This window comes from Onychostoma macrolepis, chromosome 12 (assembly GCF_012432095.1).
Source record: "Onychostoma macrolepis isolate SWU-2019 chromosome 12, ASM1243209v1, whole genome shotgun sequence".
Taxonomy (NCBI): domain Eukaryota; kingdom Metazoa; phylum Chordata; class Actinopteri; order Cypriniformes; family Cyprinidae; genus Onychostoma; species Onychostoma macrolepis.
In genome coordinates, this window is record NC_081166.1 from 17193226 (window position 1) to 17726976 (window position 533751).

Here is a 533751-nt window from a genome sequence, read left to right on the forward strand (position 1 = left end):
CTCTGTAATGGACAAAGCAAAGCATCATGGAAAATCCGGTTCGAGTTCGAAAAAGTGTGTTCAACTAGTGAGATTCCCTGATTGGTTGAGTAGAGTCAGGTGACCAGTGAGGTACGAAAAAAGTCCCATTATCCAACGGAGAGAGAAAATGTAAGTCCGATACACAATGTTTGAGTGTGTAAGTCTCACACACTGTACACATGAACGCTTGCATTGAATACTAGTTAGTTAAAAACCGCAAAAACAGATCGCTAATCCACATGCAACGTCAACTCTCGTCTTGCATAAAGAACACCAGATAAAAGAATAAAAAGTAAAATGTGAGAAAAGTTGCTGCCTTAGATGCTAGACGTCCATCTTTGAGAAAATACCAGAAATAATCCACGGGCGCAATGATCATAGTCCCATATACGTTAAACTACTCTTTTATTATAGAAAAAACTTGGTAAATTTCACTTGCTTTCTTTCTTAGTAATACAATGTGCGCTTGTTTCTTTATTTCTCTTATTACCTTCGTGTTGGCTTTCGCTCCTCTTCTGTAAATGTCCATGTTGCTTGGTTATTCTTGGTGTAGCTCTCTCCCCCTCCATGTCTGGTGAGTGAGAGAGAAAAGAAACGACCCTCCCCTGACCCTCGCTCCGTGTAGTCCAGGCCCTCATCTCTCGGCCTCCATGGCGACGCTGGCCTTCTGTTCGGTTGCCGCTTGCTGGTTGACGGCTGAGGGCCAGCCTGGGGGCGGGTGGGCTTGTTGGGGGGAAGGCCCCTGAGTCCATAAGCCCTGCTGGTTGGGCACGGGTGGGGTCATGCCCCAGCTGACCGGAGGTGGAGGGGGTGAGGTGGCCATGCTGGGACTGCTGCTGCTGTTGAAGCTTTCCGAGGCTTTGAGTCGCGAGAACATGGTGAGGGCGTCTGGGAAGTTTGGTGGCGTTGCGGGTGTGTTGGCGGGGGTACACATCTAAAAAACAAACAGATGGATAATCACAACTGTGTTCTTGGGTAATGCACATCATTTAGCAAATTATTTATTATTTTCTATCACTTTTTGGGGTCAGTAAGAACAAAGAAAGAAGTCTCTTATGTCCACCATGGCTGTATTTATTTGATCAAAAACATTACAATTTAAAGTAAATGTTTGCTATTTTGATGTATTTTAAAATGTAATTTCTTTTTGTGATGGCAAACTCCAGTGTTACATGATCCTTCAGAAATCATTCTAATGTGTTGATTTGGTGTTCAAGACACATTTCTTAGGCACATTAAGCAGCACAACTGTTTTTTACATTGATAATATTATGAATATACAAATTCTTTCATGCATAGAAAGTTAAAAGGAACAGAATTTCAAAATTCTGAATATAAAGGGGGAAAAAAAACTGAATTTTTATATAGAAATCTTTGTAACATTACAAAGGTATTTACTGTCAGTTTTGATCAATTTAACAGGTCCTTGCTGAATAAAAGTATTTGTTTCTTTCAAAATCTCCCTAGTAAAAATGAATATATTTCAAATTCATTCATTTAATTCTAAGTACAGTTAAAATCTATTAATGTATTTACTGATATATTGCTTGAGACTTACTGATTTAAAAATTATAATTGAACTTTTTTGGAGTACTACTTGTGCACAATGCACATTTCTTAATATTAAGCCTAAAATGTGTTTTAATGTCACTATTGATGAGGATTGTATGATCTTTGAATAATATTGGTCTTTCAGTGCAAGATATTTAAAGTGTACCTGAAGTATACTTGCAATAGTTCCACTGTAGCACAATCAACTATACTTCAGTATATCTTTAGTTGGACTTCAGCACTACTTCCATCACAATTAAAGTGCATTAAGTACAAAATCAGTTGTTCCAATTTAGCAGACTTTAAGTATACCGGGTTAGTATACTAAAAGTACGCGCAGGAAGCAGGGTATTTTTATTAAGTACATAAATATGTAAATGTATTTGTATTATACCTAGTATGAAATAAATTAATTTTTTTCACTAGGGCCTATTGATCATAAACTTTTGAACAGTAGTGTAGCAGTTTGTACACTTTAAGTTAAATAAATAAAAGTTAATCAAATCTTGCTCTATTTCTAAAATTATTTTCACTGATTTCATGATTTTCAGCTGATGTCACGAACCCCTCATTCATACATTCCTATCATAATCCAAGTAATTTCTGATAAATAAAATCAGGCCCTGTCTTTTACAGATTGCAGAAGTAAAATGAGAGACTTTCAACACATCTTTAACATTCCTAACTAATAAAACACATTTTAAGCCATATAACAAGCAGCTAAAACATTTTAGTGGCAAAATTTAATTCTCCCAGCAGATCATTCCGACATTCCCTCCCTTCCTTCGCATTCTTTCTGCCTGTGTTGATCGGTGCTCTTCTAACAGTTCAACTTCCTGTTTCTCATCTCTGCCCTGGCATCACCCGCTCTGCCTTCCTCGGTGTGCCGTTCAGCTTCTCCATTACTTCTGTGACCTCCCCATTGTCCTCTCTGAACTCGCTGTCCTCTGTCCGCAGCAAATCGCGCATTTACAGAGGTACACAATAGGCCTCATGAGAGCACCCCCGCCATCCTGCGATGTTTTCGGCGGCAGGACAACATCACCAAAAATAAACAACATTTCAAAGGTCGCCACAAATCTGCACAAGGCAGCAATCTGTGGGTTGAATTAGGACTACTATGTGGGGAGAATTTGAGAGATTTTGTCAGTGAAAGCTAAATGAACGGACAACGTTACATTAGGATACTTCCTGGTGTGCCCTTGCACAGGTATGAGAAACATGTCCATATTGTCTTACTGCAGCAATCACATCGGCATCCGTGTCCCATCCTGTCAGCAACCTTAAATACTGCCGCCTTCAGTTTTTATTGACCCATCCGTAAGGATATCTCTCCAAAAACCACCACAATCACCCCATTGTGGCCGGTCAAAAGTCTCAAATGCACCTCCGTGTCCCTAGATGCCTTTAATTCACAAGAGTGTTTACAACAGGAAGTCTGAGGGATTAAAAAAACAGCTATGAAGCTGTTACACAGGCTTCAAATGGCAATGAGGAGGGGGAAAAAAATCCCTCGGTTTGGGAGAGTCGCACAAAATGGCATCCAGCAATACATCAGCTGGCTGGACAGCTGCTGCAGATGTGGAGAGGACGGTCAGTGGCTTAACAAGGCCGTCAAACCGAGAGCAGATGCATCTGCAGATCCTCCATAATTCAGAAACATTGACAAAGCGTGCTTCAAGAGGTGCGGTGTACATAACAAACAAGCTCCGGCCGACAGCTGGGTTGCTATGGAAATATTTTGGTTGTGAGGACAGATCTGTTGATGAGAAATGAGGTCAGAGTTGGCGTAGAAAAACAGAACCTGCGGTGCACAGCCTAGTCCACTTTGTTATACTTCGTTTTTGTTTGTTATATTTGATTTACTTGGAAACCCAGTGAATGTTTAAAACTGTATTTTTATCTATCTATCTATCCATCTATCTATCTTTTCTAAACACACCCCTTGTCTTCCATTGGTTGGTCAAAAGATAACCTAGCCCCAAACTCACTGCTGGTCTGGATTCTCAAACAAAGAATGTTTGGATAGCACTACACAATGTAAAGGCTGTGAAATAGGGCACATTGTTCTTTGTTAATATGAAGGAATTTTCCATATTAATTTTACACAGATGTTTCACCCATATTTTGAATAAAGTATTGCGTCATGTTGATTCTTTTTCTTACAGTGTACAAAACCAGTTTATTACCAAATGGCTTACTTGTCTCTTCATATTAAATTAAAATCAGAGAAAGCATGAAAAAAAAAAAAAAGAAATCAACTTGTATCACCGCATGCTTTTGTTTTAGAACAAGACCAATAGTGTGACACCTTTTCAGCTGCCTTAATTCCGGAAGCATTTTTCCCAAAGGAATTAAAAAAAAAAAAAAAGTCTATAACCAAAAGCCATGAGCCAAACCAACCTGCTACAAAGTAAACCACAAATTACAAACTTTGACTTAAGCAAAAAAGATTTGAAAATCAGCCAAAAAAAAAAACAAAAGGTAAAAGACTGCAAGAAAGAACTGCAACTCCATTAAGCATCGCAAATAGCATATTGAAGAAATAAAAAAATAAAAAACCATTTAAAAGCTGTTGTGCTCTATAAGACATTGACAAAAAGGTCCAGGTCTAATGTGGGACTTGGAAACAACCATCTTTTTGTGACTTCAAATCGGACATCCTTGATTGTCCATTTCCAACTAGAACCATAGCAAAAACATGTGAGTGAAACCAGCATCTTTGGTTCACCGAGCACAACATAAGCCCTGCAGAGGCATCAGTGAAACAAATTAGAGAGCATCAACCTTGTTCCCCTTTACTATTGTTCAATGAGCCAGACTGTTCCAACCCACAAACAAGCAGTTTCTCCTCCATTGGAAATAGCTAGAAATATATAGCATAAAACAAAGGAAAGCTTTCAAATTGCAATTCACTGCTTCACGCTTAGTATGGAAGTTCTAGTACAACTGCTGTTTTGCATCCTTCACATGCATGTCTACATGACTTAGGGCTGGAATTATGGAAAGTGTACACACTGTGGCAGATGGCTCATGAAATATAATGATAAGGTTTGTAATGAGATAATTGACGGTTCACGGCAGCGTTCCATTGTAACACAAAACTGTATAACACTGCCTGATCTGCCGTACGCATATCTGTGAGTCTCTGAGAGAAAGAGAGACGCTAGGAGTTGCCGTCGAGCAGGCAGCCAATGCCTTTAGGAGGTGCTTTGATTTTTATAACAGTAATTTGTAATCACATACTGCAGAGGTTTTTCTGATCTCTGCACTCTATTATACTGTGTGTGTGTGTGTGTGTGTGTGTGTGTGTGTGTGTGTGTGTGTAAGTGTAAGTGTTTACACATATGTGAGCAAATGATCTCTCAGTTCAAGGCTTGATTATTAACCTGAGTGTAACAGTACAGAGGGATTTCAGAGCAAAACAATAAGCAAGTATTGTCAACAAAAAGGCTGATTTTCACAATGAAACAAGACTTGATTTATACTTACTGTATGTTAAAATGAAGGACACGACTCTACGGCTAATATTGGCTGCAGTGTCCTCTGCCAAGTGATTGTGCAGTGATAGTAAACCAGCAAAACTTGTTCAATCAGAACAGTTTAAATGTCGTCCAACTGAAAGACATCTTGGGGAGTTATGACTGCTGTCCAAGAGCATTTTTTCGTGATTAAACAGAAGTAGGAACAAATATTTTCTTCTGTATTGTGACGTACATCAGAGTGTAACAGCTTGTTAAAAAAGAAAAAAAATGTAGAGCTGGGAATTGGATTATGCATCATTTGTTTGGATTTTGAGGTGTTAGTATTGTACTCAATAAGAGTTTGCATAACTGGAAGGTAGAGGTCAGAAATGTAAAATAAAATGAAATATGCATATATGATTTATAGCATGCATTTAGAGAACAGACAGGGTGAAAACTATTTAAAAAAAATACTGTAAAAACAGTGATTACTAAATTAGCATTCACACTATATAAGTGTGTGCACTGCTTGTGGACATCGTCTACTGCTTTAAATGCTCCAGCAGGTCTTTAAAGCTGGGAGGATTCTGAATGGCTGTCAGTGATTTTATTGTACATCAGCTGGAAAAACTGTTTTGAAAATTGGTTCCAACAGTATAATTTTTCTGTGCCATTAACACAGCTATGTGGAGTGAACATGCAGCTCATAGAATTATAATGATTATTAAAACTTTAGTTATAGTTATTGTCCTTGGTGTGAATGGGCCTAAAATACTCTAACATACCATATGTATTGTCAGAAGTTTTAATTGGTTGAATAAAACATTTCTCATTCTTTTTTCCCCCGGTTACATTAGAAACAGTTCGTCTGCTAGCTGCTACCGCGGCATTTAGCATACAATTTTATCCAAAGTGACTTGATGAACACCTCAAGCAATTTACCATTCAAGAGACAATTCACAGATCTGCAGTGACAAGCTTCAAGAGTATGTCAGCACAAATCTAGCTTAGAGGAAAAAAAGAGAAAAAAATAATTTTTAGGAAATGCCTTTATCTCTGGTTGTGACTTCAGTTAAATGCTCACAAATTAGCTTGCTATCCTAGCATTGCTTCCAAAGAGTAATCGGAAAGGCTATTTTGATTATCTAGAAGAATATGATGTGATATGTTTTTGAACGGATGTTACAAATGGTTAACTTTGGGGTTTGAATTCTGTAGGGGGCTGAAATCATCAACCAGCCAGGGCAATCTGGGCCATGCTAACCAGTTAAACCCACGTGCATTGCACGTTACTTCTGCGATTCATACTCACTGCATACCGGGAAGCATTGCTTGTAAATGCGGTTTACTCTTTCTGGCTCAAACCACGACACCAACTCAAGGCCAAATACTCAAACATAATCACTGTTTCAGAGTGAAATACTTTGTATACACTGCCTTTGATTAGACATTCTGGTGTTTCTTAACTTATCAGCCTGTATTTTGTCTTTAGAATGTTTCACACTGATTGTCCCACTTCCCCAATTCACAGCCTTGACAAGAGAGAACATCTACTCGTTTTTTTATAGGCTACAGAGACTGTAAGGTCATCAAGATAAGGAGCTTCACTCCATGATCATTTTAATCAAACTGACTGTTAACTGCAATAAAGTCCTGTCATTACTCTACCCTTTCCCCACCCCTGTCTGTAAGGTGCAGGGAATTCAGCTGTATCTGAGAATTAAAATACTGCCAACTCTTTCTTAGGTCACACCCAGGAACAAACCACAGTTAAAGTTACCAGAATTTGTACCCCTCCTTCTCAGCCCCAATGCCAGGAAAAGAGCCTTTTCTACCCTTTGTGTATTAAATCCTGTTTTAATTACCTCACTTTAACCAGAGGATAACTGGCCATCTTACTAAGGGCTATTCTTTTTTCTTTGGCGGTGACTGCATAGTCAGTGCTTCACTGGACAGAATACAATAATTCCTCGGGCCAAACCTTAATTTCTCAAAATGTGGAACTTTTGCTCCGTATAAATCATTATTCTTTGGTAATGAAACTTAACTTTGATTTCTAATAATTTTTACTCATTTATAGACATCTCTAGAACAGATATAAATCCTTATTTAAAAATTGATGAACTAAATTAAATTATAAAAAGTGTAATTTTTTCTTGATTTGCACATTTGTCCACAGTGTATTCTGTCACTATTAGTCATAAGCAATACATGGATTAATTTTTTTTCAATACATCATCTTTTTTCTCCTACTTTCTAATTCTAACACTGAAAGGGAGCAATTTTAGTGTGAATTACTTTTTTCAGGTTCAGAACCCAGATTTCATTATAAAATTTGTAATTAAGTTACTTAAAGAGCCTTTTCTGTGTGATACCCAACTTTCTGTTTGAGTATTCGGCTCAGCGTGTGAGTTATGAGCTAACGCGGTCAGCAATTATTGTAGGACTACAGCATCAGGATCACTCTAGGAGACAAACATCTAACATTACACCTGTCCAGAGCATGATCTCAACCCTTGACGATATACCCATTCACAACAATTATTTCCTAATAATATACCTTTAATAGTAAAATGAACAGCAGCTCATAAAGATGTTAAGCTCCAGGGAGGCCTGAACATGTGGCAAACTTTAATTACGACTGTGATGTTGTGCTTTAAAAATAAATTATAAAGGAATAGTTCACCCAAAAATAAAAATTCTCATGTTGAGTAAATTACTTTATGATCAAAGACTACAGTCACGATCAGTGATTCTGAACAGATCTACAGATCTGTTTGCTTAGGAATCCTCCAAACAAAACTATACACTAAACCAATATAAAACAACACTCTGTGAGGTAAGCATACAAGTCTGCTGATTTTTTCATGCACTTATGACTTCACTGTCAATCAGAATAAGTGTGCTGGTGCAGGGGAAATTGTGGTGCAAACTCAATTAGGACTGCATAACTAATAACATAAGTGTTGGCAGCCATGCATGCAACAAAAATCACACCTCTGCTTCTTGTGCTTTCACCTGGATCTATTTAGACTGTGATGCAGTGGGCAAACTATCCTGTGTTCAGCGATAAACAATGATCTGTAGATATTTTTTGCTTCGGCAAAACCATTTATTCAATAAACCGCAAACAGACACAAACATGCATGAACTGCAATGTTTAACTGAACATTTATGAATGCCAAATTTTCAATTACATAATTTCTGTTTTATCAAAAAAAATAATAATAATAAAAATCCCACTGTTTTGACATTTTTCTAGACATATATGATTAGCTTCGAATTTTTACACAATAACACTATTGAATAACACAATTTCAATAGTTAACAATAACTTCACAAAAAGGTTTCATTTGTTAACATTAGTTAACATAAACTAATGAAAAATAATTAAAGAAAAATAAAGCATAATATAACAACAAGCATTTATTAATTTTACAAATTAATATTAATTTCAACATTTACAAATACATTATTCAAATCAAAAGATGTGTCTATTAACATTATTTACTGGACCTGAGCTAACATGAAATGAACTAATGTTAAAAGAGATTATTAAATATTGTAACAAATGAATTGCTAATTGTTATTCCATTAATGCGAATTAACTAATGTGATCTTATTGTAAAGTACCGATATGCCCAGGTTTTTCATAAAAGTGGAAAACAAAGGTGACAGTGGGATATTCCAGAACTCTGTCATCATGATGCACATACCATATACCTCTTCTTCATAAAGGAATTATGAAACACTAGTCATGTTCAAGAAGACACTTGCTTATTGCTTGACCAGTGATAGCCCACATTCGTGGTACTTCAACCTTGCGGCCATTATTTCTTTTTATTTATACTGCAACAATGAAATACTGCCTACCTCGGCACACTACAGTAATAACAGTGAACACAGCGCCTGTGTGTGTGTGTGTGTGTGTGTGTGTGTGTTTATTTCTGGAAGCCCCGTCTCTCCGCAACATGGCCGACACTATGGCTACAGCTTTACATTGTTATTGTTTCAGACACGATGTAAACGGAGCACGTGTAGATACATTACAGACACATGTAATAGAAAAAAAAAAGTTACATTTAATAAGCATTTATAAACAGAGATGACGGCTTTCATACTCACCATTTGATGATGGTGACCGTAAGGGATATTTGTCTCTTGAAAGAAGGCACTAAGGGCTGTCTGTGAGTGAGAGATCATAATACAGCATTACCTCACATGCCGTATAATAATATTCAAACATATTTATATCTCGCTAGACTGGAAAACTGTCGGAGTTTCACTTATTTTAGAGAGCTGAGAATGGCTGCAGGATTTAGGCTGATCTAAATGAAAAACGAAAGCACAACATTGTATCAGTGTTGAGCTCTGCTGGAGTGTAATCTGTCAGCGGTCATCTTCATTGCATAATAACATGGGAAGCTAGTACAGTGTGTCACGGGGAAGGATTATAGTATTTAATCTGGAGTAAACTCTAATTGGATTGAAGCCTGTCTCTGCTGAGCTTTTCGCAATTGTTATACTATAGAGATGCAATTTAGTGCCGTTTTATTCCAAATAAAGCACATGCAGACGGCATTAATAGATTTTATATGCCCAAGGAGGAAACTAAAACATGTTTAGGTCATTGTTATTAGTCATTATTAAGCAATGGCAACCAGACACGCGACAGAGTATGCAATGCATCACATAAACAATGCACTAGCGTAGGCATGCATAGTGTGCTCTCCATTGCGCTTACCTCAAACTGCCAATGTGCCGCTTGCAAAAGCTGTTTCGCCTGGTCTGCGGCACATCCAGCTGTCAGGACGAACTGGTTTATCATAACTTGATGTTTGAGTTCATCCATATTCGCTGGTGTTTATTTCCGAGCCACGAACAATAGTATTTTACCCGGGACTGGATTTTTGAGATTTAGTCTCTCCGCTTTTCTCTTTCAGTCGTCCACCATTACAGCCGGTTGAGCAAACACAAATATTTACTGTAGGAGCGCTAGTGTAACGAGCGCCGGATGAGTGACAGCATGAAGCAGCCAATCAGAGCGGGGCGGAGGTCATGGGAATTGTATGCGTCGGGATTCCACGTTTGTTGTGTTTCTGATGACACTGCATTAGTTTGATGTATATGTTGAAGCGCTCCAGATCGATGTTGACGATTTTGCTTATACAATTTTGACAATATCCAATCCTAAACAAAGAAAAGGCATATATAAACTACGCGACAAGGATAAGAGTGCGTGTTTAAGTTGCTCTTTAAACGCTGAAACTACATATCCCGTCATGCAACGCTTTGTTTGTTAGGTTCTAGAAGGCAGAATTTATGAATGACGGTCGTTCCAGTCCAATTCCCATTCGAGTTATGCCACTACCTTCCCAAATATGGTAAACAAATCTTCCAACACCAATTAAATCACTAGCATCTTAACAGAAGACCCCCTGATGTACTTTAGCGCAGTCCTTTGTAGTGGTAATGGTAAGCATATGACGACAACTTTTACATGACGTTGCTTTTACTTTTAATAACAGCGCGTGACTGCGCTTTTGGTAAAATTATATGCTTTGACTACAAAAAAAAAAAAGAAAAAAAAAAGCATCACGTCTTAAACACAGATACGGAATAAACAATATATAATTATTTAATAGTGCTCGATCCATATATGATATTAGTTTGTGTGTTATAAAATAAGATTTTGGAATCGTTTTCATCATCGATATTGGAATTTATTCATTTTGTGAATCATAAACATAACTCATTGTATGTCCATGATAATTAATTAAAAAGCCCTTAGTGTCGAATTAAGGGTTCTTTTAAGATTTGGTGGTGTGCCTATCTTCTGTTTAGGTCAGCTGAGACCCCGACGGACGGTAGATAGGAACAACATATCCCAATATCCTTTGCTCTCAGAAAATCCCATCTCGCGAGAGTATGGGTTCCTCAGAAGAGAGTCTTTTCCAATAGTCTTGTTTGTTTTTATTTTGTTTACCGATTAAACGTCGTTTATTTGGCGTCTACTCGCGAGCTATCTGATTTTACATAAGTCACTTTGTTTTTTAGTAGAGCTAAAACGTAGATACAAAAGTTGATTTCTTTTGTTCGCGCAGTTCTTTTTGTCGCCAGAGATGGGAATGTATCCATAGCGGAGGAAGCAAACCGTATCCAGCTAACTGTCCAAACAAATCTTCCTTTATCCACATATATCGGTCTTCAGCAGCCATTTACACACAAACATGGGTTCAATACTGAGCAGGAGGATTGCTGGGGTTGAAGACATCGATATTCAAGCCAATTCGGCGTACAGATATCCCCCCAAATCAGGTAAAATGTCATTTAAGTAAAGTGTTGACAAACGTTAGCCTCATTACGAAGTCTAATGTAGTGTGTATTTTCACCATTTTTGGTGTCATGGACTGTCAACATATTATTTATGTTTGTTACTTTCTGTTAAAAAAAAAAGCATTTATTCACAGAATGTCACACGCTTCTGTTTTTTAAATTTACTTTGGCAGTGGCTTAGAAAAGAAAATATATAGATAGATATGCAGAAAAGATTTACTAATTTGATGTCCTCATGGATGCATTAAAACATCACCCTGTGTCAACATTGTCTAATGACCACATCCATCCCAGATAATAATCTACCAAATGTCTTTATTGCAGGAAATTATTTCACCAGCCATTTTTTCATGGGAGGAGAAAAGTTTGACACACCCCATCCAGAGGGATATCTTTTTGGAGAAAATATGGATTTGAATTTCTTAGGCAACAGACCTGTGCAGGTGACCAAATGAAACAACCTCAAAATTTTACGAGTCTGACACTCTCACACATACATTTTGGTCCTGTTTTACACAGTTTCCCTATGTGACCCCCGCACCGCATGAGCCTGTGAAGACGCTGAGGAGTTTGGTGAACATCAGAAAGGATTCTTTACGACTTGTCAGGTAAATTGTGATTATTGTCATGGCTTGAAGGGGCTGCTGATGGTGCCACAATGTGGAATATATGCTGAAATAAGAAAGAGATGTGTGGAGGTTTGACAACCAGCTTTTGTTTTTCGATTTTTTTTTATTTTTTTTTTTCAATTTTTTTTTTTTGCAGGTATAAGGATGATTCTGACAGCACACCGGAGGATACAGGAGATCCCAGGGTTCTCTACAGTGTTGAATTCTGCTTTGATACTGACGCCAGAGTGGCTATTACATTATACTGTCAGGCCTTTGAGGAGTTTGCCAATGGGATGGCAATGTAAGTTTCCACTGAGTAGTACATTGGGTAAAGTTTCTGCAGTTGAATGATGCTAAATCACTGTGCTTGTGGTGTATGCGTTTTGTGACTAAGTGAATTACTTTTAGAGGAAAAGGATTAGATGATAATTAGAAGTTTCTTGTGATTGATAGCCTCACTTGCGCTATTTGAGTCCAAAGAAACATAAACCACTGGCATCTAGACAACATCTCTCCTGGCAACTTAATTCTTTCCTTGGAAACAGTGGTACAATTAGCCCTTGGTCTAAATACAGATATAAAGATTAAGCCCTTTTACATAGGTCACTGTGTTTTAATGCACATTATTAGTAATTGACACACTCAGGTATTCTGAGATGTGATGTGTTGGTGATAATCACTACAATTTTCTTTAAAGATACAGCCCCAAGAGCCCTTCAATGGTGTCTGAGACGGTCCATTATAAGAGAGGGATAAATCAGCAATTTTCTCTGCCATCCTTCAAGATTGATTTCACAAAATGGAAACCTGAAGAGGTATGATTTTCTAAGATTACATTTCTTTAGATATCAATGCCTTTGTGCTGTGATGACTTTCTAAAAGAATAATGTTTTTAGAAACAATTGTGAATAGGCAGGTGTGGTGTATTTTTAGAAATAAACATTGAAATATTTCTGTAATTTTTTTTTTTTTTTTAGCTGAACTTTGATCTGGACAAAGGCGTTTTCCCTTTGGTGGTCCAAGCAATAGTGGATGATGGAGATGGTTGGTGAAAAATTTTGATCATAAAAACTATTATCAGTTAGAATTATGTAATAGCATTGCATACTGTTGTCTCACAAAACTGCGTTTTATGTTACAGACGTCACCGGGCATGCACATGTTCTTTTGGCGGCTTTTGAAAGGGTGTGTATTTCTTGAGATTCGTTTTACGCTCAAGAATGTCAGCTGAAAGCTTGCAAGCATTCGGTCATGTTTTGTAACACTGAATAACACTGAGTAACTCATTAACCAGGCAGGGTTTTATAGAGTCAGGATAGTTTGAGATTAATGATTCACATGATCATGGCAAACCTGGAATGTGGGTTTGAAATGTTTAAATTGTGACTTTTCAGGCTCTTAGAAGTCATGGTCAAAAAAATCTAAAACCCTGAAAATTGTTTTGTAGCCAATGTAGAAAAAGAAAGTAGACAGAATTAACATAATTTAGCCTTATTACATAGAACAAAAGTTCCCACAGAAAGCATCATACATTTTTATTAACACAACATAATCAGACTAATATATCAAGAGATGTTTAAAAGTAACGCATTAATCTGTTTTCATTAATTTAGGAACTATAAAGTACTCCTTTTAACACATTTTAAAAAAGCTTTCATTCAATTCTAATCACTGTTCTGATATAACTATGATGTTAAATGTTGCCTTTAAAGAGTAGACGAGAAGGAGGTAAAAAAAATAAAAATATTTAAAAGTATTTTTCCAAGCAGTGCTAATGTCAAGAATGGAAATACGCAGAGATTTCTTCACTGACCTTTTTCCAAGAGCGCATTTGATCTCTCATATTCACAGACTTTTCTCAGACTTTTACCTTATTACCTTTTATTTATTAATAATATATGAAGAGTTTATTTGCAAAAACAGATAACTCTGTTTTTTAAAATTGTGAAAAAACATGTTTTTTATTATGTTATGGTTTTATTGTTTTATTGTGTTAGTTAGCTGTTTTTTTTAGTTATTTTTTAACCTAGTCAAAATAACCCAACTGCAGTTTGATTGAGATTAATTGGAATGCATAATGAAAAAACGTGATTTCTAAGAATCGTTAAAAATGGAGTTATCTGTTTTTGCAAATCTTCATATATATATATATATTTTTTTTTTTTCCCTTACAGCATGTTGATGGCAGTTTCTCAGTGAAGCCTTTGAAACAGAAGCAAATCGTAAGTATTTTTGTGGCTCATTATTAAATGTAAGGGTCTGATATTTGTGCTCATTTTCCAGTATATCTGTGATTGTGGCTGCATGATTGTGTTTCTTAATTGGATTCCTCATTAAACAGACGGATTGAAAGCTTTGATCTGTCCACACTAGTGCACGCTTATCCACTGCACATGTGTGAAAGCAGTAATCGGGCCATGTCACTTCATGAAAAAGATAATGAGCATTTTGATTTGTGCTGTGATGTTTCCCATGCCAGCAATCCACATTTACATATCACATGCTCATCCTTTAGGTGGACCGCGTGAGCTATCTGCTGCAGGAGATTTACGGCATTGAAAACCGGAACAATCAGGAGACAAAGGTAAATCATGTCGCTACACCAGAGAATTTAGGGCAGATGAGATATGACGTGCACAACTAGTAACTCAATATCCATCCAGCCTTTTTCTGTCTCTGATTTCATGTACTATTTTACAGTGTTTTGTTTTGTCTTCTCTCTTCAGTCCACAGAGGATGAGAACAGTGACAACAGCAGCGAGTGTGTGGTTTGTTTATCAGACCTGCGTGACACACTCATTCTCCCTTGCAGGCACCTGTGTCTGTGCAATGCCTGTGCTGACACACTGCGTTACCAGGCCAACAACTGCCCTATCTGCAGACTGCGTAAGTACTCATTAATCAACGCCTGAGCTTCCCGTATTGTTCCTCCATTATTATTCAGATTTGTTCCGCTAAATGAGCCGAACCTTTAAAGTGGGTATGGCCATAAAGATAAAAGGCTGAGTGATGATTTTTTTTTTTTTTAATCCAATATGTACTGATTTACCATTGTGCTTTTATTACCCCTTTTATTGTTCTTAGTGATGAATAGTCACTAGTGCATCACTGATCACTTATGCAGTGCAGATCATGTGACTGAATAGTGCCATCTGCTGGGGATGTCATGTAAAAATGATTATTCGGTTTATGTGAAGTAATAGACAGACATCAGATAATTTTTAGTGGATTTATATTTGTTACATGTTTAAGTTTTTTTTTTTTTCTGAAAAGAACACATTTCCTTGCTGTGTAATTTAAAATTAGCTGAAAATGAACTGATTTGGAGAAATTTTGCATTAAAATCACTTGCTTATCAATAGATCCTTTGCAGTGAATGAGTGCCATCAGAATGAGAGTTGGTAATAAATTCATCATTAAGATGAATGTTGCTGGGTTTTGATATGAGAGGACAACAAGGGAGTGTTTTTTTATGGATTATGGACTGGTATTTTGGCCAGAATTGACAGTTTTAATGTCTCAATGATATTAAACAAGACATTAATTGATGGACTTGGAGGTGTGTCAATTGCTTGTGACATTTTTATCAGATGTTTAAACTCTCATGCTGACGGCACCCATTCACTCCAGACAGAGGATCCATTAGTGAGCAAGTGATGTAATGCTAAATTTCTCCAAATCTATTCTTGGGTGGCCTGAGGGTAAATTATTTAGCAATTTTTCATTCCTTGAAGGAGAAACATGCTAATAAGAAACTATATACGACAGGCCTGTGGTTTAGTCGGCCAGGCTTTTGTGCACTTGTGTAAAATGTTTCTGCCCTATAGATCTTCTTCACTGAGAGAATGTGCGCTGATTTTGCTTCGACAGTAAGACCAGCTGTGCAAATATTTACCTCCTTTTTTGTAGCCAAATGAATCTGGGAACTTTTAATCTGCAGTGTGAGGATGCAGCACCTGTGTTTGTTTATGCACAGTGCACTTGTTTGTATCCTTTTTTTCTTCTGACCTTTCTTACACCTTTCGCTGCCCCAGCATTCAGAGCCCTGCTCCAGATTCGAGCCGTGAGGAAGAAAACAGCTGCCACTCTCTCACCAGTTTCCTTTAGCCCAGTGCTGTCCCAGAGCTCTGACCATACTGAGCATTCGGTAAAGTTCATGTTTCATCCTGTACTCTAATTTATTAATACAACATGGATCCTTTTCCACTGTGTTGCTACAGTAGTATTGATTTTGTCCAGTGGAATCGTGCTTCGCATTTGACTCCAGTACAGTTATGAATGGTATTTCAGGTTTTCAGTGGCGCATAAACTCCTCATTTCAAACATCCAATATTTTGGACAAATTTGTGTTCAATTGATTTTTTTTTACTGTTTTTTTTTTTTTAATAGTAAAAACAGTAATATGCTAAAAAAAATTATTACAATTTAAAATAAGTTTTCTGTTTGAATATGTTTAAAAAATGTGTGTGTTAAACTACATAACTTTCAAAATATAAGACCTCTAAATTCTTTTGATTCTACATGGAAATAAGTCAGAAGTTTACTAACAACACACTTTTTTTTTTCCCTGTTGAGTCTCAGAATGCCGACAATATCCCTCCTGGCTATGAGCCCATCTCACTGCTGGAAGCCTTGAATGGGGTGCAACCCGTGTCCCCTTCAATCCCATCAGCACCTCTCTATGAGGAGATCCAGTTTTCTGGGGAGATGGGGGATCCCCTTAACCTGACTGGACGGCAGCAGAACGCAGATACCACATCGATGAAGGGCAAAGGTAGCAAGTCACCAGATGGGTAAGTCTGTATTGTGAAAATACTCCCTCTGAAAATGCTCAAATAATGTTTTTCTTTTTCCAGTGAAATGTGTCATGTTTCCAGGTCTACACGTTCTCCCTCATCCCCAATACAGGAGGAGGAAGACGAGGAGAGGATGTCAGAGCTCTCTGATGCCCAGCCTCAGTCTGTTCTGCCCTGTAGTCTCAGTCCCACTGAGGTCAGCCACTATCAAGTTCTTCCCTGTACTTGTGAAATGATGCCCACTGACAAGCCAGTAAATGGTAACACTTTATTTTAAGTTGATTTCAACTAACCCTAAACCAAACCTTAACCTTATAGAAGAGGTTCTCAACTCTGGCTCTCAAGGTCCACTTTCTTGCAGATTTTCACTCCAACATAAGTTAAGTCGTGACATATTGTCAAGTATGGTGACCCATACTCAAAATTGGTGCTCTGCATTTAACCCATCCAAGTGCACACACACAGCAGTGAGTAGTGAACAAATGTACACACACACACACACAGTGAACACACACCCGGAGCAGTGGGCAGCCATTGTTCCAGCGCCCGGGGAGCAATTAGGGGTGCCTTGCTCAAGGGAACAAGAATCGAACCAGCAACCTTCAGGTTACAAGCCCGACTCCCTAACCATTAGGCCATTAGGCCACAACTACCCCTGTAGACATGCCCTATAGTATGTAATTTAGTAGTGATGGTTCATTAATATCACACAGTACTGTGTAATTACACTATAACAACATCACCTTGAAATAAAGTGTAACCCAGTGAGCAGATGGCTTTCTTTTAACAGTGTTCTTAAAGGCGAGCAGGAACTACTGTTTTATGAAGAGTTTTCTTACTCTTGGTCTTGAAATTACCTGTCTGAGTGCCTGTGGCATAAATAAACCATACAAATGTATTTCTTGGAAACATTCATTATGCTTGTGTGTGACTCATGGCATGGATGAGCTGACTGTGTAACTCCGTGAATTAGTTTGCATAGATCTGTGGGTTTTACCTTGTTGCACACGACTGATAAAGAAATGCAAACTAGTAAACAACCTACACTGTTGTGTCTGCTTATCATTTCCCACAACCTGTAAATAAATGGCTCATTCTAGTTTATTTCCCAACAGGCCACAGTAGAGGGTGTGTCCACCAAACCTGGCTTCCCAAATTCAGGTTGGCAAACTTGATTTGCAAATCAGCATTAAAATGAAGCTTTTAATGTCGGTGTTGCAAATAATATGGCCAGCAGCGATAAAGAAAATATATATTATGTAATATATAATACTGTATGATATAAAATTATATATAATATGAACATTCTGACTGACCTGCATCCTCTCAGGCTTTGGTTGTGTACCAGTACCAGTGATGGAGAGCAAACCATGTTAATCATGTCATGTTGGCAGGTTCAGAGAGCAGATCCCTGGGTGCGTCTGTGAGTGAAATCCTACAGGACTGCCACAGTGAGCGCAGCAGCCTGAGCCGGACAGAAAGTGACCCCTCAGCAGATCTGGCCCTGCCTGGTGAGTCAGTACCCCACAATCCTGACGCCCCCATGAATTCTGCCAAAACTCCTTATGTAGGAATAGTTCCTTTTGAGTCCTTTTTCAAGGGTGGGGTGTCTTCTACGTCCTGATAAGCTTTTGTACTGTTGACTTTGAGAAAATGCAAAAGAGCAAAGTTAGAGCAAGCAAATTTTTCAGCATGTTTGGCAGAACTGATGCTGTGCTGTGTGAACCTTCTCTGTTAATGCTGCTTCCTTGCTCAGAAATTTCTATCAAGTAAAGCTTCTGTTTAAATACATTTTTTCAGTCTTTAAAAGCATTTTTACTGTTCTCTTACAGTGTATTTTATATGCCGTCTATACACTAGAAAAAAAAATCTCAAGTACATCAAGACATTCTTAATAAGGGTGTAAATATTTTCTCTGATAATTTGATAGATTCTTGATGTAAAATCATGAAATCGTAAATTTTATAATTCTATTAGTTAATTTTATTTTTAAATAAATTATTTTAAAATGTTTCAGCTACGAATGTGATTGGATTAAATGCTATTTTTTATTTTATTATATAAGTAAGTTTTGTAATTAAATATAATTTAATAACATAGTACACAGCATTTATATTTTGAATAAGAAATAAATAGTTTATTATAGTATTTAAATGTCACTAGTAATTAAATCAGATGTTAAATTCCAAGTTTTTATTTTACATGTAACTAAGAAGAATATATCTTGTGCTATTGTAGTCCATTTTCACCACATAAGGATAAAAACAACAACAAAAAACAATTATTATGTTTTGTTAAATCATAATTATAACATAAGCAGTCCTAATTATGAGATACTAAGTCATTATTATAAGTCAAATGTATAAAATACTAATTCGTTATGACAAAAAATGTACTTTTGTTCATCTCAATTTCAACTTTTATAATTATGATTTAGTATGTCATAATTTTGATTCATGATTTACCAAAGCATGATATTTCCCCCCTTTATGTGGCAGAAATGGACTACCATGCTGGTTCTGTGTGTCTAATGCATGTCTAATGCTGTGCTGTCTCCTAACCCTCTCTCTTTCCTACTCTAACTTCGGCTTGCTCTTAACACACACAGCGTCTGAGTCATGGTCCACTGCTGTAGAGGAATGTTGACTCTGGTAGGTCACCAATGTCACGAATATTTCTTTCTTTTTACTGGTTTTCTATTTTTCTACCAGTAGCTGTGTAAGCGTCAGTTCATAAGTTATTTATAAGTCACATGCAAACACATTACATTACCAAAACCTTTTCATACTATGTGTCCATGATAGGACACTTCACAATCTGGTCCAGCATTTTAAAACAGTTGTAATTAAAGAAAATTCATATGTAATCCCAACTGGCCTGCAAAACTAATTTTAACCATAAGATCATAAGAAAAAGTAGTTCAGTTAAATTTGTTCAAACTTGAAGTGAATATTCTCCTTCATTCTCACTCCACCTGTCTTCACCCTTCCTCAGGTTCATCAGAGTCCATAGAAAGCCTGAAGAGTCAGAGCACCAGCAGCTCCAGTCAGCCCCTGCTCTGCCTCCCCAGCACCCTGCGCATGGAAGATGAGCGGCTTCCTTCATAAACACCCCCTGCTGTGCCAGTTTCATCAACCCGCTGTTTTAAATCAATCTATTCCCATTCCAGCACACTGTTGTTCATGAATGCTACCCTGTCTCAATTAAGACAATTATTTCTTGAGTACCACAATCAAAGCCGTGTAGTGAAGAGTCCAAGATATTTCACTGTCTAACAGAAACACAATACAAAAAAAAAAGAAAAGAAATTGTCATTTATAAGACGGTCATAGCTTTTGCTTTGAGAGTTCAGAAATTTTGAATGACTCAAATTCTTTTCATGGATGCTCAGTCTCTGAAGTATATGCAGCTTCATGGTGATTTATGACTTTGTACTTTTTTGTTTTTAAATAATCAGCAATTGAACACTAAGTGCATCAGATTGCAGTATGATACGGACGTATAGTATAATCAGTTATCCAGTTGAAGTAGTCATCTACGTCTGTATCTTATATATTTGTTTTGTGCCTTATAGTACTGTGTGGCTGTCCCTTCGTCCTCCCGTTGAAATATACAAAGTGGGAAGCTGTAGCACTTCTTGAAGCTTTAATGAGTAGTTTATAGAGGGATCTGCCATGATTTACAATGACATATCTGATGCTTTTTAGTGAATTCACTGCTGCTTATCTATGTCGGGCACCTTTAAAAGTTATGTATATTTGTATGTAGTCAAATCGTTTTATCATAAAGTGTTGTGCACAAATATGAGTCACTGTGGTTATTTATTTTAAGGCATAAATTACATTACATTATAGTTATCAATGATCCTGCTGTTCCAGCATAAACCCTAATCCCCATAGCTACCATAAAGAAATCTAGAAATTAAGCAATGGCTAATTACTAATAATACCATAAATAGATGATGTTTTATATATATATATATATATATATATATATATAACAGAAATGCATTAAAATGCTGTTCATTGAACTTTGTGTCCATCGACGAATCCTCAAAAAGATTTTCCACAAAAATATTTAGTAAAGCTGTTTTCATTGTTGATAACTAAGCATTAATTTAGCATATTAGAATGATTTCTGAAGGAACATGATACTGAAGACTGGAGTAATGGCTGTTGAACGTTATATAAAAATATATTTTGTTTTCCTTTTTTTTTTTTTTTTTACATTGTGATAATATTTCATATTATTTCTCTTTTATTGTGTTTTTAAATAAATGTCATCTTGGTTAGACTTCTTTCACAAAACATTTAAAAAGTCTTCATTATAATTATCATACACATAGCTGAGCTTAGTGTAAAGAACATATTTAGCCAGATGGTGGCAGTATGTTCACTCCTTAGAAATAGGCTCAAATTGAGTCGGACGAAACACCTGTAGTTTATGCTGTAGTTTCACTAATTACCTGAAATATTTGAATTCAAATACAGAGACTATTTTTTAGTGGGTTTACTCAGCCTAATGGCTATACGTTGGGCAATATGGCGGGTAAACCAATGCTTTGAGAGGGCAGAGGTCTCCTCTCAGGCGGGATGAGTGGCGCGCTCCTTTTATTAGACGTCACTATTTTCATTTCTGCGCCTTTTCTAAACTCTTGGCGCGCGCGCATAGTTTATTACCAACGACTTTCTAACGACTCACTCCAGGCATGTAGCAAAGTTAAAAGGAAAATTAACGTCGAGAAAGAATTTAAAAAATGATAACGATGCTGATGATAATAATAATAATAATAATAATGGATAAAACGCAAAAACGTGAATGTATCAGTTTATAGGCTGCATTTGAATCAAGTAATATGTGTCAATTTACGAGGTTTAAAATATAATAAATAATTTAATAATTTGATACATTTCTATAATTGCAAAAAAATGAGCACCTGTCACATTTCACGCGGATGTGTGCTTCAGTACACTCCTCGCGAGGGACAATGACATGTTCAACTCTGGAGCTCTCAGCCAATCAGAGAGCGTCAACGTTTAAAGGGCTATTAAGAAACAGGCAAAACGGCGGAGTGCAAAGCCTACATCTCATTTCTCTCGTATTCACTCGCCTGCGAAATAGTAAATGTGTTTCTATATGGCTTTCTTGAAGACTGGATTGGAATAATACTTTTACGCAGTAGATATCAGGACATGTCTGAGTTTGTGGATGCGCAGGTTCATCTGCTGCACTTGTTGCACTGAGGCGAACCGGCTGCTCAATCTAACGTTAACGGACTGAGAGAAATTCACCGTTACCGACGAGGTCTTTGGCGTGTTTTCATTTCGCAGGTAGGCATTTAATACGAGGGATTTCATTTGCCTAACCTTGTGGTGGATTACACGCTTATAAAATACACTTTTTGCTGTCAAATTTTTATCAACCGTTATTTTTGAAATTTCAAGCAACGCTGTCTGCTTTACAGATCTGTATCTTCAAAAACACTAAATCGTGCCCACGATGCCAGTGTTAATGAGTCCAGAGATAGCAAATAAATTCAAAGAGAAATGGATGATGCTTCATCCGGAGGATCAGGACAATGTCAGCGGCTCGGTTCACTTTGACGACAGTCTCACCAGTCTGCACTGGCTGCAGAACTTCTCCATCCTCAGTGCCAATCCTGAGCGGACTCCCAGCTCCGGCTGCCATCCGCAACACCTCTTCTACCACAAAAACCAGCTGGGGGGCACCGACTCGCCCTCCAGCCCACCTGCTGGAGATACCGCGGCCACAGGGATGCCACAAACACCTGGGAATCCCACAACGTCCTGCAGCAGTTTGGCGAATTCATACGCGCACCAGCAAGCGGGACACTACATAACGGCGCAAACAAATCCGTCTGAGGAAATAGACTATAAAACAAACCGCCATGTGAAGCCACCATATTCATATGCCACTCTAATTTGCATGGCAATGCAAGCTAGCAACAAAACCAAAATCACTCTGTCGGCCATATACAGCTGGATCACGGAGAATTTCTGCTACTACAGATACGCGGAGCCAAGTTGGCAGGTATCTTCACCGATCATTTATTTATCTTTGAGAATCACTTAATGTTTTTATTTTATTTTATAATTTTTTTTACTTAATGGTTCCGTATCTTTAGATTTTTTTAAGTAGAGAAAGAGAAACTGCATAATTTTTAAATTTTTTTGTGCAACAAGTGCACCGACCATAATAAGATTATTCCTAACGATTCAGGTTTTATAACGGTTCCATTAACGATTCTTTTAGTACTTTTGTGGGGAAAACAGAAATACGATTCTTTCGATTTTTTTCAGATTTTAATTTTCAATTTCAATTTTCAGACCAGATATAACAAAGTTATGCACCTCTTATAAGAAGTGTTTACTTTCTAAACTTTTTGAATCAAACAACAAGAATAATAACTTATGGTTCAATGCATTCATTTTCAAGGTTTATGATTAATTGAAAAACGGCTCAAAAGACTACATTTGTATCTATGTATGTTTCTGATTCACTATAATAGAACCAGCTCATCAGAGTCATTCGTTTGAGAATCGTACTATTTGTATATCTGTATGTTTCTAATTTACTGAAAAGAACCGGTTCATAAGAGTCAGTAGTTCTGCACTCACACTACACTTGTAGCTCTGTATATTTCTGATTCTCACTAAAATAATCATTTTAGTCATTTGTATGGTAATCGGACCACACATGTTTCTGATTCACCCAAAAGGACCAATTCATAAGAGCTATTCATTCATGAATCATACTGACACTATTAACTGGTATTAGTACCAAAACAGACCTGTGCACTCATCTATACTTAAGCTAGGGTGATTGATGATGGAAGCTGAGACCACTATACCCAAGAGCACTAGGTTTCCTGAGGCCTGCTTCCATAATGAGGGATCCTTAAGGGAGCCACTGATCATGTGAAACTAGGAGCACTGCATAACTAGAGAGCCTTGGCCTTATTCACCATATATCTACTCCTGTACACGCAACATTCCCCCTCCCCCTCCCCCATTTGTCTCTGTCACACACAGTGAGCCAATGAAATAGGACACCTCTACCTGTTGCATGGTGGGATTTTATAGGAAGCTTTATGCATGCCGTCTTCTTCTGTCACTGGAAGTCTTAAATTCTAAAAAAATAACCATAACGTTGGCATAACAATTAAGTTTGCATAATACTTTTTAAACTTGAAATATAAATATTAAAAACCTGCTCTCCTTGTTCTTAACTCTCAAATAAACTGATTTTTCTCCTTTTCTTTCAGAATTCAATCCGCCATAACTTATCCCTGAACAAGTGCTTCATGAAAGTGCCCAGGCAGAAAGACGAGCCAGGAAAAGGAGGCTTTTGGCAAATCGACCCGCAGTACGCTGACATGTTTGTCAATGGCGTTTTCAAACGGCGGCGAATGCCTGCCACAAACTTCAATACCCAAAGACAGAGCAAAATGTTATCCTCTCCCAGCTCCTCGTACGGCTCTCAGTGCAACCAGACCGGCCAACAAATGGGAATGGGCCACTTCCAAGGACCTGTCCCAGGAAACAAACGCAAGCAAATCTTCCCCAAACGAGGCAGCAAGCTGGCCAGAGTCTCCAAGAGCCCTCTGTTAACCACCGACATCAAAACCTCAGACGTACTGAGAGGAGATTTTGACCTGGCATCTGTGTTTGACGATGTGCTAAGTGGGAATGACAGCACTTTTGAGGATTTGGATATCAACACAGCGCTGAGCTCGCTGGGATGCGAGATGGAGCTATCTTCACAGAACCAGCACGGGCCTGGCTACAGCAATGAGGACGAACAGGCTTGTGCTTACCTAGAGGCGAACGGCATGATGGGATGCAACATGGAGGACTTTCACCAACAGCACCACCAGCAAGTACAGGTCCATCCGCAATATTATGAGGGAATGTTCACAGATCAGGTTCACCAGCATCAGCACCCTTGGGAGATTAAAGAGGAAGTCCAAGCCATCCCACTTACCTTGGATCATGCCTATGGGCTTTGTGAGGGATTCTTCTCTGAGATGCAACTCTGGGAAAGAGCAGAGTCCTATCTGTGAACACGTCTGAATGCATATGCACTGTCTTTGCTCATCTGAAGACCTATTGACTTTTGTTTTGCTACATTAGCATAATGAATTACCGAGGATGTGAGAGGTTATATGTAATTATTCTTTGTACTTCTTTTGCATTTTGTAAGAACCTATACTGATTCATTTATAATCAGCCTTGATCTTTGAATTCTTGATTTTTTTGTTGGAAATTTTCTCGAGATGGATAAATATTGTTGTGGGACAAGTGTAGTTATTTAGGAGTGACTTATTGATTCATCAATCTAATATATTCATTTTAGTTTACTTGATATTTTAGGTAATGTCATGCATTATATAAGTCTAACAAAAAAAATAAATAAATAAAAATCACATATTTGAGGGAAAAGGGATGCAACAAGCCAAAGTGCTTCACTAAATCATTTCCAGAGACAAAATAAGCCCGCACAAGCACTTTGAAACTCAGTTTGTTGCCCAGTGATTTAGCCTCATAATTTATTTTCTCTCTTTTATGATAATCTATGAGAGTGCAAAGTGTCCCACAAGTGCTCTCCTGTACGTTTCAAAATGTAATGCATTAGTCTCAAATTTACCATGAACTGTGGGTGGCAATCTTACGAGGCAATGACTGTTCTAGAAGTGTACTTGTATCGATTCTTTGAGAAATGGACTGAAACATGCAACACGAAACAAAATATATTCTGTACTTGAATAAAAAGATCAATCTGTACAACTTTTTTCAGTCTGTTGCTTTTGAATTTTGCATGTGATGAGTTCTTTGTATACATAATAAATAAATTTACATTGTTTCCTTAGCACTGTTTGCGTTTAAAAAAAAAAAATCTGTTCCTCAAAAAAAAAAAAGGTTTTTGTTCATTTAAAGTCATTATTAGAATAATTATCATTCCCTAAATGTTTAAAATGATGTATGACCATTGTGATAATTATATTTATAATTCTGCCTTTGAGAATTGATACACTTTTTGATCAACTGATCAGTTTTTAGAAACAGCAAAAAGTTTTTGTCCGCATTCAAAAGCACACACCTCAATAAGTACTTTACGGACTACACAGTTACAGTTCACGGACTCTACAATTGAACCAATCAATTTCAAGGCAAAGGTTTCCTTATAACTTCCCATTGACTATTGTGTTGTAGTCAGATGGTATTTTGATTGTTCTGGTTGTTACTCATTTCAGTTCCTCCAAAAAACAAAACAAAACAAAAAAAAAAAAGCTCCTTCACACCACATATACTCAAATGAGAATCCATCTTATCTCTTTTCATGTGGTTATTTGTGATTTATTGTCAGAACGGTTTGATTATTGACAAGGAAAATACTGTAAAAACATGCCCAGACTGGCCCACATTCCTGAAATTTCAGTAAGTTTTACTTATACAAATAACTACAGTATTGTTAAGCTTCATAACACACTATGAGAAAAAAAGCTACAAAAGCTGTCACTGGGGCAGTACCTCTTTAAAAGGTGCTTTTGTACCTTTTATGTACTAATATGTACACTTTATGTACTAATATGTGCCTTTAAGGTATTAATATGGACCCTTCGGTACTTGAAAAGTATCACCCCATACCTTTTCTTGTGAGTACAGATGTTTGCATAGACTGACCTTACTCTTTTTACATCAGCATGAGCTGTCAAAGAGCGTCAAGCATGTCTAAATTGACAATAAACCACTGTCAGTGGTTTAGTATAGCTTCTAGTACAGATTATAGCTTGCATTGTCTCGTTTTTGGCCGGCCAACTTTGTTATAAACAATGGAAGGCCTTCAGATGGAGACGAGTAGCCAAGAAATGTACGTTTTAGTTACTTGTGTTTTATTTTCTTTCAAGTTAATTTCCTTGCTGTGCCTCCCACCTTGAAAAATCCAGCTGACTTGAATATCTGTGAAAATCCACTGCATTTGAGGCAAAAAAATAATACTTTCTCACTTAAAATCTCTTTTTAATGAAAAAGAAAAAAGGAAAGGGAGGATTAGTCAATTTCATCGGCTCTGCCTCCTTCTGTTGGAGGTCATGTGTAGAGACCCTTCTGAATCTGTGGAGTAATTCACATTCCTTGAACATCAGGGAAAAGCAAGAATGGTAATCCAAACTAGCTGTGCCCCACAATGCCATTGTCATGGCAAGGGCACATATTCATACACATACATACATCCAGCAACCAGTAAGTGAAGCTCTGCAGTTCACGCATTTTGTTTCACCACAATAGCACGCCTCGAGTCCCTGCGGATGTGACAGAGGTGAGTTAGTGCTAGGACTGGGTGAGAGGGGAGGTGTGGGGGCGAGATGCAGTGTGCTTCTCAGGGGATGGGTTTTTGTGGAGGAGGATGGGAGAAATCCTTGACGCTGGAGATAACATTATCTCCCCAGAGGCAGAGACTCCTGCCTGTATTTACACGAGTGCTGTCGCCGCTCCGGCCCCGCATACGGACCTGTCAGCTGGAACAAGGACGGCTGTCACGGTGGGGCATCGCCACGCTGCTTTATGTCCCCCCGGGCACTGCTGGCAGCCCCTGATTACAGGTGTTATGTGGGCATGTCAGCCAGATCACACAGAGAGATGTGTCAGCCGTTCTGCTGGAAAAATCAGCAAAACACTGGCGTCAGCACTCGATGAGTGTAGTTTTCATCCTGAAACCTACTTGAAAATCGTGTGGATCATATCAAATTCATATTTCGGTAAATTTTGTGTTGGTTTGATCTATTCATTTATTCAGCAATTCATTAAATGACACAAATACTCTTCTGGTTTGAACTTTTCTATTAAATTTTAATTTGATATTGTTATGGAGGCCACAAGTTAAAAAAAAGAAGTCCTGTTCTGTCCTGATATCACCATGAAGAAAAAAAAAAGCCTTATTAAAAGATTGAAAAAGATTGCCTTATTAAAAGCGTTTGCAAGTTTAAGTAATTTGGCATAATCTTTCATTATTATTTCTTAGAAAAAAATAAACAAAAGTGCTTGTCTGTTGGCCACCAAATCAAAGTCATGTTCAATGAACATGCAAGAGAACATGCAAAAAAAAAACAACAACAAAAAAAATTATATTGTTACGGTGTGCTTAGCTAATGAAGCGCACGACGAAGGAGCAGCAGAGTCTTTTAATATAAATCCACACAAGAAACAGAAATAATCCAGGAGCAAGGGGTAGCAAACACACAGACCAAATAATTGCAGACAAAAAATCAGGGAGAACACAGGCTTTAAATACTCAAAGTAATCAAGGGGAAACAGAAACAGGTGAGCTAATTAACTAATTAGGGAACTAAGGAAACTAGGTCAACGTAACACACACACATATATATATATATATATATATATTATTGCATAAATCTCTTAAAATATGAAAAAGATAAAAGATAATTTGGCCATTCAGCAAGATAAAGTATAAACAAATATAAATTAAATCATAACATTATAATAGTTCTTGATTTGGCTAAATGTGATGGGAAAGAGCCATTTATTTAATTTATTCTACCTTTCAGAAAGGAGCAAATATTACCTAGCATCCTACTGACTTTCTCACACTGAAGGCTCTTTATATAAGTACATCCAACTTTCTTCAAACATTCAAACAGTATACTCACATAAGGGCCATATATAGCATAACTGCTTAACTGGCTGTATCTTCTCAAAAAGTCAGCTATATTTTCTCCCAGCTCTGTCTATTAAATGTGATTAAGGCATGATAATATTAACATCACGATTTTCTGTAAAGCTGCTTTGAAACAATGTATATTGGGAAAAGTGCTACACAAATAAATTTGACGACTTGAAGGTATCATTTCATCCTGGGCTTTTTTATGAATTCCTTTTATACATTCAAAGCATCCAAGGACATTTTTTTTTTGGTTAATTTCGCTGCCTTTTCATGAGTCACAGATGTAGCCAATGAACAGAGCCCCATAATGACTTACAATCGCTATGCCTAATCTTATTTAAAGCTTTACTGAACTAAACAAACCCTTTCATTCCTGGCTGGATTGGCCAGTGGTCACCAACAGAACAAGGTTAAAGGGCAAAGGTAATAAAATGACTCTTATCTCACTGAACTACAGAGCAGTTAGTGGGGTGATGTTTTCTGATGGATCTGTGTCAGTGATAATGTGGCAATTTAAAGTGTCTTTTGGTGCACTTGAGCACACCACATAAAAAAACAAACATAATGTTGCTATGAGTGTAAAAACGAGCATTCTAGAATCAGAATTAGAAAATATTGTTCAGAGTTAGAAAATTAGTATTATAAACTTAATATGGTTTGTAATAAATACCTTTCCAAAAGTTTTAATAAATACAAATAATAAACAGTCCGGAATAGAGGATTTTTTAAAAATGTTTTTGAAAGAAGAAAAACATAGTAAAAAAAAAAAAAAAGAAAAGAAAGAAGAACAAGGTTATATTGTGAAATATTATTACAATTTAAAATAAACACTTTAATTTAAGGTCTCTTAACTAGTTGCTTATGCATGCATGCATGGATGTACAATAAGGTCATGTAGAATAAGACATTAATATGTGCTTAATTACTACTAATAAATGGCTAATAGAATATTGGCCATTTATTAGTAGTAATTAAGCACATATTAATGCCTTATTCTACATGACCTTATTCTACATTCCTAATCCTACCCAATACCTCAATTTAACAACTAACTTACTAACTATTAATAAGCAGCAAATTAGGAATTTATTGAGGGAAAAGTCGTAGTTAATAGTGAATACGTGTTCCCTATTCTAAAGTGTTACCAAATATTTTTTACTGCATTCTTGATCAAATAAATGAGGTTTAGTGAACATAAAAACTTCTTTCAAAAACATTAATTATTCCAAACTTTTAACCAATTTATAATATGTTTATGCTTACTATTTTTCTTATTAATTAATACATTTTAATATAAAAAATATTTTAATGCTGTGTTGTCTTCATTTCCACCAGCAAAACCAGTTAAGAATCACGGATGTAGTGAATGTACACCATTTTACAGTCAGTTGTATTTTCTCTTGTGATTTTATTTGAAATAGGCCAGTTGTGTTGCTTGTACATCGCTGTTACAATTGCCAGCTTTATTTTGTGCTTCTTGATGTGCTAATTTTATTGATTGTGTGGAAACCCAAAAATAGGCACACATCGCAATAAACTGCTATGCTGTGCTGTTTACGTCTCTTTGGGACGAGGCCCTTTCACTGATGTCTGAACGAATGGAGATGCTATTAGTAGACACTTGAGAGGGGTGAAGAGCCCATTCAGAGGTCGCCTTGCATGCAGATATTGAATAGCCTTATTTTGTCTTCTAAATATGTCAGTATGTATATACATATATGTAGATTTATATGTAGATAAAATGTAGATTTACCTTACTCAGTGGCAGTTTGATTGGGGGGCAATAACCCATGATTAATTTCTGATGCAAAATAATGTGACTGCATTATGAAGACATAATGTCAAATTTCCTTATAATATGTGAGTTTTCACAGGTTATTGGCTGTGGAGGTCATATGAAATGATTTATCATATCGATTTATCTTAACTGTGCTTAAATTCATGCAGCAGACAGAAAGAGCATTTCACAAATGCAGCGTACCAAAAATATGGCTGGCTGGGTACGAGCCACAGCCGTGATTGGAATGCAGAATTAGTCAACACAGTCCTCCTAAATGTCACTCCTGCCTGCTCCTTTCATTTCTTCTCCATATCTTTTGTGGGTTGCTATAAAGCATGGTACAGGCCCAGGATGGGTTGGCAGGGTGGCTGGTGAAAAGCATTCCTCAGGGGTTTCTTAGATCTCTGTGGCTGAGCGAGAGAGAGCAGCCAGAGGGCAGAGTGTCGGGACGCCCAGAACCAGAGGCAGTGCCCTGGAGCCCGGCCACACACACTGCCCCATGCCAGCGAGCAAAAACAGAAAACAAATGCAGTGCCATTCTCTGAATCTTTTACCACCTAACCAGCTCGCTCAGACTGGGGAGATATTTTGTGCCTTTAGTTTGACGATATAGAACTGTGAATTATTGCAGTATCACTCAGAGTTTACCACAAGTGCCTGATATCTCTGGATCCTATTAAAGGGATAGATCAGTGAAAATTGAAAATTACTCATCCTCTATGTCATTCCAAATCCTTATGACCTTTTTTCTGTGGAACACAAAAGGAGATGTTTTGAAGAATGTTTGCACTGCTCTTTTCCATACAATGAAAATGGATGGGGAGAAAAAATGAAAACACCACAGAAGCATCAAAACAGAAGTCAACTAAGCACTATATGTCACGTCACGTGAGAAAAATACTCTCTGAATAAAAATGAAAATATCTCGTCATCCTCTGAAACGCCACTCTCTCGTATATGCGTGTATGACAGTTAGTGGAAGCTAGAGATTACGGTTTGTAAGCTTGTAAATATGGATATTTTTCTGGATATGGATAAAATTTGGACTACTACCCACTGTCATGGGTTGTATGGGTGAGAAACACGAAGGAGGCAGAGATCAAACAAACAGAGTCTTTTAATAAATCCACTAAGGCAAATCAGGTGAAAACAACCATTTAAAACAACGTGAGACAGGACAAAGAAACAGGGGAAAGGCAGGGTTATAAATACTGAACCAAACCAGGGACTAATGAGTAAATTAACAAGGAACAGGTGATCAGAATGATAATCAAACTAAACAAGGAGAGGAAAATGACCAAATAAGGAAAACCAGGAAGAACAACGGGGCAAAATAGAACCAAAAGTCTGACATAACGGAAGGCCGGTCCCACGCCGTAACAATTCCACCGGGGAGGGGGGGTGGGTGCCCTGGAGGCTGGTGCAGGACTGGGACACGGGGGAGACCTCCAGGGGCGGATCATGCAGTCCGGGGAGCCATGGCGGAGCAGGGAGTTCAAGGGGCCATGGAGATACATGCCATTCGGGAGGCCATGGCCGATGGGCCTTCGTGGCCTTGTCCAAGGACCCAGGCTCGGCCACTATGGCCACGGACATATGGCCCCCCCTCCAAAAATTTCTTGGGGGAAATTAGGGCCTTGCAGGCCAGGATGGGTTCCGGAGGGAGCTCTGGAGGAGCAGAGCTGGCTGGGACCAGCAGAGACAAAGGAGACTCTGGAGGCGGAGGAAGGCAGGACGGGACCATCGGAGACGTAGGAGACTCTGGAGGTGGAGGAAGGCTGGACGGGAGCATCGGAGACAAGGGAGACGATGGAGAGCTCTTTTGAGCGGACTCTGGGGTGAGGAGAGGTGCCGAGAGCTCTGGGGGTAACGCCATATCCAGGAGCCTTGAGATGCATGCTGGAGCCGACACTGGAGCGAGCTCTGGGGTGGGAGCCGACACTGGAGTGAGCTCTGGGGTGGGAGCCGACACTGGAGTGAGCTCTGGGGCGGGAGCCGACACTGGAGCGAGCTCTGGGACTGGTATAAGGGCTGAGAGCAGTTTTTTTCTCCTCATATTCCTCTTCTGGTTAGAAGTGAGGGAGGCAGCTGCTGTCAGCTGAGGGCTTGAGTGAGCAAGGGCTGGCGGGCTTGACTTCGGCACGGCCGGCAGCAGGCTTGCGTCAGCAACGGATGGCGGGCTTGTCTTTGAAGCGGCCGACGGGCTTGACTCGGGAACGGCTGGCGTTTCTGGGCTGAGAACAATGGTGGAGCTTAGGAGGATACGGGAGTAGTTGGGGTGGAGCAGGCGGTCCGAACCGCTGGTGCGGTATGTGGGGGTTCCTGGCGTGGAGTGAGCTGGCGAGACACGGCGTGCCTCAGAGGGGACTGGACGATAAGACTGAAACTTTTCCTTTATTTCTTCAACTTCATAATTGGAACCGTTTAAAGAAAAAACAAGATTAATCAGCTAGATCAGGGGATAATCACACACGGGAAGATCACAGCAGATCGTCTCGTCGTCCAGCCCCAGCTGAAAGCACGCACCCAGAGCAGCGTTGTGCCAGCTCAGCTGGTTAGCAAGCTCGAGAAAATCCTCCACATACCGTTCCAACCACCGACTGGCCTGCCACAAACCCCACAACTTGTCCTCAGCAGTCATCTTTTGGGTCTTGTCTTCTGTCACGGGTTGTTTGGGTGAGAAACACAAAGGAGGCAGAGATCAAATAGAGTCTTTTAATAAATCCACTAAGGCAAATCAGGCGAACTTAAACCACTTAAAACGACATTAGACAGGACAAAGGAACAGGGGAAAGGCAGGGCTATAAATACTGAACCAACCGAGGGGCTAATGAGTAAATTAACAAGGAACAGGTGATCAGAATGATAATCAAACGAAACAAGGAGAGGAAAATGACCAAATAAGGAAAACCAGGAAGAACAATGGGGCAAAACAGAACCAAAAGTCTGACACTCACTGCCATTATAAAGCTTGGAAGAGCCAGGACATTTTTTAATATAACTCCAATTATATTCATATGGAAGAAGAAAGTCATATAGGATTGCTTAAGGGTAAATAAATCATGGGGTAATTTTTATTTTTGGGTGAACTCTCCCTTTCAGGGAAGTTTTTTTTTCTTCTTCAAAATCTGTAATTCATTACATTTGATTATTTTCATGCGGTTTTTTATTCTTCACTAAATAATGACAAATATCAAATGGATTTAATACAGAAACAGGGACAGAATAGAATAGATAGGACAGAAAACCGTGTGCCATAACTGACCCAAGTCCTTGAAAGTTATGCGTGTTTAAAAAGACATAAGAGTGAATAAACAATGAGTTTTATTCTTAGGAGAACTATTTTCTACAGCTATATCAGGTGATTAACTAGCATTTCATTATGCCTTTGTCTGTTAGCATGGTCCAAGATTTTCTCAATATTTTGATTTTTTTGCACCCTCAGATTCCAGATTTTCAAATAGTTGTATCTCGGCCCTATCCTAACAAACCATACATCAATGGAAAGCTTATTTATTCAAACTATTGACTGGTTTTGTGGTCCAGAGTCACATATGTCCTCTTTTAAGCCTAACCCTTATCTTGCTCACTCTCTCTCTCATTGTTTATAGTTTATTTACCCCTTCACAACTTAAGTAAATAATTAGTCAACTTGATGCTTTTCTAAAGCCATATCAGGGTACCTTATTTTTTTTCAGATCACAAAAGAAGACATTATTAAAAAAATGCTTTATCCATTTAATGAATTGTAACCTTCTTCAATCTTTTTACAAAAAATAATTCACGAGCTTGCAGAACTCTGCGCTTGACAAAAACTTTTTTTTGAGCAGTGAGTGAACATTTGACGCTCGCCAGAACACTGAAGCGTTCGCCAAATATGTTTCGGCAATATCAGATGGGGCTCCCTGATTCCCCGGTGCCCTGAATGGCCGCTTACCTCACTTATTGGTTACGTCCGCCCCTGCTTATATGATTAGCTGTGCTATAGCCTTGTGCTTGCTCGTATGTAGCACTTTTTAAACTGCCCTTATCCCTTTCTCATTAAAGCCAGCTGCATATCATTGCTTCTCCTTAATCACTTACTGCAGTGATCTCGTCTCCATCACCTGCCTGCTGGTTTGGTCCTGTTCAAACTCTCTCCTCCTACACTGTCTGGCCGAGTGGGCCGCGAGCAAATCTCATTTGCTTTAGCACTCACACTAAATCAGTGAGAGAAATAGCACCTGATTGCATAAGCATGACTCCGCACAGGGAAATGTGAGCCTTGGTCTCCGACACCTCCATCGAACGTGTCGCTCCTCTCCTTCATAATTGATGACTGACCCGCGCATTGCGTGTATGGGCTCCGTGCCGAGATGAGGTGTCCAGAACCTTAAATGAGCTTGAACTTGACACTTGGCTCAGAACTAAAGCCCACAATGTATTGTGTCTCCTTCAAGTCCAGCTAATTGAGTGCAGTTATTGTGTAGCTTTTTGACCGGGAACAGTTGTAATGTTTTTTTTTTTGTGTGTGTGTGTTAATGTCTGTAATTCAGTGGTGTTTTAAAAAACTATTAATCTCAAAAATGTATGTAATGTTCCTACATTTCTACATACTGTGTAGATCCTTCACATTTGTACAGAGACATAGAGTTGTGATTTCACCCTTGTTGCTAATTTGGGTAACACTTTATTTTACAGTGTCCTTGTTACACACATTGCATGTACTTACTATTATAATAACAATAAATGATGCATAACTACATGCAAGTAACCCTGTAAACCCTAATCCTAACTCTACCATATAATTAATTAATATTACTCAGTAATTGGAGTCATACTGTTTTAAGAATCTTTTCAAAACATCTGGTGTTTTGTGGTATTAAGATTTGTAATAAATCTCAACAAATAATCAGATTGTTTCTTTCTAGGCACCTGCACAGTAAGACCCCCAGTGTTAATGAATTTATCTTATGGCCACGGGTGATATAGTTTGACATTTGTCATTGAGCTGCAGTTGTTTTCCTGTTAGCTGAAAAGAAAGATTTCTTCTTTCGAGGCACATAAAAGCTCTCTGGAGATACATCATTTGTATGTACATACACCCCTGTGGCCGTAAGAATGCTATGGGACTCAGTGCTTTTGGGAAAAGAGTCGTGTTATGTCATCTAGATTAAAAAAATGTAAAAACATCAGTTCAGAACATAAGGTCTCCTTCCGTGACAATCAAGAGCTTATAATGACAATACGTGTGTGTATGTGAATTATTAAACAAAGAATATTAATCACTCTGTTCATGATGTTCCCGTCCGTTTGCTGAACTGAGCCTCGGGTGCAAGCAGCACACAGCTGATGAGTAAATGCTGTAAATTAGATTATAAAACTGCTAGCGCTCACAGCTGAATCAGAGAGATGGTGCAGATATACTTGCTGATACCTGAGAGAGGGGTAGAGCAAACATCAGCCTATTCCTGTAGAGCAAACACTACCACCAGGGCTTCATTAAAACTGATTGGACCCACAGGGACCACACCTGTTCCGGGCAGGTTGGGATACACACACACACACACACACACACACACACACACACACACATATATACTCTGTGGCTTCAGCTTTCAGGGGAACTGGGTTAATACACTGCAAATACACAATCAGGAGAACACGAGTGCTCTGGATTCTCAGAAGCAGTGGGAATCTCTGGAAGCTTATATTCCCTGCACTTCCATGCGTGTGCTTCCATACTCCCCTGGTTTCCTGTAATCAAGCTGACAGCAGGTGGATATAGGGGGTACAGGTCACATGACTCCCTTCCATAGTGTGTTAGTGAATACTTGTGCAATAGTGTGCCATAGAGAAAACTATTCTGCACAAATTCTCTGCATATTTTTCAAATAACGTTTAGGATGGCACATAAATGTTCAAATGGCCTACTGGATATATTTATTATGACACTTTTTAAAAGCCATTTTTGTGATAGTTCACACCAAATGCCAATGAAAGCACTTTAGTTGGATCAGTGTGTTAACCCTGTTGGATGAAAATTGTGATCATTAACTTACCTTCATGTTGTTCCAAATCTGTAGACTTTCTGTCTTCTGCATTGTAAATATTGTTTGTGCTGCCTTAACATTTCAAGTTTAGTCAACTTGAAATGTTAAGTTGTAGCCTATTAAGTGACAACTTGGATATTAGAGTTATCTCAACAAGTTAAATCTGGGAAATTTATTCTAATGCAAAGTTGTGATACCTAATTGCAACGATAATTTTAAAAAATTATTATTATTTTTTTTTTTTACAGTGGAAAACAAAAGAATATACAGTATTTTGAAAAAGGCCTCAGTGAAAGTCAATATTGTTCAACGTTGGACCTTCAAAATATCTTCATGTTTTCCATACAGGTGCGCAACAACATAAATGATGAAAGAATTTTCCCTTTAACACATGGATTCACATACTACATACAGTCATAAACACAGTCAAACGTACAGTCAGTACAATAGCACAGTAGGGTAGAACTGAGCACCTCTGACGACTCAGAGCCTTCTAATTGGGCCCAGGAGGACTGAGGTGGATAATAGTTCTCCTGCGGGACGGAGATGAGAAGTAGAGGGGGAGAAAGACAGGGAAGTTGAAGCAGAGAAATATATTGGGAGTGTGATTTGTGTCTACCCGTGTGTTAAGTACTGCACTGTTTATAATTAAATACATGTTGTTTGACAACACACCAGAGTGACAAGAAAGAAAAATATTACTGTAGGCATTTGAGTGGAACACAAACACAGGGTCAAAGTGTTACTGTAACTGGCTTACCACAATGCCAGCTTGTATTTGTTTGCGGTGATATATGTGCTATCTTTTAGCTTGACTGGTAGAGCATGCAGGGTTTGATTCCCAGGGAACACGCACACTGATAAAATGTATGCCCTGTAGGTTGCTTTGCTTAACAGTGTCTGCCAAATAGGAATTACTTTGCATTTGGCACACATGATAGCACATATGTACAATGAATTGTTGGTTCAGGATCAAGACCAGTATGGGTCTTATTCTGGTCCCATTCCCCATAAACTTTCATATCTTTTCTGTAATACATTAAAGGCCAAATAAAGTATACTTTTACTTTATTATAATTACAAATTATGCTTTTATACATTTTTTTCCCAGTAATTCTCTCTCTCTCTCTCTCTCTCTCTATATATATATATATACAGGTGCATCTCAATAAATTAGAATGTCGTGGAAAAGTTGTGGAATGTCGTGGAAACTCAAATTGTGAAACTCGTGTATTAAATAAATTCAGTGCACACAGACTGAAGTAGTTTAAGTCTTTGGTTCTTTTAATTGTGATAATTTTGGCTCACATTTAACAAAAACAAACCAATTCACTATCTCAACAAATTAGAATACTTCATAAGACCAATAAAAAAAAAAAACATTTTTAGTGAATTGTTGGCCTTCTGGAAAGTATGTTCATTCACTGTATATGTACTCAATACTTGGTAGGGGCTCCTTTTGCTTTAATTACTGCCTCAATTCGGCGTGGCATGGAGGTGATCAGTTTGTGGCACTGCTGAGGTGGTATGGAAGCCCAGGTTTCTTTTACAGTGGCCTTCAGCTCATCTGCATTTTTTGGTCTCTTGTTTCTCATTTTCCTCTTGACAATACCCCATAGATTCTCTATGGGGTTCAAGTCTGGTGAGTTTGCTGGCCAGTCAAGCACACCAACACCATGGTCATTTAACTAACCTTTGGTGCTTTTGGCAGTGTGGGCAGGTGCCAAATCCTGCTGGAAAATGAAATCAGCATCTTTAAAAAGCTGGTCAGCAGAAGGAAGCATGAAGTGCTCCAAAATTTCTTGGTAAATGGGTGTAGTGACTTTGGTTTTCAAAAAACACCATGGACCAACACCAGCAGATGACATTGCACCCCAAATCATCACAGACTGTGGAAAATTAACACTGGACTTCAAGCAACTTGAGCTATGAGCTTCTCCACCCTTCCTCCAGACTCTAGGACCTTGGTTTCCAAATGAAATACAAAACTTGCTCTCATCTGAAAAGAGGACTTTGGACCACTGGGCAACAGTCCAGTTCTTCTCCTCCTTAGCCCAGGTAAGACGCCTCTGACGTTGTCTGTGGTTCAGGAGTGGCTTAACAAGAGGAATACGACAACTGTAGCCAAATTCCTTGACACGTCTGTGTGTGGTGGCTCTTGATGCCTTGACCCCAGCCTCAGTCCATTCCTTGTGAAGTTCACCCAAATTCAATCCTCATAAGGCTGTGGTTCTCTCGGTTGGTTGTGCATCTTTTTCTTCCACACTTTTTCCTTCCACTCAACTTTCTGTTAACATGCTTGGATACAGCACTCTGTGAACAGCCAGCTTCTTTGGCAATGAATGTTTGCGGCTTACCCTCCTTGTGAAGGGTGTCAATGATTGTCTTCTGGACAACTGTCAGATCAGCAGTCTTCCCCATGATTGTGTAGCCTAGTGAACAAAACTGAGAGACCATTTTGAAGGCTCAGGAAACCTTTGCAGGTGTTTTGAGTTGATTAGCTGACTGGCATGTCACCATATTCTAATTTGTTGAAATAGTGAATTGGTGGGTTTTTGTTAAATGTGAGCCAAAATCATCACAATTAAAAGAACCAAAGACTTAAACTACTTCAGTCTGTGTGCATTGAATTTATTTAATACACGAGTTTCACAATTTGAGTTGAATTACTGAAATAAATGAACTTTTCCACGACATTCTAATTTATTGAGATGCATCTGTATATATATATATATGAGTGCAAAAGATAATGATAAAAACATTTAATAAAAAAATAAAAGAATAAAAAAATCAACCAGCGTCACAGGACAACATTTAACCCTGTTTGAAAACATAACTTTATATATATATTTTTTATGGTTGTTTGTTTACTGGAGACAAAGAAACTAAAGATTTTTTTTTTTTTTTTTGTGTCTGTGTGTTCTCTGCTGTGATTTTTTTTTTACATCAAGAATATCTAAAGAGATTAAAAACAAGATAAATTCACTTGATTGTAAAAGATAATAAGACTTGTTTTGTAGAATATATTGACATTTATTTTTGTTTTTATTTTGTTATTTTGTTTTAAAGGGACAGCATACACAAAAATAAATTATTGTTTACTCTCATGACATTCCAAAACTTAATGACTTTCTTTCTTTTGTGAAACAGAAAAGAAGATATTTTGATAAATGTTTTTGTGCATACAATGGAAGCATCCTAAACAGTTTGGTTACCAACATTCTTCAAAACATCTTCTTTTATGTGCCACAGAAGAAATAAAGTCGTACAGGTTTGAAAAATGACATGAGGGTGAGTAAATTATAACAGAAGCATCATTTTTGGGTTATATCTTTAAGGATGAGCCCTGATAAATTTTGACCGATTTAATGTTAGATTTTATTTTGCTTAGATTTTAAAATAAGCAAAAAAGACAGAACTGCAAGAAAAATAAATGTTACACAATGTTGCTTTAAGGTAAATTGGTATGTTAGAAGCTTAGTTGTATACCAATATCAGTTTCATTTCTGACAGTCAATGAATGTGAAATTAATAATGTCAATACATTTTAAGTACTACATGGCAAAAAATGGCAAGGTTTATTGTTTACGTGAGAGCTCTTTTCACTATATATACTCTGTCATTGGCTGAAGGGGCCTGTGATGCTGAAATGCCTCTGGGCTCTGCAGGTTTGTTGCACAGATGCATAATTAGAGGACAGGGGATAGAAGGATGGATAAGGAGGGGAGAAAATGACATGCATTGGGCCAGTCTAATGATAGTAGAGGAGTGACAGTCCTGTGAGTCCTGTACTTTCCAATCACAGCTTTCACACAGGACAGCTACACGTCACTCACTCTGACCAGGTAAGATTGTTCATTGAAACAGAATGCCATGTGGTCCGAACCAATGCCAGTTATCTGCTGCATGAGCCAAACTGAAAGAACAGTGTGTATAGAAGAAGACAGAACCACCACAGCTTTAGCAAAAGAGTTTAAAGACCATCCAAGTTCTGTCATTAAACTGCTAACACCACAGCAGTTGTCCTTACTATGGGAATCAAAAGATTCAGCAAAACAACTGCGATATATTTGAGCCAACAAGCTGAAATCAACAAAGCAGCCATTGACTAAGATGCAGTTTTGTTGTTCTGACATGCGTGTTTTGTTCATCTAGTTCTGTAAAAGCAGCAGTTCCAGGACATTTGGAAGTGTAGATTCACACTCTCCAATTCAGAGAGGACTATGGGACAGCTCTGTTCTTCATAATGAGACGAATTGACTCTATTCCAGACAAACTTTGCCTGCTGCCCTGTGCCAGTTAAACACAGTCTCAAAAACACTTGGGAGCATGCAAAAGAAACTCAATGTCCAGTGTACAAACTGATGCCAAAGATTCATGTCCATTGCGAGCTTGGGTCCTCACATAGAAAATACGCAGATGTTCATTAAACGGTGGTCACAATGTACAGTACATGCATTCATGAAGTTCAGCCTGATCCTGAAGAGCTCCTGTGTGCCATTTATATCTAATCAGCTAATTGTTCTGGCCTTTGCAGACTTTGCAGACACACAGTATGTGCAGACTTTTAACTTGTTGTTTGGGAATGACTCCCTACTAAAGTCTCAAACTGATGTGCCAGACTGCTCTCTATGGACCAGCAGTGTTCAAATAGGAGACCTGAGCAAAACAAGCCACACAGTCAGTACAGTACAGTATGTGCTGCTTGTGTGGACGACAGCTATATCTCACAGTGTATTTAATGTGCTCAATTAATAACCATTTGCAAAATTACTTTCTTCCTAAAGGATTTTATTTAGTGTTAGTACAGAGACAAATTTCAATTGGAAGAAAAGCACAAATATATACGTTATTTCTTATTTACATGTAATGTATAAGATTCCCAAACTTTTTTGTCATCTGTACCTCTTTCACCTAATATATATATACTTGTAAGTACCCCTGAGATTTTTATCTAAAAAAATATTTAATGTTTTTAGTAAGTTTTTTTTTTTATTCATAATGGACATACATACAGAGCTGGGTTGATTACTTACAAACTGTAATCCATTACTGATCTGTATGTATACTTTTTTTGCGAAACACAAAAGAAAAGATTCTAGTGTCCATACAATGAATGTCAGTTGGGTCCAAAACAACATTCGTAATTTTTCGTATCCACAATTCATAATAGTATTCATAATAGTAAATGCTGTATGATCACATATTTGGCAATTCATGCTAAAGAATATAATTGCAAACCCTTTATTTTTGTATCACAGCAAAAGTAGGTAAAAGATTTTTCTTTCTCTTTCTTTTCTTTTTTTACGGACACACTTCGCTACACAGCTTATTAAATGTTTCAGTAAAAAGCTGCTGTCATAAAAGCTCCTTGAACGTGTTGTCCCTCTCAGGGTGGGGTTTGATGGAAGGGGAGTGTTGTGATTCTGGCCCTCTCAGTCTCTCCTCATGTCTTATCCTTTAAATGTGTATCCTGGCTCCCTGATTCTGTTTTAGCATTACAATGGAGGCCTGCTGAGCTACCTCCCAAGGCTGAGCCTCATCCACCGGTGTGTTCATTCACTAGAGCGACTCACACAGCATTGTAAAGCTCTTGTTAAGAGTCTGGACTGAACGGATGAGCCTCGTCTTTAAACGGGGACAATGCATGCCTGATTTACCATACGGTCGTGCAGCGGATGGCACGCCTGTTAGTTTTATGAGACGGCTCAAGTTTGTGTGGTGCTTTCAAAGGCGAGGGCCACTATTTTGGATGCGTTACACTTGAAAGAAATGGACAAGAATGAACTGTCTGGTGTTTGTGACAGGATATCCTTGAAAGAGAACGGGGCTAATTGTCACACAGGAGGGGCTAAATCGCAGAACTGTAAGGTTTTGAGTCTAAACTTTGAGAAATTTGGAGCTCACCTGAGCTTTTAATATGGCAAACAATGAGTACATATATGAATAGGGTTCTTGATCAGCAGCTGAGAGGATTGTGACTTTGCTGAAGTAATCTTCCTCTGAACTTTGAGTTTCGCTGTGAGTCGATTGGTCAGCTTTGAAGACAACACTTGATTATCCTGTTTAGAGAGCCACTCCAGCACAAATCAGCAAAGCTGTAATTTAGCTGGCAGGCCATTCACTGAGACTGCAGGCTGTGATTGGGTAAGAGCTGTTTCTAGTACAACGGTCCACGTGCCTGGTCCTTGGGAGGGCTTCTCGAACATGTCTCAACTCGCCCTGGCGATGTCATGCCCGCGTCAACCCTCTAACCTTAGACTGAATTGTAATGAATGGTCAGCGAAATCATAGTACAGAACAGGTAGCTCACGTAGCACGCAAAATCACATGGTTTAGGAAGGGTTCCCAGAAATGTCTTTTATTGAAGCAGGAAATGCTGTTCTGCTCTGTTATCTCCATCTGGAGATTAATTCAGCTTGAGTTACTGTTGAGAAGAATTGAGGTGGTCAGCTGTACAAATTGGGGTAAGAAGTCAGCAAGGCTTGGAAAATGATCTGAAAGTTTACCTTATTGATTCAAACTAAGCAGTGACAGAACAGCAATAGAAGGGATATAATAGAACAATATACTGTAAATATAAACATAGATAGAAAAGGTAGACAAACAGATAAACATTATATATATATATATATATATATATATATATATATATATATATAAATGTGATCTTGACAGATAGACAGATAAATAAATACATGAATAGATAGACACATGGATAGATAGATAGATAGATAGATGGATGGATGGATGGATGGATAGATAGATAGACACATGGATAGATAGACAGACAGATAGATAATAGATAGACAGAAACAACTAGTAGAAGAAACTGTGAGACCTCGAAACACCGGATTTAATAAAACAGTCATTTAAAATGAAAAGGAATGAAGCAGTTGGCTTAAAATCTGTGTGGTGAGTCATGTTCAAGAAGTTTGTTTGAAATCTTTGCAAATTTATAAAAAATAAAATGAAAAAAATACACGTACATAAGTGTTCACAGCCTTTGCCATGACACTCAAAATTGAGCTCCGGTGCATCCTGTTTCCACTGATCATTCTTGAGATGTTTCTACTACTTGATTGGAGTCCACCTTCGGTAAATTCAGTTGATTGGACATGAATTGGAAGGGCACACACCTCTCTATATAAGGTCCCACAGTTAACAATGCATGTCAGAGTACAAGCAAAGCGAAGTCCAAAGAATTGTTTGTAGACCTCCAAGACAGGATTGCATCGAGGCACAGATCTGGGGAAGGGTACAGAAAAATTTCTGCAGCATTGAAGGTTCACAGAAGCATGTACTGTAGTCTCTCTTACCCTTAATGGAAGAAGTCTGAAACAACCAGGACTCTTCCTAGAGCTGGCCTCCGTCTGAGCAGACGTACGCACTTTTTATTGTCGGAGTATTGCAGGTTTTTTTAAATGTAAGCTGTTCTTGCAGCTCGCTGTTCTAAATTATGATGATTGGTAATATTTTATATGTTAATGATATTAGTTAGGAGTCGTTTACAAGGCAGAGAGCTGAAACCATTCAATTGCTCTCAAGTTGAAGATCATTTGCGATTCATAGATTTCAGATCTGAAAGAGATGCGTACACGTTTTCTGTTCGTACGTTCATTCTATGAATCAAACTTATGCATATTTGAGAAATGATCGTAAGATCAAATTTAGGATGGTTTCTGCGCAACATTTTATAAATGAGACCCCTGGAATTTGCAAAAAAGCACCTAAAGGACCCTCAGACTCTGAGAAACAAGATTCTCTGGTATGATGAACCTCAGTTCTAAGCATTATGTTTGAAGGAAACCAGGCACTGCTCATTACCTGCAGAGTACCATCCCAAAAGTAAAGTGTGCTGGTAGCAGCCTCATGCTTTGGGGCTGTTTTTCAGTGGCAAGGACTGAGGGACTCAGTGCACCAAAATATTGAGATCGCAGATCGCCTTAAAGGGGTCATCGGACGCCCATTTTCCACAAGTTAATATGATTCTTTAGGGTCTTAATGAAAAGTCTATAACATACTTTGGTTAAAATTTCTCAATGGTAGTGTAAAAAACACACTTTTTATCCTGTCAAAATCAGCTCTGTTTTGCAGCAAGCTGTTTTTTTAGTCCGTGTCGCTTTAAATGCTAATGAGCTCTGCTGACTCCGCCCCTCTTTTCTGTGGTGTGATGAACAGACTGTAAACTTCAGCTGCTAAACTGGCTAACTAGCACATTATTAGGAAAGCCGATTTGCAAAGATTCATAAACACTTATACTCACTTCTTCTGTAGATGAAGCTGGATCACAAATGATTCTTGCGAACATAGACTCATTTAGTCAGATCGGGATCGGCGCATTCACTTCAAAATGAAAGTAACATTAATCCTCTGCGTCTTCAGCGGCTCAGATGTTGGGAGTAATTGACGACGTTTTTAAATCCAACAACTAAACACTTAAATCGGTTTATCGGAGACATCTTATCTTCCCCTGCACCAGAGTCGACACAATGGCGGTCAGACTGTTTACAGCTCTCTCAGCTCACTCAGGGCGGGTCTAAGGTAAGACGGTCTTGTCGATCAATATCGCACAGAACTACGTCATTCTGACAGGGCCCTCAGAACAGCCTGATTTGGGAAAGAGGATTTTAAAATAGCGATTTAAAAAAAAAAAAAAACACTGGGTGGATTTTTGATATTATAGGATGGATGTGTACACACACTTCCAATACACATTTATGTTCAAACAACTTGTAAAGTGAATTTTGCATCCGATGACCCATTTAATGAAAACCTAGTCCAGAGCATTCAGAACCTGGGCAGAAGGTTCACCTTTCAACAGGACAATGACCCGAAGCACACAGCATTGAGTGGCTTATAGACAACTCTGTGAATGTCCTTGAGTGGCCCAGCCAGAGCCCGAGCTTGAACCTAATCAAATATTTCTGGAGAAACTTGAAAATGTGCATCTGCCCCCATCCAACCTAACAGAGCTTGAGAGGTGAAGAGGTCGAGGAGAAGAATGGCAGATAATTGCTAAATGATGATGATCAATGCTTGTCACATCATACCCAAAAAGATTTGAGGCTGTAATTGATGCTAAAGGTGCTTCAACAAAGTATTGAGCAAAGGCTGTGAATACTTATGTTTATGTGATTTTATTTATTTTTTATTTTTAATAAATTTGCAAAGATTTCAAACAAACTACTTTCACATTGTCATTATGGGGTGTTGTTTGTAGAATTTTGAGGAAAATACAGTTTTTCTCAGTTGCTTTGGTGCATTTCTCAGATCAGAAATGAAATTTTCAAAAATACTTGTTCAGCCTCCACATCATCTTGTCACTTGTGTACATCGTAAAAGCAGTTTCTCATTCTTTTGAACAAATTGCGATTGCTTTGGTACATTCATGCAATTGATTATGTACATTTGTCACCGGTTTCCTACATTTTCAGTTGCTAATATCACGTTGCTCAAAATGTATTATACAGTTCTCTGTGCTATAGTCTTACCCCTCAAACATATTTTCTACACATTTCTATTAGACTTTTTGTAAATTTGCAATGAATTGTGGAGGTGAATCTTGACGTTCACTAATGAGGTGAATATAGATCAACCAATTATAAACCAGTTCTGTGAAATAACTCAAAGGTGCATCTCATGAATCTTCAATTGGAAAGCATATATAGACCGAGGACAACACAAGAGTTACAGATTCTGACAGTGGATGAACATCCAGGAAACGATCAGGGTCAACAGCCGAGAGGAAGAAGAGGAGTAACGATGCTTGGTGGAAGGGTACAGAGGCAAAACAGAGGAAGAGGCAGAAGAGGTGCATATCAGATGAAATAAGGGCCACTGTTGTGGACCATGTTGTCAATCATGGCCTTACAATGCAGCTAAATTTTGGGAGATCAACCATATCCTCAATTATTCAAACATTTTGAAACAGTAATGTGTAAATTAGTACTTTTGAAATGCATATGGCATACATAAGAAGCGCAGCCTTCTGCATTTTACAGTTTTTCTCTGTCGCTTAACATTAATCCTCTGCGTCTTCAGCGGCTCAGAAGTTGGGAGTAAATGACGACATTTTTAAATCCAACAACTAAACACTTAAATCGGTTAATCGGAGACATCTTATCTTCCCCTGCACCAGAGTCGACACAATGGTGGTCAGACTGTTTACAGTTCTCTCAGCCTTCTGCATTTTACAGTTTTTCTCTGTCGCTTTGGTGCATTTCTCGAATCATCCTTACTATTTGCAAAACAGTAAGTGCATTTCTCAAAACAACTCGTACAAATAGCAAAACACCATGGATTACCTGCAAAAGCCAGTCTCTTGCTCAAAATACTTAGTTCATCTCTTAAAAATAAATATCTGTGTCAATGAACATGTCAGTGCCATCAGAATGACAAGTCCTCGTGTCATTGTGTACGGACAAGACAGTCAAATTGCTTAGTCATGTTGTCAATATAACAGTGTTCTCTGGAGGGATGTTCTGATGTAAACTATTGCAACAGTTTGGATGACAGTTACTGTATTGAAATGCAGTATGCTGCACTTTTCATGTATGCCATATATCCATTTCAAACGTACAAATTTACACTACTGTATGTGGGATATTGATTGAAAGACTGGATTGGATACAGTTTACTAGTGATCTGACAAAAAAAAAAAAAAACATTACAACATCATTGTGATATAGAAAAGAGAAAGAAATATGGGCACAAAGGTGATTTTTTTTTTTTTTGAAAGTCCATTGTCAGAATTTGTAACTCTAGTGTTGTCCTCTGTCTATATATGCTTTCCAATTGAAGGTTAATGAGATGTATCTTTGAGCTATTTCAGAGAACTGGTTTATCATTGGTTGATCTGCATTCTCTTCATTAGTGAAAGTCAAGATTCACTTTCACAATTCATGGCAAATTTACAAAAAGTCTAATAGAAATGTGTAGAACATATGCTTGACCGTTTATGACAACTAGATCAACCATTTTGCATTTAATGACTTATACGATGAACTAATGACTTGAGGTTTTGAGGGGTAAGACTATAGCACAGAGAACTATATAATACATTTTGAGCAACATGACAATAGCAACTGATAATGTAGGAAATCGCAGACAAATGTACATAATAAATTGCATAAATGTACCAAAGCAATCGCAACTTGTTCAAAAGAATGAGAAACTGCTTTTATGATGTGCACAAGTGACTAGATGATGTGGAGGTTGAACAAGTAGTTTTGAGAATTTCATTTCTGATTCGAGAAATGCACCAAAGCAACTGAGAAAAACTGTAATACGGAAACTGTCATCCAAACTGTTGCCATAGTTTACATCAGGTAATGTTAAAAGAGTGCGCTGTCATATTGACAACATGACTAAGCATTTTGACTATATTGTTTGTGAACAATGACGCAAGGACTTTTCATTCTGATTGCACTGATATGTTCATTGACATAAATACTTTCTTTTGAGAGAAACTAAACTAAAGTGAACTAAACTGAACTAAAGATTTTGAGTAAGTTACAGGCTTTTGTAGGAAATCCATTGTGTGGTGCTGTTTGTACGAATTGTTTTGAGAAATGCATATACTTCTTTGCCAATATTAAGGATGATTCGAGAAATGCACCAAAGCGACAGAGAAAAACTAATAAATTTAATTCATTTTGGAATAAGGCTGTAACGATAAAATGTGGAAAAAGTCAAGCACTGTGAATACTTTCCGGATGCAATGTACAGTACATGGACAGACAGACAGACAGACAGACAGACAGACAGACAGACAGACAGACAGACAGATAGACAGATAGATAGATAGATAGATAGATAGATAGATAGATAGATAGATAGATAGATAGATAGATAGATAGATAGATAGAAAGAAACATCTAGCAGAAGAAACTGTGAGACCTCGAAACACCAGATTTAATAAAACAGTCATTAAAATGAAAAGGAATAAAGCAGCTGGCTTAAAATCTGCGTGGTGATTCATGTCAAAATGCTCTAGTCTCCGTTCTCTCATTATTTAGACTGGTGAGCTTTAATGAAGTGCTTGAAGGTGTTATGAGATGAATGTTCTTAATCTAAATGTTAATCAGGTGGCTCATGACAAACTGGCTTGGCATCCATGGACTTCATAGCACTCATGGATGACAAGTAGCATTAGAACCGTCTACTACAGTGCTGGGTCAGTTGCGACATTCTTCGTAATTAAAGAACTATCATCTGTATGCAGTTATTCAGAATGACCCCCTCAGAGTGAGACGCTCCAATATCTTTGACAACCTCATGCTCCATCCAGTCCTTTCATAACGCTGATCCAGCACAGAATAACCTGAGACACAAGCCGCACCTCGGGTCGGGGCAAGCCCACACATGCTCCGTTTACTGATTACACACGCTAGTCGTGAGGGAGAACAATGCACCATTCCTCAGCACAATGGGTCAAACTGCGTTAGGGAGGTCCAGCTCGTAATACTTTCTGTTTTTCCAGTTATGAAAACGGACACTTATTCATCATTAGATTTGACACTTTTGAGTGGGTGGGGGGTGGTAACCACTGACATGTGGCAGAACCAGTATTACAGTATATTTAGCATTCGTTTGAGTTCCTAAAACTATGAGGATGGTCTAATGCAGGGTTTAATGTACCCCAACATCCCCAGCAATTCCCTTCAATTGTTCATCAACACAAAACCACTTTTTATTTTGATATTAATCAAAATTCTTTTGATATTTTGATATCATTCAGAATTATCAGTAATATGACAAATATATATTTAGCGGGTCAAACAATTGTTAAAAAACAAGCACAGATATTCCAACACAAATGTATGAAATATTATAATTTAATAAATAGGTGTGTTATATAATAAATAAGTACAATTTTGATCACAAAACAACTGTGCATATATATGTGTGTGTGTGTGTGTGTATAAATATATGAATCATATATTATACATTATTATTAACAGTACAGTTAACAAAAATAATAATAATTGTGTTTAATTATTGTGTATATTATTAACTATGGTGTATATTTTAATATTATTATTTAAATTAAACAATAATTAATAATGAGTTCAGTTATCAGACCCTTACAAGCATTCTGTATCTGTTTTAGTCCAAAAATAAAAGGTTTTTTTAGTTATAAAATAAGGATGTAGCCCTGGTCGGTAAACATTGGTCTGATATTTGCTTACATATTCGCTTGTCAAATATTTAATGTGTGTTTTCTAAAGGTAATTGTCAGAATATGTGTATGATAATTGGATGTATATAAACAACCATCAGTTTGGTTGTATGAGTACTGATGACCAGCTGTGCATCTGCTACGTTGAGGTCACTCATTTTTCTTTGAGAGGGCATTGTGTGGGCTTAGAGGAGCTCGTTAAACTCGTCCCTAACTAGCAGAAATGTAATTTACAAACAGAGGGCTGTGGAGCCAAGAATGAAGGGTTGAGGAGCAGTGCTGCTGGGGGAGACAGAGCCATCACAGCCTGAGGCCTGGATCTGACAGCTGAGTAGGCAAATGAAAGAACCAAAGGAGATGGAAAGCAAGACGGTTAACTCTTGAAACACTAAACTGACAGGCTGTCACACAGAATGAACTGTAAAGGCTAAATAGAAACAGTTGTGAATAAAGGGTTGCAACTTGTCTAGGATTTTTTCTTTTTTCTCATTAAGGTCCCTATTGTCCAAATTGCACTTTCCTTTTTGTTCCACTTCCATTTGATGTTTATTCACTTTCCACTGCAAGGTACACTATCATTTAAAATGTTTATTTATTTATTTTTTTAAAGAAACTACTTTTATTATGCAAGGACACATTAAATTGATCAAAAGCTACACTAAAGACATTTCAAATGCTGAAAATCCCCATTACATGAATAAGGTACATTTTAAAATATATATTAAAACAGAAAATTATACATTTAAATTGTAATAATATTTCACAATATTACTGTTTTGCTATATTTTTAATCTAATAAATGCAGCCATGGTGAGAATAACAGACTTCTCTATAAAACATTAAAACAAGTCACAAAGATTCATGAAGTTCTGATATGTTCAGATAATTGCAACACTAACATGTTTCATGTTTGTGTGTGTGTGTGTGTGTGTGGGGGGGGGGGGGGGTATTTCTGACTACTGTCTTTTTTTTTGTGCCTGGTTTTCTTCTTCCTGAACTATTAGTTAACAATTCCTCTGTAAACAGCACAGGTGTAATGAAGGTCAAAGGGTCACTGAGCTGTTTGCATTGTCCTCCTTTCATAACTTTGTAAACCATAATATTTATATCTTTTATATCTTAACTGTGAATTATTTTCTAATTCAACATTTTTTGAGGAGGCAGTGCTTCCCTTGTCAGCTCAGACTAACACCCGTGAAGGACAGCCATAAACCTAAATGACATTTAGTGCTTGCTATAAAAAATAAAATTAATTGAGGTTTCAGTCACTTTCATTGGTTTTAATTACTGTCACTAGATAATAAAAAGTTTCACAGTGAGGTCAATGGACTGTATTTAGCGTGTTTGGACAGATACCCCTTTCAATTCATCTACCTGATGCCTCTCACCCGCTCTAAAATGACGGGGGCACGGCACAGGTGGCAGATAGGCCACATTTTGCGACCAGGGGCTCCTCTCTCTCCACTGAGCCATGACTGCAGCGTCTGAAGCAGGTGCGTGGTATCCATCCAGCTCCCCTCCCCCCGGCTCGTTCACCTGTAAGCCCCTGACCTGCAGCAGTGGCTCTGGGGGTCTGCTGCGGCCTACGTGCTCATCTGCGGGACAATGAGGATAGACAGCCTGCCACTGACCACCTGCTGCGCAGCTGCCAGGTTCCTGTTTCAGAATCGGCTTTCAGCACCCACCCCCATCCTTCTACCCCTCTGCCTGCAGTATGACTCCTCCGCCTGATCAGATGGAGGTACAGCACACACTGCTGTTTATCATCCCCATCACAGCACTGCTGGAATATGACTTACAGCTAGATACGTTGTTTATAGCCTGATAAATGTGTTTTTTTTTTTTTATATCGATTTTGGTAGATATTGAATATTTAATTGTGCATCCCCATTTCCTCTCTTTTTACATGTCGATTACCTTTGCCATCATTTAAGGCTCAAAGTTAATCTTTAAAACACTAATAAATTATTAACACCATTGTTGAATGTAATCTTTAGAAAAAGTCAACATGAATATTCATTTTTCGTATTGTACAATTTAATGTTGTGATGCTTAAATTAACTTGATGATTAAATTCAAACGTAAGTGTTTTATTTGTAATTATTAAGACAAAAATGCATATAATATCAATGTCTCGTCATACTGTGAGAATAATTACTGGCTTTATCAAATAAAAGCTGACTTGGAAAGCAAAATAGACTTTTAAAACATTTTTAAAAAATGAATGCAAAGTCTCATCAAGTTTATGCATTTTTTAAAAAATAATTTGTACATTTCCTTTAGAAATAATCATAACAGCAACATTTTCGTACTGTTTATTTGTGATGCTCAAATTTAGGGCATAAAAAATGATTGATTGTAGTTTTGAGTGTTGGGTAACACTTTACTTAAAGCCTTTATGTATGATGCATTATAAAAGTAGTTTTAATGCATTAATTTTGCCTTGTAATGCATCTTAATGCAAGTTAATACATTATAACACTTATCAATTCATTGTTACACTATGCATTTTAAATTAGGTTAAAATTATTTATGACAAGATACAATGTATTACATACATTGTGAATAATTATAATGCATTATACATAAAGGCTTTAAGTAAAGTTTTACCAAGTTTTTTCATTTGTAATTTAATAAGGCAAAATTGAATATAAAATTGCGTTAACTGCCATATCATGATTATTAGTTTATCAAGCAGAATTTTAATATTGTTGCAACTCAATAGATTTAGAGCTTGGCTTGAAAGGACCAATTTTTAGTTTTTAAATGTCTATTTTGGGTATTTTATTGGAAAAAAATGTTGACAGGAAAAAAAAAAAAACACAGTTTAACATGACTGAAGCATGTGATAACCACTATAACACAGATGCAAAAAGAGGTGAAGCCAAGAATTGGTCTTGAGTTCGGTGTTTGTATTTCAGTAAAAACACATCCTGCCTCGGTCTACAGCACTACAAGGATGTCTCGATTCACTGATCAGAAGTGCGGTTAATCTGTCAACAGCTGGAAGACAAAAATGTCCCCTTTCTGACCGAAGAGGTCAACTGTTAAATCTGGTAAATGTTTATATTCAGCCAGGCCAAACAGGACTGAGACATCTTTATGCAGTCTAATACAGTGGTTCTCAACCAGGGGACCCTGGACTTACTAGAAGGCCTCAGGATGAATTAAATTATTATTAAAATTAGATTTAGCAGAATTAGCAATTTATGAGGTGCCCTTGAAAATTGTGTTGGACAAATGGGGGGCCTTAAAGTCAAAAAGGTTGAGAATTATTGGTCAAAACATAGTGGGTTCCAAAAGAGACCACTTTGTGATCCAAAATCTAGTTTATTAGCTTTTTTATGAGTTATGAACAATTTAAAATGAAGAAGCAGTTGTGATACTGTCTATATGAACTCCATGCAAAAGTTCTGATGTTTGTGCTTGTTGAAGCACAAGATGCTTTAAAGATCAATTCAAGTCATGCTGGAGAACATGATCATCAGGTTTAACTTGTGGAGCTGTAATTGTGGACTTGTAATGAATCTAAAAGATACTGAATAAGAGAAAGAGACTTTTGAACCCCACTGTATTATTCCATTATGACAACAAATATATGCTTAAATATGACAGAAAGACCCCTATATTCATATTTTGTTCCTGGAGTCAATTGAATAAGTAATATTGAAAAAAACAGATGAGGATGTACTAAAACAGAAATCAAGGAGATTAGAGAGAGAGAGACTGATGGAGAGAGACGTCACGGCACTGTATCTCGAATATTCTCGAACGGCCCGCTAATCAGCAAATAGCTGTTATGCACAATTGAAGTAGCTGGATTAGAGGATCCCCCTGCATGCTGATTTGATTCTGATCAATGATTTGTAATATGGCCCTCTTACCCTAAAATTACCATCTCTATAGGCCAGTGGACGGAGAGGCTGGGGGCTGGGGGAGAGATGGCTAATTTCCTCTCAAGTGCCTGTGTGGGGTTTGATGTATAGAGCAGCTAAAAAGATCTGATTGCAGTGCTTCCCTCAGCTGCTCCTTTGTCCTTATCAGAATCAGGGAAGGAGTAGACGGGTCAGTGAAGAAGTTAAAAACACATATGATGGCATGGAATGCTGGGAACTGTTCCTTGTGACAGATCTGAGACTTTAAGCCACAGTGGCTCTGTTTGTGAACAGCAGCAGAAGAGCACTTGAGCGGCCACTGCAGTCCAGAGCCCAACGCACACATTAATTAGTTAGATTTTAATTACCATCTCGGCTAAACTAACACTGGGTTTGCTTGTTGTGTTTGCTACATTAGGGAAACGGGGGATGGGAGACTTGAAATTAGCATAGCTCACAATAGAGAAGCCTTTTTCTCGTTTTTTTTTTTCTGTTCTTTTTTTACAGGAGGTGGAGGAGAGACGTTGGACCGTGAAGATGGAGCTCCATTAATGCAGTGATGCGCTCTCCAGACTCCCGCAGATCCTTCAGGATGATGGCAGGCAGCGTGGCGCACGCAAACCGTGAACCTCCCCCACACACTTACGGCACAAAGAGCTGCTCTGAGATCCGGGCCAATCATCCTCTGTCACAGATGAGTATGCAAACACATGCAGCTGTCTGAAGAACAGACGTGTGAGTGCACGTGGCAGAGCTCTGGGTCCGTAAAACCACGCTTCCTGCCGAATAGAAATTCATTTATTAGTATATCTCTAATAGGCTATACTATTTTGATACTCGGCTGAGGACAGGTTGGATGTGTCATGTAGTTTCCATTCATATAAACACTATTTAATTCTTTATGACTCTTCTACAAAGCATAGCGAGTTGAATTGCTGTCTACTGTGTAAACAGACAACTTCCTTCTAAAGGAGCGTCCTTTTGATCCAGCAACACTTACAATTGACTTTTTTCCACAAAGTGAACAGAGGAATGACTCACAGTTGATTTCAATAGACCTTGTCATTAGCATTTTGCTAAGCTAACACTACAACACTGTAATTTTAGATTTTTGATGCCAATAACCCTCAAATATGATTATTCAGTAACACAAGCACAGGAACCAATTCTCAATATTAACTAGTTGCTTATTAGCATGCGTGTTACTTACTAGCATATTGGCTGTTTATTAGTACATATAAAGCACGTATTCTCCATGACCATATTCTATATCCTTAATTCCCAATACCTAAACTTAATATCTCCCTTACTAACTATTAACAGATAGTAATTAAGAGTTTACTGAAGCAAAAGTTGTAGTTAATAGTTAGTTAATACTTATAAAGGCATACTTATTTTCATAAAAACCTATTTACTAGTCTATAAGTTTATTTTATAAATAATACCATTCAAAAGTTTGAGGTTGGTAAGATTTTCTTATTGGTTTGAAAAACAAAACATGCTCAGTGCTGCATTTATTTGATTAACATTAAAATGTCATTGCTTTTGATGTAATTTTAGAAGCTGAATTTTCAGCAGCCATTACTCAGTCTTCAGCATCACATGATTTTTCAGAAATCATTCATATTTGTGCTATTTAATATTTTTATTTATATGTATTTATTAGTGTTAATCTCTCCTATGTTTTAACTATTAGATTTAATAAATGTATCTATGTTTGTTTTACTCTTTGTACTTGATTTTCAGCATTTTAGTATCAAATGAATTTTAGCATATAAAAATGAGCTTGTTGCAAGTCATTATGGGATTGCTTTTTCCACAAAGGACACAGTGATCCTCCCCTATAAGACAGCATAATTATGCTGCTTCCTATTTGAAACTAATTGAGCTGGGTGCAGTGCCTTCCTTAAAGCACTATTTGAGATGCAAATGAGCATCATGTTTTAGTCTTATAACTTAAATTATGTTTTTTGCATTCTCCCTATGCAAATAAACTCACAATATCCTATTATTTTAAGGAACAAAAAGACGAGAAAAAAAAATGAAGGCAGACTTAGAGATTTTGTCACATTGTATTTTGTGTTACATGTGATCAGGTAGCTAAAACACTACCGAACATTACTACTGTAGTAGCACTACACACAGGTCGGCCTCAAAAGTGCTCTGATCTTGTAAGATATGGCAGTAGCTGGTACTGAGTGAAAAGGCACGACTGGCATAATTATTATTGTTCCCTCCTGGGGTGGGCTCTTCTCTGAGTCAGAAAAATTTAAAACAATAAACCCTTCTTTAGAAAGTACATTATATAAAAAAGATTGTATGTTGTAAATCAAAGAGTCTGTAATCAAATCATTCCAGGCCTACAGTTCTAGCCATTTTTCTGCAAGGCCTCAGTGGAGGTGAGCATTGAGGTCGTATTTCTCACAGAACTTGTCTGTCAGCGGGATGCAGGTGAGAAGCTCACACCACTCGCACTTGACGGGGTAAACGTAGAAGAGCACGACGAAGCTGGAGAAGATCCCCAGGAATAGAGTAAGTGCCACTAGGATCTGCAAACGTTTGCGGCACATGTCCATTCGGCCGAAGCTGATGTAGGGCAGGAAGGCGAAGGAAAGGAAGAAGCCTGAGACAAAGCCACAGATGTGGGCGAAATTATCTATCCAGGGCAGCAGGCCGAAGGCAAAGAGGAACAGCACGATGCATGAGAGCTTGATGAAGGCCCTCCATGGCCGTGCCAAGATCTGCCAGCTTTGGAACAGTTCCACGAACAGACAGGCCAGGATGCCAAATTGAGAACCAGCCGGACCCACCTGGCATTAGAAGAATAGAGGAGCAGTTACTATCATGTGTTATCCACATAGACCAGTGGTCTGAAACTCAAATAACCTGGGGGATGCTAACTAGGTGGTAAGGCATCTGAGTATGTCTACTTCGCTACTATATAGTATGTGAAAAACAGTATATTAAATGAGCATTATGTCTGTAAATGCCGAAAAATGCCAGGGTGACCTTCTACTTCGGCCAAATGTGCATCCGATTGAGAATTTACTATGCCATGGGTTTCATTGACTCAACAGACATAATAGATCACATGCCAATTCCAACATGGCATATTATATACATACTACATACTTATAGAACATACATTATTAACAGTCAAGAAGCAAGTAAGCCATCAAATACAGTACATACTCATTACGCAATTTAAAACACAGCAATTGTATGAGCACATGCATTCGATTTTCAACAAACGCGAGTTGTTATCATCAAGGTTAACAATGCATGTTGGCATTTGTGTTTTAGGCCTGTAATAAGCAATTTGAAAAATACATATACATGTGTATTTATAAAAAATGTTTGATAACACCAATTCTCACTAGTTGCTTATTAGCATGCCTATTATTAACGTATTGGCTGTTTATTAGTACTTATAAAGCACATATTCAGCATGACCATATTCTATATCCCTAATCCTACCCAATATCTAAACTTAACAACTATCTTAATAACTACTAATAAGCAGCAAATTAGGAGTTTATTGGGGCAAAAGTCATAGTTAATAGTTTGTTAATAGCGAGAATTGGACCTTAAAATAAAATGTGACGCAATGCTTTTGAAAGAAGTAGTGCTCACCAAAGCTGCATTTATTTGATTAAAAATAAAGAAAAAAGCTGTAATATTGTGAAATATTGTTACTATTTAAAATAACTTTTCTAAAAATAAATTTTATTCCTGGGATGGTAAAACTGAATTTTCAGCAGCCATTACGCCAGTCTTCAGTGTCACATGATCCTCCATAAACCATTCTAATATGCTGATTTGGTGACCATGAAACATTTCTTATTAATATCAATGTAAAAAAAGCTTCTTAATGTTTTGTGGAAATTGTAATGCTTTTTTTTTTTCAGCTTAATGAATAGAAAGTTAGAAAGGACTACATTTATTTGAAATAGAAATCTTTTATAACTATAAACATATAATTGTATTATAATATAACAAATGTCCTTAATGTAACTTTTGATCAATTTAATGCTTCCTTCCTGAATAAAAATATTAATTTCTTCTTATTTAAGCAGACTTTTTAAAAAAAAATTATATGCTGTATTAAAATCTTTAGGAAAATTACTTAACAATTTAAGTAATTTAAGTCAATTTAAGTCAATGCAAAAAGTAAGAAATGATATGCAGGTTGGATTTAACTGCTAACACTCTGGATGAAATGATTTCATAACTGAATGTGAGGAGTTTAAGACCCCTGATCCAGACTCAAGGATCTGTAGTCATCCTGTACCTCTGCTCTGTACGGTAAGAAGATGGCACTGGCCAGGTTTCCTGTAATTCCACTGAGGATATAGATAATGGAGATTCTCAGCCAGCCCGCTAGCTTCTCCAAATCCCTCAAAATAGTCATCTGGAAGCACACAGACACCAGGCAATGCAGAATCCTGCAGAGACAGGGAGAGACTTACGCTATCAATCAAACACGGCTTTACATTTGTCAAGAAAGTGCAGTCAGGATAAGTAATCTGACACTGCATTCAATTTATTGCGAAATTCACAATAGGCCCCCTGCAACGGATCACGCTTCCTACTCACCCAGCATGCAGGAAGAGAGAGAGCCAGAGCCGATAGAACTGGTCTGGGATCTCTGGGTTCAAGAACGGCAGGAGGCCACACACATCATCCATGCAATGAACCTGAGAGCAGATAATCAGTTTTATCCATAATTACACAAATTACAATTTATAGCTAAAGGTCTGTACACTCTAATTACAGACACTGGTACAGCTGAAGGTCTTTACACCCCCTGCTGGCAATTCATAAAATTGCACTACTGCTCCACATAAATGAACAGAATGTATAGATTTTATATGTCAACAGGTAAAATGCTCACTGACCTGGGAACACAGTGTGGCCTCCTCATGGAAGTATCCCTTCATGAAGTTACAGTACTCTCTTGATGTAATCTCACACCTGTGCAAATCACGATTCACATTTAAAGGGGTAGTTCACCAATAATTGAAAATTCTGTTAGTGTTCACTCACCCTCACGTCATTCCAAACCCATAAGATGTAATCTTGGAAACACCATTGATAGTCCAGGTAACCAAAACTTAAAAGGTCCAAAATGATTATAATGAATCAAGGGGTTTGATCCACAGCTTTTGAAGAGATGCAGTGTGGTCATTTTATATGATGAACAGATTTAATTTAGGCTTTTATTCACATGTAAACACAATAACAGAGCAAATCACGTATGGTAAGCCTGTGTGTGTGTAACTTCTGACTTTCCATGTTTACCACTGTGTATGTACTGTGCTTAAATTTATTCTTTTCCTCATATGAAGTGATTATATCTCTTTGCAAGACTTGGATTAAATTTTTCAATTCATACGGATCCATTTTACAACACCTTTGTAACCTTTTTGGATCTAAGTTTTGGCTACTTTCAATGGACAGAAACCTATTAGGTTTAAAAATATATTAATTTGTGTTTCTAAGCCCACAATGTAAGGGTAAGTAAATTACGATAGAATTTTCATTTTTGGGTAAACTATCCCTTTAAGGAATTTGATTTCCAAAGGACACAATAAACACAAAATATGCAATACATACATATGAGATACACTACCAGTCAAAACTGTTTGCAACTGTTGTATGATTTTGATCACGTTTCTCATGATCTTAATACCTAAACCATCTGATAGAGCTTGACTGACACTTGACTTGTAACTAGATGAGACTTTCCATTTTCACATTTATCTAACATTAATGTAGTGTGTCACAAGCAAGGGTCAAGATTTGGCTGGTTAGCATGGCCCGAGAGGCAGTATTAACATTAAGTTGCATAGCATCATATGCACAGAAGCCATCAACACATGCTGCTATGTTTAAAGACAAATCTGGTTCCCTTTTCGAGGGAACATTGAACTGCGTCCTCTAGGGCAGTGGTTCTCAAACCTGTCCTGGGGACCCCCAACCACAGCATATTTTGTATGTCTCCCTCATTTAACACACCTGATTCAACTCATCAGCTCATTAGTTGAGTCTGCAAGACTTGAAATGGGTGTGGCCTATGAGAGAGACATACAAAAGGCTGTATCCGAAATCGCCCCCCTACACCCTCATTCACTATTCTCTACATTAGTCCACTCATACAGTTCACTTGAAGGAGTGAATGAAAATGAGTGAGTGAATTCGGACACTCTGTGCACCGGAAGGACTGTCACTTTTGCATAGTTTGCTTGCTGTTTAATAATCATTTGAAACAGGCAGCTCCAGTAGTAAGATTGGAGGATTTATCTTGAACTCTGTCATGGAAATTATGTATAAACCCTAATAGTAAATTTACAATTAATTTGTACCTTTGTTGTATTACACCGTGAACGAGAGCTTCTAAAATTAATGAATGGATGATTCAGCTGCGGGTGCCATCTTTTGGCGAGACGCGGGAATTCATTCGGCGCGCGACTCTCACAGTGCATTATGGGGATTCTCTAGCCGTTGAGTGTACATCGGTTGTACACTCGTTTTTGCGGTGCATTGTGGGATTGAATGAGTGCACTCGAGAACATCCACTATGGTTTCGAACACCACTTAAAATGGCTGTCCACTCAAATAGTGCACTATTTGAGGGTATAGGGGGCGATTTCGGATACAGCCAAAATGTGTAGTGGCTGGGGGTCCCCAGTACAGGTTTGAGAACCGCTCCTCTAGGGGTCGCTATGGGGAACGCCTTCTTTGTGACCCGTGTCTGAAGCCTGCATTCAAAACGACAATAACATTGGCCGGCGTCAGCCTATGACGTCACTGAGACAAAGCCACAGATGTGGGCGAAACATAAAAAAGACAGATAAAGGGGTCACTACCGGCGCCCTTTTATACTGTGGTTGTGCCGGTATATACAAACATAACTCTTCTTCGTCTTCAGTGATTGTTTTGTTTGAAGCTGTGCATCTTCTTTTTCTTTCTCTGGAAAGCTTTGTCTTTCTTACCTAATATTATGGTAAGCACTAGCAAGGCGTTTAAGAAGTGTGCAGATCTGTGTCCTCGTTATTTGACACATGATGACACACACGATCTTTGCGTCATGTGTTTGGGCGAGGAGCACACACGCGATGTCCTCAAGGGGACATGAAGAAGCTCCGCTCTCGTTTGTCCCTCTTTTCGAGGAAGGAGGGGCAGCCATCTGCTCCCCATGGTTTGGGACCTGCCGCTGCTTAGGTGCGGAGGAAACTGAGTTTGTGGGGTTCACAGGTGGACCTGGCTGATATGTTTGATAAGGGGCTTCCCAACGGGTTGTAGCCCCTGGTGGGATGCTGGTGGATTAAGCCAATATCGCTCCCCTTATGAGCATGCTATCTCCTGTTGAGCAATCAAGTTTCCTCTTATTCAAGAGGAGTTAAAGATTTCTCTGCTCCGGGGGGGGGCATCCCACTCAGCTCGCTCAGTATTGAGCGCTACAGTGCTCCCCTCACTATGGAGGGTCACTTTGAGCACGGTCCTGCTCCCTGAGACCTTAGAACTTCCCTCTAAGTCGGGTATTGAGTTCTCTGCTTCACAGAGCCTCACAAGCTCTGTTAGAAACGGCCTCATTGAGCATTTTTTAAACGGTGTTCTTCTTAAGGTCACCTTGGGCCCCACTCCACTTATGTATTCTTGAGCATCTACTACCTAGGACATGTCGATGCAGCTCCTGGGCTAAAGTTCTAAATCCATGTTTATGGTAAGTGTACACGCTAGCTTCTGTGCGCTTTCTAAAATCCACATTGTGGTAAGTGTGCACACTAGACACCTTGCACACTTTTCTGAAATCCTACATGGTATGGGTTATGCGTTCAACCTCGTTCCCATTCTCTGAGTTGGTTCTGGCCCCGGTTCACCTTGGGCCCCACTCCACTTATGTATCTCTGGGTGTACAGCTCAGACCTTTGGCCGAGGGGGATAAGTCACTGACAGCCGCCTGGACGTCACTGGGGCAGCTCCCTCACTTTGGGTGGAGCTGGTACTTAGTGCTCACCTTGGTACTTGGCTTGCACGCCCCTCAGCATGGCAGTGTGGGTATACCGTTCCCCATAGCGACCCTAGAGGACGCAGTTATATGTTCTCTCGAAAGGGAACGTCTCAGGTTACGTATGTAACCATGGTTCCCTGAGCAGGGAACGAGACACTGCGTCCTCTAGCATCATCGCCATGCTTCGGATGTAGCTTCAGACGAAGAAGAGGATGTTTGTATTCTACCGGCGCCCTTTTATACTGTGGTCACGCCGGTAGTGACGTCATAGGCTATCGCCTGCCAATGTTATTGTCGTTTTGAATTCAGGCTTCAGACACGGGTCACGAAGAAGGCGTTCCCCATAGCGACCCCTATAGGACGCAGTGTCTTGTTCCCTTCTCAGGGAACCATGGTTACATATGTAACCTGAGATGCTTTCAGTGGTTTGTGGTCCCAAAATTTTTGTCATGTGTCAGTGGATTGTGGCATTTGCCCATGAAAATGGCAGAACATGATGAAGAATGTTGTGGCACATCCAGTAGTGACTGACACATGATTTTATAGGAGTCAGCAGCTATATCGATGCAACTGGGACACAAAATTAAAAAATTAAGTAAAGTGTCAATTAAATAATGTTTAATAAAATATTGAGATATTGAGATACAATCCTACATAAACACCCTAATGTAGTCATACTTTTTAAGAAATGTAAATAAAATTTATAAATTAAATAATACATTTTCAAAAATATAGTTTTTGTAGTACATATTAAAATATGAGCTCACTCTGTAATAATATATACACAGGACAAAATGAACTCAGTTATTGTTGACTTAGTGTATGTTTAAAAGCAATACTATTGATTAAATAACAGTCTGTCATTAAGTGCGTGTTACACATCTATATGCCGGCAGGCAGCGACATACATTATAAGGTGCCACAACATACTGCATCTTGTTCCACAATTTTTCACATGCCATAATCCACTGACACAAGACAAGTTTTTGTGACATATGCCACAAGATGTCAAACCACTTAATGTTAATACCGCTCATGCATGACCCTCGTCAGCCCCTGCCAGTAGATGTTGTAACCATCTGGTGTCCAACATATTTCTCATTCAAAACCACTAAAATACATTTTTGCAAGGAAAACTAATTACTGTTCAAAAGTTAGGGCTCAGTAAGTTTAAAAAAAAAAAAGAATTTAATACTTTAAGATGTATTACTTTGATCAAAATGGAATACAGGAATACAGTATAAGCCTTTTAAGTTGTTCTGAACACAACAAAGACATTTACAATGTTGCAAAAGATTTCTATTAATAAAAATACTGTTAAAAATACTCTTAAAAGAATTTTATGGATTTATATTTGTCCCTGTTAATCAGCCTTTGTTGTGAATCACTTGTTAATACACTGATGGTTACACTTTATTTTAAGGTGTCCTTGTTACAGTGTAATTATACAATTAAGTACTGAGTAATATTTATGAACTACATGTACTTTCTACATGGTTAGGGTTAGGATTAGGGTTACTTGCATGTAATTATGCATAATTTATTGTTATTATAATAGTAAGTACATGTAACGTGTAACAAGGACACCTTAAAATTCTTAAATCAAGATGAATTTACTAGCAAAATGACATAAGATCTAAATTAAGTGAAAGAAAATCTAAATTAAGTGAATTGTGCTTAAAACAAGTAAAATTATCTGCCAGTGAGGTATGTAAAATACTCTTAAAACAAGATTATTTTACTTATCACACTGGCAGATAATTTGACTTTGTTTTAAAAAAAAAGACAACAACTAAATATCTTATGTCATTTTGCTTATTGTAAATGCATCTTGATTTAAGAATTTTTAGATATTTTAACTAGAAACAAGATAAGCCTTTTTTTTCCAGTGTATCTCATGGTGTAATAGGTGTCAGCAGGTTTTCCTCACCTTCCTTTGGTTCCGATGCAGCAGGGTCTGCCAGTGATGGCACAATCAATGTGTGGCAGGTTAGTGTGGTTCCCTGTGCTGTACCTGGTGCATATCTGTGAGAGGAAGAGCAGTATAACAGTATTACATTGAAGCAAAAAAATTTAATGTTGTGGTCATGTCGGTCGAGAAACCGTCACTGTAGCAAACTCACCGGCCACTTAGTGATATCATCAGGCCACTCGTGAGGAGTAACTGAGGCAGGCTCCAGACAAATCCTAAAGGTATAAATGTGTTAAATAAGATAATTAAATCCACAGAAGAGGTGAATGGCTAACAAATCAAAGAGGGTTATAATTGTACCTGGGGTCTTGATGGCACACAGAGCCATACTGACGCACTTTCCCCTCCAGATACGGAGCACTTGGGTGCTGAGGCCACTTTACCCATAATGCCAGAGTACTCTGAGAACATTAAAGGGACATTTGTGTAAAAATAGGTTGACATTAATGTCGATATGTGAGGTCACACAGGAACTGACCGAGCACTCCTCCTGAGAGGTCTGCACGCAGCCTGATTGGTCATTGCGGACGCAGCAGGCCGAGTGCCGCTCACTGTTCTTCTTCTCCTGAATGAGCTGGTGCACCTCCTGATCCTGGCGCATGCAGGGGGAGAACTTAGCCCCGAGGTGAATCAGCGCCTCCTGCAGGCCAGGAACAAGAACTGCATATTAGGCAAGAGCACAATGGGAACATACTAAACTCAATCTATTTTATTTTAGCATTATTTATTTACTATAACAGTATTTATTAATAGTCTTTTTTATTTACATATTTTCAATTTTGTGCTTTTGTAATTTTTTATTAGTGTTTATTTTTATTTATAAGTATTTCTATTTAGCTTTATTTTTATATCAGTTTTAATTTTAGTAATTTTAGAAGCGTTTATATATTTATAATATTTCACTATTTTGGTTTTTTGAATGTTTTTATTTGATATTATTTTAGCTTCATTCAATAATTCAAGTTTTAATATTGGTTAAGAACAACATTTATCAAACAGTAAATGTTCAAAACAGTATTTTATAGCCTCATAATTCCTGTTCAAAATATTACACATGCAGTTATGGCCTCATACACGTTTTCCTTTTAAAGTTTCTTAAGTTTATGATGATTGAAAAAAAGATTTGTTGTATTTCAATATGGATGTAGCAAAAAAATTTGTTTGAAAATAAACCATAAAGGCCCCTTATCTTGGTACATTTATCAACATATGCAAATACTTTGATAAAAGCATTATCATTTTAAGTCATATTTAGTTTAATACTTTAAAATAATCACTTTTGGCATTTCATAACTGTAGTTACCATGTACACAATTAAAGTAATGTATATATTTACCGAGCTTGGTCCAACCCAGAAATTTTCTTGCTGCATGAATTTTACGTTTTCATAAACTCCTTTGTTTCGTAAGACCTACAGCAGATGACATAACCTGTTACACACCATATTAAAGAGAAGTACAGTGTAACAAACCCAAATGCACATTGTTTTACTTACAGAATCAACTGTTTCATGTTGTGAAAAGCCCACAGGTGCAATGCCATAGATGGAAACCGCCAAGATGGTAATCAGCAAATGGACAAAGGTGATCCAGTAAGTGAAGAAAGGCCTGTGGGATAAAAAAACACCAATTCATCACCCTGTACAGACACCTATAATTCAGTATCTCAACCATATCCAGAGAACATCTACATCACGCATTTTAAAAAGGCTCCCAACCACAATATTGTTGTTAATACCTGTGGTCATTCATGTCTTCTATCTGTTTCTTGACATAACTGTCAATGCGTTTGCGGTAGGTGCGGTTGGTCAGTCGGCCCACCATGCCAAGCCCATAAGGACGCTTCTCCTTGGCAAAGAGTTTCTTAACAGGCACAGTAATGCGCTGTCCACGCTGCTGACCGCTCACACTCACCACTTCCTGCCGTAATCGCACTTTAGGATGAATCAGAGCACCATCCTTTCCCTTACGCCATCCCCTCTCAAGAGGCCTGAAGAGAGATGGGGAGACATAAAAATGAGCTTTTAAAAAAACTGACTGAGAAGTCCACTTAAAAGCATTCAGAATAATATATTAAAAGCTCAAAAATGTTTGTCATGTGTGCATGTGGCTCACAGCATAAGATGGCTCCGCTCTAGTTCTGTCCTCTCTAGGGCACTTCCTGTCAGGTCCCTCTCGTCTCCAGCTATACTGGCATCAATTTCTTTAATGGCAGCTTCAGAAGGCGACTCAAACACCTCGTCTGCGTATGTGGACAGCTCTTCATGTGCAAGCCCATCCTAAAATGACAGAATGGCTACATTGAATACATAAAATTCATTTAAGTGTACAACAAAAATAATAACTGTCTAATTTCTTAGCTTAAGTGTGTGATTTTTTCGAATGTTAAAAATAGTTTCCCAGCCATTTTCCCTAACCAAGCCAGTGTTATTGTAAAAAAAAAAAATAAATAAAAAACTGAAATTTAAATAATGCTAACATATAGTAAAATATAAATATTAACTGAAAAAATCAGAAATAACAAAAATTAGAAATGTTGCTTTGGCAACTAAGTTAAAATTACTTAAACTAAACCTAGAATGAAATAAAATTAAAGCTAAACAGATACTGTATATATATATAAATAACAACTAATAAATATGGTAAAAGCACATAGAATTAATGACAAAAGCACATAAAATAACTAAAACTTAAATGAAAATTAAAATAATAACAAAGTATAAAAAATAAATATTTAAATATTATGAAATATTAAATAAATATATAATATTAATAAACACTACTATTATATATAAACATGAATACTAATACTAATAACATTAAAATAACACTGATCCCACTTAAAGGTTAGCTATTATGATGCTCTTCAGTTTGATAATGCTAGTGGTGCATTTCAGCTTAACAACAATTAAAAAAATTATGACTAATTAGATCATTTGCAATAAACTTTACATATATCAACCCCTAGGTGGAAGCATTGAGATGGTCAGGTTTTGTATTTAGTTTCACCTTGGCAAAGAAGGAGGTGTCCAGTTCATCTGGGAAATCCACAGTGTCCTCATCCAGAAAACTAGCTGTGGCAAAACTCCGCCGATGCACTCGCCGAGCAGCACCTTCCCGCAGAGAGCGTCCCTAAAACCACCGTCATTATAATCTTTACTATCATCCTCATTAACAACATCATGCTTACTGCTGTGCTCAATGTTCATATAATGAATAGAAATGAACATAACAACTGTGAAATTATAGATCACATGTTATACATCACAAACAATGGTTAAAATCCTAATGTCCTTTCCAATGCAGCTGTGCTGCTTCTGTGGCCAAGCAGGGGATTACCTTAACCTGCTCCAGAATATTCTATCGGACTAACAGCTGAACATTCCAGTGGAATTATCATAGCCATCTGTTAGGGTTGTTCCCGGCCTATAGCCTGGTCAAATGGGCTCAGGCACTAAATGGAACTGGGCCAAATCCAGAGCTAACAAGTCAAGCCAGAGATAAACTTTTACATAACAGATTATACGGGGGAGGGTAATATTTATTGCAATCTTTACAAGGACGTCAAAGTGAGCCTCTGAAGTAATCTATGATAATCACCATGGCTGGGTTTATTGAACGTCCGATGCCTTGTTCCAAAGGCATTCACGTCACTTTGACATTAGGGGCTCGAGCTCAAAGGAGATTTCCGCATTCAAATCAAAAGGTGATTTTTTTTCTTTCAGCAAATGTCAGAAATCGAGTCTGTCGCTTTATCCTGTTGTTTGTTCCTGTCTGGGAACTTGTTGTGTTCATGTCTGGGGGATGATAATAAAACTAAAGCATGATTTCCCTGGAAATCCCGGAAATGAAATCAGTTTTTGGAGCTATTCAGTTCTATGCAACTAAAGTAGAGCTTCTACAATGGTAGAAGTCAGTAGTCCTCAACATTTTTGACTTGAAGGCCACCCAAATTGGGCAAGATATTTCCTCAGGGATTTTTGCTTGAATTATGACAATTTTCAAACATTTTTAGCAACATAAAACATGGGAATGTTAACATTTAAAAAATTATTCACCTCAACTCAAATGAATTGTGATTCTGATTCAAAGGATAGTTCCCCCAAAATAAAAATTCTGTCGTTAATTACTCATGTCGTTTCAAATCCATAAGACCTTCGTACATCTTCGGGAACACAAATTAAGATATTAATTGTATTAAACAGATATTATCATTATATTATCATTATCAACATTATCAGATTATGAATAAAATGAAAGTTTTATATGCGTCGTGGTACATTCGTGAACACGCATCGAAGAGAAGAAATTGTTGAATAAAGTCATTATTTTTATTTTCTTTGAGCACAAAAAGTATTCTCATAGCTTCATAAAATTAAGGTTGAATGTCACTGATGTCACATGGACTATTTTAACAATGTCCTCACTACCTTTCTGGGCCTTGAACGTGTCAGTTGCATTGTGGTCTATGGAGGGTCAGAAAGCTCTCAGATTTCATCAAAAGTGTCTTAATTTGTGTTCCGAAGATGAACAAAGGTCTTACGGGTTTGAAACGACATGAGGGTGAGTAATTAATGACAGAATTAAAATTTTGGGGTAAACTATCCCTTTCAGCATGTTATTCAAAAAAACATGTATACTGAGGAGAAAAAAGAAATGTATTTCAATTAAGTTTTAGTATATATAATAGTATATAAGTCCCCCTTGGAAGTTTGCCCTGGCCCCCTTGTCTAGAAGCCCTGTTATAAAACATACCCAGTGGAGATGAAAAAATGCTTTACACTGCTGTTTATCCATCGGCTCTTACCTTCACCAGAGCAGCAGCCGCTCTGAAGCCCATTTTGGCAACAGACTCACGCTTTCGCCGACGGGGAGGTCGATTGAAGCCAGAGCGGGAGCTGGTAAAGGAGCACAGGGAAGCGGCGCAGGGGGTGATGGGGGTCGGAGGTATACTAAGACCGTCCACTTCCTCTACATTACGGAACGCTCGACCCCGAGCCAGCGGGTCTACGATCTGCAGACACCAACCACAAAAAGCCTAAACAGTGAGTCATGATCACCCCATCTGTATCAAAACCACCATAGTGTGCAACAGCAATAGTAAATGCTAAAGGGAAATGTTAATGGAAGTCCAATGTTTTATAGAAACAATGTGGTTTCAAATAGAACAGTTTAAGCTATTTTGGATTGCACCATGATAAAGGGATGAGTATGTGTCCAGCTTACCCTCTGCATGCCATGCTGTGCGGGGGGAACGTATAGAGGAGGAGGGGTCTCAGTACTGATCATGGAGAGATTGTCTTGACTGGGCAGGTCCATTTCACGTATCACCTGAGGCTTCAGTTTGCCGTAGCGCTGGGTACAGTGACGAAGGCTCTTCCGCTGCCATTTCTGAGTGGCATCCACATCATTGCTTACCCCAAACCAGTCTGCTGTGCCCCTGCAGTCACATTTATTGTTAATTATAGTAACAGTAAATACAACAGCTTTACAACACTATGTGTACAAAGAGAATGGAAAAACATGATCAAATCCATTGTGTAATCTGAGTAAAGAGTCAAAACAAGTCTGAGGTTCTGAATAAAATAACCTCTTGAGACCTCCAAAACAACTGTGGTCGACTGTAATTACGTGAATTAACTCTTTTCGAGAGAATGATTCATGAGTGTCTAACATTAATGGATAAAACTCATTTTTAATTTAAATCATACTATGATTTTTTCTTTATTCTATATTTTTGTTTCATTTTAAAGTACAAATAAAAACATCCCTAAGACACAATAAATTCACTTGTGATGCTAAATTGTAAAAAAAATAAAAATAAATAAGATATAAGATAATTTGAATTAAGATAATTTGTTTTTTCACTAAATTTATTTATGCTTAAGGCAAACTCTTTACCAACAGGTTAAGGGTTTTCCAAATGGGGGAAAATAAAATTGATGCAATGCTTATAATTACATTGACTGTAAAATTAAAAGAAATAAATGTGGCTGCACAATTAATCAAAATAAAACTGAAATCATGACATAGCTTAGTGCTATTCATTTCTAGCGATTATCGCCGATTTGATTGCACAGATAATATTTAAACTAAACTGAGCTAGACAATGACATCTCTGAATTCAATAATGAAATGCCTTTAACTGAAAATTGAAAATTGAGTGTTTAATCTTATCATTATACATTACTGACACTCTATCCTCTAATTTGATACTGTTCAGTGCTTTGACACAATCTTTATTGTTAAAAGCACTATATAAATAAAGGTGACTTGACTTGACTTGCTATTATCAAATCAAAGGCAGCAATTTAATTAAATATGGGTCCATAATTATCGAGCATTTATTTATTTTTATTTTATTTTACAAGACAGGTGTAATTTACAACAATAATACATTTCTATCTTCATTATTATTATTAGAGTTACAAAAGTATAATCAAAATTTGTATATGTTTACTTGCAAGTTACGTGAACATCAAAAAACACAAACATATGAATATATCATTCAATTATTGAAATATTAATCTAAACTTAAAATTACCCCCTAAGATTTTAAGGGGTTCCGCTGACAAAAATATTTGGAAACCCCTGGGTTTAGACATACATTTAATTCAAGATATAATAATCTCTTAATAGCTTATGCAATATCGCTTCTCAAGTCAACCTGTCTTATTTTAAGGGATGTTAAGATGTTACTTTACTGGAAAACAAGACAAAAATACATTAGTGTGTGTCCCCTAACACACAATCCTGGACAGAGTCTTCAAGTGTTTGAAGTGTGTGTAAACGCTGGTAGTACAGTGAGGACATCAGCAGTGTTTAGAGTAAAGGACACATAGTAATAACAGAGTCGGCTGTGCATCATTACAAGGGAGGCCAGCTGAGGGAAGACCTTTTAAGGCAGCAGAGGGGGAGTCACCAGTTTAATGTCACCCTCTTTTTGGAGGAATGATTTGAGAAAGAACATTTTCAGTAAAATCAACCAAGAAAATAACTTGAACAGTTCTACTATCCAATAACTAAACAAACTCCTTAACTGAAAACACTCGATATGGTGATGAAAAAAAATCACTGCTAAGCATAGCACTACTATGCACCGAAAAAATACTTCATTGACTTGATGTAAACAGTCAAATAGTAAAATGAAATAAGTAATTGCATATGATAATGATTTGTTTTAGAAGTAAGCTAACAAAATTTAGTGAGATTAATGAATAAAGTTACAACTATCAAAACTAAACCTGACAACGATCAAATATACCACATACACTATAAAAAGTGATAAATTGACTTAACTTAAAAAAATTGAGAAAACCCGTTGCCTGAATTGTCAAGTTCACGTAACTTTTTTAAAATTATTATTATTTACTTCATTTTAAGACAACGGGTTTCCTCAATTTTTTTAAGTTAAGTCAACTTATCACTTTTTACAGTGTACAGCAACTGACCAATCAAAATCAAGTATTCCATAGCAGTGTGTACCCGAAAAAACCCAAATACTTTACCAATTAATAAACCAAACACATTGGGATGATCTATAAACCAAACAAGACCATAAACCACACCAATTTACAACCTTACTAAAAAGTACACTTTACAAAATCAAGTTTATGCATTCACAACACAAATTAAACTAATAAAATAAATAAAAATTCTCTGTTTAAAAAGCTGTCTGATTGTTTAAAAAAATATTTTATCAAATATTTGATTAAAAAAATCCACAAAAAAATCCACATCACTCATAAAGACACTGTGAATCATTTAAACTATCCATTGACCTACCTGTCTAACTCATCCCAGGAGGCAAGGAAGGTCATGTCTGAGGTAGAGGGGGAACAGAAGCCTTCACACTGAGTGAAATATTGGCTTGCCCTTCCTTATACCCCCACCCCCCACCCCCACCCCCATATCACATGATGTCAGACAGGCAAACAAGACATTTCCTTGATGTTAGAGTTCAGGCAGAAAACCTGCTATACTCCACGTAAGTCTGAAGGATCAAGACTTGCTTAAACACTTAATGTGTCTGAGAACATACAGCAGTGATTCATATCCCGACAGCAACTCCACTTTACTCTTGCCGCATACTCAAATAGTGTTTGAGGAGTGCGTGTAAACACCCAGTAAAATACCAGCTCATCTGACTAAAAAAAAATACCAGCTCATCTGACTAAAAGAGAGAGACAGAGAACAGAGAGAGAGAGAGAGAGAAAAAGAGTAGGGAACGTGCCGAAACATGAGATAAGTGATGAGAACTGGGACTAAAAGACTCAGTTTGCACAATTCAATTATGAGCACACACACCTGCTCACACATACAATCACACATATCTCAAACTATAATACAGTCTCCTCTGTAACAGTCCATTGCAAATTACTCTGTCTTTCAAAAACACCGGTGGAAGAAATTACACTTCTTTCAACCCCCTTCACAATCTGACGTGCAATTCCCAACAAGCACCATCATGCACATCAGTGATTTTTAACAGTTATTAGTCTGGACAGTGAATCAATTAACTTGTGGATAGTTTTGTCAATGACAGAGAGGTGGAGTCCTGTTTTTAAATGGGGAGATGGTACAATTACACCCTGTTATAGAGCAGGGGTTTGTTGATGGTGATGTCCAGGACCCCTAAAAATAAAGAACCCCTTAATAAAACACAGGCAGCTTTATATCTTCACAAGGACCCACTGTGATAGATACAACGAAGCATAATGTTTTTACACTGCTGTCTATCTATCGGCTCTTACCTTCACCAGAGAAGGTCCAGAATGTTTTTTTTTTTTTTAAAGAATTTACCAAATAATTATATATTCAGCCATTCTAGAGTTTGGGGTCAGTAAGAATGTTTTTTTTTGTTGTTGTTGTTTTTTGGTTTTTGAAAGAAATTAATACTTTTATTCAGCAAGGATGCATTAAATTGATACAAATCAATTGATACAAATTTTTTGCAGGATCATGTGACAATGAAGACTAGAATAATGGCTACTAAAATTTTGATATTTGTAATTAATTTAATTTAATTTATTTTAAATAGTATTTAACTGTTTTTTTATTTATTTTATTTTATTTTTATTTTTTGTTTTTTTTAAAAGTGGAAATATTTGAGATGACAGCATATCTTTTTCTCCCCACTATTACAATTAGATGTATAAAACTTTAAAATAAATTATTTATCGTATATCTTACTTGTAGAAGCTAGGCCTGTGTAGTGTCAATGCAATTATTACCAATAATAACCATTATTAATATAGTTTTTCTAAAGCTGAATGAATCATAATATAGACAAAACACATTTACAGCCCCAAGACTCCAGAAACCCTCACTACTACACTGTGAATCGATACTAGTGTCATCAAACCTGTGCAGAACAAAGTTTACATTAATAAAGCATGAGTCACAACCAGCGGTAGAGTTGAAAATAGCCGAAAGAGGCCCACATAGCAGTTTTTTTCAACATTGTGAATAACATTTTCTGTCATGACATGCTCTTCTCCCACAGCTCAGATATTCCTTTGATGGCAGACACATGGTGGACTCAAGAGTCAATACGCTATCAGTTGATTATCTTAAAACACTGCCAAACCCTTAGACGCAGATGTGAAGGCTTTGATGCACTTCTGTTTTTGTGCAGAGGAAGAAAGGAGCTCTTTTTACAGTTTGTGTAGGAGTCTGTGTGTGTTCTGACAGTATTATGGCTGATCAAGGACTATGTTATTTTAAATAATTCATTTTAAACTAAGCATGGGCGAACCAGATTAAAAAGTCTTTAAATCTTTTTTTTTTTTAAATAAAAGAGTTTAAGACAACAACAAATGCCTGATCCAAGCTGATCATTACTTTAAACCACAGTATGTGGAAAAATGGCAAAAAAAAATTTCTCTGCATGCTCTATGAATTTCGACTTCAGTGGGTCTATTTTGGTTCCACGGTACCTGAGGACGATTTGAGGCAGTGACTGACGTCTGGGGGGTTCCAGACGTGAGAAACACTGGCCTTTAACCAGGACGGTACTCATCTGCTCAAAGCGTACCCTCTTCCCTGTGGGACTGGAGGGGATGAGGTGAGGAGGATCAGGAAAGGCAGATGAGAAAACAGGGGAAAAGAGAAAAGACAGAAAAGCAACCAGTTTAGTTACAGAAGAAAAACAAAGCTGGAAAAAAATTGAGTTGCATTTAAGAAGCTGACAGGATCAAATTAATTGCAGAAGAAAAGCAGTAGGTTAACAAAGAGGACAGACTCTATATCATACTGGTCTTGTAAAATATGAGCACAAGAACAGATGCTGAAAAAGAGATGTGCACATGCAGTCAAAACGAACATAAATACATTAGCGTGATTTACTGCTGTGTCTCCTCACAGTGGAGGACTTCAAGCCATACCAGGAAGATAAAACATCCAAAGCCATTAAGATAAACAGTGCTTGTTACTGGCAGGGAGTCTAGAGAGCAGTCAGCGATTTAAAAAGAATAAGCACGGAAGACGGATACAAAACACATTCTTGACTTTATTTTTTATTTAGCACATACACCGTTGTTAATAATGAATTAGCCTTTTAGCTCAGTCACAACATAAAAGTGTCATTGTATCAGAAACCACAAAGCCATTGCTGGAAAATCCAGCTTCAGTGTTTGGTAGCTGTTTTTTTAACTATTTAACCATTAGTCTATTTATACCAGATTCAGGAGGTCAAACTTGTTTTTGCAACATAGTGACTGACTGACCACCTATAAACACAGTTACAACTTACTTAAGCGCAAGATGGATTTTCAAAGGAGGCCAAAAAGCTAATGAATTATTAAAGACAGCATATATACTAAATAAAGAATTAACTTCAGAAAAAGTTGTGTATCTGTTTCACAAACATCTTTCCCTCGTGGAACTGAAATGGGTCAATGGTGACCAGAAATCTTTTACTCCTGATCTCGATACTCTTCAAACAGCAAAGCAGCCTGGCATCAAAACAAGGCTTTTACCAAATTTTTTAACCAAATTAAACATGACACTGAAATAAACAAGGCTGTGAACACTATGCAATCAGTTTTGCAACTGCGTCACCTAGCATTATGCTAATGTAAATCTTTGCCATTATATGTGGGTTTGCATGGGTGTATCTGTTTGTTTGCCAATAAGACAAGATAAATGACTTTTCAGGTAACTATTTACATCCCTGCAGGCAAATTAGCTTGTGACCATGACAGAGCCTGAAATGGCCCAACACAAGACACAACTATGCAAAACAGTACAATATATACACAACAAAGGAATATAAGTATACACTTAATATACAATGTTAAAATACTTTAAGTAAGCCAATAAAATGCAAATGCTATGCCTTTGCAAAACATTGGCTCAACCGATGTGAGTTTGGGGTTTCAAAGTGCAAGTTTTTGAAAATGAATATTTTCCCATGTAAACTACAAAAAATGCAAATTTGAGAAAACTGTGACATCATGCGCATGCGTATTACTTGTTCAGTCTATACACTGTAAAAAGTGATAAGTTGACTTAACTTAACTTGCCAATTCACTTAAATTATTTTTTTAAATGATCATTTACTTAAAAAAATTGAGGAAACCCGTTGCCTTAAAATGATTAAGTTAAGTCAACTTATTACTTTTTACAGTGTAGGTTTCACTACTGGTCTGGCATACATAATACAGCTTTTTTTTTGACGTTTTTGCGGATATGTGTGAACGGAATTGTTTTCACAACTTTGCTGTCTGTACGCAAAACTTTTCAAAAACACAAAAGGAAAAACATTTCCATTTTTAGCACATCGTTGTCATGTAAACATCCTTAGTTCAGTGTATTGAGTGAAATCACAAACTTCACTTTATATACACTATACTGTTCAAATGTTTGGGGTTAGTAAGATTTTTGTTGGCAAGATGCTTTTGAACAAAGTCGGTAACACTTTAGTATAGGGACCAATTCTCAATATTAACTAGTTGCTTATTAGCCTGCCTATTATTAACATATTGGCTGTTTATTAGCACTGTTTATTAACACCTACCTTACTAATTATTAATAAGCAGCAAATTAGAAGTTTATTGAGCCAAATGGTTTTTTAATGGTGAGAATTGGAATTTAAAAATAAAGTGTGACCAAAAAGTCCCTCATGCTCACCATGGCTGAATTTATTTGATCAAAAATAGAGTAAAAACAGTAATATTTTTAAATATTATTACACTTTAACAGTTTTCTATTTTAATATATCATATACTGATTTGGTGCCCAAGAAACCGTTCTTATTATTATCAATGTTGAACAAATTTGTGCTACTTAATATTTTTGTGGAAACTGTGATAGATTTTTTTTCCACAATCCTTTCTAACATTATACATGTCTTTGCTGCCACTTTTGATTCATTAAATGCATCCTTGCTGAAAAAAAAATCAGTTTCTTAAAGGGGTGGTTTACTGTTTTTTTTCTAGGCTTGATTGTGTTTATGGGGTGCAGTCTAACATGTGTTCATGCTTCGTTTTTTTAAAAACGCATTATTTTTCATATAATTTACCTTTATTCCACACCGCTCTGTCCCTTCTCTGACAAACGCCTTGATTATTTCCTGTTTTTATGAAGCCCCTCCCTCAGAAATACGTGATGGGCTCTGATTGGCTAGCTGGTGTGTTGTGATTCACTAAACCGCCGAGCGTGCGTCTAAATGTCCCGCCCCTCAGCTCAGTGGCATGTGCTCCGGTTGTATTGTAAACAATGGCGTCGTCTATATTGCTTATCAATTTGAGCCCGATTGAGACGCAGAGGATATTAGTGAAGAGAATCGCGCAGAACCTGTGCAAGCACGGCTCTTAATGGTATGTTTGTTTGTTTGTTGTCTCATACTTTTAAATATGCTATTATTATGCTACAGCTTATGTTAGCTTTTAATATACGGTTTTATTCTGATTAAAGCTTTAATACAGTACGGCAACCGCACACGCGTCCATGTATAACGCTTCTCATTGCTATGTGAAAATGTATAATTGGAACAGTTTGTTGGAGCTGATCTGACGATCTGAATGAGAGAGAGAGAGAGAGATGCAGAGCAGGAGGATGCGAGGAACAGTATTAAGAACAGCTGTTTTAGAACAATAATTTTGAAACTTGTGAATCCATTAGAATCGTTAGAAGACAGAATCGCGATTCATATATGAATAGATTTTTACATGCACCCCTAGTTTTCTCTTCCTCTTCTCTAAAGCAGCACAGCATGGCCTCGCCCCCTTCCTTACATGTTCCAGAGGGCGGGGTTTATCTGGGTCCGTGACGTATCAGACCCAGGAAGTAGTTCGTTGTAGTCCCTTACCAGCCGTTTTTGTAGGCATTAAACTTCCAGAATTTTAAAAGACGATATCTCTGTTTGCATTGAACTTTCAGCGCTGCAACTTTGCAGATATTGTTTATGCTCAAACAGCAACATTACACACTAACTAACGTTAAAAAAGTGAAATTGCAATCAACCACCCCTTTTAAAAAAAAAAAAAATGAAAATTGTTCTGACCCCAAAGTTTTGACTGTGTGCAGTCTTACCTTTTGATGGTTTGTGAGATGGAGGGTTTGCGCAAGACCGAGGGTCTGCGGCAGGCGTTGGGATCGACCGGCGGGCATCGGAGCTGGATGTTTTCAGTAGGTACACTGGCACTCCGCAGGTACAAGCTGTTACGCATGACGGGCTGTGGTGAATAGTGAAATATTTGAATGATTTTTATAGTCATTTATTTTAAGTCAATCAATATATATTGAGGGAATGTCTAACATCAAATATCCACCTGGAGAAAGTTATTATGTTCCTCCACAGGGTTCAGAGCAATGGGGATGTCCAGTCTGAGCCAGGGCGGTTTCTTTCTCTGCAGGCTGCTGTTCCTGCTCTCGTCCTCAGCTTCGGCCATGACTGCCGCCCCTCCCCTTACCAGCCAGCTGTAAGATCAGACAGGGTCAAATAAACAGCTCAAACACACATAAATACACAGATATGGGTGAACAATGCACACACACAGCAGTGTTGCCTTACATAAGACACACGCCATGATAATCCGCATTTCCATCTGGTTGTTGTGACACGATGGTGCGCTACTGAGACTGCAGTGTGCTGTCCTCCATCCACACTGCACACATCAGTGTAAAACTACAGCTGCATGTGCTCTCTGCACTCACACGTTAATGCTCAGTTGAGGTATATTTTCAATGGACCTTCTGACATTAAAATCGCCTTTAGAAATAGCCAGGTTTGAAGATATCCATATATGGACAATACAGTAATTCAAGGAGGCCTGTCAAAGATTTCTTCAGTTTAGTTAAAAATATGAATTGTGACAAAAGTGCACTGCCCCTACTCCTCCAGCAGAGGATGCAAATTCTCCTATTATTTCATTGTTTAATCATTTTAACTGTTTGTAGTGTCCTATAGGGATTCCCCTTATTCATTCATTATGAAAAAAGTTTTTTTTTTACCCTTCAAAGCAGGGCAGAACTGCAGAGTAACATCACAGTCCTACACTGTCAAGGCACTTCCAGTATAGATAATATTTTCATAATTATATATGAAACAATATATTATAATTTTAATTAAACACATTAAATTCATATTAAACACAAATACATTTTGAAATCACATAAAATATAGAAAGAATTAATAAAGAATATTTTTGATTTTACATTACAATATTGTATTACACCAATGTAAATCTAGGCACACTCATAAAGCATGATTCTCTACAAATAACTGAAGTACACAGAGCTACAGACTTCAAGACTTCATAAACACATTTAAAACTGTTACCACTCGGTTGTAAGTGAAAATATAACCTTTCAACGTGACAGATGGTCACAGGACAAACAAAAGCCTTTTTCGATTCAGTTTAACAATGTTTTTTTTTTTTTAAATATCCGGCTGAATACTATAGAAAGAACCCATTGACTTTATTTAAAATAACTTTCTCCAAAAGATCCTGAGGCATCAGCCAAAAGCGCTATCTGACACCTCTTGACAAGCCACTCTCAGTAACTACAGACAGTTTGGATCATGAAGCATGGCAGAAACACAGCGAATGAACAGCACTTTTTGCTCACGAAAAAAAGGGCATCTACTTTTACAGAAAGTTAAACATAATCCTTCAAATAACACCCTGTGTGAAAAAAAAAAAAAAATCCCACCACATCCTACTGCAGACCACATTTTTATCCAAACAAACACATTAAAATGTGGTTGTAGAAATTTCAGGTTCGGGCAAAAGGTTAGCACTGACCCTTATAAACCAAAACATAAGCTTTCCTTTATATTTATCTATCAATATGCAGTATTTCCCAGAACTATTTCATCTGTTGACATTATTGTGTATTTGGAGCACATTTTAGAGCATAGCATGTAACAACTGACAAACGATTAGCTTTCTAACAGATACAACCCCTAAAATACCAGCTCTTAATTTACACAGTAGCCTATATATTGCATTTTCTCTATGACAAGAATTGGTAGCCTTTTGCTTTTACACAACTGATAAAACCACAGTGACTGACTGAAAACAAAACACAGAAACAAGACAGAGGAACCAAGATTTTCCCAGAAATCAATTTGAATACAGTAACCTAACTGCCAGTACCATATAAAGACTTTCTGCTCAAAGCTGTTTGCAACAAGTAAACTGCAATAAAAACACTAACTACTAGCATGAATCTGACCTGATATACGTCTCCCAGTGAACACTTCACATAATATTAATCAGGATGTTCAGAGGACTAAAAAATACAATCGAAACTCTCAAATGACATATGGTTTACTACGGTTATACTAACAGTAAAGGGGATATTTTCCCTCTCTTTATGACTCCTACGCACAGATGTGACTGTTGATACTCTGGCTGTGTTCATTTCTTATTCATTACATGAAAAACAGAGCTGTTTATCCTGGTTGTCCAAGAATACAAAACAACTGCTGTTTTTAAAGCAAAATATATTCTTCTGTCTGTAATTCACTCATTAGTCACAGCTTTGTCAAACCATTCAATGGTAGAGACTTAGAAACCTCCTTCGGTGAACCTAATCAGAAGCATTACTTTTTCGTCATAACAGAGGAAGTGACATAAGGAAGTTGTGTTTGTAAAGTTTGTTATCACAACAAAATACAGCATGTACCGATTCTTCCAGAGAACTGTGGTGTATAGAAACATTTATAACATCAAAAGCACAAACAATCTTCTTTAACAATCTGAGGCTCACACTCACTAAACAGTTCAGCATGCAGCGGTTCAGCATAAAACCCTGCGTCCTACTCACATGCCGCCCACCATCCACCTTAACCAGCCACAAATGAGAGGTTTTGTATTGGATTTACAATTTTCAGTGCTCTTAGATGCCATTAACAAACGTAAAGTACTCTAAGTAAAAAACTCATTTTAAGAAGAAACATTTTACAGTATTGTTGCCATAACATAATAGCAACATAAAAGCTTCACAATTCTGCTTTTAAGTCTCCCAAAAATGGTCCTGAATTACTTATATTGTAAGTGACTCACCGTAAACACTGATTTTTTTTTCTTTTTGCTTGTTATAAACACAGAATTTTCTTTTAATTTTCTGATGTAATTAAAAGCTGCAATTAAAACCTTGCAATCTGTGGCTCTCCTTCCTGAAGTCCTCCTATAGTGTTGAAAAGGACATGGGTGGTGTTTTGACTTGGGCCAGATGTTGTAGCGGGACACTGAGTTGGTTTCTGTGGACAGGACTGGAAGGCAGATGTCCATGTGTTGTCGGCCGGTGATGAATGACCTCATTTGGAGAGCACTTCCTTCCTGAGCAGGGATGCTTTTGCTCTGTTTTCTTTCTCACAAACACAATTCTATCAAAGATGTGCTTTAGAGTCAACAAACCTTTCCTTATGTCCAAATTTGTGGATTCAACCAATAATGATCAGAAATCTATGAATTTAGATGGTCAAAATGGCTACAGTAACGCAATAACCCATAGCTGACTGACTCATGGGACACGCATTTTTCTCTGCAAAAGATGCCTAAAAAACGTTGGTCTTGTTCGAAACACTGGCTCAACTGAGTCAAATTCATTCCATGAGCAACATTAGACACAATAGTTCCTCTCAGAAAAGAGGGACGACAAAGACATACAGAAGCCACAGGAATCTGATCTGGGGTTTTCATCCTTTTGACGTCAATAGAAAGCTTCACAAAACAGACACATTCATTCAACTCCAATAACTGAAATCCTGCTGTGATGTTTACTCTAGTTAGTGATCTAGATTAATATTTTAAACAGAGAAAGACTAAATAATCGAATGTCCAATGATAACCACTGTGCAGTTGCTTTTCAAAAATTAGCCACAAGTGGTAAAGAAACATCCATGTATTTGGTCTCACTGAATGATGGTTCCTCAGCTTTAATGGCACATTTGGAATCAGTAAACTGCTGATGCTGAAGAACTTGCCTGTACCTTTAGGAATGGGCATGAATCCGCTGATCCGTGCACGCTGCCTGGCAGAGCGCTCCCTGCACATTCTGGGAAATGCCGCACATACCACTGGACTGCTAGAGCCGTTCTGCACTATTTCACCGCATGTATTTTGGTTGGCCAATGAGGTTAAGACTGGATAGAATCCACTATAATGACTCAGCTGACCTCTGCGTGATGGGTCAGCCTGCTTTTCTTAACTTGTTAACAGTTAACTTGTTCAGCTAGTCATCAGCACATGCTGTCGTCATAATATGATGGAGGTCTCCAGCATGGACAATATGCTTCAATAGAAGACAATGGTTAAAAGGCTAAGTTTGGCGGTTAACATCAGTCAGTGACAAATAGCACTCCTGTTTGTCAATGAGTGATGTTAATCGCCAAACTTAGCCTTGATAAAGAAAAGGAATAAAATCTTTATATGTAAAACTCGGCAAGTTCTTAGAATTGCACTCATGTTATAATTGTATTCCTGTTGGTTTCATATAGGCCTAGAGAATATAAAACAAATTAATAAGCAATGAAGCACATAATAAAGCATTTTAACTACAATATTCTTAATTAACAATCAATCATCGCACAACTGCAGGTAATAGATTACCAAAAAAGTTAAAAGAAAATCTAAGATACAAAAGAAAATAATAATTAATAATACTAATTTATTCTCATGAGACCAAAAGAAAATCCTGCACACTACCAATACTTGCAAAAGTATCAAAAACAATAATTTATTGACAACATTTTGGTCTCGTGACATTCATCAGGCATATACCTGATGAAGATCATGAGACCAAAACGTTGTCAATAATAAATTAAATTTTAATGAATTTAATACATTCAATTTGAATATAACAATTTCTGAATGATTCAGTTCATTTTTAAATATATTAAAATAAAAAATGATTATTTGAAATACCATTTCTCTACATTACTGTTGTACTGTATCTTTGATCAAATAAAATATTTTAAAAACATCTAATTTTTGTATTGTTGAATTTATGCATGAATTTAATATTGATTTATTTATTAATAAACATACACAAACAGAAAAAAACTGTCATGTCATTGACACTTATGCTGGTGGACCAGCTAGATCAACTCTAAACCAGCAAAAACCAGTCAGAAATTCATTTAAACTAATCTATTCAGAGCCAACAGGGCTCCTCTGTTTTTCTATGCTAAAGACTGAACACACATACGGCTCTTTAAAGGCTCTGTAAATTAAGAAAACGGTCCATTAAAACTCAATGGCTTTGCTTCAGCTTGATGCGTTTTGAAAACATCAGAATAAGTGTCCCTGGATTTCAATGTGCTGACAGAGTGGCACTGGTGCTGATCCCAGAGTGCATGCTGGGAGAAGCAGAGGTGTTGAATGGTCCTGCTAGGAGACTTCAGATCCATCTTCCAACCTGCCAACAAACATCTTTCTGTCTCGGTTGCATCAGTCGCCAGCCAAGAGGACTTTCAGCAGCGCATGCCTAAACAACATGTGATCTCCATTTAAATACTTTCCAGGGTGATGGCCGCCTGGAGCATTTCCCACTAGAGAGGACTTGCTGTGTGGGCTGTCAGTATTGATTTGGCCTGTTAAAAATCCTTGCTGGCTTTTGATGGAAATGTCAAAGCCGTGCTAATAAAGTGGCTCTGTGTCATTAATTTAGAGGGAGAAAATGGCTCCACACTTCCATAACATCACTTAAGGGAAGAAAATTGCAATATTTCAGACACAAAAGCAATTTACTTCTGGAAAATCCCTTCAATTATGCATTAGCTCCCAAGTGAATCAGTCTTTGCAACTGCCAAAGAAGCTGTTTGAGGATAATATAGGTCTCAACTCTAAAAACAGACAAACTTTTACCAGAGCGGCTGGTCTGGCAGACTGTTTTACTTAATATGCTGTGACAGCACAATAAAGGTTGAAAATGGAGGGAACTTTCAAGCCTTATTCACAGAACCAGCAGAACGCTTTGTTAATTTGGTGGGTTAGGTTTTTCTCCAAGGGCACAGTAGACACACAACTGTAGACTATGAGCTAAAACAGGCCAAAACTCACAGTCATAAATGAGTAAATCTGGCTCTCAAATGAATGGCACACAACACAAACCTGAGGCTGACGTTGTTTTCGTGGGACTGCCAGGAAACAGCAGTCAAAAACCCGTAAGAGAGAAGGCATAAACCCATCCCTGATTTACATGTACTGTAAGCCACACGGATCTAAGTCTCTTCCAGTAAGATGGACACAAAAGTGCCAAACTTACTAGAATTGTAGGGCTGTGGTATACTTACGGGTCAAAGACAAGCGTGTCCATAATAAAGAAAGGAGAAAGCCTACTTAGAAATGTGTGGCAAGCCTTCTTTGTATTCATGCTGGTTTCATATGTTTTTAAGGCTGGGCAATAAACGATAACGATAATTATCGCAATATAATTCTCCTCGATAAAATGATAACAAGAGTTCGATAAATGTTTGATATGTGACCAAAATCACCCAGCAACATTACATCTTTTCCCCCACTTCTTTTCTTAATAATCATTACTAGATTAATAATCCCAATATAGCTCATTTTTATTTTGTCTGTGTTGTTATAAATAAGAACCGATGCTAAAAAGAACAAATATAAGAAAGAAAGAAGTGTAAAGTGTATTACTTTTTTCATTTTATATCTAAACATAAGCATTCAAGTAAGAAAAACAAATTGTAAAATGTAAAAATCACTCGTGTGTTCATTGCAAATAACTTTAAATCTACAAAAGCAGTTCAATCAAGAGCAGAGAATGATCCCCTCTTTTCTTTTATCGTTTGATTAACATTAATGCGACAGGCGTCCTATATTAAGACATAGTGTAATGCACGGATCTAATATAATGTTACACATGAGATGTTTTACCCCAACAATTCCATAAACGTTCACTTAAGATATAACAGATTATGTATGCGTGAATACTTAAATATTCAGCGCAAGAAGCTAGCGTAGAAAAGGTACTCCTCTCAGAAAACGTACAAATAAAGATACTTTTAGATGTTTAATTACTATTTGCAGCACTGGGATCGCTAGACGAGGGCTTAATTAACAAATCTTTGTGAAAAATTAGCCCGTGCGCATTCCGACAACACAAACCTGTTTGATGATTTGAAACAATTTCACTCATTAGAATATGCAGAAACTAGAAATTCATTTCTATAAGATATTTATTTTGTTAAGGAAAAATGACTGGAAAATTATCAATTTCGACTGATATGAAAAATTTTATTGTGATATTAGCCATCGCCCAGACTTACATGGTTTTGATTTTTTTTTTCTATTTTAAAAAAAGGTTTTCACGTAATGACTCTTAAAATGCCAAGTCAAAATATAATAACATATTTTCCTTACAAATAGCTTAAATATAAAATCTTGAAAAAAATAAATATCAAGATTTATTCATTTATAAATGTCATTAATGTTTGGGGATTTCTCAAGCTGAATTTAACAATGACTTAGATTTGGATACAAAAATGTTTTTGTTTTTTTTAATATTAAAAACAAGTGAATAAAAAAAACCTAAAATAATAATAATAATAATAAATACTGCTAATATACTTAAGGTTTGATTTTTAAGGATGTTGGTGACCAACAGTTTCCATTGGACTTCCATTATAGACAAAAAATACAATGGAAGTCAATGGGATCCAAAACAGATTTTTGGGAGGACCATCCTTTTATTGTATGTCTGAAATGCATTTTTAATATATATTTTTAGACATGTCTTTGACCCACATAACAAATTATAGAGAAATACCACGTGCAATAGACTTCTCTTTGTACATTTCTTAAAAATAACCTGTCTGGGCTCCATTAACTGACTCCAGTCTGCCAAGAGCTTGACTTTGGGATATAATTCAAAGAACGCCGTCTGTGTTCACATCGCAATTCCAGTGAGTCCAACACACCCAATTAATAGACATCTAAGCTTTCCTTTATACTGCACAATCCCAGCTTCCATTAACATGTAACAACATGTAACACAAACAGGCTAAGCCTTGCTCCAGGATTACACAGCAGAACATGAATTGTGCTCATATAAAAAAAATCTTTCAACCATACAGTGAAAACTGTTTCTGTTTGAAGGAAGGCACAAGAATGATAATGAGAATCTGTAGCACTGCAGATGGGCAAATGGTGTTGTATTAGGGGCTATTTGAGAACTGCGGGTGGTTCGTCGCCTTTGTCTAAGAAGGGGCTGCTTTCACAATAGTGCTCATTATGAGGCATCTTCATGCTGTGAATTTGATACGAACACTTCCTCTGTTGGATTACACTGTATGAAAATAAAATGTTAATTGTACGCAGATGGTGCGCGGGTTTGAAAAGAAAATAGACAATAAAATGAAAATTTCAAACATCTGACATCCAAGATCAAATAAATACACACAAGGTCTCAAATCACATGAAAGCCAAATCTCCTCCCACCCCCCAAAAGATTTTAGACTCTACAAGGGTTTTAACAGAAAGACGTGATTATTTCTGTAGGAATTAGTAGAAATTCTTCCCTATATGAACAGGAAAAGTTCAAGTCTTACAGTCAAGAAGCAGCAGGCTGTCAAAAGCTTTAAATAATATTGGGCTCCATTTATTAGACCACAACTTATTAAAGTTTGTCATTATTTTAGCTGCATGCTCTTGGATATTTACTGCTAGTATAGATTAATATGATTTGTCTACATGAATATAACCAAGAATTCTTATTACTGGCAGTAACGCCTAAAAGGTCCCTTTCAAAAAGGTCTTATATTAGTTCCACAATATTTATGGAGGGAAAACCTAGATCAGTTCCAAACTGCATATTTCCAGGTAAAATGCAAAAACTCATGGAAAAAGACACTGTGAATGTCTCTGAGGTAATTGCATCCATCCTTCAAGATTTTCCTTGCATCAACTTGATTAAAGGACCTGCAGGAGGAGTTACAATTTGACTGAGATTTACAATGAGTAACAACTTCAATTAAATTAATCGCATAAAGCTATAATAGACTTAATAGTCTGACGAAGGGCTATTATGATGCTTTTTTTTGCCAGTTTTGGAGTTTGACAGCCCCTGGTTCTCATCCACTTTCAATGTATGGAAAAAGCGGCTCAGAAACCTGCTAAAAATTTCATTATGTGTTTCACAGGAGAAAAAAATATACACGTTTGGAACAACATGAGGGTGAATAAATGATGACAGAATTTTCATTTTCAGGTGAGATTTAAAGCCTCAGTTACACATAAACAGCCATCCTGATGATCTTTACTATTAACACTTGCAACAAAGTCTTGAAGCCAAAAAGTGTACGTGGGGGCGTAAAGTGTAAACTTTGGCCTGCCTTCACTGAGTGGTTTTCTTTTTTTTTCTTTTTTTAAAAAAAAAAAAGAAAGCATTTTCATCCTGAGCTATGTGCATTAAGTCGAATGATCAGATATAATCAGGTCATTGACAAGAGCCTAAAAGCCGCAGCAATATATGATGACGCACAGATTGTGGGAGAGCAGATGAACTTGTCCTGCCACGTGATGTCCTAAGGCCTGGACACAACCCATGTCTCTGCTGCTCCACCCAACCACACAAAGGCTACTGGGATTATAAACCCCCCGCTTGTTCAGGATAAACTCAAATCTTCATAGTTTTTCCTTCTCCAAGGCAAAGTGGAAAATAAATCAGCTTGCAATAACAATAAAATTACAGTCAAATCCCGTTCCCTGTGTTAGCATGAGGCCTAGAGATGTACTAATTAATACAAATGTGACATCCTTTCAAAAGTGCCTGACAACAGACAGAGACTGGAAGGGGCCTGCGGTTTTCTGATAGGACCTGCAGGATTGAGAGAGACACGGAGGAGCAGAGAAAGAGCTGGTTATGCACACATGGGGTTTACCCGCCACAGTCTGCTCTTTCTTCCAAAATCAGCAGCCAGGAAACAGAGAAAGAAAGAGAGAATGAGAGAATAAAGGTAAAAAATATCACGAATCAAGGTAATTTGATTCTCCACAGGAGCTGGATCATCAGTTTTCATTTCATTTCCATTTCTTTTTGTCATAATATCATTCTCTCTACTTGTGGTGAACATCCAACTACTTTTTCATCTCTTAATTTCCAGACACAATTCGCTGGTGCTCAATTAGCTTCACAGAAAAGAACTGACTATATCTACACATGGCTGACTGACAGGCCTTTTGCAAAATCAAAGCAAACATTAATAAGGTCTCATACAAATCTGCTGACAAAGTAATAATCTAAATAATATTTGTTCAAGGGTGTTGGGAATCTTATTTACTGAATGGATTGCTCAAAAGGAATTTGGAAGTGAATGCACTCCCTGTGATCTGACAGTTCTTATGTCTCTCACTTTTTTGTATGATAGTTTGGGATAGGTCTGAACTAGTCTATACTTCCTGAAAGCAGTGCTGCAAGAAAACTTTTTTTCTCCACCTGACTGTTCGAATACTTGCTACAGTATGTTGCATACATGAAAAAGTATTTATGCACAAATTGTATGAACGTAAATGCATTGTACACTACTGTTCAAAAGTTTTGGGGTTATGAATTTGTTACGTTTTTGAAAGAATTCTCTTATGCTCACTGAGGATGCATCTACTTATTGAAAAATTTTAAAAAGTGAAATAATTACAATTTAGAATAGCACTTTTCTATTTTATTACATTTTAATTCATTCCTGTGATGGCAAAACTGAATGTTAAGCACCCATTACTCCAGTCTTCAGTGTCGGCACTCAATAAACATTTCTTAATATTAGTGTTGAAAACAGTTGTGCTACTTAATATTTTAATCTATCTTTAAAAATAAATTCATCTTTAATCTATAAAGATTTCATTTATCTTTAATCTTAATATTTTTAATAAAAATGAATACTTTTTTCAAATTCTCAATTATTTGATGAATAAAAAGTTCAAAAGAACAGCATTTATTTGAAAAAGAAATATTTTATAACGTTATAAATGTTACTACTGTCACTTTTAATCAATATTATGCATCCTTGCTGAATAAAAGTATTAGTTTAAAAACAATCTTACTGACCCCAGACCTCTGATCGATAGTGTATAATGCCATATTGTCAATGCTATCAAGAAGTAGGTAATTCAGTCCAATCAGATGCAAATCTGGTGTGTACACTGATTACCAAACACCTAGGAATGAAACTGGAATCTTAAAAGATTAAAAAGCATAAGAAATAATATGATCTTGTGTAAGGAAGAGGTGTAACAACAACTTAACATGAGCTCGAGGGAGATGAGTGACAGCCTACTGGAACAAATCCGTATACAGTCTGCTGTGATTTCATAATACAACACCTATTCCAAGAAAAAGTCAATTGCTGTGTTTATGTGACGGTGACAAGCTATTACCAAATTGAGAGACGCTAGGCTCTCGTAAAGTGTGTGGATCCAAATCACGCAAGCTTACGATAAATCCACAAATGGGATCATACTACTCGCACACAACAGCCTCATCTCGGGTCAGAACAGAGGAGTTTACCTCACACTGTAGCATCTCTAAAAAGCCGAAAAGGCCACTGACATGTATAAACTGTTAACATGCATGAGAAAGCAACCTATCGTTTTTTGCAGAACAAGAACTCTAAAATGGCCAAGCTCAATATAGAAGTAAATGACCATGTTTATGCAAATCTATGATGTATTAAATGAGATTCAGTGAGCATTGTAATCACCAGATGGCTGAATGTTGGCCCATCATCTTCACAAAAATCTGCACGCAGCATGCTGTCTCTGTGTGTCCACTATTGATTTTTTGAGCAGGCATTTTAATTGGCAGATACAACAAACCTAAATGCATGTAACTTCCCTGAGGTCAACTGGGACAGAAATTGCACCTGTTCTTTAAACCAGGAAACTTATACAGCATGAATGACTCAGGGACGTGTTCCTGTATTCCCTGGGCTACACTTTCACCTTCATCATTTTCACTTTAATAGCATCCATGGGCTAAATACTCAGTGCCACTGGTAAGACAGTCATTAAAATAGAAGTGAGAATGAATTCATGTGGAATTTCCAAGTCCACAGATTTTTTCCCCAATGCCATTTCTAGAAATATGCTTTTGATTTGTAGCCATTCAAATAAATGAAAGAATGATCAGTTTCAGGAAAGTCAGATGTTTCAATTGACTTTGCATGTGCACCTTGCACATTCCTGCAGCTGTAACCACTAAAATTTGAAGCAACTTTCATAAACATGAAGAGAGTTTCTGTTCTGTGTTAATTCATAGTTTACTGTGAGTAATTCAATAGCTAAAAATAACCGTATAGTCTGTGGTCTTTTTTTTTTTTTTTTTGCATAGCCACATAACATTTCTGCAATAATTGCCCAGTTTAAAAAAAATGGATTGTTTATTTATTATAAGAAAACTTGACCCTCTAGCACTAGCCTGCTTTATTCTTTTTCTATTCTATCTACTTGTTTTCTTTTAATCATAATTTAAAAAAAATAATAATAATAACTTGACCCTGTAACACTGGCTACATGTTATGCATTTGACTTACTTGCATTGGACTTGTCAGAGCACTTACATATTGTTGCTCTTTTATTGGTTTGATTGTTTCTATTGACCTTATTTGTAAATTTCTTCGGATAAAAGCATCTGCTAAATGATTGTAAATGTAAATGTATACTATATGGAGTTAGTTAACTAACAAAAAAAATAATAATAATTATTAAACACAAAATTCATAAAACAGAAAAAAGGTTTTAAAAAATATATATATTTTGGCAACAAACTTATTTAACATTATAACGTTTAAAATATGTGACAGCTTGACCCAGCCTGACATTTATGGGCAATATTCTTGTTTTGAGAACATGACAGATGGCAAAATACAGTGTAAAATATAAAACATATATTGTTGGTTGACATAGGTTCTTCTGTAGTCAATTCTTCTGGAACATGAAGAAAAGCCCCTGACTGAGGAGAATCCATGTCCATTAAAATGACTAAAGCAGTGACGCTCGTAGCACTTAATCCACCAACTGCAGATTATCATGCAGCCAGATTACAAATTCATGCAATCGCTTTGCAAAACCATTTTACACAAGCACATATTTATGGGCTGTCTCCAAAAACTTCGTGAGCTGCCTACCTAGACATCTTTTTGGCCATCCCAGCACATTTTTGGGTCAGCACACGTCTAGGTAGGCAGCTCAGCTCAGCTCAGCTAGTTTTTAAAACACAGTCATAATTTCAGAAATTAATATGGTATTTCCAATAGCTGCATAACGCAACATGCTCAATATGCTGTTCTCACTGAAAAAAAAAATTATTCATTGAATTTACTCAATTTTTTTAAGGTAGGTGGTTGCAATCAATTTATTTTAGCTACATTTAAATAAACAAATTTACTTGACTAACTTTCAACATATATATATATATATATATATTTTTTTTTTTTTTAATTAAATGTAGCTAAAATAAATTGTTTGCGACCACTTATCTTAATTTTTTTTCCAGTGCTCTATGAAATGCATTTAGGATGCATTCAGCTGCACGTGAGTTGACACACATCCTAGTCTCAAACAGCAAAGATGCTACATTTGTTACTATGGGTGCAACTTTAAAACAACTATAACGTAAAAAGACAAACAGAAATCAAGCCATACCTTCTGATGGACTTTCAGATCTTAGCAGCAGGGTTTGTTCATTAACCGGCGTTTAGTGTGATGCACCTTCTTCGCAGAGGATATGTAATGTCAAAGCATAACTAAATAGTACGGAAGCAATGTGGTTTTACATAGTCAAATCCTAAATCCAAAGTTTGCAACACCGCTGCAGATAAAAACCATTTTGCTCGCCCCGTAAATTCCCACACTGAAGTCTGTAGTTCAGTTTCATGCTGTAAATACGCCCACACGCGCTGAAAGAGAAAGAATGGGCGGAGACTACGAGACATGCAGATGTCACTAACCAATCAGCGCCACTCATGGGCGTAAAACAAAAGCCTACTGATGTCTTGTTCTAGCTTCACCGCAAAAAGATGCAGAAACCACTGTTGTGCGTCATTTATGGAAAGAAACAACAAGTGCTACGTTAGAACAAACATACATTGCCTTGAGATAAAATGAAGATACATCTCTATATTTTAGGACATATTTTCATCATTATGCACTCGTAATAAAATCTGGGTCTTTATTTGAACCTCTAATATAATTTAACCACAATATAATCTTATCTATAACAAAGTCTAGGGATTATGGATTTTTTTTAGGCCTTTTTAATAGAGCTATTCAGTCATGATGTTAACTTGAAGGTCATAATAATTTCCTTGATAATTTGTGGGTTTTTAGAGTAGGTCTAGCGGTTTGGTTTAAGAGTAAAATAAGGTAGGGTGAATTGCCCTAAAGTGGGACATTTTTTTGCATTTCAGATTTTGTGAAATATTGCGATGTGTAGCCAAAACATTAAATCCACACCCAATACCATTTTTAAAACCCCAGGATGTGTCCTAATCAAATCAAAAGAGAAAATGCAGATAACTCGTTCATAAAAAAAAGAAAAGATAGACATTTTAGTGCTCTTAGTGCAAGTCGTCTGAGAAAATCTGCAGCTTCCTAATGTGGGACAGTTGTGTTCCTAATGTGGGACACAGAAAAGTCTATGATAAAAGGCCAAAATCACCTTTATTCATGTGAAGTAATAAAATGCTCTTGGTTATGGATGGTTGAAACATGGATAATTAAACATCATCAGACAAATAATACAATATGATGCGTTGATGCATTTATTATAAAGAAATTAAGGAACTATTATCACAGGCCTATGTTGTTATGTAGATAGAAAAGAGTTTAACACACAGTCAGAATTTCTTGACTCTTCTCTAGTTCATTTTACTTAACAACAAACACATACAACAACAACGGCATAGCCTAGGCCTTTTTGAAGACAAAATATAAAATCTTGCAACTTCATCAAAAAAAAGAAAAAAAAGAAAAACAGTTTGAACAAGCTTTAGGCTAGATTCAACCTTGAGTCCGAATTCATGAACATGCTATGAACTGCAGTTAAAAACCTTTTAGACCATTTGTTTTCTGTTTTACTAATGTTTTCTATTTCACTAAACAACAAAAACTGAAATACATTTCACTGAATTTATCATTAGATGCATAAAATAAAGAGGAATGGCTTTATTGGATTTACAAACTGTATTTTCTATCCCCTCACCCTAACCCTACACTCAAATCTACCCCTCACACAAAACTTTCTGCTAATTTAGATTTTATATTGCTTAATAACACTAAATAACCTGTCAATAACCATGTTTGTCCCACAAACCAAGCCCCACCACACATTTTTGACTGACTAAAGTACTGTCCCACATTAGGCTAATCATACTGTCCCACTTTTCGAAACCACATTTCCTAAAGTGGGACACTAGGAAATTTGATAAAAATATAAAATATATAGTTTATACATACAAAATTATACTATATTTTGATGGACAAACATTCCATAAGCACATTAGACCAAATAGTAGCAGGATTGTTTTGTTTAAAATTAATTAATTCATGTATTTATGGGGGAGGTACAAACACTAGACCTTAGGTGTCCCACATTAGGCAGTGTCCCACTTTAGGGCAATTCACCCTATTTGGTTAACATTACTTGATGAGGCTTTGTTCTGAAGCTTTGTTCTTTGTTTGAATTCTGAAGCCACTGTGATTTAAAACAAAACAAAAAAAAAGAGGCACTTAAACTTACTGCTTATATATTTGTTGCAGTTCCAGACTTTTTATATGGTCAACTACTTAGCAACCTGTTTTAAAAATCCAAATTTACATTTTAATTGTGACATAAATGTGAAATACCATCAAGTAAAATAAGTTTACTTGATGATATTTCACATTTTTGTACATAAATTACTCATACATCCAAAACTGCTCAGGAGGAAACCCTCAGCTAATTGTCTTTTAGGTTTTAGGACCACAAACTCATCAGCTGATACACATTTTCCATGTATTCTTGCACATATTTTCTTAAAGTTTATTCTTCAACTTGCACTTAACAGACCTGTGTTACCACAGAAACCACAGAAATGATCTATTACAAATGACAATACAGAAGAAATAAGCTGTACAATATATCAGCCATATACACTGAACAAAATTATAAACGCAACACTTTTGTTTTTGCCCCCATTTTTCATGAGCTGAACTCAAAGATCTAAGACTTTTTCTATGTACACAAAAGGCCTATTTCTCTCAAATATTGTTCACAAATCTGTCTAAATCTGTGTTAGTGAGCACTTCTCCTTTGCCGAGATACTCCTTCCACCGCACAGGTGTGGCATATCAAGATGCTGATTAGACAGCATGATTATTGCACAGGTGTGCCTTAGGCTGGCTACAATAAAAGGCCACTCTAAAATGTGCAGTTTTATCACACAGCACAATGCCACAGATGTCGCAATTTTTGAGGGAACGTGCAATTAGCAGGCTGACTGCAGGAATGTCCCCCAGAGCTGTTGCCCGTGAATTGAATGTTCATTTCTCTACCATAAGCCGTCTCCAAAGGCGTTTCAGAGAATTTGGCAGTACATCCAGCCTCACAACCGCAGACCACGTGTAACCACACCAGCCCAGGACCTCCACATCCAGCATCTTCACCTCCAAGATCGTCTGAGACCAGCCACCCAGACAGCTGCTGCAACAATAGGTTTGCATAACCAAAGAATTTCTGCACAAACTGTCAGAAACCGTCTCAGGGAAGCTCATCTGCATGCTCGTCGTCCTCATCGGGGTCTCGACCTGACTGCAGTTCGTCATCGTAACCGACTTGAGTGGGCAAATGCTCACATTCGATGGCGTCTGGCAATTTGGAGAGGTGTTCTCTTCACGGATGAATCCCGGTTTTCACTGTACAGGGCAGATGGCAGACAGCATGTATGGCGTTGTGTGGGTGAGCGGTTTGCTGATGTCAGCGTTGTGGATCGAGTGGCCCATGGTGGCGGTGGGGTTATGGTATGGGCAGACGTATGTTATGGACAACAAACACAGGTGCATTTTATTGATGGCATTTTGAATGCACAGAGATACCGTGACGAGATTCTGAGGCCCATTGTTGTACCATTCATCCACGACCATCACCTCATGTTGCAGCATGATAATGCACGGCCCCATGTTGCAAGGATCTGTACACAATTCCTGGAGGCTGAAAACATCCCAGTTGCATGGCCAGCATACTCACCGGACATGTCACCCATTGAGCATGTTTGGGATGCTCTGGATCAGCGTATACGACAGCGTGTTCCAGTTCCTGCCAATATCCAGCAACTTCGCACAGCCATTGAAGAGGAGTGGACAACATTCCACAGGCCACAATCAACAACCTGATCAACTCTATGCGAAGGAGATGTGTTGCACTGCGTGAGGCAAATGGTGGTCACACCAGATACTGACTGGTTTTTGGACCCCCCCGGACCCCCCCAATACAGTAAAACTGCACATTTTAGAGTGGCCTTTTATTGTGGCCAGCCTAAGGCACACCTGTGCAATAATCATGCTGTCTAATCAGCATCTTGATATGCCACACCTGTGCGGTGGATGGAGTATCTCGGCAAAGGAGAGGTGCTCACTAACACAGATTTAGACAGATTTGTGAACAATATTTGAGAGAAATAGGCCTTTTGTGTACATAGAAAAAGTCTTAGATCTTTGAGTTCAGCTCATGAAAAATGGGGGCAAAAACAAAAGTGTTGCGTTTATAATTTTGTTCAGTGTAGAAAGAATTATGCTATTATATATGACTTTCACACTCTACTGATATCTGTTGGTCACATTTTCCATTTGCCTTATTATGTGGAAAGAATAAGGTAGAAATCATATCACTTACAGTTGCACATGAGGGAAACTTAAGTACTTTAAACGGACAGCTTCTTGCGTCAGTGTTATTGTGCCTCCATGGACTAAATGTTACTGTAATGAGATGTAAAATGTGATCTCTCATCCATGGATCCAGTTAGGCTGTTTAATTCAGAGCCACTATAATTGCTTTTCAGAACGGAAACCCAGCTCAGTGTATTCACTGTTGAGTTTGGACACAGTAACTATAACAACCATAACAGGATTGTCACATAGAATTTTAACCAAATGAGAGGATAATGATGGAAATCTAGAAAGAGAAGACCAACTATTCAGCAGGAATTGACACACATTCAGAAGATGCAGGATAATGCTGATATAGTAGATGAGCCACTGTTTGGCTAGAAAACTAACATATGTTTCTTGGACGTAACATCTGGATGGATATGATTTTTTTTTTTTTTAACCGGCAGTGGTGCATGTCTTTAATTCAGACAGGTATACACTCCTCCTGGCATAGAAAACCTCTGTGAGACAAATTTGATGAGAGGAAACAAAAGTAAACAGAGGACGATAGGATTGTCCCTAAAGAACCAAGCAGTGCTGATCCCTACGTTGATTGGATCTGCATGTGGATGCATCCTCTTCCCCTTCCTGAAAATGAACAGCATTCCTCCTGCAGGATGGACAAACTTCCGCCTGGGATTTTCCAGTGCTTAACTTGGGCTGAAATTGCACATTTTAGACTTATATTTTACATTTCTACATTTATTCACTAACTGACAAACTCTTCTGAACTCTTACTGAATTTTCAAAAATAAAACATATGTCTGCTTATAAAGGCCAGAGAGCTCTGTTCTGTTCTGTTCTTGAGTGCTGCAGTTGCTCCTTGCCACTCAACCTTACACTTTTGTCATGAGGTGTGGAGAGCTTTGATTCCACACAATTGTTATGACTTTAAGCAACAAAATCAGCCTACAACTGAAAGCAGAACAAATCAGATATGCTGCTCCACATAAGGGCACATTTGCTACACAGAGGAAGCAGAGAAAAGGCACAGATATCTTAGGATCGCCCTTGCAATGAATCAATCCCTGCATGGGGGAGCTATCAGAGATTTAGTGCTCTGTGTTGATGAAGGAATGCAGGTAGAAAGAGGATAGCGCATGCATGTCATTAGCTCTATCAGCATATGGAAGACATTATGTCCTGACCTGAGATTTAACCCTGCCTGAACCCTGTGTGTTTTCTTTCACACTCATACTCATACTCATATCGCAAAAACACTTTCAGTACCCTGCTGATGAATCTTCTGCACCACAGCAAAAGAAATTATATTTTACTTGAACATATTACAACAAAGAACACTGGCAAAATAAAAACTTTTTATCGCACATTTCTGACTTATTTACTGACAAATACCAGTTTATATCTCATGAAGAACTGCACATTTAAAGTCTAAATTTTGAGGTATAATCTCAGAATTGTGAGATAAAAAGTCATAATTACCTTTTTATTTTATTTTTTTCCAATGGCTGAAAAAAGTTTCTATAGAATCACTCGGAATCACTGTTCTGTGAAATTTAAATAACAGTATTAGCAACAATAAAGATAAAAGTTTTATCTTTATATCTCTAATGCAAGACAATGTAAGCAAAATGAACATTAATGAAACATCTGAGAGAAAATATAGCATCACCAAGGAACATTTCTAGCAGTTCTCACGTTGGTATATGATAAATGATTTGGATTTAAATTAAAATCAGAACTGAAATGAAATTTTGTGAATCTGACTTCACATGTATCTTACCAATTATCTTAACCTAGATGTCAGAGGCACATTCAAAAAGCTTTGATTTGGCTAAAGTCATATTACATAAATGCAAAGTCTGTGGTGCACAGACAGCAGATATTTTGTCCACTTTTAGAAAGTGTTTTTAAGTGCTAGGCTAAGCATTCTGGACTCAAATGAACACCAGAAACACTGCATATATGGATGTATGAAAAATATCTAGTGCCTTCCAAGTGTTTCTATCAAATGTTTAGCTTCTGCTCAAAGCTGATTCATCAGGCACATGTGTTTCAATTTTTATGTGACATTTTGAAAGCTTATACAAAGGCCATTGAGTCTGTTCCTCTGTATTGTCAGTCATCTGTCACAGTGTATTAAGGATTTGAGGTTAAATGTTGTTTTTGTGGCTTCTGTGTCTGCATCCCCACTAACCAATACTGGCAAGCTCTACTGTGCCATTTCTCCAGGCTAAACCAAAAAGAGAACGGAAACGATTACACGTCAGAGGGGTAAGTGCTTCCATAGCTCCCCACAAACTCTGTTTATTAGCAGCAAATAAAGACAGCCAGGGACCCAAACACTACCGTTAAACTCGTAGTAGCTCAGGGGCGCCAAGATGATGTTTCATAAACCCTCCACTCTCTAGTTCATTAACTTGGGACTATAAACTGGTCAGAGATGCTTTTGGAATGTGAGAGACTACAGAGTGGTAAAACAGATGATATTGATCCAAAAAAGCCGACAATTATTTTAGAAGCTGAAGTTATTTTAGACAGTTCACTGAAGTTTAACTGATTAATGATTAAACTAAATGTAAATAACCAATTCTAACTCATAATAGGGGGAAAGTCTTAGATCACTGGGACATTGCAGAATGGTTTGATGTTGTTTTACCTAGTGGACCATCATAGTCATGAAGAAAGAAAAAAAAAAACCCCAGCAAACTATGGAGTCACCAGCAAACTATAGAAGATTCAAGTTCCCTCTGGCAATTTAAAGGTACTCAAAGTTGGTGTAAGCTGAGTAGAGGAAGTGTTTATCAGGATTTAATGCTGGGACATTGACCCTGTGAACTGGAATGTTGAGGTGAGGGGAAATCCCAGGAGTTAATCACAGCTGATGACAGGCTCCTTTTAAACACTACAGTATATTATTAAGATGCATGGACAGGGCTTTTGCAGCCATTGCGATTTCACATAGACTGTCTATAGTGAATTGTGTGCGATGCATATGATCGAATAGTCAGAAGCCTTTGGTACACAAGGCATGACCTTTTGTGACCCATGACTCTGGATGCCTGGATCTCAAAGACCCATATTCAAAATACTCTCAATAATGTAATATTTTGTAATATTAGTTAAGCATAAAGTGGTATTGTTAAATCATCATCAGACATTTCAGTAAAGCAGGAAACAGAATAACATAAATTTATATTTTTCAGCACACAAAAAGTATGCCAATAGACACCTTGATTTTGTTTGGAACATACAACAATAAAATACATCATCATGGTTTCATGCTTTTGATAGTCAAAGCTTGCACCTGCCAGAGAATTCTTTTGAGCAATTTTTGCTTTATGCTCTTGCTCCTTTCATCTTTATCATCAGATCAATCATGACAGCATGAGCCTGTGAGTAAAATCCCAGCTTTTATTTTCCACAGACATTATGGTTCCTTTAGGTGGACTGTGTAATCCCCGACACACTGTGCGGCGTCTGGTTATGATTATCCCTTCGATGATTATAAAAATTAGATAACGGAAATACATAAGCCTTTGCATCCTGATGTAATGTAAAACACACACACACACACACACACACACACACATATATATATATATATTTGTGTGTGTGAAGATAAAGTCATAGCTGGGTACTAGCATAAAACCCCATGCACGCTACTAATGGATATACTGAAATGCTGCTGTGAACATGTAAGATACTAATGCATGAATAGGCATGCATAAATACGGAGTACCTAAAGAGACATGGTGGAAAAAATTTGAGGTGGAAGGAAAAATATTTTTCAATTTTTCTCGCAAAACTTTTGCGTTCTTTCGCAAAAACACTTCCTGTTTACTTTACAGCTTGCAGTGGTTAATACTGCACCGTATGTTCACAACGGAGCTTTTCATAGATTTTCATTTTGAACTTGGACTAAGTATAAAGAAATACAATCAGTGCTAAGATCAAGGCACGGTTTTGGGACATAGTGTATAGGTCATTATTAATAGAAATATAAAATGTGGGCTTTTTATCTCTGTTTTTTATATTAAGCCACATTTCTATGGGGGAGTAAATGCTTATCGTGTAATTCAGCTCATATTTTGGGCACATCTGCTTGCATGTACACAGTACATATTTTTAATACAAAATATATTTTTTACCATCTTCATTATGCCACGTTAAGTGTTTTATGAACCAATGCAAGCTGTATAATAAACAGGAGTGTTTGTCCGAACTCAACTGGTTTTACGAGAGAACGCAAATATCATCGCAAGAGAACGCAAAAGTTTTGCGAGGGAACGCAAAGTTTCTTGAGGAAACACAAAACATTTGAAAAATATTTTTTCCTCGCACCCCGATTTTTTTCCATCACCATGTCCCTTTAGGGGCTCCGTACATAAATCCCTTAGCAGATCTAGACAGGTGGAGCTGGGGGAGGTAGAAGGTTTCAGAGGAACTCTGCACTGAACATACTATTTAGATATTGAGCAAGCAATCTCATTGGCTGCAGGATCAGCAAAGGCCAATCAGCTTGTGCCATGTAGTGAATGATGTGATTGCTTGTGAAGGACCTATCAGCCTGTGCCATGTAAATTTCATGATATTCATATGGCAGAAATGATAAGATGTCAGTATGTGTCTCTGAATTGTTTGTTTGGGACTGTTTTCACTGGCAAAACAAAAACAAACAAATTAATAGGCAATATTGTATATAAAATATAAGTTGTTAAATATTACCTTCATGTTTACTGAACTGTTGTACAAAAGAAATATTATACTCACAATGCCTAAATATAAATTTTGTGGCTTCATGCTTACAGCTGAATCACTGATACTTTCAAACTCTTCTCTCTTCACAAATTATGTGGTATCTTAAACTGGATTATAATTAGTTTAGAGAGCAGACCACTCTAAAAACCTTGTTTTCACACACTCTAGTACTTCCTCTCTACAGCTTCTTAACACTGCATGTTGCTCACCTATTGTACACGCCATGACCACTTCAAAGGTTCTTGTTCTCCTGCAGAGGCCCAGAGCAGGAAGCACAGCTGGCAGCTGTTCACAGGAGCACTGGAAGTTTTGCTTCTGCTCTCGTGTGTTCCCCTTTGGCCTTCTAGTTTATGGGAGCCAGAAGGGGGTACTAGTTTACAGTAGTCCTCCACCTGATGACATGTCCATACTCCCTCAGAGAACCTGACTGTGAAACCTGCTTGTTTCCAACAACGTAGCTATATGGCTTTGTATGATAGTCCAATATAAAAAAGAAACAGCAAACTGGTTCCTGTTAGTAACATGTAGTCACTCAATAGTCACTCAATTATTCCATTACTCATTTGCAACTGAGAGCAAAAGTAGGAGGATCTCCTGTAAATCACTGACCTTTAACAGACAAGAGCAGCCAGAAACAAGAGATCTTTCTCTTTCCTCCGTGTTGAGAGAGACAGGGCTGATGTTTTTATCTAAACAGCAGTGCAAACAGTAAATCCACTGCTTGTCTCTAACTATACATTGACATAGGGGAGATGTTCCAGATCCCTGGTGACTTACAGTATTTATTGCCGAGGTCGTTCCTCATCATTTTAGACAGACTGGAGCATGAGGATAAGAGTACGAGTATGTGTACACAAAATACAATCGAACCTGAATTGAAGCGATGCATCATACTTTAACTAACAAATCATCATCAGCATATATCTCTATTATGCTACAACTATCTAAAACATGATACATACGTATAAATGTGCTGGAATTACAGTAACAGCAATTCAGTGCATGTATGAACACTCCTTTTTGTACACTTGCCAGCCCGGAGGGCTTAATTTGACCATTGTAAAGTCCACTTGTGCCTCAGAAGTTTGTAATTAAGCTTTCTCATTGAAAAGGTGCTGTTTTTTTCCTTCCTTTCAGCTTCTAACTTGCCATGTTGACAGTCCAATACGTGCAGGAAATCCAAAAGCCTCCTCCCTTTTGTGTAGCTAAGAGCAATTGGCTTTTCATTGAACATTGAACTTTTTGAATGCAAAGATCAAGTGCAACTGTGAGAAGGAAAACTCCACAGTCAATGTTTTAGATCTAAATAGGCTGTATTTGATACTAAATTTGATTCATTTTGCATATGTATGTCAGGCTTTTATGATAATTTAGTGATAGATAAATAAATAAATAATATAATATACAATTTAAACTAACTGTTTTGTGTTTTAATGTATAAAGGTGATGATCCTTCATGATCCTTCAGAAATTATTTTAATATGCTGATTTAGTGCTCAAGACCAATTCTTGTTTCACAGCTTAAGACAGTTGCTTAATATTTTTGTGGAAATGGTGATATGTTTTAGGGATCCTTTTATGAATAGAAAGTTAGAAAGAACAGCATTTATCTGAAGAAAAAAATTAAATAAAATTGAAAGGTAGTGTATATAGTATATGTTTATAAATTTATATATGATCATTTTCTGCACACTGCTTGGTATGATTGAGATGCATGCTCATGTTCTTCAGAAGCACATATTTCACATATCAGCAAGACTCACACATGCTTCTCATTATAGACAAGCTTCCAGATATCCTCCACCGATCCACAACGGCTGTCTGTGGCACTGTTTAAACACTTGAGACTTTTTTTTTTTTGTCCTGGGAAGGAGGATTAACTGTCATGGAATGATAAATGTTTAAAGGCCCTCATGGGGGCATTCACAGGATGAGGAGACATGACATGGCCTAAGAGGTGAGCAAATAGATAGTCATGTTGAAAGATGTGTACATGATTTATTGCCTCTGTTTGGCAAGATTTCAAAGTACCACTCAAATATTTTGTTTCATGTGCAGAACAATCAAGATTAAATGAGTTATTGATGTTTCACAGTCCTTTCCTCTCTCCTTTCACCATTATTACAGCCCTCATAAGAACTCATAGGCTTCCTAAATACGTTAATCTAATGTAAACTGCAGTTATAATATATTAGTGTGCCATCCAGTCACAATATAACGCGTCTAAATATTTGGCAGGCTGAGACTAGACAGTGTGGGTGGCATGTGTGATCTACCAGTGAGTGCTCAAGCAAACAACACATCAATAGGATTAAAGAAGAGGAAAATAATTAATCTGTAATCCTGTTTGCTGTATTTTGTGTCTTTTGAAGAGATGACAGGCAGTTCTGTCTTTGGCTAACCATATAGGCTTCTTTATTTAGCAAAACTGGCACTTCTTCAAAATTAATTTTCTTCACCTAGCTAGATATGCATATTGTGCTATTCATTGTAACAGTTTGGAAATCAGAGCTTTTAACAAATGGGTACATATATGTGCCATACAAATGCAATTCCTTTTTTCTTCGGTGCGCTGTTGCCATCTAGTGGACAGCAAGCTCAACAACTAATTGTTTTAAACAGTTTGTAGGCAGGCATTTTAATTTAAGAAGCTAAATCTGGTATCAAACAATTGCAATACCTTTCAAAAAAAAAATTGTTTTTTGTGTTTCTGAAAGGAATCTCTTATGCTTACCAAGGCTACATTTTATTTGGTCAAAAATAGAGTAAAAATTTATATTGACTAATATTCCTGTCACAATATTCAACATCATTACTCCAGTCTTCATGTTACATGATTCTTCAGAAATCATTCTAATATGCTGATTTGGTGCTCAGGAAACATTTTTAAAAACAGCTGTGCTTAAACTGTGACACTTTTTTCAGGATTCTTGATAATTCTTGATGGTATAGAAAGAAGCATTTATTTAAAGCATAACGTTTTAAATGTCTTTACTGACACTTTTGATCGATTTAATGCATCCTTGCTGAATAAAAGTATTAATTTCTTTTTAAATACTGACTGGTGGTGTACTGTATGTGACATGGCACAAAAAAAGTTGCTTCATTGTATATAAAATAATAATAATAATAATAATAATAAAAATAGTAAAAATGTTTTCAAAATGATTACACATTCATTTGAGAAAGTTTTTTAAGGACACAAGGTTATCCAGGGGACAGTGTTTTCAGATCATAACAAAACATCTGCAGAGCGTTTTTTTGTATTTGAGTTTTCTGTTTGTCTGTCAACCTCATCATTTCCTACTAATGATTTTTTCATAAACATCCCTTCTTGTTCTGCTACTGCACTTGGGGATGTATTACAGGTGAATATGCTATTTTCTGTCTATTTTAATAAAAAAAGAAACCTTGCCTTACAAAAAATATTAATAAAGCCATTTTTTCATGACTTATTTAAAGTTTTATAATCAAGTGCAAATTGGTACATAAAAAAGTGATACAAACTTTTATTTTTGTTTTAAAGTGACAAGGCCCTTTTGTCAACTTGTGTTTATTTGAAAAAATATTTAATAAAACACTTTACATTATCATATACCACATAACATTCCAAATCGAAACAGACACAAAATTGAACAAAACATAAAAATTTGAACACATAAATGGTTGGAAGCATGTTTTTTTTTTTTTTTTTTATCATTGCAATGATAATACATAATAAACATAATAAATTATTATACAAAACAACAAAACATATACAATTAATTAATCTAGAAGAAAATAGAATATGCAATGAAGCTTTAACTCTGCATTAGCTTAACAAAAACAAACACACACAGAACCAAGAACAGACCTGAGCACAATCATGTACCTGTCATAACTGCACATTCCACAAAATGCAAAAGGATGTTGATTCTATTAAAGACGTAGGCGTTCAGTTTAGCTGAGTCATGGGTAGTTCATGCTGCCACGGTCTGCCGGCAGGAGGGCAGGGCAGGAGTGAGACGGGTGATTACGCTGCTCTTCAGCTTCCACCCTTTCAGCCCCCAGCTTGAACCACTGATATGAACAGCCACGAGGGTTTATCAGACCCAATGCCTTGACCCCTCCCTATCACAGAAGTGCATGCTCATAGCCATTAAAAATGAGAGTCAATGCCATTTAACATCATAAATGCATAAGCACTTCACAATTGTACTGTTTTTGCTATTGTTTCTTGCTGCTGCATTTGAGCCACATTTGGCATTATGTGTGAACAAAGAAAGCACTACAAAGAAAGCAGATACTACGTTTATATTCTTTTGAAAGAGTATGAGGAGTATGACTGCTAATGATAGGTAAATTAAAAAACAAACAACAACAGTAAATAGCTTACAATACAGCTTTAACGCTTTAATTATCCACTATAGAAATTTGCATACTGTACATGTAAATAATTTGCATAAATCAACTGTGCTTACACACATTTTCAAAATTTTGCCTCTTTTTTTCAAAACTTTACACACAAATCCAAGAATTGCACACACAAAATGCAAAATGCCTCACATCTCTTGCGAAATGAAGCACTGCATTCAAAACAAACACATCTCAAAAGCAAACATTTGCAAGCACCTTTGCCATAATATTAATTCCTGTTAGATTTTTGTGTTCCATAGAGAAATGTGTTTTATGAAAATTAGTGTATGGTTTTGCTTATTTGGTGTGTGGTTCTGCTGTTTGAGTGTCAGCTTTCAGAAACTGTGTGACAAGTAAAGATTTTGTGTTCAAGCAATTGAAAAAAACAACTGTAAATGTTAGTATCAAATTAATGTTATCAACATACATCTAATATAGAGTAAGATGCACCCCTTTAAGAGCAATATGGATTTACTTTTAACCTGTAACATACTTTAATATAAGATAAGCATGTGCAGGATGATGATGCATCAGCCAATGTGTTATTATAGGGAAAAATAAAAAAAAATATATAAAAGAGGGAGGCTTTAAAATAAAAACTATTATTTTTACTTCACAAACCTAAGAACACTGATAATGTAAACTACTGCCTAATGTAATGCCATAGATCACTACTTTCCAGACACACAAAATTAGATCAGTTAATGTTGATATCAAAATAGCGAAGACATTCATCACGGATCTCACTCAAGACTCACTCAAGTCGGAATCCCGGCATGATCTATTCTAATATGACGCAGAGAACTCTTAACATTGCGCAGCGTCGACTGTCACGTGATTAGGCTACCTCTCGCTGGCCGGTGAGATGAAGACAGCGACCGCAGGGAACTAACTGCTCTCTTCTGTGCTATATTTATTAAGTCGAGATAGGCAGAGTTTGTGGTTAATTATGTGATCGAAAATATATGGCAAAGCTGCCGAACCACAGTAGCCTATAGGCTACCCGACGAAATATTCGCGTAGTTTAGAAACTCAATTTATATTTTATTCATCTGTGTTTAGATAGCCTAGTATAAATATATTTTACTTGTGCCACGCCGTCTTATAATGCTCTCGAACACCGAAAAAGAGTTGATTGTACAGATATGGGACAAAATGCTTCCAGTGGCAGAAGATATTGGATCTGAGGCTCTTTTAAGGTATGCTGTCTTAGATCAAGCAAATATAGGCTTAGCCTACAGACCGATATTCCTATTAACAAAACATTTTTACAGACAGGCTGGGATGTTGTTTTTCGATAAAGTATACATAACTTGGCCTGACTTACTCTTTGGTGGCTCCTTGATAGTTCGCCGTTCACTTTTCTGAATATTCAAAAGTCTTTACTATGATTTATGGTCTTGTCATATTTGGCACTTTCCCATGAGTGGTGACGCAAGCAGCGGAGTGGGAGGAAATACTGTGGGGGTCTCGTGCCGTCTGCGTCTTGCTGACATTGTTTTTCTCCCTTGTTAACTGGTTTACAGGATGTTCACAACGTTCCCCAAAACAAAGACATACTTCTCTCATCTAGATATCAGCCCCCGTTCAGAGCATTTATGCTGCCACGGAAAGAAAATCGTCCAGGCTTTAGCCGAGGGTGCGAGGAACATAAGCACTCTCACTACTACGTTGGCACCACTAAGCAGGTTCCATGCCTATCAACTGCGAATACATCCCACAAACTTCAAGGTGTTCATGTAATGTCTATCTGTCCGCCTGAACCAGTACAAATATGATGGGATATTTTTCCTTCAGCTCACTAACGTAAACTTCTCACATTTTCCAGATTTTCAATCATTGCATCCTTGTGACGTTAGCCTGCCATATGGGTGAAAACTTCACACCTGTTGCGCACGCGGCGATAGACAAGTTTCTTTCGGCGTTCTCAGCTGTTTTAGCCGAAAAGTTTCGATGAAGACACGGCCTCCGAAGAAAGATGGGATGGTTCTGAGAACTCTGTCTTTAATAAATAAACAATAGGCCTACATGTTTTGCAAAGTATGTGTGTCTTTGTTGTCTGTCTGAATGTAATGAGATGAAATAATCAATTAAAAATCAATAAAAAAAAATTAAAAGTGTTAAAAATGTCTTTTCTTTTTTTAGTTAGCTGTATGAATGTCTAATATGTATGTGTGTGCGCGTGTGCGTGTGTGATTTTTAATGTGATGCAGTCAATGCAATTTAATTTGTTAATATTTTTGGCTTCCAAAATCATCCTCATCATTAGGTAGGCTACTTGAAATTCCGACTTCATCGTCGTTGTTGAGTTGTGAAATTGGCTATTAAATGGCCTACTTAATGCAAAAGGAAAGAAATCAATTAGCAACCACAGTGCTGACGGTCATAGCCGTGATGTTTGATGTGGGTGTGGTGCTATCCAGACATAAGTGCTGAAATCTTGGCCGAAGTCCAAAGGAAATGTGACGCTCTCCTTTGTGCTGAAAACATTTATACTGTAGACCTGTCACTACCTGTGGATAACATTAGTACCTTAGGCTTTATTAAATAAAACAGGAAAGAAACAAGTAGGATTTCTGTAATAGGCTATTATTAATAAACATTTTTTTTTTTTAAATGTGCTGGTTTATATATTTATCATCAATAAATCTTATTTGTTTCAATGTTACACATTTTAACTAATTGACTTTCGCTTGTTCCATTGCTAATCAAACATTTATATGCTATTTGAAGCATATGGTGCAAAGCAATTTGAATAAAATCATGAAAATATGATTTAAATAGAATCAAATAAACGGAAATAGATAATAATAAAAATAAATGATAATAAAAAATGTATTTTTTGGAGTACAGAAATCTTATTTGTTTCTAACCGGTTTCATTTGACTTACAAATATGCGTCACATAAGTTTATGTTAAAGCTGTGCCTAATCCAAATGAATGAAAATATGCATTTCAAATACGTTTATAATAAGGCTAAATGAGTGTTAATAAATCATTTTGGATCTTCACTGAGGGGATTTTGGACATTAAGCTTGCATCAGTTAGCTTTAGCCTATCTTTCGGCCTTGTGAAGCGAGGGGAAGAAAAAGAAGGAGGGAGGGGCAGGAAGTGGAAATCATCAGAATGAATGAAGACATCAAATACCGGCCTTCGCAACCTAAAAATTTGCAACATTCTTGTAAGTTTTAAAAATGTGAATATTAGCACTTTAATCATAGCCTATTTAATGTGAGATTCATTGTGTTACCCCTTTTGATCTTAAATGACTCAACGGACAACGAAATCGTGTCAATAATTTTATTTATTTTTACTGTGCATTACACAATCCCAGTAGGCTACACAATTTCCTCATTCAGTCGATGAATCAATTATACTGCCTTCTTAGGGCTGCCACAACAACACACAGGAACTTCTGCCACGCAGCTTGGATGACTGGGGTGAACTCGGTCCTCATGCGTGTAGCGATCACCACGGTCAGGCAGTCACCTAAGAGCTGGAAGAGAAGTTGAGAAAAGTAAAACACAGCTCCAACATAATCAGCAAGTTCATAGCCACTGCTTTGAGACGCAAACCTGGAAATTGCCTGGGTCGACTTGAAGTTTCTCCGAGTGAAGCTCGCTAAGGGAAGCGTAGGTTTTCTTGATATTATCCATGTCTTCAAGAGCCATCTCCAGACCTTGGAGCACTACAGTCCCGTGCGCTGCGACCTTTGGGTTAGCCATGATTGCCTCGGTATTAAATAGGTTTCCAAACCCACCAAAGTACCGCCGAGTCCAGGGGTAGACCACCAAGAGTCTTGTGACCATACAATCAATACAAGAACAGGCCTTAATTGTTAGAAGCTAATGGCTGATTACAAGCACATGCTTTGAGGAAATAGCTACATAAAATAAAATATATCAAACAATTGAAGCATGGCAGAAATAAGATTAGCCTACCTCGTCAAGCTCTCGCGGCCCACCGACTCGTAGTCGAGTGAGGCGAATACAGCCTCTATCGCAGCGCGTTCCTCAGCTGTCCACTTAACCATCGTGTCTTGTGGCTTTAAAACTGGACAGATGTTTAAATAGGGCCTTCTAGGCCGCCGCCCATGTATTTCGGCCAGATGTGTTTGGCCGATAGTGCGGAGAAACAAAGGCGGCAGCTGACCGATAAACTCCATAGTCCATGTGAATTAAGTTTAGTAGCAAATTGATAGTGTTTCATCGCCAGAGTGTGGTTATTTATTTAGGTTTCTAGTTTGTTTGTTTATTTATTTAACCCGAAGAGAGTGAGTTCGTTGGTAGGTTGTAAATTATATAAAGGTGTATCAACAAACGTAGTCTATCATATTTGCGTGGAGATCTCCATATCCTGTCTCAAGCGTAAATAATTGCCTTTGCATGTAATAATTTTATTTCTCAGCTTTTGACTTTAACTGAGGTAATCACATCGAAATGTTCTCAATGAAGTAGCCTAATTTGAAACCCAAACTTTGAAATCATCAGTGAAATCATCTTTTAAATCATTAAAAAATAACAAATTTGGGTAATATCTCTCCATGAGAACGGATGTTCTTATAATGATTAGAGCCCGGTCTTATATAAATAGTACGCCAAATAAAAACACGTAGGCCTACATTTAATACGCAGTTTTCGCGTGCATATGATACGCATCTACCCCAGAACCCTAATCCTATCCATAGCATATACACGCCAAAGTCAATTTTATCAATAGGCTATCACGAGTTTTTGTTTTTATTTGGCGTACTATTTATACCCACTTTCATGAGATCGGGTTGAATAATTAAGACTGTATAATAGCCTAGTATCCTACCACATATCAGGGATGATATATAATATATAGACTAATATTGTTGTTATTTTCACATTGGCAGAACTCAAATTTAACATGGTCACAAAAGGCGTAAATTCAGCTTATAGATATCAAACTCGCATTCCCAATGAGATCAAACCACAATGCTATTAAAAACATTAAGGAATCAGTTATATTTGATGAACTGCTCATCTTTATTTCTCAAAATCAATGGAACAAACAATATTTCACAGACTGGGGAGAGATGAGGGCCAGAATCTTGCCAAAAACCAAGTGAAGTTTAGCAGTGAACACATTCGGAAATATCATGCCCAACACCGCAAGGATGCAGTGAGACAAGATCTGTTGAAAAACAGAGAAGACAGTCAATGTCTAGTCAATACATTTCAGGTTCTTTAAAATGTAACTGTATGCCTATTCATGGAGGTCTTCCATCACCCGGTCTAAAATTGAGGATTATGATTATGTATGTGTAGAGGTTTGAGATGGAATCACCTACTGTACCTGGAAGTTGATGGGATCAATTCTGAGCATGAAGGTATAAACGCTCATCATTTGTAAGGTTGTCAATTTTGTTAGCTGCCTCATATACACAACTAATAACAGTGAAGCCATGCTTCTGGACAGGTGCCGATCGAGGACTCCAGTGGGAAAATTAGGACTTTGTCTAAGGGTGTACCAGTCAACATCCTAATAAGGTAAAAAGAACAGTTTGTTTATTGAAGCAAATCGTTCCAACTACATTGTGTTATGTGATTTAAATAGAGTGTCTTATTTCCAGTGTCATCTGACATATCACGATACTTGGGTGCCGATACGATATGTTAAAGAATTTCGATTCTACAAGTATTGCCATTCGATATTGATATGTGTTGCGATTTTTGTTTTTAACTCTAGACCATGGGGAAAAGTTGAATATTAATATACAGACTGTCACAATTTTTAAAAAGCAAATATCTTAGCAGTTACTATTGCGATTCGATATTACAATTTATTGTGATTTTTGTTTGCTTATTAAAGACTAGACTATGGAAAATAGTTGATAATACCATTAAAAGAGACTGTATATGATGAGTCCTATTAACAAAAACAATGCATCACATCTTTCTAAACTTTTATTTCAGGAGCATACATACAAAGTGTATATTTAAACCTTGAACCATGAAACTTTAAAGTACCAAAACCCTGAACTTGCAAATGAATATAATAGTCAAATGTTCAACAAAATGAGCAGAACAAATACTTTCTGAAATAAAATAAAGTGCTACACTTTGAATACTGTGTCAGTCATGTTTTCCCGGCAGTTGGGATTCAAAACGTGAAGGTGCAGAAAGAATTCTGGAAGAGGTTTGATCCTCTGCCTCCGTCATGGTTTTGCTTTCTCGCGCCGGCTTTAAACGTATATGACGTCATCTAATGCAGCGGCACTGAGCACGCAGAACGATCGTTGTATGACATCAAAGCACCGCGAGAGCTACAGAGAACAGACGCGCCGCGTGCTTTCGAATCGCTCTCGCGGGACTCTGATCGCCTGCGCGGTGCTGCTCCAAGTCGAACACAACTGCAAATAAAAATTGATTCTCAGGTAAACCAATCGATTTTTAAATCGTTTTAAAAAGAATCGCGACAGTTAGGTGAATCTATTTTTTTTCTTCCACCCCTACTGTAAACTACTGAATATAATGTAGAAATGTTCATTTTCTGTGAAGCTGCTTTGCAACAGTGTATCATGAAAAGTGCTATACAAATAAATGTGAATCAAATTGCAAACAATTATTAATTACAAACAATTACAAATTTATTTATTGTGGCACTATATACATTCTGTCACGTGTTTGAGTTCCTGTTTGTCCTTATTTGGTTTAGTTCCTGTTCTAATTATAAGTAATCACCTTCAGTCTGTTCACCTGAGTTTAATAATCATCTTGTTTGCTCCTTTGGTTTGCCTGTTCTTTATAAGCCTTCAGTTTCTAAAGTTTCTTTTGTCTCGGATTTATGTTTTCGATGGTCCACGTGTGTTGATGTTTATTAAAAGTTTCGCTTCGTTTATTCCTGCCTCGTGCGTCTTCACTACAACCACGACCGTGTGATAGCCTACTTTCATTGCGAATTATGAAAATTCCTTTTTTTAAGTTTATTTAACTTATTAGTTTGTATTTATTTAGTTTTGAGGGTTGAGTACCACCACTTCTTTTTTTTTCTACTACAAGCATTGATTGCGTATCATATGCACGCCAAAGTCAATTTCTGCGTATAAATCGCATGCCAAATAGAAACAGAAAATCGTGCTATTGATACGGATTTTAATGAGACCGGGCTCATTTGTTTTGTTAAATGCCATTTCCTTTCACACGTTCTTAGCAGCTAACAATTATTTGTAGTGCCATAAATGTAACAAAAAAAAGTTTTTAAGTTAATGTAATGACTTGTGTTTGATGATACTTGTCGATATTATTTACTTTGATTTATAGAGTAATTTGGATTTCTTAACTTGATAAATTAAAAGGATTTATGTTAAAATAACACTGAGCAATTATTTTTTACATCTATGCAAATGCATATGCAATATTTGTAACTTAAATAATAATAAAATAAAGAGACCGTTATTTAACAATATGTTAAGGAGTAGTAACATTTGTACAGTCTTACAGTTACAACCGGCCCTTTGATGGCAGCCATATTGTTGAAGTGGCCCTCAGTGAAAATGAGTTTGACACCCCTGCTTTAGAGGTAAAGGTTCAAAGGTTTCACTTTGAGGGTGCTGACCCAGTGACAAGCTGTTGTACCCCTAAAGGTACAATTTTTTCACATTTTTATATTCTGTCAACATCTCCGCCCTCGTGTTAGTTTGATTTCTTGTCCATTGGTATCAATAGATGCATTATCCTTAGCTTCAACAAAAATAGAGTTTCCATTCTGTGAAAATTGGCATCAACATTTGTCACTACCCTAGAAATAGCCACAATGTTTATTTAGGTTTTTCATGATTAAGTTTTTGTGATCTTCGTTTGAACATTCCTTATTTGATGTGTCACTGTACTTGACGTAGGCTGATAAAGATCTTCTTTTTGTCACATAAATAATATTCCTTTGTATATATTTTTAATATCTTTTTCATTAATTGTCTTTATACCAAAAACGGAGAAGCAGGCCTTATTATACCATAAACATCCCAGTTTACAACTATACTATACACAACTATACAGTGGGGGGAAATTATTTGATCCCCTGCTGATTTTGTACGTTTGCCCACTGACAAAGAAATTATCAGTCTATAATTTTAATGGTAGGTTTATTTGAACAATGAGAGACAGAATAACAACAACAACAAAACAATCCAGAAAAACGCATTTCAAAAAATGTATTTGCTTTTTAATGAGTCAAATAAGTATTTGATCCCCTATCACTCAGCACGAATTCTGGCTCCCAGGTGTCTTTTATGCAGGTGAGGAGCTGAGATTAGGAGCACTCTCTTAAATAAAAGACACCTGTCCACAGAAGCAATCAATCAATCAGATTCCAAACTCTCCAGCTAAGACCAAAGAGCTGTCCAAGGATGTCAGGGACAAGATTGTAGACCTACACAAGGCTGGAATGGGCTACAAGACCAAAGCCAAGCAGCTTGGTGAGAAGGTGATAACAGTTGGCAAATTCGCAATGGAAGAAACACAAAATAACTGTCAATCTCCCTCGGACTGGGGCTCCAAGCAAGATCTCACCTCGTGGAGTTTCAATGATCACAAGAACGGTGAGGAATCAGCCCAGAACTACACAGGAGGATCTTGTTAATGATCTCAAGGCAGCTGGGGCCATAGTCACCAAGAAAACAATTGGTAACAAACTACGCCAAGAAGGATTGAAATCCCGCAGCGCCCGCAAGGTCCCCCTGCTCAAGAAAGCACATGTACAGCCCGTATGAAGTTTGTCAATGATTCAGAAGAGAACTGGGTGAAAGTGCTGTGGTCAGATGAGACCAAAATCGAGCTCTTTGGCATCAACTCAACGTGTTTGGAGGAGGAGGAATGCTGCCTATGACCCCAAGAACACCATCCCCACCATCAAACATGGAGGTGGAAACATTATGCTTTGGGGGTGTTTTTCTACTAAGGGGACAGGACAATCAAAGGGACGATGGACAGGGCCATGTACCGTCAGGGCCAGGGCATTGAAAATGGGTCGTGGATGGGTATTCCAGCATGACAATGACCCAAAACACACGGCCAAGGCAACAAAGGAGTGGCTCAAGAAGAAGCACATTAAGGTCCTGGAGTGGCCTAGCCAGTCTCCAGACCTTAATCCCATAGAAAATCTGTGGAGGGAGCTGAAGGTTCGAGTTGCCAAACATCAGCCTCAAAACCTTAATGACTTGGAGAGGATCTGCAAAGAGGAGTGGGACAAAAGCCCTCCTGAGATGTGTGCAAACCAAGTACTAAGTCACGTTTTGCAAAGGGGTCAAATACTTATTTGACTCATTAAAATGCAAATCAATTCATAACTTTTTTGAAATGCGTTTTTCTGGATTTTTTTTTTTTTTGTTGTTGTTGTTATTCTTATTCCGTCTCCCAATAAAATAAACCTACCATTAAAATTATAGACTGATCATTTCTTTGTCAGTGGGCAAACGTACAAAATCAGCAGGGAAACAAATATTTTTTTCCCCACTGTATATATGTATACTATATATGCATCATATAGATAAACAAATACTATGGATGTTGTAAAACAAATACTATGGATGTCAATGGTGGCAAGAAAAGGTGGTTGATAACAAGTGTCTAAATGGTATACAGTGGTGGTCAGAGGCATTAAATGTCATCACACCAAACAGGAAAACTCATTTACTAGTCTGCTTTCACATACCAGGGTGATGCTTTTTATTTATTTATGTTTTTTTTTTTTTTTCATCAAATGATACATTTTACATATCACAACGGCAAGACGTCTCACATAGGATGATGCTAACTTCCATGCTATCTTATTGTCAGTGTTGTCTTATTGTTTATCTCAAGCGGCTTGAAATAAAACAAGCCTTTATGATTTGAGACTTGAGTGGTTCATGAAATTAAAAAGTGCAGACAGAGAAGTAATACAAAAATACAGATAAATACATGTAATTTTGACATTTTGAAATGATTTTTGTCACACTTACAGATAGTTTGTCAACAAGTTAACAACAGGCTCAGGACAGCAACTTAAAATAATATTTATTTGGTTTCACATTTCCTGAATTAAAGGAACACTAAATAAACAATATTATTGCTTTGTCGATGAGTTACTTTTATAGGCACCCTTTGGGGTAAATAAGGTACAAAGATGTAGGCTTACTTTTGAAACAACTTTTAGCTTTTTTTCTGAAAGTGTCACTTTAGCCCAGCAGACACCCCCTTTTAATACACCCATGTTTTCTGTCAAATTTGGCTCCAGTTCGTTGCTCCTCCCTAGTCCGTACACTGTAAAAAAAAAAGAGTTGTTTCAACTTAAATAATTTGTTACCCCGCTGACTTAAAATTTTTAGTTTATTCAACTAAAATATTCCAGTTGTCCCTTAAATTAACATTGAGTAACTTAAAATTTCAAGTTGACTAAACTAAAAATTTTAAGTCAGCGGGGTGACAAATGATTTTAAGTTGAAACAACTTTTTGGAACAATTCTTTTTTTTTTTTACAGTGTACTTTACTACCACCGGACCTAGGCTATACAAAAACAACAAGTTAATTAATATGAGATTAAAAGCAGGATTTGCAATGGAAACACCTAACCTATATCAGCTGTGTCCTGAAACAATAAATCTTTTGATTAGCCTGTCTGATGAAGACCTCAAACAAGGCATTTAAAACTGCCAGATTTAGCTCGTTTTCTTTCATTTAAAATATGTTCATTTATAGACTATATTTATATTATAATACTCTAGGCTACTGTTTAAATGGAAAATCTCAGTGCTATTTATTTGTGTTGTTTAGTTTATCCCTCTAGGTATTTCAGAGACATTGTAGTGTACACTGTAAAAAAAAAAAAAAAAGTTGAGCGAACATTTTTTTACCAGCTTCAGCAGATTTTTGAGTTTGCTCAACTTGTTTTTGTGGGAGATTCTCACATTTTTGTTGTATTAACTTAAAACAACAAGTTGAGAAAACTCAAAAATCTGCTGAAGTTTGTTGCCTTAAAATTTTAAGTTGGCTCAACTTTTTTTTTTTACAGTGTAGTTTTAATGGCTTCCCACTGCCCAGCAGAGAAATCTTCATTTGTTCATTTAAGTCTAATTAATTCAATAGACAAGCCTTATTAAAGCATTCCAATTACCCACGATTTGGCAGACCTGCTATAAATAAACTTGTTTCTGTCTTATGGTTTGTTTATTTGTTTGTTTGAAATTACAACTTTGTGATGGAGTCTTTGACAGAATAATGACAGAGTTTTCAGTTTTGAGTTAATTATCTGTTTAATGACACCTGCTACTCACACAATGAACAGTTTAAACACATGGCTCAGGTGCGTATCAATTCCTCTTTATTTTGTTAGAGACCAAAACAATGCTTTCCCCCCATATGTTAGAGGTATCAATGATACTGTCTGCACAGAGCAGAAACGACAACAGCGAGGAACTTCTGCCAGGCAGCCTGCGCATCAGCTGTGAAAGAGGTACCCATAGTCGCTGCAATCACAATGGTCAGGCAGTCGGCCAGCAGCTGAGACGGGGGAAAAAAACAGAAGAGAGTCATGCAGCAGGTGACTCACTAGCTAATAATGTCTGACTGCATCTGTATGAGTTTCATATGTTGATGTGTTTGCATACCCTGAAGTTGTCAGGATCCACGTGCAGTTTCTCGGAGTGCAGCATGCTCAGTTGGGCATAGGTGCTCTTGATATCATCCATGTTCTTCATGGCTCTGTCAAGCCCATGGAGGATAATAGTTCCGTGGGCTGCGACCTTTTGATTGGACATGATGGCCTCTGCATTGTACAGGTTTCCAAAACTTGTGAAGTACCTCTGAGTCCAGGGATACACAATCAAGGTCCTGCAATACACAACATACAAAAAGTGAATAAAAAAAAAAATATGTCTAAAAATATGTTTTGTGTTTTTATAAACTTGCATAAATTATGATAATGATGAGCACAATAACATGGGTACCGTACCTTTGCAAAGCTTTGGGGCCAGTGTCCTCATAATTCAGCTTGCTGAAAATGTCCTGGATGCAGGCACGCTCCTGTTTGGTCCACACAACCATGTTGTCAGTTTATGATTTTTTTCTCCGTTAGGAATAAGAGTCATACCTTTCCACTCGTGCCGACACTATTTATGTCATCGGGTTGCATCGCCAATACAAGAGGGCTCGTCTGATTGGTTGGAACTTCTTGTGGGCAGGACGCTAAAGATGTAGTGATTTTGCATATTTGCATTGACGTTTAATGCAAGTGGCAAAAGACTTGTTCCATAACATACACCCCCTTTTTGTAAACAGGCAAAAAAAAAAAAACTTAGTATGACACTTAAGGACCAAAAGTATGGCAATAATATAATGTCTTTGCAGATAAAAACATAAAGCATATAGGATTGTAGAGATTGCATCTTTATTTAATTGTTTAAATCCTTGGGAAATGTGACTTTCAAAGACTATGAATTATTCTTGTGATCTCAGCTGCTGGTTATCTCACGCACATACGCACATTCAAAACGACTCTGCCTTATCTCTAGTCACAGGCTCTCCACTCACATAGATATCAAAATGAAATGCCTGTGTGTTAAAAAAAATCCAGTCTCATCAAATATTAAATTAAAAGGGTGTGGCCATTTTATCGATTCACCAGGCATGCACTATTTCACAGCCAATAAATGAAATAAATGATTTATAAATCAATTCAGAATAAATAAAAAAAAAAAATCTGAATAATCAAGTACTGTGCCCTTCTCTTTTTGGTCATTTTTATTCACAAGTGCCTTGTAAGTAAACAAATGTACATGTTTAATAATAATATTAATAACAATAGTTTATGAAATACTAATAATAGGCCTATATTAAAATATAACAATAGTAGTAAAATAGTAATAAAAATCTATTTAGTAATATATCACAGATATTGGGTGCAGGAAGCATATGTGACCCTGAACCACAAAACCAGTCTTAAGTGTCAATTTTTCTATTTTATCTCTGATAAAAGCGGAATAAATAAGCTTTCCATTGATGTTTGGTTTGTTAGGATAGGACAATATTGGGCAACTATTTGAAAATCTCACTGTAAAAAGTGATAAGTTGACTTAACAATTTTTAAGTAAATGATCATTTTAAAAAAATAAGTGAAGTGAATTGTCAAGTTCACTTAACTTTTTTTTTAATTATTATTATTTACTTAATAATTTTAAGGCAACAGATTTCCTCAATTTTTTTAAGTTAAGTCAACTTATCACTTTTTACAGTGCTTGAATCTGAGGGTGAAAAAAATCGAAATATTGAGAAAATCGCCTTTAAAGCTGTCTAAATGAAGTCCTTAGCTATGCATATTACTAATCAAAAATTATGTTTTGATATATTTATGGTAGGAAATTTACAAAATATCTTCATGGAACATGATCTTTACTTAATATCCCAATGATTTTTGGCATAAAAGAAAAATCTATAATTTTGACCCATACAATGTACTTTTGGCTATTGCTACAAATATCCCTGTGCAACATAAGACTGGTTTTGTGCTCCAGGGTCACATATATGATCATAACAGGTCATATCTTGCATATAGGCCTACTAAGATCTAAACTAACTAACGTACTAACTTAATAAATAAATTAATTAATTAATTCATACCATGTTGTGGGGTTACGTGAACTGAAGATGCTGACGTGGTTTGATTAGGACCTGCCCATATCTGTTTATGTCTTGTGATTCAAGTGTGCACGCACGTATCATCACATTCTCCCTAAGACGAAGAGGGGGGGAAATGGGCATCATGTCAACTTTCAGTGTTAACTGGCAGGAGTTCAATCTGACACGCAATTAGGCTATATCTTGGGTGTGCCCACTCAACTACAAACGTTTAAAAAGAGGACCAACGTTTAGGTGGGCAAGTTATTTGACCCTAGCACGACTGCTCATTTCAGACATCGATTCAAAATGAGTCTCTCTGCTAAAGACAAAACAATTGTGAAGGCCCTCTGGGCAAAGATCTCCCCAAAGACTGAGGATATCGGCAATGAGGCAATGTCCAGGTAAGTCAAATAAATTTTTTCTATAGACTAGCCTGTATGTCTAATGCACATTTTGCAGATCTAAGATTAATTCAGCGTTGACATCTCCTTGCCATTTTGCAGAATGCTCTATGTCTACCCTCAGACCAAAACCTATTTCTCTCACTGGAGCGACCTGACCCCTGGATCCGCTCCTGTGAGGAAGCATGGAAAGAAGGTCCTCGGTGGAATCGGTTTGGCTGTTGAGAAAATCGACGACCTTTTCGCCGGCCTGCTCAGTCTTAGCGAGCTGCATGCCTTTCAGCTGAGAGTCGATCCTGCTAACTTCAAGGTAAATATACTGCTGTGTGTCTGATGCTAATTTATTAATAATTTAGCCATACTTTCACAGTTTTCATGATGAAGTTGTCTTACTAAATTTGGTATCTGTTAATCTTCATTTAACAGATCCTGTCCCACAACATTCTTGTGGTGTGTGCCATGCTCTTCCCTGTTGACTTCACACCTGAAGCCCACCTGGCCATGGACAAGTTCCTTGCAAGACTGGCCCTGGCTTTGTCTGACAAATATCGTTAACCAGTTTGATATTTGTTAAGCAGTTCGAATGTTGTTTTGTCGATTTGGTCAGCAACATGTCAATAAAAACTCATTTGGAGACACTTATCCTGTGCATTGTTTTTCCCTGACAGAGAAGAAAATCTAAATTCATTTGCAATACGTGCAAATCTAAAACACAAATCTATGGGATCATATGAATTCCAAACTGCTTTAAATCACTAAACTCAGAGTACACCAAATTTACAGCAATTTCATGAATTAAATTAAATTTTAATTGTAAAGTTAATTTTTAATTGTGAATTAAAGTTAAGCCTGTTGCTTGAAAAAAATAAATAAATAAAAACATTAAATAGCCTAATTTTGGCACATCAGGATATACTTAAGCTAAGATACCCTTATACATTCTGTTTCTTTAAGCTTATAAAATATTTGTGCGCCTTTTTATACTAAGTAGACAGTGAAGGTTTATTTTGAGACTACAAGAAGGATATTGCAATTAGGTTCAATATATCAAAGATGCTTTTATTTTATACTTTTATATACTGATATAGGCTATTTATACTTTTACTTTTTCATATTTTATATATAATTTTTAATATAATATATATAAGATGCATTATCCGATTAAAATATAGTCCACTATACAAAAAAAATAAAAAATAAATAAAAAATACCCGTTAACTAACATGAGTGAGACACGCCAGCAGCTTTGAATCACGTGAGTCTTGCATAGGGCATTTACGGTCATTCAAAGCTGATATCTTGATTGTCTGAAGAGAGAGAAAAAAAACGCTTTATCAAGGAGCCTCATGCACAAACATCAAGAAAAGCAGATGGGCATTATAGGCTACAAACTATTATACATATTAACTAATAAGTAGCATGCTTTAAGTAGCATGCTTATTAGGCCTTCTTGCATATTGGCTGTTGTACTTTCTAAGCACATAATAATGCCTTATTCTGCATGACCATGTAAGATCGCTTAATCCTACCCTATACCTAAAATTAATGTCTATCTTACTAACTATTAATAAGTAGCTAATTATGAGTTTACTGAGGTGCAAGTCGTAGGCTAATAGTGAGAATTCGACCTTAAAATAAACTGTGACCATATTTCAGGGGTGCCCAATCCTGTTCCTGGAGATCTACCTTCCTGCAAAGTTTAAACACATCTGAACCAACTAATTAAGATCTTCAAGAGCACTTGAAATACTTAGGCTACATACAGGTGTGTTTGATCAGGGTTACAACTCTTTAGGTGGATCTCCAGGAACAGGATTGAGAACCCCTGATATAGTGGATAAATTATATACTGTAGAGGATTTCATTTGTTTGGTGTCTGGCCAAAAACCTTGCATTTCGACATTTGTTTGATATGGGTTAAAATGTCTTTCTTTGTTCTGTATTGTGGAAAGTTGCAATACTTTATAACACACTGGTAATATATATGAAATAGAGTAAACCGTAGACTACAGCCTGAGGCAAAACATACTCTTTTATGTAAAATATTATCAAAAGACAATTTACTGACATCTACTGGAAAAAAAGAAAAGAAAAGGGTTGGTCATGTTTTACAAGTGAAGTACACTAATTCACAGTTTTAAATGCAGTATGCTGTTAGGCTGGACATGTGAAATATTCAGACTGCTTAAAAGTAGACTAATGATGGCATCATGAATTGAGAGGTTTTGACACGTTGAGGTGCTCCAGTATCATTTCAGTATAACTCGTATCTTCTCATCTCCAAGCAGAAGCCTGTTAAAACAATACAGTCTGCTGTAAAAATAATTTCTTGAAACGGAAGACCTAAACAAGGAATGGCAGATTTGATATCAAGGCAAACTGACCTCACAAGAGCAGCAGCCACAAGACCTCCTCCTATCGGACCGACCCAGTAAACCCAATGATAAGTCCAGTAGTTAGCCATCAACGCAGGTCCAAAAGCTCTTGCAGGATTCAAACAGGTGCCAGAAACGTCTCCTCTTTTTAATAAAACAACATTTTTTCAGACTTTTTTTTTTTTCAGGCAGACAAAAATGATAACAAAGCACACATGTTACATAAACTTACATAACATTTCTCAAACTAAAAATGCCTGTTATTAAGTTTTATTACGTTCCAGACTCACCCTGCCAGAATATTGACAATAACAGTGCAGCCCACCATGAAGGGCACCAGGGGGCTTTTGCTCTTTCCATTGACGGCTCCCAACAGCACTACCATAGTTACTAGACATGTCATGGCCATTTCAGCAAACACAACCTTCCCCAGCTGCTCCTCAGATTTAAGGATAGTAAACGCCGCTCCGGTAGCGTTCACATAGTTCTTGTGTGATGTCATAACCTTCGAAATACATTTGTCTGTTTAGTGTTTGGGGTTGTGGGAATAAATAATAATATCAGTAATAAATGCATTCTTGTTCACACCTTTGACATTGCAGCTCCTAGCACACCTCCGATAAGCTGACTGATAAGGTAGGGGACAGCCATCGTCAGCTGAATTCCACCACATAACCAGATAGCGATGGTGAATGGAGGGTTAAAATGTGATCCACTGCAGAGAGAGAGAGAGAAACATTCAGGTGAGACATAAACTCATTTGCTTTCAGAAATGGATTCAGAAAATCACTTTGAGCACTCAGGAATCAATTTACAAACCCATAATTTGGTTTCCTGACAATTCTTGAATATGATGCAACTGAATATAAATGTACTGTAAAGCATCGGCTAAATAACAATCAATTAAAACGTACACATCCTTTGATTATTACAGTAAATAAATGTTAAAAAATATATAAATAAAAAATATTTTGGCACATAAATAATTAAAACTTATTAAAAGAAGCAAAGCAATCCATATATATACAGTATACACACACACACACATATATATACATATACACACACACATATATATACATATACATATATATATACATATACATATAAATATATATATATATATATATATATATATATATATACACACACACACACATATATATATATATATATATTTTTTTTTTTTTTACATCTTACCTGATTTCTGCCATACACGCCACCAATACAGCCACTGCCAATCCATGCACAAGCGCTGGCTGTAATCGTCCTGCTGCTTCCACATTTTCAATGACAGACACACAGCCGATAAAGACAAAAAAAGTCGTGCCCACCAGCTCGGCAACACATGGCTGGATTATTCTCTCGTACTTGCCCAGAGGTTTGGGTTCGTTCTTCTTCAGCAAGGTTTTGTCCAGCTCTTCAAGCTCTAGCTTCTCTGCCTCCGCTGACATTGTGCACCATCCAGTGCACTGAGTAACTCTGTGACTGTGGCAGAGGGAAGCACTATGATAACAGAGCCAACCTAACTTGGTCCACCATAAATCATTCTTTCATCCTTGAAAGGTCTGATATATTATCGTAGGATTATATATGAATGATGCAGCAACAACAATCAAGTTTTAGGAGACAATGGAAAGATTTAGTGAGAACAATAAGGTATCCAAGTATAATTACAGACATTTTCAGGTTGGAGTTAGATGAGTGCATAGCTGTTCCCTTATCAGATGTAAGGTGCTTCACATTTGGACAGTATTGTTTTTACTATTATCTCTGTGTTATTTATTTGCTTGTCAAGTATGTGATAACTCACTGACCTTGGGTTTAAATGTTATCAACCTATATCGCATTATAAAACAACATATTGGCACTCCAAGGTGAACTTTGAGCTGCAGTGTGACATATAAATATAGAGGTATTACAGATATTAATATTAATTATTAATATTAATATTAATATTAATATGCTCAGGGGGTCATATATTTAAAAAAAAGAAAGAAAGAAACCAAAATCTTCTCTCAGAAGAGATATCATGATTTTTTTTAAATGTTAATAAGAATATGAATAGTAGTAATTATATATGAGAGATCATGTTTTGATTTCTAAATAAAAATAATAGTAATTATATATGAGAGATCATGTTTTGATTTCTAAATAAAAATAATAGTAATTATATATGAGAGATCATGTTTTGATTTCTAAATAAAAATAATAGTAATTATATATGAGAGATCATGTTTTGATTTCTAAATAAAAATAATATTATATTAATAAGAATGTTAATAGTAGTAATCATATATAGTGCATGAAAATAAATAAATAAAGTAAGTAAGTAAGAGTTTTAGGTTCACTTTATGAATGATATGCAAAGTGAAGAAATATATGCAGGCAATTTCTAAATCTTCTCTCAGAACAGAGATAATGATTTGGTTAAAAAAATTAATAGTAGTAATTATATATGAGAGATCATGTTTTGATTTCTAAATAAAAAATATTATTATATTAATAAGAATGTTAATAGTAGTAATCATATATAGTCCAAGAATAAAAATAAATAAAGAAAGTAAGTAAGAGTTTTAGGTTTACTTTATGAATGATATGCAAAGTGAAGAAATACATGCAGGCAATTTCTAACAAAAGACAGTTTATTAACAGAAAACATCAGAATACATTATGGCAGGCTATAAAAACTAAACAACAAATACATTTGGCAAAGAGACAATAAAGCATCAGAATACAGAAAGGTTAAATATACTGCACTAATATAAATGTTTGACAATATCATACAATGCTCTACAAGTTTCTTGACTTTAAAAAGCTTGCAACATGAGAACTTCTGAGGGCCCCTCTCCATCACTTGAAAATAACACGAATCTTCTTGTCTCCCACTACCAACCTAGAACAAATAATGCAATTGTTCAGATACTTATAGATACTCAGATACTCATACTCGCATACAACATATCAGGATTGAAAGTTTCAAACACAAAAACTGTGAACACATATGAACTTTTAATTCTTATTTCGATCTGATCAGCCTCAAAGTCAATTATCTCTATACACTCAATGACTTCACATTTCACATAAATGAAGAAAATCATTCATTGTGCAAGGTAAAAGTGAGCAGTAGGAATACCTCACAAGACTGACAGTGACCAGAGTGCCAGTCAAAGGTCCCACCCAATATATCCAGTGGTACTCCCAGTGACCGGACACTATTGCTGGCCCGAAGGCCCGTGCTGGGTTCATGCATGCTCCTGATATTCCACCCCTGTTGAACACGGAAGCCAAAATCAGTCAAATCACTGAAAACTGAGAGGTTGGAAGACTAGCTTTAAGTGACTCAAATACAGCACATTAGCACATTTTATTGTTAGGAATCATTATTTCCTATTGCCATTATTGTTCTAAGGCTGTTTAATGTCTTTGTTTCCTGTAACATATCCTGCGACTTTCATTCGGTTGCCATGTTCATTAAAGACACCACATTAAAACAAGTGAGAAAATTAGGAAAGATCTCAGCCATATTTACAGATTTATGTTTTTATGTTTCTATTCTTTTAAACGTTTTAAAGTATGTATAATGATATATAATTATAACAATTACATATACAATAATTAAATTTAATATAAATCATATAGATGTGTTTATAAACACTATAAACAAAAAAATGTTTATAGTTGTATTTGTTCTATTTTTTTCAACTTTTATTAGCTGTTTTGGATTCAAATGTTTCCTGTTTTTTTTAATTAAATTATCATGTTTAATTAAAATGCACAATATTTAAAACATCCATGTTTACAGTTGTTACAGTAGTGAACTTTCTGAACTTCTTTTTTCCCCCCATTTCATTAGTAGATGTACTGTACAGTAATATTATATAAAATTTGGAAACTCTAAAGAAATACCGATGTCTAAGTCCAGTCATTCCTATATTTACACACAAATGCTTGTTACGGCTGCAAAACAGAACACTACATTTTTTCTTATTTAAAATATACTGTTGCACAGTATTCTGTACAATAGGCTATATAATTTATTTTTGTAGTTTGCATGAAATATTAGCTTCCTACCCAGCCAAAATATTTGCAGTCACAGTGAGTCCAACACAGAAAGGAGCCAGATGACTTCGGGTCCTTCCGTTCACGGCAGCCATGCTCACAACCATAGTCAAGAAGAGCGTCATAATCATCTCTGCCACAGTCGCAGAGCCAGTGCCATGAGGGGACTGAACGGCATCAAACGCTGCTCCTGTTGCATTAGCAAACGCCTCATTTGTAGTGACAGCCTAAATAAAAAAGATTATTGAAATAATAAAACTCTTGAATCATGGAAAGGGAAAGTTTTATCATCAGTGTTATCAGTGTTAAAGACTGAACTTTCAGTAATTTGCGCATCAAGGTCAAGTCATGCCAAGTCACAAATATTAATAGAGAAGCTTAGACACATACTTTGGCGAGGCTGGCAGCAATCACTCCACCTAACATTTGTGACAGCACATATGGCACCAGGAGTATCAATTCCATTCCTCCGATGAGGTAAACGCACACAGACACAGCTGGATTGAAGTGACCACCACTGGAAAACAAGATCAGTTAGGGAAATCAAATGTAAGCAGTCAAGCATAAATTGTACAGTTTTGGTTCGAAATGAATGGATACATTTTATTTTCTCCAATAAAACAGGTTTAGAACTTTAATACATTTAAAAAAAAATAAGTTTCATTTTTAAATTAAACACTAAAATTAAGAAATGATAATTTACTAATACTTTTGTTAGTATTGAAAATATATATAATTTTTGCAGGGTAATCAGATATTTTAAGTAAATGCAAAATAAACGTCTTTCAGTTTACAGTTTTGGTTACATTATTCATTGTTCAGTTTAGATGTTTAATATTTAAATATATTATTATTCATTTTTATTCTTTATTTCGAAGTCTAATCATTTGCTGAATCAAGCACACAGAACATATGGCAGTTACCTGATTTCTCCAAAAATGGCAATTGCTATAGACAGTGCTAGTCCGTGTGCCAGGGCAGGCTGGATGCTCCCACTGATGCCCACGTTACCCATGACCGACACACAGCCCACAAACATGAAGAGAGTGGAGCCGAGGACCTCTGCCATGCACGGCTGAATGTAGTGCTCATAGAAGGACAACTTCTTAGGCTGATTCTGATGGGCATCTCCTCCATCGCCAGTGGTTACTGTAAAGAGCTCTGACTTGGACTCCGCTGAAGTCATCTTGCCTGTGTGAATCTTCAGGTGATCTGTGCTCACACACTGCAGCTTCGTACTGATAAAGGTGGACAGAGGATGGGGTGGAGTGGTGGTAAGGCGGTCCAACAGTCTCCCCCGTCATCACTCTTGGTGGCTTGGGAAAAACACTTTACAATTACAGCAGTGGAGAGCATTGTTTGGGGGGTGACGGCTTCAGGATACGGCTTATCATCCACGAGTTTGCTATTACACAACTGAGGACAATAAAAATGTGCATAACCAACTCTCATGTCACTCAAGGTCTGCTCGCCTGTCTTATGCAACTCAATTGATTGAGTTAATGCAGCTTCTCAGACTTTACAAATTTAATGGCATATTATAGATCGCTCTGCAGTTCAGCATGGCCTGCAGCAGATCAACTGCATTTATCGCGGTACCGCATTTGCTCTCACTCTCATGCATTAAATCGGGGTTCCTGTGGCAGTAAATAACAGCACAAGGTCGGTTTGGGTTAATGTTTCTCTTCAGGGAGTCACTGACAAAAATGAACACAGAGAAAGACTGCAGGATGCCTGACGTTGACGGCTAAAGAGGAAACGTTTCCTTTTTTTGTGTCTTTTAATCGCCTTTTGTTTTCTAAAACTACTTCCTTTTGATTATTTGTGACGTTGAAAAAACACTTACTCTACGGTTCAAAAGTTTAGGATCGTAAGATTTTTGTATGTTTTTGAGAGAAGTCTCTTATGCTCACCAAAGCTGCATTTATCTGATCAAAAATACAGTAACAACAGTACAAGTGTGAAATATTATTACCATTTAAATACTTTGTTTTGTTTTGTATTTTAATATTTTAAAATGTAATTTATTCCTGTGATAGCAAAGCTGAATTTTAGCAGCCATTACTCCAGTCTTCAACGTCACATGATCATTCAGAAATCATTCTAATATGCTGATTTGTTTTGTTTAAGATTCTTTATCAATGTTGAAAACAATTGTCCTGCTTAATATTCTCAATGAGGATTCTTTGATGAAAGTTCAATAGAACAGCATGTATTTAAAACAGAATCTTTTATAACGTTATGAATGTCTTTACTGTCAATTTTGATCAATGGTTGAATAAAAGTATAAATTTCAAACTGTTGAATGGTATTATGAAAAAAAGACCCCAAAGTGTTGAATGCTACTATATAGTCAAAAAGAAAACCCACGGTATGACACAAACTTATGAGTTTTTTGTTGTTGTTTAATTCTATACCTATATAATTATCAACCAACTTAATAACTACATTATAATCAGAAAAAATTAGCTGAGGGCTGCTTATGGCAAATTTATGTGGTTTGACAAGGGCATCTCTCCGCCTAGGATTTGAATTTTAATGCAGATTGTGTAAAATGGTTTCAAATTAAAGTGCAACAATAAAATCATGCACTTAACAATAATTTTATACTCTTAATTGTCTTCATTCATCACCGTTCATGAATATTCAGTGCTTTTACAAAAACCCATTACTATTCATATAGCTAACAAAATAATTCATCTTATGAATGTTTCACGATTGTTTAATAACAGCTATGCTATACATTTGTAAAACGTGCCTGAATTAATATGGCACTTTAGTGAGACACATCAATCACATGGGAGACAGGAGACAAGTAAAACAGAAGAAAAGACGCTGATGCCAGTAGTCTCCATTTTTATTGCGCTCAAAAATGGAGATAAAGATATAAATGACTTCCCCTTCCTGTCCTCTGAAAAGCGTCAAGAAGATCGTCCTGTGCACTCTTGGTGTTGTCGTTTCAAATGAAACTTTTACAACCAAGTCCCTACTGACATTTAAAACCCAATTTGCGAGAGGCCTGAAAAGAGAAGTCCGCTATTAGTTACAGGTGACGTCAAACGATCCGTGAAACTCTAGAATGCAGTTAAGTGGTTAAAATGGAAGCCTCACCTAGATTGAGCTTATCTTTTACGGCCCAGCAGATGCAGTAGTGTTGTAGAAGCTGTTGGAGAAGTTCCTTTTCATCTAAAAACTCTAGACGCTCAATTCTGTGAATGTAAAACAAAGAATGTCATTGTAGAGATTCTGATCTCAGACTTTCCTGGCACAGGTTGGAAAGTTATAAATATACGCTTGATTACAACTGTACTGGAGTGTTGGCTTGTGTACCTAGCTACATCTTCCTGAGGAAGCATGCTGTAGACCGTCATCATGTCCAGTGCGTTTACACTTTCCCAGCCTGCTGACAGAAAGCGCTCCTTCTGTAGAAACACACATCAGGGTGATTATCATTAACTAAAACCATTAAAACCTTTTTTTTTGGCTAATTGCCAAGGCAACATTTATAATTATTGTTCAGAGTAACTCAAAGCATTAAAATAACTGAAACTTAAATAAAAATGAATAAAAACTATATAGAAATATTAAAAAATTAAAATAAAAACAATTAATTACAAGATATCTAATAACACACTATCATAAAAACCACATTTTCAATTTCAAATGAATTGAAAATATGAATAAATCTATACTAGTATATTAATGAAACAAAAAAAAAAAAAAAAAACACTATCATTTCAATCTGAATACAAATTTCAAGCAATGTTGACTAGATATTCTGAGGCGTCTACAGAAAGTAGAAAAAATTACTAAAACAGAAAATATTAAATTAGTTCTAAACTAATTCAAAATATTAATACATTTACATTAGCATATTAATTAAACTAAAATGACACGCTATCATAATAAACACTTCAACATTTTCAATCTGAATACAAATATCAAGCCATGTTGACCAGATATTCTGAGGCGTCTACAAATTACTAAAACTTTAAAATGAAAACAGAAAATAATAAAGAATGAACTAGTTCAAAATATCAATTAATCTATATAAGTATATTAATGAAACTAAAATAACATACTATCATGATAAACACTACCACATTTTCAATCTGAACGCAAATTGAACAGACCAAGCCATGTTGACCAGATATTCTAAGGTCATTGTGGTGGTACAAAATTATGAAATCTTTCAAATTAAAATGAAAACAGAAAATGTTAAGATTAGATATGACTCACAATCAGTGTTGGGCACGCTACTTTAAAAAAAGTAAATGAGTTATAGTTACTAGTTACTTCTCACAAAAAGTTTATAATGAGTTACATCATTATAAAAATAACTAATTACCAGGGAAAGTAACTATTGGGTTACTTTAAAAAAAGTTCAAATATGTCAAACAACTTGGATGCTCCCAATATTAAATATTATCAACCCTCTATGGGCACCTTGGCAATAGAATTGCCATTGGCTAGAAAATTTTTACCATTGGCTAGTTTACTCACCAGACTAATATTAATTATCTGATATACTATTTTATATCATATACAGTGTGTGTGTGTGTATATATATATATATATATATATATATATAGCTTATGTTTGTAAAATGGCACAGTTTTTTTTAAGTATCTGACACTTAGCATCAGTCAGTCAAGCATTATAATATGATATTATGATAATTTAGCATTATATGATAGAACTTTAGTAATCAGAACAACCATGTATGAATGCATATTTGTCATGTTGACTGAACTTAGGACTGGTGGTGGTGCTTAAGATATTGTTTGTCATTTAGTGTTTCTATAAAAAAGAGGGGGAAAACTAAAAATAATAGGCTAATGATAAGATAACAAAACTACTACGGATTCTACTACTAATAACAATATAAAACGCACTAAGGATTAATGAGCAGCTGGGTTCATGAATATTAATCACGTTGTCTGCGTTCGCTCAAATTGATTTGCTGAAATCAAAACAGGGACGATAATAGGTGAGCGCCAGCCAATGAGATTGTCGTTTGCGCATTAGTTCCGCCCACTACCAGAGAAACCGGCAGTTCTTAAAAGCTGAAGAATTCCAAATTAACTCCGTTATTTTGACAGGAAAATACAACAAAGAATATCGTTTACATGTAACGCGTCAATTCTGCATGTTATGTAAGACTATATCGCTCTGTATCTTTCTTTGCGGGTGTGTGAGACAAAGCGACGGCGAGTCCTGCGCCTTCACACTAGTTTACGGTACGTCAAATACAGGTACACTGCGAAGCCATTCAGATGAACTGAAAAATAAAATTATAGTATTATTATAATAAATTTTAGTAACGCCGCATTTTATTGTCAGTAACGGTAACGGCGTTGTAACGGGGGAAACAGTAATTCGTTTGATTACTCGTTACTGAAAAAAATAATACGGTACATTACAATGAAACTGAAACAATACATTAATGAAACTGAAATAACATACACTATCATCATAAACACTACCACATTTTCAATCTAAACACAAATTTCAAGCCATGTTGACCAGACATTCTAGGGTGTCTACAGAAGTTCACTATGCTGGTGTTAACCTTGAGAGACTTGCACTGATACTGCTTGTGAGACTTAAGTGTTGGCGTTGGTCGCAGTAAACAATGACTTGTGCTTAACTGCTCTGTTTTCCTGAGTCTTGATTACCCATTGTATTTTGAGCAGGAAAGCAACTTTGAATTCCAAGTACAACCCAGTCTAATGTTTTGATTGCACATAGAAAGACACAGTCTTACTGTATGGAGTAGAACAATCGACAATCTTACAGTATGACATTATAAATAAAGTCGCTAGTCCTAAATGTAAGATGTCTTACTTGAGAGTCCAGAGACTGACACACATTCACCCCAGCCAGATTGCACTGTCGTCTCTGCAGATTCTCAATCATGATCTGCCCAAAGCGATCGTTCATGTTCACCTGAAAAGATCTAGACAGTTAGAGATGCAGCCAGGAAGAGCTTGCGCCAAATTTTTATATGACTAGTAATGAAGCTGTTTAACGTAATGAACTCACCTGTTCGTAGTTAATGAACATGGCCGTGGAGAAGGTGTCTGCGATCCAGTGCACCAGGTTGGAGGACTGCTCAGGGGTCATGTACACCAGTACACACTCGGACAGAAACAGAGTGGGCAACCTGGGTGGAGAGAAGCGGGAATACATGGATAAAGGAATGTTAAGCAGTTCATATCAATGGTGGGGAAGTGTTTCTTTACAACACCCATCCTATGATTAAGCTTCCTCTAGAGGGCAAATTTAACTATAAATCATGGGTAACAATTTTTGAATTCTATTAAACCTAAAACTAAAGCACTAAAGCATTAGGTACCATGAACTAACAATGAACAGCAGTACTTTTTATAGCATTTATTAATCTAGGTTAACATCAAATTCTGCATATACTAATGCAATTTATGTATAAAGTAGTATTATTTAATGCATAATAAACAAACAGGAATAAATAAATAAATAATAGTATATTTTCAAATTAACACTACCTACACCACCAAAGGTTTGAGGTCAGTAAGCTTTTTAAAGACATTTATAATGTTACAAAAGATTGCTATTTGAAATACAGCTTGTTCTTTTGAACTTCCTATTCATCAAACTATTGTCAAAACAGCGTGTCACAGTTTCCTTGAAAATATTAAGCAGCACAGCTGTTTTCAATATTGATAATGATGAGAAATGTTTCTTGGGCACAGAATCAGCATATAAGAATGATTTCTGAAGGATCATGTGACCTTTAAGACAGGAGGAATGGCTGCTTAATAATTCAGCTTTGTCATCACAGAAATAAATTACATTTTAAAATGTATAAATTATTATTTTTAAATTGTTATAATAGTTCATAATATTATGGTTTTTACTGCGTTTTTACCAAATAAATACAACATTGGTAAGCATTTTATTGTATTTATTGTGAAAAAAAAAATGTTCATTGTTAGTGTATTATACCTAATGCATTAACTAAATCGAATCTTGTTACCAAATCATGTTTCCTGCATAAAAAAAAGTAAAAGTTTTTTTTCTTGTGAGAACATCACAATTTGTCATCACAAACATCACAATCATGCATTAAAGCAAAACAAGAAGTTTGTTCCTGAAAACAAATCATTACGGTAATACCTAAAAGTACATAGCAGGAAATCACGTTTTTGGAAGAGTGGTTTGCGTGCTATGACAATAGATTTTCCAGATTTTTTACTCAGCATCTGAGACACTAATGGGATTTGCAGACAAGCTGGCAAACATCAAGACGCCACGTTAGGGTGGACTGAACAGGAAGTTGCAAAAAAAAAGCAAAACAAAACCAAAAAAACTCAAGGTGAGAGACCTTGGAAATGATGCCATTGATGTCATACACCTTCTAGAACGGTAGCTTCCTTCGGGTCTCATCAGTTCACATCAAAGAAAACGTGCACTTATTGACGCATCTGAGGAAACTCTAAATGCTCCCGAGTGTACTATTGTCGTCAGGGGCATCAGCAGAGATGCACGAAAACAAAACAACAGATGCGTGCAACTCCTATTGGGATGCCAAACAGGATGGATCAACCCTATCTAGGATGCACAGAATCGTGAAGTTAACTTTCTAGTAAATCAAGTTTAATCTCAAAAACCTATTGTTCTGATACACAACAATGAATTTTAGTTGCTAACTAATGTAACTGAGGTGACAAATTAAACATGAACCTTTCAGAAGACAAATCTGTACATCACAATAAAGATAAGAGAGGCTCATCCTGATGTTGTAACTGCACTTACTACATAATCTACGTAGATAACCGTGTAGATAAAACATCACACAAAAAGCAGTGCAATAGAAAAACTGAAAAATGTTGAATTTATATTGCTACAGTACTTACTCTGGATTTATATGGAACTTTTTTAGTTTCTCCTCTAAAGCAGGAAGGTCTCTTAGATCAGCACTGATGATACAATATCTGTCCGAGTCCAGGCTGTGACCATCTGTCAAAGAGACAAAGTTGAACAGATGAGAGGTTACAGTGAAAAAGATCACTACACAACAGCAAAGTAAAATGCTCTGTTACATTATAATTTGATTTCAATACCCAGAAGGAGTGAATCAGTGGAGTGGGTTTCAATCAAAGGTTTTGATAGTGGAGGTTTCGTCCTGTAATAGATAGACAGATAGATGGATAGATAGATAGTAAGTTAATCATTACCTCAATTGTTTTATGGAAAACATTATTTTTATCTCATGATCATTATCAGTTATCAGATTTCAATCTTCAAAGCCATTCATGTGTTACGCAACTTGTAGGAAGGACACGTGTTTGATCCCTGAATTCTATAACAACCCTCTGAAAATATACTTGTAATAAATATATTACACAAAAAACGCAGACACTTTTTGTGTGAACTTGAGGGGAACTGACTTTATACAACGCAGAGCCAACTGCAAAAAAAGGTTGTGAGAAAGGTCTAGTATCATTTGTTTGCAGATGACACTTTGGTATTCTGTTATCTAATGCACTGAGGGTCGGATTGTATAGTATTGCGTAATTCCCTCTAGACACAGTGTTTGTATTTCTATTTTGTCACTTACATACACACTCTTAAACCCATACAAAAATCTTCCTTTTATTTGCATTTCACATCCGCTCTAGCTTGTTTCCTAGTCTAGCTTTCTAATAAACCTGGCATTGTAGACTATGAATATTGTTGGCTCTCTGACAAATTACTTATGTTCCTCTATTGTAAGTCACTTTGAATAAAAAGCGTTTGCTCAATGCAATGCAAATGCACTGCTAAATGTAAATGCAGTCTTGTGTATATTGCACAGCCACACCTACAGCAATTTCCACTGACTGTTGTTATATAGCAATTAAAAAATAAATGCCCAACCACCCTCCACACAAGTAGGCCTATAATTCATATGCATAACAGGTATTGAACAGTATTATTTCAGGTAGGGTACTTTAAAATGATAAAGTGCACCAAAAGACTGATCAAATTTAATACGCTACAAAATAGATGACAGATATACAATCCAACCATGGTTTGGAGGGTGGATATACTTAGACAGAGGGTCCTAGAAACTGCTCATTAGAGACACTGTCTCCCTCTACAGGAATAGGACTAAAAGAACATGCTAAGCATCCAAAATCATTCATGTTATCATCAAAAAGCAATTTACTGAAAATAATAACAATAATCATATTATAACAGTAAAAACGCCTTACTTGATGTGGTGTATTTTTCTGGCAACAATCATTGGGAAGTCAACTTCGAAGAACTTTTTTGGCATAATGTTTTCATCCTAAAAAAAATGTAGATAGTATTGATTGTTTATCAAAAATATTTTATGGGAGTCTGTATAAGAATATATCTTATTCCTTATTAAAAATACAGATAACTAATAAATGTATTATTATTGTTTTCCTTTTGAATCTTGAAATAGCTAAATGTGAAATCAATTTTAAAAACAACCTTTAATCTCCAAAAAGTAGTATCCAGTCCTGCCCCAAGATTCACCACCTGACAATCACATTGCGTCTTCTTGAGAAAAGCATCAATAAGAAGATTCATCCCGCTGACACGACCATAATAACCTACAGCACAATTAATAAAACAATAGCGCATTTGATTAAACGCAGCTGCAAACATTAACCAGCAGGGGGAGATATTTAAACAATCTGTCTTACCTCTGTTGATCTCAGGTGCTTTACGTTCACCTAGTTGTCTCACAAAATACTGGACGTAGAGGTCAGTCCAGTAACCTTTACTGGTAGCAAACCTATAAAACAAAATAAAAAGTTATGTGAAATATTAAATGATTATTGTAAGTTGATAACAAATAGTACAGCGTGTCTCTTGAACATAAAAATATTTTATAATCTGTAAATGAAATAATTTTTAAGTATTATATACAGCTATTCATTCATATCAGTGACATTGTGCATAACCACGGCTGAAATATATTTTCCCCATTTTGATGATACACAGGATGCTCAATAACACTGCAGTTGAATGTCAAGAGAGAAGCACTGTATCTAAAATCACAGAAAATCATGTTTAATAATTTTATTATTGATCACTGTACGCCGTGGCGTGCTACCTTTTGCATATCGATGCATCGTCGCAAGTTGCTCTGACTGCTTCATCAGCAGTGTCAGAATCTGTAAATGGCTGTTTGGATGCCATGGACACTTATTTGAAGCAATACTAATAAACACTGCGTTACATATACATGCTGTATTTGTATGAACACAAATGCTAAATGTTAGCCAAAATGATCGACTTCCGAAAAAACGCCGCAGTCTAAGATTCAGTTCTTCAAGGTTATCAACAGATTCTTTAAATATTTTTTCAAGCACATTTATTTGAGTCAAGCATACTGAATTTCACAGGCGCATAACAGAAGCAAAACTGGACCAAACGCTCCGATTGACAATCACATGTTTACATCTACTTCCGCTGACGAAACTTTCCCATAATACATCTCGTGGCAGCAAGGAGACCTTACTGCGCATGACAGTGCATTTAATTCACATTTATGTGTAACATTCATATTGGTTAATGTGTAGATGTTTACGCGTATGATTCTGCAAATTGTAATCGAGTCTGTTTTATAAATACTCCGTCGTTTTATATTATTTTTCACAACAATGTTAAACCCCTGCATGACTCACGTAAATGATAACGGGAAAATGTCCCGTGAGCTACAGATGGTTTATAGATATTAGAAGGATATAAAAACGTATCACTTAAATCTTCCATTTAGACGAAAGCCACACATGAAACTAACAAACTATAAAACAAACAAACAAACTAGATAAAGTATTAACCGCGTTATTGTAGATTTGGATTGGATCAGTGTGAGTAGCTGCAGCTGTCAATGATTGAAAGTTCAAAATTGAAATACAGAAACAAAATATTATTTTATTTTTTATTTTATTAGCACTATTTTCAGCTTTTACAACATTTCCAGAACATATACAGTACTTAAAGTATTAAAATAGACAATGAAATCAATAGTGTGACGCAAACAAGTAACATGAGGTGAATGGAATATAAAGGAAAGGGACATGGTAAAATATCTTATAAAAAGAGCACGTTATATAAACTAAAAATTAATATATAATTATTTACTCTGTAAACAGAAAAAAAAGGACAGTTTTGGCCAAACACGAAGAGAATCCTTAAGATGTAAAATTCCTGCAGTCCGTGCAGGGAGTGTGTGGTCATCACAGACGGTAATATGAGTGGACACTGAACTCTACGTAGTCTTCGTAGGCTGCGTCCCAAAACCTTTGGAGCTGCCTACACAGACAGCATTTTTGGAAATCACAGACGCTCAATAATGCTGTCTGTAAAGTCAGCGCACTAGGTTTCGAGACAGCGTCTGTGTCCACATTAATGCCATCACGATCAGCCTGGAGCTGCGCTGATCCGAGCTGTGAAACACACACTCAGTACCGACACGGACGCAGTGATCAGCCCGCTGCCATGCACTTCCACTCTCTCCCGTAGATGTCACGGGCTGGCATACGTGGAAACACCGCTCACTCCCGCTTACGAGAACAGTTGCAACACGGAATGACATGAAACGAGCGCCGCTATTCACCGGAGCTAACTTTTTCCACACTACTGTTTTTTTCTCTCCCGATCGGCTAGTTTTCTAGCTGCTCGAGCTAACCGTACACCGGGCTCTTTTAATGTAATTATCCACACGACTTCACCATCGTGCTCAAGGATCTTTCGGCTCATGAGGCATCGACGAACACACTCTCCTCTTCTTAAAAACTGGGTTTTGAGGCCGACGCCACTAAAATGAAGAAACAGTTCAATCGGATGAGACAGCTCGCCAATCAAACAGTTGGCAGGCGAGTACAGATTTAAAGTTTTTATTCGGTTTTGCCCTCTCACGGATGGGCACGGGCAGCTCTGTCATGGTTTGGTATGTTGTTGTTATGTTATGTTGTCAAGGCGGTTGCTGCCTAAAACAAATCTTTTCGATTTAAGTTACCTCTTAAGCAATTAGCTAAAGAGTAAACTTTCTTCGTTGCTTTACATTATATATTTAGATTACGTGATTGTTTGACTACAAACTCAACTTTTTGCTACTTTTGATTTGACTATTGACTGTTACACTACTGCGGACTCGTTACTATGTAATACTAAATCTCAACGGGAAATGGTTTAAGATAAGCTATCTGATAAAATACTGAAGATTAGAAATGTCTGATTTGTAAATGGATCTTTCTATTGAATCGGATCTTTGCAATGAATCGGTCGCATCTGTTCAAAAACTGGTGTGAACAGTTCGTTAATGAATCGACTGAACTATTCGTTCATGAGTCAGTGTGAGCAATTTACCAGTTAGTATAACAGCAAGTATTTAAATGGTAAATATTTTTTGTTGTATACAAGGATTATGCAGTTGTTTGACCGCAGTTTTTTTTAGATATATTACTTACTTACTATAATTACTTTAGAGTAGCACTAATGACTGTTAGTAGGATTCGTTGCGGCCTTATATATATGCTGTGCCTGTAAAATAAAGTTTCTGATAAACTACTTGTTGCCAGTTGCATAAACATAGCCACTTACGTTAAGAAAAATAACTAGTTTGACCAACTAGCACTTGGACCAGTCTTTAAGAAAAAGAAAAAAAAAGAAAGAAAGATGACTAACTTTTAAGACTAGTCTAAGCACTAGAACGAATCATTCTTTGGAGTTGAGTCTTTGAAATGAGTTGGTCAGATCTGTTCAAACAATAATTAATTTGAACTATTTGTTCACAAACCGACTGAACGAATCAGTCTGAGCGGTTCTTCTCAGTTCTCAAACTCATTCAATGAAAATTATATTTATGTTCTAACACTGAGTCATGACTGAAACAAACAGAACATAAAATTATTTAAAAAAAACATGTATTAGTAAAACAAAAAAATGAAATAAACAGCTATATGTGACAACATGTTGTTTTATTGGAACATTTCAGTATATGTAATACATTATGTTGGGGATCAGAACGTAATATAACCGCTGAATCATTTTTTGTTTTTCCAACCGGTTCTAGGAACCGAATCATGATGAATAAGTCTGCCTCCTATCACTATCTCACATATTCCTTCTTCATAGGTACATTAAGAACATCCTGGCTCTTTTTGAAAATTCAGTTCTTGGATGTTATGTGTGCTTATTTTATTTTCTAATGTTTGTTTGTCAGCCAAAGTGTCCTTTGAGCTCATACTTTGTATCCTACATTGAAATGGCATGTGCATGGTCATCACTTCTGACTCCTCTGACTGTTGATAAAGCTTCAAACTGCATTCTTCAATCTGCACAAGCTGCTTGAGGGTAAATGGGCCTGTAAATTCTCAACATACAGGGCACAGGTCTCTCAGGGAGGTGTTAAAGCTATAAATGCTGGGGTTTTTTTTTTCTTCCTGACGTCAAACAATATTTTGTTCACTTTAAGCCTTTTGAGTAGGCCTAATACAGACTTTAAATTAAGTTTGTATCAATCATACTAACTTTATTGAACAGGCCACATGACTAAATGATCTGTAACATTTCTAGCAGATAATTACTTGCTTGCTTGGAAAGATGGTATCAGAGATGACATGCCTTTCACTTTAGTTTTCTAACCAGTCATAACACATTTGCAAGGAGGGATGTACCTGCCTATCAGCTATGCTCATTTAACTGGCGGTTAACCTGACCTTTAGCATCCATGTCTGCAGCCTCATTCCTTTTAAACGTGTGCAATTCGATCAGCCACCAGAGACATTTGGCTAGCCTGATGACAATGAGAAATGCCAGTAGCTAACAGTTTACTAGTGTTCACGCTGAGCCCAACTGGGGCAAGGTCATCCCTGTTCAGTTTAAAAGAAGATAACCAAGGTGATTTATGATTTTGTTGCAAAGTTAGGAATACCAGGAACTTTACAGCCCCCTCATTCTAGGCCTCAGAAAATTACTGTCTGCTATAAAGAGGGCATTACATCCACCACAACAGCCCAGACAGTGTATTTTCACAATATGTGAGGTGTCAAATTATACCTCTAAATGAAGATCTACAGTACATAGTAATGAACTTACAAAGTGTCATTTGGTTTTAAAGTAATTTAATTTCAAATATCAAGCATCACAGTGTATAGGAATACACTGAATAGGAATACACTACACGCAGTGAATGAGTAATATTCATGACCCTGGATGCCGTGCCTCAAATATTCATTCACATGTGCCCATGGGCTAACTGAGTTGTTTGTGAAGTATGAGGCTCTGTAGTGTTCTATCTGTTATTAAATCACACTGCTGAACTGTTTATGATCTGACAAGGTCCATCTGACCTGACCTGTGACCTGTATTGGTCCCTTCTTTTAGTTAGTGTATAATATGTGACCCTGGACCACAAAACCAGTCTTAAGTGTCAATTTTTCGAAATTGAGATTTATACATCATCTGAAAGCTGAATAAATAATCTTTCCATTGATGTATGGTTAGGATAGGACAATATTTGGCTGAGATACAACTATTTGAAAATCTGGAATCTGAGGGTGCAAAAAAATCCAAATATTGAGAAAATCGCCTTTAAAGTTGTCCAAATGAAGTTCTTAGCAATGCATATTTAACTAATCGAAAATTAAGTTTTGATACATTTTACAAAATTTACAAAATATCTTCATGGAACATGATCTTTACTTAATATCTTAATGATTTTTGGCATAAAAGAAAAATTTCTAATTTTGACCCAAACATTGTATTTTTGGCTATTGCAACAAATATACCCCAGCGACTGTTTTGTGGTCCAGGGTCACATATATGGAAAAAAAATTTGCAAAGGTAGACATAGTTTTCTTTTATTCAGCAAGAATGCAGTAAATCAATTTTGCTACAAAATATGTTTATTTTTAATGCATTCTGTTCTTTTGAACTTTCTTGAAAAAAGGATCCAAAAAAGTGTATCACTGTTTCCACAAATATATTAAGCAGTTTTAGCATTGATAATAATAAAAAATGTTTCTTGAGCACTAAATGAGCATATTAGAATGATTTTCTAAATGATTATGCAACATTGAAGACTGAAGGCTGTCCAGTTTAGCCATCACAGGGATTAAGAACATTTTAAAATCTATTAAAATAGAAAACAGTCATTTTTAATAGTAATAATATTTTTCATAACAATGGTTTTTTATTTTACTGTATTTTTTAAAGGGGTCATATGATGCGATTTCAAGTTTTCCTTTGTCTTTGGAGTGTTTCAAGCTGTTTATGTATATATAAGATCCGTAACGTTGCAAAGACTAAAGTCTCGAACCCAAAAAGATATTCTTTATAAAAGTTAAGACTCGTCCATGCCTTTCTAAAACGCCTCATTTAAACACGCCCCCACATATGTACATCACTGTGTTGGAAGATTTGCATAACACCGCCCAAATGTTTTATGCAAAGAAAGAAGGTGTAACTTTTATTCTCGCTGTAGTATTGTTGTCTGTCTGTTTCCAAATATGGTAAGGGTTGTAACACTTCTGTAACAAGTTTGAGTTATTCCGCCAATCACAACGCACTTGATAGCTGGCCAATCAGAGCACACCTCGCTTTTCAGAACGATCAGCTTAGTAAAAATCGACACGTTTCAGAAAGGCGGGGCTGAGAGGAGCAACAATAATGTACGGTATATGGAAAATAATGTTTGTTTTTTCATTTTAAACCGCATAAAAGAAATGCAATGCATTACACCAAATACACAAAATAATGTTATTTTTAGCATCGTCATATGACCCCTTTAATTGAATAAATGAAGCCTGCTTTAAAAAAAAAAAAATGTTGAATCATAGTGTAACAGAAATTTTTGACTGCAGGTTGAAGTGTGTGTGTGTATATGTATGTGTGTATATATATAATTTTTTTTTTTTTTTACTTTTGTTTCTCATTAACAATTTTGTAAACACAGAGTCATTTGCTAAATAACACGAAAACATCAAAGCCGGTTTGTTAAATACTGCCTTGTAAACACAAATGTTTTACATGTGGATAAAAGAGATTCAGCTGGAATTCTCATCGCTTCCTGAATTTATTTTACGAACAATAAATCACTTTAGTGTGATGCAGAAAGCAGACTTGAAGCGGTTGAGGGTCGGACGGACGTAAGGGGGGTGTCGAGGTGGCTGGGCGCAAGGCTCAGCTGGTCCCATGGTTCCTGTGATTGTGATTGTGAGGAGGCAGTACACTGTGTTCGGCATGCAACCCCTCAAAGGAAATCTCTCCTTTATTCTTTTTTTAAACAGGAAGTCGTACTGAGGAAGTTTAATTTCTATGAATGAAATCAAAGAATCAACTCTGAGGCAGATCCAGCGATGATCTAGGGTTTAAACCATGTGATATAAGATTCTACCCGACGATCTAAATGGCACGCTTGTGCGTAACACCATCCCAAGGTACATTAGTGCCACGTTACCTCACAATTTATCAGAAGACTAGAACCACCTGTCAGTTTGCTGATGATGCATATCTATTGTCAGCTCAGGCTTTTCACTGGCCTCGGGTGCTGTGTTTGTTCAGCAGAGAGGAAAAGCAAGATTGTAGTAATTAAATTAAAAGCGTGGCTGTTTTAATAGACTGTTACAGAAATCAGCAGTCAGTGCAAAGGCTTTTATGGTTGCTATCTGCTCTTAATCAGCTTCTTTATCAAATACTGTTGATATCAGTGTGTAATAATGCTCAGCTCAAACCATGAATGGATAATATGCTTCAGGTCATACGCTTGCCACTTCACTGAATATAATGTACAGATAAGGATAATGTAAGATAATTGTAAAGTATAATTTAGTTGCTGCTGTCAGGCGATTCACAAAATTTGAAAACCGGGATCAGTGGTAAGAATGGGCCTAATTAGTGTGAGTGACTGTGGGGATAATACTGCGTTTTTTAGCATTATATATCTGGCTAACAAAGGGGAGTCTTTGGCATTTGTTTTCAAAGTTAGAAAATTGATAAATAAAAAATTATAAACAAATTACATGTACTTATGCACTTAGCTGTCATGGAGAACATTGCAAATGTTAATGAAAAAAGTAAATATATAAATATAAAAATTATAAAAATAAATTAACTTTTTACACAATGTTGTTTGAAATAGCAGTTTTTGTTACTTTGTACTTTATGCTTACTATACTTAATGTTTTTTTGTTGTTGTTGTTTTTTTTGACCCAGTGAAGATGTTGGGAGGGCAAGTACACTACTGGAGTCGCTAGAATTTTAGATTGTGATAATATGAAATGTTTCCTGAGCAACAAATTAGCATATTAGAAAGATTATTGAAAGACACTGAAGACTGAATGGCTGCTTTGATTTCACAGAAATAAATTACATTTTAATTTTAGATGTTATAAAAGAACAACAGTTATTTAAAATGTTTCATAGTGTTATTGTTTTTTTGGGGGGGATATTCTTTATTTTGGTGTACCTTTTTTTTTTTTTTTTACTGTATTTTTGATCAATTGCTAGCCTGACAGTGTCTGGAGAAAGCTCTGGAAACTGTTTATTTTCAGATCTTCTTTACATGTGACATCAAGAGCTTGATTCAGACACACTTTCAAGATGTTTGGAGTTCAATCTGGATTGGTTTCAGTCTTTTAGGCCCTTTTTCTTGTCCTTATGTTAATTGAAAGCAGCTGTTCTCTACTGTCACGAGGTTACAACCGTGGAGTTTTGGCAGAAGGAGGAACTGGGGCTGAGATTTGTGGGTAACATGGCAGACTAAAGGAAGACATGAAACGGTACAGAATCAGACTCTTGAGCTTTGACAGATCATTTTTCAGTTAATCAGACCCTGTATTCTGCTTTAACCACATTAGTCGAGCTCCATTAGAAGCTTATGACAATCATGTCTGCTTGATTGCTCCTCAATAATTGCAATGGCAATAATTTGTATTACTTTTTTGATAACAAAAAGAATACACAAGATCTTAAAATTACCATAATTAACTGTCAAGCCAGCTTTAGTGACAGATGTTTCAGTAAATATATAAAAGATAAAAGCATGCTTTTACATATGGAGCCTTATGGTTGAAATACATAAAATGAAATTAATAATCATAAAACAGAGATGCAACTCATTAGCTTTGGACATGAGCATTCATTACTATAACCATTGAGTTACAAACAATTTCCATTTGAAAAAATGCTGTTATTTTGAATTTTGTGCTTATTCGAGAATCTTAAAAAGTGTATGATGGTTTTCAAAAAAATATTAAGCATCACAACTGTTTTTAACGTCAAAAATAATATGAAATGTTTCAGAAATTTGACACTGAAGACTGGAGTAATGGCTGCAGAAAATTCAGATTTGCCATCACAGGAATAAATTATTATAACTATACTTACATTGAAATGAAAAACAGTTATTTCAAATTGTAATAATATTTCACAATATTACATTTCTCTGTATTTTTGAGGAAATGTATGCAGCTTTGATGAGCATAAGAGACTTCTTTCAAAAACATTAAAAACACCAAAATGCTTAAATGTGGTTACTTACAGTAATTAAAAGGGTTTTACTGCAGTATTTTTACATTCACGTTTAATGTAAATTACTGACTTCCAAGACACTGGCAAATAAGGTCTAGGCTGTAAAAGAATACCATAATTACTGTCTACCTCTTGGAGAACAAATAAGATTTTGTGAGTGTACAATGAAACTAATACTCCAGGTTATGATGGGCAAGATTACACTATTGTATAATGTATGACATCCTCCATGCTTTCGAATGTTACGGTTGCCACAACAAAAGGTGCAGACACGGAGACACACAGGAAACATTTCAACAATGTTTTATTGCCACATACTGCTGTATGCTGGTTATTATGTTGATGTGAACTCGCAGGATCATAAATCTATTCAGATCGTATCTACCTGTTCTCCTTGCACACTTCATTATATTTGATTGAACATAGTGAAATCCTTTCTGATCTTTACAGTAGCGAACACTTGGGTAACAAACACCGACGAATCAATAAAAAGTTCATAAACGAAGACAATTTTTAGGTGAGTTCACACAACCTGTCTCTGAGTCATTGTTCTGAAACCGTAGGGTGATAGATGTTTTTGTGTGCATCTGTGTGTAAGCTGTGTGAACTGAGCCGGTGTTGTCCTCTCACATTCTCTGTCTCAGATAGACAGGACATAATCTGTGCCATGGTCAAAGCCCTCTATTAGTTTACTATTAATAGGGCCTTAACTATTTGTTCACAAGGCTGACAGTCGACTGCTAAAATTCCCTGGGAAAGTAAATGCCTGTGACTCCCGTTTCGGACAGCTGGTTTCATTAGACAGACTGTCAGCTGTTGGCTGCTCCTACACTTGATCATTACTAAAGTCAACAGTTTCATTTATAAACATTATTTCATACTATAGGCTTCACAATTATTTGGAGTAAAACTGAAATGGCTACATGACTTACAATCCCAATTTAACAATATATATGTACAGTATGTGCACTGTATGTGTTTTAGAGTGAAGCATGGCACAGTGTACTTTTATTCGCGAGCAGCTCATGAACCAGTGCTTTCAGTAGCACCTTTCACACAAATTACCGGTAAATTACCATTAAGAGATCATGTGTGAACAGGACCTTTTCAAAAATACGGTAAATTCATTCTGGGCTGCGTTTCCTAAAAACATCGTAAGCTTAACTACGTCATAGACCCATTGAAAGCAATGGAGCTTCGATCAACTTAGGCTTACGATGCTGTTGGGAAACACAACCCTGGTAATTTGCCAGTACGAGAAGTTGTAACATTACCTGTAAATTACCGGTAATGTGCTCTGTGTGAACGCAGAACGAGATTACTGGTACGAGCACGTATGAGTTCAGAATGCGCTGACGTAAGTTGTCTACTCTGGGCCAATCATAGCATTCTGACACAGATACTCTGCGCTGTTTACGGAAGTCAAAGAAATGTCTGAAGTAGTCTAATATGATGTCTGTATGATGCATAAATGTGGACGTTTGACACAAAAATGAAAACATCAAGAAAAACACTGACCACGTGTACCCCTCCATGTTTAGAAACATAACACCGCGAGTTGCAGCTATTAAAAGGTCATTTCTGGTTAATGTGACAGAATTTACCGGTATTTTGAAACTGATGTGTGAATGGTGCTTTACGGGTAAAAAGACAGAACGTCATCACCTGTGTGAACAGCGCATTTTTGTATTTACCTGTAAAGTCATTCCAGTAATTTTACGGGAGTTTACTGGTATTACAGTGTGAAAGGCTACAGCAGTGTCTCAGGGCGGTTTGATTCACGTTAAATGCTGCACCACACAAACTCATCTCATCTCAGCATCTGCTCTGAGTTTGGTTTGCTTATAACGTGCATTTGAGAATGCGACATGTTTCAATCATCTTTCCAAAGTAAACCAGCTGTTGTCGACAAAAGGACAGACAAAATCTTTAAAGGCTTCCTGTGGTTTTCCACCCAAATAAAATCTTGATGGTTTAATGTTTAAAAATGAATAAATTAAGACAGCCATAAATATTAGTATTGTAATTTTACAGTTGTGCTGTAAAATTTAATTTTATCGTTTTATTTTTCTTAAATCTTCATTTATTTATTTATTTTTTTCAGTGAAATATTACAAAATTAATATTTCTAATTTTAGTAATACATTTTTTTTTAATATATATTTTTATATTATTATTATTATAGTTATTTTGGAATTATACTCGCAAATTCTGCAGCAAACCTCAGACTTTTTTATTGTTTTAAAAATTACAATCGCAATTTTTATCAGAAAAATCTAAATTGTTCCCCTAAATCATACCGCCCTATTACTTTAAATGTGTTGTTTTGAGCAGTTTAAATGGTTTATTTTCTAATGATCTGTTGTCTTCTTTTACAGAGCGGAGAAAACAGAGGTCCTTAGTGATGACCTGTTACAGGTGACTGCTTTTTATTTCCATCTCTGTCTGCAGTGAAGCCGTTCTGTTCTTTGGCTGTAATTTTACATTACATCAAATGGTGGGAAAGTAGTGAGTCATTGGGTAGAGAAAGGTGAAGTCATTGATGTCAAGCAAATGCATTCCATTCAATTTATTTTTGTCACATTAGAAAGAATGTTCTCTTCTGAAAAATGAGCGAATGGATTGCGTCACGGCACTTTTGCTCTCCTCATGTGAAACTGTCCCCAGTGAAATTGTCAAAAAGTTTGGTTGCCATGGAAATTGTGCCAAAACGACCTCCTAGAAACGCAGGGACTTGACTCCACGAAATAGTGTCATTATCTGAACTTCCACCAATATTGTGTTTGTGACAGCTTGTTTATTCCTCTTGGCCGGCTGCGTCTAAAATTATTTCTGAGATGTTTGGACACATCAAGCGAGAATTATGCTGACATCCCCCCCGTGGCACTCAGAGGGGCTTGGTTTTTATTCTGGGTTCTGTATGGTGCTTGGGGATGATCACAGCGGTATCCCATCACCCTATTCTCAGCTGTCTGGATGCCCATGTTACCTCAGGGCTGCTATGGTCGTGCCAGTCACAGATGCATTCAGGGGACACTTTTAACATTCTTGAGCGTCTAGATAGTGGCATCCTCCCATTTTGAATCGCATCCAATTTTCCCTAATCGCTTGTCCGGACAGGACGTTCCTGCAGCTTTCGTTTTGCCAGTGACTATTCAGTATTATAGTGGTGTTTCCCCAATTTCTGAACATAGCATAATATGTTCCGTTACAAAAAACTATAGCTCATTGTTTCTGCATGTTTAGTCTGTCGTTGGCTTGCTAGTTTTTAGTCTGTGATGGCAACAGGCAAACATTTAAAGACCTCTCACACCAGATAATCCAAACAACTTCCCTAGAACAGGATCTCCCTCAGCAGAAAAGCACCGACAATAACAGTCAGTGATTCCCCTTGTTCCCTTGCCAGGTGGTGGGCCTCTGTGCATTCTCATGCCGGAGACGCCTGAGCGGAATGTACACTTGACCCAGCTGCATTGGGACGGCTGTGAGGGAATGTTATGACGTAAAAGAGGCAGAGAAGTGTGAGGAGGTGGTTATCTCCTCTCCCAGCCTGTGGAATTCCTGATCTGGGCTGTTTTTGGAACATGAGTCAGTTTTGTTTCGGATTTCTTTTCTCCTCCTCTGTGTTTGTTCAGTCATACCGCTCTCACAGTTTTGAAGTGACATTCTTTTCATGGTTGTTTTTAGGGCTGACATGTGTTCGAGCAGGCCTGCCCTCATCAAAAAGCTGACTTGTCTGTCATGATGGTAGTTTTCAAAGTCTTAGACAGTGGATCTCTGTTCTGACAAAACAATACAAGATGACACCCTTTATTTTTTTCTAAGCATATTGCTGGTGAAATAAGAGGCCTAAATAAATGTAAAAAATTTATACAATAGAGCTTAATTTCACATTTTGCCAGGTCCTCTAAATTTAGATATTATTAATATGATTTATCAGATTACCGTATTGTCCCGAATATAAGACGACCCCCCCTTTTTCCAGATGTACCTTTTGGAAAAAGGCTTTTTGAAAACCAAATCTTGTTTTTTTGTTGTTTGTTTGTTTTTCTCTCTGTAAACCACATTTTTTTCTTAAATTATTTTCAAATTGCATATTTTTCCTATTTTAATTTTTGTTTTGAAAGTATGGTAAATACTGGTAAAATGTACCAACAATGACATTGAAAAATATACACTTTTTGATATGCCATTGAAATAACAGGTAGCCCATCTGAATTATATAACATTTAGGCTATCCATCTCATAGTAGCCTACCAAAATTTTATTATCAGTAGAAGTGAAATCTTATTGTAGTCTTCAAATCTGGGTATAGTCTTATGTTTTAAAATCACTTACAGAGGAAGTTTGGTCCCATTAGGCTAACATTACAGTCACGACTTTACAACACACATTACATTACATATTTCATGGCACACTCGTTTTATGTGTTTTTGGCGCCACCTATTGTTGTGGGTGTATTATTGACATGTCAAAGTCTAGACCCCGAATATAAGACGACCGCGTTTTTTCAGATGTATTTCCAAGAAAAAAACATCGTCTTATATTCGGGACAATACGGTATATTGGAAAAGTGCCAAATACACCCAGACGTATTTATTTAGTTTATAATTTTTGTCACAAAATCCACTTGTATCGACTGCATGTAGTTTTTATTCTGTGTAATGGAATATAATATAATAGCCTCAATTTTTATTTTCATTTTTAATAAATTGTATAATGATTATACAATTATAAATAATTGTATTTGTCAATGACAAATTCCAGATAAAGAACTACATTACCAGTCAATCCTGAAAAGATATCCACTAATCAGAAAATTGACAAGCAAATCAGTACAAAATAACTTTGCACTATACCCCATCTTACTCTACATCTCACATTACAATATTTATATATACACAGTGACTTGCGAAAGTATTCAAACCCCTTCATTTTTTTTTTTCACATTGTTGCAGCCTTTTGTTAAACTGCTTTAAATTACTTTTTTCCACATACAATACTTTCGCAGGGGCACTGTGGGTACGGAAAGTATTCAGACCCCCTTAAATTTTTCACTCTTTGTTATATTGCAGCCATTTGCTAAAATTATTTAAGTTCATTTTTTTCCTCATTAATGTACACACAGCACCCCATATTGACAGAAAAACACAGAATTGTTGACATTTTTGCAGATTTATTAAAAAAGAAAAACTGAAATATCACATGGTCCTAAGTATTCAGACCCTTTGCTCAGTATTTAGTAGAAGCACCCTTTTGATCTAATACAGCCATGAGTCTTTTTGGGAAAGATGCAACAAGTTTTTCATACCTGGATTTGGGGATCCTCTGCCATTCCTCCTAGCAGATCCTCTCCAGTTCTGTCAGGTTGGATGGTAAACGTTGGTGGACAGCCATTTTTAGGTCTCTCCAGAGATGCTCAATTGGGTTTAAGTCAGGGCTCTGGCTGGGCCATTCAAGAACAGTCACGGAGTTGTTGTGAAGCCACTCCTTCGTTATTTTAGCTGTGTGCTTAGGGTCATTGTCTTGTTGGAAGGTAAACCTTCGTCCCAGTCTGAGGTCCTGAGCACTCTGGAGAAGGTTTTCGTCCAGGATATCCCTGTACTTGGCCGCATTCATCTTTCCCTCGATTGCAACCAGTCGTCCTGTCCCTGCAGCTGAAAAACACCCCCACAGCATGATGCTGCCACCACCATGCTTCACTGCTGGGACTGTATTGGACAGGTGATGAGCAGTGCCTGGTTTTCTCCACACATACCGCTTAGAATTAAGGCCAAAAAGTTCTATCTTGGTCTCATCAGACCAGAGAATCTTATTTCTCACCATCTTGGAGTCCTTCAGGTGTTTTTTAACAAACGGCCAGCTCTAGGAAGGGTTCTGGTCGTCCCAAACGTCTTCCATTTAAGGATTATGGAGGCCACTGTGCTCTTAGGAACCTTAAGTGCAGCAGAAATTTTTTTGTAACCTTGGCCAGATCTGTGCCTTGCCACAATTCTGTCTCTGAGCTCTTCAGGCAGTTCCTTTGACCTCATGATTCTCATTTGCTCTGACATGCACTGTGAGCTGTAAGGTCTTATATAGACAGGTGTGTGGCTTTCCTAATCAAGTCCAATCAGTATAATCAAACACAGCTGGACTCAAATGAAGGTGTAGAACCATCTCAAGGATGATCAGAAGAAATGGACAGCACCTGAGTTAAATATATGAGTGTCACAGCAAAGGGTCTGAATACTTAGGACCATGTGATATTTCAGTTTTTCTTTTTTAATAAATCTGCAAAAATGTCAACAATTCTGTGTTTTTCTGTCAATATGGGGTGCTGTGTGTACATTAATGAGGAAAGAAAATGAACTTAAATGATTTTAGCAAATGGCTGCAATATAACAAAGAGTGAAAAATTTAAGGGGGTCTGAATACTTTCCGTACCCACTGTATATACACACACACACACACACACACACACAGGTGCATCTCAATAAATTAGAATGTCGTGGAAAAGTTCATTTATTTCAGTAATTCAACTCAAATTGTGAAACTCGTGTATTAAATAAATTCAGTGCACACAGACTGAAGTAGTTTAAGTCTTTGGTTCTTTTAATTGTGATGATTTTGTCTCACATTTAACAAAAACCCACCAATTCACTATTTCAACAAATTAGAATATGGTGACATGCCAATCAGCTAATCAACTCAAAACACCTGCAAAGGTTTCCTGAGCCTTCAAAATGGTCTCTCAGTTTGGTTCACTAGGCTACACAATCATGGGGAAGACTGCTGATCTGACAGTTGTCCAGAAGACAATCATTGACACCCTTCACAAGGAGGGTAAGCCACAAACATTCATTGCCAAAGAAGCTGGCTGTTCACAGAGTGCTGTATCCAAGCATGTTAACAGAAAGTTGAGTGGAAGGAAAAAGTGTGGAAGAAAAAGATACACAACCAACCGAGAGAACCGCAGCCTTATGAGGATTGTCAAGCAAAATCGATTCAAGAATTTGGGTGAACTTTACAAGGAATGGACTGAGGCTGGGGTCAAGGCATCAAGAGCCACCACACACAGACGTGTCAAGGAATTTGGCTACAGTTGTCGTATTCCTCTTGTTAAGCCACTCCTGAACCACAGACAACGTCAGAGGCGTCTTACCTGGGCTACGGAGAAGAACTGGACTGTTGCCCAGTGGTCCAAAGTCCTCTTTTCAAATGAGAGCAAGTTTTGTATTTCATTTGGAAACCAAGGTCCTAGAGTCTGGAGGAAGGGTGGAGAAGCTCATAGCCCAAGTTGCTTGAAGTCCAGTGTTAAGTTTCCACAGTCTGTGATGATTTGGGGTGCAATGTCATCTGCTGGTGTTGGTCCATTGTGTTTTTTGAAAACCAAAGTCACTACACCCGTTTACCAAGAAATTTTGGAGCACTTCATGCTTCCTTCTGCTGACCAGCTTTTTAAAGAAGCTGATTTCATTTTCCAGCAGGATTTGGCACCTGCCCACACTGCCAAAAGCACCAAAGGTTGGTTAAATGACCATGGTGTTGGTGTGCTTGATTGGCCAGCAAACTCACCAGACCTGAATCCCATAGAGAATCTATGGGGTATTGTCAAGAGGAAAATGAGAAACAACAGACCAAAAAATGCAGATGAGCTGAAGGCCACTGTCAAAGAAACCTGGGCTTCCATACCTCCTCAGCAGTGCCACAAACTGATCACCAAAAGCAAAAGGAGCCCCTACCAAGTATTGAGTATATTTACAGTAAATGAACATACTTTCCAGAAGGCCAACAATTCACTAAAATGTTTTTTTTTTGGTCTTGTGAAGTATTCTAATTTGTTGAGATAGTGAATTGGTTTGTTTTTGTAAAATTTGAGCCAAAATCATCACAATTAAAAGAACCAAAGACTTAAACTACTTCACTCTGTGTGCACTGAATTTATTTAATACACAAGTTTCACAATTTGAGTTTAATTACTGAAATAAATGAACTTTTCCACGACATTCTAATTTATTGAGATGTACCTGTATAAATATGTATATGTCACTTTTTTTAATTAAATGTTGTGATTCATCTCATCTGGCTGAATTGATTCACTTTATTTTTAGGTTTATTATCCTCTTTATTTGATTATTTACTTATTTTGTCTTTTAAATCATTTGTTTAATTGTTCTATAATTATTTAATAAAAACAAATGGAAAAAAAAATATTCCACAACAATTTTCACAAAATCGCCCCATTTATTTGATTTAATTTTCCCCATAGAAATGAATAGGTATCTATGGTGAACTCAACCATTCTCCGACACCTCCTTTTCAATATAACAGAATGAAGTAGAAAAAGAGAGTCTGGTCTGCATCTGTATTCTCTATTTATGGCATTCCAGTGCTCATGCATTTCAATCTTAGGCATCCCAACAGGGTAGATGAGTCATACTTGTCTTCTTTATGTAAAGTAACACATCTTTTTCATGCCTCCCAAGGGAGTGGTGTGATAAATCATGTTTGACCTTACCCCACCCTCAAGACTATGAAAAGTGTTTTATTCCTTTCTAACAGCAACACCTGTTAATTGAGACAAACGCTCAGGCTATAATGTCTATTCTAAAGCCAAGATGGAATGCTGAATTTATGAAATCTGTTTCATATCACAGAAGCTTCCCATGTGATATTACATAAAATGCTTAGGCATTTTTTTACAGGCTGTTTTCTTTCAACACGATGCATACAGGCTTTGCATTGAGTGGTAGCCGCAGCTCAATATGGGTTGTGGGTTGTTATTGATGTTTTGTTTTACTCTGCACAGATTGAGCGGCGTATGGAATTGGTGCGAGTCATTTCGCACAACACGCACAAAAGAATGGTCGCGTGTTTGCAGGGGCAGATAGGCACTGATGCTGAGAAGAGACATGTAAGGGCATAACAGTGCTTATGATTGCACAAAATGTCAGTCATCACCACATATTTTGTCTGCTTGAATTTGCATGTAATGTTTCACAAAAACTCCCTGGTTTTCTGGTACAGAAAAAGCTTCCACTGACAGCGCTGTCACAGGCCATGCAGGATGGCGGAAACCAGTTGGGGGAGGAGTCTCTGATTGGGTAAATGGATGACATTAACATTTAAATAGATTTGAATCAATTTCTGCTTAAATGTGGTTCTTTATTGTTTAGATTGGTAATGGATTAGTTCATTGTATCGTTTAAGTGAGACGATGGCGCAATAAAGCACAGCGTATAAAAGCACTCGTGTCATGCATTTAAAAAACAGAATAAAACACAAAAATATTAAAGGTTTTGTTCAGTAAGGAAATTAAGGTCACACTTTATTTTAAGCTTCAATTCTCGCTATTAACAAACCATTAACTATGACTTATGCCTCAATAAACTCCTAATTTGCTGCTTATTAATTATTAATAGTTAATAAGGTAATTGTTAAGTTTATGTATTGGGTAGGATTAAGGATGTAGAATATGGTCATGCACAATGTGTACTTTATAAGTACTAATAAACAGCCAATATGATAATAATAGGCATGCTAATAAGCAACTGGTTAATAATGAGAATTGATCTCTATACTAAAGTGTTACTGAAATTAATACTTTTATTGAGCTAAGATTAAATAAATTGGTCAAAATTAGAGCAAAGACATTTATACGGTTATAAAATTCTATTTAAAAAAAGTGATAGTTCCGGTCCTTGATTCTGATTGGTTGAGCCATGTTCAAAGCCATTGTAAATTACCACTACAAACCTACACCTTTGTTTACTTTGTGTGTTGCTTGGCAACCACTTTGTTCCGACCACAACTGTTTCTGAGGAACTACATTGTTTGGTGGAAGAATACTGTTTTTTATTAATATCATTACACTTATTTGCTCTGTTTTGTTTTGTGAAACATACTAAGTATGGAATAACTCTTTTATAAAAGCAGTAATCCCCGTGAAGCCGTGGTTTACAGTGAATTTATAACAGCTAAGGGGGTTTTAGGCACACCGCTTCACGTCGTGCCTAACAACGCCCTTAGCTGTTATAAATTCACTGTAAACCACGGCTTCTTGGGGCTTATTGCTTTATTGAAATAAATGCTGTTCTTTTGAACTTTGTATTCATCAGAGAATTCTAAAAAAAAAAATATTGTATCATGATTTCCACAAAAATATTGAACAGCACAACTGTTTTCAGCATTAATAAGAAATGTTTCTTGAGCACCAAATCAGCATATTGATTTCTGAAGGATCATGTGACACAGAGGAATGAAATAATGGCTGCTGAAAAATTAGCTTTGACATCTCAAGAATAAATTATATTTTCAAAACATTTAAAAAATGTAAAACGTTTTTTTAAATAGTAATAATGTTTACAATATTACTGATTTTATTGTATTTATTTATTTATTTTATCTTGATGAGCATAAGATACCCTACATTTTTGAACGGTAATTTATATTCACTATCTTCTGTACAGGAAAATGATGGAGATGTGTGGAGATGCTGAGAACAGACTGGCCTCTGAACTAATGCAGCATGAGATGAACATTGAAAAGGAGATCTTAGACCCCCTCAATCAGCTAGCAGAGGTACAGACGAACATAAAAGAATATGCATGCTCATTTCCCCAATTTAACATTTAGATTAGCTAAATTTTAATATCAGCCACTTATTAGCCATGATCACCTTACATAATATGACAAAAATGATTAGTATAGGCCAGAATGTTAATAACAATGCTTATGTAATCTCATTGTTTTTTCAGGTGGATATTCCTAACATCCTGAAACAGAGGCGGCAGTTAGCCAAGCTGGTGCTGGACTATGACTCTGCCCGAGCAAGGTGAGGTTTCTGTCTTGCATCAGGTTTCATTAGATCATGTTTTACCTAGTTTATAACTGAAACGGTCTCTTCACAGGTGGTTGCAGGCGACCAAGTCCATAATCTCAGGAACAAACACACAAGCACTGACAGCCAAAGCAGACTCACTTAAAGAAGAAGTCGATGAAGCTATGAACAAAATGGAGCTGTGTAAGGTACTGATGTGCAACATGCCTAAACATGCCTTACCCTTATGAGTTGCTTAGTTATGGATTTTACAGCAACATATTGAAGCAGCATGTAAGAATGATCGTATCATACACCTCATCGGCTTGGTTGATGAATATCAGTTAGATGACATAACATTTGCTTAGTTTTCTTAAATGATTTGCTGATGTAAGGTAAGTGGGTGCTAGTCAAAGGAGGATTACTGCTAGAACGTTCAGCCAAGCATATTGGAACTCAGTATATAATGTTTATAAAGGGTGTGCAGAGTTTCAGATTTCTAAAAGTAACTAAGTCTGCAGTCAGTAAGATGTTTATTTTTTTTTAAGAAATTACTTTATAGCAAGGCTGCACTAAATTGATCAAGAGTGACATTGTATTTCAAATAAATGCATTTTTTGTATTTTTATATTTTCTATTCATCAAAGAATCCTAAAAAGTAACAGGGTTTCCAGAAAAATAGTAAGCTTTGATGATAATAATAAGAAATGTTTTTGAGTAGTAAATCAGCATATTAGAATGATTTCTGAAGGATCATGTTACACTAAAGATTGGAGTAATGACCGCTAAAAATTCAGCGCTGCCATCACTGGGAATAAACTATTTTATAAGATATTACAACAGAAAAGAGTTGAAATAATATTTCACAGTATTACCTTTTTTACTATATTTTTCATCAAACCCCAAACTGTATTTTTACCAGCCCCAAACTTTTGAATGGTGTTGTAGGTGAGTTTATTGTATTAATGAATATCCTTTTCAGTCTTTATTTTATCTTTTCAGTAAAAATCGTGGCTCTTAGTCTACAATGTTTTTCTTGTTTAAATAACAAAATATAATATTTCTAATCACAAGTCAGTCTCAAATAAATCTAGACATCAGTCTGCTTGATTCAAAGTTCATCTACCCTGTGGCAGAAGCGTTAAGCTGCTAGTCAGCCATATGGTGACTGATTTATGATGCAGCGGTTGTTATAACTGCAAAAATCTGATGTGTAATCAGTGTCATAATTACAGACAATTTTTTTCTTTCTGACTGAATAGTCATTTTTGGTAAATGGAGACGTGAAATAAGGTCTCAAACCTGCGTCACCACTTGAGCAATTAAGGCTCAGCATGTGTGTTCCTGTTCGGCATGGGTTTGATTGCCAGGGAACACATTACTGATAAAATGTATAGCAAAGAGTATAAGTCAATTTGGATAAAAGCATCTGCCGATGCATAATGTAATGTATCAAGAGCATGTGGCTAACCGTTGTGCTTGTTTCCTGTAATATCCAATTTCTCTGTCTGTACAGCCAGAACAAAACCAATAGTTTCAATCATGTTTTTTTTTTCCTTCCAGGATCAACTTTCAGCAGACATGTACAATTTCTTCTCAAAGGAGACAGACTATGCCTGCTACTATGTAATGGTAAGATGGTTTTGTTTGTCATCCATTTGTTCAATAACTCAGTTGTTATGTTTATTCCTATTCAGTTCCATGTTTGTAATGGCCATTGTTCATACTGCTGTGTCTCTCCTTCCTCAATGTCTGCTCTGTTCTCAGTTATTAGAGGCACAAGCGGATTATCATCGAAAATCTCTCACCTTGCTCGAGAGCGTCCTGCCAACCATTCAAGCTCAACAAGGTGACGACACAGTTTCTTATTGCTGTGTATCTGAAATAACTACCAGTGAAACCTAATTTACCTGACTAATAGGACTAATAGGCATCTTTAAAACTACATATTTTGGGGATCAATGTCTAGTTGACTAATTGGTCTTAAAGGAACACGCCACTATTTTTGAAAATAGGCTCATTTTCCAACTCCCCAAGAGTTAAAGAGTTGAGTTTTACCGTTTGCGAATGCATTCAGCCGATCTCTGAGTCTGGCAGTAGCACTTTTAGCTGCAGCTTATCATATATCATTGAATCTGATTAGACCATTAGCATCTCGCTCAAAAATGACCAAAGAGTTTAGATATTTTTCCTATTTAAAACTTGACTCTTCTGTAGTTACATCGTGTACTAAGACTGACGGAAAATGAAAAGTTGCGATTTTCTAGGCCGATATGGCTAGGAACTATACTTTCATTCCGGCGTAATAATCAAGGAACTTTGCTACCGTAGTTTTTAGGTCAACTATGCCTTTAAGGAAACCTTATATAATTACACTGGTTTCAGATAACGACGTCCATCTATAGAGACTCCTTTTTTTTTTTTTACACAAAATTAATTGTTTTTTGATTTGAGACTAGTTAAATCACTTCTGGGAAAAATATACAAAATAAAAAACTAAATACATGAACTATCAACCAGATTAGTCAGCTACAGTAGCTGGTTGATTGAGTACTGCACCATTGTGACCATCCCTAGTGACTAATGTAGATATATCAAGTGAAAATGAAGTGAATTTAGCCTGATGGTGTGTTTCAGTGATTTTCTGAGCAATCCTTAGAGACTCTTAATTGTTTTCATTCTCATTTGTGCCTGGAAATCTGGCGCTTGAGTGCTATAAATTGTTGTTGTGATGTTTTCCTGCGAGCACACGTGAGGCAAACAGACTTGGTGTCCCAGCATGTGGGCCATGAGTAATATTTCTCAGATCTCACCCACCTGGTTCATCTGCCTTTTTCAGAAACAGTAAGATGGAAAAAGACCGCTTGAAGGGGGCTCGACAGCGGGATGTAGTGTTTACAGTAGCTTGTCTTGATGAATCACAGATGAATGCTCATTCTGTAATTCACATTTTTTATTTTAAGAGTGTGATGCTTTCAATTGATGCTGCTAGTAAACATTTTTTAAATAAAGGTATTTCTGTTTTCCTGGTAGATTCGTGGACTGAAAAGCCAGCGTTTGGAACGGCTCTGGATGAGCACCTGAAGCGCAGTAGCAGAGAGATCGCTCTGCCTATAGAGGCCTGCGTCATGATGCTGCTGGAGACTGGAATGAAAGAGGAGGTACGGCGAGACCACTACAGTGTTTAAACGATACATCAGTCATACACATCAAATACTGTATTGTTGATCTGCCACAGTAATCTTTTCCAATCCGTTCAAGACAGATCGGCATGTTTTCAGTTATCGAACCACAATACAAGTATTGTTCAACCTTTAACAGTGTCCACATTGTACCGACACATCTCTAAAACTGCTGCTGCAGGGTCTTGGCTTTCACCCTAAATCCGTCTTTAAATTCATCGTTCTCCAGGGTCTTTTCAGAATAGCTGCAGGAGCCTCTAAGCTGAAGAAACTGAAGGCAGCTCTGGATTGCTCCACCTCACAGCTGGAGGAGTTTTACTCCGACCCACATGCCGTTGCTGGTAGGTCCTGTTTTGTTTTGTGTATCAGTTATATGTCATTCACACTTAATGAATGTTAATTTAAAACCACATTCTCCTGATTTAAGGGGCCTTAAAGTCGTATCTCAGAGAGCTGCCTGAACCTTTGATGAGTTACCAGTTGTATGATGAGTGGATACAGGCATCCAAGTAAGCCATCTTGCAGTACTTTACATAAAGGTTTAAAGAAATCTTGTAGTGTTTGTGTTGTTAATTACTGGGCTTTTTTTTTGTTAAGCGTCCCTGATCCAGACAAACGGTTACAAGCTTTGTGGGTTACCTGCGATCAGTTACCAAAAAACAACAAGGCAAACTTCAGGTGGGTTTCAACTGCATTTTAATGTGAGGTGTAATCAGTTTGTGCAAAGTTCTGAGGCTCCATGTGTGAAATGGCACAAATTGTAAACTTGCAGTATGTGTATGCAGAGAGGTTTCAGATTTATTGAAATTGTATTGTAAATCATCTGCAGATTATTCATGTGCAGATACTTCCTAGTTTAACTGTATTAGAAACTAGAGAAGTAGAGAATTTAAATGTAATTTGTGCTGATAAAAATAAATAAAATAATGAATAAGTGAAGTGACTTGTGGCCAAGTATGGTGACCCATACTCGGAATTTGTGCTCTGCACACTGAATTTAACCCATTCAAGTGCACACACACAGCAGTGAACACACACACACGCACACCGTGAACACACACCCGGAGCAGTGGGCAGCCAATGATGTGGCGCCCGGGGAGCAGTTGGGGGTTCGGTTCCTTGCTCAAGGGTCTCACCTCAGTCGTGGTATTGAGGGTGGAGAGAGCTGGATATTTACTCCCCCCACCAACCCAATTTTTTTTAAATGCCCCAAAAAATACTGAAGATTTAATATTCAAGAATATATCTTGAATATAAGCATGTTATTTATCCAGTAAAAGTGGTTTATTTTTTTTCTTGTTTTAAGCATAAACCTCTTATTTTATTTTAATTTGTAGTGTAAAAAAAAAAAAAACGAATTTTCTGATATCAGTAGATCACTGAAAGAACTCGTTTATACATCAGGACTATGACTACAGAAAAAAATTAATTGCTAAATTGCTATCTTCTCATTTAGACTATTTTTTTCTGTTTTACAGATACCTTATTAAGTTCCTTGCTAAGCTTGCACAGGAAAGTGACGTTAACAAGATGACCCCCAGCAACATTGCCATTGTCCTTGGACCCAATCTACTGTGGGCCAAAACCGAGGGGTCAGAATATTTTGAAATATCCAGCAAACAAGTTTTAGTTGTTCCTTGTTTAAACTTTTTTGCTCTTTACCTACAGGAGCCTAGCAGAAATGGCTGCTGCAACCTCTGTGCACGTGGTTACTATAATTGAACCCATCATTCAGCATGCAGATTGGTTTTTCCCTGAGGGTAGGGGCTATAAAGCTTTAAGTATATAGTATTTACCAATGAAAAAAGTATTGCTGTCAGTTTTAAGATTAACCTGTTTCTTGTTATTCCTTCAGATGTGGATTTTAATGTATCCGGCATGTTTTCTATGCCTACGCCCCTGCCAAACAACGTCAACCACCTGACCCCGCCAGATTATGACTCGGGCACCATAGAGAGGAAGAGACCTGGCAGCATGGTGGGCCCAGATGGTGAATTGCCCCGGAGAGACAGGTAAAACTTCACATAACATCTCAATTAACAGTTTGATTCCCTGAATCAATCACACTAGTTATTTCCTCTTGCTGGAATTAAGATCTGCAATTAAGTTGATTTAGAATGCAATTTAATTGAGAAATTAAAATAGCGGATCAGATTACACTCACCATTAACCACTTGGGTGTTGTCCGTTCTACTGATAAATCTCTTGCTTTTCCCTCTTAACCCTGCAATGTGTGTGGTGTAAGTGGGATTTCTACCAATGCAGATTACCCTCTTGGTTTCTGTGGTGTCGCTCTCCTGGGAACTTATTAGCACTAGTGGTGTCTCTACTGTCTCCTCTTTCTGTAGCTCTGCTAATAAATTAATGGACCACAATCCTCGTAGAGGCAATACTGTACCTAGAAAGCAGCACGCTTCGCCTGCCTTCCAGCCCCCGCTGCCCCCGGTGGAGGCTGCAGGCAGTGCAGGGGGTCAGCCTATGGCTGAACTCCTGCTCCAGCAGCCTGCGCAGGTGGGCCTGGGCTTAGAGAGCTGTCAGCCTGGGCTGGCGCTGGGGATGGCCGCCCTGGCAGCAGCACAGCAGCTTCTAGCTCAGCATACTGAGGAGATCAGGTAAGACTCCTGCATGTTCTGGACCGTGCTGGACCAGTGCAATGCATGAATGAATCAGCCCTGCATGCACATGGAATAGCGGTGGAGGGACAAAACGGACCTTAAAAATTTATGTAGTTTTACTGATATGGCTTTTCAGCAACAGAAGGCAAGTAGCTATGATTGATAAATTTATTCCATGAGTGAAGGGGAGTTTAACAAGATAGAGTAGTATTTGACTGCTCATGCTCCTCCTCCATTTAAAACAAAACCACTTTTATTGGCTTACATTGCAAGGTAAAATGTGCGAAATCACTGGAATAGTACCCTCAAACGTGGACCTTTTGTATCTTGTCTACTTATCAATCTTTGATGGACAAAAAAAAAAGATTTTGTACATACTTGGAGTTTTAAACTAAGTTGAGTCTAAAAATATATATATTAAATTTTGGTAACACTTTAGAATAGGGAACTATTCTAATTATTAAAACTAATTATTTAACAACAAAAAAAAGAAAGAAAGGAAATGGAAGAAAAGAGTAAATTAGTTAAGATATAGTGTATCTACACAAGTATACTGTATGTATGTGGATAAAGTAGAGTATAAAAATCAAGCAGTAGAGATTTGCTATATGGTACATATCGCATTTCATGTGGGTGTACTACATGTATACGGATAAAGTTAGATACATTATATATATATATATATGATGCTGGACCACAAAACCAGTTTCCATTTCCATTGATGTACGGTTACAACCGAGATACAACTATTTGAAAATTTGGAATCTGAGGGTGCAAAAAAAAATCAAAATATTGAGTAAATCGCCTTCAAAGTTGTCCAAATGAAGTTCTTATCAATGCATATTACTAATCAAAAATTAAGTTTTGATATATGTACAGTAAGAAATTTACAAAATATCTTCATGGAACATGATCTTTATTTAATATCCTATTGATTATCTTAAGCTTACTTTTTGCACACTTTTTTCTGAAATACAAACATCTTTTTTCATTAATTTTTATGTTGAGAAAAAAATCCACATTTAAATAAAAAAAAAATACTGAGTTTAGCTTTAACCATTTCAAACTTAATATTAAAAATTCCATCACAATAAGGCTTGTTTTTTATTTGTGGAGTTTGCATGTTGCAGAATATCAAATAAATATTATATAATAAATATTACAGATGTTTTTTTTGTTTTTTTTGTTGTTTTTCCTCTGTTTGCTTAACAGTTCAAAGACCCGAGACCCTGCGTCCACTCCTCCAGCTCAGAGAAATGGCACTGGAGGATCAGGACAGCTGAGTGTGGGGACCCCTGTGGCTGGATCTACAGGACCCAGTCCTCACATGGCACGCAGAGGTCAGTAGACTTACCTCAGAAGGTAAATAAACGACAACGGCCGCTACACTGTGTAATGCAACAATGGCCACGTCCGGTGTAGACAGGGTGTTGTATGAGAACAGCTCAGAACACCAGACAGAGCTTGTTTTAAATTCTCTTTTTATTTATAGGTACCAAGAAGCCAGCTCCAGCTCCTCCTAAACCAGCCAACCCTCCACCAGGCCAACCAGCCAATCAGTCAGTACAGCAAGCCTCTTCAGGCACCCCTCAGTCCCTCAGCCCCTCCCCTAGACCTCTTTCTAGTCACTCTCCGACCAATCTGAGCCCCACACAACCGCAGGCTCAAACCAACACGACCCCTCGTCGCCACTCCAGCAACCAGCCTCCCATTCAGGCACCCAATCATCCGCCCCCGCAGCCTCCCACGCAGGCCACACCCCCTCCCCAGCCCAACGCTCCAGCTGACCCCGGAGAAGACCCCTCCCCTCCCAGCACTCCCACTCCACCGAGCACCCCTCCGCCCACGGCAGTGTTTCACGACAGTCTCACTCCCACCGCTCCCCCGGTGTTCCAGTCAGGTTCACTTCCTCGCCCGAGGCCTGTGCCTAAACCACGCAACAGACCTACTGTTCCCCCTCCGCCCCAGCCTCCAGCCACAGGAAGCGACAGCAATGGAATTTGCAGTGCTGCTTTCAAAACAATGGGTGAAGCTCTTTTATTTCCGTCACTCTAAGCTTCTGTTTAACTGCCTGATTGTTTGCGTTTCTGTGAGTTGCATAAGGTTTCAGGGCACGCAGGGATTCATTTGTAATACCACTGCTTGGTCATTTTAAAAAAATAATAATTATTTAATTCACTGTTTTAGATTATGAAGACATGATTTTACATTTGAAATACTTCACAGAGATGCACTGTCACTGAGAGCAGGATGCCTTTATTCACACAAAGTTTAATAACAAAATGAGTTCCCATTTAACTCACATTTTAGAATTGCACTTCCTTGCTCTGAATACTGTTGCTGTCCCAGTGTCATGAGAAAAGTTTGGTACATGTCAGTAGAGACTGACTGATAATCGATTTTGACCCTTTTTTACTTAATATAACCAATAAGTGCAACCTGAAGGATTTTACCCAAAATAGCACCCCAAATAACTAATTTAACATTTGACATTATATTAATAGTATTACTTAATTCTGCCATTTATGTTTGAGTGAGATATGTTGCAGATATCCTTGACCTGCAGCATTTTAGTGAAAGCAGGGATGCAAGTTTGTCACTGTTTGACAAGAAACGCCAGTTTGAATGTAACACGTTTGAATGTTTACAACACGGTAGTATTATTACTATAGTAAAAGTTCTTTAAAAGAAAACTATATAGTATGTAGGGTGAGTTTTTCCCTTATATCCTCATTCTAAAATAAACTGTAAATCCTCATTTTAAAGCTTATCCATGAATTTTTGAATTTACTGTTTTACAAGAAAGGCTTAAAAAAAATAGTAAAGCACTTTATTATGTAAGGAATAATTGACGACGGGCCGTTGGATAATTAGAAAAATAATGCACACCCGAGGTGGTGATGCGGTCACGACGCGAAGCGGAGGTGTGCATTATTTTTCTAATAATTCAACGGACCGAAGTCAATTATTCCGCTTATACTACGGTTGCCACACCTCAAGACATCGATCAGATGATATATTTCAAGGCATTCGTCCAGTATTTTTACTTAAATCGCTATTGTGAGTAGGATTATTTCTTCCGCATTTCATCCAACGCCTCTGTTGCTAATTCCAAAACGTCATTTTAAACCTAGTAACGGAGGATTGAGCCGTTAATAACAGATTAATACAGTTAATAACTAAGTTATGAGAGAGAGAAAGAGAATTACTTCTGTGCGTCTCTCAATAGTGTTCTGCAGCAATGTCTCTAGTTATAGTGAAACTTAGTTCCTTTTGTTCACGAACCGCGCCGTTGTTGTTACCTCGCTTGTGAGAAGTCATGTAGTTTTTAAGTTGTTTACTGATAAAATCGTCAGAGTAGCGCTAACATTATGCTAGTGTGCGCAAACTGTAACTGTTGTATGTGCGGTCTGTGAGGGAGAGAGAGCAGGAGAGACAGAGTATGTGCTTTCCGTACATAATAAAGCGAAATTTTGTGGCAAAAACATGGACATGATCTGTCGTTTTTATCATATTGTTTACTATATTTATTTATTTGGCCAGTGTCTTGGTTATTTTGCTGTTGTAAGACCTTCATTTGGCGAAGTGATATGGTCATGTAATGCGGTCAAGAGCTGCCTGGAACTACATTCGCCGTGAGTTTCCCTGAAAATAATTGCACACCTTAGAACGTTCGTCAGCCAATCAGATTCAAGCATTCAACGGCCCCGTAGTATAAATATTTTTTTATTCAGATGCCCAATTACAGTGAATAAATATAGCGTTACAAATTTAAGCACTGTATGTGCTTAACAAATTTATTAGACCACCTTTCAGAAATATTTTCAGAATCTGTCAAAAACTTGTTTAAAACGAAAAATGTTATTGTCATTTATTAGGCAAATAACGAACTTTATTCACACACAACGTATTTTGTATGACCGCCTTTGGCCTTGATATAATAGCTTGCATTTTTGCATTAGTCCACAGTCTCTGTCGTTATTGACTGTAATAAAAAATAAATGTAAACTTTACTATTTTTTTCAGAATTTCTTGTAAATCAGTAAATTCAAAAATTCATGGATAACAACAATAATTATATTTCCTCATTAGAAACACTACTGCGACTAAAGAGCTTACACATATTGGTGGATTAACCATTACAGAAACATACAAAATAATTTTGGTAATCACCAATACTGTTAATTTAGGGCAGCTGTGGCACAAACCTTACATTGGGTGGGGGTGGTCTAATAAATTTGTTAAGCTTAATTTGTATTTTGTTTATTAACAATCAAATATTACAATTGATTATTAGTCTGCATGGTCTGACTCCCTAATCTTGTGTCTTACAGATTCGGGGATGACATTTAAACCACTGGCTCGAGCTCTTGTTCCTGATATCGCCATTGAGAAGCCTGTTACCCAACTCAAGGACACAGACCTTGACACAGAGAGCACCGTCCTGTAAAAATGGCCTTGACCCCCAAACACCCTTTCCCTTAACCAAAGGTTTGCTAAAGGGCTGCTCTTCTCACCATTACCAAAGTGTTTATCATCTTGGCTGTATTTCTCGAATACCCTACGCTTAAGACAATCGACAATCCTAGTGGCACCAGGGAAACAGATGCCCCAACATATTGCACGTTTATTTAAACATGCCTTTTCATTGTGATGGCAGCAAAAAAAAAAAGACCTGTACTGCATGAGGAACTGGGTCTGTACGGTGATGGGGTGAATTTGGTGAAAGAGGTACTTGGAGGTGAGTCTTAAGTGGCCTTAGCTAAACAAAGCAATTACTCAATTTAAAAGGTGGAAAACTGTGGCTTAATGTGTAGCTTGTGACTGCAGGTCTCCAGTCATCTAATACAGTACATTCCTTTTTTTTTTTTTTTTTTTTTTTGCAAGCCTTACTTTTCTAGGTTGGAAACTAGTTACATGCAATACTTTGGTTTAAGGTATGCAAATTATTAGTTTTCTGCCTTTGACAGCTGATGATTTTATCATTTTGGGGCATTAAAATGACTGGACCTAAACATATGTGGTAGAGCACTACTCCGCTATGTGTAAAAGTAATCCTGATTGGATCATATGTGAAAAAGGCCATTTGTTATTGGACATTTGATTGCTAAAATTAGAAGTTAAGTGTTCAGCTGTCAGTTTATGTAACGGAAAAGGTCAAAATATGTGCTTTAGTGATATTCTGGTATGGAAACTTTATGTTATGGCCTTGTTTGTATGTTTACCAGGCCTTGACAAGGATAGCTTTGAATTTCCCTCCTTTTACCCCTGATATGGTACCAAAGTGGGGGAAAATGTGCCACACGGATGTTAGTCTTACTGTATAATAGCTAAGAGCAGACATAATTGCTTACATTTTTCCCTCCTTGTCTCATTTCCATAAACTCTCTTTCAAAAACAAAACATTTGGAATAAGATTCTGATTGATTCACGTGTGAGGGGAAAAATGTAGGCGATCATGCTCACTGTTAGCTTTTCTTTATACATTTTCCTTGCCTTTACCATGCTGCCTTACCTAAGTACACTTACAAAAGCTATTTTACCAAGTTTTGGAAAGTAAACTGACTTCACACTTATGAAACGAAAAGTTGATGGTGCATTTGAAGTTCAGAAGCTTCACGTCAGAAGACTACATCTTTATTGAATTTGGAAAAAGACAAAAAATGCTTTGTATTACTGCTTCAAAGTGAAATAAAAAAAGTGAAACAAGTACAGGTGTTGTGTGGTTGTTGTCTTCTCAAATTTAGTTTATTTTTGGAAATTTATTTCTTCACCAGTAGTTTTGGATGTATAGCGAGTGCAAAAAAAAAAAAAAAAAACCACTAAAATATTACACCATTTTAAGTTAACAGTGACCACCTACGCTATAAATGAACACCACCAATGCATCTAATTAGAATCCATTAATAGTTTTACACCCACTTGAATGCATATGTGGAGAGAATTAACAATGAACTGAGAATGACTGCATTTCTCCAGCTGACACCTCACACTTGCCATCATTCAGTTGACTAAATTGTTGTATGCTCATTAATTTAACAACCTATTCTAGTCTTCTAGGAGTGTAAGCTGTCATTATGTGAAATTACACTTAACAGAATTTAGCATCTTCTCTACTCATAGCCTGAAGGGACCAACTTACTGTTCATTATTTTGCCTACAGGCCAACTTAAAAAATATATTTTTTTAATTTTATATGTGAAGAAAGAAACCATAGTGAAAAACAAGCAGCACAGCTTTGGGGAATCAATGAGGACACTAGTCAATTATGTAGTGAGTAATCACAAACGTGAATTTCCGTTAGTTGCTTTTGGATTTTCTTCTCATTCTGATTTTTGAGCTCCTTGGTGAAAAGGACTGATATAAACCAGATCTCATTCTAAAATGTATAATTTGTGAAGAGAGAATTTAGCCTTATACTGTGCTGTTTTTTTTTTCTCAGTAAATTACTTTTATGCGTATTTATGTGTAATTAGATAGTTCAAGTTTCTTGATGAAGAGGCAGGCAGGGGTTTATTATTAGCAATTTTCCTGGATCCTCTTACCCTGTATGCATATATCTAAGATCTTTGGTATTTGAAGCACTTATAGTGTTGCCTGGTAACGAGAACATTATGATGACATTCATAGAGGATAGGGAGAGTGCACTGAAAAAAAAATAAAAATAGATTTTTGTATAATTGCGAAAATAGAAATAAATAAATAGATAGCCTAAAACTTTAGGAATTAATAAAACCAAAATTGCCTTTTGACTTTTTTTCCATTAGTAAAAAGTAGAATCGAGTAGAATCCTACAGATTCTCAGTCGGATTGAGATCTGCGGGATTTGGAGGCCAGTTCCATAAGGGAACCTCTTAAAGAAGACCTCTAGAAGTGGATACAGTTCCAGTACAAAAAATAACCCTACAGAGATGAATTTCCGCAAAAGCGTATTTATTCAGGCAAAACGAATTAGACATCTGATTAAAACGCAGCAATATGTGGCCCTTCGATATAGAACTGCTCAGGAAAACATTAGGTTAGTCACGCCAACAATTTGTACACAAATATTAATTTACAACTAATTAATTTGGTAAAACATATTCAATATAACAAATCGATACAGAAACAATCAAAACAGGAATACATTACATAAATAGAAATACTCTGCTACATGCAAATGCAAATTGTAGGTATTCTCCTCGTTGATTGGTTCTGACAAGAGACTAAGAAAAATACACAAAAATGACAAAAACAGGCAATAAGGAAGATCATGCATTTGTTCAAGAACAGAAGATGTCAGGAAGAAATGCGTTGGGTTATCTTAAACAATAGTACCTAAAAAAGTCAGACAAGCTACATACTCATTTTAAAAGAACAGATGATATGTGTACCCTTCTGCCATTTAATAATGTGAAGCTTTTGCATCATCTTTTCATAGTTGAAAACCAATTTCATGATGTAAAATCTACCACAGATTCTCATGCGGGATGAAACCACCAATCAGTTGTACAACTAATATTGCAATAAAATACAAATGATCATTGATTTGGAAAATAGTTGTATCTTCACTTATGAAGGGTGCACTCTTGTTCTGCTATAGTATCGGCGTATCACAACGGAGTACAACAATAAAACACTAATACTGTGAAGAATTTAAAACTCATCTGGAACTTTTTTTTTTACTTTTTTTGTGTTAAAATACATTTGGCTTGAGGATGAGTAAGTTCATCATGAAAACATTCATTCACCTCGGTACCAAAATATACCATCAAAAATACCATCAATCCTCTTCACCTGAAGTGTGCATATTCCTGTTACATTCTCTAAATCTCAAAACAAAATGATTAATATTGGGCTATATTAATATACTTTCTCGATAAACACACTGAAGTTCTGTATAAAATATATATTTTTTTCTAAAGATATTTTTTATTCATCTAAGACATTTAAAGTAAGGTTAATTTCCCTTCACGCTATCAAGTTCCCTGTTATTATTGGCACATGGGCGTTCTGGGTTAGAAACTGCAGATGCTGTTGGTTTCACCATGCCAGCGGCGAGGCTATTCGGGGGCTTCTGGGGTTTTCTGTTCCTTGTGTCTCACTCAGTGCTCTCTGTTGAATACAAAATCAGCAAACTCTTACTTCACAACTTTAATGTAACTACATCTGTGAAAATGGCAGCATTTAAGAAACTCGCCTCAAATTTGGAGATAAATTCAGCGAAGATGCCAAAGAAGCTTTCTGTGGTCGTGGCCTTGCTGTCTTCTCCAAAGTAGGAGGCCACTTTATGAAACTCATCCATTGCTCTTTGCTGCAAGGAGTCTAGGGACTGCACAGCTGGATGACAGTTTTCCAGAAAGCTCTAGTATCATTGTTAAGGGCTGATACACTGCAACGGAAGTTCAGTATACATACAGTATCTCACAGAAGTGAGTACACTCCTCACATTTTTGTAAATATTTTATTATATCTTTTCATGTGACAACACTGAAGAAATTACACTTTGCTACAATGTAAAGTAGTGAGTGTACAGCTTGTATAACAGTGTAAATTTGCTGTCCCTTCAAAATAACTCAACACACAGCTATTAATGTCTAAACCGCTGGCCACAAAAATGAGTACACCCCCTAAGTGAAAATGTCCAAAGTGGGCCCAATTAGCCATTTCTCTCCCCGGTGTCATGTGACTCGTTAGTGTTACAAGGTCTCAGGTGGGAATGGGGAGCAGGTGTGTTAAATTTGGTGTTATCGCTCTCACTCTCTCATACTGGTCACTGGAAGTTCAATATGGCACCTCATGGCAAAGAACTCTCTGAGGATCTGAAAAAAAAGAATTGTTGCTCTACATAAAGATGGCGTAGGCTATAAGAAGATTGCCAAGACCCTGAAACTGAGCTGCAGCACGGTGGCCAAGACCATACAGCGGTTTAACAGGACAGGTTCCACTCAGAACAGGCCTCGCCATGGTCGACCAAAGAAGTTGAGTGCACATACTCAGCATCATATCCAGAGGTTGTGTTTGGGAAATAGACGTATGAGTGCTGCCAGCATTGCTGCAGAGGTTGAAGGGGTGGGGGGTCAGCCTGTCAGTGCTCAGACCATATGCCGCACACTGCTTCAAATTGGTCTGCATGGCTGTTGTCCCAGAAGGAAGCCTCTTCTAAAGATGATACACAAGAAAGCCCGCAAACAGTTTGCTGAAGACAAGCAGACTAAGGACATGGATTACTGGAACCATGTCCTGTGGTCTGATGAGACCAAGATAAACTTATTTGGTTCAGATGGTGTCAAGGGTTAAGGCAGTGCTGGAAAATAATGGTGGCCACAGAAAATATTGACACTTTGGGCCCAATTTGGACATTTTCACTTAGGGATGTACTCACTTTTGTGGCCAGCGGTTTAGACATTAATGGCTGTGTATTGAGTTATTTTGAGGGGACAACAAATTTACACTGTTATACAAGCTGTACACTCACTACTTTACATTGTAGCAAAGTGTCATTTCTTCAGTGTTGTCACATGAAAAGATATAATTAAATATTTACAAAAATGTGAGGGGTGTACTCACTTCTGTGAGATACTGTATATTCTCACAGGATATCAAACTCATTCAAAAAAGGCTGTAGACTGGTGGATACACTCATAACCAATGCAAAGCGATCTTCAGCAGTAGCTGGGATTTTCACACAGGCAGTTCTTATGTCCTGGATGGTGGAGTGAAGGTCACTGAGCTCAGCAGTAATAGTCCTCTGATTGACTGCATTTACAGTGAAAATACAGGAACATCTATCATTTAATTGACATCAACTAAATGCAGCCTTGGTGCGCATAAGTGACTTATGTTATTTATTCTTACCGACCCCAAACTTCTAAACAGAGGTGTATATACAAATATCAAACAGGAAGTTGTTCTGATACCTTACCTTTGGCAGCTAATGGCACTGTTATGAGGTCCCTGGCGAAGTCGAGGAGTTCTGGGAAGTGTTGGCATAATGATTTGGCAAGAATATGGAGGAAAGTCGACTTTCCATCAACTGTTTTTGTTGTGTTCAGCTGAGGAGTATTTTAATCCATTATTAGGAGAAACAAAAAATATGAACGTTTAATAAAAACATTGGTCACACTTTATTTTAAGGTCCAATTCTCACTATTAACAGACCATTAAGTATGCCTTTTGCCTCAATAAACAATAAAGCTTATTAAGAGTTAGTAGGGTTGTTGTTAAGTAAAGGTATAGGTTAGGATTAGGGATGTAGAATATGGTTATGCAGAATATGTGCTTTAATAAACAACCAATATGTTAATAATAGGCATGCTAATAAGCAACTATTTAATAGTGAGAATCGGTCTCTATACTAAAGTCTGTAATTATTGCACACATACCTCAGTAAGAAAATTAATTTTGAATCCTGTTGTTTTATTCGTCTTGGGTTGACCATTATTCAGATAATTTCCCATTGCTAAAACAAACTAAACACACAAAAAGTGTACATACCATATGAATAATATTTAAATAAAGAGCAAATATTTAAAAATGAATGGCTCTGAAAATGCCAACTCCTCTGCAGAAGATATAACATTTCTAATTTAGTCATATCTGCTGAATTAAGTGTTTTACCTCCAGGATCTTGGCCAACCTCTTGCTGTTTTTAAGCTCTAATGATGCTTTGTATATGCATTCATATGCGCCTCTCATTTCTTCTGTTTTCTCCTGCACAGTGGTCTTAAAAAGAAGACTCCTCAGTCTGGTTTTATACTCAGGAACTAGTAGCATCTGTAGAACAAGCCCACAAGAATCCATTAATATTTACATGAATTATAACAGAACTCTGATAAAACAGCTGGAACTCAAGTAAAACAGCACCTGTAGGACAAACTGGTCCGGCTCACTAAGTTTGGCGGGGTCCTGGTCGTAATGCTGAAACTGTTTGACCTCCTCGTCATCAGGAGCGTAAAGCAACAGTTGTTTAATGTGTGCAGGTTCCAGACGCTCAGTGCTCATGGTCATGAGGATTTCTCGCAGCTCCTTCGGGGCCAGCTTCAGATGCGCTATGAGGATAGCTGAACAGAGCAGCCAGATGTGATGAGACATGGATTCTTAACCTTCTCATTAGGAAAATTCCAAAATAGTTGCTACAGCAGCAAATACCTACAGCACCTCTTTAACCTACTCCTACACATCTACGTCACACGAGACGGCAAACCTGACAGAGCACTTCAACCCAACCCTACTCATACTCACAGGCGTTGTAGGCCTTTTTATGGGAGAGAATCTCGACCACGTCTTTCTTTTTAAAGTTCTCGGGCAGGAAAGTGGGCTCTGGAAGAGAGACTGAAACATTTAATAACAGTGTAAGGATGAGCTCTCCTCGCACCAGTAGTGGAGACAATAAACTGTATGGAGACTGAAAAGAGGCTGTAAGATGCCAATAACTGGATGAGAATGATGGGATCGGAGACAGACATACAGTAGCTCTCCATGAGAGATGAGCTGAAAGGTACAAAAATAGACAAGGTAATTGTGTTCATTTTCACCATCAAAATGACAAGCTACAAAACGGATGTCACATGTGGATGAAGACAGCAATATACAGACATTGTGTAAATGTCAAATGTTCCTAAAAGTCTTTGCCTCCGTCTGAATTCCTAGTGTCAATGATATGTCATTACATGCATATAAAAAAAATAATAATAATAATACAGTACACTACCATAAGTTTGGGGTCAATAAGACTTTTTGGTCACACTTTATTTTAAGGTCAAATTCTCGCTATTAACAAGCCATTAAATATGACATTTTCCTCAATAAACTCCTAATTTGCTGCTTATTAACAATTAGTAAGGTTGTTAAGTTTAGGTATTGGGTAGGATTAAGGATGTGGAATATGGTTATGGAGAATATGTGCTTTATAAGTACTAATAAACAACCTATATGTTAGGCATGCTAATAAGCAAGTAGTTAATAGTGAGAATTGGTCCCTATACTAAAGTGTTATCAATTTTTATTTAAGAAATTAACACTTATTATACTAATGTAGTAATTTTTCCAGAAAGGAGTCATTAAATAAAACCTGAAAGTAAAGACGAGTAATGTTACAAAGAAATATATTAAGAAGCACCACTGTTTTCTACATTAATAATAATAATAAAAACAATTTGAGCACCAAATCAGCACATTAGAATGATTTCTGAAGGTGTGAAATGTCAGCTTGGCCATCACAAGAATAAATAACATTTTAAACTATATTAAAATAGAAAATAATTATTTTAAATTTACTCAATTTAAAAAGAAACTTTTTCAAAAACATAAAAAACAAACAAACATTAAAACAATCTTACCACCAAACTTTTGAACGGTAGTGTAATAAATTGTATTATTTTAATAAATTACAAAATAAATGAATACATTAATTAATAAATATAATATATAAAAATATAAAGTAACATCGCATTAAATAATTACATAATAATTAATTTCTTACATTCGGAAAATAAATACAGGACGCATTTAAATATATGAAAAATATATGTTGTTGTGTTTTTTGTTCATAAAGGGTTTTGATTTAAAATTCCTAGTATTGGTTGATGATCTAAAGACAATTAGTGTAAAAACAGAAAATCAGACGGAGCACTGTATGAAAAGGGGATGATGATGTATACATGCAATACTACACTGAAGCAGCTATAACAAATTAGAGAACTTACTGGAATTCCTCTGTGTGCCGAAGTACAGATCCAGATCCAGGTACTTGACCATGTCACTGAGTTTATGATAATCAGGATCATCTCCAAGCTAGAAAACAGATCATCTGTACTTAATAATATCTCACCACTTCAATATGGTTCTGATGCACACTGTGGTTGTTAGGTATCTCTAACCAACCTGTCCCCAGATAGTTCCTTCAGAGTTCTCCACCTGCTCCCAGCGCAGTCTCTTCACGCTCATGTGGTTATTGTCAGAGGCTTTCGGGCTGGCTTTGGGCAAAGGTGGAGGATCACAAGGTGGGGGTAAAGGAGGCGGCGGTGGTGGGGGAACCTTGTTTGAGAGCGTACCATCATAGCTTTGTTGGGAATGCTGGGAATGGAGGCTCTTTTGTTTGGTCAGGTTAGGGGAGGTTCTGGGAGCAGAGGTCTGCTGGCTCTGGTAGATGGACTGGGTGGGATGTCGTAGGTGAGTGTGCTGTGTGGTTGCGTGCGGGGGTTGAGGGGAGGTGCGCGGGGATGACTGTAGGATGGGGTGAGCCTTCGGTTGGTGCAGCTGGAGAATGGACTGAGTGCTGGGCTGGGGAGAGGAGCGTCGGGGGTGGGTGCGCTGGACCCTGAGCTCCTCACTGCTGGGCAGCACCTTGTGCAACGAGGGCCGGTTAATGAGGAAGGAGCGAGGTGGAGGTGGGGGCGGAGCTATGATGGGGTGGTGCTGGAAGGCTGGGGGCGGTTGGGGCAAGTGCTCTGGGGTGAGGGGAAGGGGCGAGGGCGGGTCGGTGAACTGGCTGGGAGGTGGCGGAGGCGGAGGACTCTGTGGGGGAGGAGGGATGTGGTCAGAGCCTGAGGAGTAGGAGACTGAAGTGGAGTCATCGCTGCTGCTGTGGTCTTCACTGCTGGCACTGCTTAACTCATGAGGCAGCATGTTCACTTCCTGGTCATCCTGGAAACTCATCTGCCAGTGTCACAAAAACAATTAGGACTTTAAAAAAAACAACAGTATATTGTACCAAAAATGTATATAATGCTCTTCCAAAATAAAATAAAAAATAAAATAAATAAATAAATAAAATGTTACATATCTCTTTAAAGACTGGAGAGATGGTAAATATTAAATAAATAAATAAGTAAAAAAAATAAATGCGACCTCACATATGGGAAGCATTTAAAGAATGTATAGATCAAAAATATAAAATAAATAAATAAATACATGTGACATTGCATAGGACAAGAGGTTTGGAAACATGATGGAAGAAAAAATAAATAAATAAATAAAATAATAAAGAAAAAATTAAATTAAATTAAATTAAATTAAATTAAATTAAATTAAATTAAATTAAATTAAATTAAATTAAATTAAATTAAATTAAATTAAATTAAATTAAATTAAATTAAATTAAATTAAATTAAATTAAATTAAATTAAATCAAATCAATGTGACCTTAGAGAACAAGAGATTTGGAAAATATATGGATACAACAAAACAAACCAAAAAAAATGCAGTTTTGGCGCACCAGACAGAAGCATTTTTACCAAAAACAATTTTGTGTATAATTAAAAAATTTTGTGAATATTTTATTATATTTTTTGTGATATTTAATTGGCCAGGATATAGTAACCTCTTTCTGTGTCTGACACAAACCTCCTCATAGTCATTCTCCCCTCCCTTAAAGTCATCTACGATATTGACCCGGTGTCCCAACTGCTCGCTCAGAGCGTCCAGGAACTTGTCAGTGTCTCGGCTGCGAGGTGGACGTGAGAAGGTGAAGAGCTTCCTGCGCTGGGGCAGAGGACTGGGTTCATCAAAAGGCAGAGGGGAGGCAGGGGGGCTGTCTAAACTAACATAAGGATTGGAGTCCACACTGTCTGGAGAAGGAACAGTCTGCTGGTAAGGCTCAAACTGAGGGCCAGGAAAAGATTCAGTCCATGAAAGAGTGAGGCCTGACTTACGATTCCCTGCAAAAAGAACAAAATCATGAGGAACATTTGTACTACATACGAATACTTATCAGAGATCTTATTGTGCTAAATGTTCTAAAAATGTTAAATTGATAAAGATAAAGAACTATAACATGCTAATACATTAAACTAGGGATTTTCAAACTTGTTAATGCCATGGACCTACTTGTAACGCCATAAAAATAATTGGCTTTTATATTGTCATTGCAAAATAAACCATTACAATATTATTTGTAAAATATTTAAATTTCATTGGAGAGTACACCCACTTTTTAAACCAAATCTAAATAGAAACATTCACAATTGAATTAATTTTTTGTATAATCATTTGCACAATAAATATTTATCCCAAAAATTTCTGTCAACTTATAATATCCAAATTAGATTTTTTTTGTTTGTTTGTTTGTTTTAATTTCTTACTCTTAAAAGCTATTAGTGGCAATAAATAAATAAATTAATAACAGTAATAATGTTAAAGAAATTATGGTAACACTTTACTATAATGTTAGTTAACACTCATTAATGCATTACCTAACATTAACTAACAATGAACCATACATTTATTACAGTATTTATTAATCTTTTTAATGTTAGTTAATAAAAATACAACTAGTTAATTCATGTCAGCCTAGGTTCATTAACTAATGTTAACAGATTTTTTTATTTAGATTTTGTTGTAACTAAAATTAATAAATGCTTCAGAAGTATTTTTCATTGTTCATGTAATGTAGTTAACTAATGTTAATAAATGGAACCTTATTATAAATTGTTGCCAAAATTATGTATAAAACAGATTTAATTAATATCTTCAGTCAGTGTGTTAACTTTAAAAACCCTCCAAAAATATTTTGTAATTCCTTTAACAAAGAAAAAAAGAAAAACAAAAACATTTAACCCCTAGTGGCTCCCTGGACCCCAGTTTGAAAACCCCTGTTTTACTGTATATCTTAAATTATCTACATAAGCAAGCACATTTAGTGTCAAATTGTCACACAGGTCCCGCACAGCATTTTTCATTTTTTGGAGGCACCATGCGTCACTTGTGGATGAAGAATAAGCTCAGAATACCTGCGTTACCGTGTGTGAACGACTGAGTGTATGTATTGTTCTCAGCATGGCCCATGCCGACAGCCCTGGGTGAGGAGTGACTCTGGAGAGACTGGTTGCTCTTCCCGGGAAACATGTTCTCAAGCTCCGTGTACACTCCTGACATCTACGGGTGGGGGCGTGGTTAGATGAGGCTATGCATGATTTCATAATAGCAGTGATGACAGTGCAGTGAATTGCGGATGAGCAGTAAATGGTACCCACGTGGCTGAGATCTGGGGACTCTGGGAAGGAAGTCCCATCCCCACATTGTCTTTCCTCTGGAGTCACAGGGTCAGTGAATGTTCCTGAGACACAGAGAGAGTGCGGTCCAGAAACAGAGCATGTGCACAGAAAGCTGCCTGCCCTTTAGGAGCTAAAAACAGACTGAGGGCAGTCAGCTTCAGAAAGCGGGTCTGGGCGGTAGGTGGCTGAGAGGCGCACAGCGATTGCAAGCAGTTTATAGCTTTAGCCTAATAGATGCTTGTGATGAATCATAAACATGACTGAGAACAGTTCTGACTGCTTGTTTACCCCAAAGAGTGACAGAACGGCATGGCTATCTAAAACAACGTTACAATGGAGCAATGCATAGCATAAACAGTATTCTATATGAGCTTATATATCAGTTCTACGAGCAGGATCCAAAATGAACAAGTATGAAGCATCAAATAAGAGTAACAAATTGATTTTGGCAAGTAAAATAAATAAATATATTATATTATATTATATTATATTATATTATATTATATTATATTATATTACATTACATTACATTACATTACATTACATTACATTATATTATATTATATTATATTATAATACATATTTATATTACCGTTAACATTAACATTCAAAAGGCAATTTTTTGAGAGAGAAATTAATTCTTTTATTCAGAAAAGATGCATTAAATTATCCAAAAGTGACAATAAAGATATTTATAATGTTACAAAAGATTTTTCAAATGATTTTTAAAATAAACATAAAGGCATTTCAAATTAAATGTTCCTTTGAACTTTCTATTGATCTAAGAATCCTGAGAAAAAGAATCACTAAAATTATCACAAAATATCACGAAAAAAAAATTAAGCAGCACAAGTGATTTCAACATCGATAATAACAAGAATCAGCATATTAGAATAATTTCTATGTGACACTGAAGACTAGAGTAATGGTTGTTAAAAATGCATATTTGCCATAACAAGAATTTATAACTTTTAAAAATGTATTAAAATATAAATGAGTTATTTTAAATTGTAATAATATTTATCATTATGATTTTTACTGTTTTTTGATCAAGCAAATGCAACCTTGGTGAGCATAAGAGACTTTTTTTCAAAAATATGAAAAAATCTTAGCAACCCCCAAAACTTTTGATTTTATAGTGTATATATAAATATATTAAATAAAAATATATATTTTATTAAATTATACAAATTTCATGTATTTATATGTTCAGTGTGGAAAAAGTTCATTTTGGACCCTGCTTTTTAGTCTAAATCCAAAACACAGATGGGGGAAAATGTCATACCCATTCCCAGGTGAGTGCCGATAATGCAGTCGTCTGAGCTTCTCTCTCTCACAGTGTTTTTGTGAGAGGTACCTGACACTCGCATGGAGCTGCTCCGTCTGTGGGTTTCTGGACCTATCTCTGGTTCTGCGGTAATAAACATGCACAGTCAGAATGCAATAAGGACAGAAAACCAAGGATGTTCACACAGTAAACCCACAGCTAACCTGCACTCTTGAAGCCCAGGAAGCGGGCGATCTTGCTCTTGCAGTGTTCCTGTTCCTCGTAGGTCAGCAGCTGGTAAATGAACTGCCAAATCAGCTGCTTGGCTGGAGTGTCCAGCACAGGAAACACATCTACAATGAGCGTGTCCACATTCCTGTTTACATGCAACAGAGGGAGCCATTTTAGAAATAATTGGGCTGCTCTCTCAGCAAGCAGTCGCACCAGTGAGCATTATTTATTAAATTTGGAAGAACCCACAGATTGTTCCTGATTGTGAGTATCTATTTGTGCTTGAGGCTGAAGCTATTTTTGAATGATTTTCACATTTGCCTTGCTGCTGCCAAGCGACAGAAAATCGCTCGCTGTGGGAACAGTATGCTATGATATTTGTAATCATATGGCAGGATGGTTACAGTCAATAAGTGTTAATTAGCTCTGTTGCCTATAATTGGCTAACACATTTCTAACTTGTATGTTTTTTGTCAAACACAGCTTTGGTCACTTAAGTCATGACTATAAAATACAATTATATCTTTAAATAAAAGAAATACACTTTGGAATAATTACAATGTTTTGATGCTTTTGAAATAAGTCTCTTATGCTCACCAAGGTTGCATTCATTTGATTAAAAAGACAGAAAAATTGTAATATTGTGAAATATTATATTTGAATATATTTTAAAATGCAATGTGATGACAAAGCTGAATTTTCAGCAGCCACATTACTTCAGTCTTCAGTGCAAATAAATGCAGCCTTTGTGAGCAAAAGAGCCTTCAACAACATTTAAAAAAATCTCTTTATAAATTATATAACTGAATTATTCCAAACTCTGCATATGTACTGTTGTTACAGTCGAAGTTGAGACCCAATCAAATCAGACCACCAAATCTCTAATCACTAATCACAAGCATGCTGGGAGCCACATACACAACTCATTTTTGTTTTGATAAGACAGTATTTAATCTCAGTACCGCCAACCTCAAGTAATATAACACTAAGTCATGTGTCTGCTCCCACTCAGCCATGATGAATTTTGACCTGACCTGTGTTGAAAGAAGGTCTCCAGAGCTTTGCAAATGGTATATCTTTCTTGCAGGGTGAGGAGGTGTTCAAGTTGCTGGCTGAAGGTACGGCCGTGCACGCGGATGCTGGGAGGCAGGATCTCGGCCACCCACTGCAGGGAGCTGAGGGCTGGGGAGCGCGAGCGCGGGATGGTGGGGGTCTCCTCCGGCTCTGAGTCCGAGAGCGGATAATCTACAGGGCCCTCTTCCACCACTAGAGAGGGCATGGCACCACTACCCTGCAGCATGGACACCACCTTCTCATGGGAGCAGTTCCTAAATGTACATAGAATAGAATTCATGTGTAATATAATATACAGTAATATAATATAATATAGGACGAAATTGGGTTCAAATAGCATGTTCTCTTAAATAACACTTATAAATAAATGTTCAGTTGGTGTAATGTCAATAAATTTTTTATTGACATAATACTATGCTTGTCAGTTCCCCGGAGGCAGTATGAAGTAAATTGCTGTGTTCTTGAGATTAACTACACAGCCAAGAAACAGCTAAATCATGGCCGCAGGAAACTGATTTACATTTAGGCCTAAACAAACAAACTGTGATAGCTAGTTGTTTGTTAAAGGGGTCATATGATGTGATTTCAAGTTTTCCTTTCTCTTTGGAGTGTTACAAGCTGATTGTGCATAGATAAGATCCCTGAAGTTGCAAAGACTAAAGTCTCAAACCCAAAGAGATATAGAGTGGGGGAACTATGATGTCACTTTGTAGGCGAAAACCCGGAAGCGAGTTAGCATTTTAGCGCTTCCGGTTCCATCGTCTCAGAGTCAATGGGTTTTTTGAATGGGATTTTGGTTAAATCCCTTAAATAAGGTTCGTGGTTCACACAGGCTCAGGATACTTTCACGTTTTATTCTACGACATAAAACACACCAGTCACACCACACTCATGATTTTTTTAAGCTGCTACGTTTCTTAAAAAAGACGGTTGCTAACAAGTTGCTAAATGGGCGCTGTCGGAGATATTCAACGTCATCACGCCGAACAGTTTATCAATTTAGTATTTTGCAGTTGTAGTATAATTTGTAATACAATTAATTTTAGGATAACCAATGAATAGTTTACAGCATTTTATATTGTTGTTCGACAATGTTTTTTTTTTTTTGCTTTGCCCCGAAATGCGACACATGTCTTCGGAGGGAAGATGCTCGTTTTATCGCTTACTGATGCGGAGACTCTGGGTTCGTACCACAAGGTAAATTCATATTATGATTATTACATGTAAACACCACATTTACTGGCTTTATGTGGTGAAAGTGAAACTTTAATGATGCATAGTGCTTAAAGCCACGTCAAAAATAAATGTGTACGGCCGCATGAAGTTGTTAGAAAGAGATTGTAGAAGCAAGGATAGAATAATATTTTGTGAAATATGGTACTTTGTTCACTAAAATAAGTTTAATCTTACCATATCCAAAGACTCGCTCACTGTTATTTAAAAGATTAAATACACGGGATATGTTTTTAATTAAAATATTCATATTAATCAAGGATTTAATGCACCTTATTTCGAAAAGTACAGAAATACGTGCTTTAAATGTCCTTTAGTTATGATTATTTCATTTATTCACTATACTATTTATTACTAATGTCTCATTTCAGTTTTATTTTGGCTCTAGTTTTGTATGTATTCCAGTTTATATGAAAAGGTTCATGTAGTGTGGATTAAAATTCATATACAGAGTAAATACGTTTCACTAAACATGTTAAAAATAAGTTTGAAACTGTTGTCAGGAGCGCGGTGGTGGTGACGTGGTGGTGGCAACTGTGGTGCTGTAGTTCGTTTATAGCCTAAGTTTAGCTTTTCAGTTCTGGCGCTTTTATTTAGGCTTCAAAATTCATCAACGTTATATTATTTTGTGAAGATTATCTTGATGGACAAAACGTGTAAAGTTTCATTAACTATGATTGAACACAGAGCTTATTTTTTTGCGATAATCCAAAAGCCTATGGAAAAAACCTATTGGCATTTGTTGAAGGAACCAGTTTCATGCTAACCGCCGATCTGCCTACAAAGTGACGTCATAGTGGCTCTGCCACGCCCCCCTAAAACAGTTCATTCAGACACGCCCCCACACGTCTACATCAAGATGTGGAAATATTTGCATAATGCAGCCCAAATGTGCTGGCGAGGAAAGAAGGCGTGGTTTCAGTAACCGCAGTAGTGTTGAAGCAGCTGTCAGGGAGACGCTGTATGTTTCTATGTGAAAGCAAAAGCACTTTATTTGGCCTTCCGAAAGTAGATGCATTTAGGAATCATTAAGATTACTTACAACAGAACAGCAACGCGTTTTATGGACGACCGTTTCGTGAACCTATGTGAGGAGGTAATTCTGACTTTGTTATGACAATCTGGCGCTTCTGAATCAGCGACTGTATGTTATGTTATTAGTTTAAGTTTGCTATTGACTGTTTAAATGCGGGATTTTGCGCGTCGTGTGTAAGTGTGTGTGTGTGAGAGAGAGAGAGAGAGAGAGTCACGGCGCAGTCTAGTGTGTGTGTGTGCGTGCTCGTGTGTGTGTGTGTGAGAGAGAGGGAGAGACACACGGTCACACAACCGCGGCTTGTGTGCAAACACATACGAGCTTCATCACTGTGTCTGTCACGCGACTCTGTTCCCCTCTCGGGCTTGAATTGATGGTAAAACTAAGGACATTATTAACTGTCTTTACTATAATTTTGAAAGCTAAAGCTCGCGATTATGGAAAGGGGCGTTACATTTCCGACGCGACTTGTTATGTTCGGCAAATCACAATGCACTGTGCCAGCTTGCCAATCAGAGCAGACTGTGCTTGTCGAAAGGAGGGACTTTGTAGAAAACGAAGCGTTTGAGAGAGGCGGGGCATAGAGGACCTACAATAATGTACAGTATTTGAAAAATAATGTGTTTTTTGAACAATAAAACATGTCAACATATTCTGTTACACTAAATACACAAAATAATGATCTTTAAAAATGCATCATATGACCCCTTTAAGAAGTAGCAGAATAATAGAAATGCATCATGTAAATATAGTGAAACTAAAAATAGCTTACTTCCAACCTAATTACCATTTGAACTCATCACCACATTGTCAACTCTCATAATAACTCCATCATAGAACAGGCACAAAAAAGTACTAATAAGTCACTTTTAGGTCTTTCCCAAATAAAACACAACTAGTTAAAAATACATATTAAAAATAAATAAAAAATCTTCCCATCCAGTAGCACACAAAGTATGCTAGAAGCTGAAAACCCCATAGCCTCAGTAATGTTTAACTTGTGTTTAAGCCAAATCAATTGAAATTATTAAAACACTATTTAAATGGCACATTTGAGTTAAATCTACTTGCAAGTAGTCACACTGTAATTCAAAAGTTTAGGGTCAGTAGGATTCTTATTGTTTTTGAAAGAAGTCTCTTATGGTCACCAAGGCTGCATTTATTTGATCAAAAATACAGGGAAAAAATGTAATATTGTGAAATATTTAAATTAATTAAAAATATATAATAATTAAACACAATTTTTAAAAACATTATAAATGTTATTACTGTCACTATTGATCATTTTAATGTGTCCTTACTGAATAAAAGCTGACTTAAATTAAAAAATCATATGACCCCAAGCTTTTGAAGGGTAATGCAAATAAAATGTTTAGGTTAGGTGAAATTGCTACACATTAGGTTAACGTGGTTACATATTTCTGAGAAATCACTTTTTCACACAATTATAAAAAAAAAAATGTAAAAAAATTGTGTATTCTCATTAATTGTGTATTCTAGATATGTTTACCACAGTATCTATTGTAGTATCACTTCACTGATATGCAACTTTTAAAGCATTATCACAGCATAACAAAAATAAACACACCTCATGTCTAGGCCATTGAGGAACAATATGCGGTCTCCTGGTTTAAGGCCACACGCCTCGGCTGGACTACCTGTAATAGGAAAACATGGGTTTGGGACTGAGAATGAAACCTCAGACACTTTCAGTGAATAATACACCCAAAGCCACAGACAATCTTTCAGTGAACCATGTCGATGTGTAATATTGCTGTCCTTTGTGATCGGTTGTAATTAAAACACTACAAGTTACTACATCGTAAGCCTGAAAGGGAATGTAATCTGGTTTTTCATCACGATGTTAGACTCCTACTTGTTTTTATAAGCTGCCCCACACAGGCGGCTGAGTCAGTGTTAACTAGCCTCAGCACAGGCCTGCAGTGGGCGAATATCGTCATACAGACACTCACACACTTACCGCCCTCTCTCCACTCAGAACGTACAATCGTGCAGACTTCAATACAAATGTACCCAAAGCTTGCTCATTAGTACAACAGCCCACTCCTTCCTTTTTCACAATGCACCAAAAAAAAACACTCCATTCCCCTTGAAAACAAACCACTGACCCCAGCTGTGCTTTCCATGTGCCTTTTTATTACAGCCGCCTCTGTAGCCTACAGCGATATGAACCTCAACGTGGCACAAATTCTGAGTAACAAAACACAGCCGTGTCCTGGAAGATGGTGATTTATATAAGAAAAGCATCTTTACTCGATCGATGGCTGGTGGCATAACTATGACGGTAAAAATTCATTTCTAGCACTAGATCTGTATGCTAGGTGGCAGGATGTATAATTCTGGGTCAGATCAGAAACCCCCAGAAAAAGAAAGCCTGACTCACCTGAGAGTCAGTTTTTTTCACTCTGATTAATAATGAAAGGTTGCAAGTGCTTATGGGTAGACGTCATGATCATTCATACGCACCTGGCATTACTGAGTCGATCCACACAGGAGCGTGACCTCTCAGAGTAAACCCAAAACTCTTCTTACCCCTGTACACACGGATGGTTCTGCAGAGGAAGCAAGAGAGGCATTACTCACTGTACTGACTGACTGTAGGTACGTTAAATACTCATATAATATTCAATACTTATATTAATTTTTTTTAAAAGATTTTTTCTTTTCTTTTTCTTTTCACAACACTTACTGCCACAGTGTAACCTATGCAACTGCTAATGTGTTCTGAGTGATTTTTTTGCATGTTGCTAAAGTGTTCTGTGTGGTTGCTTACTGGCCCATATCAAAATAGCAGTTGCCATGGTGTTGCATTGCAGTTTCTAGGGTGTTCTCGGTGGTTGCTAGGGGCTTTTCTGGGGTGTTCTGGGTGTTTACATAGTGGCCCAGGTCAAAAAGTTGTCATGGTGTTACTTTGCAGTTTGTTCTGGGTGGTTGCTACTGTAGGGCTTTGCTGGGGTGTTCTAGGCAGTTGCTAGGGGTGTAACGGTTCATGGTAAAAAATCAAACCGCACTGTTCTCCACCCGCAGTTCCAACTTAAATCTGAAAACGCATTTGTAATATGGTTTGTTTAAAATGACACATCGGCACACTGACATACAGTGCCGTTGCGTTATGGGCGTCCCGAGTTCAAATCCCAACTCAAGGACCTTTATCGATCCCTCTCCCCTCTCTCTCTTTCACTTTGCTTCCTGTCAGCTCTGATCTGTCCTATCATAATAAATAAATCTTTAAAAAAAAAAAATAATAATAACACGTAAAACAGACAGTGTCCAGCTAATGTATGTTTATCGATGTATTCTGGCTTCCCAATACATTACAACAACTGCAATGAAAAAAAAACGTGGACAAACCAGTCGCTCATTGTTAAATGTGAGTGCTGTATGCTCGAATATGAATAGTCATTTATGCCGTCAACACCCGGGTGCTTATAGCACATATGCGCAGATGAGACTAGAACAGCACACGTTGCTATCTAAACTCATTTAAACCTTGCCAGTTTAAGTATTAAAGAGCCAGAAGACATGAAGGAGAACTCGTGCGCAGTGAGAAGATCTGTGTGCGCTCATCCGAAGTGTGTGAACCCACGTCTCAGAACACACAAATATTGAGTTTGTTTTAAAGTTTTCTGCTTAAATGGACAAATTCACACAAAAATTATGTCAACATGCCCATCTTGGTAAGTATACTACTAGCAGACATAGTTGGTTGAACGTAGGGGTTTCAATGTACTGGATCTGTGCATTGTCTTAAAGTGACAGTACTTTTTTAATGTCAGTCAAATAACAAAAGACAAATCACTCACTGCTCTTGACTGAATAGCTTTTGTAACTTAATAAGGATTAATCTTTAATTTATACAGACAAATATGCAATGTTATTTTACATTTGATTATTTTATTCAATTTCTGTATCTAAAAACTAATGTTAGACCTACCTTAAAAAAACCCTGAAAATAATTTTGTATCTTTGCTCTATTGTATTTATTTGTGCTGTTGCTTGTAATTAGATTATTTGTTCTTATTTTCTTTATTTTTATTTGACAGAATAGTCCTTTTCCCTAAAAATAGCACATTCCGAACCGTACCGAAACAGTGACTCTAAAACCGTGATACAAATCAAACCGTAAGTAACTTAAACTGTTACACCCCTAGTGGTTACTTACTGGCCCAGGTCAAAACAGTTGTCATGGTGTTGCTTTGCAGTTTCTAGGGTGTTCTGGGTGGTTGCTAGGTGGTTGTTTACTGGCTTAAGTCAAAAGAGCAGTTGTTATGGTGTACTGTGTGTTGTTAGGGCATTGCTAGTGTGTCCTGGTTGGTTGCTACTGGCCTAAGTCTCTGATATATTCATGTCCTTTGAAATGGCCCACCAAGTCCTTCCAATAAGTCTTTATGGGATATTTCAAGAGTTTTATAATGCACCAGTCAAAAAATATGTAAAAATAATAGTACACATCTCTTCAACAAGTAAAATATGAACCTATATTTTTACACTATACGACCAATGCATTTCAAAGGCTGAACATACGAATATTAATTTATCCCAACTCATGATTCATCCTAAACCAAACAGACAAGTATACTGAAGCACCACTCGAAAAGCTATTTAAGAAGGAGATTTAAGATATCCCTGCTTTTTAGAGAAAACTTATGACATATCATTAGTGTATAGCTAGCCTTAGTGGTTGCTGTGGCAACACCTCAAGGCGACACTGGAACCGTTGAGTAAACAGAGACAAGGGAAAGCAGTAGAAACATTTGCTTCTTGTCGCAGTGCCATTTTATATAAGGTGGGCCACCAAACCAAACACTGATGGCGGATTAGAAAGGGGATGACAGATAAACAAAGACATAAGAACTCTGAATGGAGATTACATAAGGACTGAGCCAAGGAAGCATTATTTATTGAAGAGCAGCAGCTTATGAGATGAGGAATACAGTCTACAGGGTATCAGCACAACATATCCACTCTTACTGTAGTATTTAATAACCTAAACACTCTGGGTGATACGTCTCCGGTAATATTTTAGATATCAATTTCAATTCAAAAATAAAGAATATTGATAGATTGTAATGACATCATATAGAAAGCAATATTAATTTAAACCAGACGACAAGAGGATCTGCTTCTGTTCTGGCTCAAATTCTGATAAGAAGCTTCATGGCTTGAATATGATATGATGCCAATCTTCCTTTTAGGTTAAGTCATGATTTTAATGATTAAAATAGTGCAATATAAGCTGATTATATATCCCGAATTCTAAAACAACCAATTAGTAGATCAAAATATGAAAAAATGCTCGTGATGTGGACAGTACGTGCATGTATGTGTGTTTGTGTGTGTTTGTGTGTGTGTGTGTAAGTAGGGAAAGCATGAGGCACAGAAACAAACACAACTCAAAAGTGCTTCTCTCACCCACCCACACACAAAGTCTCCCACATATCACACAGTGTTTTAAGCATTTGAGGAGGCTTCCTGCCATGTTTTGGGATAAAATTGTCATTTCAAACCAGAATGATAGATTGAAAAGATCATTTTATCATAAATAATAGGACATGGAAAAGGAATACCTATGAAAGAGGTATACGATACGTACCTCTGGTTGGCTCCAGTGACATAGTGGCTGGGAATCATGATGGTGCTCTTCCTAAGGCCACGCTCAGGTTGGGCCGGGTCATCGCCGGTATCTCTGGGCACAGAACTGGCCCGTTTTGAGCCTTGTGGACGCTCATGGTGGTCTTGACTTCGGCTTCGGCGGAGCCTGTTTTGGGGCTCGCCCAGGCTCTTGCTACGGCACATACGGTTGAGGAGACTCTGAGAAACGGCCTCGTCAAAGCGCTGCCGATGCTTCTTGGGAATGAAGATCCTGGCAAACATGGTCACAGCAACGCAACAGAGAAAAAAGGTCTAAATCAGCTACGAGGAGCCATCATCATAAAGACTTTTTAAAGGTTGCTAGTTCAGCTCAGCCAGTCAGTTTTCCAATCTAATGGTTTCTATCACGACCCAAAGTGAAGGAGCTTCAGATCTTGAGTCCACTGCGTTCATTCAGGATCACTGTGAGACTTTAAAATCCAAGAAAACAGGAAAGGATGGCAGAGATAAAAAAAAAAAAAAAAAAAAAAAAAAACTCAAAGAAAGCCAAGTAATGAAGGCAATCCCGATATTTCATGGAAGCTGTGAGAAACTCCAACATGTAGCAGCCTCTCTGAGTGCTGTCTCCATCTGAAACTCCCACTCCAGAAGCTCTGGTACAGATACCAGAATCCAGCAATAGCAAAGGTGTGGGAGTACATCACACTACCGCCTCTCTCTCTCTCTCTCTTTCACTCGCTGTCTCCCTCTCTCTTTCCTCATTCTCTTTTTGCTGTTCCTGATGTTCCATGCTCTCTGGGAACAGCATCAAATCTCATATGCAACAGAGCAAATTCAGAACTCGTAGCATGACATTCAAAATATAATTGAAAAGATTCAGCGCATACTGAATTCAGTGAGATTTGAAGCGGCAAAAATGGCTAGACAAAAACGAGAACATTTGGCAGAGAGGAGACAAATACAATTTTAACTCTGATAGCTTCACCTTTATGGGATTCTGAATAGAAATAAGGCCGTGTTTGTCACATTTATGTAACGTTGGTGGATATGGAAAAGCCTGTTATGCCGCCCACCAGGGAACCAGAAAAAGACCCCATTTGGAAAAACCTCAGCAAATGTAACCTTAGTAACCTCGACAAGTGTAACATCAACGCGATTCTGTCTGCTTTGTTCTCTGAAGGTGATGTACCAACATTAGCATTTAAAATAATTCCATGTGTTTATCAAATAAAAAGCACATTCATTTTCTGAGTCATGGCATTAATTCTCCTGATATTTGTAAGTCTCTTATAGTCACTGTCAGACTGTAATCAGGCTAATGGATTATGAACACAAACTGAATGTAACAAATTTTCTTTTCCATAGATCAGACATTATTTTAATACTAAACATATCAGAGTTAAGCACAGAAAGGGGACTATCTATAATGCTTTTCTGTCATCATTTACTCACCCTATCAAACACAGAGACATTTTTAAAAACTATAGGTTTGGAAAGACACGAGGCTGAGTAAACGATGACACAAATATCATTTTTGGGTGAACTATCCCTTTAAGTAAAACATACACATTTGTTTTCTTGATTTCAGTCTCTATCATTCTGAAGGACACAAACACCCTGCACACAGATACTATATAATCGTAACCTGGAAATATGATTTAAAATTATACAGTTTCACAATATAATTTTTCTCTCCCCATTGCCTGGATGACCGTGTTGACAAAACCACACCATTAGACAATTCTAGAGTGCAGAGTTGCCTCAGGTTCACATTATTATAGAGGCACAGAGAGAGACACAGTGACTTAATTGAGTGGCCAAACACTGCATTAATGGCAGCAGTTCCAGACAGCAGACAAGAATAAAATAAAGAATTAAACGCCCTAAGAGGCCACTAGAGTACAAACCATAGCTTACCTAGAGTACTAAAGCACTACTGCCAGTATTATAAATGACAGCATACACAACAGCACATTAACATTTATTGTGCTTTTCAGAAAATGTGGATGGAACTACCATTGCCAGACTATATTTGCATTTGTAATGTGAAATTCATTTGAGGAGGTCAGATGGTACCATGATTTGCCTATTTGTTTTTGAGAGAAGAAAAAAAAAAAACTCTTGAATGGAAATTTTGAGTAAGGGTTAATATGAGTTTATCTGTTTTGATATTCTAATTACAGACTTGGGGCTGCACCATTGCGAAACACAAGTTATTATTAATTATTTTCTAGTTCACCGTAATATTTCATTCAAAATGAGTTATTTAGCTCTTTATTTGCATGTGGACAGAATAAAAGGAAAAATATGAATCACCAAACTAGTGAAGATAAACCAAAAAAAGTAATACGCCATTGGAATCTAACATTCAAAGGCTAAGTTTTATTATTATTATTAAAATAACTTAATTGTTTAATTGATTGTTTAACTGAAAGATCATCTTAAAACTAGATTAATGCTGCTGAAAATTCAGCTTTGCCATCACAGGAATAAATTACTTTTTAAAATGGTTTAAAATAGTTATTTTAAATTGTAATAATATTTCACAATAATAGTGGTTTTACTTCATTTTTGAGAAATAAATGCAACCTTGGTGAGCATATAAGACAGTTATCTCGAAAACATTTTTAAAATCCTACCGACCCCCAGAATTTTGAACAGATGTTTATCTCTAAAACATCACTGTATAACTGATACAACATGCCTGATTTAGCAGCAATGAACACAAACAGTCTGCTCACAAACCTTTCATGCATGACAAGTTAACAGTCTTATAAGAGAGACAAAATGAATCAACAAATCAAATCATAATGATTTTTTTTTGTAAAATACTGTATATTGAAGAGACATTCCATAATGAATGATTTTAAATTTTAATGAAAAGTACTCACCCAAAGCAACTCATCTTTTAGTTTATCATGACTCAGAAAAAGATGAAAGTGAAGTGGCTACTTAAGAGATATATTCAGAAAAATGAGTGTCACTTTAACCCAGAGGTACGTAATTTAACAGCCTCTGAGCCATCACGAGCCATTGACTACAACTGTCTAGAGACCGCTGCCTCTCACATTGACCTGCAGAAGATCAGCAGCATTATTATAGCAGCAGCAGCAATAATAAGCAGAAAATCCATGAGATTCACAAAGAGAGAGAGTGAGATGTGTTGGCAGAAACTGAGACACGTACCTAATATAGTGAGACAAGGCTGATTAATTTATATAGTGAGAATTATATGAGACCAGTGATATTATTTTACCAATTCATGTGTTTAATTGGGCAGGACAGGTTATAGGATACAAGCTACTGTATGTTGTAAATATATACAGGTGCATCTAAAAAAAATAGAATATCATGGAAAAGGTCTTTATTTTTTGCAATTTAATTCATTTTTTTTGTTTTAATTCTGATGGTTACGACTTGCAGCTTAGGAAAATTAAAAATTCAGTATCTCAAAAAATTTGAATATTTTCTCAAAGATGAATCAAAAAAAGATTTACAAAACAGAAATGTTCAAGATCTCCAAAGTAGGTTTAATTATGCACTCAATACTTGTTTGGGGCTCCCTTTGCACAAATTACTGCTTCAGTGCGGCATGGCGGCGATCAGCCTGTGGCACTGCTGAAGCGTTATTGAAGCCCAGCTTGCTTTGATAGCGGCCTTCAGCTCGTCTATATTGTTTGGTCGGATGTTACTTATCTTCCTCTTGACAATACTCCATAGATTCTCTATGGGGTTCAGGTCAGGCGAGTTGGCTGGCCAATCAAGCACAGTAATATCATGGTCAGCAAACCACTTGGAAGTGGTTTTGGCAGTGTGGGCAGGTGCTAATGTCCTGCTGGAAAAGGAAATCAGCATCTCCGTAAAGTTTGTCAGCAGATGGAAGCATAAAGTGCTCCAAAATCTCCTGGTAGATGGCTGCATTGACTTTGGACTTGATAAAACACAGTGGACCAACACCTGCAGACGTCACGGCACCCCAAATCATCACTGACTTCGGAAACTTCACACTGGACTTTAAGCAGCTTGGATTCTGTGCCTCTCCAGTCTTCCTCCAGACTCCAGACCTTGATTTCCAAATGAAATGCAAAATGTACTTTTATCTGAAAAGAGGACTTTGGACCACTGAGCAACAGTCCAGTTCTTTTTCTCCTTAGCTCAGGTAAGATGCTTCTGACATTGTTTCTGTTTCAGAAGTGGCTTGGTAGCCCTTTTCCTGAAGACGTCTGAGAGTGGTGACTCTTGATGCACTGACTCCAGCTCCAGTTCACTCCTTGTGAAGCTCTCCCAAGTATTTGAATTGGCTTTGCTTGACAGTATTCTCAAGCTTGCGGTCATCCCTGTTGCTTCTGCACCTTTTCCTACCCAATTTCTTCCTTCCAGTCAACTTTGCATTTAATATGCTTTGATACAGCACTCTGTGAACAGCCACCCCTTTCAGTAATGACTTTCTGTAACTTACCCTCTTTGTGGAGGGTGTCAATATTCGTCTTCTGGATTATTGCCAAGTCAGCAGTCGTCCCCATTATTGTGGTTTCACAGAACAAGAGATACCAGGCATTTATACTGTAGGAATGGTCATTTAATGAAACTCAAATGTAAATGTTCTAATATTTTGAGATACTGGATTTTTGACTTTCATGAGCTGTAAGCTCTAATCATCAAAAGTAAAACAAAAGCTTTACATTACATGTAATGAATCTAGAATATATGAAAGTTTCACTTTTTGAAATAATCACAGGAATAAAATAAGTTTTAAAATATATTAAAAAATAAAACAGTTATTTTAAATTATAATAATATTTCACAATATTATTATGTTAAGTGCTACTTTGGTGAGAATAAGAAACTTCAAAAACATTAAAAATCTTAAACATTAAAAATAAAAAAATAGACCCCAAACTTTTGAACGGTAGTGTGTGTCGTTTTGAAAATGTTGTTTGAAATATTTTTCTCTCTAAAGCATTCAGTTTCTTGATGAATAATGAATAAGAACAACAAACTTGTGATTACTTCTCTAAGATGGCAAAATAGACAGTCACATCTTAAACTGAACAACCATGGCTTGCCATGTAACCTAAATAATGGATTTCTAGAAATTATGATGATTGTGCCCAGATACATCTTTAGTGCCAACTAAAAGAGCATATCTCAATTGAATTGGAAACTGGCTAATGTCCCAGTAGGCCAATACAATCTGAATCTACCCAGAACGGCTTAAAATCTGTCCTAGATAATATTCAAATGTACTAGATCAAAAAAATTGACTATACTAAGTACCAACAGTTCAATATGGTTAATTTCCTTTCACAAGTTCCATGTGTCATATTCTTATATTCTAGTTGAACTACAGCATATTTAGGATTACAAAGTACATCCCAAGGAACTCAAGATCCCCGCACTGCTGAACACATGGTGACATCCCCACTCACCACCCTTCACCAGATATCTCTCTAAAGAGGATTATACAGTGACAAAGGTTATTATCTCATCATACAAGGAACAACACCTACTGCGCTGAGGGAATAGCTTGTCTCCATTTAGCAAACACAATATTGAACACTATATATAACCTTAATAATGTTCTTTATCTGATAAATTGAGGGAAGCTGCCATGCAAAACGCAACCTAGGTGAACATGTAACATGCAGTATATTTCTCTTGCACATCAAACACCTTCACCAGAAAAAATCTATTATACTAATATATTTTTTTTAATAACGGCAATAGCATACACTACCATTTACCATAAAGTTTGTGGTTTGGGTTTTTTGGTCACACTTTTTTTAAGGTCCAATTCTCGCAATTAACAAACCATTAACTACGACTTTAGCCTCAACTCCTAATTTGCTGCTTATTAATAGTTAGTAAGGCAGTTGTTAAGTTTAGGATTAGGGATGTGAAATATGTTCATGCACAATATGTGCTTTATAAGTACTTATAAACAGCCAATATGTTAATAACAGGCTTGCTAATAAGCAACGACACTAAGGTCCCTACACTAAAGTGTTACAGTTAATACTTTTATTCAACACAAGCGCATTAAATTGATCATACATTACAGTAAATACATTTATAATGTTACAAAAGATTTCTTTTTAAGTAAATGCTGTTGTTTTGAACTATTCATCAAAGAATCCTGAACAATTATCACAGTTTCCACAAAAATATTAAGCAACACAACTATTTTCAGCATTAATAACAATAGGAAATGTTTCTTTACCAAATCAGCATTCAACATTGATTTCTGAAGAATCATGTGATACAAGTAATGTGACTGGAGTAACGGCGGCTGAAAATTCAGCTTTGCCATCTTAGAAATAAATTATATTTTAAAACATATTAAAATAGAATGCATTTTTTAAACAGTAATAATATTTCACAATATTACTGTTTTTTTTAAATCATATTTTGATCAAATAAATGCAGCCTTGGTGAGCATAAGAGACTTCTGAACCCAAACTTTTAAACATTAGTGTACATTATAGTCAAACAACTAATCATGTGAAAACAACTCACTTGTTATTCCACATAAACTGTCCCACTAAGCATCATGTGTCAAACAGCTTGACAGTGCCCAAAGAGAAGCCGACAAATGGATCAACACTAGAATTCCCTGTCTAGTGCCATCTTATGCTATTGACCCAGTTGGCATTAAGACATAGGCTTGACTGGAAAAGGAATTTCACTATTAACTGTGCCAGCACACATGAGAGGGATTGAAGATTATCAGTTTACATGGCAGCACCAGTTGGAGACACATCTATCAGTGGCCTTATTAGGTCATACCAGTCTATACTGAAAGCCACACTGCTTAATTCTATACCAAACACGTAGTAATGAAAGCGTGTTAATGTTTACTGCAAATATGTGCATCATAGTGTGACCTTCCAGAATATGAATAATAAGAACAGCAAAGAATGTACAGTACTAAAATCCTATTCATATATTCAGCAAAACCTACATTAAACTGATGCCCTCTGGTGGCCTTCAAATTGTTCTGCACGGCTAAATACAGTAGCGGAAAACATCTGGGTCAGAGTGGCCCTGAGATGGAGGTTAAAAATTAATGAGCACTGTAGGTGGCAGATGGGGTTGTCATGGTACCTGATGTTTGAGATGAGCTGTTGCTGCTCTTCAGTTGTCAAGATGTCAGGAAGAACGGAGGCAAGCCAGTCCACCTTCCTCTCAGCAGCAAACTGTTTCAGCACAGCAAACAGTTTCTCTTTCACCTCTGGTTCATTCCTCAAAATCTCCTCAACCTGAAACAGGAATGATTCTGATTTGGCACATCTTTCATTTTATAAATTCAAAAAACATAAGGCTGTTCGATAAACTCACCCTCCTATTGAACTCCAGAGCCTTGTGTTTGCGGTCCTGACGCATGCCATCTGTGTCTCTATGAGAGTCCTCTAGACTCCCGCTGCTGCGTTTCTGGCGACTGCCCATACACAGCACCCCAAGACGCAGCGTGCGGCCCTGAGAGGCCTTTATCAAAGCGGCTGCCATCTCATGGTGCTTCACTGGGATCCCATTCACCTCCATGACATAATCTCCAGCTCTGAGACCACTACGACCCGCTGGGGAGCAGGGGGAGCAATCCTCCACCAGCAGGGGGCAGTCTCCCACGATAGTGAAACCGAAGCGACCATCAGGGCCTGGAGTGATATCCATCTGCAGACAGTTATTGAAATGCAACAGATTGTAAATTTTGTAATAGACAGAACTGAATAAATAGTTTGTATTCATGTTGGTTTCTGAAGGTTTTCAAAAACTTTTATAAATAGATTTTTATATATCTTTCAAGGGAAGTATTGGTACATTTTCAAGAGAATGTTTTTTTATATATATTTATTTTTTATGTTATTATTAATTCATGAATAACATTTAGATTTTTAGAGAGTCACACATCATGACATTTTACAGCCTGAACTAACCTTGAACTAAGTTTAGTTAGGTTACAGCCTGAACTAACCTATATATAACACACATTTATATATCTGTGTGTGTGTGTTTACTGGTATATATGGTTTATGAGGACACAAATGTGTATAATAACATGGGTACTACAACGTAAACATGGTTTATGAGGACACTTCCTGTGTCCCCGTAAAACAAAAGGCTTAAAAAACATACAAAACGGTGTTTTATGAAATTCAAAAATTGCCAGTAGTTTACTGTGTGTGTGTGTGTGTGTGTGTGTGTGTGTGAATTGTTTTTTTTAAATTTCATTATTTTAATGAGGTTTTATTCTTCATTGATATCATATCACCTTATGCCCTCAAAAATATAATTTGTTTTTCATAGAATAGGTGTTTAGAATAAAATTTAAATCAATGTATGTATGAATTGTTATATTATAGTTTTTATTGACATTTTGTGGATTTTTTAATTAGCTTTTATTTTCTCAGGTTTCATTGTAATTGTAGGTACATTTTTAGAAATTTTATTTTGTCATTTTGTCATTTTTATTAGATGTTTTAATATTACTATTTAGGCTTAATTTATTTTTAGTTTTAGTTCAGTTCAGTTGTACTTTCCATTTATTTCCAGTTTGTAATTTTAGTGCATTTTACAACCTGAACTATCATTGCTTTGTAAAAAAAAAAAAAAAAAAAAATATATATATATATATATATATATATATATATATATATATATATATATATATGTGTGTGTGTGTGTGTGTGTGTGTGAATTTATTTAAGAATTTCAGAGAAGTTTTTCTTTATTAATATCATTATATCACCTTATGCCCTCAAAAATTTTTTTTTAATAGAATAGATGTATTTAGATCAATGTATGTATAAATTGTATATTATAGTTTGTATTGACATTTTAATTTTGTAAAATTAGCTTTTTATTTTCTCAGGTTTCATTTAATTTAGTTTAATTTTATTTGGTTTTAATCTAGTTTTATTTTAATTAACCAAAATATTTTTAGTTAACGATAATAACCCTGATGTTACAATGAATAAATGAATACATTCAGACAAAAATGTCACGTCATTAACCCACCTGCTGGATGCGTGAAACTACTCCAATACTGGGCGGGATGTTTCGTTGTGATTGGGCAAGGGCAATGACCTCTTGAGCACTAAGACTGGAAACATTTTGGCCCTCGATCTCCAAAACCTGGTCTCCAGGTTGCAGTCCAGACAGATGTGCACTGCTTCCCTCCTCCACAGTCAGGATGTAGCTGGGCCCATTCCCCCCTATCTGAAAGCCAAACTCCTCTGGCCAGCCCTGGTTGGACGCTGGCATGGTGAGGACTGTGAGAAAGATGGCAAATAAGAGGGTATGTGGTCTCTAATGAGCAACTAGGCTCAAATGTTTGATCAGCCAGTTGTAAACAAGACCTACATACACACAGCAAAATGATCAAGCCTCCTGAGAAAAATGGAATTTGCTGGACATCACATGCTTGAACAGACACTAAAATAACTCAAGCACCTAAAATATATACACCTAGATGCTAAAATATGTCAAGTTAAGTCAGTTTTTGCCTATCCTGACAAGACAAAGTAATGCAGTCTCACATAAAGAGAGCCATACAACCTTCACTAAATACAGAGTCTCAGCTGACACATTAGACCTCCCAGTAACATTGACCTCATTGAAAAAGGAACAGAGGCTCCCAAATCATCCGATATCAGAGCACAGATGTGCCTGAACACAGCATCAGCAGCATGTGACTCACATTTGTAGCATAGCAAGTCCTTTCTAGTAAGACCAGGACATTTACACATCAACATTCCCAATTAAATGACTGGTAAAATATTGTGTTTGTGGTGCCGGTCCATGCAAAGCCTAAGCCTGTAAATTGACAGAAGGTCATTCATCAGAACGTTTGCCTCCAAACACACCTAAACTGACTTTAAATGTGCTGCTGAAAGTCATCATCATCGTCATCCTACAAATACAAAATATTTGAACACTAAACACTTACACAAATCTTTGGGCGGATATCGAGGACCCGGCTTGTTCTGCCGTAAGGAGTATCTCCCTTTCTTATTCTGGAGGAATTTCTTCATTTTGACGTAATTCAACAGGTATCTAAAAATCGGAGAGCAAAACGCCTGGTCCACGTCTTCCTAGCTGTACGAGATCCTCTTACTGCACCGCACCACGCTTCAGGGGAAACGCCTTTCGAATGCCCCCCATCGTCGTGTGGCATGCAGAGCACTGCCACTTAAAAAAAGGGTGACACTGCATCGAGTGCCAGAGTGATGTTGTCGATGAGTTGACTCTGCATCTCTGGCGAGTCTTGCTAGTCCTGCCTGCAGAGCTCAAATCAAGAAACTGGGACACCTAGCACAGATCCTTAATGATTCTCTCTCCAAAAAGGGTAAAGTGAGGCCCCATTTCTCTATAAATACCTCCTTCCCATACTCTCTCTTCAAGCTGTCTCTCCAAGGGACAAAAAGTAGCCCAGTATCAGCTTGGGGATCCGTCAGGACGATGGTGGATAATTAGAACGTCTGAATGCACTGAAGAGCGCAGTCACACATCTTTGAACAGGAGCAGTGCTATTAAAGCTCTTGCTCTGGATTAGCCAGATTAAACGCTGCATCTCGAGATCTCTCGTGCCACATGGCAGGACACATGCTGTCATGCATCCAGGGGGAATTTGGGAGGAAGGATTGATTTACTGAGTGAGCTGACATGCAGCTCAGGTGCAAACGGGGGCTTCCAAAGCATATATATATATTTTTCTTTTTGAGTAGCCTACTGGCCCAGGCAGATAATAAATATGAACAAGCCACAGTATAAACAAATGACAAAGTGTAGCACGGTTTCACTTTCAAGGCTACAAACTGAATGGGGAAACAGTATAACTAGCAGTAAAACGTAATAGAGGTATTATGTAAAGAACCAAAGCAAAGACAAGCAATACAGGGCTAACTGAATTATTTAGAGCCAATGCTTGTATCTCCAAACACGCTGTTCCTCAATCAACATCTCAACTTACCAATACAACATAAAAGTGGTTGTTTATATAGAAAAATATTACTGTATTGCAATAAAACAGTATTTTTTTTATCATTTTGCACTAACTGTAAGGACTCTATGCTCTTTTTATTGTTTTGAAATAATAAAGACCTCTGTCTTTTATAAATGCAGAAATAAATTAGACATAATTTAACATATTACAAAACAGAATAACTTAGCTATTACAGTACAATTCATAAACATTAAAAATGAAGTTTGCTAACTGAAATTTAAACATCCAAAAATAATAGCAGTGTACATTCTTCATGATTTGTGTTAGCTCACATTTATGTTAATGATGTACAACCAAAAGTGCAATTAAGACCAACTTTAAAAACACATAGAAAACTTTCTTCATATTCATGAAGATATTGTTCATATATATACATTTACAAATGCACGCATACTTTAAAAGAGAATACCTGCTTCGTTTGCTCGGTGGAGTATTCTGGAAGGGCTTTAGTGGTATCCCTTTCATTTGAGGCATCACCACTGTAGTGAATGTGCAGGTCTGTAACATGATAACTGTAAGAGGCAACATTTAGAAGGCTATGGCAACCCTGAACTGAAAACAAGTGCACTTAACATTATCAACCACCTTGTTTCTGAAACGAATGACGAAAATGTTTAAATAATTCAAAGTTTTTGATGGACAAATAAACTTGTGGAAAAACTGAAGTCCAGAAGAAACTGTCTGTACTGTAATCATAAATTTGGTATGCTAGCTGCATTTTAATAAACGATATTATTCAATTATTTAACATCCAGATATTAATATAATAACCTAGGCTACATTTTCCCCCAAAAAAATCCAAGTTTATTTAAAATAGGAATAAGTAATTTACAGACTATATTGAAAGATGGAATGACTTCAAAATAGCGAGCCAGAAAAAAAAGGAGGTGGTGTTGGTGTTGGTGGGGGGTTGTAAAGAATTTAAAAAAGTCTGGGACGACTTTTACTTTGACAGCACAGTAGTAGTAAGTACGTTCCGTATCAGTGTTGCCATATCCGCTTTGGAATGGTTTACAACTGAAAAAGTCGCTTATGCATATAAGTAGCCGCTGGTAGTTTATTTCCAGAATGCAGTGGTGTAAAATTATATAATTACATACCTCCTTGTACTTGTTTGATAAGGCAAGTCTGTATGTTTTGTCAGAACAGGTTTTTTGTTCTGTGAGGAGATCTGGCAACAGTGTTCCGTATTCACGTCTGCTTCACCCCACTACGGTCTGCACGGGAAAAAGGGTGTGAGAATGGTGTTCAGGTGAATAAAGGTTAATAAACTCCTTTGCTTGCCTCTTTCTGTGTACATTAGCTCAAATGTATGTCCAGCATTGTTTAAAAAAAAGAAAAAAACTCTTAAGTATGGTTTATTAAATAAATAGTTATCTTCATATGTTACTACGTTTGATTTTGATTTAAGCGCTCTTTCTCGTCGTATATAAAGATATCTGTAATAAGTGAAATGAATTACACTCACTCACAGTGCTGTGCTGCTTAGGTAGTGACAAATGGACTTCCTCACTCTGTTTGGTGTATATGTGGCGGTGGTGCTCACCTGCATTGCTCTGGTTTGTAAGTATTCAGGACATCAGCAGACTCCTCTCGGTCTGCTTTTGGACAAGTTCACAGGGGTAAGTAAAGTCATGCAAACTTGAAAAATGATTTATTTTGTTGTTTAAAATAGAAATTATGTCATGTTTTCTTTTAGTTTGTCTCTCTATGGATGCCACAATGTCTCCAAAGCATTTGCTACAGAACTATGCACAGGCTGTTCCATCAAAGGTACTTTGATGAATAGAAAGTTAATTAGAATAGCATTTATTTAATTTTGTAGCTGTGTGTAATTCACTTTTGATCAATTTAATGCATTGGTGCTGAATAAAAGTGTTAATTTATTTAAAAATTAACCCCAAAACCCCACAAAAATTAACCCCCAAAACCCCATTAACCCCTTACTGACCCCAAAACTTTGAACAGTAGTGTATATTAAACATATTTAGAAGACTACATAACTGACTATTACTTATCTAGTAATATGCACTGTCCTTCCTTGTTAAATAAACTTATAAAATAATAATTAAAAAAAAAATATCTGATACATATCTACTTGACACATTTAAGGAATTTTTACATGCATGCATTTGGCAGAGGTTTTGATCCAAAGTGACTTACATTTATTTAGACTATGCAGTTTATTCAAGGTATACATTTGATATGTGTTCCCTGAACATCAAACTGTCAAGTATATTTACTCTAATCCTATGTCTGTTCATTTTTCAAACAGGAACAACTTCTTCCTTTACTTGCACCTGTTACTTGAAGTGGTTGTGTATGGAGAATTCTCCTATGAGGTCTTTGGCTTCTGTTTGGACATGGGCACAAGTTCAATCAGTTTGTGCATTCCTTACATTCTCCTTGCAGTGAAGTCTTATCTGTTCTACCTGTGTTGTAGCAGAGACCCAGGTTCGCAAATGAACAATTGTCCCATTTCCAGTAAAAATAATTCAAATATCTCTACATTTAATTTGAGTTTTCTTTTGAAGGCACATTGACAAAGGCAAACCATACAGCACAACTGAAGGTCTACCAGTATGATGAAAAACTGTTCCAGCAGGGAGTCAATTGTTCAGCCTGTCAGCTGGTCAAACCTGCACGATCCAAACACTGTAGTAAGTATAGGTTTATCCTTCCTTTAAACGTCAGATTACATTTAATGTAACTTTACAGTAAAATACTGTTGAATATACAATATCTGGAAGTAAAAAAGAACAAATCATTGTATAATCTATAGTGAAAACCCATACATTGACTTGTATTGAATTCCCTATGGTTTTCATTTTTTTAGTTGTTTCTTCTCAGTTTTTAAATCAGTTATGCACAGAAGCATTCTATTTTACAATGTATGTTGTTAAATTAATGTTTATTTCATTATTGTAGTGTTGCGTGTTATTTTGTATTTGCACCTGGTATTGTTATTCGTCTTAGTTTGTGGAAAAGCTACTTGCAATAAAGTCTTTCTCTGTACCACTTTTTTATATTATTAAAGGTACAAAACAAATTGTTGTATGATGATATAAACATATGATTTAATTCAATATTTTTAATGTAAATTTCAGTTAAATCTGTAAAGCTTAAAACATTGCTACCATATTTTTTAACTCGTATATATATTATTATTATTATTTTTTTTTTTTTTTGTAACTGTGTCCTTGTAGTCAAGGTATCCTAATATAAAAGTTTAGCTACTAATTACCTCAGCTGTGAACCAGCTATTACTAAACCCATTTTATATCACATAAACTAAATCATTTTCTGCATTCTGTTAAGTGGCATTATGTTGTTAATCACAAACTAATTTTCTTTGTCCCTTAGTTTAAAAACAAACAAGAAACAATAATATGAGCGAAACAAGCTGTGCCCAGTGCACCATTAGTGTAAGTGGCATTTATTTATCCCACATTATGCAACAAATGCTATTGATCTAATTTGTACAGGGGTTTGCAATCGATGTGTTCAGAGATTTGACCATCATTGTGTATGGGTGAATAACTGCATCGGTGCCCAGAACACCAGATACTTCCTTCTGTACCTTCTGAGTGTGTGCGCCATGGCAGGCGATATTGCAGTGCTTACAGCAGACATGCTACTACAAGCTGTTCTACGAACTGGACTCCTGCATGCTCACTACATTGATGAGCAGGGTGAGCAACAGCCTGCTGGACCGCTCTTTATCATCCAGGTAATAATAACTTGCCACAGAAATGGTCTAGTGAAACTAGTAATTGTGCTTTGGTACATGAATTGTCTCTCTGATAAATCTTTTTCCATTGCATGTCTTGTTACAGCATCTTTTTCTGACATTTCCAAGGATCGTCTTCATGCTGGGATTCTTGGTATTTGTCTTTTTCCTTTTGGCGGGTTATTCCATGTTTCACATGTATTTGGCTCTGATAAATCAAACCTCCAATGAGTGGTTTAAAGGAAAAGGTCACAACTGCCAGCATTGCCATCCATACTCTGCACATAACTGTCGGACCTCATACAATCCATTTAGAGGTTTCTATCACAGGGGACTCCTCAAAAACCTTGGGGAAATCTTTTGGCCCTTATGTCCTGTTCAGAAAAAAGAAAACTAGAAAAGGTGCATTATTGTTCTTGTTTTTAACTGTCTTTTTGTATTCATCTCTGTATTTTATTTTGGTAAATGTTTTTTTTTTAAATAAATATTTTCTTAGCCTTATGTATTATTGGTACATTTTCTTTCTTTTTCTTTTCTCTGACTTATTTTTTCTTTTCATTTTTTGTAAGAATGTTCAAATGTCGTTTCTAATTGTTTACAGTCCATTTTATAGCTGTCTTGAAGTCACATACAGTATAACGTCTAGTTTTTACTTCATGCATTCCATAAGGATTTGTTTTTGAAATATGTATTTCTAGAGGACTTGAGGAGTGACACTTAATAATATGGTCATGTAATCAAGTAGAGTTGCAGAAAACTTACATGGCAACATGAGCAAATTATTACTGTTATTTAGGATGAGAGTGTCAGATTTCAACATTTTATAAAAAATTTCAACATGAATAAAAAAAACTACTAAAATTTAACGACCTTAACCAAATATATTTTATACATGCATAATACAGGGTTTAAATGAATTTCCCCCTTGAGCATAGATGTCATCTTAACACATTTTTATATTCTCTTATTAATTGTTATTCTTCATGATCTGAATTGATGCAACCTAAATAATTTTGAGCTTAAATTTTGTTTTTTTGTTTGTTTTTGTCATTGGATGATAGTGGCCTGTGAATTTATTTTTTATTGAATTCCATTTTGTATTTGTGGACACAGTAAGTCATTTACAGATTTAGAATAAAAATATTTTTATTTTGAAGTGAAAGGTTAAAGTGGGACTTTTTATTAAATATATTTTTTTTTAAATATTGTAATAAAAACAAATAAGCAAAAATAGACAACTTCAGATTTTCTGAATGAGTTTCATGAATGAACATGCAGTTTGTGTTCGTGTAATGTATAAGGCAATGTAACTTGCAATATTTATTTATAAAGCACATTTAAAAACAACCGATGTTAAACAAAGTGCTGTACAAAAATAAAACCAGAATTACAAAATAAAACTATGAGAAATACAGAAATTAAACAATAGTAAAACTATGATCAAACCAGTGGTCAGGGAACATTGAAGGTTTGAGAGAATATGTATGTTTAAAGGAGACCTAAAAACGGAAATAAGGAGGTAGCTTATGGATGGAGCAAATTAGACACTCTTGAGGTGCCAAATTGTTCAGGACTTTGTAAACCCTAAGGGTAAATTAAATGACCATTTGAAAAAGAGTACATGTTTTTTTACTAAATCTCTTTGAATCATAAAATATACATAATTTTTCAGCTAGCTATGAGTATCCATTATTGGAAACCAAATTCTAAATTAGGGAATTTTTCTGTTCCCTAGGATGAATTGTTACAATACAATATGTTACAAACCCACACCATCACACATTGTATCAAAATCATTGTATCAAAGTTGAAGACTGATCAAGGCCATGAACAGATATTCCCCATTTTAGATCAAAATTCTCTAAAAGATAGTGGTCTTCAGCAGGCCCGGCCACGGATCGAGGGGGACGGCTGGACTTTAGTTTAGCGTGTATAATAGTCTTAATTCATAGTGTAAAATAGTTTAACTTAAATTTAACCTTTTGTCCAATTAAAAGGTCCCTCAGATGTTAATGGTTCTTTGCTATAGATGCCACAAAATTAGACTGCACAAAAATCCTTATTTGGGAAAGCACCGCCATCTAACAATGATCTTTCTTCTAGCCTGGTCATCTCGAACCCCTTCCATTAGAGGTTGCACTATTAATCCTTGTTAATAAGAGCCTGAGAGTTCCACGTTATCATTCAGCTGCTGGACTGGCAGGACCAGCCTGAACACTACATAATGGTCTTGGAACACCCCTCACCCTGCAAAGATCTATGGGATTTTTTGGAGGTCTGTGGAGGCTCCCTTGTTGATGACATAACATGGTTTGTCATGGCAAAGGCAACAGTGGCCACTGACATCTGCTGTCGCTGTGGAGTGTTCCACCGTGACATTAAGCTGGAGAATCTTCTGATCAACACAGTAACTCTTAAAGTCAAACTGATTGACTTCGGATGCGGGGATCAGTTCTATAGCAATAGAGCAATAGATTCTGTGGTAAGTATTCTGCCATAAACCTTTAGGATTTAAATTATAGTGACAAGTTAAACTGTATCCTATAAACCATATCTCAAATAACACCAGATATGTTTTTTGCATGTTGCAGAGACAGCATGCTTTTGTATTTCAAGCTTATCCATCAGACAAATCGCTTTCTTTCAGGAACACTTGGAGTGCTCTTATTAAGACTAGTGTGTGGGCGCTTTCCAAAACCCAGAGACAAGTAGATGATAAATGATGACATCTGGTGGGAGCTTGGTTTGTCAAAGGGTGAGATGGCATTCATCACAACAAAGAAGACCAATTGTGTGTTCACTCTTGTTCCTGGAGGGCCAACATCCTGAAGAGTTTAGCTTCAGCTTGTGCTAACATACTTACCTGGAAGATTCTAGCAATCCTAAAGACCTTTTTTGTTTTGGTTCAGGTGTGTTTAATTGGAGTTTGAGCTAAACTCTGCAGCACATTGGCCCTCCAGAAGCAGGATTGAACCCTCTGTTCTAAATCATAAAAAAAAAAGAACAAATAAAAAAGGCGAGAAGAGTAACACCCAAGCTAAGTGGCTTTATAAAAGCTTCGGACGTAGAGGAGCTGTCGGGCTCGGTAGCTGACCCCGCCCCCTGCCTTCGTCCGCACCCAGCACCGCCAAAGTCGGGATGGATGCCGAACTTCTCCGTGTCCTCTCAAAAGAAGTTGAAGAGCTGGGATTATGGGGATAATAAAGTAAGGTTATTCACTCCAAATCGCTTGAAGACCCCAGCGCTTCAGCGGCGTGGTCTCCACCTCGGTGCAAAGCAAGGACGTTCACGTTCTGTGCTCAGAGGTGATGAACCTGCTGGCAAAAGGAGCTATAGAAAAGGTTCATCCAGCTCAGAGCGAGTCAGGCTTCTACAGCCGTTACTTCCTCGTCCCCAAAAAGGATGGCAGCCTCCGGCCCATCCTCGATCTCAGACACCTGAAACGCACCCTCATGAAGAGGTCGTTCAGGATGCTTACGCAGAAGCAGATCCACTTGCAGATTCGCACAGGGGACTGGTTCTTTTCTCTGGACCTGAAAGACACATACCTTCACATCCAGATCCCCCATCACAGACGATTCTTGAGATTCGCCTTCGAGGGAGTGGCTTATCAGTTCACGGTCCTTCCCTTTGGACTCTCTCTGGCCCCCCGCACTTTTACGAAGTGCATGGACACGGCTCTTTTCCCTCTAAGACAGATGGGAATCCGCATTCTCAACTACCTCGACGACTGGCTCATTTTGGCCCAGTCAGAGGTGGAGCTATTATCGCACAGGACCCTCCTCCTCAGCCACCTGGAGTGCCTGGGACTCATGTCCCCACTGGATGCAACAAATGCCTAGTTTATAATGGGTTTTATTGTTTTTGTGCCGTCGCGCTGGGACATGGCATCACAATACGGTAAGGGGGCGTAACATTTCCGTCTCACGCTTGAGGTATTCGGCCAATCACAACGCACTGGATAACTGACCAATCAGAGCACACCTCGCTTCTCAGAACGATGAGCTTTGTAAAAATTTATGCGTTTCAGAAAGGCAGGGCATAGAGGAGCAACAATAATGTACAGTATGTGGAAAATAATGTGTTTTTTTAACCTTAAACTGCATAAACACATTCCTTTACACCAAATACACAAAATAATGTTCTTTTAAGCAACGTCATATGACCCCTTTAATACAAAGACAGCAGATGTAAAGTTTAGCTAATTATCAGACAATAATGCCGAGTACTTATATTTCACATCAGGTAATCAAATATACATGAAAATGTAAATCGTGCAAATGAAATGAAAACTTTATTTGCATTATTTACTGCCACAGTTCCAGAGTCAGCTAGTGATCTGACATGAGTGACCCTCCCTCCATGCTCCATATGAAAGCTGTTCCTGCCACGGCCACCCCAGGTGTTTCTGCATGTCCTCCCCATTCCCAGAACTTATTGTTACAGCAAAGTTTACTGTCATTGCTGCACCATAATTTCCACATTTTATCTTTCCACATTGTATGATTGTATTACTTTCACTTTTTGAACAGTATCCTCCCGAGGTGTAATTTCAATATCTGGTCAAGGTTAGCTGTAGACTGCACAACCCAATCTAGTTATAAAATGTGTATTTTACTAGGTTGTGATTTTGTATGAATTAATATGATTTCATATTAAATTATATACATGATTTTTTGAAAAAACGAAAGCATAAAGGTCCACCCATAGCCCACTAAATCTTAACCGTCAATGGGGCATAAGCAGATTGTATAAAAACGTACAAATGAGATTGTACAAATTTATACAAAATAGCCACTAATTCAGTAAAACAAAGTAGTAGCGAACTGCCAGATTGTGTTGGACTTAGGAAAAATAAAATGAACTTGAGAGGATAGGGGTAACTACCTTCAACCTTCAGTTTTTATCCCATAAAAATGAAAAAATTTGCATAAAGTTTGCATCACCCTGGTTCCCTCAACAAAAACCTAACTGGATTTTTCCATTGACATTTTAATTATTGTAGGAAAATTAGCTCTGTGACAAACAAAAGCTTTTTTGAAGTTTTGAAGACTAAATACAATTGCCAGAAGTAAAAAGCTGAACGTAGGATATAAACAAACTACACCATGGTCGCTACATCATGGACTTTAACGTCACCATCACAAAATTTCTGACAACTCTTTGTCTTTATACATTTTTTTTTTTTTAAATTAGAAAGTCTGAGTTAGAATAGTTGGCAAGAGTACGACTGTGAATGCGACAAGTCTGTAAAAGCAGAGTAGTGAGTAGATGAGGTTTAATTTAGTCCAGTCCTATTTAGCCACGTGTTAGCAACCGGCTTTTTCAAGACAAGTAAAAGCTTTTAAAAAATTGCAAATACAGCTATTTTATGTCATAGAATAAAACTTATATTAATATCTTAAGTTTGTGTTAACCACAGACCTTGTTTCAAGCATTTAACCAAAAATCTATTGACAATGCTAAAATGCAAAAAAAATGTGAAAATGCTAAAATACTCAGACAATGTTTTCTGGTTTTGGTCTACAAAATACTCCAGGGGTGAATAACCAGAGGTGTACATAAGTGGTACGCAGGTGTGCATGCGCGACCAAAATAAAAAAAGCTCCGGTTACTAACGTAACCTCAGTTCCCTGAGATAAGGGAATGAGCATTGTGTATGGGGAAAACTCCTGTTTTACTCTGTACTGAAGCCTGGTTTGTTCACGTTTGTGTAGCTGCACAAACCAATGGCGCTTCAGCCCGCCAGAAAGGGTGGAGCCGACCTGTATATAAGTATACTACCATGTAGTTTTCAAATAAGCCTTAATGACTTGATTAACTGGATCAGGTGTGTTTAATTAGGGTTACATCTAAACTGTGCAGGACTCCGGCCCTCCAGCAACTGAGTTTGACACCCCTGTTATAAAATCTGGCAAATGTGGACAGACCACACCCAGGAGGAGGCCATCCCTCTTGTGGAATGGGCCTTCACACCTATAGGGTATTGTAAACCTTCTGATGCGTAAGCCAGGGCTATCGCATCAACAATCCAGCGAGAGAGTCGCTGCTTTGTGGCCGGCAGTCCTTTATGGCAGCCTCCAAAGCAAACAAATAGCTGCTCAGACTGCCTAAACAGGCTAAAGCGCTTCAGGTATATTCTCAAAGCCCTCACTGGACAGAGCATGTTTGGACCCTGCATTGCCATCTGAAATACGGAGCGCCATTAGGGAGATCACCTGAGCTCTGAATGGAGTTGAGATGGAGTTGAGAGCACTTAAGGAAGACCGACCATTTTAGGCTGTGAAGACGTCTTGTAGACGGCGCTCTCACCTCCAAAATGGTATTGCTTACTCTTGCTGGGAGCTGACTAAGCTCCCGTCGAGGCACCATACATGAAGGCTCCACAGCTCCAAAGAGTGTGATACAGCAGTGGTCTGAGAGGAAACCACCCCAGGCGCCAGGCGTGGGGTGGAACGCGGGATTTGAGGCAAAACTGAAGGGGTCGCATGTGAAGCAGGCCCAGGGGAATCACAGAGGCGGCGGCCGCCATAAGGCCAAGCAACCTCTGAAAAACCTTTAGAGGGCGTGTCGTCCACAGTCAGATACCAGTCCTCGGAACAGATGTGCGCGAGGATCTGTTTGACAGTTAACATCTTGAACGACTGGCGCATAAGCAAGTGGTTCAGACGTCTGAGATCCAGAATGGGTCTGAGCCTGCCATCTTTCTTTGGGACGAGGAAGTATCGGCTGAAAAAGCCTGACTCGCTGTTCGCTGGGGGCACTATTTCCACAGCGCCTTTTGCAAGCAACATCTGCACCTCCTGTCGGAGAATGAGCGCTTCGTTGTCCAGAACAGAAGTTTGGATGACGCCTCTGAAGCGAGGTGGCCTGCGAGCGAATTGGAGCGAGTAATCCCGTCTAATTGTTTTTAAAACCCAGCTTGACACTCCTGTGCTGCACCTGCAGGACGTGACCCGCTGGAAACAAATCTCCATTGCTCAGAGGTGTTTGGAGGCATGGAGAATGAAAGCGAGCTGTTTTTCTCAAATTGTTGACGACTTCCTGGCAGGTACCACTCGTCCAACAGGCCGTGGGCGGGCTCTTCCGGAGCCGACCACTCGAGGACCAGATCCTCCACCGCCTTAGACAGGACGCGGATGAGTTCGGCGTCTGGCTTCAGCCTCGGAGCTTGAGAGGGGGGAGGGACTTCTGGCTCATTGCCGGAATTTCCCCACTCCACTGCATCAGACGCTGCTAAGGACATGGAGTCGTCAGCGGTAACGTCCTCGATGATGATGTCCTCTTCAGATGCGCCGAATGAGACCAAGCCGCTCGCAGCCGAAGAGGGGTATTGGTCATCCTGTGTGAAACACACCGGCGAAGCGAGAGGACATGGGGAGGGCGGGGTACACAGGTGCTGAGCCGACGTGACACCACCCGAACCCGATGAGAAGGACCCGCTGCCCAGCTGTTTCTTCCTCTTAGGAGAGAAAGGAAACGGGAGGGCCGAACAAGGGGGACTGCCTTCGTGGAAGAAGGCGATCTGCGAGCAGAAATGGGAAAGGCATGCTCTCGCAGTGGGAGCATGAGCCATCAGTGAGCGCAACCTCTGCATGTGCACTGCTGAGACAGGCGACGCACTCACTGTGCCCTTCCCTCTCATGCAAGGGGTCCCGCACTCGCTGCGCAACATTTGAAACAACGCATGCTGAAATTTGCACTTTATGAAATGCTCTTAGCTTGCTCTTCAAGCGCCGGATGGCCGCATTGAGTCCTCGTTGCTTCAGGCGTCTTCGACGGCGGCGAGCAGAGCTGGAGCTTCTTCCAGAGTCAGCGAAGAGATGATCCTCATCGCTGAAGGAGAATGATCTGATGAATTGCGCTGTAAGCCGCCTTATATACAGGTCAGCTCCGCCCTTTCTGGCGGGCTGAAGCGCCATTGGTTTGTGCAGCTACACAAATGTGAACAAATAAGGCTTCAGTACAGAGTAAAACAGGAGTTTTCCCCATACACAACGTGAAGTGAATGTTCGAAACGGAACGCGCTGTGTTAATAAGTTCAGACTGCTCATTTGCATACCAACATGGTTGACAGCTGTTAATGCTGTTTTAGATCGACAAAATGTAATACTGTATAAGATTTCTATTTGAACTGAAAGCATAAATCTTGGCTATCTGCTGCCGTTTTCAAAGCATAATGCAAAACTGTGACATTTCATTCACTGAACCTCTTCAATCGACAGCACTAATAGCGGTAGCGCATATACTTACCAGCCAGCAACCCACCAAAATAAAAGCTTGCAGATTTTTAATTTGAAAATGATGATAGTAAATATTATGAATATGAAAAATATTAGTAAATATTAGCATTTCATTTTTAGGTTTACCATAAAATTATTGTATTTTTATTTAATACTCCCTTTTTATTTCAGAACATAGGCTAATGGTAGCCTATTATCACACTTTATTATTTTGTTTATTATTAGTATTTTATTAAATAAAGTACAATAATATTATTATCACTATTATTAATTTTTTTATAGTATGCAGTGTGAGGACCAAACCATATCTCCAGGTGCTCTGCTCTTACCAGGCAGAAACACTTATGTGCACCCCTGTCTATCCACTTTATTTTTCCTGTAAGAGCAGTCGCGGCCATTTGTAAATGTAATGTGTCTGGCTTCCGCTTCCAGCTATTTTTAGCTGTACAAAACAGCTCGTTTTGCTGCTTGATATTGCAAATTGGACTAATTATTTTAGTGTATTATATAAGCAATTATGAACACACCGATTTGTAGTGCAAACAGTTTTACTGTTAACTGCACTTTGTTATTCTTGTCTTGATGTCCCTACAGCGGCTAATGAACCGGTGTCATGAGAAATCAAGTCCCTCCTTGAAATCGGGTCCGCTTAGGACATGGAGGTCATTATTTAGGGTGATCCCATTGCCTAAATAAATACATAAAGATATTAATGTAAAAATGTATGGCTTACGATATAGTGCATAATAGAACAAAATAGTGCATAATGAAACAAATTAAATGTAGTTTCTTACACTTGATTAACTGCTAATTAATGAATAAAAGTAATAATATCCTATTAAGTGAAAAAATTAAAATCATTAATTAGTTTCATTTTTTAAATAAAATATTTGACATTTAACGCTTAATTTAACATAATTAAAAAAATAAAAATAAATCGTGAATACATGTAGCATAAGCTCAAATTCCTGTATAAAATAAGCTATGCAGCTAATCAGGTATCTGTATGCTATGCTAGTACATAAGCTAATGAATAGAGATATTAATTATCATTGTAACGTAGTTTAAACGGCAATTATCATAACATACTTTTGTAGGAATTGTAATCAGGCACTAAAGAGAGTACCTATTAAAAGTAATTTGAGCCAATGGGATCACTTGGGGCCCTAATGGGACCGGATTTCGAGGTGGGACTCATTTCACTGGCACATTCACAGAAAACGGCTTACTTCTGCGTTGAAGAATAAGGTGGATAAGAGAATAAAGTACTGTACATGTTTTCCTCACAGCCTCGTTTTCATTAAAATGTTAAAATGGCGCCTACCCAAAAACTATTTTCATAGCATTATATTAGTGTCACTGGCCCTTTAAATCGGTGCGGAAGTGCTTTACTAGTATAAAGCGTCACGTACAATGTCAAACGATGAATCACTTGCACAAGGTAGTGTGCTGCTCGCTTGCCGCAACTAGTAATTTCCAGTTCGCTGTCATTCTCTATCATCTGACATAAACTGATCTCCGTCTAGTCAGTGGACTATTCGTAGATAGGTGAAAAGCAAATGTTATTTTAGGACGGACAGAGGACAAGAAAGAAGATCGAGAGTAACTTGAGGAATGGCTGCATCTAAATGTACGCGACTGACTGGAGCTCTGAGCAGACAGTTACTGGACTCCGTTGACAGTGTGCTGTTTGACTGCGACGGCGTAATATGGAGAGGGGACCAAGCCATCCCCGGAGCCCCTGACGTTATCAATTCATTGAAGAAAAACGGAAAACGGGTGTTTTTTGTCACAAACAACAGCACGAAAACCCGACAAATGTACGCGGAAAAATTAGGCAAGCTCGGTTTCGATGCCTCCGCGGACGAGGTGTTCGGGACCGCGTACTGCTCGGCGGTGTACCTCAAAAATGTGTGTAAACTCGACGGAAAAGTCTATTTAATTGGGAGCAATGCGATGAGGCAAGAGCTCGAGGACGTGGGGATCCGGCCGGTCGGTGTGGGGCCTGACCCCATCTCAGGAGTTCAGAAAGATTGGGCAAATGTTCCTCTCGATAATGAGGTCCGAGCTGTACTGGTCGGCTTTGATGAGCATTTCAGTTACATGAAGCTCAACAGAGCTCTGCAGTACCTGTGTAACCCCGACTGTCAGTTCGTGGGAACTAACACGGACACGAGGCTGCCTCTGGAGGGAGGCAAAGCGGTCCCAGGTAAGCAGATATGAATGACATCACAAATATGCATTACCTTGAATCGTGCCGTGTTATCACAGCGACCTTTTGTCTTCCGCTTGTCTGCAGGGACAGGGTGCCTCCTAAGGGCGGTAGAGACCGCTGCGCAGCGCCAAGCTGAAGTGGTCGGAAAGCCCAGCAACTTCATGTTCGAGTGTGTGGCCGGCCAGTTCGGTCTGGACCCTGAGAGGTGTCTGATGGTGGGAGATAGACTGGACACGGACATCATGCTAGGCTCAAACTGTGGCCTGAAGACCCTGCTGACCCTCACAGGAGTTTCTACTGTAGCAGAAGCTGAGGCAAACCAGAAGAGCGAATGTCCACATCGGCAGAAAATGGTGCCTGACTACTATATAGAGAGCATTGCTGACATTTTACCTGCACTACAAGCATAGTCAGCTTTTGCTTGGAATTTACCCACTTTAATAGAGAATATTTATCAATATATGGGTATCGATATTTTAATATTACAGTCAATCTAAATAGGTTTAACAGAAATTGTTTGTCTCTACAAATATATGCAGTATGAATTACTATGTCATCAAGGCTTCATTTCAAACTGGCCTACCTCTTTTTTTAAATATCCCACTGTTTTTGTTTTAAGGTAATATAAGGGCAATGCGTCTTTATTTTAGTGTTAATGTTTGGTTTGTTGTGTTTTATTTTGTCAAAAAAAAATTTTATTATGTGTTTTCTGGTCAGTAACACTCGGGTGCTACAAAACAAGTGACCCTTTAAATTGTGCCGTTTGTTTTTATTTGATCAGAAGTACTTGTTTAATTCAATACTGTTAATTCACTGTGCTTGTAATATAATAAGTGAGAGAATACTATGAATATTTTTAATTATTATATTTTGCACTTGACAGCTTTGTCACTCACTAACCTATAAACCTGGTAGGACTTTACTTCTCACCATGGTTTGAACAAAGTGTTCATTTTGCTTGACGGATCAAATAAATAAGAATTGTTAATGAAAAGTGTACTACTATTTCTTTTTCTTAATATTGTACTTAAATGGATGAAAATTCACCACTCACCCTTACATAAATCCAAGCTTACTTTTTTTCTGGGGTACATAAAAGACAATATTTTAAGAAATTATATTTTGAAAACTACGGTTATCAGCATTCATCTGTTCCCCAGAAGAAATGTCACACAGTTTTGGAATGACATGAGAGTGAGTAAATGACAACGTTTTAATTTTTGGGTTCCCTGTAATGAGACTGCACTTCAGTTTTTTTACTATAACCACCTCTGAAGTTATTAAAGTCACCTTGGTCAGTCAGCAGCCTAAGGGCATGGCCAGTCGATGCCTTAAAAACTGGCTCTGCGACGAAAAGCCCTGTCCACAGAGCCGATCTACCTGTCCCCTTTGTCTATTGTCTGGTATAGGGGTAGTCAGCCAGTGGGTTGGACTACCTGGTGTGAGGTAAGAGGTGGGGGGCAGAGGATGGCAGAAAGGAGTTAAGACACCTATACTGCAAGCACTGCCGGTCAGTCACAGTCATGAACATTACCTTACACAGAAAGAAGTAAGACAGGTACCGTGAGGAGACGCAAAACAGGGCAGAATGGTGAGGTGCTGGAAGCATTCAGAAGCCAGTCTGGAGGACCCACAGAACATGGTGAGAGTTCATTGCTGTTTTCCATTAGCAGTACGCATACTTCAGATTATAGCACAAATATGTCAGTTTGTGTTTTGCTTAGCTGTGTTTTATTGCTTGCTTATGTGTACAAACCATAAATACTCTTTAATGAGAATGTGCTTTAAATGTAGCATGGAGGAAGATGATTGTGTGCTTGGATTTTCTAGCACTGTGGTCCCATGAACTCCTCCAGGGTTCCTCACAAAGTTCTCTGGGGGAGTATTGCTGCCATGCTGCTCATTGTTATCATTGCTCTCGGTGTGACCGCACATCTAGGGCTACAGCACAAGACACAAGTAAGAGTCCAGGCATTTCCTATTTTCAAGCATTTTTAAGGCAAGACACCAGTAAACCATTATTTGTTTGTTTTTCCCCATGCATTGGAAACATTTTTTGCTTTTATAACTTTTTTTCTTTCATACTAGTGAAAAGAAAATATCCAAATTTATTCTTATGGTTCATATATCATCGCCTGATTTATATACCATTTTACTTCTAAAAATACAACAAAAATGTATTTGTATTTTGACAGTATTTTCTGATTTATGGAGTCATAAATATCCAAAATCCCCTCTGTAAGAACCTTTAATATATCAAAATGAAACAAGAATTTTGAATCTGGCTTTATCCAATGTAAAGTTTTCTTTCAATCTATGCAAATTAGTGCCTATTTAATTACACAATTCCTTATTTGCATATTTAAATGTAACATTTCAAAAAACTTTTGAATGCAAATGCCAAAAAAAAAAAAGAAGCTTGCCACTTGTTTTGTTTTGACCTGTGGTGTCTTGCTTTAAACGTTAGCACTGAAAACAAAACTTTTCCGCACAGTCTTCATTGCAGGTTGTCAGAATTCCAGATCACACGAGTGACTTGATCAATCAGTCGGCTCTGATTGACAAGCACAACAACATAGTGACCTACTCTGTGACTTCCCATGTCAACCACACCTCCACAGTGATTTTTGACATGAGACACGTGAGGCCCTTTTCTTTCTCTACGGATTAGGCTTTTCCACTAAAGCTCAGTGACATTTCCCTATCGCTCTTCCTCAGGGGTTGGTATGCTATAAACCTGACAACCAGGACAGCTGCTTTCTTCGCCGGATGGAAAGTTTGGATTACGAGAATGTGCGATCTCAACTGAACAAGTCGGAGCAACAGGTAAAAGATTTCTGCTTGTTGAGTCTCCTATTTTTGTATTGGACCAGAAGATCAGATCTTGTGATTATGGCAAACTAATCTTACAATATTACATTACATTAAATATATACACTGCACTCTTAAAAAAAAAAAAAAAAGAGGTTCCAAAAGGGGGTTTTCGCATGCAGCTATGCCATGGAAGACCCATCTTGGGTTCTTCAAAGAACCTTTCAGTGGACAGTTCTTAAAAGAACCATTTCTTTTCTTAGTGTGAAGAAATTTTGTAAGTATCTAAGTACCTTTTCCATTATAAAGAACCTTTTGTCCAGTGGAAAAGGTTCCATGGATGTTAAAGGTTCTTCATGGAACCATAGATGCCAATAAAGAACCTTTATTTTTGAGAGTGTACTATTCATAAGTTTGGGTCAGTACATTTTTTTTTTTTTTTTAAAGAAATTAATGTTTTATTCAGCATATACGCAATAAATTAACAGTGACAGTATTTTATAATGTAACAAGATTTCTGTTTCAAATAAATGTTGTTTTTAAACTTCCTATTTATCAAAAAAATAGGGGGGGAAACGGTGGATTTCACAATAATATTTAATATTGATAATGATAAGAAATGTTACCAAATCAGAATATTATAATGATTCCTGGAAGATCATGTGACACTGGAAATTCACCTTTGCCATCACAGGAATAAATTGTCAAGTCTCCTATTTTTACCATATGAACAAGAATGTCATTGTGAAATGCTTAGGTGTATTTAACCGGATCCTGTTCTTTCGGACGCAGCAGCTTTTTAAGAACTTATACACCATATGTACCTAAACGTAAAAGTGGCTGGCAAATTGACTGACACTTGAACGCGGCACCACCCCAGTGCTCCTGGGTAGATTAGAGAGCTCTTTTGGCTGCTTTCTTCTCCGTGACTCCAGAATGGGGGTAATGGACCGCACCAGCTCAGGAGGGCTTTAGTGTAGCAGAGTCCGAATTCCACAGACCATCTGATCCACCTTGGCTGGATCGCATTACAGGATGGGACCACAGGGTGCACAATGGCCACTCTGTTGGCTTTTTCCTCTTATAAGTCACTACTGGAAAGACAGAGCTCCCTTCCGCAAACAGAGCAGAGACCTGTGTTGGACACGCTTCTCTCAGCACTTAACAAGGTGATTCATGCGCTGGGTTATGATCTGTGCAGAACGGGATGGGTTGACGAACCGATAAGTATCGCTGACCACTTAAAATCTTGGTCTCAGTTGAGATTTTTGCATCATTGCGCTTGATTAAAGCCATTAGAAAACTTTTTGGAAACTCAATCCATGGTCAATAGCCTTTTGAACAAGATTTCCAATTTTTGCTGCACAATGAGCTATTGAGAAGCATAAACTGCCTGTCGCAGGCTCGCTCAAGCATGGCTCTGCTTTAGCAAGTGTCTATCTGATCTCTCAGAGGAGTAAGTGGTGTAATTACAAATGCCTTTTGTACTAGAGGAAACACTTAAAACCCCTCAAGACACAATTATACGATCGGGAGTTATACAGCGTATGCGTTCACACAGGAACAATATATTGAGCCTGTATCACAACATTAGAGGATAATTTACTCGGCAGTGATATACAGTGAGATATGTGATGATTCTCACAGGTTCGTCAGGTCTGGGTGGTGGGAAATCAGACTGAAAAACACACAGAGTTTTTGGGAGTGCTGTCTGGCAGTCGTGTGGAAGCCTCCACCCTTCAAGAACCTCTTCAGTCCCTCTGTCAGCAGGCCTCTGTGTACTGGACTAGAAGATCTGAGGGTAAGAGTAAGTCAGTACTACAATATTACATTCTGTTACACTAAACTGATCAAAAGTGAAAGTCTAGACATTTATAATGTTACAAAAGATGAAAGTGAAATGCTTTCACTAAAGTATTAGGCAGAAATGAGCAAATCAGCATATTAGAATGACTTCTGCTGAGTCATGTGACACAGATCGGTATAAAATAAATGCCAAAGAGACTTCTATCAAAAACATGAAAAAAATAAATAAATAATAATAAAAAAAAACTTGCTGACCCTAAACTTTTGAAGGAGTTATGATCAATCAGCCACATTTGTGGCATAATGTCGATTACCACAAAAGACAAGGCACTTACAATAGATGTGAAAAGGCACCAATTAATACTTATTAAAACTTTTATATTATTTAATGGGTAACGTAGGTTAAATCATTTGTAAAGTAGTTGCGTTATGATTACATTGTAAGATTAAGGCCTGTTTTCACAGACAGGGCTTAGGTTAAACCAGGATTAGGCCATAGTTCAACTAGGACATTTAAGTATCTTTTATAAATGTGCCTTAGAACTTCACATAGAAAAGCTAGAAAGGATATTTTTTACACTGAAATCATGTTAAAACTAGTGCTGTTAAACGATTAATCGCATCCAAAATAAAAGTTTTTGTTTGCGTAATATGTGTGTTCTGTGTATATTTATTATATATATATATATATATATATATATATATATATACACACACATACAGTATATATTTTGAAAATATTTACATGTCTATATTTATATTATAAATAAATATATTTAATATATAAAAATAACATTTTTCTGAAATATATATACATGCATGTGTGTGTATTTATATATGCATAAATATACACAGTACACATACATATATTATGTAAACAAAAACGTTTATTTTTGGATGCAATTAATCGCGATTAATCGTTTCACAGCACTAGTTAAAACGCAGTTTAAACTGTATCTTGTTGCTATACTACTGAAACAGTGAATAATTTAACATTTACAAATTGGCCCCATTCACTTCTATTGTAAGTGCCTCACTTCGTTTTTAAAGAAAACAAGTTTTGTGTTAATCAAAATGCTGTACTGAGCTAAAATTGTAGCCAGAATATTCCTTGTTAAAACATTGGATGAACTGATTTTTGTGTCAAAAGAGAATATATAGGAGAAGCCAAGAACATGCTGAGTTGCTCTTTAAAGAGCACAGCGTGACAGAAACCTAATCCAGTAGTGCAGTGGAGTTGTGACCTTTTTTAGAGTTGCAACCAGCAGAGCATGAACGAGGAACAGGACATTGATTATGATTGTCATCGTCACATCCATAGAAATAAGAACCTTGAGATTTCTTTCCTTTTTTCCTGAAGGTCCCGGGAAACAAAGACTTATTTACTTCTGCATCGACATCTGCTTTCCCAGCAACATTTGTGTTTCTGTGTGCTTCTACTACTTGCCAGAGTGACATTCCACTGACGGTGTACCAGCACACGCCAGGGAAACAAACAAATGCGTTCACATCAATGAGAGCAACTGGAGAGGCTACACAAATGCCATATTTAATGCCAGTCTGGCAACGAAGGCGGAACCATCTTGTCATGTTATCTGCTAAATCCTTATCTTCACCTTTTCTAGTATTTAGCCCCATTTTCCAGTGGCGTTTGTACATGACTCGGCTCTAAGACTCACTCCAGCTTGTATCTTGTAACCTGATGCAAACGAGTAATGGAAAACACTGTTGCTCTACAATAAAGCGCCATTGTGTTCAAACATTCATATATATTTGAATGAGTATTTAATTCTAGAAAGGGAATAAATTCAGTGATGTCTGGATAATAATCAAAAGCTAAATATATTTATTGACAAAACTTGTAGGTGCACACAAAAACTGAGTACATGCATCCTAACATACATTTGAATTTGCTATGATAAGGATACAACATTTAGAAAGTTTTTAGATCAGTCATCACAATTAAGGGTTTTTATTAATGCAACAACTTAAGTTGTAAAACTTAAGTTGTTTTTTTACACTTGTATGCAGTCCATTGAACACCATGAGAATGGTTATGAGATGCAGATGTCAGGTGTTCTGCATACTATCCAAGCACACTGTCATTGAAGGCCAAACACACCACAGCCTTCTGATGGCCACTGTACTCCCGTTTGATCTCTCCGGTCTCCACACACCACAGACGTGCAAGGTTATCTGAGGAGGCTGAAAAATGACATACAAAATAAACATATAAACACAAATTCCTCACAAGATTTTACTAAAAAAACAGAACAGTCTGCACACTCAGGACAACTGAGGGACTGATACTCAACCATTACAAAAGGATGTTATTGATGCTCCAAGAGGCAAAGCACGATATTAAGAAAAATAAAGTAAACTTCTGAACAGGATAGTTTGATTTGTATAAAGTATTATTTTATCTTGCGGAACAAAAAAACAAATCTCTTATTGTTAAAAAATATTAAACATCTATAAGATTCCGATACAATGTACTTACAAACACATTTTTACATTGTACTCATATTTGAAAAATACCTACAAGTAACTAAATTTTTAGAAACCAGTGCTGCCAAAATCGATTAATTGCATCCAAAATAAAAGTTTGTTTATAGTGCTGTTTATATTTCTATGTATTTCTATGTATATATAAATACACACACATACATACATGTATATATTTAAGAAATATTTACACATACATATATACTCATATTTTTATATTATAAATACAAATATATATTTGATATGTTTCTTAAATGTATACATGTATGTGTAATTATATACATATAAATATACACAACACAAACATATTATGCAAACAAACTTTTACACTTTATTTTAAGGTGTCTTTGTTAAAGTGTAATTATAGATTTAAGTACTCAGTAATATTAATTAACTACATGTACTTACTATATAGTTACGGTTAGAATTAGGGTTTGGCTTAGGGTTACTTGCATGTAATTATGCATAATAAATTGTTACTATAATAGTAAGTGCATGTAATGTGCAACAAGGACACCTTAAAATAAAGTGTAACCAACTTTTATTTTGGAAGCGATTAATCGATTTGACAGCACTAGTAGAAACATCAGTAATTACAAAGCTGTTAAGCCGCCTTTAAACCTAACCATACCACAAAACTTTATTTTACCGTATGTGTACTTACTGTACAGTGTACATATCCAAGACAGTACTTACTGAGTAATATAAGTAACTATATGGGTTAAGGTTAGGTTTAGGGGTAGGTTCAGGCCAAGGTTACTACCTAGTTATTACCCAGTTATCGTAATTACTACAATGTGCAGTAGTATGTACATGCAGAACATGACTGTAAAAGTTACATGTATCCTACCTCAATAGAAGCAGTGTTTTGCAATACAACATGAACCCAATAAGTACATTGTACCAAACAATAATAATTTTTTGATGCAAGTACAAAGGGATAGTTCGCCCATAAATTAAAATTCTGTCAACATTTACTCACCCTCCACTAGTTCCAAATCTGTATGAGTTTCTTTCCTCTGTTGAACACGAAAGAACCTAATTTGAAAAATATTGGTAAGCCATTGACTTCCATAGTATTTTTATATATATATATACACTGTGTGCAGAATTATTAGGCAAGTTGATATTATGGTCATATTTTCTTGCCAAGAAAATTTTACCAATTCCAAACCACATCAATCTTAATAACTACTATTGATTTTGTATTTAATCATTTCTAAGTTATATATAATTGTCCATGAAGGCTGAAAGTCAAAAACTCCTTATTTCAGGTGTGCTGAATTATTAGGCAGGTTTTCTTTTACAGATAAAATGAGCCAAAAAAAAGAGATTGAACTCAGAGTAAAAGTAAAAAAAATAAATAAATAATAATAATTAAATGCCCATGAGAAGGATGCAATACTAATTCAATAATAGAATTAGCAAAGTTAAGGCATGATCATTGGGCAGTGAAATGCTCATTGGGTCAGCAGGGTCAGAAAAAACAGGTGGAGAAGAAAAGACACGTTAACTGCAAAAGAATTAAGAATTAAGGTGAAGAATTAGCTGTGAAACCATCAGGAATCATTTAGTCTCCAGCGCCACCATTTTCCAGAACTGCAACCTTCCTGGAGTCTCCAGAAGTGCAATGTGTCAGGTTCTCAGAGACCTTGCTTGGGTAAAAAAAATAAAAAATAACCCTCACTTAATATGAATAACATGCTGAAGTGTTGTGAAATACATGAAGACTGATTTTGTATAGGCTTTATGGACAGATTGTTGAGAGTGACTCTTGAAGGACCAGCATCACATCCTCTTGTACCACTGTTTGAAGAATTTATCTTCCAGAATCTGGCAGTAAGTTTAAGGAGCTCATTTTTATTCCATCTCCTATCCTAAAAAGTTTGTCTTGCAGAGATTGACTAAAATGAGCTCCTAAAACTTACTGCCAGATTCTGGAAGATAAATTCTTCAAACAGTGGTACAAGAGGATGTGATGCTGGTCCTTCGAGAGTCACTCTCAACAATCTGTCCATAAAGCCTATACAAAATCAGTCTTCATGTATTTCACAACACTTCAGCATGTTATTCATATTAAGTGAGGGTTATTTTTTAGCATTTTTTACCCAAGCAAGGTCTCTGAGAACCTGACACATTGCACTTCTGGAGACTCCAGGAAGGTTGCAGTTCTGGAAAATGATGGTGCTGGAGACTAAATGATTCCTGATGGTTTCACACCTAATTCTTCACCTTAATTCTTAATTCTTTTGCAGTTAACGTGTCTTTTCTTCTCCACCTGTTTTTTCTGACCCTGCTGACCCAATGAGCATTTCACTGCCCAATGATCATGCCTTAACTTTGCTAATTCTATTATTGAATTAGTATTGCATCCTTCTCATGGGCATTTAATTATTATTATTATTATTTTTTTTTACTTTTACTCTGAGTTCAATCTCTTTTTTTGGCTCATTTTATCTGTAAAAGAAAACCTGCCTAATAATTCAGCACACCTGAAATAAGGAGTTTTTGACTTTCAGCCTTCATGGACAATTATATATAACTTAGAAATGATTAAATACAAAATCAATAGTAGTTATTAAGATTGATGTGGTTTGGAATTGGTAAAATTTTCTTGGCAAGAAAATATGACCATAATATCAACTTGCCTAATAATTCTGCACACAGTGTATATATATTATGGAAGTTAATGGCTATCGACAACTCTTTAGTTACCAATATTCTTGAAAATATCTTCTTTTGCAGTCAACAGAAGAAAGAAACTCATAGAGGGTTGGAACATCTTAAGGGTGAGTAAATGATTACAGAATTTTCACTTTCAGGTGGACTATGCTATAGAACAGTGGTTTTCAAACCCTGGGTTGCGACCGACTTAAAAAATGGGTCGCCAGGATGATTTAAGGAAAACATATGTAACCAAGTTCAAGACTCAGGAAAGAAGCAACTAAACAACATAAACAACAAAAACAACAAAACGAAAGTAACCGGCAGCCACCTCAGGTCAGAATCAAATGTGTATTTGTGTTTGCACTCTGTTTTTGCAGCGTTGTACATTGTAGCAAATCAGAGACATATCTGTTGATGTCTATAATGTGATGGCCAATCAGAGGAGCTTTAGTGAGTCAGAATCCACTCACCGCTCAGAACGCGAGTGTTCTTGTTCAGCCTAGAGTTCTGGAAGCTCGCGACATGAATCCTCTGATTATAATGAACAATGAATATATATGATGTAAATAAGAGATTAATTGTCCTGTGTTGACAGATTCATTGATTATAGCGGAATTAGAGATCGCGATAAACTGAAATGAGTGACAGCTTTTTAAGGAAAAGCAACTTTGCATGCTTTCTTTGCTGTATATAGCCTGTTCTCCATTCAGAATTTGAATAAAAGTTTTGTTTTTCATGCTGCTAAGAGGACCACCTGTTGTACTTGCAACAAACTTTAGAAATTTACATCAGCATATTCTCTTGAAATCGCAATGACATTGTGATAATCATAACTATGGACTGGACAAATATGATATGATATGTCAGAATAGGTGTGCATGAAGGCAAGCACCCTCACTAATTTCAGAAGCACCAACAGTGATTTGATTTTGGAACAGAGCATCCTTCCGGAGATCTACAGTGGGACTCGAGATCGGTCTGTAGCGCAGTTATCTTTCCTTCCTTCTTTCTTTCTTATATATATATATATGGGTCGCGTCAATTTAAAAAGAAAAAAAATAGGGTCGCTCTGAAAAAAAAACACTGCTATAGAAGACACCTCATATAAACTTATGATCTTCTTGTATTAGTAAAACATTTAAACTGTGTATGTTGTGCATGTTCACCTGTAACTATGTATTGTGAATCTCCAGAGAAGGCACAATCCCACATCCAGCCTCGGGACGTCTCTCCTGGGTTGTTACTCTTTATACTCAACTCTGTCATCAGAGAGAAGTTGGAGGTTCTCCATATTTTACAGGTCTGGTCAGCAGAGCATGTGGCCAACAATCTAGCAAAGAGTTGAAATCATTGATGCACTCATTTGTATAATAATTGAAAACAAAAGAAGAAAAAATTCACTGATTTCTCACTGTTCCTTAGTTTAGCTTTTTTGTGAGACGCTTACGTGGAGTCTGGGCTGAATTTGCAGCGTAATGAGTAGCGTTTGTGAGCAGGGATCTTGGTCTTGGGTATCAGCTGTGTCACCTCATCGCCGATTCCTCCAGCTAAATTCCACACATAACAGTTGCCCTACAATCAAAAACAAATAAACCAAACCTGATTCTGATACAGTATGAATATATGCAGTACTCATTAGCACAACCTCATTAGTAGTGTGAAATACTGAATAACATATGATTGTTATTGGTTACTCACCGAGCTGTTGACTGCAGCCATATAACTGGCATCAGGATCGATATGGACTGAATTGACGGACACATCTGGCTCTGGGATGAGCTGTTCATTGTGGTCTGTTTTCAAATCCCAGATATGGATAACACCACTTTGGTCCCCAACAATTAATTCAGCCTAAAGCAAATACATTCAGAAAGAAAATGTACTTTTGATTAGTTTTCTTGTGAGTAGTAGCAGTAGCAGATAATAAAATATTACCCAACTGACCTGATTGGGATGAAGACACACACAATTAATAGGTGCATTGACTTGAAATATTCTTTGGCACTGTAGATTTCTTGACCTGAATGAAAACAGTACTTTAAGAAACACATTTCTAAACGACCTTTATAGACACAGCAGACAGCATTCGTTACCTCAAGTCCCAGATGCGAGCCATGCAGTCTTCTCCACCCGTGTACATCCACCGCCCATCCTCATGAAAGCCAACAGACGTGATGTTCTTGCTGACACCGTCGTAATTGATCACAGGGTTTGGATTATTTGAGTTTAAGTCATACATGCGTATGTGTTGATAACCTAAAATGCAAGAAAAAAAAGTACAGTGTGGAAACTATACAGGCAGAGATGAAAAAGAAATAGTGTTTGTGTAATTTACAGCTTTATACTTACCAGCAGCAGCAATCATGCTCCTATCAGGTGTTACTTCAAGGGAATTTACCTGCTGGTATTTGAGTTAAGCATCTTTAAAGTATTCTTGCACCTAAATAAACTCACTAATCCTACTGTACAGGATGTACCAGCAGTTCCTTGTGAAAAAGAAGTACACTTCAGAGAAGACTCCTTATTATGGAAGTAATTCACTTAAAAAAATGTTTGCAATTGAATGAAAATGTTTTAAAGTTAATGTAAATTAAATGTAATTAGTTAAACTTGCATGTGCTTTTTGACCCACTAGGACTTGAGTACATTTTTAAATGTAATTTCATAATTACTTCTATCAAAAATTTCGATTCGAAATATGGTTTAAGTGTATTGCTAAACGAATTAACAACCATTTATGATAACAAATATATATTTTGATGTAATTTCTACTAAAACCGGTGTCATGTATTTAAATATATGTGTAATTACACATTTGTGGTAACTAAGTTGCATTATATTTAAAGGTAAGTTAAAATGATAAAGTACTTAACGTGCTTTCATATCTTAGTCATAACATCAAAATAAGTGTACTTCTTTAAAGCATGACAAAAGATTATTAAATTATTACATAATGATTTAAAATGTACTTTATACTAAAATGAAGTGTTACCAAAACTTCTAAACTGGCATTATTACAAAGTGTACACTTTATGAAAGAAAGTGTAACTGTGTTAAGAAACATGACAGTATTGAAAGTATACTTGAATTGCTTTTAATTTCTGTAATGCATTATCTGCAAGTACGTTTTTAAAAATACTTTTAAGATTTGAAAAACAAGTGTAGATTCAGTCCAATTAGAGCACTTCTTTTTCACAAGGGTTAAAGGTCACCGATATGTATCTGCGAGGCACAGCTCTTGCTCGTGAAGGATACAGAGTCCTGGTGCTGGACGGTTCTCGTGCAGATGCCACTGTGAGCCTGCCAGAATCTGACGGTATGATCATATCCAGCGGTGGCGAGTATCACCGGATCGCTGCCGACGGTGCCTTGATTCACATTCATGATGAACTCAATGCAGACCTAATGACAGCTTCACAGGAGGATTTCCAGACTCGTTTTAGCTGAGGCTGTTGATAACTTTTTTATGTACGTGTTTCTGTAAATCGTTTATGTTGGCAATAAGATGCGATAGCATGGCATTAATGTTTTTAGCGTGCTAAAATGCTTCTCTAAAAAATAAAATTGGACAAGCTTGATAAAAATAATTGAACTTAAATCAATATTTTTACCTGATGGTGAAGATTGCACTAGAAATCCGATTAGATCAATGTAAAACTATGATATCAACAACGAATCGAGCATTATTTACAGAGATGTCAAACCTAAGCGGTGCTGCTTCCAAAACCGTCCGCACAGAAACAATTCCTGAATAAAAGGTTCCGAGGCAGCACAGTGTTGGATATTAAACGTTTTTATTTGTTAAAGCAGTTAAGTAAAATAATTTTGTAACAAACATGCATGGATACACCTAAATTAATTCGTTTACAGAGGTCAATTATAACACAATGAGATCAAATGGGACATTGCAACACAATGTCAAAAAATACAGTATATATAATTATTCACAACATATGCATTTAAACCAAAGTGAACTTAAAGCACAAGTAGGCCAACATTTTATTTGTTTTCACATGAGGAACCATGCTGTTTGGTTGCTGTGTTGCAAAACAGCATCAAACCACAAAGGAGGCAAAGTTTTGCTTCACTTCAACAGGGTCAGTGAGTGCACATGACAAAATTCTTGCCCTCATTCCACTTCTGCTTCTAGCAGATGTAAAAACCTACAATTTAAAATGCAGAGTGAGTTACATTCTTAAATATTCAATTTTCATAATAAGTTGCAAATGGCAAACATGAATAACCTTTAGATAGATTTTGCATCTCTCCAGAAGAAACTGCCACTTCAGAGTCATCCTTTGAGACTCTGACAGATGCAAAAACTCTTCTGTCTGTCAACATAAATATTTTACGTTTACTCTTTGCAGGATATACAGACATCAGGACACATACAGACAGTTTTGACTTAGCTCACTTTACAGCCCAGGGTTTTCTCAGCCACTGTGCCTGCCAGGTTGCATGACTGCACAGTCCCAGTATGATCACTGATGTCCACCAGCAGATCAAAGCCTTCAGTGGCCTGGAGCTGTTGTCCTTGATTTGGACAGGCATCATTGGAACATGTCTGACTCTCCTCATTGATTCGAAATTTGCATTTGGCACTGGTGGAGAGGTTATTTGTTAAAACTCAGGCTTGTGAATAGTAGACCATGTCAAAGCATTGCACACTTACCATCTCTTGCGTATGACCTTTGAGATGGAGGAATTTAGTTCCAGACTTGTGATGAATCCAAATATAATGCAATGAAAGACCTCAGCATGTTCTTGACTTCTGGCTTTAAGCTTTTCCACAGTCAGAACATCACTAATGGAATCCACTGAGAAATACATAGAAGGATACAGATTTACTGGTAACACTTTACAATAAGGTTTCATATTTTAACCTTAACTACATTAGATAATAAGAAAAATACTTCTAAAGTATTTGTTAATCTTAATGTTAATTTCAGCATTTAATACATTAGTAAAATCAGAAGTTGTATTATTTAATGGACCTGAGCTAATATGAACTAACAATAAAGAATTGTGTTTTTGTTAACTAATGTTAACAAAGTCTATCAAATACTGTAACAAATTGCTCATTGTTAGTCAATGTTAGGTTAGGAATAGTTCACCCCGAAATTAAAATTTGATGAAAATTTTCTCACCCTCAGGACATCCAAAATGTATACGAGTTTCTTCCTTCATCGGAATACATTTGGAGAAATCTAAACTTTAAACCATCACCTCTAGCCACAAAATCAGTCCACAATCCATACTAATGATTCCTCCAGTGAAAATTCCACCCCCTGTTGTCCTCTCAAAATCCACCAACATATTTGTTTCACATGTAAACAGTATTTGATCTGTGCATATTTCTCTTCTGATACAGACAAGAAGTCTTTTTCACTGGAGAAAGCAGTATTATGAATAGAGGACTCGTATCTTAGCCATAAGCAGTGGTTTGAAGTTAAAAATGATAGATATGTTTCTTAAAACACAGCATTTTGCTGCACAAGATTACTTGTAGATTATTGTTTTGTTTTTATCACTCTCATTCTCTCATTCTTGTGGCACCCTTTCACTGCAGAGGATCCATTTGGTGAGTAAGTAATGCAATGCTAAATTTCGCCAAATCTGCTCAGACGAAAAAAACAAACTCATCTTGTACTTCTTGGATGGGCTGAGACTTGGTATATTTTCATTTTTGGATGAACTATTGCTTTAACACATTAACTAATGCTAAAAATGTGACAATATTTTAAAATGTTTCTGTTTGTTTCTGTATGAACGGCATACTGCACTGTTAATGCAGAGGTCCAGATACATCACGTGACTTACATTGCACATCGTCACCTGAGAGGATGTCTTGGTCATCCAGTCCTCCTGCTTCTATCAGTTCCCTTATACATGTGTACAGCTGGTTGGCTTCAGCTGTATCTAAAATGTAATTGAAAACAATTTTAGGATTTTACTGATAATTGTTAAAATGTAACAATAATAAAAGTATTACAACTGTAAGTATTTATATAGATTCTAGCATATCACAGCGCTACCAGGGTTGAGGGTAATGATTGTCTTTGAGGTGGCTGTTGCTATCATACAGTTGCGAAAGCTGTCAAGAGTGATGCGGGCATCTGCAATAAACAGCACTGAGAGAAAATAGATCAAATGAATTTCAATCATCACATATTAGAAATTGCAAATAAACAGACAAATAAACAGCATTATACCCGTTTCTCTTTGTGTCAGTGTTTGTGCCAGCCTAATAGTCTCTTTATCCCAGCTGGATGAAAAAAGTAATGAAATCACTCAATTTAGTGTTTGGGGTGGATATTTGTTGTTGTTGATTTATTTCATTTTTTTAATCATACTGAATTAAATTATACTCACCAAACAAAAGGAAATGATTTCCCAGTGTCATCAAAGAGCTTTATTTCTAGCCTCTGTCCTTTGCGTCCATCAGATTTTGTAAAGAATTTCTCCTCTCCAATCTAAATAATAAAATCTCAATCATTGAAAAGGATAAAAACAACACATCTGTACTTTTGCCCACCAGCCACTAATGCCAGGTTATGTCAATTTCCCTGACAGTGAGGAGGGCTAGCAGTATATTGTTGGAATCTAACCGATTGCACAGCTGCTAGAATGTTAATAATGCGTCCATCCAGACTCTCTCCATTTGCAGTAATGTCTCCCAACGAATAGAAGTCCCTTGAGTCTTTAATTGGCATGTGGAATAGTGGCAGAATCCTGGCCTCTGTTTCTAAATCTGAACATATCCTAATGCTTGAGTGAGTCTCTGTTAGCAACAGCCTGTAGGTACTAAAATAAAATATGTATCACTTACAAACTTGCAGTATGATGACAGATTAATGTTTCTTAGTTGGATGTGATTTTTTCATTTTATTCCTTTTGGGGTTTTTACCTGGGTGTTGAAGGGCAAAATCTTTCTTCTTTCTCATAGTCTTTGGTCACAACGAGCGGATTTTCAATTACAACTAAAACAGAAGATGCTTTTTTGGCTTACAGTGTCAATTCAGTGCATTAGAAGTTAATATTAGAAGTGTTTTTGTTAACAAGAGTAATTGGAATCTAAATGACTGATTACTACTTAAAATCTCACCACAATCCCCAATCTGAAATCGACTGCTCAGTCCTTGTATGTATTCCTCATTTCCCCATGCAGACACATTGATAAAATGTTCTGGTGAATCTTTGATGGTAAAGCTGAAAGTAAACCTCTCAGAGCCAGCATCTAAAATAAAAATAAAAGACTGCATATTATAGACTATATAAAGAAAAAAAGACATAATGGAAATAGAATGCATGAGCATCTATGTAATGGTAAACCAACTTTTCCGGTCTGGAAATCCTCTTGAATCAGTTTTTCCTATGATCACTCCAACCACCTTCTGGAAAATGAAAAGGCCTTATTTATTTTTATTTTGAAATTGAAAATATATTCCTTGCAGGCATTCTATTACAAGGCCAGTTTCGTTAAGAGAACTTTATCGTCACAAAACTAAGCTGAGTAAACAGATATTAATCATACAATGAGCAATTCTCCTACTGCTAATGATTTATTCAAATTAAGACACCAGCATAACCAGGCACTCAAAACTACGTCTTCTGATATTTGCCTCCTCAGGTTCTCACCGAGTGTGTGATGTTTATGTTTAGGTCACTTATTGGCACGTAGTTTCCAATTGAACTGTACATCATTTTCATTCCTGAAACGACAGTGTCACAACGGGAAAACGCTCATGACGAGAAAATTATTCCAATTTTATGAAGTGTTAAACCAGCAAAGCAGACTCGTCAAAATAGCTACCGTTAGTAACGTAACTTTAATTTGAACCTGAAGAGTTAACGCTGAGGTAAAACAGTTTCGTTGCTAACTTAATTGTTACTTTTTCTGTAACGTTAATCTACTCTATATAAACTCATTACAAATTAATTAAACAATGTGTTATTATTCGTTAAGATTAACAGCCACTACTAATCACCTTGGGATGTCTCGTTTGTTCCCTGCAGTCAAAGGCAGCAGATGAAGCGGGTCTCTCGAGCTTTGAAATGTAAGCGTTACTCACTAGTGGCGTCATTTTGGCGGTTCAAGGCTTTACATCACTGCGAATATTCTTGGACAAATTTTGGTGATCCCATTTTTATTGTTATTATTATTTTTTTTTTTTAAATAATTGTCATATCACTGTCTTCGAGAAAAAACAAAACAACAACAACAACAAAAACAGTTTATACAATTTTGTGTGATTTTTGGTGTTAATATATATATATATATATATATATATATATATACTGTATATATATACCTCTAAAAGTACCATGCTTTTATGAAAAATATGCTTATTTTTATGTTATGTTTCTTATACTTAAGTAAAAAAATAATAATAATAAAAAAAAATCCAGTAAGTTCAGACAGCCAAAACCTAACATTTTGGTGACATGAAGGTATAAAAATGTCAAAAAATCAATAGCCACTACTATATGGCTGTAGTACTCAGTGGCTGCATATAGGCTGAAATCTATAAACCATTGTTGTAACAAACTTAACCTTTTAAGTTTTAGATTTTATTACAAGTTAAAATATGCTTACAGACAAATCTGACCATGCTTATAAGGAAAAGACAAATTAGGAGACATTTATTTCTAAAAACAAACAAACAAAAAAAACATCAAATCCAATAACTCAAAAAAGTAAAATAGTATCAAATTGTGCCAAACAGATAAGAATAGAAAATTAAGTAGCATATTCCAGACATTCTTTGTTCATCAACAAATCTTGCAGTAGGACTTTAATCTGACTTTGAAGAGAGAGAGAGTGAGTGTGTGTGTGTACAGTGGCTGATTAGCACACAAAAAATGCTAAGTCATTGGCTTATTAAATTCTTTAGTTTTCTATGCGTGACTTTTTAATTCAACAAAATAAGAAATAAAAAACCACAGTAGTATAGGCTCATTCAATGCTTTGTATATGGATGTGTGTGAGAATGAGAATTGTTGTATAGGCTCACCCCTTCATGTATGTGTATGTATGAACTGCATTGTGTTGGATTTTTTGATTTTTATTGGATAAATTAAAAAAAGCTCTGAATTTGAGTATTTCCCATTAATTTCCTATGGGAGCCCACTTTTGTCCACGAAGGACAAATTAAGGATTTTTTTTCTACCACTTCACTTTGTTGAATCAAGTCCATTTTGTGTGTGTGTGTTCAGGTGGCAAACTAATGAAAAGCAGCCAAGCCTTGTACCGCTCAGATTAAGTAAATGATAAAAAAAAAAATTAAAAAAAGATTTTGCCCAAATTTGTCCCAAAGGATGCTTAGGGGTTAAAAAAAGAAAGAAAACAATGAATAAAAATAACAATAAAGGAAACAAACTGAATTTATTTGATTCATACTTTAATAGACTTTCCATGTAACAGAAACATGAATTTCAAAATATTATGTCTTTATGGCAGATACAATTATAAAGAAACCGGTTTCAAATAGGATTCAATGACAAAAAAATTTGGTTGAGCAAAAAATAATATAAATTAATAACATGCTAGTTTAATGTTAGAATTATTGTTTTGCTCATAATAATAATCATCATCATCATCATGATAGTGACTCGTGCTGTAAATTGCTTTAGGAAATTACTGAAGGTTCACAATTACCATTTTAAATTAGCAATATTCCAGACTAGTTTTATCATTGAGTAATTTCATTCATTCATCTTGCACAATGTTCATATCAGCTTATGCAGACTAGTATAAAAATAGAGCAACTACTTTAGTCTCTGTGGCATCCAGGACAGTCAAAATATATCTGTGAACAGGATCTCCACTTGGGGCTTTTCCTCGTCCACTTCATGAGCTGAACATCCCGTTACCAGTGTACGTGCAACAGCAGCCTCATTTACATGGATTCACCTCGCTTATTGTTTATCAACCTTATCTGATTGGGAAAAAAGTTGGAGTATGAATTAAAATGGTTACTTAATGTAAATACAAATAAAGCCATTTGATACTGTTAAAATCATACAGAAAACTACATGTGGTGACTTACCTTTTGTGACAAACTTAAGCGAGTGACTGAATATTCAAAAACGTGATGAGCCCTCCTCCGGCCCATCATTCAGAAATTCATGGCCTAGTCCATTACCACACTTGCCACACAGAACCTGCATATAGGAACGGAAACATGTATAAACACACAGAAACATATTTGTGGTGTCTGTAAATATATATCTGATTCTGACCTTATAGGCTGTTAACGTCTCCATGTGTTTTGTTATACTGTCCTCTCGGATGGTCTCTGTGAAGGCAGGCCAGGGGGAGGAATGCTCATATTTGGATCTGCTTGAAAAGAGTGGATGCCCACACTGGGAGCAAACATATATACCTGCATAGAAACAATAAATCAAATAACTGTCCTTTTCGACAAGTTCCTAAAACAGACACTTTGTTTTCTTAGCTATAGTAATATTTAAGCAAAGCTGGTTAGCAAGTTTCGCTACACCAGGTCAGTCAAGTTTTATAAACAGTTACATCATAATCTTCCTTCAAGGTAAAGGGAAGGGAGCAGATTGTGGAGAGTAAATAATAAAAACATTACTTACCTGGTTTAAAATGATCTTTATAATACTCCTTCCCGAAAAAAGAACAAAATGACATTTTTCGCCACAGATCAGTAGATAAAACAAGGAGTGTATGTGCAGGTGCAGATCAAGTGCGAGGACAAGCTGAGAAACTAAAGGACGAAAATGTTCCGGTCACGTGACCATTACAAAACTGCACAGCTGAACTTCCTCTGAAGGACCATTAGGTGTCAGTGCAGATCAACCGAACTCATGTCAACGTGGAAAACGTTTGATATAATGAATTAATTTTTTAATTAATACAGGTGCTTTAATAAATTGATTCGTTTAAAAGATTAGTTAAATACATTAAGAATAAATTTATTTCATGGTAGGCTAAACTATGATATGTTTCAGGAATGTTTATAAGCAACTTCAAACTTTTAAAAAAAGTTACGAAATATAGTGGGGTTCAAAAGTCAAAAACCGCAAGTGAAAATTCAAGTACGTTTATTTAATAATTTACAAATGGCAAAGAAAAGACTTTTTGGATTAAAAAAGTACAAGCACAAAAGAAATGTCAAGACCGGCAGGTTGACATTTAAATATGGCATGCTGACATTTAACCCTCTAAGGCCTCTAAATTATCATCATGATAAAAAAATAAAAAAAATAAATAAAAATCATGTGTGTATCAATTATTACACATCAGGCTTTTGAGGAACATTTATTTGTCAGTTATCACTGTATTGCATTGCATTATAGGATATGTTTTACCCCCCACAATAAAACCACTGAGCTTTTATCATAAAATTAATATTTCTAAATAATATTTCTAATAATTATCTCAATAAGACATAGGCCCGTATTGGGAGATATAGGTAGTGACAACTGATATTTCTATGTATTTACTTTATTAAGATCTCAGTGATTTACATTACAAGCTATCAGAATATGCATCCTACCTTTTTAAATAACAGAACCTGCAGCAAACTGAATATTTTGTTCAGTTTGGGCTTCTGAATAAAATTAGGTGTTTTTTTCTCCTCCACGAGTATGAGCTCCATTTTCTTACTATATCAGTATATGCCATAAAAGCCTGATGTATCAAATACAAATATAAAACATAAAACACAAACTTTTAAAGTGTTTTTTTTTTTAAGATTTTGTCTAAAGGTTCAATCTAAAGTTCTTAACTGTAATAAACATTTCTTTTGAGTATTATTTAATATGCCAGACTTAAACATGGCTAATATGCATTTATGGCTCACTGAAGGATCACAGTATCAGAATACAAGATTCACTATTACTTAAAATGAGTATTAGCAAGTTTTAGCAACATTGTAAGTGCTACAAACCTTGAAGAACCTTTTTTATTTATTTTTTTGGTTGAAAAGGTGGGAGAAGAAGAAAAAAAAACATTCCAGCCCCATTTAGTCTTAAAGATCTTTGCTGCTCAGATGTTTATGCTCACTCATATTTGCAATAGTGTTTAAGTAACTCCGGAAGTTCCAACCAGTCCAAAGCCATTCTGTGAATGATGTGTTTCTGAATTGTCTTTCGGCAGAGTGTCTGCAGCGAGGCAACTAAAACACAGGAGCAAAAGAGAGGGATTATTACTGTCTGTCTGTTACAATATGAGTCATGTAATCATGTCAAAGCATATTAGCAAGTTATAAACTGAAACTTACATCCATATTCCACCTGGACAATCTGAACACTTTTAGTAGCTGCAAATACATCCACAACAGCATACAGCGGTTTATTGGTGGGGATCCTCTTGGCAGAGGCTCCCATGTCTTCACCATTGATGATAATGTGCATGTCGGCATACCCTTGTCCCTTAGGTACATAGACAACCCCTATCCGACTGCGACGAGCAGTGGGGGGTAGAGCGTTGGTTTTGTACAGATCGTCCAGGATGTGACTGAATCTCCCGGGTCGACTGCGTCCCACCAACTTGTCTCTGGGTATGCCCATGTTTTCTATATACAGGTGAGTGTCAGTGAAAAATGTTTTAGGCTTGTTTTCTACCTCATCACCAACATTTGGCTGTTCACCACCTTCTACTTCTTCTTCAATGACTTTATTATGATTTCTTGTTATTGCAAATACCCAGCTGTCTCCCATATCCACTAGATCAGGCAGAGAGTATTCTGGCACAGTTTCCAGTGTTCGAGGGTCGTGGGCAGTAAGTCCAATCCTTAAATGACCACACCAACCCAGTTCTTTCTCTTCAATCTCCACTAGGAAGATCTCTCCAGGGCTTAAAGGGTCTTTACTGAAGCAGACACCATTTGCAAAACTTTCTACTCGGGTGGCTTGAGTCCTCGAGAGGTCCAGTCTCACATTTGTCCCATGAACTGAATGGAATTCCATAAACTGACCCAAAACCGCTGCCATTTTGACAGTTTTCTACAAGTGAAATAAAATAAGAGACATAACTTTGTAATAACTCAAGCTTGAATGTTTTGGTAGCCTGTAAAACAAATGGACAAAGGATAAAAACTAAAAACTCACTCAAGCAGAATATTTATATTATCCTTAGTGTTTGCTGTCCTCTTCTCTGGAGATAGTCCTTGTTAAAAGCATGATCTTTTTAAACTATACCTATACCATGGTACCCTTGTGGCTTGGGAAGATTATAGTTCTGAAGGGCTGACTATTTTTGACCTCCTGCATGTGTCGTTCGTGGTTTTAAATAGCTGACAGATATGGTGGGTGAAGAATAATGACTGGGAGGAGTTTTAGCCTTCAGATCAGAACTGCTCATTGACAATTCATAGATCATGGTGTTCATTTAAAAAATAAAATAAAATACTGAATGATCCTCATAAGGAACAGAGTGGGCTTGTGTTGTCTATTTTTCTAATGACCATTTATCTTCTTAGTACAGAGATCTGTGCTAAGAGAGCTCTGCAAAGCTTTATCTAGGCCAAAGTAATTGTCCTCTTTTACCCCACCTACCTAGCACAGTCTGAGACAGTGAAATATTACAGGCTACATTGTGGAAATACAATATATGTATCAAATTAAAAATAAAAATGTTGTTTCTTTTTTATTATTTTGCTATTTTTAATGTCAGATTCATTTATCTAGTTTATATACCGTACTCAAGAATATTCTGATATTAATCTGAAAGTGGTCATATTATGATTATGTGTCATGTAAATGCATTAACCTGATTTCTATAACCAGAAACAGGAAAGCACATATTCTAGAAATTAAAATAAGACAAATGGCCTATGGCTGTAATCAAAATTTAAACATATTCAGAATATCCACCATAACTTTTATTTATTTATTTGACTTTTTGTGACTTTTTAACACTCTGTCAAGGGTCTGCAGATGCAAAATAAGCTTTCGGCTAATTCTGGCAAATTTACAGTCATGTTTATTAATGTGCATTGCCCCTGTAAACAAATTAACTAAGATGAATATTAATTTATATTGATATATAAGAAATATGTTTGGAGTGAAGACTCAATATTATGACTTGGATTAATAGGAAAAAATAAGGACGTGAATTAGAACATGTTTAAATTACTTTTAAAAATTAAATTGTTGTCCAAAATTACTAAAATGCAGCATAATAAACTGTAATAGTGAGTATTTCCAGATAATGTAGTTTATTATTTGTATTATGCATATTACATTACATATTCCAGCAAGCATAATCAGAATATATGAATTCTGAAAGTGCTGTGCATGTAAACGTGGTCACTGTTACAAATTCAGGACAAATGTAGAGTTTTTAGGGTCATCGGCGTGTCTTGTTCTTGATAAGCGTATAAATGTTGGGGCAGAGTTTTTTTTTTTTAATCGGGATTAAAGTGGACTCCAGCCATGCTTCCTATAATCAGATTGAGGAGCTGCTGCTCACAAAATCACATCTGGATGGAGCCTGTGAGGGGGAGGAGTTAGTTTCTATGGGGATACACAGCTTCACAGTAATATAACAGCGATGCACTGCATAAGTGTGGTAATAATTCAAAACTCCGGAGGATCTGCGCGCTGTACGGTCCAGATTTACCGAGCGACACATGCACATCTGCACAGCCCTGCGTATAATGAACGATATAAGCGCACATCGCTCTTTAACTGTAGCTTGTATCATAAAGTCTGATGTCAAGCTGTGTGCAGACTCGTGATTCATGCAAGACGGTTTAAGAAAGTGTCATCTGTCTCTTCTCTGGGAATGATTCACGGAACTGCGACTCACTTCTACTGACAGAACGCAAAAGCTGATATTTTATGGGGATCAGGCGATGGTGCAGAAATTGGGTGAGTTCATTCTTTTGAAATTATCTCCATACTCAGAGAAAATGCCATTGCCACTGCTTCTAAAATGTCACAAAGTTGCTTTAATACGAGTATCCTACATATTTGATATACTGCATGAATCCTACAAAGCAATACACCATCTGCCTTGAATCACCTGCTGTGTTGCCTGTTCATTAAATTAAAGTTTCTCGTACTGCTCAGTATTAGTATCCATCATTGGCACTCCTCTCTGAGAATTATTAATGACTTTAATCCATCCGAATCATTTGCTTGAGTTTAAATCCAGTTCATCTGACATTAAGCAGTGCTATTAATCTGTTGAGCTATTTTTGTGTGTGTTTGTGTCAGACAGATCTGAAATAATTTGAAAGATTTTACAGTATTTTATGTATAGGCTAATATGATGTATTATAAACATATTTGCATGCAATTTTCCTATTTACCAATAACAAATTCTATGGAAGTTACATGTCTATTTAGTATTTGTCTATCACAGTTTAATCCAGATGGTCGCCTTCCAGTAGGCTGTCCATCAACATGTTTTTTTTTTACTACCATTCATCCAAACACAGTAGCTCAGATGAGATGATTAACGGCATTGTGTGTCCAAGGCTGCCTAAGCTTAAATTAATAATCAATAACTATTTATAGGGGGTGAACAATACATAGTGTTTTTACCCTATTGTAAATCATAGCTGAAATTTGATAGGCATAATTCAGCAGAATTTTAGAGAAACCAAATCATATTTTATTCTATTCCACACCAGATTATGTTTTATACACATTTTGTATACACTTATAGCCTCTAAAGCATTGTTGATTGTTCAGAAGGCGAGACATCTCTAACAACATGAGAGGTCTGACATACCACATAGTGTAGATGTGCCCTTGAACAGTCTGTTGGTTTATTATTTCATCAGTCCATTTTGAATGAAGAGGGATTAAAGAGAGTTTGCCAGTTGCTGGAGAATTGGTGTCACAGGGTTACATAACCACAGAACGCAGTCTTTAACTTACTTTTAAATGCCTTACTTGACCTGGAAAGATAGTGCGAGATCTTTGCTTTTAATTCAGTCTGTTGACTGAACTATAAAGCCCCATTTTCTCCTGACTAAGAGATATATAGCTTAGTCCCTCACTGCGGTTCCCTTGATGTACTTAGTAGTATTTTAGAATGCTGCATCCTATAGGGAAACTAATTATAATTAATGGGCAAAACAAAATGAATATTGGTTCTGTTATGGTCTATAAATGTGTTTGTGTATTGTATATTTAAGTGTTACATAACCTCTTTTAAACAGACCTAATGATCAATGAATAAGAAAAATGATCATTATCCTGAAAGTGCCCATCGGCTTTGTTTTTTCTTTTGTATCGAGCACAGAAAGAAAACAATAAATCTTATGGGCTAAGTGTTTTTTCAGCACTTTAGGGACCAAAATACATGCTGAAATAACATTAACAGAGAAATTGCATATATTCAGCATAATTGTTCTTGCTCTGTTACTTTGCTTCTTATACATAGAGGATATTATCAGGCACAGAGTTCATGAACTGTCTTAAATCTTTCTTAAATCATTATATAACTACATAGTGTTGGAGCTTCCCTTTTTTTTTTTCTTTTAATAGAATTTCAGAGTAGGTAGATCTCCCAAACTCTACTTATGCATTATGAAATATTTATAGACTCTAGACATTATTCAAGGGGGGTCACCTATAGAGATTTTGACTCAAAGGTCAAAACTCAAAACTTTGACTCAAAATATTTTCTGGTGTTTTCAAACTTTTTTATTAATAAAATCTGTGACTGTTTAAATAAATGAATTAAACATGATTCATTTTGTTAATCCAGAAGTGTCAAGAATTGTATACATTCTTGAATAAAAACAAAATAATTAGCTATCGAAGGGGGGAAATGAATATGATTTTGTTTGTTTTTAAAACATTTAATTAAGATCTATTATCTTATTACAATTCATTGAAATAATTTTGAGCCATCATATATAGGGCCTCCTTTCCGAAGCCTTGTTAAGAACCACTGCTGAGGGAGAAGAGTTACTTTGTTGTACCACAAAACTGATCCAGTCAATGTTTTGTCCAAAACGAGCATTGCCAATGAAAGGATCTTACTCATAGTCATAATACTCTGTAATGCTCTAAAAACTGCTGATGGAAGTTGAAGCAAAATGACTGTGTTGTCCATATATCTTGACGCAAAATAGTTTAATTGTCTTTTTTGCTGACTCAAAGATTTTTACTTGCTCTGTAGAGATAAATCATGGCAGGGATGACAGGAAATGAAGGAACTCACAAATTGGCCGGTGGGACCCAGAGGCCAGGTTTACAGCTGAAGCAGGATACGGACCGGAGAGGCATAGTTATCCAGCTGACGGACACCGAGGGAGAATGGGATAATCTTGATGACACTGATCTCATATTCACCTTGGACTGTGATGGCAAAAAGTCACTCAGCTCCCTCCGAAACCAAAGACCATGTTCGGTCGACATTCAGACAGAGGGGGAATGGGGTCTCAGCTCACCTGCATTCAACGTTCCTCTCTCCCCATCTTCTCCGGGCTCCTTGGGAAACTCTTTTCCCCCGGGGTCTGGCTTCCTCTCGCCCACTCACCGGCCCCTGGCCAGCTTAGTGAAGTCATTATCTACAGAACTGGAACCGAAAGAGTCTTCTCTAAAGCCTAGACCACTCCTCAGCCTCGTGAAGTCAATTTCCACCGAGCTTTCTCGCAGTGAGCCAGAGGTGTCTCAATCCAGGTCTGATTCCAAGCTCAATTTGCACTTGTTGTCGCAATTCACCCAGCCCAAAAGCCGCAACGGTGACTCCCGCACCGCCCCTCCATCTCCAGTCAACTTGTCCCCCACCGAACCCAAAGCCAGCTTCTTCAAAATGGAGCTAGAGGACACCCGACGCAAGCTCTCGGAGGCCATGCAGGAACCTTTGAGCATGTTCAGTAAGATCATGCGTGAAGATAGTGTTGGAAGCCCCAAGCACCAAAGGAGCACAGGATCAGTGGACTCTCCAAGCTACAAAGGCTTTGGAATTGGGAAAATGACCACTGACTTGACTGTATCTGAATCTCCTAAAAGTGCTAGGAAAGCAGAAAGTGAGATTCTACCAGAGTGCAACTGGCCTGTGAGACATCGCAAACGGTGTGTGGAAAAATCCTCGCTTTCCCATGAGCACCATAGCAGACAGGTAGACACTGGGCCTGTGATGGAGTCCAGCACTCATGGCAGTGCATTCCAGAGCACAGATATGAATAGAACTGATCAAGATGGTTTGGCAGAAGATGTGACAGAACAATGCTCCTCTCCAGTGCCAGGAGTGGGTCTTGCCTATGTAGCATTTCTGTCATACTGCTACTTTATCTGTCCTTTGTCAGCGTATTGGTCTGGCCTGTTCCTTGGTTTAGTGTTTGGATTAATGTTGGGGCTTGTGCTGATCCGTTGGGGCTCCATAAAACACTTGCCCACCGGTCAACAACATAGACTACATGGAACGTCTTATAATAATATTCTCTTTGAAGCACTACAGAGCAACGTACTGTCTCTCAAGGTGAGTTTGATGCATTTTACAATATATGTGACCCTGGACCACAAAACCAGTCTTAAGTCACTGGGGTATATTTGTAGCAATAGCCAAAAATACATTGTATGGGTCAAAATTATCCATTTTTCTTTTATGCCAAAAATCATTGTTATTAAATAAAGATCATGTTCCATGAAGATATTTTGTAAATTTCTTACCGTAAATGTAAAAAAACTTTTATTTTCTCGATTTTCTCAATATTTTGATTTTTTTGCACCCTCAGATTCCAGATTTTCAAATAGTTGTATCTCGGCCAAACATTGTCCTATCCTAACCATACATCAATGGAAAGCTTATTTATCCATTTTGAAAAATTGACACTTAAGACTGGTTTTGTGGTCCAGGGTCACACACACACACACACACACATATATATATATATATATATATATATATATATATAGTAAAAAAGAATTGGTGTGATAGTCTGTACTTGCAAGGTACAGTACTTGTAATATAAAAATATAAAAAATATTTTTTGTGTGTACATTACCATTCAGAAGTTTGGGGTCAGTAATTGTTTTTTGAAAGAAATTATTACTTTTATTCATTGAGGTAAACAGTAATGTCATCGGGACAGGAGACTTGTCAGTCAATAAATGGGAAAACAAAGTAACTGGCGTTACTTTTTTGAAAAAGTTGATAAAAATAAAAAATATTTATTTTGCTCAAAACCAGCATTTTCGAATTATTTCTGAATGATCATGTGACACTGAAGACAGAAAATTCAGATATATAATAATAAAAAAATATAATAATAAAGTGTAAATAATATTTAAATTTTACTGTTTTTCAAAAAAAAAAAATGCAGCATTGATGAGCATAGGGGATTTCATTCAAATATAAAAAATATCTGAATGATCCCAAATTTTTGAAAAGCAGAGTATAAATATGAAAAAAAAAAATTCATTATATTTGTAATACGTTTAGGCTTCAGCATCCCAGTGACCTGACATAAGACAAACGGTTTGGAGAATGGATTGATGTATAATATAAATATACCATTTTTAGAATGATGGAGCAGGCTGCATATATAACCCTGCTGGTAGATCACATGATAATGACAACAGATTAAATTCATACTACACACATAACTATATACATAGACTATATATAACATACTTTTTTAGTGATAGTAAAGAGATTACTTATTCAAAACAAGTACCTACTTATGAGCAGTATTGGGGAAAAGTTACTGCATGCATTACAATATTGCGTTACTCCCTAAAAAAGTAACTAATTACGTTACTTAGTTACTTTTTATGGAAAGTAATGTGTTATGTTACTTTTGTGTTACTTTTAAAATATGAGCAGGGCCTGATTGTTTTTAATATAACCAAAAAGTGTAATGAATAAACCTCAGGCTGAAGGAAAAGTAAATTAACGTCTTTACAGTAGAACGCAGGAGAAGAAGGTTCAACACTCTTCAGCAATAAAAAACAATGAAGCACAATTGTTAGTTTATCTGAAGTCATTTTTGCTTATTAGTATGGTTGAACTGGATCATCAAAGGTCAGCAGCAAAGACATTGGTTAATAAAATGCAATACAATGCAGATATATTCTGAGTTTGCGTTTTACTGTTTTAATTAATTTTGATGAATACTAATTCTGTTTTTTAGTCTAGAACTACAGTAATGAACATCATGTTCACACAGTGCACACAATGCCTCTGTACTTCCGATTTCTCCCAACATCGGGACAGGAGACTTGTCAGTCAATAAATGGGAAAACAAAGTAACTGGCGTTACTTTTTTGAAAAAGTAACTCAGATATTTTCTTGTAAATTAAAAAGTAATGCGTTACTTTACTAGTTACTTGAAAAAAGTAATCTGATTACGTGACTCGCGTTACTTGTAATGCGTTACCCCCAAAACTGCTTATGAGAGTATGCAATTTTGGATGCAGCCAATTTATTCTACTTCCTAAAGAGCATGGATTATCCACCAGGGTGCAGAAGACATGTAGTTGGGTTTCCATTATAGGGTTAAATGCTAAGAAAAGCAATAGAACAGCACCGCAGGTAGCAACAGCCTTGCAGCCTGCTATTAAACCAAAACCCGCACTTCAGTGTGTCAAAGCTCATGTCCTTCGGGAATCAGTTTTTTTTTTTGCTGCAGTGAATGTCACAGTGTCTAAAGTAAGCCCTAAACTTGCTTCTCTCCTAAGACTGAGCAAAAGCCTCATTACCACTCACTTCTGTGATTAATTCTGCTCTTCAGTGTCTGATGCAGAATAACACACACCCACTGCTTGTCACAGCCAGCTGCAGAGCTTATCCCGATGCCCCACTTCTTTAGTTTGTCTGTCTCTGTCCTAAAACTTTGTGGTGAGAATTCAGAGATTACAGTTGAGTTGAAGTGAAATGTTTCTGCATTCTAGGGCTGGATGAATGAGATGTACGCATATGATCCAGAGACCTACCATCCATCTCTCATGCACACTGTGTATGTCACATTGGATGGACCCTGTTTGCGGCTTGACTACCCACGTAACAACATTCCCCGCTGGGCTACTTTTGACGAGCCCTGTTACGAAAAGCTTTTCACCTACTCACGGATATTTCGACTCACTGGCAGCAAGGTTAGTGTACCACTGATTTTAACACCTTAGTAGAAAGACGTGCATTGCCCTTCAGTGGCAATGTTCTGCACAGTTCTGCTTATGGTCTCTGAACCCAAATGGCTCAAATTTTAATGGCAGAATGTTGCATAGATGTCACGTAATTATAATGAAGTTGTTGCCTTGGTAACAGGTATTTCTTCTGCCACTGGCTTTGGCACACAAGAGAGTGTGGAACAGGAAGTATCCGATCTGCATAAGTTTGGCTGAAGGAGAAAGAGCTGTGGAGGAAGACGAGATGGCAGAAGGTCAGGGGGAGGCTCAGAAAGTAGAGAAACACCCTGGCCCTACGACGAATGTTTCCCATCCTGTCACACTATTCCTCTTTGGACGAACAGGACGGGAGAAAGAGGAATGGTTCCATCGACTGTTTTCCGCATCCATTCTCAATGAAGAGGACCATTTTGAATCTATATCTGGTGGTAAAGTTGAAATTAGTTGAACTTAAAGGAATAGTTCACCCAAAAATGAAAATTCTGTCATTAATTACTCACCCTTGTGACGTTCCAAACCCGTAAGACCTTCATTAGATATTTTTGATGAAATCCAAGAGCTTTCTGACCCTCCATAGACAGCAATGCAACTGACACGTTCAAGGCCCAGAAACTAGTGATGGGAAGTTCGGATCATTTGACTCGGACCTTTGAGTCGCATTCAGCAAAATGAACTAATCTTTTTTCGTGTCATTTCATTTCGTTCATTTTAGCAAAATATAATTTAAATGTTAAGTGTTACTTCCCTAACACATCTACTACTTACGCAAACGTTAATCACACTTAAATCAAGACAAAACTATAATGCTATAAGAAACAGAAAAGATTAATTCATTGTTTACCTGGATCTTTAGTCTATGATTAGCTCACCTCACCTCTCATCTGACAAGTCTTTGGGTTTGAGTCATTCGTTCATCACATAACAGCCCCATAAGCTTAACCTATGCAGTCTGAGCCAGAAAGAGAATTGATTAGTTCACCTTTCGAGTTCACGTGATGAACGAACGACTCGAAAAACCCGATGACTCGAAACAGGTGAACTAATTCCAGTACACAACCTATAGGATGTTGCACATGCGTGACTGAACGAATCACTCCCCGAGACGACTCGTTCTTCCCGAGTCACATTAAAGATTTGTTCAAAATGAACGAATTGTTCAAGAACTACTCATCTCTACCAGAAATGTAGTAAGGACATCATTAGTCATCAATAGTCCATGTGACATCAGTGGTTCAACCAAAATGTTATGAAGCTACGAGAATAATTTTTGTGTTCAAAAAAAAAAAAGAAAAGACTTTATTCAACAGTTTCTTCTCTTCTGTGTCAGTCTCCTCCGTGCATTCGTGCGTACCATGACGTATGTGTGTGGTTCTGCTGACACAGGAGCCGGCTTTCTGATGTATAACCCGGATGCGCTGCGCCTTGTTTACAAGCAGAGGAATGCACACGCATGCGTTGTGTTACTGTCGTGAAAGAGCGACGTAGACCGACACAGAAGAGAAAAAATTGCCATTGAAAAAAGTCATAATTTTTTTCTTTGCACACAAAAAGTATTCTCATTATTTCTGGGCCTTGAATGTGTGAGTTGCGTTGCTGTATGCAGGATCAGAAATCTCTAATTTAATAAGTAATTAATGACAGAATTGCCATTTTTGGGAGAACTCACTTTAAAGGGATACTCCACCCCAAAATGAAAATTTAGTCATTAATCACTTACCCCCATGTCGTTCCAAACCCATAAAAGCTTTGTTCGTCTTCGGAACACAATTTAAGATATTTTAGATGAAAATTAGGAGGCTTGTGACTGTCCCATTGACTGCATAGTAAATTGCACTGTCAAGGTCCATAAAAGTATGAAAAACGTAGTCAAAGCAGTCCATCTGCCATCAGACGTGCAATCTGAATTTTATGATGCGACAAAAAGCACTTTTTGTGCACATAAAAAGCAAAATATCGACTTTATTTTTCTTTCAGAAACTTTTTCTGCCCCTTCGTGACACTTCCTGCAAGCGCATTCATGAGTTCACTAGCAGAGCACGACGCAAGTGCGCCTCAGACAGTGCAAGTTACTATGCAGTCTATGGGACAGTCACAAGCCTCCCGGTTTTCATCTAAAATATCTTAAATTGTGTTTCGAAGACGAATTAAGCTTTTACGGGTTTGGAACGACATGGGGGTAAGTGATTAATGACAAAATTTTCATTTTGGGGTGGAGTAACCCTTTAAGTAACGCTTAAAGACTTAAGTGAACTGAATATACATAAATTGTGTCAAACTCAATTTAACAAAAGATGTCAAAAATGTTTTTGCATCTGTGCTTTTTAATTTATTATATTTGAAATATCAGGCTTTTATGGTAATTTATGAATCCAACATTAATTTGACATATTAATTTGATATTTAATATAGTTTATAATAATGTTATAATATTATTTTATATTGATAATACTTAATATACTAATTATTTATTTAAAGGGTTAGTTCCCCCCAAAATGAAAATTACTCATGTCGTTCCAAACCTGTAAGACCTTCGTTAATCTTCGGAACACAAATTAAGATATTTTTGATGCATTCCGAGAGCTATCTGAGCCTCCCATAGACAGCAAGGATCCTTACCCGATCAAGGCTCAGAAACGTAGCAAGGAGATTGTTATGCAATGTATGCCACGTATGTACGCGGATACGTTGTTTATGTTCAGATCAAAGCGTAAAAAAACGTAAACAGCATATCTGCCTACGGTTCTGCTGGCACAGAACAGCATACGTTGTTTGCATATGTGATACTCTCCAGAATGGCGCTATTGGGTGACGCGGAAGAGACGAATTGTTGAATAAAGTTATTTTTGTTTTCTTTGCGCACAAAAAGTATTCTAGTAGCTTTATAACATTAAAGTTGAACCATTATTTTAACAATCTCCTTGCTACATTTCTGAGCCTTGATCGTGTAAGGATCCTTGCTGTCTATGGGAGGGTCAGAGAGCTCTCGGAATGCATCAAAAATATCTTTATTTGTGTTCTGAAGATGAACGAAGGTCTTACAGGTTTGGAACGACATGAGGGTGAGTAATTAATGACAGAATTTTCATTTTTGGGTGAACTATCCCTTTAATATACCAACAATACCAATAAGTGTATTAATACACAAGCCACACCACTTTGTACAGTCTTGTAAGGATAAAGAAAGAAAGGTGTCTCAGCTGTGAAAAGAACATTTTAAGAATGTTTTGCTAACATTAAGTTATAAAAAACATTATTTCTGAATTTTCTTTTGCTCTGTAGATAAATCTGCATTGCATGAGGAGAACCCTTTGGGTCTGTCACATGGTGGTGAAAGCTCAGTCAAGGACAGCAGTGAAGATGTGTTCCATGGTGATATGGTTGGCAGAGTAAAAGAGAACATTTTACCGGACTATACTTCTTACATGACCAGTCTCATCTTCTCAGCACATGCCAGTCCTCTGCAAAGCCCCTGCCAAAGCAGCACCCAGGGCAGTCCTACTGAAAAAGAGCAGGTGAGCTTCAAACAAAGAGGCTTTGTGTCATTTTTTCACGTGGCCATGTAAAAAGGCCTGTGATATGCAGATGAAAGTGTTTTTTAATGCTAACAAATGCCACCAAAGCATGTCAGAATAAATCTTCTAGATGCCAGGTATGTCAAAGCGCATTTATCAAGGGTGGCTTTACATGTTGGTGAATTGCTAATGTGTAAAAGTAGGTAAAATATTTGGCTAAAGATCAGCCATGAATTATTAAATGCTGCTTTTTCCTCTGGGGTGTGAGAAGTGTGTCAGATGCTTAGAGACAGCGGCTAAAAATGACAGAGGGTTTAGCCTCCAAATGCAGGAAATACTATTACAAAATTTTGATAAATATTCTTTTAAATTTTCTAAAACATTAAGCTTTTCCTGGATAGTAGAGAAATAAGCTAATTTATTAACCCCATTCCAAAATGTTATTTTGTGGTACATTTTCATAATGTAATTAAAACATTTATGTTATAACATTTATGTTAAACATTGGTGTTATGCTGTTTTTTCATTGATTTCAATTTTTCATTGATGTTCACATTTTCTTTTTAAAATGCAAAAATTTAAAGGGATAATTCTGTCATTAATTACTCACCCGTCTCCTGTGTCAGTAGCACACATGTGAATGTGTGGCAAAGATTGACACAGAGAAGAAATTGTTGAGTATACTTGTTATTTTTGTTTTCTTTGCGCACAAAAAGTATACTCGTAGCTTCATAAAATTAAGGTTGAACTACTGATTTCACATGGACTGTTTTAATAATGTACTTACTACCTTTCTGGGCCTTGACTGTGTCAGTTGCATTGCTGTCAAGGTCAAAAAAAACTTATTTGTGTTCTGAAGATGAACGAAGATCTTACAGGTTTGGAACAAAATGAGGGAATTTTAATTTTTGGGTGAACTATTCCTTTAACATAGTGCCCAGCAGTTCAGCATATAGCAAGCTTATGAATGTAATGCAAATATGTTGCATGTTCCCCAATAATATACCTCTTGACATGACACAGTTTACCCCTAACATGGTGCAATTCAGTTCAGTTAATAGAAATTATCTTGAAATATATTAAGTAGTAATATTTTACCTCTCATATCTCATTTCTCCTTGCTTAGAGGACAGTTTATTTGAAAAGTGGCACAGTGTATCTTCAGTGTATTACTCTAAAGTGTTTTCTTCCTTTACTCCTTTTGGAGCAGACCTTTTGTTGCCATGAGGATGAAACAAAACCTGACTGGTTGAATGCACTTATTGGTCGGATCTTTTGGGACTTCCTCCATGAGAAGTACTGGACTGATAAAGTCCAACAGAAGATTCAGCGAAAGCTGAGCAAAATTCGGGTAAGAGAACACACAGGAATTACTGGATGTTTTTTAACTGGATAAAATGTGAGGAGGTAATGCTCTTTTTTTAAATCTTCCTCAAGCATGGTTTCGAAAAAGTGGAATTAATAGCTTGTGATATTAATGTTCCTACCCTGTGTGCATGTGCTTCTGTGTGAGTTTACCTTTTTTTTGCACAGTTGCCTTACTTCATGGATGAATTGACCCTCACCGAACTGGCCATGGGCTCCAGCATGCCCCAGATAACAGGCACATCTCTACCACAGGTCAACAGCAGAGGTGAGTGGGGCTCCTAAGAGCCTCTTATAAAAGAGCCGATTAGGTCATTCATCCATCAGGGCTGTTTGAGCATATGTGTTGTTATGTTCCTGCACTGAGCAGTAGATGAAATGTTATTATCCTTCTGTAATATCAGGGATCAAAGAAGCACATAACATTCTCCTCAGCAAATAGCAGCATGTCTGCGAGCATGTGCACGAGTCTGTTTACGCACTCAGCTGTATGGTAAAATGCTCACAGCGAAGCATATGCGGGATTTATTATCCCCGTGAGGAGTGAAGTTATTATTGTGTGGGGCACAGCATGCGTCTTTTTCTCTCTGCCTCATGATCTCTGGGTGTTATGTAACACGTAATGGCTTTCGACAGAGTCTGGCTCCCTTGCTCAGGTCTCATCCCATTTATGGATTTGTAAAGTGTGTTAGTAGAAACGTGGGTGTTTTATTGCACTATAATTATTTGAAATTTCATCCATAAACAGTAACTGTATATACATATTGATTTCACATTATTATTCATTATTGTTAATTAATTTGTAAATATTAAAATAGTGAATGAATGTATATGAGAATAGCTGAAAGAAATATAATGTTATATATATTTATGCCATGGTCTGTCTGAATACTCGATTCTGATTGGCTGGCAGGTGTTGATTAAATTCGTTTAACTGCACATGTAGTTCCAGGTCAGTTTAATCCCGTTCTATATTAATGCGCTTCCTTTAAACATTGGTAACCATAGTAACATACAGTTACAGTTGAATAGTAATACAGACGAAAATAACCGTCATTTTTATCGTTCCAGTCAAATATTGCCGCGCAAATATTATTAACATCTTTAATATGTGAATGCTGGTAAATGACCATGGCATAAACGGGATAATCAACGGCTAGCTGTGCATTAAACGATTTGAATGCACTTGCGTCGTGCATTCAAATCATTTAATGCACAGCTAGCCGTTGATTATCCCTTACATATCTTATATAACGTTAATAGTTATCACAAGAAATCATGAATTTCTTTAAATAAACAGTTATTACTGAATGTAAAAGTTTTTGTTACAACAGTTGGAACAACAACAGGTAACTTATGCTATTATTACATTACAGAAAAATAGAAACTTTTCTTGTCTTTGTGTGTCAGGCCTTTGGTTTCATTTGGAGGTGGAGTACACAGGAGCGCTACAGATGACTCTAGAGACCAAAATCAACCTCTCCAAACTCGGGAAGGAGGGAGTCCCCGAGGCAGAGACAGAGTTGGAGACCATTAATGTGTTGTAAGTTTTTGGAGAATAAAATTTATTTTCTGAGAAAAAACTGTGTCATCTTATCTCAACACAGCATAGACTCTGCAAACTCTATTATGCAACCTATACTGCCATACAAAAGTCACTTTTGTGAAAGATACTGATAAAACATTGATAATAATAAGAAATATTTCTTGAGCACCAAATCACCATCATGTGACCAAGTTATTGTTGCATAAAATTGAGATATGCCATCACAGGAATAAACTACATTTTAAATAGAAAACAGTTATTTAACATATTACACATTATTAATGTTTTTCCTGTATTTAGTCAAATAAATACAGCCTTTGTGAGCAGTGGTGGTGGGGGGGGATCATACCCAAAACTTTTGAACGGCAGTGTATTCATTTTATACTGTAGCATGTTTTTAATTTCCATTTATTTAGAAAAGCAATTTTAAATTAAAACATTTTCATTGATTTTGGAGCCCACTTGGAGTTCCTTAGACTCAGTACCATCCTAGTGCTGTTTGTGGGTGTATGTTTATGATGAGGTCCTGTCCGGATGTGTTCTGCAGCAGCAGGTCCAGGCTCTCTGTGCTGGCTGACAGTGATGAGGAATCCTCAAGTGCAGGATCCTCTGATGAGGAGGAAGTTTCATCTGCTGACACTCAAGGAAGTCTGACTGAAAAGGCTGTACCTGGTGTTGAGGGGTAATTATTATTCAATTAAACTATTATTCTCTGAGATCTCAAAGTTTGGGAGTTGAAACTCTTTATAAATCAGATAGTATGTATGTCAGAAATGCTGTTATTGTAAATTAAACATCAAGATGTACAGTATGTGTCTTGCTGACACCACTCATGAGGTCCTCTATTATGTCCTTAAAAGGGGTGGTTCACCCAAAATGCAAAAAATGATGAAAATCAATTTTCACCCTCAAGTTGTTCAGGTCTGTTACTAAGCAACCAACTGAAACAAGGTAAACAAAATGAATAAAAAAACGGAAGCTTTTAATTTCAGTGGCGCAGAAATTGAAACTTTGATAAGTTCTGCAGAAAAGGCAAAGCCATACTATTTGGTAAGTTTTCAGCATCGCTCACTCACGAAGGGAGTGGGCAAGAGTTGCCGAAAATGTGTCTTTTCACCAATAAACATCTCCGTTCTTCATTTTCAGTTATTAAAAATATGTAATGCCATTGTTGGACAGCGCAATTGTAAGCATTTTTTCCGTTATCTTTCAAATAATTTTCAAGTTAGGACAGCTTTGGGATTGCTCTAAAGTTAAGACATTTTTTAGGGTTTTTTGTCAAGGTTTCTGTATCCCTTTCCTATCTGTAGTCAAGATAAGATAACACACTTAGGAAATGCTGTTCTGTATTAGCTTGTGCCCTAAATGTGGTCCTAACTGAAATTACCATGGTTACCAAACAGATAAGATAAGATTTAGGATAAAGTTAGGATCTTTCTGTAATACGCCCCCAGGAACATTACATTTACAGTTAATCATTTAGCAGATGTTTTTTCCAAAACAGCTTACAAAAGAGGGTAAAAGAAGCAATCAAAACAACAAGTTGTGACAAGTCCTGGTTAGTCTAATGCAGTACACATAGCACACATTCACTATTAAACGTTTTCCGTGAACAAACTCCAAAAAAAAAGATCCAATCAAAAACACATCCATACTTTCAATGTATAGAAAAGAGCAGCTTAGGCATTTCGCTAAATACATTCTTTGGTGCTCCAGTCAAGAAATAATTCAGGTTTTAAGCGTCATGATTTTTGGGTGAATTATGCCTATGAAACATCACCTCTTTGAGTTATTTGACAATAAATGCAGCTTAAAATAAATCAAAGACACCTGATGAAAAATTTACTTTGCTTCCCACAGGGCTGCAGCTGGAGGCAGCACTAGTAGGCGGATTTTGAGATTTGTCGACAAGATTGCCAAGTCGAAGTATTTCCAGAAGGCCACAGAAAATGAGTACATTAAAAAAAAGATTGAAGAAATGTCTAACACCCCTCTGCTGCTTGCAGTGGAAGTTCAAGAGCTCTCTGGAACACTCGCCGTCAACATTCCTCCTCCCCCCACCGACAGAATATGGTACGAGCCATTCTCACTCAGCTGAACACACGCTGTTAATGTTGCATTAGGGACTGAAGCTTTGCCTAAGCTTACACAGCGTCTGCAGAGATTATCTAGAGCAATCATGCTTCTTAAAGTTTGGTGTCATTCACTCTTGAAGGTTTGACTTTGTTGTAATTAAATTTCAACTTGAGGTTTATGGATTACAGACAAGTGTAACACAGTCGCAGCCAGACAGAAGATATTTGATGTTTCAGGTGAAGTTATGAGAAGCAGAATTTTGGAGCAAAAATAAGTATTTCATAGTAAAATAATAAAAATCCTGGTAACACTTTAGATTAGGGAACACATATTCACTATTAACCAAGAGCTTTCCCTCAATAAACTCCTAATTTGCTGCTTATTAATAGTTAGCAAGGTAGTTGTTATGTTTAGAATGGGTTAAAGGGATCTAAAATATGTTCATGCAGAATAAGGCATTAATATCTGCTATATGTTAGTAAAATGCATGCATAATAAGCAACTAGTTAATAGTGAAAATTGGTTCTTAAAATAAAGTGCTACCAAAATACTATTTATTATGGAAACAGCATACTTTAAAGGAATACCCTTAAGTGCAAACCGAATATTATAGTTTAAATGAATATTAAATGCAATTATCTGAACTTTTGAGTGCGTTCTTATTAAGTAAGACTTTAGTACATCTTCTGTTGTCTTTGAAATATGTTTTAAGTGTACTGCCCAATGTACTGACAAGAATCTATGGCAAACTAAAACATACTTTAATCATCATTGTATTGAAACTTGTATATTATTTATTTAGATACATTTGCAATGATAAAGTTTATCGATAAAGCAATTTTGTGCATTTAAAATATATTAACTTTAATGTAATATTGAATATCACACAACAGATCAAATTCTAATCAAGTATTTTACATGTGCTTTTATAGTTTGTTAATAAGTGCACTTTAAGAGTGGGAAAGTGGCCCACTCTTTGCCTATAAATCATGATGTGCATTCAGGTTTGCAGACATGTCTTTGAATACATGCCCCAGATTTATAAGTGTTTTGTTGGTTCTCTCTCAGGTACAGTTTCTGCGGACCCCCGAAGCTTGATCTAAGAGTCAGACCCAAACTGGGAGAGCGAGAAGTGACTTTCTGTCATGTAACTGAATGGATTGAAAAAAAGCTGCAGGATGAGTTTCAGGTTTGTTTTGATATTGATATTATGATGTCTGGAGCTTCACTATAAATTGGTGAACATGTTAAGCATATGGCAGCTATTTTAATTTAAAGGGGTCATGAACTGCCTTTATTTATTATTTTGTATTGTTCTCTGAGGTCCACTTATAATGTTATCAAGAGTTTTACATTAAAAAATATCAGAATTTAGAAGTAATAGGCGACATTACTGTCAGATCCAATATTTTCGGAACAGCATTGCATTTTAGTTTCAGTCTTTATGAAAATCCTGCGTCGAATTGTGCTTTGTTTGTAAACGAATCCGCTCTAAAATGAAGTGAACAAAGGACCAAGTTCTTTCTGACATGGTCTGGAACTTCATTAAAAACTCTTTCCTAACACTGGGATCAGAAGGAAGGCAATGCAAAGACTGTGTTTTTACAATGTCCTCTTATACGTCTCAGTTCATGACCCTTTTAATTGAATTGAATTGTGAAAATTTTTACATTGACCCCCACAACAAATCTTGTCCAATTAATTTTCCAGAAAGTTTTTGTTTTGCCCAACATGGATGACATTTACCTGCCGCTAATGCACTCTGGGATGGACAACCCGCCAGCTTTCCCACAATACCCTGCAAAGCTCTCCCAGCATTCCTCTATGGCCTCCACTGACAGGTGTGATCTGGAACATTCAGCAGAACTACAGTAGTGCCTCCTTGTGGTACAGATATGACAATACACCAGTCATTTAACCTCAACAAACTTCTAGTAGTGTAAGCTTCATTCATTCAGCTTCATTTAAACATCACAACACAGAGCAAAATGTCAGTAGCTCTCACACATATTCTCTCTAAATGTATCAGACATCTCCTTATACAGTCATTACTAGGTACAGTTGGTAAAATTCCTATCATCCTAGAAATCCAAGTCAGTTATTCTTATCATATCAGTGGCTTAATGTGTGAATAAACCATTTTATTACTTTATTGTGTTTATGTCCTGAGGACAACTGATTATTTGCTGAACTTCCACAATGGCTTAATTTAGACAGATAAGCATTAGTAATAATCAATCAATGTCAAATAACAATGAATTTATTTAAGAATTCATATTTAGAATGAAATACAACTCTTTTTGAAAAAAGTCTTACATACATGTTCCAGAAGTGTTTGCTTTTTACATCATAAATTGTTGTATAATATCAAAGACAGTTTTTGTACGATTTCACATTTTCTTGTCAAGTGTCACTTCAAGATTGTAATATCTGAACTTAAGCAGGCATTTGAATGTTACAGAAATTGTTTTTATTTTTAATATTTATGCATTAGCATCAGTGTCTCACTTTATTAACCTCTCAAAGCTGTAGAAGGAATGTGCAAAGCAAATCTTCACTATTTTGTTTATCATCATGCTTTTCTCTTTTCTCAATAAATCTGTAAAATTGTGTGTTGTGCTGCCCTTAAAGGAATAGTTGACCCAACAAACAAAGTTTTTGTCATCATTTACTCATGATTTTCTTTCCTCTGTGGAACACACGGATGTCTTTTTTTTTATTATTTTTTATTTGGGTCCATACAATGTTGTTTTGGACCCCATTTGACTTTCATTGTATGGACAGTTGAAACATTCTTCAAAATGTTTTCTTTTATGTATCACAGAAGAAAGTAAGTTATATAGGTTTGGAACAGCATCAAAGTGAGTAAACAAAGATGCCAGTAACTTTCATTTTTGGGTGAACTATCCCTTTAAGATGACTATAAAAGTGGAAAGACACATTTAATAAAACGCGCACACATAAAAAAATCGAATGCTCTCTTTGAATCCTGAAGGGTATTTACGCTATATGAATCTGACTCTTGAACTGCTGCTGTTGATTTGACGGTGTCTGCTGCCGCTCGGACTGGCAGCATTAGCATCAGTCCAAGCACTGGTTCCATCCCCTGCTTCAATTTCCAGATCTCCAACCTCCAGGCTCTCACACATCAGGTTTATCTGCCTCCTTATTTGTGCCATCCGGCTCTGCATGCGCTGCATCTTCCTGCGCAGGTTGGCTGCGATGGCCCTTTGCTTCCGCCGCTCGGCTACATAGCGCTGCTGCAGTTCTCGGTAGCAGTTATGTTGGGCCTGATTCTCTCGGACGAGCAGCGTCCCACAGCCCATGGGACACAGCTGTCGCCAGTGGCTGCAGCTCTGATCGTGTGCCTGCGCGTCCTTCCTTAGCACCTGCTGCCCACAGCCCTCATGGGGACAGAGCTGCCACTCATACGGACAGCTGGAGATGTGGAGGTACTCGTTAGAAAGCAGGAAAGTGGCCCTGCAGCCCTGATGTGCATTTCGACACTAAGAACACAATATGGAGTTGTTTCAAATTCACAGTTTAAGTGCTAGAAATTTAACTATACTGTATTTTAGACTTGAGTTTAAAAAAGTTGCCTACCTTGATTGATAAACGGCCAATGGATTTACTCAGCTTAAACAAAACCAGCATTTGGTTCTGGTCGATAGGCTGCCTACAACATGGGCATTTCACCTGTCTGAAACAACACTGACTTTAACATTTGCTCAAACATCCAATGAGTTACTTCAACACAGAAGTAAGATTAAGTAAATTGATCAAAAATGCCAGTAAAAACATTTAAACTGCAATAAAAAAAATATATATATATTTCAAATGAATGCAGTCTGTTTATCAAAGAATCCCAAGAAAAAAAAATTGGTTTCTTCAAAAATATGTACAACAAGTGTTTTCAGAATATTTCTTGAATACCAAATCAGCTCATGTGACACTGAATACTGGAGTATTCAAAATCACAATCAATGATTTAAAAAAATATATATATTCAAAAAGAAACCTTTTGTAATTTGTAATAATATTTAACAATATTAATGGTTTTACTGTATATTTGATCAAATTAATGCAGTCTTGGGGAGCATAAGAGGCTTCTTTCAAAAACATGCAGATGAAAGGTTTCCCATCAGGATGTATGATATACATCAAATTATGATACAAGATATAAGATACAAGAGAACCTGCTAATTCAGATGATACCAATTATGCCAATTAAGTTATGCCAACTAAATCACAAATTATAACTTAGACAGGAAATGTTACTTTTCTACCTAATTTTTGCCCCCTTATTTCCCCCTTAATCTGGTTTATTTGATCAAATATTAAGTTGGTACCTTTTCATCCACTGTAAAATGCATTCCTTGCAGAAGACATGGTTGCATTTAAGTCGTACAGGACAGCGTAAAACTGCTCTACAGATGACACAAATCAAATCGTCATCTGGGGTATCCACAAACTGCTCCACTTCATAACCTCCAGTCTAAAACAAAACAAAAAAAAAAAGTAATATAAAATAATTTCATTTGTATTTTAACGTCATATAGATACTAGTATTATAACTGATATAACTAAATTTACTAAAATTAAATCAAACTATTTAAAACCATTTTTAATTATAAATAACTCATCAGACTTTTTATGTAACATACTGTAAGTTTAAGCTTGTAAAATATAAAAATATACTGTATGTTTTTTTCACAAATATCTATTTTTATATAATGTAATTAAAAAAGAAAAACTCACCATTTTGACTTATGATACCAGGGCACAGCTCATACAGATGCTGTATATGTTGAATAATTTGTAGAGGCAAAAAGACAGGCATCTGTCAAAACAACACGCAGCAAAACATCCCAAAGGAGATCACTTGACCCTGGATCATTCAGAAATACATTACAGATGTCCCATTTTCTCTTCTTTTCCATTCTAGCACAAGTCACGAATGTGGTTAGCACCTGACAACTTTTTTTTACACTAACCACTGGGACCCTATTTTGGTACCATCTAGGTTTTACTTATTAGACAAAGGCATTGCTATGGAAACCAGTGAACTTCAATGACTGCCTGCTCTAGAGGCTACAAGCCCTATTCTCTAAACACACAGGTCTGAATGGCCAATGAACACGCAGCAGCATTCTCTGCACAATAGAATATATCATAAATCATTATATCTGAAAAAAATGTGTTAATAAACAGTGTCATGCACTTAAACTGAATGTATGTCTGTCCCACACTTTAACAGTTAAACTAAATAACTATGTTATTTGAAAAACTTAAGCAAAAGCTAAAAAGATTTTTTTTTTTTTTTTTTACAATAAAGAAAACACCAGTTTGCTAGGTCACCATTCATAATGGTGTAAAATCTGTCAGTGGGCAAGCTGTGGTTTTTATGGATAAAATACATAGTACACAATTGTCTTAATGTTTTTCATTGTATGTTTTTGGCACTCACTTGTTTACAGATTTAGCATATATGTGATTGTACTGGAATTTTAATGTGGATTACAGAATTCAGAAAAAGGAATCTAGATGAAACGTACAACCAAAATAATCAATGTAGTGAGTGAATGTTGATAGGCTGTAAAGTAATTTGTCTTGTCGCATTCAATACTGTATTATCCTATGCCATGTTGACATAAGGGGGATTTGTGAGGACTTTGGATACATTAAACTCAAATACGGACAGGATACTCTATAATAACTACTAATGATCAACAAACAAGCAATTAAAGGGTGAGATACTGTTTCTGAGAATGTCTGATTTTATTTTTCATATAAGGAAATAATAGCTTCCAAATAAATAAATCTCAGCCACTCCTTATGTTAATGTTTAAAGTTTATTAGCGGTAGCTGACTTTTTCATCTTACCGACATAATTACGCAGGGGAACTTTCACAAAAACAAACTCAGTTCTTTGATGATGATAACAATTACACTTATATTCTTAAAATAACCCCAAAAATATAGTAACACTGAGTTGAATAATTTAGTTTGTTTTATGCATAAGGTGGTCTACACTGACAGTCTCTGTAGTTATCAATGTTTCATTATCTGGATTATCTGGAGTGCTTGCTTCTGTATTCAGTTAGCCTATTCAAGAACTTGGTTCACCTTTTTGACAGATACTTATGTTATACCTACATATAAATGTTTGGAATAATTCAGTGTCACATGGTCCTTCAGAAATCATTCTAAATATGTTGATATACCAGTGTCTATGCTTTATGTGTAAATATGTGTCTGTATATATAAAATTACCAGTTTCCATGAAAAAAGTCATGACATCAAGAGCATTAAAATGAAGTTAAAACATTTATTGAAACTTATGCAGGTACATATACAAAACTTTTTCATTTTCCAGTATGGAAGACCATTAGCTCCAGGATGAAAGATAACAGTCTGAATATAACGTTAATGAAAAAATAAAACTGTGCGAAGAAAAAAAACTTAAAATATGTACACTGTAACTACGTTTAACAGGTTATGTTACTATTTATATAGCTCCACCAAAGATTATAAAGAGATTACAAAGAACCCAGATTAATATTGTTGTATCATTGTATCAAGGAAAGAGTCTCTCATTGTCATATGCACCCCTTTCATGCTCTCCCTTCATCTACCATGACTTCTCTTTCAGGGGCTAGGCGTGTAGAGGTCGCCAGAGCAACTTTTCGGGTGTAGGTCGTGCAGCGACGTAGGATCTCTTGAGTTTGTGGTCTGGGTGGCACCCTGGGAGCTCCGACTCCTTTCATTGGGTGATCAGTGTCTGAGCTGGTGGGGCTGGAATGACCACTGGACATACCACTATCATTGCTGTCTCTCTCTCTATCCTGCTGTCTCAGGCCCTCTTCCTCCTCTGAGCTGGACATGCTTGGGCTCATGGAGGTGGTGTCTGAGGAACTGAAGCTGAAGTCAGTTCCATCATCGCTGAAGCTGCCTGCTTCCTCATGCTGTACCGGCTCTGACATCATTTCCAGAGAGTTTGATTTAAGGAAACTATTCATTCTGTTTAGTGAGCGAACCTGAGGCTCCAATTTGAAAGAGTTGCTGACAGACAGGTTGGCAGTGGAGCTGTGAAGTTTCTTCTGAAGTGTCTGAAGGCCGAAGCTGGGGCTGCTGTAGAGCTTCAGGTACATGGAGGGCACATAGCCTACCTTTCTGTTATATCTGTAGAAGGAATAAAAGATTTAGGTTACAGTATGTTTTGTATGGGAAAAACTCCATGTACATGTAGAAGTAATCATTACTTTCTCCTTCCCTCTCTCTCCCTCATATATATGTAGAAATGCACTACATTTCATGAGAAGTCTCTTATGCTGACAAGGCAGCATATAATTGATAAAAAATACAGTAATTATTTTATATTTATTTTTTAAATAAATACATATAAAATTTATAGGCTATTTACACTAACTCCACCCACTAGACAACAATACAAAAGACGGCTGTCAAATGGCAGGTCCAGTGGCGTAGATAGTAAAGTGTGTAGCGCAAGCTTTCTGGTGCGATTGACCCGAGTTCGAATCCGCCTTTTCACATATCACAACTTTAATTACCTAACAAGCCACCAGCCATTATCAGACCTCTGTAACACCTCCACAACTGCGCCGATGCTCAGAGAGAGCTCATCCTCTTTTTTTGAGGTGTAACTTCTTGTGACGCAGTACAGAGAACCTAGTGGAGCAAGAAAATGTTTGGTTAGAAAGGTCATCAGAATCAGAATGAGCTTGCCAGGTATGTTTACACATACGAGGAATTTGTTTTCGTGACAGAAGCTTCCACAGTGCAACAGAATGACAGTGACAGTGACAGAACAAAAAACACAGATAATAAAAAGATGAATTAAAAAATAGAACAAGTAAATAAGGAATAAAAATATACAAATTGACAATCTTTGGATTCATTGCAAGAGAAAGTTTATGTAACAAACGTGTCTTACTTTCAAAGGTTGCTGAATCAAACTCATCCTCATCCTCATCCTCTTCCTCTTCCTCATCACATAACAAGTAGGGAGCAGGAAACCAAGCTAGACGTTTCTCCTCATTCTCAACAAGCCACCAACCTATTCAGAACCAACGCCCACACAAAAATATGAAATGACTAAAGAACTTTACTATTCACTTTCGTTTCACTTGTTCATAGTAGAAGATACATACCAGCTTTGTCTTTGATCAGCACATCCAGTCTCTCATCCACAGCTACTTTAAATGGCCTGTTCTTTGTGTCTTTGGTCTCATATGGAGCCACACATCGATATGTCTTGGATACAAAAGGCTGGGTCACGTTGCCATTGCTCAAGTTTTTATTCGCCAAGTCAGGTCCTCCCCTGTTGATGTTGTCTGATTGCAGAATCATCACACTGCAGGGAGAGGAGAGCAGCTTTAACAGACATTTACTGCACAAACACTTTCCAACTGGTTTATATTAGCATTAAACTCTGGCATAACCATAAACAGATCAAGTCATAAATATGAACTGAACTACTGTACATACTATACATGTGTTTGGCAAGCTGAAGCTGTCTGCTTATCTGCTGCAGGGAAATAATGGACATACCTGTTCTGGGTATATTCTGGCCGAAGCTCTTGTTCAGTTGGCAAGAAGAATTGAATAACTTCTGTGGAATGTGACACAGTTGTGTCACACTGCAACAGGTTGGAACAGTATTTCCCCAGATACCTTAGACGAGACACTGACTTATCCAGACCTTTCAGCTGAAATGAAGACACCATGAACTGGGCTGCAAACAACAGAAATGATATTTGAACAACAAAACAAATAGCCTACAGTTTGGATAAAACACCATTAAAAGGTCCCACCAGAGGGTTGATGGCCAGTGTTGCAACTAAAGTTCAGCTGTATGTTTTCTTCCAATATAAAAATGTATTACAATCTATCTATCTATCTATCTATCTATCTATCTATCTATCTATCCATCCATCCATCCATCTATCTATCTATCTATCTATCTATCTATCTATCTATCTATCTATCTGTCCGTCTGTCTGTCTTTCGATGACTAAACAGTCAATGGCTACTACTGTACCTGGCAATATAGACATTAATTATTTATACAATGCGTGAGCATCACCACAAAGTATGTAAATGCATTACTGTTACTTTATGCAAGCTATTATAGGCTTAAAACAATATATTTAAAATAACAGGCTATTTTTGGCTTGAGTTAAATTCGTATATTTAAATGTAACAAAATTATTTACATTAATCACATAAAAACTGCCATCATACCTCCAAATCTGGGAAGCACTCTATCTTCTTTACGAAAATGGTTCTCCACAGGAAACTTCTTTTTCAGTTGCCTCTGTTAAAAAAGAAAATCAAGTTAGCTGGTGACTTTTACACTTATAGTAACCATTTGTGCAATATAAATGACTGTTAAACCTACATGTAGCGTTTTGAAGTCACGGAAGGATCTGTACACTATTAACTCAGTCTGGTCTGACCATAGCACTGATGTCATGAACTTCTGTAACAAACAAGCAAACAACCAAATTAACAAATTATTTTACCAATACTTAATGTTTTCCTACGAATATACAACATATTCATACTGTGTCCTTGTCTTTCTTCATTACTCCGATAAGTCGGACGTCGACAGGAAAGCGCGGCTCACTCATAGTTGAAGCGGTTTCAGATGAACTCTATTCTTCCTGGTTCTCTTTCAGCATCAGCAGCATCCTCCTTCAGTATCATTTATAGCCAGCCAGATCTGGGCGTGCTGTTTATCTCACGTGAACCTTTACAGAAATTCGAGCGAATACAAATCGGATAGGCGGCTGCGCCCACGTGCGAACTGAGCGCAAAGAGGGAGATGTTATTTCACAATACAATATTTATCATTAATGAAACGTCAAAACAAGGTGAGATAAGTTATGACACAATATGTCACCGATAAAACATCAGTGTTGTCTTCAAACCATAGTAACAGTTTATTATGCAAACAATAATAAAAAAATTATTTATAGCTATAGGTAGGCTATAGTGTCTGTCACCATATACAATATAGCATAGGCTATTTAGCCTGTATCTATCTATCTATCTATCTATCCATCCATCCATCTATCTATCTATCTATCTATCTATCTATCTATCTATCTATCTATCTATCTATCTATCTGTCCGTCTGTCTGTCTTTCGATGACTAAACAGTCAATGGCTACTACTGTACCTGGCAATATAGACATTAATTATTTATCTGAATATTATATATTTAGTGACTATCACCTATACAATATAGTAGGCTTATATAGATATTTAGCCTGTATATCTGAGTGACTACAGTCACCTATCTGTCTGAAAAGCTCCAATTTTGAATATCTATCTATCTATCTATCTATCTGTCTAGGAAAGGACGTGACGTGTGGCCAAGTATGGTGACCCATACTCGGAATTTGTGCTCTGCATTTAACCCATCCAAGTGCACACACACAGCAGTGAACACACACACACACACACACACACACACACACACACACACGCACACCGTGAACACACACCTGGACCAGTGGGCAGCCATTTGGGGATTTGGTGCCTGGCTCAAGGGTCTCACCTCATTCGTGGTATTGAAGGTGGAGAGAACGCTGGACATTCACTCCCCCCACTGACAATTCCTGCCGGACCTGAGACTCGAACCCGCAACCTTTGGGTTACAAGTCCGACTCTCTATCCATTAGAGAGCTGCCCCATAATAAGGGCAAACGCAACCTGTAGTCAGCAGGGTCCATCTATCTATCTATCTATCTATCTATCTATCTATCTATCTCTATCTACAGTATCTGTCTATCTAACTGGATGGCTTTTTGACATTTTTCTGTGTCAGGGCCAGCTCCAAGAGATTAAACCAGGACTTTTCCCGTAAGGGATAATGACTTTTCATCAAAATAACCAACGTGAGCAGTCCATTCATGGCTGTCATCCTTTAGTAATTTTTCCATGATGACCTGGTGGTTTTGTGGGGGTGGACAGGCTATGTGAGGCTCACAGGTGTGTCTTCAAACTGAGGGTGATGAGAGGGCAGACAGCTAGAACATTGATCTGAAGCTGCTGGCGTCACAGCGGCCTGTGAAGAACAGCCAAAACTCCTCTGCAGAATCAACTCAAGGTCATCAACAGTGAGGGTTTGTCATGCCTCCTGCGTGCCAACATGATCACCTGGGAAAGGACCCCAGTCGCACGTTTTGGCTATCTGGGAGAAGGCCCAAAACACGTGCTTTTTGCGCACCACCCACTCAACCAGGACAGTCCAGGAGAAAATATGTGCCCACAGACTTGATCTAGAGCCAGCTGCAGTAATGAACAAAAGGATGACCTCTTGGAAAATACCCCAAAGAAAGTCCCTTATAAAAATGCTCAAAATATTTTTTGAAATATTGTTTTTCTTTACTAGAAACCTCCATAAATACCAAAAAAAAAAAAAAAAAATATATATATATATATATATATATATATATTTATACACACGCACACACACACACATTATAATACAACAAAATTCAAGAGAAAATGAGCATGCATGTAAAGATGGCAAATAATGGTCATGTCAATAGAATTAACTATTTTCTTTCTGTGGATGGTGTAGTCAAGAAAAAAAAATGTGTACACAACCTATTGCAACAATGATGAATTAAACAGTTAATTCATTAATAAAACAGATGTGAAGCCAATTGATCTCTTATTAAAATAGCTGTTTGGGAGGGGTTAGGGTAACATTTCTGTGTATTTAGTGTCAGTGTCAACGCATTCATTGAAACTAGTTTCTCTTTTTGCTTCCTGTAACAGATATGTATTAAGTGAATGTATCAGGGAAATAAAACTGATCGACAGCTACACGTACACCTTCTACAGTTAGTCATCAAAGGATAAAAACAGTTGTGCAACTAAGGCATTAATAATGATCACTAGTTAAACTGGAAAAAAAAACCCTTTTTATTTCTCATTTTTTTCAAGTAAAAATTATTATTAAACATCAAACAATCAAGTAAATTCATTCATTTATTCCAACAAAACTTTTTTATGGATTACATCAAATAGAAAAAGCTCCACAGAGAAATAATTCACCCAAAAACTAAAATTTTATGTACTGAAAATGTACTGACCCTCAGGTCATCCGAGATAGATGAGTTTGTTTCTTCATCTGAACAGATTTGGAGAAATTTAGCATTATGTTACTTGCTCACCAATGGATCCTCTGCAGTGAATGGGTGCCATCAGAATAAGAGTTCAAAAAGCTAATAAAAACATTACAATAATCTACAACTAATCTACACGACTCCAGTCCACCAATTAAAGACTTGTGAAGTGAAAAGCTGTGTGTTTAATAAGACACAAATCCATCAAGGCAATTTAACTTGTTTGAATTTGACAATTTGAATTATCACTTGTGGCCAAAATACGAGTCATACATACACTTCCATCCCCTGTAGTCGTCGCAGCTAAAAAAGTACCCGATCTCATGAAAGTGCGTATAAATAGTACATCAAATAAAAACGAAAACTAGTGGTATTGATACGCAAAAATGGACTTTGGCGTGTATGCTTACGCGATGGATAGGATAAGGGTTGTGGGGTAGATGCTTATCATATGTACGCGAAAACTGTGTATCATATGCACGCCAACAAATTTCGTATCATATGCACGCGTAGGGCTGGGCGGTATATCGAGTTTCCACGATATATCGATATATTCTTTATAAGCGATACGGTATGAAGCAATACCGTTAATATCGATATAAATAGTTTGATACGAGCGCATCTGAAAAAATATCTAGGGAGGACACAGACTGAATTGCTGCGGAGAAAGTGCATAATACAATTTGTTCTACATGTGTCAGGCTTCGTAAGATATAGTAGCATATAGTTTATAGTTTCAATTTAAAGCGGCTCTGACAGAAAGGCTGCGTGTGCCGCTGACAGAGACGTGCTGTTGTCCTTAACGCATAACTTACATTTCACAGGTATGTTCTCCATTTGTAAATGTTAGAAAGCCATGGAAATATTTCCATTTTGATGTCAGAAGTGCGTGGGCTTTTGCTTTGCGATTCTCCACTAAACTTCACATACCATTTAGAACAAGCGCCGCCACGCGCATGCGCGCCAAACAGACGGAGCGCAATGAAATAGGAGCGCAATAACTCTGACTAAAATATACATTTTGCTGAAATATTTGTAGTTGGAAAATAAATGTGGCATATGTAGAATTTTAAACCGACAAATAAGTGTATAAAGCACTAACTGTAAAGTGTTATGGGGTAATCAAAATAGCCTTTTTACTCAATTAGTCTGTGCTTTTTTATTAGTTTCAATTTTAGTTTAATAAATTTAACTTCTGCTTTAAAAGCATTATTTTTGTTTTTAGATTGCAATGTTACAATGTTAGAATGTAATGTGATTTGAACCCTTTTTGCACATAATATATGCCTTCATGCTTATTCACTTTATTTGTTTAATCCAAATACAAAATACCGAGATATATACCGTATACCGCACATCAGCCAAAAAATACCGAGATATGAATTTTTGCTCATATCGCCCAGCCCTATGCACGCGAAAACTGCGTTTTATATGCACGCCAAACACGTTCCTATCATATGTAGTACGCCAAAGTCCATTTTGCATATCAATACCACGAGTTTTCGTTTTTATTTTGCATACTATTTATACGCATTTTCATGAGACCTGGCTCAAAAAACAAACAAACAAAAAAAGTGTTCAACAACTCATCCACATCTTGGATGGCATAGGGTACATGAACTGTGAAGGGCTGCTCACTAATGAACGATAACTATAACTATAATGGTAAGGTTTTAAAAATCATTCTAATTAAGCCTATATGAGAATAGTTTATCGTTATAGTTGTTGTTCTTGGTGTGACTGGGCCTTAACTCTGTATGAAGTAAAATACCTCTACAATGATGTTTATAAAATAGATACGTCCTGGTTCCTTAATACAGCATTTTAGCTATACTAAGTAGCAGTTATGCATGACACACCTGTGCACCATAGGCTACTGTAGTGCACAAAAGTAGATGATTAGTTTTGACAAAATTTTGACAATACTTGGCAGTAACAGGAGTAAACTATTCTGGGAATAGGAGTTAAGATTATCGCCATTGTTTTTATTTTGGCTCTTGGCATGACCTTGATAAATTAAACATCACATGTGTCATTTAAGAAAGTCCATTACTCTTTGAATGAATTAATATCAGAACAGTAAAACAACTGTTGTGAGTAATGACTGCAGCAATAATCCCATGTTACATGCAAGACTCTCAAAGCACGCGCAAACAAATAAATTGTTTCCACAAAAGTGTATTATTATATAGATGTATTTATGACTGATGTCATAAGAGATAAAAATAAGTGCTTCTCGGAGTGGTGAGTAACTGAAGTAAACTTTATGGCACTCAAACAAGGAAAAAGAGTAAATTATATTTCTTGTTACAGGAAGGACTTTTGTCATGTCCAAGAAATGACTCCGTGTTTATGGCCTGTTTTTCAAAAATCCACTCAAATGGTAAACATGAGACAGAGGTCTGTTTGTAAATATGCAATACAGCACATGGTGTGCACATGGACGAATACATATTCAAGCAATCACCCAGACATTTTACAGCTAGACAATAAAATCTTCTTTTGAATTGTGACGTGTCTTCAAGAATTAGTCTCTGAATAACCATGTTATACTGTAATTTTGTAATAAGTTAATTATTGAGAATGAGCCTCGAACATGCGTTTGGGTCTGAGGTGGCCTGCTTTCACTGCATTGGTCACAATTACTGTAAGTACACAACGAAATGCTGCTTAAATAACACAGAGAAGCAAACTTTCCAGTTCTGTCCCTTACATTTACATAATGGACAAAAGAGAACATCCTGAATAATAAATCATGCTGACAAGTAAACATTTATTTTGACTTAACATCCTCCAGAGAACATAAACTAATGACCAAGTAGACTCAAGATGGCAATTCCAATTATAGCATCTTTTATTTGTTTCTTTGTTTTTAGGTTTTTAATAAATGGATTCAAAAAGAGAACGCAGAAATTTTGTTAATAGAATGAAATGTGGTCTTGGCACCAAGCATTACAGTGTTTGAGCATTTCTTAACAAGGAAGTTGGATAATGAAATATTTTATATTAAATAAAACAATGTTGCAATAATCTGGATGCACAAAAGGCCATTGTCCAAACTCATCCAAGTTTTCTTTAAAGACACGCCCAAGAGGCAATGTTGTTAGTGAAATGTTAGAACACGAATGTCTGTAGCTGACACAGACATTTCCTGTAAATAATAACTCTGATAGACTGAATAAGGATGGATGGATGGAATTGCAATGCTTGCCCAGGAGAATGAAAGTTTGCACATAATACCTCATATAAGAGAAACAATTGTGGAAAGCTTCTTCCTGGTTCATTCTCAGCAGTAAATAACCAGACATCACAATTCAGACTATGTTTATGAGTTATTTTGATTCATAAATTCTCGTGAACGAGACAGGAGGCATTTGAGGGCTTCTGAGATCTGAGGTAAGATGTTATGCAAAGTGACCCTTGAACTCTGCATGTCTTACAACAACTATACAGTTTACTGTGGCTGAGACAAATTCTTATATTAGTTAGGCTATATATTAGATCAGTGATTGGACATTGCATTTGTTTTATTACCTACCTGTTAGATTCTTTTTGCATTCACTGAATTAACAGGAATGTTCCATTCACTGACAGTATTGATTTCATGATTTGATTTGATATGATTTGATACTGACAGTATTGATTTCTCGATATCTCTTGTTTAACACAAAACTTACAACTAAATGCCATATATATAACAATTCATTTTTTAGAGATGTTATATAATTATAATAATAATAATAATTATTATTATTATTAGTTTATAATTTTTAGTAGTGGGGTAGGTTGTAACAACAACTCTCCTTGTACTTGACTTTCATTTACACAGTTGAGTGATAAGTTGTAAATTTCAAAACAGATAGAATTGATGCATAAAATTAAATCAAAGTTTGATAAATAAAATAGCAAAAAAAAAAAAAAAAGAGCTGCAATTGTTACTTCTTTTTTTATCATCCAGACATTTTTATCATATGATTTATGTTATAATACCAAATATAATGTTCATTTACTATTATTGCATCTTGATGACAATGGTTGTTCAGTATTGTTCCCAATATATTATTTTAAGGACAATATAACCTAGTACTTTTTCAGCACAACCCGTAATTCTCACGAATCTGGTTCGTGGCCTTCCGCCCAACTGCCACAAGAGGTCGCCTCTCCATCATATTGACTGTCACACCACACATCACACTGGACTGCATTTCCCATCATCCATTGCACTGATCACACAGCTGTCACAAATCACACGCTCACCTGAACGCTATTACACCCACTATAAAACACACACTCAGATCCTGATTTAGTTGCCGAGTATTGTCTAGCACTCTCCTAGTGTTAGCTATACCAAGCCATTCCGTGTTTGTTTCCTGTCTAGTCTCTAGTATTGTCCTGTGTTTATCATCTCTCCAAGTGATAGCTGCTTTACAGAGCCTTTTCCTGTCTTAGTTTCTAGTTCTAGTCTTAGTCTAGTCTCGTTGTGTTTCCTAGTTCCTGATTCTTGCCCATGCATTTTGGATTAACCCTTTGCTTGCTGTTTCGGACTGTGTTTGCTCCTCGCCTGGATTTTGCTCACTCTCTCTGAGATTTTTACTCACTCTGCATATTGCTCGCTGATCAAAGACCCACATTTGCCCTAAGATTACTCCTCTGTCTTGCCTGTGCCATACCTGTTTGCTGTTGTTTGACCCTGCCTGTGTTTTGACCATGTTTCATAATAAAAGCTTGCACTTGGATCCACACGTCACACATCTCGTTTGCCCTGTTACAGTAATAGTGATGCTCTTCTTATTGTCTATTTTTTTAATGTCTGGTTAACACCCTTCATTGATCTGTGGTGCACGTGTTCATTTCCAACACATGATTCACTGACAGTTATTCCAGAAATGAAAACATCTTTTGTTGTCGTTTTCTTTTGTATTTTTTACGAGCCATTTTGGCAGTGTGTTAGGCTATGGCAATGCATGACTGAACCAAGATTTTTCTCCAATACTTTCACCTGAAGTTTTGGTTCCTCACAGCTGTCAGCTGTGACTTCCTCGGTTTGGGTTTAAAAGAAAGTAATATTATTATATAATATTATGATTTAACTGTGCTGACATTATAGGATGAAAACAAAATTTGAACTGAACTGAGCTGGACAATGAAACTAACTTTGACTAATATTGACATTGTTATTGAACTAAACTGAAAGAACGTTGAACTGACTTGAGCTGAATAATAACATGAATACCTTGTATGCAGCTTCTTAAAGATGGAATGAACTAGTTTCATAATTGATTAACTTTGCCACACAGTTATTAAACTGAATTAAAATAACACTGAACTAAATTAAGCTGAATAACGTAGAGCTGCTTTACAGCTGAAATTGAATTTGTTTTCACAATTTGTTGAATTTTGCAACATTAAAACTGTTATTTTCCTGTTTATTAATGGGAATCTGTATTGTATAAAGTGCTACAGAACCTCACATATAATATGTAAATGTCAGAAATAACAAAAATAACACTTTAAATAGAATAGAAAAATAGAATCATAAGTATTTGAAAGTGTTTTTGGCCAGGCTGTTTACTCCGACTAAGGGAAAAAAACCATCATCCACAATGCAAATCTGTAAAAGTGCAAAATTCAAAATACAAGTAAAATAAAAAAGCAATGCAGAAAATTATTTTATATAAATACACATTGTGCCCTATTTTTACAGATTTTGTTTTTCAGTGTTCATGTCATATACCAGCAGTCTGTGTTTGCATTGCTCTCCTCAGAATGCATTGAGGTCACCTGAACTCATATCACTTTGTAAATAAATAATGAACAAGTTTTCCACATATTATATATTCAGGGTATGCAAATTTCCATTTTAACCCAACTAACCAGTACAATTCAAAGCTTCTGTGATGCATCTACATGCTGTGTATCTCTGAATGCAAATGCAGAATCCAGGCACTGCCAAAAAAAATAAAAAAATAAATACCATAAGCATAAATACACAATGCAGGCTATTTATTAAGTATGATGTCTAGTTCAAGGAAAAGGACAACAGTGTTTGACAAGAATGTTACAGGAACTTCTAATAACAAAAATAGCTGTTGTGATGGATGCATTTCCCTGTGTACCTCACGTCTCACTCATACACAGCACAGCTTCGAAGTGAGAAACCTGCTTGTCTAAATAAGTGGGTTAATTTTGATGTGCTCCAGAAATGTTATACAGTGCTTTATTGATTTGAACCTTAATCCAGACCTACTATAGCGAACAAAGAAAACATTCCTAAATACTTATGTATCTTTTGCAAATGAGAACATGCCCTGATTTCTTTCTACTATCAAATGAAGTATTGTATTATAAGAATAACGCCTTAACCAGTGCCATTAGTATCTTCATCAGCATCCTATTTTCGTCTCAGAAAATGGCATTTCGTAATCCTCAATGAAGAATGTTGTTATTGTTGGATATTCCTGTAAAGGGAGTGTGTTGGCTTTTTAAAATCTGTCTAACATGACAAGTTTTTACATAAGGAGACCTATGTGAATATGACTAGTTCAGCAGAACAATAAATCACTTTAAAACTTCAGATATCAGATATATGTATACACTATTGTTCACTGTTGGAGAAAACATTTTGTTTTTGAAAAAAGTCTCTTATGCTTTATTATGCCTATTATATATGCTTATGACATATTATTGCCATTTTAAACAACTGATTTCTATTTTTTATAAATTTCTATAATATAATTTCTATTTTTTTTATAAAAAGCAGCCATTACTCTATTTTAATGGTCAAACGGTAATTCAGAAATCATTATGCTGATCAATATGCTGATCTGACACACAAACAAATGTTTCTTATTAGAGTTGTGGTGCTTAATATTTTCGTAGAAACTATGATATATTTTTTTCAAGCATTTGGAATGGGTTTGTGAAATCGGTTTTTATGCACGTTCAGCCTGAGTTTGACCAGCAGGGGTCACCAGCGTGTGGTGTTTCGAGCTCTTTTCTATTACTCAAATAAGGTATTCATAAAAAAAGAGTAACCTAACATCATAAATTTATATTTTAAAAAGGCAGTCTATTAAATTCTAAGGTAATCGTATACACACACACACACACACACATATATATATATATATATACACACACACACACACACACACACACATATATATATATATACACACACACACACACACACACACACACACACACACACATATATATACACACACACACACACACACACACACACATATATATATATATATATATATATAACAAATCAATTAAAAAGAAACAAATATGAAAAGAATGAAATAAAATGTCACTAAATTCGATTATATGGAAAGGGACAAAATATTTTTATATATGTGTATTTGTATCAAAGTAAGCAAACGTTTAAAATCCTACGTTTGAAATTCCAGTAGTTTACAGGTGAAGCTTTAAGGACTTTTATTATGAATTGTCCTTTGCGATCCATCTGTAGGTCACAGTCATCAGCTTCACGCTTTGCTTTCACGTTGCTGCATGCTGTGACATCTCTTGTCTGAGTATTTTTTTGCTCTTAAAAAAAAATAGAGTTAACCTTGTTTATACTTAATACTTGTGTTTTCATATTCTTACTGAAACATGAACGATGATTTGTCAAGTTAGCTGTAACGCCTGATCCCGCTTTCTAACCTCGACTAAATGCTTCAGTACTCTTATATTAATAAGAATACATAGCGTTCTAAGTATATGATGTTACGGAGTATTTGTAGGTATCACAGGCAGCTTGGTCAGGTCATTTGGCCATTTTCTTTTCCTCAAGGGCAGCATGTTCCTAGTTTATCAACACACCTACAAAAGGCAAGATATGCCAGTGCCACAACAGGTAAGATCATTACAGAAGAGTAACGTTATAGAAGGACAAATCTAATGTATCGATGCTTGATCTCTTGTTTTTTAAATCACATTTTGCAGAGAGAAAGAAATTCTACGAGAACGTCTCGATATCTCAAGGTGAAGGTGAGCATCATTCAGTGTTGATGCCCATATAGCAACACACATCTGCAACTTCAAAAAGAAACATGTATTTAACAAAAGAAAAAAGTTATGTCTGCTTGAAAATAGTTTTTGTGTTGTCTACAGGCGGCTTGTATGAAATAAACCTTGACAAACGAAAGCTGAAGACTCCAGGTGGAAAGCTGTTCACAGTGCCCAATGAAGCTCTTGCCATAGCTGTTGCAACTGAGTGGGACGTTCAGAAGGACACACTGAAGTTTTACACCATGCACTTTGTAGGCCATTATGATTAAATAAAATTAGAGTTCTTACATTGTGTGTATATTAACTGTGTTATCGACCAGCAGCATTTTTAAAGTTGGAAATAGATCCAACATATGCAGCAAGCGGTGCCTATCATATCTCAAATCTTAACTGTTTAATTGCTTATACAGCCAAAAAATGTGAACTATATTATCATCCAGCTCTAATCTGCATAATGTGACTATAAGGCGTTAAGATATTATAAACATTAACATCCTGATTTTATGTAAAGCCTTATATGTATAAAAATGACTCAAATTGTACATATGCTAATACGACTTATTTCTGTCCATACAGACCACCCTTTGCAACACAGCGCTTGATAACCCAACGCAAAGGACGAAGGAACAAATTATCTCAGCTGCTCTAAAGTTTTTGGAGACTGACACAATCTGGTATTTTGAGGTTCACTTGATGGCATTTAATGAATTAAACCAAGATTTCTATAACATTATCTTGTAATAGCAGTAAAGGTGAATGGTATTACATTTCTTAAATACATCTGTTTATAGTGTGTTTTCATTAAATCAAATACCCTTGTTGTAGTTACAGAGTAGAAGAACCTCCAGATCTTGTAGAACTTCAGAGAAATGAATGGGACCCTGTAATGAATTGGATAGAACAAAGGTATTTTTGGCTAGATTCATTTATCACTTTTTAGTTAGAATATGTAGCAGCCACAATATGTAGCCATAAAAAATGAATGACATATACGAACCTCTTGTGATTTTTAGGTACAATATAGTAATTGGCTCATCCACCAGTATAATGGGCCCTCAAATCCCAGAGGAGACTAAGGAGACATTTCGTCAACACCTTAATTCCTACAATTTTTGGTCTCTGACAGGTAAAGATACTGTGGTGCTTTTGCATCTTATGTAAATTGACATTTTTACATAAGAGTTTGCATCTTATGAGAATAGGCCTGTTTGAACGGTGCAGGTTTTTTGTTTCTGCAGGACTTGAGTACGTGATCACTCAGCTGAAATCACTGGTCTTGTCCTTTGGGCTGATTGACAGACACCTAAGCGTGGAACAAGCGGTTCTTCTGTCCAGACTTGAGGAAGAATACCAGGTTTGGTAGCTTTTAGTTTGTTTTAGCTGTTTAATACTTACTGCTTTTTGCCCATATTAATAATTACTGTTCTTTATGTTCTGTTCTGTCTTAGATCCAGCAATGGGGAAATGTGGAATGGGTCCATGATTATGACATGTATGAGTTGCAATCACGAACAGCTGCTGGTGCAATGTTTGTGCATCTGTCTTCTGAAAGCACAGCTGTCAAGAGAAAAATTTTACAGGACTGATAAGGCCAAAAGGGCACTGTTTGAGATTGAAAAAAAAAATGTGATTTTTTTTTTGTTATCTCTGTCCTGTTTTCCTTTTACAGTAAGCTGCAGTGACACCAGTTACCTAACCAGTAAAATCATGTTGCTGTCTAGTTGTGTTTTGAGCAATAATATAGATGTCTAAGGTCATAAGTATTATTAGTTTCAACAGCTGCCAAATGGAAAGACTGTAAATACAAAATCCCAGTATTTTAATGTCGATGCTGTGAAACTGTTAATATGTTTGAAACCAAAATTACATTTTGATAAATTGTAATCGTGCACATGTCTGACTGAGTCATCTCATTTATTTTTATTAACCCAGTCTCATTTTTTTTCAAGCAGTTCCCTTAAGGTCAAAGTCACATTAAAAAACATGTATGTTTTTAAGTGCATAGTACGAAAGTGCAATCTAATACATAACCGTTAGTAATATATATATCAAACCCGCGGTATAAAGCAAAGTCATGTCAGTGGAATCACTGCTGTCCCTTTAATTAGCTGGCGTGTCATTTCAATAACTGGCTGAAGGTTCGGCCAATAGCTTTACTGCCCTGAATCACTAGACCAATAGGAGTCGTCCATGGGCGGGGCTTGAGTGTTTACTGTCTCATTGACTGTTAGTCGTTGGGTATGTTGACAAGATGGAGTTCTTGCTGGGAAACCCATATAGTACTCCGGTGGGACAGTGCATTGGTATGTTTTTTAAGAAATGAAATGATGCTGAGAAATTGTGTAGTAACAAGTTAACGTCTAAAGCGATGCATTTAGCTAAGCCGCTGTGTAGAAACTCAACATATGGATAGCCTATCAGTCAACTGGCTAACAGCTAATGCTCATTCATGCTAGCTGGTCTAACTTACAGTTACCTCTCAATATGTGCTTCTTAAAATAGTAATTTACTAAATTAATTCGTTTACCGATTAAAGGGAGACGAAGCGCTATTAAGTAAGCTGTAATACCACTTTCACTTACCAGCTGGTATTACCCTGCTAGCTAGTGGACACTGCGTTTATCTCTCACACCCAGTTTCATAGCAAAAGCTTGAGGTAATGTGTGAAATGATTCATACAATTGATCAACTCTATAAATGTACGCTCTGTGTAAGGAAACTGACTGCATGCTTTGGAAGATAACCAGCATGCAAGCACATACTGCGCAGCAGTTTGTCATCTGTACCGATGTTATGTCAGATTCTCTTATTAGTGAAAGGCAGTAAGCGATTATCTTATCAGTTTGTTTGTTTTTTTATCTTTCTCAGAAAGGGCCACAGATGGCTCACTACAAAGTGAAGACTGGACCTTGAATATGGAAATATGTGACATAATCAATGAAACAGAAGATGGGTGAGACATGAAAGACGCCTGATTTATTGCATTTAACAGGCTGAATTAAGTAACCTCTGTTTTGACATATTTTATCAACCTTAGGAAACCTACAAACAGTGTACAAATCCAGAAGGTGCTGTCATTGTTGTAGTTGCACGTTTTCATGTTAATAATGTTTAATTTATGTCTGAATGATCATGCCATCAGTCATTCTGTGGCCATTCAAATCCATTGAAAGTCCAGGGCGTTACATAAACTGAATAGTCATCACAATATGTTATTTATGGAAATGTTTGCTTGCGGAAGATGATTCATTCACTTGACCTTGTCATTGTAACTTCATAATAGATTGCTTTGTAGCTGCATGGATGTGTTATTTAGTTATTTATCTGATTTATAGGCCTAAGGATGCTATGAGAGCTGTGAAGAAGAGGCTTAATGGGAATAAAAACTACAGGGAGGTGATGCTTACGCTGACGGTGAGAGGCGTTCAATGGGAACAATTCTTTTGCAGTCTTACTAACATCTAATAATTCCTTTTTTTTTTTAGATTGTCCTGTTCATTTTGATTTTCCATAATGTGTTCAGGTTCTTGAGACATGTGTGAAGAACTGTGGGTACCGGTTCCATGCACTCGTCACCACCCGGGACTTCATTGATGGTGTTTTGGTGAAAATCATATCTCCTAAAAATAACCCACCTGCCATAGTGCAGGACAAAGTACTAGCTTTGATACAGGTATGGACTGGATATTTTCATTGTTCATTAAGGTTGTTGTTTTGTGGTTTAAACACAACATGAGGGAAGGAAACTTATGACATGAGGCATTTCAAAAAGAAGGGCATGATAGAGAGGGTTCAGAGGTGCATCATGAGGCGGGTTACCTGATGCTCTGTAGTCAAGGAGATCCGGCTGTTTTGTTGGCACTGAAGTTGTGCTCATTACAACCTAGTGGATCAGGTTACTAGGTTTGGCTCAGATGACCAAGGGTGACTTCAATTTGCTTGGTCTTGCATCTAATGTGATGCTAGAAATTTCTCATTATGAAATGATTTACTTGCCAAGTTCTATTTTGACAAAGCCATTCTAGACATGTTAAGTTTGTGCTTTGCATTTTTGTTTGACATTCAAACAACATTTAAAACAGTCACCTGATTGTAGTACCAACACTACCTTTTAAAAGTCAAAATGTGTCTTGAGCATCAACGCAGTGTTTTATAATGATACATTCTGTAATAGCTGTTAAAAAAAAGCTTTGCCATCATAGGAAGAAATTAAATTTTAAAATATGAACCTATAAACAGTTAATTTATATTGTAATAATATTTCACAATATTAATATTTTACTGTATTTTCGATTAAATAAATGCAGCTTTGGTGAGAGATATCTCTCAAATGATCATTAACAAACTCAAACCCTAATGTTGTTCGGAGCCTCTACGAATTTCTTCATTCTGTTAAACACAAAGGAAGATATTTGTGACCCTGCACCACAAAACCAGTCTATGTATGGTTTGTTAGGGGAAGTCGTGGCCTAATGGTTAGAGAGTTGGACTCGTAATCCAAAGGTTGCAAGTTCAAGTCTCAGGCCGACAGGAATTGTAGGTGTGGAGGAGTGAATGTACAGCGCTCTCTCCACCCTCAGTACCACGACTGAGGTGCCCTTGAGCAAGGCACTGAACCCCCAACTGCTCCCCGGGTGCCACAGCATAAATGACTGCCCACTGCTCCGGGTGTGTGTTCACGGTGTGTGTGATGTGTCTGGATTACAAGTTGGCATAAAAGAAAAATTGATCATTTTGACCCATACAATGTATTTTTTGGCTATTGCTACAAATATACCTGTGCTGGTTTTGTGGTCCAGGGTCACATTTTAAAGAATGTGGGTAGCTTTTTTTTTTTTTTTTTTCTTTTTCTTTCATACTATGAAAGTCAGCAGCGACTATTTTTTTAATCCGTATTATTCAAAGTAATATCTTTTGTTAATAAATATGACAGATTTTTCATTTTTGAACAATGTTTTAATGTTGAATTAGAGAAGATCTAAGAGGTTGTACTGCAGTGTGCTTTAATAGCTATTCTAATGCATCTTAAATTACAAGATTTCAAAGCATACATGAAGTTTGCATGTACTCTATACATCAGGCATGGGCAGATGCCTTCAGGAGTAGTCCAGATTTGACTGGAGTAGTCCACGTCTATGAAGAAATGAAGAGGAAGGGTATAGAGTTTCCTCAATCTGACTTGGAGACCTTGTCCCCCATTCACACACCACAACGGGTAGGTGTTGACGTCAGATATATTATGGTTTGTTTATCACACAGGTTATGGCAGCTCCCATTAAAATATAATGCCCCTTATCATTTACTTAACTTTATCGCTTCACCTTCCCTCTTTATCTCTGCACTTTCGTTCATTGTCTTGCTCTGTTGATAATAGCAGCAAAGTGTTCCAGAGTTGGACCAGCAGAAATATAGCGCCCCAGTCCAGCCCAAGCCACAGCCACAGCCCCACCCTGCCTCTGCTCCTCCTTTCTCTGCCCCTGTGACCCACACTTCCCCACAGTTGCCCAATCTGCACATGTCTGGGCCCATCAACCCTTCCCCTGAACAGGTACTGTAGAACCTTTTTCCTTCATTATTTTAACTCTTTCCCCGCCAGCGGTTTTTAAAAAAGTTGCCAGCCGCCGCCAGCATTTTTGATGATTTTCACCTAAATTTGACAGCCCTCAGAATATTTCCTGCTATGAATATATGAGCATATTATATATCAAAGAACCGAGCCTATTTTATTCTATCTTCATGTGTTGATGTTTTATCACCACTTGAATGCACATAGGTTTTGGACAAAAAACTGAGAAAAATGTATTTTTATGAAAGTAGTACATTTTCAAGCAAAATACATTCAAATGTCATATTCTTTCACCTGTAAATAATTATATGAAAGAGCGCATACACACGCGCACGCACACACACACACATTCAGATCGATGGGTTATCGGTCTATCCACAACACAACTAGAGATGTTTCTGTGTCTGTAAATGCATTTCCCTCACTGACTACTTCGTCCCGATCAGATTCAAAATGGTGAAAACATGATCTACATATATATGATCTACATGTTCTATGATCCTTCCATTTATGCCGATCGTCTTGTATTCGGACCTGGAAGTCCCGTAACTCATTCAGGACATGCGCTAGGGCTTTCCTTACCGTAATACACCTAGAATACAGATTGCCATAAAAACTCGTCTTTGGCGGGTAATGTTGTCTCTTAATTGACGAGATATCTCGTCAATGGCGGGGAAAGAGTTAAATGGGATAGATCAACATTTGTTTTCATAGATTGCATAATGATTTAATAAAATATCATTGATTAGATTTGCAAGCTACGCAGTGAGCTCGACATTGTACGTGGGAACACTAAAGTGATGTCGGAGATGTTGACCGAGATGGTTCCCGGTCAAGAGGATCCGTCCGATCATGAGCTTCTTCAGGTTTCTCATTCAGTTTTTTTTTTTTTTGTTTACTTGCTTGAAAGAGCTACTGAATGCCACTAGAGGGAGTGTTGGTGCAGCATTATGTTGACCATTTTTATTATTCAGCGTTACATGGTTTGCTTCCTTTGTTTAAAGGAGTTAAACAGAACGTGCAGGGCCATGCAGCAGAGGATAGTTGAGCTCATCTCACGTGTGTCCAATGAGGAAGTCACAGAGGAGCTCCTGCACGTCAACGATGACCTCAACAACATCTTCCTACGATATGAGAGGTGTGAGCAAGAACAATGAATTTACCTTTTCTTGAGAGATTCATCAAAAAAAGAAAATTCTTTTGCATTTTCTTACCCTAATGTTAATCTTTGAAACACAATTTAAGATAATTTTTAATGAAACCTAAGAGGTTTCTGGTAGGGATGCTCCGATCGATCGGCCGGTAATCACATTTTATGACTCGATCGGTACTCATACATTTGGCCGATCTCATGTACCGATTGCAATTTGATGACGTCAATGCGTGAGGACGTACATGATTTGGCGCTGCAGTCATGTCATTGCCAGTGTGAAATTTTTTTGAGAAACAATGAAAAATTCGTTATTTGTCGTGTATGTTTTGCATGATGATTGAATGGATATTTCAGTTTTTAACAGCAGATTCAGTGACATTTATTTTATCCACCCACGATCCACCCACAAATAATCAGAATTAATTTTTTTTTTATTATCTGACTTCTCTGATTATCCGCATCGCCCGTGGATAAACCGTGATCGAACTACTCCGTTTTATTCTTTCAGTAGTTTAAATGTTTCTAGTTCTTTTTCCTCTTCAGTCTTACTGGACGGTAGCTATTAAACCTCATGAGTTGCATTAGACTTCTCCATGTTGGAGTTTAAATGTTTCTATTTATTTTGTCCTCTCTCTAACATGGATAATCAAAACGTTCTCATCTTGAGCAGAAAAGAAAGATAACAGTTTCAAAGTTTAAATTTCAACCTAGCCATCTAACAACAATTATATATTTATTTATTTAAATGTTCTTAGCCTACATATTGATAACGCTAAATGTAGATCAGAAACGTCTCGTTACATTTGGTTTGAATACTCAGAGTCATAGGTTATAGATAGATAAATATAGATAGAAAGAAAAATAACTATATTTGCAGCATTGTTGTTTTCTGCTGTGTTTTAGTGAAAGTAATCTATAATTTTTTGCTGCTCACCGTGTTTCTGTTGTTAGGATAACCGCGTCATCGCAGCTCTTAAACTTGGCGCCGGCGCACGTCCGGAGAGAGAGAGAAAGGGCACGGTTGAATAAAAGCGTGCTTGGCTTTGGATAAAAATACTAGAGTATATAGTATATGTTATGCATAAACTCCATTTTAAACGAATATTAAAATGTTCACTGTATAAGGAATCATTTTTGTGATTATTTATATTACGTATGTTATATAAAGCTTGAAGCATCAGAATCAGTATCGGTATCAACCGATCACCATGACAAGAAATCGGTACTCGGCATCGGCTGCAAAAATCCTGATCGGAGCATCCCTAGTTTCTGGCCTTCCATTGGACAGCCAGATACCCAAAACGTCCAAAAAGTCTCGAAAGGTTATAAAGGCATTTTAAACTGAATCCATATGAATAGTGCAGTTTAATCCAAGTCTTGTGTGAGCCGTTTAAATTTAGGCTTTTGTTTACATCTAAACAATGATTAACACACGTACATAGCACACATTACATATGTGACCCTGGACCACAAAACCAGTCTTAAGTCGCTGGGGTATATTTGTATCAATTGCCAAAAATGCATTGTATGGGTCAAAATTATTGATTTTTCTTTTATGCCAAAAATCATTAGGATATTAAGTAAAGATCATGTTCCATGAAGATATTTTGTAAATTTCTTACCGTAAATGTATCAAACCTTAATTTTTGATTAGTAACATGCATTGCTAAGAACTTAATTTGCACAACTTTAAAGGCGATTTTCTCAATATTTAGTTTTTTTTTTGCACCCTCAGATTCCAGATTTTCAAATAGTTGTATCTCAGCCAAATATTTTCCGATCCTAACAAACCATACATCAATGGAAAGCTTATTTATTCAGAATAAATCTCAATTTCGAAAAATTGACACTTAAGACTGGTTTTGTCGTCCAGGATCACATATGGTAATCGGAAGCTCACGAGAACCAATGAGGTTTGTTCTAGCACATGGCGCACAAAGCAGAGTAGCGGATAGGCACACACTTCAGGGGGGCCCCGCGATAACCTCCCCGTGCTGAGTTGCATTGTATCACATATCGACGATAGCCAGAGATATTGTCAAAAGCATCAAATATTGGCAATATTTAAGAGGATTTAGCATTTCCAATTAATGTAGGCCTGTTACGTTCTTCTTCTTATTAGGCCTATTATTATTAGGTTACTTTTATTATTAAATTAGAATTAATTTGCCCCACAATAATTTCATAGCGGATCACCGCATGACACGCTGTGAGGATAATGAAAGATTAGGCTATTAACTTACGGGTTAATTTATGGTTAAAGGTCTGTTAATTTATACAATGAATTATAGGCCTATAATTAAAATGATTAATGCTGCAGTTATCAGTAAAAATTAAGAACAGCTTTATTTCTTGCACCGATTTTAAAAAACAACCTGTTTAAAGCAAAATATGTTTCTTGTCATGTTTCTCACTATACGGACCACAAGTTTTTCACTATATGGACCACATTTTAGGGTGAACTATCCCTTTAATGCTTGATTTAAAAAAAAAAAAAGGCTGTTTTAAGTGAGAGTAAGGTTTTAATAAGTTGTATTTATTCTGGTTGCTTACTTTTCATGCTTTTAATTTTTTTTTAGATACGAGAGATTCCGGTCTGGCCGAACTGCTCAAGGCGTAAACAACGGGGTGGGTTATGTCTTTGTTAAAAGAGTTGTTCTTTTATCTGTGTTAGCATCATTTCATCATCAAGGTGTGTTTTATTTTCCCCCAAACACATGTAAGGTAAATTGTTCATGCCAACAGCACATCTCGGAGTCACTCAAATAATTTCCTCTTCCTCTCATTGCTTGCTTTTTGCTCTAAAATATGCTCTGAGAATGCGTGGTACGTTGGCTTTGAGATGCAAACTTCATTGTGTGGTTATCAACTGATGTGATTGCATGTTGGTGTTATTTATTGTGTGGTTTGGTCGGTTTTGTGATTTGTTTTTCCTATTTTTATTTTTTGTTATTGCTAGCTGAGGGAGGCAAGTATGAAAGTCATCTAATCTCATTTTTTACTTTGACATGCAAATGCTAAAGAATGTTATGTCAGTATTGGCTGGTACATCTTCCTGTGTTGTCTTGACAATGAACCCTCCACTAGCATGCAGAATGCCTGTCCCACAGTCTGTGACTTTTGCTTGCACCCTTTCCATCTACTTGCACTAGGACTAGTTCCTGCACTGCTTCAAATAAAATAGGCTACATGGGGATTTACAGTAGTAACAATGTATTTCATGTAATTGATATATGATTTTAACAGCACATATACAGCTATATTTTTTAGGCTATTGTAGTAATTTCCAGGACTGCATGAGAGACATACACTACCATTCAAAAGTTTGGGGTCAGGAAGATTTTTGAATTAATGAATAAATGAATGAATGAAATAAGATGAATACTTTTTTCAGCAAGGATGCATTAAATTGATCAAAAGTGATAAAGAATTTTAAATTGTTACCAAAAAATATGCTGTTCTTTTGAATTTTATATTCATCAAAAAAAAAAAAAAAAGATTAAGCTGCATAACTGTTAATATTCAGTACTTATAAATCAAGGATATTAATGGCTGCTGAAAATTCAGCAAAAAAAATCAGCTTTGCCATCACAGGTATTAATTACATTTTTAAAATATTTTAAAATAAAAAACGGTACTAATAACTTTACTGTATTTTTGATCAAATAAATGCAGCCTTTAAAAATCTTCCAAAATTCTGAGTGGTAATGTATTTTGGGCTTTTAATGTTAAATTACAACTGTTAAATTAAATTAGAATTTACTCATGTGGTGTAAAGTACAGTGAACAGCGAGATCCGCGAATACATTTTAAATGTAGTGTACTGTAATTCACTGTCGCAGAATCTAAATTCCTACGTTTTCCCCTACACAAGATAGTATAGAGGGAACCAAAAGTGATGTGGAAAGAGGATAAGGACATTATGTCCAGGTCATCCACATGAATTATCATTGTGTTCTTCCTTCTGACAAAACACTTTTTTGACAATGTGTATTATTATTATTATTATTATTATTATTATTGATGTGCTTTTTTGAATTTGAACCCTTTTATATTACTTGACATAAGTGTGTGTCACTGTGCCAAGACATTAACAAATTATGTTTTTGACAGCATGTTTTAATATGCTTTTGAATGAGAATCTGAGGGAGTACAGCAACATAACCTTTTTTTTAAGTGGCAAAGAAACGAATGCTATGAGAAACATTCACACATTTAATAACTATTAGCCTGAGAATATCCATTAGCCATTCCTCTTGTACAGTCTGAAAACTTCACCTTTTTCATCAATTCTTGGTGTACCCTGAGTTACAGATTGAACCTCCCCTCACAAAAGAGTTGGTGAAACCGGTGAAAACAAGGTGTATACCACATCCCAACCATTCATCTTAACTCCTCTTAACTTTATATATTTTATTGCAGGGTCTCTCTTTTTAAAGTACGTAAAAAAAAAAAAAAAAAGTAGAAATACTGTATGTAAGCCAGTTCGAAAATGTTCATGGTGTAAAGGTAAGATAGCAAATAAATAATCTTATCGCCCCAAAGTGTTCATAATCAATGTGCGTCTATGTGAAATGGTGTTGCGTATCCACAGGTCCTGAATGAGGCGACAGAAGATAACCTGATTGATCTAGGACCAGGGTCTCCTGCAGTGGTCAGCCCCAGGATCAGTGCTACTCCTCCGTCCAGCTTGCCTCCCTCTGTGGCTCCGATTCGCTCCGCCTCACCAGTCACTCTCTCCTCCAGACTGGCTGTTTTGGGTGAGTCTGGTACATTAGATCTGCATTTTAGATATCAAGTGGGAAGCCCTCTTGTTTGTACTAATGTGAGAAAACCATTGCTTTGCAGATGTCGGTTCTGACAGTGTGAGTGGCACCTTGAGCTCTTTGACTACCTGTCAACCCCAAGATGACTTTGACACGTTTGCCCAGACCAGGACTGGCACCATACCTGAGAGGAAGAAGTATGAAACAAATCTAGTTCGTGTAATTAATAGCTTATCATGTATAATGGAGTAAGATGCCTCACTGAAAGGAATGCCCAAAAATGAAAATTCTCTCATCATTTTCACACTTTCATAACATCCCAGATGTACAGTATATAACTTAATTTCTTCAGAATAACAAAATTGAAGAATTTTAGAAACAAATAATCCATCTATTTGAGTCCATACACAGTAATGCAAATGTACGGTACCTCCGATGTTGATGCTTCATAAACCACACAATACAAGCATGATGGTAATCCATAAGATCCCGGTTGATCCTTGTTTTCTGAACCAAAATAATAGGTGTGTGTCAGAAAAATGCAATTTTTTATTTTTTTCCAACTTTTTAAACTATAAACCATCACTTCCCATGGATCATCAATTTATGACAGTTGGCGAAAGCGATGCTTTGTAGCTTAAAAAGTTACAAATATTAGCATTTACACACACCTATAGTTAGAACCCATAAGACAGACTTCTACCACCTAGAAGACATTGATTTATAAACAAATGGAAACATTTGTAAATTTAGTTTTAATGACACAATTTTAATTTAAGAGAAGGTAAAGTCCATCTTGCCCCACTACTTTAAAACATGACCACCTGTCTGGGGCAAGAAGGTCCTAAAGCTCAAGCTGTCTGAAAAAAATACAAAATTGCTGATCTTTATTATCCAATAAAGGTGTAGGAGAGGCATTACTCCCTAATATTATGATACAATTTATTTTATATGATATTGTATTATATAAGCTTTAACATTGCTCATTTTGTACTATCAGCGCACCATTCGAAGACACAAAGGCTTCAAGTGGAGTTGCACCGACTTTGGATGTCAGACAACAACACACTGGGGTGAGTTTTCTTTGACTCTCTCTCTGTGTATTTTTATTTTAGGACAGTTTCTTGCCTTTTTCAGCAGTATATGTGCATTTGGAATCATTGCTTTAATGTCAAAGAGGCATCATAGAGCTGGATATTGAGGTACTTATGTTGGAGTGGTTGAAAAGGCATATGAATTGCGGTTATTTTCAGAGGATACCAAGTACACAGCAATGTACGTAGTGTACCAAACTCCGAATTAGTTAAGTGAGAAGGATGTGACTTTTAAACTGCGCTCAGAAGGTGACACATACATTTGAGTTGAAAGAAACTAATTCTGGAAGTAAGAGTTCAGATTATACTTTTATTTTTATATATTAGTTACTGATGTTATTCAGTGGGTGCAGCTCAAAAGAGTCTTGAATTGCAGTAATGTGCGGTGACGCTCTGTGCATGTTTGATTTATTACTATGTCTCCATATGGGGGTAGTTTGCTAATATTGGTTTGATTAAGACTTTTATGTTGAAGTCTTATTGTTTTGTTTTTTTTGTTTTGTTTTGTCGTTCGTTTGTTTTGTCATGTTTTCTTGGGATTATTATTTTATTTATGATTTGCTTTGCTCCGGCCCATGGTTTGGGCCCATAGGCAGCTCTTGACCAGTCCTCTGTCATGGATGACATTGAGGAGTGGCTCTGTACTGATGTGGTGAGATTTCCTTTTGTTTATTTTTATTTAATTTTTTTCTTCTTCTTTAGGACGCAACCCATTTTTCTGAAAAGAAATATGCCCTTGTTACCACATATTTCTTTTTGTTTGCCTTTTTGTTCTTGGCTGACTGCCCTTTATCCTCTTTTTGGGGTCACTAACGACTGTCCTTGTATGGTTTTGCTGCATTTCTTACTTTTCTGGGATATTCTTCCAATTGTTTTAATTTATTATAGAGTGCATAGTGAATAGACTCTTGCTTGATATGCTTTTAATGCTTTTATTTTCTATACTAATGACTCTTTTGGATGTTTTGGGTAATTGTCATTTAGTTAAATCAAGAATAGGTCATTTGAAGAGAAAAAAATAATCCTGTTTGATGTGGTTGCTAAAAAATGGTGTGTTCCTTTTTGTGCAAGCCTTCATGCACTGAAATCTTTTACCCTTTCCTTCAGAAAGGAGATGAAGGAGAAGAGGGTGTGACAAGTGAAGGTATGAAGAATTACTTGATTTATGCTACTGGTCAGAAGTTTGGGGTCAGGTTTTTTTTTTTTTTTTTCGGTAGGTTTTGTTTTTGTTTTTAAAGAAATTAACACTTGTTAAAGATGCATTAAACTGATCAATAGCTGACAGTAAAGACATTTATAATGTTACAAATTATTTCTGTTTCTAGTTTATTTGAACCTTCTGTTCACGGAAGAATCCGGTTTCCATCATGGCTTTCACAAAAATCTTTTTAACTGTGATAATAGATGTTTCTTAAGCAGCAAATTAGCATATTCAAATGATTTCTGTATGATGATACAACACTGAAAATTCAGCTTTGACATAACAGGAATATATTAACATTTTTATTTGTAATTAAACAAAGTTACCGTTTTATTGTATTTTTAATCAAATAAATGTAGCCTTATTGAACATAAGTGAGACTTCTTTAAAAAACAACCCCAAACTTTTGGACAGTATCTATCTGTTCATAGTCCCGGCAATTATATGCAGTTTTTGACTTTAAATGCCCCATGAAAACTTTCTTCCAGAGTTTGACAAGTTTCTGGAGGAGAGAGCCAAAGCAGCAGAGATGGTGCCCACGCTGCCGTCACCCCCGAGTGACGAGCTTTCTGCTGCTGCCGCCGGCGCTTCTGCAAACGCGAGTAAAAAGGCAGGCAGGTCCGAGGACTCTGTCTTCGCCTTGTAGATAGGTGTCAGATCCTCTGGGGCGGCCCAGCACTGCTCATGTGGCAGTGATGGGTCAGCCGCTTTGCAGATCTATCAGCGTCTCCTCTTTCTCTCCTGCTTCCTGCTTCTCTAGCACAATCAACACTACCACACCTGAAGTGATCAAAACTGTTTCATGATCTAGACATTTTCATAATGGACATTTTCATACTCTACCAAGTTTTCATTCCATTGAAAATACTGTATAAGATCCACTCATAACTCCCTCTAAAAGCATTACCGTTCCTTGTGGGTTCGAGAGTTCAATGTCTATTTTTTTAATTGATATTTGTGGTATAAAGCAAGGAAGTTCTTGTAAAGTCTACTACCAGATCCGGTCATGTCTAACTTTGTGTTCACTGTGGTCCTGCATGCAACAGCTGGATAATCCAATTTCTCTTTCCTCATTAATTATCTATTTTTTTGTTTTGTTTTTTATTTACTTGATGATTTGCTTTAAAGGGATGTTATACATAGGATTATTTATTATAAAATTTCCAATTAATACCTCTGACAAGATGAAAGCTGATGGTAGCAGTTCAGCTGGCAAATTTAAGATTTTTGTGTCATATTATCAGAAACTCTTACCAGTTGTTAAATGAGACATGACTATGAAGAGAGAGAAGTTTTAAGCATTTATTCGAATTATAACACATTTTGCTTAAAAGTGACAGAAGTGACGTGTTTGTACCACGTCTCTGAACTACATAAGTCACATCAAAATGATTTGTATAGCGCTTTTCACGATACAAATCGTTGCAAAGCAGAGGGAAAATGATATGATTAAAATTTCACTGGATACTTTTAAATGCTATTTTACCTGGCAAAACCATTGCCTATTAGAAAGGATTAATAGGAACAAAAAGTATGCATTTCAATTTAATTTGCACTGAAAGAATTATTCGCCTTTCGGCTGTGTTAAAAGAGCTTTTGTTCAAATACAAAATTTAAGCTGTCGTTCATTTCAGCGCTGTCTATTACGAGGCCGAAAACAAATGGACTTTCCAGAGAACTGATGGTGACTGCGAGGCAGTTTAAATTGGATTTTATGTTGCACAACTGCAGCAGAAGTGGTGTCGAGCTTAATGTTATTATAGGGAATGAAATGGATCTGCCTTAAAGAACTGGTTGTAGGTAGATTAAGGTGTAGTCCACATTTAACGTTTGGTACTCTCGTGTTTGCACATCAGAGATTTGATTTAGTGAGGTGAATGTGCTGATGTAATATCTTAGTTTGAGTGCTGTGTCTCGCTGTTGTGTACATGCTGTTTTGACGGACCAAATGTTTAACCTTAGCAAATAATTTAAGTGTAGAGTCAACTAACTTATGACATACAGTACATTGCTTTTATCGTCCAGAGGAGTTTTAGTTATGTTTGTATTTGATTTTGTTTGTTGATTTGGGTGAGCACAAATCAAAGGGACAGTGCACTTTTGCATGGCTAATTATTTTATATGATTTGTCACACTACACAAAATATGTATTATGAACCCCAGATCTATCGAGTAACTAAGCTTTGGCCCTCTTGCACTCATAATTTCAGTTTGAAAACTGGGGATCGCCGCCTTTGGCAGAATTATTGGGAGTTCATTGCGCTGTGTTTGTGAACTGGAGCTGTTAGGACAGTGTAAGGGAAACAGTTTAGGGATCAGGAATCAGTGATATTCAGTCTATTAGTTTGGTATGTTTTAGAAGAGCTAAGAAGAAATTCAAGGATCGCTGTAGCAGGGATGCAGCTCGATTATGCACAAGCATTAATACTAAAATTGTATGGCTACTGTCTATTTTTGTTGATAACAGGAGATTTGAGGGATACGGTTGGTGGTCACAATTGACAAGTTTCTTTCATGAAATCTGTATCTCCTTCTACTTTTCTAATATGCACACTAAACTACGCTCAAATTTTACCTCCTATGGATGTTAACCATCCCATTTAAATGCTGTTGTTATTGTTTTTGACACTATCGCTGAAATGGTTCATCTTGGATTAAATCACATGATTTTAATTGAAGTTATTTATCAGTTTATCAGCATCTACCTTGAATGAATTTTCAGCAATTGTGCAATTTCATCAATTAATGCTGCACTACGGTTTGATTTATTTTAAATTGTTTTAGCTGTAAATTAGTCTCCGTAATGTACAGTTTGAGAAAGCAGAACATTTATTTAGTATCTTTTTTTTTTTTTTTTTCTTTTCAGAAGACAGTATTGGTTACTGTATATTAGAATGAAGGGACTGTAAAGATAAAAAATCATAGATTTGGAGTTTCCACTTTTTTTCCAGTTTAGTTGGAATGAAAATATTTAACTGACTTATTGCAATCAGACAAAAATGATCCCCAGGATATGGTCAGGTTATGCCAATGTCTTTTGTACCATTGAGAGCATTTCTTTATAGGAACGGCACTTTTCTTCTCTTTGATATGTATTTGGAGTTGTGCGTGTGTCTATGTATATGTGTGAACAACAGCTCCTGATATCCTGATGTCTGCTGCAGACACTGTGTTTATTCTGTATTTACCAAGGGACGGGATGGAGAGAATCTAGCTTTCTAAAATGACACATCTCTATAAAGAAAAATGAAAGTGCAGTGTGTGTGTTGAGTGAGTGAGTGTGTGTGTGTGTGTGTGTGTGTGTGTGTGTGTGTGTGTGAGTGAGTGGAGGGCTGGAATAAGCTGTACTCTCTAACCGGTGATCATTTCTGTGGTCAATCTTGGTTTTACAGATTGTACTGGTGTTGGTCTGTGTGCTTACCTGTTGTTATACCTCAAGCTGCTCTCTGTATTGTTTGATTCATGCATGTGTTGAACTCCAATAAAATATACCAAGATGGTGATATGTTACCAGACTGTCTATTATGTCACACTGAATATATTCAGCAGCACCTCTCATACTGAATTACATATCATTGTAAAATGTTAAAATGTAGTTCGCTGTGATAGTTTAATTTTATTACACACACACACACACACACACACACATTTCAAATCCTGTAATTTACAAATTTCTGCACTAAAGTTTTAAGTTACCAGCCATTCAGAACACCTACTTACCAAAACAAAATCAGAAATATATTATAAAATTATTATAAAATTTTATTCTGGATAATAATGGCTTTCAGTTTTAAGACTGAATTTTCAGACTAAATTTTCTCTGACTTCTCTTCCTCAGCCTTTATTTCCAAATGTCGCTCACTCAGAAATAAATGTTTGATGGTAAACACTTTGAAGATGAGGAAAGTGATCAGCTGTTTCCTCACAAATGTCAGTGTACTGTATTCATGTCCTCCACTGACATCTATTAAAAAAGGCCTGAAGTGAGAACGAGAGCTTCAGTCGCACACGTCCAGTCCAGTTCCCTTGGACGTCTCGATGTATCATTCTGAATTTTCAACAGGGTCTGGAGTCATAGATGCATGGGCACCGCAGACAGATGCCAAGCAGGTTTGCAGATGTGCGTACACTCAAAGAAATCTAGTCAAATTTTAAAGACGTTCAGTGTATGACCCTCTTGTTAATGCTGGAGACTCCTGATGCACCAGATTGGCTAGTGATACATTAGTGTTACCTTTCACAGTTTTTATTTATTCAGGTGTTACTTAACCCTACACAAATTACCATTAAAATGTTTGAGGTCAGTAAGTTATTTTATTTTAATTTAATTTCTTTTCTTTAGCAAGTATGCATTAAATTGATCAAAATGGATAGTACATATGTTTATGTCATGTTTTTATAAACATTTATTTCTTATATAAATATTTTTAAATGCTGGTTATTTAATACATTTTCTATTCATTAAGGAATCCTAAAAAAAAAAAAAAAAAAATATCAAAGTTTCCACAAAAAAAAAAAAAAAAGTAGTGCAAATGTTTTCAACTGATGGTAATAAGAAATGTTTCTTAAACACAAAATCAGTCTATTATAATCATTTCTGAAGGGTCATGTGACACTGAAGTGTGGAAATTTCAGCTTTACCGTGACAGAAATTAATATATATCTTTGATCAAATAAGTGCAGCCTTGGTGAGTATAAGACACTTTTTTTCAAAAACATAAAAAAATAAAATAAAAAACCTGACCACAAACCTTTGAAGAGTTGTTTACTTCAAAACACAGCAACCAAGAAAAGGCCCAAGGATCAATTTGAAGGAGCCATTTCTAGAGAAGGAAGAAAACACAATCAGAGAGAACCTGTTCCAGACTGCTAAAATTATTTTTTTTAAAAAGCCTGGATTAAAGTAAATCTTTCAGTAGGAAATGATCTCAAACAGAAGGCCAAATGAACAGGAAGAGCTGCTCAAGATCTAAAAGGTGAGTGTCCTTATCATAACCACCTTATTTCAAAGATACTTCATTAGTTGTAATTGCGTGACTGTCTGCCCGTGACGTTTCTCGTAAACCCTTGAAGACAGAATCTTCAGTGCATGTGGACAAATTTGACAACAATTTAGAGGAAATGATGCAAGCACCAATGAGAGTCAGGCTCGCATGGCACATTCCTAAGAGTTAAAAAAAAAAAAAATTCTATGGTCGAAAGGCTGTAGTAAACGTCTGTAACAAGTGCATAATCACTTCCATCATGGGCGTAATGGAAATGAATTATTTCCTAATCATAGTGCAAGAGCCTTTTAATGTGTTCACATTTTGGACTCTGGAATTAATTTAATAACCTCCATACTTCAAATCAATGGCTCATTATTGCATAGAAAACATGGTTTGATGGTTTAAAAGCTTGTTTTGAACAGCTGCACAACATTTTCATGACATGGCCTGCTCAGTTTGGGTCTGCTGTGAATTTTCAGGTATTTAGAGATTATGTTGATTACCACGAAATTCACAGATATGATCATATTGAATTAAATTTGAAAAAATAATTCTAGTAACTGGTGTCAGTCCAAATCACACAATCGTTCATGTTTTAAAAACCTCATAACCCGCAGTTATTTAAAGAGCTCTCTTTAGATTCTAGGATTCTTCGGAAGCGTACATAAACGTCCAGCATTTATTCATTCAATTGAGTTATTCAATGAATGCTACATCCTTAACATCCACTAAAAATCACACCTTAAGGAAATCACGATTGCTAATCAGGGACTCATTATTGCATTATTAGATTGCTTTTTTCCCTTTTTAAGAAGCATTTCTTAAAGGCTTCATCGCTATCTTGTTTTTATAATAATTTCCTGGCCAAAATCCAATTTTAAAACAGGGGAAAAGGCAATGAAAGCTAAACATTTTGAGTAAATTAGCTGTTTGTTTATTATATGGGTGCTAGTATCGTTGCACATCACTGATTTCTCAATTTCCTCATTCAGTGCTGTTTACTTAGCCCTAAGCCTCTCATTTCACCTCGCTGACGATGCTTCAGCATAACGCAATAAATATATGCACAAAAAGAGGGTTTATTTACAATATGAGGGGGGGAAACTACAATTTTTATCTTAAGAATTGTACAACGACAGATGAGCCAAGCGAACAACACTGTCACAATATTCCTAAACCAGAAGAGACACATTAATGGGTGAACTATGAACTGGTTTTGCATTTTAACAAAAATGAAAGTAATCTTAAAGCAAGAATGCTGTCGGAGTCTTGTTTTTTTGGGGGATCTCGGCCTTTAAGATCATGCCTCGAAGCACTTTATGCTAAGTTAATTTACCCAAATATATCCACACCAGAGCGCACAACATCAACAACGCTGTTAATAGAAACCTGCTGATCCATAACAGTTTTAGAGTTAGATGTTTACTGGGGGCAGTGCAATATTTACCTTAATATCAGTGATCGATCAGAGGATTTGCAAGCCGGCATAAGGCGTTTAATTATAATTGCATCAGGATAGGTGTTGTAGTGGCAGCAGGATTTGAATAAGGTCACATCTCCGGCTAACCTTGCAAGTGTAATGCTATATTAAATGCCACTCATGTTAAGTGTGTTGAAACCTTTCTGATGCAGTCACTCCCTAATATAAAGGTTAAATTGAAAAATGTCCCCTCCTGAGCACAAAGCAAGCCATGATTGATACACCTTAGAAGGAAAATAAATGTTAACAGGCTTCCGCTCTAAACTCCCAGCTTTATGAGTGATATGTATTCTAATAGAGTGTTTGGATCACATTTAGTCAGACCTTATATAAATGGAAAAGGTCAGTCAGAGAGATTAGGGAGATTTGGAGAAGGTTAGACTGCGCTTGTCTGACAGTTCGCTAATATTCAGTTATGTCTATTCAAATCTGCCAAAGCATTTCTATATCATTAATATGATTTTTTCCTTTGCCGCCCGCAGTTGGAACCAGCTTCCAGATGAGATCACATTTAAATCCAGACTCAAAACTCATCTGTTTAGCTGTGCATTTGTTGAATGAGCACTGTGCTACGTCCCAACTAATTGCACTGTATTTTATGTATAATCATTTTCTACTCTTAACTGTTTTAAATCAATTTTTATATCATTTCCTTGTTTTTATTGTTGTGATTACTATTATAATTTTTTTAATTCCTTGTGATTTTTTTTAATGACTATTTCACTTCCTTTTATGTAAAGCACTTCAAATGTGCTATATAAATAAACTTGCCTTGTCTTGATGTGTGTGTGTGTGTGTGTGTAATGGACTTTTTACTTTATATACACTAGAGAAGTTACATGGGAAATGTATAAAATGATGCAGTCTTGTTTTCATTCATTATGATTTATCATAAATGGCTGCACTGTAAAAAATGATAAGTTGACTTAACTTAAAAAAAATTGAGGAAACACGTTGCCTTAAAATTTGTAAGTAAATGATAATTTAAAAAAATTAAGTTAATTGAATTGTCAAGTTCACTTTTTTATTATTATGTACTTAATAATTTTAAGGCAACGTGTTTACTCAATTTTTTTAAGTTAAGTCAACTTTCACTTTTTACAGTGTGGCTTAAGTTTAGAACGTTCATTTATTTATTACCTGGTTTTGTTCAATGAGTGCTTCATATTAGTTAGTGGTTCACAGTTATTTTATGATTCTAATAGCCGAATATCTAATCTCTTATGAATATTTGGATGATTAGAACATATAGAGAATGTTTTCTCAAATCCTGAATGTTGTAGACGGGAGAAGAAAGAGTCTTTAAGCAATATTTTCAATGATTACTGCTTTATTGCCTTATATTGGCAGTCAAACAATATTTCATAGATCCCAGCATTGCTTTCTCTTATAAACCTACAAATTTAACAGTTATTGTGATTATTGTTTCATATACTACTTGGTCACTAAGCTTGTTTGATTTTGACTAAAAACTAATGACCAAACCAAAACAAGGGCTATTATACATAGTGATCGATTCAGCAGAATAGCACATCTCACTTCTCCCTTTAAAAAAACTGTTTGTCTAAAGTTTAAAGATGCTTTCAAATAAACAGAGATTCCTGAATGAAATGACAAAAACACCCCGGGGAGGGCTTTAGAGATGGAGAGCTCTGGTTTTGCCTGGGGGAGCATATGCTCAGTCTATCAGTGATTGATACGGATCACAGACTGTCAAGGGCCAATGATACACATTATAAACAACATATGTAAACAATTGAGTCGTTCAGCAGTTGTGCAGTAAGCAGGGAATGCTGATTACACCAACCCCATAGCTATGTTAGCGCATTTGTTTGCAAACACTTCACGAACTACAAACCCGTCCCTGCAACACCAACACACCTCAGGTGAGCATGAGATCTGCAGTTTTTACTTTTTACTTTAAAGGAGCGGAATGAAAAATGTGAGTTAAGTTTGGGTCACCCTTTACAATATTAGCTAATGCATTAGCTAATACTACTGATAATAAGCAATGCATTTATTATAGCATTTATCAATGCAAATAAAATATCTGTATATGTGAAGTCAGGTCCATTAAATATGAACAGATAAAACGTTTGATTTTATTAATAATTAACATGAACTAAGATGAATAAATTCTTTCGAATTATTTCATGTTAACCAATATTAACAAATGGAGACTTGTTGTAAAGTATTGCCTGACATTAAAAGTATGATTGATTTCATCAAAATCAAAGTCTACCCTAGTGAAAAAATAAATATACTAAAATGTATTTGAAATACATTTATTTCATGCTAAGTATGCTACAAATACATTTACATATTTATGTGCTTAATAAAAATACCCTGCAATTGTACTTTTGGTATACATATACTTGTCTGCTAAATTGGAACAACTAATTTTGTACTTAATGCACTTTAATTGTGCAGAAGTAGTGCTGAAGTCCAACTAAAGATATACTGAGGTATATTTGATTGTGCTACAGTGGAACTATTACAATACTTCAGGTACACTTTAAATATCTTGCGTTAAATATTATTCAAAGATCATATACAGTCCTCATCAATAGTGACGTTAAAACAGATTTTAGGCTTAATATTAAGAAATGCGCATTGTGCACAAGTAGTACTCCAAATAAAGTGTAATTATCATTTTTATATCAGTAAGTCGTGAGCGACATGTCAGTAAATATGTTAATAGATTTGAACTATTCTAAGTATGAAATAAATGTATTTTAATGATATTACTTTTTTACTAGAGTACGCCTTCAAAAATTCATGACGATATGTGGATCTTTTCAAAAAGAGCATTATTCGATATATACTGTATATTATTATCATTATCATTAAAGTCACTATATGTATTTCTATTTAACAGCTTTACTAACATGAGCGACAGCAGATTACTGACGGGAGCACTAGCACACAAGAAACTGCATGTGCCTACTGACAAGCCAATTTGCATTATGGGAAAGACTGTTTGCGCACTATAGAAGCCTTAACGTTTTTTGACTGTTTCAACATCAGGGTATTTACTGATCTGCATCCTATGGTCTTGGTTACATGGTCCAGAAGTGTAGATTGAGATGTTGTGGCTCCAGGTGGTGGATCACAGCTCCAGCTCCACTGTTAGGGGCTCTGAACCCGGGCAGAGGGTCCGGCGTGGAGAGAATGTAGTCAATGCTGAATTTGATCTCGGGCTCAGGTTTGCTGAGAGGCGGGTTGTTTTGGGCCGGTCTGTGACTAGTGTTCACAGGGCAGAAAGAATCTGAATCCGTGGGTCTCACTGCAATGCCCTGATGAGTGTCCATGGCAACAAAGGGTTCGGCTGGCTCCTTCAGGCCCATTTTTAAGTTGCGTCTGCGGCGGCGGCGACGAAAGTTGCCATTTTCAAAGAGGTCAAGCATGGACTCGCAGCCTGTGGCGAATGTCCAGTAATTACCTTTTCCTTTCTCGTTACCTTCCGTACGGGGCACCTGAGGAAAACAAATAATCAGCAGCCAGTTACAACAAACCCCTAAAGTTAGGAAAACCATTAGTAATAATGCCTTTACAATTATAACTATGGGCTTTCTTTACTATTTCTTAAACATTTATTGCAGCCGAGTACAGATTTCAGAACTTCCGTTGATGCACAGCGTAACAAAACAATCTGGTTATGTTTATATATTGGAAGTTAATTTAATTTTGGTACTTTAAGTTTACGTTTTAACATACACATCCAGTCTCCATCATACCTTTATAAAGCAGCTGTTTAGAGAGAGGTTATGACGAATTGAGTTTTGCCAAGCCCTCTGGTTGGATCTGTAATAAGGAAATCTCTTCATGATGAACTCGTAGATTCCTGATAGAGTAACTTTATTCTCTGGGCTCTGCTGTATAGCCATCGCTATTAGTGCAATGTAACTGATAGAGAGAGACAGAACACCGATGTCAGAGAAAGAGTAAGAAAAGATTTGTCCCTTCAAAGAGGTCTGTATCCCCTAATTTAGGGTTAACAAGCTTATTTGTAATCATTCATACACACACAGAAACAAAGAATAGAATATTACGAATATGATATACTTTAAATGTAAAAATATACTTTAGATGAAACTATTAATATTGATAATACTGTAAGAGAATCCATATTGCAAGTGCGCTCTGACCAAGCCGACAGCAGACAACTTTTCATAATTGCTAAGATTACTATAATTATAATTATTAATACATAATTGCAAATATATATACATATACACATTCACATATATACATAATATATATTCATTTCATAACTTAAAAATAATTTTATATATTATAAGAACCTTTCATTAATTACTTATAAATATTATTACCCAATGTAATGCTTAACACTTCCTTAATGTACCAAATTTAGAAATACATTTTGAAATATAAAATAACAAAATTAAAAATCAAAATGAACTAGTATTTAATTTAGCCTAATTTACAAAATTATTGTAAAAGTGCTAAATAAAAAATGCTAATTTATTAAATGAATACCTAATCAGTTAGTAAATTAGGCTACTATTACTACTTTTATATCTAAGACAATATAATATAATAACAATTAACATGATAATAATAATAATAATAATAATAATAATAATAATAATAATAATAATAATAATAATAAAATACCTGTAAGCTGGTCGACACACTTTCTTCTCTTCATCAGTGCCACATGAGGGGTATCCTTCTCCATCATAGTTAAAACAGTTATAAGGATATTGCGAACTGTCAAACATCATCATACGTCCAGGGTGGCAAGCCTTTATGGTTTCTAGTAATGAGAAAGGCTCTAGCTGGCCAAGACAAATGAAGCAGCTCTCATGAGAAGTGTTTGTGAGTGTGTGTAGGGGAAGTGACCGGCTGCTGCTCAGATGCTCATATAATGGGCGTACATGACTGGAACTACTGTAAACGTCTGAACCCGGGGCGTGATCAACAAACTCCAGTCACTCATTCACTCTTTGATTCCGGGTGGTCCGGTCCTACTCGGGATTGGATGTTTTGTTTTGTTTTGTTTTGTCGTGTTTCTTTTTATAGTCTGATCCTCTTAACTATAATTGAATGACGAATGAAACATTAACAAACATGTTTCTCGCGTCTTTAGTCTTAACTCTTTCAGGTTGTTGTTGTGCTGAGTTGAGATGTGGCCCCTTGAATCACATATCTCTCGGCAACAACTCTTGGCTTCTGTAGATGCAATCTATAATGCGGCATAATAGCCATAAATTGTGTTTCCGTGACTAAAAAGGGGATGTGTGTTCAAAAGAACATTAAGAGGCATATGAGGGACCGAGGAACACGAGCAAACAGCCCGCGGCGCGAGATGTCTGTGTGTGGCCTCAGATCGATCTCGCTTGCTTGTTTGGACACATGCAGCTCGGACATCTGGGACCGAACTCGCTCGTTTTTCTTTTTAAATGATACACTTCGATTTGATATTGTAGCAGGTGAGGTTTGAACAAGGACTCGCGTCCCGTTGTTTTGCGTTCGTTCGTTTAAAATGAAGTTTACAAACGCGAGTAATGATCAGACAGATCTTCGCGCTCATGTGGCGTTTCCTGTCTGAGTGCACAGAGAGTGCGATCTGATAACGGTCCCTGCGGAATCCCGCTCCGTTCCCATGACGCCGTTTCCTCTGCTGGACCGTCTGCGGCTGCTCTGATTGCTGCAGTCCCTGTCCCCCCAGACCAGACCAGACCAGACCACTCCACACAAGACCATTACTGCACCAGCAGAAAAACACTGTGCACCAGGGGCAGACATTAACCAGGGCTTCAGGCAAAACTGCCCCAAATAGACTAGTTAAAAGGTAGGGGGCAAAATGACCCTGTAGTTTCTCCATTTGTATCGAATGTTCATCTAGGCTAATATATTTCATTAGGAATAGCTTACATGCCTAATGGATGTATTCCTGTGAAGTGACTGCAGATGTCAGAATAAGCTTTTAACATGTTTAGTTAGGCTTTTCTTTTTCTTTCTTATATTTTAAAAATACAAACTATATTAAAATACAGTAATGTAAATGAATTTATTATGTTAAATCACAATACATTATTTAATAATGGTTCGTTTAATTAATATTGATTTTATAATAATATACCAAGTCATAACTGTTATTGATTTTATTAGTAGCCTATTTAAAGAAAACAATATTTCTATAATATTCTGAAAATATTTCATCATACTCATTGACAATCGTGTAGAATTTTTATTTTATTTTTTTATAATAACACTGTCATAATTTACTTTAAAACATCATTAATGCTTGCATTGCTTTTGCATCACATTTTAAAAAAGTATATATATTTTTTTAAATGATTGAAAATTATTCCTGAGATTCTATTTTAAATACGGCCTCATTTTAGCTTAATGTGTTAAATAAAGTGGGACAGTGGCCTTCAGGTACAGTGGGACAGCTTTTAATTATCCTACCATTATGAGCTAATATATAAAGAACCATGCATAAAACAGTTAAGACATTTCCTAATCACTTTAATTGTAACCACTATAGCATAAAATGTTTCTACGTGGCCTCTGGTCATTAGCTGGTCTAGATGATTGATCAATTGGAACTATTTAAACAAACGTCTACATTTGGTCACTTTTAGAACAATGTGATTTTGTAGCGATTAAATAAAAGCAAAGATTTTTTCTGTAAATGCTTTTTAGTGATAGTGATGTCTATTTTTTATGAAAGAAAAAAAAAACCAGTGAAAAGCAGTGCCTACACAACAAAATCCCCAATGTTAAATTAACACTGCTGGTGTTCATATAATTAGTGTGGATTATACTGGATAAACACCAGCAGTGTTAATATAATGCCTGTGATGTATTCAAAAGTATATCATTTTTTAAATTAAATTATGCATGTATATTAAAAAAAGAACATCTGTATAAGACCATTTGCTTAATTTTTGTTTATTGCACCATAACCAAGGAGAAAAACTGAAACAAAAAGTCCCAACAAAGACTAAACATGACAGCAACAGTGAAACATACTGTATTTCTTTGAAAATGTGAAAATACTAACCGTAAACAAAACAACAAAATGTATGGAACTGTGGAGTAGCCTTGGTATGATAAACCACATTTATTCTGCTGATTACTCTGTCATCTCTACAACCGAGTATTCAAGTATATCTCTAATTGCACAGGCACTGAATTCACATATTTACACAACTTTTTCAGCAGTTAGTAGAAACGTGTTTCGTAGTACAACAAAGGCTGTAGAGAGCTCAACATAAACACCAACATCCTTGCCACCCTCTACTAAAAAGACACTAAATGTTACAATGTACATGCTATACATACGCTGAAGCATATCATATATACAAAATTATACTAAGAAAATAGTTCAATCAGCAAAACTAACATGACCTCTGTGCTTCTGCCAATGACGTCGGGCTACTAAAACCCAAGTGCTAATAATGCTTGTTAACTGTCATGTACTGTTTCTTTAAGAGCTGTGTAGTTTCTAAAAACATTTCTTAAAATCCCAATTTAATGTAATTATTCATTTTTATTTTACTGTGGTCAAAATTCTGAAATAGAGTGTAACCATCATACCATCATATAGATCTAAAAAAAAACAAAAAAACATTCACATACTCCTCTGAGCACAATAAAACAGTTTTTCAAAATTTTAGTTTAATAGCATGAAAATTCTACAGTGATTCATAGATTTGACATTATTAATCAGTATCCTTGTGCAATTGAAGGGCTACATTTTTAGGTCACATGTGGGTGGAAATGCAGCAGTCACACTCAACAATATTGATTATTGATATTGAAACGTTCAGTTTTTGATATTGCCTTACTGAAAAAAGATCTGATATGCTGGAAATTATGCGAGTTGTTACATTTTAAGGACATTTCTCTGAAATCCAGTAAACCATCAACTTTTTTCAAACATATACTGCACATTTTTACTTATCTACTCACATTAGCACAAATACTGCAACTGGTTTAATGTACTAGATGAATCTACCTCTTTGATTTGTAACAGAATTTATGAATGGCATGTTTGGAATAATAAATATGGAACTCAATAAATAACCTCTGATCAGCTATAACATGACAGACGGGACACTTTTGGGGGAAAAAACTCACATTTAACTCAAAGTATTTTGTCCTAAATAAGGTCAAGAAAAATACATTGCTATATGAAAGCACAGTTCCTCTCATTCCTCCTTGGTATGGAGAGAGTATAAAGAATTTTATTTGAAGGCATGAAAGTCCACGTATATTCAGACAAAGGTGCACACGTCACGTACAGCGGTGAGAGAGTTTGTGAAGCTGTAGTTCGAACTGAAATGTCAGCTGAAATGTTGCCTTCTTTAGTTGCAAAAACGTCAGCCAAACATTCAGTGTAGCCGTTGGTATGTCCTGCACATCCTTTGCTTATTTCTTTAAAAAAAAAAAAAGGTCGCTACAACTTTAAAGTTCAAATAGTTTCCCAAAGGGACAGCAAATACTGGTTAAATGGCGTTCTGTAAAAACATGGAAATATATGAATTTTTTGTTATGTATATATTTAGATCCTTTGTAACAGTGGTTCTCAACTGGTTTTGCTTTGCATCTCACATTAGACAATATGTGGCAACACAGAACCAAAGGCTAAATAGAAAAAGAAACCCTACGTTATTTATATCAAGTAATAATGATAATAATAATAATTATTATTGCTTAGGCCCAATAATATACCAAATTATATAAACAAAAGCTGAATTGGATCATTTGTTTTTTAATCAACTATAATAATTATTATTATATCAATATTTATTTATTATTTCTGGTTTATTTGCATTGTATTTTATAAGCTGCTGCAATAATAATACTAATAATAAAAATGATTATTATCATCATTATTTTTATTATAATTATTTGCATTTAAGTCCACCAGTTGAGAAGCACTGCTTTACAATACTGGCTGTTACATGTGAAGATCACAATTTGGATGTAGGACTGTAAGAACACCGTCTCTTTCTCTGTCTACCGCGTGTCTTTATTCTAACACATGGTCCATTAGTTGAGGAATGAGTCTTTGGAATTCACTGAATTCAGAAGAGTTTATCAACAAGAGCATCTCTTGCAAGACGTTCATGGTCTTTAGAGCTGTGGTGGGACTTCAAAGGAGCCGCTGGGGGCACCTGATCAGTCTGTGCCCACTACCTTTGTGGGGCTGTGCCCGTGTTCAAGCCCTCCACGAGCAGGTCGTCCTCTACTACGTTACTGTAGCCCTCCTTCTCAATGCAGTCGGCCAGTACCTGGAGCACCAGGCGCAGCCGGCGGTCCATGGCCTCCAGATGAGGCCTAATAAGGATGGGTGACAGTGTATCAGCCTGCAGACTTTCCTCCATCAGAGCACTCAGTTTGAACTCCTCCTTAGCCAATAGCTGAAGCCGTAAATGAGTGGACTTCTTCATCCTGAGTCAAACAGATCAGAATCACCAAGTCATTTCCAATCATTTACGTAATCATTTATCAATGCATTTTCTTGTGGGATGAATTAGGATGAAATTAGAACATTTTAGGATATTAGTGAATGAATTAGGATGAAATAAGGACATTTGGAAATTAGTTAATAAGTGTTTGCCCACTTTTTCAGCAGCACTGGAGTATTTTTTCCATTTTTTTTTAAGTCTTTGTTATAGCGTTATAAGCCAGGAATCACTCCAACCAGCTATGAGTTGAATCACAACATCACAAAACCTTGATTTGAAGCAAAAAAAGTATTTGAAATTCAGGCAAAATGACAAAGGTACAAGACTGTGTGCTTTGACAGCAGAGGGAAATAACTACAATTACAATTCCATTGCGAATGACATAACTGAATTAAAAAGATCAACTGTTCATTTAAAGTTGTTGATAATATCTATGGCAACAATGTATTTTATAAGTTTACTGCAAAATAGACATATATACAAAGCCCTCCATTAAATTGTATTGGGTTGTTGAAGTATTTTGTGAGCATAGGGAGACTCACTAGTTTATGTCAGTGCTTCATAAAAGAGGGTGATTTGCTTGGTGTGACTCTGATTGGAGGAATTACCTGTACTGCATTATGGGTAAAATAGTTTTTACCACAAATTCCGCTATTTAAACATGATCATCTAAAAAATTAATTAAAATAATAGCTTTAACAAAACAATCGAATAACAACCTCATAGCCCACAACAGGTCTGTTTATAATGTTTATGAGTTTAGAAGTTCATTGTTAAAAGTCAAGAACCTGAATGTTGTACTCTATTGCAATTAATTAAATGACATTTATTATTGATAATTTCTACCATACAAATAGTGAAATGCCTGTTAAATGCTCCATAATTTGACAGCCTTGATTCAAACAACTTTCAGAATTTCTTGAAGTGATTGGACAAATATTGAATAATAGGGTCATTCCACGAAATTGGTGCCTTTTGCGTCCTTAAGAGATAATCAAACATAGATTTAATATAACAACAAATAAATGTGCAATTTAAAAACATAACAATACTATGTATGCTTTCGTCAATATTACATTAAAAAAAATGGGGGGTCACCATGCAATGTCAATCCTGCTTTTAAAATGTAAATTTAAACAATTCTTTCATACATTTAATATAATCAATATCTACAAGTAAAATCTTTTACTTTTTAGAGTAAGAGGTTTTGACATTTGGGTAACAGGGATGACATAGATTAGGTTTGACCCTGTTTTTAAAGATTGTCTGTGTAAAATTCAAACATTTTAAAGGTCACCCTTGGTATATTATTGAGCTAATGCCTATATCATTCACTGGCATATGAATTCTAAATAAACGATAGTATCTAGTAACGCTTGTGTCGGTAACAGTGTTGACAAAAATACCAAAACATGAGGCAGAAAAATAGTGATAAAATAATAAATGACATAGCTTCAGATGGCACAATACAATTTCTTGTAATTTTAAGGTGTTTTCATTTCATGGATATTTATTAAACTTAAAGATATTGATTAAACTTATTTTATTTTTCACTTTTTCCAAGTGGAAAAGGCACCAATTTTGTGGAATGACCCAATAAGTAATTAATAATGCGAATACTAACCTGCAGCACTGACTCAAAGGCACCAGTATGGAGAGTTCATCATGAGAATGTTTACCAAAGCTGAAGATAGAATAGAATAAAAAAAATGCATATTTAAAAAAAATAATGAATTGAAGAAGCTAGTTGTATTATGAGAGTTAAAGAAATCAAGATAAAATGTCTTACCCTCTTCCATTATCAAGGTGAATAATGAAAGTTTCATTTCCAAATTTTTCAAATGTCTCATAATGATGACGATCCATATTTCCTTTGAAGACATATAAACATTATTATTTATGACTTAAATAGCTTGATTGAATTTCAGCTTCAATTTTGCATTCAGAAACAAATGATGCACTTCTGTGAAATCCTCTTACCCATGAGGAAATCAAAAATGGTCATGTCCATGATGTCCAGCAGGCGTGTGCCGCTGTCATAGGGTGGCGTCTGCTTCACCTCTTCACAGTAATCTGGATCCACCTCCCACCTATAAACACACACACACCCCTCATTAGCTTACACTAACACACACACACACTGTACAATGAAAAACAGCACAACACGATGAAGGTCATTGTAATAAGACACTAGAGGGCTGGCATGTAATCTAAAGAGAAACTGGATAATTACAACTGAGCAGATAAAACATGCTGCATGTTTAATACCCTCATATTCAGGATATATCCTTTAATTCAGCCTCTAAATCAATCATTTCAGCACTGTGTCAAAGTGTTTCATGCTCTTTAACATTTAAATATACAAAAAATATACAAACACACACACACACACACACACACACACATATATATACATACACACACACATATATATATATATATATATATATATATATATATATATATATATATATATACACACTGCCGCTCAAAAGTTTGGAATCAGTAAGAATTTTAATGTATTTTAAGGTAGACTCTTCTGCTCATCAAAGCTGTATTTATTCGATCAAAAATACAGAAAAAACAGTAATATTGTGAAATCTAATAGCAATTTCTAATAATGGTTTCCTATTTTAATATACTTTAAAATAGAATTTATTTCTGTGACACAGCGCTGAATTTTCAGCATCATTACTCCAGTCTTCAGTGTCACATGATCCTTTTTTATTGATGTTGTTTTTTGGAACATGTGATACTTTTTTCTTTGATTTTTTGATGAATACAAAGTTAAAAATAGCAGCATTTTATCAAAATAGAAATCTTTTCTAACAATATAAGTCTTTACTATGACTTTTTATTCATTTAACACATCCCTCCTGAAAAAAAGTATTCAATTCTTTAAAAAAAAAAGAAAGAAAAAATATACTGACCCCAAACTTTTGAATAGCATTGTATATTGTAACACAAAATTTCTTTTTTAAATAAATGCTGTTCTTTTAAACTTTTTATTAATCAGAGAATCCTAAAAAAATATCACAGGTCCCAAAAAAAAAATATATGAAGCAGCACAACGGTTTCCAACAATGATTATAAATCAGCATATTAGAATGAGTTCTGAAGGATCATGTGACAATGAAGACTGGAGTAATGATGCTGAAAATTCAGCTTTGATCACAGAAATAAATTATATTTTAAAGTATATTAAAATAGAAAACTGTTTAAACTTACATAGTTTTTTTTTAATGTATTTTTGATCAAATAGATACAGCCTTGATGAGCAGAAGAAACCTAAAAAAAACATAAAAATCTTACTGATCCCAAACTTTTGAGCGGCAGTGTGTGTGTATATATATATATATATATATATATATATATATATATATTCTTGAATTGAATTCATCTAAACAAAGTGTGCTGTGTGGTCCTCACTCTGCTTTCTTGCGTTTGTGATAGGATCGTCTCCAGGGGTTTCTCCAGGTCCTGCGCTTGGCTAAGGCCAGGTCGGGCAGAAATGCTGCTAAAGAGCCCTCGATCTGGTCAGGCTTCCCACACAGAGCATGCTCAGTGGAGCAGTAGTACGAACATTCACCGTAGAAACAGATGTTATTGGCTGGAGGGATGATAGGGTGTAATAAAACAAACCCCTTAAAATGATGGCACGTACTGTTCATATTTATAATGATTATTTTAAAGCCAACATTAAATTAAAAATGACCTAATTTACTTCAGTAAGGCATGTTCTGCCCTTAATGTGCATAATTTCATTAAATTAAATATCTTAGTAAAAAAATATATGTAAATATAATTAATCAAAACTAATTAATAAAGAAAATATGATTAATCCTCCTTAAGCATTTAGCGAAAAAAAGAAGAAAGATTAGATTAGATATTTAACTAGAAATGTATTTTGTTTTACTTATTGCATTAAACGTTTTTGTCTACTTTACAACACTGTTTGGTTCCTCTAATTAAAAGGAAAGTCACACTTTTAAACAATTTTGGAGAAAATTATAATCAAAAGGATGACTAATAAGACATTTTTCACAAATTAATCAAACAACATTTTTGTTTAATATTCTGTTTCACCTGAAAACATGTGATCAGCATTTCAGCATTGAGTTTAAATGACTATTTTTAATCATGCAGACTGGAGTAATGGCTACTGGAAACACTTATTTTCTATCTCAACAATAAATTAGATTTTAAAACATATTACCATAGAAAAATATTACTTTTAATCAACAATATTTCATATAATTACTGATTTTACTGTATTTTTGATCAAATTAATGCCTAAGAGACTTATTACAAAAACAGGTTGCACTTACTGACTACATGTCAACTAATTCTCATTAATTAGCAACTACATGTCTACTAACTCTCAGGAGGGTAGGTTTAGGGTTTGTAGAATAAGTTGACATATACTTGTAAAGATTCTCATAGTCAGTATGTTGTATGTTGTGGACCCATCAAAATAAAGTGTTAGTAGATATTAAGCAGACAGTCTACTAATACTCTAATGACTGCTAGTTGACATGTAGTTACAAAGTTACTTACTGTTAGTAGAATGTTAGTAGAATGTCTAAAGTGGACTATCGAAATAAAGTGTTACCCAAAAACATTTACAAAAATGTAGAAAATCTTTAGAAGGCCAGTGTGTATTTTTCAATTTCAGCCTATAAAGGGGCTCATATGGCACAAATCTGAAGTTGGTGTCAAATGGTCTCACTTGAAAATGAATTTACCAACAGCGCCATCTACTGGTTGCTTGCAATAGTAAGAGAAAATCACAGTTTCCTCTGACGAGGTTAAACATAAAAATGTTTAAAGCACAGAGGAGATACAGTATACAAAATATGATAGTAAAAAAAAAAAAAAAAAAAAGACTTGATCTTGCCTCAAGTATGGTTGTTTGGGTCAAAACTATTCATTTTAATAAGTTCACTAACTTCACCCTAACACTAACTGATAACCTATTCAGTGCTTATCAGTTGATGGTAACAGAATAGAAGTGAAGAGAAGAGAAGAAATGTGACTGCTGGGCGTTCAGTACCTGGTGAAATGAAAAAGGTTCTCCACAGTTTTTTGTCACGGGTCACATCTCGTATCTCTTTGGTCATATTCACCAGTCGCCCAGTCACTGGCGGCACTCGACGGAAATCCAGGATCCTGTTGATCAATCAGTGAGAATTTTTTTTGGTTTTCATAATATGTTCGCTTTACATAGGTCATACTTTACATACTAGGTTCACTGCTGAGTTACAGGACACAAAGTAGCGTAAACATCATGTGTTAAACAAACTAGTTAAAATTATTATTTTTTGACTGATAAAATATGTGCATACTGTGTACAGATCACACACACACTATATATATATTTTTTTTTGCTATTTGCTCCTGAAAATACTGAAAATACATTATACATAATGCATAATGTTATTAATATACATATACATAATGTTAGATATAACATTATACAATATAACATTATGTAAAATATAACATTAGTTAATTAACTAAATTAACTTACAATCAAATGACCACATTCATATAGCAAATTGTTGAAGGAAACTATGGTATGCAAAATTGGTTTAAATTTTACCAGTAGAGGGCGCTCAAACTATTCTACATAGATTTTGAATAATAAATTAATGCCCTGTTAAGAGATGAAGCCTTTTTTTATTTTATCGCAATCCTTAATTACTGTATATTTCATAACTTAGCAAATAATAAATGTTTATTCATAATTGATTGTATCTTTTGACAGAACTGACCTTGAACAAAACTGAATTTATTACTGAATGTGACATGTGTAGGCTTTCTGACTGAACCGGTTATGAGCGAGCGTGGTTTGCTCATCCATGTTTTAAGACCTATTCACCCCTCGTGCAAGTGTAGACCCTCTGCTGACAGGGCAACTTAGAAAAAATCACCCTGAAAACAACTAATGGATGGGGCCTAAGGGATAAAAGCACTTGAAGCTACTAATTGCCCAGTCATGCTGACAGAGATGACAGAGAGAGTTTGTGTGCAGGAACGTTTTCCTCCTCTCTCACTGTCCGATGTATAACTCAGAGGGAACTGTGGGGCAAATGAAAAGTTGTCTTTTCAAACCACTCGTCTCCCTCAATGATTTCCTCCCCAAAGCCACGCTACTGTGAGCGACTAAAATCAGATAATTAATGGTACTTTGTCAGATATAGCCATGGTGGGCTTGTGAGGACAGAGAGGCCCACTGGGTGATGGTGCTTGAAAATAGAAATAACAACCTGCACTTTTGTCTAACCCAGATGAACTTTATTTAGAAAAGCTGGTGTTTTTTTACGTTCTTGGTTTGCGCTTTCTACCCACACACATGCCTGTGTGTACCGACTAGATTTTACTCCCGACCAGATGTGCAGATGGAAGTGAGGCGGACCAGGCCGGTCTGGGCCGGGTCGGGCCAGCTGAATGATTATATTGTGCCCAAGACTCACGCTGGTTCATTCTGACTCATGCTCACACTGCTGGAGAGGAGAGGCGGAGTGCTTGACAGAGAACAGCACAGGACAACACAACACAACACGCCAATCAAGCGAGGGACCTCCATAGAGTGGACCAAAGCCATCACTAAAATTCACTAATTGTTATGGCTGGGCCTCCTCTCCCTAGGCTCAATGAGTACAGTAGATTTTATTACAGAGGACATTACACTCCAAAAATCATCATTCTGTTTTTCAGTAAAAATATTCTTAAAAATAGAATAATAAAGATAAATAATATTTAAATAAAATAAATATGTGAGAAGCTAATTTAGGATTCAAAATTTATTTTTAACATTTATTTATTATACCTAAAAGAAAAATTATATTATTTTATATTACGTTTAAAAGTTTGGAGTATGTGAGGTTTTTTAAAGACATATCATACTTACAAGGCTGCATTTATTTGATTAAAAATATATAATAAAAATATTAATATAGTGAAATATTCTTAACATTTAAAATGAATGTTTTCTTTGTTAATATTTTAAAACATTATTTACATTTAACATTATTTAAATCACTTATTTTTGTTGTGCAGCTTAATATTTTAGTGGAAACCTTGATACAATTTTGTCGATTCTTTAGACAATTTATTTGAAATGGATTTTTTTTTTTTTTTTTGTAACATTGTAAATTTCTTTACTGTCACTTTGCAGCATTTATTTCTTTAAAAAAAAATCTTGACCCCAAACTATATATTATATTATATTTTATTTTATATTATATTATATTATATGCTTTTTCTCAAGCAATTTGTGATTTTTGTCCATTGGGCCTCCTCTTTGACAGGGCCTGGGACAATGTTTCTGGCTGTCCACCCCGTCCGATCACATTGATGAGGAGAAAACAAGACGAGAATGGAAATAAACTATAATGGCAATAAATCCCAGAGTGTCAGATCACAATCAGGGAAAATCTGACTCATATAGCAAACAACCAATAAATTCGGCTGAAATGAGCTGACAAGGACAGATGTCCACGGGTTATTGTGGCTGACACAAATTAAAGCCTCTCAATCACTGACATTCATCAGAAGGGCAATCACCTATAAGGAGACATTGTTGGATGGAGCTCGATTGGTGATCAGATACTGACGGATGTGTTTGTGCTCATTCAGAGTGAGTCATTATGTTCTCTCTGGATTTGGTGTTTATGAGTGTTAAACTGCAGGTTTCTGACTGTTTACTGCCCCGAGATACATTCACATGCTGTACTTTCACACATACATATAAACACAAGTTCAAACGTGCAGAAAACATGCAGGACACACCACAAGCGTTACACATTCACACGCACACAAAACATTCTTGCGCAAATAAATGCGGCCCCACAGGCCCCACATATACACAAGCAGGCAAACACTTTTACAAGTGGCATGTGGTAGATGTATACATACACATATATATTCAGGGGGAGACAAACATCTCACACACACTCTATTCATGCCAGAGGCTGACATTTACGGCCCGTTACCTGTCTAGATGATATGCTGCGATCTCAGCATTGTGCCTCTCGAAATCGGAGAAGTAGAAGAAGTCTGGGGGTGTCTCCTGCTCCCGTGTCTGCCTGCAAGGCAAAGGTTAATCTGCTGTAAGTCCCTTTCATCAACAAAGCTATAATCGTAGCCCTAGCCCTTGAAACAAAAGCCACCTTGTCAAGAAAACTTTAAGAGAGACGCCCCTCCATTATTTCTGGATTGATGCCTGAAAGAAAATGTATTTTCTTAGCATATTTTTCAAAATACCTTATTTTATTACTTACTCACTTAAAAATAACCGAAAGAACCAAGAAAACAGAAAAGCAATGTGAGTGACAAATACTGCAATGCTAATACCGTAATGCTAACGACTTTTTTATTAAAGTCCATGAAATTACTTCAACACAGTTTTTTTTTCCCTGTATTGATGTATTTCCTATGGAATGAGGTTGTTTGGACGAAACATATCAAATAGCTATCAATGAACCATGATCTGCTAGTTGCTATTGCTAGTGAGTTGCAAAAAATCTGTGTAGTGCGGACCGTTAGTTTTGTTAGCATTTAGGATTACACTAGCATAAAGCTAACTGACATGGATTTAAAGCCACAAAACTCCGATAAGGTCTTTAAGAACATCCAAAATTATGATATTGTACATGAGCAGTTAATAACAGACCAAACAATATGAAAACAATATTGTTTAATCAATACTTGTAGGTCAATGGAGGACATATCAAGTTCCAGGAAAACATTTCTCTACAGGCAAGAGCCAGAGGAACTATTTTTAACCAACAGTCCGACTTCATACGGTCCCGCTGAAATGCTTTCAGCAGACTCCATTTCAAACATACTTGAGATTTCTCTCTCCTCTCTTCCCTTCTCTCTCTCTCTCTCCGTGAATGCTGTCCGAATGTCAGAACAATTAAATCCAGCTGGGATCTCTCCTTTTCTCGACAGCCTTAATCATGCAAGAAGATGGTTCAAAACAATAACTTTTCTGGGAAGTGAATCATGTCACATCCCAGCGTCTTTGTGGCAAACCGAACCAGTCTGAAACGAATACAAGGTAGCTGGCATGAAGAGTGCCAGCTCTGTAATGGAAACAGATCCTTATCTTGGCAAAATCAGGCATTCAGTATCGTCCTCAGCTGGTGGCAGTCGTTCAAGGCGCAGCTGTGAGGCTGACATGCTCACCGATCGTTAAATAACACAGCATGGGACCTGCCAAACGAGAGTCTCCAACTTCACATTCTTCTGCAGTCCGCTCCTCGGAGCCCCGGATAATATCGCTCTACTCGCCAACTGAGAACCTCTTTTCAGGCATGAAGAGAATTAAAATGGATTTGTGTTTCTGCCGGAAGAAACTGGCCTACTACTGCAACGAACCCAGGAGCGTCCTTGTGATGAACTCATTGAACCCTTGCCCCAGATGCTCAGATGTTTAATTGGCAGAGAAGTGTGTACGGGTGTTTCTTTTGGCCCTGTGGACTTTAAGAAAATAAACTCCTCTAAAACACTTATCACTCTCACTCTCACTAATTTGTCCACTAACAATAACTGGCAGTGTATTTACAATTATACATTTAAAATATTTACCCAAAATACTTCTAATATATATTAAACATTTTCACAAAATTACAGCCTGACTGGAAAATCCACAATACAAATTTTCTGTTCACAAGAGCTATTTCTTCACACATTACAGTGACTCATATTTCATCTCAAGCTCTTCACTGACTCTGTTGTCTCCTTGGTAAACAAGTACACCAATATTACAAAGAACTTTAATAGGTGCAAAATTGTTGGTTGCAATAAAAAATTATGTCAATCAACAGGGCCATGGTTGTAATTTGTGTAGTTGCAGCAGATCATAATATTTTCACTCAATAAATATGGTTTATATGAAAGATTTGATCATTTTTAAAAAGGTAATAATCTTTTCATATTTTAAGATTACAAAAAATACTATCATTCAAAAGCTTGGGGTCAATATGATCTTTTGAAAGAAATTAATACTTTTATTCAGCAAAAATACATTACATTGATCAAATTTATAAAGCTGCAGAAGATTTCTACTTGTTCTTTTGAACTTTATATTTATTATAGAATCCTGAATAAATATGTATCACCGTTTTCACAAAAATATTAAGCAGCACAACTGTTTTCAACTCTGATAAAAATAAGATATGTTACATTGGGCACCAAATCAGCATATTAGAATGATTTTTGAAGAATCAGACTGGAGTAGCTAAATGCAGTCTTGGTGAGCATTAAAAAACATTCAAAAATCTTACCAACCCCAAACTTTTAAACAGCAGTGTATATTTATATATTTATACTGTATTTTTTAAAAAGAAAAAAACATACAATACATAAAACAAAAACAGAACTGAAATCTGCAAGTTTTAATAAAAATTATGATTAGGCAGAAAAGTTTCAGAAGAAAACACCTGTGTACTAGTGGCAATGTACCACAATTTCACATTGCTTTAGCTCATAATTTCAGTACCCTGGATACTGCATCAGCCTGTTACAGTTATTACGGCAGCTCACTGTCTAATGTACTGCAATGTAGTATTGTGTCTCTAAGCACTTATTGAGCACCACTGTGCCCAAGCACTTGACCCAGACAAGGTGACAGCACTTAGCATCTGCACACATCTGCCTCAGTTCTACAGTAAGCTTTTCATCAAACAGGATTCCATCAAGGTAAATTCAGTGTGCTTAACATCAACTCCATAACACAAATGGTCCCAACAGAAAAAAAACACAGGCTTTTTAAAAGGCTTTGAGACAGCAGCTGATGGCAAAACCCTCTGAGGAGTGTTCTGTGGGTGGAGAACTCTAAACCCCCTCCTCTCACGCTGGCACTCCAGACAACCTTGTTAAGCTGGAGCTTGAGAGCTCTCATTTATTCCCGTAAAACCCCAGAGAGACACGAGGAAAACAACACTCAACTGGCTGTTGGACCAGAAAATTATAACAAAGGAAACCAGACACAGGCCAGCCTGTCAAAGGGTCAAAACAATCCCTGCGAAGAATTCTGTAAAGCTTAGTTTCCTACACTCGACACAAACGACACCTCGGAGAGAGAAAAAATTCCCTCTGTATTAGTAAGGCGAGTTTATGAGGCACTAAATATAAAAACGAAGAAAACAAATGTGTGTGGGAGACTGAAAGCTCAAGGTGATTTTTTTCCGTTCTATTTTCTTCAAACGCATGTTCAGTGGATGTGGTTCACCATAGAAGATGCCATGTGAACGGTCGCCACTCTTAACGTACACTTAAATGAGCCTCAAGATGGGCCTCTGGGATGTGTGCAGACATCTTAAAACCAACTCAGCTGAGAGCAGGATGTCTCTAGTGATCAAAATACGCTGAGAGAGCGCTCTCCCTGTACTTCAAGGTAAACACACTGTTTACTCCTGCCAGACCGATAGATTATTGGTGCATGCAAACAGGCTCAAAATGACACTGGTGTATGCAAGTGCTTAACTGACATAATGGCAAAATTAATGGTAAAATTGGAATACAAAATAAATATTTATTAGGGATGCACTGAAATTTAACATTTCTGCCAGACAGAAATGGATCTCAGTCAATCATTCAACAGTCTCAACAATCTGTTTTACAAAATTAAATTCGAAAACACAAAATGTGGACTATTCATTAAAGAGGCAATCCACCCCACCTAGATGTATACACATATATTTCTTCTGTGGAATATAAATTAAGATAAATTAGAATAATAATCCATCTCTGTGAGTTCATATAATGCAAGTGGATGGGTCTCTCAAAGTTAATGCTTCAAAAACCATGCAAAACAAACACTATAGTAACCCATACAATCCCAGGGAATGAATCAGTAGCTGCGTTTCCATTACCCTTCAAATTGCGCAAACTGAAATTGAAAATTGAAAATACACCAAATGGAAAATTTCGCACGCATGAGGTAGTTTTTCAGGCAATTCGAATTTTTTTTCTTCGCAAAACTGCACCTCATACAATAACCTCCAAGAAACACCTCATAACTCTCAAGTATAAGGGGCTGTTTGGATAACCCTTTATTTACACTTAGACACGTCTGTGGCGCATTATGGCTCCGACATCGCCACCGGAGCTGATCGTGGCAACTGTAGACAATGCTTGTGTTTACACTGTGGCATGTTTCAGAAGCATCCCAGAAGCGGGTCTCTGCGCTGCTTTGCTAAAGATTACACGCCTATATATGCGATATACATAAACCTACCAACATCAGTTACCATGACTTATCACAAGGTGTAAACTATCATTTCGCAATAGTTTTTTTATCAACATTTATAAAAAAATCACAAAAGTTTCGCGCAAATCTGGAATGGAAATGCAGCTAGTGTCTTCTGAAGCAGAACAATAGGCGAAACCTGTTGTTTTACTTTAGAACACATTGACTGGGTTTTATGGGTTTGTTTTGTGTGGTTTTTGAAGAGTCAAATTTTTTGAGAATCCCATCCAATTGCATAACATGGATTTACAGAGAGGGATAATTTTTTCTAAAAAGTTTTGTCTGAAGAACGAAATTCAAATACACCTGGGACAATATGAGGGGGAGCAACAAACCAAATATTAGAGCTGACACTAGGCACTGTTAATTGGCCCAAATAAGTCATAAAATATGCCAAATATCAGCCAACCAATTGTCGTGGTCGAGATATATCCGGTTCTTACTACTGTACACAGGCCATGGCTACAGTCTATGTAAAAGCTTGCCTTGCAAACAATAAAACAGCAGCAGATGAGAAAATTGCTGATGGACAAAGTGCAAAAGGTAGACATCCACAGAAAAACCTAAACTATTAAGAAAACACACAGGAGCAAACAAATGAATCAAACAGGATATGGTATCTAGGACACTATATTCTGCCAAATCCCTTTGTTGGCTTTACACTGGACAAACACCAAAAAAGCTCTCACAATAGCTGTGAAAGCAAATTCATCTCACAAAGCCTGATCGCTGCAGCACTTGTAAAAGCTTATCCCAGCATTCTTAGGAGGTGTGTTGGTCAGACTGTGATGACGAAAGGAGACAAAAGCAATGTTAAAGCAGACACTTAAAACATGCTTCTAATGCCTTAAAGAGACAGTTCACCCAAAAATAAAAATGCTTAGTCATTATTTATTGATCCTTACATCTTACATCAACCCTGAATGACCTGTTTTCTAGCATAGAACACAAAATGAGATATCTAGCAGAGTGTCCGAGCTGCTCTTTTTCATACAATGAAAGTAAATGGGGACCAGCTACAGTCACCATTCACTTTTAGTGTATGGAAAGGAACAACTTGGACATTCTTCAAAATATCTTTCGCGTTCCATAAAATCAAGAAGCCCTACAGGTTTGGAACAACCTGTAACAGAATTATCATTTCTGAGTGAACTTTCACTTCAAAAGAAAAGCTGTTGGAGTAATTGCTAAACTTCACAAGATGTTTTCCACAAGAGCCACTCTGGGACTTTTTGACTGTGAATGATTATCAAACGGAGCATTGTTTAAATTGCAGAAGCCTGCAAAAATGACCTTTGAAGCGAATGTCATGGCGCTGGGAGCAAATATTAGAGGAAGAGGCACTAGGACTGGAATAAAGCTGCATTTTGTGGCTTGTTTGTGATAACAGGTAACAGGGAATGTCAAGAGGCGGCTCACGTTACAAACTTCAGCAGTTGCTATTTCACACAGCACTGCATAACATTTGAGTTTTAAAAGGCACAAATGAGCAGAAATGCTGGTGTATATTTAGCCTTTGAACTCTTTTCCATCCTTTTTTAATTGTTCTGCACCAGTGACATGAAACAAAAAAGGCCAAGTCTTCTAGAAACTTGTCATAGCAAACGGCGGTGTAATTTTTCTTTGTTTGGAAATGTAAGTGGTTAATGCTTTTCCATCTCTGAAGGGCGACCTCTCCTGAGTTAGGACTAAGGCCAAACCATTCCTCCTCCCTGGCCTAGAAGTGCTGCTGGCAGGTCAGCGGGGATGTCTGGTATTTAGTGTTGCGTCTGACAGCAGCGGTAGAGTTGTTGATGGGCAGTGAGAGCGAGAGAGGAGGCTGACGTCGGCCTTGAGCCTGCTTTATGTGAGGGGATATTCAGACCTGCTGTAAAAATTCCACAGAGAAACACTTTTTCTCTGCCTCTGGATGCTGCTTTTGCATCTCTGTTTTATTTTAAGGCTCTGACGAGCTTATTCGGGTACAGCCCTATATTTGCTTACGCACAAGGCAGCATATATTTTTGGAATACAGACTTATATTCAGGGCTGGGGAGTAACAAAATACATGTAACGGCGTTACATATTTAAAAAACAAAATATGAGTAACTGTATTTCATTAGAATTACGTTTTAAATAGGTGGTAATCAAATTACAGTTACATACGAAAAGTATTTTATTACCAAAGTGATTACTTTGAATTTTAATGTAATTTCTTAATTTCATATTTATGTAAACAGTTTGGGGATTTTAACCAATAAGGCAACTGATTCTCTGTTAAAAAAAAAAAACAACAACTGCGTACAGCAGCCTGTTCATTTAGCAACTAGTAGTGAGTGCATACGCTCATCACGACACATAAATAGACGACACAACAGAAAGGCATTCGCGTAATGCATTTCTCTCGTGCAAATACAAAGACTATTATATAAATCTGAAAAAGGTAACGTAACATCTCAGTGCAGTGCAATGCAATGCCTACCTGCAACAAAACTTCTATCAGCATCGGAGGATACAACGTCTAATCCGAAAAAGTATCTTGAGGGAAGTTGTTCTTGATCTTTGAAAAATTTTATCCAGTAACTCGTTTTTCTATTTTCTCATATTTTGAGTGTTTGAATCATTACGTTTAATATTTCTGAGAATTTAATTGAAAAATGACACCGAATTCTCCTAGATTTCACACTTTGCATTCAGTTAACACATCCATACGAATCACGCATGAAATAAAAGTTTAGAAAGTCAAATGATAGCTTTGTGTGTCTTTATTCATTCGAAACGTTCTAGAATATACAAAACAAGGGGAGTCTGCTTTTAGCTATTATGCCGCCCGCAGTTGGAACCAGCTTCCAGAAGAGATCAGATGTGCTAAAACATTAGCCACATTTAAATCCAGACTCAAAACTCATCTGTTTAGCTGTGCATTTGTTAAATGAGCACTGTGCTACGTCCGAACTGATTGCACTATGTATAATCATTTTCTATTCTTAACTGTTTTAAATTATTTTTAAATCAATTTTTATATCATTTTGTTTTATTTTTTTAATCCCTTGTTTTTATTGTTGTGATTATTATTATTTTTAATGACTATTTCACATCCTTTTATGTAAAGCACTTTGAATTACCACTGTGTATGAAACGTGCTATATAAATAAACTTGCCTAGAAGAATAGGCCTAGATCATCTTTGGCACGGTAATGCGAGTTCATGATTCGATTCGTGCACAGATGATTCTTTTGATTCAATCTTTTAAATGAATAATTTCTTTTGTTTAACGAAACCAGTGTGAATGGTTCACATTAAACTGGATAGATCTGGGGTATGTTTCCCAAAAGCATCGTTAGCGAACTGTGGTTGTTAAATTACATTGAACTATAACGACATTACTTGCGACCGTAGTTGCTTTGGGAAACAAACTCAGTGATCGCTTCTCCATAGAGAGGATTATAAAGTAATGACTTAAAGTTTGGTCCATTCATTAAACAAATCTATTGTATAACTTGGAGAACTGTGCCAGTTGTTTTGGCTAGTTTTATAATATGTTTGGATTCGTTTTGAAGCTTGGAATGCAGCATGAAACAGCACGGAATCCCCTTCATTGTATTCAAATTGAATTTATATTGATTGGTAGGTTTAAATGACATGACATTTTTGTTGTTGTTGTTGTTCATAGAAATGCTGTGGAAAACTGATGTTGTTAAAAAATGCAAAGAGAAAACATAAAAACAAGACATTAAGTTAATATGTTCCTTTGTGTTATATAGGCTATCTTAAGTATTTCAAAGTATTCAAAAGTATTTAGATTAAGTTACTAAACCTGAGTAATCTAATGAAAAACATTACTGATTACTTTTTAAAGCATGTATTTTGTAATCTGTAGTGAAATACATTTTAAAAGTAACCTTCCCAGCCCTGCTTATATTCCAAATATAAGTCTACAATATAGAGTGTAATGTGCTTGGATGTGAGCGTTAAAGGGCCAGTTCGCCCCAAAATGAGCATTTTGTCATCATTTACTCACTCTCATCATGTCACTTCCACACTTTTCTTCTTCCACAAAGGTTGTGTTTTGGCATGTATGAGATTGCAAAAATAGCGAGTGAGGTTTCAGGGAGTGTTTGTAATACCAGTTTCATCATATTTTTGCAATCTATTCATCAATGCCAGCTGGATTGGGCAAAATTCAGAAAAACTGAAGAACTGACTCCCCACTGTATGTGAATTTAAATTGAACTGGCCATAACCCACAGAAAGCTGAATGAGAATTTGAATTGGAAAGAGGATTTTGAATAACTATAAATCAAAGAAATTCAACACAAGTGATGCACTCTGGGAAATGAAGTGTTCTTTCATTCAGTTCCGCAAAAAACTCATAATCTGACATTCTTTCTGTCCATAAGGCCTATGAACATTCACACTTCAAGGCTCTTGAAAATTCACCCTATATATTTTCTAAATGCATGTTATAAATCTTATTGTGAAAAATGTATCGATTTATATGTTTGACCATGTAATTTGACCTTGAACAAAATGTCATAACTGCATCTTCTTGTGAAAACGTCAGACTTCTTATTGATGACGTGTGCAGGACTTCTCCAATCATTTACTCCAGTCATGTTTAACCGCCTCAATTTTTTAGTGCAACGCCCACATTTCAAAATCCAATCAACAACCACTGCATAGAACCAAGTCCCACCTTATTTGTTTTCTTTTTCAGTACACTCAGATGTACATCACACAACATGAAGGAAAATATCTGACACTACTTCCTGTTTTATAGTGAATTCAAACCTTTGACAGAATTTGCTATTCTGAAATTTGTTCATTATGTTAATATTAGTTCTGAACAACTCTGCCCTCTGTCCTCCACTGTCTGGACAAACAGACAGTCTCGCCCCAAATTTCCTCCAGTGTTCGAGCCAGAAGTTGAGAAAGTGTTGGGATGCACTAAACAAATAGAGCCACAGTTTTAATAGTGACACAGAGTCCGTGTTTAAACTTCTCGTGACGTCAACCTGCAAATGTCGTACATACTGTAGCTGTCAATGTGTATTAATTAAGCCTAAACCGCTTATGTCATATTTAATATGCAAAATTGCAAGGTCTCTAAGTGATCAACATTATCAAAACTTTACTGCAAAACCTGTTATACACAATCTACCACATGTCTTCTGTCTTCTGATTAATAGTTCATACTTTTTAGCAAATAAAATGCCTTTTATAGGCCTATTATAATTCTAAAAATGTCCACCTTCAGTTTCTTATGCACAGGTCTTTTTGCAGTAAAATCTTTATTGATTTGTATTATGTAATAACTTTTATATGGTTAGTAATACTTCAAAATGGACATTTACTGAGAATTTAATGATATTATAATTTCATATTAATGTTTGGCCCTGTAAATATCAAAAACTGCATGAAATTGCATATCTTTGCTCAGTTTGGGTCTCTGAATAAGACAAGATGCTTTTTCCTTCTCAAGTAAGATCTCCAAACTATATATACTGTCTAATGGTTCAATAAACTGTTCCATTTTAAAAACTTTAAAAAAATATTTCATATTTCCTATACAGGGTTAACAGCAGAAAAATACATTGAAAAAAAATTACACATTACCTTTAAAATCAAGTGTAATATTTGTATTTCACCTCTCTGTGTTTTTCACACTTTCACAGCTGTGCTCAAGGCTATGAGACTGAGCTCTGTGAGCCAGCTGTTTTCTTTAAGTCCAGCACAAATGTGAAAAATAGTTTGACGCGAATACAAGATACAACTCACAAGAAAAAAAAAAAAAACAATACCCCTCAGGAACAGGCTGCTTTTTGTACAGAGCAAAAAATTAGCTTTGAGAAACTTGGCTGGGCTGAAAATAATGAAAGATCCTTTGCAAATGTATTGTGTTTCTGAGATAAGCATTGAGTGCTCTCACAATCACTGAACATGAGACTTCTGAGATGACAATGGACTAACAGATCTTGACTGCAAAGAAAAACCAGGCGCTCACAGGAAACACACACACACACACACACACAAACGGAGGGAGTCAGAGAGGGAGAGCTGGAGGTAGATGAAGAGAGAGAGAAAGAGAGAAAAATAAAAGAGAGCACACACTAAGCTGACAGACAGGCAGGCCTAAATAAGCGAGACCACAGCATCAGCCTCTCATGCGCATCATCCCTGTAATGGCATCGTGTAAATATTCCAGCCAGATCAACAGGCCATAAAGAGGAATCCATCATCTGCACATAATCTCTGACAGATTTACTGGCCCGGGCTGACAGGCTTCCCTGTATGATAGCACGTCTGGGATAACACCCCCCACGAGCACACACACATACAAATAACCCATAGCACATCGTCTCTCTGACAAGTGGAGGTGATGGCTGTGCTATCAGGTTCAAGTGTGCAGTGTGTGGAGGGGTGCGCTCATCTTTGTTGTGGTTTGATCTGGGCTTTCAGATGTTGAGATGTTGCCATTACACACAACTGGGGTTTGAAGACATAGAGTCATTTGCTGTCACACATCTCAAAGCAAAGTGGAGGAATGGTAAAGGTGGGTTGCAACCAGTAGCATGCATAGACATGGCCATCCCCAATTGCCTTTTTTTTTCTTTTTTTGAAGGGGGGGGGGGGGGGGATTCATGCATTGTGATATATGTGGTTTAATTTGACTGCAATAAGGCATTTGTATTTTTATATGACAATTGTTTGGGCCATATTAAGAAAACCTAAAATAAAATAATAGATTAAATAAAATAGAAATAAAATAATAGAGAACCTAGATACAAGTTTAAATAAAACTAAAAGCATGCAAAATAAAATAAAATAATATAAAATAAAAGAATAGATATAAATTTAAATACAATTAAAATGTTGACACGACACTATTATAATAATAATAATTATTATTATTATTATTAATTATTACTATTCACTATAAATGAGAACTAAATGCACATTAAATGAAAACAAAAGGATTGAAATCCGCACACTGAAAATAGCTGCTCAAAATGAATTGATTAATAGCAACGTTTTGACCCTCAGGTCTTCATCAGGCTCATTCAACTAAATGCACATTAAAATAAGGCAAAATAAAATAACATAAAAACTAAAATAAAGAGAGCCTAGATACAAGTTAAAATAAATTAAAAAAAATGTTGTGCATTTATTATTATTATTATTTAATATTAATAATACTTCTTCACTATTATCAAGAATTAAATACATGTCAAAATATATAAAAAATGAACAGCAGTAGTGTATTATTATAATTCATGATAAGACATTACTACTGTGTGTTTATTTATTTTTTTAATATTATATATTTATTTTATCTCAAGGCTTTACTGGCAATACTGAGGCAATAAACTGACCCTCACTGGATCACAAACCTCTGAAACCACTTAATGTCTTACTGGTTTGTCTCAGATACTCTCAGAAAGTTCTAATTTTCCTCTTATTTCATTTCTCAAATTTAAGGATGTCCCAGTTAATTAAAGTCTTTGATTCAAAAAATGGGCTTGAAAATACGATTTCCTATTTCATACACGGCCTAGTATCATCCTTGAGAGGCAGCGTACTGCAATTCCATGATCCACACAGGCCTAACAGCCAGAGACAAATGGCTGCTATCTCTGCCCTGCAGGTCTGTTCGTCTCCTCTCTCGCTGACGGGAATGCCTCTCTCATTGGCTGGCCGACCTCACTGAATCAAAACCCTCACTCCTTTATTCATTTATTTTGGTCATTTAAACATAAACGTATATCATTTAAGAGCAGGTCTATGAGCCGTTCGGCCATGAATGCCGCCCTCAGGTGCCTTTGATGTGAGGGCTGATTTCTGGTAGCGTGCACTGTGAAATAGAGCCATGTATCCATGATCAAGGCTGTGACCCTGTCAGTCTCTATTACCAAGCTTTATCACTTTCTGCTCGGACGTAAAAACCTCAGGGTGGGTTAATGATGAAATGGTGAGATGGAGCACATGATTTGTAACGACCTAAAATCAAACGTGACAATGAACGTTAACCAAGAATAACGGTCATAAAACCAGGTGACAACAAGAGAATCAAATCTATGAATCACACTGCTAATACATCTGTCAGCATGACCAATAAAGTTTAAGCATCAAACATCTGCTATCAGTTGTCAGTTGATACTTATTTTAAGACCATTTTTAAATATATTGTAAAAACTGCAGTGATGCAATACTGCATTTTTTTGTTCTATTTGGTGGCATTTGCGCACCATGACCCCGGTTAATTTCCACCCCTGCTCATGGGTCATGTCAAGTTTGTGCAATACCAGAGTTCCAAGCACCTCCACTTAATTGGAATTGACTGCTCCATCTCAGCCACTGCTTTCCAGCTGCAAGAAAAGGCAGCTGCCATTATCATTTATAATTACAACTGACCCAAGGGAGCGGTGAATATTTTTCATTGATTTCCGGAGCTCAGCTATGCTTTTCTAGGCAAACATGTCCTTTTCGTTGGTTATATAAATGGAACAAAGCCCTGATGGAGTCAATGTTAATGTGCATCACCCGAGATTTAGCTTTCCACTGAAAATAAGTATAATGAGGTTATTGTGATTCCCATCAAACAGATCTAAATAAAAAAATGTAAAAAAATAAATACATTTTTTTCGAGTTTAATGCGACGTGTCCAGTGTGTGTGATACCTGTGAGTTGTTTTAGACGCAGCGCTGTGCTTTTGGCCATTACTAACATATTTTGTAATTTTGATTAGATAATCATCAAGTGTTCTAAAATAGAAGCAAACAAAGTGTGATAGTATACATAAAATATCCATATGTATGTAATTTCAATGCTATGGTCTTTGTGTATAACTTTAATGATCAATATAATAATTAATTTTAATATTTGTTTTCATTTACTAAGTATGTTTTAGTACAGTTTTTTTTTTTTTTAATAGTAAAGCACTATTTTAGTTTTCGTTCAGTATCCATTGTAAAAACTATGGGATGATTAATTAGTATCGGTCAGTGTGTTCCAACCTAGGTATCAGTATAATCTGCTATCGGTCGACTTCTACATGCAACGACCAGAAATTTTTATTCTCTTGAATGAGAATCACATAAACATCGACAATGGGTGACTGTAATACTGTAAATATAGATCCAAAACATAACTACACAAAACAAAATGCAAAACACAAATGATCTTTGAATAAAACATACAATTTTTCATGGTTGTGACATTGTATTCGCCATTTAAAAAAATGGGGATAGGTACTTCATTAGTCTCACCCCATATTCTTAATTGTTTTAATAGGAAATGCAACACAGGACAGAAAAACAGAAGGTAATTACATGCTGTATCTAAAATTTCATATTTCTAAAACATAAATGTAAGTATCAGACAATGAATACAAAAGCCCATTATTCACTGTTGCCTGTAAAACAATCTTAAGTGTTATCATTCTCCTGGTATCTTTCACAAAGCCCTAAAAGGAAAGCCATGTCTTTAGATGTATGACTTACAGTACTGTAGAGAAAACAAGCAAATTGCTCTGCCTATACAGCAATTACCACTAATTAGTCAGGCTGAGTCCTCCATTTTGGATTTGGCTCTCAGTGCACGTAGCACACCTTAATTGTCTCTCCTCAGACTAAAGCCTGCAGCCGAGAACACAAAGGCAGTTCTTCAACCGCAGGAAAACAATGCTAATGCTAACCCAGGGAACAGCAGAATAACTGCTCTGGGGATGGCCAACTCTTCACTTTACAAGGGGACGTTTGCTTTATTGTTGCAAACAAGCTACCTCATCAGCCTCTGTCTTCCAGTAGGAGGGAACTCTGGGAAAAGCCTTTTACTGAGGCGAATATCGGTCCGCAGCATTGGGTGTTATCTTGTGACGGGAAAACAACACAGAGTATACAGTAACACAGTCAAAACCTAAACAGCGGGATATGACAGAGCATCTCGGGAGAAGGCTTTACATAATTTATATCCCATATTCCCACTCCTCTCTTAAGGGGCATTACCAGGAATGTCTAGCATTCCAACGGCCTAATGGTCATAAACTGCTGTGTGTGTGTTGTGCGTATGTGTGCATTACAGCACAAGATGAATCAACTAGACATTTTACTATAACTAGGCTTACACGAAATCTGTGCCTGTAGAAATCTGCAGAAAAATCGGCAAATTTCCAAAAGAATTATGGAAAATATGTACTCATCCTCATCACTGTGTTCATTCATTAAATATTTTGTATTTTTAGAAGAATGAGCACTTCATTAGTTCCACCTCATCTTCTTGTTTCAATAGGAAATACAACACAGGACAGAAAAGTAGCATATAAATGCTGATTTAAAATGTCAGGTAAAAAGCTAATAAAACACAAATGTAAAATGAAAAAGAAAAAATATATAAATATATATAATAAAATGTTTTCAGGACATTTATTATTATTATTATTATTATTATTATACACTATAAATGAGAACTAAATGAATGTTAAAATAAAAGTTATTTAAATAAAATAAAATAAAGAAAAATAAAATACAATAAAGTGATCCTAGATACAAGTTAAATGAAAATAAAAATGCATTTTATTTAAGGACTTTACTATTATTAGGCCTTTAGTATTGTTATTATTATTATTATTATCATCATCTTCTAGAACTGAGAACTAAATGTTAAAATAAAAATAAAAATATTTACATGCTGTATTTGTAAATAAAATTTAAAAAAAAATAAAATACAATAAATTGATCCTAGATACAAGTGTCACGAATCCGGTTCATGGTCTTCCGTTCACTCACCATCAGAGGTCGCCCTTCCTTCATATTGACTCTTACACCACACAGACTGTTACATGTCACTCCGGACTACAGTTCCCATCATCCATTGCACTGATTGCACATACACAGCTGAATGCACTGATCACACAGCTGTCACTAATCACACGCTCACCTAAGAGCTATTACACACACTATATAACACCCTCTCCAATCCTGTTCAGATCGCTGAGTATTGTCTAGCGTTTAGCACTCTCCTAGTGTTTGCTACTTACCAAGCCTTTCCGTGTTTGTTTTGTGTTCAGTCTCCTGTATTGTTCCGCGTATATCACTCTCCTAGTGATAGCTGCCTTACGGAGCCTTGTTCTAGTTTAGTCTAGTCTTTTCGTATTGCCTTGTTTCTTGTTTCCTGATTCCTGCCTGTGTACCTTGGATTAACCCTTGTCTTGCCGCTCGGACTCTGTCTGTACCTCGTCTGGACTATTGCCCGTGGACTATTCTGGATTACTCTTCTTGTCAAGCCCTCTGGATTCTGTTCGCCAATCGATGACCTACACCAGCCCTAGGAATATTCTTGTGTTTTGTTCGTGCCATACCTGTTTGCTAGTGTTTCGACCCTGCCTGTGTTTGTTGACCACGTCTGTCAATAAAAAAGCTTGCACATGGATCCGCATGCCTCGGGCTTCTGTTACTGTTACAGAATGCTCGGCCACCCAAGGATCCAGTGGCTTTCATGAACAATACTGGCCAGGTATGTACACTGCAAGACTATTATTAGCCCTCAAGCAGGGTACGGGATCACTCGAGGACTTTATTCAAGAATATCTAGATGTTGCTAATTATTCTGATTTTCCGGATGGTGTCTTGATGGAATTTTTTTTTTTTTATTTGTGAGGGTCCACGCTCCGTCAGTTTTTGGACTATGCTCGGTTGTATGTTGGCTCTTAATTTACTGTGGGTGTCGTGGAGGAGGAACATAACACCGTGTCTATGTCTGTAATGGCGGCTGCTGAACTCAGTAAGTCGCAAGCTCTGGGACATTCAAGTGTATTGATCACTACTCCGGTGATTCAACCCACTCGTGAAATGGCGGTCGCACCGGAGCGTGCTTACAAGATGGTGGCCACAACAACACCCCGTCATGTCATTGCTGCTATTTCTGAGTCAAGTCGAGTCACAGCTGATCGTCCAGAGTCTCATCATGTCTCGTCTGTTAATCCAGAGTCCTATCACTCCCTGTCTGTTGCACCCGGATATTCAAGGTCAGTCCTTCGATATCCCAGTCTGGTTTCCAGTGTGAAGGATGCACCGCTGGTCTCTGCACGCGCAGCTGGTATCCCCAAACCCACTCACTCTAGCCCTTTTCCTGAACTAATTCTCCTGTCTGAAGCCCTTCCCATGATGGGGATCGCTTTGTGTTGCGTTTGGGCTGCGTACACCACCACAGAACTGCCCGAGGTGGCGACGTCCACTGTAGTGTCTCCAGAGGTGGCGGTTGATGCTGCAGAAACTCTTGGGGTAGTGACGTTCACTGCTGTGTTCTCTGAAGCGATGGCACTCGCTGCAGCTTCTCCAGAGGTGGTGGCACATGCTGGAGAACCTCCTGAACCTCGTTGTATGGTGGTGGCGCCCAGCAATGTACTCTCAGCCTGTCGTGTTGCAGTCAAAAAGACTGTTTCAACCTCTGTCAATGCCTTTGATTGTGAACTATTTGCCAGTCCCATTCCAGCCAAAGCATTTATTTATGAACTGCCTGTCTGTCCAGTCACTGTCAATGAGTCAGATTTTGAACTGTCTCCCTGTCCAGTTTTGATCAGGGAGTTTCCTTATGAACTGTCTGCCTGCTCAGTTGCCACCAGGGAAAATATTGATGGACTTCCTATGTTCCCTGCCTCAGTCCTTGAGTCCGTACATGCGCTCTCTGTTTCTTGTGTCTCAGTTTTCCCTAGGTCCCATTCTCTACTAAGGGTTCCTGCTCTGTCGTCTAGTCTTTTCGTATTGCCCTGTTTATTGTTTCCTGATTTCTGCCTGTGTACCTTGGATTAACCCTTGTCTCGCCGCTCGGACTCTGTCTGTACCTCGTCTGGACTATTGCCTGTGTTTCTGGATTACTCTTCTTGTCAAGCCCTCTGGATTCTGTTCACCGATCGATGACCTACGCCAGCCCTAGTAATATTCTTGTGTTTTGTTTGTGCCATACCTGTTTGGCTAGTGTTTCGACCCTGCCTGTGTTTGTTGACCACGTCTGTCAATAAAAAAGCTTGCACATGGATCCGCCTGCCTCATGCTTCTGTCACTCGGTTACAACAAGTTAAAGTAAAATAAAAATTTATTTTATATAAGGATTTATTATCTTCTAAAACTGAGAACTAAATGTATGTTAAAATGAAAAGGACATTTATTAATAATTACATGCTTTATTTACTATATCAGGTAAAAAAATAAAATAAAAAGCTTTATAAAACACAAATATAAGGATCAGATAATGAATACAGTACAACAATACAAAGCCCATTAATCACTCAAAAAAAAAAAAAATTCTCTTGGTAGACTTCACAAAGCTCTGAAAGTAAATATATTCATAATTAAATCTATTTATTAAATATTTTGGCTATATTTTTTTACCATGTTTACCATTGCGTACAATTCGTAATAACCTATGCGGCCCAATATCTTTTTTTCTTTTACCGTGTAAACTCCAGTATATCAAGTCTTAGATCATTAAAATATGTGAGCTGACAAAATCTGCAATGCTTAGCTGATATAATGTCAATAATTATATTCCTTATCTACAGTATATTCAGTGAGCAGTTTGGTGCTCTTGGACCAGTGTGTGTATAAGTGCATGGGAAAATGGCTTCGAAAAGCGCACGTCTGCGTTGAGAAGGTAGGGATTATCTTTAGACGGCATTCAGAGAGCTTTTCAGCGCTTTACACTGAATATCGTATCCCAGCCCACTCTACCTTCCCTTTAATAGGATAACCCCAGCGTCTAATAAAAAGCACATAATTTGTGCCATTCCAGCGCTCGCCTCAGCCATGCAGCAAACGCAAGCCCCGCGGAGGGCAGATACACAGACGGGCAGGTTAATGATGACACAGTCAGAATGTCAGGGTGCCGAGGGCACTCCATTCCTTCATATTACAGAGCTGCTGGAAACAGCTTAATGGACAGGATCCGAGGCCAGAGCGCAGCGTGAGGGCAGAAAGACAGCGAGACACAGACGAGTGGGACGCAGGAGAGAAAGAGAAGAAAAAACCTTTCCAGAGGGGATGGTCATTCTGAAGGCACTGATATCCCTCTGGGCGGGAAGAGAGAGAGCGGGTGTGGAGAATAGAGGGATGCTGTTAAGAGCCAGATTTGGCATCAGATACAAAACATGAAAATACATAGAGCAGACCTCTTGCTGGGACACAGGGCTCAACAACAAAAATGTGTCGATTGTTTTAGGAGCATATTTTAATAGGATGTAATACAAACTTATTTATACTGTACTATTCATGAAATTATTAACATCTTGACATTATGACTAGTCATAAAGGACTACGTGACTTTTTTTATTTATTTCATTATTCTCTGTTATTGCAGGAATGAAGGGTTATAAAACCTGTGACAAATTCTCATAAAAGACAAATTTTCATCATAGAATCGATAATATCAATCAATAATTAATAATATCCATAATCAATAATACGATTAAAGAAATATAAATAATATGCACATTTGAACAGCCTATTCTTACTCTGATCTTTGACATTGGAAGTATTTTTACACTTACTGTATTTTCGAAATACAATATTTTAAAATTGATAACATCAATGACAAGAAATCAAGTGACAAATATTACTTTCAAATTTACTTATTTATTTAATTACTTATTTTGCTTTGCTTTGTTAGATCTTAAACAACCGCTTAAACCAGAGGAAGAAAGAATGTAAGAATGAATGAATGAATAATCATGTTTCATAATATTTTCAAAATATTCAGTAAAGTTAGGTTAGTGAAAGCTGTTTGAAATAAGTTTCATGACTGTAAAGTCAATGTACCTAGTTTATCTAATGTTTATACCTCTGTGGCAGTTTTAAAGTTCACACACATTTCAGCTGGAAAATGTCATATTCTGCAAAACATTTTATCATTTTCCACCTATTCTAACTTAAAGGGATAGTTCACCCAAAAATGAAAATTTGATGTTTATCTCTGATGTAGGTGACTTTGTTTCTTCAGTAGAACACAAACAAAGATTTTTAACTCAAACCGTTGCAGTCTGTCAGTCATATAATGACAGTCAATGGGACCCACGGCTTTGAGAGTCAAAAAAACCCAAAACCCAATCAAACCTTGCGGTCTTAAGACACGAAACGATCGGTCTGTGCAAGAAACTGAACAGTATTTCTATAATTTTTTACCTCTGATCCAACAGCCGGCGCGTGACTTGTCAACGTAGTAGTAGACGCATGCGCGGAAGCGGTCTGTCGCGCCGCGTATACGTCACTCATTGTTTACACCGTCACGCGCCGGCTGTTGTGAACGCGCTCAGGACAGTTGGACATTGCGGTGGATCAGAGGTAAAAAATTATATAAATACTGTTCAGTTTCTTGCACAGACCGATTGTTTATTGTCTTAAGACCTCAGTGTATCGTCATGAGCCGCAGGGTTTAATTTTGTTTTGTCTGTGTATGTTTTTTTTTACTCTCAAAGCCGTGGGTCCCATTGACTGCCATTATATGACTGACAGACTGCAACGGTTTGAGTTAAAAATCTTTGTTTGTGTTCTACTGAAGAAACAAAGTCACCTACATCTTGGATGCCCTGGGGGTAAGGAGATTAACATCAAATTTTCATTTTTGGGTGAACTATCCCTTTAAGGCTTCTAAGACTATTAACAAAACATCATCTATTATAATAATTAAGTTTGTTTGTGAGTCACATAGTGCTTTACATACAAAACATTTAGTGACGACTGCTCTGAGGACAGCAAGCCTGCCGTCCACATGTACATTCAGAAATACTACGACAATAAAACAAAAGGGAATCAGCAGAATGTTTAAATACTTTTTCCTTCTGTAACACCCTGTCAACGGGCTTCGGTTCAAGCACTTGACATTTATCGACATTTCAAGAGTTTTGAGCTCAAGAGCTCAGGTCAGGACGGTGTCAACCTTAGTTTCAGCTATGCAGAGATAATTCAGAAGAGCAAATGTGAGTAAAAGGCATTTCCTCTTCTGCTGGGATGCTGTTCTCTATTTTCCTTGTAAACAGCTTGGCTACTCTGCCCAGAGGGATTTACTGAGGCCACGCTGAGAATGGAAGAAACATCTGCCTGCAGAAGGTGTTCTGTTGTTTCCTGTCCTTGGTGCTCCGGCAGCAGCGGTAAAACTGTCACTGCTGTGAAAGACTCATACAAGGGGCCTTGGTTGTAGTGTTTATGACAAGGAAACTCAGTTCTTTGCTCTCAATATAACATAATCACACTATTACATGTCATACTGTGTTATGCTCCAAAACCTAGCGATCTGCCTACGGAGGCAGCATTTTAGGACATCACAGCTGTGCTCCCAACAGGATCCAAGATGGCAAACAAAGCAAATAAAATGTGGATTTAAAAATACTCTTATTTTTTAGTAAATACTGACAAGTATCAATAAATATTTAGCATGGTTAGCCCCTCTCTTTCTGCTATTTAGGGAAACTGCAGCTGTTGAGAAATGGGACTCACCTATTTGCTTATAGTACACTACTGTTGAAAAATGATACTTTATTTCAGCAAGGATGCATCAAATTGATCAAAGGTGAAAATAATGGCATTTAAATTGCTACAAAAAGATTTCTCTGTTCTGTTCATCAAAAAGGTCTCCACAATTAAATTCTTAAATCAAGGTTTCCACAAAAATATTAAGCAGCAGACAACTGTTTTCAACGTTGATGATAATAATAATAATAATAATAAAAATAAACACTTCTTAAACACCAAATCAGTATATTAGAATGATTTCTGAAGGATCACATGACTTATGAAGTCAGGAATAATGGCTGCTGAAATTTCAGCTCTGCCATCTCAAGAATAAGGGTGAATCCCATTTCTCTGTCTTACCCCTTCCCCTACGTCTTACCCCTAGCCCTTGTCCCTCGAAACCGAGTGGTAAGCGCTAGGGGTGAAAACATACCCCTATGAAATGAGACACCACTTGGTTACGGTTACGTCATCATACACCGTCGCTAGCTGGCTGCTACGTCACCAGAGCCGACAAGTGTCGATCACAAACTTTGGATCGTTTTACAAACTTGTTAAAACTGTAGACATGCATGGAGTCCATTCAAGGCTAGTCTGCGGGACTGTTGTGCAAATCAGCAATGTAACGTTAGCGTCGCAAACTAGCGATTTTTTTAAAACGTTTCAATTAAGAACATGGTTGCAAATATATATGTACAGGACTGTCTAGAGCACAAAACAAGACTGTCGTAATTTTTAAATAAATTATTTAAGCCGAAAATACTTGATTGTTGCTGGTTGCGCAGTGTGTTCTGGGTACCCCTCGGTTTCAAGTAAGCTCGCGAAAATGCTTGGTTTTAAGGGGTATCTACCCCTTCCCCTTAACCCTACCCCTCGATCAAAACGAGAATTGGGATAGCCCTTACTCTCACGTGAACGCGCAAAACTAAGGGGAAGGGGGAAGGGGAAGGGGTAAGACAGAGAAATGGGATTCACCCTAAATTATACATTTGAAAATACATTAAAATAGAAAACAGTTCTTTTAAATTGTAATATTTCAGATTATTTCAGTTTGTTTTGTGATTAAATAATGCAGCCATGGGGAACATAAAGAGACATCTTTCAAAAATATGAAACCCACCTTTACTGCTGTTTGTCGAATTTTTATGTGCAAAATCCTGTCATTTCAATAGGAATCCATGCAAATCATAAATTTCAAGTGAGTGGGAAAGATTTCCTCTTGCAGATTTTGAAACGGGTTCAAGTTTGACATGCAAATTTGCTGCGCTGACCAACAGAAATCTGTTTGGTTTGAAACTGTCAATAGACAATGGACCTTTTTTGCCTGCAAAATTGTGCAGAAAATTCACTAATGTGACAGCACCTTAAGTGTAGCAGTCTAAATTTGTCAAATTTGAGGTTCCACTTCAGCTGCTTATATGTAGACAGCAAGGCAGCTCACTAGATTTTGAAACCAAACTACAGTCTCCACCTCTGCTGTCTCCCGCTGTCTCCTTTTTCTGCTACAGTGTGCATTTCCCATAGGCGGGCAGTTAACACCCACTCCTCAGACCCACCCCACCTCCTTATTCCCCAGGCCCTAGGGGGGAGCAATCAGAAGGCAAACAATAGCCAGCAGCACACTGCACCTGCATCCGAGAGCCTCCTCTGTCCCGCTGCGGGGGAAAAAACCCTCAAGATCCGTTTCTTGACGCCCCACTTAATTTGACATGTTACTGAAATTCTTGATGACAACAACATATTGTACAGGAAGTGCTCCAAATGCAAAATCAATCAGCTTTCGGGTGCTTGGAAATGATTAAGACGTGGGGAAACGGTCTTCTTGTTTGCCAGTGTTTTAACAGGTCTTTTGAAGTAAGCTCTGGCACTTCAACAAACTGAAGAGGCACCATTTCTGAAGCGTTCCTCCCAATATTTTAAAATCAAACGTTCCCTAGATAAATTCTATATAAAACATCTTTCAGTTGCTAAGTGCTTATTTGGTCCCTAGTGCGTATAATTAAAGATGTTCCTTGAATTCTTTCATGTCTGGCTTCAGATTTATTGCAGAGACAATTAGAATAATTATACTGCTGCAGTCTGGTATGACTGTTGGTGGCAACAGCGCTGGCAAGGCCTGACTTGTGCCCGACATGTTTTCTTATTTTCTCATTCTTAATTGCAAAAGCAGCATCACTTTCTTGTGTATGTTTAAATCATGTATACTGTAGACCAGGGGTTTTCAAACTTCTGAGACCGCCGTCCCCTTTGGTGGATAGTTACATAAACTTGAGTGTTTAAATCTAGCTTATAATACTACCATATAATGCATTCAAATTTGTTATGAGTCACATTGCAAAGTACTGAACTGAGTCATATTTTGGCACATTTTAAATGTAATTTTTATTACATTTTAATCAGCGAAGGAAAATTAAAATGTAACTTCTTAATAGGATAAATTGGCAAAAGTGGTTGAACGCAATATTATGTTTAATTTGATGCATATTTTTAGATCAAACCATAATTTGCAGTACAGCTACAGATTACCTGATTGAGGCTAATGCAAACCTCTTCTCTACAAACACACATTAGATTACTCTCTGTCTGAAAAGTGAACACATCAAAACTGCAGTTCTTTTATCCAGAGTAATATTTTAGTATTCCTTCCAGCCCCCATAACAAACATCACGCCCAGGTAAAATGCAGCCGTAAGCAATGAACAGGGAGGGAAAATAAAAACTCCCTGAGTCTGTGGTAAGCATCCCACCATGAAATTAGGTAAATTAGTGGGTGGAAAAGTAAAGTGAGAGTTGATAAGCAGAGCTCTATAAATTAAAGGGCAAAAAAAGACCCAGCCCTGGTTATAACAGTCTAACGTAAAACAAACACTGGTGTTCGCAGTCATTGCTTTCACTCCTCACTTAAACACAAGTGCTTCCTCTCCAGGAGTGTCAATGCCTTAAAATGAATATTCCTGGTTCGATACAAGTTAAGAACATTCAACAGTATTTGTAATATTAGTTTCGCCGCAGCAAAACAGTGAGACACTTAAAATATAAATGAATGTGGCCAATTTTGGAGGATGTAAAAGCAGAAATTGGAAGCTTATATATAAAAGCACTTACATTAATTAATATTTTATATTATTTGATTTGTAAAGATGTGCTAGTACATTTTTTACTGTCATTTTAGGGTTTCAGGTGCTATGTTATCATAAAAAAACTAAGATAAGATTTAAGAAAGGTTTAAGAAAAACACATTTTTTACGTCTTATGACTATACTTTTGAAACAGTGAGTATTCTAACATTTACAGACTGGCTTGTTTTAAAGAAAAGGATGGACAAATCGGACAAGGAGGGACATTTTTTTTGTAATAAACATTATGCCACAAATACAGACAAATGAACTTAACTTTGAATGTGGACAATTCCAGTTTAATTTGATTCTTTTATAGTTGTGAAGAAAGACAGACAACTGTAATTAAATCAAAACAGACGAAAAGAGACAAAGGCTTCTGTGCTTCTGAGATCTCACACAATGAAATATAGCTTTGGTCTAAGGGTCAAAATACCCTTAAATTCAATTTGAATCACATGCTATTGACCGTGTGGTGGGAACATGGAATCCAGTAGCTGGCCGTAGCACAATAGGAAACATATCGGCCACACTGCGGAAAGCAGTGCCAGAATCGAAATCGTTAAACATTTATAGGAACAGTCTGAGATGCTTTATAGAGGAAAAAAAACAGGTTTGTGAGAGAAAGCTTGGATTAACTACACTTTTGATGCTGGCTTGGTTTGAAGAGTTCATATTTTCCAGCTATGTAGAAGTTCCCTTCATAATTCCCCAAACATAGACACAAAAGACAGGGGAAAGTAAGAAAAAAAACAAAACACAAAAACACATTTGCTAGGCTGCAAGCCCTGAAATCCTCAGCAGTCCAACTGGTGGAGTTCAGTACGTGGCATATTGCCTTTCTGAAGAGCGAGTAGATTACAGACTATATAGATTATAGAGGAAGGGTAGACAATAGAGCAATATCCTGCATCTCCCTCTCTATATACAGTATGTGCACGCATACAGAAAAGTGTTTATCTGTGATATAAGCTTGCGGTGTGTGCTTTCACTGACTTTCTGACCCGACAAAGAACTTCATACATCTTGTTCTCGGTATGATTCATTAGGCTTATATAATGTGGGTTGGTAAGGCTGCTTTTTAGAAGGGACCGTGTTTGTGGAGACAGGGATTATGGAGAACTTTGAGACAGTTTCTCAATGAGAGCTTTTTGGGTGTTGGCCAACGTGAAGGTGTGTCTAAATGTGAATAACTCCTCTGCATGACAAAGCCATTTCCTCTGAATCCTCGAACTGAGCGACAGCATTATTCTAATGCCCAAATATAATGGCTGCACACTGTTTTGCATGATTTGAGATTAGACACAAAACCACGTGCATCAACCAAAAATTGGATTCCAAAGCTCATATTTGCATATGCTGTACTACAAATGGGGTCACATGTTTTCTCAGGTTTATTGCCTATTTCTGCAATCCTGAGTAAACAGATCAATGGGTTCCTGCAAGCTGTTTTGCTCTAGTGCTGTTCAGTCATTAGCCTACATCTCCCAGTCTAACAGCCCATTAGAACTATGCCTTGGGTTAAGACGCAGACAAATGTCACTCCTTCAGTTTTAACAGATGTTAATCCATTGTTAGGTCATTCCTGTTATGCAGTACTGTTTGAACTTTTTGACTTCTAGAATTTAATATATTTGAGTTGTAATTTAAGGAAGTATTTCTATAAAAGAGTATAGCAGACATTTAAAGAATATGCTCTGGTAAAGCTCAGCCACTTACACATTATTCATTTTGAGTTGGTGATCAAATTAACAGGATGGGGCCTAACAGGATGGAAATAAAGGGCTAAAGTTAGCCATTGCTCAGTGAGGGATTGAGGCTTAGCTTAGATGACAGTGTCATGCCAAGTTCATTTTGGCATATTTTTTAACTGTTTTTTTGAAATGCATGTTTTAATCAAAAAGACTGAATGAGAAACCAACAGAACATTACTATTTTTAAAAACAATAGCTAATACTGATGTTTGTGCCGTTGTTTTCCCCAATGGAAATGATGTCTCTTCCTGGCATATTATTAAACTTCTACATTGTTCACTTAACCATGATACCATGATAAAAGAAAACAAACTAATATGAATTCAGTAATTCCAATAAATTTAAGGGGGCCAAGACATGGATTTTTAAAATTATTTTAATATGTTCTTTGAGGTTTACTTATAATGTTAATAAAGTTTAAAAAAAAAAAAAAAATGTGGAAAAATTATTTTCAACCCTTATTCTGACCCTCTCTCTAGAACAACCTGTTTTAAGGTGTGGGTTCCTTAAGGCTTGTCAGTAATCGGCCACTGTTATGATGGGCTAACGTCATTGCATAGGAAACCATATCAATGCCCCCTCGGTATTGCATGTGAGTGTTTTGACAACATTTCCAGACAAAGCATCATGAAACCATTTACTTATGGTTTGTGATGCAGCTGCAGTCAGACCTAGTGCACTTCATCTTTTAACAAATGTTTTCATTTAAAAAAATAATCATTTTAGTAACATATAAATACTGTTTGTAATGCATGTTATTTATTTAGTTTTTTTGGTCTAAAGATTTTGTTATTATTTATTATTATAAAATAATAATGTTGTTCTATCAGTTAATCTCTGGTATTTAGTGTCTGTCTGTTGTTATCGTTTTAAAAGCAGAGAAGCATATAAGCGGCCACCAAGAGCACAACAGCACAAGAAGATCTATTTTATAACCTGTAGTTACTGTCAGTTGAGCACCTCGGGGAATAATTAGCTGATAATGAGGCACAAGGTAAAATACTGTTCACAGTTGTTGAATCAAATTCTTGATTGTCACTTTTAATTATAACAGCACAGGCGTTACATGCATGATTTTATCTCTTCTCAGTAGGACAAACTCTCTAATTGGCCCTGAATGTCCTGGAGTATCTGAAACATAACGCTGAATTTAAGAGATAATTGGGGGACAACAGAATGCACACAACTGGGGGACAACCAAGATCACAACACTAACTCTGTGAAGCTGCGTAGTTCGTTGAAGTGTGCTGCAGCATATGAACTCTACCGAAGCTTTGAAGACATCTGTTCTACAGCTTAGCTTTGAATGAGCACCACTCCGTTTTCTCTTTGCAACTCTGGGATAGCTTTCAGATAGAGCTGATCTGTGGAGGATGTGGACCGCTCAGCTGAATAGCCTTGACTTTCCTCTTTACTTTCTTCTCACTTGTGTTGGAGTAACAGTGAGGCTGGGTAGACAAAATAAATGATGTAACTGGCCTTGGATTCAAATGCCCACAAATAATCTGTGTTAGCAGGCGGACTCCCTCCCTCTTACTCTGTCTCTCTCGCTTATTCTTTCACATTCTTTATATTTCTCCTTCTGCCTCTTTTAGGATTACCGCAGATACTTGTTTGTGTGGTGATAAGCGCTTCACTATATCCAGGAAAAGCACAGTGCATTGTACCCCTTAAGCCTCTGCATTGGGAGCTCTCTGCTCCTCTCCATAGACTTTCATAGTGAAAGATCAAGAGCAAAGACAATAGCATCGCCGGGTCATTCCTACTGTGCGGTACATTTCTACGCCCCCCATCAAATGTCTTAAAGGGGTCATCAAATTTGCCTTGATCTTTTGGCATTTAAGAGTTCTTTGTACCATTAAAACATCCTGCAAGTTTCATAGCTAAAACATCCTCCTCGTTATGAACAAAGCATTTATTTAATCAAGCTCCAAAAACGGCTCGTTTTGGATCTGAGGTGCAAGGTGACGTCACCTGGGCAGGGCACAAACATTGGTGTAAACACTGTCTCCGGAGCAAGACATCGACGAATAGACATCTCTCACCATAGGCCCTGCCCACTGGTGTTCACTCGCTTAAAGGTATATTTCTCCCAAAAATGAAAATTCTGTCATTAATTACTCACCCTCAAGTCGTTCCAAACCCGTAAGACCTTCGTTCATCTTCAGAACACAAATTAAGATATTTTTGATGAATTCCGAGAGCTCTCTGACCCTCCCATAGACCACAAGGATCCTTACACGACCAAGGCTCAGAAACGTAGCATGGGGATCGTTAAAATAATCCATGTGACATCAGTGGTTCAACCGTAATTTTACAAAGCTACGAGAATACTCTATTACTCTATTGCATCAAGAGCAAATAAAAATTACGATCACTGCTGCTATCTGGATCCAGTATAGAGATGTGCATTCGCTTTCTGACACAGTCCACACGCTTGATTCTGTCAATAGGACAAATAGAATGAAAGAACGTTCACTTTGACGCGTTTGGTTTAAATAGCTCGTTCACATCTTTGTACAGATATCAGAAGGATCCCAGCATAAGGAACAAGTGGATAGTTTACTTTTAATGGCATCCCGGATCATGTCAGAGGATTGATCGCAGCATTTTGTTTTGTAAACAAGGCACAGTGTCATGGAGAATTCACAAAGAAACATTTGTTGAAAGATAAAGCAGTACTAGATCTGACTGCAGCTGCATCACAAACCATAAGTAAATGATTTCATAATGCTTTGTTTGGAAATAGCTGTTTTATTTTTGATCATGTTGATAAAACGCTCACATGCAATAGCGAGGGTATGTTGATACTATTTCCAATGCAATGACGTTAGCCATTAGACATAATTCCAAAAAAAACAAAAAACATTTGCGACCACTTAGACTGCAAAACAACAGCAATTTATGCCATTATATTTATTTTAATGCTAAGTTTAAAATGTAACATGTTTCTCACTTGACAATAAACGGCTGTAAGAAATTAAGTTACTTCACACGTGAAGACATCCTTTTAAGCACAGTGGCATTGTTTTGTGCAAATCTTTAGAGATCCACCAAACAATGCCATTTATCTGTGGTCTCAATATTGAATAATCAATTATCAGAAAATATCATAAAATATCAATTCTGGTCAAATCGATTACCTAGTAAATTAACACAATAAACACAACTAAAAACTAATCAAATAAATGATTTAAAGCTACAAGCAGTTTTGGAATTTCATGGTGCATTAAGCTGATATGATTCCTTTTTTACGAGTCTTGCCAAAGGCCTTAACAAAGACAGGGCAAGAACTCAGCAGAAGCATTATAAATGAAAGTGAGCTCTTCTCTGTACTCTGGAAGACTTTGTTATGAGAGTCATATCTTGGATAGGAACAGATCTGTGGAAACTTTACTGTGAGGGTAGATATCATTAACCTTGTGGATACACAAAATCTCAGAGCATTCAGACAGTAATAAATTATGACAGACACCCCTGAAGCACATGCTTCTGTGACTGTGAATCTATCAGTATAAACCACATGAATAAATAAGATGCTTTCAGCAAGAACCTGTGGCTATTAAACAGCATAAACAAAACGCATAAAGACATGTTAATCATGGCACCAGGGCTTTTTCAGATGGACAGGTCGAGTCACTTCATCCAGTCAAGTGTTAAAATTAGTCAGAAGTCAGCCTGTAATTTACTTATTTATATAAATCTGGGATAGAAGAACGTTTTTGAACATAAAAAAATTACACACTTCAGCTTTATGGATTTTTTCATTTGTTGTGTAATTTAATTGCGCTGCCTTTTCAATGTAAACATTTCACACACAGTACAAAATCAATACAAACTAGAAAGTACAGCAGACAGTAGTTTGTATTATATGCACAAGTGATACATTTAGTGTGGGATTATTTGCTTTCGGTTGTGATGGGTCAGCACTGGGCTTAGGCTATTTTCAGTGCCGGTCCAGCCCTAGTTAATGTTATAGCAAACACTTTTAAAAGTTTCCAAAGTTTGTACAACATAAGACTTCTCAGGTAGGTGGCTAGGAGCATTTTTTACACTTTTTGGCTTTATTCCCGAAAGGCATTATGAAATAAAAGCTTTTAGACTGACGTTTACTCAGTTTACTCAGATACCCACTGGCCTTTTATAATTTTTACTCCTGTGTGGAATCAAATTCCCTTTAAGAAATGTTGGCAGCTTTCTCTATATCATCCCTTCATAACAATTTTTTCATATATTACATGTATTCTATCTACAGCTGTCTACTTGAAATAGAAAAGAATGAAGTCTCCAAAAAGTGTTTGTCAAGATCAAGTTCCAATAACATATGGATTTCACTATGCACCACTCAAAAAGTTTTGAAAGTTAATTTTTTTGTATGCTTCAGTGGTCTAACAGTGCTCATCAATGTCAAAATGACTGAGATGACCAATCAAATCAAAAAATAAAAAGGCAGGCTTTACTGTGCCAAATGTGAATTCTAGCGATTCTACAGTTTTAATGGTGACATGAAGAAATGTTAAAGGATCTAGTGATGTAAACAATGCAACTTTCTTCATTTTGAATTGATGTGATTCATGCAATGTATAATTGAATTCGATGTGACAAGAAACATTTTCAACATATGGCAAATGGATTACTTTACAATAAATTCTAGTTATTTTACTGTTTTCTATATTTTTCTTTATTTTATATCCATTAAAATAGTTAAATTAAGTAACTGTCAGTCACAAATAATTATATTAGACTATATTATATACATATTAACTATATTAAACATAAAACTTTAGTATATTGTATTAAAACATATCAGCTATAAAACACGGATGCTCCAGAGTAAACAACTACCAAAAAGCTGTCTCTTGTAACTGTGGGATGAGACTTCCATTTAGCAGTGAGATTTCATATTTTCATGAGTGGTCCATCTCTTCCTCCTTATACGTCTGTGGTGAAATTCATACCTCTAGTATAAATTTTACATTAGCATCTCTCATCTGTCAAACAGCTAAGCGAGCAGCATCAGAACGACTCATCAGATTAGTTTAATCAATGACAGCATGTTTGTTCAAAAATCCTGTCTAGTGTGACCAGGGAGGAGCTAATTATGGATGAAGCATGTCAGTGTTTCTGAGGAAGCGGGGTACATGGTGGATCAACACTAATGGAGGTTTCATGAGTGAGAGATAACAGGCAAACACTTATTTATTTGATTCATTTCATTCAATCTTTCTGAAACTCAAAGTCATACAGCCATGTAGGATGTTCTTCCAGTAGTTCTCAGCTGCTGGGTGTGGACAACAGGAAAAAAACAAAATATAATAAAATGCACTTAACCATAACAAAATAAATATACCAAATAGACCCCAAAAGCCAAGAACAAAACTACACTAAGTTAAAAAAAAGTTCTAAACTATGTTGAATAGTTCACTTTTTAATTTATGTCGACCATAATACCTATAAATCAGAATAATTCTGGCTCATTGTAATATTAATACATTTTAATATTTGATTTAAGGATATTTCTGGTCAAGTTTTTACAAGAATCAATTTTGGTACTTGAAATAACACTTGATTTCCAATGGAAAATCTGGGTCCTCAAGCAAAAGCAGCTAAGAACCACTGCTCAAAGTCTGTGTTAGATGCACGCTTATCATGTGATATTTACAAGGAGATGTCAAACAACGCAAGCAGATGAGAACAATTGTGTTGTTGTCCCTTTGCCGCTATGTCTCAGGACAGAGGAGGATCCATTTTGGAGCATTTCATGCCTCAGAGAGCAGCCTTTAAGACACGTCTGCTTGCTATTGAAATCTCCTTTATCTTTAAATAGTGCTTGAGCAATGATGCATTTAGAAGAGCTCGCCTCTCCTACATTGAGTTCTTGTATCTTTTCTTTATTAAACCTTGAGGAGCCCTACTGTGGAAGTTCTTAAAAACCTATCATCCCCTCTGATCTGTCCACCCACTAATCCACTCACGCACCCATTCATCACAGAGTTTCATTAATTCTGTTAAATAGTCTAAGTAATTCTGCGTAAGCAGATGCTTAAGCTTACAAACCACATAAAAATTCCAGACCAAATTACCTGAGAGCAATCAAAGTGCTTCTATTCTACCAAATGTTCATAGTGAACAATCTAAAAATCTAGCTAGTTTTCAGGAGCCCACCGTTCCTCTGCCAAAAGCACACGCTACAGATGAAAAGGTTAAGGAAACATTTAATGTTCTTCCATACCTGTCTGGTTTTCTTTATTCTGTAGATCAAAAATAAAGATGTTAGTTGGGCATGGTTTTGAGGCTGCTCTTTTCCATACAATAAAAGCAAATGGTAATATGGCCTGTGAAGCCCACGATTTAAAAAAAGCACCATATGACCTCTCATTTTTCACCTTCCCCCTTCACCATTTTATGGTGTTTTTCTCTTATTTTTGGAGTTTGACAGCCCTGGCCACCTTTTACTTTCATTGTGCGGAAAACATTTTCTTTTGTGCTCAATGGATGAAAGAAAACCATACAGGCTTGGAACGACTTGAAGGTAAGTGAATGACGATGGAATTGCCTTTTATTTCTCGGCTAATATGATTAAGAGAATTAAAGCTGATTAGGCAATTTCCTCAGGCTGTACAGTAATAAAGGGAGGTCTGAGTGCGGGGCATATTTGAGCACGCAGGCATGAATCAAACCAAAGAAACTTGTTCTGCTAAACCACACATGTCGCAAGAACACGTCCTTGCCTGACTCCTCAGAGAAGGCATGGAAAGCACGTAGACAAATCAGTTTGTGAAAACAATATTTACAAAATGTAATTACAAGCAAAGGCAGAGATAAGTAAAGACGTTTGAAGTTTCACTGTGACTTTGATTATGTTAGCAATGCGCTAGCTGGCAAACATATGAGATCTTGTCCTCGAAGAAGGTCGAGTAAGTTCTGGGTTTCAAACTATCAGTGAAAAAGGAGAACACAAGAGAAAAGATGATCTCAAAAGCGAGACGGGGGTGAAGTGTTTAGCTTGTGGCTGGAAGAAATGAGTGTGTCTTTGTTGGTCTGTGCTAATTATAGCAGGCACAGGCTGGGCTCAGACCTCCTCTCTCTAATAACATTTATCAGCTTCTTGTCACCAAAGACCCATTGTTCTCATCTCTCCTTAAACACTCCCCATGAACAAACTAAGAACATCTCTGAACCTCTGGGACATGTTCATGCACCTCATACACTGGCTTCCATGATTCTGAAAACATTATTAGAATATACAAAAAAAAAAAACATACATTCATCTATATAAAATTCAAGAGTATTGATCAACTCTTCGATTTCATGCTCACACACGGAAAAGCATCTCATAATAGAGTCTGTCAATGCTAAACCATGTCTTTATGAATACAGGAAGTCTGCAGTCTGAACACCAGCTTCATGGCCAATAAAGGCACTCAGCTGGCAGGACATACGGTCGACCGGCACATTAGTAATGATTCAGTCACCAAGGCCCACATCCTGTATACATTACTCTTTAACTGGTGCTATGAAAAACCATTGAGGAAACAGAGTGAATCTCAATGATAGCAATGAGACCACTGAGACATTAAACACTAATCTGCCAGAGAAAGCATAAGCAGTGTCTGTGAAACCGATAGTTAAGGCGCATGCAGATGGAGGGGCTGCTGCTCTGAATCTGACAATGACACCAAAGATTTACTTGCTGCCATTTATAGATCTGGAAAATTACAGGGAGGCAACTATTATTTGCACTGAGGGGTTGTCAAATCCATAAAAACAACCTCCCTCCCTTTGTAACCTACATTTCAAATGGGATATGATCCGTCCATTGTGGATCACTACGCTGACGACTATAAATCCTTTTTCAATAGCTCTGATCCGAGCATATTATCACACGATTATAATAACAGACGTACCCAAATAGAATTGAGCAGCTGAGCTAAAAGCACCACACAATGGTGTCCGTCAGAAGATTTAATAACAGGGTATAGACAACTATATAGAACAGGAGAAATTCACATAAGACAATGAGACAAATTCTAAACCTGGAAGATAGTAGCAGTAACCAATAAAGACATAAAAATCACTGATACCAAGATTATAGATGTTTACACAATCATAACATTTTAACCATGGGGAAATGAACAATTGCATCAACATTTTCCTATTACTGTATCACTTACTTCATGGGCTTGAAGAGCGCCTGGCCATAGTTCTGGAATGTCATGATGAGCTTCAGCTGCGTGCCTCCAGATTTCATTGCTACAGAGAGAAAAAGAGTTACGCTGAATTTTCGTATCAGGAAAATAATTTGATTATTTTTACAATTAAGCATTTAAGATAAGACTCATCATGCAAGTAGCAATAACAATGTGAAAATTCAGTTTAGAAAATTCTTCTTCCTATCATTGCAGATGGTTCTAGTCTTGCATTCGATTATAAACGGTTGAAAAAACAAAAGACAAGAAGTGTATTTTGGACATAAACACTGTCCTTGTAGGGAAGCTGATAAGACCTTTTTTTTAAAAGTGTGCTGCAATGAATTTGCAGGCAATCACAAACAGATGAAGGAAAACAAGAGACAACGCCTCGAGTCACTTAAGAAGCTTGCTGTGCCATACCAGTTTTTTAAAAGATTGCTATCTCCGCAGATTAACATGCAACTTTCTTCTAGAGTTCTTAGAAACCCTAAACAGTATATTAAGGAATAAATGTACAGTCAACTAGTCAACATAAATCAAAATAAACCCAGACCCCGACGTTAACCGGAGGGGTCTTGGATCATGCTGAATAGGTTTATTTTGTGATAATGACTGGGATTCTGTACATCATCTCACTTACTAGTAAATAAGTAAATAAACGGACATTATATTGATTTGAGGAATTACTTTATTATCTGAGAAGACAGAGAGCACAGGGTTGATGAGAGAGAGATTGGCCAGGTTACACTGGTCAGATATACAGTTCAGTGGTCATTATGCAAAACTATTCTGACCACAGATTACAGCGATCGCCCAATCAGAATCAAGTATTCAGGAGAGCCATGACTAAGTTGAGATATTGACCTAGGGGCTTCACATAAATGCAGCCCATCAAGCACAAGTCTACTTGACAATATGCATGCATGGCAGGAGATACTTTTCCACAGCATGGCGTTTGATTAAGTCTAAATTGCACGCTCTTCTCATTCATTTACCCTGCTGGAATCCACTACCAGTGAATCTCAGTCCAATTTTATTGATGCATCTGCAGCCAGAGTGCAGGAAGAGACTAGCCATTATCTTGGAGAAATTTCATTCAACGAATCTATTTAAATCTGTTAGGAAGAGCAGCACTAAAAGATGATGCTGCACTCAAATAAGGCACCATACTGCATGCAATCCTAAAATCACCTTCCTGTTTAACATTTAACTGTATTGTGTAATCTTAAATATTGTCTTACCAACACTGGTAATTCTCTGCGACACCAGATCCTTCAGCATTGCATCTATGACTGGGTTGTGCCTGGAGTAAAGCTCATACCGGTTGATCCCAATGTGGAAGCGGAGCCAATTTGGGTAGGTGTCTGAGGACATCTCACCCGTAGGAGCATAATCCCCATCTTTACCTTCCCCATTCCTACGGAGAGACAACATGTCCCAAATGCAATGAATGTTGTGCTATTTTTCATAAGCCATTTCAGGGATGACTCATATGTTGTTCTGCACCCCATGAGGTGTTTTTATTTACATTCTCAAGAACAAATGCATGAGAATAATAATAAAACAATAATTCACATTTATTATTAATAATAATAACAAATATTATAATTAATATTATTCAACTTTTATTTTACTTTATTAGTTTTGTTGTTGTTATTATTATTATTATTATCATGATCATCTTCATCATTGAGAAATCAATATTACTTGGGGAAAACATTATGTAAAGAATCTCAATTGTAGCATCTAGGAGTCTTGCAGGTGCTTAATGTGTGAGTGAGAGAAAGAAAGAAAAAAACTGAGATTCTCAACCTACCACTCTGGGTTCTCTGCAGCTTTAGGGTCAAATCTTATATCAGTGTTGACATTGAATAAAGTGTCTTCGTCAGTTAAAGGAGGCAACGGCCTGGTGTATAAAGGATGCTCAAATAGCGCAGAGAGCCTCGAACCCTTGACAGCTGCGTTCTTCAAGGTAGAGTCCCGTGCCGCGTGCCTCTTCTCGTCACCTGTCAACTGCTCAAACCTTTTCAAAGTCTCGGATCTCTCCCCAACGGTGATCTTTTCCAGCGAGTGAGAGGACAGGTTTGAGTTCGGCTCGTTGCTGAAGTCTTGAAGTATTCTGAGCGTGTGTTTATTAGGCCAGCCGGACTCTGATCCCGGCTTGGCTCGATGCTTAGCCCAGTTCTGCGGCTCTTCGCTGGGTGTGTGTGAGCACGAGCACGCGCTACTGCTCCGTCTCTCCAGCTTCGGTAACAAGTCTATCATAATGTGCATCGAGCAGGCTATAAGAAACACCATCAGAATCAAGACGCGGAATTTTCTGAAGAGGATCATCTTCAGGGTCTCCTGTTCGAGAAAAGACTTGTTTGGAAAGGCAGGGATAAAAGTGAGCAAGCGCACTACATCGCCAACAGTACATAAAACACGGGCTCCCAATTTTATGAGAAGAACACATGGAACGTTTTCGTTTTCATTTGCCAGTTTCAGGGCAGAAAGGAGGATTTATTTAGCAAAGCGCTCATCCACATCCATGCGAAACAATAATCCAGTTATTTACGTGCGCTCGCGATTAAATTCCTCCCGTGCAGTCAGACGCGAGAACAATCTCCGACACAATCACGCATAGTCTATTTCAACAGTTAATAGCTGCAGATATTTGCGAGATATAATTAAGTCAAGCCTCGTCAGATAAATGATCCACAAAAGTGCGTGTTCGCGATGCCGCGGTCCATCTCAGTGTACGGAGAAAACATCTGTCGCTATTCGTACAACGCACGAGATCGCTTTCACAGCTGCACAAGTTCATTCGCTCTTCTTATCCGATACAAATCGAGGCTGTTCAGTCGTTGAAAGCGATGAGACGCATGGCAGCCCTGGCAGGTTTCGAGAAAGTGTGGCATCGCACCTCCTTCCGTCGACAAATGTGATCTTTGGAGAAAGTTTCAGCGTTTCTTGCTGAACATCCAGCTCATGTGAAGGTGATGCTTGCCCGTTGACAGGCGCTTGAGGAAATACCTCTGTCGGATGTTCAGGGTGGGTGTGTTAAATATCATGATGCTGAAGCCCCTCGCACATAGAGGATTGGCTGAGCTTGAAAACAGCAGGACAGACAGCCCAGGCTCGCTTCTTCCTGTAGCGTCAAATTGTGCAAGAAGAGGGCGTCTGAACACACACTGCTACCCATTATTGTCTGAAATGACTTTTTAAGATGTACTTAACACGCACGCCCTAACCGCTCTCCACCACCTATTTTGGTGGAAAATTTCTGGACTCTTTCTTCATGTCACATGTCATGGAGCAGTAGGCAAAGAGTCATACTGCAATGTAAGATGAGGTAAAAATAGTATAGCCTATGCTTAAAAAAAGTGTCAACGGGATAATCTTTGTGTATGTTATACTAACATAGGTTAAGAAAAAGATGTCACTCATTGAAGGGATAGTTGAGTAAAAATGAAAATTGTCTTATCATTGTTTACACTTATGTCAATCCAAATCCCATGATTGCTGTGAAACACAAAAGAGAAGGATGACTAATTTGTGAGCAAATCATTCAGACAGGGGCGGGGGCTTTATGAATCACCTAATTTTTTTTTTTTGCATAACTTTAGAAGACTTGGAATATATTGCACAAGTTGTGTAAGCTACAGTTATGATACCTTTACTGTGTTTTTGTGTCCTGATGACTTTTTTTTTTTTTTTGGGGTGACATGGGTCTATCACTTTAAGACATACCTGTGAGTTATAAAAAGATGATCTGACATTAACTACTTTGACCTCTAATTAGACCAAAGATATATCTAGTACTTGTGCTGTGACAACAAAGCATTTAACGCAAATTTCATTGAGAAGAGGCAGTATATTAAAAGAATTAACTAAAATAATTATCATTAAAAATTTATTTTATAAATTAATTATGAATAATTCTGGTGTTTACACTTTTACAGCTTCTCTAGTCTTTTAGTCTATTAGTCTTTTGTGATTTTATATATACATATACATGTGTGTGTGTGTGTGTGTGTGTGTTTTCACATGATTTCCCAGGTATAAAAATTATACTTTTGCAATTCAAATTCCCTCATATAATGAGGCCCCCTTTGAGGTTTGGGGGCACCTTGTGGGCCCTAACCCCCTGGTTGAGAACCACTGTACATTCTTTAGTGAATTCCACAATTCCAAGTTGTAAAGCTCCACATAGCTATTTAAATAATGTGCAAGGCAGACACACACCTAGGCATAATAATGGAACAGAACAGAACAATCAAGGTAATGAAATAAAATATGCTGTTAAAATTCACTTTGATCTGATCATGAAGATGTGTATCCTAATACAAAGGGCATGTTCAGTATGTCACATGAAATGTAGACAGCACTAATTACATAACTATAATTTATTAGGTCAAATGTCACATTTCAGACAAGAGACCTGTCAAAGACTGCAATGAAAGGCTGATTGTCTGTGGAAAGAGTTAAATTCCCGGCGGTATTTGGTGACAATACTCCAAAAACAGAGCATTGTCTGTTGGTTGGATGCTCGCCTAATTAATGATCACTGATTTCAAACAAGGTTCGATTTCGCTGTGAGAGAGCTTCTTTCCTCTAGTCACATCACTGCATTTTCTGTGATACGAACCTGAGCTCTAACTTTTGTCGTTCTGGGAAAAATAACAGTTAACCGCCTGCAGGATCTGGCCTAACATACTGTAGATATAACTCTCCCTATAACAATAACTCTGTGTCATTCGCCTGTGTCGTATCTAAAGCAAGGGTGTCAAAAATGACCACAATACAAGCCATTTAAACCAGAATGCACAACTAGTGTCAACACTGTGTCCAACTCCATCACATCTCTCACTATCGAGGAGGCCAGCAGAATGGCACTGGCTAGAGAGAGAGCTCTACAGATGGCAAAGGCAACTCCGAGGATTTGTTCCTTTCAAAGCGCTGACTACAGCAGAGGCTGTAAATAAGCCTGAATAGATTTATGACCACTCCTGTATGTCTCTGCAAGGTATCAGGGTGGACCATTAGATACAGTTCTGTGGACAGAGATAGGGGATTATGCTGAAGATAGAGATACAGATACAGATAGGGCTAGGGCATGAAAGCATTGGCTGACATCTCTATTCATTATTTAGTCAGAGATTTATGCTACAATTTGCTCGGATGGCGATAGAGAGTGAGTGCGTGGGTTTGATGGAAGTTGAAATTAATTTAGAGTAGTCAATATGCTTTAAGTGACACCTATGTGATCAGAAGAGAACAGTGAGGAGGTGTAATGGGATTGATTTCATCTTTACATTAGCATTAAATAAGGCACATTTCAGTGTAAGGAAAGTGCTCACTTTTCCACATGACCTCACAAAACTCTCCAGAAGCATAATTGTTTCTACAGCATTAATTTATTATTCATATCTTACTGTATTACATACATCCAAAAGGCATACTTAAGTGTATAAAAGCACAACTTGCTAATGAATTATGAGATGGATCACGGCACTTTTTTAGTAATGCTACCACTTTTGCTTTTGCTGAAGACACGCATAGAATTGTCTCTGTATAATTTATGGATATAACTTATGCGCATTGCCACATTTTGTCTGTTTTTAGAGGACTGAATCTATGAAGCTGAGGTAGCAAGAACTGAATTGATGCAGAAAAAACATCCGGTAAGAACACATTGAAAAATCACAAAAGTAAATAAAAATGATAAAACCATAAACATTATTATGACTCAAATGAAGTAAAATTCAAATAAAAAGTCTGACACCATATTCATGTCAGTCCTCTGTTGTGTGTGTCATGTGTTCCCGCCTCTTGTGTCCATATTTGGTCTTGTTCCTGTCCTTGTTAAGTGTGATTATTAGTTAAGTCTTGTCCAGCTGTGTTTTAGTAATTATCAGTAATTGTCATGTGTATTTAGTTCCTGCCTGTTTAGTTAGTTTTCGTCTGGTCTACTCGTTATTCCCCGGTGTTCCTGTCTGTGTGAACCTTGCCTTGCCTTGTCTTGCCCTGTCCTGATGTTATCATTAAAGACTATTATTTTGAAGTTTATCCTTGTCTCCGTGTTCCTTGTTCCTCCCTGCTGTGTGCACCGTGACAATTCAGGGCCGTCCTGTGGCCCCTCACTGACCATATTAATGGTAGAAATTATTTTGATTATAACAGCAAATTAAAACAATAAATAAAGTAAAATAAAATAGAATGGTTTGGGATCCTTTCCAGAAGGGGAAACAAGCAGTTCATATATGTGACCCTGGACGACAAAACCAGTCTTAAGTGTCAATTTATCGAAATTGAGATTTATACATCATCTGAAAGCTGAATAAATAAGCTTTCCATTGATGTATGGTTTCTTAGGATCAGACAATATTTGGCTGAGATGCAACTGAAAATCTGGAATCTGAGGCTGCAAAAAAAATCGAAATATTGAGAGAATTGCCTAAATTTGTCCAAATTAAGTTCTTAGCAATGCATATTACTAATCAGAAATTTTGATATATTTACGATAAGAAATTTACAAAATATCTTCATGGAACATGATCTTTACTTAATATCCTAATGATTTTTGGCATAAAATAAAAATCGATAATTTTGACCCATACAATGTATTTTTGGCTATTACTACAAATATACCCCAGCGATATAAGACTGGTTTTGTGATCCAGGGTCACATATGTTAATGACCAAGATTGTAAAACTTGCCTTTAAAGAAATAAACACAATGCATGTGTAAATGAAGCACCTTGGAATGTGCAGACTATGAATTAATATGCAAATTTAGGCTGTGTTTTTTAGTCATTTAAATAAATTACAAGAACTATATTTCTAAACATTGTTAAGTATATTATTTTAGATTTCAGACTGATTTACTGAAATAGCATTCCAGTTAAATTAGAAAGAAGAAAAAAAAAAACACGTCATTTTTGTTTACCTTCATATGCACAGCCATCTACAGTAAACAAACAGTGTCTTATGATATAGAAATACGGTGATTTTTATGATAGCAGAAGAGGTAAACAGTGTCCTCATGAAGAGATTGTACTCCGGTGCCAGCAGATATGTGGTAACACACAAGACTAAAATAAGCCAGAGCAGTAACATTATGAAAGATCTGCCTGTCCCTGCACTCTCACATTGCCCCCCACTCTCTTCCGTCTTCACCCTTTTTATTTATAGCAACATTTTGCAACTACACCTCTTTGGTCTATATGTTTGTTTAAGCGAGCGTCCAGAAGTGAGAGGTCACACAACCAAAGCATGCGATGTTTATGTCTTGAGTGGATGAACTAGAGAAATAAGTTGCGCACTACAGGCCCCATATAACACTATAATTAGCTCTGCGCGGATGGTTTTAATGAGTGTGAGGTTTGACAGTGAAGCTTTCTAACTCAAATGATTTCGTTGGGCTTGTTTATTCCAGTGTGTGGGTTTTAATGTGTGTCCCAAGGGATGGCTGGTCAGCACTGATTATAGTAACAACCCCCTTGCCCTGTCCAAATAACAGTCATCTGCTCCACACTGTTTGTTATTTTGCTCAAGCACTATATATATATTCAAGCTGCAAATGACAGCCAAAGATTTTTGGTCTGTTGTCATAGACCAGCATCACTAAGCGAAGGAACTCAGCTGGATGATTTGAATAAATGTAAGACTTATTCACTCATGAATCCGACTGTACAGCCGAGATTAAGAATATTACCGTTGCATCTGAGAATTAATTTGCATATCTCATGGTAATTTGAAGGAGGGTTGTTGTCATTAGCACATAAATTAGCAAATCCTACTTGTGCGAACATGATCACACACATCTGCTTAGGTTGGACTGGTAAGATCTACCTTACCTTCCGCTAATCATTCTGTTGAAGATTCATATGTATTATTCAATGGAATTATTTGATGTGCCGGTGCAGATGATTAGAGTGCAGAGCTTCCTGTCTGAATGTGGCTGCAGCGTGTGGGCCATTCACCTTTTTATTCAGCACAACCTGCTATTTTAACCTTGTGATGAGTCAGTAATCACCAATGGTCGGAAGGTTGCTCCCATGAGTCTACAACCAGCATTTTCTGAGAATAGGGTACAAAACAGGGCCTGAAACTGAAGGGGAAAATAAGAAGTCATTACAGTAACGGGGTAACAAATTTATAGCCTTAATTAAACTGTCACTCATTAGGTAATTGCTAGTTTGGGACCAAATGTTGGTTTGTAGTTATGAATAAACTTAGAATATTTGTATGATAATTTGGTCTATTTTTGCATTTATTTATTTATTTATTTTTCATCACAAAATGTGAGACACAGATAAAAATCTTTTTTAAATTAATTATATTTTATTTTGAAAATGAAAGATAAATGAATGAACATTAATTTAATTAAAACATTAAAAATATTGGTCACACTTTATTTTAAGGTCCAATTCTTGCTATTAAAAACCATTAACTACAACTTTTGCCTCAATAAACTTCAAATATGCTGCTTATTAACAGTTAGTAAAGTAGTTGTTAAGTTTAGATATTGGGCAGGATTAGGGATGTAGAATATAGTCGTGCAGAATATGTGCTTTAGAATTACTAATATGTTAATAATAAGCATGCTAATAAGCAACTAGTTAATATAGTGAGAATTGGTCTCTATACTAAAGTGTTACCAAAAATATTTTTAATTATAGTTATCTGAATGTCAAATTAAGAGTTTATCAGAATTTTGATGGATAATTGTTGGAAACAGTTGAGAATGTCAAGACCTATGAAAAAGGATCAAGCCAAAAGTCATAATTGTTAAGGCAGGGATACAGAGACTTTGTTGTTATTGTTAACTAAAACTTTAACTAAAATTAGTTTTCATTAATTGAAAAAAATAAATAAAAATACATTATATATATTAGATGAAAAACAAAACCCAAAGAACTTACATTAAAAATCAGACATTTTGTCTTGGTAACTAACTGAAATAAAATATGTTTAACTTTAACTGAATTTTAAATGAAGTGAAGTTAAATTACAAATATTTGGGGAAAAAGTAATAAAAATGACAAAAGCAAAATAGCAAAATTACTAAACCTTAAACTAAAATGAATTTATATCAAATAAAATTTGAAACATTAATAAATACTGTACTCATATATAAATAATACTAAAATAACACAAACCATATTATTCATATGGATTAATATGAATTCTTCTGTCATCTCCTCACTCCTAGAAGTCAAAGCTATTGAGAAATAATTCATTTAAAATGTGTGGTGTATAATATTCATCACAACAATTTCAAACCTCGACTTGCATGTCTGACTCCCCTCATTAATTGAATATACAGCTGTATTGATGTTTAGCCATTATAATTAGCTGTATGAACTCAAAGTTTTCCCCAAACTTTCCAAAAGGCGAACTTTCTCTCTGCTGTCTTGACTGTTTCCTTCTCTCCACAATCGTACCACTCACAGCTCCCCTACATGGCAATTATGTGAGTGCTGACTCGGCGGGTTATCTTCTAGCAGTTATAAGTTAGTAGACACTTGGCTGTGGCAGGTAGCAGTGCTTGCTAAGACCTTTATTACCAGGGCTGTCTCCCTGCAAAATGTCACCATGGTGTATTGTTAGGAGGCAAGATTCAAACACCTGCATAAACATGAGGTTACAGAGTATTGGCAGAGCTGTTCTGCCTGAGCTAGGCTAAGGAAGCTGTCAGGTCATGGCGACTTAACTCATAGTTCAGTTATTTAGTACATCACTACATGTGTGGCAGACACAGGAACAGAAAACCAGTGAAATACTCACACCCTCAGCGTGCAGCTGCCGTACGCTAAAACGGCTGTGCTCGGCAGATCTTGATTACCTTTTTCCTTGCTTTAGCATTATTTTTAACATATTTCACAGCACATACTTCATCATTTCAGAAAAAAGATTCTGCTAAATGAGAGCCGTGTATTTATTTAGCTCTCTATGTACAGAGAGTCTGTTATTAGCATTGTTTAAATGGGTGTGAAATGTCTTGCTTGAGAGAAGCTAGACGTTTTGAGGTTCTAAACGGGATCTTAATAGTCTCACACATATTTAAGTGGTTTTGTGCGTTTGCCAATTACCAGCTTAAAAATAGTTTCTTGTAGAAATGCTAATTCTGGCACTGTGAAGGCTGGAAGTCTAACGTGAGTGCCGTATCTGTTATCAGTCTCACATAGACACAGTGTAGGGCCTAAAAATCTGAGCATGTTGAAAGCACAATGATAGTAATATGTAAATGCATGCAAATTATATGCTTTACTGTAATGGGCAGGTCCAGTCTGTCATGAGGACAGAGCTAGATTCCGTGAAGGTTGAGCTTTCCTTCAGTGTAACCGTAACGTAGACTGACCTCTCTGATAGGGTGTGTGGGACTTTCCCTGAGGGTAAACACGAGCATTGCTAGTCCCCAACAGAACAAAAGCTTTATTGAAGAGCGATTGTGATTCTGTGTCCTCACGTTGCCTTATCAAGTGTCACGAGAAACCCAATGTCATGTTTTGTTCTTTTGCTTTGCCACTGCTGACATAAGGATTTAAAAGGCATTTGTATTAGAAGAAAGTTCTGTATTTTAAATATTAAATATAATATTACATAAATATGAAATATTACATTATGTAAATATAAAATATAAATAAAAATGACTCTAGCACCATCCTAAAAATGTGTCAAACATGTAAACTATTCCTTTAAAATTGTCAGGTTTCTCATGAACAAAGCATGATAACTTTTTAGAGACCTGCTGTTTGAAAGATACCATCCAGATTGACCAAACAATCAGGATTTGTCAGAACATTATGTATAGCTGGCCTTTAAGCATTTATTCCTTTAAGCAATGATTTTTCTAAACACTCATTAACACAGAGGGTGATTCATCTATTTATTTAGCTGAGCAGGAAGAATTCATATTTGATTTATCATCTGAAATATCTGGACCTTCAATTTTGAATTCTTTGAATACTCTAATGATGTTCTTTAAAAACAACAAAAGACTCAAATTGATGCGCATGTACTTTGTGTAACACTTAAAGGGATAGTTGAAAATTCTGTCATTAATTACTCATCCTCATGTCTTTCCAAATCCGTACGACCTTTGTTTATCTTCGAAATACAAATGTTGCTGGGCAACCAGGTGAGACACACAGGGCCATGACCGATCTAAAGTCTCCAGATAGAAATGTTTTGCCCATTCTCAATGAGAAAGTTCTCGAACAACACTGCTCAAAAAAGTTGCCCCGTGTATCATCACCTTAAGCAGCAGTGATTCGCTCCTGAATGATTCAGTGTTCTGAACAAATCGAGTGAATAATTTAATGACTCAAAAGATATAACTTGCAGAAAGGTCACTGAAGAATCCCCACAACTAATACTACATTAACAGTCTGTCTGCACTGTAAAAAATAATTGTAATTTTAACTGTAAAATTTTGTAAAAACGCTACGGGAAAAAAAACCTTAATAGGTTAACAGTAAGTTCCCGTACTATATACAGGGAAAAACTGTAAAAGATCTAACCAGACATTTAATGTAATTTTACAGTAAAATGCTGTAAATTGTACAGTTTTTAGAAGTAAAAAAGAACAAATAAATGTATCATTTACAGTCAAAACCTGTAAACTATATTCCCAGAATTCCCTGCGTGACACTCCACATTTGAAAGTATTTTGTTTAAAATAATCATGTTTTTTTAATAGTTTTTGTTATCAGTTATGCACGTTTGGGTTTTATGTTACATCTTCTGTTGTTTAATGAAAGTTTATTGCATTATTTAAGTATCGTGTGTTACCATGATGGTGTTTTGTGTTTGCATGAATGACTCTGTGCACCTTCTATATATTAGTATATACTTCTGCTTGTGGCGAAGCTACTTGTGATGATCTTTGATTCTTCATGTGGCTTTCTCTTTCACCACCTGCATTATTATGGTGGTTGTCAGTATGTTAAAGGTACAAAACAGATTTTAATAGCAGTGTGCGTTGTTGAATTTACTGGTTTACATTCAAATTTTCTTGTACAGTTTTTGGCCGTAAAGGTGTTTACAGTTTTTCTGTATTTTGTACAAAATTATTCTGGCAACCACAGCTGCTAAATAAAATTTGAGGTTTGGAATTAAGTGTATAATTACAATTAGTATTCACATTGGATATTAGTATTATTTTACTAAGAAAACTCATGAAAGTACAAAGAAAGCTCATGAAATGAAGTATTGCCTTTTTGTGACAACTCACTCTGTTTGTACAAAAGCAGTAGTCTGCCTAGCAGCAAACACGAAAAACAAAACACAATGCCCTTCATTCTTTATTTCAACTCATACATCTAATGAAACCTAATATTCTCCAGCTTCCGTAGAGCACGTGGAACAAAGGAAAGGAGCAATTTACCTCGTGCCTGTGTATGTGAATTAAGCCCCCTCCCTTGTCAATGAAAGGACAATGCAAATTGTTAAGAGCAAAAAGGTCACACTGTCTGCGGCAGCAATCTGAGAGCGGAATTTTCCAGGAGAAATCCAATTAGAACAGCCGGGAAAAAAACGGTCCAACATCTCCACCTTTGCTCAACAAGACCTTTAACTTTAGTCTAGCATGTTGCTGCAGCACCTCCTGTGCTCTTCACCTACAGAGGTGTGCTTTGTCAGGGGGTCAAGATATATCAAACATCCAATTAGAGCGTTGTAACAGATACCCACACACACATACACACATTGGTCTCTTCTCATTACACGTGGGAGCCGAACCTCTGTCTGTTAGTTCTGGCCCTGCAGGCTCACTTTCCCCTTACAATATTAGATCAGCCATCAGAGAATGCAGCATGGGCCCTTCAACACGTTCACAGGCACAAGCCATGGAGCTCATTTCAGAGAAATATATGTAAGATGAAAACACAGAATAATGGCTTCCAGCATACATTTTCGTTTTCCACACCTCCATAAAATGCATTTTATGTGAATATACTTGTAAAAGATAATAAACATATTCGAGGCTAGTGCTAACCGACGTTAGGTTAGCATTTTAGGATTAGTTTTGAGTAATGACATCATTAAATGTTTTCACTTACTAATAAACTACTAAAATTAGACTAAAACTGTGTCCAAAGCATTTTATTTTTAAATCTAACAGAATAATGTTTTATTTTTGTTCTATGAAAATCACATCGAATGCCTTTTATGCATAGATTTTATCAGCTCAATCTTAAAATATGAAGCTCTATCTTTTAAAAAATATTATTTATTTGTTTTGTTTAAATTAAATTGTTCAAATGGTTTAAATTAAAATGTTTAAATTATAAATCGGATCTATAAATCTTAATCTCTATCTTAGGAGTGAAATAAACATACCATTTCAATATTTTTGTGTCAAAATGCTTTATTTAAATTATTATTATTTTTTTTAATATGATTTTCCCTCAGTTGTGGCATCATTTTTACCACACAATTTTGCTTCATAAAGCCTTTTTCATATTGATTTACCAATGACACAGCAGTATCAGTGAAGAGCTTAAAATGAATCATAAAACCAGCATATTGTGAAATATGAAAATTATATCACTTTTGAACAGAACATTTTATTCTGTCATTTCCATTCGCATTTGTCAAAAAATGCAAATAAATAAAAAGAAACATTTAATTATATATTTAAGATCAATAAAATGCTAGCTGAATTTAGCCTTTGCAAGAAAAAGGACATTGGCCATTTTTTTTTTACAAAAAAGTATTTTCTACTGAATCATATGATGTAATCTTAATCACTTATGACATGGTAACATTACTTTGGAGGGTATTTTTATTACTTAAAAGAATAAAAATGACATAATTCTGTCAAAATAAGCTTGTGAGAGTATAAGAAAATTGTGTTTACACACAACAAGTGCACAGAGCCAAAAATGCCCATAACTGAAGAAATGCCCAAGCATTGTTTAAACACACTCTGCCATTCCTGTTAAAAACATGGCTGTGTACTGTTACACGTAATTGTAAAGGATGTGTATAGGCCTTGGAGATATCTCTGTTGTGCATCCATCAGATATTACATACATTATTTATCTTTCCCCTCCTGGTCCCAGGTTGCTTTGAGTCACAAAGACGCTCCCCAGCCCTTCTTCACCTGACCTAGAGTAGCTCCCAAACAGTAATTGTCTACATCAATAAAGCTTTCATATTGCATCCAATTCTCTCCTTTACACTGTATCACTGGGTGGAGGACATCATAATTTCATTGAAAGGAAAATGGGGCAGAGGCTGAAATAATATCTATATTACTCTCAGAGACGAGAGGGGGAAGGGACAGAGCTGTCCGGTTTGCGAGAGCCAATGATTTTTCTTTCTTTCTTTCTTTATGATCTGGCCTCCCAATTACCTGGCAGTGATCTTGTGTAGAGAGAGGAAATGGATCTATAACTCATTTACACTACTGTCAATGAGGCCACAGCGGGCCTTGGTTTCTTAGTAGCCAAGGAAAAGGGGATAGATTACTGTCAAAAATGATGAGCTCGTAATAGGAAATGTCCTTCGTTTGTTTTGATATCATCTTTTGGGTCCCTAGATGACTAATGAGGTCATTTCTATGCTTGGTTTAGTCATAAAGGACCCATGATTGAGATGAGATACACAATATGAACGTGAAAACATTAATAAATGTATAAACAATTAACCCACAAGTTCTTGATCAAGAAAGGAGAGACAAATCACAAAACAACCAATTCTTGCAACCAAAATATCCATCACTTATCCTGAGAGGTTATTAAAAAATCACTGTCAGTAATAGCAGCATTCATTCTCATCTTAATATTAAACAACAGGTTGCTTTTATGAGATTTGAAAGCCTGGGGTATGTTATTTTGACTGACCTTTGAGGGGATCAGAAGAGACTTGAACATTAACTGCCGGCCACTGATTCCTGCTCTCTCAAACCACTGATGTGGCTTATAAAGCACAGCTTTGATTAAGACTGCAAGATTTAGACATGAAATTCAAATTGAGATGAGCTTCAAAAGAAGCCACATCAGCAACTGAATTTCAATCTAACAGCCTGAGCAGAGGACAGAAAGTTGAGTGGGAAGCTCATCGTGATAAGAAGTCTCATTTGAAGGATGTCCAACAAGGCTGATAGGTGCTAAATATTCTTATCTGACATATTTCACAATGACTCCTTTCAAACTCTAAGATCTGTGACATGGCTGTAATGTTGTACTGGGAGTTTCATAATGTCTCGATCAACATTAATTGATAGGCCTGTTTACACCTTCAGTTTGTAATAAGGGCAACGCTTTATTTTGATAGTTTAGACATTCTACTAACTTTGTTACTTTGCAAGAACATGTAAACTTGTTCTATTAACCATAACCTAACAGTCTTATCTCTAATGAGAGTTAGTTGACATGTAGTTACAAAGTTATTTACAGTATAGTTAGTAGAATGTCTAAAGTGGAAATAAAATAAAGAAATAAAGTGTTACCTCAATGAACATTTACTTTTAGTCTAAATCAGCTGGCAGCATTATCTAAATCCAAGAGTGATTTTAATTTTATTTCCAAAACAATAGGACTTTTGAATAAATTGTATTGAATGAACAGACAATAAATATATATAAAAAAGTAAACTTAAAGTCAAGATTTTTAGATGATCTTACATTCTGTAATCACACTTGAAGTTAAGTCATTTTGACGTGCAAAATTGTGCAGAATTCCTGGTGAAATATTACCAAGGAGGTCTATAATATCTGGAGAAAATGTAATCGTATCTGTAAGCGTTGTCATTCATCTCAATGGAAGTCAGTTGGCACAGGGTTCTCTTGAACTATGGAGGCTGCCATCTTTCCTTATGGGCACTGCATTACAGGAATATTTGTCATGTGACTGATCACATGACAAATGGCAGTAGACAGGGAAACATGTAAGCCCATTTTACGCTTCTACAAGCCCTCCAAAAATGTAAAACTTATAGCCAAAATGAAATACTTGCGATTTGTATGTTAAAGTTATGTTAGTTGGAATTGTATTTATTTATGTGTAAAAATACACAGTGTTTTGCTGTTTTAATAGTGTAGTTACAGTATCTACCAGCAGGGGCTATTGGGACTCACCAGTTTTCACGTGGCTCAAATATAGAGCAGGGCTCAACAACTCATCCACTTTCCTGCAAAACGTTTAGCTCCAACCCTGATCAGTCTCATCTGAACAAGCTGATCAAGGTCTATTAGAAAGCTATAGTAACTCAACAGGACAGTGGATCTTCGGGACAGAGTTGTCCCTATCTCTCAATGACCAGATTTGCAGTAGTGTGTAAACTGATACATGCATGAGATATGAGTTACTTTGGATAAATGGGCATTCTAATGCATTAATTAAATTAATTCCTTAGCAAAATAAGTTGGCCTGTTTCGATGTCGAACACAATAAAAAACAATTATTTGAAGCATCAATAAAGTATGCAAAAAGATACTTAATGAGGAAATGAACTATACTGAAGACAAGCAAACAAAAAAAATAAATAAATAAAAAATAGAGAGTAAGAACCATTTCTTATTCATTCATCCTATACATAATGTCTATTAAAACAATACTTTTAATTTTTCAAGAAACTCAAGGCCTGCCTGCAAAACATGCACAGCAATAACAATAACTATAACAATTTGGGTGATGCTCATGTAATAATAAAATCAAGTTTTTTTTTCTTTTCTTATATTGTACTTATTGTATACTGTTGATAATAGTTTTTATTGTATTGTCCTAGCTGATTATCACATTACATCACCTTCGCTTTCGACTGGCCCAAGTGATGTCTTTGGCCACTGGGAACTGTCTTGACTTTCCTGATTAGCCACTTTGGTGTTGCGCTGTGAAAAGTCTGTGGTAATGGTATAGAGCTGCAAAGCCAAATAGAATTAGTTAAGAAACAGTATAGATATTTGTGTTTCAAAAGCAACATCTCATTTGATATAGTACAGCCATATGGTTGAAGCAGATGGTGGAGTGCTTCCTCAAGACCTTTGAGAGAATTGTGTTATTGTTCCCCCGCATTACTCTTCACATCCCAGAGTAATCATATCTGCTCTCAGAGAACCGCACATTGGATTCAGGCAAACACTTTTTGTTTGAAACATACTGCGGGGATAAAGAGATCTCCTAAAAATTGAAATGCACGTAAGAGAGCAATAAAGAGGTGTTTTTTTAATGTTAAAAAAAAGAAAAAAGGCTTGTTTATGTGTTTATTGAGATTAAAAATAAATATATATACACTACCTTTAAAAATTTGGGGGTTGGTCAGATTTTGTAGTGTGTCTTCAAGTCTCTTATGTTCACCAAGGCTGCATTTATTTGATCAAAAACCAGTAAGATCGTGAAATATTAGTACAATTGTTTCTATTTTTATATATTTTAATAGGTAATTTATTCCTGTGAATGCAAAGCTTATTACTGCGGTCTCCAGTGTCACACGATCCTTCAGAAATTAAACAAATATGCTGATTTGATGCTCAATAAACATTTCTTCTTCTTCTTATCAATGTTGAAAACAGTTCTGCTTAATATTTTGTGAACACTCTGACATCTTTCTGACCACAAACTTTTGAACGGTAGCATATAATCAGCAACTTAACTCTTTTCCTTTTGAAAGCAGATGGAGATGACGTTTTAGAACACTCCAAACAGAATGTTGTGCCATGTGGGAAAAAAGAAAAAGAAAATCACATCAGCAGCATCTTCCTGCAGCAGGGTTCCTGGGTCCGACTCCTCCACTTTCACACAGCGTGTGCATTTCATGAACAGAGGGGAGTCTTGTGTCTAACTTATGGTCAATGGCTCAGTAATTATATTAATTAGCCTGAAATCTGCCATGTAAAGAAACCCTGAGGGATACGTGAAAGACAGAATCCTGTGTTCTCCGTGGCCAACACGTCGTCAGCTCCAACCGCAGTCAGTCAGGCCTTATCTCGCACTCATAGAGAGGAGCTAATGGTCAAGGCTGGAGGATGAGGTTTTTGTAAAATGGACGGCGCAATTAACGCCTGCCAGTACTCATTATCCTCCATGTCAGTGGGTAGAGGCTGGAGGCCAGGAGGTGGATTAGAGAGAAAATGAAAGGAGAATTAAAGACACTTAATGGATGCTGCTTTAGATTTCTCTGCAAGTTCTATTAACCCTAATTTAAATCAATTTTCTCCTTTCTGCAATTTTGTGCTAATAAAGCTATCTGTCTGACAGTGACTTTGTGTGTCCCAGACGGGTACGTTTGAGATACATTAGCCGGGGCTCATTTTGCTAAGTGCCCCCATAGCACACAATGCTGTAAGCAAGCATAGAACTGGTTGCTCGCACTTTGCCCTTTGATACAGGCGCAACAATATTTGGTGCTTTGGCACGTCAGTCGCAAATCAAATATATCCATAAATTGTTGCCTTTTTACAGTACAGGAAATCCCTGTCAACACCAAGCTGCTTAAAAAGTACATTAGCATCAGTTAACAGCTTTATCTCTCCCGCAGACAGATGATTATGCGCTGAGTTATGTCATCTGGGTTGATTATGTGGAGTCTGAAGTACAATATTATATATTATTGGGTCTGATAGGGACCTAATTAGGAGCATAATGGTATGGTAACCTATCAGTCAAGGCTAATTACTCTGGCTTTCATGCAAGAGTAATTGGGTTTTTAGTTCAGGGGCTGAGGTTTGGGACACTGGTATGAAGCAACAATTACTGACGACAGAGATCAGAAGATTTATGGGTTGAAATTCAAGACGGAAAATGATGACATGTGATTCATCAAATCGCTTTAGCAATCCCCACCTCCACCACACACTCACATCAGAGCGTTCAGAGATTTGGCTTGTCTGAGAACCCACCGAGCACTGATGCTGTTCAACCGTGCTATTTCTATGTTCATAGCTGATTAACTTGCCTGAGTGGAAATTCCTATTTGTTGTATGTATTAATGGTTTATGACGGATAAAAATACATTGTGAAACAGATAGCTCCAGCTATAGATTTGTTTTGGTAACATGAGAGTCGTTCAGCTAGTAGTTTAGTTAAACTTTTCCAGTAACGAGCCACTTTATTCAACGATTAGCAGTAGAACGACCAAACTCTAAATCATGTTTTTATTGAACTCTAAATGGTCCTCCCTCAGTCTCGTATAGGATTAGAAGGTCCGATTTCATTGGAAAGTCTAATCATAATGAATTGGTTCTTTCCAACAGACTCTCGTGGCAATTCGTAACTATTTTATATATTATGAATTGGTGGCCCACTGAGGGGTGGACCCTAACACTTTTTTTGCACGTTTTCATACGTATCATACATATTTCAAATTTATATGAATTGCCACAAATTTGCCAAAAAATGGGTCCCACTTTATATTAGGTAGCCTTAACTATTATTTACTGTAGTAATAAATAAGTACAACGTACAATGTTCATATTGTATCACAAAACAATTTTGCTGCTATTGAGGTGGGATACAGATAAGGTTAGAGACAAATTTGGTAGCATTGGTAGGTTTAAGGGTTAAGAGTGACTGCATATTGCAAAAATAAATGTAAATGCAACACCCTATAGGAAAGGGTGATCAAAATATTGTTTTGCTTTTTACATTCACAATTGAAAGCAGTTATAAATAGCAAGACAATAAAACATAATTATATTTTCAGCTTCAGTTGTTTGGGGTATGCTATCTCTTCGTCATTCTCTCTATTTCTTTTTTAACTTGATGGATGGAATGAGAATTCAGAGCTCCGGGTCATGGGGACGGCTGAACCTGCCGTGTCATTTTTTTTCTACTTGTTAGTCAATAGCGAGCATGTCTCCTCGGGATGTCTTTTTTAAATGATTATTTAAAAAAGTCCTACTTTAATGAAAACATTTCCGAATCTTATTTTAGATGTAGTAAAAATGCATTCTATGCCAGAATGGCTTCTGATAATTAGCCCAGCTGAGAAAACCTCTTCTGCTGGATTTCATAAGCGTGGTGAAGGACAGTCTTCTACCTCTGTGGAGTTGCAGTATTTCTTTTCTTTGTTTTATACCGCAGGGATTCGGTACATCAAACAATGTCTATATTAAACTCAAACCACACTCTATTTCTTTCTATCTCTTCATGTTTCTGATTGATACACCCATTCCTCACAAAGATTTCACGCCCCGAAGAGTCTAAATGGGTCTGCTCCCATGGCAAACAAATCAATTGTTATAGACTTTAAAGTTGCTGGTCTTGAAAATTGTTTGAATACCTTTGAAGAACCAGAGAAAGATTCTCTAATCCAGCCATTTTTGGCACGTTGGATTGGTATCGACGAGCAGATCCCACAATACTTGAAAAGATGTGACACATTTATCTTACAGCTCCATAAACTGAAAATTGTTATAATGGATTGAACTGTATGTTTCTAATGATACATGAAACATGGTCCTTCACTTATAATGTATACTTTCCTTCAAATGTTGTTTTTCTTCAACAAAATTGATATACTTGGTTTGGGTATTATCAGGCTTTTCTGCTTTCTCATGTTTTGCTTGATTCGTATGAGGAATATATCACTCAGTGGAATTTCTCATGCCGTTGTAATGAAGCTTCATGATTAATTAGTCACCTGCTGTGGTTTTGTTTTAATGGTGCATCCTCCAGCATTTTAAACAAAGGAAGTGAATCTTTAAAACACCTTGCGTTTGCACATTATAATCCCTTTGTTATTAAATCATTAGATTGTGGAGTGTAACAAGCTTCTTCAACAGACTAAATTCAGTTGTATTATTTCCCCAGACATACAACCATGAGAGATTCATCATCAAGCTGAAATTTCATCACCAGACCCCTCTTTGATATATTACTGGATCTATCCACTTGCGTGTTTGTGTGTTCAAGCAGAGAGATAATCATTTGAAGGTAAATATGTTAATTATAACTTGTCTGTCATGAGGATTCAGTGCAATTCAATATGAGTGTTGCATGACATTAGTATGCTGGATATTTGTAATTTGCCGTCTAATGCTCTCATAGCACCAGAAAAAAATATCACTTTTCTCTAACAGCCACTCGAGTGTATCACGACTTCATGAGTGACAAGTCACTCTTCTTTCATGCTAATCATGACTCATGTGTCTTCATCTGCATGTGTCACACAGATGCGTGTCAACTGAGCAGTCCAAAACATTGGAAAGGTGATCATGCAGGAAAACATGTTTTTCCCCTCTACAATTATTAAATGCAATCAGACGGAAAATATGATCATAATAATGTAGTTTAAAAATATAGTCCAGTCATACTAGCCATACCAGCTCATCTTTAATATGATTTTAAATTATTAGATTATTATAAATTAGGTAATTATTTAGATTTTGTTTGATTAAAATGTGATGATAACTTGAGCAGGTCATTGTCAATACGCTCGATAACTGTGATGGTGCCAACTGCTTTTGTATAAAACTACAGAGACGGCTAATTTAAGATGCCGCACACTTCGCCTGAAAATAGACAAGAGTAGACAGCTGTAGTCAGTGGAGGAATAAAAAAAGTACAGTCACTCAAGACGGACAGTTCACTTCTCATAAAGGAACAGCTACTGTACTTATGAGATCCAAAGCAGATATCGCATGATTCACCCTCATGTGCTTTTATTGATAACTTAAATTTGGTGGCTTTTATATGAAAATAAATATGATGAACAAGGCACCTGGTTATTTCATTTAATTTCCCCCAAAGATGTGTTTTACATCAATTTTTTGTTTAATAAAGACATGCGACTTAGATTTGTTTTAGAAATATGACAACAATAACCTATCCCATTCGCACTCTCAGGAAAATAATAATAATAATTTAAAAAACGGTACAAAAGCTGTTACTGCATGGGGCTGTCACATTTATACCTAAAAAGTGCATATTAGTACCTTAAAGTTACATATTTTGTACTTTTTTTTTCTAAGAAAACAGTGTTCACAAATAATATTTACAAATAATTTACACACATAATTGCATAATATCAGAGTTAAAAATCAAACAACACATCATGGTTGTTTAAACCAGGCACTCCCAAAATATTCTGTCAGCTTTTTATATAAATTATTTACTCAAAGTACCTATTTGAGATTTGAATTTAATATTTCAATACTTTAACAACATGTTCACATGTTCATGATTATCTGAAGTTGGTTAATTGTCACATGACATGTAGGTAAACATACAAAAAAATATGTTTTATATAGATTTTTTGGTAACACTTTACAATAAGGTTCATGAGTTAACATTAGTTAACAACATTAGTAAACATGAACTAAGAATGAACAATACTTCTGCAGCATTTATTAATCTTAGTTAATGTTAATTTCAGCATTTACTAATGCATTATTAAAGTCACAATTTGTGTATGTTAACATTAGTTAATGCACTGTGAACTAACATGAATAAACTATGAACAACTGTATTTTCATTAACTAACATTAACAAAGATTAATAAATAGTGTAATAAATGCATTGTTCATTGTTTGTTCGTGTTAGTTAATACATTAACTAATGTTAACAAATGACACCTTATTGTAAAGTTTTACCGATTTTTTATTTTACAATGATTTATTTATTTAATATTATTTATGTTTTTATGAATTAATTAATTATTAGCTTTTCAACTAACAAACCCAGGGGTTCATGAACCCATTTGGTAACCCACCTGGTTTAAACTAATCAGCATCTGGCACAGCCATCATAAGAGTTTCTTGGCATGACATGAGAGCAAGTCAGAGCACAAATATCTAAGCAGCATGCATCTTGCGTATATCACCCATGATCAGTTCTGTGCAAATTGTACTTTTCTCAGACAAGCCTGATGTCATGCTCTAGGGCTTGTGTTTTTAATAAAGAATACAACAAATAACACTACATTCAAAATACGAAGTAAGCCATCTAGGCTCCTCCATTTCCCTGCAACACTACACACCTGCAGGTTTAAAGTTTGTGTTATTTGTACTGCACTAAGAGGTCATACGTCTTCACATTATGCAAATTTGCAGGTCAGAGTTCAGGTAACTTGAACTTTCAATGCATGCACAGACTCTGTGTTTATATACATATGAATGTTAGTCAATGAAGCAAAAATTCTGTGACTGTTTTATGCAAAATTGCTATGGATGAAGGTAAATATTAGAAATATCAGACTGCTGACAGCCACGACAGACCAATCAGAAGCAATTATTCCTGGTATATATAATACGTAATAAAATAATATATTATAAATTATATAATGTAGTTTAGACATAGTCTTGCAACCCCTCTGAAGGCTGAATCGTAACTGGTGGAGTATCTTTAATAAGTTACTTATTAGATTTTTGTTTGATTAAAGTGTGAGGATCACTTTAAGACTTTAATAATAATAATTTACTAATTTGATAAGCATTTGTATCTCAGTCCAGTCAATGTTAAAATCACTTCACTATTACAGTTGAACACAAAAGGCACTGTTTATGCTGTTTTATTTTAACTCATAAAACATAGATATGACCCAGGGGTAATTACAAATATTGATATTATGTAAATGATATGGAAAAAAAATTAAAATTAGTTCTGGGAATTATTTCCCTATTTACAAGACAATTGCTCAGCAGACGAACTCGTGCCTCCATTATTGCAGGTCCAAAGAAGAGGGCCAGCAGCCTTTAATAACAAGAGCTTATTATGGTCCCTTATGGTCTTGACACTCAAGAGCGTAACATCTCTATAAAATCAGGGAATCTCTACAGTCAATATATCCTACAGAGCAAGGACAGAAGCTTATAAAAGCTGAGATCACACATGAAAGAACACCTCAGTCCTTTGTTGAAGACTGAAAGAATAATGCAGTCAGTGGATTTGTTTCATATGTAAAGAAGATGATCAGTCAGCCACTTTTTTTCCCTCTAGGTGTTTGATGTTTCCATCGAGGCTGATGGGAGTTCAAGGGCGAAATGTGGCGGGGAAGCGCAGGCCTTTGTGTCCAGTCTTCAGACATTTACCTGTATCTGCTAGGGCTCTGCAGAGAAATGACTGTTTGATTCTATTACACTTTCATTACAGCTGTAGTTAATGGTTGTGTCACAGTCTATTAGCCGCATTCATCTTTCCTGTGATACACAGCGAGACACAAGCGCACAGAACAAAGACAAATGACTCTGACTCACGGGAACAGCATTACAATTCAAACATTATTTTCTATACAGCTAGCAACAGCCGACCGAGCCGCGGCATGCGCTAGCCGTCCAGGCAGTCATGTCGGTAATGGCGTGGAGAAATGCTTTTTCTAATCTAAACAACTCAATTATCTGTAGCCCCACCATCCTTGATCAAAAACATTACCATAACCATATTCAATTTAAAAACACAATATTGCAAGCGAAGGGGACAGGAAATAAATCCTGACTGCTCCAGCGCTGCTCTGCCTGTAATCTCTCAATGTGACTCTGGGGTTTGCAGTAAGCCCTCACTCATTTTAAAGTTCTTCCCCGCTTTAGCACTTTCCCACTTGCCAACAGTAATCGATTTAAAAATGCTTTTAACAACTTCATCGTTGCGATATTCTTTCACAATTTATGAACACCTAATCAATAAACAATGGAGCATCCACACAGCGAATGGTAATCAGAAAACCGCTGGGAACTGACATCAAAAGAAGAATGCTAGGCCGTTCCTATGAAATGGATACCGCTTGTGAAACAGATGAAATAGATAGCACTCATGTGACTGCTGGAGCTCATTTCAAAATATAAAATTCATAAGAGCTATGAAAGCTGATATTTGGCGCTAGACTGCTGGGCCATTAGCCCGTAGTAACACCATTTTGCGTACACAAACAGATTAGCCGACGCTCGGAGAACGACACGCGTCCCCTTTCTGAACCTCAATACCCTAAAATGCGTAGTTGCTAAAAGTTTAATGAAGGCAAGCGCTAGAACGCTTTTTGATGTGATTGAATTCATATTTATTTCCTGTCAGCCCTCATTACAAACTTTATTAAATTGTATCCTTTAATGAAGTGCTGCTAACATATGGCGAACTACACGTGTTCAACAGCAGTACTAACTAGTACAGTATATTTAGATTTAATACACAAGATTGTAATTTTGTCTGCTAATTATGTTTCAGGAGTATCATGTGTACACATGACCATATGTCTCATCACTCTTTAACTGCACTTTAATTTCCTCTTTGAGATGATGTCTTATTAGATTCACATATTGTAGCCCCTCTCCAACACAAGTATTGCAAAATACAAAGATTTTGAAGTAGGAAATGAGTTGTGAACATGGCCGCATAAAACAAATTAAAAACACAAAATGAATAACACTCTTGACAAAAGGCATCTGTGTTTGTTATTTCGGACAATTAGACTGTCTCAGTTCCTTAGTTGATAGTGAAAGTCACTTTCATGTCATTGTTTCTCTACAGCCTGAAGCCAAACTGCAACTGAATAATTTTGTAAATATAAACCATATATCACGCCCAGTAGCCTGTTTAGTGTTTTTGACAGCTCACTTCAACATAATTGAACATTTCTTAAGCTAACATGTTTTATTAAACCTCTCTGCATAAGCTTTCATCTCTTTGTAACTTGCTTTTTGAATTATTGCTAATAGCTCAATGTTTTAATTAGCGCCCCAGGCCTTGGGATCGGTGCAGTGAAGTGTTGTTATAAAATCAAGCTCATTACAATATTAGGCACTTTTACAGGGCACTGAGGCAAAGCTAATTCATTTGAAAATATCTCAAAAATCTATCAACATGCGTACTGAAGTATTAATAACCATGGTCAGCGTGTCAAAGCACTGTACATTTTTTTACACGGCTAAAACTTTTCAATGCCCTCACCATGCCTACATTTCTATAACATTTTTTACAACAACTAGAAAGGAACTAATAAATCATTGAATATTAATTGCATTATCAATGATTATCAAATTATTCATTTGAAATAAAGCATTATTGTTAATACTATAAGAAACCACAATTGATAAGCTGGTCTTTAGAACACCATCAGTGTTGGGAAGGTTACTTTGAAAATGTAATAGGTTACAGATTACAAGTTACCCTACTTAAAATGTAATAAGTAGTGTAACTTTTCAATTACTTTATTAAAGTAATGTAACTGATTACATTTGATTATTTTTTTAAATTTCAGTGTTTTCAACATTTTGAAACATGTAAAGCAGAAAGGGCAGTAGTGCTCAACACGTATTACTGTCAGACTTTCAAAATCCTTCATCACCTGAATGAAGATTGTAATATTTTAATTTTAAAGGAGACATTGGATGCAAAATATCTTCATTTGCATATAAATGTGTCTTAGTAGTGCATAGACACAACCACCCTACAAATCTTTTTTTTTAATCCCCCAAATACCTAAACAGTTATCAAGCCCCTCCCACAACCTCTGATGTACTGTCCCATATTAGCATATTTCCACCCTCAGCCAGTTGTACGAAGTCTGTCATTTTCTCTGCGCTTGAGCAGCTGTAGCGACAACAATGTCTTGTAACCAATGCAGGTGTTTTGTTGTTAGATGTAGAAGAATATAATTTAGTCACTGAGGACGCAGTGGATTCGTTTTTGATTTTGATGGTAATGCGCCAACGAATACTCCTAAATTCATTTATGTCTGCGCAAATCATTTTCTCCTTTGCTTTCTGAATGAGGAACAATTCAAGGCAAGTTTTGTTAAAAAGCTAAAGCTCAAGGATGGATCAGTACCAATTGTTCATGATCCAGCTGCACCTCCAGAAGTAGTAAGTCTCACACTTTATATTTTTTTTAATGATTATTTGCAATAAGAGCCTTTGCTCTTCCACGGAAGAGAGGGGCGGGGTGAGCAGAGCTCATTATCATGTAAAGAGATACGCACCGAAACGAATCGCTGTGAACAGAGCTGTTTTTGACAAGGTAAAAAGGGAGTTGTTTTACACGACCACTGGGACCATTTCAAGAAGACCCTAAAGAATCATACCAACTTGTGGAAAATGGGCATCCAATGTCCCCTTTGAAGCACAGCCACCACAAAATCAGACTTTGAGATCATTCTGAGGTTAAATACATATTTAAAATCATAATAGTTTAATAGCTATGATACTGTTTTTAAAATCAAATCTTTGCATAGCTATGACAGGAAACACTGGAATCTAACAAATGCCTTTAAAAAAAACAGTTAATCTTAAAAAATAAAGCATTTACACAAACCCATTTAGGAAATAAAAGAGTTATCAAATAAGCATATTATAAACTCCTGAAACATTGGTGTTTCATATTTTAGAGCACTCACTGCAATTTATGAAAGAAATCAATTAAATCTGTATGTGGGAGTATGTGTGAAGAAAAAATAAATAAAAAATCAGATGTAACCCCCTTTGTAATCCTTAACATTTTCATAAGTAACTGTAATTTAATGACATATTTTTTCTCAGTAAATGTAACTGATTACAGTTACTTTTATTTTGTCATTAAATTACGTAATTCCATTACATGTAACTAGTTACTTCCCAACACTGAACACCATTAGCATTAGCGCTAGCTCAACTGAATTACCTTTCAAGTAACCAAATTATTTTAGTTTGATGATCTTGTTTGATCATCTTCTCTTTAACTAGCATCTTCTACATTTTTAGACTTTTAGAAGTTTGTTATTGTGGAGTTATTATGCATTCTTGGCTCTACTTCAGTCTTCAGAGAATACCATTGACATTGGCTGGCTTCAATTTGAAAGAACATTGTTAAAAGCAAAATCTATTTATATAAAATAGTAGTTTAAATAACATAATATAATAAATGTAATATAATATACGGTAATATACTGTAATATAGTTTGGTGAGTCTTACGCATAATGGCATTCTGTAAAAAAAGTTAAAGACAGTAATTAATCTTGGTTTTTGATAATTATATCATTTAAGTTGTATAAGGGTATATATTATGGAATGAATGAATGAACCCTAAAAAAGTAATATTATAATATAATATATTTAAAATACATTTATTTCATACTAAGTATAGTTTAAATCTATTAACATATTTACTGACATATCGCTCGAGACTTACTGATATAAAAATCCTAATTAAACTTTATATGGAGTACTACTTGTGCACAATGAACATCTCCTAATATTAGGCCTAAAATGTGTTTTAATGTCGCTATTAATGAGAACTGTATGATCTTTGAATAATATCAGTCTTTAAATGCAAGATATTTAAAGTGTACCTGAAGTATACTTGCAATTTAGCACAATCAAGTATACTTCAGTATATCATAAAAAATACAAAATTATTTGTTCCAATTTAGCAGACTAAAAGTATACCAGTTTAGTAGACTTAAAGTACAATTGCAGGGTATTTTTATTAAGTACATAAAAATCGAAATGTATTTGTCGTGTGCTTAACTTGAAATAAATATTATTTCGTATATTTATTTTTCACGAATGAATGAATGAACAATAAACAAACATATGAATAAATAAACAAAATCAAAAAGGTTTGCATTGTTTCCTATTAATTTGACCAGAGTGGTTGTAGCTAATTTTTGCAAATATATGCTAAATAAATAAAACCTCTTCTTGGGTTTCTTCCCCTCCATAACGTATCCACACTGAATACCATTAACACGTTAAAAACAGTTTCCTTCGCATCAATTAATGCAGTACAGACCCATCCGTTAGGCATCCCGTTTCCCTGACGGTGTGCTCCTTTTCTCGCTGACACTGATGTAGACTGGGAGCCCATGACACTTACTTGGCGTGATAGAGATGCTGTCTCTCAGCAAAACCTCATCACTCTTCCTGTTTAACACTAACCTGATAGCCTACAACTGTATGTCTGGGCCCAAGACAGCATGAGCAAACAGAGCGCCTCTGCTCAGCACCTTTCCAGCTGAGGTTTCTGACTGTAATGAAGCTGTGTGATAAAACAGGATAAAGATAATGAGCAAGCCATATAATAAAGAGATAACGAGCAGACAATATAAAACACTGTAAAGAAGTCATTTCCACGCACAGCAGACAATCACACATATTTTTTCTTGCTAACGTTGTTATGAAAGCCGCTCTCATTTTTAATCCACGAAACATGACTCATGTGAACAATTGAAGTGGGAGTCGAGTGTCCCAATCCCAATGATTGATTCTGCCGTTTAATGGCGCAACACACCTCCGAAGCTCTAATTCCAATTATCTGGCATCCTTCCAGATCCGATGAGACAAGGCGTATTCGCAAATAGCTGATTGAAAACAATCTGGGATTTAATCTACAGGGCTATCACTGCCATGATCAGTAATTACTACTGGCTGTCAATTTACCACCCACTCGCGGAAAACCTGGGCAGAACAGTACTGAAACTCTCTCCGTCTGTACTCATGCATTTCACAAACACACTTGCATACTTTCGACGTTTGCGCTGTTCATTTGTCTCAATTGCCCGGGTGTGTCAAGTATGCTCATTTAAATGAGACACTGCAACAGCAGAAGCAGATGGAAAATTTATGGCTTACCTCGACAATTTCAGGCATCCAAAAATGATGCTAACAACTTTTTTTTTTGCCAAATTTGCAGGGAGGAGAGTTTCAGATATTATCTCTGTTTTTGCTCTAAATGAGATTATACAGCAAACAGACTAGCCTCTATGAATGCTCAACTTTTGCGGTATAGTAAATCGAGCATAAAAAGCAACAGTACGAGAGAGTTTTTAGCCACAAACATCAAGGCTAAACTAAGGTCAGCCAAAACATGTGCTGGTATGACCGAAAATAAAAAAAACAGGATATTTAGCAATTAGTAAGGTTTTTCCAGCTATTTCAGCTCAGGTTATGTTAAGGGCAGATCTATGAGGACTGCATGAAAAGATATGTTTACTCCTAAAAGTCAGGGACGAGGCCATTCCTCTTGTTTCCCGCAGAGAGGGAGAATTGATTTATTGACATTGACAACTGTATTACTGCTTTTAATTATAGCTACAGTAGAGAGTCCAGGTACGATCTACCAATCACAGACACGGCGAATGAGGTTATTTGTTCTACCATAACCTGACACCTTGATTAATTTGACAATTGTTCCCAGTGTCTAGTGTAACTACAGTTCGAGGTAGATAAGAATGTTATTGCGGATGATTATATGGCTCTGACCCTTTGAGGCAAGAGCATACTGTACATATTAAGAGCTTCAATCTCTCTTCTTCTCTTAATCTTCACTCCTTGTCACAATAAGACATACGGAGCGCCTGACCTTTGTGAAGTACGTGAAGAGCACATCCTGTAGGATATATGAGCACAATGTGATGTAAAACATCTAGAACATTAGACAAATATACTTCGTTATCTTTCTTGATGAATGTGTTTTGCACAGCCATTAAGGCCCGTTCAAATCAACGATAACTATGTTAGCATCCACACAAGTTCACAATAATATTCTGTTTATTATGAGCGTACGCTGTGATTACATCACCTCTTTGAAGTCAGAGCTTGACGGTCCTTTAAAGATGATAATTATTCAGTTTTTCTCTGTTGGCCATTTGGAAAGTGGTGTCAGTTTAGTCGTACTCTGCATTTGCATATATAGTAGTTAAAAAACAGTATGTGAAATGATTATTTATAGTATTAAATAGTATTAATAAAACACTAGGGACACTTTACCATACCATTTCTTTCTGAGATTCAAAAAAAAAAAAAAAAATTCTGCTTACTGTATTACTATATATCTTTGTATACTACTATAGTAAAAGCTTATATATTTTAATATATCACAATTTTAAAAAATGTAGTGTAAATGTACCAAGATACTGTACCTTTTCCGCTGTGGTGTAACTAGGTTAGCTTTATTTTTAACTTTTTTTTTCTTCTATAGAATAGTTTATGGTTTCTATATATTGCACCTCTTATTTTATTATATGCTCAAATTGTGGTGTCTGAGAAGGAGCATATCTGGATCATAATGAATATTAATGGCTTATGCTCAAATAAGCATCAGATCCTCCACATACACTGTTGTTTAAATGTACAATTGGGATCCAGCATTATTCATCACTTTGCCTCTGATTTTCCTTTGCTGTATGGTCTGGCACCAATCAATGTGTAAATTATAGGATGTCGTCTCCACAGGGAACAGGACTTGTGAGGGTACAGTAGCCACAGTGAAGGATACAGTAAGGGCATTTAGTCCATTAATCATGACGCTGCAGACATTTACATGCTGTTGGCCATCTATGAAAAAAAAATCCACACTGAAGGATGCATTGACAAGTGTCCTTAGACGAGAATTACTTTCTGTGCCTGGTAACAATCGGCGAGTTTTTCCTTTCATTCCTATGACAAAACAATACAGAACACCATTACGGACTTGAATTACTTGCTTGTTGATGAAAACTGAATGGCAAATTTCAGGCGTAATCTTTTGTTTGCTCAGACTAAGACAAATCAGTCAGAACACAACTCAGGTTGTGGTAATCACAGCTGAAGAACTGAAAAGCAATTATACCAGCTAATTAGCATTAGAACAGCACACTAAAGGAATGAAGTTTCAGAACAACCCATGTGAAAGAACACAGCAGACTTGATGGGGCTTCTTTATCTCTCTTAAGCATTTAGCTCTACCATTCTTCAAAGTGTCTGCCTCAGCATAGAAGAGCAGTGTGGGACTGCGTTTGGTTTTATTGCCAATGTTAAAGGGATAGTTCAGCCAAAAATGAAATTTCTTTCATCATTTATTCACTGACAAGTTCGTTCCAAACCTGTATGATTTCATTTCTTCCATGGAAATGATGGGATAAGAAAGGGAGAATGATATTTACATTTACATTTAGTCATTTTGCAGACGCTTTTATCCAAAGCAACTTGCAATTGGGGAATACATAAAGCGATTCATCTTGAAGAGGCAATCAGACAGAGGAAGTGCTCGTAACTCCAAGTCTCAGGCATTGTTCGCATAAGTACGAGCTAGCAAGGGAAGGAATAAATAAAGAGAAAGATAAAGTGTTTTTTTTTTTTTTTTAAGTTTAATATGAAGTCAAACAGTGTCGAAAGAGATGAATTTTCAGATGTTGCTTGAAGATTGACAGGGATCCAGCATTCCGGATAGGGGTGGGAAGATCATTCCACCAGCCAGGAATGATGAACGATATGTTCTGGAGAGTGATATAAAATAAAAGGACCAATTCTTACTATTAACTAGTTGCATATTACTAACTAGTAGCATATTGGCTGTTTATTAGTACTCATAAAGCACATATTAATGCCTTATTCTGCAAGACCATACAGGATTTTATCCTACCCCATACCTAAACTTAACAGCTATCTTCCTAACAGCAAATTATGAGTTTACTGAGGCAAAAGTTTTTGTTAATAGTTCCCAAACTAAAGTCTTTTCTTTTTCCCTTTTTCTTCTCATTGCTATTATTTTGGCTGAAAAAAAAAATGAATGAATTAAAAACAAATGAAAAACAACATAAATGTGTATGTCTGTAATTAAATGTTACCAAAGCTCTGCCAATGAAAAGCTTTTTTAAGCAATATAGACACTAAAATCTATTTGAATTTATTTCCTAAGAAAAATAATAACGCGGGGGGATAATTCAGGATTATGATCAGTCAGAATCCTATTACATTTGGAATTTGTCATTGGGATGCATCCGCCTTCTTGTTAATAGATGTCATGCTGCTGTAATGGACAACAAAGTTAAATGGTGTTGTTTGACTTTTCTCCAGGCGATTGGGTGGACAGACAGAAGAGAGAAATAGTGTGAATGAAAGGCCTCCTTTTCTCATAGCAGTGCGACGGCTGAGCCCTGTTTGAAATGAGGGCCGCAGTTTGATGGCTATCAGTGAGATGGAAAAGCACCGCTGAGCTAGCTTCCCTCTGAGAGTATTAAGAAATAAATTGTGTCTGTCATGTCAATGGGGATAATATTAGTCATGACATTACATTAGCCTGCTGATGAAAATAGAAGCAGACGTACTTTCCAATTCAAATGGAGCACAGGAACGAGATTCACCAAATTTTTTATGCATTCATGAATACTCCATTGTCCCTTCTGCGCTATTGAACATAATAATCATATGCGCTAATCAATCACAAGGCAAATGGTTATAAAAATAATACTGAATTTGATATGACATTGTGTTCTGTAACAACAGAAGACTTTTTATTATCAATTTCACAGTTTAAGAATGTATAAACATTATTTTAAGATTATTATTATTACTCCTTTAAATCCTTACATATGAAATAATAGTCAGAAATATCTTCTTCTTTTTTTTTTTAATGGAACAGTTTAGTGAATACTTATGCAAAATATATTACAAGAAACTAAATCTGTTTTATGGCATTTATCATATTTGATACATCAGGCTTATAATATGATAAAGTGAGAATCTTGAGCTCAAATCGAAATATGCAGTTTGGTGCAAATGTTGTTATTTGTATTGACTAAGATTAAATTCTGGTAGATTGTAATGTAAATCAATGAGATTTTTACTACTGTATAGCAGAAATGTTGTCACTCTACTGTCTGTCTCCCAAAAATATGTCTTGATAAGAAGATATTTAAATGCTGTAAATTAGTTTTATGATCAAAGCTCTGTAGATTTTATTGTGGGCGGTGCTAGGTAAATTATTTACAAATTTTAATCCATTACTGATTCCAAAATACATGACAAAATTTTTTTCATTACATTACACATTTAAGGGAAGATAATCAGACTACTTTTTGATTACTTTTATATTACATTTCACTTGTTCATCACATTGATTTAAATAGGATAATCTTGTACCATAGTGAAATAAAAATTCAAAAACAAAGAAAATTTATTCCATTCATTGTTATTAACAACATGAAGTGCATTAAACATGTGCATCTCAAACTGGGGTTTCATGAAGGAACTGCAGGGGGTTCGCAAGTTTAATGAAAAGCGAATAATTAATTAAATCATAAAAATATAAAACTATAATATAAAAATCATTTTAAAATAACAATAAAAATAAAACACTAACTAAAAAGATTAAATATTTTGTTTACCTGCACATCATGTGAGCCATTAATTAATGTCAGAGAAACGTGAACATGCAAATGTGTTACTTAATATCAATTTATTACCTCAAAATCACAGGGAGACTTCTAGTAAATATACTGCACTGCAAAAAAAAAAAAAAACAAGCAACCAGCAACAACCAGCTTCATCAGATTTTTGAGTTTTCTCAACTTGTCGTTTTAAGTTTATACAACAAAATAAAAAATAAGTTGAGTAAACTCAAAAATCTGCTTAAGATGGTTGCCTTAAACGTTTAAGTTCTCTCAACTTTTGATTTTTTACAGCACTGTAAAAAAAAAAAAGAAAAGAAGTTGAGCAAACTTAAAAGGTTAAGACAACCAGCTTCAGCAGATTTTTGAGTTTATACAAAAAGTTGAGAAAACTCAAAAATTTCCTAAAAAAAAAAATAAATTGAGAAAACTCAAAAATCTGCTGAAGCTGGTTGCCTTAAACTTTTAAGTTTGCTCAACTTTTCTTTTTTTTTACAGTGTAGGTGAAAAAGGAAAACTTAAAAGAAGAATTAGGGAGAATAAATAAATGATCAATTATTTATTGATATTGTGTGAATAAAAGGTAACTCTGATTACAACTATTTTAAAATGTAATATAAACAAGTAGTTAATTTAAGGAATCTGATTATGTAATCCAGTCAGATTACATGTAATCAGTTACTATAGCACTGATTGTACACAGTATATTACAAAACATACACAGTATAATACAACGATGATTGAGTTTTGATCATGTTGGTAATTTAGAGGCCTTAGAAATGTATGTATCAAATTTCGTACAGCAAGCTTTAGGTTAAACTATATAACACTATTAAATAGTATTTTTAGATGTAGCAGCCTCTATAAGACACATCTGAGACCGCCGAACTCATGATCCCATTACATACAAACGTTGGTAGTCTAGAGCCGTGTGCTAGTTTGTAAAGAGCAGCCGGTCTATGTGAAGAGGAGGATTTGCTTTGTAAACTAGATTTAGTTGATTTTCCTGTTGTTTGTTTTTCTCTCTGGGGGGAGATGCTTTGCTCATTAGCTTGAACACATTGCTTGTAATGGAAGCTAATGGTTTATGTATATGGAGAAATCAGCAAGTGCTGCTATGATGTAGTGTGATGTTTGTTTTATGGAAATCAAATAGTAGGATAAATTGAAGTCTTCATGCATAGACACCAACATTCAACCAGAGCACACAATACAGCTGTGCATTGTTCTATCATTTGAATCATTTCTCTGCACAACAAAATTGTTTATCCAGATAAAACTAGGCAGGCCTTTGAAATATTTTACTTAATTACATACATAGAAAAATAAATACCCAATCTGAGCGCTGAAGGCCTGACCCCATACATCTCTGGAATACTATAAATAACCTCACCAGAGCATTTGTACAAACACCCAAAGAAAAACAAATCTACATGAATAGTCCTCAGTGCATTGAAGTATGAAATCTGTAATTAAATATTTAATCAGGGATTCCCAATGCGGAAATATCAGGTATTTTGATGAAGCTTGGCTAAAGCATTGGCTACATCATTAGCTTTTATTGTGCTTTCCTGATAGCGCCACGGCCCTGTTTAATAATCATTATAGGCCATAAAGAGAAATGGTGCAGGGAATGTTTCATTAAGACTGTAATCCCAGGATACAGAAGCGTCAGTCGGTCGGGTGACGACACGCTGCTGTGCTGCTGATACAGCAGGATGTCAGAAAAGAGCCATTTGGCCCCATCCAGAACTGCTCCAGTGTTTAGCATAAAACATTAAGAGAGAATAGACCAGGATTTCATCTTAACCAAATTAAATCACTTGTTTGGAAACTACATACAAATGATCAGCCATTCTGAACAATATAAGAATTGAAGATGAACATCAAACTAAATTCATATAGCAAAAATGTAAAGCAGGCCAAGATGGGGTTTTTTTTTTTTTTTTAAATTTAAGATTGGGCGGGGGGTTACTGTTTTGTAACACATTTTACAAAACAGTAAAATGTGTTAAATGAAGCTGAGAATACTACACTACTTGGTAGCTAAAAACAACGTGCATTCTGATTATAGAAATGAATACAGATTGGTCACAAAATAGCTATGTTAGGATTTTATTATGAATAAAATAATTATAAATATGATGGAAAAGACTGAATAAATGTAATAAAGACAGCCAAATACCGAACAACCATTAGCTGTATTCTCTGAAAACCATAAAAAAAATAAAGCAAGTCTCCAAACTGAATCCCCAAAAGGATCATGTCTATCTGCAGAGTGCTGGGATTGGCTGAGATCAGCTATCTTCCCTGAGGGCTACACCTCATACACACACCTTAAGGAGCCGTCTCCCTTCACTGGAGGTGGAAATGAGCCGGACTTAAGATGCTCCTGGTGTCGGTCTCTCAGGACAACTAGGCAGAGAGTCTGGGAATAATGTCTGCAGTACTGCTGCACAAAAGAACACGGTGGTGCACGGTTTAATGTACTTTAACTAATTAAGCCACTAGCTGGATATTATCATTTTATTCAGTCATTTCACAGTTTCATTTGCATTGCATAAATATGACAATAGTATAACACAAAAAAAATTGTGAACTAATTCTTGTTACCATACCAGTTCTCTGTGTTGCTTTGTCCTTGTTTTAAATATGCGAGTGTACTCCTAAACATTCAGTCTTTTTCCTCCTTGAAAACGAACCAAGAATATTGATGACTCATCCTGCACTACACAGATTTTCATCCAATCAAATGCTCTCTAGAATGAGAATGTCACTTCCCTAATACCATGACTAGCAAGTAGAAAATCATGATTCATAGGTGTGATGTAACCGAAGCCTGTTGGCTATTTATAAAAATAAAAAGACAAGCCCTTCAATATATCCTGCCCAAACTTCCTTTTTGAATATGAAAAAAAAGAAAGCTGCACTCATCAAGCCATTTAACGAGGTGTTTTAAGGGTGAAGTGTATCATTTGTGCTTCTAGTGACACCTTATTTAACTTTAAAAGAGAATGAATATTTTCAATAACAAGTTGCTGAATACTCCCATTTGCTATTGGTCAATCTAACTGATAGCCCCGCCCCACAATCACACCATTGGTTGTGTCAGTGTTGCTGGGCTGGTCAGGATGCTCAAACAAACAGCTATGTTTTGAAAGCGCCACTGTTTTCACTTTCTGGGTAAATAAAACTTCCAACGAATCATTTATTATTGTTATTATTATTATTAAATTTTAAGTTGGGACAGGAGTTTACTTTAAATACTCACCATTATGAAAATTCCCACAAGGATCCATTAACGTCAGTCAAAGTTACATGATCTATGATGAAGCTTAGAGAACCTGACGGGCTGGAATCAATTCAAGTAATGTTAAAACTGACATTTGGACAGAGTAAAGTGATTATCTTCTCAAGCTGTAGTGTCAGCATTCCTCCATCTAAACATTTTTATGGAGGAGAAAGTGAGATAAGTAAAACACAGTAGATTACTTTACCAATGGACAGATGGACAAGGAGGAGGGTATAGTAACTATGTATTGGACAATTTGGGAGAAGTTCACTGCTTGACCACCAAAATGATCTAGAGATTTACAAAGTGTCTTTATATTCCTTCCTACAGGCTTACTGCTTCATCATGTCGTCTCATGAATGCTCACAATGGAGGCTGAGTGATCGGTGTGTGGTCCTTTCAGATATCTCTGCAGGCAATCCCCAGTCCACTCAGCCAGCTGTCAAGGTGAGACAGTTTTACATGTTGAAGCTCCAATGCCCTTGTCCAATTTCACTTTGCAGTGAATCTGGGCTGAACACGCCAATCCTCATATTACCAAACAAATTAAATCAGCGATCTGGGAGGAGAAGCGGGGGGAGATCCTGTCAGACGCACAACAGCCTCTCCTCCCAGCCTGCCAGGAGATCAGGGCACTCGGAGAAGAGCTTGGTTAATTGGTTTAGGACGTGAAGTGTTTCTGACAAGCACCCGAAGACAGAGGAACTGCAGAGAATGATCTCAGGAGGAGCGCTGGGAAAGTTCAGGTAATGAAGCTAATACTTCAGCAGAGGTTCATTTCAGAGCTTTGCAGTGCATCGTTTAGCCTCACCAAAACAAAATGACACCTTATGTACCTCTCCAACCAGTTGGTCAGTGAAACCAAATTGTGGTTCTTGGTTCAATAAGAATGAATGTTACTGCAAGCCCTAAGGACAGATTACAGACCATACTAATGGGGCATAATGCCCAGGGCCTCTGATATCTAGAAACAAGCTATTTGAGAGGGTAAAATTGAATATATAAGAAATTACCTGAGGAGATTTTGTCTACAGTATATCAAGGTTGTCCAGACCTGCTCCTGGAAGGCTGCCTTCCTGAAGAGTTTAGTTCGAACACTAATTAAACACATCTAAACCCAGCTAATTTAGGTCTTAATGGATTCAGGGTTAAAGCTGAACTCTGCAGGAAAGTAGAGCAGGATTGGACACCCCTACTACAGACAGAGCCGAGTATGAATCTCCTTGTTTTTACAACTTTTTGTCTTGTTTTTTTGGATATCTTTCAAGAGGGTTGGTGCCCAAGGGCATTACAGGACTGTATTCCATTCTCGATCAGCTCAACTGTGCCTGGTACCAGCACGTGGCACTCCTTCAAATGACTTTTACCTGGTAATGCGCCACAGAGCATCACCTTGAAAACTTTTGCCATTAATTTGTAACAGCAGAATATAGCGGTTGCTCAACTGTATGAGAATTCTGCTATTCAGCAAAAACAATCCCAATTCAAATCCTGCGTGGAGGCGTTAAATGACATTTTCTTCGGTTCAAGGCACACTCGTTTAGATCGAGGATAAGACTCACACAGGATGCTGTAATTTGTCTAGGGTGTGAAAAAAAAGAGGTAATGTTTGTGGTTTATAGGTGACACATCCTCCGGACACATTTGCTCATGTCAGCTTAGTGTTTAGTACCCATATATTTTATCGTAAGCCTGCAGCTGTCAGCTCATAATAGGAAGCAAGGTCACAATCTCGAAGACCCTTCAAAATTCATTTATTTGGATATTGTGATTTCACACCAATGACTGAAAGGAATCTGTAACTGTCTGGTTGAATTCAAAAATAATTGGACTTGCCAAGTAACCTTGAGTAAAACCAACTCCAACTGGTTTTTACTGGAATTATATATGACACCCTATGGCATGAATGACTAAATAGTCATAAAAATCATGGACATACATTCTAAAATTTGGCCAAATTAGTCCCCCAATATATTATCAAATTAATTTAATACATCACAGCAAAAAAACAAACAAAACAAAAAAAATTCAATGGGTAAAAATGCAGAAATAAACCTGTTTGTCTGGCTTTTTTCTTTTTTTATAATTTAAATAATATTTTTTACTAAACTTACCATAACTATGGATTGAAGTCTCTGCCCTGCATTTTTTCCTTTTGATAACCTGTTTCTTTCGAATGTACGTCACAATACAGAAGAGAAGATTTGTTGCTAATTCTGCTCCATCATATCTTCAAGATGACACATTTTTGAACTTTTAAATGCTGGCAATGTCGGGCAACTAAAACAGGGAAGTTTGAAAACGCCACAGTTTACGTTAAAATTATCTTCTAAATGAGTTATAGTAACTGCAAATTAAACTTAACATCTAAACACTTCAACTGTAAGGTTAATAATTGAAAAATTAAGTCAAATATTATTACTCAATATTAATTTTTGACTCATGAACATCACTCAAAATTTCTGCAGATAGTTGAGGTCATCAAGGAAGATTTTCTTCTCTCCATCAATGCTCTGGCAGAAGAAACGGTGGTTTGTTTGTCCTCCATGTGTCTGCCAGTCACAGCTCTCCCCGAGGGTTTCCATCAATCAGTTTGCCCACATCCTCCTGCTATCAGTCTAGACATCAACCGGCAATGCAGCAGGGGGCGGGGGCTTCCGAGCCACAGCAAGAACCTGACACATCTCTCACATTCAGAGTTAAATATCGCAGCTCTTTCATGTTCAGACAGTGCAGTTGTACATCAGACCCCAGGACTGTTTGGTGGCAAAGGACCTCAAAAGGAGGACAAAGGTGGGAGCGTACGGTCCCTGACTGATGTTAGAAAGGGGCTGGAGAGAGATCAGAGAAAGGAGGATAAGCACCTGCGCTGTGCAAGCGTACAGGGTGAAGCGATGGTTTATGGGATTGAAGTCAGTGCTGACAGCATGTGTAACTCAGAGAAGACGGCGCTCGGTGAGATATACTGACAGGGTGTAATAAAGAAGGAAAAGGAGACTGAGATCTGACCTGCCCAAACGGCTCCACAGCATGCTCTCACTCAGGTCCTCTCTTGTACTTCAGACAATCAGCAAGAGACAAGGTTCTTCAATCAACCACCCACAAAGAGGCACGTCACATTTAACCATGCAGGGCTACCATTCTTATGAAAACCCAACACCACTTTTTTTTTCTTGAAAAAGAGCATTTTATTCAAACAAAATGCATATATACATTGCAGAGGTAACGATCCATAGGTTGGCACAATATTCTGTACCTTTACAAAAGAGGGGAATGTATACAAAAATGCTTTTAGGTGTATCAGTGAGATACAAATGCTTTGGGACACTCCTAAAAAGGCAAAAGTTGAAAAACTGAGCTGTAACAACTGTATGAGCTATGATTAACTAAAAATGAGCTAAATATAGAGCTACCCCTGTCTTAAGGCTCACAGCTCTTTGCCTTTCCAGAGTATTTTGCAAAAAAAAACTAACAAAAAAAACCTATGGTTGACAGTAACACATGACGGCTTTAAATTGCACAAACCTGTAGAAAAGTACACAGCAATTAAGGGATGCAATGTCATTTTTACATGATGTACAAGGGTAAAAAAAAATATGCCCACATATAACTTTAAATTATGACATACTGACATGTAGCAACATGCTGAACATTGCTGAGTGTTGATTCATGTAAATTAGATTACTAAATTTAAAAGGCTGCCGTCAGTCAGAGTGAATGGCGGAGGCGTAAAAGGAGAGCTTGATGGGAGTTGCATAAAATCTGCTGGGATAGCTGCTGCTGCTCCCCCTCTTCCAGTGTGGAGCCAAAAAAAGGCTGCGGAAACAGTATTTTCTTAAAGGCTGTCTTGTACCGTCACACTTTAGCAAACACGACAGTCTCAACAAAAGCACCTTACTAAGCTCATCAGTTTAACAATAGTCCCTTCTCCAACCAAACAAAGCTGCTTTTAATTGCTGCATGTATCTCTTACCTGTGAATAACAGTGAATACTACAGATCTTGCGTATTATCCAGTTCTTTTTTAAATTACAGTTTGTGCATTATTATATAACCCCTGCCAATTGTTAACTCAACACATGATGTTTAAGCTCATGGGACAAATTCATCAACTCTGACATTCACTTTCACAGTATTGCATTTCTCAGTGATCTGCCAAAGCTTGTTTCTTTACATGCCTGTCTACAACCAAGGGTGCCAGGCAGGGTCCATGCGGCACAGGTTGTCCAAGCTGTTGGCAGCTGCCACTAGCGTGTTTACTTTACTCTCACCACCCTCGAACTGGGCCAAGTTGTGGAGGCGGGTCATGATGGCGGTCACAGCTTTCTGGACCAGAGACACCAGCTGTTGGCTGTCCATGTTCTCAGGTTGTCCAGCTGGGGACAGAGGCATGGACGTGTCCTCTTGTGTCTTCTTATGCCAAGCGATGATCTCATCCCTAAGAACTGCTTTCAAGATGCCATCGACCTGATTGAGAGCAGACACAGATTTAGAGTGGATCAAGAGCCCTGGAGACTGAAAGTGCAGAGTCTCATTTGTCATTATTCTTGTTCCTCATAAAGCGTACCTTGAAGTTAGGCTGAGCAAAGCAGCGTGCTACCGCTATCATGGAAGCCGTGAGGGGTCCGGATACACCGATTGTGCTCAGGAACTCTGAGATGTTGGGTGTCAGCCTGAATGGGACGGGCCGGTTGGCATCCAAATCACCAGTGGCATCATTAATATCAAAGCGGAAGTAAGATACATTGAGTTTTCCAGTGTCCTGTTGGGAGAACAACACATCAGGATGGTGTTAACCAATTCAACTTTGAAAATCTGACCTTGTCATTCAGAAACTACAGTATGCAGACATATCAAACTTTGAGAGAGGGAGTATCATGTGGCACCAAGTTGTTAGTTTCCATTCAGAGAAACAAAGCAAAATCAAATTTGGGAAAGGAGCCTGTTTGCTCATGTGGGACTCAAGTGGGACCAACATCAGACAACAGCTAATCTATAGCACTCTGGGAAAACTGGATAGCGTTGTAGACATCCGACCACAAAAATGTGAGGATGTATTGATCCTACACCCACTGTGGTCTGTGTCAGCATTTCAGCATAAGAACAAATATAATCCTCCATTTGCCTTCTGATGCCCTTGATGTAGAGTGTGTTTTTTTTTTTACCAATCAAGTATTTTAAATAACAATAATGTTTTCAAGATTACCATTTCCAGTAGGTGTGTAACGGTACACAAACATGATGGGCCGGTACATACCTTGGTTTTGACTTCACGGTTCAGTATGGTTTCGGTACAGCATGAGGAAAAACTTTTTTTTTTATTAAATAGTGATTTGCTGAACAAATTGCTCTTTCTTGAAATAAATTCAATTATTATTCAAATTGTCTTTGGGATAAAAAAAAAAAAATCTACCTCATATTGAGCCCTTTTACATTAGTTTAGGTTACAATTAACAACAGAGCCTGGACATAAATTTAATTACTATTTATTTTTAAACATAATAATCAGCACTGAACTTAAAAAAAAAAAAAATTGTATGCAAACATGTAAATTTGCACATACCAGTTTTTAAATAAACTTCTAAATTATAAAATTTCTATTTGTTGTTGAAATATATTCAATTTACACAGTGGCTGTCATAACTTGTTTCATAACAGTTTTTTGAAACATACAATTTTTAAACAATGTCTTAGTCATTTAAATAACTAAGACATCACTAACAGGTTAAGTAAAATATAATGAGTATATAGTCTAATATTTCTAAATAATACTTCATTTCTCTAGCGAACTAACGAGCTGTAAACACTGATGGCCTGAGATAAATGAAATGCTACATGACATTTTGTTTTGACGTCTTTCCGCGGTTGAAACACAGATTGAGTAATTACATTAGGCATGAGATGTTCATTTATGTTTATTTTGCATTAAAACTAGTAGTAAAGAAGATTTGATTGGTCTGAGGTGTCGTCTGAGGCATTTAAACAGTGATCTGTCACGCCACATCAAAGAGCGTCAAAACTGCATTTTAAGTTTGAATTTCCTGAAAAAAATGGACATAATTTTAAAGATGAGACTTTGTTTCTAAATCAAAAGTAACAATATATAAAACTGGAAGTTTCCAAAGAAGTTTCAGTTGTGCAGTGGTTAAAACAATACTGTATTTGTTCATACATGCGTACCAAACCGAAAGACCTGTACTGAAAATGTTTGGTACAAATACGTGTACTGTTAAACCCCTAATTTATAGTGTTCTGGGTGTGATCAGGGATTTTGTAGTTGTCTACAAGATTTTTATTTGTTTAATAATGATGAAATATCACTCAAACACTGTTAAGCTCCTCCAAGAACAATAACAGTGTTAAAACATGATTCAAGCTCAATATTTAGAGCCTGCACAGGACCAAACTCGATATCTGAAGTCAAACGGACTGGAGGTGATACACCAGGGAAATGCATGATGGTTTGTGAGTGCGTTATTGAGAGAGAGAGACAAAGACAGCACATATCTGCTTGTCCGCTCTGCCTGCCGTGGTAATCTCCTAGTGCCTAATGAGATCTGTAGAGTGGAACCGGCAGCAAGGGGGCTTACTATACCCACTTAGCCACCCATTCCTCTGCCTGTCAGAAAACTGCAGATTAGAATCACAGGACGAGTTACTTGTTTGACAATCATTTCTAATAAAAGACTCTACGGACCTGCACTCACCCGATACTTTACCAGAGGACAAAGAATCATAAAGAGAGCTGGAGAGTGGCCATCAAAAACTGAAACGTGTGAGAACTTGGATACATGTATATTTGATGAAAGAGGGTTAGTATCAGGTATGACATTAGTTCCATGACGTCAAGTCATTCAGGTACCTGTGCGATCTGCAGCATCTCTGGGTTGAGACGGTTCAGGTGCAGCATGAACTCAGCGAGGCCGATTAGAGCAAGCTGGATGGTGAACATTTTGCGGAAGGTCCAGTAGTCTGTGGCGTTGGGGAAGGTGTGCAGCGCCCACTCCTTCAACATGCTACGAGGAACCATGTTGCCCTGGACCTCCTTCAGAATGTCTCGCAGGACCTTAAAACATGGACAAAAATATATATTATAGTTGAAATGAAAAAATAAATAAAAATAAAGTGTATATATATATATATATATATATATATATATATATATATATATATATATATATATATATATATATATATATATATATATATATATATACACACACATACACATACATATATATATTTTTTTTGGCCATTTCTTGAGATTTAATTTATGTAAAATACATTTTATTGATATGCTTTCTCATATTATTTCCAGATACCTGATGGCTGGCTTGGGTTCCTCTAGCCTGAACAGTCGCAAGTCGGTCATAATAGCGGGAAATAGGGTTGTCATGCTCGATGCCCTTCTTAGCACAACGCTGCTTGTAGATTTCCACCAGAGACAGAGACGATGGATTGTCCTCCACTAACCGCATTTGAGGAGACACCGCCACCACCCTTGGGACTGAGAAGAGAACAGATTTAAAGAGGATGTACTCTACTGGTATGTAAAGCAATTCAAATCCCATTCTGATATTGATATTCTGATAATTCTCTTTGAAAAGCATCTTATAGATTCTATTTGGCTTTGATAAAGGGCTGTTAACCTGAAATACAACCTCATCTCCTAAAATACTTCTAAACATTTTTATCCTCGTTTATGCAATCATTTTATTTACAGAGTTGTTTTTAAACAAGACACATTAACAGCTGAGAGAGGTCCCAAAAACACCTGTGAGGGAGTGAAAAGAAAAGCATGTCACACGACCACTGGGAGCCTCTCATACACATCTAATAAATAACTTCAGTGAAAGGCATTAATGAATGATAAAAATAGAATACGCACACAAACATCCCTAATGTTACTTAATGATTATTAATTGCACTGCGGCATAAAATCAACCTCTTTTCTTTGTAGTAAAAAAAAAAAAAAGAACAGACAAAATGTTTCAGCGAAATCTAAAACGTGGCACCCTTGACCTCTGAACTGAGAGGGTTTCATCTTTAATGCGTCTATCACAAGAAAGACAATTTAGATCTTCCTCCCTCAGTCTCCACAGGGAGAAGAGCAACCTCATTTTTATTCATTCTGCTCCAGTCCCCTCTCTTTCTTCTTCTGTTACCACTACACAGCTTTTCTGGTACTTTTCACCTCAATCTTGCCTCTTTTTCTTCTCCTCTATTCTCTTCATCTCCCCCAATCTGTCTGAGAGCAACTAGGCCATTGAATCCAGCACTCAGAGCAAATGGACAGCATTCAAATGGGGCAGCTCGGAACATATGCATGCCACAATTCAAAATAGACTCAACTAGAGAAGGAAAAGACTTTTTTATTTTAAATGTCATTTATATATATATATATATATATATATATATATATATAAAAATATAAAAATGTATTTATAAAATGTATTTATATTTTATTCTTTATAATGTTTTACAAATAATTTAATATGATTTTACTTTTTTAGAAATAGAAATGGAAGGTCTTGTCCAAAAGACTGACATAAATAGATGTAGTCAGTGCTATTTCAGGGGGACGTGAATGTTTCTGTGTGATCTGGGGTTGCTGCAGTACCTGTGAAAAAGAGGTGTCTCTTGGTGGTCTCTTTCCTCTTCTCCAGGCAGGGGTTGAGTAGCCGCAAGAGTTGCAACACACGCTCCTCTCTGCGGGACTCTGTCAGACATGCGTCATTCATCACTAAGTATGGATAGATCTTGCCGTTGTGCCCGCGGATGTAGAGGCGTCGAGCAGCTGTGTTGTGCTTTTGAACAATCTCCACCCTGGGCATGAACCTTAGGAGGTAGAGTAAGAAGGGGTGAGAGAGAGAATGATGGGTAAGTGATGAAGTAATCACTGAGAATTAGGGTCTCAGCTGGAGTCTAGCTTAGAACTCCAAGGGGAGAATAAAAAAAAAAAAAAACGACCTGTGTGTTCAAGTGTATGTGTTAGGGACATGAAGCTACATATTTAAGATCGAGCTGTGGGTTGTCTGAATGACTAATCAAGTCATTTGTTTTAAGGAAATCCTCAATAATAAAATTAGTTTTGGTTTTGCCTGATAAAATGAATGAATTAATTAATAAAAATACATATATAAATAAAATATAATCCAGTAATTTGTCACACAATTAGATGATTAGTGGGGCTGACTAGTATTTTATTTATTTTATTTTTTTTTAGATTTAGAGTTTGCTATATTTTGGCAAAATGTGTCAGGTAAAACTGATAAAACTTAACTAATTATTCATGACTTCCTTAAGACGGAGCAACTAGTCAGTTGTTGAATGACTAGATGAAAAGTAAGGATGATAAGTTAATTCTTTTAAGTTTTAGTTTTGATATTTTAGAAGCAATGTGTCAAGTATAACTGAAACTAAATAATTCATGACTTCCGTAAGACAGATCGACTAGTCAGTTACTAGATCACTGCATGATCAATCGACCAGAACAACTCCATCCCTAGTGTGTATTGATTGTTACCTGGCAATCTTGATGTAATAGTGCGTGGGCTTAGGCATGAGGAATTCTCCCGGGATCTCAACTTCAGCAGTCTGGGCCGAGAAGTTGCTAAGGAAACGGCATTTCTCCTCAATCAGGAAGAACTTCGGCAGTTGCTTCGTCTTGGCTTCCAGAATCTTGATCCACTTCTTCAGCTTTGAAATGAGATTGTGCAGCTTCATGGAGCCGGGAACGCTGAAGTCAAAATCTGCGAACGAAAAGAGTGACAGTGCAAGGTAAACCAGAGGAACAGATAGGTAGCTGAGAAAAAACAAATATTGCAAAAGAACAGGTGGAAAAGACTCTGGATGTGTGAAAGAGGTAGACGTGGCGTAAAACTGGCAGAGATAGTGTGAAAGAGACTGAGAGAGGAGACGTTATCTTTGGATCAGGGAAACAGAAGTGGTGCACTTCCTCCCAGGTCTCCCTTGCGACGTGAAGGTGCCGATAACATCAAGGTTCATAAGGAGGGAAAAAAGGATTAACTGCTCAATGCAACTTCTAAATGACATTGCGCATTAAGTTAGAGAGCAGACACAAAAGGTATGGTCGGAATGCAAGCCACGTTCCCAATTTTAGAGACAACCTCCGGGCCAGAACGTCTTTATCAAATAGGCTAAAAGCTGCTCCACTTTCATTCTTCTGTTGTGCTACATTAATAATACCACATGCCGCAGATACAGAAATGGCTTGGCATTTAATTTTATACATTTAAGAGGAAAACCACCCTCGAGAAAAAAATCTCTTCGTATAATTAAGACTTTGGCAGAAGAGGCTTTATTTCAAAAGCATCTTGCAATGAGCTGCCACTCATGTCAGAGTCAGAGAGATGTGGCTGCCACACATAATGAAAGGCCATTTAAGGAAATCTTGCTGCTTGCATGACACTCACAATATCATCAATGTCCCGTATGACATTTTGATTAGCAGTGAACTGCCATGAGCAACGCAGCTCCCACCCATTTCCACGCCCCAATTTAGACAATGTCTTCTAAAATCAGACACGCTCCGTAATCTCAGCCAATCCGACTCTTTCTGAAAGACTTTAAGACTGTTTAGATGTTTAATGACCAGTGAGCATTAAAAAAAGAGATTTGACTTGAAAAGCACGGCTATGCACAGCGGTCGACTTGGTGTAATCAATTTAGAAAAAAATGAACAGACAATCCCCTGTAGCGGCGGTGCCCCAAAGCGAGGGGTTTTTCAGATAATGTGCCTCCCGGGCAACACGGTTCTTCTGTGATAAATGTAACACCTTTGTCGGTTCGAATATGGATGGGTAGTACGGTGCACTCAGTTTCAGCTGTCTCACTGACCCAGGATCAGCTCAACTCTAGAGGGATTTGAGCTCCCCGCTGCTGTGGAAAACAAAGTCTCTGCTCTCTGACCTGTGAATGAGATACACCGAAGGCGGAAGTTTTCTGCACCTACTAATGCTTGGGCGGTGGAGGTGGCCAAGCGCTAAAATACCCCCCATCGGCCGTCTGCCCCCGCCGCTTGCTGTGCAGCAGTCTCCGGTGAATTCTCTACTTTAAATTCCATCACTGAAATGCCTGAGTGAACACAGTGTACAGCACAACAGGAGCCCTGAAACAGCCTCGGCCCCGCAGACACGCTCCCGCTTTAGATCAATGCAGACAGCAATGCTTGAGAACAGCATAACCCTGCAACGCTAAAACACACGTTTCAGAAATATTAACACCACTAGTACTATCTCGCAGTACTATTATTTCCCAGTACTATATTCCACACAAACAAAAAATGTACACAATTTAAGCAAATTTGTCTGTAACTATTTTTTTTATAAAATACTTAAAAAAAAAAAAAAAAAAAAAAATTAGAAATGGCATTATGACTTCAGTGATTTGAATCAAAAATTGCAAAGACTCTCATATGAAGCTACGTAAATACGAAAAAAAAATGTTTGTGTTTGTTTTACTTGTATTATAAAGCGCTGCAACAGCTGAATGCGTACATCCATTTGTACTGTTTTTGGAAGTAGCGCAAACATGTGGAGTACATCAGAAATAGAATAAGGCATCAGGTCAATGTTGGTGTCCCATGTCGGCGCCGATAGCCCTGTTGGCAGCGCGCTGACATGTAGCGCTGTTGCGCTGCGGGTGTCCCGAGTTCGAATCCCATCTCGTGGATGGGACTACTTGCACAGTGTGATATATTTCATGCAGTTGTGTACCTGCGTTATCTCAAAAGTTCTTAAGGATTTGTAAATCCAGAGAAATTCCAATTTTAAATAATGGCTTGTCCCTGGTCATTGCTGCCGATCAATGACATAATATCCGCACTATCCCATTGTTTCTGCTTGTAGAGACTATGGTAACACACGGACACAAATGCTGCTGTACTAAATCCATTATTGCTGTCGCGAATAAAATGAAAATGAAAAGGAAAGTGTTGACTGCAGCATTAAACTTGGATCTGCTCAGTGTTGCTCTGATTTTTTTACGCGTTTTTACAGTGTTGCGCATTATAACCAATCACACATGAGTCTGTTGAGCTAATGAATGCAGTGGCCAATCAGAGGCATTCAGATGAGTTTTTGTTCGCTGATTGAATTCAGCTCTCACGCAAATTCTCTCATCGTAAACAACAAAGTGCAGATGTACGTATTATTTAAGAGATTCATTCATCAAACCATGTATAGACAGCTTTACTGATTATAAGGGGAGTTTTTTGAGAGTGCTTAAACTCCCGCTAGACTGAAGTCAGTCATAACGTTCTTTGACAATGTAAATGTTCTTTGCTTGCTTTCTCTGTATAATTTATTCACTGTTTGAATAACTGTGGCAGGTACAGGTGATAAAAAAATGTATTCATTACCTCATCCGTGAACATCGTCCTTCATAGCGTCATCAAGATTCGCCTTTGTTATTGTTTTGAAAAACCTCTAGCGGCGAGAACTTACATATTGTGCCTTTAAATTAATCTTAATGTGGTCAAATAACCTTTAGAGAGCATTAAAAATGTATTTGGGCAGGTCACATTTGATAAACAATAACATTTGCTCATGGCTTGATTGTGATTGGATTAAAGGATTCTTGACAAATGGTGCTGGAGTATGTGTTTGTTTGGACGTGCGTTGGAACGGAGAGCTTGGGAGGAGAAACCCCTAAGGAAGGGGAAAGAAGGATTAGGGGTGCACCGATCCGATATTATGTATCGGTATCAGTCCGATACCAGCATTTTCTGCCGGATTAGGGTATCAGTCAGAAGAGACCGATCCAAATCCGATTTTGTGCGTATACCATTTTGTTATTGTTAAGCCCAAAAAAAGCCACATTATAAAACACCATAAAGTTTTCGTGCACTATATTTCAAGTGTTCTGAAGCCGTTACAAAGTTTAATGTGAGGTAGAGATGAATATTTAAGTCAAGTTGACGTAAACTCTTCTCTCCGCTGCGGCTGTCTGTCATCCTCCATTCAGCATTTAAACTGTGTGTCGCGTTCGGTTATGAGTCAAGACGATAAAACTCTCTGCAAGATTATTAAATGTTCCTAATATACTTGTAAATCTGTAAATAAAGATAAATGGTTTTGCATAAAATGACTTTATCTTGCAGGACTTTATCTTCGTGCTGTTTTCAAAATCATGTTGGTGTCTGTTAGATCACTGGACTGGAGAGCACTATGTTCTTAATGAGCACATTAACTGAAATTTAAAACTTAAAAGAAAAGGCTCAATAAGCTATTGTACAAATTTAATACACTACGCATTAATATCTCTTCACTTTGTGCTTTGAACCTTTCTATGAGGACTTGCGGAGTGCTGTGACTGCTTCAAGCGTATCATTCTGCGCACGCTTTGTGCCGCTCTGTATTGAACCTTGCGTATCATAATACTTTTGCACAATGAAAGATTATTAATAGCCTTTCTTGTCCGTCTTATCTATCATGTTTTTGCCTCATTACTGTGCTATACATTTAAAAGAAATGACTTTTAATGTTACAGTATATATATATATATATATATATATATATATATATATATATATATATATATATATATGTTGTAATTCATGAAAACAAGTAGGCCTAATATATATATAAATATTTATTATATTTAAGATAAAATATATATATATAAATAAATAAATATATATATATAAAAATATATTAGGCCTACTTGTTTTCATGAATTACAACAATACAAAGAGCAATGTATATCATTTTACATTATCATTTTAGATTTAGCCCTACACTTATTCACTTTTATTTGTTCCCGACTAAATAATTTTATAAAGTAGATTTTATAAAACTGTGCACTCATGATTTTTCTAGAGCAACTTTTGCTACTGAATTATCCACTAACCTAGTTTATAATAGTATTTTTTGTCATAGATTATAATTATATATGCATTCGTTTGTTGTTTTTCTTTACAATAAAGTTGTCTATATTTAGTAGATTGTGTGTAGCAAAACAAGTCACGATCACATCAACACACATTGAGGTATAAAAATTCAACCCTGATTAAAAAAAAACTGCCCAGGTTTTGGATCGATATCGGTATCGGCAGATACTCAGAATTTTTGGTATTGGATCGGGATCGGTTCTGAAAAAAGGGGTATCGACCCACCCCTAAGAAGGATACAGGGAACGAAGCAGGCTTTGCGCTTTGCTGGTTCCACTCCAAAACTCATTCCCCGTGGCACACTATGTCAGACGGGCAGAGAAGGCTCAGGGCGTGATGGCCATGCCTCACTGCCCAGAGACAGCTGGCACCACAACATCTGTTTTACACCCTTACAACCTTAACAGTCCTCTAAGGCCATGAACACACACACAAGCCTCTGGATAGAGCTTCATATGAAGCAAACGAGAGCACTAGCTCCAGGATTCAAAGTTTACTGAGGTGTAGAGACTGTAGGTGGACAGGGAAGGGAAGTATAAACACATTCTACTCTCCTGAGCAGAGGACAGCTGTGGGGGGAGTTTGTTTTAACATACGCCTCGACTCACACATGCTCTGCTTTCTGAAAGCCAGGTCTACACCAGGGGTACTGGAAGGTTATTGTAGGGCAATGTGTACAAAACTGGCCTCAGGAAACAGCCGTGCCAAGTTCTCCCCGACTCAGAGAGATTTAAACAAACATCTAGGGGGGTGAAGGACATTTGGGATTTAAAGGTAAAGTCACAGAACAAAAACACAGCATGCAGTTCCCTTCTTTAAAAAAACAAAAACAGATGACTATGATTTAAAGTTACATACATAAAAATGTGCCAAACAACTCAGAAACACTGGAAAAATAGTTTGGAATGAAGGAAGACAGGTGGAGCATTTGGGCACAAATATGTTTGCAATTTCGCCTGGTACCAGAAGTAACGGAAATTACACACTTCACCTTTTAGTTGATTAAACTAATAATAATAATAATAATAATAATAATAATAATAATAATAATAAAAAGAAAAAATTAAATACAAAACATTTTGATATATTACCAAAACATTTTGCCTACTTTTTTCTTTAAAACCAATCTACACATAATAGGCATGTGTAGTATTTTTTGGTAAACATGTTTACCTAAAGCTGTGTAATTTCTTTAGTCAACAGCACCTTGATATACGCACACATGGTTCTGCCCATAGTCATCTTCCTATTAAATCTAATCACATGGTTCACAGAGCCAATTATTCTCTGAGTCGGTCTGGTGGAGAGGCCTGTGGTTAACTCTGAGCAGAAGTGGTTATGCAGAACAGAGATGAGAGCGAGACCATGTGTAATTGTGCACAGGGGATGTGATCCTTCAAGTTAGACTTCTGTCGACACTTCTGAGAGAAGTCCACGTGTGACAGCTCATTCTCAGTTCACTTGAACTATTTTATCTGTGCTTTTGTGTTAAATAAAATTAAATCACATCTGAAGACAGAGCATTCGCAATTAACTAAACTTTTATAACCTGATATTTCAGAGTAAAACAAGAAATGTAGGGTTTGATTTTGAGATTTGATTGGATCATGCAAGTCCAGCTTTGATGAGGATTCCCATAATTTAACAAATTATTTAAATGATTTTTCATAGGATAATGATTATTATTTTAAAATAATTTCATATAGATCAGAATCACAAGACAAATTAATATTGACTAATGTTATTAAACTAAAACTAAAAAAAATAAAAAAATTAATAAAAAATCATTTTCTGCTATATTCTGCTAAAAAAAAAAAAAATGAAAATCTTGTTGCAATGACAAAGAATTTAAATAAATGCTAAAAAAATGCTAAAACAAAAAAACAAAAAAAAACAAAGCAATACAGAAATATTTAAATTAAAATTACAAGCACAAACCTAAGCTAAAATAAAATGAAAACAAAGCATAAACACTAATTAAAAAAATTATTCTATAGTAATGTTTTAATAATTGATTGATATTGACTAAATAAATTTCCATATCTATAAAATATATTCTATTTTCCTGTTAATTTCCATGACATTTCCAGGCTTGAAAATCACAATTTCCCTGATATTTCTAGGGTTTGTGTAACTGTAGGAACACACAGTATGATAACGTTAGCTTACTATGCTAGCTTCAGATGTGGAGAAAGCTGTATTTCAATAAACTCAGTTAAGTGACATTTTTCCATGTAGAACAATGTGCAGAGGAATTGTGAATGTTCTGACCTGTGGTGAACTGGCCCTTCATCTTCTGGAACACAGGATCTTGTGCGGTGGCTTGAGCTCGCCGGGCCAGGGACTCTGAGGCAGCGCTTGAGAACATAGTGGACACATTAGAGACATTCTCCAGGCCCACGCCAAACGTGCTGACCAGCTTTTTTACAAAGTTGAGCGTATGCGGAGTGATTTTAGCATCGGACACAGCTCCGCTCTTTTCAAATGCCACTGAGTAGCATTTAGCCAGCCCTTGCTGGAGCTGCCGCAGAACCTGTGGAAGGAAATGAGGGAAAAATGAGAAACCAAGAGACGAGGATGAATGGTTAACGAGTCTTTATCAATTTACCATGAAGGATAACACCATTCCCACATATTCAATCCAATTTGCCATTTTGATAATACTAAAAATCCTTCAGAGGCGATGATGTTCACCAGAGAGATCTGTAAAAGCCCGCCTCTACCGACCGGTCTCTGCTGCAGAGATTAAGCTTAGACTTCAAGAGAAGAAGATCGCCATTAACAGACTAATTTAGACTGGGACTACACTTCATCAATGTCTGGAAAATTAAACCCACGTTTTACTTCACCGAGCTCTCTCAATGCCAATTTCTTTCATCCTCCAGTTCTCCTTGCTAAACTTTCTTTCCTCGCCCTTTCCCGTCCTCCTCTTCTGCTGTTTCTCACCGAGTGTCCCACAGGAACGGGGCTCTTGCGTCCCTGTCCAGTCTCGATGCATCACCGCATCAGCCCTGTCACAGCAATCCAATCTCCCCACATTCGTGCTACACTCCCCTCACCCATCAATCACGGCGAGCCCCTCGCCAAAGCCCGATTAGCACTGGAGCACCAATGTCCACCTGCGCTGCAAAACCACTTTTCAGCCTCACTGAGCCCCAATCGTTCCCCTCTGTCAGCTTTCATCTGCTCAGCCGGCCCTCTGAAAACAGCTACGTGTACGAGAGCATGCGGCGTTAGACTAAAGAACGTAAGCAAACCGGACAGAAAACGCATTCATGTCATGTTTAACTTGCGCTAAAGGCTGATGTGCTTTAAGAGGTAGCCACTCGCTCCCGGAATACAAAAACACTCGCTTTAACACATAAAACCGCTCACCTCTTCGTGCCAGTTCTCTCTGAACCAGACCATCTGGTCCACGATGCCCTCCAGAGAGGAGAGCAGGGTGGGGTGGAGCTCACGCTGCATGTGCATGATCCGGCTGCAGCGCCACATGGGAGCAGTGGCACGGATGGGACCTGGGTCGGATGCTGAGTGGGTTTGGGCAGCCGCCGAACTGGGCTGCTGCTGGCCAGAGTCTGGGGGAAACAGAAATGACAGCACATGAAGGAAAAAGTTGACTTTTGTAGGACTTTTGTGTGAAAAATCTCCAGTCATACCGCTCTTGTAGCGCTCCCTCTGCTCGATTTTCAGCGTCAGGTACAGGGTTCGGATCGGAAAGTACACCGCTTGAGGGTAGACACGTCCCACCTAAGAGAAACAGTCGCAGATTACATTTCAGATCGTCCCTATGGGTTCGGGTCAGAGCGAGAGAGAGAAACGTAGTGCTGACATGTTTTGAAACTTCTCTGTGATAGTGCAGGCTTTTGAAAATGAAACCGTAGGGGGAAAGCAATGAGATGGACAAACATCAAGAGCAGATTAAAACCATGGCTCAATATGACACTCGCTAAAAGCTTGTCAAGCCCGAGTGTACACTTTCTCCCTTTCAGAGATCTGCTGTGTCCTTGAACGGCATCACAAAGAGAAGGTTCAGGCTGTTTAATGATTTAGCCCATAAAATCGTGTATTTATCAAAACGGCACTGATACGTTGGCACTATGGACAAATGTCTTTTTTTTTTATTCTTTTTTTTTATTAACAGTAGGGTAAGGTTGTATGATTACAAGTAACAGCACAGTAACAGTATATTGATATACGACACATTTTTGCCAGAATACAAATCCCAAATGGTTTGTTACATAACCATGAAGCAAATGGCTATTTTTGATAATGCAATAACTTAATTTCTTAAAATAATTAATTTCATTTGTATGCCAATTGGATGCAAGTGAGGGAACCTAATAAATTGCAAATTCTGTAAATATATAAAATTTTTATATATTAATTTCTCATATATTCAAATTTAGGGATGTAACAGTATTATAAATATTGTGGTATCGTGATAGCAAAACTGCCTCAATATCATCATTGGGCACAGTATCTGTCAAATGAAATGAAACCGAAAACACAATATGGCTTAATCCCTTCATCCAGTCTCTTTTTGCTGTGCATTTAAAAGCGAAGCGCACACTTCGTTCAGACAATCAGCTCGTGATCCAGTGTTTTCGGCGCCTCAGAACGGTTCAGTTCACAGTGAACGCAGTGAACTCGTTTATTGCATGTGCTGTGAGTTTAGCGCACGTTTGGGAATGCAAAGGCCACCAGTTATGCTTTATTTTTGTGGCAGATGGTTGCAGCATTTCACTAGATTTGTAGTAAGACGCGTTTTAATTAGCCTGTTTTCATTGAAGCTGGAGTTTTCTTCTAAATAATAGCTCTAGTGCCATTTCCGTCAAAATAAAATCTTAAAAGTGCAGTATGAATTGCTGACAGCTAGCGGTTTAAATGGCTAACGTTACTGCAGTCCAAATTCAAAATCTCTCTTTCAAGTGTAGAAATTCGGAAAGTAGTATTATAATTTCCATAATGTAGTATAAAGCAAAAATAATAAACCTATGAAATATACATTTTTATTTATTTTACAGTGCAACTGTTTTGCAAAGTATGGCTATTACTGTAATAATAATAACAATTTTATATTGTAATTTGTTTGGCTTCCTAAAACACCAGCATACCAGACAGCATACCACAACAACAAAAAAGAGGGTTTTTTCCTGACTTCTTAACTAAGTTTTCTTAGTTAAGAACATGGGTTGGAGCTCTTAATTTTGAACTCTCAAAGTGCATTAGGTAGAAGAATTTAACTTTAAAATGTACAAAATTTAAATAAGGGCTGCACGATAATGGTTAAGCAGTTAATCAATTATTAATCAAAAAATATAATTACGATTATTACTCATTACATAAACATCGCAAATGACTAAGCGAAAGAAAACAGACTGAAGAAAACAGAGGATTTAAATTCTGGAAATTCGGCTGCAACCATGAGAGCTTCTAGAGGCTTCTTACCAATCCAATATAATGCAAATGCCAAATAAATTTTTTTTTAATAAAAATTCAGGATAAATAACCAGCAGGAAAATATTGCAGACGATTATGCTTAATAAATCATGAGAATCAGAAATCGTGATCACAATTAAAATATGATTAAGCATGCAGCCCTATAATATATACATTTTATTTAAAACTATAATTTATTTACTCATCCTCCATAGACAGTCTATAGTCTGACAGTCAACTACCACTTTGATGCATCAAAAAGTTCATAAAGAGATCATAAAACTAATCCATAGCAGTTTACTCCAAATTTTCTGAAGACATTTGATCACTTTATAGGAACAGATGAGTGTGTGACATGAGAGTGAGTAAAAGTTCATTTTTGGGTGAACTATTCCTTTAACCAATGGCATGCATTTTGGGCTTTTTGTGTTTGAACTAGCTGATAACTTGTTTAAAAACAGCACTTATTTTTGCTATTCAATTTAATTTGCTGCAGATATTGCACACCACTTATTTAAGCTGCAGTCAAAGAACCAAGTAGTGAGGCCTATTTCACATCTTTTGAAGAAAAATGCTCCTAGTCTTTATAGTTTAAATCTAACAGACAGCGAAGTCTGACTCATAACCCAATCTTTGGATCCTCTTATTGTTATGTAATAGTCCCAAAAACATGCTTATCAACTTGTTCCTCTCCTCTTTCTCCCCTGGCACTGCGATATCCGTGAGGGGTGTGAATGTTGTCCGCATCAGTGTGTGTGGGGGGGATGAAGACAAATATGGAGGCGGCAGACAGCGCTCCTTCTCAAACCGCCCGCAGCCCCTCTCAGGTCTCACAGCACCCAGCACAAGCAGCCCATTAGAGTGGAAACACGATCTTCGTCAAACAGACGGCAGAAAGCAGGCTGGCCTTTAGGTGTAAAGAGACACCTCAGAGTCCAGATGGGCTTTTACATGAAAAGCAGCCATGGCCAAGACCTTCTGTTAAGAGCTTGTTAAGTATCGCATTAAAAATGAACGAGGGAACAGGGGACAGATCATCCCTAAAATTGGAGAGAAGTCTCATCATATTTTAGGGTGTGTGCGAGTGTGTGCATGTGCATGTGATGGGTGTCTGTGTGCATATAGGTGTTGAGTTTTTCTCGCCTCGGTTTCATCTCAAGGCACCCCACAGCTCACCTTCATCAATATTTCACCAAACGTTTTTAAAACATCCCGCCAACTGGAGCACAGCTAAATAATTCAGAGCTTGAGATAAAGGTGCTCCAACCGCTGGAGATTTCCCTTGAAAATCAAGAGTTTTACAAAACGTCTACCTTTCACTCGTCATCGCTGCCTTAGATCAGACCCAAAAGATCCTTCAACAAGGAGACTTGTCATCCCTAAAACAGCCTTGACAACTCCATTAATTGAGATTATGGTGTGCAAACATATCTATTTCATTGGGTGCTTATCAGGGACTCAAGTGTACTTAATCTCAAAGTGAAGCATTTCCACTGCACGGGTGCGTCAGTGCTGAAATGGAGAGATTAGAAATCGCTGGTCTGGCATGTATACGTGAGAAAAGAGGTGGTCGAGCTGCATGCAAAAGCTGTTTGGAACAAGTCAGTGAATAAGAGGGGGATTTTGCCGTCTTTTTACGTGGGTTAAGTACACAGAACTCTCTCTTCATCTCCTTTATTCTCCCTCTCTCTTTGGGCCCCTGGAGCAGCTGTTTCCTCTTTGAAGTTCAGGAGCTTTTTAAATGGCTTTAGAAATAGTACTCCATCAAGGAGGGCAAATTAGTCTCTTGTTTAATTGGCGGTTCTGTTCCCACAGTTGGAGACTGTTTGATATTAACCCAATAACAATGCTTTTGCATAAATAAATAAAAAGGAAACTGGTAAATCTGTGAATTTGACAAAGAGGGTCTTGACTGCAGACTGTCTCTCGCAAATGAAATTAATCTTGATTAGATGAATATATCAAGCATGAATGTGCTGCTATAAAAAGGTAATGTAGTGAGCAATCCAACCTGGCTGATGAGGTTGAGGAGAGGTTTCCCCTCTGAGCCAACTAGACACGTGAGAAGCTGAGGGATCCAGGCCAGCCACTGGATGGGTGGCACTCCAATGCAGTATTTGTCCACAGCGTCGGCCAATGTGTTCTTATCATCAAAACTCAACAGCCACAGCACCTGAAGAAGAACAGAGACGGTCTTTTTTTGGCAATGGTTCTGATTTTATAAACCCTGCTGCAGGACAAAATTTCATCTGCAAATTTTCTTTGAAATAGCCAGAACTTGTGTAAAATAAAGAAATATTAACATTGACATTTTATTTAAAGCAAAAATCATTTTATATTTAATGCAACAGACATTTAAAATAAAATAAAAAAAATACAAAAATTGTTGACATTTTAAAATAGTTATTATACACATAAGCCAAGTCTGCAAAGGGATAATTTATATATTTAAAAAACGGCCTACTTCCTGCAAATGCTGAATTTATCTTCCTTTGTCCATGCGTTATTGTGCATATCTATTCATGAACATGTACAGTTGTTCACAAATCTCTTAATTTGGAAAGTCAAGTTTTCATCAAGTCAACATTAATAAATAGCCAGTTTGGATAAAATGTTCCTCAACCTATGTGAATGATCAGGTAACGTTTTCATTTGAAACTAAATCTATATGTCAGCGAATGAAGATGAGGCTATCAGCTCCATGAACAGCTACTCCAGGGCTTAATGGCTTGTAAAATCATCTCGCCCACCTTACTCCCACCAGTCAGCTGCTGTCTTCTTTTGCTATTGTTGGTGGAGCTCGGCTATGGTGGCTGGTGGGATGGTAAAAGATGAACCTTCATCTCTGCTGAGGCCTGATGGAGACATTAAGCACTGGACAGCCTGGGCTACACGGCTTACGGATAATTACTGATAATCAGCGAGCAGCTACTCTCATTAATCACGTGTAAACTACGCCGCCGTCTCTACAGCTTCAGTGGCCAGCAGCAGTCCAGACACAATCTAAAGTGCTCCTCGCAGTCAAACCCACGCTGGAAAAAAAGAAAGAAGCCAAATGGAGCTGTTTGATCTAGCGTACAGTACTCGACAGGGAGCAGACTGCCATGTATATAGTATCCATACAAAACCCATCATCAGGTCTAATAATATAATTACATCCATCACTGGAGGTTCATCAGTCTGAATGCAGTGCGTCCCCCCCTGTCGCAGCTGCATTAATTCAGAAATGGCACACGGTGACAGATATACCCCCATTTAACAAAGCCATCAGAGCAGAATGGGTTTACTGGACCACAAATGAGCACTGAGTTTGCCTGTGTGTTATGGTAAATGGGTTTAATGGTAAAACTAATTACAGGCCTGTCAAAAAAAGATGCTATCCCATTATGACATGCTATGTGCATCCCTGCCAACCATTTTTGCCTGTTATTGACAAGAAAAACACTAAGTACATGTTGCCCTCTAGATTACACAGTACAATTGATCAGTAGTTCTTGCTTCCCTATTTTCACTAATCACAACCAATGGGAAAGTTCACTGAACGTTTTAGCAGCCTTTAAGCAGTGTTACAAAGGTCAGGCTGTAAGTGTTATCATTAACAAACTAAAAAAAACATTTTTTGAAACATAATATTAACCTAATGGTATAAAATAAGTAAATAACAAAAAATAAGAGTAGAAAATGAATAATATTGTACATGTTACATTCATTTGTAGGCTTTTTTTTTTTTTTTTACATCGTAAATGTATAAAGTAAAGTATTCAATAAAAAAAATGCCACTAGATTTCCACACATTTCTAAACTACACCATTTGGCTCATTCACTCAGTGAGGTCAGCAGGAGAGAAATGAGAGAAGAGGTCGTACCTTGGCAAGGTATTTACGTGACTTGCTCTCGTTCTGATGGCGGCAGGCATGTAAGTAACAGGTAATGGCGGAGACACCAAGGTGGGGCTGGCGGTCTTTCACAAAGATGTTCTCCAAGTAGTCGCCCCACATAGCCCAGGCTTTCACCAGAACATCATGCATCTGCACTGCAGCAGAGAATGCCTTATTTGCCTCCTCTGACCTGGAAGAAGAGACAATTCAAATGAGAAGGGAGTTTGTAACTTCAAAAATGCAAAGAATATGAGCAATTTGGTGGATTAAGCTTGAGCCAGTAAAATTTCTGCCAGTGGTGCACTGGTAAACAGGAGGCGTTTAAACTTAATCATAATTATATATCCGCTTCTTATTGGTATTTCACTATAAATCTGAGGAGCATCTGACAGAAAAAACTTGATGGGAAACACTATTACTTCTAAAAGCTATCCGGTATTTCAGCACCTAACTGAAATTAGCTGACCGGGTCCAATATTTTGTTTCATCAGCCGTTTTAGAGCTTTGAGAATTTGTCCCCTGAGAGTATCTTTTCTAGGGCCCTTTATAGAAGAAGCAGTTTAAGAATAGATGTTGAGAAAGACTCATAAAGGGCTTTATAAGGGACTGAAAGCACTGTATGGGACTCATAATCTGTGCTTGAAGCCTCTGCCCTTACCATCACCATCTCTAAATGCTACTCTATGACACACCTACTAAACCAATCACATATAATGGAAACTTTTAATGAGTATGTGGCAAGCAACAAAATTACACTTGATTGCAAAGGGAGTCTGGGGAGCCCAAATCCACTGAAGCGTCAAGTCAGTCGTGGACATGTATAATATGTTTCTGCTCGTGGCCTTTGCCGAGAGTCAGGCAAAGTCCCCACGCCCAGTCAAGTGTCAAACATCTTCCTCCGACAGCTCTACTGCTTTATCAAATCCCTACGTTAATATTCATAGAGAGTGAAAATGTAATGATTACATTAGGCCCTGCTGAGGCTGGGGGAAACTTCTGCTGATCACAGAGATTTCACAAATTGCTATTGAGTTAATTATTCAGCATGTGTATTTAATAAGCTATTCCAATCCAGCACCGAGCTCTGGGCTCGCCATCAATTCACCAATGATGAGGAAGAGAGGAAGGCCTATATAGAGCTATGGTGTTGCAAAAGGGGGTAGTTAACCGTTTATTGTTGAATGACATAATGCTCTGTTTTGGTCTGGATATGCTAATATATTAATAAAATGCAATTCATACTGACAAACACTTGAACTCACCTCCTCTATCCTCTAGCCCTTTAATTTGTGAATTAAAATTCACTTTGATATCCAATTCTTTCTATCCAATTTCAAAACAAGCAGTTTTGTCATAATAATTTTCCAATAACCGTATAATATAATTATAATTTTTTGTGAATGCATTTTAAACTAGATATTTCACCTGTTCATTATCTTGGCAGCTCCTTATAGTCAATGACCCTTATCTGTTTGATTAAATATCTTGTAGGCGGTTAAAACACCTGGCCCGATTGCACTACAAATTAATCTACAGTATTCTGAGATGTTTACCAACTACATGACAGATTCTCACCAGAAAATGCTGATTGACTTGTGAAAATGCCAGTCAATAGAAGTATGACAGGAAATAATCACTCATCATGAGTTCAGTGTCATTATCCTCTGCTGCAGTCATGCTATATAAGGTTAATTACTCATCATACTCTCATATTGACTGTTAACGACTCTTCTGACCTCATTATTGGCCTAAAGTTTTAGAAGTGATGATTAGTGGCACAAACACACAGGCACACACAGATGTTTATCTTTCCTCTCCATAATGACTCTTTGTCAAAATTGTTCATTTTAAAAAGTGAGCTCTTAATGATCTCGGTTTCCGATTCTTTATTGTCAGAGCGAAAACTCGTGCACAAAATAAAAGCTAATGAGAGCGGCGTCAATTAAAGACAAAGAGAGAGCGAATGAGGGCGATAAGGAGAAGACTCAAAGTGACAGGTAGAAAAGGAGAGAAGATGAACAAAGCCAGGGATCAACTCTTACTTATTGATCTGGGCTAAGAACATGCCCTTGAGAGCGTAGAACTCGGCGGTCATCTCCTTGGTGAAGTACTTCAGGTTAGTGGACTCAATCACCTCCAGACCCTGACAACACAATAACAATGATTGCATTTAAAATTCCTCAAAGTGTATTTCATATTTATGAGTTTTTCATTTTCTCATGAAGAATGATTCTCCATCCCTCAAAATGGATAGGCCAGACTCAGCCAATGTGTAGTTTTCTGACCTAGAATTCCTATACATCAAAAGTCAACACCACTGACAACAGAGTATATCTGCTGTAGACATCTCTGTAGCTCAATCTAAGACTCCCAGGTGAGAGCCAGTGGCTTAGAGTGTGCCAGAGAAATGATAAAGGGAACAGAACAGGTCCAAGTGATAGCTGAGAGAGAGAGAGACTTATTAAATCCAATGGTACTTTAATGACTTGAGCTCAGTTGAGGCAGCTCCATTAATCAGGCTTAAGCGAATGCTGCAGCTAGCAGCCCATTCCTTACACTGTTTGGAATGCATTCCTTACTGTGACAGCACCGCAGTCATTCTCACCGTAATGAGAGCAGCGTTATTTGGATTAAGAGAGTCCGGCTAACAGCAAAATCAGCAGGTGTGTCGGCAAAGCAAACTAGATTTGGTATAGATGAAGTCAGTTTGACAGAAGCAATGATAAATAATCATATTCAGTTAGATGTAAAAACAAAAATGGTAAGAGAAAAATAAAGGTTATAAACAAAAGTATTCTGTTGTTTGTTTGTTTTTTTAAATAACCACACAGGTGTATTAAAAAAGGACAACTAGTCATCCACCTTTGGGTCTGTTGTGTCTTGTGCCGCAAATTCAATGACGCAGGCAGTGACAATTTTCTCCGGCCAATCAGTGATAATTTTCTCCGGCCAATCAGTGATCAGCAGAGTTTACACGTCACATTTTGGTAACGGTACGGTTCGCTTGGAACCTCGGCCGAGGTGGTACTAAAAAAAAGGGTACAGGTACTGTGCCCAGTGGAAAACCCCCCAAAAGTGAGCCGTACTGAACCGTACCGTGCCGTACCATGCAGTGGAAAAGCACCATAAGAGATGCATCAGATCTGGGTCAGGTGACCCCAAAACCACAGTAATTACACAGGTTATCCTGAAGAAAGATTAGATGACTAGTCATTCAAGAAACCTAATGACTAACTGATTTTGAAATGATGCAGTCATGCTATAGTTCACTCACCTGCATGCATTCATTCTTGCCCATTACTCCAGCCAACTGCAGGTAGCATTTAACCTGCTGACGGATCTTCTGGAAGCAGTCTACAATAGGCACGGTGGGGATGGTGTGGATGCGGCTCAGGATGTCCAAAGCTACATTGACCAGACCTTGCTTCCGGGCGATCTTCCCATACTGAATAATGGCTGATGCGGAGGCATGCACTCCAAGCATGGCATTGTTAGTGTTTGGATCATGTTGCGTGTTGGTTTCATAAGCGGTCACAATGGCTGCAAGAAAAAAAATAAAATTATATTGGATCAAAATGCTGAAATAATCATTATTTTGTCACTGGAATTTATCTCCATATCCTGGCATACCCTGATAGTGGTGCTGCCGCCACATAAAGATGCTGCTCCAATGGGAGAGGTCATCAGAGACAATCGGGAGCCTGTTTCTCCAGGTCTTCACCACGGTCTTCATGTCGTGGAGGCTGGTGTTGCGGCCCAGGTTGGCAGGCTGGAGGCCTGCATTAATCTGAGCAGCTTCTTGTAGCTCAATAATCTGTTGTGCTGCCTGAATAAGAGTAATCCAGAAATAAACAGATGAGAATCTCAATGTAGTTAGTAAACATCCACAAGCTCTCTTTAAAGCACCTGCTCAGTTTAATTCTGAGGGCTACAGTCATCCAAGAATCCACATATCACACACACGAAGCTCTCCGAAATCCATTACTGAGACTGTATTACAGGCTTATGATTCCTACTGAGAAAGAAAAAGAAATAGAGAAACGAAGTCTCGAGGTGGCTGAACGAATGGATGGATCAAAGTATCTTAAAAGCCATTTACTCAGAGAACGGGCAGAGAGAGGGAAGCGCACAAGTGAAGCATCTATTCCCTTAATGCCTAATCACGCTCTCAGACGACACTTAGACCACACCAGCAGAGGACAACGGCCACGGTGACCCAAAAAATGCTACCCATTCCTCACAAACTACCGATGCATGACCTTAACATATCAGCCAGTAAACACACCGCACTCTTCCCGAAATGCCACATGGATCTTTAATCTCCTGTGCGAATTGGAAAAGAAAGACGTGAGGGAGGGAGTCTGGCACTTACAAGGTGATTTACAACATGAGGGTTTACCATGAGTAGCTTGAGCGTGATAATGAATTATGCCCGCGAACACACATACACGCATCCAAAAACAATCCGTTCAATAGTAATGCCTGCTTTACAAGATAAATGCCTCAAATCAGTCTATGGACTTGCCAAATCAAATCCCCCCAAAACAAAATAAATTAAGCAATACAATATTTTTCACAATTATCTGTTAATATCAGCTGATGGCACATTATAACCTTCATTCTGAGTGCCCATTCATCATGTAAATTTAATTTTCTTGCAGGTATTTAATCAAACACTATCTGATGGGGAAAAGTAATTACGAGCCATTTTAAACTTGGTGGCGTTCTCACTCTCTCTGTCTCACGGCTCCTGTCTGCCTCTCGCGTCCCTTCCAATCACTCTTATTGGACTTGGTTTTTCGGTATGGTTGCATTAAGGAGTGCAGGTGTAAACAGATTCAATTATCAGCAAATTCAATTATGAAGTCAATGGCTCTGGGGCAAAGACTGAATTTCTGAAGGCACGGCTAAAACAGCCAACAAAGTGTGGCCAATAACGCTGGTTCTTTACCTACACTATTTATTACACTTAAACTCTGACTGCTTAAACATACCAACTTAATTAACTTTGTTGTTATATATAACTTAAACTCTACAATTTAGAATGACCAAAACATAACTAACTGTCAGTGATGACATTACATTTGGATACGAATTGTGATTCTATTGTACTTTCTCCATTTTGAATCATATTTACCATATAACAAGCAGAGAAAAATATAGAAGGAAAAAAAACAAGCATATCCTCGTTCTTTTGTATATAATATTGCTGGATATCATCTAATTATTTTTCAGTATATGATTGTGTCAGTATGTTCTGTTTGTTTCTTCATTTTAGCAAGCAGTCCACAGAGAAAAATAAAAATTAGTGAACCAATAAACAAACAACAATAAATAATAATATTAGATAATAACAATATTAATGATTCACGTTTTAATATATATTTTTTTATAATAAAACGCTAAGAATAAGATAAATTATGTCATTTTCTATTTTACTAATAGGATAAAGCCTCAAAAATCCCTTGTATTTAAGATGTTCGGATTACATCCACTACATTCAACTCTTCAATCATGCAGGCCACAGAACCACCAGCCATTCCCCATAACACGCTTTGTGGTGTAATCACAATCTCCAACAACGCCTCATTTCCTCAATTTGGCTGTCATATTTGCCATCACACTACAGCCGAGCTCAAGAGAGTCTCTAACAGTCCCCAGAGGACATGGTGCGTGGACAGCTCTCACACATTACCCTAATCTACAGGCACACATCACCTCTGCTCCGTCCCATTGTGTGCTCTGCCTGATTATGCGTGTGGCAGTCAGGAGGCTGTTCTTTCCGCTGAATATTAATACAAGCTGCCTATTGAGCACCACAATGGTGCAGTCAACACTATCTCAGCCATTTTAGAAAGGGCCAAAGGGCCAAAAAGAGGGAGGGAGGAAGAAGGGACCAGGTCTGATAAAGAAAGAAGTGATATTGTGCAAAAAAGGCAATTATAAGCAAAGTTTCAGCTTTAACCACTCTCTCTGCTAGAAGGGTTTGTATAAAATCACACACTCGCAAATGAAATGAGATTGCCCGAGTCTCATGCTTGTCAGCCTAGGTATCTGAACAGATGTTCTGCTTTTGAGATATCATTATTTAAAATTGACAATCAATTTAGATTAGATCGCTAGTGGTGCTCTGATTGAGTTGCCATGCTTGAAAAAGTGAAAAATACCATCAAGAACATTAAATTACAGCTGGAGAACGTCTGGTTATAGGGTGTTTGTCAGCTCACACGCTGATGGTCCTCACCTGCAGCAGAGGTGTGTGCACGTGAGAGACAATGTGTGGCAGTCTCCTCCATTCTCTGATGGCCAGACTGCTGGCCATCTCCACTAGCCTCTCGATGAAGTTGAGCTGCTGCTCCTCAGGATGACAGATGGCCAGGTAACCGCGATGCATATTCACCTTCCAGGCCATCTCCTTTGGACAGCTCAGCTCCACCTGATGCACACAGAAACGCAGCTGTATCAGCATACACTACACTCACTGGATTACTTTCATGTTTTGAAAAATAAGTATTTTATGCTCACCAAGGTTGCATTTATTTGATCAAAAACGGAAATCATTTTATTATTTAAAACAACTGTTTGCTATTTTAATATATTTTAAAATCAAATTTATTTATTTGATGGCAAAGCAGAACTTTCAACAGACACATAATCATTCCGAAATTCATTCTAATATGCTGATAAAGCACTCAAGAAACATTTCTTCTTATCAATGCGGACAACATTTGTGCTGCTTGATATTTTTGTGGAAACTAGGGGTGGGCGATATAGCAGTAGAAATTTGTCATCCGGTAGAGATTGTCTATCGTCTCTATCGTGGTTGCTGTTTCTAAGCGCTGTCAGAGAGGCACGTAAACGTGAAGGCTGTACTCATAGAGCACGGCACTACTGATCTGAGTTATTGCCACTTTATAGGCCTTGAAGGGTTACATACATACACACAGACATACACATCTTTTCAAGTATTTTTGTAAACACAGTAATTTAGGTCTTAAGTGCAAGAAAACAGCTGAGAAGGAAAACACATGTAACAGTATATTGGATCCGGGCAGTTCTTAAAGTGATAGCAGTCTAAAATCCTCGCTGTCTGTCATTCATGTTAATAAAACAACAGGAGAAAAAAATCTCTCACTGCTCTTGACTAAATCACTTTTGTAACTGTAATAAGCAGAAATATATATATATATATATATATATATATATATATATATATATATATATATATTTAATTTACTCAGTGAAGAATATGTAGTGTTTTTATTCATTTGATTACTTTATACAATGTATATAGCATTTCTTATTTATTTGTTCTACTGTAGTTTTTTTTGTTCTATTGCTTGTAATTAGTTTCTTATTCTTATTTAATTGCTGATGGTTTACTTGACTTCAAGTGAGTTTGAGTTTTTTTTTTTTTTTTTTAGGCTAGTATTAGTTTTTTGTGATGTTGACACTGGTGACAAGAATTAAGAAATTTCTATGGTAAAATGTTGATATCAAAGACCTTATTTTAAGGAAAAATAATCGTGATATATATTGTCACCATGAAATAAAATTACTCATCATGATATAAGATTGTGGTCATATCGCCCATCCCTAGTGGAAACCTTGACACTTTTTCAGGATTCTTTGATTAATAGGAATTTATTTGAAATTCTGTCAGAATCTATCAGAATTTATTTGAAATAAATACTGTATATACACACACTGAGCCCAACTTTTAAACTGTAGGGGACACTAATCTTAGCTGTAGTCTGATTGCTATAAATAAGGATTTTAAACTAAAATCCCTATGATTTGAGCAGCATGTGTGCCCCAGTTTTTGCTCATGGTCATCTGGTCATCTTATTCCATAGTGGGTGCTGCACACTGCAATTCGAGCTAAATAGGTGGTCATAGGAAGTACAGGTTGCTGGCATTGTGCAGTATGATGATGTGAAGGGATTTACTCTCTTTGGTCAGTGCACGCTTATCACGACTGACATTTGATAAATAACCCTGCGTCAGGGCTGGCCTTATCCACCCGCCTTTAATTGAAAGAGGGGACATTTAAACTTCCTGAGAGCAACTGCTGCTGCCAAGCAGCCTGCCCTGGAACGGAGAAAACAAATCACTTCCCAGCAGATGTTTGAGCAATTATTCAAGCACGTATCCGTAAATATTAGATGCAAAGCGAACGGAGAGGGAAGAGGAGGAGGAGGAGTGGGAGGGCTGCTGGGCTGGACAATTTAATTAGGTGTCACCTTAGGACAGAAACCTGAATGGATTCGTTCCAAGTCTCCTTGAACAAGAGCCAAGAGTATTTATAATGTGTCCAGCCCCTATCACACACTTTTTCTACTTTGTTTTAGAAGTGAAGCCCATAAATTACCCAGCGACGGCAAGGCTACAATTCTGAACAGTCATAAACAATTCGGCAAGCACAGTTAGAGTGTGACTTTCCGCATAATAAAAGTGGTGCGCTTTCACGCTCTGCAATATGGTGAAACTCCAATAATAATTTGAGGTGTTACAGTGAAGTCATAACTATGGTTTTAGGTTATCTGACTGGGCTGGAAATATGTGTGCAAATTTTACACAAATAAAATTATGAATTATGACTATATACACATGAAAATAAATGTTTTAAATAAATGCTGTTCTATTGAACTTTCTATTTAAAGAATTTCGAGAAAGAAAATATGAGTTTCCACAAAACTATTTTTGAACATTTTCACATTTTTCTTTAAGATTGATAAGAAAAGTTTCTTGAGCAAATCAGCATATTAGAATGATTTTTGAATGATCATGTGACACTGAAGAGTAATGGCTGCTGAAAATTCAGCTTTGCATCACAGAAATAAAAAATAGCATTTTAAAATATATATAAATAGAAAACAGTTTTTTAAATTGTAATAATGCTTCACAATATTAATGTTTCAACTTGCTTTTACTGTATTTTTGATCAAGTAATTGCCTTGGTGAGCATTGGAGACTACTTTAAACACATTAAAATAATCTTACTGTCTCCAAACTTTTTAATGGTAGTGCATATATCTATAGACTAAATGAGAACTTCACAAGTATTCAGATCAAGTACACATTTCCTCAAATAGAGCACGTACAATTACTCATGAGCTTTAAATCCCTGTCTGTGTTGATGGGAATGTGGTACTGGGTTTACCTGCACTAGAGCCTCTTTCATTGCAGCCCAGTTGGACACTCTCCAGGCACACTCAAGCACCAAGTATGGGTTGTTATGGCCTTTAGATTGCCCATACTCTGTCAGAGGCTCCCACTGGTTCAGCTCTTTAGAACAACTGGAAATCAACAGAACATTTCATTAATTGTGTGGGGGGTGTGGGTAGGGACAGCTGACCTCTTCCATGTGTGTGGCACAATTAATTAACTTACACTAGAGTTTTTGTCCTAAGCAATGCAAAACAAAACTTTGAGTGTGTGATTTTGGTCAACCTCTATTAGTCATTTGGTTCTATTTGCACAATAAAGTCTTGGGTAATCCCAAGCGTACACGACGAGTCCTCAAAAGTGAAGCTATAGCGTCTCGATCGCCCCCAGGTGACTGGCTGCAGTATAGGGTAATAAACCGTGAGACAAACTAAATCAAATTACACTTCAAATATATTTTTTCCAAAGATGGTTTCCGTCATTTTATGTAGTTCTTATCATGCTGATGTATGTAAAATTGTTCATTTTTAGCTAGTTATTTGATGCTATAAAAACGGGGTGTGGTGTCATGATTGTAAACTTGAGATTGGGTCTACAGGAGTTTGGGCGGGACTTTGATACCGCGGTTCCACCTCATGATCTCTACTGCGCAGACTCTGGTTCCAAATGACGTCATTTTCACAAGATGACAGCGGCCATACTGTGAATGTTTTTGGCTTCACTTTTCTATAGCGGAAGGAAGATCTTTTTTTACAGTCTATGGTTAATCCACACAGCTGTATCTTAAAAATAATGGTGTTTTATTGGCAGTGATTTTGTTGCCCTGGTGCAGTATATTTTAGTAATACTGCTTGGCAAACTCACTTATCAGTGTTGAATCAGAGCTGTGGTCATTCAACGTACCGTATCCAGTGATCCTCCCACAGCTGGTACTCTGGAAAGATGGCAGGTGAGACATTGTGCTCTTTGCGAGCTTTCTCCATTGCCTTCTCGTAGGTTTCTTGAGCCTAATGATGATGGACTCAGCATTATTATTATTATTATACACAGGGCCCTGAGAAATGTTTGATTTCTTCCCAAATTCTGTGCTTTCCAAATTAATTCTAAATTTTCTATATTAATTCTGCATTCTGTTTTAATGGTTTAATTTGCCTGTTTTAAATGCCTAAAAAAGAATTTAATAATGGAATAAGAATGTCTGATCAAGTGAATTTATAACACCAAGGCCCGGTTTCACAGACAAGGCTTAAGCTAGTCCCAGACTAAAATGCATGTCTGAGCTGTCTCATCTGAAAATATCTTGCTCTGACATATCTTAAAATGTCAGTATCATTGTACTGTGTCAAGATGCACGCCTGTAATGTTTTCTTCTAAGGCATTTTTGTAAAAGTTGCTTAAATATCTTAATTTAACTAAGGCCTAGTCCTGGCTTAAGCTAAGCCCTGTTTGTGAAACCGGGCCTATATGTAATAATGTATTATAGTATGAACAAGAGTGTCTTATGATCCGTTTTTTTTTTTTTCACAAATCCTGTTGTGTGTTTCATTTTTCTAGATTCAGTTTCATTACAAAAAGAATGTCCAATCAATTTATTTATTCATCAATTGCAATGTTTTTGAAATTTTGTGTTTTCTGAATCCGTTTTAGGATTTAATACATATTTATGATCAAAAAAGGTTTTAAACAAATGAATGCATAAAACTTTAACAATATAATTTTATAAAGTGTAATCACATGAAATTTGAACAGCCTTTTTGCAGTTTAATATTTACAGACACTAGTCCATATCATGATTTGATTAAGTGTGCAGCCCTTCTTTCTGATTTATTCATTCAAATTTTGCCAAACACATGCACGGCGATACAATCTTTTCAGTCTCTCACCTGTTCAAAGAAGCCATGCTGCTCGTATGCAATGGCTGTGCTCGTCTCAGGGAACTTGCATCTCTTCTGCCAAAGCCCCGCCCACATGTCCTCTTCCTGCAGCAGGGAATAGAGCTCCGCCAGCGAGTCGAGGATCTCCTGAGGGAATACAAGAACACATCTTCAAAGAATATAGGGGACAAACACATCCATATTCAGAGGTGTCCCAATGAGATGACTGCTTAGCATAAGCAGCTTGAATGCTGGGATACTTCAAACTGAACTCACTGACAGGTCAAAACAAAGCCAATTGGAAATTCAGCACACAAGTTCATTTTGAGTGACACCGGGGAACCTTCAGAACACAAAACTTTCTCTGCCAAGAATATCAATGGCAACAAAGACAATAGAAGGGCTCAGGCATCACTGTACCTGCTGTGGAGGAGTGATGCTTTCCTGCTCATAGAACTCTGTGCTCTGTTTGGGTTTGATGTGCAAGCTAAGGCCTTTCTCAAAAGCTTGCTGCTCCAGCATCAGGGTGGAGCGTAACCATAGATTGTGGGTCTTTCCTAAGTACTTCAACACACAGGGCCTGATGGGTATGGGCGACACGCACTGAGACATGGCTTCCACAAAGCAGTTTAGAGCACTGGGCTGGCAGTCTCTCTGAGCTTGATGACTACCGCTACACAGGAACGGACCCATCTCGCCTGAGAGTGCCTGCAAAAAGGGACACATTAGACCAAAATTAGAGATGCATATATTGGTACAGTATTAGTCATCGGCTGATATTAGAAAACTTTTTAATGATCGTCAGCATCACATTGTTAATAAATCATGTTGATTTCCATTACTTTTTATATTTAGTTTACCTTTGCCATCACCTAGTCACATAAAAAAGCAATAATGCCATTACATGTAATCTTCAGCAAATCTCAAAACGAATATTCATACCATAAATTTGTAAAAATAAAAATTATCTGCAAATCTAGTTAAGAGAAAAAAAAGATTTTAAAAGAAATTATTGTATTTTTTAAAATGACTGACTGACTGACAGACAAAACAGTTTAATGGCATCAGCCTGAATATTGGTCAACTTCAATTAAAAATAAATAAATTATTAATAATAATAATAATAAAAACAGGGTGACTTTGATGAGAACTTCACAATAATGTTTAAAATAATATGTACAAAGGTTGCTTCTCACCAAACATCAATGGAAATTTGCTATAAATATTCAATAGGAATGTCAACGCTAAAGAAAACAGCCCATTTTACACAAAGACCTTTGCATTATTATTATTATTACAGAAAAAGACTGATGCAGTAAATACGTCCTAGTATTTTATACGTTCAGAAGTTATACTACTTCAAAAATATATATATATATTTCTATTATGAATGTGTGTTGTAGTCTATAGCCTCAGTCACTCCAAATTAAAGCCCTTTAATGAGAATTCTAATACTTAAGACATCTGGTCCATTAAACCCAGATATTTGCATAAAAGGTTTAATTTCTGCTCATTAGCAAATGCTGCCTGTTTAAGTTCATCGGCAGGGGCAGCAAGACAGCCCGCCGGACCCCCCCACCCATGCAAAGGTCTCCAAGATGAGCGGATAGGCACAACCTCCGACACCATTAACACACATTTTGCATGCTGATTCTGCAGTGATATGCATTATTAGTAGTAAAACAGGCAGTCTACACTTAAACCACAACAAAGGTCAAGTTAAAACGAGCAGCAGTCATACACTGCATCTACATAGAAAATGTTTAGAGGAAAATGGCCAACTGTTAGCTCAGCTCTTTGGAGAACTGAAGTACTCACATGCTGCTGGCGGTCCGACAGAATCTTCCACAGGCGGGGGAAGAGCTGGACCCAGGTCTTCTCAGCCAATGGGGTGGAGATGTGGCACAACTGAACCAGTGCATTCAGCAGTGCTCCCGTCTGATTACACACACAAGAGACTCATTTAGAGATAGGCAATATATCGTCCATTAATCAAACAAAACGTATCCACTTGAGATTATCGCATTAGCTGATAACTGTGGCAGCTCAGCCGATTAGCAGAAGTGCGCCTTGTCTCAGTTCCGAAGTCTGCCAGGAAACACTTGTTAATGAAGGTCTATTAGTTTTTGTTCTTAAATGTGTATATATACTTTGTTTTTGCATTTGTCTTAGTTTTTATTTTAGTACATACAATGACTATTAAGTTTTCATACCCCTTAATTTATTTTCACAGTTTTGTTATGTTGCATTATTATGTTAAACTGCTTAAAACACTGGATTGTGTTGAGACAGATCTGGGGAAGACTACAAAACAAATTCTTCTGTGTTGAAAGTTTACAGGAGCATTTGGCCTCCATGATCCTTAAAAGATGAATGGATTGAAACAATCAGGACTCTTCCTAGATCTAGCCTCCTGGCCAAACTGAGCAATCGAAGGAGAAGGGTCTTGGTTAGAGAGGTGATCAAGACATTGATGGTCACTCTGGTTGAGCTCCATGATCTTATATGGAGATAGGAGAAACTTACAGAAGGACAAACATCACTGCGACACTCCACCAATCTGGGCTTGATGGCAAAGTGACCAAACTCAAGCTTCTCCTCAGTAAAAATGCATGAAACCCTGATTGGAATTTACAAAAATACAACCAACTCTCAGACTATGAAAAAAAAAAAAGAAAAGATTCTCTGGTCTGATGAACCTCAATCCCTTATTCTTGTCTGAGGGAAACCAAGCACAGTACATACAATACAATACATAATATCATCCCAACGGTGAAGCATGGTGGCGGCAGGGACTGGGGAAGTGATCAGAGAAGACGGAAAGCTGAATGCAGCTAAATACAGAGATAGCCTTAATGAAAACCTGGTTCAGAGCGCTCAGAACTGACTGGGCTGAAAGTTTACCTTCCAACATGACAATCACCCTACGCACACAGCCAAGACAAAGCAGGATTGGCTTAGGGACGACGACTCTATGAATGTCCTTGAGTGGCCCAGCCACAGCTGGGACATGGAAGTAATCAAGACATCTTTGGAGAAACCTATAAATGGCTGTCCACCGATGGTCCCCAGCCAACCTGACAGAGCTTCAGATGATCTAAAGAGAAGAATGGCAAAAAAAACCCAAATGCAGATGTGCAAAGCTTGTTGTATCATACCCAAAAAGATCTGAAGCTGTAATTGTTGCCAAAGTGCTTTAACTAAGTTTTGAGTTAAGGGTATGAAGACTTTTGCAATGTCATTTTTTTCAGTGTTTCCTTTTTAATACATTTGCAAAGTTGTGATAAATCTGGTTTTTGCTTTGTCATTATGGTGAGTGGGGTGCAGATTTATGTGGGGAAAAAAGTAATTTAAAGCAGCATAATAATAACACAACATAACAAAATGTGAAAAAAATGAAGGGGAATGAAGACTTTCTATAGGCACTGTATATCTAACCTAAATGAAAATTAGATATAAAATATAATATGTTTTGTATAAATAATCTATAGAATTTAACATTTATTTCAAGTAACAAAATGTTATGGTTTTGGTTTCAGTTATCTATAAAACCCTGCTTAATACACACTATTTTTATACTTGCTTCCTACATGTATCATGTCACGTTTGCAACAAAAAAAGATATAATCTTCACTCATGACACCAGACACTCAAGGACAAAAGAGACTATTCCATTTTAAAAATGACTTTTCATAAAGGATCACTGTACGTTCATATGCATGACTGGTCATCACCTCTTGCCACTGAATAATTCTTAGGGCATAACTGCACGTAAAGGTTTGGACCTCTGACCACAAGAGGAATGGAGATGTTAGTATAAGCCAGAGCTCAAATGTGTGCTGTGGTTCCTGACAGCAGCTCCGGTGGGCAACGCAGGCAGGTCAGGGCTTTGAACTCCTCACTTCATCATTTATCTAAAGCCAGCTTGAGAGGTGCATATAAAGCAGCACCGTGTCTAGGATTAAACAGAAATCAATGACGCTGTGACCTTAAAGTGCTCGGAGACAGAATCCCATGTTGCCCTGATCAAACTCTCTTTAACAGAGACACTTATGAGGGAGCAGCCAAATGAGGAAGAGCAGGTTAGAGATGAAAGAAGCCAGAACCAAAAGAGCATATTAAACTACACGGTTCAAAAGCCTGTAAGACTTCTGCATGTGACTCATTCTTACATATGTCCTTTATGTAACCAGTGTCTTTTTTTTTTTTTTTAAGATTTGCTTTACTTTTCCTAATGCTTGAGGTTGCACTTGTGAGGGTGGCATATGTTGAGGTGATGGCTCACCTTGACCTCTCTCAGGGAGTCCAGGAACTTGTCGTGGCGGTTGGTGAGCATGTGCAGCTGGTTGCCTGTGTCTCGCTCTGCCTGCTCCTTGGTCTTAGGGAGGCTGGTCTGGTCTCCAGGTGCCAGTTCAATGTCTATCTCCACATCCTACAGATGAAAAAGGTCACAAAAACACAAAATATGGGGGAAAAAAAACTGGTATCTTGCTACACTTACAGCAGGCCTCTATGAACACATTTGAATTCAAAGGAATTCAATGCTCTACTGTCTCCCAAAGTCGAAATGTAATCAAACATTAATATATAATCAATTCAATTGAAATTCCAAATCACAAATTAAAAGCAATTAAGTCCCTAAATTGATGATCGCATCACTTTTGTGATAACGTAACCAGAGCTTTCTCTATATATCGGAATGTGATACTAGAGTCAGCTAAATTAGGCAATAAAGAGACAAACAAGCTTTTTGTACAGATGTTTGTATACACTGAATAACACAGCTGACCTCCTCCTTGGTCTCGCTGTTTTCTCTCTCACGAGGTTCCTGTTTGATATGCGTTGCCATGGCAAAGGCTGCACGGTCATGGCTGTCAGCCAGGTTGATGACGTTGGTGATGGAGGGGAGCATGGAGCCCTGGCAGCTGGTGCCAATGGTGGTGTTCCTCTCACAGACCGCCAGCAGCAGCTGTGAAGCAGAGACGACAGAATCAAACTCTGAACTGCCACGATTCCTAAAACACGCAAGCAAACAGCTGCTCCTTCTGTGAAAATCACAACACTTGGAAGAAAGTAGCTAACATTCACACTTAAATTGCACGTGTATGAGCCAGCATTGTTTAACAGCTGCCATTTTTAACCACTTGCGAATATATATGTAAGTGCTTGACACTGGCTGCAGAGCTCAAACAGTGAATATTCTTCTAGTCTATCACGGCAGGCTGATTCGCGCACACAGCCGCACCATGTGTAGGACAGCGTTAATAATTCAAGAGCCAGAGTAGCATTGATTGTGGCTGAGATGGATGGATTGTGACCTGACTTGAGCGGGAGCAGCCAAATACCAGAGCTGTTACATCATGGTGAATGTATTAACACTAAAAGAATAATTACCTAAAATCCAGATGAAGTTTTGATAAAATCATCAAGAGGAAAACTGTGACATTAAAATTATACAGTATGCATACAACTGCTATGCAAGGTGCAATTAGCTTCTATGTAATTTAAGTAATTTATGAAGTATTATCCACTCTGCACAGAGCTTACAACATTATTGAAGATGTACAATACATCAGCATTTATTTATTTTTAATTCTAAAAAATTCTGTGGACATATACTGCAGTGTGACATGCAATGTATACGTATATATATATATATATATATATATATATATATATATATATATATATATATATGTATGTATGTATGTATATATGTATGTATGTATGTATGTATGTATGTATATATATATATATATATATATATATATATATATATATATATATATATATATATATAAATAAATAAATAAATAAATAAATAAATAAATAAGTGTTGTCAAAAGTTGGGAACACTTTATTTTAAGGTCTCTTAACTAGTTGCTAATTAGCATGCATATTAATAGAATATTAGCCATTTATTAGTAGTAATTAAGCACGTGTTAATGCCTTATTCTACATGACCTTATCCCACGTCCCTAATCCTACCCAATACTTAAACTTAACAACTACCTTACTAACTATTAATAAGCAGCAAATTAGAAATTTATTGAGGGAAAAGTCGTAGTTAATAAGTGTTCCCTATTGTAAAGTGTTACCAAAGTTTTTGTTTACATGATATATGAGTGTGTACTGTGTATATTTATTATGTATATATAAATACAAACACATGCATGTATATATTTAAGAAAAATATGTTGTTTATATATTAAATATATTTATATATAATATTATTTATTGTATAATACATTCCAATTTAAATATTATACATTTATTTGCTTACTTAAATCAATCAACATTTTAGGTTTTATTTTATTTAATATTATATTTTCTTTGTTTTCTTTTTTTAAAGTCTATTAACATACATTGCATTTCTCCAAAAATGTCTCTATTGGTGCATCCCAAGCCATGAATTTACAGATTTATTTCACGTGTTTTTTATATTTTTTCAATAAAATGTGTGTCTGTACCTCAATGCACTGTTTGATCCAGAAGTGGCTGCCCATGGCCTCCCAGTTCTGCGAGCAGCAAATATACAGAAGCCTCTCATAGACTCGTCGCTTCATTGATGCATCAAACACCTCGAAAAACTTTGCTCTGATCAGCGGCTGGGTGCAGCGTAGCCCTGACAAGAATGCTGGCTCCAGCTTGGATGTGATGTCACTTCCTGAGAGGTTCTCATCTCTGAAAAAAACAAGTACTTTAAAGTGCTTTAGACAAACGCTGCGAGACTGTTGTTGCGTTTACCTTCTGATACAGCGTGAAATGCAGCACAACAATAAACAACATGGTGGGTCTTTAGCAAACAACAGCTATTAAAGACTGCATGTGTTCCAGCGTAGATACAACTAGAGCTGTTGATTTAAGCCTATGGGTTCTCACCAGGATGAATTGCTCCTGACACTGGAGAAATGCTCTCTTGCCCAGGGTGACTGTAACCCACAATACCTCCTGCCCCTCAGCCGCCAAACACCACCAGCCCCAACTTTAACAATCAAAATGGGGCCTACCCCCCACCAGCCACAGTCTTGTTGCTAATGGCAATAGATGGAAGGCCAGTGCGGACAGCGGACCCTGTGATTAATCGGCGTAATTACCTGTAGACGTAATTAACGAGGTCCAGGAACTGGGCATTCAATTCAAGGTCGTCAGGAAAGCGCTTCTCAATGTAGGTCATCATTTTCACCAGCAAAATGGACTTTTCTCTTGGATTAGGCACCTAGGAAAGAGAAACGAAGACAAAGAGCGTAAGACAGTAGAAAAGGAGGAGGAGAAGGAGAGCTGAGGAGGAGAAGGGGGTAACGGATTGATACAGTCCATTTATCTTTCATCTATCAGGAGAGCTGTGCAGCACCTTTGCTCAGCTCCTTTTTCTCCCTGTCTGCTCTCTCGCCTTGGGCTAACAGAACAGACACCTTGGTTCAGCTGTCCGGGCCACAGCACACTGAATACACAATGCCTCATTTACAGCAGGATAGGCTTTGAGCGCAAATGTTTAACACTGTGGTATTCAGAGTCAACAAAAGGTTGGTTTACTATTGTGTGGTTTAGCAAGTCTCCAGAAATGGAAAGCAGACAATTACATCATGTTCAAACAAGAAAGCATGAAATATGAATCAGGTTAAGCCATTTATAGTCGATTTACCTAAGAACTCTAAGCACTACAGTGCTATCAAATCATAGTCATGCTTGTTTTAGAAATCCCAACCAACAACACCAGCTCGCAGAGGCGTGAGTTTGGGGTGGGATTATTGATCAGACAAAAGAAAACCTGAAAAAAACAACTCAGAATTCTGTTTGGTCGTGCAGCATTAACACACTTAAACAATTACGCTTTTCTTTTTCTCCATAAATTTAGATTGTCTTTTCATCTTAAATGTGATTTCTGTCTTAGATTGACTAACACGAAATATAAATAAATATAAAATGCCTAAATGAAAAAAAAATAAAAAAGTTATTTTTAAGATGTCTTGTCCTACATTTTTTATTATTGAACGCAGTTCCCTGAGGTCCAGTTATAATGGTCACTTTCCTCTCTCTCCCTGCCCTTGCTGTCGACTGTTATTTTTAACTGCCCCATCATTCAATAGTCTCTTTGCAAAGTCTGCATTACATTGTGAAAGGATCACAAAATAATCTATGACAAAATGTACTACAAGAACTATGAAGATCAGACTAAAAAGACTAGAGATCTTGGTAAAAATAAACTTGCTGCCAGGAACAGCACATGTTTGAACCATCTCAACCAGAGGGTCAGGCACAAGGGTACCTCAGCAAAATTCTGGGGTAGCCCAACAAGTCTTAGTTATTTAAATTTAGTTGTTATCTTAATCATAATTCTAAAAACACTAAAAATAAAGATGTATAACATTAAAATGAACTTGTACTCGAGTTAGTTTGTTTCTACAACAGTTTATTTTGCAATTTATTTTATAAAGTCGTTGACATGTAAATGAAAATTCCTCACAATATGACACCAGGTGTTAACAGAATTTTTATTTTGAGGCAGCAGCCTGTGAGATTATACCTGGTTGGTAGCCATGGTGTTGCCAGAGTTCTTGACCCATTCCTCCACAATCTTCACCACAGCTCGAAGAATCTTTGGGTCAGGAGATTTCTCGATGAGGGAGGTGAGGATGACCTGGATGAAGTTCTTCCTCATTTCCATGTTCATGACTGACAGCCTCTCCTTACCAGATCCAAACTAAGCATGACCAACTCGTTCGTCACTACAGTCAACATAGAAGAACATGATTACACGACAGCAATACTATTTTCCCTTTCATTGAGGCTCACAGGCCTTCTATGATTTTCCAAACCTAACAAAGAGGAAAAACTACACCTGCTCACACACACAGCAAAATGTTGCATAAATCTCAAAGGCTACCATCAAACATACATCACAAATTGTAAAAGACAGCTGAGGATATGAACCATAAAATACGAAATTCTGCCTACTGAAAACGGGGGAAACGTGATTGAGTTTTAGCATAGAGAGCTGTAGCAGAAAGGAGACGGGTTATGAGTTTAGTCTGGCCTCTGAATGTATTTTCTGCTTGATTTGCTCAAGGTAAAATGTGATTGTTCTGATGAGTCGATCCCTTGGGGGAGAATATGTTAGAGGCTGATTTCCAGTTCGCCGCTGACTCACGCTGTGAGGGGGTCTTGGGCGACGCTGTCAGGGTGACATTGCAGCGTGAGGCCTTCAGACAGCACAGGACAGGCAGGGCCGAAAGTGTGCGAATGTGTGTCTGTTCAATCCCATCTCCATGTACCATTTAAAAACCATAATAGCATCTAGAAGGCACTGAGCAGATGGGATTGTCTGGATTTTATATTCCGGTGGACACAGTGGGAGCTTTTTGACTTCAATCACAGAAGATGTTTCTCAGTATGGATGGATTTGTGGGCCGGTCTCTGAACATTTGATTGGCCCTCCTGCAGCACCCAGTGGTCAAATATGGACAGCACACGCTGAAGTCTAACGGTTCTCTCTCACACTCTGCTCCAAGGTGACAACGTGTCTTTTTGTCTTTCTGCCCACTTTTTAAACTCCTCCAGATGACTGCAGACAACAGGATTAAAGCTGTCCCAGTAAGAGCGTACATTTTTCCATCATACTGTCAAGAGCCTAAATTTAAGACAGACTGTCAGTTCTGGGCCAAGAGGAAGAGGACCCGTTCTGTCAGACAAAGCAATAGATCTTAACCTACTTCAGCTGGCTTCCATATACCATCCAAAATAAAGACAAGCTTGAAATCTTTAAAGGCTTGAAAACGGCCTCCTCGAAGGAAGGAAGTGATGCTAACCAAGTGCAGATGGGATAATGACAGAAAGAGGCCAATGCTAAAGCACAAGATTGTTTAAATTGAGTATCGCATACTGTATTGCATTAACTTAACATGGTTGCTCCTAGACAGCAACCAATTAGGATCGATTAAGATGATTTAGTGATCCATCGAGTGCCATCAACAGAAGAACCGATCTGACCTGTGTGCTGCCTGTTCCGTTTAAAATTACTTGGGGGTCAATACCATAAGAGCGTAAACGATAAAAGAAAGATATTTTTTTTTAAAAACGAATTTTTTCATTTTGGTTTTGTATAGTTATGAAAAAACTTTTGTACCATTTCAAAGAAAACTTTTCATTTCAAAGACTTTAAAAATAATGTGGTGCAACCATCAAGTAATATATTATTTGCCTTAACTTAAATATACAAAATAACTTTTAATATACTTTTCAAGATAAAAATTATTTTCTTTTACAAATATCGTAAGTTTTTGGGAAGTCACACTACATGACTAATGACTACAAACCTTGACTGATAAATCAAAGTCAAATTATCTAATATTTTAAGAGACTTATTGACCTTGACCCACAGGGTCTGCAGAGGTCATCTCTGATACAATATCTTGTTTTTCTTTTCTGCATGTTGGTAGTATCATTAATGTTTCAAATATTAATTATAATTTTAATTAAAATATTAATAAAAAATAAAATAACAATACTAACAATAAATTTAGCTGCAAGCAGCAATCAAGGGGCCAAACACATTGGAACAAAATAAGGAGTTAAAAGCAAGACAAAAATGAGTAAAGACATTTGAAGATAATTTTAAGCAAAATGTTTGAAAACCCATGAATACAATCACTTGTAATGTGACATAACTGCTTATTACTTTTGATCAATAGTTTTTGTTTGGTGTCGACACAAATCTACTATGGTCAATGTTGGGTGACAACGCGGCAAAGTTCGGAATCAATATTTTAAAGCTTTGCAGAGATACAGCCTCAGATGCAGTCTGGCATCATGCCATTAAATCCGTTGATGTGGAAAATGAAAATGGTTTTGTCTATCGACAAGAAATCCATAACTTCTAACAGTCATGGTTGCCGCAAAACACACCAAGTTCTCAATGTGCTAAAGTGTTGAGGAGATGTAACCTCACATCCATTTTGCCATGATCATCAAATTTGTTTGCACGTTATTTGAGAAGTTTAATCAACTTGAATTCCTTAATTTTTTGTTGGCAAAGTCTAAAGATGATCCAATACAATTTATGAAAATTTTAGCAAAGTTGAGCAAAATTTTCACAATGGAAAATTATGTCAGAGGGTTCAATCGAATCATACAGGTAGAGAATCCAAATTTGTTATGCATTACTGTTTAGACTATCCTATATCTGTGTGCCAAATTTCATAACTTTCCTGCAAGCAGTTCTATGGGCTGCCGTAGACACAAGAGCAAAACAAGAATAATAAGATTAATTTTGCTTCCCCCCCTAACAATAATAGACTATTCAAATTACTTAAGGTGAAATAATTTGAAATGTATCTTTGGTGGGAAAACGTCCTTGCCCCAAGAGTCTAAAGAATGGTCACCTGTGCTGGTTTCAGCAGCTCCGGAGTTGAGTTGCGGGCTCAGGTGCTCTCTCACCATCTTCTGCAGGGAGCGCATAAAGACGGAAATGAGGCGGTCGATGTAGCTGGAGTTGTTGCTGCAGGCCGACTTCAGGATCATCAGCGTTCCTGGAAGCAAAAAGGAGAGAAAAGCTGGTAACATGACGCCCCGCTGCCCTCACGACACTGTCAGGGACAGCAAGCAACATGCGCCTGCTAATGACTTTGGGTGCAGCTCCTTTGTCCCTGTAGTTGTATTACAAGGACGTTTCTGGAGAAATCTAACCGAGTTACCGGGTAAGGATGGAGACAAAAAAAAAAAAAAGCATGAGTAATGCATTTCTTAGATCACAGCTCTGGGGAGGAAAGATAAATGTAAAAAGTCACCCTCGATGGAGACACATACAGTACATCAGTGGTAAATGTAACTCTAGAGCACTGCCAGAGTGGAATCAGGAGGCATTTATTGACCAATGGTGCCATTTTGGGCTGAAATGAAACACTGGTAACTTTAGAATGTTATCCAATAGTTTCATCACTTTTTGTTTTCAATTATGAAATATAATCAAAGATGAACTCTAAATTGTGAAACAACAGTGTTCCATTATAAAAAAAAAATATCTTACCTGAAATGGATCCACACAACCATTCAAAAGTTTTGGGTTGTTAAGTTTTTTTTTTTTACATATGTTTTAGAAAGATGCTCACCAAGGCTGCAATTATTTGATCAGAAATACAGTAAAAACAGTAATCTTGTGAAATGTAATGCATGCTTGCTGCATAAGAATGGTAAGTATATAAATACATGATTTGCATTTTGTAAGTATATAACTGAAAAAAGACCTTCTTGAAAACCTTTACATCTATTGTGTGTTGGGGAAGATTTTCCAGAATAACTGCCTTCTGTCATGTAGTAGAGCTATTACATTTTCTCACCGAACAATTGAGTTGGGTTAGCGCTGCTGGCTTTCTCGTAGTTTGTGAGGCCTTCATAAATGACCTTCCCTACGGCAGCGTACAAACTCTCCAACTCCTCATATTTGGAAGCCACTGAGGATGAGCCTAAGGAAAAAACAAAATATTAGAAAAAAAATGTCTCAACGTACCTAAGTTTAACTGAAACACTAGCACAACCTGGACGATCTTATTAAGAGGTTACCGATTACAGAAATAGGGCTTTTACATATCCTGTTGTCGATAATCACTAGAGTGTCTAAAGTTATTATTTCGCAACCTCTGTGGAGATTCAAAGAATTTGTGTTTGTTAATAGCTGTTGACTATAATACTGGCCTTTAGACTGCATCTTGCACTGGAGCAAATTAAATGATGCAATTATTGTTCACCGTACATATAAGCAGCTTCGCCCAAATGAGGTCTCTAGGTGAAGATATCAATCACAGCTTGATCTACTCACTAGGTTCCGTGGGGAAGGTGCTCATGAGTCTGGATAGGAGGGAGTGGACTGCCCTCAACACTTTGGTGTTTCCACAGGTCATGCAAGCTGCAATGCCACGCTGCAGAGGCTTGAAGTGCGCAAGGATGGCTGGAGGCTGCAGCACTGACAGAAGGAAGCTGAGAATCTCCAGCCCTGTGCAGATGTTGGAGAAGTTCGCCTGGTTTGGCTGCTCCTGAAAAACAGAGAAGGATATGCTGAATGATGAGGTACAGAGGAACCGACACTAGCTCAAAGGTTTGAGGTTGGTAAGATGCATTACTGTTTTGGAGAAAAGTCTCTTATACTCGCATACATTTGATCAAAAGAATACATTTGATCAAAAGTATAGTAAAATAGCAATATAATGTTGTGACAACATTTGTACAATTTAGAACTGTTTTCCAATCTAATATATTTTAAAGTACAATTCATTCCTGTAATGGTAAAACTGAATTTGCAGCAGCCATTACACCAGTCTGAAATATCACATGGTCCATCAGAATCTAAAATAATGTTGATTTGACGCTAAAGAAACATTGCTATTATTACTGTTAAAAACAGTTATGTTGCTTAATTTTTTTTTAAAACCATGATTCTTTGGTTCTTTGATGAATAGAATGTAGAACGTCCTAAGTTCAAACCCCGACGCGAGGACCTTTCCTGATCCCGCCCCCGATCTCTCTCCCACTTCGCTTCCTGTCAGTTCTAATCTGTCCTATCCTAATAAAAGGCAAAAATGCCAAAAAATAAATCTTTAAAAGGAGACTTATTATGCAGAAATCACTTTTATAAGGTGTTTGAACACAGTTGTGTAGCCAGTGTGAAAACAATAAAATGGTAAAAATCCACCCACTCATTTTTTTATAATGCCAATAAATCATAAACAGTCTCTCAGAACAAGCGATTCCAGATTCTCCCTACTTACACGTCATCGTAGGGAAAAAGTCCCACCCATTTGTGACGCTCTCTGCCCTATTAGCATAAACACAGCCCTGAGTGAGAAGCAGCAGTCCGCCATTAATATTTTCTTGCTGTAGCTGCTTGTCAGCGCCAAAGAAGCATTAGAAGTGCTGTGTTTTGGGATGCACAAATGAACATAGGCTCCATAGACTCCCTTCATCTAAGCTGCTGAGGACACTGTGGTTTAGTTTCATTTTCGAAGGAAATGTCCCGGGAAAAAAAATAAATAAATCGCTATATCTCACTATATGATTGTGCCAATCGTTCTATATGATTTATGCCAATCATGTGGATTCTTGATGATTGTGTGGTATCGAGAATCTTGACATTTTACTGGACTACTGAAACTTCTTGAGCTACACAAAGTGCTAAAATTAAGTGAAAAAAAATCCCTTCATTCTCTCATTTAAGTCAAGTAATGCACAGGCTTGGCACAATGAGTAAAAACCAGTGCTGATTAGGTTTCAGGGGCCACTGAATATTGACAACCAAGGTCTGGCCCCTGAGGACTGAGACACTGGCAGACAGATTTGCACAAAGCTAAGCTTGTCCCTGCAGCCTGTCCTTTAATCACTGACAAGCCGACACAATGAGATGATAAAAGCCCCTTGGATTTGCAGCACTGGCCATTAGTTTGTATAAGAGAGCTGAAAAGAGCACCTTACTTCCTCAACAGGGCTCTGGGGCTCGGACGATGAGTGACCTGTTTGTCAAACCCACTCTGAAAATAAAGACGGAAGATATGGTAGAGTGGTAATTGTCAGCTTTTCTGGCTGTTTGAAAAGAGGGCACAAGAGAGACCGCATGTGTCATGTGGGAGTCATCATATGTTCATTAATTGTTCTGAATACTTCCTAGGAGGACAAGAAAGCATGATCTAATCTTTGGATGGGCAAAGGACAAATGAAAAGCCTGTACAAGGTAGAGACAGCCTCCTCTCTGCCATATCAGAGCATTTCAATCACGGCTACATGAGCAGAGGGAGCTGCATAACTGCCAGGCCCTGAAAAGAATCGATAGAGTGGTGTGTCCGAACGACAGGAAGCCCATTGCCTGATAACAGGTGGAATGAGAGAGGAAGTGAGAGAGGGATGGGAGGTTGCAGTGATAATAGTGCAGGTGGTGGACGCTCACTAACTGAGAGCTGTTCTCTCAGATGACAGCTGAGTTAGTCACACCAGTGAACTCCAAAGAAAGAAAAATCATTCATAAGAGTCAGGATATCGATTTGGCTGGCATAAAAACTGCTTGGAAAGGCACTGGAAATAATGAAGAGGGAAGTGAGATGAACAGGATATGGCGATCTTCTCAAAGATCTTCAAGGCCTGTTCACACAAAGACACATATTCAGTACAAAAAAAAAACATTTTAATCTGAATGAACGGTTTTAATCATTTTAATCTGAATGAATGTGTCTATTCAGACTAACACAAACATTTGTCATGTCGTTAATCTTTTCCGTTGCACTGCGAAGAAAACTAGCAAACCAATTCTTGCTGTTCGTCAAATGGCCTGAGCCACTGCTGTTACATAAAATAACGACTTGGTAGCGCTAACAAAGTAGTTTATTTAGATTGAGTGAACAGCAGAGGAAGAATCCCAGAACTGGCTCTCTTGTTTCTGCACACTTTTATTTGGTGTTATTAGATTAACACCATAGCGAACACAAAAATCTAAACGGCTGTTTGAAAACATGCACACAGTGTTTGACTTCCTTTCTTCTCTGTGACAAATGGGTGTAAAAAACAGAAATGGTAACACTTTATTTCGATAGTCCACTTTAGACATTCTACTAACAGTAAGTAACTTTGCGACTACATGTCAACTAGCAGTTATCAGAGTATTAGTAGACTGTCTCCTAACACTTTATTTTGATGGTTCCACAATATACAACATACTTGCAAAATTTCTCATAGTCAGTATGTCAACTTATTCTACAAACCCTAAACCTACCCTACTGAGAGTTAGTAGACATGTAGTTGCAAATTAATGAGAATTAGTTGACATGTAGCTGACATGCAGTTACAAAGTTACTTATAGTTAGTAGAATGTCTAATGTGGACTATCGAAAACTGTTACCACAGAAATGTATGTAACACTTTGTGTCTCAGAGTAACCAGGGTATTTCTGCTTTTCTAAAAGCGCCACCTACTGTCAGAGAGTGAATTTGTATTTTCATGCATCCCATCTGCTGTTTTTTTTACACAGTCTAGATATTTCTTCATTTCCTTTTTGACAATGAGCCAAGAACTCACAAATCTCATATCCAGCCTCAAATTGATATAAATAATTTATTAAAGAAAACAGACCAAAACTCAAAGCATTCAGACTTACCACAGTCATAAGGAGCTTGTCAAACCACTGCAGTTTAAGTTCGGCACGGGGCCACATGTCCGGTCTGAGGGCTGTTTTCATGAGGTTCACACAGCGACGGGACAGCAGTTCACCAGGGGAGCCTGCCACATTAGTGCTATCATTTACCTGCAGACACAGAGCAGGATTTAGCTTGTGTAAGTATTAGTGGACACTCCAGTAAGATTCACTAAGCAGGTATGAGACTGTTTGCTTGTTTGTGCTTAATGCCATGCCAGCTTCTGTGGCTATTTTCATGGATAACTACCTGGCAGGCGATGCGGATGAGGAAGTTGACCACAGTATCTGTGTGCTGTTTCTCCACAGGTTTGGTAAGTAGAGCCTCTGTGCCTGGCATCGACTGACTGCGGCCGAAGACCTGCGCATACAAACACAAACACAATACAGCCAATGTACTGAAACGTGGCACAGACCATCAGGGTACGGAGCGTGAGAGACTGATTACAGTGGTCACACTCAGGCTGCGGAGAGCGGTTTAATGTTTCCTCACCGTGCCGACAGCACCAGCTGCAGTGCGAAATCTCTTTACATCTTGTGCTGAGTCAACGGACATTCCTCTCTTCATAGCACCAGAGGCTCCACTCGTACCCTCGCCCACACTTCCCGGATCAGCTTCCGATTCAGGCTGAGAAAAGTGAAAAATTCATACACAATTAATTGCCGGGAATTTAAAATAGATTTTAATTGCATGAAATTAATCACAGAAGATCGAAAAAACAATTTTGCCATCTTATTTCCAGCCAACAAACCTGTTGGTCTTTGATTCTCTGGAGCTCCCATTTGATGACCACCTCAGCTAAGTCCACTGCCAACTTCCTCTGCTCGATAGTCACACTTGGGGTGAAGCCCAATCGCTGCATAGCACTGATCATGTGCTGAACCAGGTGATGTCTCACTGGGTAATATACCTGTAGGCAGAGAAACATACACTCAAGCAAACTCTAAAATGTTATATGGCCTTCCAAACAAACTTAATACCGAAGGCTGTGCAATAAAAAAAATAGAATAATGTGAATACTGGATAATAAAATTATGTGCAGTATAACTAGTGAGAGTTAGGTGATTTTACATACTCTGAAGTGCTGTACAATGAGGTGAAGTATGTGGACGAGCTGAGGAACTGTGTGGCCCTCCTCCACAATAATCTTGCGGGTCCAGTGTGTGAGCATCTGATGACCGTCCTCCATCCGAGCAGGTACTGCAGGTGTGAGAATTGCCATGGCTTGCCGAACAATGGCACGTGCTTCCATAGTATGAGCCTTTAGCAGACTGTGGAAAACCTGCAGAGAACCGATACATAAACTTTTAACATCATTTCACAGAAGGAAGTAGTTGACAACTGAAGTGAGTTCCCCAAAGACTAAAATTTGAGTAGCAAAAACTCAGAGGTACTATTCTATTCTTTGAAATGTTGAGGTAAGTGAAGTATTTGGGTTTGAGAAATGATATCTGCCAAAGGCCTGAAATCATATTTATTATAAACATGTCATGTTATTTCCTTAATTAAAAAGAAATAACCCCTAAAGATTTGGTCTGTTGAACACATTTTAATTCCATCATGGACCAAGCCAAAAAAATTCTAGATAAACTGGCAGAAAATGAATCCTGTAATTTTAGTCTTCAGTCTTTTTTTTTTAATTACAGCAATATATAGGCTCTAATGATTTTTAAATGGCTTAAAATTAGATAATAGAAAAAAAACTATTACTTTGTCAGTTTAATATTGATTTGCACTACAATTCAAAAGTTTTTTTAAAGAAATTAATACTTTTATTCAGCAAAGATGCTTTCAATTAATCAAACTGATATATGTAGAGACATATAATTTCTAGATTAGAGAAATATATAAAGATTTCTATTACAAATAAATGCTCTTCTTTTGAACTTGCGATTCAAAGAATTCTGGAAAGAAAAAAATATATATAAAGGTTTCCACAAAAATATTATGCATCAAAACCATTTTCAACATTAGTAATAATAAGAACCATTATGAAATCAGCACCAATAATAAACAATAACTGAGAACTAAATCTGTATATTACAATGATTACTTTGTAATCATGTGACACTGAAGACTGAAGTAATGGCTGCTGAAAATGTTGCCATTACAGGAATAAACATTTTAAATATTTAAATTGTTGTTCAAACAAAATCAGAAAAAATAATTTCATAGTAGTTTTGCAAGCTGAAATTTTGGTGCATGCCTACCTGTAACACAATCTTTTTGTGAATGGCGAACTTGGCGATAATGTGAGCCAGCAAGAGGTGGCCGCTGTACTTGCAGGCCGGATCCACACAGGTTTTGGGGAGCAGGCAAGGCCAAGCGAAGGTCATGAGACGCCTCAGCTTGCTGTTCCTGCTCTTGTTGTTGTCATGGATGTGATGAGGAGCATGCTCTACCAGCAGGGTTGAGAACTGAAGCAAGTAAATCCTCAATGAGTCGGCCAGATCTGCCTGCTTCTCAGGGTCAAGAACCTACAATAACGAGAAATGTGTGTTACATGACACTAAACAATGCATTGTTTTTAGGCCTGTGAGGTATATAGCACACTTAAAAGTCTGTTTAAACTTGAACAGCCTCCTTTCCTGCTGGAGGTGTTGAAAACAGACCCGGGGAACAAACGGGCTGTTTGGTTTGCTCTTTGCTATGATTACCAGCAGGGGTGAGACAATCAATTTAAGCGTGAAATAAACGCTATTAACCTTCATTGCTTGGAAAACAAACACTATGACCTTTATTGTGGCCTTGACATTTCTGCAGGTGAAATAACAGCCAGAGGTCATCCTAGATGATCTGGTGACTCAATAAAAGACTGCTTATGGTGCTGCTGGAGAGGGTTACCTTGGTGATGAAGACACTAGTGATGCTCTCAGGGTTGTCACCCTCTGGATTGGGCGGCCCCAACAGTTGCTCGCCTTCTCCTTTCTCAAAGCTGTATAGGAAGGCCGGGTTCAGGATGTGCTGCAACACCTGGAAAGTGGACACAAATAACATGCAAGTTACATTTATGTATTTACATTGAGGATATCAAAGAACTGGGAAGGTGTCTGTTTATCAAATGAGCAGCATTACGATTGTTTGAGAAAAAAAATTGTATTCATCCCATAGGTCTTGGACTCCAAACTGACACCATGGCATAGATACTGTATATGTTGTTGTTATAGCCTATATAAATAAATTGTATAAATATAAGTGACAAAAATGTAATTGTTTATTATCATCATCAATAATAATTATAATACTAGAAAGACATCTCAGAATAGCTGCCCCTATGATGGGTAACCTGCTTCATGTATAACAAGAACTAAGGGCCACTGGAGTCTTCATGTGAATGTATATTTAATCATATGCTAACAATTCTACTTTGTGTTAACTTTAATGAAAAAGGTTCATGGTGAGTGAATCTCTAGTTAAGCATGTTGTAATTTACTGAATTGATTGAATTTGCTTAAATGATCAAAACCATGGCTGCTTTGGCAGCGCTGGCATAGATAAAGCCATTAGGATGTGATGATGACAGAAGAGAGAGAGAAAAAAGGCACAACGTATCACCTCAGATTGGTTCATTTGTAAGTTAACTGATATTAATCACCCTGATGATCATTATATTACTGTCACCGGCGAGTTGTGACCATGTTTTTATATGCTCAAAACCCTTTCCTTCAAGCCCTGACTTCCCATACATTAACTATTGTGTGTTACATAATTAGCATCTTAGAACACTAATGGTTTTGTTTCTGCTCTACATTATTCATTTGAAAGAAAAATCAGAGATTTATAAGGATGTCAACCATGTACCACTTGGTAATTTAAGCTATGGGATAATACTAGCATTGTTCAAGACAATAGTTTGTCTAGTCAGACACAATGGTTGTGTTGTTTGCTAGCTGAAGTGTGCATCAGCATGTGGATTTATTCAAACATGGGGGCCGTAGGGGTGCAGGTGTTCCTTCATTATCCCTCGTCCTAATGAGCTCCTCTACCGCTCGCATGAGTGATGGATCACAACAAATCCTTTTCTACACGATCCATCACAGCCCAAACCGCTGCGGCTCCAGCTGCCTGAAAACATCACCTTAAACGTGTATTCTGTTAAGAGTGCGCAGCTGCTGAGCTCTCCTGGGGAATGTTTGGGATGCAACGTCTGTTTGGCTGTGAGGGGTGATTTAGCAGAGCAAGAGCAGCCTCAGCCATCAACGCTGTGAAGACTATCTGCTGATACACGGCTACCGTTTCTCAATGACATTGTAGAGGGTGGCAATTTGAGCAGAACCTCCAGTTCATTTTAATAAACTGGCATTTGATCTCTTACTCAAACTTGATGGAATTCTTTCACATTAATAAAAATGAAGTGGGAATAAGAAACACAGCCTTGAATATCCAGACTGACCCGTTTACCGGTGGGTCCGTGTACTCCAGGTAGTGCTTGCCCACTATAAACACCCCTCCACAGGTGTATGATCAAAAGAATCAACAAAGAAGTGAACATTGCCAAAAATGCAACATTAATCTATGTGATATGTTGTCATTTAAAACAACTGCACAATTTTTTTTTTTTTTACGTTTTGCCTCAGTCACCCAAAAAACGCACCTGAGCTAGCAGAAAAAGTTCTTTGTGTGGAGCCCTGCTTCATCATCTACTACGTTACCCATCTTCTCCAGGGCTGATTAAAGGCAAACCCTCAGCATATGAGCAATGGCTATTAGAGTAATCTGTAGATAAATATTCATTAGTGTTCTTCAAAGACTTTGGTTGACTGTGAAGATGTGCCTTTGAGAACCGAGTGTGTGTCATGCACGAACAGTCCCTGTCGTCCTCCCCTCCTGAGCATACATATTCAGCAGGGGCTGGTTGTTAGCCGCATTAGATGGTCAACGTTAAGAGAGCGTGACGCTGTGCCAATCTCAACAGAAATGTACCGCAAAGGTGGAATTTATAATGCTGACCATGGAGGTCCGTGTCATAGCATCAGTCACACTCGTGGTAGCTCTTAATCAAAAATGAGAGGTCACCACAAAGGCAAAATCCATGGGAGTTTCTTCTTAACATGTTAATACTCATACACAGGTGTACAAATGCTATAACCTCACCTTTGCCTTGAGCTCATCATTGAAGTGTGGGTCATTGAACTCCACGAAGCGGAAGAAGAGTGCTCGTTTGTGTGTGATGCTGTAGTTCTTTGGGATCTCCTCCTCCATGTATTCCTTCAGGAAGGTCATGTTGCACAGGAAGCGACCAGTGAAGGCTCTCAGAAGCTGAAAGAGTAGCTCAATCTCAGAGTAGTTGCGTCTGAAAGAAAAATTACAACTTTAATATAAAGATTTAGAGTAAAGCCCCATTCACGCCAAGAAGGATAACTATAAAGACAACGATATTAGTGTCCACACCAGCGGACGATATCGTCTGTTTATTCTAAGCACATGCTCATTTGCCGCTTTAAATTCTCGAGCTGGTTACAGCATGATTGATTCAATGGGTATAAATGTGATTGGGTGTCAATGTTTGTATCGTTCATCAGCTGGAAAAAAAATCATTCTGAAAGTGATTCCAACAATATCGTTTCTCTGTGCCTTTATCGTTATAGTTGTGGTGTGGACTCTGCTATTCTTTAATATTGAGAAAGATTTTTAGAACTATATCTTTATCGTTATCGTGCTTTGTGTGAACAGGGCTTAAAAATCCATTTTCCAAGCTATTAACAACATTTAAATTAGTGAAGTGTGTAATTTCTGCACCACCAAACAGAAAACACTTACTTGCAGTAGCTTAGCAGACAGAATGCTAGTAGTTTGGGCTCTTTCCAGTTGGTTGCAGCCATGTTGTCTTTGCGATGGCGTTCCTGGAAGGCCTCGCTGACCCACACGCGCCTGAGCTGACTCACTAAAGAGTGCTGACCCGCCAACCAGCCTTCATCATTTTTCACAATGATGCTTATGATCTGAGGGAGTTTATCAACTCTCATTAATATTCAGCTCTACAAACAAGCACATTACATCAAATCTAACAGTAAAGGGTTCAATTAAGAGAGTGTTCGGCCCACCTTGATGGCTTGGAACTGTAGGTCAAGGCGGGCAGTGTTGGTGGAAGGAGACCCAGGTCTCACAGTTGTTGCAGGCCCAGCTGGAACCAGCAGAGGGACAAATCGATTTGGGTTAGAAGCCAAGACATCTCGAAGTGGCTTGGCATCTTTGTGCTTCAGGAAACTCTGCAAATGAGAAAAATGAAAAAAGGCTGAAGAAAAAGCAACATTCATGTATGATAACATAACATTCAAGATATAATGGCAAGGAATTTTTAAAGACACAATATAGTATGAGGTACGGAAAAAGAAAAAAACAAACAAACAAACCATGAACATGCGGCTCCACTGTGGGTCATTGAGAGTGGCCTCCATCATGAAAAGCTCCACTGTTTGAGACGGATGACGCGTCAGGAACTTGATCAGTGGCTCTCTAAAGGGACTGCCGGCCTGTGGAATAACAACGTGCAAATTGTATAAAACCACAATATTTGTATTGTATAAAGACTAACTTTTAATAAATTTTTAAATCCTGGGTAATTCCTGTGTAAAGTCGAATATTTAGCAGCCGTTACTCAAGTCTTCATTGTCACATGATCCTTCAGAAATCATTCTAGTTTGCTGATTTAGTTCTCAAGAAACATTTTGTATTATTGTCAATGTTAAAAACATTTGCGTCGCTTAATATTTTTGTGGAAATGATGATTTAGTTTTTTTGGATGAATAAAAGTATGAATTTCTTCAAATTAAAAAAAACATATACTGATCCCAAACTTTTGAACAGTAGTTTATATATGTGTGTGTGTGTGTGTGTGTATGAATGTATGTATGTATGTATATGTAAGGGATAATCAACGATTTGCTGTGCATTAAAGGATTTAAAATGCACGACGTGGAGGCCAAGAACCATCTCTCTCTCTGTGTGTTTGTGTGTGTGTGTGTGTGGGGGATCAATTAAAGTAGTGCATTAATATAGAACGGTGATTAAACTGACTTGGAACTATCTGTGCATTGAACGGTTTTACTGCATACCTACCAGCCAATCAGTGTCCAGTATTCAGAAACAGACCATGGAATAAATACATAAATATAAATACATTTCATTTGACACCTCAATGTATTTTTGCATTCCAATCATGTACCTCTATGAGCATCGCCCTTTCCGTTTTCATGACCACTTCCAGCAGAGGTTTCACCAGTGTCTGTGGAGCAGCTGGTATCAGGTGGAAGAGATTTATAATGGCCGAACAGATCCTCATTTCCTGCAGAAGCGCATGAAGGAATGCATCACAGTGACTGTTAGTGAAAACCAACAATGGAAAACCAAGTGTACCTCCTGTAATATATAATCAACAGTGACAAGTTGAGGAACATCTGTGGGAAAGTCAGAGTGGCAGGTTGGTTCCTGAAAACATCATAGAGCCAAGGGACATCATACAGTAGCAGGATTGAGAGGGACCACTTCAGAAATGTGAAACGTAGAGGTCAAACACAACACCACATACACAGAGATACGGTTACAAAGACTCCACTAGCACAGAGTAACCACAAGCACAATGCGAGTGGAGCCAGTGAAGACCCCACAGCAGGCCGCCATCTCACCTCTACACCCTCCATGGCAGGCTGCGCCAGAACAGGAGACAATAAACAATCAGCAAAGCAGTGTGGGTAATGAGTGCTGTATGGATTGAGGAGATGGGTTCATGTGAATGGTGGGGGGTGTGTGATTCTGTGCAAAGCAATCCTTCTTCTAGGTTGCGCACTTGTTGCAAAGGCCAAAGGGGGTCAAAAAAAAAAAAGCAAGCGTATTGACACGGGCAGCATTTCTGCTGGACTCCATCCACAGATCCATTGATTTTCAGCATATAAACTGAAGGTGAGAGAAATCATGTGTGGGAATACACAGTACTGATTAATTAGCATGAAGGGCATACAAAAGTATGAGTGTTAGGACCATAGCGCTAACTGATGCATAACTGCAAAATCGATGATTGTTACTAAACATTTAAATGCAATATTTCAATAATTATCTTGACAAACAAGTAATACACACAATTTAATAATGTTCAAAGGTAACCTAAATACTTGCAATAATATTTTATATATAACATGCACACACACACATGCTTTGTATTTTGCATAAAGAAAACCTAATCTACTATTAGCATCACATTTTTTTGCATTGAGATTTTCAGGACAATTCAGCAGATTTTACTTGTGTTTTAGGTATCAGAGCATTTTAATGAGAATATAGTATTGGGCCCAATAATGATGCCAGTGTCAATAACGGTGCATCCCTAACAATATCAAAACTTGCATTTATTTTAAATTAAATTAACATCATGACATACACATCACAAATCCCAGGGGTAAAACATGAATGAGACTCATTTTTGTGATATAAAAAAAAAAAAACATTTCCTTTGTACAGAATGGCACAGAGAACTAAGCACAGTCTTCATAATCCCTGACTGCAACTTCGCACTATATTTGGGACACTGTCAAGATATTTTTACACTGAGAAAACATTGAAATACAAGGACTGAAGAACAAACCCAGCACAGAAGCAGCATGGGCTTATCCGAGTATATGCTCTCATGAAGGATAAATCTGTACGCTCCCCCTGAACTGACCTTCTTTTTCTCTGTATGACTAAACTAATCTTCTGGAACTAGCATTCTGAATGCCCCCCACCCTTCCAACCCTGAACCCGACTGACCCCGCCTCATTGTCATGTATGGCTGGTCATTCTGTCATTGTTGTAAGAATATTAAGAACTGCAGGAACAGAGGGCCAATTTGCATGTAATTATAATACATTTTAGAGAAAGGCAGGGCGTGAACAAGACAGAAAGAATGGCAGCTCGTTTTGAAGCATGGAAACAGAAAGGCTTTCTCCCCTTCTCACCTTTTCTTACTCTACAAGGTTATCTGTCCAACAAGATAACGAGGATCCAGAACTCTGTGGCTCGTTACTTAGGCGGCCAGGGGGTGGATGGCGCCTAATTAATCATTGATTGTAATATGGCCACTCACAGAGTCTGAGTGGGGCGATCAGGGCTGGAGGAGGGAGTCCAGTCTAGAGCGCTCATCTCAGCTCTCTGTATCTACAGACCCCTTCGCTCATTGATATATAACGAGGCTGCCGCCCTTGTGAAGTACAACAAATAATTCAACAGAGATATTAAAACAAGCTTATACTCACACTGCCATCACTACGCTGGCCTCCTTTATGCGTGATCACCACCACCTCCATCCATTTACGCAGATGTTGCTGCAAGAGTAGAAGAAACGCTGAGTCTGTGCTCTTGGTCACAGAATTTATACACTGTCTAATATATATATATATATATATATATATATATATATATATATATATATATATATATATATATATATATATATATATATATATATATATATATATATATATATATATATATATATATATATATATATACACACATATATAAATACATATACACACACATATATATGCACACATACACGCATATATATTTTAGTTGTGTCAAAATTAGCGCGTTAACGCAGGCAATTAATTTTTCAGTTTAACGCGTTAAAAATATTTAACGCAATTAACGCAGGGGCAGGGCGTAGGGTTGGCCACCCCACTCACAACTGCTGCTTCTGTCACTTTTTCTCTTGACAAGAAGTGCATTTATTCAGTTGCAGAACGTCTTTACGAGTTTCAGACGCGCTCCACTTCACTTCAGCGGCAGGCACGAGTTAAACGAGCGTGGAAACGGTCCTGTGCTCGCAGCACATGATCTTAAATCGCACGCACAAAGGCGCCAGCGCACGCTGTATCCTGTATCATTTCATATCCAAGCGTGAAATAAACTACGTGCAATGTCGTGGTCTGTAAAATCATGAAGTTAACAAAAAGCCGATTAAAACTGCCTTAAAACTGTGCATGCATGTAATATATTTTATATGAGTCACATTTAAGAACATGTCTCTGAAATGGTTTTCAAAACTGTCCTCCCTCATCTAACACACTCGATTCAACTAGTCAGCTCATTAATAGAGACTTTTAAGACCTGAAGTGGGTCAGAAAAAGGTAAAAAGAGTTGAGAGAAAGTATGATGCGTATCAGATCCGCGTCATGTTCAGCAGCAGCAGCTCTTAAAGAAATAACAGCCAAAATAACCTAATAACCAGCTGCTGTGATGTCTATTAATCAAAGGACAAAGAAAAAAAAAGCTTATAGGTTTAAGGATTCATTTAGAATTTAGTGTTTGATAACTTCAATTTCTGTATATTTCTGCTGAAGGGCACAGGTAAATATGACATTTATTAATGGGTTTATGTGAAGATTGTTTTAAGTACACTTAAATTAGAAGTTTTATTTTATTTGTTTTTTTATTTATTTATTTATTTTTAAAATTGATAGCTCTCAATTATACTGTTATGTTGAATGGCTACAGTCATTGGTTAAACGTGGGGGGGGGGGAGCATTTTATAGAGAAATCAGTATTGGTATCAGTGATACTGGCCTTCAGTCATAAAAAAAGATGCCATTAAACAAATATAAAAAATATATACCGTCTTTATGTTGTTTGTACATTAATTTGAAGATTGAATGTGAAATTATTGCAATATAAAAGTATATTTAAAAACTAATGTTAGGTGGGATTAATTTCAGAAAAATGTGCGATTAATTAGTAAAAATTTTTTAATCGATTGACAGCACTAATATATAATAAATAAAATAAATAAATATAAAAATATAAATATAAAAAGTATATACACACACACACACACACACACACAGATATACACACTGTATATTAGGGGTGTAATGGTTCACAAAATTCACGGTTCGGTATGATACGACACACTGGCACACTGGTGTGACGGTTCGGTACGTTTTCTATATGGGGGTGGGGGGGGTAATTGGTTATGTTGCAATGTTGGAAATATTTCAGTTTTAAACCATGAAGGCGAGCCAATGGATATCACACAAGCAACGTGCAAACTTTGCACAAAAGTTATGCCGGTGAACATCTTAATCTCAATCAATTCACTATGCAGAAAGTGAAAGTAAAAACGGAGTAATGATGGAGCTTTCGGCATCTGACGCCACATATTCTCTCAGAGACGACGAGAGACGAATCTACTTCAACATATGCTGAACTATTATATATAGCTAACTATTTTAATTTATTCCCTTAATATTTCTCTTGTGGCCCGTAGGAAGAAACCAGTGGCGGCTGCTGGTCTTTCAAAGAGGGGAAGCTCATTTTCATAATTAATGTGAATGAATGGCTGGCTATTGTTATCCATGAAATGATCTAAACAAAACTCATCTTAGCACTGCACAGAAGCTGCAATAAGTGACATTTAGATGTGGCATTTATACATTTAGACTGTATTTATAATTGCATAAATAATGTTATGAAATTAATGTTTTAAATACTAAATTCTGAATATAGAAATATGCTGGGAAATAATGTTAATATTCCTACTTTTAGACGGGAAACTTAAAAACGGCCAGCAGGTGGCAGAAGTTCGTGATTGAATCACTGAGTCATTCAAACAATTCTTTCAAAACGTCTGAATCCTTCAGGAGTGAATCAAATGACTGTTTTTATGAATGTCTTAGTGAATCAGTGATTCGCCCAAATTAACGTGGATTTGGATCGAACACAGAAACGAAACAAAAACAGTACTCTTGCTCGTGTGGTATTGCCTGTTTTTTTAAATGTTTTTTTAAAATGACATCAGATGGTCTGAATCAGACCCTTTCTTCTGATAAACTGCAGCATGAACAACAACGTGCAAGTGCAACTTCTCATTGCAAACTGAACTGAAGCATCGGAAAACACTCAATACCATATAACGCATATACACAGACTATACTACACAGAGCACAGCAGAAAGACATTTGGCAATCAACTTGTAATGTTTCTGCTGGCATGCATTTTCAAATGAACGTTTTAAACGTTTAAAACATATCTTACAGTACCGTATGGACGATACTACCGTTTAAAAAATGCAATGGCACCACGGGTATTTTTAAGCTTTAGTATCTCGATACTACTGTAGTACCGGTGTATTCGTGCAACCCTAGTGTATAATTGTGTGAAATGTATGATGAAAATTGGCTAGCAATTTCGCCAAGCAAATACCAAGAAATAGATTGCAGCAGTTTGTCTTTCGACTACACGGGCAAAATCCGCAATGGGATTGACCTCGAATACCTTCAGCGTCAGCGACTTTTTATAGTACAAAATCGCTGTTTATCAAAAGGAGATGCAGTCTTTCGACAGACCCTCCAATCATCACGCAGAAGCCATAGTCCAGGCCAGCCCACTCCTCCATTCACCCCCAGAGATGCTGAGAGTCCGTGGGCGGGACATAATCGCAGCATTTATCCAATGACCGTCTAGTTTCGAAAGCACTGAAAAAAACTGCTCAAAGCAGCCCCATTGAAGTCAATGGACGCTGGGCTTCAACAGGGAAATACACTGACGCTACAGGAATGTATGAGAAGGAAATCCGAGTCAGCCAACCTGCTATATGCAGCTGATTCTGAACAAACTCGTCTTCGAGATGAACGTGTTCTAACGCATTTTTAGTCAATAAAATGTTAACACAACAGTACATATTTGACCATTAATTTTTTGACATTATAGGGGAAGCCGAGCTTCCCTTGCAGTCTTAAAGAAATCCCCACTGGAAGAAACGTATTTTGTGTTAAACAGGTTTTTGAAAGTCAGTGCTTGAAATAGGCCTAAAGCTTTTTATTTCATTGATTTTTATTGATGACTGCAGTGTTAATAGCCTATTTTAATTATAGGCCTATAATTCATTGTATAATAGACCTGTTTTAAAATACCTTTTTTTAATTGAGTAGAAGCCTAAATAGCCTAATCTTTTGTTATCCTCGCAGTGCTTCAGTTATATGGTAATTATTGCAGGGCAAATTAATTATAATTTTAATTTAATAATAAAAGTAACTTAATAATAATAATATGCCTAATAAAAATAAGAATGTAACAGGCCTACATTAATTGGAAATGCCAAATCCTCTTAATATTGCCAGTAATCAATGTTTTTGACCATCTCTGGTTATTGTCGATACAAGATTATCGTCTTTCAACGCACCCCAGCAAGGGGAGGATATCATGGGGCAGACAGCACGTTGCCTGTTACGTCGTTTGGGCTGCCTTGTTGAGCGCAGTGGCACTGAGAAAATTATATTTCACACATTTTAAGCTCTTTTATTTTCCAAACGTAATAGGATTAGTCCAACGAATCATTCAGTTTGTAATGCGTACCGAACCGAAAGCCTCGGTTCAATACGAATACGTGTATCGTTACTGCCCAAATAAATCAATAAATCAATAATTAATTAAATAAATAAATACAAAATTGGGGGTTATTATAGAAATGAATACTTAGCAGCAAGGATGCTTTAAACTAATCAAAAGTGATGATAAAGACATTTACAATGTTACAAAAGATTTCTATTTCAGATACATGCTGTTCTTCTGAACTTTCTATTCATCAAAAAAAAACTGAAAATTCTACTCAGCTGTTTTTAGCATAATAATAAAAATAAAATGTTTTTGAGCAGCAAATCAGAATATTAGAATGATTTCTGAAGGATAATGTGACTGGAGTAATGATGCTAAAAATTCAGCTTTGAAATCACAGGAATAAATTACATTTTAAAATATATTCAAATAGAAAACAATTATTTTAAATAGTAAAAATATTTCAAAATTTTACTATTTTTGCTTTACATTGGATCGAACAAAGAAGAGGCTTCTTTAAAAAAAAAAAATTGTACTGTCAACACGTTTGACTGGTAGTGTATACATAAAATACATGAATTATTTTGTTATATTTAAATATATTAAACTTAAATACATAGCAGCCATTAATCCAGTCTTCAGGGTTTACATCATCCTTCAGAAATCATTCTAATAATCTAAAATCATTCTAAGATTCTTCTCATCATCAATGGTGACTTGTCCTTACCATCATTTGGTCACAGAATTTGTCATTGAAGGAGTTGGGGAAGAGACGAGTGACAGATGTCAGTCTGTTGACCACATTGAGCGTCAGACTGCGATAGTCTCCGAGCATCATCAGCAGGGGCCGCATGTGTGTATGGATCTGATCCACCTCGATAGTAGCCCCCTCTAAGAACTGAGAAACACATTTGAACATGAATACACACTCAGACTTCAAAGCATATATATAGCCATTAAACAGCCCATGAGAGCTTAATAGAGACAGCTGCTTTTACATGCCCAACAAGGAAGACTACAAGATAATAGCATCTTAAAACCCTGTTTTTCGCTACTGTCCTGTCAATTCACAGGAGCAGAAAAACTCTAAACCCAGCGCAAAAAGAAAGGCCATGCCAGCCTTCCGCAATGAGACAATGCATCACGGCCAAATTCATTTTCCTCTCAGCCTGTTTCACTCCATCCTGTATTGATCTTTTCAGGCAGGACTCATTAGAGGCAGCAGGGCAGAGGAAGAATGTGCGGAAGAGACTGAGAGATAGGAGAAAGGAAATGAGGCTTGTGGAGGAAGAGGGCTGACCTTTCTCATGCAGGCCTCTCCGGCCTCCTGGAGCTCACTGTTAGTGGAGTTGAGGGCCTTGAAGAGGGCAGCAATGATCTTCTCTCGGGATTGGGGAAGGTAGTTACAGGCCGCCAAGGCATCTGAACAGACACAAACGGAAGGGTTAAACAGAAAAATGATAAAGACGGACACTCAGGCCCTGATATTCAGTACACATTTTTTTATTTTCTTCCAGACACCAAAAACATTTACATTTATCAGTTTGTGACAGTCTCAAACAACAGGTCACTGTTCTAAAACCTAGTGAGCTGCCTATGTAGGCAGCATGTTAAGGCATCCCAGGCACACAACAAACAGAAAAGTAGGAAGTATGATATTGTTGCATTCTAAGATATCAAACCTCGAAGGCAGCACTGAATATATCCTCAGCAGAAAATGCAATGTCCATTACAATATGAAGCAATACAACTGTTTTCAACAAAAAGAATGTTTCTTGAGCACCAAATCAGCATATTAGTATGATTTCATACTAATATAAGGATCACGTGATACTGAAAACTGGAGTAACATCCTGTAAATTCAGCTTTGCCATCACAGGTTAAAAAAAAAAGTTAAATATATTAAAATAGGAAATAGTTATTTTAAATTGTAATAATATTTCTCAAGATTGCTGTTTTTACTGTATCTTTGTTATTATTATTAGATTATTTGTATACATGTAGAGTTGCTGCCTAAGTAAATTCTTCCAAATCAATCGCTTATCAGGATCCATTTCAGTTAGCATGCTGCCTTAGAAGGAAGGTGCCTGAAGAGAAGAGAGCCTATATATAGTTTCTTGTATATTTATGAATAAAAAAGTAGCACATACTGAGAGCAGCAATGCGCAGCGGCACCAGTGAAGGAAGGCTTTTATAACAGGGCAGCTTCATCAAAGCAGCATCCTCAGCTTCGCACAGGTTCAGCAACTGTGTCAAATCAGAGATACTGGAGCTCAGAGAGGAAGCACACAGAGCATCAACACATTGGTGATTTCATATTACCCACTTAAAAGCTGAAAGTTTCAGACTGACCTCTGTGTAAAAGACTTTGTGCTCCACCACATTGAGGTCCATGGTGAAGAGGCGGGGCTGTAGGGTGGTGCAGAAGGTGTTGCCCTCCATAAGGCCGATCTGAGCGTTGGCGGGCTGATGTCGCAGAAGGTGTTTCTTTGGAGGAACCATGTCCTGCAGCACCTGGAGGAAATAAGGAGAGTTTTAAACTTTCCCTGAATAGAGGAAGGAAGCTGACTGACCTAATGTTACTTCCATGCAAGAGTTAACAAAAAGAATTGTGTGATAGCCCTGGGCTCGTGTTGATAGAGTTGAAGGAACGGTCAGTTGGCCAGTGTAGCATTATCTAAACACAATATAAGTGTGTTGTAAAGTAAACAATTGTTTTTCTGTGAAATATTGTGGCCATGAATTGTGCTGATTTAAGTCATAATATTGAGCAGGCTAACAGATTATGTTTTGGAAAAATATGTTTCTCAAATCAGAGTGGTATATTTATTTTATTTTAAATATAAAAAAAATGTAAAACAATTGTAAAATGTAAAACAAATGTAAAACAAAAGAAAACACTGATATTTAATTTAAATTCAATTTAAAAAAATCAGTTGTAAATAGTTTCTATTTTAGCAAAGAAAATTTAAAAATAAATATAAATGCAATATTAATTTTAAATCATTTTAATAAAATATTAGTTGTAAATGGTTTCTTTATTAGAAAAGAAAACATAAATGAAACAAATTAATGAAAACATCATAAATACAATTATTTTTTTTAAATATAAATGTATCATTTTAAATAGTGGAGCCAGGAAAAATGTTGATGCCACATTTCTTATTATCGCATTAAAAAAATACCACACTCACTTCTTTATGAGGCTCCATGATGATGGTGACGCTCTTGCCTGTGACTTGAGCCAGCACCTGCAGGGAGTGCATGGCCTGCTTGCGGACAGTGGAATTGGGGGAGGTGACCTCCCGTACCAGGTCATGAGTCACCAGATGGAAAGATTTATCCTGGGCAGACAGAAGCTCCTCAGTCTTCTCCTCATCCTTAAGAGGAGTGGCACAGCGTATCAACAACTGCTCCAGCGTGGTCTTTGCCATTGCAACTGCGCCATTAGACACCTGTGAGAGCCATCATGGGATACAGAAGTTAATGTAGGTAACCCAAACATCAATGATTTCTAATAACATTGGAAAGTGTTTGTACCTCTCCTGTGAGGTCCATCATGACGAAGAGCAGAGCTTTGAGGAAGGTCAGCTGGTTTTGCAACACCCAGATCAGAGGAAGCCTCTCCATCAGGAACTTAATGGACACCACTCCACCCAGCTTAGCATACCAGGCCTGCTCGTAGCAGCACGCACACAGCCGCTCCACAATGTAGGAGAACAACGGCAGCTGGCACGCCTGAAGAAAGAACCAGATTGAATTTTAAAAGAAGACCTTTCATGTGGAAAGAAGTTTATGGGAAGACAAATTTCAAGAGAAGCTCTCACCCTTTCCTTGGAGCCCAGTATAATGCTGGCAACATCAAAGATGACAGCAAGTGCCACTTCCCCGATCTTGCACAGCTCCTTCTCCTCATAGGCCATGCAAATGGCGATGGCGTCGATCAGCACGAGGGGGTCCATGCCTTTGGAGCCATTCTCTTCACTGTGGAACATAGCCGTGCTGGGCTGGCTGCCGGACTGGTAGCATGGCAGCAAGAAGGGACCTAGGGCAGAAAATTGAGCTATGTGATGATCTGAGTGCATTACATTGTTGCTGCTAAGCAAAAACTATATTATAACTATATTATATACTATATAAATATTTTAAATAGGATGTGCTAAAAGCCAAGAAATGTCTCTTCTTTTCTATGTCTCTGCTGCCAATAGAAAGTTACTCTTTAAGGGTATATTTCACTAGCTAAAATAATAATAATATTTTTTTTTTTTTTTAAATGGTACAATAGTAATATTACTAGAGTAAAAAAATATGTAAAATGTCAAATGTAGAGGAAAGATTTCCTGAGTCATAGGTCAAGGAACAGACAACTATTGTCAGTCCTCACATTCATTATTTTCCATCCAGCTGAGAAATTGGAAAATCAGTCCTGATTAATATTTGTGGGGATAAGGACTACATTCTGGGAAAGGTTGGACATTAAGTTCTTAGTCCAGGAGGAATATTAATTACCATTTTGTACGGTCCAGATGCCAAGCATTTCTTTCCACAAGGTCATAAATTCTATTCATTCAAGAAAATGAGTGGAAAAATAACAGTAATGCATTGGCTCTAGATCCCTTACTAATATTAAATAACTACCAATCTTAGCACAGTTAAAGGGTTAGTTCACCCACATTGTGGTACTCTCATGAATGTGCAAAGACTGACACGGAGTGTGTTTTCGTAGCTTCATAAAATTGTGGTTGAACCACTGATTTCATATGGACTATTTTATCGATGTCCTTACTACCTTTCTGGGCCTTGAACGTGGTAGTACCGTTGCCGACTATGCAGGGTCAAAAAGCGCTCAGATTTCATCAAAAACATCTTAATTTGTGTTCCAAAGATGAACGAAGGTCTTGCGGGTTTGGAATGACATGAGGGTGAGCATTTAGTCATAGAACTTAAATTTTTGGGTGAACTATCCCTTTAACCTAAATCTCTGTTAACAGTAAACATTGCATGGGTGAACACTTATACAATATAGATGACATTAGCAAAGAAGCAGAAAGATTCCTCACCGCACTGCTGAGCCACTGCCACCATAGTGTAATGGCGGATCAAACTGGCAACGAAAGGCAGAGCGCTGGGTCTGAGATCCTTGATGACCGCGGACATGAAGGCCCCCGTCAGGGCCTGCTCGAACGTCCTGCGTGCCGGGGTGTCCTGGGCTTTGTACCGGTGGGAGATGATCACGTTAGGGATCCACTTCTCCGTGAAGCTGTTGAAAACCAGCAAAGGGATTTAGCTCATAATTCGCATCGCATCCATGAACTCGCTCCATTACATGCGCCTGAGGTTGAATAACCCAATCAGGCGATTTGATTTGATTACCGAGTATAAAAGGCTTTTTGTGTTTGGACAGCTGAGCCCCATGGGAGTCTGGCTTTGTGTCTGGCTGACATTTTGTCTCATGTTTGGTTATTTATCCCAGCTGATAGCAGCACAGTGATGGAGTGAGTGTTTTATCCTTCCTCAAGCCTGTGTTCTATAATGCCAAAGCCGGTAGCAGTGGTGATGGATCGCTCCATTTCATTATCGCTATTTAAAAGGCTTGGCTTAGGGAGAGGACTGAGCCGAAGAGAGCGGTCAGATCAATTCAAATTCATAACGCTGCCACTTGAATGGAACTCAATTATCCGGCCTGGCATTTGCGATATTAAGAGGGCATTCCGCCTTCTGAAAAAGGCCCCTTTCATGATGACCAGCGCAGTGTGCCACACTGAAAGAGGGAGAGAGGATGTCATGAATCAAGACATCTGACAGCAGCAGCGGCTCTCCTCCCATATAACTGACACTCGGTTATTTCGGAAGAGGCCCGTATGACTGGCTTTTGGGGTAAACAGATAAAGTACAGTCAATTAGCCTCAGTGTGGAGATCAATGACTCTGTTATGTGACCCTCCTGCCCAGCCAGTAGAAACGGCACTGAGTAATTAGCCCTTTGAACACTGTAGACAGTGGCGGCCAGGCTGGATGAGGCCCAGAGGAGCTGCAAACATAGCAAAAACAGCGAAAAATGCAGAGACAGGTTTCAGCCTCACAACCCACAGGAACAGGGCTGCAACTAATAGTTACTTTGATAAACAAATTAACTGTCAATTATTCCCCCTATTAATAAGGTTTTTAAAAAGCCAAATGTATTTTTAATATACATCAATTAAGGTCTTTTAAAATAGCCTGCGGATGCATCTATGAAGGCTATGCTGTACACTATATTAAGTGCAAAAAAGGAAACATTAACATTTAACTGCTTTAAAATTTTAAAATAAAATCACTAAATAGGAAAACTAAGTCGTTTTTTATAAATAAAACATTCTCCTATTTTAGATAACTTTCAAGCACTTTTCCCACAGCAACTCAGGCTGTGTCATCCAGCCAGCACTTTTCTGTGTACAATGCGCATATAATGCAACTGATCGATAATCAGATTTGTTGAACATTTTTATCAGATTTTAAGAGTTTTTACGAATATACGAGAAGCTGTCAGTGTCATGCCTTTCATACCAAATATAAAATGCGATTTTTAATAGGAAAAAAGTGCCAGTGCATGACACATTAAGTGGATGTCTTACTTGGGATGGGCGAGGAGCTGGTAAAGGGCGTGCTTGTTGTCCTCCAGGCTGGTCATGGCAACCAGGAAGCATTTGATCACCTCCCAGGCCTGTCGTCTGTAATACGGCTCAGTATTGGCACTCTTCAGGCAATCCAGTGCAGTCTCTATAGCCTAGATGCATAACAAGAACAACGTTAAACGTTATTTAACCACATGAACACATAAAAAAAAATAAAATTAAACAGCTTAATGCCTCACATTAACAACCCAAAAATGAGTTAAAATGATCAAAAAAAAAAAAAACTCATCACAAAATTGCATATGATTGCATGCCTCACACATCATTTTTATTCAAGTTATGTTGCACATTTATACGACACTAATATCCCCCGCTTGAGTGAAATTTTCTGTGATGACACTTAAAAGACCCATCATACATTAAAACATTCTGCAGTGATTAGATGCCTCTTAAACCCTTAAATTATAAAGAGACAAGCTAAAGTGGCAAGACACGTCGAGGGAGAAGATGAGCTAATTAGTAAGATTCAAGGATAGAGAAGGCAGCTCGCCACAGAAAGGGCTGTCTGAATGAATTATCGCCGAAGACAGCGTGACCACTGACAGCCACGCAGGTCACTTCAAGAGAGAAAACCCCAAACTGGCTCTTAATACTTATGTGCTCTTGGAAAAGGTGAAATAAATGGCACACGGGCTGAGAAAAAGAGGGTCGTACCTGGCAGTACAGCACTGTTTTACAATTCCTGAGGGTCCTGAGCTGTTCCTGCCTTGTTGAGACATTATTATAAATGTCACATAACCTTGTACACATGTTCTGTTCCCAAGAGGTCCCTCCACACAAACTATGTCATTTTTCAAAAGCTCAAGGCCTCTACAGTGGAGGCCTGGCCCCTAAAAATGTGTGTGTTCCATATATAAGCGTGAGTTTTTCTTTAAAACTCTTTGGGAGTTTTTCCCTCATGTCCTCCTCAGCAGGGTTGAGAAAATGAATCTAGGAACTCCTGGTGATGGACTCCGACACCATGTCTGAATGTTTCAACTTCGTTTAATACCATGATGCTTGTAAATTAGTCAAATATGGGCAAAATTAATCAAGCAAGAGAGGCCATCAGCTCTGCCAGCAGCGCAATCTGTCTCTGACTGGAGAAGATTCACAGAGAACTTTCTTGAACTATGCTGCATTAGTTCTCATTTACAACCGTCTGGGTTCCTGGAGAGAAGCAATGAAGAACTGCTTCATATTGAACAAGACAACAGTTCAGTTCAGCTGGTGTCCAAATCAAACCGTGCTTGGAAATTTCTACACATATTGAAACAAGTGTGCATGCTTTGAGAGTGAAGGCCGGTCCTATGGGGGACAGAATGAGTTGTTGTCTGTCTCGATCCAAACACATCACTGGGCTCTGGGAGGCTGCAAACAGCAGCTGCCGCCTGCGGCAACCACAGGGCGCATGCAAATGAAATTAAGCAGTGACGGTGCAATGGCGGTAGCATCCATCTTTGTGGAGTGAACACAATTACAGAAATGACAGTTTGCGTTTTCCCAAGCAGCGACGAGCAGCAGGAAGGGCCATTAGCTGGAGTAAATAATCCCGTCTGCACAGCAGGGAGAGATTGATTAGAGGGGGGGTGGGCAGGAGGGAAGAGATGAGCACAGCTTAAAGCCTGATGATCTATTTAATTACCTGGGGAAGACGATGTCTTTCTGCACACACTACGCTTTGACAAGGATTCATTACATGACGAGAATCCCTCTTCTAACCCCTCAACCTCCCCACCCCCCTTTCACACACACATATTGAGGGCAAATTGACATATGAAAGGAACTGGATTCATTACTGTTTATTGAGATTGCTCTAAAGCAAGCCAGAAAGTGGTGTTTCCATATGCCACGGTGGTAGCATTTTTAAAAACATGACATAACCTCTTATGGCTCTCTGAGAGTCCTTAAAGATAACCAACACAAGTGGATTCATCTCAAATCAACCTCAACCTTAATCTTTTAACAGCACTCAAAAGACACTATTAAATATATAGAGTTAGCAATTTCCTATTAAAGAAATAATTGAAACGCAAATGAAAATGTAATTTGAAGCCCAAAGGACAAAATGTTGAAGAATGTACCAACCACGCTTTTTTCCTTAAAATGAAGTAAAACTGGTGACAAGTCTTCTGAAGTCACACTTGAATTTTGATTAGTTGTATGGTTTTGGAATACTCATACGGACCTTTTTTTTGGTGCTTTTTTGACACATCAAAACTTGACAGTGCTTTAACTTTCATTATTTAGAAAAAAAAAAATGACCCCCCTAAAGAAGGCTTGATCCCCCCCCGACGTCAAAACTAGATGTAGGGGGGTCAGATATAAAGTAGATTTACTTGTAAATATTAAGATGCATTTCTAAAGCCCTGACTGCTTTTAAATTGTAATTTTGGCAGCCTCTGAAAAGGGTCGTACTGATATACCTGAGCGGTTGAAGAATACCCTACAACGCTCATTCAAAGACATGGACGGAGCATGAACACCTAAAATGCATGTGTATTCAGTCGAGTGATACAGTTTAGGCTACCCTCTTCAACTTAATGCTGATGAACAGAATTTACAGAGCAAACTCTTTGCTAAAATAACCCTAACATCATCAGAAATGCTAAAATACAAGCGTGCGGTTCTATCCGCGTGAAAGTTGCATGTTACTATAACAAACACTGCGTGTTTTCTTTCAGAATTATCATTGGCTGGTAGAAAGACAAAAAGGTTACATAGAAGTTTTTACCTAAAAATGAATAGAAGGTAAAGATGTGAATAATTACATTTTAGACACATTGTCAGTAATTTAGCCAGCGAAAATAAAGCCCTAGGAGAACTGTTGTGCGTCTCTGATCAACACACAGCGTTTTTCATTAATGAATCCACGTTTTTGAACAAATCTTTTAGTTTTTTTATTTAGAGTATTGTTTCTTTTTTTAAATAATTTCATATTTCACTATTTATTTGTATTTCTGTATGTTGAATTAAAATATTAGTTTCTAAAAGCTACTTTTTTGTAATGTCTATTCAATGTTTTTTCTAAATTAACACAATGATAATTTATCTTTAATAATAACTTTATCTTTAATTAATCGGCACATGATGTGCATATTAATTAATTAATCTCATTAATTTAATTAATCGGCACATTATGTAATTAATTAAGAGTGAGAAAAATACCAAGTGCTCTGACCCCCCCGATGGTCACTGTGTAATTCGCACCCTACTTATATGTACAGTCAAACCGAAATTTATTCAGACCCCTTCAACATTTCTCACATTACCACAGTTTATTCACTATAGTTTAGAAAATGGTAATAAAATATGACAAGAACTCAGAGTTAAACTGTGTCAGAACAAATTAATCTTGATAATGTCAGATAACTCTGATAGAAAGGTATGTAATTAATTAGGCTGAATAGCTATCAGCTGTTAAATACACAATTAGATAATACTTAATTTTGTTCAGTCTGTGGTGTAAAAAGGTCCCATTAGCAATTAAAGGAAAAACTCTTAAGCAAAACATAGTCAGGTCAACGTGTCTGAATAATTTTTGGTCCCAATTTTTAATCCGTTTTACTGGTAGTCCACTGTATGAAGAATTTTTGGGTATAATGTCACAGTTTGCTTTATTTTGTTATCCTCACTTACATAAATGAACTATAGTGTCCTGGACCCACTAGTAAAAAAATATAAAAAATTAGATCTGGTGTCTGAATAATTTTTGGCTTGACTGTACAAATGTAATGTAATTTACACACACAAATGAATGCAGTGCCACCATTCATTCCGAAACCTGCAGAGAATATAATTAATTATACTGAAGTATTGGTTGTATTGCAACACAATAAGATGCTGCTTGTATGAGGATGATCTAAGCATCACCTTTTCCATGGGAAGCTGAATGGAGGCTTTGCAGTCTGTGAACTCTGCCTTGATGCTGGGGCCTTGAACCTCGGTCACCACATACTGCAGCTTCTGCGACTCCTTCAACATTTTCCGGTTACTTCCTCCAAACTTGCCCAGTACCCGGTAAGCAACATGAGAGATGGTCTCCGCAGGGTTACGAAGCGTTCGCCACAACGCCTGTGTATAAATGTATTAAGAAAAACATTTGAATCATCCATCAGACCTCAGTCAGGTCTAAGGTGAAAGGTCAGAGGTTTTACCTGCATCAGTTCAGCTCGGACTGGCTGGATGTGGTCATATAGGAAGTCAGGCTGTAGGTTGTCCACACAGAGCTCCAGTGTGCGCAGGCCCTGGCTGACCAGAGTCTGGGAACCGTTGAGTGCAGACACCAGTGGGTCCATGAGCATGGGCAGGTAGGGCAAAAGAGAGCTCAGCCGCACAGGGACAGTGAGACACAGCTCCACAAACAGATCCTTCATATGCTGCTTATGGAGGCCGCTCTGCAGCATATTCAAACCTAAGAGAAGACACAAAGGATCAATACTCAAGGAGGTGTTTTCATGGTGACAGACATCTCAGTTCTTTATTTTTAAACTGCTTTTGGTTTGGTATTAACTACAGAAAATATGAGAAGAGTTGATACTCATTTATTTTGCTACCCCCACAATATAAGATTAGCTGTACGTATTTTGTTATTACATTTACCTACACCGTGACCCTTTCAGAATTGACCTAAAAGCCACTTTGGGTTGTGACTCACCAGTTAAGAACCACTGTTCCGAGGAACTGCTACAGTTAGTGATCTCACTCACCTTGCAGTAAATTAGGCAGCAAAGGCAGAAACTCCTGGTACAAGAGGTCATGGCTGCCTCCCCCTATTGAGCGGAACAGGGCTCTCAGCAACAGGAAGTAGTTATAGGGCTCCTTAGCAGACTGAGCCAGCTCCATGGAACTGTTCACTATTTTATGAAGGTGAGGCTAAAAAGAAGAAGAAGAAAAAAAAAAAGAGATTCAATACATCCTTGAGAAGTAAAATATAAACAATTTTTTCATTGTAAAGCAAGAACGACTAAATAAGTGAGCAAAAGCCATACTGTATAATGATATATTAGCCAGGCTGCTTGATTGGCATACAATCAGAGAATTTTATAAGAAATATATTTATTAGTAAACATGGATATGACAGACACATACACTACCGTTCAAAAGTGGAAGAGTCAGTGGAATTTTTAAAAATGTTTTTGAAAGAAGTCTCTTATGATATCCAAGGCTACATTTACTTGATTGAAAAGAAAAAAAAAATCAGAAGCCAGTGTGATGGGATCCTTTAGAAATCATTCTAATGCACTTATTTGGTGTTCAAGGAATATTTTTTGTGCTGCTTAATTTTTAGTGGATACCATGATAAAAATGTCTCAGGATTCTTTGATGAATAAATTGTTTTGATAAATTGAATGCATCCTTGCTAAATAAGTATTATACAAAAAGTATTCATTTAAAATTTCTGAATGGTAGTGTATGTGTGTGAAACAATACAGTGAGAAGTAAACTGCAATCATTAAATTAAAAAAAGACTATTTCAAAACAGTGACACTGAATATAAGATGATAATTTCAGCGGGCAACAGGATCGATGGCAAGTGAGATACAGAAACCTCTTCCTCTCCACCATTTCAACAGTGACCTTCACTTTGGTCTTTCCTGTCAATCTGAGGCACAAGTGTCATTTCTCATCAGAGGAGCTGACAGAACGCATTAAAATTAATGCAGCATGGTTACTGGAGCTGAGGCGTTAGACAGCACAGTGTCATCAGAGCTCGGAGGGAGTGAGCGATCCCACTGCTCAATCGCTCTGAAAAAATTGTGCATTACCTACTCAATACTCTAAATAAGCACCTTAGCCAACTAAAAGACAAAAAAGGCCACAATTTGCTTCATAAACCTGCATGTGCATAAGCCACAACACTCACCTTGAGCATCTGCTCATTTTCAGCAGCGAAGAGAGACACTGAGCCAAAGACCAGTTTAAAGAGTTTGAGATACAGGTTTGATAACTCTACATTGGAGCCCATTTCAGGCAGACGCTCCAACAGATACTCCACCAAAATAGTGGCAAACAGTGCAGAGGTGGTCAGGTTGGCCAGGAAGGAATTTGCCACAATCTGTTGAAAGATTGAACAGCCATGTCATATCAACAGTCAATAATTTTGTAGAAAAAAAAAAATCAATGTCAAGTCAATCCTGCAGTGAACAAAAATTGCCAGTACCTGTAGGGCATAGTTTTTGGATATGCGTTCCACCATGTATGGAACAGTAGTCTGGAAGATCTCTTTAAAAGTGAGAGGGTTCATCATGGTGAAGACTCCCGCGAAGTGCTCTAAAACCTCCTTCTCCTCCTTCATCCGCACCGTCTGACAGTTAGCCACACGAATGTACGTCTGCCCATTGCCGGCAATCTGTACCTAGCCAAAAGGGGGTTGGCTCTGTGATAAGCTGTAAACTTCAGGTCTCGGTAACAAGTGCGCTCGAATAAATCAACTTTATTATGTTCTCAACTTTCAGATTTAAACACCTCAGATATTCTACCAGAAAGTTTAAGTTAGTTTGAGTAAGGATTTTGGTGTGGCAATCTGCACTAATCAGTGGACGGTCGTACCTGGTAGATATCCAAGGCCTGCATGGCATATTTGACCAGCTTGATGTAGATCTGTGTTTCTTTGGGCTGGAGTTGCTTGTTGGGAATGAACTGTGCCTCTGTAATAGAACAATACCAATGTGAGAATATTCAAGTGGGAATGCTGAGCAGAACTAGCCCTTCAATGAATTTGAAACGCTCCACAAACTTCAACAGTCCAGACAAAAAGAAAAATGTTAAACAGAACTAATATTTAATGATGTGGCACAATCGAAAGTCAAGTAAAAGTTCATAAATCTCACCTCCAGGAGCTTTACAAGAAGTGATGCCCCATGTGATAGTTTTCACTCCACATACAAGAGTCTTCACCAGACTGCGACAGTCGGACACCTGGAAGGTCTGTTTGTCCTCCTTGTCCCCAGGTCGATCAAAAGGTGTGGCCGGAGGTGGTGCAGGGGTGATGGGTGTTGGGGGTGCAGGTGGAGGTAGGGCAGGTGTAGTTACAGTAGGGGTGGCTGGGACTCCTGGTAACGCCCCTGGGTCCACCACACCCATCTCTGATTGGGGCTTGCACTTCTTAAAGATAGATACCAGCTGGTACCGTGCAATGGTGTGGAACTTTAACACAAAAACCTGAGAATAGAGAAGTCACATAATGTCAAATCCATATTTTTTGCTTTACAAATGTATTTACATGTGGCCAGTCTTCTATCCTATTGTAATTACAATCACAGCGTAGTTTACACAGGCTAATGTGCCAGTCTAGCTCACCTCCAGCATTCTCATGAGGATGTCTCTGCCGTTTCCATTCTCCTGTTCGCTCTTTGACCGGATGCAGTCTACGAGGTTTAGCAACAGCTTACAGGACATGGTTTGGATACTGCTGGGTAGGGACTCATCGTCAATATTCTTAGCAAACAGTTGCACAGCCAGAGAGAGGTCTGTCAATGGAAGGTTCTGTCTAACATGGTGCACCAGGTCTGCTAGCGTGCTGTATGCCAAGGGCCTGAAACATCGAGAGACTCAGTGTTAGACAAAAGAATCTAAGCTTTCTAGAGGATTTCTGTGAGGGTTGTGGCAAAACTAAAACTTCTCAGTAGCAATTTCGATACCATGGTAATGTTCACTATTGGCCTGTTTGTTTACGAGACACAAGTGACTGTGTTTATTCCTTTACCATGTTTAACTGCATTTGCTCATGCACAAATGTACACAGCCGTTCAAAAGATTTAAGGAAGTCTCCAATGGTCTCCAAGGCTGCATCTATATGACCAATACTACAGTAAAAACAGTAATATTTCGAAATAATTACATTTTTTTTAAATCTGTTTTCCATTTTAATTTAAAAAATGTAATTTATTCCTGTGATGGAGAATCTGAATTTTCAGCAGCCATTACTCCAGTAAAGATATTTTCTTACTTAAGATAATTTCATATCACAGTTGAAAATTCTTTCAGGATTATTTTTATGAACAAAGTGCTAACACTTTATTTTAAGGTGTCCTTGTTACACGTTACATGTATTTACTATTATAATAACAATTAATTATGCTTAATTACATGCTGTAAACCTAAGCCAAACCCTAATCATATAGTAAGTACGTATGAAGTTGTATGTAGTTAATTAATATTACACAGTACTTAAATGTATAATTACACTGTAACAAAGACACCTTAAAATAAAGTTTAACCAACAAAGTTGTTCCAACATTTATTTGAAACAGAAATCTTCTATAACAATATAAATGTCTTTACTGACACTTTTGTTCAATTTAATGCATCCTAGCTGAATAAAAGTATTTAAAAAAAAAAACTTACTGACCCCAAACTTTTAAACAGTAGTGTAGCTACATTTTATTTTAATTTTATAGTGCTATTGACTTGTTACAGATATCCCTACTCTTGTGGTGTGGAACCTCCAGCATGAAATTGATCAAAACCAACCCTCAAAGAACAAATAGCTCTCAGCCCTGGCTAATAATAATATCTTGGGTCGATACTTGAGGGATTTCAGGCAAAGTTTCAGAATAAACGACACTAATGGCTTTGGCAGATTTTGAGTCCTGCCAAATTTGCCTGCTGAAGGCTGATAGAAGCCGTGGATGAAAGAGGGGTGGCGTTGGCAGGCATATGACATCTGGGGCAGGGAGACAGACAGTGATCAATGCCAGGACAGCCTGGCACATGAAGATGGGCACCTGGATCTCTTCTGCCCAGTGGGGCAACTCAGCTCAGTCACACACCATTAACAATCTATTCTGATATGTTGCACTTGATGAAATCTAACTTTTCTTTTTTCCCCAAATTAACTTGCGAGGAAAAGGATTGTGGCCTCTAGCCACACTGAAGAAATGACAATAAAATTAACATTTATTATTATTATGGCTCCAATCCAAAATCGAGTCAGCTACCTTGCTGTCTACATAGTCAACTGCCTTCTAAGAAAGCAATCAAACACAAACAGAACCTTAAGTAACTGACTTATAACCCACTACAAATAAAAAGTGATTCTCTCAACATTTTGTTGCAAAGCATACGCTGCATTATAGTTTTAATGTTCTGTTAAAAACAAAACGCAGCATGCTCAAAAACTGGACATTTTGGATTTTTTTCAAGGGGATGCATGATAGTGACAGGTTGTTCTTGACCGATACATTTTTTAAAAATAAATCCTTAAATTTTCTATGTTGACTGTGCATGCGCAACATCCTATAGGTTCTGTACTTGAAACAGAAATTATTAGTTCATCTCCCGAGTCTTCATTGCTGTTTCACGTGATGTCACATCATGAACAAATTACTCGAACTAATCAATTCCGTTTCCTGTACAGACTGCATAGCGTTAACCTATGGGGATGAGAGGTGACATAAGAACAAACGACTCCGGCTCGGGAAGTGAGGTGAAGTAACAGACTGCAAAGCCTGCAGACTCAGCTAAGCACTGAAATAATAATTTCTGTTACATAGAATCTGGTCTTGCTGCATTATAGTTTTGGCTTATTCAAAATGAGATCAGTGTTTGCGTATGTAATTGTGTTAAGGAATTTGGATATTAACTTGTAGCAAAATGACTTGAAAATAGATTCAGAGATTCAAAGAACAGAGTCAGTAAAATGATCCGAACTTCCCATCACTACTGCAAGAAGTGTCCGAGTGTTATTGGATTATTTTTTAATTATATTGGAGGATAATGCAAATTAAATCTGTGTATGCTCATGTTCTCTGTTGTTACATTTAGAAGCCATCTAGCCTTACCCAGTGTTTCCCACACATAGACTTCACCTGGGTGGGCCGCCCAAGTATATTTGGTGACACATTTTTGTTTTTATTACTATTATTATATCTTACACTTTTTTTTTTTATTTATCCGCCCAAAATAATGAAACCCTCCGCGATCAAATAACTAGTGAAAATCTCACCTCGCCCTACGCGTTCCGTACTGCTCGTTCTGTGTGCTCAAGAACTCTCAACACTCCCACAGACAATCTCCTGTGTTTCCCATACGTTGATTATTTGTGGCAGGCCGCAACAATATCCACCGCCCGCTGCCATCAGCTCCCGCGGCTCACACACACGAGCGCGATTTTAGCACAATATTTAGCAACTTTCAGACCCTTTTGGCAGCTTTTTTCCCGTAACAGGTACATAGCAACTTTTTGGAAAAAACCTTAGCTATGGTTCAGTTGGAAGACGTCTCCAGTACTGCCCCGCGAGCGTGAGGTCTGACTCTCCCGGCGCAGTGTCGCCTCTCTCTGTGTCTGTTCTGAGCAGTGATCAGCAGAGAAGCAGCGCATTCAGTTGGCCGTAACGCAGCAAAATCGTTAATAAATAATTTACAAAACAGCGTTTGCAAGCACCTGTCGCTTACTGACTGTTTGGACTTTTAAATATGAACATAATTCGTCTGTTAATATGCGCATAGTTTGTTACTCAGATGCAGGCAGTGTGCTGAATGAGACAAAACAGTAATATAGCCAAAACCACCGCATATAGTCGCTTTTTAGTGTAAGTTAAATGTATATTAATTATATCAGACGATGTCGTGATTATAAATCAGGATTTAAGGAGTATAGTGAGAGTGATTCCTGGTTAACATAGTATTAATGGGTCGTGTTTACCATTTAGACTTGTTTTATGTATGACAACAGAAAATATAATGTGAACAGCTGGGCATTCAGATGTATTAGTACAGTACGTGACATTTCTTTTGAAGTGCTGAAACTCGTCTGAACGCAAACTTGACGCAATGACGTCATAAATATGCAAATTAATGTGACTGCAGAGTTTAGTTCCAACCTTGCTCCAATTCACATACCGTGTAGTTTTCAAATAAGTCTTAATGACTTGATTAGCTGGATCAGGTGTGTTTAATTAGCTGGATCAGGTTGTGGTTGCATCTAAACTGTGCAGGGCTGTGGCCCTCCAGGAACACCATAAAAAAATTATTCTACATTTTTACCACAGTAAACCAGTTGCAGCATTTAAAACAACTGATTTAATTAATTCGTACATAACATGAAATTAATTAATCCTACCCAATAACTAAACTTAACTACCTTATTAACTACTAATAAGCAGCAAATTAGTAATTTATAGAGGGAAAAGTCGTAGTTAATAGAGAATAAGTGTTCCCTATTCTAAAGTGTTACCAAAAATCTTTATTTATAATCAACATATTGCTTTTCCATTCGTCAATGGAACCTGTTCAAAATGTCTGGGGGATTTTGTGAAAATTGAGGGATGGTATTTCATAATGCTCCAGTCTTATGAGTTTGGTTTTATTAATTAATTTTTAATTTATTTATTATTCATTTATTTTATTATTTACTTTCTTTTCTCAATGCCTGTATCCTTCTATTGTTGGAAGTGCAAAACTTTGTGCATTTGGTTTTATGTTGTAAGCGGTTTAAATGTGAATTAAAAAAAAGAAATTGGCCAACATACTTTAACTTAATTTAGTTGAAATGCATTCTGGGATTGCCTTCTCTGCAAAGCTCAGCATGTATCCCACTTTAGAATTTAGCCAAAATGAGTCATGACTGTGTACTGCGTACTTTTTAACAAGACACTTAAGTGGCTCTGCAATGCCTTGCAGCGCTGCCTAACTAGACTTTGGATGATAAATGTGTGCCCTGCGAATTGCACAGACTGCCTATACATGAAACATAATATTGGTTTAGAGGGGGTTAATCTGCATTCTTACCTTAGCGTCTCTCTCGCAGTGTATCCTGAGCCAATGAGTATTGACTCATCGAAAAGTTTATCCATGCATGGAATGAATTCTGCAACACAAACAGACTTTATCAGATGCCATCGCAGGCTCTGAAGCCCACCGAAACAGCTCAGGGCCCACGAACCATGAGATACATCAATGCCAGACCTCAACAGTCAGAGTTTCTCATCGATTCATTTAACCTTCTCTACAGGATTAATGATTTAGAAGAGTGTATCAGATTCCTCTCTCAAATGCTATTGATTGAGAGGTGAAGCTCAGAGAACGCAGCCGTTACATATCAAAGCGGTACCCCATGAAGCTCAGCAGTGTAATTAACACCAGATGCGAGCGCTCCTACAATAGCAAGCGCTTTGCATATCTTATTTGGGAATATCTGCCAACAATCTGCAAAGTGTTTAGCGGTGGATGACTCACGGCTGCGTAGATCTGTGGTGAGGATGTGCTTGGCAGCGATCAGCAGCTCTTTCCGCAGGTGAGCCGTCTCAGGGGGGCAGTTAGACAGCAGCTGCAACATCCCCTTCACCATCTGCTGGGAGTACTTCCCAACCAAGTCCTGACACACACACACACGTTTCACATCACCACGTTAGTCAATGCTTGAGTATTAAAACAAGTTTAGAAAAGTTTAATAAACAGGTGGTTGGGCTACGTTTCTACCTGGTAGATCCGGATAATGTAAGCCAGGAATGACAGGGTCTTGATCTGTGCGGCAATAAAATCTGCATAAAGCTCCTTGTTGAACAGCTTGTGTTGCCTGTCACGGACAGAAACCAGGAAAAGCTTTAAATGTCACTACGTGTTAAATTGCACCTATGAAATCCATTTCCGTGCATTAGTGGTGATGTAACACCACACACTCAACGAGATGCGAGAGGTCACTGACCGAGCCTGTGGAGACACCTGCAGCATGATGGTGTTCATGATAAGAGGCACAAACTCTGACACCACGTTGTGAATGTTCAGTTTGTACAGCTAGGAAAAAAAGCCACATGGAAAAGCAATTAGTGCATCAAATAACAGCAGGGTGATAGACAGAAAGTAGACCCAAGCTTGAAACATAAAATTGTACACCATTTATAAGATTCATGCATTCAAAAGACAAATTTAGAGTCTGACTCTCGGCATATTCCTCCAAATTCCATCAAAGCATTTTAAAAACAAATCATAAAACCTGAAGATTTAAGACTCTGAAAACTTCCATGGCATATTTCTGTAAGCAGTATCTGTAATATTTGTGGGTCTTGCATTTTAAGCAGAAAACAGAAGTACACCTGCTGGTCAAATGTATAATGACAACATGCGGAGAAGGTGAAATAAAAGCTGTTTTGATTGATTGTAGCTTCCTAACAGCTGTGGACTGTCATTTTCTCTCTCAAAACATCAAAACTGATTTCCTTTACAATTAAAGCTCATGACAACAAAGGCGAAACATCTAATCACAGCAATCATTTTGTTAAGAGTGGCAGGTTTGAAAAAACAATGGCTTTAGTTATAAAGTATGGGTTTCTGATGATTGCTGGCACCTTTTATAAACAAGCCAAATGTCTAAATGAGGGAGTGACGTGTCCTTTTAAAAAGAGGATGGCTGGCATAAAGTCAATACTGAATGAGTGTTTTTATGGGCTCTCACCTGATACATGAGGACGACGATGATGGGCAGCTCTGCCAACACTTTGAGTGACAGCGATCCCCGAGGGATTATGGTATGCTGGAGGACAAAGAGGAAATGGATGAGGCCACTGAGAGACTGAACCAGTTGTCACCATAAAACTTATTTTTTAGCACTCATATTGATTTGCTTTGTGTTGAAGAGAATTTATAAAAAATAAAAAAAAACACGCTGCATTTCTGCACCTCTTAAGCAGAAAAAGCATAAGCAGGAGTTCAGTGCCCTCTAGTGTCTACATATAGTCAATATTATTTGCATTGGAATACTCTGCGCAAGTAAACGGTCCACAAAGACCCTGTTTACACATTTGTGTCGGCTGATCTAATGACAAGAGGTCAGCACAACATACATGTGTAATCAGGATTCAAAACATTTTGTGACTGAATGCACATATTGTGGAGGTCACAAATGCATGAGATAGAATTGTTTTTGTAGTATTAACTAGCCATCTTGATGCATCCAAGACAGCAGTGAAAAATCATTTACTTGCCTGTCAATCACTGCACAAAAATAGTGTTTTGCCATTTATGAGCATGTTTAAAAAGAAAATAACCATCCAATTGAATACATTGGGAAACAGCAATATACATTTACACACTGATGTGTTACTACCAGGTGTAAATCGGATGATAAACTGATCAGATCAAGCAATAAAGGTGTTACTACATAGATGTGTTAACAAGATCAAAGAATTACACCATAATAACATTAGGTTACTACAACTAGAATACTGGAATATTTCATTCATTAAGACAACACAGATCAGCATTTTAACACTCAGATCTTATCAGTTTTACTTTCAGTGTCCAGGCTTATTGGTACTTTACCGTTCACTCACACACAAACACACATGCAGACACACAATCTTACACACAGTACCATTCTCTGGACTAAAGCACATCGCTCTCATCATTGTGTTTCTGCTGATCATGTTTGTCAAAACTATTCAGCTAATGAGGATTTTGTACAGGTCTGCTGGAATTTGTACTGACCGTCCGGGTCTCGCTGTCCTCACGCTCCGGTGCGGTCTTCACTAATACTGAGGTGATCATGCCCACCATTTCTGGAGAAGGCACTGTGTTTTCTGCAATAACCTGAGGATTCTCAAAGTATCTCGTCTGACAGACAGAGACACAAGTTAAGAAAACACATACTTTAACACAAACATATTCTTAAAAGCGTTTTTGTTGTTGTTGTTGTTAAAAGACCTTACCACTACTTTTGGTAGTTCTTTGTAAATTTGCTTCACAAAGTCCAAGAAATGATGAATCTGTAAGAGTTGGCAGGAAGATGTTATTAATAACATTTACTGAAACACAGGAAATGCAAATGCTAGTCAACATCACAGAGTGCCAGAAGGCTGCATCTTACCTCTTGAGAGATCGGCGGGCGAAACTGTTTGTGCAATTCAATGATGATGCGTAAACAAATGAGCACATTCTCCTCACTTTCAATCTAAATGATGAAACACAGAGGCAAGAACCAATCAGAGCCAATTTTTTTTTTAATATAAAACACACACTCATGCACGCACGCACACACACACAAGATGATGAATTATGTAAAATAAATTATATTTAACATTCCCTTGTAAGCGATTTAAAAGAACTGTTATTTATTTTCATGTAATTTGAAATATTGTAATTTTTTTCCATTATGTTATATTACTATGATATTACTGTTTTTGTTTGTTTGTTTTTTTCATTAAGATAAAATAATCAAGAATTCACGCAGATCAGCATTTGGACACTCAGATCTTATCAGTTTTGCTTTCAGCGCCCAGGCTCATTGGTACTTTACAGTTCTCACACTCACTCACTCACACACACACACACACACACACACACAATCATTTATACAGTACCATTCTCTGGACTAAAGCACATCGCTCTCATCATTGTGTCTCTGCTGTCCCTCTTGAATGTAGTTACATATATAAATATTTGTCCAAAAATATTCTATAAAATGAGAATTCTACAGCTATTTTATAGGCTCTTTAAATTAGAATAAGCTTGGCATTCAGGTAAAGAAAACTGACCTCAAGGAAGCGGAACATGACAGAAAGGATGTTCTTGGCATGAGGCCGCAGATGTTCATTAGTTGGGATTCGGTGGATGATCTCCAAGACAAGTTTCCTTAATTGCTATAACAAGAGTCAAAGACACCTCATGTTTATTAAATGTCAGGAATGAGTCCTCAATAAAGAAAATATGCAATATGATTTTCACTAAAAAGCACACCTGCGTTGGTTTCTCTTGAAGGAACTGCACTTCTCCATCCTGCAGAAACGTTAGGAAACGAGGGATGATGTGCTCCAAGAAAGTAGAATACTGTGGCGAGGATGTGACATTCTGAGAACGAGGATTAACATGAATTAATATGAGGAAACGTCTTGTATTTCTAGGTTTTTATAAGCAAAATATAAGGGCTCACCTCAAAATTCTCACTGACTTCCTGCATCATTTTCAGTTTGGTCTCATCCGCTGATGTTTAAACGAAAGAGAAACACAACAGTAAACAGAGACGACAATTTCAACTAACATTGGAACTTTTTAGTTGAATGGAATACACTCACGTGTGTTGTTGTCAGTGAGAGCTGCCACAAACTGCAGGTATTTCTTCATAAGGGTGGTCTGATCCACCACAGTGGGGCTTGGGGTGGGCACAAAAGACATGGTGGCGGCCGGGACAGACAGGATTACGGTGAATAAGGGCAGACTAATGTCTGCGCTCGTCTAAGTAGAAATTCATGTAATCTGTAGGAGAGTAACCATAAGGGGAACATCAATATTAGTGCCTTGCACAAACAGGAACAGTATCGTATCAGATGTATCATGGTATTTTGACAGATGCAGTGGTACTGAATCATTGCCATATTCAAATGATATTAAAGGTCAAAATGCATGGTAGTACCATCTAAACACACACAAAGATACTTTATTACCTTTTGACTTTGCAAGTAAACAATTTGTAAACTAAAAAAAAAGTAAACTGACTGAAAACTATAAACATATGAAGAGAAATTTGAGGTGAATAATAATGACACTATATTGTCTGCTTTATAACTGAACTAGGAAACAGAACTGAATTTGTTTATAATTGAAGAATTCTGCAACAAAGACGTTTTCTTGTCCATTACTGTAAGGCTGATTTTAAAGGGATCTGTTTAGCGTAATTGCCATTGCATTTATATCAATTGCTCACAACAAAAATAATGGCAAATAAATCAAAATCTCATCCAGCACAATTACTTAGAAAGTGTTTTATACAGACTAGTTTATAAGTTGACCTCTAGTTTAGGGAAGCGGTGGGCGCGCCAAACTGCAACAACACGCCTACTGCAGTCACGCTCACTGACATGATATGATGCGCTCGAGCTAAAATGCTAATATTAAAACCTAAATAAACCCCTCTATCACAAAACTGCCATTAACGCAGAGAAAAGATTTACATGTGTTTATAATAGTATTGAGTAAGCTAGCAGCACACCAGGCCAATCACAGTAGAAAAAGAATACTGTCGCTAACTGACTAGCCGGCTGCTAACCCACAGCATGTCATTATTCACATGCAGAACTCAAGCTTTGCACTTTTTACCTCAATTAGTGCAAATATCTAAGGCGGTTGTCTTCCACACAAAAGCTAATAAGGAACTTCTGCACCCATTATGCATATAAATTACAAAATCACTCCCAAAAACAGCAACAACTTACCAGCAAGGAGACCGGAAGGAGTTGTAAATGAACTTCCGCTACACCGTATGAAATTTAGTGGAAGGGCTGAAATCAATCCGCCGTTGTTTTGTTTGCTAATTGCGTGAATTGTTATACAGTGTAAACTGTAACATGCACATTTTATGCTTTCATACTAGTATTTCTCAAGTGTAATTGGGTGCTCCAGCTGTGTCCTTAGCGGTGATTTTAAAATTTAGACACCAATATAGTTCCACGCGGAAGGATACCAAGAGAACGCAGGCGTGCGAAGACCATCGAAAACGATGGTCTTTCCAGTTTTCATTTAAATTGGTATATAAAGCGTTTAATGTATCTTTATCACACCCCAGTATACAACATATTATTTTAATATTGGGTTCAGCGCGATTTATAAATACTAAATTTGTTTATAAAAATGTGTTATGGACACGTTTGTGTTTAATCAGGTTTATATGGGACACTACTGCATAAAACGACATTAAAATGCTTCATCAGCTGCGCTGATGTGCGCTTTTTATTGGATCCAATAATGATTGTGATAATAATAATAATAAGGATGCTGAGTAAATATATCTAAATGACAAATAACATGCAAGTACATATGTGACCACTTGGGGGAGTTTTAGTAGAAGTAAGGTGATAGAAAAACTGGATTCTCAACAAAACAAGGTGTATTAATCCCAAAAGGACAACACATGAAAACATCAGAACTTCGTGGAGGAGATAACGACATATCAAACAAATGTGGCATCTGCAAACTACATTTCAGAGCTGTCTTCATTTCACTTCATTTTAATTTGCCATGTTTGTGATTGTTTTGATTTTGACAACTGTTCTTAAGAAAATTTAGTGGATGTATGAAATCATTTTTCCCCAAGTTCACACAAATGCCCTATGCAGGTGTAATATATCACATTAACTATGGACCTGTTCCTGTAACATTTGACAACCAGAATAGTTTTGTTTTTATAAACAATATTTTGTATGAAAAGTGTGCTATCATGCTTTCATTTTGATAAATGCCACTTGGTTTAACATTTTCTCATGTAATGACAGTCATACATTTTAAGTGTTTACTTTATAGGCTAAAACATGACATTGTACAGCATGTTGAGACTTATGATTTGAGATGATTAATAAAAAAATAATAAAAAAATTGTTTTTTTAAGTTTTGTGTCATCTTGTAAACTATTTACATTCATACTAATTAAGTACAATCACAGCAGTGGTATCAGATGTAATCCTGGTGGAGCTTCAACAGCCCAGATGGTGAAAGGTTACATTATCATTTCAATAGGCCCTCTGCTGGGCTGGGAGCATAAAGGGAGGAACAGATTCCTGTCTTCCACTGAACATGCGAACTGACTAATGTGATAGTTTTACATGATTTAGTTTTTTTTAAAAAGTTGTAATATAATGCAATAAAGTAAAGCAAATTAACTCTTTTTACATTTCAGGGGTTCTCAGGGTTGGTCAGAAAAAAGAAATATGTCAAATTTGTTGTCACTCTCATTTCCATTCTTACACATGCACTGTTTATAAAAAATGGAATCATAGGACTGATTGTTTTGTAAACCAGTCTAAATATTAAAATCATGATAAAACAGAAGTAGTGAAAGATCTTTTTTGACGTACTGTACATCTGAGTGAGACATTTTGATTAAAAATGATGAGGTCAAAACAAATATTTTAAAAATGAAACATGCATTGATTAATCCCTCACTCAGAGATATAACTTGCATTTAGAAAACAGATTTTTATTTCACTTTAAAAACGACTATGCATCATTATGCTAAGTTTCTGATGTAAAGAAATAGATTCAAACTAGAAAAAAAAATGAAATATTAAGAATATTCTCTGAGGCTGTGAGGGCACAGAGACGTTCACTGAACACCTGGTGACTCACATTCTGTTGTAAAGAGGGTCACAGGTTCACAGCACAAATGTGTTTCTGCTGTAAACAGAGCTCTCATCTTTTCAGTTTAATGAGTGTAGGGTATCAGGCTCATAGTGTAATATCTAGATAACATTTTCTCTGCAGCGTGCATCAGCTCATTTAGATATGTTTTGTGAAGGCCTTGTTTATTCACTGGCTTTTACGTATGTCATAAACACGCTTGTATGAGATGTTATTAGTCATGTAAGTGCTCTATTCATGGACACGGACTAATGTGTTGCTTCTTTGAAATTTTATTGATTATACTTCTTCAGTTGTATTTTTGTACAGTGTATCCAGTGTATCAGGCTACTTTTTAATAAATCATCTAGAGAATTAGTCCTATGGACAGCTCTCAGCACTGCATATTTTGGATGTGTACCTTGTTTGATAAGTCCGGTTTAGTTCATGTGCACTCTGCTAATGACCTGATGAGTTGAAATGCAGAAGACGTCCCAAAGATTTCCAAATCTTTTCATTGATGAATCACCTAGGGAGGTAAAAACAATCTTGGGACCCACCAAAAACTTTTTAGAGTAAAATATGAAAAAAAGAAAGGAAAATGCATTTGTTCTTTTTTAGTTATGAAATAACCTTAAACAAAGACATGACTGTGAATAGGCCTCTAGGCCAGTTGTTATATAAAGACAAAATATATTGTGTTCTTGGTGGCACAGTAAGCAGCCTATTGGATGTATTAAAGAAATTATGATAATGTAACTTGCAGTAAGTCATTGATTGATTTAGTATCCGTTCTGATTCATTCTGCAAGTTCATTCAGTGAATAACCTGTGAAACAGGTTCAGTTTCAGGGAGCCAGAATGGTTGTGCTGTATTTCTTGCAGCTCATGCTGCAATTACTCAAGTGACGTGAAGTGCTGCAGTAAACACTGCTGTGATCTGCACCACACTTGTCGAGCATCATGTCAGAAAAGACATGCACATGCAAACCACATATTTTCAATCATATTTTTTTTAATCAGTTGCCCAAAGCCCAGAAGACCAAAGAAGGCTGTTTGACATAAATTTGGTCATCAGCATTTTTTCTTAGGCATCCAAAATGTGAAGTTTTGTAAATGATGCAGGACCAGGATTGTTGACAGGTAAGTCATTTTGAGTTGAAAATCGAACAAAATTAAGTTCAAGAAATAAAATAAGGATATTTACAAATTTTAAGTATTCTACGTTGTATCAGCTCATGAATTCCCAGGAATAGAAATATAGTGTTATGCTCTACTGAAAGTCTTGACCACACCTAATGGCACATTATCACCATAAGAATATGCACAGATGATCTCAACTAATTAATAACTAAATTCTCTTTTTGACTGACTTTTATTTTATTTCCATAATATGCCACACTTAAGAATTTTTAACTGTAAAAGACTATAAAAATGCTACAGTGAAAAAAACTTTAATTGGTTAACTATAAATAAAATACTTTTTAGTACAGTTTTTGGATTTGAAAAAGAACAAGTAATTTACAGTTAAAAAAATAAATAAATAAAAATTTCAGAATTCTTTTTGCATTTGATGGTTTTTCATTGAAATAACTTTGTTTCTTCTTAGGCTTTTGTTATCAGTTAAATACAGTACATTTCGGGTTTTATGCTAATGCATTAACTATTGACCTAACAATGAGCAATACTGTACATTTGTTGCAATATATATATATATATATATATATATATATTGGTAGCGTTAGTTAATAAAAATACAAATATTCACTGTTAGTTCATGTCAGCTCAGGTCCATTACTATCAGCAGACACAACTTTTGATTTTAATAATGCATTACTAAGTTTTTGCTGGTTAAAAAAAACAAAACAAAAAAACACAGATTTGAGTATTTTAGTCTTTTGTATATAGTCATTAATTAAATGTTTTTTCACTGAATCTAATTTCAATCCTTAAAAGCAAACCTATTTTTATTTTTACTGTAAATTTCTGGCATCCATAACTGCCAAATGTCACTTTTTTTAAAAAGTGTGATTGTCAAGTAATGAACATTTGTATCCATTTAAATTGGACACATTCTAGTATTAATTGTGCATTGTCCCTTTGACAGTATGTTCTTGCCAACAGCAGGGAGGTGTCAAAGTTCTGCCAGGCTCAGCAATATGCTTATGCTGCTCCCGGCATCAGTTTTCTCTGCAGTGGCTCTGGTGAATAGCCACATTCTGGTTATGATCCTGTTAGACCTCTGCTCTGCAGTCCAAAGGCACACCATGTTGAGTCACGTTAATCAGCATTGATATTTTTTCTTCCTATTCATAGGAAATCAATATTCATTCCATTCATTCTATTCATTAGGACTATTTGTTTTTAAAAAATTTGAAGCTATAAGACATTTTAAATCATTTGAATTTGACATGACCATTGATTAACCTGGCTAAAATGATCTATATTGTCATATTGCATATTGCCAACTAAGCTTACTAAGCCTAAAATGCAGCACTGGCTGTTTTGATTTCCATTTTTCTGCAGATGACACGTGACCTCTCGCAGTGACCTGTAAAACTAATCTAAATCTCATTTAAGTACATATATAGTTACAGAACAGACTTAAGCTATAGAGTACACCAATCATTTTAACCATTTAGAACTGAGCAGGGGTGCATTCATGACCTCCACCATCGTCCTGACCAGACAGTAGAAGCTGCATCTGTAAAAATAATAATAATAATAAACAATAATAATAATAATAAAAATAAATAAATAATTTACAGTTAAAACTAATTTTGAGGTAAGAGTACCATCTGAAATAAGTTTTCTTTGTAATTTGCAAAAAATAAAGAAAATTCATATAAGCTAATATCCACAAAAGCTTTTCATCTAAATGTTTAAGTAAACTAGAAATATCATGTTTTATATGTGGATCAGTGGTGTAGTCTAGTATTTGTGGGTATACTCTGATTTTCCCCTCCCAGCTTCATACTCACCGTCCCAAAGCGACACCCCATAAGCACCACCACACTCATATAATTCATACAATATGCATATGTAACATACAATATGCATATGTAACTGAGAGCATTCTGAAAGACTGCTTATGTGATATCAGCATGTCCATTTGTTATAAGCAACAGAAGACTTTAACAGCCAATGACATTTACAGCTGGGGAGACTGGACTGATTTTCTGTTTAGTGTTAATCATTTAACTCAGCCAGTTACATTTATCTTAAGAATATGGTCCCTGGAGCACAGTTTTTGTCAGCTGTAAATTTTCAATGCAATTTAAATTCCCTAGCCTGACTTTCAGTCCACAAGCCTGGTCAGGAGTTCTCATCTCATCTCTCTCTGAAACAAGGAGATAAACATTGTAGGCTTTTTGGTTTAACTGCTGTACACACACACACACATGCACAGTATCTGTGTTATATCTCTCCCCTTCTCCCGCATTCAGGGCCGCATTAACCATTGGGCTAGGCGGGGCTGAAGCCCCGGGGCCCGAGCAAGGAGGGGGCCCGTGATTGGCTGTGGAGAAGATTGACTGGTCATTGGTAGCGCCGATCGCCAAAGCCCCACCATGCCCCCCACTTATTAGCGCTATTATTTAGAGGAGCTTTTCCATAAATTTCTTTGCAGTAACATTAGAAATTGAAACGTCACGTTTGAATTTGTTTTACCAATCAAATGCATTTATTTTATATATTGCTTTTGAACGACCTGTGTAGCCTATCTATCAGGTGACCGCTGCGTGCGCACTCATCTCTCTCTCTTCGCTTCGTTCTGGCGTAATCTCATGCAAAGAACAATCTTCAAAAAGTAAAAATGTCAACTATTCAAAAAATAAAATAAGGAGAGAGGGGAAAAACACGAGTTAGTCAGTAAAATTCCCAGCTATCAGACTATTTTACTAAAGCTGATGATGGAGTGGAAGTTGTGGAACAGCAAGTGGACCGGACACATGGAGTAGATAAAAACATAGCGTCATCGTTGCCACAGATTTTAGGTTAGTTTGATTATTAACTTGATGGATGTTTATTGCTTGTTGTATTTGAACAACCTCTATGGGCCTATATTCGCTTTTGGGTTGAGAAATAATCCGGTAGAAATATGTCAATCGTTTAGCGCGTCATGATGTTAGCTTATCATTTAAACTCATTTTAAACATTGTGGTTTAAAAACAAATGTAACTGTTCAGGGACATTAAGAAGCGGGGCAGAATTTATTTTGGCAAATGCACGCGTTACAGCCTAAAAACGCGCGGCGCGTTAAGCACCTTCCTAAACTTAAGTTCTTTTTTGCGCCTTGAGCGTTCAAACATGGTTAAGCATACGTGTCAATATGCGAGTATCCTCGTAAACAGTCATTTGTGTCTTTCATGAACATTATAGTTAAAGATAAAGCATGCATTTGAAGTGTAGTAGGCTATGTGAGTTCCTGGCATTGTATGATGAGATTTTAAAGGGATAGATCACCCAAAAATTAAAATACTGTCATCATTTACTCAGCCTCGAGTTATTCTGAACCTGTATGAATTTCTTTGTTCACCTCAACATAAAAGAAGATATTTTGAAGAATGTTCATAACAAGAAGGTTTCTGGGCCCCATTGACTTTTTTTTTTTTCATACTATGAAAGTCATGCAGCAGCTGTTTGGTTACCAGCATTGTTCCCAATATATTCTTTTGCTTTCAACAGCAGAAGGAAACTCATACAGGTTAAGAAAAACAACAGAATTTTAATTTTTGGGTGAACTATTCCTCAAAAGCAGCCTAATGTAGCTGCTGTTGCCATTTGTGTCAATAATGTGAATCAAACATCACTCCATGTCCTTGACTGAATCACTTTTGTAAAATAAGAATTAATCTATATTAAATTTATACAGTGAAGACCATTCAGTCTATTTGTACATTTACTTTACACAATATAATGTTTTTTATTCAGTGCTTTAAGTTTTTCAAGTAGGTCGATTTATGTATCTTTGTTCTTTTGTCATTCATGACTGTTTACTTGTCTTAAGTAAGCTTGGTTTTACTTAGGCTATTATTATTTTTTGTGATATTGTAATTAGTAACAAGAATTATGAAATTTCAGTGCATCAAAAATGTTGATCGGATAAAAACCAGTGAGGTCTTAATGCGGCCCTGCCCGCATTCACTGATCCACCACCACAATAAAAGAACTCAACTTATTAGCTAGTTATGTTGGCTTGAGAAAGACACAAAACACTGAAAGAGTGTAGTTTGAGTTTGCTTTCGTTTCATATCTCCTTCAGTGATTCACATTCAATGCTGCGCAATAGCATTGGTCATCAACAGAAACACGGCTGATTTTCAAAAAGTCGGTGCTTCGCAACACAGAGAGGGTGAATTTATGAATGAAGTGTGAATGTTCTGTTACAAAACGATGTTGTTACGTATCCTCGCGCTTTTTTAAGTGAGTATAGGCCTACGGAAATCCCGGTTTTGTGTTCCAAACGGGTTTGGAACGACATGAGGGTGATTAAATTTTCATTTTGGGGTGGAGAAACCCTTTAACAATATTATTAGCCGAATGCAGTTAATTCACACACACAATTTTTGAAAGTCCATTTTTATTAGTGTTGCCATAGGTTTGTCATTAAAAAAATGTACAGTTTAAGAATAAGTTTTAAAATGTAACTAATTTATAGACATTGAAACAAAATGTGACACCTGCTATAAATAAAATCCCAGAATAACAGATCCAAAGCACTAGGTGTTAAAAAAGTCTCTCGCTAACGTGTTGGATTAAGGCTCCTTGGTTTTTTTGGGAACTTTATTTTATAGCTACTCTGGGCCAGTGACGTTAATAGCTACTACAGCCAATCAGATTCATCCAATCACTGGAGTTCATTTGTTGACTGTGTGGCTCTTCTTGTAAGCAGCACTACTAGCGCGAGGAGCGCAGCGTCAGGTGTTCAAGCGCAGGGCATCATAACTAATATCCACAGATGGAAGTGTTTTACTCGGTATGTGTAGTTTAAGATCATTTTTGCGATTCAACACAGCATTACTTTGGCATACATATTATTGAACCTCTCCACGCGCCTTTATTACATCGCTCCAAAATGCTTCATCTGCTCGCCGGACTCATATGCATCTATGCACTGACGTGTGTAAGAGTTGTCTATGGACAGAATGAAAAAGGTGAGCGCTTTCTATGTACCGCAGTCCCCATTGACAAGGATACCAGTTGCCCCGTGCAGTCTCTGCCTGTTCAAAGCGCATCGGTCCAGGAGGAGGAACTGAGAAACACAGTCATGCAACTTCGCGAGACCATTTTACAACAGAAGGAGATAATTGTCAATCAGTTGGGAACTATTAAAGAGCTGACGTCTAAACTGTCACGGTGTGAGTCTGACTCCGAAACATTTAGGAAAATGAATAAGGACACAATGGATGATGTGCCTAAAGATCCAAATGACACCATTGACGTTCTTGGAAAAACCATGCAGAGTCTAAAAGATCGACTGGAAAATCTAGAGGTAAGAGGTTTTATTTGACCTATTTAAGTTTGACGCTTTGTCGTGTTCTACATAAATAAATAATCAGAATAAATGACTAAAATCACATTTGTGCCGGAAGTTTCTCTGCCACGGCTATTTTGGTAATTATGTGGAGGCGTTGAAGATTTACAGGGATTATCTCATTAGTTAGTACGTCTCTATCCCTTAACCACAAATGCCAAAGTTACTTACGATGCCCCAAGCGACAAAATGGCTGGAATGTGTCAGTGCCACTTAAATGCCAGGTGTTAATCTGAATGTGTGAAATGATGGAGCAAACGCTAACTCTAAAACAATATTTTTTTTTTTTCACGTGAAGAGGTCTTGCCATATGGTAGGCAAATTTTTTGGAAACCACAGCTTTTTTTTTTTTTTTTGACCGTATTTATTTGTTTGTTTGTGTATTCCATTTCCAACAATTTAATTTCTAAAAAATTGTATTTACGTACCTGTGTCATTCAAAAAACATTTAACCTAGAGACCTAGCAATTTATTTTGTCCCTATAGCAGAAATGTATTTACTTTTTTCTTCAATTTATTTGTATTTATACTGCATCACTCTTAAAAATAAAGGTGCTTCAAAAGGTTCTTTAAGCGATGCCATAGAAGAACCATTTTTGGTTCCACAAAGAACCATTCAGTCAAAGGTTCTTTAAAGAACCATTTCTTCCTTACCTTTTTATAATCTGAAGAACCTTCTTTCGCCACAAAGAACCTTTTGTGAAACAGAAAGGCTCTTCAGATGTTAAAGGATCTTTATGGAACCATTTAGACAAAAAGGTTCTTCTATGGCATCGTGATGCACCTTTATTTTTAAGAGTGATGGTGTAGTATAAATTGTAGTTTTAAATAAAATAATTAAAAAGAAACATGCATACAAAAGAAACTAACTGGATTATATTTACAAAGGAACTTCTTTTGTAGTGTACTTAGAACGGAATAGGTCCTATAAGGCAAAGAAAATCATTTGTACAATTCTGTCAGCTACATATAGGAATCTTTGAAAAGTAACCTTCTAATATTTTTGTTTAACTTTTCAAAGCAACAGCAAATGCGAGCCAATGTCTCTGGTGCCTCCTTTCCTAATGAGCTGAGAAATCTACTGCAGCGTAGACTGGAGGACTTGGAAAATCAACTGCTCAAGAAGGTCAATGAGCTTGAGGAAGAGAAGTCCCAGCTATATAATGAGACAGTCGCTCATCGCCAGCGCACTGACAGTACTCTCAACTCTCTCATGAACAGGATCTCTGAACTGGAGAAAGGTCTGCACAAAACACTCTTTTGTTCTCTAGTCATTCTTCTTTCCCAAGTACAGGAGACAAGGCAGTGTTGTAACACAATGTTTGTAACTATTTAGCACTATGTGCTTCAAAATTTGATAATATATTCCCATATTTTTCTGTGATAGTGTTACAATTCATCTCTTGGTTTCCTCTACTCTTGATCATGGCTGTTCACATGATTTTTCTTAATGTTTGATTTAAAAGAGTTAGGGACTTCATTACCCTCCAGTGCCGAGAGGGTACTCAGGTTGTTTTGTGGCCCAGCAGCATATTTCTGCATCCTTCCAAAGATGACACAATAATAAATCTTTAAAACCACTTTTTGACTTTAGGAGGAGCTGGATTTAAATCACCAGAGAATTTCAAGATCTCTCTTCCTCTTCGCACAAATTACCTTTTTGGACAAGTAAAGAAAAGCCTGCCAGAAATGTACGCCTTCACTATCTGCATGTGGCTCAAGTCAGGTTCGAGCCCCGGCATTGGAACCCCGTTTTCCTATGGAGTGCCTGGACAGGCAAATGAGATTGTACTGATCGAATGGGGCCATAATCCTATAGAACTGCTCATCAATGACAAGGTAAAGAACCAGCGTAGTAAGAAATGAAAATTTGGCATTGAATGTTATGAGGACACTGATGATTATTATTACACTGCAGATTAATAATCATCATTTATTTAGCTTATACCTAATACATTGACATAGATGATTCCAAAATGAATGTATAAGAAAACAAATGTTTTCTTATGTTTATTAACAATAGAAATTACTTGCATCCTTTTTTTTTTACAATAAATAGTACAAAAATGGATCACACTTTATATTAGGTGGCCTTAACTACTATGTACTTACATCAAAAAATAAGTACAATGCACTTATTGTGTTCATATTGTATTGCAAAACACTTTTGCTGCTATTGAGGTGTGATATGGGTAAGGTTAGGGACAGGTTTGGTGATATGGGTAAGTTTAAGGGTGGGTTAAGGTGGGTCAATAGTGTAATTATAAATGTAATTACAGAAATTAATTACAGATGTAATTACATATAAGTATTTTTAAAAATATAAGTACAATGTAAAAACATGTATGTTCACAATAAGTGCATTGTACCAAATTATTAATTTAAATATAAGTACATATTAGGCCACCTAATATAAAGTGGGACCCAAAAATGTAATGGATGGTGATTTATACTGATAAACTCCAAAAAAGAAAAAGCAGCATAGTTGTTAATACCGTCTAGAAACATTGTGCGAGGATTGACGTCATTGACGCCTAACACCACTGGGTTCACGTGACCTGGAAATGTAACATGGAAAGTTTAAAAAAACACGACTGCAAATGAGATTTGAGAGCGTAAATGAAGATTATCAGTGTACAATGAGTTAAAAGGGTAGTTCACCGAAAAAATACAATTGTCATCATTTACTCACCCTCATGTCATTTCAACCCTGTATGACTTTCTTAATTGTTTTATTTTTCTGCACAATAGAAACCAATGGTAACCAAAACAGTTTGGTACCATCATTCTTCGAAATTTCTTCTTTTATGTTTCTGCAGAGGAAAAAAGTTTTACAGGTTTGGAATGACATGAGGATGAATAAATGATAAGAAAATGTCAATTTTTTGGGGTGAACTATAGCTTTAATTCCACAACAACTCCATATGGCTACTTGTATGGTGCTTTTTTGTCGTTTTACATTTGGCAGTATAATTCCTTGTATAAAAAAGAAAATTAAGATCTCACTTTGTGCTTCACGAAATAAAGAAAATACTAAAACAAATATTTTCAAATATTGTAATACCTACTGTTGTCAAATAGGTGGCACAACTACCTCTATCACTGAGCGATGGGAGGTGGCACCATATCTGCATCACATGGACTACCAGGGATGGGCTTTGGGAAGCCTACCAGGATGGCCAAAGATTGGGATCAGGAGAAAATCTGGCCCCCTGGCATCCTATCAAGCAGGGAGGAGTCCTCATCCTGGGCCAAGAGCAGGTGAGAACATAAGCAGAGCTGATACAGCCGTTTTTGCTGCATTCCCAGACCTCATAGTGCACAGTCACACTGTATCTGTAATTTTATGCCATCCCTGCACAGCATTGTTACTGACTCATGAACTTTACATTTTAAATAAAACTTGACCTCAGGCAGTAAACAATGTCGTAGAGTCAGCTTGCACATCCTCTAAGAGAGAATAAAAGAGGTTATTGTTGTTGTCTTAACGAGGCCTGTCGTTTATGGCCTCAACAGGATGTAGTAGGGGGGCGCTTTGATGCCACCCAGGCCTTTGTGGGGGAACTGAGCCACTTTAACATCTGGGATCGGGTCCTGCGCTCCACGGATATCATTGCTATGTCAAACTGCTCATCCTACATGCCTGGAAATGTGGTGGCCTGGACTGATAGTAACATCGAGGTGTTTGGTGGAGCATCAAAGTGGCCGCTGGAGCTATGCGAAGATCGGCTATTTGACAATTGAAGGTGTTTGCGGATATTAGTGAACAATATTAAAGGGATAGTTCACCCAAAAATGAAAATTACCAATGATTGACTCACCCTCAATCCATCATAGGTGTATATGAAGTTCTTCTTTCAGAATACAATATGCACACCTAGGATGGCTTTTAGGATGAGTAAATCATGGGGTAAATTTCATTTTTGGGTGAACTATCCCTTTAAATCGTTTTTTATCCTTAAAAAAAGATTCATCACTTAAACAAAAAGTAGCAAATAGTTTAGAAAAACCAACTTAAATCAACTATATCAATGATATATTTAAATCTTCTTGGATAGATTACAAAAAGCAGGTAAATGTAACATTTCATTTGATATATTCAGTTGAAATATTTGTGGCTAAAGGACATTGCCATTACAAAACGTACTGTATCAGATGGTACTACCATGGTACTCTGATAAATACCATATCACAGTGTGTACAGTGTATTTACATTATGCTCCGTGGTACCTTACCATGTCACCTTTTTGGTGCACACAAAATCACACATGCGTATGCTTATCCTTTTAGAATATATCTGCGTTCACGGCATGTTGGAATTAACAGAATTTGTAAAAAGCGTTCATGTCCTCGTAGAGCTCATAACTGCAACTTGTAAACTCAGATTTTTTAACTCATCATATGGAAACACTAAAAATGGCAGCAGCTTCAGAAGTAAAACATAGTTAAACAGTTACTTCATAATATTTCAGTTGAATAATTTCTATGTATCCGACTACTGTTCATTTTTTAATAATAATCAGTGAATAAAAATAAACAAAAACATACTATACATTTTAGTGTAGCTAGCACAGAATAACTTTCTAATGTTCCACTGAATAAAGATTATTAATAAGGCATTTTCATTACCTTTTGTATTGTTGGTTCATCTCAAATTACACAGATTAATTTTGGTGTTAAGTGTTGCTAGAGAAACTCATAATTCCAATTCTTCGGACATGAACAGCTCTAAGCAGGACATCCTGGGTTGTCATCTAGAAATGTTTATTACAACATCGCGTGAACGCAGCACAAGTTTTTAGCGTACTCATGGCTTTCCGTGTCCTCTTTGAGTGTGCATTGTTACCCTGTGGTCTTAGAGATCCTAATGTAACATGCTTTCATTACAAAGCTGTTTTCATTTAAGAACAAGGTCATACACTGCAAAAAGTGAAAGTTGACTTAACTTAAAAAAATTGAGGAAACCCGTTGAATTATTATGTATAAAGTACATAATAATTAAAAAAAAAAAAAAAAGTTAAGTGAACTTGACAATTCAATTAACTTTTTTTTTTTTTTAATTATCCTTTACTTAAAAATTTTAAGGCAACGGGTTTCCTCAATCTTTTTAAGTTAAGTCAGCTTATCACTTTTTACAGTGTACATTACTTAAGAGGAACACTTTTGTATCTTGTGTTGTAAAACAGTCTAAAATGTAGACTCTGGTAAGGGAAATCACATTAATAAGCTCATAATGTGGTTAAAATCTGTCATAGATTCTTATAGATAGATATTTATTTCAAAATATTGAGAATCAACTCTTCTAAAGCCCATCTCTGTTTACACTGACTGAATTACCCATTGAAGATTATGAATGCTTTAACACTGTCAGATATTTTGAAGACAATTAATGAACTGTGAATTATGTTGCAAGGTCTGTTTCTTGAAATATATGATCATATTTTTATACCCTGTTTTTAAAAATGAAGCATTTTTCAGATATGTAATCTAGTGTTGTTTTGTTTGTTATGGAATGTCAGGATACCCATATGTTGTTTAAAAGCCTTTTTTGTTTACCGTGCCAATTATTCAGGGATTGCTTGACACTGCTAACCTGTGATTGCCAATAAAAAATAAAGTTTGCTTAGGAGTCTTTTCATTACTCTGTCTCCATTTTTGCCACTGCTTTATTTTCCTGTGTGGTTTGTTAGCATCAATAAATAAATTAACAAAAAAATGGAATAGAAAGTAATTTTCTTTACAACAGACATTGTTCGTTGATTTTCTCTCCAAATCTCCCAAAATGTACTGCACTGTTTAAAGTACTGTAATGAAGTAGAAGTGTTTTCTGAATGTCACCTCTGCAGGTATAAATGTGGTTGAGATCAAAAAATGGAGGGAGAGCATGTAATCACACTGCTCTGACGGACAGGTGGCTCTGAGGGCATTAGCCTGTCTTAAGGGGATGAGATCAGTCCCAAGCCAAAGCTCGTGTCACAGAGGGACATTTCCCAAGACTGGACAAACAAACCATTTAAAAAAAAGAAAATGACCTTTAGAGAGGTGAAAATGATGATAAAAAGCTGATCACAGCCTGTGGTGGCACATGCAGTATTTTAGTTTGGCATGTTAAGAAGGTCTTTAGGCTTATAGAAAGAAAACAGCTGCATCTCTCTGACCTTCACCTACAGGGGGAGAAAATCTCCAGCTTCCTCACAGCTCACATCCTTGAGATGATTAACACTTGAAAGAATTGTGTTTACTCATGCTCTGCCAAATGCATTTCAGTCACACATCAACATTATGAGCTTTAAAGTGAAGTAGATATTGGATTGAATTACTGAATGATGTGTGAAGTCCAGAAAGCAGAGTTAATCTGAATAAGGAAGATTATTCTTATTATTAATGATTAAAGATAATATTTATTAATAGTTATTAAGGTATATGTTCAGGAATGGAGTAGAATTAAGGGGCCTTATATCAGAATAAGGGATTAATGTGTGCTTTATTAGTACTAATAAACAGCAGTATCCTATTAATATGCATACTTAATAAGCAACTAGCAAGAATTGGTCCTTATATAGAGTCGCCAAAAAGTTTGTAGTTGATCTCAAAGGAGTGTAATACAATAATTAAAAAATATACATAAACAATACAAATATTTAAAGTACATCTCAAATGTTTGGGGTGAGTGAGATTTGTATTTTTTAATTTTTTTAAAGAATTTAATAGTTTTGTTGAGATGAGTGCATTAGAAGGATTAAATTCAACTTAATTTATCAAAAGCAACATTAAAGACATTTATAAAATTACAAAAGATTAATACAATATTTCAAATAATTGCTGTTCTTTTTAATATTTATAATCATCAAAGAATCCTAGTGTGTGTGTGTGCATGAAGTATATTTATATTATTATTATGTTGAAAACAGTGAGTAGATTTTTTTCAGGTTTCTTTGATGAACAGAAAGTTCAGAAGAACAACATGTATATGAAATACCAATCGTTTGTAACATTAGAAATGTCTTTATCGTCATATCATCATCACTTTTGATCAATTTAATGCATCCTTGCTAAATAAAAGTATTAATTTCCATAATTTCTCCTAAAAAAAATGACTCCAGGCTTTTGAATGGTATAGTGTATAATGTTACAAAAGCTTTTTCAGATAAATGCTGATCTTTGGATCTTTCTATTCATCAAAGAAAAATTGGACTCAACTGTTTTAAATATTGATAATGATAATAATAAATGTTTCTTAAACACCAAATCAGTATATTAGAATGATTTCTGAAGGATCATGTGACACCGAACACTGGAGTTATGATGCTAAATTTAGCTTTGATCACAGGAATAAATTACATTTTAAAATAACAAACCGAAAACAGTTACTTTAAATTGTAAATTGTATAACTGTATTTTTACACAATATTACTGTAATGTATTTTGATCAAATAAATACAGCTTTGGTGAACACGAGAACATTTAAAAAAATCTTAAGTTATTACACATTTTACTTGTTTCCTTGTGGGGGAAAAAAACATAGAAACAAATCTTTGCTAAACTTTTGTAAAGAAACAAATTCAAGTCCTTTCACATACATATGACTCCTGCTACACTTCCAAGGGCAAGAATAATGCCTCAGCCACTTTTGAGCTGAAGGGCACAGTTATTACTAGACGTATGATGCATTGCTCATCTGTAGCCTTTAACCTAGAGAGGTATTTTGCAGTCCCTTGTGGAGCTGTAATTCTTGTCTTCCTGGTACCTCACAGTGCAGATGGCAAATGTCATTGATCATCACAGCAGGAAAATACAGGTCAGACTCATTCATTCCAGGAGAAAGAGCTCTGGGTCTTAGGCAAGGAAGCTCTCGCTCATAATCACTCGCAAAGAAATATGATCGTTCTGCATAGCAGTGCGTTTTGTACATTTGGGTCAGGTTTAAAATTGTAACAATATTCCATGGCACTTGTTGAACTGCATGCAATCGCTCTAACCTCATGTACTTTAATACTTTTAAAGATTCATCACCAGTGTCAACATCCATTAGGATCTCACAGAGTTTTGCATTAACAACTGGAACCTTCATGAAGTAAGCCTTGAAACCCACTCAAGTACAAACAAAAAGAGCAGAGAAAGCATTAGTGCATTCACATTGAAAGAGAAGAGTGAATCAGATGAGCAAAAAGCTTTCAGTGCACTTGTACTGTGTAGATTCAAAGAGTGTTGAGTCAAGACCTGCCGTTTTCTATCTTAGTTTTAATTGTAAGTAAATTCAATGAAAGACTGATTTTAATGAATACTTCAAGTGTAATGTAGACCGGGCAATCAGGGTTGGGTGCTGTAGGAAGTCTCTGGCTGATGAAGAAGCGGCTGGGCTTCATTTGTTTTATCCTGTGAGGTGACAGATGCATCTTTGGCATGCAGCTCGATTTCTGTGAAGGAGAGATAATTCATATCTGCCATCTGTAGACACACAAAAAGAGAAAACGGACATTTATTATAATTGGCAATGACACCTAAATACATATTCTCTTATATCAGATTATAGATACAATAATCTTAAAATTACACTTCAAACTGTCACTCTGTTTTAAGGGAGATGTGCTGACCTGTCATTTCTCATTTCTTTCATAAACAGAAACCTTTATTGGAAAACTAGTACATGTGAATAAATTGATGACAAAATGTGATTCTTATGAAAATGAGTTTTTATGAAAAGTGCAAATTTGATTTTTCCAGGAGGATGGCTAGTTGCATAAACATAGCCTCACCCAAAAATGAAAATTGTGACTCACCCTCAGGACATTCACGATGTACATGAGTTTTTTTCTTTATCATAACAGATTTGGAGAAATTTAGCAGCACATTACAGTGAATGGGTGCCGTCATGGGTGCGTGCAAACAGCTGATAAAGGCATCAGTAGATCATGATTTGCAGATCAAGCACTGTTTATAAGCAAAAACAGTTCTATACAAACATGTTGATGGATTTTGATGTGAGAGGACAACGGAGATTAAAGGATTCTTTCACTGCAGGAAACATTATCATGGATTATGGACTTGTTCTTTGTCCAAAAACAATGGTTTAAATTTAAAACATCTTAATTATTTGTTTCTTATAGCTTTTCACATCACAAGACATCAAATGGAATCATGCTGTGGATTATTGTGTGAATTCTCATTCTGATGGCACCCTTTCACAACAGTGGATCCATTGTTGAGGAAGTCATATGATGCTAAATTTCTCTAAATCTGCTCCAATCTTTTCCCAATCTTTGATGGCCTGAGGGTGAGTAAATGTTCAGCAAATTTTCATTTTTGGGTAAACTATTCTAAGACTGACAAGTCTGACCAACTAGCAATTGATCAAGGGGTGATCTTTCTTAATATTCTGTTAAAATTGAACATTTCATCACTTATTTTGACAAATTAGGATAAGGTAATTAAAAAAGACACTTTTAAAAAATGTTTTATGTATGTTTTAAGACTACATTGATTTAAAAAAAAATCGACTTTAAAAGCATCCAAGCAGACAGAAATGGTTTCGTAATTGCATAACCTTTAAAAATATTACAATTGAGTCTTTAATACATTCATTTCAAGAGAATAGTTATACAACTTCACAACCACAAAAGAAAGAAAGAAACATTGACTCATTACTTGAATGACCATTTTTGAGAATACAGATTTCAATAAAAATACTTTCTGGTCTATGCCAACCTCTAGTGGACAAACCTGAATGTTACACTTAATTAAAAGCATTTCTACAAAATGCTTAAATACATAAGCACATTCACATTATTGTATGTTCTTGTTCTCTTTTCTGATCTGAATCACTCACCAGAGCCTTGGACATGAGGGACTGCTGCCGTGGACGACACACTGACACAGAGATGAATATGAGAGTAGCGACTATCACTGCAGCACAGGGCAAAATGAAGATGAGACTCACATCTAGGGGGGAAAGCATATATACATGTGAGAGTGAATGTATAACACAAAAAAAGCAAACAAAGATTAGTGGGAAAGGGCACTGCATAACCAAGCCACAGCCTACTATTTGATGTGATATTTATTTTACTCTACATAAGCACGAACACTTGTGCTTTTAGGGGGGCGCATATTTATCTTAACCAATTTTCCGAATTATTGGAAGTAATTTTGCAAGGTTATGTATGGTTACTATGCAATCACATAAGTTCATTTGATTGACAAGTAGGCTTATCTTTATTTGGAGTAATTTATTTGCTTAGAGTTTAAAGTGTAGCCTATTGCACAATAAATAACTCTTTTCATCACTACCACTACAAGACAAACCGCATATTACATTTCCAAGCAACACGCCGTGGTATTGTTTAGTACATGAATCAGTATTTTGAACGAATCTGTTACATAATGATTCAATGATGACAGTCACTTGTCGCCACCTACTTTCTTAAAAATGTAGTATAAGAGACACTAAAGAAAAACACATAAAAGTCTGTCTAAACCGTGCAAGCACTGAAAATCTGAGGGCAAACAACGAAAAAGACCCAGTGTTTCTGGAATGCTGCTTGACCAATCAAATTTGAGGACTGGAACTAGCGTGTTGTATGAAGGAGTTTATGTTGTTATAATGTTTTTGGGGTTTTTTTGAATTACCTAATTAATACTTTACACCTCTTTTGCAACCTGTGAGAAGCCATAATGTTTCTTGAAAATCTGGAAGTCAAAATGGTATACTGTTGGGTAATTCAGACGACTTCATGCTGTGGCTGAATGAAGCATGAATGAACAATCAGTGGCCTAAAGCTGACAAGTGATGCTGTTTAGATCCAAATGTGGTCAGGCACAATATCCTGACGCAATCGGTGATTTTTAATGGTCACGTTCATTCACATGGATTATCTTTCTACATATGTCCTCATATATGTCGGCATTCACTTTTATCACTTTCATTGAATGCAAAGGAACAGCTTTTGAAATTATGCGAAATATCACATTTTGCGTTCCACAAAGGAAAAGTCATACATGATATAATTTTCGTTTTTTGTGCCATTACAGGTTCCAATTTAACATGAGAAATATGATACTTTATAGGCTAAACAAGGATTTCCACTTAATACAGGAAACACTTCAAAGTTACTCTTCCAGTGGACTGAAGAAAGATAAATTGTTTGAGATAAAGTATTATACTTACGGCTACTCTGCACATAGATGTTGTAGGATGTCTGGAGGTTGCTGATATTGTTTCTCACGCTCAGGTCTAAGCAATGTGTTCCGACTGATCTGAAGGTGTAGTTCAGATTGAATATGTTCCCGTTGAGCCTGACTAAATTGCAGGAAGTTGGACTGGGTGTGTGGCATTCAGACAAAACTCTCCAGCACAGCCAAACCGGTGGACTACGCAAATCACATGCAACAGAAAAAGAATAAAAAGTCAAGTCTGTTGACTTTTTACAGGATGATGGAGAATAAAAGACTATATGATAAAAATAATAGACCTCCCAAGTCCCAAATAATTTTTTTACTTCCTTGAAATGCATTTACCTTCCTCCAACGTGAAAAGACAGATTGCTGCTCTGGTCGACGTTATAAATTAAAGGTCCTCTCAATTCAACGCTCTTTATGGCATCTACAAAACAAAAGAATCTTTGCCATGTTAAACACCGCTGGTAATATAAAGAGTCAGTTAAGAGGGATAATGATTATGCACCCACCTAACACAGTCAAATTTACAGAGTACAGCCCAGTCGTTCTGGAATGTTGGGGTGTATTGGCTTCAATGCTCAGCTGAAATGTGTAGTTCCCTGGTGAAGTGTAGTGACATTTCACAAAAGGCTCTGGGCCTTTACGCACGTCCCTGTTAAAAACAATGTCAACTGTAAAGAAAACCATTTCAGATATATAAAGATTAAAGATAAACATTTGGTTTATTGAAATTGATGTATTTATTCACATAACAATCACCCATTGCCTAAGTCCCATGTGTACGTGAAAGTGACAGAGCGCAAGGTATGTCTCGGGTCAAAGTGCTGAAATGAAACCAAGGTGGGTATGTAAGATGCCAACTTCCCACTATCCCGCAAGTATGTTGAATTCCCTTCCATTTGACGGAACATAATCCTTCCTTTGACATTTCCTGTGGTGAAATAGACACAATGTAACCACAAGTAACCAACCAAGTCAAAAGTCAAAAGATGACTAGACAGTTTACCAGATAACGGATGGGATAACTCGTCGGGTATCCCAAAAGCAAGAGAGGAAATCAGTGAGAGAACGAGAACACTCCAGATCCTGATGGAAATCAATTTGCAGCTTGAAATATAAACATTCAACATGAATAGAAAAACTGAAGACTAAACGATTAAACATGTTTATATCTATTAATTAGAACTATACTCACCCGTTCATGTGGACTCGTCGGAAGTGATTTCTAAATGTGTACAGACGACAGCTTGTGACTTGTGAAAGTATGACTGAGTCAAGCCTTTTATGTCTTTCACGCTGTTTTGTAAAGGCTTGAAATCATATCCACGTGTTGAATCCTTATGCTCATCTGAATAATGATGTGTGCTGTGATGCCGAAGAAAACATAATTCATGCAGAAACATGACTAATTCACAAGCTCATTCCTCGACAGACTTCTGAGGATGCAAAAGTCTCTAGATATTATTCCCAAGCTTTTAAAATACGCGGACTAGTGCTAGTAGTCACACAGTATGAATTTACTAACTCTAACTATAGTACAAAACAACAAAACAAACGGTCACAAAGTGGCGCTCTAATGTAAAGCGTGAAATGTTCATCAGCTGAATAATCTGATACCTCATGATTTTGATATCAATCTTCGATACACACATCACTCTCACTATCATGCTTGTTAGGGTAGGCTTGTTTATTTTTGCTTTTGACAATGAATTGGCAGACAAAATAAAAATAAATTAAATTCTAGACCATTGTTTTATTTATTGTCATAAGATAAAATAATATTTTTATTGTAAGGGCATAAATTAACATATATTCACGGTGCAAAATACATCAAAGTTCAGCCCAAATGTCTTTAACAATAAAACAAAATATAGTTTTTAATCATCATTACAGTATAATCGGAACATAACCAAAAATAAATCAATATATATATATATATATATATATATATATATATATATATATATATATATATATATATATATAAAACAAAGAGAAGAGAAAGAAAATGACTTAATTTCTGTTTGGCCGTAGAAAGTTGTGACGTCACGGATCCCACCTTTCCACGTGTGGCATGAGGTCGCGCGGAAAGGTTTCATCCTCCTCCAGTGCATCAGTACAGTATCGTGTTCTTCTCGAGAGCGCTACAGCGCTCGCTTCTCTGACGCTTCACACACGCTAACAGGTGGGAAGAAAACACAGCTTTACGATTTGAACGGGGAAAGTTGTATCAAACACATTGTCACCAAGGACGTTTGGAGAATACCTGCAAAAATGTCTCGAACCCCGGAGGACGTGAACAAACTCACCGAGAGCACATATAAGGTAACGTAGGTTTAAACTTCGTTTATCTTCTTGGTCATTGACTAAGCCAACCGCGTGTGTATGTATGTCATTTGTCATTGACCACCTGTTATTAAACCCAATACATGCTGCCTCGTGAAAGTTGTGTTGGTTTGTTTAATAATGAAGTGTTATTTTATGGCACTCACGTTTTGTCATTAAGGTGCGTGTAAGTTGTGCAATAGAGGCAAGAGTGCATTTGAAAGTGCTTCAGTTGGGTTTCTGGGTTGAGTTAAGAAACCAGTTTGTGCTAAACTGTTTCTGTTATTGCATACCTGACTTCATTGTTTTGCCAAGGGTGTGTTCTTGGGAAATAGCAGAGGAACTGCCCAGAATTGCATTACAGAAGGGCATTTCAATAGAGACCCAGAGGGCCCTATACTTAAGCAGGACTTTGTTCTCATAGGCAATATAATTAGAATTATAAGTCAATGATTAAACAAGGGTATTTTTAGATACTGTAGAGGTATTTTTAGAAAGTGTGTTGTATTGTTATTATTTTTTTGCATGGACAATCAAATGTAATTTACCTAGAACAGGGTAATATGGGCACTTTTAAAATGTAGAAACAGGGACAGATCACCCCAAAAAATAAATTGATGTCATTATTTACTCATCATCATGTTTACAAACCTTGAAGAATGTTTTAAGTGTTGTCCATACAGTGAAAATCAATGGGGTCCAAAACAACATTGGATACCACTTGATTGTATAGACAAAAAAGCTAAAGCATTATACAAAATATCTTCCCTGGGGTAGGCGCATTATTCTGAGTCAGTTTTGAAGTTTCTTCAGTTTCGTTCAGCAGCAGTAAGCTGCTCTCCCTGTAACTTTGAAATATGAGCTTTGTTTCCTGCTATTCCAGAATGTGATGGAACAGTTTAACCCAGGACTGCGGAATCTGGTTAACCTGGGGAAGAGCTACGACAAAGCAGTGACAGGTAATCACATCAGTTCATTTACAAAAGAATAAATATACATAACCCTACATTTTTTGCATAAAATATCCCTTAAAAGCTCAATAAACCTAAAACTCTGACAAATACAGGCAGTCTGGCTACCAGTTCCTGTTAATCAATATGAGTTATTCACTCTCTCATAGCAATGACCTTTGCTGGAAAGGCATATTTCGATGCAGTCTCAAAGATTGGGGAAAATGCTGCCGTATCGCCCGTTTCTAGGGAGCTGGGTGAGTATTACTCTCCAACCATTGGCCGGAGGACCTAATCTGGCCTTCGCTGATATAGATGTGCTCTGTACAAAGCACGGCTAAACATTTCCTAGCCGATGATTCATTGTACACAACATGTCTTGGAATATGCTTGTGCCAGTTATTTCCTCATTTTCTCAAATAGACTTCAACATTTGCGTCTGCTTAAAGCCCCAGACTGGGTTGGTTCTTGTTGACTTTTTGTGACTCAGCATCAGTTTGGTTCATATCGTCTGGAAATAATGACAGTGCTTTACTGTGATTTATAAACCACCATCTGTTTAATGGCAACTTTTCATACTCGCCACCACAGATCCGGTGAAAGAAAATTATACCTTTTATGTGCAAATTACAAAGATTAATGGCTTTGTCTTCACATTAATCTGTTAATTTAGCCAAAAAATGGTACACACCGTTCATAGTACAAATACTTTTTACTTACTGTAATCGAGCTTTTGCTTTCCAGTGAAGTGTTCTTTTGTGATTTACTGAGCTTCACTGGCTTTATCGTTCCTAGTTTTTCCTGGAATCCCTTTCAGACAGCTCAAATGACCACCAGACAGTGTGGATTCTCTCACATGTTTTGCACAGACCGCCAGCAAACACACAAAGTAAACAGTGACTCTGTGAGACTTTGTCTACAAACCTTTCCACCTCTGATCCCATTGAGAAAAGCATCACAGCTCGAATGTTCCAGTGGAACATGCAAATTCAAAGTGCTTGCCATTGATATTCACATTTAGTTTAGTCATAAGACCATGCATCATATCACCATCTTATGCTGTACCATTCTAATGCTGTAGTGATTACTGGTGCAAACCATATCTGCAAATTAATAATGACCTCCAAGAGTATTATGACAATGTGTTCTGTATATAAGGAATGCATAGCTTATGATTGCTTGTGACACTTGATTAAGTGAGCATTGAAACATCAACCTGAAAGAAATTTCTGGAAGAGTTACAAATAAATGTTGGTTAACAACACAATTTGAATAATTAATATGAACTGCAGACTGCATGTCTGGGTCAAATGTCTTATCAAATGGTACTACATAATGAATTACCATTGTAACTCTCCATTTAGTTCTTAAAGTGATTTCACTAGGGACTTTAAACATTCAGTCGGAGATGTATGACTGGAATGTAAGAAGTGCTCAGTTTAGTCACCACCCTTTTTCTTCTCCTTTGCTGACACGCTTTTCTAAAATTAAGACCACGAACATTCACATGTACATGTACTTTTGTTATTTTAACGAAACAAGTTCCTTAATGTCAAGGTGGAATTGCTTTTGACAGATACATCTTACAGCACAAACAGTAACCAGAATGCGGTTGGTAGAAACATGGCGAATTTCTCAGAGACTGTTTGGTTTAGGTGCTTCTTGATGTGTAGTGAAAAATGTCCTTTGGTTGGAATGTGGCTATTTATCAACTCCTTAGAGCATTTTACAGGTGATTTTTTTTTTTTTGTTCTTTTTTCTTTTTTTGGAGATATTTACTGTGGTTGGCAGTAGAACACCGCTGACGCACATTAATGCTTTAATTTAAACGCCTTTAGCCTTCTCAACAAGCATTAAGGCAATAAATCAATGTTTAGATTTTTTTTCCTCAAAGAATTTTCTTACTCTCCTTGTTATTTATAGTTTAAATTAACATTAATCTTTAACTGAATGACTCTAAGTAGTTTTCATCTAAACCCTAGAAAAGCACTTTAACATTAGAAGACAACAAACACAACCAGTTGCCCATAAAGTAGATGTTAATTAAAGTTGCGATGTAAAAAAAAAAGTAGCAATGGATCTTTTCTTTCATACTATTGGTCTTGGTTCAGGCTACCAGTTGTTAATTGAACCAATTACAAGTTTAAAAAAAAGAAACGTAAGCATGGATGAATCAATTGCAATAAGATCTACGTAAATTTAGAAAATAGATTGGGTAAGTTTCCATCTCGTGTTAAAAGCACAAGACCCAAATATTACCAGGTAATGCATTTGAAATGGTAACATTTGTTAAACTTTATTCTTAAAATGTGTGGAATTTAAAGCCAACATAAAATCTAAATTGACCTTATCTATTTTATTAATGCATAAAACTGCTCTTATTGTGGTCAAATCATCAGTGCACACTATTTCATTGAAAAAAAAATCCTTGAACTTGTAGTCTTAAAGCAAAATGTTATGATTTGCTATTCCAGTTTGAAACAACTTTTCTTTTCTGCTGATGTCACTTTGGTTGTGTAGGTTTTTGGGTAATGTTTTAGCAAATTTGTATTCTGTCCATTCTTAATTGTTACAGTATTTTTTTTTTAAATCATTGAATATCTGTTTTTACTTAGAGAAGAGTCAGATTATGAAAGTAAAATGGATTGCAAACAGCAGCTCATGTTCGCATTGACACTAGCTAGCATTTCCTCCATTTGAGGTTATACATATTTCTCATCAAAATGTTTTCAGTCTGCAAATTTTTCTTTACATTTTTTCCCCTTGGAGGTGTCTGTCTAAGAACAGAAGATTTCTCATGCATGTGGCGTTCACAGGTCACAGTGACATGCAAATCCCCAAGCCTGCTCTTTTATACCTGAGGCGTTCTAATTTTACTTAAAAAAAAAAAAAAAAAAAAACACTGAGAGTGCACTACTTTTTATATTATCCAAATAAATGTAGGTGTACTTGAATGACAGTCTATCATGGGAATAGTGTGATTTACGCAGTAATTTCAGTTATTGTTGTTGTAGCATGGCTTTATTGTCAGAAATCAGGTCTCGGGTCTCTTGTGTAATATTTTCTTGTCATTGAAGGCATCACCTGTCACGTCCAGGAAACCCTCTTCCTTGTCATAGGAATTCATGGCATCAAACTGCTTAAGTGTGATGTTTACACTAAAAAATTAGTTGTATAAGAACACCTGGTGTTTTGAATGTATCAGTTCTTAAGCCTAATCAATGTTATTAATCTGATACACTTGTAACGTTTTGGTGTGCTATTTTAGGTTGCAAAATGTTTACCTTCCAAAAATAAAGCCATCTCAGCTGTTGATGGTATTACCAAATTACAGAGTCTCTCTGTTGTCACTCTCTAATATTTTATGTTAAAGATAATATAAACAGAACATAATATGGCACACAAACACATAATTATTCATTCTGTTTCTGGCAGGTGTATTTGCACATTGATATTTCCTTCATTAAATGCTTTTTTCAAAAAATTAAATGCATTTCAAACTGGCATATGCATAACCATAAAGAACAGAACACATGCAACAAAACTATGACTTTTCAGCTACTCTTTGATTTTAAATGATCCATTGTAACTAACTGACTACTGTAAATCATCTGAAATAAACCTCAAACATCATTCGCATCCCATTTTTTCTGAAATCTGACATATTTGTGAAATGGGATATTCAAGGTGGAAAATTATAGGATTGGAAACTGCCACCCTAGTTTTTTCCTGATCCAATCAAAGAGATTCATTAAGCAGAGTAAAAAGGAATAATGTGCACTGATGAATTATGTGCAAGTTTGAACATGAATGTGCATTATGTAAAATTTCATTTGCTTTACACTTTTTCATTTGGCTTTTATACAATCAAAAGTTGATTTTACTGATACTGATTCATCTGCATTTGTAGGCACTGCTGATAATCCATTTAGGCTTTCCATAATCCATTGGCAGGGATGCCCTGTAACCTTTGTAAGGTTGTGCACTTTTATGCAACATCTCTAGGGGTTGTGAAAACACAGAGCAGGTGCTGACACTCTCAGTACAAAGATGGCATTTACTGACTCACTCTGCTGACCTTGCCATGCTAATGATGCTATTATAACTGCTGGATGAGTGATAATGCTACGGCTCACCTCTGCTTATTTGCTGCAAAGTTTGTTTTTATGAGCAGCACTAATGGAGCCCCAGCTATATGAAATGACATTGATCTTTCAGAGTAGGAGAATGCATGAAAAAGTTATAGTCATAGGGGAGTCACGTACAGAGAAATTCAAGTCCAAAGTACAACTTCATACCTCTCCGAAGGCAACTTTGAACTGAAACAAAACTAGAAAAAACCCTATAAATATCAGTAATGTTGCAATAATGTTTCATTTTTCTTCTCAGGAGTGGTGTTAATGGAGATTTCAGAAGTGCATAAGAATGTCCAACTGGAGCTGGAGGAGACTGTAAGTATGCAATATGGTTTAAGATCTTGATGCATCACATTTTTTTTCTTGTATTCCTCTCAAACTCCAGAAGAAACTGTAGATATTAATAGGTATTCAGCATTTTCCTCGTTAATTCTGTGTAGTTTTAATACACTTGTTTCTTCATATAATGCATTGTCTTCTCGAGTATTAGTAACATCTTGGAGCCTTTTGTGATTTTGTTTGAACATGATTTTTTGAGGGTAATTTCCTAAAATTCAGAATTATTAATAATATTATTACGCCTCATGGATTATATACACTACCATTCAGAAGTTTGGGGTCAAAAAGATTTAAAAAAAAATAAATGAATACTTTTATTAACGGATGCAATAAATTGGTTAAAAGTGACAGTAAAGACATTTACAATGTTATAAAAAAAATCTATTTAAAATAAATGTGTTTTATTCCAACATTGATAATAATAAGAAATGTTTTGATTTTTACATTTAAATATTGTTGTAATTTAGAAATAAACTCTACAGAATAGTAATTTAGAAATAAATTCTACTCTAATTTTAGCCCTCTTATTTAAAGCTCAATTTAAAAAGGGGCATGTCTCCTTGAAGACTTCGTGTAAACTCTCACTGCTATACCCGGGCAACATCTTTGCAAATGAAAAATAATTACATGTGGAACTTTTAAAAATGTTTACTTACTTTTATTTTTTATTTTTTACTAGTACAACTGCTGATATTAACTTATAGTAAAAAGTGTTGATTATAGCATAATTGTAGCTTTCCTACCATTAGGATCTGTTGGAATGTAATGTTATTTTTAGTGCATTGATCCTGTAGTTCTGTTCTCTACTTCTCATCTCACTAATGTGTCAGTGGGCAGAGCCAAAGATGCAATTATGTAGAAGTAGGCATTGATCTGATTCTGTAGGGCTGAGCTTTTGTCACAGTATTGTGTCATACTGAGACAAAATCCCTAACACTTCATTTTGGCAACTTGGTTTCAGTAAAAGCTGTTTTTGGACCAATGAAGAAGTTTTGAGTTCTGAAACTTACAGGATGTTACAATAACCTCTTACATGTCAAAAACTCAGGGACAATTTGATTTCTCAGTTCATGACCACTTTAAAATAGAAAACTGTTAATTTAAATAGAGTAGATATGCATTTCACAATAGTACTATTTTTACTGTATTTCAGATTTTTTTTTAAATGCTGCCTTGGTGAGCATAAGAGAATATTTTCTAAAACAAAAAAAATGACTGACCCAAAACGTCTGTAAGGTAGTGTTTAAATATGTAAAGTAGCATCATTAGAGCAATACTAAAAATACAAAATGCAATTTTTATGAAATAAACATCTTTAATGAATATTTAAACCTATGAGCAAAACTGTAGCAGGCAGTGTTATTGGAGAAAAATTTTTAGGACATTGGATTTGTATTATATTGATTGTATTATTTATATGTATTTGTAACTTCAAACATTCTTGTAGTCACTTGATCTTGAAGCTTCAACATAAATGCTGACATTATAAATCATACAATAATATTTTGCCTTCGGGTTAGCGTGTATGCTGAACTTATCTGAGGTATGTGACTGTATTAAGGACATTTCTTTCTCCCAAACCATTTTTTTTAATCAGATGATCTTAGGTATTCAGACTCACAGTGTTGTGAATATTTAGCTACCTAAGCTGATTAGATAACCCTTTTGTTCGACTTCTCTACATAATGTTATCATTGTTGTGGAATTATAGGGTGACCAGCAATTTTACTGTTATTGATTGTTATCGCTCTGTGGTGATTTATTTCCATTAACCTTGTTGCTACAGTTCAAGAGGTTCCACAGAGAGCTCATCACTGAACTGGAAAGGAAAACTGATATGGATATCAAGTACATGAATGTAAGTAACGTTCAATCAAGCATTACTTCCCATTCCCTCACCTGTGCAAGCAGGGACATCTCATGAACGTTGTGGTATTACAATCTCTCTAGGCCACTTTCAAAAGATACCAGTCAGAACACAAATTCAAGCAAGACTTTTTAGACAAATCACAGGCTGACCTGAAGAAACTGCGCAGAAAAAGTCAAGGGAAGCATTCATCCAAGTATGAGATTAAAGAAAATGAGGTGAGGTTTCTTGTATTTTTATTTTTTTTAAATGAAATTGCAGTCTTTTCTGTCTGACCATTTAATCGTATACATAACAGAGCTGTTCAGTTTGTAGTCCTACATTTTCGAAGAAAATTAGCAATTAGCAGAAAATTTGCATTTTTGAGCCATTTTTTCCTTCTGTAATTTCCTCTGGGTTTTTAGATAAATATTACTTGAACTGACATACATATTTTCTCAACATAAGTTGCTAACAATTTGCTTGAAGTTGCAAGAAACTAAAGTAGCGACAGATTTTTTTCTTTCATATTTTGATGTAGGAGTGTAACTGATTATCGAAAAAGAGAACATATGGATAGGACTTGTAGGACTTAAATAGGCAGGGACTTGGTTCTGTGCATCGGTTGTTGATTGGATTTTGAGAAAACTGATGGCAGATGAATCACCAGAGAGAAGTCTGTCATGAAAGATCCTTCAGTGAATAGAGATGAGATAAACCATTTATTCATGAGATAGGGTTTAAAAACTTTAATGAAGACTGCAACTGTAACAAGGATGTATTTACATGCTTGATGAGTCAACCATTATAGTCCTTGTATAGCAACATATTTAAAACAACAACAACAGTGACTTAAATTCATGTTTGAGGTTTGACAGTTTGTAATTTATTTTGTAGGGCATAAGGTGGAATGTTTTCAAGTAATATTCATGACAGACATTATATTACTCGACTATCCAAACCTACTATTCTAAAAGCAAATAGAAAGTTCTATCACAAAGCGTTGGCTCTACATGACAAATGGGAACAGCTCTATTCAATTAAGTTTCTGGCTCAATATCAGAAACATGATTTGACATTTGTGCTGAACTGCAGTAGATTTTAATAGTCAGTTTTAATAGCTCAACAGTCACCATTGTGTTCCTCCTTTCAAAGGCACATTGTTTCTTTGAATAGTTAGCAATGGAAACCTTTTTATGTAATGAGTTTATTTCAGTCTTGTTTAGAGACAGATGTCTGAAAGAAAATTGAACTGAGCCGCTGCTGAGTTTAACAAAGCATCGCTCACAATCATGTAAATTGTTTTCACTGAAGAAAACATTCAGAATAAAATGCTTTTCAGTCATTGTGTGATTTGTGTTTGCTTTGCAAATCACAATGAGTCTGAAATTAGTTTAAAATTGCCATTGTAAACACAGTATCAAACTTAAAATATGATAGCCATGTGGGCAAGTGCTCTGACATATGGTGAGGTTGCTTTTTTGGGCAACTTGAGTTTTAGTCCTGGCTTGAGGTGCTTTCCCAGTCAAATTGCTTTCTCTCCTCTTCCATGATTTTCTGTCTGTCCTTCTACTGTCCTATCTAAAATTAAGGCAAAAAAGCCTAAAAACATTTTGGATGGGGGCAAATTAAGTACATATATGAAAACCTGCTTCCCATCATGTAAATATCTATATTTTAAGTTGATGAGCTGTAATTTATCTTAGCTGGGACTGAAATCTCATCCAAAAACATGTCAGGTCATGTCCCAAATAATAATTTCATATAGCCATGAAGTCATATCATTCGTATTTGTAATGCACTGCTGTTGTTAAAGCCACTGAGAGGCAATACTCGTGTAGGACTTTCTTGTCCAGATATGATCTGCAAATAAAAAAATGATTCTGAAAACAACTCCAAGGAAACAAGCAACGTTCACGGTCACTATGACAACTTGCACAGAACTATAATAGCGAGGGGAATCCTGGGAAGAAGAAGAGAGCTCTGTTTCTGGTGTCATTTTCACAGGTCTACTGGGTAGCAGCTCTGTTCTATAAAAGTAATGAATCCTCAGTCTGGAAAGAGAAAATTACTGCATTAGCATGAGGTGTTGACTATGTGGACTTCATAATGATATGATTGAAGTCTCATTTTATTGAATGTGATATTTTGTTTGTTTCTCAATGCAGTATGTCCCAAAAAAGGTTTATTTCAAGCAAGAATTCAAGAATATATCTGTGCCTTGCTAGCTGACTACTGTATGATGAGTATGATGTGATGCCATATCTTATGATCATTATTATCTTTAGTGTGTGGAGACCATCACATCCCGGCAGACAGACATGCAGAAGTTTATTGCAGAAGGATGTAAGGAAGCTCTGCTGGAAGAGAAAAGGAGGTTCTGCTTTTTAGTGGAGAAACACTGTGCCTTCAGCTATCAGCTAACAGCCTTCCATGACAAGGTGACCCACTGAAAATATTCAGCTTTCTAAATTAATAAATATTAAACTCACTGGTGTTCCAGTTAATGTTGTTAGACGTGGCAGCAACAAGAAATCAGAAATAATGATACAATACTGTTGAAAAGTCTGGAGTTGATAAGATTTTTGATTGTATTTGAAAGAAGTCTCTTATGCTCACCGTGGCTGCATTTATTTGATCAGAAATACAGTAAGAATTGTAATAGTGTGAAGTATTATTACAATTAAAAATTTTGGAAAAATGTAAAATATAATGTGCTGAATTCTCAGAAGCCATTACCCAGGTTTTTAGTGTCATATCATCCTTCAGAAATGATTCTATCATGTTGATTTGGTGCTCCAGAAATATTTCTGATTATTATCAATGATGAAAACATTTGTGCTATTTAATATTTTTGTGGAACTATGATACTTTGTTTTCAGGATTATTTTAATAGGAAGTTCAAAAGAAATCTATTGTAATGTTACTTTAGATCAATTTAATGCATCATTTCTAAATAAAAGTATTAATTTGTTTCCAAAAAATAATGCTGACCTTTTGAATAGTAGTTTACCTTGTTTTGCCTTTCTTCCTTTGAACAGTTTTTGCACTTTCCCCCACAGGCCAAGGAGATGCTGACCGTCACACTACCCAGCTGGCAAGATAAGTGTAACGATGCCACCAGGGTGCCCGACACAGTGATATCCATGATTGAGGGTCTGCAGACTCCAATGTCAGTCATACCAGAGTTCTCACCTACGTTGGAGCACAGTGACAGGGTTAGTCTCACACAGAAGAGAATGTACCACCATTAACATATGAGTACGTGTAAATGCTACTTTTTTTTTGTTTGAGAGCCACATAAAATTTAGTTGTTTAAGTAGAACACCAACTGATTGAGTTTTGTTCAAAACAGCACACTGACTGTCGCATTTTTTCTCCTCAGACCAATTCTGGTTCAATTGTTCCGCCACCAGCCCCATCACTCAAAGCCCACACAAGCCCACTGGCCAGCATGTTCTCCCAGGACTTTCCTAAAAGCCCCATCTCATCAGAGCTGTACTCAGGCAAGCTGATGGCTTCTTACACTTTGATCTAATCAGACTTCATTTCTTCCGCTCTCAACAATCAAGCGTACTAGTCTTTGTGTTGATGAGGCATTCCTTGAAATGTTGCTGTGATTACTGATCTAGCTGATTGCTGCCACAAAATTTATTTCGTTAATATCACGTAAATTGCACTTTGCAATCTACAGATCAAGACAGTCTAGATGGAAATGGCTTGTCTAGGTCTGAATCTGTGTCTAGCGGTATGGATGTGGCGAAGAAGACCAGGGTGCAAACTATCTTCCCCCACACAGCAGGGAATAACGAGACCCTGCTGAGCTTTGATGATGGAGATATCATTACACTGCTTATTCAAGAGGAGAGGGATGGATGGCTGTATGGAGAACTAGAACATACTGGACAGTAAGTGAACCATTATATAGGACTGCTTGTTTTTCATCCTCAGAGATGGAGATAGTTTGCTCAAAAATGAAAGTTATTGCTACATTACTCAATTCAATTCAATTCAATATTGCTTTATTGGCATGACTGTAAAAAATACAATATTGCCAAATTATGAAATTAAATTATGCCAAATTATTACTCACCCTCATGATGTTCCAAACCTGTATGACTTACTTTCTTCTGTGGAATATTAAAAAATAAATATGTGTATATATATATATATATATATATATATATATATATATATATATATATATATATATATATATATATATATATATTGCGCAGCTCTCACATCCAGGAGCAAAGAAACTTGTCAACGCTGCCCCACGACTTTTATTAATAACAGTTTAAATACTGAATCGCTATATTATATTTTCTAGCAACGAGAGGATAAAATCGCTGTTTTTGAAGTAAACTACAACTCACTTATCGTAAAGAAAGAAGCACATACGCGCATACACGCAACTTCTCTCGCTCTCGAATTGGCGATATTTGAGAAAAGGGTTTAGCAATTTCTAATTATTGGGGGGACTAGACCCCCTCAATATCTATTGTGGTAATTGCTCTGATCAGACATGAAAATATGTTTTGAATATAACATAAAAGTTGTAATTTTGCTCCCTCGGGCAGCCATGTTGCCTCTGTAGCCGGTTTATACTGAGAAAAATCATAACCATTTGAAGGGCTATCTGGCCCTTCCCCTTACCCCTACTCCTCCAACCGAAAGAGAATCGAGATACCCCTACCCCTTCACGTGAATGCGCAAAATGGAGGTGTAGGGGAAAGGGGAAGGGCTAAGGGGTAGAAATGGGATTGGGCCTTAATAAATATAATATTATTATAATATTATTTTTATTATTATATGGACCAAACAGTTGAAACATTCTTTAAATTTTTTCTTGTGTTCTGCAGAAAAAAGTACATTTTACAGGTTTGGAACAATATGAGGGATATTGAGGACACTGCAAATTTTCAGCCATACATTATCTTTGTCCATGCAGCCCTTTGACTTGAATGTTAGCTGGAAAGACTGGTTACATGTTTCTGTTCGTTAGGTTTACTCTGTTAATTTGCAGAATTTGGTGAGGCATGTTCAACATGTCAGACATGTTCGAGGTGCTTATGTAAGTCATTGAGAGGAAACAAACATGCCTTTGCATGGACATAAATTTATTGTACTTTGCATGAAGCAAAATTGTTGCCTTCATTTGGACACAGAATGCCGACATGGGTACACCTCAGACAAGAGTTGGTTAGCATGAAACTTCATATGAATTGAATTTTATTCTTGCATTTATTAGTTTTTAAATTATGTGTGAAATCAAAATTGATGCTGTTTAGTTTAAGAATTAATTGGTTCAAGTTCATCCACATAAAAAATTGATTGTAATATTTAGTGAAAATCTGCAAAATTGCTTTGCCTCTGGAATGGTGTTTCTTCTCGGACCATCCACTCCAACCGTCAAGAAATGGCCTGCCCTCAATTTTTTTTCTAATTAAATTTTTTGAAAAACATCTGAAGTATGTACTGAAGTTAAGCAGGTCTGAGCTTCTGGTTCACACAGACTTTAACAACAAACACGAGGAAAACGTTTGTACTGTGCAGCTTTATCTTAAAAATTCACAGAGACAGCAAAAAAATTAGCTCAGATGCACATAATAATAATAATAATAATAATAATAATGTAATTTATGTGCAACTAAATTTATGTTAACCTGTTCATCATTACTGTAAAGCTGAATTTCAGTCGATTTGGTTAGATTCGATCAAACTGTCAGATTGTTGTTCTTTTTTGAGAATGACAATTTTTGCAATTCCTTTTGCTGACACTAAAAACAATATTTTAAAGCTAACAGATGCATCTGTTCTTTGTATTAACGTTGTATTAACGTGCATTTAATCATTCATCCATAGCAACATACAAACGAGAGGTCAAATGGTCCTTCTGCAGTGGAGGCATCAGTGCCTGTACTTTGTGTGGTCTTATACTTGTTTGTTTTGCATATTTTAATGAGCAGCTCTCCCATTTCAGAGGTCCAAGGTCCACAGATTTTCCCCTCACTACCCATTATGCTGTCACCACTATTTTGAGAAGTGAAAATGTCTTAATGCACTGACGCACTCTTGAAGGCTCAGTTCAAAGTTATGCGCAGCTGGCGGTGTGACAGTTCCTAAGCAACCAAAACCAAATGTACTCTTCGTGGTACATGGTGTTTCACTTTACATTTGTGCCAATACAGTGGTTTTTGATTAGTCATACAGTAGTTGAAATCAAAAAGCCTTAATGCATATGGAAATTGAGCCGGTAGCCATTTTTGTGATGCAAATTATGGATATTTTTTGTTTTTAATTGCAGACGGGGCTGGTTTCCCTCATCTTATTGTCGGGCTTACAATGAGCCTGGGATTGCCAACAGGTGAGTCTGCTTTTCCTTTGAATTTGAGTGAAAATCATGCGATTTGAGCTGAAACTAACAATGTTTATTTATCCATTAACAAAACAGTAAGACATCAATTTATTTATTTTGTTCAGCAGAGTTGAGAGCCCGTTGCGTAGCCAGAGTGTGACTGATCCAGAGCAGCCGGAGGAAGACGAGGAGGTGGAGGAACCCGTGTTGCTGCCCCCGCCTGACTACAGTGACTCATCCAGGGACAGACCCATCAAACCCTCCACCCCCTCTCCACAGAACATGGTAAACGCACTGTGCTGGCGAATAGGAAAGCTAAGTGCAAAGTTAGTTGGAAAAGCAGCCGTTTTCTGTAAAGAGAGACGGAAAGGAGTATCTGGGCCTCTTTTCCTTTTGTATTTCACAAAGAAGGCAAAGTCATTGGTGAGAGGGAGTCCCCTGATCGGATCAGGTTTCCTTCTAGGGCGAACATGAAACCTCTATTACTTGCAAAGAGGGTGCACGTAGAAAATGCATGCAGTGCAGTTTGAAGATGCATACAACACTGTTGCTTTATAAAATATTTAACTTGGCTGGGAACAAAAAAAAGTAAAGACATTACAAAAGATCTCTTCAAAAAATTCACAAACTTCGATTCAACATCGATAAGAAATTTTTCTCAAACACCAAATCGGCATATTACAAATAACAAATAAATGCAGCCTCGGTGAGCTTCAGAGACTTTCAAAAAAAATATATACATTAGAGATTTGTAAAATGAAAAATAAATATATAAGACTACACTATTTTTATTCCTATCAGGTTTTACACAAACTTTATGCAGCTTGAGAGCTTCAAACAAATACCAAGACATTCTGAACTTCTTGCTAAATTTAAACTTTTATCGCAAATTATTGCTTCTAATATAATTTGTAACCAATTTCATTCAATTAGAAAATAATGCAAGTAAGTGTTATGTAACATAAAATTATGTAATTTTTTTTTCACTAGTCTCTTTTGGACCCAGCTATATTTCTTCGGCTATACATTAGACTTTGAATTTTACAAATTAGATCTACGTAAGTGGCAATAACCCCAAAAGGATACGTTCTAAGACCTGCAATAATGTAACCTTTGTTCTTTGCCAGGGGGCCTAGGGAGGGGTAGATGAATGCTCTGCATTACTATCATTGTGAAAAATAAAAAGACATCTGAAAAATGCTCCCTACCTGGTTTTCACATTGTGAGGGAGAGTGGAGATATTTAAAGCTACACTATATCATCTGATGTCAAGCTGAATCTGAATATCTGGCTCCCTCTTCTGAATGACCTCAAGCCACGTGTACTTCCTCAGGGCACTCAGATCAAATTGAAAGTGTTTGGTCACAACTAATTCACCTTGAATGTGATCATGTGATGATGGGCTGGTGACTCCGGTAAAAGCGTGTGGACTGTTGTGGAAGGTCTGATGACTAAAATCTGTTCTTTGAGCATTTTACGATATAGTTCACCCAAAAATAGGAATTCTGTTATTAACTCAATGTCATGTCATTCCAATCCTGTATGCCTTTAGCTTTTGCTGTGGAACACACAAATCGTAATGCAACTTTCTGTAAAACAAGACGTCTTGGTTAATTGTGTGCCATTCTGTTCCTTAAACCATGCTATGACTTACAAAATGAGTCATGTGGAGGGAGGGGGGGTGGTGTCACACGGTGTACTTTCATAGTTTGTGTTATGTTCTTGGGAGTTTTTTAGATTTATTTTTGCAGTTTTTGCCTTTATTTTGATTGGACAGTAGAGTAATGACGGGAGGGGAAGTGGGAGAGAGAGAGAGGGGGTGGATCCGGAAAGGTCCATGCATGTTTTGTTTTTTAGAGCTTGAGAGCCTGTGGTCATAATTCATTGTTCATAAAAAAAGAGTCATATGGGGTACTTTTATGGTGTTTTTGTATGTTTGTTTTGATAATATTGGGTGTTTTACAGGCTGTGGTCACTGTCAACTGTAGTTCAGAAAATTTGGAATGATTTGGAATGACATGAGTGAGTAAATAATGACGGTGTGTTCATTTTTGAGTGATCTACTCCTTTAATATGAAATAAGGCCTGCCTTGGACAGAGTTTGACTCTAGAATACTCCCAGTACGCCCTTCTCTTATTCGTAGAGAAACATGCATGTTCCCTGACTGTTTACAGTTCATTGTCACTTGAAGTGGTTATGATTTAGATTTTCAACACTCAGACAGCAAAAGCAAGCGTTTCAAGATTATCAAGATTCCTGACGCATATGATGAGATCATAGGACACTGCGATTGTTCCAGGTACTTAGTCGGCTAGTGTAGTGACAGAATTATGTGTTGACATCCTAATCGAACCAGTCTGACGGGGGAAATCCACTCTGCGCTTTAAGTTCTAAAGAATGGAAGTGCAGTTTATGCTAATCACTTTTTATTCTTATTTTTGTGTTTGCAGCAGGCATCTTTGCCAAATGGTCATTCAGTGCCACCATTCCTTGGGTGATTATCTTTTAACAGAATGAATTATCAGTATTACTACAGTGCACTAGCGTTTAACCCTTTCTCTGCAATCACAATGTCTGTTTTCCTCATCAGGGGTGAGAATCCATTTGCCACGGTCAAACTACGACCCACCATCACAAATGACAGATCTGCACCAATCATATGATGAGACTGCATGCAGCCCCTGGCCTGATGTGAAGTTGTGTCTCAGAGGTTTTGCCTATATTGATGCATTGCAGATATGGCAATGGAACCAAATGACAGGGTTCTGTTACATCAATTTTAATCCTTAAAGTTTCTAAAAATGCAAGCCAGCAGATTAGAATTTCCAGGAGGCATTATTTATAAGAATTTTAGACTTTGATTAAATTATTTTAAATTGTAACTGGATTCATACACTTGAGTTTCCAAGAGAATGCACCGCACCAAACAGGCTCTTGAATAACTATTTTCTGACCATATTGGTTCTCTATGTCTGGGGCCTTGTAAAGGTAAACCGAAAACCCAAATGTATATTTTAAGGTTGGAGTATTGCAGCCCCTAATTAGAAATGCGTTGCATAACCAGATCATATTTCATTTCAAAATCCAGTGAAGTAGTGTGAGGTTTGCCAAAGTGTTTTGTTTGGTATGGATTAATTTTAGACTGTTTTTGTTATACGATGTCATGGTTTCGTTGTTTTAAAATGCTTATGGATTCCTTATCACACCTTTTACACATTTAAAGGAGGACAATGTAAAGTCACTTAGTTGAATGGTTTATTCCTAATGTTAAAGATGAGTGCAATGTGTGGTGATAACATTCTTAATAGCTGCACAGTTGAATGTTGGCTTATTGGCTTTAGCTGGACATCAGCTTCAAACTCATGAGCATTCTTCACTATGGAAGAGAAATCCTTGGGTCCTAAGTAAATACATACTGGTTGTTTTTTTTTTAAGTCTTGTAAATTTGTGTACATGTTATGCCTTTGCAAGCATGTTATCATGTAGGGGATACAGTCTTTTCTTTCATGCCCTTTTCTTTTTGTGCTGCGATTATTGATTCATTGCCCCATTTCTTGTCATACCACATTACTCCGAAATAAAGATATGTCTATTTGAAATGTGTTAGATATTATTTCACCATTGTTCTGTTATCATTTCTCTGAGAAAAATGCCATTCTCAGTCATAGTTGTCCTGTTCCTTACAGGATAAAGATGAATACTTATTTTGTCTAGATGATCAATTTTTCATTTTCTAACACACTTTATTAATCCCATACCCTATAAAAATGCTGTATTGGTTGAACTGGTGCAGGTGAGTAAGAAATTTACTGTGTTCAAAATCTGAATCTGTCATAAGTGGGTTTATATGAGGCATCCTGAATGTTGTAAAACTGGATCATATCAAATAGCAGATAACGGATTTGGTTCAGCACTTTTCTTAAGTGCTGTAGTCGAGGCGGCGACTTCCAAAAAAAATTGCAGCTATATTTGCGTTGGGTGTTTCTAATCAGAATTTAACCTACAGAAAATTATCCACAATTTCATGTATTTGTCTTTTTATCCATTATCTCCAAACATTAGCAATAATGTAAGAGAATCACGTTACTATACAATATAACAGTAGTAATATAGTCTCTGACAGATTTTTTAAGCAAATCCATAGGCTTCCATTTAAAGATAATGGCACACGACATAACAGAATGGTGCTAGGCAACAAAAGTAATTATCCTATGGGTGGAGCTCAGTGCAAATAAGTTTCCCGTCATCTGTTACTATTTCGTAGATTTTATCACTACAGGAACTGACCAATCAGAAGTCACTGGAACTATCAGTTTAATGTTTTATAAAGACCTCCACATTTTTGAAAAAAAAAAAGGAATGTTGCCAAAGGCTTCGATTTTGTAATGTTTTCTCACCCCCTCTCTCTCTTTAATAAATGTTTATAATTTAGTGTTATTTGAGGGTGTATAGATGGATAGATAGAGAGAGATGTCAATATTAATAATAATAATAACCAAATTAATCATATATATATATGTATTAACTTATTAAAAGTTAATTAATAATGGCTTGACCCCAACAACTGCGGTCAAGCCAGCCGCTGTTTGAAAATACACGGTCAAGCCAGCCGCACTTTTTTTTGTTTTGCGCGTCTAATCGCGCACTTACGGTATGGGTGCTGGGAGCGGTCAAAATGGATGTAAAGAAGCTGTCATAACGGCGTTTCCTTTGTACTTTTGCTGATATTTTCAATAGATTGCTGTTCACGGTGACCCAAAATATGTCTACATTAAACGTAATTTAACCCTAAAAACATCATAAAGCGACATGAGAATATGTATTTATTGCTATTTTAAAATGTTATATCATGACATAAATAATACAATTTCAGGATTTTTTTAATGACTTGAACATTGAATTGTTTGTGAATACATTTTTTTTTTTGTACATTAACATTTGTATTGTACATTGATAAATGATGTATATTAATAAATGTTAATATATATATTATGCAATTATATATATAAATTATTATTATTATTATTATATAAATGTGTGTGTGTGTCACCTTTCAACTATACTAGAGTGACTATTACTGTATTAATTTTCAAGTTAAATCTACTGTACAATTTCTGTACAAATTAATGGCAAATCACTCCAAATCTCAATGTGCATTCTCACATTTTCTCATAAGCACTTACTCCTAAAAAGCTTTCCTTAATAGGTTTGCTCATTCTTCCAATTGATTCCTGTTAACAGTGACCCTGACTGTTATTGTAATAATTTTCAAATATTTTTACTGTATAGTTTTTGAGAAAATTAAAGGTAAATTCAACCCAAGCATCTAAGTGTATCTTTGCACTTTTACATCACGTCCCATTTTCAAACACTCATAAAAACCTTTCCTTTATAGGTTTACTCGTTCTTCCAATTGATTCCTGCTCACAGTGATCCTGACTTTACTGTACTGATTTTCAAATATTTTTACTTTATAGTGTTGGAGAAAATGGAAGGCAAATTCACCCCAAACATCTATAAGTGCAGAAGAACTTTCTCATCATGTCCCATTTTCAAACCCTCATAAAAATGTTTCATTTATAGGTTTGCTAGTTCTTTTAATTGATTCCTGTTCACAGTGATCATGACTATTCTTTTTAAGTCCTTTTACTGTATGGTTTTGGAGAAAATTAATGGCAAAAACACTCCAAAAAATAAAGTGCATTCTAGAAGCTGCACCATTACCCATTTTCAAACACTCATAAAAATATTTCCTTTATAGGTTTTCTTGTTTTATGAACTGATTCCTGTTCACAGTGATCCTGACTATTACTGTAATAATTTTCAAATATTTTTACTGTATAGTTTTGGAGAAAATGAAAGGCAAATTCACCCCAAGCATCTAAGTGCATAAGCACTTTTACACCGTGTCCCATTTTCAAACACTCATAAAAATATTTTCTTTAGAGGTTTGCTCTTGCTTTCAGGTCATTCCTATTCACAGTGACCCTGACTATTACTGAAATAGTTTTCAAATATTTTTACTGTAAAGTTTTGGAGAAAATTAATGGCAAATTCACCCCAAGCATCCAAGTGTATCCTTGCACTTTTACATCAAGTCCCATTTTCAAACACTCATAAAAGTGTTTCCTTTATAGGTTTGCTCATTCTTTCAGTGGATTCCTGTTCACAGTGATCCTGACTATTACTCTACTGATTTTCAAATATTTGTACTGTATAGTTTTGGAGAAAATGAAAGGCAAATTCACCCCAAGCATCTAAGTGCATAAGCATAGGTTTGCGTTTGAGGGTCAGGTATGGCAGTAGCGAAACAGTAGCTGTTTCGTACATTAACCGACAGGGTCACAACTCGCCTGTCATCTCCTCCTTTGGAGTCAGACGCGGCTCAAGCCGCTGCGTGCCGTCCACATTGGGGGAGCTCAATCGTGTAGCCGACGCATTCTCATGACAGCTCATGTTCACCCGAGAATGGCAACTCCATCCCCAGGTGGTCCAACTGATTTGGACTCAATTTAGGGAAGCTCAGGTAGAATTGTTTGCCTCCCACGAGTCCTCCCGCTGGCAGTTGCCTGGCATACCTGCGTCCAGATCTTTGGAACCTCCATGTGTGGCTCCTGGATGGGATGCAACAGACCTACGTGATCTGCCACCAGTTGTGGTAGACACTACCACTTCCAGGTGAGCTTATGCCTTTAAATGGAGTCTGGTCACATACTGGTGTTCTTCTCCCAGAGAAGACACCCAAAGATGCCTGAGTAGAGTCGTACTTTCTTTTCTGCAAGAAAGGTGGGGGCATAGGCTGTCACCCTCCACCTTGAAAGTGATGCATGATGCAGTGGCAAATTCCTGGGGAAGCATGACCTGATCATTAGGCTCCTGAGGGTGACAGCATGCATCCACTCATTCAGGTTTTACGCTGAGGAGCCGAGAACATGTCCCGGCACAATAATACCTTCAAAAAATTAAAACTTTGTGTTTGAAAATGCAAGAATGCACTCCAAAAACATTTAAATTTTATTAGAAACTATACAGTAAAATAACATGAAAATCAGTAGAGTAATAGTCAGGGTCACTGTGAATAGGAATCACCTGAAAGAAACAGCAAACCTATAAAGCAAAGATTTTTATGAGTGTTTGAAAATGAGATGCGATGTAAAAGTGCTTATGCACTTAGATGCTTGCGGTGAATTTGCCATTAATTTTCTCCAAAACCATACAGTAAAAAGACTTGAAAAGTCATACAGTAATAGTCAGGATCACTGTGAGCAGGAATCAACTGGAAGACTGAGCAAACCTAAATAGCAAAGGTTTTTATGAGTGTTTGAAAATGGGATGTGATGTAAAAGTGCAAGGATACACTCAAGATGCTTGTAGTGAATTTGCCTTAATTTTCTCAAAAACTATACAGTAAAAACATTTGAAAATTATTACAATAATAGTCAGGGTCACTGTTAACAGGAATCAATTGGAAGAATGAGCAAACCTATTAAGGAAAGCTTTTTAGGAGTAAGTGCTTATGAGAAAATGTGAGAATGCACATTGAGATTTGGAGTGATTTGCCATTAATTTGTACAGAAATTGCACAGTAGATTTAACTTGAAAATTAATACAGTAATAGTCACTCTAAACAAGTATCAGTTGAAAGGCACACACACACACACACACATATACAGGTGCTGGTCATATAATTAGAATATCATCAAAAAGTTGATTTATTTCACTAATTCCATTCAAAAAGTGAAACTTGTATATTATATTCATTCATTACACACAGACTGATACATTTTAAATGTTTATTTCTTTTAATTTGGATGATTAGAGCTTACAGCTCATGAAAGTCAAAAATCAGTATCTCAAAATATTAGAATATTTACATTTGAGTTTGAATAAATGACCATCCCTACAGTATAAATTCTGGGTATCTCTTGTTCTTTGAAACCACAATAATGGGGAAGACTGCTGACTTGGCAATGATCCAGAAGACGAACATTGACACCCTCCACAAAGAGGGTAAGTCACAGAAGGTCATTACTGAAAGGTGTGGCTGTTTACAGAGTGCTGTATCAAAGCATATTAAATGCAAAGTTGACTGGAAGGAAGAATTTGGGTAGGAAAAGGTGCACAAGCAACAGGGATGACCGCAAGCTTGAGAATACAGTCAAGCAAAGCCGATTCAAACACTTGTGAGAGCTTCACAAGGAGAGAACTGAAGCTGGAGTCAGTGCATCAAGAGTCACCACGCTCAGACGTCTTCAGGAAAAGGGCTACCAAGCCACTTCTGAACCAGAGACAATGTCAGAAGCATCTTACCTGGGCTGTGGAGAAAAAGAACTGGACTGTTGCTCAGTGGTCCAAAGTCCTCTTTTCAGATGAAAGTAAATTTTACATTTCATTTGGAAATCAAGGTCCCAGAGTCTGAAGGAAGAGTGGAGAGGCACAGAATCCATGTTGCTTGAAGTCCAGTGTGAAGTTTCCACAGTCAGTGATGATTTGGGCTGCCATGTCATCTGCTGGTGTTGGTCCACTGTGTTTTCTGAAGTCCACAGTCAACGCAGCCATCTACCAGGAAATTTTAGAGCACTTCATGCTTCCTTCTGTTGACAAGCTTTATGGAGATGCTGATTTCATTTTCCAGCAGTACCTGGCACCTGCCCACACTGCCAAAGGTACCAAAAGCTGGTTCAATGACCATAGTGTTACTGTGCTTGATTGGCCAGCAAACTCGCCTGACCTGAACCCCATAGAGAATCTGTGGGGTATTGTCAAGAGGAAGATGAGAGACACCAGACCCAACAATGCAGATGAGCTGAAGGCCACTATCAGAGCAACCTGGGCTCTCATAACACCTGAGCAGTGCCACAGACTGATCGACTCCATGCCACGCCGCATTGCTGCAGTAATTCAGGCAAAAGGAGCCCCAACTAAGTATTGAGTGCTGTACACGCTCATAAGATTTCTAAAAATCCTTTCTTTGTATTGGTCTTAAGTAATATTCTAATATTTTGAGATACTGATTTTTGACTTTCATGAGCTGTAAGCTCTAATCATCAAAATTAAAAGAAATAAACATTTGAAATATATCAGTCTGTGTAATGAATGAATATAATATACAAGTTTCACTTTTTGAATGGAATTAGTGAAATAAATCAACTTTTTGATGATATTCTAATTATATGACCAGCACCTGTATATAGTAACATTGATAAATGATGTATATTAATAAATGTACAATACAAATGTTAATGTACAAAAAAAAAAAAAAAAAAAGTATTCAAAAACATTAATTCAATGTTCAAGTCATTAAAAAAAATCCTGAAATTGTATTATTTATGTCATGATATAAAATGATAAAATAGCAATAAATACATATTCTCATGTCGCTTTATGGTCTTTTAGGGTTAAATTACGTTTAATGTAGACATATTTTGGGTCACCGTGAACAGCAATCTATTGAAAATATCAGCAAAAGTACAAAGGAAACGCCGTTATGACAGCTTCTTTACATCAATTTTGACCGCTCCCAGCACCCATACCGTAAGTGCGCGATTAGACGCGCAAAACAAAAAAAAGTGCGGCTGGCTTGACCGTGTATTTTCGAACTGGCTTTAACAACAACCTGCCATCCCACTATCTTTTAACGAGTTATTGGCGCCCCTTGCAGGGCAAATACTGCCAACGCAACAATCTTGCCATTTCCTGTTTGGGATACCTGGGGTGTCAACATCGTGCAAATCACAGGCAGATCTAGCAAAGCCGAATGATCTCAAAATGACAAGCTAAGCGCTTACACCCTGACACAGATAAGGTATGTAACGCTGGATGCAGCTGCTATATAACTGTCAGCTACTGAGGATGCATAAACTGCCATGATATTTACCTTCTGTTGTAATGTACATGCACCTGTCACTGCGAAAGACAGGCAGCTGCAGTCATTCAATTCAAAACGTTTCTCTCCTGACTGTATCCTAGGCGTATTCCAGTTTTTGTTTTTGTTTTTTGCAGATAATATGCTGCTGTCAAGTACGCTACATGTTTATTTCTTATGTGTTGTCATTGCTTGCTAGCGTGCTAACCGGCATTACCTGCATCAACAACAACACGCAGTATCAAAATATATGTGATTGTTCCTTACTAAATCAGTTGCTTTAGAAACGTTTTTAACATTTTGAATTTCACTAACAACAAAAGTACAAAAATACCATGGTATTACCATTTTTTTTTTACATGGATAGCACCATGTTAATCCCGTTTTTTTGTTTTGTTTATACCATAGTATCTGCCATAGTAATACTTTCTTGCTCAGTTATAGTACTAATATGCTGGCATTTTGTAAAGTACTTTGCAATGCCATCATAATACAGAGTAATTACCTAATTAAGTACTTAGTAGTAGCTGTTGTACTTACATGAAATAAAATGTACTTACCATGTAACTAAGTTATGGAACAGCCTGTAATTACAGTTTGTAATTATGTAGATGTAACAGGCAGCTACTGTTACACATATGTAACAGGCCGAGTCTGTTACACAGCTACTTGTACACTTAAGTACAATCTTGATGCACTTTAGCTGCCTGTGTAATGTTCTGTAATTTTAATGTAATTAGAAAGGTATTACATGTATTTAAGCTGTGTACTGGTGGGTTAAATCTAACTAAGGTGCAGCTGGATAAAGTGTACAGTATAGATAAACATGAAGTACACTTAAGTACAATCTTGATACACTTTATTTTAAGTAGCTCATGTCTGTGTACTTACATTTATAATTACGTTGTATAAAGTCTGTAACACATATGTAACAATTTTTTGGTTCCATAAGTAGCTGTGTAACAGACTCTGCCTGTTACATATGTGTAACAGTAGCTGCCTGTTACATCTACATAATTACAAACTGTAATTACAGGCTGTTCCATAACTTAGTTACATGGTAAGTACATTTTGTTTCATGTAAGTACAACAACTACTACTAAGTACTTAACTAGGTAATTACTCTGCATTATGGACACCTTAAAATAAAGTGTTACCAAATATGGTAATCATTCCGGTTCCATGGAATTACAATCTCATACTGTATTATGCTTAACATGGTACCACCACAGTTGGGTGGTCTGTGATTTAGTTGGAGCTTTATAGAGTTGATTGTGTATTGCTGGCATCATAGGTTTCATTTAATAGCTTCTAAATAGCTTTAATAGCTAATAAAAGTTGTCAACAGGTCTCTTTCAGTGTATCAGCACTGTTTTGGCAGCATGAGGAACAGTAATGAGAATCAGCTGACTGCAGATCTGCTGTCAAAGCAGAGAAAAGAGTAGGCAGGAAATTCTGCTTCATTTGAAAGCAATTAACTTTGTGTGTTCTTGTTTGCTTCTAAACACTCTTTGTAGCCATAAACTGATGGTGAGGTGTTTGTTTATCTGCAGATATCTGTGTCTTGTGTCTTGCAGCAGGGTGCATCATGCCGAGCTCCCTCCTGTGGGCTGTTGATGTGTATGGGAGGGTTTATAGCCTTTCGACAGTGGGACAGCAGTGGGAGCATTGTCGCGATGCCCACTTGGAGTTCAAGCGTCTTACGGCTGTACAGCTGTGCTGCTGGAGCATTGCCTGTGACCACAACATCTATCTGAACGTCCATGCCAGTGACGTGCCCATCCGCTACCAAGAGGAGACATATGAAAACCAGGTGTGCTCAATAGTAATATATGCTATTAGCAAAAATCTGTCAAATCATCATTATAGGGTTTGACCAACAAGCAGAAAAAATATATACAGGAAATTATATCCAAGAGAGGACCCATGCAGACCCTCATGACTGTGTGACACCGTGTTTACACCGGACGTGACAGTTGTCATGTCACACCACATCCAGTGTTGACAGCATCATTGATTATAATGGGTTCTATTGTATTTTGTAGACACGGTGTGATCAGTGGCGAAGCTAAGGGTGGGCCCAGGTGGGCAACTTTCAGCTGTGGCCCACCCAATGAGAAGTTGGTAATTTTCCAAATGAATGATATTTGTTAAACAATAATAATAATAAACGTATAGCTTCACTATAACTTCATATATTTACTTTAAAATATACTTAACATGAGTTTTCGTGGTCAATTACAGGCAGTTTCTTAATTTTCCCTCTTCCTATAGACCTTTTTCACATTTCTCAGCAGCGGAAGTCATCATAGTTGGGTAAACTTCGAGAGCAGTGAGTGAGATGCCTTCCCATTTGCTCAAATAACAAACAAAAAAAACTCCACTATAGTGCTTTCGCAACATTCAAAAAAAGGAAAAAAAAATTGAGAGAGACTGATAATGGCAGTCAGAAGAGAGAACGATGTCAAATTTACCATCCCTCCTATAGACGCTGCATTAGAAACACCCTCACATTAACTAGCGTTAACTAGTTTTTTTGTAATTTGATGCATAGGTGATATAATACAAGTATAGTGTTAGAAATGTACGGTTTTTAAAAAAAATCTAAATATAAAAAAAAACTTTTGAGGATTTATGATGCTGATCACACAGTCTTGTGAAAAGGGCCCCTGATGATTCCTCAGTTTCAGTTAGTCCCACCCACATATATGTTTACGACGTAAGGACATAATAGTAAAATGCATGCATTTTAAAATGATTCGATATCCCAAATGAAACTTAAGTCTTGGCACTGAATCCGGACTGCCAGTGCCTACAAATGAAACCAGATCACCGGGTGATGGATTTATAGATTGGAAACTTCTGAGCATGTTTAAAGCACCATGCTAGCAAAGGTATGGTATTTGATCCACTAAATAGATGCATCCTTTGTGGAAAGACACACATAAACGTTGTACTAGATGTTGTTCTCTACAACAAACTGTGCACATTTGTACGGTCTTCTTTACTCTCCTGATTGTGAACTGATAGACGCTTATGAGACTATTCAGCACTTATGAGATCATCTGCAAAGCCAAAGGTAATGCTTTACAATAAACTTTAGTTAACGTTAGGTAATGCATTAACTAACAATAGCCATGAGAAATACATTTGTTACAGTATTAATTAATATTTGTAAACGTTAGTTAATTAACTTTATGTTAGCTCAGGTACTGATGTTAACAGATACAACTTATAATTTAAATAATGTACAACCCGAATTTTTTTGAATTTTAATCAAATGAAAACTAAAAGACTTTCAAATCACATGAGCCAATATTTTATTCACTATAGAATACAGATAACATAACAAATGTTTAAACTGAGAAATTTTACATTTTTATCCAGTTAATGAGCTCATTTCAAATTTGATGCCTGCTACTGGTCTCAAAAAAGTTGGCACGGGGGCAACAAAGGGCCGAAAAAGAAAGAAATTTTGAAAAGATTCAGCGGGGAGAACATCTAGCAACTAAGTAAGTTAATTGACATCAGGTCTGTAACATAAAAGGGATGTCTTAGGCAGAGTCTCTCAGAAGGAAAGATGGGCAGAGGCTCTCCAATCTGTGAAAGAGTGCGTAAAAAAATTGTGGAATACTTTAAAAACAATGGTCCTCAACGTCAAATTGCAAAGGCTTTGCAAATCTCATAATCTACAGTGCATAACATCATCAGTTCATAAGTGCATACGGTATGGGCAGCTTGCATGTTTTGGAAGGCACTATGAATGCTGAAAGGTATATAAAGGTTTTAGAGCAACATATGCTCCCCTCCAGACGACGTGTATTTCAGCAGAACAATGCAAAACCACATACTGCAGCTATTACAACAGCATGGCTTCGTAGTAGAAGAGTCCGGGTGCTGAATTGGCCTGCCTGCAGTCCAGATCGTTCACCTATAAAGAACATTTGGCGCATCATTAAACGAAAAATATGTCAAAGACGACCACGAACTCTTCAGCAGCTAGAAACCTATATCAGGCAAGAATGGGATGAAAGAATGAAATGAAAGAAGTCTATTATGCTAACTATGGCTGCATCTATTTGATCAAAGTACAGTTGTTAAAATACATTTTAAAATAACTGTTTTCATTTTACTTTATTTCAAATATAAACTTTATTCCTGTGATGGCAAAGCAGAATTTTCAATACTCCAGTATTTAATGTCACATCGTTGTTCAGAAATCAATCCAATCAATCTAATATTGTAGTATTTGGTAACATTTCCTACATTTCTTTTTGGGAACCGATTTTCTTTTTTTCAGGTTTCTTTGATGAATGCATTTATTTGAAATAGAAATCTTTTTGTAACATTATAAATGTCTCTTTTGACCAATTCGATGTGTCCTTGCTTAAAAAAAGTATTAACTTATTAGAATTCATATAGTTACCTTATTATTATTTTTATTTTATTTATTTTGAAATATTAGGATTTATTCACTTACATATATTCAAGGTGTATAAAAATAAGTTTGGTTTCACCACATTGCATTTTAAGGGTCATTAAATAGTTACTCTTCACGAAACAGTATAAAAGTTTTTTAAAACTATATGAAACCAACATGAATACAAATAGTACATGCCTACAAACTTTGCACGTGTTTTTTTGTAAACACTATTATTTTTCATTAGCTCTAGAGCATTGATGATCAAATGAGACTCATTTATGTGTTTCCTGTTGCCTAACAGAGATGGAACCCTGTCGATGGCTTCTCGGACCGGCTTTTGCCCAGTGACCGCTGGCTGTGGAGTGATGTCACAGGCCTGAAGCACCAGCCTCTGGGTGACTTCCAGCTGCCCTCTGAGAACTGGGAGTGGGAGGCGGACTGGTACATGGATGAAAACTTTGGAGGAGAGCCCACAGAGAAAGAGGTCAGTATCGACGTCTTTAAAACCACAAAAAGCGCTTTCACTTGTGTTAAGCCGTATCTGATATTCTATGTGTTTTCAGGGATGGACATATGCTATTGATTTTCCAGCCAATTACACGAAAGACAAAAAATGGAACTCTTGCGTGCGTCGTCGCAGATGGATACGATACAGAAGGTACAAGGCACAGGACACTTGGGTCAAGGTGTGTACCAGCACAAAGGTCATGAAAGCAATAATACAGTATATCTTATCTTAATTGTTTCTCTTTAATGCTGATGGAAAAACTTATCTGTGTGTCCTTGAATTTTATATGTGAGAGCAGATCCCCTCAGAGCAGACTGGGTCTCTTCCTGACCCGTTTAATGACATCACTTGTGGTGCTTGGGAGATCACTGAGGAGCCCAGAGGGTGTTTGGCACTGTGGGCTGTCTCTCTGCAGGGAAAGGTCAGAACTCAGTTCATTCCAGGCTTACATACAGTCCAACAACACCTCATGCTTTTATAATCGATTAATTTTTCAGGTCTTACAAAGCTGTACAGAGTGTATGAATTCTTGGAATTTCCATTTATCCACATAAAGATCTGTTTTGATTTTTTTAACATTCGAGCAGGTGTGGTTTCGGTGTGGCATCAACCATCATAATCCTGAGGGCTCCAGTTGGGAGGAGGTGCCCGTTCCAGGGGAGGTTGTGCAGATCAGCTGCGGCCCGGGTGACCTGGTGTGGGCTGTCCTGTGGGAGGGTCATCTGCTGGTCAGAGAGGGCATTGGCAGAGACTGCCTGAAGGGTGAGTGTAGTGGTGCAGTACATACACACACAAAAAAAAATTAGGTAGATGATAGACATATGATAATATTGATGTAATCACAGGGTCATCATGGGTCATGGTGGAGTCGCCAAGCCCTGGTGTGGGTGCCGTACACGTAGCTGTTGGTGTGAATGTAGTGTGGGCTGTCACTAAAGATCATAAAGTAAGGCATATTTTAATTTAATATACACTTGCACATACAGTGGGGTTCCAAAATCTGAGACCACTAATAAAAATGATTCTATTATTTTCCAATGTATTATGGTTTTTTAATTACAAATTATATTATCATTCATATTATATTGCCTATACTAGAAATGGTGCGGAATTTTAAATATTTTTTATTTTCTTTACATGCAGAACAGTTCAAAAGTTTGGGGCCAATAAAAAAAGAAAAGAAAAAATGAAAATGAAAGCAATGAATACTTTTATTTAGAATGATTTCTAAAGGATCATGTGACTCTGAAGACTTGAGTAATGGATGCTTAAAATAAGTTTTGCCATCACAGGAATAAATTATATTTTAAAATATCTTAAAATAGAAAATAGGGATGTTAATAATGTGAAATATTTATGTCATATTTTATAATATTGTTGTTTTATTTTTGATAAGATAAATCCTGCCTTGTTGAGCATAAGATACTTGAAAAACATCTTACCAACCCCAAACTTTTGAACAGATATGTAAATCTTTCTATTCTTATTTAGCTTGTTTTTCCACATCTCCTTATTTTTATTAGGTCTGGTTTAGACGGGGTGTGAATTCTCATAATCCTTGTGGCTCAGGTTGGATAGGTATGGTTGGAGAGATGGTCATGATCAACGTGGGTCTCAATGATCAGGTCAGAGATCAGTAGTGTTTCCTCTTTGGTTTATCTCATTAATTTCTGTCTCTGATGTACTTTTTACACTGAATAACTGTACATGTGGTACATATTTCAACATAAAAAGCATAAAACAGCAGTGCATAACTGACAGACTTTCATATAGATAGATGCATTATTCAATGTGATAAATACAAAAATGAAAATGTGTCATAAACACAGTTATTACACTGTGAAGGTCATGTGATGTCTCTGTGCTCAGGTGTGGGCTATTGGTTTTGAAGACCGGGCGGTATATTTCCGCCAGGGTGTGACTGCTAGCGAGCTGAGTGGGAAGGCCTGGAAAGTTGTGTCTGTACCCAGAGATAGTGAACGTTCCCACTCTAGCGCCAGCGCAAGCAGCCTCCAGAGGTTAGTGGACTTTAAAATGTATACATTGCGATGTCCTAGTTGCGACATTCCTAGTTTCTGTTGTGGTAGACTTTTCTGGACATTTCTTTAGACATTTTATTGCAAATTACATATATTGCCACTAAAACTAAGATTTTAAAAGAATTAAAAGAAATATTCTGCCATTGATGAGTACAGCAAAAAATTCTCAACATTGTCATGTTGCTGGACACACCTACATCCTTTTACCAACAGCCACTGTGGCTCATCTGTCCAGAAGTCACTAAATGAACGGCAGAAGTCAAATGAATGGGATCAAGTTGCTTTGTCACAGCATGATCAATTTCTAGAGAAAGGAGTTTATTTAAAACCAAAAGTAGACTTCAGCATTGCGTAGTGTAGTCAATAATTCACAACCTGAAAAGGACAATGTGGCATAAGAATTTAAAAACGGGTCTTATGTGATAGGATTAATATTTATATTTTTCATGAAATGCTAGGTATTCTTTAAAAAATAGTTTGCAATGTGTTGTCATATGTGACAAATAATCTCTCTCTCTATTGTTTTGTTTTTTGTTTTCATTTAATGATAGTGTTTTAAATAGTTATTTAATTTGCAATTATAGTTGAACATTTTTGCAAAATTCAATGAATTCAAATGAGATGATTAGTTTAGATAAACAAATAGATAATGGATAAATAGATCATTTCATTAGGTGTTCTCTTAGTAGACTGGATTAATGGATACTGAAAGCACTTTACCATCACAGGTTAAAATTTATAACAGTTATTTGAAACATGAATAATGTTTTTGACTATTTTTGTTTTTTTCTTTGTGTCTCTACACCTCACAGTGCTGGTTGTTTCTTTGGTGGTGAGGTGCGTCTGCAGTCCCAGGCATCAGTGTTGAGTGATGCAGAACCTGAGACTGAGAGAGCTGGGGGTGAAGTTGTCCCAACACCTGAGATAGGAGACGTCCCTAAACCACGCATCCCCAAAGTGACCAGTGACAGCTTCATCTCAGAGCTCGTGTCTGACCGTGAAGGCCAAATCAGTCGCCGTGACGTCCCCCCAGCTGGCCCTTCTATTCCTGAGGAGGATCACCCAGAAAAAGAGGTGGAGGACAGGGCTTCCCCAGCCCAGGTTCTGTCTCCTAGCCAATCAGGTGGGGTGGATCCTCAATGGAGCAATGTGGACCTAGAGGAAGCCCAGACGCACCTCACATCTGGACCTGGAGGAGACGCGGCTGAAACCAGCAGCCTGTCCTCTGTAGCCACCTATAACTTAGCCCTAGAGGAGCCTTACGGGCCAGATGAACATCCAAAATGGGCCTGGGTTAGCGGTGGGGGATGTTTGGTTGAGTGTCACACACAGCTCAACTGGTTCAACTCATCTGCATCCACAGGTCAGCCAGGAACCATGTTGAGCTGCATGACGTATTGAAATGAAATCGATATTGTGATATGGCGTAGTGCAATTGTCAAGATTTAATTAATTTAATATAAGCTTTGCCGGTTTCAAGTGAAGTGCTGCATTTACACAGTGTTTCAGTTTCTAAAAGCAGCTTGTTTCATTTACGATGAATCGAGCCGTTCTGAGACGCTGAAATCATGTTGCAGGGCATATTTTTATTTGTTGGCAAACTATCAAAATAAAAGCTCAATGGTTTGCCATTTGAAAATAAAGAAATTAGAATATAAATATTAGTATTGTAATTTTACGGTACGTTTTCTGTATTTATTGTATAAAATTGTTACAATATATTTTTTATTTTGTTTAATATTTATATTTAATGATAATCACAATAAAAACAATGATATATTTTATCGTAATATTAAATTGGTCAAAAACAGTGGGAATGTGCCCTTTGAAATATGGCCTCAAGTGGAAAGATATTTCTGATATGGTTGCAGAAAGAGATTTCAGTTGGTAAATCTAAGTATAAAAAGCCATATTTTCAAGTTTTTCCTAAATCACTCAGTCCTAAAAGGATTTTACACAAAAAAAAATCTTCATAGTAAAAATGAATTTTTAGCCTCTTTTTTTTTTGCAGGAAATATAGTATTCATATATTGTATATTTCCAATATCGTGCAGCCCTATTGCCATCTGTGTAATTGAATTTGATGATTCACTTTGTCCTTGACCTTATCAAATGTGATTGTCTCCTCAGCCCTGAACTCCTCCGTGCAGGCCATGTCTCTCTCCATTACACCTGCTCAAACGGCAGCATGGCGTAAACAGATATTTGAGCAGCTCAGCGAGCGCTCCAAGAGAGAAATGGAGAATTTCATGCATTATGAGCAGGCCATTGAACAGGTATTGCTCACACACATAACTGTTTACCTCATCTGATGTTTTTGGTTATACTAACCAGTTTTGTCATTTATCTTTTTAATTATATCCAGACTGTCATTGATATACCAACAGTAAGTGTCCATACAAGTGCTCCAAGAGTTAGATCAATAGTCAGAGCAGCAGTTACAATGACAGTGGCCCTCAGTTTGGTAGAACCGAGGAGTTACCCCTAGAAAATGAATCTTTTGTCTTAAACCTTAAAAAATGCTTTTAATTTGATAAATGATTCTCCCTGAATCCTGTCCTTTTCACAGTCTGTGTGGGTGAAGAAGGGCACCATGCAGTGGTGGCGAGACTGGAAACCTCATAAGTGGGTGGATGTTCAGTTTGCACTGGAGCAGTTTTCAGGAGCGGAGGGTAACAAGGATGGGATTCTGTTTATCTACTACACATTTAATGATGAAAAAAAGGTAATCTTACATCCCTTATGGAATCAGAATTGTGGCTTTGTGGCTTTTAATCCATGTTTATTAGCTTTGATGCCATCTAGTAAGGTTAGTGTACTGCTAAAAGTTGATAAAAACCTTTTTTGGTACACATTCATCTTTTCTCTACTGGGAAAATGAACTACTATAGCTAAAAACTAATTTAAAGCTTATTTTCTTTTTTTTAAAAGAGGTAAAAAATTTAACTTTCTGTTGGAAATACACCACTGATCAAAAGTTTGGAGTCAGTAAGATTTTATTTTAAAAATATAATACTTTTATTCAGCAAGGAGGCATTAAATTGATCAAAAGTGACAGTAAAGATGTGTCATTTTACTAAAGATTTATATTTCAAATAAATGCTATACTTATGAACTTTCTTCTCATCAAAGAATTTTGACAGTGAGTTTCAGTTTTCACAAAAGTATTAAGCACAGACATTTTTCAAAATGATAATAATAATAAGAAAAACAGATATTTTACATTTTATTACTGTTAATATTACTGTTTTTGTATTTTTGTCAAATAAAAAAATAATTGTCAAAATAAATATTAATGATCAAATAAATGCAGCCTTGATGAGCATAAGAGACTTGTTTCAAAAACATTGAAAAATCTTATCAACATCAAACTTGTGAATGGAAGTTTATATGAACACAGGAAAGAAATCTGTGCTTGTAAAGTGATTTCATGTGGTCTAAATTCAACCCCTATTTTACCCTGTTTTTCTGCTCTTTTCTCTGTCCAGTATCTCCACGTGTTCATTAACGAAGTGACAATCCTGGTGCCAGTTCTGAATGACTCCAAACACACATTTGCCATCTATACAGCAGAGCGAATCAAACAGAGGTGGCCCATCCGCCTGGCTGCGGCCACAGAGCTGGAGATGCACGACTGGGTGAGGAGAAAACATTAATCATGGGAAATTGATTCTTGCACTGCACTTTGTGATTACCTTGCTGTTTGACTGACAGTTTGTTCATCCTTTCAGCTGGCTCTGCTCAGTGTATCCTGCTGTGACTCTAGAGGTATTCAGGGCCCTCCCTCCAAACAAGCCATCTGGTCGGTCACCTGTAAAGGTGACATCTTTGTGAGCGAACCCACAAAAGAACTAGAGGCATCTCTCTACCCTACACCAAGTGATCAGATGTAAGAATCAGATGACTGATTGATTTTATGGGAACAAGTTTGATGTAAATAGGCGATTCTTCCTTAATCTGTACCTTAAGTGTTTTTTTTAACAAGCTTCCTACTTAAAGGATGTACATTCTTTAAACTTTATTTTTAAGAGTCTTAGGCCTGGTTTCACAGATAAGGCTTAGACTAAGCCAGGATTAGGCCGTAGTTCAATTAGGACATTTAAGTAATTTTTATAAACTTGCCTTAGTAAAAACATTACTGGTGTGCATTTTGAGACAAAATAAAGGCACTGATATATGTTAAAATCAGTCAGAGCAAGTTTCTTTTAGTTGAAACAGCTCAGTCTTAGATTTTAGTCTGGGATTAGGTTTAAGCCTTGTCTGTGAAACCGGGGATTAAAATGTTAAATTTTTAAGCCTGTCCACCATCCAGACATTTAGCTTTTTAACTAACTTTTATAGTAAAGTTATTAAGTGTGAAAATCAAGCAAAAAATGCACTTAGGACATTTTCCCACCAGTACCATTGAGTTTTTCCAAAAACTTGAAATAAAACAGCATGCATCATTACAGTCACATATAACATCAAAAACAAATTCACACCATCACACATTAAACCAAAATTCACTTTGACACAGGCCAAAAACCATGTGATAAACGTTTAACAAATTAAACGTAGTTTGAAAAAGAGACCCTCATTAAAAAACTACCTTTTAATGTTTTTGAAAGAAGTCACTTATGCTCACTAGAGCTGCGTTTATTTGATTAAAAATAAAGTAAAAACAGTAATAATGTGAAATAACATTACTAATAATATTGTTCATTTTAAAATAACTGTTTTCTAATTATATTTTAAAATGTGATTTATGATGACATATATATCCTGTGATGTTAAAGCTGAATTTTCTGCAGCAATCTTCTACAGCTTTTTGAAAACGGCTGTTTTAATATTTTGTGAAACTACGATTTTTTTTCAGGATTCTTTGATTAATAGAAAGCATTTTTATGGAAAAGAAATCCTTTGTAACAATGAATGTACAAGTTATTTTTATTTTTTTATTTTTCTTACATCCTTAATTTGCATCCTTATGGAATAAGAGTATTGATTTCTTTATGAAAAAAAACAATCTTACTCACCCCAAACTTTTTAACAAATGTACAGTATCTCACAGAAGTGAGTACACCCCTCACATTTTTGTAAATATTTTATTATATTTTTTCATGTGACAACACTGAATAAATGACACTTTGCTACAATGTAAAGTCGTGAGTGTACAGCTTGTATAACAGTGTAAATTTGCTGTCTCCTCAAAATAACTCAACACACAGCCATTAATGTCTAAACCGCTGGCCACAAAAGTGAGTACACCCCTAAGTGAAAATGTCCAAATTGGGCCCAAAGTGTCAATATTTTGTGTGGCCACCATTATTTTCCAGCACTGCCTTAACCCTCTTGAGCATGGAGTTCACCAGAGCTTCACAGGTTGCCACTGGAGTCCTCTGGATGTTAGAGACCTTGCGCTCCTCCACCTTCCGTTTGAGGATGCCCCACAGATGCTCAATAGGGTTTAGGTCTGGAGACATGCTTGGCCAGTCCATCACCTTTACCCTCAGCTTCTTTAGCAAGGCAGTGGTCGTCTTGGAGGTGTGTTTGGGGTTGTTATCATGTTGGAATAGAAGGGAGGGGATCATGCTCTGCTTCAGTATGTCACAGTACATGTTGGCATTCATGGTTCCCTCAATGAACTGTAGCTCCCCAGTGCCCGCAGCACTCATGCAGACTATGACACTCCCACCACCATGCTTGACTGTAGGCAAGACACACTTGTCTTTGTACTCCTCACCTGGTTGCCGCCACACACGCTTGACACCATCTGAACCAAATAAGTTTATCTTGGTCTCATCAGACCACAGGACATGGTTCCAGTAATCCATGTCCTTAGTCTGCTTGTCTTCAGCAAACTGTTTGCAGGCTTTCTTGTGCATCATCTTTAGAAGAGGCTTCCTTCTGGGACGACAGCCATGCAGACCAATTTGAAGCATTGTGCGGTGTATGGTCTGAGCACTGACGGGCTGACCCCCCACCCCTTCAACCTCTGTAGCAATGCTGGCAGCACTAATACGTCTATTTCCCAGACACAACCTCACCACTGTGAGAGTTGCTCTATGACACTGAGCACGTGCACTCAACTTCTTTGGTCAACCATGGCGAGGCCTGTTCTGAGTGGAACCTGTCCTGTTAAACCGCTGTATGGTCTTGGCCACCGTGCTGCAGCTCAGTTTCAGGGTCTTGGCAATCTTCTTATAGCCTACGCCATCTTTATGTAGAGCAACAATTCTTATTTTCAGATCCTCAGAGAGTTCTTTGCCATGAGATGCCATGTTGAACTTCCAGTGACCAGTATGAGAGAGTGAGAGCGATAACACCAGATTTAACACACCTGCTCCCCATTCACACCTGAGACCTTGTAACACTAACGAGTCACATGACATTGGGGAGAGAAAATGGCGAATTGGGCCCAATTTGGACATTTTCACTTAGGGGTGTACTCACTTTTGTGGCCAGCGGTTTAGACATTAATGGCTGTGTGTTGAGTTATTTTGAGGGGACAGCAAATTTACACTGTTATACAAGCTGTACACTCACGACTTTACATTGTAGCCAAGTGTAATTTCTTCAGTGTTGTCACATGAAAAGATATAATAAAATATTTACAAAAATGGGAGGGGTGTACGTACTTCTGTGAGACTGTATATTCTTAAAAGGTATATTTGTCTGTTGTCTTGCTGTTATGCCTTATAGCAATTCATGAATAGTTATTATGAAAATATGACTTCTCTGAAAAAAAAAAAACTACAATCGTTGTCATCATGGCAGGTTCTGGCGCCAAGTCGGAGGGCATTTGCGTATTATTGAGACCAACAGTCTTGGTGTGGTGTGGGGGATTGGCTATGACCACACTGCCTGGGTCCACACAGGAGGCTATGGAGGAGGCTTCTTCCAGGGTAAATGCATCACCACTTTCTAAACCAATCAGCGTTTTTCATGCATTTTAGTCACATAATGTATTTATCTCACACACACAGGTTTGGCAAGCAGCACAGATAACATCTACACACAGACTGACGTGAAGAGTGTTTATATCTATGAGAACCAGCGCTGGAATCCTGTCACTGGTTACACTAACAGGTTAATACTGAGCATGAGGTTTGTAATCCAGAAGTGTTGCGTATGCTCACTGCTGTGCCTCACTGTTTCTCCTCCAGGGGTCTCCCTACTGACCGTTACATGTGGAGCGATGCCTCAGGTCTGAAGGAGTGCACTAAAAACAACACAAAACCACCCTCCCCCAACTGGACTTGGGTTTGTGCCGTCATGCATTTCCTCCAAATACATAAAGAACATGTCACTGCAATTGACTGCGAATGACTTATGGTTGCTTTATAGTTGTAGATCGCTGTATGTGTGAATGCTCCCTAATATTTTGCAGGCGTCAGACTGGACTATTGACTATGCTGTGCCAGGTGGCACAGACAGAGAGGGCTGGCAGTATGCAGCTGACTTTCCTGCGTATGTTAAATTGGTATTAGTATATCTTATAAAATAAAAAGCGCAATCTTCAAGTGTGAGAGTGATCTAACTCTTTTGATTTTTCTGAATGTATTCACCATTCTAGGTCATACCACGGAAATAAAACATTGAAGGACTTTGTCCGCCGCAGACGTTGGGCCAGGTATCTAGCACTTACTTTAGGAATATTTTTCATTAACTAATGTAGTTAACTAATGTTATCAAATTGAAACTAATTGTAAAGTGTTAAAATAAGTAAATTAAAAAGTACTGTAACTGAATTATTTTTATGACAATTTTGTAGAGGTTTTTGATCATTTGCATTTTGCCTGTGCAGTACCACTGTACTGAAATTCACATTTGGAGGTATTAATTTAGTAAATTGTTAGGGCTGTCAAATCGATTAATCACATCCAAAATAAACGTTTGTTTGCATAATATATATGTGTGTGTACTGTATATATTTATATATATATATATATATATATATATATATAAATACACATACATACATGAATGTATTTATGAAATATTCACATGTACAGTTTATGTGACCCCGGAGCACAAAACCAGTCATAAGTAGTACAGGTATATTTGTAGCAATAGCCAAAAATACATTGTATGGGTCAGAATTATCTATTTTTCTTTTCATGCCAAAAATCATTAGGCTATTAAGTAAAGATCATGTTCCATAAACATATTTTGTAAATTTCCTACAGTAAATATATCAAAGTTAATTTTTGATTAGTAATATGCATTGCTAAGGACATCATTTGGGCAACTTTAAATGATATTTTCTCAATATTTAGATTTTTTTGCACCCTCAGATTCCAGATTTTCAAATAGCTGTATCTCAACCAAATATTGTCCTATCCTAACAAACCATACATCAATAGAAAGCTTATTTATTCTCAATTTTGAAAAATTGACACTAATGACTGGTTTTATGGTCCTGGGTCACATATATGAATTCACTTTTATGTATGATTTATATTTTATAGAAATATATATATTACATATATTTCTTAAAGCTGCAGTCCGTAACTTTTGGCGCTCTAGCAGTTAATAAACAGAACTGCATGTGTCTTGCAGAAGAACATTGTAGCTGGAGCTACTTCTCTCTGTTTATGACGAATCACGCAGGTACGGGGCTACTCCGTGGAGAATACCTACCCGAACCAGTCTAAAATAGTCTGAATATAAACACTTATTATAGGTGTACCGTAGTGATTCAGGACAAACCAAAAACACGGTTTGGAAAATGGATTCATGGTGTACTCGCTTATTATATAAATGTTGTAAATTTTGAACACAAAAAAGTTACGGACTGCAGCTTTAAATAAATGCAATACTTTTTTGGTAATCATAATGAAACTATTTTTGTAATTGTTAAATTTGCCTCCCACCACCAATCTTTTTCCACCTTAGAAAGTGTAAACTCACAACAACTGGCCCCTGGCAGGAAGTCCCGCCTATACCTTTGAGTGACATCACAATCCTGCCTTGTGGACCAAAGAGCACAGTGGAACAGGTGCCATTATGGGCCATCAGCAACAAAGGAGACGTCTTGTGCCGTCTGGGTGTCACTTCACTTACCCCTGGAGTAAGAGCCTAGAAGTTGTCATTTTCTAGAAGTTGTCTAATATGTTTAGCATTCAGTAGTTCCCATGCAAATAGTGTACAGATACTTCACAAACTCCAGCACTGTCACTGTGAGAGTCTTCCCAGAATAATGTAACCTGACTGATGACATGGCTTGCTCACAGGGGTCATCATGGTTACATGTTGGAACTGACCAGCCTTTCAAGTCGATTTCCATAGGTGGCGTCCACCAGGTTTGGGCCATCGCTAAAGATGGCTCCGCATTCTACAGGGGCTCTGTGTCTGACCAGAACCCGGCAGGTGAGGGAATAACCTTCTATCACAAAGCCTGTACGTGTATCACCGCATGAGAATACATCAATACATACTTGTCTCTTGCGTTACATTTTAATGCAAGTCATGCCTGTCATTCTGCTGTTGCAGCATTGCCTCTATTTCTGCAGCAGCATTAGAAAGGTTTGATCTGTTCACAGGAGATTGCTGGTACCACATCCCCTCTCCAACCGGACAGAAGCTCAAACAGGTGTCAGTGGGCAGGACATCTGTATACACAGTGGATGAAAATGGTACACCCTTTACATGTCACACTGATAAAAAGGTGTTAATACATCAGTGGCCACTGGTACTTTTCAAAAGTGGGGAAGCACAGATGTAACTATTCAGTGGAAAAATGTGTACCCTAATCTGTTTGTTTATCTTGGTGTCTGCAGTATTGCTCCTAAAAGCAGTTTACGTAATGACTGAAATTACTTAACATCAATAATTAATCACACTTGTGTAACTGTATTTTACAGCTAGATGCAAGATTATTATGAATGCTAAACCAATTGTGTTATACAGTAACTCTAAATTTGGTATGATATATACATAGATATCACAGTTCCTAGCGCAACTGTTTTCAAAACTGATAATAAAAACATTTTTTGAAAACTAAATCAGCATATTAGAATGATTTCTGAAACTTGGAAACTGTTGAACATTCCACTTTTCCATTAAATAAAGTACATTTTAAAATATAGTAAATATAAATTAAATTAAATAATATTTTTGTTTTTATTGTATTTTTGTTAGCAGACTTCCTTTCAGAAATATAAAAAAATCTGACCGACCCCAAACTTTTGTAGTGTATATAATACGGAATTTAAAAATAAATGTATAACTATGATGCATGAAATGTATTTTATATATATATATATATATATATATATGTGTTTGTGTGTATGTCTGCAGCCGAAAGCAATCACCAGTTTTATACATGTTTTATTTAAAACCATCAAATATAAATTGACCATTTATTATAGCAATGATTCTATGTATGGTTTTGTATGAGCAGGTAATCTGTGGTACAGACATGGTGTGACCCCCAGTTACCCTCAGGGCTCATCATGGGAGCACATCTCCAATAATGTGCGCAAGGTGTCTGTGGGACCTCTGGACCAGGTCTAGACCATTTCCTTGTAACTAGTTATTGCAGTCTGACTACTGCAGGTTTGCTGCTCTGCTTAATGCCAGACTTGTTTTTGTTTTTTTCCTAAGGTATGGATCATTGCGGATAAGGTGCAGGGCAGCCACAGTTTGAGCTGTGGCACTGCGTGTCGCCGACTGGGGGTGCTGCCGATGGAACCCAAAGGACACTCGTGGGACTATGGCATTGGGGTGAGCACTGTCTTTAAGCTCACTTCTCACTAACAGTAGTGTGCAGAATTGAAAGAAAATTAGAAAATGATCTTTCTTTCAGGGCGGATGGGATCATATAACAGTCAGAGGAAATGCCTTGGAGGCACCTCGCATCCTGATGCCATCCCTGACTGACAACCATACGGCAACACGTCCACTGCTAACCAGTAACCAGCCAGAGATGAACGGAAACCCAGTGGGCTGTTAGTCAAACAGCTGAGCTCTTTATGCTAACCGTCTCTACTGTAGCCATGAACTGTTTCCTTACCTTCTGTAGCGCTTCTCGTTTAGAGCAGAATTACTCAATCCCACTTCACAAATCATGTGACTCGAGCTCCTGCACATGTAGACAACGCTGTGGTTTTGTTTGTACTTCATCTCAATTCACATTTTCTAGTTAGTTTGAAAGATGTCTTCTCCTTTTGAGGGCTCTCATGGATATTGTGGCCACTTTCAGTAATGCCCTCTCTCTTTTTAACACTCCCATCATTCATCATTGTTTTTTACATAGTACTTTTGTTTAGAGGATCTTAATTTAATGTTTATTTATTCGTCTGTGGTAAAAAAATCAAGATTGCCCGTTTGCTTTTTTTATTTGAATTCAGGGGCATTAAATACAAAAGGTCACAGTGTAAGCTACTGTAGGTACACTACAAGCATTTTATATTGAACATCACACACAAACAACATTTTTAAACAAACACCTGCTTCTGGGAATTTTACAGCTCTGCTGCAGTGCCACTAAACATCGGTTTAAGCATAAAAGAGTCTATAATACTTTCATCATCTGCTTGTATTGGGTTATTGGTTATGTTCTTATTCAAAGCTGAGAAAGCACAGTGGTATTGTACAAATACACTACAGTTCCAAAATCTGGGGTCAGTAAGATTTTTTTAAAGAAATGAATACTTTCATTCAGCAAGGATATATAAAATTTACTAAAATGACAGTAAAGGATTTTATATTGTGAAAGATTTCTGTTTCAAAAATAAATGCTGTACTTTTGAGCTTCCTATTCAGAATCCTGCAAAATAAATAAATAAATAAAACCCAGTTTCTACAAAAATATTAAACAGCTTGACTGTTTTCAACATTGATAAGAAAAAAATGTTACTTGAGCAACAAATCAGCAAATTTGAATGAGTTCTGAAGGATCGTAAGACAGAATTTTCGCAATATATTAGTTTTTATTTTTGATCAAATAAAAGCAGTGGTGAGCATAAGATACTACATAAAAAAAACTAAATAAAAATCTTACCGACCTTTAAGTTTTGAATGGTAGTGTATGTTCAGACACTTATTTAGCTGTTGTCATTGATGAAAGAGTGCAATTCTTTACTTTTGCACTTGAAAATGTGAAGACAATGTTGTGAAACATTTCTCAGGATGTCAGCATATTTCATTTATACAAAGATATATGTGGTTTAATTCCATTTAAAGGCAGCACAAATTTCAAAAAGTAACAGTTTATAACAAATCTTTCCAAATGGTTTTATTAGGATGAATAGTTAGTTTTATTCCTCTTCTGCTAAGTTATATTGTACATGTGGATGTATAAATTTGGAATATTTATGGGTAATTTACAGTCCTAATGTGAAACTGCATCAATTGTGTGACATCCTATAGGGCATTATTTATGGTTGATTCTGTACATATAAAGAACTTTATGCAGGCATGAGAGAAAAAGAAAAAGATAATATAGTTTGAAATCATTAAATGTAGACAAATAACAGGGTAAAGAGTCATTATTTGTGTACAGTAAACTCCTCTCAGTGTTATATGTGCATGGTATGTGTCCTCTCAATAAATATGAAATCTGCTCCAAAACTTTGCATTTTTAATATGAAATACTTACCCTTTTAAAGGGATAGTTCACCCAAAAATTAGAATTTTATTGTTTACTCACCCTCATGTCATTCCAAACCCGTATGACTGTATTTCATTGAACAAAAATGAAGATGTTTTTTGTTTGTCCATACAATGAAAGCCAGGGGTTCCAGTGTTATTTTGGACCCCATTGACTTTCACTATATGAGCAAAGCATCTTCTTTTGTGACGTTTTTGGGTGAACTACATTAATGACTAGCAAATTGTGTCCCTTCATAATCCAGAGAGTTATCGGTTAGTAATTTAGCAGTGATGAAAGCAAATAACTACCACATTGTTTGTGGGCAACGTAATCTGTAGATAAATGAACCTGTTTATGGACCAGCTTTAGCTTGTAAACTCAGGGTTATTCAGATGGACACTTTTGTTAGTCTTCAGAGCTGGTATTCTTCATCATGCATGTATTTACACAGCGCTCTCTGAGTCTGTGGCAGCGTGTGTTAGCTGTCCTGGTTGAAGCTGTGAATGTGGCTCAGGTAGTTGGACAAATCCTCCTCTCCCTCCTCCTGTAGATGCTGCTGATAGCACTGCAGGAGCCGGGAGGCATGAGTCGCCATGTCACTCTCAGGGTGAGGCAGGCAGGCATTTGACATGCCCAGGATGATTGTGGTTAAGGCCTTGATGTAGTTCTTTGCCAGCGTGAGAGTCTCAATCTTGGAAAGTTTCTTGTCTGTTTTGACGTGAGGAATGGCCTCCCGTAGGGCCTGAAAGGCGTTGTTGAGTTTGTGCATCCTCTGCCTCTCTCTCTCGTTACTCTCCAGCCTGCGGACGTTGCGTTCCTTAGCGCTGCCGTGCTGCCGCCTGCGACGTGTGCCCACGCGGGAACCACCGTGCCTCTCGCCCCTCAATGTTCTCCATGTGCCTCCCAGCCTCACGGACGCCTCTGAACCTTCCTGCTCGCTGGAACCTGGCTCCGTTTCCAGTGTAAAGTCTGGGTCGTCCTGCTCTGTCCAAGACTGTCTGCCCCGCTTTGACCCCTTTCCTTTGGACTTCATACTTGACTCACCCACACCCTGGTGTAGGCCCTAGGATATTATCATTCACATTTGATTGGAGCAAGTTAACATGCAAAATAACGTTATATGTGACCCTGGACCACAAAACCAGTCATAAGTAGCACGGGTATATTTGCAGCAATAGCTAACAATACATTGTATGGGTCAAACTTATCGATTTTTCTTTTATGCCAAAAATCATTAGGATATTGAGTAAATGTTCCATGAAGATATTTTGTACATTTTCTACCGTAAATATATCCAAACTTAATTTTTGATTAGCAATATGCATTGCTAAGGACTTTATTTGGACAGCTTTAAAGGCGATTTTCTCAATATTTATTTTTTTTTTTTTTTTTGCTCTCTCAGATTCCAGATTTTCAAATAGTTGTATCTCAGCCAAATATTGTCCTATCAATGGAAAGCTTATTTATTCAGCTTTCAGATAATGTATAAATCTCAATTTCGAAAAATTTACACTTAAGACTGGTTTTGTGGTCAAGGGTCACATGTATATCTATACAAATGGCTTTAATACAGTGGATACTGAAAATAATGTTATATGAGGATTAAATGCATCTCAAGTGCTTGTTTAAACATCCTGTACTAACTGTCTGGTTAGATCACAAGACGTTCTTCTATATAATGTGTAATATCCTTTCCTAGTTAGTTTCACTAGTAGCATCTCATTCATCCCTGGTTAACTGTTATCTATTCAAAATAGTAAAACTTTGACTTTGTCAAGAAAATACTGAAAAAATCCACTATTGATAATGAATCAGATGCTGACACGATCAAGTGAACGATGAAAATGCACATTGTCTCTACGCGTTGTAGCTGCTGTCTAATAAGCTG

At 36.9% G+C, this 533751-nt stretch overlaps 33 protein-coding genes across 66 annotated transcripts in view; 14 read left to right on the forward strand and 19 right to left on the reverse strand.

Annotated features, from left to right (window-relative positions):
* Positions 1-10470, reverse strand: part of ubald1a (UBA-like domain containing 1a) — an 11149-nt gene extending 679 nt beyond the window's left edge. The window contains 4 exon segments of the mRNA XM_058793114.1: positions 1-772; positions 774-955; positions 9162-9221; positions 9781-10470. The exon segment at positions 1-772 is cut by the window's left edge and continues 679 nt beyond it. Of these exon segments, the coding sequence (XP_058649097.1) occupies positions 508-772; positions 774-955; positions 9162-9221; positions 9781-9888 (615 nt within the window). The 5' untranslated portion in view covers positions 9889-10470 and the 3' untranslated portion in view covers positions 1-507.
* A 447-nt stretch (positions 10471-10917) lies between these two features.
* mgrn1a (mahogunin, ring finger 1a) lies at positions 10918-20581 on the forward strand. Of its 4 annotated transcripts, none has more exons than XM_058793106.1 (17): positions 10918-11354; positions 11697-11815; positions 11892-11980; positions 12138-12284; positions 12681-12798; positions 12961-13027; positions 13125-13168; positions 14158-14205; positions 14499-14567; positions 14710-14869; positions 16018-16130; positions 16559-16776; positions 16861-16975; positions 17895-17940; positions 18174-18290; positions 19388-19430; positions 19774-20581. In XM_058793106.1, the coding sequence occupies exons 1-16, from the start codon at positions 11267-11269 to the stop codon at positions 19423-19425; spliced, it is 1596 nt and encodes a 531-aa protein (XP_058649089.1). In that variant the 5' UTR covers positions 10918-11266; the 3' UTR covers positions 19426-19430; positions 19774-20581. The 4 variants fall into 4 exon arrangements, with proteins under 4 accessions (XP_058649089.1, XP_058649090.1, XP_058649087.1 ...); XM_058793107.1 differs by having other exon boundaries at positions 16565-16776; XM_058793104.1 differs by lacking the exon at positions 19388-19430.
* A 1241-nt stretch (positions 20582-21822) lies between these two features.
* foxj1b (forkhead box J1b) lies at positions 21823-25580 on the forward strand. Its single transcript, XM_058793904.1, has 3 exons — positions 21823-22109; positions 22244-22830; positions 24065-25580. The coding sequence occupies exons 2-3, from the start codon at positions 22279-22281 to the stop codon at positions 24860-24862; spliced, it is 1350 nt and encodes a 449-aa protein (XP_058649887.1). The 5' UTR covers positions 21823-22109; positions 22244-22278; the 3' UTR covers positions 24863-25580.
* A 29827-nt stretch (positions 25581-55407) lies between these two features.
* rhbdf1b (rhomboid 5 homolog 1b (Drosophila)) lies at positions 55408-90656 on the reverse strand. Its single transcript, XM_058794484.1, has 18 exons — positions 90445-90656; positions 77110-77257; positions 76871-77013; positions 68561-68774; positions 68142-68348; positions 66344-66466; positions 65450-65613; positions 65073-65324; positions 64831-64942; positions 64672-64746; positions 63814-63975; positions 63636-63736; positions 63487-63550; positions 63294-63388; positions 58248-58323; positions 57946-58046; positions 57641-57794; positions 55408-56159 (listed from the first exon to the last, which is right to left on the reverse strand). Exons 2-18 carry the CDS (start codon positions 77227-77229, stop codon positions 55740-55742), a joined length of 2583 nt encoding a protein of 860 aa, XP_058650467.1. The 5' UTR covers positions 77230-77257; positions 90445-90656; the 3' UTR covers positions 55408-55739.
* A 13953-nt stretch (positions 90657-104609) lies between these two features.
* Positions 104610-105942, forward strand: hbae4 (hemoglobin alpha embryonic-4). The gene is made up of 3 exons (XM_058793922.1): positions 104610-105020; positions 105348-105552; positions 105650-105942. Exons 1-3 carry the CDS (start codon positions 104929-104931, stop codon positions 105776-105778), a joined length of 426 nt encoding a protein of 141 aa, XP_058649905.1. The 5' UTR covers positions 104610-104928; the 3' UTR covers positions 105779-105942.
* A 1172-nt stretch (positions 105943-107114) lies between these two features.
* Positions 107115-108183, reverse strand: hbbe3 (hemoglobin beta embryonic-3). Its single transcript, XM_058793921.1, has 3 exons — positions 107763-108183; positions 107397-107619; positions 107115-107317 (listed from the first exon to the last, which is right to left on the reverse strand). Exons 1-3 carry the CDS (start codon positions 107984-107986, stop codon positions 107189-107191), a joined length of 576 nt encoding a protein of 191 aa, XP_058649904.1. The 5' UTR covers positions 107987-108183; the 3' UTR covers positions 107115-107188.
* A 6953-nt stretch (positions 108184-115136) lies between these two features.
* Positions 115137-115890, reverse strand: hbbe2 (hemoglobin beta embryonic-2). The gene is made up of 3 exons (XM_058793923.1): positions 115778-115890; positions 115434-115656; positions 115137-115326 (listed from the first exon to the last, which is right to left on the reverse strand). Exons 1-3 carry the CDS (start codon positions 115867-115869, stop codon positions 115198-115200), a joined length of 444 nt encoding a protein of 147 aa, XP_058649906.1. The 5' UTR covers positions 115870-115890; the 3' UTR covers positions 115137-115197.
* Positions 115891-117720: 1830 nt separating this feature from the next.
* hbae5 (hemoglobin, alpha embryonic 5) lies at positions 117721-118397 on the forward strand. The gene is made up of 3 exons (XM_058793623.1): positions 117721-117842; positions 117945-118152; positions 118269-118397. Exons 1-3 carry the CDS (start codon positions 117748-117750, stop codon positions 118395-118397), a joined length of 432 nt encoding a protein of 143 aa, XP_058649606.1. The 5' UTR covers positions 117721-117747.
* Positions 118398-119943: 1546 nt separating this feature from the next.
* aqp8a.2 (aquaporin 8a, tandem duplicate 2) lies at positions 119944-121671 on the reverse strand. The gene is made up of 5 exons (XM_058794016.1): positions 121418-121671; positions 120806-120932; positions 120508-120722; positions 120227-120361; positions 119944-120134 (listed from the first exon to the last, which is right to left on the reverse strand). The coding sequence occupies exons 1-5, from the start codon at positions 121669-121671 to the stop codon at positions 120092-120094; spliced, it is 774 nt and encodes a 257-aa protein (XP_058649999.1). The 3' UTR covers positions 119944-120091.
* A 1174-nt stretch (positions 121672-122845) lies between these two features.
* Positions 122846-125735, reverse strand: aqp8a.1 (aquaporin 8a, tandem duplicate 1). The gene is made up of 5 exons (XM_058794545.1): positions 125203-125735; positions 124670-124796; positions 124292-124506; positions 123354-123488; positions 122846-123113 (listed from the first exon to the last, which is right to left on the reverse strand). Exons 1-5 carry the CDS (start codon positions 125463-125465, stop codon positions 123071-123073), a joined length of 783 nt encoding a protein of 260 aa, XP_058650528.1. The 5' UTR covers positions 125466-125735; the 3' UTR covers positions 122846-123070.
* Positions 125736-126775: 1040 nt separating this feature from the next.
* Positions 126776-134756, reverse strand: lcmt1 (leucine carboxyl methyltransferase 1). The gene is made up of 11 exons (XM_058794544.1): positions 134394-134756; positions 133981-134072; positions 133766-133887; positions 133519-133595; positions 132385-132446; positions 132178-132280; positions 130325-130445; positions 130127-130228; positions 127610-127701; positions 127391-127488; positions 126776-127298 (listed from the first exon to the last, which is right to left on the reverse strand). The coding sequence occupies exons 1-11, from the start codon at positions 134477-134479 to the stop codon at positions 127276-127278; spliced, it is 978 nt and encodes a 325-aa protein (XP_058650527.1). The 5' UTR covers positions 134480-134756; the 3' UTR covers positions 126776-127275.
* Positions 134757-135340: 584 nt separating this feature from the next.
* arhgap17a (Rho GTPase activating protein 17a) lies at positions 135341-165127 on the forward strand. Of its 2 annotated transcripts, XM_058793497.1 has the most exons (20): positions 135341-136161; positions 145198-145237; positions 151611-151715; positions 151829-151905; positions 153271-153382; positions 153559-153635; positions 153712-153829; positions 155184-155252; positions 155388-155469; positions 156654-156781; positions 157032-157143; positions 157230-157311; positions 157400-157480; positions 158281-158394; positions 158471-158562; positions 158658-158814; positions 159151-159414; positions 160630-160757; positions 160910-161443; positions 163752-165127. In XM_058793497.1, the coding sequence occupies exons 1-20, from the start codon at positions 136109-136111 to the stop codon at positions 163865-163867; spliced, it is 2541 nt and encodes an 846-aa protein (XP_058649480.1). In that variant the 5' UTR covers positions 135341-136108; the 3' UTR covers positions 163868-165127. The 2 variants fall into 2 exon arrangements, with proteins under 2 accessions (XP_058649480.1, XP_058649481.1); XM_058793498.1 differs by lacking the exon at positions 159151-159414 and having other exon boundaries at positions 135414-136161.
* A 1212-nt stretch (positions 165128-166339) lies between these two features.
* On the reverse strand, positions 166340-198066 carry grid2ipb (glutamate receptor, ionotropic, delta 2 (Grid2) interacting protein, b). Of its 6 annotated transcripts, XM_058794201.1 has the most exons (24): positions 197945-198066; positions 197254-197356; positions 194858-195111; positions 193181-193513; positions 192947-193101; positions 185844-186113; positions 182717-182802; positions 181818-181887; positions 177924-178217; positions 176883-177034; positions 176677-176802; positions 175371-175453; positions 175128-175272; positions 173743-174056; positions 172282-173055; positions 172104-172191; positions 170641-170889; positions 170263-170459; positions 170017-170172; positions 169782-169868; positions 169322-169451; positions 169037-169155; positions 167597-167761; positions 166340-167511 (listed from the first exon to the last, which is right to left on the reverse strand). In XM_058794201.1, the coding sequence occupies exons 3-24, from the start codon at positions 195101-195103 to the stop codon at positions 167440-167442; spliced, it is 4311 nt and encodes a 1436-aa protein (XP_058650184.1). In that variant the 5' UTR covers positions 195104-195111; positions 197254-197356; positions 197945-198066; the 3' UTR covers positions 166340-167439. The 6 variants fall into 6 exon arrangements, with proteins under 6 accessions (XP_058650184.1, XP_058650188.1, XP_058650187.1 ...); XM_058794205.1 differs by lacking the exons at positions 197254-197356; positions 197945-198066 and adding an exon at positions 195789-196110 and having other exon boundaries at positions 170641-170718; XM_058794204.1 differs by lacking the exons at positions 197254-197356; positions 197945-198066 and adding an exon at positions 195789-196110 and having other exon boundaries at positions 170641-170730.
* On the forward strand, positions 197959-201075 carry zdhhc4 (zinc finger DHHC-type palmitoyltransferase 4). Of its 2 annotated transcripts, none has more exons than XM_058794209.1 (7): positions 197959-198096; positions 198334-198466; positions 198544-198617; positions 199120-199298; positions 199379-199504; positions 200330-200574; positions 200681-201075. In XM_058794209.1, the coding sequence occupies exons 2-7, from the start codon at positions 198344-198346 to the stop codon at positions 200969-200971; spliced, it is 1038 nt and encodes a 345-aa protein (XP_058650192.1). In that variant the 5' UTR covers positions 197959-198096; positions 198334-198343; the 3' UTR covers positions 200972-201075. The 2 variants fall into 2 exon arrangements, with proteins under 2 accessions (XP_058650192.1, XP_058650191.1); XM_058794208.1 differs by having other exon boundaries at positions 197973-198106.
* Positions 201076-210018: 8943 nt separating this feature from the next.
* On the forward strand, positions 210019-212026 carry pgp (phosphoglycolate phosphatase). Its single transcript, XM_058792616.1, has 2 exons — positions 210019-211026; positions 211117-212026. The coding sequence occupies exons 1-2, from the start codon at positions 210432-210434 to the stop codon at positions 211440-211442; spliced, it is 921 nt and encodes a 306-aa protein (XP_058648599.1). The 5' UTR covers positions 210019-210431; the 3' UTR covers positions 211443-212026.
* A 308-nt stretch (positions 212027-212334) lies between these two features.
* On the forward strand, positions 212335-217391 carry bricd5 (BRICHOS domain containing 5). Of its 2 annotated transcripts, none has more exons than XM_058792617.1 (6): positions 212335-212674; positions 212863-212991; positions 213527-213673; positions 213751-213858; positions 215491-215650; positions 217010-217391. In XM_058792617.1, the coding sequence occupies exons 1-6, from the start codon at positions 212621-212623 to the stop codon at positions 217102-217104; spliced, it is 693 nt and encodes a 230-aa protein (XP_058648600.1). In that variant the 5' UTR covers positions 212335-212620; the 3' UTR covers positions 217105-217391. The 2 variants fall into 2 exon arrangements, with proteins under 2 accessions (XP_058648600.1, XP_058648601.1); XM_058792618.1 differs by having other exon boundaries at positions 212337-212674; positions 215491-215644.
* Positions 217392-217478: 87 nt separating this feature from the next.
* Positions 217479-224577, reverse strand: mlst8 (MTOR associated protein, LST8 homolog (S. cerevisiae)). 2 transcript variants are annotated; one of them, XM_058794702.1, is made up of 9 exons: positions 224433-224577; positions 224077-224233; positions 223171-223222; positions 222915-223077; positions 222766-222841; positions 222520-222672; positions 222269-222393; positions 221988-222151; positions 217479-217854 (listed from the first exon to the last, which is right to left on the reverse strand). In XM_058794702.1, the coding sequence occupies exons 2-9, from the start codon at positions 224203-224205 to the stop codon at positions 217736-217738; spliced, it is 981 nt and encodes a 326-aa protein (XP_058650685.1). In that variant the 5' UTR covers positions 224206-224233; positions 224433-224577; the 3' UTR covers positions 217479-217735. The 2 variants fall into 2 exon arrangements, with proteins under 2 accessions (XP_058650685.1, XP_058650686.1); XM_058794703.1 differs by having other exon boundaries at positions 224077-224299; positions 224433-224555.
* Positions 224578-224603: 26 nt separating this feature from the next.
* On the reverse strand, positions 224604-228924 carry meiob (meiosis specific with OB-fold). 4 transcript variants are annotated; one of them, XM_058794708.1, is made up of 14 exons: positions 228810-228919; positions 228460-228533; positions 228158-228215; positions 227927-228058; positions 227729-227801; positions 227430-227625; positions 227194-227294; positions 227034-227086; positions 226857-226952; positions 226642-226740; positions 225494-225638; positions 225236-225422; positions 225066-225152; positions 224604-224984 (listed from the first exon to the last, which is right to left on the reverse strand). In XM_058794708.1, the coding sequence occupies exons 2-14, from the start codon at positions 228529-228531 to the stop codon at positions 224877-224879; spliced, it is 1407 nt and encodes a 468-aa protein (XP_058650691.1). In that variant the 5' UTR covers positions 228532-228533; positions 228810-228919; the 3' UTR covers positions 224604-224876. The 4 variants fall into 4 exon arrangements, with proteins under 4 accessions (XP_058650691.1, XP_058650690.1, XP_058650689.1 ...); XM_058794707.1 differs by having other exon boundaries at positions 227729-227816; XM_058794706.1 differs by lacking the exon at positions 228460-228533 and having other exon boundaries at positions 228810-228924.
* A 1274-nt stretch (positions 228925-230198) lies between these two features.
* Positions 230199-231637, reverse strand: msrb1b (methionine sulfoxide reductase B1b). Its single transcript, XM_058793741.1, has 4 exons — positions 231424-231637; positions 231064-231206; positions 230871-230985; positions 230199-230759 (listed from the first exon to the last, which is right to left on the reverse strand). Exons 1-4 carry the CDS (start codon positions 231476-231478, stop codon positions 230740-230742), a joined length of 333 nt encoding a protein of 110 aa, XP_058649724.1. The 5' UTR covers positions 231479-231637; the 3' UTR covers positions 230199-230739.
* A 33-nt stretch (positions 231638-231670) lies between these two features.
* Positions 231671-234191, reverse strand: neurl2 (neuralized E3 ubiquitin protein ligase 2). Its single transcript, XM_058793739.1, has 3 exons — positions 233902-234191; positions 233073-233796; positions 231671-232967 (listed from the first exon to the last, which is right to left on the reverse strand). Exons 2-3 carry the CDS (start codon positions 233782-233784, stop codon positions 232852-232854), a joined length of 828 nt encoding a protein of 275 aa, XP_058649722.1. The 5' UTR covers positions 233785-233796; positions 233902-234191; the 3' UTR covers positions 231671-232851.
* Positions 234192-235325: 1134 nt separating this feature from the next.
* Positions 235326-252267, forward strand: tex2l (testis expressed 2, like). 3 transcript variants are annotated; one of them, XM_058793788.1, is made up of 12 exons: positions 235326-235665; positions 237935-239239; positions 241654-241854; positions 242027-242315; positions 245167-245399; positions 246610-246750; positions 246933-247032; positions 248175-248307; positions 248858-248992; positions 250171-250383; positions 251455-251575; positions 252097-252267. In XM_058793788.1, exons 2-12 carry the CDS (start codon positions 237944-237946, stop codon positions 252259-252261), a joined length of 3027 nt encoding a protein of 1008 aa, XP_058649771.1. In that variant the 5' UTR covers positions 235326-235665; positions 237935-237943; the 3' UTR covers positions 252262-252267. The 3 variants fall into 3 exon arrangements, with proteins under 3 accessions (XP_058649771.1, XP_058649772.1, XP_058649774.1); XM_058793789.1 differs by having other exon boundaries at positions 248861-248992; XM_058793791.1 differs by having other exon boundaries at positions 242027-242312.
* A 1068-nt stretch (positions 252268-253335) lies between these two features.
* Positions 253336-256275, reverse strand: rnf151 (ring finger protein 151). The gene is made up of 4 exons (XM_058794549.1): positions 256270-256275; positions 254736-254881; positions 253990-254086; positions 253336-253892 (listed from the first exon to the last, which is right to left on the reverse strand). Exons 1-4 carry the CDS (start codon positions 256273-256275, stop codon positions 253392-253394), a joined length of 750 nt encoding a protein of 249 aa, XP_058650532.1. The 3' UTR covers positions 253336-253391.
* Positions 256276-256734: 459 nt separating this feature from the next.
* Positions 256735-263487, reverse strand: noxo1b (NADPH oxidase organizer 1b). 3 transcript variants are annotated; one of them, XM_058794020.1, is made up of 8 exons: positions 263366-263487; positions 259808-259888; positions 259651-259723; positions 258958-259141; positions 258558-258760; positions 258341-258463; positions 257958-258075; positions 256735-257568 (listed from the first exon to the last, which is right to left on the reverse strand). In XM_058794020.1, the coding sequence occupies exons 2-8, from the start codon at positions 259880-259882 to the stop codon at positions 257001-257003; spliced, it is 1344 nt and encodes a 447-aa protein (XP_058650003.1). In that variant the 5' UTR covers positions 259883-259888; positions 263366-263487; the 3' UTR covers positions 256735-257000. The 3 variants fall into 3 exon arrangements, with proteins under 3 accessions (XP_058650003.1, XP_058650002.1, XP_058650001.1); XM_058794019.1 differs by lacking the exon at positions 263366-263487 and adding an exon at positions 259974-260204 and having other exon boundaries at positions 257985-258075; XM_058794018.1 differs by lacking the exon at positions 263366-263487 and adding an exon at positions 259974-260197.
* Positions 263488-270008: 6521 nt separating this feature from the next.
* atpaf2 (ATP synthase mitochondrial F1 complex assembly factor 2) lies at positions 270009-272467 on the forward strand. Its single transcript, XM_058793443.1, has 8 exons — positions 270009-270417; positions 270507-270551; positions 270675-270823; positions 271149-271246; positions 271398-271478; positions 271586-271698; positions 271811-271926; positions 272021-272467. The coding sequence occupies exons 1-8, from the start codon at positions 270282-270284 to the stop codon at positions 272156-272158; spliced, it is 876 nt and encodes a 291-aa protein (XP_058649426.1). The 5' UTR covers positions 270009-270281; the 3' UTR covers positions 272159-272467.
* Positions 272468-272725: 258 nt separating this feature from the next.
* Positions 272726-287214, forward strand: tom1l2 (target of myb1 like 2 membrane trafficking protein). Of its 6 annotated transcripts, none has more exons than XM_058793441.1 (15): positions 272728-272875; positions 273441-273525; positions 273908-273986; positions 274096-274245; positions 275653-275787; positions 275950-276120; positions 276888-277004; positions 277143-277276; positions 279871-279919; positions 281886-282051; positions 282140-282254; positions 283058-283130; positions 283744-283803; positions 284259-284295; positions 284841-287214. In XM_058793441.1, the coding sequence occupies exons 1-15, from the start codon at positions 272824-272826 to the stop codon at positions 284996-284998; spliced, it is 1581 nt and encodes a 526-aa protein (XP_058649424.1). In that variant the 5' UTR covers positions 272728-272823; the 3' UTR covers positions 284999-287214. The 6 variants fall into 6 exon arrangements, 3 of the variants coding, with proteins under 3 accessions (XP_058649424.1, XP_058649422.1, XP_058649423.1); XM_058793439.1 differs by having other exon boundaries at positions 272730-272875; positions 275947-276120; XR_009273662.1 differs by having other exon boundaries at positions 272726-272875; positions 283744-284295; positions 284841-284952.
* An 809-nt stretch (positions 287215-288023) lies between these two features.
* Positions 288024-295799, reverse strand: foxl3 (forkhead box L3). 2 transcript variants are annotated; one of them, XM_058793444.1, is made up of 4 exons: positions 295459-295799; positions 294558-294726; positions 293884-294296; positions 288024-289175 (listed from the first exon to the last, which is right to left on the reverse strand). In XM_058793444.1, the coding sequence occupies exons 1-4, from the start codon at positions 295569-295571 to the stop codon at positions 289118-289120; spliced, it is 753 nt and encodes a 250-aa protein (XP_058649427.1). In that variant the 5' UTR covers positions 295572-295799; the 3' UTR covers positions 288024-289117. The 2 variants fall into 2 exon arrangements, with proteins under 2 accessions (XP_058649427.1, XP_058649428.1); XM_058793445.1 differs by lacking the exon at positions 288024-289175 and having other exon boundaries at positions 291942-294296.
* A 2657-nt stretch (positions 295800-298456) lies between these two features.
* Positions 298457-345188, reverse strand: fam20cb (FAM20C golgi associated secretory pathway kinase b). Of its 2 annotated transcripts, XM_058794346.1 has the most exons (11): positions 343887-345188; positions 343312-343487; positions 342053-342131; positions 308270-308362; positions 305326-305441; positions 303702-303882; positions 302253-302362; positions 302062-302143; positions 301897-301956; positions 300429-300540; positions 300120-300255 (listed from the first exon to the last, which is right to left on the reverse strand). In XM_058794346.1, exons 1-10 carry the CDS (start codon positions 344402-344404, stop codon positions 300477-300479), a joined length of 1479 nt encoding a protein of 492 aa, XP_058650329.1. In that variant the 5' UTR covers positions 344405-345188; the 3' UTR covers positions 300120-300255; positions 300429-300476. The 2 variants fall into 2 exon arrangements, with proteins under 2 accessions (XP_058650328.1, XP_058650329.1); XM_058794345.1 differs by lacking the exon at positions 300429-300540 and having other exon boundaries at positions 298457-300255.
* Positions 345189-382539: 37351 nt separating this feature from the next.
* Positions 382540-466922, reverse strand: trrap (transformation/transcription domain-associated protein). Its single transcript, XM_058793283.1, is given in 72 exon segments — positions 382540-383813; positions 383914-384108; positions 386209-386412; positions 386669-386853; positions 387967-388184; positions 388873-389098; positions 395530-395791; positions 396634-396833; positions 396915-397005; positions 400709-400870; positions 402564-402765; positions 404618-404718; positions 405850-406115; positions 406206-406401; positions 408820-409011; positions 411739-411874; positions 412647-412750; positions 413627-413764; positions 414038-414325; positions 415436-415555; positions 417903-418049; positions 418407-418586; positions 420088-420301; positions 420715-420836; positions 422145-422305; positions 422308-422346; positions 424999-425145; positions 425953-426078; positions 426432-426645; positions 429747-429893; positions 430033-430143; positions 430276-430410; positions 430535-430693; positions 430859-431065; positions 431994-432260; positions 432628-432756; positions 434878-435076; positions 435544-435725; positions 435828-435992; positions 436137-436256; positions 436949-437068; positions 439011-439079; positions 443816-443986; positions 444389-444510; positions 445239-445335; positions 445441-445602; positions 446283-446543; positions 446629-446826; positions 446916-447133; positions 448149-448348; positions 449702-449853; positions 453614-453814; positions 453898-454154; positions 454450-454615; positions 455607-455798; positions 455904-456098; positions 456293-456390; positions 456574-456904; positions 457043-457277; positions 461474-461552; positions 461921-462059; positions 462164-462260; positions 462390-462478; positions 463137-463214; positions 464168-464293; positions 464389-464445; positions 464547-464630; positions 465214-465318; positions 465416-465526; positions 465609-465658; positions 465751-465931; positions 466888-466922. Coding segments are annotated over 71 exon segments (11502 nt in total). The 5' UTR covers positions 465851-465931; positions 466888-466922; the 3' UTR covers positions 382540-383528.
* A 5719-nt stretch (positions 466923-472641) lies between these two features.
* On the forward strand, positions 472642-479080 carry nptx2b (neuronal pentraxin IIb). Of its 2 annotated transcripts, none has more exons than XM_058793958.1 (5): positions 472642-475276; positions 476340-476559; positions 476913-477157; positions 478400-478579; positions 478835-479080. In XM_058793958.1, exons 1-5 carry the CDS (start codon positions 474860-474862, stop codon positions 479060-479062), a joined length of 1290 nt encoding a protein of 429 aa, XP_058649941.1. In that variant the 5' UTR covers positions 472642-474859; the 3' UTR covers positions 479063-479080. The 2 variants fall into 2 exon arrangements, with proteins under 2 accessions (XP_058649941.1, XP_058649942.1); XM_058793959.1 differs by having other exon boundaries at positions 476346-476559.
* Positions 479081-482843: 3763 nt separating this feature from the next.
* tmem130 (transmembrane protein 130) lies at positions 482844-488008 on the reverse strand. 2 transcript variants are annotated; one of them, XM_058794245.1, is made up of 8 exons: positions 487689-488008; positions 487500-487579; positions 487253-487424; positions 487003-487145; positions 486833-486917; positions 486483-486685; positions 485145-485257; positions 482844-483766 (listed from the first exon to the last, which is right to left on the reverse strand). In XM_058794245.1, exons 1-8 carry the CDS (start codon positions 487694-487696, stop codon positions 483629-483631), a joined length of 942 nt encoding a protein of 313 aa, XP_058650228.1. In that variant the 5' UTR covers positions 487697-488008; the 3' UTR covers positions 482844-483628. The 2 variants fall into 2 exon arrangements, with proteins under 2 accessions (XP_058650228.1, XP_058650227.1); XM_058794244.1 differs by having other exon boundaries at positions 487500-487600; positions 487689-487715.
* A 538-nt stretch (positions 488009-488546) lies between these two features.
* On the forward strand, positions 488547-506050 carry baiap2l1a (BAR/IMD domain containing adaptor protein 2 like 1a). Of its 5 annotated transcripts, none has more exons than XM_058794710.1 (14): positions 488547-488818; positions 489702-489777; positions 489939-490025; positions 494158-494219; positions 496030-496101; positions 496194-496328; positions 498378-498530; positions 499152-499307; positions 499475-499595; positions 499784-499997; positions 502400-502459; positions 502576-502735; positions 504902-504945; positions 505042-506050. In XM_058794710.1, the coding sequence occupies exons 1-14, from the start codon at positions 488768-488770 to the stop codon at positions 505112-505114; spliced, it is 1464 nt and encodes a 487-aa protein (XP_058650693.1). In that variant the 5' UTR covers positions 488547-488767; the 3' UTR covers positions 505115-506050. The 5 variants fall into 5 exon arrangements, with proteins under 5 accessions (XP_058650693.1, XP_058650695.1, XP_058650694.1 ...); XM_058794712.1 differs by having other exon boundaries at positions 504905-504945; XM_058794711.1 differs by having other exon boundaries at positions 502579-502735.
* A 6056-nt stretch (positions 506051-512106) lies between these two features.
* On the forward strand, positions 512107-530225 carry tecpr1a (tectonin beta-propeller repeat containing 1a). Of its 2 annotated transcripts, none has more exons than XM_058793975.1 (25): positions 512107-512256; positions 513894-514129; positions 517041-517223; positions 517303-517425; positions 517546-517668; positions 517835-518009; positions 518093-518193; positions 518771-518872; positions 519117-519265; positions 520099-520649; positions 521417-521562; positions 521856-522011; positions 522775-522924; positions 523018-523175; positions 526043-526170; positions 526252-526354; positions 526432-526528; positions 526656-526735; positions 526842-526898; positions 528164-528338; positions 528502-528637; positions 528811-528903; positions 529671-529777; positions 529874-529993; positions 530076-530225. In XM_058793975.1, exons 2-25 carry the CDS (start codon positions 513905-513907, stop codon positions 530220-530222), a joined length of 3585 nt encoding a protein of 1194 aa, XP_058649958.1. In that variant the 5' UTR covers positions 512107-512256; positions 513894-513904; the 3' UTR covers positions 530223-530225. The 2 variants fall into 2 exon arrangements, with proteins under 2 accessions (XP_058649958.1, XP_058649959.1); XM_058793976.1 differs by lacking the exon at positions 512107-512256 and adding an exon at positions 513683-513757.
* Positions 530226-532341: 2116 nt separating this feature from the next.
* bhlha15 (basic helix-loop-helix family, member a15) overlaps positions 532342-533751 on the reverse strand; it is a 3431-nt gene continuing 2021 nt past the window's right edge. The window contains exon 2 of the mRNA XM_058793977.1: positions 532342-532926. Coding sequence (XP_058649960.1) covers positions 532342-532896 — 555 coding nt within the window. The 5' untranslated portion in view covers positions 532897-532926. The remainder of the gene's footprint in view (positions 532927-533751) is intronic.

Bases quoted from the DNA above. Each gene is read 5' to 3' on its own strand.
- hbbe2 (XM_058793923.1), bottom strand. From the start codon at position 115,869: ATGGTTGTGTGGACCAAACAGGAGCGTGCCTGCATCCAGGACATTTTC. The intron at 115,657-115,777 runs GTACGGTACCCA...TGTGTATTGCAG, and splicing joins GGCCCCAAAGCTTTGCAAAG to GACCTTGATTGTGTATCCCT. The intron at 115,327-115,433 runs GTATGCAAACAC...CCCCCGTCTCAG, and splicing joins TGGATCCTGACAACTTCAGG to CTGCTGGCCGACTGCCTGAC.
- aqp8a.2 (XM_058794016.1), bottom strand. From the start codon at position 121,671: ATGTCAGCGGAGGCAGAGAAGCTAGAGCTTGAAGAGCTGGACAAAACC. The intron at 120,933-121,417 runs GTAAGATGTAAA...CTCTCTCTGCAG, and splicing joins GCGTGTATGGCAGAAATCAG to TGGATCACATTTTAACCCTC. The intron at 120,362-120,507 runs GTGAGTCTGGAA...TTTATTAAAAAG, and splicing joins ATTGTCAATATTCTGGCAGG to AGGAGACGTTTCTGGCACCT.
- neurl2 (XM_058793739.1), bottom strand. From the start codon at position 233,784: ATGGCAGCGGTTTTGGGTCAGTTTATGGAATTCCATTCAGTTCATGGG. The intron at 232,968-233,072 runs GTAAGTTTCAGT...CCTGTGTTTTAG, and splicing joins TGTCCAGGTGGAATATGGAT to TTGCCTCGCTGCAGACACTC.
- grid2ipb (XM_058794200.1), bottom strand. From the start codon at position 195,873: ATGAAGAAATTCCTCCAGAATAAGAAAGGGAGATACTCCTTACGGCAG. The intron at 173,056-173,742 runs GTTTGTGTCAGA...TGACACTGGCAG, and splicing joins GGGAGAATGACTATGAGGAG to ATGAGTTTCCAGGATGACCA. The intron at 170,890-172,103 runs GTAAGTTCTCTA...TGTACCTTTCAG, and splicing joins CGGCACACAGAGGAATTCCA to CTCATCTCTCATGGAGAGCT.
- atpaf2 (XM_058793443.1), top strand. From the start codon at position 270,282: ATGATGTTACGGAGTATTTGTAGGTATCACAGGCAGCTTGGTCAGGTC. The intron at 270,824-271,148 runs GTAGGCCATTAT...CTGTCCATACAG, and splicing joins AGTTTTACACCATGCACTTT to ACCACCCTTTGCAACACAGC. The intron at 271,927-272,020 runs GTTTGGTAGCTT...GTTCTGTCTTAG, and splicing joins GACTTGAGGAAGAATACCAG to ATCCAGCAATGGGGAAATGT.
- hbae4 (XM_058793922.1), top strand. From the start codon at position 104,929: ATGCTCTCGAACACCGAAAAAGAGTTGATTGTACAGATATGGGACAAA. The intron at 105,021-105,347 runs GTATGCTGTCTT...ACTGGTTTACAG, and splicing joins GGATCTGAGGCTCTTTTAAG to GATGTTCACAACGTTCCCCA. The intron at 105,553-105,649 runs GTGTTCATGTAA...CACATTTTCCAG, and splicing joins TACATCCCACAAACTTCAAG to ATTTTCAATCATTGCATCCT.
- fam20cb (XM_058794345.1), bottom strand. From the start codon at position 344,404: ATGATCCTCTTCAGAAAATTCCGCGTCTTGATTCTGATGGTGTTTCTT. The intron at 302,363-303,701 runs GTGAGGACCACA...GTGTGTTTATAG, and splicing joins CACAAACGCAAGAAAGCAGA to GTGGGAGGTGGATCCAGATT. The intron at 302,144-302,252 runs GTAAGAGGATTT...ATGTCTTCAAAG, and splicing joins CATTTTTGATTTCCTCATGG to GAAATATGGATCGTCATCAT.
- tex2l (XM_058793788.1), top strand. From the start codon at position 237,944: ATGGCAGGGATGACAGGAAATGAAGGAACTCACAAATTGGCCGGTGGG. The intron at 239,240-241,653 runs GTGAGTTTGATG...TCTGCATTCTAG, and splicing joins GCAACGTACTGTCTCTCAAG to GGCTGGATGAATGAGATGTA. The intron at 241,855-242,026 runs GTTAGTGTACCA...CCTTGGTAACAG, and splicing joins TTCGACTCACTGGCAGCAAG to GTATTTCTTCTGCCACTGGC.
- hbbe3 (XM_058793921.1), bottom strand. From the start codon at position 107,986: ATGGAGTTTATCGGTCAGCTGCCGCCTTTGTTTCTCCGCACTATCGGC. The intron at 107,620-107,762 runs GTAGGCTAATCT...TATGGTCACAAG, and splicing joins GGCCGCGAGAGCTTGACGAG to ACTCTTGGTGGTCTACCCCT. The intron at 107,318-107,396 runs GTTTGCGTCTCA...CTTCTCTTCCAG, and splicing joins TCGACCCAGGCAATTTCCAG to CTCTTAGGTGACTGCCTGAC.
- nptx2b (XM_058793958.1), top strand. From the start codon at position 474,860: ATGCTTCATCTGCTCGCCGGACTCATATGCATCTATGCACTGACGTGT. The intron at 475,277-476,339 runs GTAAGAGGTTTT...AACTTTTCAAAG, and splicing joins ATCGACTGGAAAATCTAGAG to CAACAGCAAATGCGAGCCAA. The intron at 476,560-476,912 runs GTCTGCACAAAA...TTTTGACTTTAG, and splicing joins GATCTCTGAACTGGAGAAAG to GAGGAGCTGGATTTAAATCA.
- tecpr1a (XM_058793975.1), top strand. From the start codon at position 513,905: ATGCCGAGCTCCCTCCTGTGGGCTGTTGATGTGTATGGGAGGGTTTAT. The intron at 518,010-518,092 runs GTGAGTGTAGTG...ATGTAATCACAG, and splicing joins TGGCAGAGACTGCCTGAAGG to GGTCATCATGGGTCATGGTG. The intron at 529,778-529,873 runs GTCTAGACCATT...TTTTTTCCTAAG, and splicing joins CTGTGGGACCTCTGGACCAG to GTATGGATCATTGCGGATAA.
- rnf151 (XM_058794549.1), bottom strand. The intron at 254,087-254,735 runs GTACCAACTTAA...GTGTTGTTTCAG, and splicing joins ATTTTACAGTGGATGAAAAG to ACAGGTGAAATGCCCATGTT. The intron at 253,893-253,989 runs GTAGGCAACTTT...TTGTGTTCTTAG, and splicing joins TTGGCCGTTTATCAATCAAG to TGTCGAAATGCACATCAGGG.
- hbae5 (XM_058793623.1), top strand. From the start codon at position 117,748: ATGAGTCTCTCTGCTAAAGACAAAACAATTGTGAAGGCCCTCTGGGCA. The intron at 117,843-117,944 runs GTAAGTCAAATA...GCCATTTTGCAG, and splicing joins GGCAATGAGGCAATGTCCAG to AATGCTCTATGTCTACCCTC. The intron at 118,153-118,268 runs GTAAATATACTG...TTCATTTAACAG, and splicing joins TCGATCCTGCTAACTTCAAG to ATCCTGTCCCACAACATTCT.
- tmem130 (XM_058794244.1), bottom strand. The intron at 487,425-487,499 runs GTAAACTGTCTA...ATTTCACCACAG, and splicing joins GTTATCCCATCCGTTATCTG to GAAATGTCAAAGGAAGGATT. The intron at 486,686-486,832 runs GTAAATGCATTT...TGATTTGCGTAG, and splicing joins TCTTTTCACGTTGGAGGAAG to TCCACCGGTTTGGCTGTGCT.
- baiap2l1a (XM_058794710.1), top strand. From the start codon at position 488,768: ATGTCTCGAACCCCGGAGGACGTGAACAAACTCACCGAGAGCACATAT. The intron at 494,220-496,029 runs GTAAGTATGCAA...TTGTTGCTACAG, and splicing joins AACTGGAGCTGGAGGAGACT to TTCAAGAGGTTCCACAGAGA. The intron at 499,596-499,783 runs GCAAGCTGATGG...TGCAATCTACAG, and splicing joins CTCATCAGAGCTGTACTCAG to ATCAAGACAGTCTAGATGGA.
- foxj1b (XM_058793904.1), top strand. From the start codon at position 22,279: ATGCCAGTGTTAATGAGTCCAGAGATAGCAAATAAATTCAAAGAGAAA. The intron at 22,831-24,064 runs GTATCTTCACCG...CTTTTCTTTCAG, and splicing joins ACGCGGAGCCAAGTTGGCAG to AATTCAATCCGCCATAACTT.
- aqp8a.1 (XM_058794545.1), bottom strand. From the start codon at position 125,465: ATGACTTCAGCGGAGTCCAAGTCAGAGCTCTTTACAGTAACCACTGGC. The intron at 124,797-125,202 runs GTAACTGCCATA...CTTGTTTTCCAG, and splicing joins GCCATTTTTGGAGAAATCAG to TGGTGGTCACTTCAATCCAG. The intron at 123,489-124,291 runs GTAGGAAGCTAA...CGTGTTCAACAG, and splicing joins ACTGCAAATATTTTGGCTGG to GGGTGGAATATCAGGAGCAT.
- zdhhc4 (XM_058794209.1), top strand. From the start codon at position 198,344: ATGGACTTCCTCACTCTGTTTGGTGTATATGTGGCGGTGGTGCTCACC. The intron at 198,467-198,543 runs GTAAGTAAAGTC...GTTTTCTTTTAG, and splicing joins TTTTGGACAAGTTCACAGGG to TTTGTCTCTCTATGGATGCC. The intron at 199,299-199,378 runs GTTCGCAAATGA...TTTCTTTTGAAG, and splicing joins GTGTTGTAGCAGAGACCCAG to GCACATTGACAAAGGCAAAC.
- tom1l2 (XM_058793439.1), top strand. From the start codon at position 272,824: ATGGAGTTCTTGCTGGGAAACCCATATAGTACTCCGGTGGGACAGTGC. The intron at 277,277-279,870 runs GTGTGAGCAAGA...ATTTTTTTTTAG, and splicing joins ATCTTCCTACGATATGAGAG to ATACGAGAGATTCCGGTCTG. The intron at 284,296-284,840 runs GTATGAAGAATT...ACTTTCTTCCAG, and splicing joins AGAGGGTGTGACAAGTGAAG to AGTTTGACAAGTTTCTGGAG.
- mlst8 (XM_058794702.1), bottom strand. From the start codon at position 224,205: ATGAATGTGAATCAAGGCACCGTCGGCAGCGATCCGGTGATACTCGCC. The intron at 222,394-222,519 runs GTGAGTAACCAA...TTTTGATTGTAG, and splicing joins TGGCTGCAGTCAACAGCTCG to GGCAACTGTTATGTGTGGAA. The intron at 217,855-221,987 runs GTGAACATGCAC...GTCATTTTTCAG, and splicing joins TTCACAATACATAGTTACAG to CCTCCTCAGATAACCTTGCA.
- meiob (XM_058794705.1), bottom strand. From the start codon at position 228,905: ATGACGCCACTAGTGAGTAACGCTTACATTTCAAAGCTCGAGAGACCC. The intron at 227,626-227,728 runs GTAAAAACCCCA...ATTTTATTTTAG, and splicing joins TTTTGCCCTTCAACACCCAG to TACCTACAGGCTGTTGCTAA. The intron at 227,087-227,193 runs GTGAGTATAATT...TTTTTCATCCAG, and splicing joins AAATCATTTCCTTTTGTTTG to CTGGGATAAAGAGACTATTA.
- mgrn1a (XM_058793104.1), top strand. From the start codon at position 11,267: ATGGGTTCAATACTGAGCAGGAGGATTGCTGGGGTTGAAGACATCGAT. The intron at 12,799-12,960 runs GTATGATTTTCT...TTTTTTTTTTAG, and splicing joins CAAAATGGAAACCTGAAGAG to CTGAACTTTGATCTGGACAA. The intron at 16,976-17,894 runs GTCAGCCACTAT...ATTTCCCAACAG, and splicing joins GTAGTCTCAGTCCCACTGAG to GCCACAGTAGAGGGTGTGTC.
- foxl3 (XM_058793444.1), bottom strand. From the start codon at position 295,571: ATGATGATGTTTGACAGTTCGCAATATCCTTATAACTGTTTTAACTAT. The intron at 294,727-295,458 runs GTATTTTATTAT...TCTCTCTATCAG, and splicing joins GTGTGTCGACCAGCTTACAG to TTACATTGCACTAATAGCGA. The intron at 289,176-293,883 runs GTAACCAAGACC...TTCCTTCTCTAG, and splicing joins AATCTACACTTCTGGACCAT to AAATGGCTCCTTCAAATTGA.
- lcmt1 (XM_058794544.1), bottom strand. From the start codon at position 134,479: ATGGCATCCAAACAGCCATTTACAGATTCTGACACTGCTGATGAAGCA. The intron at 132,281-132,384 runs GTATTGAAATCA...TCTCTTTGACAG, and splicing joins CACTGATTCACTCCTTCTGG to ATGGTCACAGCCTGGACTCG. The intron at 127,489-127,609 runs GTACACAAGCCA...TTACATTCACAG, and splicing joins CCTCAGGAAGATGTAGCTAG to AATTGAGCGTCTAGAGTTTT.
- noxo1b (XM_058794018.1), bottom strand. From the start codon at position 260,039: ATGAGTGAGCCGCGCTTTCCTGTCGACGTCCGACTTATCGGAGTAATG. The intron at 259,889-259,973 runs GTATGAATATGT...TGTTTGTTACAG, and splicing joins TGAAGAAAGACAAGGACACA to AAGTTCATGACATCAGTGCT. The intron at 258,464-258,557 runs GTATGTATCTTC...GGTTCTGAATAG, and splicing joins GCTGATCAAAGACAAAGCTG to GTTGGTGGCTTGTTGAGAAT.
- rhbdf1b (XM_058794484.1), bottom strand. From the start codon at position 77,229: ATGGCCGAAGCTGAGGACGAGAGCAGGAACAGCAGCCTGCAGAGAAAG. The intron at 58,324-63,293 runs GTGAGGAAAACC...TGATTTGCACAG, and splicing joins TGCATCGGAACCAAAGGAAG to GTGTGAGATTACATCAAGAG. The intron at 56,160-57,640 runs GTACAGGATGAC...TTCTAATGCCAG, and splicing joins TCTTACCGTACAGAGCAGAG to GTGGGTCCGGCTGGTTCTCA.
- pgp (XM_058792616.1), top strand. From the start codon at position 210,432: ATGGCTGCATCTAAATGTACGCGACTGACTGGAGCTCTGAGCAGACAG. The intron at 211,027-211,116 runs GTAAGCAGATAT...GCTTGTCTGCAG, and splicing joins GGGAGGCAAAGCGGTCCCAG to GGACAGGGTGCCTCCTAAGG.
- arhgap17a (XM_058793497.1), top strand. From the start codon at position 136,109: ATGAAGAAACAGTTCAATCGGATGAGACAGCTCGCCAATCAAACAGTT. The intron at 153,383-153,558 runs GTACAGACGAAC...TTGTTTTTTCAG, and splicing joins CCCTCAATCAGCTAGCAGAG to GTGGATATTCCTAACATCCT. The intron at 157,312-157,399 runs GTAAGCCATCTT...TTTTTTGTTAAG, and splicing joins GAGTGGATACAGGCATCCAA to CGTCCCTGATCCAGACAAAC.
- bricd5 (XM_058792617.1), top strand. From the start codon at position 212,621: ATGGTGAGGTGCTGGAAGCATTCAGAAGCCAGTCTGGAGGACCCACAG. The intron at 213,674-213,750 runs GTGAGGCCCTTT...GCTCTTCCTCAG, and splicing joins TGATTTTTGACATGAGACAC to GGGTTGGTATGCTATAAACC. The intron at 213,859-215,490 runs GTAAAAGATTTC...TGATTCTCACAG, and splicing joins TGAACAAGTCGGAGCAACAG to GTTCGTCAGGTCTGGGTGGT.